A 425,394-nucleotide genomic window follows, 5' to 3' on the forward strand; every position below is an offset into this window, starting at 1 on the left:
ATCACCCAGCGTGGTTTTACGTGCACCCCGCAGGGACGGCAGCGCTGCGCCATGGGTGCAGCTCGGCAGAGCCTGTGCGTGTCCCTGCTGCGCCGAGGGCATCGCGGGGGACTCACCAGGGTCTGAGCTCCTTGCACAACTCCGTGCAGCAGGACGTGGGTGCTGGGACCTCCTCCCTCCCCTGGAGCAGCCGCTGTGGCAGGGATGAGGGCAGGGCAGCAGGTGCCATCCCGCAGCACTCAGTTCTGCTTCCGAAAGCCACGTGGGCTCCAGGTGCCCGGGCAGGACTTTGTCCCCTTCCACCTTGGTTTCCCCAAGAGGCGGCCGCTCCCCGGCGCGGGGACAAGGCTGGCCGGAGGGGACACGCAGGGGGGAATGCCAGCGTCAGAGGGACGCAGCCAGCTGTGACAGCAGTGCCAGCCCGCTGCGTCCTGGTGGGAGTGACGCTTGGCACGCCGAGGAATGGGGTGAAGGGGAACCGCTTGGGCTGATGCCGCGGGCGGTCATCGGCCGGGGGTGCAGCAGGGCTGGGAAGGGGCCAGCCCTGCACCCCACGCCATCCTCGGCCGCTGCTAGGGATCCACCTGACGGGAGCACAGGAGCAGAAGCCGGGGATGTCCTTTTCGCCAGTGGCCTTGCTTTGTCCTCTGAGGGTCCTGAGGAATTTGTGACTCACTCTGAATTCCTGTCAGTCCCGTCATGGAGAAAATACGCGTGATTGGAGACACTCGGACTCCGGGCCGGACCCAGTTCCTTCCTGAGGCTCCCAGCAGCGCTCCAGCTCCGCGCTCTTGCAGGAAAAGGCCCTTCCAAGGGCGCTGGCCGAGCAGCCCAGAGGGGGTCCCAGGGGATGGGGCTCTCGCAGGACCCTTCTTTGGGCACCCAGAGCACCCTGGGGGTCAGGCAGCCCTCGCACCCAGTGGGGTGCAGTGAGCCCCATATCTGGGGTGCAAGCACCCCCTGACAAGACGCGTGTCCCCACTCTGGGCTGCAGTGGGGATCCAGCAGCCCTCCAGCTCCTGCTTCGGCTCCCCAGGGCACCCCGCTCCCTCCCGCTGCCCGGTGCCTCCGTCCTGGCTGCCGGGAGGCATCTTCGAGGAATCCTTTGGCAGCAGCAGGGGATGCTCCTCGTGGGCCAGAGGCAGGCGGGAGCCCCGGCGTGGGCACCCGAACCCCACCCTGAGTGTGGGTGCTGGGGGGACACCAGAGCCCAGGGAGCGGCCAGGACCCCCCTGCCCAGGTCCTGAGTGCCTGGACACTGGTGCTGGCAGCGGGGACACGGAGCTGGGCTGGGCTGGGGTGTCCCCATCTCCCATCCAGCTGCCCACGCTGCGAAGCAAACCTCTTGGACGGAGCCAGGGGTGCTGGCAGGGCCCCCCAGTTTGTGTAGATGCAGGGTGAAGGGCACGGGGTGCAGAAGGGACCCCCCCCAGTTTGTGTGGGCACAGGATGAGGGCACGGGGAGCAGGAGGGACCCCCAGATTGCACACAGGATGAGGATCTGGGGAGCAGGAGGGACCCCCAGATTGCACACAGGATGAGGATCTGGGGAGCAGGAGGGACCCCTAGTTTGCACAGACACAGGGTGGGAGGCACGGGGAGCAGCAGGCGGGACCCCGGGCAGGCACCCGGGGGCTGCGGCTCTCTTCCCACCCCCCGCTCGCCCCGCCCGCCGGGCGCGGCTATAAAGAACGAAGGGAGCGGCGGGAGCGGCGCGGAGCGGAGCGGCGGGGCGGCAGGTACGGGGCAGCGGGGCTGCGGTGGGCGGGTCCCGGGGGGTCCCCACGGCATCCCTCACCCCCTTCCTCACCCCCTTCCTAGGGTGCCCAGCGCCCCTCCTAGTCCCCAACCCGTTCCTGGGGTCCCCAGCGCCCCCGCTCCCCCCTAGCCCTGAGGGCTGAGAACTGGCAGCTCAGTGCACCTCCCGCGCCTCCGGGGCAGCGGGGACGGGAGGGGCCGTGTCCTGTTGGTTCTCCGGGGGTTCCCCCCACCCCATCTTGCGCTCTTCCTCCCCACCCCCAGTTCCTGGTGTCCGCAGTGATCCCCCGATCCCACAGGGCTGAGACCTGGCAACTCATTGCACCCCCTGTGCCTCTGGGACAGAGGGGATGGGAGGAACGGTGTTCTGTGGGCTCCCCAGGCAGTTCTCAGACCAGCACTCTACCCCATTTCTGAGGTCCCCAGCGGCTCCCCCAGTCCTGAGGGCTGAGAACTGGCGGCTCATTGCACTGCCTGCACCACCAGGGCAGCAGCGATGGGGAGATCATGTCCTGTTGGTTCTCTGGGGGTTCCCTACACCAGCACCCCACTCTCAGGGTCCCCAGGGCCTCCCTCCCCCTGCTCCTTGCTCTGCGGGCTGAGAACTGGCAGCTCATTGCACCACCCACGCCCGTGGGACAGAGGGGATGGGAGGGACCGTGTCCCGTGGGTTCCCCAGGGGTTCCCCACACCAGCCCCCCACCCCATTCCTGGGGTCTCCAGGCCGCCTCATGGGCTGAGAACTGGGAACTCATTGCACCTCCTGTGCCTCCGGGGTGGCGGGGCTGGGGTTGGGGTTGGGGCTGGGGGTCCGGGCAGCCCCCCAGTGCCCAAGGGAGCCCCGTCCTGCTGGGGTTTTGCTTCTGGAGCAGGGGGTTAAGCTGTGGGGGGGGTGTGGGAGACGGTGCTTCAGGGCATCGTGTGGTGGGCGAGGGTCCCCAGAGCCGGGGTGGGCGCAAGCTGCGAATCCTGAAGATTCCGAGTGTCCAGGGGAGGGCAGGGGGGGCACAAGGGGTCCCTGGGTGCTGGCAGGGTGGGTGACGGGGCCAACGTGGGGCACGGAGCTGCCCCATGGGCACGGGACCCCCGGCGGCCCCCCCACACTCTCACCCCCCTCCGCCCGCAGCGGCTGCAGCTCAGGGGGGGATTGCGGCACGATGCGCCTGCGGTGGGCCCTGCTGTGCCTCTGCCTGGTGGCCCCGGTGGCCCTGGCGTCCCGTGTCCGCACCCGCCGCGAGCTGGGCCCCGGCTTGTACGAGCACGGGGTCTACGATGCCGGGGGGTCCTACTGCCAGCGAGGGGATGTGTGCTGCCACGGCCGCGACGACGGCTGCACCGTGCCCTACCACGACACCCTCTGCTACTGCGACCTCTTCTGCAACCGCACCGTCTCCGACTGCTGCCCTGACTTCTGGGAGTATTGCCTGGGCATCCCGCCCCCCTTCCCGAGGGTCCCAGGTGAGGCTGGGAGGGCGTTGGTGGGTGCCAACCGGTGTCCCTTGGGTGATGGATGGAGAGGGATGCAGCACCCCAGAGCCGCTCTGGACCCCTCGGAGGTGGGGAGACTCCTGCAAAGTGGCCAGGCTGGGGTTGGGATCCCAGAAGTGGGGCTGGGAGCACCCCCATAGTCCTGTCCTTGCTGCTCAGGACCCCTTGGAGATGGAGAAACTCCTGCAAAATGGCCAGGCTGGGGTTGGGATCCCAGAAATTGGGCTGGGAAACACCCCATAGTTCTGCCCTCACTGCAGAGCCACTCCAGATGCTTTGGAGATAGGGAAACTCCAGCAAAGTGACCAACCTGGGATCGCAGAAGTGGGGCTGGGAGTACCCCATAGCCATCGTGCAGAGCTGCTCGGGGCCACTTGGAGGTGGGGAAACTCATGCAAAGTGGCCAAGCTGGGGTTGGGATCCCAGAAATGGGGCTCAGAACACCCCATAGTCCTCTTTGCTGCTTGGGACCGCTTGGAGATGGGGAAACTCATGCCAAGTGGCCAGGCTGGGATCCCAGAAACAGGGCTGGGAACACCCCATAGTCCTGTCCTTGCTGCAGAGTTGCTCGGGAACACCTTGGAGATGGGGAAAATCATGCCAAGTGGCCGAGCTAGGGTTGAGTTCAGGGCTTTGTGGGGCAGAGGGGCAGCTCCAGGTACCTGTGGGGCAGAGCAGGGGTGGCTGGTGCTCCATCCCGCCTCCCCGGTCATGTCTGGGGCAGGCGGATGTTGGCCCTGGCTTAACCCGCTCTGCAGCTGGGGCGAACGGGGTGAGCGGGGGGCACGGGCGGCCCCCGCCGCGCAGCACAAGGCTCTCTAAGAAGTGTCTGCAGAGCAGAGCCAGCTCCCGGGCACAACCGGCCCCTTTATCCCCATCCCGCCAGGCTGTGCTCAGCTCAGCCCCGCGGTTAACCCCCCCGGCACTGATCCTGCCTCGCTCCCACCCTGCTCCGAGGGGCACGAGCTGCTCCCCAGGGCAGCCCTGTGGGTGCTGAGCTGCAGGCGGGCACCTGCCTGGCTTTAAGGACCGCGTTTATTTTCCCCTTGGAATGCCGGTGGGCACAGCCGGGAGCTCACCAGGATGCTCTCTTCTTTCACCCCAGGCTGTGCCCGCGCCGGCCGCAACTACCCCACCGGAGCCACGTACCGGGAGAACTGCAACCTGTGGTGAGTGCCCTGCGCTCCCTGTGCCATGCGGCACGGCGCTGGCACGCTGCCTGCCCGGAGGAAACGTCGGGAGCCTGCGAAGCGCGGCTCGGCGGGGGCGCGGGGCCCGAGCTGGGTGGTGGGAGCCAGTGCCAAATGCCTTTGCTCTGGCATATTCGGAGCAGAGCCCGAGGCCTTGAGCTTCTCCCAAGTCTCAGCACGTGCTTTTGCTCCATCGGCCGTGCCGGCTGCCGACGCGAGCCTGGCGCTGCCGGGGTTTTTGTGGCTCGCTGGTCCAAGCCCAGCTTGCCCGAGCCTGCCGGGATGCGCCTGCAGCTGGCAGCCAACCGCAGCGGCTTGGGTGCAAGCAGCTCACCGGTGCCACGCGCGCCAGGAGCTCCTTAGTGAGCGGCACAGGGTTTATCTGGAAAGGGCTGCGGTGGTATTGATGGCATCCCGGAGGTGGGGGAGAGGGAAACCTGGAGGCGCAGATCTGCCCGTAGACAAGGAGCAAGCGCAGCAGGGCTGGCTGCGATGCCGCAGATAAGGGGAATCAAAGGCTCCGTCTGGGGCGCGTGTGGGGGCATGAGCACGTGTGCGCGGGCGTGTGTGCTGGAGCCGGGGGTCAAAAGCCAGCCCGACCCCTCCCCGAAGCCCTGGTGCTGCATTTCCCCAGGACTGTGGGTGTCCCCAAGCTCCAGGTCCCCGAGCCATGCACTTGGATGGTCCCCGCTGCTGGGAAAGCATCCTCTCCCCAACTGTGTGGCGCTGCGGAGGCTGAGGCTCCTCTGCCAAAACCCTCTTTCCTGGCACTTGGCGCCAGGAGAGCAGCAATTCCTGCGGCGTTTCACCCCAGACGTGGCTCCCGCAGGGGTTGGGGGGCTGGCAGGGGGGTGAATGTGACGCCTGGGTGGAGCAGAGGGGGCTGCGATGGGCACCCGGCTGGCTGCACCCCAAAGTGCGCCCATGGGGGACCCTGAGGAGCTGACAGGTACATGTGGCATCTCCGGGAGCGCTCGGGCATGGGGACAGGGCACATGCCAGGGGTGCAGGTGCCGCTGGCTGCTGGACACGGCTCCGGCCTCGCACGGCTCCTTAAAAGGGAAGAGCGGGCAGGAGGGAGCATGCCAAGCATTTTGCTGTGCGAGTGGAGCACAGCCCAGGGCTCCCCAGGGATACCCGGACCCGGCACAGCCCCCGCAGCCACCCCCTGTCCTGGGGCTCTTCGTGGGTGCCGAGGGGCTCCCGGATAACGTGGTCAGAGCGCTCGCCCCGCATCCCCCCATACAGCCACCCCGAGTCCCCTCCCCGGGCTGGCGGCCAAGCCCCGCTCTGGACTCTGCAGGCCTGGCTGCTTTTCAGCTGATTTTTTTTTTGTCCCATGCTCTGTCTGCCCTCCCGGTTTCTGCAGGGAGCGGGAAGGGGATGAACAGCCCCATGGGCCATGGAAAGGGCTCCTGGCCCGGCTTCACCCCATCCCGAGGCACTGCGCTGCTGTGCACCCCAGCCCCTACTGCAGGAGCATCCCTGCTCCCTCGCTGGCTGCCCGCGATGCCAGAGCGTCCCTGGCTTGGGGGAGACGGCATATCCCCGGGATCCCCCCAGGGCCACTGTCCCTCCCCACTGACTGTCCCCTCCGCTGCAGCACCTGCGGCCCCAGCGGGCAGTGGCGATGCGAGGACCGTGCCTGCCTGATGGATGGGGACCTGATCGATGCCATCAACCAGGGCAATTATGGGTAAGGACCGTGCACCAGAGGATGGGGAAGGGATGCTTCGCCCCTCGGTGCGTTTTGGGGCACCCCTGACCTGTTCTCCCTCCTACCGTGCAGCTGGAGAGCCGCCAACTACAGCCAGTTTTGGGGCATGACACTGGAGGATGGCATCCGATACCGCCTGGGCACCTTCCGACCCTCTCCCACCGTCATGAACATGAATGAGATGCATGTGAGTCACCCCCTCCCCAGCCCCCCAGGCCCCTCGGGTGCAAGGGGAAACTGAGGCACGCCGAGGGCTGAGCCTGCTTATCCCATGGCTTCATCCAATGCTTCACCATCCCCTCGGCGAGCGATGTCCCTGTAGCGTTCCCGACCCCAGGAAGGGGCTCTGTGCCCAGGGGGAGGCAGGGAAGGGGCTGTGGCGGGTGGGTGCCGCGGGCAGCCCTTGTGTTTGGAGACAGCAGCTCAGCAAATTCCCCCTGACAATCCCCGGGCTGCCAGTGTTGTTTTTTCCCCCGCTCCTCCGTGCCGATTTCCCATCGGAAAGCAAGCCCCGCAGTTGCTGAGTCGGCAGAGCCGCCCGCGCCAGCGCTTTGCGAGCGGGGTGCCCCCACTTGCCCCCAGGCTGCACCCAAAACCGGCCCCCAGTTGGGGTGGGCAGCGGCCGAGGGTCCCACGGGAGCTGGCGGGGAGCGGGCATCGCGCGCGGTGCACGCCCAGTGCCGCGGCCTTGACTCGCGGCGAGGTTTAATTTTAGAGGCGCTTCCTGCACTGGGTGTCGTGGCCGTGTCCTCCAAAGGAAGGCTGAGCCGAGCGCGGCCGGCGCGGGGGCACCGTCCTCCTCCCAGCAGCGGAAAGGCTGGGCGTGAGCCGGCGGCCAGGCAGGAGTTGGCCAGAGGCCACCATGAGGGGCTCGAGGCACCCAGTGCCGCGCACTCGCCACCCTTGCCAGAGTCCCAGAGCGGACACTTGGGTGCTGATGTTGCCTAAGGAGCCTCTGGGGCTGAGGACCCCAAATTTAGGGCAATTTGAGGGCTCCGGCTCCTCTGGGAATGCGTGTGGTGCCCGTCCAGGGCTATGGGCATCCCCATCCCGCGGGGCACTGCAGTGGCGCTGGGGGTGCGAATGCTGGGTGAGGGGTTGGGGACAGGAGCGAGGGGTCCCCGTGTGGTGGGCGCCCCTCATGCCTCGGCTCTGCCCCCGCAGATGAACATGGACTCCAACGAGGTGCTGCCCCGTCACTTTGACGCAGCTGCCAAGTGGCCTGGGATGATCCACGAGCCGCTGGACCAGGGCAACTGCGCCGGCTCCTGGGCTTTCTCCACGGCGGGTGAGATGGGGCAGATGGGATGGGGTGGCCAGCGGGGGTGAGGCAGGAGTTGGGGGGCATCACCGCTCTCTGACCCCCCCCCCCCCCCGCTTGCTCCCAGCCGTCGCCTCGGACCGCATCTCCATCCACTCCATGGGACACATGACACCCGCCCTGTCACCCCAAAACCTCCTGTCCTGCGACACCCGCAACCAGCGGGGCTGCAGCGGTGGCCGCCTGGACGGCGCCTGGTGGTACCTCCGCAGGCGAGGGTGAGTGGGGGTGCGGCAGGATGGGGGCACAGACTGCCCTGGTGCTGGTGGGGGATAAAGGGCTCCCAGGCTGGGGAGAGCGTGGGATCGTCACCCCCTGTGCCCCAGGACAAGTGGGGACCACAGGTTGGGATGGAGAGGGGGGTGTTTGAAGAGGGAAGTTTTGGGGAAGAGGGGTTTGGGGATGGAGCCGGGTGGTCCTTCCTGCCCTCGAATCCTCGTCCGTCTGCTCAGGGTGGTGACGGACGAGTGCTACCCGTTCACCAGCCGGGAGAGCCAGCCGGCGGCGCAGCCCTGCATGATGCACAGCCGCTCCACGGGCCGGGGCAAGCGGCAGGCGACGGCGCGCTGCCCCAACCCCCAGACCCACGCCAATGACATCTACCAGTCCACCCCCGCCTACCGCCTCTCCTCCAGCGTGAGTGCCCGCGGGGCAGGAATGGGCGCGCAGAGCTGTCAGCGTGGGCGACGTGGGAATTGTTTGGTGTGGGGAGCGGGAAGGGGCTTGGCTCAGGGTGGGTTGCCTGGGAAAGCCAAGTGTGGAAATGTAGTTGGGAAAAACCCATGGTGGAGCTTGTGAGGGAGCGGCTCCTCCACGCGGCATCTCCACAGCACCCACCCATGGGTGCAGAAATCATCGCTGCCGCGTTCTTGAGGGTGGGGAGGGCAGTGATGGGGGTCCCAGCCCTGGTGCCACCCGGCATCTCCACAGCACCCACCCATGGGTGCAGAAATCGTCTCTGCTGCATCCCTGGTGGTGGGGAGGGCAGTGATGGGGGTCCCAGCCCTGGTGCCACCCGGCATCTCCACAGCACCCACCCATGGGTGCAGAAATCGTCTCTGCTGCATCCCTGGTGGTGGGGAGGGCAGTGATGGGGGTCCCAGCCCCGGTACCACCCAGCTCTGTGCTTGCAGGAGAAGGAGATCATGAAGGAGCTGCTGGAGAACGGCCCCGTGCAGGGTAAGGAGCCGTCGCGGGCGCCACCGTCACGCCTTGAAGCTGGGGGGATGCGTTGGGTGGGGGAAGCTCGGAATCAGGGCCCCACCGGCGGCTGCTCTCCCTGGTTAACATTTCACCGCGTGCCCGGGCAGCGCCGCGCCCTCGCCAGCCCCAGGGTGCCCGTCACGCTGCCCACCCCAGCGGGCACTCGTTGCTCATTAACTCCTGAGATTTAATCTCCGGCTCAGCGGTTGGTTTTGTTTTGACTTTGTTTTTAATCCACCTCCGAGTCCTGTCCCATCGCCCGGAGAGGATCCGGCTGCTGCCTTCCCTCCTCCCGGACAATGCCCCGTGTCCCCACGCCCATGTCCTCTGCTCGGGGGATGTGGGTTGCGGGGCGCTGGGTGCCCCTTCCCCGGGGCATGGCCAGCATCCCCGACCCCCTTCCCCTGCCCGCAGCCATCCTGGAGGTGCACGAGGACTTCTTCATGTACAAGAGTGGGATCTATCGGCACACGCCCGTGGCCGAGGGGAAGGGGACGAAGCACCAGAGACACGGGACCCACTCAGTCAAAATCACTGGGTAGGTGGGGGTGGCATGGGGGGCTCAGAGGGTGCAGAGATCCCCTCTCCAGGCTGGAGAAGCCTTTCTTTCCCGGGAGGAAAGGTGTCCCCATTCTCCGGGCAGGGAGGGTGCAGGGTGCGATGGGCAGGAGCCTCGCTGGTGGCCGGTGCTCGACCCAGGGCTGTGGCCACAAGTGACACGAGTGCGCAGTGCTCAGCCCCAGTGGGGGAGGAGGGGGAGTGCAGAGTCCCAGGAGGGGAGAGGGGTTGAACAGGGGAGCAGGGAAGGCTGTCCCCCACAGCGGCTTCCATCCTCCTCCCCATGGCTAAAAATCCCTACCTGGATTTCAGTTTAAATCCCTGAGCATTGACAGGCTGAGAGTTGGGGTGGTTCAGTCTGGAGAAGAGAAGGCTGTGGGGAGACCTTAGAGCAGCTTCCAGTGCTGAAAGGGGCTCTGGGAAAGCTGGGGAGGGGCTCTGGATCAGGGAGGGCATGGATGGGACGAGGGGGAACAGTTTTGATCTTCAAGAGGGGAGATTGAGATGAGATCTTAGGCAGAAATGTTTTGCTGTGAGGGTGAGGAGGCCCTGGCCCAGGGTGCCCAGAGCAGTGGTGGTGCCCCATCCCTAGAGGGGTTCCAGGCCAGGTTGGATGGGGCTCGGAGCCCCTGATCCAGTGGGAGGTGTCCCTGCCCATGGCAGGGGTGGGACTGGATGGGCTTTGAGGTCCCTTCCAACCCAAACCCTTCTATGAGTCTATAGTGCTCAGGGGGGGCTATGAACCAAGTGGGGTGAACGCAGCACCCCCCATCGTGAGGCCGGGCAGGGTGATGCCCACAGAGTGGGGTGCAGCCCAAGGGAGGCTCACCAAGACCCCTATTTACGCCTCTGCCCTTGCAACGCAGGTGGGGAGAGGAGCAGCTGCCCGACGGCCAGACCCAAAAGTACTGGGTGAGTGTCATGAGTTTGCTGGGGCTCAGCCCTGGGGGTGGGTGGGATCCCGCTGGGGATGGGGGGCTCGGCTGGGTGACCCGTGGCTGAGCCGTGCCCTGCCTCCCCCTCCGCAGACCGCAGCCAACTCGTGGGGCACAGCGTGGGGCGAGGGTGGCCACTTCCGCATCGCCCGCGGCGTCAACGAGTGCGAAGTGGAGACTTTTGTGGTGGGGGTCTGGGGGCGCGTCAGCGTGGAGGACATGCCCCACAAGTGAGCGTCCCCCCACCTCTCCCCGCTGGTGTCCTTGTCCCCTTGTCGCAGCCACTCCGTCCCCTCCTGGGTGGGGTGGGACCCCCGGGCAGGGGGCCGGGGCTGTGCCCGCGCTGTGCTGACGCAGCGGCGGGGTGCAGCCACGCGTGCACGGGGCGTGCGGCCGGGGGTGCCGGGGGGCCCAGCCCGCAGCCCGGGGGATTTACCCGCTAATCCCCTCGCCCTGCGCTCCGCTGGGCTTCGGGAGCAGCCGGGGGGCTTCAAAGGCGGCTGCCCCTCACCCGGGCTGGCGCTGGTGGCTTTACCGCCTTCCACCCAGCACAGGGCTGAGGGGGCACTGCTGCCGATCCCCGGGCTCCTGCACCCCCATATCTGTGCCCCCCCAAACCTCCTCTCGCCCCAGGCAGCCCTGGAGTGGGGGTTGTGGTGTAAAACACCCCTGTTGGGTTTGTCTTTACCCCCCTGGAGCGCTGCTGGGTGGAGATGAGGATGGGGTCCCCCCTCTATGGTGCTATGGCCCCTGAGGACAGGGGGGGCTCAGCCCCACAGTGCCCTCCGTCCTCTCGGGGCCACAATTGGGGACCACGCAGCAGCACAGCCCGGGTCCCCCTGCCCGTTTCTACCCCCACCCCCCTCCAGGGCTGTACTTTTAAGACTCTTTGTATTTATTTTGCTTTTTATTATTTGTAAATAAAGTTATTGACGCCTCCTGGCCAGGAGGGGCTGATCCTTCCCCACTCTGCTGCACACAGGGGTGCGTGGCCCCGCTGCCCCCCGCCTGCCCCATCCCGGGGGGGGGCGGCCACGGCCCCGGGAAGGGCTGTGGGCCGAGATAAGGTCCCGCTCATTGTGTGCCTTCCGGCCGCGCCAGCGCCCGGTGACCTCGGCCAGCGCTGGCGGCCAGTGCTGCACTGGCCATGGGCACGTGCGGCCACAGGGGCCACCGCGGCCACCTCATTCACGAGTGCCACCAGAACCAGGTGTGCCAATGCAGCCACGCTGCAGCCAGACGTGCCACCGGTGACACCAAAGAAGGCACAGCAATGCAACCATGCGTGCCACCACTGCCACTGCAGCCACCAGCACCGCGAGTGCCAATGCAGCCAGGGGTGCCCATGCAAGCAGGCATGCCACCGCTGCCCCTGCAGCCGCCACAGCCACATGTGCCACTGCAACCAGGAGTGCCACCAGTGCCAAGCGTGCCACTGCGGCCGCTACAGCCACCGGCACCAGGCACGCCACCGCACCCAGCCGAGCTCCTGCAGCCAGGCGTGCCACCAGTGCCACATGGAGGGGGCACAGGAGGGGTGTGGAAGCCGAGCAGGCCCCTGGGCTGCTGCTGTTGCTTTTTAAACTGGATTTATTCTCGTTTCCATCCTCCCTTTGCTGCCCCCCATCCTCTGTCAGGGTCCCCCCACTGCCTCCACAGCGCAGAGCGGGCGCCACCTGGTGGTGAAACCTGAAACTGCACCGCCTCACCGGCCCTGTGGGCAGGGAGATTCGAACCCTAATGTATACACACAGATATAGATAGATATGTGCATATATATATATATATTCACATAAGTATGTACACTGTGTGTATATAGCTGTATATATTAGAAAGTATAGGTATGTATTTGTGTATAAATATGTATGTACATGTATATATATTCATGTGTGTAGACATATATGCAAAATATGTTTAAATTAAATACATTATATATACTTAATTTGTATATATACACTTTATGTATACACACATGCACTAAAATATATACACATTATGTGTAATAAATATATGTATACATTATATGTAGTGTATATATATGCATTAAATAGCTATACAACATGTACATATATAATGTATTTGCATGCAATGTATGTACATTATTACATTAGACAATGTGCATGCCATTAATATACGCATTATATATACATATTGTATTTATAATGTGTATATATATAGTATATATAATGCATATCTATATACATTATGTATGTATACACATACATTAACGGTGGTGGTGGAGATATATATACACACAAATACACACATATATACAAATATACATATATATACACAAATATACATATATATATGTGGGTATACACAAATACACACATACAGAGTTCTGGTTGGTGTCTCTCGCACATACACACACATACACACTCTATATATGCCAGACACATATATGTATAAGTATACACACTTGTATAATATATACACACACATGCATATATATGTGTGTATATATAGATGCACATATGTATGTAAACCTGTGTATATACCTGTATTTATATAAAAATATATATAAATATATGTATGTATTTGTGAATACATATATAGGTGTATGTATGTATATATATATATATAGACATTTTTGTATATATACACGTGTGTATAAATGTATATATAAACACATATACCTGTATGTATATATGCATATACGAATATATGTCTATATACATATATGCATTCTATTTATGAATTTATATGTCTGTTACACACATATATATACACACACACTGTGGTGCATGTTACTATATATAATCTATATAATCGACAGCAGTGTCTGTTACTCTGTGTATGTGTGTGTATATGTCGTCTGATTGTGTGTGAAAAACGATATCGCAACAGGAGTGTCTGTGTGTGCGCACACACTCACACACACGGTGTCCGTGTGTCTGTCTGTACCTCCCAAGGGGCGGATCTGTGTCTAAGGGGTGTCTGTGAGTGCCCACCTGTGCCTGCAGAGTTAGGTAGGTAGATAGATAGATAGATAGATAGATAGATAGATAGATAGGTAGACGTACATATATATGTGTATATATAGATGCACCTCTATATTTACACCTGTCTGTATATACCTTTATTTATATATAAAAATATGTATAAATATATTTATACACACACATATATATATAGAGAGAGATAGGTAGGTAGATAGATAGATAGATAGATAGACAGACAGACAGACATATATATGTGTATATATAGATGCACCTCTATATATACACCTGTCTGTATATACCTCTATATATATATAAATATGTATACATATATCTGTAGACACACATATATATAGAAAGAGATAGGTAGATAGGTAGGTAGGTAGGTAGATAGATAGATAGATAGATAGACAGACAGACAGACAGACAGACATATATATGTGTATATATAGATGCACGTATATGATAGATAGACATATATATGTGTATATATAGATGCACCTATATATATATATACACACCTGTCTGTATATACCTGTGTATATATATATATAAATATATATATACATATATGTATTTGTGTATACATACACATTTGTATATATACTCGTGTGTATACATGTGTATATAAACACATCTACGTGTATATATAATCAACAGCAGTGTCTGTTACTCTGTGTGTGTGTGTATATGTTGTCTGATTGTGTGTGAAAAACCATATCTCAACAGGAGTGTCTGTGTGTCCACACACTCACACACACGGTGTCCGTGTATCTGTCTGTACCTCCCAAGGAGCGGATCTGTGTCTAAGGGGTGTCTGTGAGTGCCCACAGCTGAACACCTGTCCCAGGGCCTCCCCACCCTCACAGCAAAACATTTCCGCCGAAGATCTCATCTCAATCTCCCCTCCTGCAGCTCAAAACTGTTTTCAATATCTATAGTGTCTATATCCACGCACTGGTACTGCTGCTTATACACAGAGACCATCTCACACACACCACGCAGCACACAGTGATGCTGATGTATATGTTTGTGTGTATATACACATGGACACTATATATATACATGCCAAACACATGTGTATAAATATACACACGTATATACACACACGTATAATATATACACACACATACGCATATGTGTGTATATATAGACACACATATGTATGTAAACCTGTGTGTATATACCTTTATATTTATAAAAATATATATAAATGTATGTATTTGTGTCTAGATATATGTATATATACACCTACATGTGTATTTATAGAAGTGTATACATGTATATATGCATACATATGCCTATATATGTATACACATGTGTATATACGCATATTAACACCATGTTAGCATGTGTTAATGTGCGTGCATATATATAAACACATATATACACATGTGCATATATATAAACACATATATACACGTGTATAAATATAGATGCACCTATATATATACACACACCTGCCTGTATATACCTGTGTATATATAAAAATATATGTATATATATGCATTTGTGTATACATATAGAGGCATATGTATGTGTATATGTATATATACAGACGTGTGTATACATGTATATATAAACACATATACATGTATGTATATATGCATATACACATATATATGTCTGTGTATATATATGCATTCTATTTATTTATGAATTTATATGTCTGTTACACACACATATATATACACACTGTTGTGCGTGTTAATATATATAATCTATATAATCAACAGCATTGTCTGTTACTCTGTGTGTGTGTGTATATGTTGTCTGATTGTGTGTGAAAACACATATCTCAACAAGAGTGTCTGTGTGTACGCACAGCATCTGTGCGTGTGCACCCACTCACACTCTCGCTGTTATACCAGGCTTATGTGTATATATTTGAGGTGTCTGTGAGTCTACAAGGGTAGAGATATATATAAATATATATATATATATATATACACACACACATATGGAGAGAGATGGGGAGAGAGAGAGAGAGAGAGAGAGAGAGAAAAAGTCTATGGAATAGTTTAAGTCAGAAGGGACCTCAAATCCTCTCCAGTTCAAACCTCCCACCAGGGATGTGTATATATATATGTATATATATATATATACCAGTATATATACAGCCTGTATATAAACAGACATTGCTGTTTATATGTGTATGTGCAAATGACTGAGACCACTCTGTGTGTGTGTGTGTGCGCGTGTAACCATCTGTGTCGGTCTGTGCGTGTATTTATCATAGAGTCATAGAACCATAGAACAGTTTAGGTTGGAAGGGACCTTAAAGATCTGATGCACTGATGCTGATGTATGTTTGTATATATATATATACACACACATGGACACTATATATACACAAGCAGGACAAATATGTGTATAAATATACACACATGTATACACACATATTATACACATACATATACATATATATGTGTATGTATATATAGACACACATATGTATGTAAAACTGTGTGTATATACCTGTATATACATATATATAATTTGTATATATACACTTTATATACACACATGCATTAAAATATATATACATTATATATAATATAAATGTAATTATATGTAATGTATATATATGCATTAAGTATATATACAACATATACATAATGTATTTACATACAATGTATATACATTATTACATTATACAATGTGCATACTATATATACAATATATATGTATATATATGCATTTTATATATACATTGTATTTATGATGTGTATCTATATTATATATAATACATATGTATACACATTAACAGTAGTAGTGGAGAGAAAGAGATACAAATACACACATATATATATACATATATACATATACAAATGTACATATATACATGTGGTATACACAAATCCCTGGAGGGGTTTGAGACTGGGTTAGATGGGGCTGATCTCAATCTCCCCTCTTTCAGCTCAAACCCGTTCCCCCTCATCCTGTCCCTGCCCTCCCCGATCCAGAGCCCATCCCCAGCTTTCCTGGAGCCCCTTTCAGCACTGGAAGCTGCTCTAAGGTCTCCTCAGAGCCTTCTCTTCTCCAGGCTGAACAACCCCAACTCTCTCAGCCCATCTTCATACGGGAGGTGCTCCAGCCCTGGGATCATCTCCGTGGCCCTACATCCATACACACAGCAGCGTCAGCGACTGTGTGTGCAGTGTTTATATACACATAAAACATCTATATTAATATATCATATAATTTGTGTGGGGTTTATATATATATAAATCAATTAATATAGAATATATTAATATAGAATATATTAATATATATATATATATATATATCCCCAGCCAGGGAGGACAACAGCTGAGGGGGTGGCAGCCAGCACAGGCAGGGACAGCCCCGGCACAGGTGCCAGCGCTGAGCACCAGCCAAGCATCCCACAGCTGCCGGCAGCAGGAGGGGACAACCAGCCCCCACCGCCTCTGCCTTGAACCTCTCGGAAAGGTTCGGCAGCTCTGACTCAACAGAAGACGATGAGAAATATTGCTGGAACAATCAGTGATGCTCTAGAACAAAAAGTCCTGCAGCTGAGGAAAACACCGACATCTGGTTATCACTTCTAAAAGGTCAGATAAGTTACTCAGCCTTTTAAATACTTCCTTCTGTAAAAACTCCTTCAAACACATGACAACAACAAATCACTCAAAAAACATCTCGGATTCTCAAGGCCAATTAAAGGAGAATCAGCTGGAGATCGGTTTAAATACATAGGAAAAATGACTTCTGCCTTGGTCAAATCTTTATGTGTCTGGCTGTACCTCAGCAGTAGCCCCCACCCCCTCCCGACTCTTATTTTCTGTACGGTGGCACAAAATGTGTCAGAGTAAACTTCAGGGAAGATTTCTGAGTGCTGGGAGCAGCAGCGCTGCAGGCACAGGATGTGTCCCCTCCCTGCACCCAGAGGTGCCGCCAGTCCCACGGAGGGGACACGGGGCAGGGCAGTGTCACATGAGCCGCCCCGCAAACACGAACCACCCAGCGACCAGTGTATGCTGCCTTTTATTCAAAAGCTGTAAAAATAAGCTCTAAACCGTTTGAATTCAGCTTTGGCAGGGAGACAAATCAGACATTGGCAACAACGCAGGGGTCGATGATCCTGTGGGTGACTGCAGTGACATCACCCATTCCAGCAGCACAGGGAGAAACTGGCCTCAGAGCCCCAGGAAACCCAAGCATTTCCAGCTCAGGACGTGATCCTGGCAAGGAAGGATGAGCTCTGCCACCGCTTGTGCCCTTCCTACTGCTTTTCAAATGAAGGCTCAACTCTTGGTCACTGGAGAGTCCCCAAAAATGTGTCAAGACAGCGATGCTCCCCTGCAGCCATCCTGCCAAGCAGAGAGACAGTGCACATGGGGTTTAAATGGGATTTAGGGTCTGGCAAGGGAAGATCTAAGCCTCCCTGGGAGCACGGCACAGGCTCACAACTAGTTTGGCTGTCCTACTCCATAGCACGGCCCCAGAACTGGGCTCATTTGGCATGGAGGCCCCTGCTGCCTCGAGTGGGGACAAGGAACGGAAGCCAGGCAGGGCCTGGGGCTGGAAAACTGGTGTCACAACATGCGAGTCACAACCATAGTGAGGAAGTCCTCGTAGCTCAGCCGCACGTTGCCCACCAGTGCCGTGTCCTTCTCGCGGAAGGCGTCGGTCGTGCTCTGGAGCTGCATGCAGATGTGAATGAAGCGGTCAAGCTGGATGCTGGGGTTGGCAGATCGCTGGGCGTAGCGGGCAAGCAGCAGCTGGCTGAACTGGGGGCTCAGGTTGTAGCCCATCTGCGCGAAAGCTGGGAGCAAGAAACATTCGGATTAAACCTTCCCGACAGGAAAGAGCGACTGCATCTTCCCTCCCCTTCGCTGGCACACACCCCAGCTCCCACTGATGGTGTGTGTGCAGGGCTCTTCAGAGGGAGGAACCAAACCAAGACACAAATTCCACACATTTCTCCCCCCCATCAGACTCAGGAGCTCCTCCCAGAAAGCAGGCTAACCACATGCCTTTTGTGAGGGCACTGTGGGTCTCCTTAAGGAAGGAAGTTTGCTGTGGCTCCTCACCTCTGCCCCACTGGAAAGCTCAATGCCAGCTCTGGCATGGCTGGTTTGGCCAGTTCAGTGCACCCTGGCCCTGCAACAAGCACGTTCTGCAGCCACAGCTGCACAAGAGGCATGCCAGGAGCTCAGAAACACCCAGCTCTGCTGCAGGGATGGCACCAGGAGGACTCACTGGGCCATGCTGGAAATAAACACCAAGCAGAACCAGACAGCCTTCCCTGGGGTGCTCTGCCCCTCGCCCACCTTGCTGGAGCTCATTGACGCTGATGGAGCCCGACTGGTCCCGGTCGTACTGCTGGAAGAGGTTCCTCCACTGCTGGATAAAGCGTAGCAAGGCCGAGAAGCCGTACACGTCTATGCGTCCCGACCTGGTGTTATCAAACATGTCTGGGGAGAAAGGAGTGAGGAGCAGGAGCAGGGGAGTGAGGAGTGGAGAAAGGATGTGCTGCAGAAATTCCCAGAGCTCAGGATCTGCGCAGCACCTCCCTGGCACCTTGCTCTGGCCCAGAAAGCCCTCCCACACCAGGACTGCAATCAACCCAGATAATTAAACCCCTAATAGGCTGGCAGGAATCAGCACCAAACCCCAATGCTGGGGCAAGCAGGGCAATGCTATGAATCTGTCTTGGAGCTTTCCCTTCCTTTGCTCCCCAGAAGCAGGGGCTCACTCAGCCTTGTGCAGAGCTGGGCCACGTTCCCAAGAAGGCCTTTGGGCCCGTGACTCATTCCTCCACCAAAACAGCAACGAAAGCTGCTCAATTTGCTCAGCTCTTGCTCAAGACAGCACTCATGAGGTGCTCAGTTGAACAATGCTCAGGTAAAAGGGGAACGCAGGCTGGGCTGGGCTCCGTGCCAACACGCTGGTCTCAAATGAGGCAGAATAAACAGCAGGAGGAGAGCAGGAAGGGCTCAGACTCACTTATCATCAGCAGGCAAGTCTCATCATTGAATGTCGACCAGTTGGAGTTAACCAGTGCCTGTTTCAGCTCCTTCACAGAGATGTACCCACTGTGATCAGCATCCACTGCCTGGAACCAGGAGAGGGTCTCGGGGTCCACGCCCGGGGGAGCATTACCTGCGCGGGGACACACCATCAGCATCTCTCACCTCCCCTCGGAAAGGCCACTGGCTGCTCTGTGCCCAGGGATGGAGCGTGGGGATGCAGCCAACACCCTGGGAATAGTCAGCACTTTTTACAGCTACGTAATTCTGGGAAGACGGGTTAGGAAAGCCCGGGGCTTGGCAAGAAGCGTCTGGGGACAGAGGGGGGGGGGAAATCAGAGCCCTCACACAGCTCCCGCCCCATGAACCTGTCAGCATGAGGAGACAGATGAGTGGCTGTAGGGTTTTACTGCTGGTGCTCAGAGCTATGGCCTCTATAGCACCTGCTTCTTCCTCCTCCTCCTTTTCCTTATAAAATAATTATTACGCAAGAGTAAACTGAATCTTTGCTAATTGCGCTGAGAAGGGCAGAGGGTGATAAGCCAGCATGAGGAGTGATAAGCCAATCCCTCAGGGCACAGAGTGGGGCTGGGATGGGGCTAGAACCCCCCCACCCCCCTAGATCCTGCCCCTCCAACCCCTGGCCCCACTCACCTCCGTAGGGCCCAGGCTGGGGGCCGCCGCTGGGCTGTCCGTAGGGACCCCCAGAGAAAGGGGGCGCGCCGGGGAAGCCCTGGGGAGGGGACAGAGCCCGGTGTGTGGCCAGTACGGGGAACCAGACCCCCCTACACCCTCTCACTCTGGTCCCCTCACCCCCAGTGCTGCCCGCCGCCCATTCTGCTCCCCCTCCCTGCCACCGGTACTACCCTTACCCTCCTTACCCTCCGTTCCCGTCCCCGTCCCCGTCCCCGTCCCCGTCCCCCCAACTCCCTTCTCCCTCCTCGTTCCCGCCGCTGCCCCCACCTGCCCCGGTCCCGCCGCCATGGCCGCACTTCCGCCCCCTGGGCCCGCCCCGTGACGTCACCAACAACGCGCACGCTCATTGGCTGCGGCGCGCGGAGGCCATGCCCCCTCGAGGGCAGCGGGCGGGAAGCACAGGGCGCAAGGGGAGGCCTTAAAGCGGCAACGGCGCAGTCAGGGGACCTACAGGGTGAGGGGACAGGGACAGCGGGGTAGGACCCCCATCCCTGGGGCATCCCTATCCCTGGGGCTGCCCCATCCCTGGAGAGGTTCCAGGCCAGGTTGGATGGGGCTTGGAGCCCCTGATCCAGCGGGAGGTGTCCCTGCCCGTGGCAGGGGGTGGCACTGGATGGGCTTTTAAGGTCGCTTCCAACCCAAAGCATTCCATGGTCCTGGGATCCCCCCCAGGATCAGGGCTGGGATCCCCCTGAAGGTGGACTGGGATGGACCATATAGGAGAGCCAGGGCCGGGAGCAGCCTGGGAACTGGGCAGGGATCCCTTGGGATCCCCAGAATTGGGTCTGGGATCTCCCCAGGATGAAGGCTGAGATCCCCCAGGACTGGGGCCAGGATGCCCTCCAGGATCAAGGCTGGGACCCCCCTCGAAGCAGGGCCAGGATCCTCACTGGGATCCTCCCAGGATCCCCCAGGATCAAGGGTGCGATCCCCTCAGGATCACCCTCCAACCAGAGCCACGGGGCAGGAGGGGCTCAGGGAATGGGGATGGAGACAGGGATGGGAATGGGGAGAATGGGGGCAGGGATTGGGATGGGAATGGGGATGGAGACAGGGATGGGGTGGGAGAATGGGCACAGGGATTGGAATGAGCACAGGGATATCGGGTAGAATGGGGACGAGAATGGGGACAGGGATGCGGATAAGGATGGGGGTGAGAATGGGTACAAGAATGGGGACAAGGCACCGATCTGTCCCGCATCCAAGTGAAGAGGCGGGAGGCACCAGGGCACCAGCATGGGTGTATTTGGCCGGGCAGGATCCACCTGCCCTCACGCTCCATCGTGATGGAGCCGTACAGCACCCGCACGCCCGGGCCAGGCACAGCCCCGGCACCGCGGGGAAACGATATCAACAGCAGAGGCGGGGGCGCGGGGGCACCGGGACCCCTCAGCCGAAGGGGCCCTTGGTGTTCTTGGGCTGGAAGAGGGGCTGCTCCAGGGGCACAGCCCCCAGGCACTCCGCGGGGCTGCAGTGCCCCGTCTGGCCCGGCTGCCCCGTGGCTCCCGGGGGGCCCGGAACGCCGGGGATGCCTTGCTGTCCCACAGGGCCGGGGGGACCCATCTTCCCATAGCCTGGTGGCCCTTGGGGACCTGGAAAAGATGGAGAGAATGAGGGAGGCGGCAGGGTGTGGGGCTGGCAGCGAGCCCCAGCGTGGGGCTGGGGGCCATGGGGAGGGAGAGGGCTCACCTGGGGGGCCTGGGGGGCCGCTGTCCCCCATCATCCCCACGCCTTTCTCGCCTTTCTCTCCTTTGGCGCCTGGCTCACCTGGAAGAGGGGCAGGATGGAGAGCGGCGGATAGAGAGGGGCGAGACGGAGGGCGAGACGGAGAAGGGGGAGACGGAGAAGAGGGAGACCCCAGCACAACTGTGGTGCTCAGGGGACACCCTGGGGAGCAGCACTTACCCCGCATGCCCGGCACGCCCTGCCGCCCCTCTCTGCCGATCTGCCCCGGCAGCCCTGGGGAGCCAGGGGGTCCCGGCCGGCCGGGCAGCCCATCCTTCCCCGGGGGACCGGGTCTCCCTGGGGATGCCACCATCTCCACTGGGAATTGCAGCCGAGAGGTGTAGTACGCCATGCGCTCTGCAGGGAGAGGCGGCCGCGCTCAGCGCCAGTGCGGATAAGGCGATGCCGGGGTGCAACCAGCCCTCATCCCCACCGCCCCATTACCATCGAACATCTTGCTCAGCTCCTGCCTGATGAACCTCTTGATCTCATCGTAGTTCACCACATCTCCCTGGGGAGACACAGGAGGGGCTGTGGACACCGTGGGCGCTGTGTGGGGCTGGGGTCCCGCGCCCCAGCCGACCCTCCTTACCATCATCCCCGGGGGTCCCGGCAGCCCGGGGGTGCCTGCGGGTCCCGGTGAGCCAGGGGGGCCCCTCTCTCCCGCAGGGCCCCGTGGCCCCACGAGCCCCATGGAGCCACTCTTCCCTGGCCCCCCAGGCATGCCGGCTCTGCCCTTCTCCCCGGGGTAGCCTCTCTCGCCGGGGGATCCAGCTTCACCCTGCGGAGATGTGGAGAAACGGGGCTCAGTGCCGGCACCCCCAGCGCCCCGTGGGGCTGTGGGATGGCCGCGGTGGCACGGTCGGGCTCTGTCCTCACCTTCTGGCCAGCTGGTCCTGCAGAGCCAGGTTTTCCTGGTGGGCCCTGGGGAGACACAGAGGAGCGGGGTGGCAGGAGTGTCCCCTGTGCGGGGACCCTGGGACACCACGGCCAGGACAGAGGATGCTACAGTCCAGCACCAGGAGATGCCGTGGTCCTGCTCCGCAGAGCTCCTACCTCTTTACCAACGGGTCCATCCGATCCCTGCTCCCCCTGCGAAAGCCAAGTGGGGCACCGTGAGAGGATGACTGCCACCGTACCAGTCTCAAGGCACTCACCCCGCTCTGGGGCACAGGGCTCCCACCGCCCCGCTGCACTCACCGGTGGTCCTGGGTGGCCTGGGGGTCCCGGCTGTCCTGGCATCCCTGGCAGACCTCGCTCTCCTGTGGAGCCCCGATCGCCTTTCAGCCCCTGCAGAGCGTAGGAGGGAGCCAGGAGTCAGCGTGGGATAGGGATGGTGACCCCCAAAGCCACTCTCCATAGCACCCACCAAGCCGATGCTGTGATGGAAGAAGGGTCCCTGCACTACTCACCACTCCGGCGAGGCCAGCGGGTCCTGGCTGCCCCGGGGTGCCAGGAGGGCCCTGGGGGCAGAAAGAGGGGTGTCAGCTTCAGGGGGGGCCCCACCGTGCTCCCTGATCGTGGGCACCGAGCCGGTGTGCCGTGGGGCAACTTACAATGGGCCCTGGGGGTCCTTGCCGGCCTTGGGGTCCCATGGGTCCGGGGTCACCCTGGAGAAGGCAGCGTGATGGGAGGTGTTAGGGGGCTCATCCAGCTCAGCGGTCTCGTGGCCCCCCAGCCCCCCCATTGCTCACCTCTGCTCCCGGCCGGCCCGTGCTCCCCGGGGGACCAGGTTTCCCGCAGTCACCCTAAAGGGAGGAAGGGACATCATGGGCAGCTCAGCACGAGGAGATGTTGGTCCAGGACTGAGGTCCCTGGAGGGGTCACCACCGGGTGCCCCCCAGCACCACCATCGCTCACCTTTGGTCCCGGGAGACCTGGGTGCCCCGTCTTCCCCTTGAAGCCCTGCAGGGAGAAACGAGCAGGATGGGGGTCCCGGCCCCCGTAAGCAGATCGAGGCAGGTGATCCCAACCCCGGTCTCTGCTGGGGACCCCATCGGGGATGCTTGCCCACCCCCTTGGGCTCAGCATCCCCAGGAGCACAGGGTGGGACAGTCCGGGCTCGGGGGACACCAGGTCCTGGCTACGGGGATGTCTGGGATGTGCCAGGCATCGAGCATCAGGGAGGAGGGTTGTCACTCACCGGAGGACCCATCATCCCTGGTGGCCCAGGAGGGCCAGGGTCACCCTGGAGAGAAAGAGACATAGATTGGGGGTGTCTGGGGGGGTTGCAGGGTGGCTGCCCCCCACCAGCACCCGGGAATGACCCAGAGCCTCACCCGCAGCCCTGGTTTGCCATCCTTGCCGTCCAGTCCCTCCACGCCAGCGGGGCCCTGTGGGGACAAGGTAAGGGTGGCAGCGGGTGGTTTGCACCGAGGGGCTCTGGGGTTCCCTGATGGACCTGCTCTGGGCATGGGAACAGGTCCTGGGAATGGCTCCAGCCAGAGCTCCCCAGGAGCACGGGGGACCCTTACCTGGATGCCTGGGGGGCCGGGAGGTCCGGGGGGCCCTGGCATCCCCGTGGGGCCACGCATGCCCTCGCTGCCCTGCAAGAGCCACAGGAGGTCACGGGAGCAGCCGGGATTGTGCCGTCTCCGGGCACCCCTTGGCCACTCTGCAGGGCAGGGGCCAAACCCGGCCACCAGCCCGAGGGTGAGCCGTGCCACCACGCAGCCACGTCCTGGTGGCACTCACCTTCTCGGCTGCTGGCCCCGGTGGCCCAGCTGGACCGACCTTCCCTGGGAAGCCGGGGGGTCCCTAAAGAGAAAAGGGGTGTTGAGTGAAGGGGGAGAGTGGCATTGCAGTAGGAGAACCCACCCTCAGAGCCCACTGGCTCCAAACTCATTTTAATGTGTTTGCTTTGCACCTTATCCCATGGGATATGCCAGTGTCCCTGGGGAGAAACCCCTGTCCCCATCCCCTGCTGGCTGCCTGGCCCCACAGGGACATGGGGACAGAGGGATGGGGCTGAGCATCACCTCTTAGCATCATAGAAAGGTTTGGGTCGGAAGGGACCTCAAAGCCCATCCAGTCCCACTTCTGCCATGGGCAGGGACACCTCCCACTGGATCAGGGGCTCCAAGCCCCATCCAACCTGGCCTGGAACCCCTCCAGGGATGGGGCAGCCCCCACTGCTCTGGGTAACCCGGGCCAGGGTCTCCCCAACCTCACCATGAAAAATTGCTTCCTAATGTCTCATCTAAATCTCCCCCTCTCTGAGTTAAAGACATCTCCTGGGGTCACCCCCTGTGCTCCAGGGTCCCCAATGGGACATACTCACCGGTGGCCCCGGGAAGCCAGGTTGACCCTGGAAACCCTGCGGAGAGGCGAGAGCTGAGCCGGACCCCAGCGGCCACATCCTGCCCCGTGGGGGTCCTGGGGATGCCTGTTGGACCCTCGGGGATGCTCACCTGGTCGCCCTTCTCACCAGCACCACCCGGGAGCCCACGCTCACCCCTCGGTCCCTGCGGAGAGAGGGGGTGAAGTGGGTGGGGAGCAGCTCTTTCACCCCCAAATCACCCACCCTCCCTCCTTGCAGCCCCCCAAGAGCCAATCGGGGTGGGCACCTACCGCTGGTCCCGTGGGACCGGGGAGACCATCCAAACCGGGGGGACCCTGGGAAGCGGAGGAACAGGGTCAGATGGAAGTGGCTGATAGGTCCTCAGCCCTATTGCCCAGGGTGAGGGGGGCACCCGGGAGAGCCCCCAGCCCCTCTGCCCTGGAGCAAGGGCCCCGGGGCACTCACCAGCTCCCCTTTCTCCCCAGGGGGGCCCACGTAGCCTCGCTCGCCCTTGATGCCCTGGGGAAGAAGGAGATTAAAGCCCCGCGCAGGAAAGGGGGATGGGGGGCATGGATGGGAGATGGGGGGACGGATGGGGCAGGGATGGGGCATGAGATGGACAGATTGAGATGGGGCATGAAGGGGAGGTTGAGGGACAGACAGGACAGGGATGGAGCAAGAGATGGGCAGGGAAAGACGTGGCATGGATGGGAGGTGGGGGACGGATGGGGCCTGGGGACGAACAGGGAAAAACATGGCATGGATGGGAGGTGGGGGACGGATGGGGCATGGATGGGGCATGAGATGGATAGAGGAAGACAGGGCACGAAGGGGAGGTGGAGGGACAGATGGGGCACAGATGGATGGGGCACAGCTGAACAGATGGGCAATGGGTAAGGGACTGGGAATGTGGGACACGGACGAGCTCTGCAGGGATGTGGCACTTGGTGCCCGCTGGGGTCCCTCAACCGCCTGCGCTGGCAGAATGGGGGGCTCAGGGAGCACACGGAGACACAGGAGGCGGCCAGAGCCATGTGCTGCCGGCTCCCCACAGTACTCACGGGAAGGCCGGGGGGACCCGTCGCTCCGGGGTAGCCGGGCTGCCCTGGAGGTCCCTGCGTGGAAGGACGATGCTGAGCCACCAGCAGCGCCCCAGCCAGGAGCCCCCAAGCCCACGGGGCACCCGCGTGTCCCCGTCCCCTCCACCTGCGCCACTCACCGGCTCCCCTTTGGCTCCAGCAAGCCCAGCGGGGCCGCGCTCCCCCTGGAGACCCTTTGAGGGAGAAGAGAGGAGTTGCAGGAGGTCTCCTGCAGCCCCTGCCCGGGGCTGTGCCCACACGGCAGCACGGCCGGGCAGAGCGCGGCGGTGGGCACAGACCATGGGGTCTGCAATCTCCGCCAGCCCAGACGGGCCCCATCCTGCTCGGCACCTCCAGGCACCGCCTGGCACCTGGCTGGGCTCCCTCCACCCACGGGCACCAGGCTCCACACCCTCGCGTGGCCGGGGATGCCCCCACCCAGACACGGGTCATTGCTGGCTGTGCCCCACGTGCCCAGCTCCCGGCACCCCGGCCGCTGCCCAGGACACACTTCCAACCACAGCTCCAGTCTGGTGCCACCCGCGGCCTCTCCGTCTTCCCAGGATGTGCCGCGGGTGACACGCCAGGCTCCGTGCCACACGACCGCTGCGATGGGTTAGTGGGGTGACACGGAGTCGAGGCGATGGAGACCGGACAGGACAGGCTGGCACACTGCAGAGCAACGCCCCACACAGACCCACATTGACCCACACAGACCATTGGGTTATGGTGACGTTAGCAGACAACGGGACAGCAGCAGGACACAGCTGGCGCGGGAGGGCAGGATCCTCCAGAAACCACCACCGGTGCAGCCCCACCGTCACCTTGTGCTAGGAGGGAGCATGGGGGGAAGCAGGAGGATGAAGATTCAAGATGTGGAGGAAGATCAAGATGTGGATGAAGATCAAGATGTGGATGAAGATCAAGATGTGGATGAAGACCAAGATGCGGATGAAGATTCAAGATGCGGATGAAGATTCAAGATGTGGATGAAGATCAAGATGTGGATGAAGATCAAGATGTGGATGAAGATCATGACGGAGATGAAAATCACGATGGAGATGAAGATCACGATGGAGATGGTGGTGGAAGCTGGCTGAGCCCAGGGGAGCCAGAGACCATGAAAAGAGGAGGATGAGCCGCAGCGGCGCTGGCTGCAGAGGGGCATCCTGCAGGCCCCCTTGCGGGGAGTCCGTGGGGGCAGCCACCAGGTGCCATCTGCTGCACCCAGCCCACCCTGCAGGACCCACAATGAGCCGTGGGCACCAAGTCAGGGTAGCAGCTGCTCGACACTCCGAGAGTAGCCGAGCCAGCCTGGAGACTGCGGCCACCTTGGCACCCCCAGATCCCACAGTGAAGGGCTCCAACACGGGGCACCGCGGCCGGCGAGTGCCAGCGCCAAGTCCTTGAGCTCAGCACAATCGTTCCTGAGCCTACAGACCCTGGGTCTGCTGAGACCCTCTGCATGGGGATGGAGGAGGTGGAAATGGGAGGATGGAGATGGGGTGGAAGGCTCGGGGGGCTGCGGCTGAGCCCAAAGGGGGACAGGGACAGTGGACACAGCCAAACCAAGCGGCAGCAACAAAGAGCACAGAGCAGAGCCGTGCCGGGTCCTTACGGGCAGTCCGGGTGCGCCAGGCGTTCCAGGAAAGCCTGGGGGGCCCTGAGGGGAGAAACAGGGAGGTCACAGCCCGGCACCTCGGTGCCTGGGATGAGCCCGCGGGGCGCCACGGAGCGTCCCACCACACCACGCTCTGTCTCCAGGTTGGCAGCGCCTTCGCCTCCATCTCCAGCCTCGCCGGGGGCACAGCCGTGCGGTGCCACGCTCACCTCTGCCTCGCCGCAGCCCCAGCCCTCTGCCCATCACCAGGGCCTCGGGGCAGGGCACTGGGCGCTCTTGGCAAGTTGCGGTTGGGGGCTCCAAGCCCCCCAGTGCCCACAACCTGACACCTGCCCAGCCCGGCAGCCCCCACCCGGGCAGGGGTACTTACGATGGGCCCGGGTGGCCCCGGGGGTCCCCGCAGTCCCGGTGAGCCCTGCGGAGAGATGGTTGGGTCAGATGTGACCACGGCTCCGAGGGGCACCGCGGGACCAGCCGTGACCACTGGGAAGGGCTGGGATGGCAGGGACGGCGTGGAGGAGCCGGGCAGCGCTGCAGATGGAGAGGCACCCACCTGCTCGCCTCTCTCGCCGGGGATGCCCGGGGTGCCTGGCAGCCCGGGGTCACCCACGCAGTCTGTGTCAGGGCTGTCACCCTGCGGGGAGAGGGGACACATCAGGAGCTCTGCCCACTGCCTATGGCCGAGCCCCACAAAGTGACCCCCAGAGCAACCTCTGCTTCCCAGAGCCGCAGGTGTTCCCCCAGGGAGGGGACAGTGTGGGGTCCCACCACCCCGCAGCACGGCGGGGGCCAGGGAGCCGGCCCGGGGCAGCAGCTCAGCCCCAGGGGGACGGAGACGGCGCTGGGGGTACGGTTCACTCACCCGAGCCTCCTCCGCTCTCTGGAACTGGGCAAGGCACTGGAAAAAAAACCCAGGAGTCAGTGGGAGATCCCCTGCAGGGATGCACTGGAGGAGCCGTGGGGCACAGAGCCCCACATCCTGCACCCCTCGGGTGCTCAGCATCGAGCCCTGCACAGGACAAGCCCTTCACCCTCCCCGAGGATCCCATCCCGGCAGGTGGGAGCCTGCGTGCCGGGCAGGACCAGCCTGTCCGGAGCGTGCCTGGCACGTGCCCAAAGCACACCCAGCCCTGCCAGCACCTGCTCGGCGCGACTGCCGCTCGTGCCTGGGGGCTCGGGAGCCCCTCTGCTCCCCCAAAGGCCCCCGAGGACCAGGGGTGCTCGCGCACCAGCGTTCCCACCCAGCGGCAGGCGATACTCACACGGGCGCACCCCTCGTTGCCGGGGGCTCCTGGCATCCCTCCATCCCCTTTCTCCTCCTTGACCTCGCCGGGTGCTTCGAAGGCAGCCTGCAGCCGGACACAGTCCCCGCAGAGGCTCTGCAAGGAGCTGAGGAGTCAGGGGCGCCCCGAGATGCTCGGGGATCCCCCAGGCACAACCCCGTCCCTGCACTCTCACCTTCAACACCTCAATATTCCTCTCAGCCATGACGGCCAGCGGGCCCTGGAAGAGAGGCAGGAGGGAAGGGGATGGTGCCCATGCCAGGGGAGAAGGATGGGCACAGAGGGAAGGGGACGGTGCCCATGCCAGGGGAGCAGGACGGGCACAGAGGGAAGGGGATGGTGCCCATTCCAGGGGAGAAGGATGGGCACAGAGGGAAGGGGACAGTGCCCGTTCCAGGGGAGAAGGATGGGCACAGAGGGAAGGGGATGGTGCCCGTTCCAGGGGAGAAGGATGGGCACAGCAGGAAGGGGATGGTGCCCATTCCAGGGGAGCAGGACGGGCACAGCGGGCACAGCCGCTACCTACTAGGTCCCCAGCTGGTCCCGGCAGTCCCGGCAAACCATTGTGTCCTGGCATCCCCTAAAGCCGAGGACAGAGCTTGAACATCAAGACCCTTTGCTGAAAGCCGGGCAGGATCGGTGCCCGCTCACCCGCCGCTCATCCCATTGCTCACCTGGCGACCGGGGGCACCGGGGGGACCGGGCGGCCCAGGGGCTCCGGGGGGACCCTGCAACACCCCAAAACACGATCGGAGAGAGGCAGGAGGTGAGGCGGGGTGGGGGTCGGTGGGCACCGTGCCGCGGGGGCAGCACCCACCTGCGGGCCTGGCTCTGGCTGCCAGGACATCCCGTTCCACAGTCCTGGGGCTCCCTGCGGCCGAGAGAACGGGGAGAGCATTCAGGGGGGGCAAAGCGGAGCCAGGGGTGCCCAGGGGTGCCCGCGGTGCTTACCGGCATCCCGGCATAGCTGGGGTCCTGGCGGGGGCCGAGTGGGCAGGCGCAGTCCCCGGGGTCTCCCTGCGGAGAGGGCAGGTGAGGGCGGGGTGGGCAGCAGGGGGGCACGGCTCAACCTGCACCCCAACTCACCTTCTCGCCCCGTTCGCCCTTCTCCCCCTGCCAGGAGGAAGGAGGAGATGTGCGTTAGTTTTCGATCACCCCCAGCCCCCTGTGCTCAGCACCGCGCTGCCCCCAACACGTACCGGCTGCCCGCTGGACCCCGGCTCCCCGGGGAGCCCCCGCTGCCCCGCGGGGCCCTGTGAGGAAGAGGAAGGTGAGGAAGCTCTGGGCTCAGCCCATGGCACGGCGGCTTTTGGCCGGAGGAGGACAGCGATGCCCACCCTGGACTCACCGGTGGCCCCGTGATGCTGGTCCCTGGTGGCCCGGGGGGTCCCGTGGCACCTTTGGACCCCGGAGATCCCTGCAGAGGAGGGACAGCAGGAGTGGGGGGCAGTGGGAGGAGAAGGAGGGCTGGGGGACACTCCCTTACCTTGGCACCTTTCTCTGCTGCCATCCCTGGGGGTCCCAGGGGTCCGGGAGGGCCCTGGGGACAGGACAGGGTATCAGCTCCCCCCCAGCCCCCCTGCCCACCCAGCGAGCCGCGGTGACAGCACTGTCCCCAGGAGGGTCTTGCCAGGACCCCGCTGCCACCGCCTGCGCCGGGGAGCTGGTGCTGCAGGGGGGTCCTGCCACGGCTCGCAGGAATCGAGGGGCTGGCGGGCGCCCCGTCTCCAGGGCTGGGCAGAGCAGAATGCTACGTACGGGGGTCCCGGGGGGGCCAGTGCTTCCCGGCTCTCCCTGGAATAAACACAGTGCGTGAGAGCCGGCACAGCTGCCCGGCACAGCATGGCACGGGCACCACGCGCACCCACCTGCGGTCCTGTCTGGCCGATCCCTGGTGGTCCCGGCTCACCCTGGGGAGGCAGAGGGGCAGTGAGCAGCCCTGAGACCCCTGTGCCCATCACCCCACGGCTCCAAGAACCCCCCCCACCCACTGCCCCCCAGCGTTCACTACCCCAAGTCCCCCTGTGCCCATCACCTATGGCCCTGCAGCCTCGAGTCCCCCATCGCCCCATGGCTCTGAGACCCCTCGCTCATCACTCCACAGCCCCGAGCCCCCCACTGTCCCATGGCTTTGAGACCCCCATGCCTATCACCCCACAGCCTGAGCCCCATCGCTCCATGGCTCTGAGACCCCTCGCCCACCGCCCCACAGCCCCTCACCCCATCGCTCCATGGCTTGGACACCCCTCGCCCATGGCCCCGCAGCCTCGAGCCCCCCATCGCCCCCCACCCCACTCACCTGCAGCCCCTTTGGTCCTGGGGGGCCCTGAACTCCGGGCAGTCCCGGTTTCCCCTACGAGAGAGCGGGGTCAGCGCTGCAGGCGCGAGGCCACAGGCACCAGCAGCGCCCCAGGGAGGGGGCACTCACGGCTCTGCCCGGCTGGCCGATGCCAGGGGGACCCTGGTCCCCTTTGGCCCCGCGTTGTCCTGGGATGCCGACCACGTCTGGGAAGTCCCCATGAGAAGCAGGACAGGGCTCACAGGCATCACCCTGCAAGGGAGGGGAGGAAGGATGGGAGAGGGATGGAGGAGACAGAGATTGGGATGGGAGAGGGATGGGAGAGGGATTGGAGAGGGATGGGGGAGGGATGGGAGAGGAATGGAGGAGACAGAGTTTGGGATTGGAGAGGGATGGGAGAGGGATGGGAGAGGGATGGAGGGGACGGAGCTCTGAATGGGAGAGGGATGTACGGGAGGGGGACACCAGGGTGACAGGGTGCGGGTCCCCATACCCACGTAGGGGGTCTCACCTTCTCGCCTTTGGGGCCAGCTGGACCCATAATTCCGGGCTCTCCTGCCAATCCTGGGAGCCCAGCCATGCCCGGGGTGCCCGGGTCCCCAGGGCTGCCTGCGTCCCCCTGGCAAAGAGAGGGGACAAGGCTGGCACGGGGTGGGAGCACACAGCACAGCCCAAGGAGGGGGTTCACAGCCCCCTCTGGCACCTCACAGCCCCCCCAGAGTCCCCTCCCCAGCCCCGCTCACCTTCTGCCCCTTCTGGCCAGCGACGCCGGGTCTGCCCTGGGGAAACAGCAGCGAGTCAGGCCAGGGCACCCCCAAATCGGGCACCCTGGTGCATGGGGGGGACTCACCGCTCTGCCCGGGGAGCCGCCCTGCCCCTTCTGCCCCGGTGGCCCCGGCACCGCCAGCACCGTCGCTGCCCCTTCGAGGGCCTGTGGCACCGGAGGGCACTGCCCGCACGGCTCACCCTGCGGAGGGGACACCCCTGAGCGCTGCTGGGGCAGAGACCCGCAGCCCCGCTGCCCCCCATCTCAGGGCTGTCCCGTGCCATGAGTTGCACAGGTCTCAGCTGGACGGGTGTCAGGGACGGAGCAGGGAGCGGGGTCCCTGTTGCAGGGCTTACCTTCTCTCCTTTGAGCCCCCGTACGCCTGCGTCACCTTTTTCTCCCGGGAGCCCCTACACCAAAAAGTCACAGCAGAGGTAGGACCACATCCCCCGGCACCCAGTTTCTGCCTCCTGGGCTCCCGGCAGCCACTCCGAGCCCCGCACCCCAACTCACCGGGCTGCCCATGGGTCCCTCCTGGCCACCATCCCCCTGTAAGACAGCAGGGTCAGGATCGGGCCCCGCGGGAAGCGGAGGCTGCCCCAGCCCCTTGGGGCAATGCAGCTGTTCCTGCTCCCTCAGGGGGTGCAGAAAAGGCAGGGGGGTGCTGGGGTCACTCACCTTCTTGCCCTTGATGCCGGCCAGCCTGGGGAGCCCCGCTTCGCCCTGCCAAACGCCCTGTGCGGTTACACCGCGGGCACCCGCGCAGCCCCGGGGCGGAGGGGCACCTCTCTGGATGGGAGAGGGGGCTCAGCCCCACATACTCACCATCCCCCCCGGGTCGCCCTCCGGACCCTCGGTCGGACCCCGCAGCAGCGCAGCCAGGACACGGGCATCGCAGGACAGGCAGGAGTCGCCCTGGAAGGGCAGGGAGAGGGCACGGCTCAGGGGGCTGCCCAGGGAGCAGCGTGGGGTGGAGGGATGGATGCTCACTCACCTTCTCCCCCTTCATCCCCTGGATGCCACGATCTCCCTGTGGATGAGAGGGAGGAGCTGGGCTGGGTGCTGCCAGCACGGGCTGGATGGCACCTGGGTGTCCCCCCCACGCCACCTACCCTGTCCCCTTTGGGTCCTGCAGGGCCGGGTCTGTCCTGCGTGGGGGAAACAAAGAGGGAGATTTAGGGATGCTGAGACAGGACCCTGCCGTGCCCCCCACCCCACACACCTGCCCCCCAGCCCCCGGTTCAGACTCACCGAGACGCCGTCCTTGCCGGGCGCTCCGGGCGCTCCCCTGGGTCCCGGTTCGCCAGGCAGCCCGGTGGCACCGAGCATCCCCTCGGCGACGGTGGGGCACACCTCGCACGGCTCACCCTGCCCACGGGGACACCGAGATACAGCCCCGGGCTGGGGGGTCCTCGGGGTGACCCCCGAGATGCCCCAAGCAGCCCTGAGCCCCGGGATGGGCACCGCGGTGGAGCTGTGCCGGCAAGGGCACAGCGAGGGCTGCCACAGCCCATCGCTGCCCACCCTGCGGCTGCACCCACCTTGTCTCCTTTCGGCCCCAGGATGCCAGGGGGACCCTGCGGGAGGAGGGAAGGGGACAGGGCTGCTTCAGAGAGCCCCTTTGCCCTGGCAATGCCACCCAGCAGCCCTGAAGCCCTGCCACCAGCCACGGCACGGGAGGTTTCCAGCCCTGAACGAAGCTGCCGGCTCTCCCGACCCCGTCTCCATGCCTGGGCTTGGATTCCACCACCGCTCCGGCCAAGCAGCCCTGACCCTGCGCCAAGAAACTGTCCCTGACCCCCGGCTTTGGCTCCAGCTTGCGGTACTCACGGGCGTCCCGGGCGATCCTCCGGGTCCAGCAGCTCCTGGGTTGCCCTGGAGCCAAAGATGGGAAAGCCTGAGCCCGGCAAGGGAGAAAGCCGTGGCCCTCAGCCCCCCACGCTCCATCCTCCCTCTCACGGGGGTCTCCTGACCCCCAGCCAAGCCCACCCACCCAGCTGCCCTGCTGGCAGCATCGCCAGCTGGAACTGCCACCTGCACGGCGGCTCCAGCTGGGGATCCTCAGCACGATCCCGAGCTGTCCTGGGGCAGCACGTGGGGCAGCCAGGACCCCTTTTTCCACCCCACTCACCTTTTCTCCTTTCGGGCCCGGGGGGCCACCAGGGTCACCCTGAAGGGAGAGAGGACAGCATCAGCCCTGCCCAAACACCCTCACTGGCCCCACTGTGCGGTGATGCCCACCCGCAGCTGCTGGGTGCCGACCACCCATGGCACGGGGGCTCACCGGCTTCCCTGGCAGCCCAATTCCTGGAGAGCCCGGCTTCCCCGGGGGCCCCGGCTCCCCAGCCAGCCCCTCGGGTCCCACGACGCCAGGGTCACCCTGGAAGGGAAGAGTGGGATGTCAGTTACAGTGCTGCTGCAGGGTGCTCCCACTTTCCTGCCCCAGAGCCCCCACTCTCCTCCCCAAAGCCCCCACTCTTCTGCCCCAAAGCCCCCACCTACCTTCTGGCCCTTGGGTCCCACCACGCATATCTCTCCGGGCCGTCCCTGCCAGGAGGGAACAAGGTGTGAAGGCTCCCACATCCATCGCCGTGCTCGGCATCATGCCGGCTGGTCCAGTGGCCAGATCCTGCCACCCCAGGGGTGCCCCATGATACTCACGTCACGCCCTGGGCGCCCTGGCTTGCCCTGCAGTCCCCCGTCGCCCTTCTCACCTTTCTGTCCCTGTAGGACAGACAGATGTCACCCATGTCACCTCCCGCGCTACCTGGGTTGGCACTGGCAGCTCCCGGCACCTTGGGGTCCCGGAGGCAGCCAACGCTGCTGCGACACCAGGACCCACGGACGGGCTGGGGCTGCACCTACCTTCTGCCCATCAGCACCAGTTGCCCCCGGGAGCCCCTGTATGGGAACAGCAGGGAAACGTGGGTGCCCACGGGTGGGCTCGTGCAGGTGCCCAAGGGAGGGCTCACGCAGGGCTTCCCTCATCCCACTTGCACGGCCACTCCTTCCCCCCCCCATGTCCTGAGTCACCTCCTCAGGGCCGAACCCCTGAGCCCCAACCCAGGTTACGCACGAGTGCTGGTGGGGAGCCCTGCGGGGTCCCCGTGCCATGGCCCCACCCGCCGAGCATCGCTTACCGCCTCTCCGCGCTGCCCCTTCTCGCCCCGCGGCCCCTCGGCGCACTGGGGAGGAGGAGGGAGTGCAGTAAGAGGGGGACATCAGAGCTGGAGAAGGGGGGTATGTGGATGGTGGGGAAGGGTCTCACCTCTATGGGGGCACCAGGGTGGGAGCGCACGCAGTCAGCGCCCTGCGGGAGGGGGGGATGGGGATCAGGGGCTCTGTCTGCCCTGGGGGACCACAGGGGGCTCCCCGCGGCAGTGGGACACCCCGGAACCAGGGACACCCGCAAGGAGCATCCCCAGGGCAGGGGGGTCCCTGCCTGGGACACAGCTGGGGACACTCACGCGGTCGCCTTTCTCGCCCTTGGTGCCAGGCAGGCCACGCTCGCCCCTCGCGCCCTGTAAGAGAGGGGACGGGAGGGTGACGGGACAGGCAGAGGGTCCCCACGTCCCCGCCTGTGCCTGTAGCGCGGCCACGGCTCCCCAGCGGGGATGCTCCAGGAGCACCAGGGTCTGCATGGCCACATCCCTGCTGGAGTGGGGCTCCGTGTGTCCCGGGGGGTGACAAACCTACCTTTGGACCCAGGGGACCGAGGGTGTCCTAGGAGACAGGAGAGAGGTGTCCTGCAGGGCCAGAGCCCCGGCACGGGCACACAGCCTCCGAACAGCAGCGGGAGAGAGCCCAGACCACACGGCAGTCCCCATCCTCCCAACACACTGTCCCCAAGTGCCACCCCGAGAGCCCCAATGGGTCCCAAATACCCACCAGCCCCTGCCACCAGCCCCACGCCTCCACCTAGAAGTTCTGTTCCATAGGAATGGGGCCACATCTGGAAGGGATCAGAGACCTTCCCCACAGCCAGATGTTGCTGAGCCCCAGGCCAGGAGGAGCCGTGGGTTACAGGGGGCTGGCAGTGATGGCAAAGCAGCGGGTGACACGGCTGAGCCAGCACCCCAGTGGCTTTCGCCTGCCCCTCTCACAGCCCCAGCGGATGGGCAGGGGCTCCTGTGTCCTCCACCAGCACAGCCGGTGCTGCCCGGCGCACACTCACGTTTGCCGAGGCCGTCTGCGCCGAGCAGGGTGGGCACTGGAAGATGAGACAGGGATGGCAACTTGCACCAGCTCCACGTACTGCCCACGGCGCCCACAACCCAACAGTCCCCACAATCCCATGGCCCCGTCCCCGTGGCACCTCAACTCCCCAGGGCTCACCCCGTAGCATCTCTCCCCGCCCGCTCTGCAGGCACTGGGGGTGCTGGGGCAGAGAAGGGAAAAGCTAGCAGAGCATTCCATGGCATCATGGAAGGGTTGCGTTGGACAAGACCTCAAAGCCCATGACCCCGTCTGCACCCCAGCAGGATCCTGGGGGCACGGGACTGCACAGGGATGGGGCACAGGGCGTGTGAGACACGCTCCCAGCTCCGGCAGCGCTTTGGAGACGCTCAGAAGGAACAAAGAGGCCCTTGGCCACGGCTGGGATCGCTCCAGCAGCGGCGGAGAGAAATGGGGCCTCAATTCCTGTGTGGGGGGAGCAGAGCAGCCGCTTCCGCAGGCGTCTGTGCAGCACTGGCGGCAGCGGAGTCCCCAAAGGGAGCGAGGATGGACCCAGCCTGGGGCACAGACAGCCCTGGCGCGGCACCGGCATCGGCACGAGGGAGGGGAATGGAGCTGGATGGGCAAGGACTGGTGCAACCAAGCTGGGACAGCCTTCCCCACCTCCCCGCACCTTCTCCTCGTGATCTGCCTTCAGGCTGGTCCTCCCTGATGCCCTCGCCGGCTCCTGTGGAGAGAGCAGAGCATCCCTGCGTTATCCTGCCCAGAGCACCCATGGGTGCTGCGTGCCTCAGGCTGAGCCCCAAGCCGGCAGCTCAGCAGTGGGGCTGCGGGAGCCCTCCCTTCCCTCCATCCCTGGCTCCCGGCCACCTCCAGCTCCCTCCCTCCCCTCGCTCCGAGCCTGGCATGCTGGAAAATGTGAGGCAGGGCTTTTCCAGAGGCTGAATCAACGTGGCCACGGGCTCGGCAGCACCAGGCAGCTGTCGCGGCGGCTGAGCGCTGCCCACCCGTGCTGGGCTGCCGCGGGGGTGCCAGAGCTCACCGCGCCCAGCGGCTCCTCCAGGCAGAAGCAGCGGGTGTACACGCGGCCCTCGGGCTGCGGCGACATCTCGATCAGGTTGCTGCTCTGCATCAGCTCCGCTTGCCGACGGGTCTTGGGCGCTTCTGGGAGGCACTGCCGGGAGAGTGGGGGTCATGGGGGGGTCTGATGTGGGGAGAACAGGGAGCCTCAGCCTTGCCCCAACACCCACTGCAGGAGAGGGATGCATCCTGCACCCTGTCCCATAGGAACAGGCATCAAGAGACATCCTAGGGCTCACAAAGAGCTGCCCTGCATCCCAGCCACCATGAGCAGGAGGTGACAGAGAGGGCAGCTTTGCAAGAGAGACCTGCCCACCCTGTGCCTCAGTTTCCCCTCTGGGGAAAACCCTGACTGCAGGGCAACACCAGGGCCCAGCTGAGACTGGGGTAGGGGGGCTCGGGGGGACTCACCCCACCAGCCGAGATCTCGCAGCACCCCTCCTGCCTGGCCAGCTCAGCGTTGCAGTAGATCTGAGCCTGCTGGATGTCAAACTGCAGCGGAATTGGGCAGTGGGTTAGGAGGCAGGCGGGGTTGAATCCTGCCCTGCGCGCTGGGTGCCCCGCTTCCCCCCGGGACTCACCCGGACTGGGGTGCCACGCACGGCATCCAGCCCCAGGAAGGCATTGCCCTCTGGGACCAGCGCCCGCCGCGGCGCCAGCGGCTTGGAGGAGATGGAGGCGCAGTCCAGGTGGATGGAGACGGAGTGGCTCTGCACGGCCAGCACCACCTTATGCCAACGCCCATCGAAGAGAGACGCCACCGCCTTCCCCGTGAAGACGGCGCTGACGAACGAGGCTCCTGGTGCCCTGGCCTGGAACTCCAGGCTCTTCTCGGGGCCGTGCACATCCAGGGAGAGCTGGGCAGAGAGGGGACAGCACCGCGCTCAGGGATGGCTGCCGGATGTCCCCTCGCCGCTGGCACGTCCTGCAACCCCAGGGCCATACCTGGGGGTATCCCTGCCGGTCAGTGACCTGGAAGAGGTACCAGTGCTCCCCGGTGCTGTTCTTCTTCAGCAGCAAGGTGAGGACGAGGGTGAAAGCGGGGGGCAGCCCGTGGGGAAACACCTGCCTGTGGGGACAGTGTCAGGGGCGGCCAGACCCTGTCCCAAGCTCCAGCGCCAGCGTTTGCACCCACAGCCCCATGGTGCCCATCACCCCAACTGCCGGGCTCTGTCCCCATCGGTGGCACCGCGGATGCCATCAGGGTGGATCCAGCCCCTGGACCTGGTGCTGTTCGGGTCTCAGCCGGACACACGGGCTGCGGCTGCCGGAGATGCCAGCACTTATGCAACAAGAGCCAAACACGAGGCAGACAGCAGCGATGCTTCCTCCCGTCCTGCTGTGGCACAGGGAGCTCAGCCCTGCGTCCCTCGCTCCAGCCAGACAGCGTCCCTGCGCAGCCCAGGCTGCCCCACACCCCTCCAACTGCTGGCCCCATCCCTGCCCCATGGCACAGCCACCGTCTCCACCACACAGCCCCAAACACAGCCCCCCTGGGGCGGCCGCAGCGCCCAGGGCATTCATCACCACAGCCGGGAGATGCGTCCCCAGCCCCACAGGACGGATGCTCGGTGCAGGCAGTGGGTGGGGGGCACCGGCAGCACCCGCCACCCACCCGGTTCCCCCTCGCACGGTGGGGAGCAGGGCCACCATTCCCCAGTGGGACTGTGCCCAGCGTGCCCGCAGCCGCTCAACCACTGGAAATATTTGCCTGAGGCTCCGCTCTGCCCCTGGCCTCGGCTCTACCACGCCAGCAAATTTCCAAGCCGCTGCTCTGGAGTGGGACCAAGGCGTGGGAAGCAAACGGGACCTGATTGTCCTCTCTGCTCTCCGCAGGGCACAGTGGTGCCCGCATGGAGCACCACGGAGCAGGACCACGGCAGAGGGGCACCCACGGGTACCCACCCGGGACTGACAACCTGGCTGCCAGGGCCACCCTCACGCTAAGCGCTCCCAAAGGCTGGTTCTGGGCTGCCGCAGGCTCCTGGCCAAGAGCAACACCGGCTCGGAGCATCCGCCGTCTCAAAGCCATCTAAGGACTCAGCTGCTCAGGTCAGGAGCCAAGGCTGCATCTCCTTCACCCTCAGGAAAGCCCTTGCCCGCCGTCGCTGTGTGCCAGCCTCAGGGCGAATTGGGCTGGAGCGGGCAGGCGTGCAAACCACAGCAGCTTCCTCCAGGAACAGCTCCCGGGGATGTGGACCTGCTCCCACCTCGCCACGCTGCAGCATCCCTGCCAGCCCCGGCCCTGCGGGGTGGAACGGCGCTGAGCGCGGTCCCCGGCACCGCCAGGCAGGACACGGTGGGGCTCCCCCAGCAGACCCTGCGGCCCCAGCAAACCCAGCAGCACCGGCTCGGAGCTGTGCAACGTTTCAAGCTTGTCTAGACCCCGATGAGCGTCTGCCAAGCTGGGGAGAGCAGACAGAGCAGCCTCAGAGCCGCGGTTGCGTAAGGGCTGGCCACCACCCAGCCAAGCCGCTGCAGCCCATGGTCTACTTTCTAGGAGGAAGGTGGTTTGAGCAGCTCTGGGGCTGCATCACCAGCACCTCTGCATTCTCTGGGTGCCTGGAGCTGCCTGACCTCTCCAGCACAAGCTGAGGGCAAAGCCTAATGAGGTCCACCCTGGCCCCATCCTTAAAACGTGTGGGGACGGTGCCTGGTGGCCCCCGCTGGGCACCCCGCGAGCTGCCTGCACTCACTGCGTGGGCTGGACCAGGGGCACGGCACCCAGCCGCAGCACCACCGGCCCCCTCGGGTTGCGGACCTTCTTGATGGAGGAGATCTTCAGCAAGTCGAACCTTTTAATCAGGTTAAAACCTGCAGGACAGAGCAGAGGAGGTGAGACCCATCCCTGGCCCACGGGCACTGGGGGCTGATGCTCTCCAGCTGGGGCGGAGCCCATCCTTGGGGAGTCGGGGCTGCAGAGAGACCCCATCTTTGGGCAAGAGGGGCTTTCCTTACCCGTTACGTTCTCATACTTGTTCCCAACCAGATCCTCATCCCAGAGCTGTGCGCACAGCTCCCCTGCAAGGCAAATCAGCAATGTCACCGCCGTGTCCCCAAGGGGAGGCTGCACAGGCAGGATCGGACCACACAGAGCTCCTCGAGCCCAAGAGGGTGTCGGGGCAGTGCCGGGAGCTGCCCCAGACCCCCGGCACACGTGGAGCAGCACAGTGCCAGCAAACTCCGCTCCCACGGCTCCGTTCAAACAGCTGGGAGCGAAGCAGCAGGCTGGGAAGGGCCGGGAGGTGAGCTCGGAGCTGGGCCCAGTGAGGACACACCAGATGAAACGCTTTCCCCAGTTCTGCCTCTTTTGTCTCAAACCAGCTCTGCCGCTGGAATCAACATCAGGAGATTCAGGCAGGACACAGCACCCAGAGCTGTCTGCTGGTCTCCTCGTCCCATCCTGGGGACATCCTCAGACCTGGTGGCCCCAGGGGACAAACAGGAGGGGACCATGAGAGGCTGAGCTGCAGGAAAAGTTGCGTCAGTTGCAATCGCGGGAATGCCGGTGCTGTTTGCGACTGCGCTGATCCGTTATTGCTTTAGCAGCACCAACCCACCTCCGCCGGACGCTACCAGATGTTGGGAGATGTGAGATACACGAGGAGACAAGGGGCTATTGAAAGAAGAATTTGTTTGGTCTCCACACACACCAGCCCTGCAGCAGGGATGGCCCTTCACAACTCACCCTCCTCTTCCCCAGCTCTCCTGGGGGGCAACTCTGACCCCTACGGCCCCACTGCCCACCTCCTCCTCCGAACTGGGCACCTCCACGGCGCTTCTCCCCGAGGCTGACCACTCGCTCGCACACGGCCAGCGGGGAGGAGCCCTCGCCCGCAGGAGCCCGGCACAGCGGCAGCGGGGGCTGCGGTGCTGGTTCAGCCTCGCGGGCACATGCCGGGGCCAGGAGCGGAGCTCCCTGCCGCCGGTGGTGAGATCATCCGCAGCGGGGCAGGGGTGGAAGGCAAGGCATAAATCACCCCGAGCACAATCTGCTTTGAAGGTTCTCCTGGCCCCAGTGCTGCTCCTAAGAGAAAACCTCGTCCCCCAGCCCTCGTTTCCCTGACGAGGGGCTGGGAGCCGGGAGGCTGTGCCACGCGGGACAGTGGGTGCCTGTGCCGGACACGGGGTCCCTTCCGCGGCCAAAGCCGGGCTGCCCCGGGCCAAGCCACCGCTCCACCCCCGCAAAGACTGATGCAACCACGGCTTCGCTGCCAGGACTCCTCCCCACCATCCGCCTTGAGCTCATCCCGAGCCATAGCCGGATCCATGCTGGGACCACAGCAGCCCCACAGCCAGGGACATCTTGGCCAGGGCTCAGTCATCGTCCCCCTGTCCCCAGCTGCGTGGTGACAGCCCCGAGCCCTCTACCGTTGGCTTGCACTATGGCCAAACCTCTTCCCACCTCACAGCTGGAGGCTAAAAGCCTGTTGGGAGCTCTGTGCATCCTCACCACTGCCCTAAGCGGTCCTGGCTCACCTACAGAGCAGCCCCGGCCGGCTCCCGCCCGGACCCAGCGCCTGCACGCGCTGCCGGACGGCGCTGCCTTTGCCGCCAGCTGGCAACGAGCACCCCATGGCCAAAGCATGGCCAAACCCACTCCCTCCACGAGCACAGCATCATTGTGGGGTGTTCCCGGTGCTCGGCCACTGTGAGGGCGGCAGCGGGGTGTCCCGAGGCTGGCTTCCCATGGCAGGGCTCACTCAGCTCTCCCTTGGCCCCCGACACACAGACGATGCTGCGCAAAGCCCCGTTGCCAGGATGGCTGGTGCCCAGCGGGGAATCAGTATCTGCAGCCACCGTTCCAGCCCTCTGTGTGTGGTCCTGGCACAGCGGGATCTTACGCAGCTCATAGGGTCCCCCGGACACCTCTGCCCCCCCAATTCCTGGGTCTGACCTAACCATCCTCTCCTTTCCCCAGGGCCAAGCGCGGAGGGGGCAGCTCCCGTGCAGACCCCCAGCCTTTGCCCCACGTGCTCTTTACCTTCTGCCAGCGGCACCTCCTTCCCCTCGCAGGCGCTGACGAGCCCTGCGAGTGCGAGAGCCCAGAGACCCCTCATGGTGCCCACGGCTGCAGTCGGGGCCAGCACAGCTCCTGCGAGGGAGGGACATCAGGTGTCAGCAGGACCAGCACCTGGTGGGCACCGGCCCGTGCCCTGCGAGCAAAGCCACCAGCACAGAGCTGATGCTGAGCCTCTCAGCCACAGCTTGGGCAGGTTTTGGGGGTCAGTGGGACCCCCATCCACTGCTGGCTCCCTCACCTGCCCTGCACCCAGCCCCAGCACCCTGGCACTCGCAGGTTCAGTCCAGCCCCAGCCCGCAGGTTTACTCCAAACACCTGGAGCCGTGCAGGCTGGGAAGGTTACCTGCTCCCTCCTGTTTTATCTCCAGTCCCCTGTGGATCCCCGGGGTGCCCCAGGGCCCTGCAGGTCACCCCGACCTGGCGTCCCTCGCTTGCTTCCTGCCACGAAGCACGGCAGGGACACGGAATACACTCAGCACCGCTCACGGCTGCAAGAGCGGGACGGGCACCCCACGGCTTCCCCCCATCACACAGCTCTTGGGGACCCTCATGACGAGCAGCCCTGGCTCTGCCCTGCCCACGCTCAGCTCTCCTGCACCCCCAGCTCTTTCGATGCCTGCACCCCAGCTCTCCTGTGCAACCTCTGCACCTCCTGGCTGCCCTGGCCTGGCCCCCTCTCTCCCCCTGCATCCACCCCTGCACCCCCTGCAACCACCCCTGCCTCGTTACACCCCCTGCACCCACTCCTGCACCCATTCCAATCCCCTGCACCCCCTGCCCCCACAGATGCACCCACCCCTGACCCCCTGCACCCACCCCTGCTCCCCATGCACCCCCTGCACCCACTCATGCACCTACCCCCGCCCCCCTGCACCCATTCCAGCCCCCTGCACCCACTCCTGCTCTTCCAGCCCCCACCCCTGCCCCGTTGCACCCTCCTGCACCACTCTGTCCCCCCGCACCGTTCCTCCCTCCGCACCCTCCGGTCCCCGCGGCTCCGGACGCCACTCCCGCCCCGGAGGCGGTGATTAATTGCAATTAACGGGGGGCAATCCCCGCTCCCCGCGTCCGCGCGATCGCGCTCACCTGAGCGGGGCTCCGCCGCTCCGCCGCGCCGCTTCCCCGCCTCCCCCGGGGGGACCGAGCCGCCCCCCCCCCCCCCGGCCGGGGGAACAGCCGCCCCATCCCCGCCCTCCGCCTCCGCCTCCCCGGCACCTCCCCCGGCAGCGCCGGGCCCCGGGATGGGGAGAGCTCCGATCCTCGGGATGGGATGAGCCCCAGTTCCCGGGATGGGGATAATACCAGTTCCCAGGATGGGATGAGCCCAAATTCCCAGGATGAAGACGAGCCCAGTCCCCAGGATGGGATGGGCCCCAATTACTGGGATGGGATGAGCCCCAGTTCCCGAGATAAGGATGAGCCCCAATTCCTGGGATGAGCCTCAGTCCTGGGAATGGGATGAGCCCCAGTTCCCGAGATGGAGATAAACCCCAGTCCTCAGGATGGGCCCCTGTTCCTGGGATGGGGATGAGCCCCAGTCCTCAGGATAAGGATGAGCCCAAATTCCCAGGATGAAGATGAGGCCGGTCCTGGGGGTGGGATGAGCCCAAATTCCCGGGATAAGGATGAGCTACAGTCCCCGGGATAAACATGAGTCCCAGTCCCTGGGATGGGATGAGCCCCAGTTCCCAGGATAAGGGTGAGCCACAGTCCCCAGGATAAGGATGAGCCCCAGTTCACAGGATGAGCCCTGATTCCTGGGATGGGGATGAGCCCGAGTTCCCAGGACGGGGATGAGCCCCAATTCCTGGGACAGGGGTGAGCCCCGATCTCTGTAACGGGGATGAGGATGAGCCCCAGTTCCCAGAATGGAGATAAACCCCAATCCCCGGGATAAGCCCCAATCCCTGGAATGACGATGAGCCCCATCCCCTGGCTGCCATCCCTGCGAAGCCCCCCAGGACCTCCTCTTCCTCCCCCCCAGGGACCAAAGGGGTCCCGTGTGCTGTCACCGGGGACGGCACCACTGGCCACAGTCGCTGCCACTCCGGGAAGGAGAGGGTCCCATCAGGGCTGTCCCCACGTCCCCAGCCCTGCATCCCATCTCCGAGGGATGCTCAGCGCAGCGCAGCACCCCCAGGCCTCCGCTCAGCCGTTTTCCTCCCAAATTGTGATGAATCTATTTACATGGAAGCTTTACAAATGTGTGCTAGGGACGCATGCATCTCAATAAACGCGCTCTAATTAACAGCTGATATTTATTTAGCCCACAGTAAATAAGCTGTCGCGGGCAAACCAAGCGGCTCTGCTTTTGAGGAGCGGCTCAGCTCTGCCATCCATTCAACCGACAGCCCCCGAGATACGGTGACGGAGCACTCAAGTCTCCCGCGAGTTGTCTGCTCTAGTAATTAAAGGTAATTAAAGCAAGTGGGTGCGAAACATAACAGAACTTTTCTGGTTGCTGTTTATTGGAGAGTTATTCACCCTGAGCTGTTCTTCGTGGCCACCCCACGCATGAGCTCCGCTTCCCCGTGCTGTGCTGGCACACGGGATTGGTGTTGGGGGGAAAGAGGCCGGATCCTGCCTCCCCTTGCTGTAAGAGTGTGTGCGATCGGTGTTGGGGGGAAGAGGCCGGATCCTGCCCGCAGCGCCCCGCTAAGGGGGAGCAGCCTGTCTCCAGCCAGTGCCGGCATCCCCTGGAGCAGTGCCGAGCTGGGGGATGGAAAGCAGGATTCTGCGGTCCCTGCCCACCAACCCAGCACGGAAAAAGCAGAGGGAAGCTGTTCTTCCAAGAAACAGCCGCGCTGGCTGCCAAGAAACACGAGCCGGAGCAGAGCCCGGCAATTTTCGGGCTGGAGACAATTTGCCTCCAACCCTGAGCGTCATCCGCAGTGGTTGGGTTTCCGCAGGGCTCCCCGCCTCCCGTGCTGAGCTCAGCCCCCCAGAGCCCCCATTGCCGTGGGGTGACAGCCTGGGGTGACACCGACCCGACCCCCCCAGCTCACTGCCCGCTGGCCCCGGGAATTCCTGCGGAGAGGATTTTGGCCGTTCAGCACTTCTTTCTGCACCGATTTGGGCACAAACCCTCCAGTTCCAGTGTTTGCCGGGAAGGAAAGAGCCTGCGGGGATTCTTTCCAGCTTGACAGGGCCCGTTTGTTTCCGCAGCGTTGGAACAGCACTTTTGCCTCTTTTGGAGGAAAGACTTTGCCGAAGCGTGAAGGGAGAAGCGGTTGAGGCGCCAAGCGGAGCAGCTCGCTGTCCCCCCGCACCGCTGCGCAGCCGCAGAGCTGTTTCTCCATCATTTCCACCCCCCAAACCCAACATTTTTGGCACGGGTTGAAGCTCAGATGGAAGCCGCAGATGGAAAATGACTCCAGAGCTCTCTGACTCGCTCAGCCCTGCCCTGAACCCCCCCAGTTACTGCCCAGACGCACAGGACTGGGGGCTGAACCCCACCCCTGGGCTGGGGCACCCGCCGGCCTGCGCCTCTCGCCGGGGTACGGTTCTCTCCCCACATATGGCGCCTCCATGAGTAATAAAAGCCGCTAATTGCCAACAGATGCCCCAGGAACCCCTGACGCTGCCTCTCGCAGCTGCATTTAGCTGGGAAGGGAAAAGAGAGGAGCGGGAGCTGGGCCCGCGAAGGACAGGGTGGGGGGATCCCGGTGCATGGCAGCTCCGGGCAACTGGAGCGAGAGGACGAGGATGCGATTATTGGCACAATTAACAGCCAGGCCAGGCTGTTTTGGGATGAACTGCATTACGCGATTAGCACTTCAGCCTTAATTGGACTGAGAGAACCCACCCCCACACACACTCCTGGAGTCGCATCCTGCCCTGGTGTCCCACCACGGCTGCGTTGGGGTCGGCAGCAGCACCTCCTGTCCTGTCCCACGGCGGGCTGGGGGCTCTCCTGCCACGGCACTGCTGCTCTGCGGGCTCCGTGCCAGTGGGAAACACTGAGCTTCTGGCCAGACACTGGGAGGCTGAGAGAGCCGGTGGGAAACCACGGAGCTGGTGCTGCTGAGCGCCAGGAGCACAGAGGGAATCGCCGCACAGCACCAGCGGCACAGCCAGACTGAGCCACGGCACTGAGCAGGAGGCGTCTGCCCACCGTCAGCTCAGCTCTGCCACCCCTCTGTGTCCCCCCCAGATGCAGCACCTCCAAATACATGGTCCTGCCTGCAGCGCCCTGGCCCAGGACCTTCCTGCACCCCTTTTTGGCTCTCATGGGGGTCCCCTCTCCCATGGGAGCCAGACATGGCTCATCCTTGGCAAGGGATCTCCCCAGTGAGGATGCTCGTCTCTCCCGGCTGTGCCGCGCCAGTGCCCGGACGCCAGCGCTGATTGAGTCGTTGCAGGCTTTGGTGGCTCAAGCGCTGCCAAGGTGGGTTCGTGTCATGATGCTCCCCATTAACCGGCCTCATTTCATGCCTCGCTGTCACCTCTCCGTGGCCCCAGGCTTGCTCCGATGAGGACCGATTGATGGCGTGGCAGAGGAAAGCACAGTTCCCTGGGCGGTGGGGAGCCCTGCACAGCACCACAGGGCAGGCAGGGAGCACACCAGCACCTTGGGAGACCACTGGTCCAAACTGGGCAGCATCCTTTGCCCGGCGGGCTTGGCAGTGCTGGTATCCCTGCCCGCCCCACGGCTCCCATGAGCTCCATCCCTACCAGAAAGTTGCCTGCCCAAAATGTGAGCCCTGAGGCTACTGCCTGCTCACCCACAGCCTGTCCTCTCCAAAATGAGCCGTCGGGGAAGCTCTGGTGGCTTCTCCCAGAGATAAGTGATAGCTGTGACCAGGGCACGCTTCCCACTGGCACAGCAGCTTCCCAGCCCTCACTGACACGGCAGGGAATGTCCCCGTTTGAGGGTTTTGGTGCCACGGTCCAGCCAAGCTGCCTGGGCACCTGATCCACACCATGGATTAACACTTAGCAAGGATCTCATTAGTCCTCGAGGTGCTGATAGTCGTCTCCTCCAGCACTGCCCTATCTCAAGCCCAAGTCCCGCTCCTGCTCGTCCAACAGCTCCTGGTCCAGCTCATCGCCACGGCCACCACCACCAGCCCTCCCTGCCCAAAGGCAGCTGCACCAGAGCCGCGGGCAGAACTGAGCAACGCGCTCAGGCTGGAGACATCCCTGCTCCTGCAGGAGGGTTGGATGAGGTGACCCTCGAAGGTCCCTTCCCATCCCACCCATTCTCTGACTCCACGGTTGCGCTGCGCTGCCAGGGATGCTCGTCAGCGTCAGGCACCCCACGTTATGCGCCTCTGCGCATTCCATGGTAATTGCCTCCAAAGTTAATAATTTGCTCATAGATTAATTACCATGTAATTTACTACTCTCGGCTCCCGCGATAAGGTGCTCATTTGCGAGGCAGCGCGTGGGCGCGGGCTCAGCCCTGGCCAGAGGGATCCTGCGGGCTCCGGGCAGGGGCGCAGACCGGGCACGGAGAGGGGCAGCGCCTCCCACCAGTGACAGCCACCCCCAGCCTGAAGCTGGAAGACCCCGACCTTAAGCTGAAAGAGAGCAGATTTAGATCAGATCAGCCGAGGAGGAGCTCGTGATCAGCGAGGGCAGGGATGGGATGAGAGGGAGTGGTTTTCAGCTGAACGAGGGGAGATTGAGATGAGATCTTGGGGAGAAATGTTTTGCTGCGAGGGTGGGGAGGCCCTGGCCCAGGTTGCCCAGAGCAGTGGTGGTGCCCCATCCCTGGAGGGGTTCCAGGCCAGGTTGGATGGGGCTTGGAGCCCCTGATCCAGTGGGAGGTGTCCCTGCCCATGGCTGTGGTGGCACTGGATGGGCTTTGAGGTCCCTTCCAACCCAAACCATGCTATGATTCTATGACCCTGTCCGGACCCCCGACATGAGCGCCCGTGGCCCCACAGCACCACAGAGAGTGAACTTTTATTTCCAACAACGACAGCACCTGCCCCGTGGGGTGGGGACGGTGGGGACGGCTGGGAGGGGGCGGCCGTGGGGCCCCGAGGGGCGAGGGCAGCCCGGCCCCGGGGAGCAGCCGCTCGCGTGCACACGGTGCACGGCGTGAAGAAACATCCCGGTAGAAAAGAACAAAGATCTCATGGCCTCGACGGCCGGTCCTGCGCCGGGGGGTGCGGGTGTGATCGGTGGGTGAGCGTGGGGCAGTGCACGTGTCCCCTCTGCACCCGCGTCCGGAGGGTGGCAGGGAGGAGAAACCGCGCGAGGACGGGCAGGAGGCGGCTGCGGCCGGCGGGGAGCGTGGTCCCTCCTGCGGGAACGGCTCTGGCCAGGCAGGACCCCCGGCCGCTGGACAGGACGGAGCAAACCCAGCGTCTCGGCTCATCTTGCGATGGTGGCGGTGGTGGGTTCGGGGCTCACACCTCTGTCTGGAAGTCGCCGTCGGCCGCATCCAGGCCGGCGCAGGGGACCTCCCAGTCCGTGCAGCGCAGCTCCAACCGGTCCCGGTGGGCGCTGGGCAGGGAGCCCAGTGTCATCGCTTTGAACGTGCTCCATGGCTTCGGTGGCGCGGCCGGTGCGTGTGGCTGCTGCTCCCCAGGGCTGGCCGCATCCTGCAGGGTGAGGGGGAGCTGAGGCAACCGGCGATGCATGGCTCTGTTCCACCAGTGCCCAGCCCTGAGGCCCAGCCACCCAGGTCTAAAGGGGTCTGGTGCCCTCCGGCCCCAGCCAGAGTGGGATGGATCAGTCCCCAGGGATGCTCAGGCACTTACGTTGGCCGCGCTCTTCTCCCCGCCGCCCGAGGAGACGCTCCACCGCTTTTCTCGCTGTGGAAGAAGCCACAGTGCTCCGTCCCAGCATCCTCCCAGGGCTGCCCTAGCTCCCAGGATGCTCTGGTCCACGCAGGGGGAGGTGGAGGGGAGCACAGCAGGGCAGGATAGGACCCCCAGGGCCTCACCTTGGAGGAGCCAGCAGCCGGGGCCCGGTACCGGTCCAGCGTGTGAAACTTCTGGTTGAGCTCATGGTAGAGCTCAGAGTGGCGCTTCCGCGTGTGCATCACCTTCTGTGGGGACAGAGCAGCGCCTGCAGTTGCCGCCACGCGGCACAGCCCTGCGCTCCTGCAGCCACCCCCTCCCATCCGTCCCCCTCTGCTCCCCCTGCCTTCACGGAGCACCCCGGCACTGCTGCTCGGTGCTGGGATTTGAACCAAGAGGCACCGCTCGCTCGTTACTGCCTGGTGTAAAACCGCTCTGAGCTCGGCTGCGGCTTTGCTGACAGCGACCCAGAGCGAACCAGGGACAAGGAGGTTCGGTTCCTGATGGCACCAACCACACTGGGCACCGGTGACACCGTGCCCTGGTGGGGCTTACCTCAAAGTCCAGGTCAGAATATCGCAACCTCTTCCTCTGGCAGGGGATGCGCGAGGACCGGAGCAGGGGGAGAAGGTGGGGAAGAAAAGGGAAAGGTCTTTGCAGGTCTGGGACGTGATGGGATCAGGGTGGGGAAGCTCATGCCAGCCCCAAGCTATGCCACGTGCAGAGCCCGGCGGGAGACGTGGGGCTCCCGGTGAGCTGGGGGCCGTGCGGCTCATCCGCTGCGCTACTGGGGTGAAGGCAGCCCCAAGCAAAGGGTGGGATGCTGAGCAGCGAGCACGGGGCAGCTCATGCAACCCTGCACGTGCACACCGGGTCAGGAAGGCTCTTGCACACTCACCACCCCCTTCTCACACAGCTCTCCCCCCCACCCCAACTCGCACACCAGCCCCTCGCTCACCTCCAGGGACCCCACTTTCATGGCCGAACCCGGGACGGTGCGGGGCATGGTGCGGCTGCGCTCCGACAGCTCCGAGGCCAGGATCTGCCGCACGGTGGGATGCTGCTTGAACTGGAGCCCGTAGGGGGCTTTCATCGTCCCGTAGGGCTGGTTCAAGTTCACGTTGACGTGGTCCACTGCCACGAAGCCGGGGTAGACGTCCCCCTCGGCCGCCGGGCGCCCCGTCCCAGCAGGCACCCCCTCCTCAGTGCTGGGACCGAGGGTGCCCTCCTCCCGCTGGAAGGGTTTGAGGCTGCTGGTCCGGCGCGGCAGCACCATGTAGTCGCTCTCGCGCGGGGGCTCGGGGGCGCGCAGCCAGCCGTACTCCACGGGCCGCAGGCTGCTCTCCGTGCACAGGTAGACGGGACCTGGCGTGTCCAGGCTGAGCTGCTGGGCCGGCGGCTCACCCAGCTCGCTCAAGCCCGCCACCACGTTGGGCGTCATCTTGGGCACCTGGACCAGGATGCTGGCAGGAGGGATGTTCCCCGGCAGGCTGGAGAAGCCCAGGCCACCCTCCGAGGTGGTGTTGAGCTTAGGGTCTTCGTCCCCGTCCAGGGAGATGCGGGACAAGGTGCCCGTGATGGTGGCGGGGTTGCAGGTGTTCACCTCCTTGAACAGCACTGCGGGCAGGGAGCGGGGTCAGAGCCTCCCGCGGGGGGCCTGGATGGAACCCCCTGCGTGGTGGCATCACGCCCGCCCCACGCACACTGCCTGCCCCTCCCAGAGTGACATCCCCGTCCCCAGGCGAGACTTCACCTGTCTGACACGCCAGGTCAACGTCCTTTTCAAAATCTGTCTATAAAAATACAGAAAGAGGGGAAAGAGAGAAAGAGAGGAAAGAGAAAGAGAGGGGGAGAGACAGGGAAATGAATGCATCTTGGCCAGCGCGGGGAGCAGCGGGGGCTGCATGGGGGGGCAGCCGTGCCGGTGCCCACTGACTCACCAGGATCTGGACCTGGCCGTTCTTGCAGGAGTCGGGCGAGTTCTCATTCTCCTCGCTCCTGCAACCCCCCATCTGACACTTCACCACGTCCTGGACCTGCAGGGACAGAGCCGGTCACGGCCCCGCGGCCGGGGGTCCCCCCCTGGCACCCCCAGGGCCGCCCCACCTCTCGGCGCAGGAACCCGTGAACGGTGATGATGACGAAGCCCTGGACGGAGTTGAAGACGGCGAAGAGGACCTGGAAGAGGATGGAGCGCCGGTCGGTCATGGCGAGCACGGCCGACATCCAGGTCAGCGCCAGCAGAGGCAGGACCACGCAGGAGCTCCACAGCGATGCCCTGGGGCAGGAGAGAGGGGTTGGGGTGAGCCCTCTGCGCCGGAGCTGCCCCACGACAGCCCCCGAGCATCACCCCAGCCCCACAAGCGCGGCCGGGGCTGACCATGCGCAGACCCCAGCCCGAGCACCCTGTGTGCCCTGCCGGGACCCCCTGTGCCCTCTTTCTTGGCATCCCCAAGCTGGCACGGGCTGGGAGCTTGGGGGAGGGAGTCTGTGGGCTCCTTCTCCCCTACCCGTGGTGCCGGCACAGCCCCAGGCATCGCCGCGGGCATCGCCAAGCCAGCCCTGCACAGGCAGCGCAGCCGGCAACAGGGGTGCTGGGGGGACCGAGGCCACTGTCCCCGTCCCACAGCCACAAGAAGAGCGTAAAGGGGTTTGGGGGCTGCTTCTGTCGCAACCAAACCCCGGGAGGAGGGACCTCGGCTGATGGGGGGCAGCGGGCACAGCTCAGCCCCGCTGGGTACGACCCCGCCAGCACCCGTGGGGCTCACAAGCCGGGAAGAGGGTCCCGGGGTCACCCCTGAGGCCAGGCCAGGTCCGTGCCCCACAGCGTGGTGCCCCTTGCGCCCTCTCCGCTCCCGAGCCACCCCAGGGAAGAGGAGCCGAGCCCCCGCGCCCCGACCCCGGAGATGATGTGGGAAGCCATGCCATGCAGACGTGATGGCCGCGGTGGGCACGCACGCCCCGCGACCGCCCCGAGCACCAGGGACCCCAACCCAGAGCCAGTCCCCCCCCGGGGCGATGCCCACCCCGCGGCTCCCCGGGGCTGTGCTCGGGGCGGGGGGCGAGGCGGGTGCGCGGCGGGCACTAACATGGCACTGTTGGCGGTGGCGGAGGTCATGGCCGCGCTGGACACCACGCCGCACTTGGTGCATTTCAGCAGCAGGTTGCCGCAGGGTGGGGGCTTGGAGCTAAGCGCCCACCAACCCCCCCCGGCGCCCCGCGGCCAGGACCGGGCCACGCGGGGGATGCAGGCGGCGGGAGCAAGGCCATGGGACAGCGGGATGGCAGGGAGCGGGTGGACAGATGGATGGACAGATGGACGGATGGATGGACGGACACAGGCAAAAAGCAAATGGGAGGAGGAAAAGAGAAAGAGAGAGAGAGAGAGAGAGAGACGGGTTAGTCGAGAGCGGCAGCAGTTAATGGCGAGCGGGGTTGGCCAAGCGGCAGCGGGACGGGGCGGGCAGGGCTCAGCCCCCTCCGCTGGCAGCAGGGAGTGGGGTCCACAGCGTGCGGCTCCCCTTTCCCCATGGGGAGGGCACAGGGGTGAGTGTCCCCCAGCTCCTGCCCCTCCAGCAGCCCCCAATGAGGAGCTGCGGTCACCCCGGGCTTGGCCCCCGCCACCCACTGGTGCACCGAGGTCTGGCCCGTCCTCAGCCCGCTCCCGAGGAAGACCCCATGCCATGCTCGGCAGCGCGGCAGGGGGCTCCGCGCCGGCCAAGGGACAGCCCCGCAGCACACATGGCACTCACCCAGCTCGCTGCTTTTTGGACTTATCTGAAATGCCGTCGCGGGACATGAGCTTGTTGAAGACGATGATGCCCACCAGCATGTTCACCTTGGGCGAGAGCGGCGCTGGGGTTAGGGACTGGCACGGAGCCCCCCGCGGGCTGGGGCCGCAGGAGCTGCCAGGCACCGGGGTGGGGTTGGGGGCTCAGCACCAGCTCACCAGCACGATGACGGCAGCGGGTCCCACGAAGGCGTAGAGCAAACCGCCCTCCAGCGAGAGCCAGCAGCTGCAGGGGACGGCGGTGGGTCAGGCGCTGGCGGAGAGGGGACACCCTCATCCCCATCGCGTGCTCCCGGCCCTGCTGCCAGCCCGGACCACCCCCACCCCAGCCCCGTCCCCCCAGCCCCACGTACTAGCTCGCTGTGCCGTAGCCCTTGGTCCGCGTGAAGCCAACGGAGACTGCGACCACGAGGGCTGGCAACCCTGGAGAGGGGACACAAGGCTGGAGCTGCAGCGGGTGGCATCGTCGCCCCCCGGCACCGTCCCCTGTGTCCCCTGTGAGGGCAGGCTGAGAGCTGGGCTTGATCAGCCTGGAGGAGAGAAGGCTCCGGGGAGACCTCAGGACTGAAAAGGGCTCCAGGAAAGCTGGGGAGGGGCTCTGGATCAGGGAGGGCAGGGATAGGATGAGGGGGAATGGTTTAGAGCTGAAAGAGGGGAGATTGAGATGAGATCTGGGGGAGAAATGTTTTTCTGTGAGGGTGGGGAGCCCCTGGCCCAGGTTGCCCAGAGCAGTGGTGCTGCCCCATCCCTGGAGGGGTTCCAGGCCAGGTTGGATGGGGCTCGGAGCCCCTGATCCAGTGGGAGGTGTCCCTGCCCATGGCAGGGGTGGGATAGGATGGGCTTTGAGGTCCCTTCCTACCCAGACCATTCTGTGATTCAGTGATTCTATGATCCCGGTGCCAGCCCCCAGGGACAGGGATGGGGCCATTCTGGCATCTCTCCATGGTCCAGAGGTCAAAAGGTGCCCTGTCAAAGGGACCAAGACCCCTGGCTCTGCTTTACTCCATTGTGCCTCAGTTTCCCTTTCCAATAATGTGGTGTGTACCAGGAAGGGGCGCGCAGTGCTTCCCCTTCACCCCATCCCAGGAGCATCCCTGCCAAGCTCTTACCCCATCCCAAGCACAAGAAGCGCTTCCTGACCAGGCGTGTCCGGATCCGGCCGATCACCGCCAGGTAGGACTGCCAGGCCTCTGTCAGCACCCAGCAGAAGGACGAGAGGAAGAAGAAGTGGAGGAAGGCGGCCGTCATGGTGCACACACCCTGCGAGGACGCGGGCACGTCACGGGTGGGCACAGAGGCACCGCCGGCACCACGGTGGTTAACTCCCACCTCCGGGCATGGGAGTTGTGTCAAAGCCGCCCACGCAAGGGATTTAATCCCCAGATCGAGATAATCCAAATCCAATCTGGTGCCGGGAGCCAGCAGGGATGAGGCGAGCGGCCAGGCTGGGAGGGCTCGGACCCCGCCGCAGCCTCCGCGAGGGGGGCGCAGCGGTGGCACCCACCTTGCTGAGCATCTGGGACTGCCCCACGAGGATGAGGATGTTGGAAGCCAGGATGGAGATGCAGAAGTTGAGCAGGATGATGGAGCGCTCCGACTTGATGAACCTGTGGGCAGGAGCAGCGTGGGACCGCGGTGCCAGCCTGTCCCGTCCCCGTCCCATGTCCCCTGCGTGCCACCGGCAGCCGGGCACTGTCCCCCACAGCCTGGGCACTGCTCCCACACGGATTCTTCTGCCTCACACTGCATTCATCACATGGATGCTGAAGTTCTGCCCGTGACCCCCCACTGCTGCCCCCTCCCCAGACGCTCCCGCACCCCCAGTGCCCCCCAGGTGCCCAGGTCACCTCCAGAAGGCGGCGTAGATCACCAGCAGGGTCAGCAGGGCCATACATGACACAGCACAGCCGATCATCAGCGGCACAGATGGGGTGCCCGAGGGGTCCATGGCCTTGGAGGGGAACGGGGTGCAAGAGCCTGAGCCCTTCCTCCCCACGGCTGCTCCCTGGCCACCCCACACTGGGCCCCACAGTTGGGTACCCTCGGGTGCCAGAGGGGGTCGGTGGCGATGGTGATGCTGCCAAGGCGCCTTCCCGAGGACCCGTGCCCATCTCCATGCCGACAGGGGACGTGGACGGAATAGCAATGGGGTGGGGGATGCCTATGGCCAGCGCTGCCCCCTCCCCTCCTAGCACAGCGCAATGCCCCATACTGAGCCCCACGGACCGTGGCAGCCCCCTGCCCGCACATCCCCACCCTCGAAGGTCCAGGGGGTGCAGGGACCCTTCCCTTGGCTGTGGGAGACCCCCAATCCTCCAGCGCCCACCTCATCCTCAAGCACCCCCAATCCCATCGGGGTCCCCACAGGCAACGCAGCCCCTGCCCGTCCCCATCCTCCCCAGTCCCCTCGCGTGGGGGTCAGACCCCGCAGCGCAGGGATCGCCCCCTCCCCACGCCCTCGTCCCTGTCCCCGTGCCATCTCCTACCAGGTCTCTGGGCAGCTGGGCGAGGACGGCGAAGGTGGCGAGCTGGCGGCACTGGCATTTGGTGTGTGCCGGGAGGGTCTCCAGGGTTTGGCAGCTCTCCGTGTCCCAGTTTCCCAAGCCAGCATCCCTGATTAATGGGACCAGAGCAGGGAGAGCAATTTGAAATGATCAAACACACACACACACAGCAGCCCCTTCGCCTCTCCTGAGTTAACTCTTCACTCGCCCCTGCCTGGGGGAGGCAGATGGGGGGGAAAGGGCAGGTTAATCCCCTCATCCCACCTCGGTGGGGTGGGGGAAGCGGAATTCATCCCTGCCGCCTCCTCCTGCCCCAGCCCTGATCTCTCTGGGGACAGTGCGACACAAAGGTTTGATTTTTAATCATCCCACGCAGGTTTGGTGCGGTCAAACAGCAGAGGGAGGGGGGCAGGCTGGGGTGGGGGGTGGGGTGGCAGGGATGGAGGGGGCTGAGCAGCACCGGGGTGGGCAGGATCAGCCCCCGCATCCCCCCAGCACAAGCCACGGCTCACACAGCAGAGAGGTGCCACCCCACCAGCCGCCCTGATGCTCCCCTCCTGCCACGGGGATGGTGACAGCGGCCACGCACGAGGAGAGCGAGGAGGTCTGTGGGACAGCCGGGGGACACACTCCCCTGGGCCAGGCTGAGCCCTGCCGCACTCATCACACCCACGCGCCTCCTGTGCTGGATCCAGGGACCCCCAGCACCCGCAGGGCCCCGGGCAGGGGTCCAGGCCCCGCTGCCCACCCCCCGCCTGCCCTACTTTCCCTCGCTCCTGCCAGAGCGCTGAGCTCCACGCGAACAAATTGCATCTGGCAGGCTGGCAGCATCCGTCCCCGGCGTCACACGCGGGCACATGGACCCCGTGGCAGCACGATTCACGGTGGGGGCTTCGGGGCAAGGGACTGATGCGCCTCCCCATCCCTCCCGTCACCTCCCAGGGGGCCAACGGGGCTCCATCGCCCAGTGTTGCCCACCAAGGGCACTGCCCGGCGTCCCTGTCCCCTGCCCCTCACTCACGTCCTCGAGTAGTCCCAGGTGACGCACTGCGGGTGGGACGTGCCCTGTGGACAGACGGACAGGTTAGCGCTGCAGCCCTGCCCTGCTCCATCCCCACGAGGGAATTTGGCCCACGAGGACCCACCCGGCTCTCCCAGCACCAGCGTATCCCCACCATGGGCACAGAGCCGAGTATTCGTGGCCACCACCTGGGATCTGCTAGCCCCCGCCTGGCCCTCAGCCCCTGGGGGCCAAGGGGGTGGTGGGACCAAGAGGGGACGCAGGGGTGGGACAGAAGGGGACACTCACGTTGATGATGTGCGAGAGCTCCACCAGGACGAGGGGCTCGGCGGGCTTGGTCGGCGGGCGCACGGTCACCATCAGCACTTTGGAGGTGACGGCGAGGGGGGTCCTGCGGGGAGGGCAGCGGCTGTCACAGGGACGGGGAGGCGGTGCGGGGGGCAGCGGGCAGCCCCACTCACCTGGGCGGGGGCAGGATCAGCCCCAGCGTGCGGTACAGGACGGCCCCGATGACAAAGTACGACGACTCATCGGTTTCTGCGGAGAGAGGAGAAGGGAGAGCGGCGCTGGGTGAGAGCCCGGCACACGCGTCGGCTCCGGGAGCACACGCACACGTATGAGCCCCACGTGATGGAACACGCATCCCCTTGCCAACACAGATGCACACGGACATGCGAGCTGGCAGGAGCCACCTGCACGCCCTCACCCGAGCACGCCCAGATGTGCACACTCACAAACGCACAGCCCTGATAATCAAGCTCACACGTACTCACGTGCACACTCAGGTATGCATCCTCATCCATCTGTGCCAAGGTGCTCTGCACCACGTCAGCACGCTCCATGTGCGCACATACGTGTGCATGCTCAAGCACACGCGTGCACACGCACACTCCCACATGTGCATGCTCAGACATATGCACAGCACCAGGTGTGCACTCACCTGTGCATGCGCAAACACACGAGCCCACACACGCACACGCCTAGATGTGAATGTCCGCACACGCGCATGCATGTGCTCCACAGCAGGTGTGCACTCCCCGATGTGCACGCTCACACACCTGTACACACGTGCACACTCCCCGATGTGCACGCTCGCACAAGTGCACAGCACCAGCTGTGCACTCAGATGCACGCAGGTTCACACGTGTACACATGTGCACAATTCCAGATGTGCACGTCCGCACATGGGCATGCTCACATACGTGCACGTGTGTGCTCCGCACCAGATGTGCACTTCCAGATGTGGATGTGCACACACCTGTACACACACGCACACTCCCAGCTCACGCCCTGCACGGTCCCGGGCACACACTCCCTCCCGCACACGCGTGCTCGCACGCTGCCACATCCCATCCCGGCCTCACCGGCGGAGGCGAGGCTGAGCACCTCCCTCGGGATGAAGAGCTTGTCCTCGGAGCTGCGGGCCCAATCCTTCATGCCCCGGCGCCCCTTCATGGGGAAGTTGATGTCGCTGGAGACGGCGGAGACAGGCTCCCTCTGGATGCTGATCACTGCCGGGGCACAGCGGGCATCACCAGCCGGCTCCGTGCACCCGCCGCGGCCCCGCGCCCGCCCGGCCGCTCACCCAGGTTGTCCGTGACGATGAGGGAGCTCTGAAAGGCCATCAACGCATCCCCAACCAGGTGGATGAAGTCCTCCACCACCTTCATCAGGTGCACGGAGCCGGGCGAGACCTGTGGGCGAGGGAGCAGCTCTGCAGCCGCTGGGATGCGTCCCCATGGCGGGGACATCCTGGTCCCCGCTGCCACCCACCCGTGCCCAGTGCTACTCACCTGCTGGGCATCCTCCCACTTGTCCCGATTCTCCACGTCCACCATGTAGCTCACCACCTGGAAGAAGCGCTGCGGGGACGGGGCTCAGTCGGGCTGGGGGGCACGGAACCAGCACCCGGGGGGTGTCCCTCGCTGTCCCCCACCCGCTACCTGCACATCCTCAGAGGACGGGATGTAGGTGGCCCTCTTGAAGGTGTCGGTGACGTTGCGTAGGATCTCCACGGAGAAGAGCAGGTCCCCGCTGTAGTAGGTCTTGCGAGCCATGAGCTCCAGCAGGCTCCGCACCACCTGCGACATTCCCTCGCCCGCCAGCACCCGCTGCCCCTTGGCCAGGTGCTCCCGCAGCTTGTGTGGAGGGGACAACGGTGTCACTTGGCCACCAGCACCCCCAGCCACACTCTGTGTCCCCAGAACCTTCGCCATGCCCAAAGGGGACACTTGTGGAGCCAACTGCACTGAGGGCAGCAGCAGGACACGAGGGTCTAGGGTTCCTCCCCACATCCCAGGAGCACAGCTGGGACCACAGACCCCCATCTACTCCAGGATCCCCTTTCCTAGCCCTGCCCAGGGAGCTCTGCCTCAGTTTCCCCACGCTGTGAAGCAAGGTGGCTGCAGGGTTTCCCTGCGCTGGAGGGGCTGGGGCAGACCCCAGCGATGGGGAGGGCAGGGGGGCCGCGCCAGAGCGTGCACCTACTGAGAGATGCAAGTATCGGTACTCGTGGGAGATGCAGCGGGCGAAGCTGGGCACGCCCCAGTAGGCAACGCCGTGGGGGCTCAGCAGGCACCGGCGGCTGGCGGACCCTGCACGCGAGAATCAGGTTCAATGCCAGCTCAGGAATCTCCTCCTCACGTGCCGATGCCACCTGCCACCCCCTGCCCCGCTCTGGGGCTTGGGGGGCTCGGGGAGCTCACCCCACGCCCCTCACCTGTGGCGTTGGGGGGACATTTGTTGTAGATGATCTCCCCGGCAGCTGTTTTCTTCCAGGTCATCAGCATGACGTACTCGTCCTTGCACATCTCGTGGTAGGCTGTGGGGCGAGAGCGGGGTCAGGCGCAGCCCGGATGCGGGGTGATGGGCGCTGCTGGCGGGGTCGCTCCATACCTGGGCACTTCTTCTCATTGCAGGTCTTCACCTCCTCGCCGGTGCCCTCGCAGGGGTAGCCCTGCACGCCGGTGCCCTCGCACATGCGGAAGCGGCGCTGCCAGCCGGTGTCACAGGTCTTGGAGCAGAGGCTCCAGTGGTTCCAGGGGCCCCACTTGCTGTTGGCTGCGGGGATGGGGACACCATCGGACACCAAGCTCGGCACGGTAAGTGGCACCCGGCGAGACAAGGGACAGTGCAGGGCCAGCAGGCACCATCGACGGCTGCCCTCCCGTGCCACGAAGGAAAAGCCCCACGGGGTATGAAATCCATGGATCAATGATTTAAATCACTTTTAGAGACCAGCATCCCCGTGCCGCTGCCCTGACACTCTCCCGGCTGCTGCGGTGGCCACGGCGCAGCAACCACCTCCCTTCACGCCCGGTGCCAAGGAGCCACCGGACAAGACAAGGATGGATGGGGTCGAAGGACAGGATGAGAACGGGGTCCATCCTTTGGCCTGACTACCCCTGTGCCCCTGTCCCCTCGTCCCCAGGGCTGCCCCAGCCCCACTAGCTGCCCCATGTGCACACGCAGGAGCTCGCACGCCTTCGCACGCCCTCGCACGCCGGGCACCGACGGGTCCCCCCGACGTGACACAGGAGCGAGGGCACCGGGTGAATCCCCGCTTCCTCCGGCTGGGATGTGTCAGGAGGGAGCAGCCAGCGCGAGGGGGCGGCTGCTCATCCCTGGCATCACCCCTTGGCTCCTGCTCCCCAAGCACCTGCATCCGCAGCAGCAGGGGCTGCCAGCAGCCCCGTGTCACCGCCGGTGACACCGCAGCAGCTTTAGGGCAGATGCACGGCTGGGCCACGTGCCGACGTGCCGCGCACCGACGCGCCGTGCCAGCAGCATGCGTGGCCGCCTCCCCGCTCCCCCCAGCGCGCGGGGCCTTACTGGGACACGTGGGGTTGGAGCATTCCCGGGCGTCGGCGTGGGCCCCCCGGCACTCAGCCCAGCCGTGGGCCGCGACGCTGCACTTGCGCGTCCGCTGCTGCGTGCCGTTGGCGCAGGTGACGGAGCAGCGGCTCCAGGCGCCCCACTCCAGCCACTGCCCTTCCACTGCGGGGACAAGCGAGAGCGGCGTCAGCCCCCACCAGCCGGCGGCCCCTGGGCCGCGCAGCCCCAGCTCCCTGCGGCCCACGCCGGGCTCTCGGTGCAACGGGTCCAAGCTGCAGACATGCCGGCTCCTTCCACGGCGACCTCAACAGTCAGCGCCGAATCCTGCCCCAGCCGGGGGCACCGTTACCGGCACTGGCCCCCACACCCTGAGTGGCTGCTTCTACATCCCCGCTGCAACGCAACACCCAGCCTGCTGTGCGGCCACACTCGTGGGACCTGCCACAAACCCCCAGCATCGCTTCAAACCAAGTCCAACAGCCCTGGCATCACTCCTCACCAACCCCACCAGCCCTGGCATCACTCCACATCAACACCACCAGCCCTGGCATCGCTCAACACCAACTCCACCAGCCCTGGCACCGCTCCACACCAACCCCACCAGCCCTGGCATCACTCCACACCAACCCCACCAGCCCTGGCACCGCTCCACACCAACCCCACCAGCCCTGCATCGCTCCACACCAACCCCACCAGCCCTGGCACCGCTCCACACCAACCCCACCAGCCGTGGTATCGCTCCCTGCCAGCCCTGTGATGCCCCACTCTGTGCACTGGGGCAGGGAGGAAGGAGCTGCCAAGAGCTTTTCTCACTCCAGCAGCATCTACATGGCACAACCATGGGAAAAGCCACGTGCCAGGGATGGCACATCCCTACTGGAGCTGCTGCAGAGGGGTTGCCCCCTGCACCCCCTCCCGCGCTCCGTGCTGCTCCCAGCTCGCTGTGCCACGCGCGGCGATGCCAGCCCTGAGCTGGCACCCATGGCCATCGCTGCAGAAGCCCCCGGTTGCCACCACGGTAGGGGGAAGGGACAGAGGCGGTGCTGCTGCCCGCGCTCTGACAGACCCCACAGCCTTGCAGCCACCTCCCCGGCGCCTCACGCTGCCCCCGTGCCAGCGACAGCGTAACGATGGCGAGGGAAGCAGCCAGCTCCCCCCTGCCCGCGGTGGGGTCGAGCCCCTCGGCATAGCCGACGGAGCCGGCTCTCCGTATGGGTGCCAAGAGGGGACAGGAGGGTGTCCCTGTGTCACAGCACCCGCGTGCCCCTGCGCTGTCCCGGATCACCGCAGCGGTGCCGCCCGTCCCTCGTGGCACCACAGCCCCACACTGCGACCACGGCCACAGCTCTCGGCCGGTGCCACGTCCTGGCAGTGCCAGGGTAAGAGGAGCAGGGGGAGAGGGAGGTACTGACCGGGGCAGCTCGCAATATTGCAGGGCTTGGCCTGCAGCTCGGGGCCCTCGCAGGCTTTCCCTCCGCGCCGCGGGGCCACGCACCGCCGCGTCCTGGTCCTGGCCCCTCGCCCGCAGGTCACCGAGCACAGGCTCCATGGGGACCACTCTTCCCACACACCGTGAACTGCAACACAGCACAGCGCCATCGCCACACGCTCCCGGCCCCGCGGCAGCTCCAGCCTCCTCCTCCTCCTCCTCCTGGCACCGCGGGGTCCTGACCATCGCAGACACCAAGTGTCCTGCGCCAGATTTCCACGGCACAGCCGGGGTCCCTGGCTCCCCTCCACATCCCGCTGGCATCACCTGCCCCACCACTGCGCCCACACCTGAACCCTGAGGGCTCTGAGGAGGCAGCGGTGCCACTGCTGCTCCCCGCCCTGCTCTGCCCCACTTTGGGGTCCCGGTACCAGCGGCGCGTAGCCCCCCGCACAGCCCAGCTCGCCCCAATCCACGTCGACGCGCCGGGCACGGCCACCCCACGGCAACTCGGCTCAGCCACGCGACACACGAGCCTCCTAAAGGATGCTCTCCCCACTATGAAGGGGAGCGAGCATCCATGAATTTTAGGGGTGCCAGCCCCCGAAACATCCCAGACTCAGACAGGGCAGCCTGGCTGTCGCTGCGGTGCCCCCAGGTCCCCGCGTCCCTCACTGTCCCACACAAGACACGCGGATGCCACCAAGGACAAAGCGGGCAGCACGCAGCCCCGTGAGACCCAACGGGGTCCCATCTGCTCCTCCCCACACGCTGCTGCAGAGCCCTGAGCAGCTCGGGCTCCTCCTGCCCCGTGCGAGCGGGCACCCCAGCCACGCCGAGCTCCGGCTTTTTACCCTCAGAGCCAGCCGGGAGAAGCCTCAAGGTTGCCAGCGGGGAGGATGGAGAGGGGCTGCTGCCTGAGCTGCTCCTAAGGCAAAACCCCCGGCAGCAGGAGCCCTGGGGTGGGATGGGGCACCGGGACACCCGTTTCAGATCCTCTCGCAGCTTGCTGGTTGTTCCCCAAGAGCTGGAGCAGCCGCAAAGGCAAGACGATGGGTGATGCCAATGGTCTCGGAGCAGCCCGGCACGGGATGGGCAACAACTGCTTCCACAACAGCACCGCACGGAGCTGCCCTCCTCACCCACCCCCAGCACCCCAGAGACCCCCCGCAATGTCCCCGCTTTCCCTCAGTGCCCCCTCGGCTCCTGGAGCCCCGACCCGGAGCCCAGGCGGCAGTGACCCCCCCGGTGCCCCCGCAGCCCCCGTACCTGGGCAGGTGGCCGTGTTATTGCAGGTGCGCGTCTCGCGGAGCAGCCCGCTGCACAGCGTCCCGTAGGGCGAGGAGACGCAGGAGCGCGTCCGCACCTGGGAGCCCTGCCCGCACGTCAGGGAGCAGACACTCCACTGCGACCACTCCTCCGCCGCGGGGTCCCCTGTGGGAGACACGGAGCCTGAGAGCCGGTGAAGCCGTGGGGACCACGGGAGGTCCTGCAAATGGGGCACCCATGGAGGGGCAGGAAAGCTGCCGGGGAGCCCCCAGGAGCGCAGGGACAAGGAGAAGGAGCTCTGGATGACAGGGGTGACACTGAGGACATAAGCGGGATGAAGGAACCCACACCACCTTTCAGCCCCAGCTGCACCTGGAGAAGGGTTTGGGGCAGAGGACTGTACCCTGCGCGGGGGGCAGCGTCACCCCACGGGGCGCGGGCGGCTCGGCACGGCTCCCGCTCCCCGCCCCGGCGCAGCATTGACATTTACAACAACCCGGCCCTTATTAAGCTTGATGATGTCTCTGAAGCGATTGGACAGCCCAGAAGAAAAGGCCATCAGTTTAAATTAAAAAGGAATATATGGGGGAGGGCTCCAAAGGGGATGATTTGTCCTGGATACAGGCAGGATGCCGGCCCCGGACCAGGGCTGCCACTGCGCGGCTGCTCCACATCACACGGGGACCCCAGGCCACCCCTGGGGTCACCCCACGCTCTGCCCAGCAGCTCCCAGGACCCCCCAAACACCTGAGCAGGGCCAGGACATCATCTGCATGCCAGGCACACGGAGCAGAGCTCGTATCCCAGCACCGGGGCTCATCCATCTCCCGCTCACACCGAGCCCTCCGACCACAAATCAGGGGGGGCCAAGGAGTGGGGAGCAGAGTGCTCAAATTACCCAGATGGATTCGCCAAATAAATACATTTGAACAAAACAATTAATGGATTTTTTTTTTTTGCTTTACAACCCTCGGAGGAAGGTGTAAAGGAAAAATATATTAATGGAGCAAATTAAGCCGGTCTGCGGGCAGGGAGAAAAGGGAATCGCTCCATCTCCATCACTTGTGCCTGCACGGCCGGTGTCCTGTGCCCGTCCCCGTGCTGCGGCACCACCGGTACCTGTCTGTGCCATATAGACCCCTGGCTCGTCTGCAGACCGCGGCCACTGGGTTTTCACCTTCTGGTTCTCCTCGACCGCATTGCCTGGAAGAGAGAAGGGTGCTGGTGAGAGCGGGGACAGAGATGGGACAGCACGGGTCAAGGGACGTTGCAGGGGGGATACAGGGATACCAGCCCGGCACACAGCATCCCTGAGGGCTAGAGGTGGCTTAGAATCATAGAATCATAGAATTTAGCCCGCAAAACACATCACAGGTCCCCAGAAACACGTCATACCTTGTCACAGGGGCTGCAGCTGGAGCAGTGCCCCTGTGCCGCAGCCCTGGTGTGCTCAGGGTGCCCCCACCGTGCGGGCAGCGGTGCCCGTGCCCCCCGCCCCACTGGGCAGAGCTTCTCGCCTGTCCCCCGTTCACAGCTCGCTGCAGTGAGGTGGCACAAATTTATGGCTCGGCTCAACAAAAATAACAAGAGATCCATCAAGAGCACTTGGCGTGAAATTAACTGGCATGTGCAGGGCTCGGCGGGAGGCGCGGCGGCAGGGGCAGAGGGGACGCCTTTCCCGGCCTGCCCCCCACCCCCCGGCCACCCCTGTCCTGTGGGGGTCCCCTGTCCCCACACCCGGGCGCAGGACACCAGGGAGTTCCCGTGCGCTCGCCCTGGGCACCCACGACAGCCCCGGGGTCGCTGCCGCTGGCGAGTGCCGTGCGCCGCGGGGCACAGCGAGGGCTCCCCGGGCACTGCCAGTGTCACCTCGGGCACATGTCCCCCCCAGAGTGCCACGGGCACCCCGCTGCTGTGCCAGCCAGCAGGGCAGCCGGGGATGGCACAACCGCCGAGCCGCACCGGCGCTGCCGGCTGAGCACGGTGAGTCCCCAAGGGGAGGTGACATGGGGACACCAGGCACTGCCGGGGGAGCCCTCGTGGCATTTCGGGCATGCTGCAGCTCCCGATGCAATGCCCACAGGTGACATATGAGCCCCAGGCCAGGAGCACCACCTGCACCGACATTTAAACCAGACCCAAATACACTGACTTTTGCCTCCAGCCCCGGTAACCCCTGCCCGGGTGCGTCGCCGCGCGGGCTCCTCGCTGCCACTGCCAGGCACCCTCAGCTCCTCTCCCTGCGCATCTCACACCGCGGCACACGGCTCAGGGGGACCCGAGGGGCTGCCAGGGACCCAGCCCAGCCGCGGCGCTGAGCTCCCACAGGGCCACTCGTCCCCGTGAGCGGCACAGCAGAACGGCGCACGACACAGCGAGCGCCCTGGGAAACCCATAAATCCCGAGGATATACGAGGGCGCTCTCCCCGCTGTGTTCGACAGAGACACCAAATTCAATTTCCTTCGGCGAGCACTAAATCCCCAGCTGTCACCGCGGGGCAGATGCACCCATCGTCAGCTCCTCCATCCCAGCACCCGCTCCCGGTCCTGCCCCGGGGTCCCCCCGTGCCCCACACTGCACGGCCGCTGGCTGCGAGGGCACGGGGAGCTGCTGGGGAGCCCGGGATGTCCCCCGGGGCCACTCGTGTCCCCACACCACAGCCCCGTCCCAGCATCGCCTCCACGGGAACTGGTTTCTGAAGGGCGATGGGGTTGGGGCAAGCGGAAACGCAGCCTGGAGCGAAGCCCAGAGCTGGAACGGCTCAGCCCCGGCGCTGCGGACTCTGTGGGGGTTCCTTCCCTCCAAAGACCCCTTGTGGCACAGCTGCAATGTGCTCAATGTCACCCCACCAAGGTTCAACCCCATCCCCACACCCACCCACGCTTTCCGCCCGCGTGCGCTCAGCACTGTGTCGCACCGGGGCCGCATCTTCCCAGCTCCAACCACGTCCCCGCGGGCTCTGTCTCACGGAGAGGATGGCACAAGGGATGGAGACTCCGGGGTCACCGCCACGGCTGGCAGCGGGGAGGCCCCGCGGGCAGCTGGGTGGGTGCCAGCGCCCACGTCGCTGCGGCGCTCGGCGGACGAGAGCCGGTGAGATCAGCGCTGGGCGCCCGCCAAGGCTCGGCTCACAGGCACCATTCAGCCCCTCTGCCACCGCCACCCTGAAAGGCGCCCATTCTCCACCCCGTGGGGCCCGCTGGGAGCCGGGGACCCCCCCTCGCTGCCATGAAGGGTGCTCTGTGCTCCGGCCCCGCGATCCATCCTGGCGAGGCAGGCACACACCCCGGGGGGAACACGGCGCGGCTGGCAGCGGCGCGGCACGCGGGGCGGCCGAGGCAGCGCATTACCCTTGCGGCTCCAGCGCCGCAATAACATTGAACCTCCGGGCGCCTCCAGGTTTTAATTGAATGTCAAATGTAATTTGGACAAGGAGGGGGGAGTTCGTGCTCTCACCCTTGCAGACGGTCCATGGAGAGGAGGTGCCTGAGTGTGCGGGGATGCAAGGATGCTCCTCTCCAGCACCAAGCCCCACATCCTCTCTTTGAGCCACCCTCGGCATCACAAACCCCACCAAACCAGCCGGGAGGTGCCGAATCCTCTCGGGAAAGGAGAGGATGGGGTGTCCTGCAGCCCTGCTCTGTGCCGGCAGCACCCGCGGGACCTCAGGACACAGCGGGTGTCAGGACACACAGGGCTCAGCCTGGCTGAGCTCAGCGGTGGCACCTGAACCCGGCACTGAGCTCTTAATCGCACATGTGGAGTCGCACTTAAAGGCAAAAAAAAAAAGCTAAAACCAGCTCAAGCAGCTCCCCTCGAGATGAGGCAATTTACAACCCTGCAGCTGTAACGGACCGGGGATTTAATCGGGGGATCTGCCCGTAATGACATTCCGCTCCTGAAAGAAATGCTAAAACCCAATGAAATTATATACACACCCACAGCCCATCACCACCACCTAATCTGCGGGATAAAGGCCCCAACACAGCTAAATTGGGGATCGCTCCTCCCTGCGCATCACCCAGGGCTGGCGCTGGGGGAACATCTGGCCAGATGTGCCCCAAAACACCTTGCTGGGCTCGGTGGAGATGCCCCATGGGCAAAGGGAGCGCTTGGGCGAGGTGGCTCCCTGCCACGAGCAGCCTGACCTCGTGCTCACGGCGAGCACGGCTGCTTTATCTTCACTTGAGGCTCCTGCAATCCCGTAACAAGTAAATGGCTTCATTCCGCCTGGTTAATAGCCCGGCCGTGCCGTGCTGCCATGCCGTGACATCCTGCCTGGAATAACAAGCGCCCGAGCTGCAGCAGTCAAGGGTAATTTGCCACGGGAAAGGGTCATTTTACCTGCAAATTGTTTTCCACGTCTCCACCAATGCAGAGTGACAGGGCTGCTGCTCCGGGCTCGCAGGCAGGCGCGCAGCAGCGCGGTGCCGGGCAGGCAGCGAGCGGGGCCTCAGGGCTGTGCCACGGCAGCCGTGGCCAACAGTCACCGCGCTGACACAGCCGGAAAGCCCATGGCCAGGGCAGAGCGAGCCACAGCTCTGCCGAGCGTAGCCACCACACCAGCGAGGTGTGCCGGGAGCTGGGAGCATGCACGGGATGGGCACGGCTTCCCCACTCCATGCACCGTGGCCGGTCTGCGCCCTCCTGCCCCAGGGCATGCAGAGGCAGGATCCATCCATTGCATGGCTTCCCTGCTCTGCGCACAGCACCCAGCTTGCACCCTCCTGCCCCAGGGATTGTGCACAGACAGGATTTGCCCTTTGTGTGGCTTCCAGGCTCCATACACAGCACCCAATTTGCACGCTCCTCGCCTGGGAAGCACGCGTGGGCAAGATTCATCCATTGCACGGATTCCCAGCTCTGTGCACAGCACCCAGATTGCACCCTCCTGCCCCGGGGGAGCACGCACGGACAGGATTCACCCTTTGCATAGCTTTCCTGTTCCGTACCCAGCACCCAGTTTGCACTCTCTGAGCCTGGGGAGCATGCACAGGCAGGATTCATTCACTGCACAGCTTCCCTGCTCCATGCACAGCACCCGATTCATGCTCTCCTGCCCCAAGGAGCGTGCACGGGCAGGATCCATCCATCACACAGCCTTCCCGCTCTGTGCACAGCACCCAGTTCGCACCCTCCTGCCCCAGGGGTTGTGCACAGGCAGGATTCACCCACCCTGCTCCACGCGCAGCAGCCCGGGAGGCACGCACGGAGCAGGAGGCTCTCCCTGGGGCTCCCCCTGCACCCCACTCACCGTGTGGGACCCCGGGCAGGTCGAACTCGTTGGCATTCGCAGAATGCAGGTCGGTGGGGCAGCAGTCGCTGGCGGCGGGCGGCGGGGCGGGCGTGGGGGCAGCGTGCCGCGTGCCGTTGCGCCGGGGTGCCGGCGGGCTCTCCGCCTGGCAGCTGCAGCCGGCATGGGTGAAGCCGCAGCGGCGGGCGCCGGGCGCCTGCAGACACTCCTCCAGCCAGCGGCAGAGCACGCTGCAGGTGAACTGGCTGGAGTTGTTGTTGTTGATGAGCAGCACCTCCACGAAACGGAATTCCAGGGCTTGGGGAGCCAGGAGGCGAGGGGCTGCCTCAGGCTCGGCCGCCAGGCAGAGCTGCACAAAGTTCTTGTCAAAATGCAGGAAGGTGAAGGGCCCTGCGTCCTCACAGAGCTCCAGCTCGGCTTCCTCCTCTTCCTCCTCGTCCTCGTCCGGCCGCTGGCGCGCAGGCGGGGGGCTGGTGGCCTCGCCGCGGGGGTCACACGTGTAGTTGGCCAAGTAGTGGTCGAGCGGCAGCACCATGGGCGAGAAGTGGGTGCAGACCTGCTCCTCCCGGTTGAAGCGGAGGTAGAGCGAGTACTTGGTGGGGTCGGGGTTCTCCAAGGTCCAGGAGCAGCCGGAGGAGATGGTGGGGAAAAGGTCCTTGAGGGAGAAGGAGCCGTAGAGGACACCGGAGGCCAGAGCGGAGCAGGCGCTGGGAGCCGGGTCGAAGCTCCGTGTGAGCCACAGGAGAGACGATATCACAGCCAGTAAGAGGGGACCAGCAGCGGTCATCCTATGGCATTTGCCCTGGAGGAGAGACAGATGGACAGACAGACGCTTACCAGGAAGCTCCTCGCTGTGCCGGGGGGTACGGAGCTGGGCAGGGCAGGGCAGCACCCTGCACCGAGCCCCGGCTGGTGCGGGAGCAGCACCGCCTGGACCGTGTCCCCCAGTGCCCCCGTGCAGACGGGGGACAGCCAGGAGACCCCTACCCCATGGCCCTGTGCCGAGGCAGCCCCTGGGCCGGGAGCGTGCAGCACAGCCTGGGGGCTTCACCCCAAAACCCCCAGAGCTGAGATGTGGCTCCCGTCCCGCTGCCGACAGACCCCACCGCAGCGCCCCTCGGCCAGAGCCGGCCAAGCCCAACCCAGGCAAGGACCCACCAAACAGCTTCTGCCCAGACGGGGCTATAAAAAGCCTCGTAGCTACTGCTGGTGCCCAGAGGACCGCGGGGAGAGGCCGGCTGCTCGGCAGGACCCCAGGGTGAGGCACTGGGTGTGCACGGACACCCCGGTAGCGTGATGCCCCCCCTATGGCCGCAAGAGCCCGGCATGGGGAGAGCAATCACTAAAGTACATATTTCTTGGACAACGTGCTCGGCACACAGCAGCATCGCCGTGGATAGCTTTTTAATAACTCATTAATAAAATAATGCATGCGGTGGCCTTATTAAGTGGGACCGGAGCGTGGCTCTGCCGTGGCCAAGGGCACCGCGCGCGTGTCGGCACCGCTCTGCGGCGACGAGGGGGCAGCCCTGGCGATGGCAGGGAACGTTCAAGAGGTGGCTGCAGGGGATGGGTGTCGTTCCAGGGGTTGATTTCCAAAATCACTGAGGTCCCTGCTCCCCTCCATCCCTGCCACGTAGTGGGAGGCGCAAGTGCTCAGCACGACACAGGGATGCTCTTCGCCATCCCCAAATAACACCTCCTGCTCCCAAATCACCCCTGGAGGAGACCCCAGAGCCAGGGCATCCCCCTGCTCATGGGGGAGGGAGCCTGAGCCTCAGCCCGAGCTGAGCTTGCACCGAAGCCACGACGGGCACATTAAAGAGCCAAAAATAACCCAGCTCTCATGCAACAGGCTGGCGTTGGCTCCCGCCGCCCCGGCAGCGCGGGGGCTCGGTGCTGGCAGCCCCCACCTGCAGCACGAGGGCACGGGGAGACAGAGGCTGGGATGGAGCCAGCCAGAGCAGCCAGGACCGGGGCTGGGTGCAGGACTCCCCGATGCATCAGGGAGATCTGGGGCGAAAGAAAACTCCTCTGTCCTGCAGCCACTTCCATCTCCAGGAGACCCTGAGGAATTCAACAGGAGACACCCTCCAATCCGCAGCAGTAGGGAGACAAGGGGGGCTGGAGTGGGGAGCCCCACGAGCACCCCTCACTGATGCTCCTCAAGCAGCCAGCGAGGACATGGGGTCCCTCAAAGAGTCAGAGCCCTGCTCTGCTCCGGAGAGCTGGGAATGGGAGGACGAGAAGGAGGAGGAGGAGGTCAGGCAGGGACACGCTGCCGCTCTGCAGCGAGCTCCCGGGGCTCCCGCAGCCTGGCAGGGACACAAGATGGTGCTTGCTTCCCTCGCCCAGGAGCAGCGAGGAAGGATGCTCCAGCACCGCCATCCACTCATCCCTTCTGCTCAGCTCCTGCCGGTGCTCAGCCTTCCTGCACGGCTGCCGCTGACATAAACCAGCGGACGGAAAGCTCGGCACGGCCAGGCACGGCCAGGCAGCCCACTGTCACGCTTCCCTGAGCTCCTCGCGATTTAAACACGGTGCTGTGCAAGACTGAGGCACTCTGGACCACGGGGAGCCTCCCCCCACCCCAAAATCCCACCGGGGCTGCGGCCGCCCAAGCTCGGGGCACTGCGCCGTGGCTGTGACCGAAGGCGAGGGCTCGTTAAGAGCAGAACCAATCTGATCCAGCTCGTTCAGCACCAGCCCCGCTCCCCGCAGCGCTCGCTGTTGCTGCTGCAGTGAAAATATTTCACCGAGCTGCGAGCTGGGCCTGAGAAGAGATTTAACATCTGGGGCAGCGAGTCACCCGGCGGGAGCTGCCGAGCGCCTCGAGAAGCGGCCACCGTCACTCCCTACCTGGCACCGCGGCGAGGACCTCGCACCCGGCGGCGTCGCCGTTGGTTTGCTCCGGCGAGAGCGAGCCCAGGCTCGCAGGGGTGCCAGGGCACAGCCCCGCTGCCCGCCGCCCCGCCGCCTCCTCGGTCCACCAGGGAGAAACCACCCAGCACCAGCATCTGCACCCCAGTATCGCTGGGATGGGGGGACACGGGCTGTCTCCAGGGACCCATGGCACCCAGCTGCTTTACCGGGCTGCTGCCGGAATGTGCGCCGCTCCCCAGGGACGGGGATGGCATGTGGAGCATGGTTGGCACAGGCTGGCACGCTTCCCTGCAGGAGCCACGCGCTCCAGCCCCTTCCATTTGCCTTTGTTCCCTGCCTGGGCACGGAAAAGGGGGTGGGTTTTTAATTAAAGCATTTAAAGAGCCATCACAGAACTGGGAAGAGACATCCTGGGCTGCCCGTCCTTGGCAGTCAGAGCACGGCCCTTCTCCATTGCTGCCATCGCATCCCTCCCATGCCAGGATCCGACCCCTCGCCAGCGGCCGCGGCACGGCAGGAGGGAGCACTGCTCCACACCAGCCCCACACAAACAGGTTGTTTCCATCAAGATGCTTCACATGAGCAGGGATTTCGCCTGGTCCAGCCCCATCCTCCCGGCACGGCGGGTCCATCTCCCGACCATCGCACTCTGCTCGGCCGCAGCCGCTCCCCTCCAGACGGGCAAAGCCACCAACCAGCCCCAAAAGTGATAAACGGGCGGCACTAAACCTCGCTGGCATTAATAATCTGAGAAACGATTAATAGCAAAGTAAAGGAGATTTGGGTTTTAAGAGACACGGTTTTTAACCCGACCGTGTTCTTTTAATAGGCTGTAGAAAATCTATGATTCACGAGCATTCCCAGTGCCAGGATGGTGCCGGGACAAGGGCACGAGGGTGAGGAAAGGGGCAGCCCTGGGTGTTAAACCACGGTGGGAACAACCTCGGTCCCTGTTGAACGGCAGCGGCACCTGGGAAGGATGGGGCAGGCTGGTGGCACAGCCACGGAGCCAGGAAAGGGGCTCCATCCCATGGGAGCGCATCCCTGCCTGCCCAGAGGTAATGCCGACAAAGAAAGCGCCCTAATGAGCTGTTCCTGCCAGGAAAATCCACAACCTTTCAATTGCCAGAGCCTTCGCCAGTGGCTCAAAGGCATCCAGGAGCTTCAAAGCCGCCTCCGCCACCTCCGTGCTCAGCCCTCACCCTCCCAGCGCGAGGGACCCCCAACACCGGGCACCGACACAGCCTCGCTGCCAACTAATTAACACCGTGAGCATCACCGGGCGACGGTGCTGGAGCAACTCCACACCATACAGCCGCCCTGAAAACGCAGCTGCCCGCGACGGCGTGTGCGTGCACATACGTGCTCGTGTGTTGGCTCCCACGCATGCGTCCATGCGTGTTCACAGGTGGGTTCCCACGCACATACGTGCTCACATGTAGGCTCTCGTGCACGCATGAGCTCACGTATGGGTTCCCATGCACATACGTGTTCACACGTGGGCTCACGTGCACGCGCACACACAGGCACTCAGCGGGGAGAGGAGGATCTGTGCCGATGCCACCCGCCACGGCACGGCCCCCCAGCACCCAGGACGGCGATTCCCCCCCCCTGCACTCCTCCCTCCGGCTGCCCCCGCGCGCTGCCACCGCCTCTGCCGAAGCCGGCAGCCTGGCAGCAGTGCCGAGCTGGAATTAATGGTGCCGCTTTGGCAGTCCCTGGCTCAGCCTCGCGAGCACTGGCAAGCACAGGCCCTTTTATTTATTTTACTTAACTGCTGTTGGTAAAACTCCACTCCAGAAGCAACGCCGAGAGACAGCGCAGTGAAATCTCCTCCGGGATTAGGGATTAGGCTCTGCCAGGGAACAGCATGTGCTGCCTCCCCCTGCGCTGGGGTCCCTAGAGGCGAGGCTCCCCTGCAGCCGGGCACCCGCAGGGGCTGCAGCAGCCAGGGCTGCTCCCACTGCCTCTTCCGAGAAGCTTCCTCGTCGCTAGGCTGTGGCTCCTTCTTCTACATCAGCTCCATAGAATCACGGAATGGTTTGGGTTAGCAGCGACCTCAAAGCCCATCCAGTTCCACCCTCTGCCACGGGCAGGGACACCTCCCACTGGATCAGGGGCTCCGAGCCCCATCCAACCTGGCCTGGAACCCCTCCAGGGATGGGGCAGCCACCACTGCTCTGGGAAACCTCTTCCAGGGCCTCCCCACCCTCACAGCAAAACATTTCTGCTTAACATCTCGTCTCCATCTCCCCTCTTTCAGCTGAAAACCATTCCCCTTCGTCCTATCCCTGCCCTCCCTGATCAAGAAAACTCCACCCTATCCCTGTCAAAGGGAAGGGGGGCTGAGAGCCCCAGGAGGGCTCCAAAGGGGGTCTGAGTCGCAGGGGTGGCAGCAGAAGGGTCTGCTCACATCGGAAGGGAATATTTTGTGTAACCCACGGTTTCAGCCAGACCCAGAGCCACCAGGAGGTGCCCTGAGGAAGAGAAGGGTTCTGGCTCCATCCTGCTCTTGGAGGGCATCAAGAACGAACAGACGGGACGAGAGCAGGAGGGGACACAATGGCACAGAGGAGCTACAGAGCCTCTGACGCTTGGCAACCAAGCCGGGTGGCCCCGAGCCAGCCCCGTCCCCATTAGAGGAGGGCTCCGTGGTAGGAAATGAGGTTGCGGGGCCCTGGTCCAAATTCCCATGGAGAAGTGTCGAGGCGTCGCAGCAGCCCAGCCCCGAGGGCTGTGTGGGGGCGGCGGGGCTGGACCGGGGCGAGAGCCTCTTCCCACCGTTTGTGCATCATCAGGCTGAGCATCATCCTCCTCCAGGGAAGGGGAATCCATTCTGCAGCCCCAACCCAGCCTGGAGAGCCCCCAGCACGGGGATTTGGCAGCGATGGGAACCGCGCGGGAGAAGGAAGATCCACCTTTTCCCACTGCGCTGTGGGGAAGGTTGGTGCCAGGGCAGAGCTCCCTGTGAGCCCAGCCGGGGACCGAGCCCCGTGCCCGTTGCTGGCACAGCAGAGATGTCACATCACGCTTCCAGAGGTCCTTAGAGGCATCAAAAAGAGCAGGAGGCAGCGGGGAAAACCAGGCGGAACACCCCAGCCTGGACGCTGCAGCACTTCTGCCACGTGGCTGCTGGTCGGCCAGCGAGCTGCCCACGGTGCCAGCTCCGTATCCATTTTCTCTCCAGCACAGACCAAATTTGTAGGATCCCATCCTCTTGCAAACTCCTTGGATCAAAGGAGGCTCTGGTGACAACGCTTGACGAGCAGCCGGGCAGGCCTTGAAGAGGAGCCGTTGCCAGGCTCTGGGCTCCAGCACAGCGGGACTGGCACTGCCCCACGGACGACTCCAGCATCCTGCGCCGCCCGCGCCGTGGTGACAAACCCCGCTGGGAAACTGCACCGAGCATCCCCGAGGAGGGTGGCGGGAGAGCAGCCGGGTGACGGTGACAGTGACGACAGCCGTGCCACCCCACGGGCACCCGGTGTGATCCCCGCCAGCCGCTCCCTCCCCACGAGCGCCCCTCGGCTCACCCGCTGCCGCCCTCACGCCGGGGAGACGTCGGTCCCAAACATCCACCCCGGAGCTCTCGCGGCAGCACCGCTCAGCGCCAGCCCCGCGTGGCACCGGTTCCACACGCACCGTGGCCATCAGCATCGCCTGTCCAGAAACCCCAACCAGCCACAACCCAGCCTGGCCGCGCCAGGGCCACCTCCCCGTGCCACGGTGGCCCCCGCAGCCGGGCGCCAGCCAGCACGGGCGGTGGTGACATGACCTAGAAAAGCAAAGGGCTGTTCACACTGTGCTGCCACGAGCCCCCGGCACCGGCCACGCAGGCGCCGTGCACGCGCACCCTCGCACCGATTGCGGAACACCTCCCCGCGCTTCAACAAGTGACCTGCGTGGGCACACGCGTGGGCACATGTGGCACCGCGCCTGCCGCGGACCCCTGGGCTCGCAGGGACCCTGCGAAGGGAAGCGGCTCCCCCGCTTCCCCCCCAGATCTGGCTGCCACCTGCACGCTGCACGTGCCCGTGCCGGCACATGCTGGGCACCCACGTGTGCCCTCGCCGCACGCCCCCCAGCCGTGGCACCGGGGCTCCCCGCAGCCCTGCACGCTGGCACCCAACAAAGCCCCATGCAGAGGGGGTGCTGCAAACCCCCCCACCGCTGCGGGGCTCCGCCAACACGCCTGCCCACGCGGCGCCGGCCAGGGGGGGGGACAGCGTGGGGACAGCCCCAGAGTGGGGACACCGACCCACCCAGCAGCGGGCAGCACACGCGTGTGCCCACCCAGCACGAGTGCCGGCAGGCAGGCAGGCGCCCGTGGCCTTCTGGGTGACACACCACGGCACCGCTGTGCCACACGTGCCCACCGACATGCGTGTGCCCACCAACATGCATGTGCCCATTGACACGTGTGTGCCCACCGACACGTGTGTGCCCACCGACACGCGTGTGCCCAGGGACACACACGCAGTCCTTCACCGCGGGGCTGCTGGAGCCCCAGCACTGCTTGCATTTGGGGGGGCACAAGCAGCCCCGCAGGAGGGGGGACCCCCACCCCTAAAGGAGACAGGGGGGGACCAGCAGCCCCGAATGATGGAGGAGAGGGGGGAGACCGGCATCTGGGAGGGGGACCGGCAGTCCCGGGAGGGGGGAAGCACCATCCCCGGAGGAAAGCGGGAGGAGGGGGTACCCCGGCAGCCTCAGCGCCCCCCGCGCCGCAGCCCCGCGGATGCCGCTGCCCGGTCCCGGAGCAGCAAAGTTGCCCGGGGATGGGGGGGGTCGATTTGGGGGCGACACGGCGGAACCGGAGCTCTGCCAAGCGGCAGCCCCGGCAGCCGCATCCCCGGCCGCTGCCGCCCCCGCTGCGCCGCGGAGCGGGGGGAGCGCAACGCACCGGGCACCGGGGGGGCACCTCTTCGCTGCACCGACACCCCCTCGGTGCACCGACTCCCCCCCTCCCGGTGCGCAGATACCCTCTTGCTGCACCGCCCCCCCCTTCCCGGTGCACCGCCCCCCCCCTCCCGCTGCACCGACCCCCCCCCCACCCGGTGCACCGAACCCCCCTCCTCCCGGTGCACAGACACCCCCTCGGTGCACCGACCCCCCTCCTCCCGGTGCACAGACACCCCCTCGGTGCACCGACCCTGCCCCCCAGTGCACCGGGAGCGGGGGTGTCAGTGCTTGGGGAGAGGGGTCGGTGCATCAAGGGGTTTCGGTGCACCGGGAGAGCGGGGGTCGATACACCGGGTGGAGAGAACAGTGCCCCGGGAGGGGTTGCCGGTGCCCCGAGGAGGGTCGTGGCACGGGGGAGAGAACAGTGCACCGGGAGGGGGGGTCCGTGCACCGGGATGGGGGGGGTCGGTGCACCAGGGAGGTGTTGGTGCACCGGGAGAAGGGGCGGGGGGGGAGGGGTCGGTGCACCGGGAGGAGAGAACAGGGCACCGGGAGGGGATGTCGGTCGGTGCACCGGGGGGAGCGAACAGTGCACCAGGAGGAGATGTCGGTGCCACGGCGAGGGGGGGGGGCGGTGATCCGGGGGGGCTCGGTGCACCGGCGGAGGGGGGGGGGGGGTTCAGTGATCCGGAGCAGCTCGGTGCTCCGGGAAGGGGGTGTCGGTGCTCCAGGAGGGGCCGTCGGTCGGTGCACCGGGGGTGGTCGGTGCCTCGGGAGGGGCTGTCGGTGGTGCCGGTGCACCGGGGGGGGGGGGGGGGGGGGGGGTCCCGCTCCCCACCGCCCTTACCTGCGCTCCGTCAGCAGCGCGTGTGGCCCCGGCGCGGCGCGGCGAGCAGCGGGATGGCCATCCCCGAGCGGCGGCGGCGGCGGCGGCAGCGGCCGGGCCCGGGGGGCGGCGGGAGCGGCGGCAGCGGTGACAGCACCGGGCACGGCGGAGCCTGCGCGGAGCCGGCGGGGGGGGCTGCTCACACACCGCCCCCCGGCACCGGAGCGGGGGGGGGGGGGATGCACACACACCGCCCCCCGACACCGGAGCGAGGGGGGGGATGCACACACACACCACCCCCTGACACCAAATTAGGGGGATGCACACACACACACACACACACACACCCCGACACTGGATCGGGGGGCAGGGATGCACACACACACTCCTGACACCGGATTGAGGAGGGGGGTGCACACCCACACCGCCTCCTGACACCAGATTAGGGGCTGCACACACGCCACCCCCCGACACTGGATTAGGGGTGCACACACCCACACACCCTGCCCCGACACCGCTGTAGGGGGGTGTGATGCACACACACACTCCTTCCCCGACACTCGGTCGAGGGGAGAATGCGCACACACACACACCCCCCTCCGACACAGGATTAGGGGGGTGGGATGCACACACCCATCCCTGACACTGGATTAGGGGGATGCACACACACCTCCGCCCCCGACACTGGATCAGGGGGGAGGGATGCACACACCAACCCCTGACACCGGATCGAGGGGAGGATGCATGCGCACGCCCCCCCCCCCGACACCAGATTCAGGAAGGGGGGATGCACACACACTGGGCACCAGATTCAGAGGGGCTGCACACACACCACCCCCCAACACTGGATCAGGGGGGCTGCACCCACCATACTCCCATCACCAGAGCAGGGGGGCAGGTGACCCCCGAGATGCTGCACTGATGGGGGCCAAAAGGAGGATATAAATTGGGATGGAAGTGGGGGCTGCCACCATCACCCCCAGAGCAGGTGACCCCCCAGGATGCCGCAGCGTGCTTGGGGGGTGCGATGCATTGCTGCAGGTGGATGTGGCGTGTACACACACACGCGTGTTGTGGGGGTACATGGATGCTGCAATCCTGTGGACACCCCGTGCCCACACGCACGTGGGCTGCTTTGTGCACACAGGGGCGCGGGCTGTGTCTGCGTGTGCACACTGGGCTGTTTGTGCATGCACACGAGTGTCCGTTCACGCTCGCAGTGGTGCACGCACGTTCTGCAGGGGTGCAGAGGGGTGTGGGGTGCAGGGAGATCCAGAGCAGCACTGGGTGAGAAGTGGGGCTGACGCACCCCGAGTTCACACAAACGGGGCACAAACGTGCGTGGCACAGAGGACACCAGACTCCCAGAGCCATGGCAGGGCTTGAGGGGGCTGCAGAGCTGCAGTTCCACGCGTGAAGGCCGTGCACAGCCAAGATAAACCTGAGCACCCTGGTGAGCCTCGGACAGCAGAGAGCAGCTGGCATGGAGACTCCACTGCAGCCTGGATCCTGACCAAGGGAGACCCTCGGAGAGGTTGGAAATGCAGCATGTTCCCATTGCCCACCACATCTGGTTGCATCCTGCCCGGCGCTGCACGTGTTCTGCTCGGCCCTGAGGTGCACAGGGCTCTGGGTGCTCCCTGTCCACCTCCACCTGGGGCCAAGCACAACAGACGCAGAAGCCTGGGAGCGGGAGGCACCACCAGAACCCCTGCTCAGGACCCCGGGGATCTGCAGCTCAGCACCAGCCCTAATGCAGCCCGGCACCACTGCAAGCGCAGCGCCTTTTCCACCTCAGACCCTTCTGCAATTCAGCTCAGCGCCTCCCTGGTGTTCCCTTTTCCCAGTCCTCCCCTGCAGCTTGCTGGTGCTCCGACGTCCCCAGACAGAGACTCATCCCCCCTGGGTCAAGGCTGACGGAAAGCGCACCAGCTTTCCAGGCTGTTCTGTATCCCACGGAGAAGAGCATCATTAGCTCAGACATCGCTGGAGGATATTCCAGAACCCGTCTCTGTAAATACCGATCATCGCGGCGGCTGAGGCTTAGCAGAAGGGTGATCCCAAAGCCACGGCTCTCCGGGTCATGCTCTCTGCTTCCCGAGAGGTGTTTGCGCCCTGCTGTGCTTGATAGACTCCCAGATTTCCAAACGCACCACTTGTCACCCGCTACTACTGCCCTGCGAGCGGTGCAGGATGCAGTGCAGGATGCGGTGCGGGATGCAGTGCAGGATGCGGTGCAGGATGCGGTGCAGGATGCGCTGCTTGTGCGTTGCCCGTGGGCTCTGCCCTGGCCCCAGGGCCGGCAGCGGTGCAGCGTGGGTTGCACCCACACATCCTGCAGGAGCCCCTTGTCTCCAGACCCGGGCACATAACGTCACCCTGAGCCCGCAGCCACCCTTCCAAGCATGGGAGTCACTTCCAGCCTCTGTGTCACCCCCCGGCCCAGGCTCCCAGCTGCTGCAGGCGGCATCACCAAAACCCTCCTCCGCCCCAGGCAGGACCCTGACGGTGGCAGGCGGGGGGCAGAGGGCTCCGATGCTGCGGGGAGGGGGGCTCCAAGCTGCGGGAGCCATCGGCACCCACTGTTACCAGGACAACTGGGTGCTCTCCATGGCTGCTTGTTGCTGCTGCATCCCTGCAAACCTTCCCCCAGCTGCAGCGTCAGCTCTGCCACCGGCCGTGCCCCCAGCCCCAAGCAAAGCACGGGAGGTGCTCAGCCTCTCCACAGCCTCCTGGACCGGGCAGCGCTCGGGAAGGCTCTGGAGACCCCCATCCCAAACCAAGCATCTCCCCGGCTGATGTGTGTGAGCACCCGGGGCTCCCAGCACCCCCAGCACCCGGGGAGAAAGCGCTGCTCAGGCCTCACGGCCCCACCGGTGTGGGGGTTTGGGGGGGCTGCGTGTCAGCACGAGCAGAGCGGCTCGTGGGCACAATTAGAGCAGCAGAGGTTGTAGCACCAGAGCTTCACCTGCCGGATGGGAATTAGACCTGGACATTAAGGCAATAATAACCTGCCAGGCTGACACAAGGTCCCCGGTGCCACCACAATCATTAGGCTGGCGCTGCTGCTGTGGCTAGCAACATCCACCGCCGTGGCTAACAGCATCCACTGCCGTGGCTAACAGCATCCACCCCTATGGCTAACAGCATCCACCGCCGTGGGCACAGGCACCCCTAGGGCAGACAGTACTAAGCAGGGATTGGCCGAGTCCTCCTCACAACCAGGGGCTCCTGAGGCACCCGGCACTGCTGTTTTTCCAACACAGGGCTACATTTCCCCTATGTTTGGCACAAAAATCAGGGACAGAGGAGAATCACCAAAGTGGCAGCCCCGGGTGAGGGTCCAGGGGAGAGAACGAGTCCAGCTCCCAGCAAGGGGGATGTGGGGATGCTACAACCACCTCCCACGTCCCCCCACGGGTCCGGTCCCCACATCTCGTCTGCCCCGAGCAGGGCACAGAGCAGCAGCTTTTCAGAAAGGCTTAGCAGGAGAACTTTGGCCGGAACCGCGGGGCGAGACGGGAGCAGATTGCAGCCCCTGAGAAGCCCGTAACTGCAGCCGCCTGTCTGAATCGCTTCCCATAAACTTGGTCGCGAATTGCTCCAGTGGAAAAACAAAAGCAGCCATAAACAGGCAAGTTTGGTTTGCAAGATAATCCACTTTAATGGGAAGAGGCAGTAAGCGCCGGCGGAGGAGCCCTCGCCGGTCGCTTGGTGCCCATCACCGTGATGAGGACCAGCCCCGTGCCGGCTGCCCGCGGCCACGCTCACCTCCGAGGTGCCTTGACGGGAAGCTTTGTGCGAGTGGTGGCAGGGAGAAAAGCAAAGGAAAAGGAACGGGGGCAGCCCACGCGATGAGCAGAAAAGGAAGGATGTGAATAAGCTCGGAAATAAATCTCTCTTCGGGGTTTGTTACGCACCGGGGAGCGCTGCCACGGCAGCACAGCCGACAGCCGATCCCCAGCGGCTCCCACACCTACGGACGCAGCCGTCGTGACCAGGAGGATGGGTTTCAGCTCAGTCTGAGTATCGTTTATTCCTTTCTGCTCTAAAGGATGGATCGGAGCTGATCCGTCTGCATCTGCGCCAACGCGGAGATGATGCCTTGGCGCGAGTCAGGGCAGCGCGAGAGCTCTGCGGCGCCGGGCCAGGCGTGCTGGGGAGAGCTTCTGGGAGAAACTGGGAGTGTCTCTGCCAGATGAGGTGCAGAGGCTGCCTCCGGGTCCTGTGGGATGGGGGGACGAGCACAGCACCAGTGGGAAGCCAGCATGTGGGACACGTGGGATTTTCTCTTCTAGGTCTCCATGCACCAGAAATGATAGAATCATGGAATGGTTTGTGTTGGAAGGGCCCTCAAATCCCATCCATTTCCACCCCCTGCCATGGGCAGGGACACCTGCCACTGGATCAGGGGCTCCAAGCCCCATCCAACCTGGTCTGGAACCCCTCCAGGGATGGGGCAGCCACCACTGCTCTGGACAATCTGTTCCAGGGCCTCCCCACCCTCACAGCAAAACATTTCTCCCTAAGATCTCATCTCCATCTCTCCTCTTTCAGCTTAAAGCCATTCCCCATCATCCTATTCCTGCACTCCCTGAGCAAATCGGCCCTGCTCCATCCCAGGGCTTCAGTAAGGATAAATCCCTAAGGATTCCAGCGTGGTGGGAGATCCTTCCTGAGAAGGAGCAGCCTGGCAAGGACCAAGCTCAGCCCAGCCCTGCCCGTCCGCGCACCGAGCTGCCCACCGCCTTTGGCCACTGGAGCCATTCCACCACCCCAACCGGCCGCGGTAGCCGGATCGCGCCTGCACATGAGCAACCGCTCAACAGCAAGGAATTCTGCATAAATATTCATCTCGATTAATATACATGAGGGCTGCAGAATGCCCGGCTGAAGCCGCTGGCAAGGATGTTATCTCGGCTGCTCAGTCTTGCAGGAGAGCGGTGTTTAACGCCGACACCTGATGGGTTTTTGCAGCAGGAAAACCCAGAGGTTGGATGTTGGGAATCTGCTCAACCACATCCCTTTGCCCCCTGCTCAGCACAGGGGTGGCATCCCTGGTGGCCTCTCCTCCAGGGAGCCCCAGTGTCTCCCAGTAACCCAAGAACTGGGATGCAGAGGTAGGGAGGCTGCAGTAGATGAGGACAATACCGGCCTGATCCCCTGGGAAGCTGCCCTGGCCGCCTTTGCCTCAGGCGCTGTGCTCCGCACGCCGCCGGTGACAGCCCCGCAGAGGCACCAGGACCGTGGGCAGTCAGTCCCTGCCACAGCGCGGTGGCATCGAGGCCACCGTGCCAGCGCTCGCCACGCCTGGAGTGTGCAGGGATGGCGATCGGAATGCTTCCAGCTCCCATGATGGGGGAAACTGAGGCACAAGGACCGTCCCAGGGCTGCAGGGCGAGTCGGTGGCAGAGGCGGCAGCTCGGTCCTGGCCCCGCGGGAGCCTCAGCGCGGTGATGCCGGAGCTGGCAGGGCCAGGTTACGCATGGCTCCTGCAGGACGCTGCCTTTGTCGCTCTGCCAGCAACCTGGGGCATAAACAAGCGCCTGACATTTCCGCACCACCGCCAGGCCCCTTGGATGAAAGCAGAACATAATTAGCAAATTAATCAGGAGGCAATAGCCGGGGATCTAGCGCTGCCGAGCTGTCATTAGCTCCGTGTGGAGCTGACCCTGGGCATGTCCGGGGCCAAGCGAGCCGGGCACGGCGAAGGGGCAGTGGCACTCCCCGTGTCCCCACCGGGCTCGTGGCCCCGCCACGTCCCCCCTGCCCTCACACCCGGCGGGGCAAGGGGGGCAGCTGGCATTTTGTGCCCTGTCGGGAGCCGGGGAATGAAACCTTCAAAGGGCAGCACCTTCCCTCGCTCAGCAGAACATTTAAAAAGCATGAATTGCAGCAAATTTACATTCAGCTTATTAGACGCCCTGCAAATACGGCGAACCTCGTTCAAACACATTTCAGTGATAAAATGATATTGACTCTGAGTAATTAAAAATCATTTCCATATTCAAATATGGCTGATTGAGGAGAAATGGCTCCCTTTTAATTGCCTGGAGGGGAGTTATCAACTTTTAGAGCGCGCAACACGGCAAACGCGTCTTCACTTGGCAGCCTGCGAAAGGCCCATGGAAGAGGAGGAGGAGACGGAGGAGGAGAGAAGGAGGTGTAGGAAGAGGAGGAGGAGGTGTAGGAGGGTTGGCACGCAGGCAGCACGCAGGGTGAATCATGGAAGAGTTTGGGTCAGAAAGGACCTCAAAGCCCATCCATTCCCACCCTCTGCCATGAGCAATGACACCTCCCACTGGACCCAGTTGCTCCAAGCCCCATCCAACTGGCTTTGAACACCTCCAGTGATGGGACAGCCACCACGGAGCTTTCTGGGCCACACGTCGGAGCCTCTCCAACGCCTCCCTGCACAGATTTGGCCTCCGCTCCGTTTCCTAGGGAAACCAGGCTGCAGCTCTGCTCAGCCTCCGCACGCGTGGGTGTGCAGGGGGGCTGTGGGTGTGCAGGGGGGCTGTGGGTGTGCAGGGGGGCTGTGGGCGCCCCACAACCTCCACCTCCCCTCCCAGCTCTCGCTCGCACGGCAACGCTCAGGGCAGAGTGCCCAAGGTGGGGCCAGAGCAGAGCAGCCGCTGCTTGGCGGGGGTTCCTGGGGGTGATGCAGATCGCACCCCATGAGGATGCTCCATGCATCCCTCAAAGCCTCGCCGGGGGCCCTCAGGACACAGCAGAATTGGATCTGTCCCTGCTGGGGCTCCGTGTGCAGCCCTGGCTGCCCCTGTGCTCCGCTCCCGGCCGTTTCCACGCTCCATTGCCCTTTGAACAGATTCAAAAGTGCGCTCACTTTGCTCTCATCGATCCCCTCTCGCCCGGAGCTGCCGCTCTCGCTCCGTGGGGATGGACCTCACCAGTGCCAAGCCCTGTGCCCCGTGTCCCCAACTACGGGGGGACACAGGGTGTGCGTGCACCCCGCGCAGCACCTCGAGATGCATCCAGAGCCCGGTGCTGGGCCCGGCAGGACGGGAAGACAAAAGCAGGGTCAGCTCTGCCTCAGCCCAACGCTTCACAAGCACCCGCGGGCGTCCTTCTCCGAGTGAACTTTTAGCCCCAGATACGGGTAGGGCAGAGGTCCGTGATCATTAGCATCAAACAGAGCCCTCGCAGCTGCTTCCTTTGCAGCCTCTGCAAAAAATGCACCCAAACCGACCGTTATCCGTAGGCGCTGAGTCCTGACATCAGCAGGTGAGGCGCTCCCCGGCGATCCGAGGGGAAATGAAGAGGCAGAAGTCTCCAACACCAGCGGTGCAGACGGGGCTGTGCACCGCCGGGTGCGCGGGGAGCAGGAGGAGCGGGCAGCGAGCCGGGCAGCGCTGCCGCCGCACGAGCCTTGCACCAGAACGGGCACGGGGAGCTGCCTGGGGAGCCGCTCAAAGCCAACGTGTGCGCCAGCTCCAGCTGCCAGGACAGCCCGTGGTCAGTTGTGGTGCATTTTCCAGATGGGGTTGCTGGGATGAAGCCAAGGAAGGTCTTTCCCTCCCCAGCATCGCTCCCGCAGCGCAGCCGGGCAGAGCTCGCAGGGAAGCCGCTGGTGTGCGGGGCACGGGCGGCACCGGGAAGGGTTTGGAGGTGTGAGGTTTCTTTATAACCCAAAGCCAAAGGCACTGAATGCCTGGAAAGCATCAGGGAGAGCTTTACGGGGACTCCAGTCCTGAGCAAGGGGATAAAATTGGGTACTAGAGGAGTCACCAACTCATTCCAACCCCCTTCATCCCACGGGGTCACAGCATCCCCCATCCAGGTATCCCGTGGAAGCAACCTGGTGGGAGCAGGGTCGTGCCCAGAGCCCCCCATCACCGGGGCCTCTGATCCCGTGGGATCCCGGCCCTGGAACCCACTGCTCGCAAGGGAAAAATATTGAAGATAAGGCCAGAGCCGGAGGAACTAAAGAACCATAATTAAGGAAAATTTTGCAGCATGTTGAAGACAGAATAGGATCATTGTGTTTGCCTCCCACACCCCAGATGGATGCATGAGGGCTGCCGACAACATCGGAGCTCGTGGAAAAGAGGAGAGGAAGGGAGTGAGCCAGACCGGGACGCGAGTGAGCAGAAATTGAATTTTTATCAGTTCCTATGTAGATTGTGTTTATTCATCTGTCTCCTATCCATCTCCCCCTGCATCTCCCTATTTCTTTTACAAAATTACTTTCCTCCTTTGGCCTAATTTTGTTTGTACAGATAGCAGCTGCTTTCTTCCATTGCAGCATAAAAAATATCATCGTAAATGAGGTGCTATATATCCCTGGCACAAGTTTTAGCAGCTACCCAGAGCACATTAGCCTTTCGCTCCTGCAGGGATGCATTTTCATCATAAAAAGCTACCGCTTGCTGCCTGCCCTTGCAGAAAAAGTCCCTGTCACCTCTGCCACGTGTGTGGCTGTGGGGCCGTGTTGAGCCCTTGGGGTCACAGAGGATGGGGGGCTGTCCCCAAGTTGCTGCTCAGGTGGGTGCTGCTGCCCTGGGCTCGCTCCCTGGGGAGCTTCGCTATCATTTATTAAGCATCCTGCCACTGGAGACGAATGGATCCGGGATCGTCCCCACCACCACTGCGAGGAGAGCTGCGCAGGCAGCAGCCCAGGTCGCAGGCGTGCCTGGAGCGGAGCCTCAGGCTGCTCCCGAAAAGCAGGAGCTGTGGGGAAGGGCTGGTGGCCAGGCAGGACCCTGCATCCCAAGGCAGGATCTGACCCCTGGGTACCACTGGCAGAGCATCTCACTCTGATCACCAGCACCCCCAGACCCATCTCCACACCGCAGACGACCCAGGGCCAAGCTGAGTCCATTTCTCCCATGCACAAATCCCTGCTCCATCCCACCAGGCCAGAGGACCCTTCCCAGCTCCATCAGTAACTCCTGGAGGGATGCAGACAACTTTGCCCAGGGGATGTTCCCTGGGAGGACGTTGCTGTCGGAGCGGGAGAGGAGCTGGTGGCTCCGTGCCGTCCTCCCCTGCGCGGGGAACCGGCCGCTCTCAATGCCGCCTTATCAAACAAAATTGCTTTGTGTTGTGCCTTACATTAGGGAAACTCAACCGCGCAGCGTGATTGATTCTCCCCCAGGGTCCACCATTAAAAATGTATGGAATTACTCATGCAAAGTCCCACTTACACATGGGTCTTTTGTGAGGACATTAAAATACCAGCGTTTGTCAGTCACTTACCCACTGTTTGCAATTTGCTCCCATTTATTATCATGAACAAACCGGCATTGATTCTATTTTCGACTCCTTACACGTCACGCTGAGCTCCCAGACTCCCCGGTGGGGCGGCGCGTGCTCGGCACAGCGCGGCTCCAGCTCCCCATCCCAAAACCCACTGGAGACACGGCCCCCCCGTGTCCCCCTCTGCCCAAGCCCACCTTGGGGGAAGCCGGGGCAGCACCAGGATGTGCAGGACGGATGCTGAGCATGCCCAGCATCAGGGCCCTCTATCCCATCCCAGATCCCGTCCCACGTCTGACGGGGGCAAAGCCCGTGTAGGGGGAGGTCAGGAGAGCATCAGGATGCTTGGGAAAGGAAGGGGCTTCATCCTGGATCAGGATCCAGGCTCTGCCCAGCGTTCCCCGCACGGCTCTGGGCCAGGCTGGATGCGACGGGTGCCCAGCCCGTTGGGAAGCGGGTGCCGCAGCCCCTGGAGGGGTTGGAACAGGCACATTTACACACACAGCACAGGGAGGCAAAGGGATGCAAAGAATACAATATATTGTGTTCACCGGGTTTCTCTCGCTGGGAGGAACGGGGCTTGAATCACATAATGTTTCCCCTCTGCTCTCAAAGCATTTCAACTTGTAATGCATTTCCCTCCCCGCCTGAGCACCTTGCAGAGTCAAAAAGACAAATTTCCTGAGGCTTCAAAAGCTGCTGAGAACCACAGCTTCCTGCTTCAAAACCATCACTCATTTACCCAAACAGCCTCAGCTCCCAGGAGCTCCTGCCCTCCCTGGCGTCCCCTCCTCTCCCAGCCCAAATTACACAGCCCTGTTCTCCCAGGCGCCCGGTGAGGATGCCAAGCCCAGATGCGGCTGCCAAAACACGGGGGGACACGGCACAGTGCCCCCCCTGCCAACCCCTTGCCAAAGCCCCCCAGACCCAGGAGGATTTAGGGAAGGACATTGGAAGGCTGGATCGGACCCCTTGGGAACAGCAGTGCGGAGGGGAGCCCAGCGCAGGCGAGGACGGGGCTGTGCTCACCGCCAGCAGCGCCCAAAGCAGCAGCGATGCCCTGAGCGCGCGCAGGGACGGGGTCAGATCCTGGCAGAAGGCTCTGCCGGGCAGCACACGTTCCACCACATCACCCAGTAATTGCATCTCCCTGAAAGCAATTACCACGCAACCGACCCCGCAGCTTCAGAGGTGAGATATTTATTTGCCCAGGAAGGATGTGGCAGCCCTGGGACGTTCCCTGGCACTGGAGCAGGGTTCTTCTCTCCCCCCCGAGGCAGCTGTGCCAGCGGTTCCTGACCAGGCAGCCTCGTGCCTGGCACCAGGGAAAAGCCCTACACTGAGCTCCCTCGCACATCATCAGCCTGTGCCTCAGTTTCCCTTCCCTGCTTATATCCTATAAGTGCTCAGAGCACCGTGCTGAGCTCAGCCGAGTGCCAGCACCTCTCCTCTGTCCCCATTTGCCAGAGCTGGGCCACCCTGTCCCCACTTCTGTACCAGCGCCAACGTCGCTGGCAGCGGCTGAGCCCAAGCGGGAAGAGGCAGTGGGAACCAATCCATAGAAGTCTCGGGCACCATCTCCTAAAACCAGGCTGAGTAGGAGCTCAGCACGCGCCACCAGGCAGGGCCCGCCTGTCCCCGATGCCAGCCCGGGGCACCGTGCTCCACGGGTCAGGGAGCACATGGGGTCTCTCCTCCCCACACAACCCCAAACAACCCCAAACAGGGGGGGTTAACCCCAGGTGCTGCTCCCGTGACCAAAGCCCCACCCTGCACGTCCTACAGGAGACCTGAAGAAGTTTTCCTGCAGATGAAAAGGCATCCTCTGGGACGTGAGACACCAAAGGGACAATAAAAACCCAACAAAAATCAACAAAACAAAGCCCAACGCCTCCCTCCAGCAACGAAACAAGCGGCGATGTCAAAGTGAGAGATGCCGCTTGGTTACAGTGGCGCTCCAGCAGAATTTGTTCATTTTGACTCCAGCAGTCAGGGAGAATCAAAACATTTCACAGGCACTGAAATCCCCGCGCGGAAGCACCGGCTCTCGCCGAGCCCCAGCGCCCTGGCACGGAGCCGCGCAGGGGGTGCAGGCGGCCTCTGAGTTGGTGTAAAAAGGAATCGGCAAGAGGAGAGACCTCCCCTCTCCCGTCCATGGCAACTTCCCATCCTCCCGGAGACGTAGGAAGGGTTTGTCACAAGAGGGAAGGAACCAGCTGGCTGCGAATTGCTGGATGTGACACTTGGAGGGGGTTTGGGGACACCTCCTGCCCCTCACACGGTGCACGGGCAGCAGCAGGTCCTGTCCGACACCTGGAGATGGGAAAAGGCCCGTACCCACGTTTATCAGCCAGGAGACAGGCAAGGAAGGGCTATTTTCTTCTAAATGATGGACCAGCTTTGAAACCTTCTCTCCAGTGGGACAGAGGATGGAGATGACACCTTCAAGCATGGCTGATGGCCACGGGGCACGCCAGCTGCCCCGACGAGCCCCCTCCATCCCCTTCCCTCCATCCCAGTTTCCACCAGTCCCCAGGAGAACCACATCGACGCACCAACATCCCCGAGGGAGCCACTCGGAAGGTGCCCATCGGCAAAGCCACCCGCGGAGCAGCAGCGCAGCCCCATCCCCACCGAGGTCCCCAACGCAGGGAGGGGACAACCCCTGGCTCCCTCCCGGCATCCCCGAGCCAGCGGGTGCCGAGGTCAGGATGGCACCGCCAGTCCCGGAGATGGCTCCGAGCCGCATGGCGAAGTAGCGCATGCAATTAGTAAATTAATTATCGAGCGGTAACGGAGATTTCATAGCTCGGAGCTGTCACATCAACAGTGTTTTGTCAACCGAGATGACAACTGGTAGAATTATTACTGCGGTGCTGGGGCTGAAAAAAGAGGAGAGAGAGACTTGCAGGGAGAGGGGAGGATAAAAATATAAAGGGAAGAGATAGGGAAGAACAAGATAAGTGGGTTTTGTTGCTAATGGAAGCTGGCACAGGGACAGAATCGCAACTATTATAAGACAACACACTACACTACTAGTGGCTCTGAATGATCCTCTTAATTAACAACCAGCACAAAAGGAGCCTCTGCCCACCTCCAAAACCCAGCGTTGCTGCTGGAGGAGCATGTGCGGATCCACGGGAACCAATCTGCGCATCCAGGCTGGGGCCGGCGATGTCCCGGAATGCGCGGCCACGAGCTGGTGGGGATGCTCGGAGCGGAGGGGATGCTCGGAGAGGCGGGCAGCGAGCCCTTTGGATCCTAGTGTGGAGCAGCAACTGACAACAACTCGATGGCTTTGCCCGTTTGCATTTTGCACCCCAGTAACGCTGGCAGCCACCGCAGAACACAGGGATGTCCCTGAGGGGTCCCTGTCCTCTTCTGCCACCCCATCCAGGCCCTGGGCAGGAGAAGGCTGCGGCGTGGCCTGGGGCGGGCAGCAATGGGCAATGCTCCCCGATCATCCGGAGCTGAGCGATACCACCAGGATGCGATTTCCCTTCCCTACCCCTCCCTGCTTCCTCTTCATTTTCCAGGGCCAGATTTAAGCTGCGTATCCAATAATACATAAAAATAACACCCCGCCCTCCCACTTGGGAAATTGATTCCTTTGCTTCCCACCCGCCTCAGGCTTTAAATATCCCCGTTTAGATGCAGATGGAGCTGCCTCCCTGCACCGCATGGTGCAAAGCAGGAGCCCGCGGGTGCACGGCCACACTGGGACCTCGACCGCTGCTCTGCCCGAGCCCGGAGGAGGGAGAAGGGAACGGGAGCAGACACCTCTGATGAGCTCCCTGTGATGTCCCCGATGTTACTTCCCAAAACACATCACCATGACTGAAGGCCGCCCTTCCCACACCTCGCTAGGAGAAGCCAGGCAGAGCCCAGCCGCTCACATCCTGGACCTGACACCCCTAAATCCATCCCTGCAGCCCCCCAGGGCAGCACTGGGTGCAGGGCTCCCGCGAGGGACACGGCTGCTCCCCCATCCCCAGAACCGGGAGCAGCAGATGCCGAAGGGGATTAGGAGACGTGGGCAGCGCGGCTGCGCCCTAGTTTTTCAGGGTAAAATCTGGAGGGGGAAGCAGAGCTGTTGTGTGAGCAAATACAGCATCTGTGCCGACTGGCAGAGCTCACACCCACGGCCCCGAGCTCCCGTCTCAGAGCGAGCCTTCCCCAGCCCGCCCCGCGCCGGCACTGCCTCGGCGGAGAGAAACCAGACCTGGAGAGAGGGAGCTCAGAAGACAAGAGCTGGGAGGGGACCCTGCACCCGCGCACGGGGATTTAAGGATCCTCAGGTCCCTCAGCCACCTCGCAGGGAGATCAGCCCATGGATGGGGCGATGCGCACGTGGGCATTACGAGCGGAGCCGGAATCAGAGGTGTCGACACCAGCAGCGACCACGTAACTCTGGATGGGAGGGAAAAGTAATGATGGGTTTGAAGAAGCCACTGCAGGGCTTCCATAGGGACCTTTGCCAGCTCCTCTAAGTGCTTAATTCCTTCCCCTCAGCAGCCGCGGGAGCCACTGAGATTCATGGCAGCAGCTCCAAAATATCCCCAATCACCACACAAAGAGCATTCGACGTTGAGTTACGGAGCTCATCCTCTACAAGAGGTCCAAGGCCGCCTGCGGCGCTGAGCCTGGTGCCCCCCACCTCCTCCCAGGAAGATGCCAATGGCAAAGCATCCCTCGGTGGGATGGGGACAAGCCGGCAGCAATGCCGCGTCCGCTTGGGGTGGCCAAAGGGAGCTCCGCTCCCTGCTGCCTGATGCCAGCGGTGGCACTTGCCAGTTGTGGTGTTTATAGGAGCTTCTGGGCAGAGGGTCATCAGTGCCACACGGAGCTCATAAATCCAGGGAGCCCAGTCCCTCGCCTCCCTGTGTCCCAGTCCTTCTGAGTCTAAAATTGCCTTCTTGGGCTGAGATTGGCAGAAAAGCATCGTTCTTGCAGAAATTAAGGAGGCAACAGGGCGAGCACAAATAGTGTTTACATATTCAAGCACCTTAATTCTATTTTAGCACCTCTTTGGCTATTTTTGTCACAGCAGAAACACAACAGGAGGACAAGGCCAGAGAAAGGGCAAGGAACGAGCTCGGAATGTGGGGCAGAGGCAGAGAAAATGAGTCCAAATCCAGGCACAGGAGCGGCCGAGACCTCTCCTGCTCATCACACCTTGAGCCTCTGGCTGTGCCCACGTTCCCGTGCCACAGCCGCTAAAGAGATTAAACTGGGTGTGAAAGGCACATTTGCTCTGTATGCAGTGGATTTATCCAAGGGGGGTTTTAAATAGGGGAATCTCACCTAAATGAGTGGAATTTGAACATCTGCTCACCCGCTAGTCTGACCTGGCGCTTTCCATGCCAGGGTTCAAGTCTACACCAAAGTCTTGCGTCTGTGGAGGAGGCTGGGAGGGGAAGATGGGTGGTTTGGATGAGGGTGGGTGTTCCTGACCCCAGCCCTGGCGAGGAGCCCCCACGCTACCTGCTCCTGGCAGGGGGCTCTTAAGTCCCAGAAGAGCCCTACATCAAATGGCTCAACACAGGCAGGCAGCCCGACGATAATTAACTAATTGGTGCACTGCTGTGCCACCAGCCCTGCTTTGCTCCGTGCCCCGTAAATAATCGCAGCCCGCTGAGCAAGTGTCGGGGAAAAGGGGACACAAACGCCACCAAACATCCTTGTCTTGTGTTACCCAGCAAGGGCGGGATGGTCCCCAGCATCCCTGGGGCAGAAGGGCCCTCCCTCACCAGCTGGGTGGGAAATGCAACAGGACCCTGGGATCTGGACACCGGGGGGTATTTCAGGGTGAGGACAGCCCCCCATAGCCCGAGGGGACCGGCCAGGGCTGGCTCAGCAGCATCCTTGCCTGTTGCCAGGACAACGGGATGTGATGGAGCCATCTCAATCAGGGCAACCGCAGGCACAGGGAGAGGTTGGGGTGCAGGGGCTGCAACCAGCCAGCAGGTTTGGGGTGGTGGGGACCCCCCCGGCCCCAGGCTGGGGTCCACATGAGCCCCTCAGAGAGACCTCAAGGGCTGCTGAGCGGTGCCGAGGGCAGCCTGGTGGGTCCCACGTGGATGGGGACGTGGCCCCACGGCACTGCTGGGACACGGGGCTCTGCTGGGCACCGGGAAAGCAGGATGGAGTGGGGATCCCATCGGGACCAACCCCAAACCCCCAGGGAAGAGACACCGACCAGCCCTGAGGTGCCCCATCCCAACGCCTCCGTCCCTGTGCAGGCGTGGGGCAGAGGCCAGGGACAGGCAGCGTCCTCTGTGCCCCACAGCATCCCACCGCCCCGGGCAGAGGGGCTGGGAATGCCTGGAGGCTCAGGAGCAGCAATAAAGGTGCAGCTTCATTTCTTCGCTTTTGGTACCATGGCAACGTTCCCCACTTGGCTTAATTACAGAACCGGTTGCTGCCTCCGCTGGGGGGGGGGGAGGAGCTGGGGGGGGCTGTTTGTTCTGCTCCCCAGAGCCAGGGCTGCAGGATGGGAGCCGAGGGGAACCCAGGAGCCTCCACAGGAGCCTGAAAGCCCCCTCCTGGCCCCAAAGGAGCATCCTTGTGGAGCAGCCCTGGTGTTTGGCTGAGCTGATGCCCCACTGGTACCCCCCACCCCGTGTCCGGGCAGGGTCCACCTGGATGCCAGGGCGAAGCCAGCAGAGCCCAGTGCCACAGGGAGATGACCTTTTCCTCCTCCAGCGCCCAGCAGCCCTTACCCCAGCTCATCCCCACCCGCGCTGCTCCTCAAACCCCACCTGCTCCTGGGGGTCTCAGCCCAACCAGGGTGCAAAGCGAGACCAGACCAAGGGGACCCGGCATCCCCCGGTGCAGGACCCCCATGTGTGGGCACACGCGCACACAGCAGGATGGCACCTGCCCTCCCGCGCTCCTCCCTGAAACACCGGAGGCTGCAGCGTGGGCCACCCTCCGAGTTTCCTCCTGCTGCATCGTGTCGCTCCGGTGAGAAAATGAGCTTTGGGTTGGTTTCTCCCCCAGAGGATACGGGAAGGTCCCTCGCACTGTGCAGGTGCTCGGCAAGAGGAGCGACAGCGGGGCAAAGCCTTGCAAACCCCACCGCATCCGCAAGCAGCCAGCACTGAGGCAGGAAAATCCAGAGCACTCGAGCATCCCATGGAAATGAGCAACCAGACATCTCAGCCCCACGGGGATCCAGCGGGAAGTCCCTTCCACCAGGGCAGGCAAGCGGCCACGGGGCTGCGGCCGCGAAGTTGCTGCCCAAGGCTCTTCGTTACCAATTACCAACAATTATCCTCCCATGGCAGCTGACCCCGGCCCCGCGTCCCGGTGCCAGCTGGCCAGATGGAGCCCGGCCACGGCCGCCTGCCGGGATTTAATAACCTTATTGATCCGCCAGACAGCGTCCGTGGGGAGCATCGGGCATTTCCTTGCCAGCGGGAGAAATCTGGGAGCCCATGGGGACAGCCAGGACTAGGGAGGAGGTGGAGGAAGGGAGAGCATCTCTGGAGGAATGCGATGTGATGCAATTAAAAAGAGAGAGGAGGTGTAAAGGAGCCCTTGTGAAGAAAGGGAGAGCGTGAGAAAAGAAGATGGGGGGAGCGGGGGAAAAGCCCAACCCAAGCCAGCAGCAGCAGCAGCCTGGGCTTCAAAGGTCACCTCTGGGCATGAATTTTAATTTCACACAGGAGTTTTGTTCATTTGTTAATTATTTTCAGATGAAAAGGGAGATATTCCTGCAGTGGGTGAGGAAAGGGCTACAGCAACATTTGAATTTCAAAGGCAAACCGTTTGCAAGGAAAACAGGAGGGGAGAAGGGAGAAAGAGCATCATGGGGAGAGAGGGGCTGGCAGGGTCCCTGCTGCCCTGGCCTGGCTGCGGACGAGCAGCGGGCACAGGAGGGGCGCGGTGATGGAGCTTGGTTAGTGCCAGCAGCCCTGGCACTGCACGCATCCTTCTCTCCTACCCCTCTATCAGGTCAGGATCCTTCTCTCCTATCCCTCACCAGGAGCCTCCGCTGCCCTCCCCAGGAGGAGTCCTGACCCCAGGACAGGCCGGGAGGATGGGGTGGGGTCCCAGGGATGCTCCCCAAATCCATCCCGAAGGGGGAATCGCCTCTGCCTCCCTGCAAAGAGCCCAACCCTGGGGGAGAGGGGAGAAGAGGAAAAGCAATCGGAAAGCCAAAGCCAGATAGGAGAGAACACAAAGCAAGGAGAAAGCTGGAGAGCATTTCTCTCCTCCTCCTCCTCCTTTTAGTTTTTAAGGCAGCCGTTTGGTTTTTATGGAGCTCGAGGCCCGGGGAGGATCCGAGTGCGTTGCACATAAAGCACAACCAGGCGAGTTCAGCCTCCCAGGGCCGCGCGGCACAGCCGGGCAGCGCATCAGGGGCAGCACCCCCAGCACCCCACATCCCCATCATACTGCACCCCCGGCACCCCCAGCATCCCTGGCACCCCACACCCCCAGCACCCGGCACCCCCAGCACCCAGATCCCTGGCACACTGCAACCCCAGCATCCCCGGCACCCAACCCAAAAGGCGTCTCCTTCTGGCACCGAGCACCCCTGGGATCCTGCCTGGACAGGAGAGGACAGGGCCCGCAGACCCCTACACCCCAACAAACCCATCCAGGACCGCCTGCAGTCTCAGCAGCTGTTTTTCTATTACAGCAGAGCCATAAAACGCCCAAACTGAGCCCTTGGAAAAGCTCCTGCCCGTGGCAGGCAGCAGCCTCAGCTCCATGGGGCACAAATATTCATGCCATCACAGCTACTCTGTGCATGAAAGAAGCAGAGTTATTTTCCCACCAAAGAAAGGAAAGGTTTCCCCTCTCTAGATAAATGCATTCATCCTCCAAAAACATGGGGTTAGAGAGAGGTGTCCTGGGAACCAGAGAGACCCCGCTCTGCCTCCTGGCTGCAGGGGAATCCTCCACCCCGGATGGACTGGAGCCCTGCTGCCCCGTGCCTCAGTTTCCCCACTCATCAGCTGGGGAGGTCCAGGCACTCTGCAGGCAGCCTGCGCACAAGGAGCTGGGAACGATCTTTATTCAGGAAGGGGAAGATTAGACCAAGGATTCATCTTGATTTCCTGACTCCTCTTGATCTCCCGCTGAAGCTACCAGGGGGGATTTCACTCCCAGCTCTGCTGCAGCAGCTCTGCCCTGACAAAGCCAAGGAAAAGTCCAATTTCAACAGCTCTGAGCCCGTTCTGATCTCCTAAATCCAAATGCATTTATGCCTAATGTGGAATTAAACTGCAGCAGCTGTGGTGGAGGAGAGCGTGGGGGCACAGCACGGGGTCTGGGGGCACAGCACGGGGTCTGGGGGCACAGCACGGGGTCTGGGGGCACAGCAGCCCTCCTGTGGTGCTGCTCCCGGGCAGGCGATGCTCACACAGCCCTACACGCTCACCTCTCCCCACCTCATCCCTCCCATCATCAGCGATGCCAGCGGGACGTAAAGGCAGCAAAGGGGACCCATTGCCCTGAGCTCTCCCATCTGCTCACCCACAGCCTCAGCTTTGGAGGATGCCAAGACCTGGAGCAGCAGCACAGGGTGTTCTCCTGGGCCAGGAGGTGAAGGGCAAAGCCGCGGACACCCCACTGCCACCACACCCCAGGGTTATCCCCGCAGGATGGGGACATTCAGCCTCCCGGGGCCTCCCCCACCTGCCCATCCCAGCAGAATCACACCCCGCTGCATCCATCGCTTGTTGTTCCGCCAGTTCCCCTTGGGCTCTCGCTAATGAGGCAGCAATAAAAATTAAGGGCCAGGTTATTAATAAAGCAAAGCGGCTCGGCGAGGCGGCGTTCCCCTCGTGGAAGTCCATACGGACGAGCAAACCCAGCATGGTTTGAACATCCCTGGCAGCACCACGGAGGCTCACCAACCCCTGCGACGGAGCCGTCCCCGCGAGCATCCCCGGCTGCCAGGCACCTGCTCCAGCCCCCATCGCTCCTCGGGAGCCGCAGCGCTCTCACGATGTGCTGAAACGCTCAGTATTTTATGTGTCTACAAGAAAATACCAAGTGGAGTTTGCAAAGATTAGACACATTTAAATGCAAATTGTGTTATTTCGGTCTTGAAAAGTGTCATTAATACATTTTCTGCAATTTGGAGAAATCAGTGGCAATTATTTTTTTCGAAACGAACCATTAGCCAACTTTCATTTGAAGGGGAAAAATATCAAGAAAATCATTATATGACTGACACATTTCCTCCCAGGTCTTAGAGCTGCCGAGCTGCTTTCTTGTACCGAGAATAATTACTAAGGAAAGAAGCTAAAAAGTACTTCCAGGAGATGGATGGGTACAAAGCCAAGTGTCTTTTCTTTTGCTCTTTAACACATGGTTGATCCGACACGTGCGCATTCAGAGCCGCCCGAGCCGCCGCGCTTGCCCGGGCACAGAGAGCCCATCAGCAGTGGCGTCAGGGCTGCGTGATCTTGTAACGCTGCGGGGTCCAAAAACCTCCACCAGCGTTTCACGAGGCTCACGGCCACGTGCTGAGGGTTTCTGGAGGGATGTAAGACATGAAAAACCGAGGAGAAGGTTGGACAAGGGTCTCCCAGCACGGCCAAGGCTGGCTCGGCCGCCGCGCTCCCGGCGGCACTGGGAGTGCCTGTCTGGAATCCACACGCACTGGTCTGAATCCAGCGTTTGGTGTGATCTCCCGGCTGCTTTGCTGCTAAATGAAAGGAAAAGGAGGAAAAAGAAAAGATGATCTGTGGCGAGATGAAAAGAGAAAGGGGAAAAAAAAAAGGCACCGGCTCTTATTTGATTCCTCAGGGTGCGAGTGAAGAGCAAATTTACATAACGCTGTAAGAGCTCATTAACCGATGTGAAGTGACAGGCACCCGCCCGCGGAGTGCAGCGGGGATACCTGCCCACCTCCCCTCTCCTCTCCTGCTCCACCAAGCCCCACCATCGGGGCACCTTCAGAGCAGCCCTCGCTCCCCAGTGGGATTGGGCCAAGCCGGAGGTGCCAGGATGGTGTCACCCAGCACCAATCCCAGGCCGTGTCCGATTTCCCCAGTCTCCAGCACCTCCTCATGTAACGCAGGGTCTGGAGCTGCCAATGCCGTGCTGACAACCAGCGCCGCGTCCACCTCCAAAAGCTGGTGGAGAGCGATGAGGTTGGAACCACTGAGCTTCACCTGCATGCATCAGTCCCTCGGACATCCCCCTCAGCATCATTCGCCGCAGGTCCCTGAGGTCTTGCAATGCCTCATTTCTGCTGCATAATTAATGAAGAACCTCTCTCTTCCTCCCCGGTACCGGGGAGCTGCCCCTGCAGCCCCCACCATCCGCACGAAGGACGTGGGAGCCTCGGGGCTGAGCCCATCCCTGGGTCCCCGCGGGATGCAGAGCATCAGCCTCCACCCAAGAAGCACCCACGCAGCCCAGCGCAGCCCCACGAGCTCTTTCCTATTACAGGTGAAGACACTTCAGGACAGTGGCACAAGGTGGGTGCAGCCCCCTTTTTGCCATGGGAGCCCCCTCTGTGCTGCCCCATCGATTCCCATCCGCCAGCTCCTGCCTCTCGCCCGGCTCACGGCCAAGCCCTGCCCGTAAATCCTGTTCCTTCACCCCTGCTGCCATCCCCTCCGCCAGGTGACGGATGGCCGAGGGCGTGGGGTGAGCGGAGGTGGGAGCCAAACCCCCTGACAGCACTGGCACAACCCAGAGAGGGGCCGGGTGGACGGAGCCGGCCGCACGGAGCTCTCGCTGGGATAAGCCTGGGCCACGACGCAGCTCCCCACCCATGATGGATGGACCCTGTCATCCCTCCTGGCCCTTTCCTATTGACTTTTTTTTGTTTAATAAACATCATAAACCCCCAGCGCAGCAGCCTGGCGGGCGGGCGGCTGCCCACACAGCACCTGCGGGCAGCGCAGGGCAGGGCACTGCAGGCGTTCTGCTCGCAGCAGGCGAGCGGCGAGGACTGCGAGGCAGCCCTGGGATAAATCCTGCTCTGGCACAGCGGGTGCGGAGCCGCCCGAGCCCCAGACGAAGGGGCAGGGGTTGAACATCAACCCCACTCCCCTAAAATCCCCGCAGCCCAAAACACAGGGTTTGCAGCCAGGCGGGGCGAGAGCATCTTCCCCAGCCAAAAGATGCAGGTTCTGCACTCCGTAGGGCTTTATTTACTCCAGTAATTAAATCCCCACTCCTGGAAAGCACCTCCTCTGCTGCCTCTCTCTTGCTCTTCGACAGTTGGCAGCTGCACAGGTAAAGCACCTTCTTCCATCCGAGCACAACCAAGTTCCTTCTTCTCAACCCCAGTCCTGGGGCGCAAAGCCCCACGGGGTTGGGCTGTGAGCATCTCTGGGGTCCTCAGGGCCGTCCCCACACTCCCTCAGTGGCAGCGAACTGTGGGGAGCGCCGAACCGTTGCTCTTCGAAGGAGCCAGCTCTCAGCACTGAGCGAAAACAAGCGTGTAGCTGCTTAAGCCCCATAAATTATGTTTGGGTTACCTGCTGAATGCTTAATCAAAATAGCGTATTTCACCCGACGGCTTGACTGATCTCCTTGCTGCTTTTAGTAGCTTTTTTCATGTCCTCCTTTGCTCCAGTATGGATCCAATATCTCCTGCAGCGTCCAAGGCCATAAAGATAAAAAATGGGGTAATTGTGGCAGAAGTTTATTGGTGGGAAAATACATGCGTGCACAAACCAACCCTGACAACTATTTTTCGGTCAGACGTGCTGCAAGCATAGACCCTCTGGTGGGAATCAATCCATCCTCCAGCCGGATCCGCTCCTCCGGTGCTGCTGGAGGCACTGAGGTTTGAACGTTATGAGCTCTCAGACGGGCGATCTGCGGTCAGCGGGGCTCGGGGCAGGAGGCTGCACCCTGCAAGCAGCCTGGCACCCACTAAAACGCCGCCCCAACGTGGCAGCTGGCAAAACAGAAGGGCTGGAAAAAGCCCAATGAAGCCGATTGGCCTCTCCCGATCCAGGTCTCACTGTCCAGGGTGACACCCGGAGAGGAGGAGGGATGCAAGTGTGGCTTTGAGGAAAGGAGCAGTTTGGGCTGCTTTTTTGGGCACCGCCGGACATCCCTGGTCCTATCCCACGATGAGCAGGGTTGGGATCGGAGCATCCATGAAACGCTGCCTGCCGGGATCGCTCCTCTCCAGCTTTGGAGGGATTTGCCTTTCCCAGGGTGCGGAGCCACTCGCCACAGAACCCCATGGACCCTCCAGGCGGTGGTGCCAGAAGAGCCGTCACACCACACGGCGGGACAACACCTCCCACCCCCAGCACCCCTCCCGACCTCCGTCTGCTCATCCTGCTGATAAGCAGAGCCCGTTGTTAGCAGCCAGCGGCACACGTGGCCGCTGACGAGCGAGACGTGCTCGCTCCGCTTTGTGCATCACGCAGTAAGTTGCCAGCGAAGCCCGAGTGCCCGGCTCGTTATTGCCACGCTGATGCCTGAGTCAGAGCAGCCCGGCACCGCCGGCAGCGGCGGAACCGCAGGCAGCGGCAGGGGAGGGAGGCTGAGCTATAAACACGGCAGATTTGTTATGTTCGACTCGTTGATGGGAAATGGAGAGAAAGCCCTGAGCCGGGCTCTTCAGAGAGTCGCTGTCTGACGCACGCCGCACTTTAAAGTATATTTAAAATAACAACCCAATAAATTAAGAGCTGCGAGGAAGCCCATGGTGCCGATCGGGGCAGCAAACCGATCTGCTCAGGCTCTTTCCCTGCTCCCATCGCCAATCTGGGGATGGCATCAACGTGCCACAGCACACACCGGCACGCTCACGGCGCAGCACGTCCCGGCACGCTCGCACCAGTCCCGCCCAGCAGCTCTTTGGCCAAGGACCAAACCCCTCCGGTGGAGCTGGTGTCCCTCCGGGCATCCGATGGGGCACCATCTCCTCCTCTGCCCCTTCCAGCCCCACGCTTCTCTCCAGGTCCTTCTGGCACGTCCCACCAGCATCACACCCACCCCAGAGGAACAAGGCACCAAACCCGACAAGCCCCCCCTCTCCATCACCGGGTGCCCCACAAACCCTGCTGTGTGCAACACCGACCGCGAGGCTGCTGCGAGCAGCTCCGTGGAGAAGGTACACTGCTAATTAAACCACAACTGACTACAGCTACATTACAATTAAAAGACAATTAGCTGCTCAAGCTAGCGTGCGGGAGCGATGAGCACGCTTTGGCAGGGAGACAAACGCCCGGCCGGGGCAGCAGCTTCTCCTGGTGTGTCTCAACACTGGCAGCTCCTGGTCCTCAGCTCCCTCACCAGATGGGAAACCTCGGCTGCACCCCAGCACCAAACCAGCACCAGCTCCACTCCACCACCTGACGCTCCTTCCCTTCCCGGGGAAGGTTTGCCTACATCTAAAATTTAACTCGGTCCCACCCAGCGCCTCCCCACCGCCGGTCCCTTTGCGCCCAGCACAGCACTGGCTTATTTTTCCCCTTTTAATTTCCATATTCTGAACCACAGTGTTCTAAGCCTGTAATATCCAGGGAGATTCTGTTTGTCCTTCTGCTGGACCCCATCCTGTGACGAGGCAAAGCTCCGGGCAGGAAAGCCGGGGCTGGATGGATGCAGTGGCTTTGTGCCAGGTGGGCACTCCCAAAGGCGTTGGGACCACATAGGGGAGAGGGAGCCCAGGGCTGAGCAGGGAGAGACGCTCTCCTTCAGCCCCTGCCTGCGAAATCCTCTTTTACCATTTGCAAGGGATGGATTGGAGTCCAGGGATGGGCAAAGCACAAGCTGGCACCGACAGTGGCTCAGGAGTCGGGCTCTGGCCAGAGGGACTGGAGAGGATGGGCCGCGCGCTCGCGCTCAGGGCAGGATGGAGAGACCCAGCAGAGCCAAAGCTGTGTTTTACCCCGACCACCTGGGTTTTGCATGGAGACAACTGGAGCTGCTTAAGCTCATGGATTGAGTTTCCTTCTTTCTCTGAATAAGGAAAAGATCCCGCGAGCTCCTCCAGCAGCCGAAGATAATCAACAATTTATCAAAACCCACAACACGGCGGCCCCTTTCCCCCACCGCTCCCAGCTCTCCGGCAGCACAGGTTACGGCAGCGCGATCGGATCAGCCGGGAATCACTTTGCTTTGCTGAATCTTTATGCAAGAGCCTCAAACTAATTTGGTTTTATCCTCACTTGCCGGGGTCCCGGCAGAGCGGCGTCGAGAGGAGGACTGCGGGAGGCAGGCTGGGCTGGGGCAGCGGGCGCGAGGATGCTCTCGGAGAGCGAGCCGACAGCCGGCTCCCATGGGATGCGGGGACCCACGCCGGGAGATGCTGGGGCGGGGAGGAGAAAACCAGGCTTAAAGGCTGATAATTAAGGCCCTCCTGTCAGGGTATTAATACCTAAACGCAACCGGCGAATGCATTAGAAGGGATCCCACTGGGGCTGTTGTGCCGTTTTATTTGATGGGTTTAATTAATTTATTTCTCCGCACACAACCACTCCTCAACCGGTGGCAAACGCGCTCGGCTGTGCCTTTCCCAAGGGCGGCTCTGGAGACACCCCGAGGCCACGTGGCTGAGCTCGGTGACCACCACAAAGACCCAGGTTGACCCCGAGCTGTCCTCCACCACGCAGGCGCTGCAGCCCTGCTCCCGGCACGCATCACTCACTTTCCTTGGCCAGCCTCTGCCTGCACCCTGTCAGTCGTGGTCCGCAGATCTCGGTGGCCCAGCAGCACATCTTGGTAGCCCCATGGCCCGGTTTGGCTGTGCACAGTCCCACAGGGTCCCAGCACAAGGACCCGGCTGCTCCATGCTCCTCATCCCATGCTTGACCTTCTCCAAACAGGGCAGGAGCCACCTCCTCCTCCTCATGCAGCTCAGCTGGGCTCACCAGTAGGGAGGATACCCACACCCGTCCTCCCACTCATCCCCACAGCTGCTCGCTGCCCTCATTAGGGACCCTCGTTAGGGACCCAGGAGCCCCTCAGTGCTCCATGGTGGCCTCATCAGGGTTTCCCCATCCTTGTCACGTACAGGGCTCACCCACTCAGTGCTCAACCTTGAAACACCAAGGGGTTGAGGAGCAGAAAGCACACAACGACCAACCCAGCGCCCCCCTGCCTGCACGCAGCACCCCCAGCCCAGGGCCTCTATGGACTGATTTTCCCCTTCATCCTTTCCCTGCATCCATCTAAATGTCTCTCCCCATCCCCCCCACCGCAGGACGGAGCCGGGGGTCACCGTAGGCTGTGTCACCGCAGGGCACGGACCCACGTTCCCGAGGGGATGGCAGTGCCGTGTGCCAGCATCACTCCCCACGCTGTCCCGGCAGCTCTGCCCCTCCGCATGGGGCACGAAGCCACAAAAGCTCCGGGGCTGCCTCTGCACTTGGCAGCGAGGGGCACGGATGGGGGGAGCAGCGCTGCGGCGTCCTGCAGAGCGGCATTTATGCCATGCCAGGAGGGAAATAAAAGGCATCTGTAAATTATATGATTTCTCCTGCTACGCTGGTAACAGGAGCGAGGCAGCTGGAGGCGACAGCCGGAGCCTCCAAAATGCCAAACTGGCTGTGCCGCCTGCCACGATGCCACTGCCAGGGTCACCTCTGTGTCCCCCGTTCTGCTCCCCTCCGGCTGCCCCGGCGAGCTCGGGGCGGTGACCAAGATCCCAGCATCGCTGTGCGGAGGTGAGGCGCCCACCGACACCGAGCCGGCGCTCGCGGGGGGCTGTCCCCACTGTCCCCACTGTCCCCACCACCGCAGCCATCCCGCTCTCCAGCCCGGGAAGGGCAAGAGATTGATTGATGGGCCGAGCAGAGGCGAAGGTCCCCACCTCATCGCTTCGCTGTGGAGAGGAGCATCCCGGAGCGTATTTATGGCTGCCATCCTTTACACACCAGAAGCCGTTACCTCTGGGCACACACAGTCCCAGCAACATTTAGAGGCCGATAAATCGCTCTTTCCTACATGACAGTGAGGAGAGAGTGGGTCTCTCCCAGCGTGGGACGTGGGGTCTGTGGAGGGCACTGGGTGCAGCCAGCTCCCGGTCCCCATCCTCAGCCCCACGCACACCTCAGGATGCGATGCTCCACTTCACCCCATCACAAACCACACACCCCGGAGGTGCGGGCGGTCCCTGGGCTGCACGCAGAGGGATGTGCGCACACAGGGATGCACAGACACGTAACACACGCTCAGGTCTCCTTTACTTCATCCTCCTTCCCATCCTCACCAGCCATGGGGGAAGACACGAAGAGCCGCTGCAGCCCCCTCTCCTCTCCCCAGGCTCCCCGAGGAGCAGTGGGCAGATGTTTGCTCTGTGACAATCTGCATCCTGCTGGATTCGATAATAATATCAATTAGCCCAAGCTTTCACCCATGGAGCTCGGCGTTGTCTGGAAATAGGGATGGATGGAGCATCTTCGGCGCCAGCTGGAGGGGCAGGGGGTCCCACACAGCAGTGCTGGGGACACAGAGCCTGGCGACAGATGGGGAGGTCACAGGGAATTCGTGGCAGAAGGGGCAGGGACAGCGTGGGGATGGATTCCCTCTGGGAAATAGGAAAACACTGCAAAACTTCCCATTTCCAACATAGCTGGAGGGCAAGCCCCGAGCTCTTCGTTGGTGGAGATACGGGAGAGCTGTGCTGTGCGGGCAGACGCTGGCCCCGGGCTGCGCGGCGCGCGGATGCCAGCAGCTCCTCAGCAGGGCTTTGCCACCCCGGGCACCCACCACGCTGTGGGGCAGCCGAGCGGGAACACCGGAGCTCAGCCACCCCCTGCACGCCGCAGCTGCCCCGGGCACCGAGCGCTCCTTCGGGGCACCCCTCGCCCTTCAGGATGGGGTTTGCAGTCCTCGGGGCGAGATGGGCTGTGTGGTGAACGCCCCACACCTCCTCTGGAAGCCTGGCTCAGGGCCCCCGGCGCGGATGCTGCCCCCATCACCACGGGCAGCCCCGCTCGTGCCCCGGGCTGCTCATTGCGGGGGTATCTTTTTTTCACGCGCGTTATTATTTTGGCAGCGCTGGAGTCAAGTAGCTCAATTAAGCAATAACTGCCTCTGTACAGCCGCCCACACAGCCCGCGGTAAATAATTAAATGCCGAAATAATACAGCAGATGGGAAGCAGCACGGAGAGAGATCCGAGAGGAATCCGATCGGCTCCTGCCACGGCAGCAGCTGCACAGGGCCAGGGATGCTGCCTGCGGTGCCGCGCATCTCCCGAGCAGCGGTCCTGGCCGCATCCAGTGCCCCGCAGCCCTCACCGGAGGAAGGGATCCTGCAGATGGATGTGGCTGCGCCTCGGGAGGTGCTGCCAGCGAGGGGCTGTGGGTACCCCGTGGTGGAGAGATGATGCAGATGTCCCTCCTTGGTTGGCATTGGTGGGGAATGACCCGCCTGGTCCTGCCCTGCCCCACGGCACCACAGCACCAGCTCCCTCCAGCCCAGCTCATCCCCATCGCCACCACAGCACCAGGACATCAGGCTCCGACAGTATGGGAAAATGCCTGGAGGGGCCAATTTTCCCCTCAGACCCTGGCTCCTGCCCCGCATCCCCCTCCCCGAGGGGGTGTCAGAGCCGAGCGGGAGCGGTGGCACCACAGAAAAGCATCATGGAAAATTTTAGCCAAGCCTGGGTATTGATCTAGAGGCGAAGCACATCCCCGAGCGAGCCTGCCGCTCCGCTCACAGATCATCTGCATTTGTCTGCTTCAACCAAGTACAGGAGCATCACCGAAAGTCCTAATTACAAGCCGCTGATAGATAAATATTAATGCCAAACCCCAGGAACAAAACCACGGCTCGGCGTTGGGAGGGCACAGGATCCTCGCCTCTGTGTGGTCCAACCACGAGCACCGATGCAGTCCTGGCAAGAGGCAGCAGCGATGCCTGAGCACCGCGTGTGCCACACTCGCCGGTGGCACCGGTGCAGAGCCGGCAGCGAGGGCAGAGAGCCCTTTTTGAAGGAGTCAGATGGGTGCTGCAGCCCCAGTGCTGCCCGGCTCCCATCCGCCTCCCGGGAAGCAGACGGAGCCCCGCAAGCCTCCAGCCCACAGCCAGGGTCCTAATGAGCCCTGAAAGCGGCTCCTGCCGCCTCCAAGGGTCTGGCAGCATTTATACATGGAGCTGATTGTGGGTCAGTGGCCACAGGCTGTTGTTTTATAAAGATCTCGGGGGGCACCGGCTCCCAGGAGGCAGCTGCAACATCTTCTCCATATTCACATTTCCATCACATCCTCTTCAGACAGCACCGGCTCCGCTCCTCCATCTGCTTAAATGCCACCTCCAGAAGGGATTGGCTGGAAACATCTCTGCTTGTCACTTGCTTCCCATCCTTCTCTTAAGGATTCGCCCACTTGATCCTTGGAGTTTGAGTGGCCTTTGGACTTTGTGAGACCTGGGAATGAGGCAAAATGCATTTGCCTGGGGCAGGGGATGGTCTCCAAACCTCCACAGGTTGCTGCGGATGGGGTCCCCCGACCACGCCAGAGCTCCCATGTGGTGACCCCACAGCCATCCAGGAGCAGGAACCTTTGCAATGAGGGGAGAGGAACAATTCTTAATGCAAGCAGCGCCTGTTTGGGTCTGTAACAGCTCCCATCGGACAAGGTGTGGTGCCCAATCCCAGACCTCACCCACTTGGGGACAGTCCTGGGACGGTTCTGCCCCAGGCTCACAGTCAGGAATGGTTTCACTGCTGTTTATTTTCTGAGCATGAATTGAATCTCGGCTGACAAGAGGGCTTTTCTGCAAGATCCACCTGCCTGGCGCCTGGCAAATCAGATCTGTAAAATGACCCCAGGAGAAGCCTTCCAGATCTTCATCTCCTCGATTATCAGCTCCCGGCCAATTTCACAACAGCCCCGGCTCACAGCTTGGAGCTGCTCTTGGAGCTTAATCTCGCACCCAGCCCAGCCCCGTGGAGCACGGCAGAATCCTGGGATGAACTGGGATGCTTTAGGGGTCTCCCCACACGCGGCTGGAGGTGCACAGAGATGCACGTGCACTCCTTGGTGCATGCATGGCTCTGCCAGCGGCTGCTTCTCGCTCCAATGAGCCGGGAGGCTCCGTCCCTTAGCCAAACCCCTGGTGTCACCCCCCCAGCCTCGCACCCACCTGCCTTTGGGGACCACACCAACGCATGCCCCCCCTCAGCTCCCCCACTGCCGCTTGCCGGGAGGGGGTGGTGGCGGTGGGGACCTGGCGCAGCTGCTGCTGGCAGGGGATGTGACAGGGTGTTACAGCCCGTTCCCCCCCGGAACGCTGTCGGGAAGCATTTTTCCCAGGAGCTGCTGAATAATTTGCATCCGCCAAGACGCAGCTTCTGGGCCGTGTTTGTCAAAGTCAATCTGCAGCTCGCTGCCTCCGGAGATTCCAACATGATAGCAGCATCAAGCCGAAATGACACGCACGGTGATTGCTCCAGCGCCGCTCCCCCCGGCGCTGGCACGGACCGAGCAGCACCGCAGCGCTGGGCTGGGACCCTCTGTCCATCCCAGTGCAGCCCCCGTCGCCCTCGACCCCAGGGCTGCAAATTCTCAGGTCCCGGCAAAGACCAGCTCATGGGTGCGGCAGGGATGAGGTTTCCACAGCCCCCATCCCCGCTCCTGGATGAGGACCATCGCTGGGGCGAGCTGTGGATCTTGGTGGGACACACCAAGGGGACTAAACGCTATTTCCAAGCAGCGAGTGCACAGCATCCCTCCCAGCTCCAGCGTCACCCCCTGTGCCCGCCCGTGGTGCAGGTCACGAGCTGGTGGTGCTCAGCTTCCACCTCACCCTTCCCGGTGTCCTGGGAAAGGGACAGTGGACGCTCCAGGACATCCTCTCCTTGCTGCTGACCCTGCTCAGGGACCTGCTTCGTTCCCCACACAGACGGAGCTGCCAGGGACCGGGTGACAGGGCAGGCAGAGGGACAAGGACTCGGCCATGCGGGAGCAGGACAGGGCTTGTCCCAGTGCTGCCAGGCGCCCTGGCACTGGGATGAGTGGGAAGCAGAGCAGGAAAGAGAGAAGAGACAGAGCTCAGACCTCTCAAAGGGGTTCAGCTGCACCCCAGGGCTGCCACCGGTTCTCAGGGAGGTTTCTGAGCATGAAAATGCACCAAAAGTCCCTTTATGGGATAAATCTGCCCATGTGTCCACCCTGTAGCAATGAGGGAGTCCCTGGAGAGGGACCCAGCATTGGGGCCAGGCTCTGTGACGTGGGGACACCGTGGGGCTGCCACTAGAGCTGCTGAAGCCCAGAGGAGGTGGCGCTGGGAGCATCTCCATCGCTCCCAGCGCCTGCGGGTCTCCGCAGCGTCCTGGGGCACCCTGGGGACCGCAGGGACGGCGAGGCGCGCAGCGCTGCAGGGCACAGCCCCTGCAGGCAGGTATCCCGAGAGAGGGACACGCCGTCCTCCCATCCCTCTGCTTCATCTGTCACCAGTTACAGCCATTTGCAACCCTAAACTGTGCTCTGGGATTCCCATCCCCGCCTCGCTCGCCTCCCAGCACGTGCCAGCGCCACTAAATCCCAGCGAGCGTCTCCGGTGATTTGCAGCGAGCCGCCAGGATCCAGGCACTCCATCAATGTCCTCCGGCAAGGCCTCCCCTTCACTTCAAAAGTTCCCAAATCAAGAGGAGTGGGGGTTGTTCTCACTTTTATGTGCTATCTATAGTCCCCTCTATACCTCTATATATAGATTATATATCTCCTAGCTAATCTCTTTGCAATCATAAAACCATTAAATTAATTAACCAAGGGAAAGAGAGGGAAGGCTGGCTGCCCCCGAAGAACAGGCGATCCTTTTACATTTACTTATACCAGAATTCAAGGCAGGGCAGCCCCAGCGCTGCCCATCCCTGGGCTGCTCCGGCCACGCGGAGCAGAGCCACGACTCCACCGCGATGGGCGCTCTGGGCTGAGCCGGCGCCGCAGCCTCTGCTTCTCCTTCCTATTTTACAAGTGGGGAAACGAAGCATGAAAATAAGTGGTTGAAGCCGTGCAAGAACTAGAGCTCCCGCAGCCCTGCCAGCATCTCCGTGCCGGATCTGGAGCGTGGGAGAGGGGTGCTGAGCCCGGCACCGTCCCCCGCCTCCCCCGCAGCCCCGGTGCGGCTGCTCCCGCCTCGCAGACGTGCGAGAAATCCGCGCTTCGGCGCAGGGCGGGAAGGGAGGGTGTGAAGTGGCAATAAACCGTCAGCGCCTGCCAGCAGCAGCCGGCGGCGAGGGAGCTGCGGCAGCTGCGGGCGACGGCGTTCTGGCCTCAGCCCCTGTTTTTGAGGGGGGGCTCAGCGTGGGCTGGTACCTGCACACCGGCAAACGAATGCAACTCCAGCTCCTTTGCTTGAGGCTGAGAAACGTCACCGCCAGAGCTGGGCATGCCTGGCGACGTTCCAGCGGATCTGGGGCTCGGGCAAGCTGGGAGAAGGGTGAGCGCGAGATGAGCACCCAGGGAAGGAGACCACGAAGCACCCAAGGCTGATCCCCTCCCGAGCCAGCGTGCCAGGACCAGGGAAGCTTCCGTCCCTCAGCTCGGTGGCTGATTGATCGGCTGTCTGCCTGCAATCCCCAGCCGTCACTCAGCTCTAATCCGCAGCCCTGATGCATTCTCCTCACTGACAACGAGCTGACACGGTTTTCATTGCACTTAATCAGCTCTTTAAATTTAATGCCCCAATCGGCAGCATCTGCATTGGCCACTCGACGGCAGCCGGGTCCCGCAGAGGTTGACGCGGGCAGGCAGGATGAAATCCCTCACTGGAATTTTAAGGACGGGGCCAGCAACACGAAGCTGCTTTCGGCATCCAGGAGCCCCAGCTAAGGGCTCCCATCCAAAACCCAGCTCAGCTCCCAGCAGCAGCCGGGCGCCGTTTCAGCAGCTCTCCTCTCCCTCCTGTCGTGCTGGCGGGGAGCAGCCCAGAAATCGCCCGGGCAAGCAAAGTCCTGCAGGGTGGCATGTGTCCCCTGGCTCTGGTGACATCCCCACATGCTGTCACCCCCCAGCAAACCACACTGGAGCACGTGTCCCTGCAGACAGCACCGCAGCCCCGTGGTGGTCGCAGATGCAGGGGGCACAAATGCACCCCACCAGCAGCTCTGCGTGGTGCTGAGCTCCCGGCAGGGCACCAGCCCCGGCCACGCATGCCCTCTCCCCGTTCTCACACCTGGTGGGGAACCAGCAGGTCCTTCAGCAGCTCCTGTTTCCCACCAGCCTCCCGGGAAGCCGGTGGAGCTGGCGTGAGGCCACGGCACTGCTGCACCGGCACCTGCGCCGAGCTGGGAGCGCAGCGCCCGCCGCACGGATCCGTGGCACAGCGCTGCCGCCAGTGTGCCCACCCGTGCCCCGGCTCAACCCAACGGTGAGGGGCCACGCGCTGCGGAGGGGTTCCACAGCCGAGGAGGAGGAGGAGGGAGGGAAGAGGAAGGGAGGAGAGCAGGAGGGGAGAAGAAGAGGAGAGGGAGAAGTGGAGGAGAGGAACAAAAAGAGGAGGGGGAGAAGAAGAGGAGAGAGAGAAGAAGAGAAGGAGAAGAGGAGGAGAGGGACAAAAAGAGGAGCGGGAGAAGAGGAGGAGAGGGAGAAGAGGAGGAGAGGAAGAAGAGGAGAAGAGGGAGAAGCGTTTTCATGTGTGGTTCCCAGAGATGCAGAGCCGCAACACACTCAGTGCTGGAGCTTCGACAGCTGTGAGTGGTGGCTCCACGTGGGGATGCCACGGTCCCCAGCGCGGTGGCCCTGGTGTCACAGCCAGCCTGCAGGCTCCGACAGCATCCACACGCCTCCACAGCCAAGAACGCAGCCTCCGTGCCAGGGCAGTGAATCCACAGAAGCCCCTCTCGGGGTGACAAAGGAGGTGATGCTCGTGGCGCAGCGGCAGTGGGGACCCTGGATCCAGTGATCCCACAGGGAAGCCAAGTCACAGCCCCGGCGGAGCAGCAGGACAAGGAGGTTACGACCAAGCTGCCAGGCTGGGCTGTTACGCCAGCGATGAGGGACTGATGGAGGTGGGGAAGGAAGCTTTGCTGGGAACAGGGGAGCAAAGCATTGGGAATGGCCACCGCCACGGTCCCGCTGCAGAAGCAGTGACAGCTGGGCGACGCGGCAGCCGCAGCCGAGCACTGCAAGCAGAGCAGGATGGTGGGCTTCGCTCCACCTGGAACACGTGAGAAATGATGGGAACGAAGAGCCCGGTGAGGTTTTTGAGTAGCATCAGCCTTTCCACACAGGCAGAGCTGCCAAAGCGCACGCTGCTGGACGCGGCTGCGGGGGAGCACAGAGACACAGATAAGCAGCAGCTTCCCGTGGGGCTGGGGGCTGCCGGAGGCGCCCACCACAGCCGGAAAAGGGCACTGTGTCCACATGGAGCGAGCAGGACTGATGCTAGCAGAGGGGCAGATGCCCAGCTTGCAACAAAGCCCGCAGCACCCCTGGCCATGGTGGGGTCCCTCCTTCCCCAGCACCCTCCGGGGGCCAAATCCTGCCCAACCTCAGGGCAGCCTCTGGAAGCCAAATCCCACCACCACCAGCTCTGCTCTCTGTGCTGCAGAGACACCGGGAATGAGAGGACCAGAGCAATTTTTCTCACTTCACCTTCCTTTGTACTTTTATGCTAATAGCAATAATAGGAATTAAACATCTCCCATACAGCAGAACAAAGGCCTCTATTGAGACGAGATCACTGTGACTGTGCTGACGGCAACACGGCAGCCAGATAAGAGCCCTCGATCACTGGAGCAGGGGGCGATGGGGTGGGGATCACCCTGCACCCCTCGAGCACAGGGCTCATCTGCCACGGGTGCACCCACCCGCCCCCACCAACCCTCAGCCAAAAGGTAAAAAGCCTTTGAAGGAAAAGGTCCAAGCATTTTGCCAGCTGTCCGGAGCTGGAGCGCGCAGCCAGGCTGACACCCCCATCTGCGTGGGGCAAGGCAGCCCCCTGGCCCCCCTGCGCCTGCCAGAGCCCGCGGGCAGCTCTCGCTCAGCCCTCACACGCTGCGCTCCGTGCAGCACAGGGCGCGAGCGGCTGCGGGAAGGCGATTGCCTGGGATGCTCCAGCCTGCCCTACATTCCTCCTAAATATAGCCAGCCAGGTGCTGCCGTTTCACCCGCCAGAGCCAGCCTGGGAGAGGCTCAGCGTGTGCCTGCCCTCGGGTGGTCCGGCTCTCCTCACCTTGGGATGCTGAACCCCTCACTGCCAGTGCCCCCAGTGCCACCGTCCCCATCCCAGCGCCCTCGCGCCTCCTCCACCATCCCTCCCTGGGAGACCCTCGGCTGAGCAGGGCCGATGGCACCCATGGGGCTCAGCTGGAGGGACCCACTCCCCACAGCTGCCCCACCACGGGGAGCCAAACCGAAAACAGAAGAGCTGGGAACACACTTCCTCACCCCGGCAGCTGAGGGGGCGGCGAGAACCAGCACGGTGCTGCTGACGAGGATGAAAAGGCAGTGGAGATCGTGATGCACGTTTGCTCTCACCTTCTCCTTCCCAAACTGCCGGGGAAATCGGAAGGCCGAGCCGGGGCTGAGCTGTGCTGGCAGGGAGCGCATGGGAGAAAGGCTCGTCCCCGGCTCGGCGTGTCCCCAGGTGCCTCCTGTCCCCAGCAGCTGGCAAAGGAGCTCCCTGATGGGAGCATCGCCGGGCGCTGCAGCGGCTGCGGAGCATCCCTGCCCACATTTCGGGCCAAGCCTGATGCACAACCCAGCGCCCGTTTGCTCCTTGCCAGCTGCTTTGCTCGGGGCTCTGCGCACTGCGGTGCCAGAGGAGACACCCCCTCGGGGCCACGGGGGCTGCCGCTGCGCTGGGTCCCAGCTCAAGGGCGGTTGCCAGCCTGGATTTGGATCTCATCCTCTCCGTTGGCACCTTAGGACCCACAGAACAGCCTCTCCCTTCCTTGTGCTCAGCTCTCGGCCTCTCTGTCCCCCGGCTCACTGCTGCTGTGAGGAACTGTGGGCGAGCACAGAGCTCTGGGTGGGCTGGGGGGGACCCCATCCCTGCTGTTCTCCCAGCTCCCCAAGGGGCTCGCAGACCCCCCTCTCCACTCAGAGCCCCCCATCTCCAGGCAGACCCCCACCAATGCTCCTGTTTGGGGACTTGACACCCTCACTCAGCTTCCCTCTGACTGACGGCAGCTCTTTCATCCGCAAAAAGCCCCGGATCCCCATCAGACGCAGCTCTTTAACGACTCTTCCCAAGCACTGCCAGGGGCTGCTGCCTTCCTCTCTTGGTAGGTTCACCAAACAGCCAGAAAGGGGCTGGGATTCCGTGTCGGAGCCGCTAACGAAGCTCCCAGGGCAGGATCTGTCCTGCTGCAGCCGCTGCTGCGGGGCAGCCCCAGCGCCAGCCTCCTGCGCTACGGCCACGCCAGCGCCCAGACAGCCGCTAACGAGGGGCCGCGGGGTGGGCGGGCGCCCATGCGTGCGCTAATTGGGCGCTCGTGCATGGATTGCGTGGGTGGCCATGCAAAAACGAATTGGGCGCTCGTGCATGGGCTGAACGGGTGCTCATGCATAATATTCAGGTGCTCTCACACGAGCGCGCTGAGCTCAGGGGGTGCCCAGGCCCGGGGGTGGCTCAGTACCCCACGCTCTGCGCCCCACGGCGATGGGGAGCAGGAGGTGTCCATCACCCACAGCGGCTGAGGAGCAGCACGGATGTCACCGTCAGCAGTGACGTCAGATTTTTCTCGCTTTCTGAGCTCACCGCCTGTTCGGTCTCTGCCTTCTCACCTCTCCATCACCCCACGTGCCGGTGGTCCTGGGGCTGGAGCAACATCTCAAACACCAGCTCACATCGTCCTGGTCCTCATTGTCTCCCAGACTCTGCCCAGGCGGGTGCAGCCCCCGCGCTCATCTCCAAAAATCCACAGCCCATCCCTCTCCCCGGAGCCCCACAGCTATGGCCCCACATCCCTTCGGAACCCTCCGCGCCTCCCGCCTCTCCCCTTATTTTCCTCCATGTGCTGTTTTCCTCTTTGCCTCCTGGTCTCGCCGGGGAGTTCCTCCAGGCAGGAGGAGAGGGGTCGGCACCGCGGGGCCGTGATCCCACTTAGGGACTCCAGCGGCTGCTGTCGGATAAAGGATGCTCTTTTAAAAGCTCCCAAAAGCTTTGGCTCCGGCTGAAAGCTGATGTTCACCTTGGAAAAGCCATTTGCTGAAGGCCAGAGACACGATCTCTGCTGAAGTCAAAAGCTGCGCCGGTAATGGATGTGCAGACAAAAGCACTGACTTGGCAGCGAGGGTTGGCGGGGCCACATCACCCCTTCCCTCGTTCCGCAGCAACCGCAGCTCCGGGCAGCCCCGAACACTGCATGGCAGCCCCGAACACTGCACCGTAGCCCCGAACACTGCATCGGCAGCACCAAACACTGCACCGCAGCCCCGAACACTGCACCGCAGCCCCGAACACTGCACTGGCAGCACCAAACACTGCACGGCAGCACTGAACACTGCATGGCAGCACCAAACACTGCGCCGGCAGCACTGAACACTGCATGGCAGCACCAAACACTGCGCCGGCAGCACTGAACACTGCATCGCAGCACCAAACACTGCACCAGCATCACCGGACGCCGCAGCCAGCTCCTTGCTCAGCTGAGCAGCCCCATGTGCCACCAGGCACCGAACCAGGGGTGTTTCTCCCTCTCAACCCAGAGATCCGAGCACGCAGCCTTGTCCCGACACAGGCACCGCTGGGGCTGTGCAGGATGCGGCCCTGGGCCGGGAGGCGTCTTTGCCAGCCCTGCCAGCTCAGGCAGGAATCCGTTTGTTCTGGGAAAGACAGGAGAGAGCAGAGACGGTGCAGGAGCAGAGATGCACACCACCGCTTGCCCAAACCCTCGCTTCCTCCTGCTCTGCAACGCACATCCCCCGTTGCATCCCCTTGGAGCTCAGCCCCGCGCACCTGCGCAGGGCACCCTGCCCGGCGGAGCAGGAGCTCTCACCAGCCCATAATTAACTGCCATCGTCAGGGCTGCCTGACAGAGCCACGGCGCTGCGGCGGAAGCCTAATTACAGCAGTGTGGCACCACGATAGGGTTAAACGAACAGGGGGGCTGCAGCTCTGCTCCCCCTCCCCGCAGCCACCTCCCTTATTGCCCTCATTCTCTGTATTTTCCCAGGCTGCACTCTCGGCCCCTGTTTGGGGGATCCCCACTTCGCTCCCACTCACCATCACCCCGCGATGCCAGAGCATCCCCTGGCATTCATCACCCCATCAACCCCCATTCAGGACCGGGATTTACCCCAGTTTGCCCAGTTTGGGTCCCAACACCCAACGGAAGAGCCGCCGCGGGCACTTCTCACCCTCCTCAGCTGTAACGAAGTGACATTCTGAGCGTGAGAAGACACAGAGGCCTTTTAAAATAGGAAGTAATTCATAAATCCAAATATTTCAGTTCACAATTGCCTTTTCCCCCCCAAACCGTCTGAGCTCATAAATATGCATTTCCCTCTTTTCACTTTCTACAAATCTATTATTGTTTTTACCGACAACGGGAGGCTGCGGTTTGCATTGGGATTGCGCAGTTTATCATTAAAATGTAATTTATAACATATAAAGTAGAGCGTAATAAAGTCTGGATGTGGTGATGGATGGCCGGGAAGCATGTGTTTAAAGGGTATCTTGTTTACATCCTTGTAGGTCTGCACCGAAAGGGAAATGCAATTGTGTAAAAGTAATTACCTCTGTGTTCTGCTTTCCCGCGCGCTCAACCCGCTCCTCTGCCACCCCGGGAAAAAAAACCCAGGGAGAGGGGAAAGGCTGGAGGCTGGAATTGCTGGGAATTCAGGGGGCAGCGAAGGCTGAACCCCAGGCAGTGAAGGGAGAGCATCCAGGAGACGGGAAAGGAAAGGGAAAGGAAAGGAAAGGAAAGGAAAGGAAAGGAAAGGAAAGGAAAGGAAAGGAAAGGAAAGGAAAGGAAAGGAAAGGAAAGGAAAGGAAAGGAAAGGAAAGGAAAGGAAAGGAAAGGGAAAGGGAAAGGGAAAGGGAAAGGGAAAGGGAAAGGGAAAGGGAAAGGGAAAGGGAAAGGGAAAGGGAAAGGGAAAGGGAAAGGGAAAGGGAAAGGGAAAGGGAAAGGGAAAGGGAAAGGGAAAGGGAAAGGGAAAGGGAAAGGAAAGGGAAAGGGAAAGGGAAAGGGAAAGGGAAAGGGAAAGGGAAAGGGAAAGGGAAAGGGAAAGGGAAAGGGAAAGGGAAAGGGAAAGGGAAAGGGAAAGGGAAAGGGAAAGGGAAAGGGAAAGGGAAAGGGAAAGGGAAAGGGAAAGGGAAAGGAAGCACCCAGGGAATGGGGAGCATATGGGGACAAAAACAGGATCTTCCAGGGAAGGAAAAGGGGAGCACCCAAGGGAGGGAAGGGAGAGCACCCAGAGAAAGGTGAGCATCCAGCGAAAGGGAAAGCATCCAGAAAAGGTGAGATTTCAAGGAAAGGTGAGCACCCAGGGAGGGGAGAGCACCCAACCGCTGCTGGGCAGCGCGGCGGTTTGCACGGCGCAGGCAGTGATGGGGCTGAGACGCGGGCAGCTCCAGCGGGATTCGAGCACCCCTGGAACGCTCTGCCCTGCTCTGAGTTATTGCAATGCAGGCGGAGACGAACCAGTCAAAACTTTCATTTCCCAGCGAGCGGAGTGGAGAATATGTGTATTTATAGGCAGAAGGGACTGCTGTGAATGCCGAGCTGTCACTCGGCTGACAGCATCGGGACGCGGTGCCACCGGGAGCCGAGCGCGGGCGAGACAGCCGGGCCCTTTCCTCCCAGGGACTCCGGTGCGGCAGCTGGTGCGGAGCTCGCCCGGGCTGAGGCGGTCGGGGCTGGTCCCCAAAGTGATTTATCTGCAGCAGAGGAGCCAAGAAAATTGTCTTTTATAAATCACCAGCCTTTGGCTCTGCTCCTGCCGACCAGGGCTGTGCCGTGCGCGTGGCTGCGGTTTGCACCTTCCCTGCGGTCTGGAGCCCCCAAAGCCCCAAGTGGCACTTTGGACCCCAGACCGTGCGCCTTCTCCTCCCCAAAGATGAAATAGAGGGGATGTGAGAGCAGGACGTGCTGCGTCCCCACAGCCACCAGCGAGCCAGCAGGATGTTAGTGGAAATTGAGGTGTTTTAAGGCTGCAGCTGCAGAAAATTTGGGGATGTCTAGGGATTACAGAGGGAAAAAGCTCCCCGAGGGAGCCAGGCGCATCCAGGCATCGAGCATCCCACACGCCTGGCCCTTGGAAGCGACGCCAGGCATCACCCTGCTCTGCGTCCACAGGGTGTAAATCCCACTGAGCGCAGCTGATCCAGCAGAGATTCTGGCTTCATTCCTGAGGCACCGAACGCCGAATCCGGCCCATTGTTTTCAATCTGTCTGCTTTCAAATTGCTCCTAAATAACACAGTTTATCTTTGGCTGATTGAGTCTAAGAATTTTGCAATTACAGACAAAAGAGGACATTCAGCATCACATGTTATTTGCATTTTTAAGGACCAAGATATTTTCCTGTGGGATTTTGTCTAACTATGGTTGGAATTGGGGCTGACAGGTGATCTCATACCCCAGCCGTGTCCCGATTACCTGTGTGGCTCCTCTCCCCGGCCCCCAAAACCTCCCTACCCCCAGCCTGGGACTCGTTGTGTGGCTGGGAAACCAAATGCAATCCCAAATGGGGCTCTTTTTCCCTTTCCCCCCGCTCTCTCCAGCTGCAGCAAAGCTGTGGAAATGCAAACTGCAGCCACAGAACAACAGAGTGACTGTGGATCATCGCCGGGGCTGGCAACAGATCCAGCACTGGTGTTACTGGGATCAACCTGCAGTGAAACTGGACACAACCTCCCTCTCGGAGGGAGCAAACTCACGCTTCCCACAGCTAATCCCACTCCAATCCCACTCTGGATGGGAGCCCACACAACCAGCTCGCACGGGCAGCGCGAGCCGGCGTTGCTGCATCCCCCAGCGTGGTCTCGGCGGGGAGCTCAGCGAGGGGTCAGCGATGCCAGGGCTGCGTTCAGGCTTTTATTCCCCTTTTTTCCTCCTGCTTGCCACAACCTGCTGCCCGGCTGCTCCATTAGGTAGGGCTCCCTCCTCCAGGCCCCTTTTTCTGCTCTAATTACCTCTCCCCTCAGCACGTCCCCCCCGCCAGCGCTGCAGACCTCATTGATCACCTTGTCAAAACTTCCCTGCTCGCCAGGCTGGGTGAGAGGGGCCGCAGCGGCGAGGAAGAGGAGTGGGAGAGGTGTAATTACTCCCTCCGAACGATGCCAGGGGTCCCAGAGCTGTATGAATGATTAATTACCGCCGGGCTGTGTGCACGGAGAAGCCGCTGCTAATGCACTAAGTGCTCTCCCCTGCAAAATACCTGCTCGAAGCCTGGAGGGAGCGAAGCAACCGCAGAGCAACCGCTCTGCAAATGTTGCACACAAACCCGTGCGATGCCCTAATTCCAGGCTGGCAGGAGCTGGAAGAGGCACCCATCCCATCCCATCCCATCCCACTCCCACAGGAAGGTGGGTGCTGACCCCCAGCATCAGGCACCCACGCAGCACCCATTCCTGGTGTTATTCCCCATCCCATTTCCTTTTCCCCATCCCCAGCTACCATCTCCTGCCCTTTTAGTCAATCCTTTGTGATGCCAGCTTGGGCAGACTGGAGAAAAAAAGCTAAACCCTTGGTTTTTTCGCAGCAGGGAGGAGATGGGTCTCGCTTATTGTGGTCTGTGATATCGCTCCTAACGGGAGATCCATAGCTGAGTGGGTCCCAGCAGGGTGGTGGCTCCCAGTACAGCTGTAAGACCACACGGCAAAGGGATGCTCCAGACATTCCTAGGCCCGTGGTGCTGGGAAGGGGTGAAACACAGCCACCTCCTTGCACAGGGTCCTGTCCTGGGGCTGAGACCCCTCAGCCTGGGGGAGAGAAGGCTCTGGGGAGACCTTAGAGCAGCTTCCAGGACTGAAAGGGACTCCAGAAAAGCTGGGGAGGGGCTCTGGATCAGGGAGGGCAGGGATAGGATGAAGGGGGGGAACAGATTTCCACTGAAAAGGGGGAGATTAAGATGAGATCTTAGGGAGAAATATTTTTCTGGGAGGATGTGGAGCCCCTGGCCCAGGGTGCCCAGAGCAGTGGTGGTGCCCCATCCCTGGAGGGGTTCCAGGCCAGGTTGGATGGGGCTTGGAGCCCCTGAGCCAGTGGGAGGTGTCCCTGCCCATGGCAGGGGTGGGACTGGATGGGCTTTGAGGTCCCTTCCAATCCAAACCATTCCGTGAGTCTATGATTCCATCACCGATCAGCCCAATGCCGTGAATTCCCAACAGCTCCTGAGCCAGCAGGCCATTAAATCAAAGCCGCAGCTCATCTTTCATCCTCTTTAGGTGTTTTATATTTTATTAGGTTGTTTATGCTGCTAAGTGCAATTAATTCCTGATTGGGAGACAGTGGCGATGGGGAAGGGAGAGCATTCAGCGGCAAGAGGCTCGGGGCTCGGCCAGGGCTGGCGTCACCTCCCTTCTCCTGCCACCCCCCGAGAACCGGAGCTGCTGGGATTTCAGCCCCTGTTCCATCACTGCCTCCCTGGGAGCTCGGACCGGAGCCCCTTCTGAGCCTCCAAACCCTCCTGCTAATCCTGTCTTTTAGCACTCTCGGTAACGAACCGCTCGTGGAAGTTCCCAATCATATGGTTTCATGTTGTTATGGAAGAAGGACCTAATTAAAAAGGGAAATGAGTATGACATCGTAAAAATGTTCAATTAAGTTTATCTCATTACAGTTAATATTACAGAGGAACTTTGGGCTCTTTATGCTTTATTCCCCAATCCAGGGCTGGCAGTTACCAAGTCGTGTTCAATCACAGCCCCTTCCTTGGGAGAGGGCGAGGGAAGAGCGTGGGGAGCGGAGGGGAGGGCAGAGCGGGGTGGAAGTGGTATTTAATTAAACATGCACCTTATTAACGTTGGCGGCTGCCATCCTGACTAACGTGACATTTCGGAGCAGAGCACGGCTCTCGCGCAGAGGTGCATGGGCTCTCGGCAGCCCTCATCGCCCCTCGTGCCACCAAAGCCCCACACCCGCAGCTGGGACCGAGCCCACACGCGGGCTCCCGTGATGGCAGCGAGGAGACAAAGCCGCTGAGATGTTGTGATCCAATTAAGCATTATTTATTTTGCGCTCGTCAGCGCTTCCCTGCTGGGGATTGGCAGTTTCCCCGGGACGTGCCGGCTCCGCTGGGATCCTGGTAGCAGGAACCTCTCCCATTCCCGCCCAGCTCCAGCTCTTCCATCACCACCAGCACCCAAGGGATGCAGGGACATCTTTGAGCAGTGACTCACGACAGGTTTTATTGGGGTGAACCCTCATAAATTCACATCCCATCAGGCAAGGTCTTTTGGCATTTAGGTTTTATATCCTGTGCTCAAGGAACAAAACTCGAGCTGGATTTTTTCTTTCCTTCTGGATAATGAGAATGCCCTCCTCCATCCCTGTCTCCCATCGTGAGCAGAGAACCTTGGCCCAGAGGAGCCCCACCGTGCCCAGGAACAGCCGCCCGGGGTTACAGAAATAACCTCCTGGGGTGGTGGACAGGCACCTTTCCTCCTTCCCCTTTTATGAGCCGCACGCCCAAGGAGCATAAGCAGATGTTGTTTTCTTCACAGAGGCTCTGATTTACGGCTGTACCCACACGCAAAGGGAAAACAAGCAAAGGAAGGTGAGGAAGAAGAAGAGGAAAAAGAAATGGAGGGGGGGTCCAAGGAGCAGGAGCCATTTGCTCAGCCCACGCTGCTGCCATGCTCCTGCTTGTCCCTGCGCTCGCTCTGAGGTTGGAATCATAAAATGGTTTGAGTTGGAAGAGACCTTAAAGATTATCCGGTTCCAACCCCTCTATGGGCAGGAACACCTCCCACTGGATCAGGAGCTCCAAGCCCCATCCAACCTGGCCTGGAACCCCTCCAGGGATGGGGCAGCCACCACTGCTCTGGGCAACCTCTTCCAGGGCCTCCCCACCCTCAGAGTGAAGAATTTCCTCCTTCTGTCCACCCTAAACCTTCCCCTCTCCAATTTATAGCCATTAGGTCGTAGAGCTGCCACCAGAAATGCCTGCGTGGACCCCAATGGGGACGCCAAGGGGACACCCAACGGGACCCCTAACGCCCCCCCTGGGATCTGGGCTGGTCGCGGGGGTCCAACCGAGCCCCGTGGCAGCATCCAACCCCAAATCCCACCCATCGCCCTCCGGGCAGACGCCAGGGGAGCTCAGGGACGCCCCGGGGGTGAGGAGCATCGCTGGCTGTGCCGCGCAGCCCCAGGGACCGGGGATTTCAAGGCGTGTTTGATGCATCGCCTGTGAAATGAGTGCCTTTGATGCAGGAGAGGCTACAAAAGCGCGTTACATGTATAAAACAGTATTAACGAAGAAAGCAGATAATCCCTCCTGTCTGAACCATCTGGGGCTGCCACAGGGACCCCCAAAATCCCACCGCTCGCCCCAGTCCAACCCGCTCCGGTGCCAGCAGAGCCCTTTTGTCCCCAGGCGCCTGGTGAGCGCCCTTGGCCAAGGAGTCCCCAAAGGATTGGGCTCTCCTGGGTCCCCAGACGCAGCCTCCGGGGATTCAGGGACAGGAGCGATGCCGAGGTGCTGAGCACAAAGCACCGCACCAAGCGGGCATCCTTCTGCAGACCCCAAAGCCCACAGCGAGGGGAGAGGAGTCGGCTGCCACCTCCTTTCATCTTCCCCTCGGCTGAACTTTCCTTCCTTATAATCAGGCCTGATATTAATGATGCATAAAATTACCCCTGATTAAAAGAACCTTTTCCAGCCGCGGCAGCGGGCGGAGGGGAAGATCATGCAGGCAAGAAGCGGCACGAGTCCCCGCCTCAGGCATCCACCTCCGACCCCGTGGGGGGAGCGGAGATACCGTTGGGTTCGGCTGGGGGTTATTTGGGGACTGATGGCTTCAGTCACTCCATCCTCACATCTTTGTTGGGAGCCTTAATTAAGGGATCAGGGATCACGCACCACGTGGGCCCCATTCTGCCACGAGCCCAGAGCTGTTTGAGTCCCCTCCGCCCCCATCTCGGGGGGGACAGGAGGGCACTGCCACCCGTCCCTTTCGGGGAGCCATTCTTTTATCAGAAATTAGGGATTTCAGTGTGTTTTTCAATGTTTTAAGTAAGTAAATGGTGCAGATAATGAATGTGAAATTGCAGTAAAAAGAAAAACACCCTGGATCAAAGCCCCTGTGATCTGCACGTCAGCGCCCGAGCAGTAATTGCTGTCACAATAACTGTTCGACAGGTGCTGGCAGCACCGCAACAGCCAGACTGGCGCTTCCACACGGAACCAGGGGGATGTGGAGCAGCGATAGGTGGGTCACATCCGAGCCTGTGGTCCTCCAAACCCCCTGTGAGCCCTGCAGGGCAGGCGGCACCCCTGGCACCCTGGGTCAGCGGAGCATCCCCACCCTGTGCATGCTGGACCCAAGGTGATGCTGGACCCTGGTACAGGCGATACCGGACCCAGGGCGATGCTGGACCCTGGTACAGGCGATATTGGACGCAGGGCGATGCTGGACCCTGGTACAGGCGATATTGGACCCAGGGCGATGCTGGACCCTGGTACAGGCGATATTGGACCCAGGGCGATGCTGGACCCTGGTACAGGCGATATTGGACCCAGGGTGATGCTGGACCCTGGAACAGGCGATACCGGACCCAGGGCGACACTGGACGCTGATACAGGCAAAACTGGACCCAGGGAGTCACTGGCCCCAGGCAACACTGGACCCTGGTACAGGCGATGCCAGGCACCGCAGGATCTCAGCTTTGCCCTTCATCCCAGCACCAGCATCCCTGCACTGTGTGCCTCATGCCAGTAACACTCGTGGGGACTAAGGGGATAAATGCGCTCGCACAGAGGCTCCAGGTGAGGAGGGCAGGGGATTTTCCACGCCCTTGAGGAGCGTGGCCAGCTCCAGCAGAGCCTCGTGGACCTGGAGAGGTTTGTTGGAAACACAGCCTTGTGAAACAGCCTGGGAGCGAGGCGGCGATGACCGGCCGGAGGATGCGAGGGGAGGACGGCACCGAGCAGAAAAGAGGCAGAAAGCCCTTATTGCACCTAAATTACGTCCGGCTTCTTTGTGCTGCTGTTAAAAGCAGCTCTTGCTGCAGCCCCACGGGCTTTGGCTGATGGAGGGAGATTATCCCTGCCAGAGCGATGGGAGGGAATTAGTGACTCCAGGGAGGGGAAAACGCAGCTCTACGCTTCCTGGAAAAGCCCAACCATCAGGGAAGGATGGACAAGGTGCTGGCAGAGGTGATGCTGGGGCACGGTCAGCCCCTCAGGAGCCCCGACCCTGCTCGGCAATGGCCTCAGTGTCCCCCAAGCAGCTCTTGGGTCACCAAGGAGAGCAGATATGGGGGAAAAAGAGCTCTTTGCCAGCCGGTCTCACACTCTTGCCATGTCACAAGGACACAAAAGCACTACGGGTGCCCAGTGCAGTGGGCAGAGCCCTTTTTGATGCCCCCTGCTCCGCAAGGGCAGAGCTTCCAGCCAGGCCCTTCTCCAGCTTCCTCTCTTTTCTATTCCCATTTCTCTCCAATCCCACTAAGGTTTTCAGAGGGCAGAGGCCAAAAGCCTCTGTGCTGCCATCAGCCACCAAAGCCCCTCAGCCAGGGCTCCCGTGACCAGCACCTTCCCAGCCCCATCCCTGTACCCCATCCCTGCCGTAAATCCCTGGAGCCGCTCGCAAACAACCCCCGAAATCCCAACCAGGGACAGGTGCCGAGGAAACGGCTGGCTTTCAGCCTCCATTAACTTCATATTCAGAGCCCCTTTTCAACAGCACGGAGGTCCTCTCGCTCCGTCCCGCTGCTGCCGAGGGAGGACGCCTCCGGCAGCGGGATGTGCTGGGAGCAGGGCGAGCACCCCGAGACCAACCCCAAATCACCAGCTTCATGGAATGGGTTGGAAGGCACCTCAAAGCCATCCAGTTCCACCCCTGCCATGGGCAGGGACACCTCCCCCTGGCTCAGGGGCTCCAAGAACCATCCAACCTGGCCTGGAACCCCTCCAGGGATGGGGCACCACCACTGCTCTGGGCAACCTGGAAAAACATTTCTCCCCATGATCTCATCTCAATCTCCCCTCTTTCAGCTGAGAACCCTGTCCCATCCCTGCCCTCCCTGATCCAGAGCCCCTCCCCGGCTTTCCTGGAGCCCCTTTCAGCGCTGGAAGCTGCTCCAAGGTCTCCCCTTGATCATCACCACAAAAACCCACAGCCGTCATGAAACGCGAGGATGGGGAGAGGGATGGAAACCAGGAGCATCCGTACGGCTTCACACCACGCGTGTCCCCCCCAGCCCCTCCTCTCTCCAGGCCTCCGCTGCCTGTCGAAGGACTTGGTCTAATCTGGGGAGAAAAATGAAAGCCCCGGCCCCGCAGGACAGAGTGGGCTGTCTGGGGTAGAACTAATAGTTATTATCTACATTAAGCACCACGGCTGTCAGGGAGGAATTAATTTCCAAGCAGCGAGAGATGAAAGTTTCCCATTTTTCAGGGAAATCTACACCGTGCGAGGTGGCTAAAGAAAAATAACTTAAACGTGATTAAAAATGATCCCCATTTTATTAAAAATAATTCTAATTTATCTCTCCCTCCGGCTTCCTGTTGCCTTGGCATAAATCCCGGTTACCAGAGGAGGGACGACTGCTGGAGATCCTGGCAGCCGGGCTTGTGCCGGGGCGCTCGGCTGGTGCTGGAGCATCCCAGCGTGCTCCAGATATTGGGTACGGAGAGGGTGGATATCCCTGGCAAACCCTGGGGTGCATCCAGAGCGGCGTGGGCAGCAGGGAGGGAGGGGATTCTGCCCCTCTGTTCCTCTCTTGTGAGACATCATCTGCAGTGTTGTGTCCACTTCTGGAATCCTCAGCATAAGAAGGAGATGGAGCTGTTGGGACGGGTCCAGAGGAGGCTACAAGGATGATCCGAGGGCTGGAGAACCTCCCATACAAGGACAGGCTGAGAGTTGGGGTTGTTCAGCCTGGAGAAGAGAAGGCTCCAAGGAGACCTTTTAGCGACCTTCCAGCACCTGAAGGGGCTACAGGAAAGCTGGAGAGGGGCTGTTCACAAAGGCTTGTGGTGACAGGACGAGGGGCAATGGGTATAAACTGGAGAGGGGCAGATTTAGACTGGACATAAGGAGAATTTCTTCACTCTGAGGGTGGGGAGGCCCTGGCCCAGGGTGCCCAGAGCAGTGGTGGTGCCCCATCCCTGGAGGGGTTCCAGGCCAGGTTGGATGGGGCTTGGAGCCCCTGATCCAGTGGGAGGTGTCCCTGCCCATGGCAGGGGTGGCACTGGATGGGCTTCGAGGTCTCTTTTGACCCAAACCATTCCATGATTCTATGAAACCCCACCAACACGGGGATGGAAAACCCAACCCCACTCCCAGCTGACACCCCCGCAGGCACCACCGCCAGGATGTTGAAATCCAAGAAAAATGGGAAAAAACTCAGACCTGGGAGGCAGCGAGGGGTCCCTGAACCTGCCGTGGGCTGCAGGCAAAGCCGAGCGCTGGCTCGGCCGCGCGGACACTCAATCCACCTCGCTGCAAAGCGAGGATCCGGCTTCCCTATCTCGCCAAGATGTTGCAAAAAATCAATTAGTCGCTAATGACATTACAGGGTTTTGGAGATATAAAGCTTTAACGGGAGCGGTAAGTGGTGGTGAGACACAGTAATTCAGATTCCAGCATTGAAATATGGGAGATTGCCCTCGTTTTATGAGTGGCCGCCAATGTTACTCATCTCGTTAAGTTTATTAATAAGCCGCTCTGCCCCCGGCCGAGCTGGGGCTGCGACGGAGCCGGGCTCCCACGGGCTGGGGGGAAAGACGGAGCGACCCAGGGCGGCTGTAGTCAGACATTCGCATTTTCTCATCCCAAATCAAGGGGTTTAGTAATCCAACAGATCAAAACATGCTCCAAAATGGAAATTTTTTGCTTTCCAAAAATACATCCGTAATGGAACGAGTCAGGGCTGGGGAGCGGCCGTTTGGCTTTGAGCTCTCGGGCGCCTTTCAGGGTTCGTTTTATTCCCCTTTCATTGCAGCCGTGCTGGCAGCGATCGCTCCGTCCTGCCGGGGCCGTTCTAATAATATTCTATTGTAACAGTTAAAACATTTTACTTTCTGTTTAAAGCCTGCGAGGAGGATTCTCCTGCATATTCAGAGATATCAGCTTTCCCTTTTCCACTGCGATAAAACCAATTTAAGAAAAAAAAAAAAAATCCACCCAACCCAACACAAAAGCCACATTTCAAAATAACTAATGGGAAATCGAAGGCCGTCTCAGGGTCGGTGTCACCGGGATTGGTTACATCTGCGTCTCTACCCTGGATTTAGCACGGGTTTACGACCCCCCCCCCCAGCAAACATCCCCACCTCTGGTTGAGCCGGGCTGCAGCGCGCACTCCAGGGCAACTTCCCAACCCCACAGCACATCCCTTAAAGCCTCAGCATTGACCCCAAAATGAGGGAGATGCCGTCCTCAGTGCCTCAGTTTCCCTGGAGGCACAGGTAGGGAGGTCGGGGCTGCTCCCATCCCAGCGCTGGATGGGTCCAAGCCCCAAAATGGTGCAAAACGCCGGGAAACCCGTGCCAGGGTGGTGGTGCAAATGCAATGCCAGGGTCCCCCTCCTGCCCCTCTTTCAAGGATAATGCAGCAAAATACCCCCCCTTTTCTCTCCCTCAGCTTTCTGTATTATTTTCAGGCACAGAAAACAGTGCCCCGGACGCTCCCGATGCCTCCAGCAGCTCCCGGTGACAAATCCCATCACCTCCCAGGGCAGCGTCCCCTGCCCCACACCGGCTGCAGCCGTTCCGGCGTTGGCAGCATCCACCCGATCGCACGACGAGCCAGGCTTGGCACTGCAAAACCAGCCTCGGGTCCCTCCTTTCCCAGGGGAACATCCCAGACCAGGAGGAGATGGGGAGGGCTCCCAGAGCAGCGCCTGGATCCTGCACCCAGCGGTGGCAACGCGGGCTTCGAGCCCAAGAGCAGCCGGCAGGAAAGGTCATTCCCTCCAACAGCTTCAGCCTTTATTGACCAAGCTCTGAAACAGCAAAATAATTTAATAGCTTAATATATTGGATCGATGCGAGCAGGGGAGCGGCGGCGTGGCCGGAGCTGTTGGTGTCACTCCTGCGCGTGCCGGGGCTGTGGGCACCTCGGGGGCCGTGGGGTGATCCCGATGGGGACGGACACCTCGCAGCCGAGGGAAGGGGCAGGATTCCCCCCAAGCCCCACACGCCTCTGCTTTGGGGGCTGCAAGCAGGGACCCGGCCAAGCACCCCAGAAACTCCCGGCACGGCGGGAAAGGCAGTGGCAAAAGCGGAGCATCCACCCCGGCACGGCTGTGCCGTCAGCATGGCGACTTCCTCGGCACACGTGCACGCGTGCCGGCGCTCCCCCCTCTCCTAATTGTTTCTCTTCGTCATTTTATGGTTGTTAATTACTCCCTCCTCCATTTACTGTGTTACTCCAAGTGCTGCTCTTAATTTGCCTCTCTTGCTGCAGGTGCTGACTGTATTATTAACTTTTAATGTGGAGTGTTAGGGATCCGTGAGTTTGTTTTCCTTGTTACTGATGGATATTTAATTGGCGAGTCGCTGCCGGGGCGGCGGGGCCATCCAGCAGGAATCCAATGCAAACACGATTTCACATTCTCTGCTCCCTCGCCGACTGCCAGATACTTTAAATAAGTAAACACGACGGCGTCAATATTCCTCGGAGCACGCGGCTCGCAGGTGCACAGCCCAGCGCCCAGGCTCAGCAGGATGAGCCCAACTCCGGCCATGGAGATGCCAAGGGTTCTGCCGGGAGCCGCGACCGTGCCGGCGAGCGCTCAGCATCCCGGCGCTGCCAGGTCCCACCGACGCCGGGCAGCCCTGGGAAACAGCTGCTTAATAACATTTTGCATTAATATCCCGCAATGCAGACGCTAATCAAGAGGCGGCATCTCCCATTCGAGTGATTTAACCCTCTGCCAGCTGCACGGCGCTGCGTCCAGCCTCGGCGCGACGGCCGCGCTCTGTCCTTCTGCGCTTGAAGATGGGTGTTGGGCTCCGAACCAGCCCAAATCCCAGCTCCCAATCCTGGTTACTGGGGGTCGGTGCCCACCTCCTGCGCCCCACAGCCATCGGTCCGACACACCGCGGTGCCGCAGGGGCTCGGCGGGGTCCCCGGGACCCCGGCCCCACGCTCCTGCCTCCTCCCTGGCAGCGATGCCCCCAGCGCCCGCTCTGCTGCCCGGGATGGGAGATTGACAGCTGCCACTCAGCCGCCCGCATCTCCCCGAGCAGATGAATATTCACACTGGCAGCGCTGCTGGGACCCTTCCTCGGGCTCCCTCAACGTTAACTATTCATGAACCATCGGGCAAAACGCCGATGTTAATGGGTTTGGCCCATGGCAAGCGGCTCCTCCGGCATCGGAACCCGCAACCCTCACCCTCCCGTGCCACCGCAGGTCCGGGAGCACCAGGAGAGGTGTGAAAACACGGGCATCTCCCTTCAAGCCCCATCTCGAGGGCCGGCAGGAGCGATGCCGGCGGCGTGACCTTGGCCAGACCCTGCAACCCTTCCGCACATCCATCAGCCACCCCAGCACAGCCCCGAAACAGCCCATTCCCTCACCCGGAGCACTGTGCTCTGCTCAGCGCTGGGGAAACTGAGGCATGGAGAGGGTCAGGGCTGGTGAGGAGCCACGTCGAGAAGCGGGAGCGCACGGCACTGGTAGATGTTTGGCGCAGGCAGACGGCTTAACATCACCGGCCACTCGCCCGCTCCTCGCTCGCAGTCTTAACCACAACTCACAGCCCTGCAATACCATTAATGAGAGTGGCTGAGCTAATTAAATACCCGTTAGTGATACAGTCATTACTGAGGCCAATAAAAGCCGCCTCTGAGCTCCTCGGCTCCTCTGCTCCACGCCCCATGTCCACAGCAGAGCTCCCTGCAGCACCCGCGGGGCCCCACCAGCATCCGTGCGCCCCACAGGCAGGACCGGGTCCACAGGCGCCACACACTCACATCTGTCACCACCTCCGGCCCCAGCAGGGTCCCCAAATCCACCGTCTCAGCTCCTCCAGTGCCACCAAAGCCCCTGGAGAGCAGCGGGTGCCCGGCTGCACCCCAGGACCTCAGCAAGGATGGGAGAATTGCCTTTGCCAGTGACGCCGAGCACCGACGCAGGGGAAAGGCAAGGGGAAAATAGCCAGCGGGAGAGAAGCACAAATCTGGGAGCCGGTTCCGTTCACTGGAACAAAATGGGCATAAAAAAATAAAGAAAGAAAGCGAGAGGCTCGTGTCTCCTCCTCGCTGCAGGTCAGCCCGGCAGCACATGCCCTGCGGCCAGGGGACACCGACTGCCCGGGGAGCCCCCCTGCACCCAAACACCTCCCTGTCACGGGCGAGGGCTGCATCCAGGGGATGAGGACGGCCGGGCTGCCGGCTGAGCCAGGGGAGAGGGGGACTCATCCTGCACCCCCAGAAGTCGCAGAGGTCTCTGGGCGCTGGAAGGGGTCCTGCCCGCAGCTCTCGCTCACCCTCCTTCCTGCCCGGCACAATTTGGGCACTGCAAATCCATTCCCAACAAATTCACTCTCTCTGCTCCTAACAGGACATTCCCTCTGCCTTCGGGGAGCCCGAGTGTGTGGGTATATATGAGGGAAACAGAGGCACAGAGCCACAAAGCACAAAGCAGTCTGGACTCACCCCCTCTTGGCTGTGGGTGTCACCGGTCCTGCTGCTCCGCGGGCGGTGCGGGGGCCCTGGCACACCTCGGGTCCCCTGAGCCGGCTGTGCCGCCCTGGTCCACGTGCCGAGCTGCGTTGGTGGCCGGGGAGGAGGGAATCACCCATCCAGTGAATCCTGGCACCACGGCTGCCCTGCTGCAGGGGGGCTCCCAGGGCCCGCGGGTCCCTTTGGGGCGCAGGGATGCTGCCAGCCTGGGCTCTGCACCTCTTCTGGGGTGCACCTCTTCCCCCAAAGCGGCTCCCGAGCTGCTCGGCACTGCGGAGAGCTGGGAACTCATCACAGCTGGCTCTGAAACCTCCATCAGCACATGTGCAATGAATTGGGAGGGCTCAGCTCCCGCCCAGCTGAGCTGCTGGGAAACCCAGGAACAGAGCGGAGGGTCGCTCGCTCCCCAGAGCCTGGGGCTGCCGAGAGAGGCGATGTTAGAGGAACGGTTCAGCCCTGCTGCAGCGGCCCCGAGAGCTGCCCCGAGCAGGGAGCTGGGCACGTCCCAGGGGACGGGGACCCAGGGACCGTGTGGGCAGGGATCTTTCCCAGCTGGCACAAAGCATTGGGGCTGTCAAAGCGGTGGCTCGTTAATAGCCCGGACCCTCTAATGAGCTGGGCACACAAGTGCAGGAGGGGTGAGCCTGGGCGAGCCGTGGGGAGGGTCACTCTGCGGGGTCACGGGCAGCGAAGGCCCCCACGCTGTCCCCTCTGCTCCGTCCTTGTCACCACCCGAGCTCAGCAGCCAAAACTCAGGATCCCCAGCCGCTGCCCTGCCTCGCCCGATCGCATCCCCAACCCATGGGGATGACATCTGCCGCTGCCTGACACCCGCCCCGTCCCCACCAAAGCACCCGCTCCGGCGCTGCCCACCCCGGAGCGAGCCCCGCCGTGTCTGTGTGCATCCCTCGCCCAGCTGGGATGCTTTGTCCCTTGGGTTCCAACGCGCTGGAAAGCATCGATGGGCCCAGCAGCCTGCGAGGACCGGCCTTGGTGGCACAGCACCACCCCTGCCCGCCCCAGGACCCCCAGCCCGGCCACCCCCTGCAGAAGGGGGATGAGCCGGGGCAGCAGGTTTGATGCAGGATGGAGCCAGGGCTGGATGAGGAGGAGGAGAAGAGCACCAGGGCATCCCAGCCCTTTCCCACGCTCCTTCCTCCCGGCTGGAGATGCAGCGAAGGCGGTGGCAGCAGCCGCACGTCACAGCTCACCTTCCTGGGATGTTTGATCTTGGCAAAGCCTTGGACCGACACAGCTCCTTCCCCTCCCGCTTTTATTAGTTTAAACACATGGACGCATGAAAAATAAATGTTGCTCGTGAAAGACAGCGGCAGAGGGCCGGGAAGCAATTAGCATCCAAAGAGGCATAATTAGTGCTCAGAATGCAAGCGGCAGAGAAGAAATAAAGTAGCATTCGGATGCAATCAGGGTCGTGCCTGAATTACAAACCGTTAACTGAATTGCTAATTAAGCTCAGTGTGTGAATCACGTCTTATTAAGGGCTCAGTGCTGGCTCTGCCATTGGCCGGGTGGGAGGAGAGGCGATGGTGGGATGGAGAGGCGATGGTGGGATGGAGAGGCGATGGTGGGATGGAGAGGTGATGGTGGGATGGAAAGGCGATGGTGGGATGGAGAGGTGATGGTGGGATGGAGAGGCAATGGTGGGATGGAGAGATGATGGTAGGATGGAAAGGCGATGGTGGGATGGAGAGGCGATGCTGATGGAGGCTCCTCACCCCCCACACCCAGGCGGGTCCAGGCTCTCCCGTGACAGCGGCACGCTGCGATCCTCAGCGCTGGCGATCGCCCAGGAGGGCATATGGGATGCACAGGGCACCAGGTTTGGGGGACGGTCCCCACCAGGATGGCAGCAGCCACCCTGCTTGCTCCGAACGCGAGCACGGCCGTGGCACACAGGGCAGGAGCTGCTCACCTGGGGGTTAATTAGCAGGATTAGCCTCATTTTAGCAGACTGGGCAAATATTTGTCCAGGGAGCGCTGGCACGCCGGCTCCCCGCAGACCGTGCTGGCTCCTGTGGGGATGGCGCCGGAGGAGCCAGTTTGGGAAAGGACAGGAGCCGTGTCCGTCCCCAGTGTCCCCAAAGTCCCCTGTGGCCCCACATGCTGCGCTGCCCTCCGCTTCCCCCGTGGGGCCGCTGCCCTTGGGGATCCTCAGGACACCCCTCCACCGCCTCCATCCTCGCTCCCCGCATCCCGCGCAGGCGGCGCTCCCACATCCATCGCCCAGCGCAGCAGCGGCTCAGCGCCCGCAGAACCACCCGGGGCAGCCTCGAGAGCCCAATCCACGGGAGGGAGAGAGGATTAATTATTCATCTTTTATCAAATTCAGACACGTCGTTATAAAGGTCTAACAAGCTCCAGCTTTGCCCAGGGGGGCGGCTACCTCACTGCCTTCTCTTTTGCTTTCTAACCCTTTCTCTTCTTTTCCCCAGGATCGTTTTTATCTTCACCTTCTCGTTTCCTTTCTGTTTTCCCCAGCGTTTCAGCAATTCTCCTCCCTGGCGCATCCCTATCAGCCTGCGTCCTTGCCGGGTGCCCCGATGTCCCTCTGCAGTGGGCCCCCACTGCCAGGGATGCTCCGCAGCCCCACTCCATCCACGCTGGGCTCTCCGAGGGCCGGGATGCCCCAGCCATTCCCTGGATGTTGGCAGCTCCTGGTCTCCAGCCTGGTGAGCTCCTTGCCAGCGCTGGGATGAAAGGCAGGCGGCTTTGCTTGAAGCCTCGCGTTGGGAAAGGTCTTGGGAGCACCACGGCGATCAAAGGCGGCTCTTCATCTATTTTAATAAGTCTCCGCCGAGGCGCTGCAGTCAGTTTGGAGTGAGGAGGGGGCTTTCCGGAGGAGATCAAAGCCCCACGTGAGCATCGAAGGCGCTGGGGGACTTGGAGGGAGGAGAGGAAGAGGAAGGAGAGAAGGAAAAGAGCAAGGGATGGGAACAAAAGGAGATGGAGAGGCCAGAGATGTGGCTCCGAGCGCTGTGTGGAGACTCCACTCAGAGCTTCCCAACCAGGAGTAGAATACTGGGGGAAAGCAGCTGTGGGGCAGCGAAGGGCAGTCCCAGCCCCCTGCCCTCGGCCCCACGGCAGCCAAGGAACGGCCAGGCTGGTGCCCACCACATCATCACCGATGCTCAGCATCCCCGCCCCCTCCAGCCTCCCCCAAATCTGCAGAGCGGCCTTAGGGCCGTGGAGGGGTACGGAGGGCTGAGGCTGGGCACGGGCACCTGGCGGGGACGCGGGCAGACACCCCCTCCTGCCACGCCGACAGGAGGCAGAGAGCCATGGGGACACCAAAGGGTCTCCGAAGGAGAAGGTCCCTCCTGCTCAGCCGCACGCACCCGGGCACCGGGGCCACCCATGGGCCCCTGCCAGCCCTGGACCAGCCCAAACACCAAATCCCGGCCCCTGAGGGACACCAAAACCAGCAGCACAACCTTGGGGCGCAGCATCCCACAGCCGGTCCCCAGCCTGGGATCTCCCCACCGAGCTGCGATAGCAGGAAAAAATACAGCGAGAACAAGAGCGAGAGCACAGAGTAAATGCGAGCAGCCCGGGCTCCAGGGGAGCAAACGTGCAGTAAATGAAGATGTGCAGTGCCAGAGCGCTTATCGCTCATCAGCTGGAGATGGGCCCTTTGGAGATGAAAGCTCTCCTTCTTTTACCAAGGATTTATCAAGTTTTGTTTAAAAATCACCGAGGAAGATTCCCTGTTTGGATAAGGCCCTGGCTTGGGCTGGATTAATGTCTCAAGCCAGGGGCTCGCAGCTGCCTGGGAACAAGGTAATAAGCAACAGCGAACGGAGCGATAAGGGTGCAGCACGGAGAAGTGCTCTCCACGGCTGGAGATACCGGAGGTGCCTGGCAGGGAAGCCGACAGCCCCGGCTCCCCTCGGCGCACGGTGCTGCAGCGAGCGCTCGGGCGGTGACGAAGCCAAGGGACCGCCACAGCAACAGAGATTTCTCCAGTTTGTGACTTTTGGTGGGTTTTATTCTTTGCTAAAGGAGAGCAAACTCTCTGAAACCGCCCCGTGCCGCAGGGCAGATGCCTGGCTCTGCAGCAGCTTCCCAGCCAAGCACCTGTCACCATGCAAGGCAGCGCGTGGCGGGGGTTCCCCGAGCCTCTCCGGCTGCCCCTCATTGCCAGCACAGCTCAGACCAAGCAGAGACGGAGCCGTTCGAGCCTGACAAGTCAATAAACAACCACAGATGGGCTCCTGCGGTGGGAAACCCGTTGGGGAGCTTGTGCTGGTGCAGAGAGGGGAAGCACTGCACAGGGATGCTGCTCCCATTCCCCTCGATGCACGGGAATGTCCCAGGGCACACGATCGTTAAGGTTGGATCTTTTAGCTCATTCAGTCCAACCAACAACACGACCCCAATCCACCAACTGAACCATGTCCCGAAGTGCCACATCTACACACTTGTTGAACCCCTCCAGGGATGGGGACTCCACCACTGCCCTGGGCAGCCTCTGCCAGGGCTTGACAACCCTTTCTCTGAAGGAATATTTCCTAATATCCACTCTAAACCTCCACTGGCACAACTTGAGGCCATTTCCTCTCATCCTGTTACTTGGGAGAAGAGACCAACACCCACTTCACCACAACCTCTTTTCTGGCAGTTGTAGACAGTGATGAGGTCTCTCCTCAGCCTCCTCTTCTCCAGGCTGAACAGCCCGAGGCCCCTCAGCCGCTGCTCACAGCACTTGTGCTCCAGGAATCCCAGTACTTCAGGTTCATCCTCCACGAGCGGAGCAGCCACAGGTCCCCACCCGTGGACTGGGGCACAGTGACGTCCCACATCCCTGCATCTCTTCCCAAAGCCATCAGGAATGTGCTCTCAACAGTAGCGACTTGGCTGTGCCCCACAGTCCTTGGTCTCCCCTTCGCTCTGCGGCCGCAGCCGTCGCCCCTAAAGCCGCCGCTGCGCCTCCTCGCTGATGGCTCAATTATCAGCATTCAGCTCCTGTTTGCCCGCAGATCCTGTAATCAATGCCTGCGTGTGTATTCTGGCAAAATTAATCATAACTGCTGAAAGCAAGACGCACCGCACTTGTGACTTCGGTCCGTTAATTAGGGTTCTGTAATTGGATACAGCACTCCCTGTAAATCCAATTACCTGGGATTAGAGCAGCGGCAGCAGGACAGTGCTGCTCGGGCACCCGGAGCGGCACCGCGAGGCCAACGATGCAGCCAGGATGGCCACGATGGGCTCCCCAAAACTTTGTCGCAGGCCTTTTCTGTCCCAGTGGCAAAGGGAGCTGGGAAGGTCTGGAAGAGCAAACAGCCCTGAATCAGCAATCAGAGGAAGGATGCTTCCCACAGCCCACATTCCAGGGCTGCCTCACCTGGAGCCACCCGTGCGCAGCTCGGCGAGAACCCTCCGTGCTGGAGCAGCTGAGGAGCGCTCACGTGCAGCTACACGGCTCAGCCCTGCGGAAGCAACCATCAAACCCCGCTCCGAGCACCGGCGCAGCTTCCTCCAGTGGTGCCCAGTGGAAAGGAGCCTCTCTCTCCTGAGGCAGCGGCGGGAGCTGGAGCCCACGGGCACAGCACGAGGGTGCAGGGGGCAGCGACGCTCTCCCAGCCCCAGGACGGGCACTGCCGGCTGCTCGTCACCGCAGAGGACACCCCAACCTCCCCAGCCCCTTCTCCCCAGCCCAGGAGCCTCACCAGCTCCCGCAGCCGCCCTCCCCAGGTCAATTAAGACCGAATTGTAAAAGAAAGGAAAAGATTTTTTAACGACACGGAACAATCATCTCCTTTAATACCCATAGATAAAACCTGTAATTGTTTCAAGCGAGAGGCAGGTAATTTAGGCTCCCTTTTATGGTGTTTTGGACTATAAAGTCCCTGTGCTGGAAGCTCCTGGCAGGCTGGAACAAAAGGCCAGGTTTGTTGGGAGTTATTTTTATTATTTTATTTAAAGTTAGTTGCAAAATATGGAACAATTACCCTTTAATTCAAGGTGTTCCAAGGCTCACTCTGCTCCCAGCTCTCGGAATACCCGAGGATCGTTTGAAGCACAGAGAAAGCAGGTAAAGAAGCAGGGGGTCCATGGCCCCAAGCTGATGTCCCACCACGCTCCCCCTGTTTATTCAGGGCCTTTTCAGACTCCAGCCGGGCCTCGCTCAGATCAGAGCCGCTCCAGCTGGATCCAGCCCCAGGGAAGGAGCTGCACTCACCGGGCTCAAAATGAGCTTCAGCCCTGGAGGAACCCACACGTGAGGAGTGGATGGGCAAAGGGAAGAAAGCAGGCCCGTACAGATGTGGTGCACACCCGTACAGATGTGCACAGGTGCTGTGCATGCCCATACAGCTGTGTGGACATGCTGTGCATGCCTGTACAGATGTGTACAGGTGCTGTGCATGCCCATGCAGGTGTATACACACAGTACGTGACCATACAGATGCACACACATGCTGTGCATGCCCATACAGTGGTGTACACACGCTGTGCACTCCTCCGTGGGTACCGCTGCCCACGCAGAGCCAAGCCCAGCTCCACGCAGGACCGCGCGTGCCTCTCCGCCTCCGCAGCCTCGTGCCAGGGCAGAGCCGCAGCCAGCGCCGTGATTAACAAACAAGCGCCTCCCTCCCAAGCGGTGATGGATTTGTATCACTGCAAAAGACAAACTCACTCACTCGCACGCCCCGAGCCCTGCAAGGCTTCCTAACAACATCCTCTCCTCTGTCAGGCTCTAAGTGTCAGCCCTAATCTTGACTGACAGCGGCCGTTTAACACCCAGATTTGTGGCATTTGGGGAAGGAGCCTCCATTCATCTGCCCGTTAATAAGCTCCATCTTCCCCTCGGACCCGTCACTGCCTCATTAACCCCCCGTCGCAGCAGGATGCTGTCTGGTGAAGCCCCTTTCCACGTGAGCTCATCGATCCCTCCCGTGCACAGCGCCATCCCACACATCTGTCACAAACGCCGCCTCTAAGCCCCAGAAGCCCCACAGGTGACAGGGACGGTGACAGCCATCCCCACCCCATGGCAGCGACATTCTCCTCCCCTGGAAGGACAAGATCTTCCCAGCTGCTCTTGGGGAGGTGAACAGCTTCCCCTCTCAGCTTTCACTGTTGGTGTGTATCTGATGTCCTTGTCACCACGAGTCCCTGGAGGCCTGGAGGATAAAAGACCGTCAAGCAGGAGGGAAACGCTCTGCTAGGTCCTCTCCCAGCCAGCACAGGCGTCTGCGGAGCAGCGGGAGAAGGGCAAGGTGGGTGGGATGGTGGGGAAGGCCCCAAGCCCCATCCCTGTCTCTGCTGCCAGAGCTGGGGGCGCTGCTGGCGGCAGGGGTGGAAAACAGAAATAAAGGAGGAAGCAAAGAGGAGGGCAGCGAGGGAGGCAGTTGGAGGTGCTGGCAGCATCCCCGGGGTCACTGGCCTCTCGGCCCTTTGCCGGGGGCTCCCTGGGATGCAGCAGATCCCCCCTGGGCACCTGCACCAGCCCTGCATGCGTACAGAGGCACAGCCGACATGGGTGTCAGAGCTGGCAGCCACACAGCGCCCACACATCCCCGTGAGCAGAGAGGGGACGGACCAGAGCCTGGGGGAGGACAGAGGGAAGCTCTCATCCTCGCTCTTCTGCACATGCACTCCTGAAGTGCTGCGCTCTCTATGCTGAATTATTCACCAGCTACAAATCCCCTGGGCACCACTTCAACACTGGGTTTCAGAAACGCAAACCCCAGTGCATCTCGGGGTGCTCACCCCACAGCCTGCACAGCACCCGGGATCCATCGCACTGCAGGCTGCTGGCTCTGCCCCCCCGGCAGGCAGAGCTGCATGGCATCGCTGCAGCTGCATGCAGCGGGCACCGCCGTGCCAAGCCTGCTGCTGCCCTCTGCCGCCACGAAGCTGCTGCCAGGGAAATCCTCCTCCCGGGACAGAGATGCTCACAACAGGCAGCTCTGCCTGGACCCCACGGCCTCATCCTGCCCTGTAATGGCCCTGCTCCTGCCTTGGGCTGCCTCCCTGCCCGGAGGCTGGCTCTGCAACTCCAGGGCACGGATGCTTTGTGACCTTGGGATGCTCTGTAACCCCAGGGCAGGGATGTTCTGCCAACCCCGGGGCTGGGATGCTCTGTGAGCCCAGGGCAGGGATGTTCTGCGATCCCCTGAGGCAGGGATGCTCTGTGAGCCCAGGGCACAGATGTTCTGCCACCCCCGGGGCTGGGATGCTCTGCAGGAGCACATGAAGCACTCTTAAGAGGCCTGGGGTTGGCTGCAAACATCAGCCACGGGGCTGGGCAGAAGGGTTGGTGCTGGAGGACGCCCATTCCTGGTGTGTGCAGGAGCACCAAGGGGTAAGAGGTGATCCTGGGCTTGGGGCACCACGAGCAAGGGGATAAAACACCTTGGGGATAGGAAACCTCCCTCAGCTGAGACCCGTGGGGCTGGATGAGCATCCCCAGAGAGACACGACCAGAGCTGTGTCTGCACAGCCACGCAGCCGGCCAAGGACACTGTCCCCAGACCACAGACAGGGGTCCTGGCCACATCCACGCCACAGGGGAGCAGAGCTCAGCACGCCTGGCCGAGACAGGGCTGGACCGGGCGTCTGCAGCCCCTCTGACCCCATGCGGCGTCACTGATCCCCCGCAAGTCTTCACAGTGCAGGCAGCCCTACTAACATAATTAATGATGCCAGGGGCTTGTGGATTATCTAATTATAAATGTGCCTAGTTCTGATTTTCCTTTTAATTAATTTGTATTATTTACATGCAGCCACGGCTGCCTGGGCAGAAATCGGGGAAAAGGGCTCCTCGCTGCTCAGCAAAGAGCAAGTCCCGAAGGAAAGGGCTGGCTAGGCTCACAACCTCAGGGACAGCACGGGGCAGAGAAAGGGGGGTCCCAGGAGGCCGTGGGGAGGGGGACAAGCCCAACTGCATTGGGGTCACTTAGTTTTAAGCTGGTGACTCGTCCTGTAGTGGGACAGGCGCACAGGACAGCATCTCGAATCACAAAGTACCACAACCCCACAGAGACGCGTCCTGCCCTGGGGACCCCCAAAGGCTGCACCCCTGCAGGAGGGGTCCCCAGGGGAGGCGTCAGTGCCAGGAGGACCCCAAAGGGAGCCCGGCTGCCAGACCTCACTAGAGGGCAGCAAAATGCTGCTGTTCCCCACACTGGGGACAAGGGCCACCCCTCCCAGGTGCTGGTAGCCACGTTCTCCTTGGGGGCCACCAGCACTTGGTTCCCAAGGACCTGGAGGCAGCTCTCCCATCACTCCTGGTCTCCGCTGCATGGGAAGCTGCAGATTCCTGGCTCTGCCTCCCTGACAGCCCTGGGGGATGCTTGGCAGAAGCCGGGCAAGCAGAGCCCAGAGCATCTACCTCACTGGGTGATGCTAAAGCAAAGGTGCCCCAGCAGCAAGTGGGTGGCCAGCAGATCCTGGTGGACATGGGCCACAGAGGGCCAGACCCCAGCTCTGCCGGAGACCTGCCAAACCCTCCCCAAGGCCGCAAGTTTCTCTCCAAATTCCTAATTTCGTGCTCAAAAAGCAGGACGTGTGAACAAAAAAGGCAGCACTGGGCGCTGCCTGCACCCTTCTCCCCTTGGCTCCCAGGAAAACCTCACGCCTGCTGAAAGCCAGTGGCTCCGGCAACACCACCGAGCGCCCCGCGGGCTGTGTGTGCCAGGACCCCCGGTGCTTGGAGCAGCCCGGCCAGGGGGTCACTGCTGCAGTGCCCCAGAGAGGTGAAGAAGACCAGGACCGACACGACAAGGACTGTGGCTGAGAAGTTCTGAATGCCCAGCCAGAGCCTCCAGCCTGTCTCCAGCGTCGGCAGGCTGCCTGCTGTGTTTACTACGAGAGGACAGGGAGCCCTGTGCCATCTGGATCCTGTACAAGGAAACGAGATCAATTCAGAGGCGCAGCGTTTCCCCAACGCGTCCAAAGGCAGCTGGGCGCCCATGGGAAGGAGACAAAGCCCTGCCACCGCCAGCGCGAGATCCAGCTCTGGTCTCCCTGTTCCCTGCACATGGCCCGGCTCTAAATTCAACAGTTACAGCAACAAACTTCCAAAGCAATTCCAGGAAACACCCTGGCTAGACATAGATTCACCTTCTCTACAGGAGCAATAAAGGGTTGCCAGATGCATTGTGCTCCAGAGAGTGACAAAAGGCCCCGGGAAGAGCTCTGGGGAGGCTGGGACATGGTTTGCCGAGGGGTGCCGGTGCAGACAGCACCCCGGTATATGGGCAGGGTGGATGCATGCACACAGACGGGTGATGTGCTTCAAGACAGGGGCGATTGAGACAGCGGTGTCCCCAGTGCCACCAGCATAGGACACAGGGTAAATCCCACAAAGTGGCTGAGGAGCTCAGCCACACGGCCAGCATCACCCTGATACCAGGGTAAAAGGAGCTGCTGCCGTGCTGTCCCGACTGCATGGCGCCCACGGCAGAGGGTGCTGAGCCCCACAGTTCCCACCCACCCACGGCACCTCGCCCGCTCCCAGGCAGGCAGAAAAATTCTCAGTGCCCAAAGCTGCAGCCAAAGCTTCAAGTGCTGCTGCTAATGCAGGGTTTCTCCTGCTGTATCTGAAGAGCCCATCGCTCGGGATGGGGAATATGTTTTGCCTTCTCAAGCGGCACACCAACACTAATTGTACTAATCACTCTAAATGAGGAGATGGAGCTAATTCTGCATGCACACATCTCACTGCAGCTCCGCTGCGGTTTGAGGCTGACCACAGCTAAAAATAAGGCAGGGCTGCTGGGGACGAGCAGCGATCTGCAGTGGCTGTGGCTGTGGCAGGAGTCAGGGGCTGCCTGGGAAGACCAGAAACAAAGTAAAAACCCTTCCCAAGAACTCGAGCAACACTACCCTTCCTTTTCCCAGCCGATGCTAAAAGTCCTTCGCTGCCCCAGACAGAATCACAACAGTAAACTGGTTTTTCAGCCAGGGCTTGGGAGCAAGGGCAGGATTAGTCCTTGGTGGAGATGCTGCAAACTCCCAGCAGCACCTCTGCAGCCACCAAAAAACTCAGCCGCGTGTTAACCACCAATCTCCTCCCTGGGTACCGCGGGGAGCACCAGCCACCTCCTCTGCTCCCATCCCTGTGCCTCTGCCAAGGAGCAACTCAGCACGGAACACAAGAGCCGCCAAAGGAATACCTTGGCTTCAGTTGGCCCTGCGCGCTCCAAATCATCCCTGGCAGCCTCAGGGAGAACAAGGCCTCTCGACTGCGTCTGCGGGATAAAGCCTGCTTTAGAAAATCTTTTAAAACTGGCTTTGAAAGCCAAAGGAGTAAAAATACACAAGATTATCATTATTATTTATTAGATAACCTTCAGATTTACTCAAGGCTTATATATACAACACGATACCAAGACTGTTATTGCTATTAACCTCTATTATTTACTTCTAACATTTATAATGTGGCCTTCCTGCGGGCTGGGGCACATACTTTGCATTTCTCAGACCAGAAACAAACACTGGGAAGTGAAATGCTCTCAACTCAAGCTGCCAGGAGACTTTTTCCAGCTCCTCTAAGCAGGACACACAAGGGAAAAACCTCACACATGGGAAAATCCCTCCCCTAGCTCCCTGAGCTGAACCCCAACTCTCCTGCGCCTCGGGAGCAGAGGTTGGCTGCGGTGGAGCAGGGACCTCATTAAAGCCAAATACAGAAGCAGCTCCATCCCACCGCGCTGGGCTCTGGCCTCGGGCTGCCCGCAGGTAGCGCTCAGGCAAAAGGGGGACCCTCCCCCAGCGCGAACCCCAAGTTTGCTGCCCAGGGTGGACATTCCCAGACCTTCACTCGCTGGAGCAAGGCCATGCTGAACGTGTCCATCCGGCTCTGGGAATGGTTGTCCAGGAGGACACCCAAAGCAATGAGCGGCTCGGGCTGTGTTGGCTTTCCTGACCTCTGAGGTCCCACCTAACTGGGATCCCCAGCGACAAACCCCACTTTCAGGTCCCAAGGAGGAGGACACGGCACATTCAGAGTGGAAGTTCCACCTTATCCTCCAAAGAGAGATGTCTGGAGCCTCCAGAGGAGTTCAAGGTACAGTAACTTCCTTGTGGCATGAGCAGATTCCCTGAAGAAAATGCAAGCAGGGGGTCTGCTGTGTTTCCGAACAGCTCATTCCACAGCAGCCTCTCCAGCACCACGGTAATCACATCCAACACACCGGTTTTGCTGCCTGTGCATTAAAGGAAAGCGGCATCAGACACAAGATTTGCCCAGTAATCGCACGCAGCTCATGGAAACATCAGCACGTTCCCGTGATTCTCATCCCTGAGCCACGCTTCCCTCTCCGCACCATCCCTGGCAGAGCTGGTGCCCTTAATCCAATTCTCTTCTTCAGGGCACTGCTGCCGATAATGGACAGACACTGAGGGTCCCTCAGCAGACGCTTCCCCCTCCTCTCCTCACCCTCCCCAGGCGACAGGAGAGAAGCCCCGACAGCCTCAGCCCCTCTCCCACAGCGAGGGGGGCGTGGGAGGCCTCTGAGCGGGAGTGCAAGGCTCCTCCGGTCTCCCACCCAAGGCACGTTTGAGTCTCAGCATCCAATAAACATTATCCTTCGCCTTCCCCAAGGCTCCCTCCCGTGCACATTGATGTGGGCAACAGCAGAACACAACTTTGTCTGAAATCGCTCCCGAAACACGAGGTGCAGGCAGCCAGCTCACCCCACACAAACATCGCCTTCTTCGGGCACAGAGGGGCCTCCCTGTGGCACAAGGCTGTTTGTAACAGGCACTTGCTGAAAACAGAGAACTCCGACCATCATCTGCCCCCCACCAAGACGTATCTGTCAGGATTTTAATTCCTGTCTGCGCCACCTCAGTTAACCATTTCGTTCCTCATCCTTGGCCCCAGCAGAACCCCGTGCCTAACGAACGGGCTGACCTGCAATTAACTTGAGTCTGTTCCCAGGAGGACAGCAGCTCGAAAGGCATGGGGGAACAAAAAAAATCATCACTCGCTAAATTATAAGGTTGTTAAAGTCAGATTCCACACCAAAGGAAACCTCATGTTGTGTAACGGCATTTAGAGGCAGCTGCAGACAGTAGCAAACCCAAAGCAGACTTTTATCTGCTGGGCATAAGCATTCTTTCAGATCTTTCCAGGTCAGCATTTCCATCGTCCAGGAGCATTGCGGCACGTGAGTGCAGAGCCGTGTCCCCCACAGCACCGGGCACGTCCCACTGCCGGGTCCGTGAGCCCTGGCATCGTAGAGCACCACGTACCATCATTACACTTAAAAAAAAATAAATGCAGAGAGTGGATGCTCAGGGTGAGGAATAAAGGCTTCGTGTGACAACCCAGCAACGGGGCTGCCACGAAGCAGTGATGCTGTCTCCTCCTCCTGCTCCGTGAGCTGGAAAATTTCCACCCACCATTGCTTAATCTGCCCAAGTAGCAGCACTGCTTTATCTTCTCAGAATTAAGGTCTAATCTATTTATAGTGAGCTAAGGTGCGGCACTGCAGGACAGCCCTGCTGCTCGCCTGCTACCTTGGGAATTACAGCGCTGTGATTATAAATAAAACAAAGGTCACCTACCCACCAGCCGGGGTGCGAGAGACTGCCTGCGGGAGTGCTGCCAGCAAATCTGTCTGCCCCCTGCACCGATCCCCCGCAAGGAGTGCTTCCCTACCACCAGACGTCTCAAATAAAGGAAACAACTCCCCCTGCACCGCCTGCCAGAGCACGCATAGCCCCCATGGATGAAGGCCTGGGTGGCACAGAGTCCTACAGTCATTTGGTTGGAAAAGACCTTTGAGAACATCAAGTCCAACAATCCCTGTCCACTACTAAACCATCCCTGAGCACCCCGTCTGCCGGGCTTTTAAAGCCTTCCAGGGCTCACTACACCCTCTTTTCAGGCAGTTGCAAACAGTGATAAGGTCTCAGCCTCCTTTTCTCCAGGCTAAAGAGTCCTGCAGCGGCTCCTTCTGCCCTTGGCCAGCGCTCAGAGGTCCCCACCAAGCTGGGGCACCTTTGCCATGATGCAAGGCTGTGGAGCCAGACTGAAAATCAGCATTTGATACTCATTTTCCCTGCAGAAGAGAGGGGAGAAAGGCAGGCTGCGCTGAAACCACCCGGCTGCCAGCACCTTTATTGTCAGCAATAAACGGAGAGGCAGAGCTCACTCTCAGAGACAGGGTGAGATACTGGCCAGCAGAGAAATCCCTTATCGGACTCCTTGGCTGCTGTGGAACTGCAGGAGCAAGAAGAACAGCCCTGGGCTTGACCCTCCAGCCCATTTGGTATCTAATGGTGCTTGGAGAGCCCAGCATCGCGCCGGCACAGCAATAACGACCTGGCAGCACGAAGCTGGAGGGGAGTGCGAGGGCAGGCAGGATCAGCTGCCGGCGCAGCAGCAGTGCTAACGAGGCCCTGCTAATTTAGAGGGACGGGAGCAGCAGGCAGAGGTCACGGCTGCCTGCAGACTGCTCCGATGATTTGCTGCAGCCGTCACAGCCTCCGAGCACAGGTCTTTGTCGGAGAGTTGCTCTGCCAGGAGATCACTCGAGGCGAGACCGCAGGCTTTTCTCTGTGTGTCTCGGTTCACAAACCTCAGCCGTGACCTGAAATGATGGCTGCTGCTCAGGGAAGTTTTCAGCAGCTCCGAGGAGTGCTGGGAATGAACAGGCCACGGGATCTGCCTCCACCAGCCTAACCCACAACTCTGCAGGTTAACAAGAGGGGCTGAAGAGGAGAAGGCTAAACTGCAGCACTTTTCCAGGGTCCATCCCTCCACCAATATCCATCGCAGCACAACCCTCCACAGAGACCTTTGGAATCGAACTGCCCCCTTCTTCCCCATGCACAGTCGCCAAAGGGAACTGAGGATCCGGACAAACATGCGAGAAAAGAGAAAGGCAGTGCCCAATCAACAGACATTTCATGCTCTGAAAGCGAGTATTTCAACCAGCAGGTTCATGGGCTGAATTCCACAAGCAGACAGCTTCCCAGACACCAGTCCTACAATCATAAAACCATGGAATGGTTTGGGTTGGAAGGAACCTCAAACCCCACCCAGTTCCACCCCCTGCCATGGGCAGGGACACCTCCCACTGGATCAGGGGATTCAAGCCCCATCCAACCTGGCCTGGAACCCCTCCAGGGATGGGGCAGCCACCACTGCTCTGGGCTTCCTGTAGGATAACAAAAACCTGGTCCATCCTGGCTCTCTGAGACAACGTTGCCTGCCTTCACCACCACACCTCTCCTGCAAGCCACCCCCTGCTCCAAGCCCAGCCTCAGTGGGGACTGACTCCGTGGAAAACTGGGTCACAGCTGCACCATGCTTGTCACCAGAGGGATACGAGATGCCCCAGAGTGCCATGTGCCCCGGGGCAGAGCCAGGAGCGTTTGGTCCCCAGAGTGGTATTGCTTCCACCCCCACTGGCTGCTGACGGTGCTGTCCTGTGAGAACAGCCAGGGGAATCCCGTGGAGAATTTCCCCCTCAGCAGGCTCAGAGCAGCCACGGGCGACTGCAGCAAGCAGCACAACCCGACACGGTGCATATGGGAGGACAGCCAGGCTGCTATCCTGCACCTAGAGGACATTGCTGATCCACACACTGCCTCATCGGCACCGCCACACGGGCTGGAAGGGGTTTCAGTCTCTTTTACAGAGGGATGGAGTGGGACAACCAAAACCAGCCCCAGTTTTGCACCCAAATCCCCATTAAATCAAGACACATTTTTTCCAAGGTCAATGCCCTGGGAAGTTCCTCTTTCAAGGTGACTTCTCAAGCGGTTGAGACCCAACATCTGCGGGATTTTCCCTTAGAATAATAATAATCCTGCTGAGATTTACCTAATCTCCCAGTGACTCATGCATCTCCCTGGGTCCCCTGTCCTAATTACTGTAACACCGCTCAGCCTCTCGCTCACAGGATCTCCCCGCACATCCATATTTTGTTCTAAACCATTCATGCCCATTTTACTGCCTCTGCAGGCCTGGAAACACCCTCTCCTTTCCATTAATGCCTCCCAAACACCTGGCGAATATTGGAAGGCATCCTCATACTGTACAGGGACACCCGTCCCCTTCCCAGCCGGTTCCAGCACAGCTGGGGCAGCTCTGCCGTGGGGCTCCCTGTCTGCTGGACCGCGAGGAGCTGCTCCTCTGCCCCATCGCTGATGTGGGGCATTGTCCTAAGTGGGATCAAGGAGCAGGACAGCTGGAAACCTTCTGATCTACATGGAAACCATCTGATCTATGTGGAAAACTTCTGATTCATAGGGAAACATCAGACAGATTTGGATGAACCATGGTGAGGCAAAGGGCTCATTTATCTACCGTCCAAATCCTTTCTCCATTACTTGATATTCCCCTCGGGAAGTGAGAGCCATGTCTTGTTGCTGGGACAAAGTACTCAAAATGCTTCAAAATCAGCAAATCCCTCACAGGGTAACTCATCCAGCGCCTCCCAGCTCTGCACCTCAGGTGATTTCTGAATTCTCCTGCTAGGAACAACCCGTTCGGCCTCGGGCACCTTCTGCCACAGCAGCAACTTCCAGAGATTAAGCCATCTTCAAGGCAGGAGATGAATGCAGAGCAGGGATCACGCTTCAGCCTGCAATTCCCCTGTAGCAGAACTCCGCACAAAGCAATAGGCATTAACAACACTTGTTCACTCGACATGAACCAAATGTGGCCAAACTCCCAGAAGAAGCTGCCGAAGCCAAGAAATTCGCAACACTCCAAGAAGAAGCATATGCTTATATGCATAACAGTGAATCATTTCACAATGGTTAACTGCACTCAGGAAAACAAAGGGAAAATCACCCTCATACTTCCTGCATCAGAGAGATCTTTATCAGGGATCAGGCTGAAATGCTAATGGAGGGGTCTGCCGAGTGTAGGGTCACTTCTTCTGGGGTGAACGACTGGAAACCAGACATGATGGACAAGTTCTTCACATTGTTGTAGTTTGTAGCTCAAACCACAACACCCATCCTACCACATCCATCTTTAAAAGAGGGAAAATATAACACCATGGGTTAAAACCCAAGGATCTGCACTTTAACCACCACGGGTATGTCTTCCTCCTGGAGCGTGCGTGGGAAAAGGCAGGTCCCAATCCTCACGCTGGGGCCAGCTAAAACGAAGTCTGGTTTATCTAAGGCACTGCCAGGCAGCCTTTTTCCCCGTGTCCTCACTTCAACGGTGCCTTTCCAACCTCATTCTTTCACTGGCAAAAACAGGTCACCATCTGCTTTCCCTCCTGACTCTGGCTAAGTGACAGCGCCTGCCTCGGCAGGAGATAAAACAGCTACTCTGCAAAGTGCTCTCCGAATGCACGCCGGGGAGTACAAAGGTTCGCTCTCCAAACCAGATGACCAACAAGGACAGCAGGCGCAGGGATGATGGCTGTCACAAGGAGGCCCGCAGGCTATGAAATAATGACCAGGATCGTCTGCCACATTCATCAACGTGCCCTCAGGAGACAGGAGATCTACAATTTCCACATGCAAGGAAGGAATTCAACCTGCTCCACTTCCAGCTTTTATTTTCCATCCTTAAAGTCCACAGCACCTATCCCTGCAGCTGCTCTCTGCTCCTTTGCACGGACACGAAGCACTCAAGCGGGCAGGGGACAGGCATGAGACCCCCAGCTCACCCAGGCTCTGACATCGCCCCCACCAGTCTCCAGAGGAGAAACCTGGAGGTTTCAAAACGCAGAAAGGTTGCAAAAACATGGGCCAGAGAAAAGCCGTTCCCTCTCAGGGAGCCTCAAGGGCTGGCTCAGTGCTGCTGCCCTCCCTGCTGTACCCGCATAGACCCTCGGCAGGGCAGGCAGATCCAGCCCGGCCTCCTTCCATCTCCTGCTGCTTTCCCAATAGACCTTTCCTGGGAAGAAAGAATGCTGCTAAGCCATCCCTGATTTCTGAGGCAAAGCCCTTCTCGCCTAGCAACTATTTCACGGTGTCACAGTCCCTGTCAGCGATGCTACCCTGCCAGCCCAGCTCAGGTCTCATTCACAGCAGGGACTTGAATCCACATCCCAGCCAAGTGCTGGATCCTCGTGGCTGCGTGGAGTCAGAGCGCAGCTCTTGTTCACAGGGATAAGATTTTTAAAGTGCTGGGTTTTACCTCAAAGCACCACTGTCTGTTCTCCCTGAGCGTGGAAAAGCCAAATGGCAGCGCGCAATAGAACAAGCGTCATACACAGGCTACACGCCACTGAGATGGGTGAGCCCAAGGACCATCTTCCTCCCTGGACAGAAAAGGAACAGGGATTAACAGCAGTGATTTTAACCTCACCAGTCTGCTACCAGGGGTCTCAATCCCTGATGGATCCTAAATTCCCGTAAAGCCCGGCAGTGAGCAGCCAGCAGAGCTGGAAGCTGTGGTGTTGGGGCTGCAGGTGGACGAGTTGTGCAGAGCACAAAGGTCTCTCCCTTTCCTGTTAGGATGTGACATGCACAGCAACCACAGTGGGAAGGAGCTGTTCTGCCACTGCAAATTTAGCTCACCTAACATCATCCAACTGCACTTTAAGCCTAAATCAAAGTTCTCCAGCCCTCCATCCCTTCCCCTGGGCTGCCCTGAACGTCTGCCAGGGCAAGAGGAAACACACACACACCCCCCTGCTGCTTCCACACTCACTCTTCGCTTTGACGAAGCTGTTTAACGCTGCCGCGCCGAAGGCAGCAGCCATCCTCACGGTGACAGTTCACAACCATCCCTGCATGTCACACCGGCTGCCATGGCAACAGGCTGTTTGGAGGAAGGGAGGTTTATTACCAGTTTCTCTACTGAATAAAACCTCGGCTGAAATTGTGTTTTCTGCCTGCTGATGCAAAACGTCATGGATTTGTGTCTGACCCTGTGGAAGCTCTCTCTGTATTTATAGATTATCCAGGCCGACTTTCAAAGCGCATCTTCTGCCACTGCCAAGGGAGCCTAACGCATGCATCCAGTCGCAGCAGCACCCAAATCCCCGTTAACAACTCGCCGGAGCCCTGGGGTAATGGCAGAGCACAGCATCCTGGAACACAGCTCGTCTGGACACCTCCCAAACACGCTAACTGTCATTAATTAAACGGCAATCAGCTGTCTCCAAGCAAAAGACTCTCCTACAGAGCAGAGGGCCCCGAGAAGAATCCTGCAAGGTGCAGAGCGCTTTCTGCTGAGCTTTCCATGTGCTCCACACCAGCACAGAGAGGCTGCAGAGCTACAACACATCCAGTACCACGTGAATCAGGCCCTCAGGCTGAATATCAGCAATGCAGAGCAGCAGGTTTGTGAGTCAGCCCTAGGAACGTGAGAAAACTGGGTAGGAAACACTAAACAAGTTGCAGATTTTCGTACTCTCAGGCTCTCTGTGTTGCAGTGCCAAGGACCCTTCCCACGCAGGCCAACTCCTCTTTCCCCTCACATCAGAAGCTCTCCAGAACTCGCTCCCATCGCACTTTCGGGCTGACGCACTCTCAGCGCAATGATGGGACTCAAGAAACACTCCGGGGCTATTAACAGGTTTTTAGAAGTCAGTCGGGAAGCAAAAACATGAAGGAACTGGAGAGCTGCAGCCTAGCCCAGCAACATGGGCAAGCTGGGCTCCTCCCTCCCAGGCCAGGAGATTCCCAGAAACAGGCGTTAATCTGAAAATCCCATCTCGCTGCAGCCCAGCGAGCGCTGCCTCCGCAAAGAGCCCTTCCTGGAAAAGCAGAGCGAGCATCACAAAATCCTCAGGTTTCATCCCCATGGAGTTTTGCAAGCCAGCTGCAAAGCAATCCGCTCAAGCACAAGGAAAACCAGCTCGGCCTCCCCTGGCCGGAGTTTGGGAAGCGCAGCCCACGCTTTCGGAAGGGTGGTTGTGTTTAAAGCCCCGGATGTGCAGATAGGGGTTGGAGCACACGCACAGCCTGGCCACAGCCACGCCAGGGTGACCACAGCCACGCGCACGTGCCTTCCCCGAGCCGGCAGCGAGGGGACGCGGAGCAGAGCAGGGAGACAGCAGCCTGTTAAGCCACAGCAACTTCACTCATTCCCATCCCTGCTCTGCGAGCCCAGGCACGTGCGGCTCCATCTGGCAGGGAACAGGAGAGCTGCTCCACCAGGACACAGCATGCGCGTAAGGCAACCCCAGCTCCTGCCAGCGCTCCTGATCCCCTTCCATCCCCTGGGATTACTTGGTCCTTGTTTGTCCCAGCACTGCCAGGATGAATCCCAGGGCCCTGCACCACAGGGATCTGCTCTTCGCTCCTTGGCGAGGGAAAGGCAGGTGCTCTACCAGATGGCAACAACTCGGCTGAACATGCAAGACGTATCCAGCATCAAAACCAAAAGAGTCTGAGCTCAAAGCCTCTCTGTTTGAAATGCACCATTTTGGACCATAACCAAGAAGGGAAATCACGTACAGAGCCACTCTTCTCAGCCAGGAACCCACCCACGCTGGGCTGTGCCACCCCAACGTTCATGTTAGCAGACATCCTGCATAGGGACACCCAGAGACCTCAGTGATCTGGACCTGTCATGCTCAGCCAGGTGACAAATACGTCCTGTCCCCCTCTGGGATTGCATTCGGATTGTGCGAGGCAGACAGCAGATGGGCAAGCCAGGCTGGAGTCGAACAGGGAATAGCACCTCCACCGCTGGTGAGCACAAAATAGAGCTGCAGAATTCCGACAGGCTGGATGTCACCCGGCATACAGGGGATGGATTAGAGTTCTAATTGCACTCTAAGGCCAAGGGCAGCAAAGGCAACCAGGTTAACACACCGTTTGATCTGCCACACGTCTCCCATGGCCCCTAAGGAAGGCTTACAAAGATCGAGCGGTGGAGGAGGCAACACGCCAGCACAATGAGAAGGCGCCTCCAAAACCTCTCCTCCACAGTAGCAACAACATCCGGCTCTGAGGCCGTGCTGGGATGATCTCGCCAGCCCAGGAACAAACTGGTGTCACTTTAACAGTAAAAGTTCGCATCTTGCAAGCTCCTGCGAGGGCCATTCTGCACTGGAGGGTCCCACTGCCGGGAGTTACCCCCACTCACCCTCTCTCAGAACTTCCACACAGGGCTACAGCAGAGCCTTGCCATGCACAGCCCGATGCCAGCAGAGCATCCCGCCCCGGCACGCTCCAGGTGCTCCGCACAGCAGATTCATGGCCTTGGTGCAGCATCACGAGCAGCAGGATGGGGGAATGCCTGGCCGTGCAGCCCCACTGCTGCAGGGTGCGCAGAGCCAGAGCTCCTCATGAGCAGAACTGCTGTGGAGCCCGAGGGCTGCGCACATGAAAGGTGTTACAGCGCAGGTTTAGGAGGTCACTAACCTCAGCATCACCAAGTGCCTGCAAAACATCTTTGTCAAGGGAACAAGAATCATCTCCTTCCTGATTTCTGCCAAGGAATTCTTTTAAAACCCCTTTCTTGTCTTACACCAAATGTGAAACGCACTGAATTGACACTCGTGGTGGTTTCTGACCCTTTTCTCACCCGCGAGGCAGAGCTGGATGCCAGGCACGCAGGAGATCTTCCCCCAGCCTTCAGCTCCCATCCGTTCCCTGCCCCGGCGACACAAACCACGTGAGGGAGACTCCAGTTTACAGCCCACGTTTGATGAAGTGTGGAGATACAAAACCATGCTGGAGTCACAGTGACAGGCTGGGATTCAGCAGGCAGCCTTGCAGAGCTCTGTGCGAGTGTGCGCCCTGCCAGCTTCCAGATGAAAATTGCTTTATAAAGCTGCAAAGATCCTTCTTCCACTTCTCACGGGAGGTCCCAGGAAGGGACAGGTTTAACACCGCTCCATTTTACCACGTATTGATCAGCTATCGGTGTTCTGGAGCAGCAGAGAGCTCTCATCAATTAGGAGGGCGCTCCCTGCTGCATTAAGCCCTGCTGACGGCAGACAGAAGCCCTCAAAGGCTAACTCAAAGAGCAATCGCTCTCTGTATTACTGCATTTTCAATGTGAGACTTGTCTCTAAGAGGTTCCATTTATTCTCATCGTCAAAAATTGCTACCTGGATGAACAACAGCCCCAGCAATCAGTCTGGAAACCGGATCCAAGCTGAGGCCATTAAGGAGATCAAGGTAAGAGAAGCACAGGGCAGGACAGCTCACAACTTGCCATGGCACCCGGCCAGGACTCTGTGCCCAACACCCAACGCCGCTGCTTAAAGGAAAGTAAAGGCTCCCCATTCACGTGGGCTGCTCCATGAGCTGCTTCCAAATGAAGACATTTGCAGAGCTCAAAGAGCCGAGATGGAAGGGGCAGGAGGCAGCAGGGGAGGGTGCTCAAAGCAGGCAGGGTTGGATTCTGCTGGAGTGCTTTCTGATGCCTTGATCTACCACGGTGAGCAGCACGCACACGGATCGCAGAGGCAGTAAAACAAACCTGCTCGCTGCTGTCTAGCTAAGAGGCATTTCTTTCATGCTACAACAACTGCTTTCTGTAATCAATTCACTGCTAAGGCCGGGAGGCAACAGAACACGTTTCTTCCCCAAAACAAGGAGCTGATTTCAATTGACCTGAAGGTAGAAACAGGCTCCTGTTATCCCAGAAAGGCTAAGACCTTCGGGAATTGCCAGGTACCCTTCGGAGCCTCTCCTGCTCAGGGCCAGCCTTCTCCAGCCCCCGTGTGTCGGGGCCAAGGAGGAATTGGCAGTGAGCTCTGCTGCCAGAGGGAAAGCTGGCCCAGCAACTTGCTGAGTGAGCAGAGCCCCGGCTGGGCGCAAGGGAAAGTGCAAGCCATGCTGCGGGATGCCCGTGCTGAAGCCCAGATCCATTTGTATTCCACAGGATCCTCTCCTCTTAGCACAACAGACGACGGGGTCCCCCTCAGAAGCTGAGGCTGGCATGAATGCTCAGCGCTTGCTCTGCTCAGCAGAAATGCTGCTTCTACTCGAGCTCCTGGAGCCGTGCCCTCCTGCTGCGGATGAGTCCTGCCCCAGCACCGGTTTGTTAGAATGCAGCGAGCAGGGTGTTCCCAAGATTCCATGCCAGGGAGGTCCAGGACCGTTGCCTCACAAGCATCCTCTTCGCGACGCAGCCCTGCTCTGCAGACTGGGAACCCCGGGGGCAGCAGGGCAGCAGCCCAGTGTCGATATGAACAATATGAACAGTGCAGCAGAAGCTTACTTCTTAAATCCCTCTGGTTTTGAGCTGATCTCACTGTTTTTAATGCTGCCACAACTGTTTGCCACACAGGAATGGTGATAACTTCTTGAATCTCTCACCAGTCCCTCTAGGCCAGAGCACAGATTTCCCCGGTTCGCCTTATCAGCACCATTTGCCTCATGGAGGATAGGACCACCCCAGATTAAAAGGAAAGCTGCTGCCCTTTGGTTTTTCCTCCTCCCATAAACTACAAGATGCCTCCACTTTCAGCCTCCTGCCGCACGAGCTGGACAGAGCTGAGATCCGCTGCCCAGTAAATGGACAGTACACGCAAAACCTCTCGTAAAGAGCAGAAAATCTATTCCCTTCCCAGGCTGTTAGACGCCATGGATAATTGATATACGACTCCCGGAGATAAAGAAATAAACCTTTCTTCCTTCTGGAGGCCCCTTCTGCCTCTGACTCTCCAAGCAGGGCAGCCTTTGACCTTGAGTTCCTGCATTAATGCCTCCACACAGTCGGGCAGGGATATCGCACACGCACTCAGCTCATCCCCCGGGGCTTTGCTTTCTTCTGCCCCTGAATAATGGCAGCTTTGTCCTCCAGTAAATGAAGGAGCAGCCAGTTTATTGCAGGCCCAGCTTGTTCTCAAAGATAAACCCAGTGAAAAATGTCACCTGCTGATTCGATCCGCCCCGTGTGCCACTTCAGCAGCTGCTCTCTCCCTAACACCCACTATCCCCAAACAGGTGGAATAATGGCAGTGTACACAGCATATATGCATAAACATGAGCGCTGGAGGGAAGGCGGCATCGCCTCCCGGCCCTGCAGGCCTGGCTTAGAGAGTGGCTTTGTTTAGCAGTGACAACAGCCCAGATTCACAACCAAGCTTTGACATTGCCCTGTTGGAACTGCAGCATCCCCAGGCAGGATTCAGAGTGGCCGGATGCCGGGTCCCTGCGGAGCACCCTGCTCAGGACCCTCCACTGCCAGGGCGGGAGGGAAGTGCCCTGGCACCACAGCAGAGCTGCCCTGGGCTGCACTCCCAGAGGAGTTTAACACATCTCTGCTCTTGGAGAAGCCGGGGGATCTGCGTTGTACTGGTTACTGTACAGCAATGGGGAAGGGGAAGGGGAGGCAGAGAAGTGCAAGTGCCCAGAGCTCCCCGTGTCCCGGCCAGCACCAGCAGACTCAGCTGCACGAGCACAAGAATTAATTTAAAGCCATTTCCAAGCAAAGGCAAACAGTTTAATTCTGCTGCCCTTTGGCAGCTCTGCTTTGATTTCTTACTGAGGTTCTGAAATAAATGGAAGGCTCAGAACGCAAACAGGAAAGGCACATGATAAATTACCTTTGCAGGCACGAAGGATTCACCTGGGACAGCACTATTACCTAGTAACCAGGAAGCAACCACGGGTTATCAGCATCACATCTAGCTTTCACAAGCACAGCTTTCACCCAGGATGTGAGTGTGTGGGAGACACCGGCTCTCTCATTACTCTTGGGTGAAGCAGCTCCTGCAGCCTCACCCGTGGGGTGATGTGAAAGGAGTCGTAGCAGCAGCATCCTGCCACTTGGCAGCTCTCCACAGCCCTCCTGGGGTGTTTAAATTTACTGTCATCATTAAGGACAAAGACGCAAATGTCAAACGCAAGGCATCCCGTAATGGATTTGACGCAGGCTGGAGAGGAGTTAACTGAAATGCAGAGCATTTGTCTTGCTTTAAGTAATTATCCTTGCAGGAGGAATACCGCTACCAAAAGCGAGTCTGTTGTAATTTCTGTCACCTTCCTCCTGACCCCTTCGCCTACTTAAAATTTCTGACTCGCTTTACAGAAAGGAAAGCAAGACCAGCTCATTAACGAAGGTACAAAGAATAACTACAGCAGGTTGGGATGGAGTCCACACGGTAATCAAAACACAGCTTTGTAGTTAGCCCCGAACTCCCGCTGTCTCAATTACGTTTGCAGAGCCTGCCCCGTGCTGCACGCGGCTCGGCTGTGGGGAGACTTCCCTCCGTGCCTCATTGGCTGCGCGCGGTGGGACTGGGCCAGCAGTTTCCTTGACAACATTCTTTATTTAATGGAATCTCTTTTTTCCTCACCCCACTCTATGACTGCAAGATCGGGCCTGACTTTGAATCCCAAGTGCAAAGATACCGTGAATACGAATTAGCGCTACACGAGAAGGAACATCCCAAAAGTCTGTCTGTACCACCAGGTCCCTGCCCCACCAGCTTGCCATGCTACCAGGCAGCGGTGGCAGAGGAGCTGAAGTTCAGAAGACAGGGATTATCATTAAATTGTGCTTTATGCAGTCCCTTTCTCCAGGTTTTTTTCTGTTAGGCTGACATCATTTTGTTTTCAGTGTCTGAGGAGAGAAGGGAGGCGATCTATAGCTCGTACCCACCCCAGCACCAGCAATTCCAGTGTCTCACAGCGTTCAGAGTCCCCCAGCGGGTGCTCGGTGAGATGATACGGCCCAGCTGCCTCTGTCGAGCACCAGCAGCCCCTCCATCCCCAGGGAGCCCATCCCATCTGCATTTCACCTCCCCTGTGCCCCATCTGACAGCAGGAGACCCGCTGAAGCTCTTGCTGCCCTCAAGCAACAGAAACAAAGAAGGATGTCTCGTTATCAGGACTAGGAACCACTAAAGATCTCCCAGCCAAACAGATGCTCCCCTCCTTGCCAAACACTGCAGCGATGGGATGGAAGCATTCTGCAGGAACATATCGATCCCATCTCAGCTCGGCAGCACTCCCAGCTTGCCGGCAGCAGGGCTGAGCAGCAAGATTAGATGTCAACAAGCTGCTGCTATTTTAACATTTCTCCCCAGCCCCACTCAGTGCTAGCCTGACAGGTTCTGCTGCCTCTTCTCTAGGCACATTTCTTACTCCAGTCCTAAAGCCGTTTGTATTCCACACAAGAATGTCCTCTTCCCTTTTATTGCTGGAAATTGAAATTCGAAATTGAAGTGGCAATAAATCACAAAGTAGCACACGAGTCAGCCTGCATGCAGAATTATCCGCAGCACCAGGCACCCCAAAGCACTCGGTCAGTCAGTCGGAATAACCAGCTCAGCAGGGCCGCGCCACCCAGCAAGCTAATGATCCCGCAGCCCTCTGGATAACAACAGGGACAATAAAAACAGACACAAAACAGTAGCCCAGGAAGGTCAGAGCTCCGCACACACGGCCTTGCCAAAGACAACCCAAGGGCTTTTGGAATACGATTTCAGCCAAGGGCTCAAGCTGTGCTCTCCGTTCTCTGCTAAACACTGCCAATGTGAGCATCCCCAGCCATCCGGCTTCGCTGGGAGCAGGAGGCCTTTCACAATATCCCATCCTCCAAGTGACTGCATGCGCGGCCCCTCAGGGTGCTTGCCAGCAAGAGAATTGTTTCAATGAAGGACACCAGTCATCAGCATTCACCCTGCTTCCCAGCCAAGTGGCTTCGGGAACCACAGAGGATGTCCCACATCCTGGACCAGATTCGCTCCCTGACCTTGTGCAGCCCTAGAGGACTCGTGTGATCACTCAGCAGTTTTCGTTTCCTTTGCCAGGCAGAGAAGCAGAAATTCCTTACCTGGTTCTTTCCCCCTCCTTGAGCTCTTCTAATCCATCCGCAGGTTTGGATCAGGGATTTTTCACTGGTGTTGGCTCCCGCTGTCCCTCATTTGTCTCTATGGAGTCAAGCCCTGTAAGAAAGCGCACAGAGATAGCGCCTCAAATTCTCATTCCCCTGCCAGTATCACTGCAGGCACTGCCGAGATCGAGCAGCTTCTCCAGCAGCCTCTAAACCTCACCCACAGCTGGCTCTTCAAGAGGGGAGCTTCTCACCGGTCACACCACCACCCCCGCCAAGCGCTGGGGTGCTCAGTTACCTGGTACCAATCCCATCCCTGTGATGAGGATCTGCTGTGGTCCAGAGAGAAGTGCACGAGCCGAGGGAGCGGAGTTTCTGTCCTTGGGGGGACGGAGGCACATTCTGCCACTGCGCCCACTCTGTCAGGCAGGCAGTGGCTGTGGGAGAAGCCGCCTTTTCTCTGGATGTTGTCCCACCAGTCCGGAGGAGCAGGATTCAGACTCAACGCATGACATGAAAAACAATAAAGACTTCACTTAGGTCACTTCATTCATTGATGATGGCGATTTATGTTCTGATGACGCAAGTGGTCAGAACAAGGGAAGGTCCCAAGATTTGGCTCTGTACCCAAGGTTTTGGCCTTTGCAAAAATATTTGGGGCTAAATAGTCTGAAAAAAATACAGAGCTAGCAAGGTAACAATGCCTGCACAGCCCTCAGGCAGCCTAAAATGAATGGTGGTCCAGATAGACCAGGAAAAAGCATCACCTGTTCTGTCCCTTTGGGACTTCATCGTGCATAAACCCAGTTCTAGACAGGATTCTCTGACATCTCCGTTTCTATAGAAGAAGGAAGGGACTATCCAACACCGCCAATTCTACGCCTCCACAGGCTCAGCCCCGCCAGCTTCCAGAACACACAGGAATACAGCGAAGTTCTGCACGGAGCCTGGAAACTTTGTGTGGGCTGGGCTGCAAGCAACCATGTGCTCTAAGTGCCTTCAGCTGAGCATCTCTGTGTTAGGAAACACCACAACCTGGAGCCAAGGCTCTGGCCAATTTTATCACACGCAGGAACGTTGCTGCCCGGAGTGGCGACCCCACACAAACCTAGAGAGAAGACAGGTTTGATAGCAACCTTAACACTGAACTTCCACATCTGTTTACTGACAAAGCTGTTCTTTCCCCACCCCAGGAAACACGTACTTAAAACGCTCTTTGGAATTGATTCACAGGCATAAAGACTAAGTTAAATGATTTATAATTTTTCAGTTAAAGGAACACACGCTATTACAGAAGCAAAAACCAGGATCCCTGCAGTGCAGTCATTCTGCTCTGCTCATCATTCATAATTGCTCCAAAAGTAGCATCTTAAGTGACAGAAATATATATGGATTAAGCATTATCTCCAGTTAAAGAATCATTATCCCCAGTTAAAGTATTGGTTTCTGAAGCTGCCTACACATTAGTGAAAAACAATAACAGGAGAAATGAGTAACTTGTATCAGACAGGAATATCCCTATTCCAATTAAGCACGTGGTCTTTGTTATACTGAGTAGCCTCTGACTATCAGCCATTTCATTTCACTTTTAGGCACAGTAACCCAAAAGTAGAAACTCTGACGAACAAATAAAGCAAGATATTAGTGTTAAAAAGAAAAATACTGTACAAAGATCCTTGGAGAAAGAGGAGATGGGGCTATCCAGGCCCATGGTCAAAGCGGTTCCTTATCATGTTGCCAGCAAGGACTGAAAATTTGCTCTCACAGACCAGTGGGAAAAATCTGATAAACATTGGGAACATGATCCCAATTCGTGGGTACCACGTTGCTTTGATGGCAGCAGAGCAGAGCTGATGGGATCGTTATCTGTGAGGCCCAGAAAACAGCACTTTTGCAGTGTTTAAATAAAGGCTACAGCTCAGTGCATTCCACTCCCCAGGAAGGGGAACTGCCTGGGATCCAGGACTCTGGATTGCCCATTGTTACCCCAGAACAACCGCCCCATTCAGGCTCTGCCAGGCAGGACAGTGCTCGGACAGCCTTGGGACAGTCCGGAGCTGTGGCCTGGTCTGGGGACTGCTTCAGGGTTTTAAGGATAAGATTACACATTTTTAAACAGATCATTTGAAAGGAAGAGAATGGTTCCTGCCTGCAGCACCGCTTCCCTCTTCACAAAGGCAAAGCAGCCTTTCCCAACAGTTTCAAGTCACTGGCAAATCCAAGCCACACAGCACCCATGGTGATTAACACGGGGGCACGAACAAACGTGTCCGCAAGCCTCCACAAATCGGATTAAAGAAGAGTATTTAACATTAATGAGCTGTAATAAATTCATCAAGAGCCAGAGGGAAGACGTTTTACTGCAAGAACTTTATTGCACTATGTTCAAGGGCTGAACCAAGCGTTGTGCCTACCGGACATGGGTCACAGTTACAGGCCCATTCGTGTCCCCGCTGCACGACAGGCTGCACTCTCCACTATTCTCCTCAATTAAGGCTGCAGAGTCATAGCATACGATAATCGGTACACAATAAATAAGAGTAAAACTAGGGGGAAGAAAGCAAAGTTATACATAGAGCAGGTGAAAAAAGTTTTATTGTTCTTCAGAAGGGCTAAAGGTTTGGTTTTAAACACCCAGCTCAACACCTTCCCCTCCAATCTGATTTCCATCATTCACCAAATCAATTTAACTAATAGCATTTCATTTTACTAAAAACATCCATTTTGCTCTGCAGAAGAGTTAGAACACCAGGTTTCTGGTTCACAAGGGGAAGGCAAAAGCCAGGATTAGGCAATGTTAGCATCATCTCCCTTCCACATGGACTCAAACATTACCAGATGTTATCTCCCTAACGTAGGCATCGAGATCACAAACACTTCCGTGTCTCCTTTATCTGTTAAAGAAATCAGAACCGTTACATATCGTAAAGAGCGGAAGGAACTCAGTACGGCAATGCAGCTCGAGTCGTGGCGTTGCCTCACCACAGCCCTCACACGGGTCTGCAGGCACCTGTAATGCGAGAGTCTGGACAAGCACCAGGATTTTTTGCTTTATGTATAAATCCCTTCCAGGAACAGAACTCTCAAAGTCCATTACTTGTGTTCTGAAAACACTCATGCAGTTAAGCTGCAGAATGAAAACAGAAGCGTAGAACAGGAAGGAACCCTGGGAAGGCAACTGAGGTATTGGTGAGAGGTGGGCACCAGGCTGCTTTGCCACAAAGAGACCAACAGGAGCCTCTGGTGCCCCACAGCAAAAGGTCACAGCAGAGCATGACCCAAACCTGTGCTAAAGGCCTGCGGTCACCAAGTCTTACAGATGTAACACCAAGTTGGAAGCACTCGAGGTCACTGTGTGGCAAGGCCCGAAGTTAACATGAGAGGAGAGAAGCAGCCTGGCTGGAACTGTGTATTAGAGGCTGTACAACAACTCATCAGGGTGATTCACTGCCAACACCAGTGGCCCCACCAAGAGAGCAGGGTGCCAGTCCACTCCAAACCCAGTGTATGCCTGGCCTGCCAACGATCGGCATATGTTGGCGTGGAACTCGAGAGCCTCCTTCTGAAAGGGTCTAACAAAAACACCAAGGCAACGGGTGGTTGAACAGAGCTGTCTGTGAGGGCTGGGCAGGGAACACGCCCACACTTCGCATCCATTCACAGACTGCATGCCTGTGCGCGCACCATCGTTACCTCACCTCCGATACCAAGAAGGCCCTCCCCCCGACATCCCGATTTACTGTGCTCAGCAGGGTAGAAAGTCTGGACAGCAGCAAAAAGCCTTTTCTTCTTCCTTACAACACACAAATTAATTGTAAGTCCTGGTCTGCACTGCCCTTTGCTCTCGTAGTACGCTTTCAGTCTTCTGCCGGGACAGATTTTCTATCTAACAACAGAAAGAATTAACATTTCAGCTGAACTCTTTGGAACAATAAGACCAACACACACAAAACCACCCACACACACTCACACAGTTCAAAGCACCGCCTCCCAACAACCAGAAAAGGCCTCCAGCACATTCACCAAGGACACCCGGCAGTAAGCCTTCTGTTAAACCCACCAGGAAGCTTTACCACCCCTGCAGAGCCTCAACACCACGCGGACAACACCACAGACAGCCCCGCATTGCTACAACATGCCCAGGTCAGGCTTAAGGCTGCCAGACTGCAACCAGACAGCAACAAGGGCTGCTCCTCACATCTCCGCCAGGGCCCAGCAGGGTTGACAAGAAGGCAACTCCATTTAGGGGAGTCCCACGGGAATTACTGAGCCAGGCCCTAACTGCGGGTACCTTCCTTACACCAAGAACACAGTTTCTGCACAAGCCAATGCTCTGCTGGTTTTCCTTAGACATAAAATTTACTTTATTTCTTTTCTTAAAAAGTTAAAAATACAGAAGGTTCCGAAACTGGTTTTCTCCTTGCCGATGGTCAAACTGCAGCTCAAGGAGAAAACAATCCTTCACTGAAATGGGGGGGGTTTATCTTTATTTTTATCAATCATCACCACCATTAGGACAGAGGTTGAGGAGCACTGACTCCACCGCTAATCTGATGACGCAGTTTTGATTCCAGATTCACATTTCCAGGTGCCAAGAGTCCAGAAAACAGCCATGCTCACGTCTGCCTTCGTCTGAGATTTATTGTTTTTTATTGAACACAGCAGTGACCGTTGGCATCTTTGAAGCGTAACCGCATCTTAGGCCGGTATTTCTCAAGGTAAAGCAGCTGCTTGGAATTGAAAGCTCCCCTCCTTTTCCTAAAACAAAGAGAACGAAGGCTAACGTCAATGGAAAAAGCACTGCTTCCATCACCATACACATCCTAAGGCAGATTAGTCCTCATCTCAAAGCTTTTCTCTATCTACACAACAGCATTTTGGCTTGTTTCTGCATCCATTGATGCTTTGAGGAAGGGTGAACCAGACCAGCACATGCAGTTTGTTACCTACGTGCCGACTTTCCAATCAAAACCCAGTTAGCAAATTTTAGCACATTTCCTTATATCAGGAGTTTATTTCCATCGCTGCACAACATCAAGGTCACCCTTTCCTCGCAGACGCATGTGCTACTTGTTATATCAGCCAGTAAATAAAGAGCGTGACATTCAGATACCAATACACGAGAGGCTTCCAGAAAAGAGCTTCTGAGTATAAAAGGCACAGTAGCCAGGAGGGGAAAAATGGAATTTAAGAAAGGACAATTAAGGAAGATTGCCCAGAGCAGAGGTGGCTGCCTCACTTCTGGAGGGGTTCAAGGCCAGGTTGGATGGGGCTTTGAGCAACCTGGTCCAGTAGGAGGTATCCCTGCTCATGAAGGGGGTGGCACTGGATGGGTTTTAAGGTACATTCCAGCCCAAACCATTCCACGGTTCTATGATTCTTTAAAGATCTGTGGGCAGCAATACAGTCAAAGATAGCAGGAGATCCTGGGAATCCACAAAAGGCTGTATCACCTTTTTGGCAAAGCTCATTGGATACAACCTCACCTGCTGGGCTCCACATCGAGATCTGATGTTACTGCTAAACCAGAGCTCTACAGTCCCAGCCTTCACCAGCTTTGTTAAACTCTCCAGAGAGGTTGTTTCTGACACCTCCCAAGTGGGTAACGCTCACCCATTGCACCAGCCAGAGCACTGGTGGTCACCAACCACCTGCAGAAACTGCTGGGGGCCCAACCTCACTAGCATTATTTTTTTTTTGTTTTTAATTAGGAACAATCAGTCCATGTCCAATTCATCCAGGATTTTTTCAGCCCCAGCCTAGACTTTCCTCTAACCCCTTCAAGTTGAAAATCATTTGAGTCTTGAGGTCAATGGCTTAATATATAAGCCGAGATTCAAAGAGAAGGGGGACAGCACCTTGTAATGCTCCTCTCTAAGCAGAGGACTGGGCACAGCCTCAGCACTAACACCAGAGTCATGGCCCATTGCGGGCAGGATACAGCTACTAGAAACCCAATGGGAAATCAAACACCTTTTGCTGGGGACACGTGCTGTTAAAATACAACATAAACCAGGAGATTGCTTGAGAACGGGAAGTTTCACTTACTGCCTTATAAACTGAACTGCATCTTCGTACTTCATTCCACATTCAATGAGAGCAAGTGCAACCAAGACAGGAGCCCTGAAGGAGAAATTGATATTTCAGGAAGATTTGGAGAAACAATACACTGAATCCCTCAGAATACGTCAAATTAAACTCCAATCAAATAGCTTCATTTTCTCCTTAAGCGTTATCTACACAAAGACATTTGCCTGCTGAGTATGTGATGTAAAATTTCTTTCAGCAGACAGCTCTGCTTCCAGCGCACGCACACACAAAATAAAAAAAAAAAAATCAATTGAGTTTGGGGCATGAAACAATATTTCTACATCTTTATGCTTTCTCATTTCACTACAACTTCATTTTCTACCTTGCTAAAGCACGTGTGTAACACCTCCCACATGCACTTTGCTGCTTCCGACACAGGAGGTTTTGCTACATGGGAGACAGATCTGGAAAGCGTTGAACACGTGACTTAGAGAGATTTATTATATTTAATTATGTGTGTATGGAACTGGGCATCCCAGGGACACAGTAAAACCTTCTGCTTTGGGGTTCGAGTTTAGAATTTGGTGAAGGGTAACAAGCTGACTGGTTAAACAGGCAGAAATCACAGGCTGACCACCTCCTGGAGCCATGTTCATGCCACTGAACATACCCAGGGTGGTAAAGGGTTAAACAGCAATGGGACAACCCATGGCAGAACAAAGCCACAGCTCAGGAGAAACCCCTCTCAGCACCACTGCCAGGCTTCACTCGCACAGACAGCATCAGTCCCTTTCCAAAGGGAACATCGTGAAGCCTCCAAAGTCACTTTAACAAAAAAGGCTCCTTTTAGTGGAGCTGCAGTTCAGTTCCCCACTGCAGGCAGACAATTTTCCAGGTTAAAGCACAATCCGTAAAGCCTTGCTTTCTCCTCTGCCAGAAGCAGTCGGAGAACAACAGCAGAAAGGTCACTCCGTAAGGGGTAGATGCACACCCCAGTTTATGTGACAGAGGAGAGAGGAAGCTTCTGGTACCCTTTGGCCTGATATTACGAAAGAAACAGGAGAGCTGAAAAATCACTCGAATTACACGTGGCCAGCTCCCTAAAGATGTTCCTTGGATAAAAATAGAGCAGAAGTGGACAAACAAATGTTAATTGCCTTGGCTTTTTGGCTCTTGGGTATTTAAATCTTGGCCGTTTCTCCCTCTACCTCTTCATTTTCTCCCGTCTTCTCCTCTAGAGCTGGAAACTTGATGCACTCCAACCCTGTCCCTCCCCAGACTGCTTCAACCCTCCTTCCCTGCCCCCTCATCCACCTCCTGAACTACCAACAGTCCCCTTGTTACAGCAATACTGACACTTTAACACCATTCCCTCTGAGCCCATAGGATAGACACCACATTTGGAGATTGCACCAGGAATACGAATGCAGCATTTAGTTTCCCTGAACCAGTCGTTTCTGTATTTCATCTCAATAGGAAAAATCTTCCCAAAGAAGGGAGTTGTATTTCAAGTGGTAGGGAGAGAGACATCAGTCTGCATGCGAGCAAGAAATACAAGCTCCACTCTCCATACCACTGAAGGGAAGCCACTTCAGAGTAAGAAAGTAACTAAACCAGTTTTTCTGAATGCTTTTTCTTTGATTAATGCTTTATATTTATTTTATTACTAATACACCAGTTGAACAGGAGGAGATTAAAAAACAACCCCAAACCAAAGCTATCCGGCCTCAGAAATCGTTCTATAGAGGTGCGCGGCATTTGTCAAGAGATTTCCCTGTGTTACCAGGAAGCTCCGTACTTCCACATCAACAGCATCTCCAACCGCTGGCAACATCCATGACTGATAGCGTTCTACACAACCTCTCCAAGTTTCTCCTCTCATCCTAGATCAGTTATGAAATTACTGGAGATTTTTAAGCTGCAATAAGCCTCTCTAATGACACAAACAAGTAGTTGCTGCTTTGAAGTGTTATTTGGGAGAAAACAGAGAAATTTCCTTAACCCTTCCCATGACTTAACTCCCAAATGGATAAACTAACCCCAAGTCCAGCGTGAAAACAAGTCAGGAATACTGACCTTCCCAACCCCGCAACACAGTGAACAGCAACGCAGCATCCAGGCTCCTCACGGAATTTGGATTTCAACAAGTTCAGCCAGTCATCAACGATCTGATTGGGGGGTGGAGCTCCATCATCAAAGGGCCAGTCCTGGGAAAGAACAAAGGGACACCAGCTATGGATTTCAATCCATAATCAAAGGTAACCAACACTGGGAGAAGGAGAACGTTGCCTTCAGCAAGAGGCACAGTTTACACCGACAGTGCTGTGGGTGTTTTTGCACAGAAGCTAGCAGGTCAATATCCTAACGCAACAGTAAATGTTTAACAACCGTTTCATTGCCCTTCTCAATATAATTTCAATAAAACTCCTCTGTAGTATAGAATTTTAGAAAAATAGCTGCCCTTGGAATCTCATTTTATTAAAAATATGCAAAAATCAATAGACTTTTCAAATAAACATCTGAAAGATAGGAAAAATGTAGACTTTTGCCTGCAGTGGTGCCAGTCCTTTGTACTGCGGACTGTGCAGAGGAGGAGCGCTAAGAGTCCAGGGACCAGCAAAGGAGAAGGTGCTTCCTAACAACTCCAAGGATCAGCTTGTCCAGCTGCCAAGAATCCAACAAGCAAGGCAGTTAAATCACCTGGGTATTTTCAAGTCAAAAAGTCACATTCTCAAGCAAAAAAAGAGTGCTTGGAGACAGGCAAAGTCAACAACTGAACAGCACCTACAGCTCCGTTTCTGCCTATTGAAGGGGCAGCCAATATGTGAAGTCTCTCGGCCACGTTTAGTACCATCAGCAGGGTTGCCAATCCAAATTACATGGGAGAAGCTTCCCATTTTCTTGAGGTCACAGCTCTCTCCTGGAAGTTCTGCGAAGTGGAGTACTCCATGTCCTACATTTCAGGCCCAGGCACATCACATGCTCTATAATCATCTTGGATGCAGGGAGTACTGCAGCAAGAACACTCCTAAGCACAAGGGGGAAAAACGATCCTCAGTAGTTATTTAGCTCTTTTAATTAGGCAACTGCAATACGTTTGGCAAGAGAGACTCAGGAGCCAGATCATCAAATCATTCAATCACCTCTCCAATGGGAGGGAAATGGCTTTGGAATGTGGCCCCTTCCTCCCCTACCGGTCAGAAGCAAGCCTTTCATGTAGTGCCTTGAAAACAGGTTAATGTGAAGCACTGTACTCTCTGCACGCTTCTTGGAGGCTTAAAACTCCCAACAAGCACAACCAAAGGTAAAAATCCACCAGGCCTTCCATTTCAAAATGCACTTCCTGATGCTTCACGGGCAGCACGGCCAGCCCCGCACAGCCCTCCTCCCCACAGCACCTCAAAAGGTGTTGGCACTCGAGGCTGCAAGGCAGAACAGCGTCTCAGAACTACGAAACCAACAAACTTTTTAGTTACTGAAATAACTTCACATCCAATTAATTCAGTAAGATACACAAAGTGTGCAGAGAACTTTCTTAAAGCAAACGGGGAATCAAAAATAGATGGGACAACACAGCAAAATAAAAGCCCATAGAAACAAGACCCTACAGTAAAACCTGTTCTCTCTAATAAAAGACCAGACGTTCTGCTGCTGGCTGGGTTATTTTAGGCCTGGTATCCTCCACTGTCCCAGGAAGAGAGGTGTGGGCTGCCAAGGGAGGAGGCATCACCCATTGCAAGATGCTTTCATGTGAAACTGCCCTGCAAAGAACAGGATTTACACGTCAGTTCTGTGCCCCAGCTTCGGATTAAATCAAGTCCCTTCCTTCAGACTGAACACAGGTTACTGCATTGCTTTAGCTTAGGTGTGAACCACCATGTGCACACTCTTTTGCTCGCCTGAATTAATCACAGCTGCCATTTCCCCAGGGAACACCTCCTCGGGCCTGGCACACCACTGCCATCAAACTAGCACTGATAAAACACTGCTGCATGGGCCACTGGAATGAGGAAGAATAATAATTCTGGGACTGGAAGAGCGATTGCAGCAAGGCTTTGCAGTTCTTTTCCTGATTATGAGTTCTGCCAGCATCACCTCTGAATTCCTGTCAGGCAGAACAGAAAACAAATTGCTAAGCTCCATGACCAAACCAGTCATTAATAACAAGGATGATGCTCTGAGACTGCACAAACAGAAAACACTGTGCTCCCGCACCACCCTGAGGGAGGATGGGCAGGGAAGGGTGCTTGTTATTGACCCTCATCAGCAGAACGGCTCAGGGTTCGTCAGCCAGCAGCGACTGCGGGACTGGCGATGCAGAAGGCAGATGGACTGGGTGATCTTAGAGGTCTTTTCTAACCTTCGTGATTCTATGAATCTATGACCAAGGTGCAGTGACAGGACGTTAAGGTAACAAAGGCCCCTCTTTCAAACCCCATGTGTAACTTGCACAGAAATTATGGCAGCAAAACACTCCCAGAACTGCGCGCATCTGTGTGGGATGAGAGTGCAGCCACCAACACGGACCTTTCCCACCTTCGGTACCAGAGCCCACAGCAATGCAGCAAGCAGATGGCAAAGAAGTCACCTTTCTCACGTGGGCCCTCCCTACTGCCCGCCAGCAGTGATAGAAGCATAGAATCACCAGGCTGGAAAAGAATTCTTGGATCAAGTCCAACCATTCCTATCTGCCACTAGACCAGGTCCCTGAGCACCTCATCTACCTGTCTTTTATGACTCCGCTCCTTCCTTGGGCAGCCTCTGCCAGCGCCCGATGACCCCTTCTGTGAAAAATTTTTTCCCAATATCCAGCCTGACTCTCCCCTAGCACAGCTTGAGGACATTCCCCTTGTCCTGTTCCCCTGTTACTCGGGAGAAGGGCCCAGCACCCTTCTCTCTACAACCTCCTTTCAGGTAGTTGTAGAGAGCAATAACTTCTCCCCTCAGCCTCTTCTTCTCCAGGCTAAACAACCCCAGCTCCCTTGTAAGACTTGTTCTCCAGCCCCTTCCGCAGCTTCATTGCTCTTCTCTGGACACGCTCCAGAGCCTCCACATCCTTCTTGGAGCAAGAGGCCCAGAACTGAATGCAGTATAAGAGGTGCATTCAGGCGGTGGCCGTTCTGGAGGGCATGGCGGGTAAAGAAAGCCTGATCCAGGAAAAAGCAGTAGATGAAGGACTGAGAGAAGGAGAACAGTGAGATGTTCTGATCCTGAAGATGAACAGAACTCCTGCAGCAGCCTTGGTTGCCAGCCTGGGCAAAAATACTTCCCAAAAACCCCAGCAGCTTTTCCAGTGTAACGTTCCTATGTTACAAAACCTCACCCACAAACAGAACTGCAAAGACTGCAGAAGCCCACAGGAACCGAATCTATCCCCTCCTCCTGGATTTAATTCCTGTTGACAAACACGTGCATGCGATCGTACTCCTTCAAAGATGGAATATCCAAATCCCCACTTTCCCACTACACCATCTGCCACAGCAGCTCTGTAGCTGCCACGCTCCACCCGTCCTGCCAGGTCCCGTACCAGGGCGTGAGCAGGCTCTGCGAAAACACTCATTTTCAGGGGTTTCACTACGCTTCTGACCTCAACAGTTTTAGCACAGGCACTAATCCTTCTCAGGCTGCGTTTTTAATCTTAACATTATTTTTGCAAGCAAATATTTGCTTTAAATAGCGACGTGTTATTTTCTCAGCCAGCTGGTAACTCAATACCCTTTCTGAACAGCAAAGGGGACTCGTGTGTTCATAGGAAGGAAACACTGTGCAGGAGGTGGTTGTGTCCGTGACTGGTCAGGCTGATCTCAAACAGCAAAACACAGCGGCAATAGTGAATTACTGAGACAGTCCCATGACTGGGGTCACCAGAATCAGCGATGACATTGGCAGCAAACCCTCGCTGTCACCTCCTCCTCTCCATTACCCTTACCAGATGCCTGGCAGATTTATGCTCTCTCCTGTTTTGTCTCCCGCAGAGGGACGCTAAGAACTGTTGTATGCCACACGCAGAGAGGCTTATGAGCAAAGGGAAACACGTACAGACAGAGCTCTTGTGTGTGTGACTCAAAGCAAAAGGCATTCCGACAGAACTGTGCTCAGCAGAACCGGCGGAAACACCATTTCCAGTTTCTAGAAAAGCTTCCTCAAAAACTGCTTTCAGTTCAAACCTGACAACACTGAGTTTCTAAAGTTTCTTGAGAACCAAAATCCCCAAACTATTTTAGAAGCACAGAGCACTTCCCAGCTCCTGCAGCCGCTGGGGGCCCCCGTCACAGCGTGGAGAAGGTGGAATCCGCTCCCAGCTGCAGGAGCCAAGGTCAGCCGGCCTCAGACCACAGCAGGACTGGACACCTGCAAAACTGTCCTGAGTCTTCCAGGAAGAACTCGGATCTCTGCTCTGGCACAGGAGCACAGAAATACCCTAAGCTTAAATCAGGGCCGTGAGGAGTTTAATCCTTCCAGTGTCTGGCAACCGGAGGAATATTGCAGCCAGAGGTTTTACAGCAGCATGCCTGAAAACACTGAGATGCCCAAGTCCAAAACAGCTCCAGGGTGAACAAAAAACCTCTCTTCCAGAGCACAGCCTGAGGAGCACCGATAGCCCTGCAACAACTGTTTTTTCCAACAACACTGAGGCACTCGTGGCTGCCTGGAACTGAAGTAAATGCTTCCCAGGGCTGGGAGCCAAGAAACCCGGCTGATCTGTACACGGTTTCACAGATACACCAGGATACAAGTTTTTCTCCTAATGGAGAACTGCACAAGTTTTCCTCCAAGCAAGCCATAAAAATGAAAGGGCAACAGAGGACAGACTACCTGCAACAGGAGGGCAAAAAGCAACTTCTGGCCTCACAACAGAGCGTTACTCACTCCAGGTTTATCCATGATATCTGACACACTGTAATCATTCACAGGCATTGCCTGGAAAAACAGCGCCTGTGAACGCAGTGTGAGCACACGCCTATTAAAAAAACCTCCCCTAAAATACCCCGCAATACCAGACGATGCAGTCAGTCATTGCACAGTGTTAAGGAATTCCACCTGCTGACCAGGGAAGCCACCAGGCTCCATCAAGAGGGAAGCAGCGAGGAGGCAATCCACAAGCTGCACAGCCAGTTCGCAGAAGCCTTGACCTTAAGGAAACAAGCGGCCTATTAAGATGTCAGCTATAGCCTCAGAATGGGCACTTTCTGAAAGACTGAAAGAAGGGGGGTTTCAGAAAGTCAAGACTAGAGTAAGAAGGGCTGTACCCAGAGAAAAGGACTGAGTTGAGTTGTATGAACGAAAGCCAAACGCTAAGTTAGTATTGACCCAGGCACAAATAGACAAGCGAAACATCTTAACAACTGCAGAAATCCAGGAACAGACATTTTAAAGTGCCCATGTGATGGTAACGAATCAGCAAACATCTTCCCAAAAATCACAGTGAGCTTCTAAGAGCCTGGGTTAGCCGATGCCGGGGTCACAACACTTCTGGTCAGTCTGAAACAGCCACCAGCTCTCGCCCAAAGCAGGAAGCATCCCCACCACTGCCAGACCATTTTTAAACAGTTGTAAAGGCAACTCACTAGAACCTGGATTCCTTCTTTTTCGATAGGAGCTTGATCGTAAGTGGCATCACAGACTCGCACCAAGGTGGTCACTCCATACTTCTTCAGCTCCTTCAAAAGAAAGCAAAACTTGTTAGCACACAGACAAAGTAAAGGATAGAGTTTTCCCATCAGCTACAAAACTCAATGCCTTACACAGGGTCAGTGGTGCCGCAACTCTCGCACGGCTCCCAGGTGACCACACAGCACACGAGCAAAGGGTGTTCATGGCCTGGATTCAGACAAGGTTGACAGGTAATAGGAAGAAATGTGAAACCTCTCAATTCTTCCTCTCTAAGGAAGCACCAAGGTGGAAAAAAAATTGCATACATAAGAGCAAAATTAAAATAGCTGCATATATTCTCTAGACAGCTTCTTCTTCTCTTTATATAGAAGGCTGGAACTGTTTGCTTCAGCCTGTGTTGACATTTTGAGGCAGGGAAGAACAGAACGCACACCGCACCATACTCCAGCTTCCTTGTAATGTACTATAAGTAGCACATTGTGCTGGATAAATAATCAGAAGATCAAACAAAAGCTGTTCCAGCTCGCTTTGAAGGTTCATACAGCAAGAGAATTTCCTCTCACATTTGGTCTGAATTGCTAACTCCTAACAATTAGCAATAATATCTAGTGCAGAGTCAGGACTCCTGAAAGAGGAAGACAATCCACAATAAAGGGGGGCAAAAAAATATAAAGAGGAAAAGAATGTGGCTTTCATACAGAATTAACCACCACACTCTGAGCAGACACCTGGTGAAGGGCACGCTGCCGGGTGATGGGAGGCTGTTAACAGCGCCAGTCAGACACTAGGCTCAGATGACAGGGTCTCTCTGGAATGAAAAATACCTGCAGACGCAAGATAAAAGTCCTCTAGATATGAGATCTAAGGACATAAAGATGCGGCAGCTTTGGAGGAAACCAGAATGCAGAACGCACTCTGCTACCACTTCTCCAATGATACCATCTGCTGCTTCTCAGAACACCGAATATTGGATTTTGCAGTATTTAAGATCTTATTGTGTCACTGATGGTCTGATCCACTGCCCAGCATAACCGACTCTTCCCACGGCTCCACCCAGGCAGACGTCATTTCTCACGGGTAAATTCTGACATCTGAAATCTCTGACAACTCTGGGGCTTGTTGAGGACTTTGAGAACACATCATGTAAACTGAAACATCTGTTTCAGTATTGCATTTAATCCTGCTCTAAGGGATAAGAGAGATTAGGAACCAGTCACTGCTCTGTTAACTCCTTTAAAAGCCGAAGAGGAGCACAGGGTCGCTGTCTTACAGCACTGCGTTACAGAATGAGAAATAACGTTTAGAACCACAGTCTGCGCCATCCTTCAGAGACTGGGACAAGAACAATGGCAAGGAGGGGGGGCTGTGATCTAAAGTGGAAGCTCAGCCAGCCTCCCACAATTAAAGATACACAAGAATTGAGAAAAAGCATTTGTTGGATTCTTGTCTCATACTGTCCTGAGAATGTGAGCAATGTATTGGAGACAAAAATGCCTCAGGGTCTGAGTAAGTTGTACATAACGCCCAAGCATTACGAGTGAGTGGTCAGTGCTTCTTCAGGAACCAGGAGTGCGAAGGAAGGAAGGAAAGAAGAACGCTATTTTGCATGACTGTCTTACCTCTATGAACTTGCTGAGGGTCGCATTGGTTGGGTTGTGAGTGATCAGGAAACGCATGTTCTCAAAAGTAATTTCGACGGGGGCTGGACGGTTCATAATGGCAAAGAAAACGTGTGAGGGGCCAAAAAATGAAATTAAGAAAAGAAATCAATAACCTTGGAAAGTTTTCACAGCAGAAAACATTAAAAAGACCACTAAAATGCCTGGGATTGATCAGAGCTTGCTTTGATGTGTTTGTTCCTTAAAGAATTCGCTTCTAGAAAAGCAGGTTTGCTTCAGAATCCACTTGAATTCCACTCCGGCCTCAGTTACTGCAGGTGGTATCCTTCAGACTCAGAAACCCCGACTACATGCACGACTAGGCAGCCTGCTCTACATTTAGGCACTGGTGAGGCAATAAAGTAAGGGCAGATTTTCTCTCCACTTTGTTTTCTTAATGCTTAGCTTTGCTAGAGTCAGTAAAAGGAAAATGCTTCCAATGTGCAGGAGATATCCCATATATTTGAGTGTGTCCGCTGCGTCTGGAGTCTTCAAGGCAAAGTACTTATGGCACGTAGAACCCCCTGTGCTCCGCTCACTTATCCGCCAGGATGCTGTGCTGGGCCTGGCAGAAGTCTGCCCTCACGCTCAGAATCGCCATAAATGTGCGACGTATATTCCAACAGAACACCTGGAGAGAAGGGAAACAGCATGTCAGAGGAGTTGTAGAAGCAGTAGCTTCTGCTTCCAGAAACCCCAAACACTGACCCTCCCAGAGATAACTCAAGGTAGGCTGAATAAGGCTCTGTTTAATAAACAAACAGGAACCCATCTTTATTGCAGTTGTGATTCCAATATTCTTTGGGCACCGGGCACACTCCAGCACAGACACAGGATTTTCCATAACCGCTGTTCCCAGCAGGCAGGCACAGCAACAAGGAAACCTTTCTGCGCTCCCTGCAGCTCCTCCAGCCCAGCCAGGTGCCCTGGCAGGGGAGGAACCAGCACGAAGCCCGACAGTGGCTGGGGGTCCCCTTCCAACCGAAACCGTTCTATGAACAGCTAAAGAAAATATAACTCTACCATGAAGTTCAGGGCAACGAGAATGCAGCAAACCTGAACCAACTCAGCTCACTTAAGGCTGAAATGTTCAATAAGCAACACAGGCTCTTCATTACGTTTGAAAAGCGTGAAGCCAAAGCATCACCACTGGCACTTCTTTTATACAGAAAAAGTCCTAAATTAGCTGAATAAAATCCTAACGAGCAGCCAGGAGTCACAAACCTGCAGCCCAAGCGGAAAGGTCAGCGCAGCAAACGTGAGTGAATACAATTAGGAAAAAATACACAGGGATGGAAGTTCACACCTCGAACTTCTGGGGCACTCAACACCTTAATGAGATCCTCGCTTTAAAACAGGCAAGTTAAGTATAATAAAATTACCTTTTTCATTGACATTAAGTCAAAAAATCACCCAAAGAACTGCAATTATTTCCATAACTAACAGCTTTCAAGGCCAAAAAAGTACATTAATTAGGTTGCCAGAGGCAAGAACAGAGATGTTTTCAATAACTTCCCCAACCTTAGCACAGTTCTTACTCCGAGTGACTGAAATATAAATTTCCAAAGCAAATCCTGGAATATTTTATTGGTGTAGCAGCTGCAGGATCCACCCTCATCCCGGATGGACGAGGCCCATCTAAACACACCACACTACATCCTTGCACATCTGTCTCCACTCTCGTACATCACCAACTCTCAGAGCTGAGATGCATTATAGTCTGCTACAGCCACGATGGACCGGGAACAGAGGGACTGAAGGAAGTAACAGCATCTACACATACAACACATGTACAACTTTAGGTAAGAAAGTCTCTTTTCTGGCAAATACTGGCCTGGTTTCCCCAACTTGAGCACACGCTCCCGTCAACCGACATGTCCTGCAGACCTACAGTACAGCAACAGCTCCAAAACAAACTTTTTAGAACCTAACGAGGTCATTTAAATAAAAGCAGTTATCAACAGATCTCAGCACAGGAGATCAGAACTTGGATCCTGAGCACCAGAGTCTCACAGCATCCAAAGCACACACTCACTATTTAAATCAGCCCTTTCAACGTTTTTCTTTCCAGCACCAATAATGTGGTTGGAATAGCCTTATCTCGGGCTGTGTGCGCTGTGAGCTGTACCTAATCAGGTCATTACGGCTACACTACTCCTCCCTTGCGCAACTCAAAGAGGAAATCTCAACCCAATTAGTTTAAAGGTCTGTTGTAAAAACTATTTACCAAGCCATGAAGAAAGGACACACAGAGATGATGTGCCCCAGTGAACCAAGCATGGCAGGGGAGTCAACAACCCACATCCCACTCTCAGACCTGCAGCTGCACGGCCTGACCTCAGCCGAGCCACTCTCAGTAGTTCGACTCATTCGCAGAACAGGAATGACACCATCTTACCTTCCCCAAAGGAATGTTACTGAAACATTTAATTAGCTAGTAGCCAAGGAGTGATTAAAAATGTAAAGCACTGTATTTAAGTCTGAAAAGTAATTTCCAGAAGGATGAGAAGTTTATGTAGCAGACAATCCTATTTTTAAAAGTTTAGTGACTGACACATAAATCCCTTCCTCCCATGACTTCTGACTCCCAACTGTTACACAGAAGTATAAAAAGAAAAACCAGGCTTCTAGTGAAGAAAATGAAAACCAGGAACCCCTATGGCCTCCAGCTTCTGATCTCTCCAGGTAAATACTGCAGAATTCCTTCCTCCCCGTGTTCGCGAGCAAATTTGCACTTCAAAAATCCCAAAGAACCAAGCACTACCAAACCGATGACAATAAACAGTAACCACGTCTGTGCACAATGTGAAACAAGAAATCATTTTACAGCCAATTCACCTTCAACTTTTTCTGTTCAGCAAGAGCATATGGAAAGCACTTAAAAAATTATAGTGTGTTTTGTGTGGCCGGCCTTGGGAAGGGAGCAGAGGGATCCCACAGAGCAGCACTAGGAATGAGCTGCCATCACTCTGTCAAGAACCAGGGGAGGAGAAAAAGCAGAGACAGAAGCCAAGTGATCGCCACACACACATCTGAACAGAACCAGATAGGCTCTGGAGCCAGTTCCTGAAGGTGTTTAGCTTAATTACTAGAGAATAATCATCAATTGAGGTGTCTATCTCCACAGCCAAGCCCAGTGAGCTGTGGCAGCCCCTGCACCTGCAGACAGGAAGGGTCTAATTTATAACTAACAGCACAGAGTGCTTGACAGAGCCTAACGAGCCCAATTTGAGCAGAATGGCTTTCAAACCACTATGAACGTACAAGAAGATGCTGAACATGTAAGCAAGGGGCAGCCCTATTAACCAACACAAATAAATCAGGGTGATTAACTAATTAAGTTAACAGTTAAATGAATTCCTGACTTGACAGAAGCTTCACTTGAGATTGCCTTACGTAAGAACCCAGCACATCAACACCGCTCATCTCCACGGCTGCCCCATCTCCCACTGCATCAACTGCTAAATCAGAAAGGGCAGTAGGGCGAGCCGCCTGCTCCCCAGCGCGGAGCCTCTTCAGGTGCACGGGACAGGTCTAGCAGAAAACCAAGAAATAATAGCATCAAGAATTCCCAGTTCCACCATCTCCTTCAAATCAGGCCGTTAAAAGTGCTGCCTTAGCGACACGCAGACAGAGAAAGAGCTTGCAACAGCTGCAGCTTCCCAAGATTGCAAAGCACAGATACCTTTGCAAAGGTCACCAGGATCACCTTTCAAAATACCAGCACACAGGATGCAGGGCAAAGCCTGCTAATTTGCCAGGCAGTGGGAAAAGAATACGTCAGTGTTCTGAAGACTGGTATTTTGAAACCATCTCAACTGACAATGTTCCTGTAAGCAGGAATCCACACTGGATGTTAACAAAGTTCAGTCCCAAGCTGCTGAATGTTTCTTCTCCTGTAAAACCTCTCTCTGTTTGCAGTTCCACACATGAAACCAGCACCACAGCACAGTGGCAGCACACAACTGGATCCCATTCCGACAGAATCTGCCATTCCAATAGGACACTGCAGCCCAGCTGGGCTTTTCCTGTGTTCACACACTCCACTTCCCCTTCCTGCACTGCCCCACTAAGCAACTCCCGTCCTATCCACACACCTCCTATCCACACACCACCGGAATGCCCTGCTTCAACTGGAGCACATGCTGCTTTTCAAGTGAAAGAATTCACCAACCCCTCCAAAATCAGCCTTAAAACAGTAGCAAAGGAACCAAAGCAACCACCTTTTCTAAAATCCACCCTCCTAGCACACAGAGAAAAGAAACTCTGGAGCTGACATTCTTGGCATGACCTCCTGAAGGCAGCTTGCTCGGAATGACACGTGCCCAGAGAGGGGTGAGGTCAAAAACTGCACTGTTCCACTCTCTCCACCCCCACGGCGGGGCTCCCTCCCAGCCTGCCGACAAGTTCTGTGGGTGACTCATCCGCTTCCTTTCGCACCAACCCGGCCCAGGCCGTGAAATCCATGGCAGCAGATCCAGATCTGCCTTTGCAAGGGAAAAAAAATGGACAGATTAAAGAAGTCTCAACTTAAAAGTGCCACATTGGGATGAAGTACGGATTGTGCGCTGGGCAGGGCTGCACAGCAAGAGAACAGCCCGGCAGCCAAGCTCAGAACTGAGCACTGCGCAGGGAGAGTACAGTCAACACCCTTGAATCTAGGTGAGGTCAAACCACCACATCCAACACAGGCACCAGTGCACAGAGATCAGCATCCCGGTGCACTCCAGTGGGAAGCGATCACCGTCCTGGCACGCTCCGGTGGGAAGCGATCAGGCACTGCATGAGCTCCAGCAGAAAGAATCGACAGGCGCACACACTTTCTGCTGCAGATCCTTCCCCTCCTGTGAGGCAGAGGTTACAATGCTCTTCGGATACCCAGGACTTTCTCGAATGCCTTTCCCACCCACCACGTAGTTTTTAAATCCCTTCACGTTTGAATGTTATTTACATACCATGCCCAAAAAGTTTAAAGGCACTAAAAAAGTGTTTGGTAGAAACCAAAAGGCCCTGCTAAGGAAAAGAAAAATAAGCTGTTACTCCATTTAAGTCACAGAATTGTATTTAAGTAAAATCAACACCGACTTTAGCCTGCAGTTCATCCATCTGTGACACTAACAACTCATTCCTATGAATGCCGAGTCGTCCCGGCCATATCAGCCCTCGGTCACTGACAGCACAGCCCTGCTGCATCATCAGCTCATCACAACTCAGACCACACAGTCTCACACTTCAAGATGAGGCATCAAAAAACACCCAAAAACCCATTAACAAGTCAAGCAGGACTTAAAAGCAATTTCAAGTCATACAGCAGTGGGGAATCGTATTCTGTGAAGTTACCGAGTTGAATTACTTGCATCTTAATCCTCTCACTTATTTGAATTTACCGTATACCTCTGCTGGAAAACACCTTAGAGGAGAGTCAGCTCCTTCTCCAGGCTCCGGCGGCAGCTGAATTCAGTCTGACACCTGAAACTAAAGCTGACTGATAATTCTCCCGCACAGCCACAAAGTCCCAATTGTTCAAACCCGCAGCCATTCTCTCAGCAGAGCTCAGCTGTCACTGTCCGAGACCAAAGAGAATTCAACCGGTTCCACATGGAACAGAGGGAAACAAGGGGTAACAAAAGGTGCAGGCAACGGTGACCTGGATAGAGACAGCAACCCAGCATCTCAAGTGTTAGAGCTGCAAAAAGGATCAAGAGACTTAAGACTCCTTTACCCCTTCACAATTAGCAAAGCGAGCCATGAGATGAGACTGCAGTCACCAGCCTCCACAAAGGTGTTTTATACTCTGTTACGATACCCATCAGCCAGATACCAGCCCAGATCAGATCCAGCCCGATCCAGCACCACAGGCAGCAAAAGGAATAGCTTCCAGCCAATAGCCTCAATCCATTGGGTCCATTTTGCAATGCTAGAGGTGTGTTCAACCTGCAACTCCTTAACAACAGTCAAACCAACTGTCAAACTGATCCAATCACTACAAACAACCCCAAGCTCCTACTCTGCCCGTTCCGTAATGGGACATTGCTAGTGACCCGTCTTCTCCTCGGCAGAGATTATCAAATGCATAACTTGCGCCACTTACACAAATTATCTGCTTACACTCCAATATCTCAAGAGCCACACTTTCAGCCATGAATCCCCTTCCTCAAAGCAAGGAGTGTATTCCCACAAGCCACGCAGCGCCCAGCTCTCCCTTGGCCTCACAACAGTTAACAGACACAGCATTCCACCTCTGGGCAAAGTCCAGGCAGGAGCGAGGACACTGGCTGCCACTGCGGTTCAGCTCTTCTCTGACAGAGGAAGAACCTTTAAGTACAGTGTCGAAGAAAATGATGGATATTTGCAAGGGATTAAACATGAAGCAATCACCTGTACTCATTAGAGATGTACGTAAAGACATCACAACTAGACCGACACTCCTGGCTGCACATCCATATCTACACAGATCTTTCCTCCTACCTTCACTCTGACCAATCTCTTCTCTCCAACAGCAGGGTTCATTAAATCAAACTATTTCTATACATTGAATCACACAGAGACAGAGTTTGCTGCTGCTGGCGGTGGGTTTCCCTCTTCTCTCTCAACACCAACTGCAGTTCTGAGTCAGAACGTGGCTGGTTCATTCGGGGAGTTTTGAAGCACGTTTCCATTTATACAGTAGCTTTTAAAAGCCAACTTTCTGCCTGCCTCCTCCTCACGCTGAAACCAAGAAGCACACAGCTGCCCCGAGAGAAAACGCAGATCGTGACTAATCACCTCGAGGAACGCAAGGAGCCATCACCGCCAGCGAGCCGAGGGCACTGCTCCCATCGTCCTGCCCCGTAACACCTCCCAGCCTGCGCCTCACCCCAGCTCTAGCCCCACACCTCCGGCTCCTCACCCACAGAGGCACATCCTGAGCAGCAAACTATGGCCATTCCCAGGAAGCACAGCGCTCCCAGGCCTTCCTGCAGGTCACTCCCAGCACCCTCACCAACACCGGTACTTTCCTCAGCCACTGCCCAGGCCAGACTCCAACTCGGCTGCCCCAGCGGCTCCAAATCCCACAGGGATCCTTCAGTACGCACAAACCGGCTACAGCATTCCCAACCCTTCCCCCACTCAAACCCCAGGAAAACCACCACATCCTGGACACCCTTCCTTTCCAGCTCTGCAAGCCCCCCTCCATCCTGAGAAAGATCCCCTACACCATTGCTTCCCCCTCCATTTTCCAGCCTTGATCCAAGAACAATCCTTTACTGTTTCCTGACCATCTCCAGGCCACAGAAGGTTCTCCAGGTCAAGGAGGCAGCCCTCATTCCCCCGAACTCACCCTCCCATCCTTTCTCAAACTCTTCCCCATCCATGCACACATAGATAAATCGGTAACATCCCCTCCCCTCAAACAAACCCCTCAAACCAAGTACCAACAAGACCCTCCTCATTTGCCCACCTCAACTTTTGCAGTCTTCCTCCTCTTCGCATTAGTGCAGCCCTACTGACAGCGACCTCCCTCACACCAGCCCAACCCCACAGGCAAGGGGTCCCCCCTAAACCAGCCCCAGAGCAGAGCAGGGGCCCCACAGGGCACTGAGCTGCCCCCCGGCCTGCTCCTGAGGCCAAGGGAGGCCCCGAGGAATACAAGGGTTCCTCAAACCAGCTCCACAGGTCAGGAAATCTCCCCCGGCCGGGAAGGACCCCCCAGAACCAGCTCCTAGGAGAAAAGAGCCTTTGGGGCCAGCAAGGACCCCAGAACCAGACCTGCAGTATCCCCACAAACCCTCCCAAGGAACCTGAAGAGCCTCTCCACACCAGCCCCACGGGTGGGGGATCCCCTCAACCCCCTAAGGAGACAAGGGAGCCCCTCAAATGCTTCCAAGGAGATAAGGGAGCCCCCTCAGACCAGCCCTACAGGTGAGGGATCCCCTCAAAGAGCCTGCAGTCTTTCCACACTGGTCCTACAGGTGGGGGACCCCCTCAAACCCTCTCAAAGAGGAACGAAGCCCCTTTGAACCATTCCCACAGGTGGGAGATCCCCTCGAACCCCTCACGGAGCCATGGAAGCCCCTCAAATCCTTCCAAGGAAACAAGGGAGCCCCCTCAGACCAGCCCCAAGAAGGGGGGGAAGGGGGGTCCTCTCAAGGAGGTTGCAGAGCCTCTCCACACAGGCCCCACGGGTGGGGTACCCCCTTGGGCCCCTCAAGGAGCCAGGAGAGCCCCTGAAACCGTTCCAAGGAAACAAGGGAGCCTCCCTAGACCAGCTCCGTGGTCCAGGGACGCCTTCGAACCCCCTCAAGGAGCATAGGAGCCCCCAAAACCCTTCCAAAGAGACAAGGGAGCCCCCCCAGACTAGCTCCGTAGCCCACAAACCCCCTCAAATCCCCTCAAGGAGCACGGGGACCCCCCTCAAACCCCCCAATAAAGACAAGGGACCCCCCCAGACCAGCTCCGCGGCCCCCCTGCCCCGGCCCCTCCCCTCCGCGGCCCCTCACCCTGGGCATTGAGCGCGGCAGCGGTTCGTTCCGAGTGGGTCCTACGCCTCCCCACACACCGGGCACGGGGAGGAGGGAAGAAGGGGTCGGTGGGGCCCGGGACGGGGCTGGGGCTGCGTTAGGACCCGGTGCGGCCCGGCCGCGCGGAGACACCCGAAAGCCCGCGCGGCGCCGAGCGGCTGCTCTCCCCCCGCGCCACGCCGCGTGGTACGGCCCGCCCAACGCTCATTGGTTTACTCCGCGACTTCCCCCCTCGTGCCGCGTGGTACGGCCCACTCGACGTTCATTGGTTTACTCCGCGCCTCCCCCCGGTCGCGCCGCGTGGTACTGCTCGCCCAGCGCTCATTGGTGCGTTCCGCGCCTCCCCCCCTGTGTTGCATGGTACAGCCCGCCCGGCGCCGATTGGCGCATTTTACCACTTCCCCCTGCGCCGCGTGGTACAGCCCACCCGGCGCTCATGGGTGCGTTCCGCCGCACCCCCCCACCGCCCGCATTGGTACGCTCCACTCCCCCTGCTTCCCAATAGCTGGGTGCATACACTCGCCGCTTCCGCTGGGGGGGTTAAGTTCCGTGAAATGCCGCTAGGGCAGCGTCTCTCCCCACCAGCGGCGCTCTCCATCCCACTGCTGTTGGAACCGGCTCTCCGCGAGGGAGGCGGCATTAGTCCAAGCGATTCCGCCCCCTTGGAGTGTTGGTCTGACCCTGCCTCGCCGAGCACAACTCGAAGCCAAGCTCGCCGCCCTGCTGCTCCCTTGGTACAGCCCGTGTGTCCCTCCTCGGCCCACTTGGACTGGCCCTGCGGCCGCACGTGCACGGAGACTCTCCCGACATCTCCCCCCCAACCGGCAGCAGTGGAACAGCCCGCTTCCTTCCTTACCCCCCCCCCCCCCCGCTTTACTCAATGGTTCGGCCCGCCCACTGGTTCCCACGGCTCCCGCAGCACCGGGACCGGGACCCAAGCGCGGGACTGGGAGTCCCTAAAAGAGTCCTAGAGACGCTCAGGACCTAGCCTTTCTCCCAGGAAGCAGCGGGAACGGAGCGCTCCCGGGCAGGGCACGTTCCTAGTTTTTCATCCCCTCTTGTACGGACATCATGGTTTCTTTGTGTCTTCAGAAGTCTCTGATAGTCCTTATCTCCTTCCTCGTCGTGTCCTCCTGGTAGCTCAGGTCTGTCCTCTGTTCCTGCTGCAGGACTCCCAATACTTGATTTGTTCCTTGTTTCAACTACTAAACAGGTTAAAGTCCTGTTACAATCACATTCTTTCTAACTGCCAGCTGGACAAGATTTAATTCTTATTATTGCTTAAGCTAATTCATTCCCTTAACATAATGATTTATTCCTTCCTTCAGGAGGACAGTGGATAGCGTCAGCCTCCTCAGAGAAGGACGGGTTCAGCTGTGGGATGGGAACCACCAAGGCTCCCACAGATCCCTCGCAATAGGGATCGCATAGAGCGTTTATCAATTCCCCATAACAATGAATGGCTTCCTTTGGAGCCACAAACGCAGCCTTCCCTACCAGCTAGGATAAAGATATGCGAGCAAAGGACAGACTGCCCATTCCTGCAGACATCACTAACACTGGTCCAGCCCAAGCGCTCGGGATCCCCGCTCTGAGACCAGGCCACGAAACCTCACCTGGAGCCAGTGCGGAGAAACCAGGCTGTGCTGCACCGGGCCAGGCTTCCCTGAGGCCAGAGGCATCTCCCATAAAGCCGCTCCACGGTGACAGGGCAGGAGAGGGAGGCTCAGCACCCGCACGGACACATACACGGCCTCTCTCGCCGTTCCAAGCCACCACGGCCCGGCCCACCCCAGCGCTTCGCACCTCAGGACTGCCCCGACCCCGGAGGAGCGCACTACGCATGCGCCGCGGCCGCTTTATTCTGACAGCCCCTGCGCATGCGCCATGAGCGCGCGTGAGACACCTCTCGCAGCCTGCGACCAATGTCGCGCGGGGGCAGGCGCCTGCGCCTGCGCAGTGCGGATAGAGATTTCAGTGGCCCCGCCCGCACGCGTGACATTGTCACAGGCCTGGCTCTCCACATGCACATAAGGACAAGCGCCACGGTTGGATCGGGGAGGGGAGCGCAACACGCATGCGCAGAGGCGCCCGGGGGGACACAAATCTCAGAGCCCGTGACTGCCGCTCTGGGCGATTATGCGTATGCGCAGCGGGCAGAGCGCGCGGTGGCCCCGCCCCCGTGCAGTCCTAGTCACAGCCAGGCTCTACGCATGCGTAGTGGGGACGGCACGCGGATTCTGCGCGGGCGGGGTGACTGGTGTGCGCATGCGCAGAGGCGCGCGAGGTGGGCGCGCGCGGGAGCCGGTAGCGGCGGCCTCGGCTGCAGCAGCAGCAGCAGCAGCAGCAGCAGCAGCGGCGGCGGCGGCGGGAGGGGGCGGTACTTCCGGTCGTTGACTTCCGGCGGCGGCGGCGCTCGGTGTGGCAGCTCGGCCCCACTCCGCCATGCAGCGCCGCGACGACCCCGCCGCCCGTATGGGCCGGGGGCCGGGCCCCGGCGGCGCACGGCAAGGGGGGCCTTCGCAGCGGAGGCCGCCTCGGGGCGGCGGCGGCGGCGGGGGCCGCGGGGGAGCGGGCCCACCGCAGCCGCTCCTGTCGAGCAGCGGCTCGGGCGGTCAGGGCTCCGCCGCCCCCGCCCCGTTGCTGCCCGGCGCCGCCAAGATGGAGCCCGAGAACAAGTACCTGCCCGAGCTGATGGCCGAGAAGGACAGCCTCGACCCATCCTTCACGCACGCTATGCAGCTTCTCACTGCAGGTACCGGGGACCGGCGGGGCCGGGGCAGCGCCGGGAGGGGCGGGGAAGGGACCCGCGGGGCCCCGTTGCACCGAGCCACCCCCTCCGCAGCGGCTGGAGATCAGATACTGCTCGTGTTTAACCGTGATTCAGGGCCCGGGCTGCGTTAAACGCAGGATTTTGTGTTTGAATCCTGGCTCTCTCCATCCCTGGGTAGAGAGGGGGCAGAACGGTGACACCGGGGGGGGCCACGTCGCCTTTGCCCCATCCCTGTGCGGCACCAATCGGCATCTCCGTGATTGTCCACTCCCATAATCAGTGTTGGAGCTCGTCCGCTGCTGCTGGTGAGCCCAGACCAGGAACGGGGGTGACAGCCTTTGTTCTGTGCCCAGCTTGGCTTCTCCTTCCCCAGTGCTGCTCTCCCGTCGCCTGTGCTCCGGTTCCTCCGGATCTGCACAGTGCAGCCGCTGCCCCTGCGCTCGGCGCCTCTCCCCGGGCGAGCCATCTGCCTCTAGACGCTGTAGGCACCTTAAAATATCTGCTTCCGCTTAACCGGTAATATCTGCTACCGCTTAACCGCTTTACGTGCAGGGTACCAGGCAGAAAGATGCGCTCACATTGAATTTGCGGGTGAGCGGCATCCCTGGTGCTCTGGTTCAAATCATTCTGCGTTTTTAAGGTCTTTAAAATGTTCAATATTGCTGTAGCTGGTGCAGCACCAGAGGTTTTATTAGTTCCTTCTTTAATGTGGGAGATAATTCTATGGAATCACTGTCTCCCGCTGTTCGAGTGAGTGAGGTGCATCGTCACAGGCAGCTTGGCATCACTCGCAGTTGTCTTGATCTAAATAAATCAGTTTTATAATCCGATTTGCCATCAATTTAATGTTTTTCATTAATAAAAGCCTCCAGCCAGCTGACGCTTGACAGCGCTGTAATAATGCCTCCTGGTGAAACAGAACCTAAGGAGTTTGCTAATTCCTACACAAAGAACGGCGCCCTCGGCCCACTTACCGATGCTCCATTCGTGGCGTGGGGTAACGAGGATTCACGAGGGCATATGCTAATTTACAAATTGCTGATAGCTGACTGCAGCTTTGTGAGGCTTACTTTGGTATCTTGAGAACTGCCATCCTTGGGGACACTCACTGACTGTCCAGATTCGGGGAGATCCGAAGCTCATGAGAAAATATTGGAAATAAGAGTTAGGCGAGTCAGTCTCATTGCATGGATGACCGCAGACTGATCTGGGTTGCTCAGAATTCCTCTGCTGCTCTGGCACCCTCAGGGGATGCCGTGTGGGAGAAGCTGTTTCATGCTTACTACAGAATTGAGGTCTGGGCAAAGATCGTGAAGTGTGTGGCCAGCACAGCTTGGCAAAATGATTTCCAGACAAAGAAATGATGGATTATGGAATGTCAGCAGTGTTCCTGTTCTAACCTTTTCTCAGGAATGGAGGTTGCTTGTCCTGCTGGCTCTGGGAGGGAAACCCTCTGCATTGGAACTTCTTGTTTAAACGAGAAGTAGTCTAAAACTCTTGTGGTTCTAAGGCTGCTTAGCACATCTGGAGTCAGTGAGCGTCATTCCAGAATGCGGTGGAGGTGGTGGAGCGCTGGCTCTTGGACAATGCACTGTGTGATGAAAAGGCAGTGGAGTGGCGAGGTTTGGGGGCTCTGTTACACAGTGCTCTGAGCTGAAAGTGAAAACTGTGATTTTGTGCACCTTGGAATGTGATCCACTTTCCGTCACTCCTGTGGTTTGGGTTCTGTGGGACCTTCCTCTTCCATAGAAATGAGAGGCCCCCTTTTATCAGTTCAGTTTGTGCCCTGTCTGCTGCGGGGAGAGCAGGAGGAGGTGCTGATGCTTGGGAAGGCACAGTCCTCTCTGCTGTGTGCTTTGGGAGGCCAGGAGACATTCAGCAGTATGTTAGCTGGGCACAGGGATTCAGATTCCTGTGGTATCCTAGATATTTTTATTTCATGGACAAACTCCATGTGAAAGGAGCTGGTCACCTCTAAGCTTCCGGTGCTGCAAATGGATCTGTGAGCACTGCTGTTCCGTTAGCAAGTCTCTATACAGCCAGCATCTGTATGGTCCTTTTTTTAAACACTGCTCTTTACATCTCCAGAAGCATGGAGCGGTGAGGAGGGATGGGATGGATTCTGAGCAGTGGGCAGGGACTTAGAGCAGTAATTGTGCAAGGAGGGAGCATTGAGCTATTGTAGTTGGAGCAGGGCACTGCAAAGCAAGGAGCAGCCAGAGGTGCTGGTGGACTCCTTGTCCAAATCCCCTGCTGACTGTGCTAGGCTCTTTCAGCCTGGGTGAGTTCCTGGGAAGGGAAATGGGCTGTGTGGGAAAGTCGGATGGATAGGCGGTGGCCTTGCAGGAGCGACTTGCCAAGGAACCAAGCAGCAGGATTGGAGATGTGCTGAGGTCTCGGGGTGATGGGAAGCTGTGCATGACCCAGAGCAGCACAAGTTCCTGAAGCTCACTGGGCCAGAGCTAAGGCTGTCCTGGAATGGGGAAGAGGATCTGTGTTTCTATGTTTCCAAGCGTGCGCCCTCCTCCAGAGGAGCTGTGACTGCTGCCTTAAACTCCTGCCCAGACGTTGCAGACCAGGATGCGCCAATACACATAATTTCACATGTGGGTATTGCTGAGCCGTGTCAACATTATTGAATGCTGATGCTGTCCTACCTGTCCCTGCTGGGGCTCTGCCTCCTCCCACCCCTCTCTAGGAGCCTTTCCTGTGCCGTTCCTCACAGCTCACCTCTAGGCTCTCTCCTTTCCCATCTCTCACTTGAGCAGCGTTCCTTCTCTTTCCCCTCTCCGCCAACAGCGAGGAGGTAACCCGCTGCTGCACCTCCAACATGGCTATAAGTCAGCGCTGAGGTGAGGCAAGTGAACCCTGCGGGGTGTCTGTGCTCTCCTCCTTCCCATCAGTAAGTGCTCCAAAACCTGCTGCCACCCACCAGGCACTCAACACAGCTTCCACCGCGTAGTGAGTATGCCAGTATGCATACGGGTAGCGCTGAAATCGGAGCAGTGGGACAAATCACAAGTGGAATGTGTTCCAAAGGCGTGAAGGGGACAGGGTCTCCTGCATGGACTGGAATGGAAGAGCTAGAGAGCAGAAATTTTTCTGCTGGGCACAGATTTCTCTTCTCCTGCTTTGTATTTCATTTGCAGACTTCGTGAGGGTGGATCCAATGCTTTTTTTTAGCAAACAGTTCATTATTCCCAGGCCAATTTACAGAGTGATTCCCTCCTATTGCAGGAGGCAGAATGCATTTTGCAGTGTGGTTGGTGTGGGCTGGGCATCACTGGTTTACAGAGGCATCGCTGTGTGTAGACAAGGTAGAAGAAGCCTCTGAGAAGTTTAATTTACATCACAAAAGTTTTAGGGCGCTTTCATTCTTCCTGTGTGCATAGAAAGCCCTTCTTGACCATATGCAGAGTGAAATTCACTTACTTTTTTTTGGAAAACCGAAATATTTTTGGAAGTAATTACATTGTATTCTAGGGTTAAAGCTGTGCCCAGCCAGGGACTCAGCCAGCAGTGCCATCTGTGGTTTCCATACTGTGAATCTCTGACCTGTTCTTAAAGCTAGAATTAAAAAAAACTACATGAATCTGACTGAGGCAGTGAGCTCTGTTGCTTATTTTATACGTTTGACAGTGCTTGAACTTCTGCTTTTTTTACTTTTGCATAGCGTCTTCAGAAAATAGTTTATTTTTAAAGCTAAAAAAAATAAGCTCATCTTTCTCAAAGTGATTGGATCCGGTAATTTTTTTAAATGCAGGAGTCATGGTAACGCTTTGTACAGGCACCAGGATGCTGCTGCAAGGAGAAATACAACATTTAGGCTGGTTTTTGTGATTCTACAGCCCAGTCTCCAACTTCTATGTTTAGGTTTCTAAACTAAAAACCAGTTTATATGCCTGTCTGTAACTGAAAAGATACCCTCCCATGGCATGAGGGTTGGAACTGGACGATCTTCAGGATCCCTTCCAACCCAAGCCATTCTATGAGTCTTTAAAATTGATCCTTCGATCACGTTAAGTTGTTTTTCCAGTTGTCCCTCTGGCTGCTCAACCTCATGTGGTCTGTGCTGTTTGCGAGAGGCCGTTCAGCTTCCCGGCCCGTGGGGCTGTGGCTGCTGGTCCAGTCGGAGGGTAATGATGCCCCATTGTTCCTGGTTCTCTTTGGGTGACACGAGAAGGTTACAGGGAGGATAATATCCCAAGTGCCCAATATGTCATCCTCACAGCTGAGTAACCATGAACACTCGCTCTGAGGCTGATAGTTTGACATGGACAGAAATCACAGGAGATGCGAGACATTCTGGCTGCCCTCGTTAAATCCTAGTAGTGACAGAGCAGGCTGCAGGTGCAGTTCTGTCTCGCAGCTGTAATCCTGTTCTGTGTCTAATCCTGGGCAAGCACCTCTTTCAGCTGGGGTGGGAGAGTTGTATTTTAAAGCACTTTGACTGAGACATCTGTAATTCTCAGGTCTGCTGGTGAAATGGCACTGTTTAACCTTCTTGGAAGGACCGTGCTCCTCCCTGATAGGCATGTGTGAATGATGATTTGTGGTGGCATGCATGATGCTGGCAGTTAGTTTCTTAGCTGGACCAAAGAGTGCATAATGATTCACCAGTAATTTGGGATTGTTCGTAATGGATGGGCTCCAAATCTGGGAGGCTTGTCCTCTCCCTGTGGGCCGTCAAACGAGAATGGTGCGTGATGGGCATCCTTGGAAAGAAGAGCCAGACGGTCGTGGGCTGCGTTCCTTTGGGAAATGCCACTGTTTGTCTGGTGCAGTGGAGGGAGCACTGGTGACTGTAGGAAGCTGTGCAACAAATGCCTGCCTGAGGGTGATTCCCGGCCTTCTCCAGGTGGGCCGTCCATTATGAGGTGCCTTCTCCTGCTGCCCCCAGCCAAAGTTTAATTTCTAGACAGATTTGGGAAGGAGTTTCTGTGTGAGTTCCTAATCAGCCTGCCCTTAGTGACTGCCTTCCTGAAGGTTGGTTGGGCTTTGTTCCAGATCCTCCTCGGCTGCAGCACGCTGTCAGCTCCGTCAGACACCTCAGTGTTTGCCCAAGCCTCTGTAATTCACACTAACAATTAAAAATCAGAGTCTCGTTTTGAGGGACACTCATTTGTGGCTGCATTGCCTGAATGCATTTAAGGACTTCTGACAGTTCTCGAGCTGTATGCCTGAGGTTTACAGCTTAAACACCCAGTTAGGAATCACTCTTGTGATGAAGGTGCAGTTCATTTAATGAAGTGAAGCTTGTAAGAATTCCCTAAGCCGGAGTGCGCTCAAAGGTCACTCATTCCCGCTCCTGGTTATTAGGAATGTTTTCAACTTCACAGGAATCCATGGTGTCAGGACATATTGGCCTCACTGCTTCAAGTACAGATTTAAAATAGTGTATCACTTGAATAATAAAACCTCTCCTGGTTTGCAAGGGGGTCAGAGCCAGCACGTGAGGTCACGGAGCTGCGCTGCCTTCTCCCCAGGCTTGGGAGCCACACGTGGGTGCTGCATTCACAAGTGGGGACCCAGGCTGGGGGACAGACGGAGGAAAGCACAGCAGAAGCGACATGCAGAACTACTCACAGTCCCCTGTTCTGAGCTGTCAAAGTCATTTGTAGGGCAGTCTCTGCTGTCTATTCTTATTTCTGTTCATTATCCCACTTTTGGCCCTCTGGAATCCCGAGGTTTGATGGGAGGAAGGAGCAGGCTGGGCTGGCTCTGGAGAGCTGGCCTGCACCCCGATTCCATTAATGCAATTAGATGCTCCTTTATTCACAGAGTGAGGTGATTTGTTTTGTCACCGTTCCAGCACTGAAGCAATGTCTAAGGAGTATAAGCAGCCCTGTTTTTATCTTGTTTAGAAATCGAAAAGATTCAGAAGGGTGAGACAACAAAGAAAGAGGAGGAAGAGAACTACCTGGATTTATTTTCCCACAAGAACATGAAACTGAAGGAACGTGTTCTGATCCCGGTCAAACAGTACCCCAAGGTGAGGGGAGCGCTGAGCCGGCCGGGTTGCATCTTGTCTGGGGTTGTGGCTGACGTTAAGGGACAGCACTGGCAGCACCACAAGGGGCTCTGACGGTGTTCTGCTATCACTATGCAAGCTTGCAGGGTCTTATTTCAAATGTGTTGTGTTTCTAGAATGTCCCAGGATGAAGCTAAATAGTGATGTGTGAGGTTGCGATCTTTCATTGCTGGGATTGACACTTTCAGATGCAGAGCTTTGTGTTTTACAATGAAGAACTCATTTAACTCTTCAGGCTCACTGCCTGTCAGTTTGCTGGAGAGTAATGTTAGAATTAAACCCTTTATGTGAGTTAATTTAGCTTGGTTTTCTGGTGGAGCATTTTTCATGAAAATAATGTTCTGGAACTTAAATTTTTGTGCGGTGTTTGGTCTGTATGTTTTGGTAAGGTGAAGGGAAAATGGAGTGGCTAATTATTGTGTCAGCCAGCAGAACATGCAGAGAAGCTTTATGGTTATGGAGCTCTGGGGCTTATTTTGTTCTTTTATTTCTTCATTTACAGTTCAACTTTGTGGGAAAGATTTTGGGACCTCAAGGCAACACCATTAAGAGGCTTCAGGAAGAAACTGGTGCTAAGATATCTGTGCTCGGGAAGGGCTCCATGCGAGATAAAGCAAAGGTGAGGGCTTCATCCTTAGAAACATCCGTGTATATTAATGCATTTCTTATCGCTGTGAGCATACTGGCTCTCAAAGCATTGTATAAAACATTAAACCATCCCAATCCAAAAGCAAAAGCAGTCAGGAGTCACACTTCCAAAGCCATTCTGTGCCTGCTGGGAACAGTCTTGATTGCAGCAGAAGTCTGCCTGTGCTCTTTATGAGCGTGACTTCGAGACCAGTTGCCTTTGAGATCTTGTACCACTGGACGCAGAGATACCTTGTGTTGAAAGGTCAAGTATAAAGACAATAAAATAAGAATTAATTCCAGCTACTCTGAAAAAAGCATTTGCTAAAGGAATCTGTTTCCCCTCCAGAAGCAAAAAAAATCCCTTTTCTAGACGTTCCTTTTGAAATCCTTAATTCCCACGGCTCACTGAGGATCTGGGAGCAGTCTGCTCCTGGTAAACTTTGATGAATCACAAAGAGCCAGGAGAATTATTTTGAGCAGAAGAAATAAAAATAGTGGGTTTTTTTCTACCTTACCTGCTCCCCAAACTAAGCTGACAGTCACCAGGGCTGTCAGTTCATCCAGCTTTTTACTTCAGCAGCAGGAAAAGCTTTTGCACTTCTAGCTTGTTTGTAACTTCTTAAAGGCACATGAATAACAGAGGTACCTAAGAGCAGAGTTAAAGAGCAAGCTCATTTGAGGCATTGGACTCTGATAGATGGTAAAGAGCACCTCGGGTGGAAAGGTGGGGTAAAAGAGGAAGAACACTGCTGGCATTAGCTTAATCTGCTGGAAAAACAAGTGGCTGACATCAATGCCTTAGCAAAAATATCATTGCCTGGAAAGACAGCTGTAAAGAGATGGAAGGTGTGGATTGCATGTGGCTTGTTATAAAACTGCCCGCACAGTGTTACCATGGTCTATGGCCAGAGCACTTCTCAGACATTTCCAGTTAAGGCTTAGAAAATAGGTTAAAGAAAAAACATTTCTCTGTATCTTACTTGGTTTTAGAAATCTCCAATCTGCTTTGTTTCAGGAGGAGGAGTTGCGTAAAGGGGGAGACCCTAAATATGCTCACCTAAATATGGATTTGCACGTCTTCATTGAAGTGTTCGGACCCCCCTGTGAAGCGTACGCACTGATGGCTCACGCCATGGAAGAGGTCAAGAAGTTCCTTGTTCCAGTAGGTGTCCTACTGCTCTCTCCTTGTTGAAGGTGGTGGGAGGGATTGTGAATCTCTTAAGGGTGGGGAAGGTGTGCGTAGGTTAAGGCTTGTGCAACAGGACTGGTGTGGGGAGGGAATCTAAGAGTATCGAGCGTGTGTGTGGTGTAGAAGATACTTCTTGGATGAGTTCCTCTGACTCGGAAGTGTAGCACAGAAATCCATCCAGAAAACCTCACTGGTCGGATCAGAAACTGTATGGAAAGAGGGGTTCGCCTTGCTCCGGAGGGGAGATGCAAGGCCGAGAGGGTGGCTGCCCAGGCAGCTCGGTAGCAGTGTTCAGTGTGGCAGCTGGTTCTTGGGAAATATCTGTTAAATCAGTATTTCTGCTGCTTTAAATGTACACAATGTGAAGGAACCTCTTTTTGCTAATCGAGCATTTATGCAGATGACACTTGTTATCTGTCTCTTGCTGCTGGCCCTTGTAGGACCCTTATGGTCAGCGTCAGGTTGGGTTTGTTACTCTGTGACACCGCAGTGCTGCCTCCAAGAGCTGCAGAATGAGAAGAAGTCTTTTACATGTTATTAAATCAGTAATGTTGCTCAGTAAATTAGCATAAATCCAAATGGGAAAGAAGCATGGAGCACTCTTTGCTTCTGGCTGGCTCAGCCTGGCAGGCAGGGAGCTGGATACACCCAACACTGTGCTCCACTGCTGGTGAGCCAGTGGAGGTTCTGCCTCCAGTACCGGGACGGGTGGAACCTGGAGCCCTAGGTAGTAGGGAGTGTGGAACAGCAGATGGATACTGTGTGATTTCTGAGAGTTTGACACAGAGAGTAGGAGAGATTGGGATGGGAAGTGTCTTTGAAGGAAAGAGGTCATCTTCAAGGAGCCCCTGGGAGGTACAAAACCTCAGTTTGCTTTAGCAAGCGTGCAGCCTTGCTATTGAAAGTGTTGTATCTATCGCTGCCTTCAAGCAGCGTGTTAAACTTGTGAGAGCTGGCAGAGGAGTCGCTATGGGAGTCAGCAGTGCTGTGAAGACACATCTGGCAACAGACTCCATGCTTTGTGGTGTTGCCATGGCATCGTGAAGATCCTCGGAGCGACACCCGGCCTGTGTGAGGGAAGGGTGGGGTGCGGTGGCTGCTGCGGGGTCACCAGAGATCTGTGCTAATTCCTGAAGCCAGTTTCCCTGAGGCTAATAAAACGCATGGAACCAGAAACCTACTGAAGGGTTTGAAAAGACAGCCTGGTTTTGCAAATGGATGTTTGCTGTTTGTCAGGCTGCGTCCTGTCCTGTTCCTTCCTGCTGGGAACACAGCAGTATGCTGTTACCTGATGTGGCTCGTTGCCAGCCGCTTGCCTTTAAACGGGAGCTGTAAGGTGCTCGAGGTGAGATTTGTCTTGCCTGACTTCACCTGTGAGCTCCTGCACATAAATCCTGCTGACATCCCTGGGATGCTGGCCATCAGGTACCTCCAGAGCTGCTATGACTGAGCTCCTCTTCCCCAGGACCACCTGTGGTGCTCACCGCAGCTCCCAGACATGCAGGAGCGCCCTTCTTGGATGGTTTGGAAGAAGCTGGTGGTTGTGCCATGCTAGGCAAATCCCAGGAAAACTAACCTACAGATTTTAATGTAGGACTCTCAGGTTATTTTTATTCCAGCACAGAAGCCTGTGATATGCCAAAGCACAGACTGGCTTGTTAGCTGTTCTTTGGAGCTGACTATATTCCCCTCTTTAGGACATGATGGATGACATCTGTCAGGAGCAATTCTTGGAGCTTTCCTATCTGAACGGTGTGCCAGAGCCAAGTCGTGGCCGAGGAGTCCCTGTGCGGGGAAGGGGAGCAGCTCCACCACCGCCTCCGCCTGTTCCAAGGTATCTTTCCCAAATGCACAGACCTGCAAATGCTGTGTCGTGCTCGGAGTTGTCCTGCTGGACACGGTTCAACTGCCTGTTCTCACACATCACTGCTGGCCTTAATCGTGGCTTTTTGCCAAGGCTTTCCAGCCTGGTGGCACAGGTTTGCTTTTAGCAAGCCAGCATCAAACGTTTTGTACATCTTGAGACGTGATCTAGCACAGTGCATGTCTTCTGTGTTGTTTCTGGTGTCTGAATTTGGTAGCTTGATAAAGTAACCTTTTAAACTGGCCTAGGAAATCCTGTGCAGGTAGATGTGTCGTGTTTGCTTCTGTAGCCTTCAGCAGAGCAAGCATTTCCAGTTTGAACTGGCCTTCCTCTGGAAGTTACAGCATGGCGTTGTTCTGTCATTGCTGTCGAGGCATTGGGGTGAATTTGTGATAAACTCTGTTACTGGAGTTCTTATTTCACTGCCCATTTTGTGGAGGAAAGTCTGATGCTGAGTGTTTAGCCCAGAAGTGTGTCTGCTGTTCTTGTCCTTGGTGTTCCTGGCAGTCGTTACAGGCTGGTGATGGAGGGTTGTTTAAAATGAATGCTGAGAAACCACTTGGCCAAAGTTCTGTGTCAGATTTATATCTGTGTACTGCCCACTGCGGCAGAGTTTTCATCCCAGAAGTGGTTTCTGTAAATCCTGTGATACAGCAATGTTAACAGTCCTTGTTAATGAACAGTCCTTGTTAATGAACAGTCCTTTCAATCCTGGCACAGAATCCATGGCCTAGTTGATGGCGTGTTCGTTTATCAAGCTGTTGCATTTTACAGTAGCTGTAAGGAGCGCACACGGTGCTCTCGGCGTCCAGCACACGAGCAGTGGGTGCTCACAACCCTTTCCGTTTCCTTTGCAGAGGGCGTGGTGTTGGTGGTCCTCCTCCTCCTCCTCCCCCTCGGGGGGCCCTGGTCCGAGGTGTCCCAGTACGGGGTGCCATCGCCAGAGGAGCTGCCGTGGCCCGCGGGGTCCCGCCTCCCCCAGCAGTACGAGGCGCTCCCGCACCCAGAGCACGGGCAGCCGGCATCCAGAGGATACCGCTTCCTCCTCCTCCTGCACCGGAGACCTACGAGGAATACGTAAGAAACTACACGTCTTTGGGTTTTTCATTCCAGCTGCTGATCATGCTTTAGATGTTCAACATTACCGAAATCAGAGCTAACAACAGTAAGATTGTGTGGGAAAAGTGGCTGCCAGTCAGTAGTACGGTGCTGGGTGGCCTTCTCTGCCTCTCTGGTCCTCACGGGAGGGAGCTGCTGGTGTCTGAGATACAGGGCAAGGGATGGGTTCCTGAACACTGAAATGTGCCCCCAGGGATGAAGTTTGCCCTAGCAGTCAGTGCATGGTAGAAAAAAGCACATCAGACTGATGTAGTTCATATCACATTCCCTTTCTGCGAGAGAATTCTGTGAACTGGGAACACCAAACGTTCCTTTTTGCCCCTAAAATAAATACGTGAATGAGCACGGTCACATTTCAAGGCATGTAACTGAGCACCACCCTCCTGTCAAGCTTATCTCAGCATCTCTGCTCTTGATATTTGAAAAGGAAGGCAGGGTGACTGGTTTTGATGCCCAACTGCATTTTGAGGAGCTGTCACAAGTGCTAATACTTCTAAATTCTATTTCTCCTCTCAGTAAACCTTCAGTTTTTCCACTGAAACCAGTCACAGGCTGATGGGTTGGGTTTTCTCTACCTGTGAATCTGTGTTTTAGCAGTTACAGGCTTGGCACTTGGATTTGCCCCGCAGAGAAACGGTAGCTTTGGGCACGTAAATGGTTTCGAAATGTGTTGTAAATATTGGTATGGTTCGTTCCTCCCAAGCCACAGGACACAGGCGAATTTCAGCTCCCTGTGTGTTGTGATTGAGCCCCTTTCCTGTGGCAGACCAGGATTCCCAGACTCCTCTACGGCTGCTGTACCTGAACTCAGTTTTGCCATTACTCTTAGCCTGGCATTAACCTCTGTTCCTTCCATTAACACCGTTGATGTCCTCCTCCGTTCCAGGGCTATGACGACGCGTATGCAGACCAGAGCTATGAGGGGTATGAAGGCTACTACAGCCAGGGCCAAGGGTGAGTGTGCTCGTCTCCTGTCTTACAGAGGAAATTATGCATGTGTTTTCTCCTTTTTCTTCTTTTAAGAGAATGGAAACATTCATTTCTGAGTGAGCTGTAGGGAAACTGCCCTATTCTGCTGGAATCCAGGAGTACCCAGGAAATAACGTCCCAGTGTCCGTGACAGTTCTGTAAAAGCAGTGACCGCACCACCATGAGCGATGCTGGGCATCTTTGCTTGTCAAGTGTTTGTGCAGATTGTGTCAGTTGAGGATCACGATTTCAGCACTGTGTGTAACCAACGTAATTACTCTTCCAGGGACACAGAATACTATGATTATGGACATGGGGAGGCACAGGAAACCTATGAAGCTTATGGTATGTCTGGGAATGCTGCTGTCTTGATAAGGGGGGGAATTGCTCGTGGTCAACGGGCTGTTTTCCAGTGCTCTCCATGCTCTGAGCAAACACTTCCTGAGGAGAACCTCAGGTAGTTTCCATGACAGAATATTTTCACCCTCTGGATTATCCAGGTCTTGAACAACCGAAGACATTGTGTGGGTTTTAGATTCTTACCTAGCTTGGTTGTCTCAAAGGTGACGCTTTTAAAATTCCATTTTTTAGCTATGGAAATGTCTCTTCATTTCCTGCTAGCTTTAGAATATTTTGAGCTCTGAGTTTCCACCCACGGCTCTGCTTTGCTGCCTTCTGGTTCTCATGGATTATGTTTTGTTGAGCTGGATGAGTGTGTGGTTCCATCTGCTTCCTTATCCTCAGAAACCTGCTAGCTGCTACTGACTTTGTGCTATACATTTGATTGAAAAATAGATTTAAATGTCATATTAAGGCCTCCCTTTGAGCGGAACAGTTTTTGGTTGATAGAACTTGCAAGCAATCTATGAAGTTTAGCTGATTTGAATTGTGCGCAGCCCAGGCTGGACCTCATGGCACAGGAGAGCAGTTCAACCACAACTGTGGGAATCAGCTGTTGGAAACAATGGGCCTCATATCCGAGGTGCCGCGGTGAAGGATTGGGTGACAGCGGTTTCTTTAATGCTGGTTCAGATATCTGAGCTCATGAATGGCGTCTGCATGTGGCAATGACTCAGATTCATTTTCCTCTCTCTGTAAACAAGCTGCACTATAAACAGTTAGGAAAGCTATAACTGAGCTGCTTAATGGCCTGGAAATAGCCTGCATGGAAAACAGTCCTGTTAGTGAAGCATCAGCTGCCTGAGGCGTGAATGAATGCAGGTAGTGAGGCAGGCGCCAGCTGGAGGGGCTTTCTGGGATCCTCAGGAACTGGGGATTCCCCGTGCTGGGTAGGGAAGTGGAGCTGTTAAACCAGTGACTGTCTCTGCACTGGCCTCGGGCCATTCCCTGCTCTGGGCTTTGGCTGTGAAAAGGTCAAATTCAGGTGTGTAACCAGGGTTGCTTTTCCAGTCTAAGAGGCGTTTGAATGGCCAGCTGCTGTCGGAAATCCTGGGATCTTCCCTGCCTTCAGTGAGGGGTTTGTTGCCTGTGTCAGTCAGCAGCACAAAGGGGCTTTTGTGCCTCCTGCTTGGTAGGAGCGCAGCAGCCTTGTCTGGGACGTGAAGGTCAAAATGCTGATCACACCCTTGGCGTGAGGCTGCCGCAGCTGATCTGTTTATCCACAGTTATTTCCTTCGCTCTCTGCTTTCATGAAAACAGAATTAGGGAAATAAATTGTTGAGCCGGGCTGGAGAGGGTTTTGAGAAAATGAGAACGTGCTTCACGGTGGTAGGGACACGCTCGGCTGTCTGCCACGCTCTGAACACTCGCTTTCCTAAACTGGTGACCCCAGAGAGAATGGCAGGTGTGCGAGTATGGATGGAGCAACACAAGCTGTACTGAAAGCTGGGCTTGGATACTGGGTATTTGAGCTGCTCAGGGACAATGAGGATGGGAGCTTCCGTGCTGGTGGTGCAGAGCAGAAGGGTTTGGGCTGTTCTGCCAGGTGCTCTGCACCATCACCGGTGATGCTGGTACTGCTCTGGGAAGTGGTGTCTGCTCCGGAGAGGCTGGGGGTGCAGGATAGGCTGTAGTTGCTGAGGGGAAGAAGCAGTCGCAGTCAGGAGCAGACCGATGTCTGGAAGTCCAGTCGGATGTGCTGCCGTCCTGGAGCAGTGTAGGTACTTAATTGTTTTGGCATGGTTATCCAGGAGCTGCCGTGCGTGACGCTGGGGAGGAGGAGTGCTACCTGTGCAGTGCCCGTGGCCGGAGCCCGGGGCTGTGGATGCTGCTGGCTGCCGGCCCGTGGGGCCGTGACTGCCATGACCTTCGCTGCGGCTGGCTGCCAGAGCTGCCCTGGGAACTGGCTTCGGCGCTGCCGAGATTCATTAATCCTAAAAGGCACTGGGCTTGTCCAAGTCGACGCTTGGCCGGGCTGTGGGAGCTGCAGGCTTCCCGGGGATCCGTGCAAGTGGCTTTTTCCCCTGATTGATTTGGTGGATTTGGCAGGGTGTTTTGTAGGCAGGTTTTGTGCTGCAACCGCTGTGAAGGTGCCCTGTGCTTCCACACCGATTTCTGAGGGGAGCTCACCTGGCACCACCACCACTTTTTCCATACCCCTTGGCCCGTAGTGCTCTGCCAACCCTGACGTATCCCGTAGTGCTCTGCCAACCCTGACGTATCCCTCTCTTTTATCCTGGGTTGCATCAAAAGAAGCAGAGCTCGTGGGTAAGGAAGGGGGTTCTCCCCCTCTACACTACTTTCATGAGACCCCACCTGGAGCTCTGTGTCTAGTTCTGGAATCCCCAACCTAAGAAGGATATGGAACTGCTGAAACAGGTCCAGAGGAGGACGCACAGATGATTCAAGGGCTGGAGCACGTCCTGTACGAGGACAGGCTGAGAGAGTTGGGGTTGTTCAGCTTGGAGAAGAGAAGGCTCCAAGGAGACCTTAGAGCAGCTTCCAGGACTGAAAGAGGCTCCAGGAAAGCTGCAGAGGGACTTTTTTCAAGGGCTTGTAGTGATAGGATGAGGGGAAATGACTTTACATTGGAAGGTGGAAGATTTAGGTTAGATATTGGGAAGAAATTCTTCACAGTGAGGGCAGGGATGCCCTGACCCAGGTTACCCAGAGCAGTGGTGGCTGCCCCATCCCTGGAGGGGTTCCAGGCCAGGTTGGATGGGGCTCGGAGCCCCTGATCCAGTGGGAGGTGTCCCTGCCTATGGCAGGGGGTTGGAACCGGATGGGCTTTGAGGTCCCTTCCAACCCAAACCATTCCATGATTCTATGATTCTTTTCTGCAGGGCAAGATGACTGGAACGGAACCCGGCCCTCCCTGAAGGCCCCACCGGCCAGGCCAGTGAAGGGGGCCTACCGAGAGCACCCATACGGACGTTATTAAAAACAAACATGAGGGAAAAATATCAGTTATGAGCAAACAGTTGTTACTGATTCTTGTATCTCCCGGGATTCCCGTTGCTTTACCCACACCAGACAAGTAATTGTCTAACTGTTTTTCTTCGTGGCCCTTTTTCTCCCACTCCATCCTCACCCTGCATTCTGGCTTCTGTACGTAGTATTTTAAAATGAGTTAAATAGACTTAGAGGAGCGACTTTAAGTTTCTTTTTTTCAGTGTGTAGATGGCTTTTCTTTCCTTGTGTTTAGGCAAATACAACTGTACCTTTTTTAATAAAACAAAAAGTTGAGTTAAAAATGTTAGTTTCCAAAGTGACATGCTTTGCTTAGCAGATATGGAATTAAGGTTTTGTTAACCTTTTAAGTTTGGTTTTAAGGAACCCATAAAAGTTGTAGTTGCAGAATCCCAAAGTAGGCTACATTTCAAAATTCAGGGCTGTTTTTAAGAGTTAAAATCATAATGTAACGGTAGTAGCTGCCACCGTTTAAAAGTAACCTCAGACATCAAACTGTCCTTAAAAGCAGATTGCTGATGAATCGTAAGCTTAAATTTTAGTACAAAGGATCCTCAAACAAATTAAATAGCATTTTTTAAAGGTAATTGACTTAAAAGGAAAAAAAAAAAAACCAAAACAAAACAAATTAGGTTTGTAAAATTGACTTTTCTTATGTGGGTTTTGAAATCTAGCCCCGAACAGGCGGTGTTGAGAGATGCTTGGGAAGCAGAGTTTCCAGTGTTAAGGGGTTCTTAGTTCAGTTCTGTATGAAGAACTTTAAAGGGAAAACCAAATTAAAGCGTGGCTCTAATTGCCCAGTGTTTGGTATTAGAAACCAGAGCATTCAGTCTTCTCATTTCATAGCACTGGGGGGCAGAGAACGCAGCGCGAGTCCGCCCGACAGCGCTGTCGGTGCTGGCAGTCCCGCTGTTCAAGTGTATCTCAACACTAGCTTTGCCTAAAAAGGGACGCTGCAGCTGGAAACATGAGGAAAAACTCACTTTGTACATAGGAGAAAGTCCTAATCGGATTTGTATCCTGTCCTCCCACTGTTCTTGAAGGTTAACTGCTACGTGTGTAACTCTGCCTAACTAGGTAGCTAAACCTGTCACGATGTCTGCCGCAGTTTGTCAATAAAGTTTAGTCCTTTTTTAATCAAAGTAAATGTGATGAATTGTCATTTTTTTGGTCGAGCAATAAAATAGCTATTTTTTTTTCAATTGGATTTAAATTAATGCTAAAGCTAATTGTCTTTTAAAAAGATGGAGACATTCTAAAAATGTTGGGTTTTTGTAATTATCACAAAAAGTTTTATCAAGCTCGTGGAACGAGCTTAGGGTTTTTTTTAAAAACGTAGAAAGAAAACATGTTTTTCACCCCCTGGAAGTTGTTGAAAGCAGTTTGATCCTAGAGTGTGGCAGAACCCTGACTTCAGCCCGCTGGAAAGCGCTCACGATTCTTTGAATTGAGATTTCAGGCGGCCTCACAGAGCATTCCGGGCTGCGGCCTCAGATCGAGTCTGAAATGGCTGGTTTAAACCTACCGTGACAAAATGAAAGCTGAGAACTCCAAGGCTTAGCTGCCAGCAGGAGGAGAGGGAAGCTGGCTCTGTAACCCCCCGACCCTCGGCTCAGGTGATGCCCTTCCCGCTTCATGGCAGCCTTGCCTTGGAGAGCCACTTCAAAGAGTGCAGCAGCGGCTCCTCACGGCCTCCGAGAGGGTGGGGATGTCTGTAATCGTAGTAAAGAGAGCGGTTTACTTTAAAACTGCCTCTTAGCCCTGCAAAATGGGTCGTGTTTCATGTCTGCCAAGCGAATCCGGCATCCTAAGGGGAGAGAATTAAACTGCTCGGGGGTGAAAAATGGAGCACTAGGGAGCAAACTGCTTGTAGCAGCGCATGACCAAGGGGAGTACTTTAAAACAAAAAGTTGTCTTTGTAGATTGTTATTAAAGTGTAAATAACTGAATTTTCAACAATGGTTTGGAGTCAGCTTTCAGGGCATAATGTCTTGCTTGATGAAAAGATCACCCTATGCCCCCCTTTTAAAGGAAAATTATCGCAGGAGAATCAGGATGTGTAAAGCTAACATGCATCGCAAACCCCAAAAGGTAACCTAAATGTCTGATTTTAATAGCACATTTCTCTTTTACATAAACTTTATTGAAACAGTTCTTCAAATGTTAATTTTAATGTAAAAAAATTTGCAAAAAAAAATGTTTAAAATACACATTTAAAAAACCCACGTGCTTCTGCATAAATTAGTGATAACTTTAATAATGTGCCCTGGGAAAATGCACTGTGATGTAATGTGGGCAAAAAGGGATCGGCGAGCTTAAATATCAAGAGATGTAAAATGACAACGAATGTAGAGAGCCCTGCTACTGCCAAAGCCCCTTCTGCTCAGTGATATAAAATGTAAAATGGCCCCTTTAGCCCCCAGTATCGATATTCACTGTGCCCTGTTCGAAGCTCAGCTGAAGTTGCATGTTTTCCTTCCTGTGTAATTGCATGCAGGGTTCTTTTTTTCTTTTGCTTTGTGCCCGCATTCGGGACACTCACAACTGTCTTCGCTTTGCAGGAGTCGGGAGTGCATCGCCGCCAACCCCTCGAGTGACGACGAGCAGGGGCAGCGCCAAGTGGGTGAGTTTGTTTGTACGACGCACTGGGAGCCGCAAGTGTGTTCCGGGGGGAGAAACGGGGGTGGCACCATCTGAGCTGCTAAATTGAAGCTGTTCCTTAATTACCCACACATAAATTACTCTCAAGAAAGGCTGGTTACAGGGGTGACGCTCCAGCAGGGGTGATGGGGTAGAGGAGGAATTGGTGTGTACGAGCATGGAGCGGTCGCGTGGACGAGGTTGAGGTGGATTTGAGGAGAGAGGGAGATGTAAGGAAATCTGTCTCTTGGGGCTGATCCCTGGCAGAGATGCAGGTCTGTGCGAGAGGGCGCTCAGCCACAGGGCAGCACTGACTGTCACCCCATGCTCTACGAACAGAGCAGCAGGGAAGGGCTCAACCGGAATTCCTATAATGCATTAAAAGCGTAGCCTGCAGATTTCAGACCAGATGCTGCCCAGCTCTTTCTGCCCCCTCCACGCCCCCATCAGGCTCGGAAACATGATCTTGACTGCTGGCTGTTCTGTTTTTATGGCTCTTTGTCTGCCGTCCCTGCCAGAGACGGCTCACTCAGCAGTCCTGCCAGCCTGGCTGGGACGTGTTCAGCTCAGAGCCCTGCGGGGCTGCGCGTCTGGTGTGAGGGAGGGAGCACCCGGAGCGCTGGGGAGGGGAGATGGACCCCAGCACCTCTGGGTGTTGGCACCTGTGGCATCTGGGCTCCCTCTGGCGGCTGCGCCGGTGCTGCTGTCTTGCTTATTTTCCAATAAATCGCTTAATAAATGCACTCACGTGCTTGCAAATTGAGCGGTGCCTCGGCTGAGAAGGTTATCGTGCCTCAGCCGAGGAGGTTATCACGCCTCGGTGGAGTGACCTGCTCACACAGCAAGGGTGCAGCTCCCCCAGGCCCAGAGACAGCAGCCACAAGTCTTTCCTTTGGGAGCAACTGCTCATGTCCTCTCCAGTCTGAGATCGCTGAAAGGCTGAGCTCCGTAAATAAAAGAACAAAGAAATAAAGCCTTGGAACGCTGAGGAAGTCTAATGGCTTCAAAAGGCAACTGTGAAAAGCCCTGGGCATAGGACATAAAGGACATAAGTCTGATATTGGATGGAACTGTAAAGCTACCAAAGGAGCTTCTCTTATCTTGGAGCATTAGGGACATGAAAGCATTAGGGAATAGGTGGAACTGCGGCAGCAGAGTGAGATTACCCTCACTGCTTTGCCTTTGACTTGAAAATTGGATCCGTAGTTTTTCTGTTAGAGGAAATCATAATCGTAATTATGGCCTCACGTTGTGCCAGGGGAGGTTTAGGTTGGATATTAGGAAAAATGTCTTTACGGTCAGAGTGGTGAAGCCCTGGCAGAGGCTGCCCAGGGCAGTGGGGGAGTCCCCATCCCTGGAGGGGTTCAAAAACAGTGTGGCCGTGGCGCTTGGGGATCTGGTTTAGCAAGCCCAACAGTGGGGTTGGGCTGGCGGCTGGGCTGGATGAGCTTAGAAGGTTTCTCCAACCTTTATGATTCAGTGTTTGGATTTATGGCCTGTTTATCCAATGTATCTTCATTTACAGTGTAACTGGAACATTAATTTCTGTGGTGTTGTACCAATCTTTCCTGTTTCTTTCCTAATAGGCACAGCTTTTATATCAAGTGGAAAAGAGTTGATAGACGTCATCTATTATGCAGTTTTTTAGCAGTAGAAGCGGACCTGGTGATGCTGCCGTTGGAGTCATGCAGCTCGTTTGTGCGCTGCGTTTGTTGCATGTTTATGTGAAATGTTCCGATGTTTTGGAGGAATGTACACCTCAATGTGTGGGAAATAACAGTATTTGCCAGAAGTTTTTTGAAAACATGCCCTGCCTCAAGCATCTCCCACCCTCTCACAGCATTCCGATTTTAGCCTAGAGGCTGCAAAAGCTAATTGAGATCCAAAAATAGCCGGCAGCATCGGATGTGTCTCTCAGACTCTAATTAGCCAGGCGTTTCAGGGGTGACACAGGACTCGCTGAAACCAGGGAGGGGAAGAGATTCCTTAGAGTTCTGAAGGCTGAGTCACCTCAATAACCTTCCCATTTCTGCTGACATGCAGCCACGGGAGGAGCGTTCTGCTGGCTCGAAGCTGCCAAGCCCCACTGATCGTTCATCTCCGGGTTTTCTCAAGGGATTAACCAACATCTGATTGTTTGTAGAGCTGCAGCCAAGGCCATAAACGAGAGAAAGACACCGTTGTGCTTGGTGCTGCGCTGTGGGGATGTGCAGTGGTGGTCAGGTTTCCTCTGTAGAAGCGTTTCCCAGCGATCCTGTTCTGTTCAGGAGAAGGTTGGCTCTACAAATGTCCTCTGTGGCTCTGCACTCCCATCTGCTCTGGCCCTGGCTCGGAGCAGCTGCAGGTCCAGCCTCCAGTCCAGCCCTCTGGTATAAATGGTGCTCAGAGCTGGTGCAAACGGGGGCTTCGCCTTTCCTCGGCGAGGTCCCGCTGTGCGTGGTGGTTCAGAGCTGGTTTCTCAGCAACAGGAGGGTGAAACTGAGCTTGCAGGGAAAATGCTCCAACTGCTATTGCAGAGAGGCCCCGGTGCTTTGCCCGGATCAGGCTGCCTGACCCTGGCCATTCCTGCTCCCTGTTCCAGGCTGCTGGTCGGGTTATTAAATAAAGCAAACAGCTGCGAACTTTAGTTTATGCCTCACCTCTGGTATTTTTGTGTTTAACTTAACACGCTGTGCTTGCAACAAGGTGAAGGCATTGCCTTGATACGGCGCTCTGTCAAATCCCGTATTTGGGAAGCTGGGTGCAGGCACAGCTGGGTTCCCTGCTTGGCTGTTAGAGCAGAGGATTCTTTTTGTACAGAATTGAGTTTTTCAGTTTGTATGAGGGCATCTGTCACGGACGGTGCCAAGAAAAACAGCTTAGCTATGTGCCTCTTCCCTCCCTCAGCCCGTGCAGCTACAGCACTCGGGCAGCGGCTGATTTCTGGGATGGAGCCTCCGAGATTCTGAAAGAGACCAAGCTGCTGGTGGGAACAGGCGCTGCTGGGAGCACGGCTCTGCTCCCGGCTGCGAGGCACGGGACCTGTGGCACTTTTGGGGAGAGAGGCAGGGCTCGGGGAGAACTGTCTTTAATTGAGGAACCCATCACATCATGGATGAGATGTTGGACACGCACCCCGTTTGTAAGCTGTGAGGAGGGGGAATTTCCCGAGGGGCCTCTGTGAGCTTCCATCTCAAACATGGATGTTGCTGCTCCTCTCCTACTCGGGAAGCTCGATTCCTGCGAGTGCGGACCGGAACCCTTTGCTGTTATTGCTCAGTTGCCACCGTACGTTTGGATGGAAATGTTTGTTTCTGCGCTCGTTTTGCTCCTTTTGCAATGTGGGATGAGTCTCTGATGAGCTGCACTTGGCTCCGATAGAGGAGCCCAGTTCGGATGCCTCTGGCTTTGCTGTGGCTGTGGATGGAAGCCCGACGGCTCTTGGTGAGCGCCTCAAACTGCCTCGGAGGTGGAGAGCAGGGACTGTGGCTGGGAATACTGGGATGTGAAGTGTTCTCCGATGAAGCTGTTACTTTTACCGCTGGCTTTAGAACCGAAGATGGCCAGAAGCTCGGAGGCGGTGTTACGGACACAAACCCATTCTCAGCCTGGCATCTGTGCCTCCTCCATTCCTGGGAGCCTCTGTTGGAACAGCGGGTGCCTGGATTCTCCTCGCATTTGATGGCCCTGCGCAGTGCAAGTTTCAAGCCCCGTAACAAACCAATGATTGGCGCTGTGAAAGCTTGTTAATTGAAGCGATGGCTTTGTTGCCAGCCCGGGCAGGGATGGCTCTTGGGATCATATCCAGTTCCATCAAGCATCCGACGCCCACCAGTTAAGGGAATCAATGGAAAATGCTGCCGGGGGGGGATGAAAGCTGATCGAGGTGATTCACAGAGCTAAAATAACTGCTGTGGGCGGCTGGCGGGCGCTCGGGCTGGCATTTGGCTTGGCAGATGTTGGGGTCATGAGTCATTCCAGCAAATAAAGGCCTAAACTTGGAATTGTTTGGCTTCCACAGGCATCAGGTTGATTGCCCGAGTCCCTGCCCGGGCATGGGGAAGGGGTTTGGAGGGCTCTGCCCCAAGTGGGGGGGCGAGAGGATGCAGGGATGGCTGGACCAGAAAGGGGGGGGGGGGGGCAGAGTGGTCAGCCAATGAGTGGGCGGGGTCTTGTTGGTGGTGGGCGGGTTATGTGGTAGTGGGCGTGGGCAGTCGGGAGTGGGCGGGGCCAGATGACAGGTGTCTGGTGGGGGCTGTGTGGGTGGTGGGCGTGGTCAGCTGGCGAGGAGACTATTCACTATGTGAGGGGGCGTGGCCAGAGGGGATCGGGCGTGGCCCTGGTCATTTTTTAAGTGGGCGTGGTCAACGAGCATGTGGTGGGCGTGGCCGGCAGCGCGGTCGCGCGCCCCGCGGAGGTTTGTGCCTCGCCGGCCGCCGTCGTGCCGCCGGCCCCACCCGCCATATTGAGCCCGGCGCGCGGCGGAGCGGCGGGCGGCGATGGGTGAGGGGGCGAGCGGCGGGGCCGGGCCGGGCTCCCGGGGGAGATGGAGCGAGGGGGAAGCCGGGCGGGCTCGGGGAGCGGGGCCGAGCGCTGGGCGGGGCGCTGGGGAGCTGGGAGTGCGCTCCGCCCGCTGAGGGGGGCGGGTCCCGCGGCGCGGCCTCGCCCGCAGCCCCGGCGGCGCCCCCGGTGCTCCCCGCGCTTGGCCCGCAGCCCCAGGACTCCCCAGGCCCCCCCTGCTGCCCAGCCCGCAGACCCACAGCGCTGCCCGCCACCCCCCTGCAGCCCAGCCCGTGCCGCTGGGGCTCTCGGAGCCCCTGCTGCTCCCCCTCCGCACCCCACTGCTTTTCTGTAGCCCCCACTTGTGCCCGCAGGTTTCTCCTGCGCTCCTCGAGTGCTCCTGACTCCTGCCGTGGTCCCCCGTGGCCCCTGGCCTGCTCCTTCGCAGCCCACCCGGCGCCCTCAGAACTCCTGCAGCCCCCAAGCTGCACTCGTGGAGCTCCGAAGTGTCCCCCTCAGCTTTTTTCCCAGGCCCAGCTCTTCCCTCCTAATGCTTTCCCCTCTCCAGACTCTGTTGTTTTGGTGACCTAAGCCTCAAACCCATTACCTTCACCTCCCCCCGGATCCTGTCCATCTGGTGCCCTCATCTTGTGTCCTGGAGGGTTCCTGTGCCTCTCCTTTTTCCCTGCATCACAAGGACTCTGTGCCCTGGCGCACACTGGGGTTCCTGCTCTGTTGTCTGTCCCCCCCAGCTCCCCCCATGCTGCAGCTGCCCCTGCCCCACTGGCCCCTGTCACCCATCTCGGGATTTCTCTGCTTTGCTCGGGTCTGGCCCCAGCGCAGCCTTGCGCCTCGTCCCTCACTGGGACCTTGCACAGCTCTCTGGAGCTCAGCGTAAGCTTTAAAACCTGTTTGAGAGCTGTTTATAAACCTCCAGCCGATTTTCTTTGCTCTGGATGCTCACCGCTAAGTGGTGCAAACTGGAAATCGGCAATCAGAAAAGGAAACTTGAGGCAATTGATGTGACTTGATCTGAGTTGCTTCAGAGCTCAGATTTCACTTCCAGTAAGTGTCATGTGATCACCCCACGCTTTCTCTAAGTTGTCCAGGTTCTGAGGTCAAACAGGATCCAGAGGAGGTTTTTAACACCTTGTTGTTATTGTTGTTGTTTACAGTGTGGGAAGCAAGTGCAGGAAAAGCTGACTTTAGGCTGACATCACGTTGAGCTCTGCCGAGCAAATGCAACAGTCACGAATGCCCTAAAACTGCTGGGTATTTTTCTCCCTCCTTAAAGGAGCATAAAAAGGAAAAAGCCAGTGTTTGTGGTTTTAAAAGAGCTGTGAATTTGGATTCCAGCACAACACTGGGCAAAGGGGGACCCCCGATTTACTGACCAATTTGTTTAACCTCTCCATAAGAGCATTGTTCTGCCTGTAAAGCAGGGATTACACCACAGCCATGCAGATTAAATTCCTTGTAAACCGCCTGGGTTGAGAGAGAGCATGGAAAGCTTCTTCCTGCTCGAGGAAGCCTATGTGTGTGAGACTGTGGCCTCTCGGTGGTTTCACAGCACCCTAACAAGCTGCTGCGTGTCTCCGGAGCATCGGGAGCTATCTGGGACCACATCTATAGCCGGCAGCAAACAGGAGAGGGGGAGAAAGGCTGAGCAAAGCTGCGCTGGGCTGGAAGTGAGTGCTGGGTTGCTGTTGTCACAGGGGTGCGGTGAGCAGAGGAGCCTCAATATCAATCCTTTCCTTTCAGTGTTAAGGACTGAAGACACAACCACGCAGTGAAGAGCAGAGAAGCCCACTGGAAGCAGAGCCCTGCGCACCCTCTGTTGTTATGGCAGGGGGACGGCGGGGCCCCAACCGCACCTCCTACTGCCGAAATCCCCTCTGTGAGCCTGGGGCCGCTGGCGGCTCCGGCCATTCCACGAGTTCCTCGGTCACGGGTGTACGCTCACGCACCAGGTATGTCTGCCTCTGCACATCCTCACGCTGGCAGGCCAGCTACTCTGCTCTGAGGCCGCCTGTGCCTCCCCATCTCACACCGCTGCTTCCTCTGGGTCGGGGATTTGTTGACTCCCAGTGTCTGGCTGACATCCTTTCCCTGTATGCGGCAGTGTCCGTGCTACATGTTGCAGTTGGGATAGGTGGGTTGCAACTTGCCCAAGGCTGTTAGGTGTTTGATCAGACCACAACACTTCCAAGAGTGTTCAAAAGCCTTTGGTGACCCTAGAGTAAAAAGTGAGAAGAGAATCAAGTATTTACCCAAAGCCTGACTCTGGAGTTGTGGTTGTTGCCTCTCCTGTGACCTGATATTACATCAGGTGAGGCGTTTCTGGGGCAGACTTCAGCAGGGCCAGGCGATGTGCAGGCTGCAGGGGTTTTAGGTTTAGCTTGGCTTCTTGGTTACATTTCTACAGCTGAGACAGAGAAGGAATGCGAAGCGCAGCACCGATAGCAGGAGGTGCCTTAGGAACTCACTGCAAGTGAAATGTTATATGTGTCTTAACACAATCCCTGCTGAGGGTCCGAGGCCAAGGAATCGCGAGGACAAGTTATTCAAACAAGCTGTTGCAAGGCCACGGGAGGAGGAGTGATCCACCTTGTGCGTGCTTTGCCATGAAAGCCTGCACCAAGGTTCTTGTTGCAAACAGGTCGTGCAGTACAAACCCAGGCCTCTGTTTGTCTTTGCTGCACATCAGGCCCAGCTGAGGAGTCCAGGGTACTCGATGCTGTTTTTGATTAGGAGAGGCTTTTACTGTTCCTGCGAAAGTGCCCTGAGGTCTCGTGTGTCTGTTCAAAGCAGAAAGGGCTCTGTGTTCATATTTAAAGCCCTTTTCTGGAGGACCCCAACAGGAACTCTTGTCCCATGTGCTAGAACAGAGCTTATTGGGTTCCTCAGGACTGATAAATCCAGTCAGTCTTGTCAGCTTGGGAATCTGTGGGTTTTGGAGAGACAACTTGAGTTTCTAAAGTTTTCCCCCATTTGTGGCCTCACTTTAAGCTCTCAGCCTTCTGTTTTAGAAAGCCTGAGCTGACCCTGTCCAGCCTGTATCAAGAGTCTTTGTCCAGTCACGCTCCAAGACTTCTGCCTCATGTTGGGATGTTCAACAGGAGTCAGTGCTCTGTAGTTCCTTTGAAACCCACACCCAGATTCCTTTGGCTGTTGTTATTTAGAGGTTGCAAATCAGGAGAGATCTATCCAGGATATATTAATTCCCCTCCCTTTAAGCACTGCTGTCTGGGGTTGTGTGCGTGCTTGCACAGGAATATCCACCTCTGGCTGAACTTGTTTTTCCTCCATAGTTGAATAGAAGTTGAAGAATGAGAAAGGGCTTGTGCTTAATTGCTCTGTATTTCATGTTCAAGCACTCTCAGAAATGTAAAAAGCAACTTGAGGCCTAAAAGCTTCCAATTAATTAAGAAGGGCCACTGATTGCCCCTTGAACAGCACAACACTGCCACGGCTTTGGAACCTGACTCAGCGCAAGGGGTTTAATATCAAATGACCTGGTGCCATAGACTGGCCTGGTTCCAGATATCGCTTCACTGGGTAAATTCCTGCTTGCGTCTGCCTGTATCGGTTATCCTGGGTATCCTCAGGGGGCTGACGCTTCTGGTTTGTGGCAGCCACTGACTGTGAGAGTCAGTGGAGGTTTCTTAGTCGGTACTAGACCACCAACTTCATCGGAGTTTGTGGGCTGGAGGACAGCGCTGTGTTCATCTCAGGGAAATGACCACTGGCTTTTGGTTTGCCTTGGTAGGAGCGGTTCGGGTACCGGCCTTTCCAGCCCCCCTTTGGCAGCTCAGACAGTCGTCCCCCTCCGGCACTGCAAAATCCCGGAGCTGCCTGTGGAGAGGAGCGTGCTGTTTGAACTCCAGCTCTTCTTCTGTCACCTTGTTGCACTGTTTGTCCACTATATCAACATCTACAAAACCGTGTGGTGGTACCCGCCCTCCCACCCGCCTTCGCACACGTCACTGGTAAGCACGGAAGGACGGCTGCTGTCTCGGGGTATCCCAGGCTATCTCCTGGCTGTTAGACACAGAGTTTGCTCAATATCTTTGATGCAAGCTACACGGGACTCCACAGCCCTGGGGTTTCTCCTCTGGCCCTTATTTGGCAAATTTTGGGCACTGGCTGTTTGGCATTCTCTTCCTGATCTTGGAATAGAGAGACCAAGGAGAAAAGGAATGACTTGGGAGCTTCTCTGTTAAATGTGGGGTTCTGCTGCCTGACGGAAAGTGGAATCACTTTGGTTTTGTCACCGCAGAACTTTCATCTCATTGACTTAAACGTGCTGACAGTGACCACGATCGTCCTGGCACGCCGGCTGATCAGTGCTGTTGTGAAGGAGGTAAAGTCCCCATGCGGATCTCGGAACCATTCTGTCCTGTCAGGCAAAATGTGAAGCTCTGTCTCCCTTTTGCTGTTCCAAACTCTTGTCCTTTTCCAAAAAACTGTGCTGTGTCCAAGTCAGAAACCTGGGCATGGTTTTGGATGGGAAGAACAGAGAGAAGAAACAAGCACCTCAAACTAATGCATGTGGCTCTCGGTCCTTCTGTGATTGTATCTGAATTGCTCTCCCAACTCGACAATAGCAATTCTACGTTCTTCCCTGGGAAGAACAGTGTTTGGCTCTTTCCCTCAACAACTCCTGCTTTTTTGCCAGGAGGAACCTGTGCAGTTGGTTTCTGCCGACTGCAGAAGCTGCCCGTGGTGAGCAGCTCTGGGAGGGAGGGCCGGTCACACCACTGACTCCCAGCTCTGAGCGTGCTCCCCGTTCCAGCCTCACGAATGGCCCTGGTTTTAGGCAAGTCCAAATCCCGGCCTACAGAAGCCTCCCCTTCCTGGTGGCGGTCAAACAGAGCCTCTCGCTAGCTTCTCCTTTATGCATACAAAGTTGATTTTACAGATTGAGCACTGCTTATTTGCTTTTTGCTTCCTGCAGGAAAAGCAAGTGAGTTTCCCCTCTGCCCAGCTCTCTCTTCTCTCCCCACAGGCTTCCCAGAGTGGCAAAGTCTCCCTGCCACGCTCTGTTTTCCTGGTGATCACTCGGTTTGCTGTTCTCACTGGCACAGGCTGGAGTTTGTGTCGATCGATAATTCACCTTTTCAGAACCTACTCCTTCCTTAATCTCCTGTTCCTGTGTTACCCGTAAGTATCCCCTCTGGCACTTACCTGTGATTTCTGATGTTGCTTCAGTGCAGTGGGTGTTGCTCAGTTGAAATGAAGCCTGAGAGTAAATAAGCACTTAAGCTGCCCTTTTCTCTCTTGCTTTGTCACATTTCTTCTTGGTGGCAGGGCATACCTTTAACATTTGCCTGTATTTCAGCTTTAACGTAAGCATTAATTATAGTTCTTAGCTTGCTCGTCCTCTGAAATCAGAGAATTCAACCCTTGTCTCCAGTTTACCTGAGCCTTTTGGTGTCTCTGCCAGGGGAGCAGCCCAAATTGCTTTCCTGCTTCACATTGCCTGACAAAAGACAGCCAGTTCTGTGGCCGGTCAGGCAGTGGGAGTAGCTCCCTCCTTTCTGGTAGATGCAGGAGGAAGCATCTCATAAAGACCTGAGATGTGTTGTTTGTGTTTGAGATCAGGTTGGTGAAGCTCTTTTCTAGAGCTTCTGTAGGCACCAGATCTGTGTAGGAAGGGGTAGTGGCAACGCTGAGCTGTGGCCAACGAAGGCGTCGCAGCCGGAGCTCGTGTGGAAATAACTCTGCGCTTTGTGCTCCAGGTTTGGCATGTACATCCCCTTCCTTCAGCTGAACTGTGACCTGCGGAAGACGGGCCTCTTCTCCCAGGTAGCCAGCTTCGGTCTCCGAGAGACCAGCGAAGTGAACACCAGGGGCAGAGACTACCTGACCGTCCTAAAGGAGACCTGGAAGCAGCACACTCGGCAGATGTACGGCATGGAGGCCATGCCCACTCACGCCTGCTGCCTCTCCCCAGATCTCATCCGCAACGAGGTGGAGTACCTGAAAATGGACTTTAACTGGCGGATGAAGGAGGTGCTGGTGAGCTCCATGCTCAGTGCCTACTACGTGGCCTTTGTGCCGGTCTGGTTTGTGAAGGTGAGCAAGGGCCAGCGCTGCTCTTGTGGACACGGCTTGTGTGGGGGTGGCTGGGAAGGGGGAATCCAGGGTGGGGAGGGCGTCTGCTCTCCTGCTTAGCTGGGACATGGAAGAGGCGTGGCAGGGGCTGGTCTGTGTGCACAGGCATCTGCATCAAACTCAGTTACAGAGGCCCTGTGAAAAGTAAGAAGCTAAACTGTCGGGTTTTAGCTTTGCTTAAACTCCAGATGACAAAGGGCAATGTTGTTCTGACAAAGTGTATTCTGACTGTGGTGAGTGTGAGCATCTGTTGGGGAGCTGTGTCTTCCCCCTGCCTCCCTTTGGAGCTGGAAGGGCTCCAGGCCAGACAGTTCTTCACACACTGACCACTTTTGAGAGCAGAGCAGCAGGAGAAGGGGAGTGGTGTCCATAAGGGAGACGTCATGAAGGAGGATGGACCTCATTAGGGTTCTTAGTTGTTCCTGTATGTTGTACAATGAGACAGATGTCTTGTAGTAAATATGTCAGACTTCAGGGATATATTTCCCTTCTCCTGAGGAGCTGCTGCTCCCACCATTGTCAGCTGAACCATGGAGAGCATCCAGAGCTGTGTCGCCGTGTTTGGTGATGCATGATGATGGCACAAACATGTGACTGTGGTGTGCTCATGAGCCGTAGAGCAGCCATCCTGTGTGAGCACTGCTTTTTCACACAGGATTAGCAGCTACGTGAAAAAACTCTCCTGTTACCTACCTGAGTTCTTTGTGCTTTGGTGGCTTTGTTGGGTGAGGCTGTCCAAACACGCTGTCACACATCTTTCTTGTCTCCCCACAGAACACTCAGTACTACGACAAGCGCTGGTCGTGTGAGCTCTTCCTGCTGGTTTCCATCAGCACGTCGGTGATCCTGATGCAGTACCTGCTGCCTGCGCGCTACTGCGACCTGCTCCACAAAGCCGCCGCGCACCTGGGCTGCTGGCAGAAGGTCGACCCAGCCCTCTGCTCCAATGTGCTCCAGCACCAGTAAGGAACTCTCCTGGGATCAGGGCTGGAATTTTTTCTCCTAGCTGGCCTGCCTGTTGGCATGAATGGAGGCTGGATGGCGAGCTCAGCTTTGCAATCGCCTCTCCTCCTCTTGTTGCTCAAAACAAACTGAGGGTAAGAAAAATGGAAGCAGAGTCGTAGGCTGGCACACGTGACTGCTTACGGATGCCATCTGTACTGTCCGCTTCCAAGCACAGTGGGCAGGTCTGACACCGGCAGCTCCTGCTACAGGTAACTGCTGTTTGTCACTGCATAGTCACATGCCTCTGGGCCGGACTGCGCTCAGAACTGGCAGTGGCTTTACTGCAGCAGCCAGCACCGCAGGAGCTGCTCCGATGTTGTTCCAGCTGAGGGTGGGAAGGCGGCAGACCCCTCCTTCAACTGTGGAAGGAGAAATCAGAGCCCTCTGCTTGTTCCCTGCAGGTGGACAGAGGAGTGCATGTGGCCGCAGGGAGTGTTGGTGAAGCACAGCAAGAATGTGTACAAAGCCGTGGGTCACTACAACGTGGCGGTGCCCTCGGACGTCTCACACTTCCGCTTTCACGTAAGAAAAGTCACATCTCCTTGCTGGGGACAGTGGTGTCAGACCTCGGCAGTGTCGCAGTCCCCTTGTCCTCAGCACCTCAAACAGCCTGAGCTAGTTCTCCAGGCAGGAGAGCCGCCCCTGGGGTGGAATGAGCTGGGTTCTGTACAGCTTTTCACATCAGTCACAGAATCACTGAGGTTGGAAAACACCTTTAAGGTCATCAAGTCCAACCGCAAACCCAACACTGCCAAGCTCACTGTTAAACCATGTCCCTGTGCAGATCTTTTCAATCCCTCCAGGGATGGGAACTTCTCTACAGCCCTGGGCAGCCTCTGCCAGTGCTTGACAACCCTTTTTGGGGGAGAAACTTTCCTGAGTATCCAACCTAAACTTCCGTTGGCACAACTTGAGGCCCTTTCCTCTCATCCATTCGCTTGTTACTTGGGAGAAGAGACCAGCACCCACCTTTCTGCTTTCTGGGAGCTGCAGGGAGTGATGAGGTCTCTCCTCAACCTCTTCTTCTCCAGGCGAAGCAGCCCCAGGGCCCTCAGCTGCTCCCCAGAGCCCCTGGGCTCTGGACCCTTCCCAGCTCCGTTCCCTTTCTCCGGACACGCTCCAGTGCCAGTCCGGTGTCTCCCATCGGAGCTGCCAGAAGGTGACCGGCCTGGGCAGCGTGGGGCTCCATCCAGAGTCCTTCACAGATCAGTGTGTTTCCAAAGGGGAATTCCAGGAGAATCCTCACCAGCGTCTGCCTCACACCTTGTGTGGAAAAGGCATCCCAAAGGCTCTGACCTCACTTGGTGCCTTATTGTGGACTCTCCCACAGTTCTTTTTCAGCAAACCGCTGAGAATCCTCAACATCCTGATCCTGCTGGAGGGAGCCGTCATCTTCTACCAGCTTTACTCGCTCATCTCTTCGGAGAAGTGGCACCAGACGATCTCACTGGCTCTGATCCTCTTCAGCAATTACTACGCCTTCTTCAAGCTGCTGCGTGACCGTCTGGTGCTGGGCAAAGCCTACTCGTACTCTGCCAGCAGAGACTCGGAGCAGAAGTTGAATTAAAACAATTGCACTGATGCTCAGCTTATGACAGAACAAACAAAACCAGAAACCCTCAGAGCTTTGTATTTTTGTTACCACTGCTTTTTTTTCTTTGATAACTGATGTAATTAAAAGGAAAAACATATTTTTTTACTCCCAACAGTTGTTTATGTGTGTGTTGTCTGGTGAGACCCCCCAAGAGGGGCTCCTCCTGTTTGCAGTGGAGAGGAGGGATTTATTAACAACGGCACCCGGCTTGTAGAGGTTCAAACGCCGCTGCAGGAAGATGGGTACGATAAAGCTCACAGCGTCCAGCCTGGAATCCTTGACAAGGTGAGTCCTGATCCTGTGGGCTCCAGGGATCCCACGGGATCTCCTGCAGCCCTGGTGCTCGGTGGGCGCAGGGGAGGCTGCGCTGGGCTTTGAGCTGCTGCAGCGGCAGCGGAGCGAGGGGAGGGGGAGCCCGGGGGCTCCCGGGGCGGAGGAGAAGGAGGAGGAGGGGGCGCGGGGCTCGGGGCTGCCGGTGCCGCCGGTACCGGATCGGCCTTTGTGCCGCGGCGGCATTGCCGCCGCCAGGGGGAGCCCGGGGCGCACTCCTTATTCCCGGTTCTGATCCTGATCCCGGTTCCGATCCCAATCCCAATTTTGATCCTGGTACCTGCTCCTGATCCCGGTTCTGATCCAAATCCCAATCTTGATCCTGATTCCTGCTCCCGGTTCCAATCCCAGTCCCAGTCCTGATCCTGGTGCCAAGTCCCAGTACTCCCCATCCAGGTCCTGGTGCCCAGTCCCAATCCCCATTCCAATCCCGATCCTGGTGTCCACTCCTGCTCCCAGTGCTGGTCCTGCTCCTGGTGCCCAGTTCCACTCCTGGTGCCCCATCCTGGTCTTGGTGCTACTCCTGATACTGGTCCTGATCCCAGTGCCCAGTTCCGATCCCATTTCCAGGGCCGATTCTGGTCCAGCAGTGCCGCTCTTGGATTCCCACCCGCCCTGGGCTGATCATTGTGAATGAAGCCAGGGATTAAACACCGGACCGAGGCCGGACTCCGTGGCCCGCTGGTCCCACAGTGGCACCGTCCCGGCGTTCCAGCTGTGCACGGGATGCCGTGCCCGGCCGTGCCAGATGTGACCCCCAAGGAGCGAGGTGACCCCAGGCACGGCACGGGGGTCCTGGCTGAGCCCCGCTGCCTGCCCGAGCGTCCCAGACTGCCACCCCGGGGCCACAGCGGGGCCACCAGGAGCGAAGGCACCACCACACACCCATTTTTTTATCAGGTTACGTCGAGAAAAAGGCAGGAGGAGCGGGAAAGACAAGGGATGGGGCTGGGGTGCAGATGAGCCCCCACGCCGGCACCGGGGCAGCGCAAGGGGACGGGGATGGAGCTGAGCCCCCCGCGCACAGGGGGGATGCAGTGGCCAAGGGGCAGGGGGGCTGCAATGAGCCCCCCAGCATCCCAGCAGGTCCTGAGGGGTTCAGGGTGGGGGGAGGCCCCCCAGTCTGTCCCTTGGCTCCCAGGTCCGGCCTCTGGATGGGATGGCTGAGGGGCATGAGGATGTCGGGGTGTGCCTGCGCCCCGGCCCCCTCCCCACTGCGGCAGAAGGAAACGGCCGTGTCCAGCCTTTCCCGAGGATGAGGGTTTCCTTCCTCCCATTGAGTGGGGACCCTGAGGTTAGCACGCAGCCGTGGGGCGCACGGCCTGTGGGAAGGGGGGGACTGGCAGAGAGGTGGGGAGCGGAGACCCCCCGAGAGCCTGGGGTGCAGCTCCCACAGGACCCCCTTTCCTCACCCGCCTGACTGGACAGGATCACAGCAGCTGCAGGCAGGAATGATGGTCAGGATGGAGACGTGGTATTTCCCTTCTCTACTTCCCCATTGCTTCACCCCCTCACACCCCTTTGCTCTGGAGATCTTTTGGGGGCAAGAAGAAGCCTCGCAGAGGGGGTGGCTCTGGGGTGATGGATCCCATACCCCCCACGGTGCCTCGACCGAGCTGCAGCCCCCCTGGCTACAAGTTTTGGGCTCCCAGACACACCAGGAGGGCTTGGAGATCCCCCATGTCCCGCAACACAACCCTCAGTGAGAGCTTCCCAGCTCTGGTGGGTGCCTGGACCCTGCTGCACCCCCAGCCGCGTCCTCCTCCAGGGACATGGCCGGGGTGTGGGGTATGGGATTCCCAGAAAAGGTTTTCCTGCTGCTGAGAAGGGCAGAGTGCTCCGGGAGTTTCTTATTTCCCCCTCCCAAATCTTCTGGCAGCATCAGAGGGGCTTTCCCAGGGATCCCAGGGGCTTTCATGGGCCCTGGTGGGGATGGACACGGGTGTCCCAGGGGAGATCCCAGGTGGGAATTCCCCCGGGCGCTCCTTGGAGGTGGCTTCTTGGGGGACCCCACTCCTTGGTGACCCCACGGGTCCAGGGCAACTCGCCCAGTTCCCAGCCCGCAGGCAGCGCTGCACCCCAGGGCTCCCGGTCTGGCCGGGCTCCATCTGCCACCCTCCCAACACCCGCTAATCCCGGGATTAATGGCCAGATGCCAGGCACAGGTACCGAGGATCCCTCGGGAGGAGGGTACGGACATCAAAGTGCAGGCAATTACAGCTCATCCCATACCTGCGCCCGAGCTCTGCACCCATCCTGCCTGTGCTGAGCAGGACCAGGTGGCGATGGGGTGTCCCAGCCAGGAGGGCAGTGGGGACCCGCGTGGGCTGGGGATGCGTCCTGGGGACCCCCAAGCACAGGACCCCAGGTTAGCGGCCGTGTTGGTGGGGTCACGGTGCAATAAGCCAGGCAGGAACACCCTTGCGGGACTCGGTGCTGACATTGTGCAGACCCCCAGTGCTGCACGTGTGCGGGGGACGAGCTCCGCTCCCGCTGCCCCCCGGGACTCCCCACGCCGCTTCCCAGCAGACGCAGCTGATGGGAAACAGCTGTTTTCCCCGAAGAGTCCATCCTGACATCGCTGGCCTGTCCCCAGGACCTCCATCCGGTGGTTCCTGGCTGCTCCCAACCCAGCTCGGTGCAGGAGGATGACGGAGGCTGCCGTGCCCGACGCTGGTCTGCCCGCAGCAGTGCCCCCCACACCTGCCCCACACACCTGCCCCACACGTGCACAGCGTGGCGTGGCTAGAAACAACCGGCGCCGATTCCCCATCCGAGCCCGCAAATGCCTCCTTTCTCCCCGATGCAGCGGGTAAAGCCACTGCCACTTTCCAGCGCAGGGATGGTGTCGGTGGCCCCGATGCTCCGGTCGTGGGGGTCCTGGGTTGCTGGGTGAGCCCACAGCAGTGACACCCCACAGACACCCCCTTCCACCTCTTCGTCCTCCCAAAACCACCCGGTCGGTGCCCGAATCCATCGTCCAGCAGCCGCTGCTGTGGGGAGCAGGGGAGCAGGGCACCCCGCGGAGCCGAAGGTCCCCAGCCTGGCCCGGCGATGCACGCCGGCAGTCCCAGCTGGGCCGTGTCAGCCTTTATCTGGAGCCCGGTAGGTTTAATTCTTCTTTAGTAATCGTTTATGCCATTAATAAAGCCAAATCCCTAAAGCGGCTAATTAAGGGTTTGTTTGCCTGCCGCCACCTCACACCAGGGCTGGTTCTGTGTTAGATCAAAGGGAGGAAAACATCACAAGGGGGTGGTGGGAGCATCATCCCGTCCCAGCAGCATCCCTGCTCCCCGGGGATGGGAATCGGGGGGCAGGGAGCCATGCCAGCACCCCAGACCCAGAGCCCTGGGGTCCCCAATCCAGGAGGTGCCGAGCTGAGCCAGACACCACTGCCTCTGCCTGACCTTGCCCACGGCTCCCCTGGCCAAAACCGGGACAGGACATGGCCCACGGGGCCGCGTCCCGAGCCAGCGAGACCTGCTGTAATTGGCAGCCCTCAATTAGCGTGTGCACATCCTCATTAGCAATCACACACTTATTTTCTCATCTGAACGAGTCCCTGGTGGGGAGCTGGGATGCTCACGCACGGGGCCAGACCCTGACCCACCGAGCCTCTCTCAGTCCTCTGCTCGTCGCCCGAGACCGCCCAACTCATCGCACTTGTGCAGCGGAGCAGAGACAACGCCCGCAGCGCCCGCGGAGCAGATGGAGGCTCGCAGCGCGGGGCCAGATGGGCGGCACGCGGCAGAGCCGTCCCGCCATCCCCCCGCTCTGCTGCCGCTGCCATTTTACCAACCGGCTCCAGCGGCCGCTATAAATATTGAGCAGCTCCATGCTCGGCTCCGCTGCGGATCCGCCAGCCGGGGGGACAGCGGCTCCCACCGCCCCAACCGCTTTCCCCCAGCACTGGGGGTCGCTGGGCCGAGACCCCCACAGACACGTGGGGCGTCCCCTCCCGCAGCATCGTGCGGGCGCTGAGCCGCAGCGAGCGCGGCTGGAAACGCCTGCGGACTGGAAGGTGGTGAACAGGACTTTGGGGGGCGCAGGGATGTTTCCCGAGAGTTGGGGGCAAGGGGAGAGCAGGGAGAGCTGGGGCAGGTCGCCCACCTCGCGGGTCCGTGTCAGGCTCTGCCGTGGCGCCCTCCTGGCACTGTGAGGCTGAGCACCCCGAGCCCTTTTGGAGGTCCATGAGCCCTTTTGGAGGGGTCTTAGGCACCCTCAAACCCACCCCTACACCCTTGGGGGACCCCGGTCCTTGGTCAGAGCGCAGCCAGGAGCCCCACGGGCAGCAGCACTGCCTCAACGGCCATGACAGGGGAGTCCTGGGCATCCTGGCTGTGGCACAGGGGGGTCCTGAGCATTGTTCCCCGGCACAGGGGGGTCCTGGGCATCCAGCCTCCAGCACAGGCGGCAAGTGCCCGTGCCAGCAGCGGAGCAGAGCCGGTTGCAGCATCTCCCACCCTGCAGCCCAAGGCTGCGAGCCCCAGCACGCGCTGCTGCATGACACGCTGCGACCTGCAGCCCCAAGGGCGGCACAGGGGGGGCTGCAGCCGCCGGCTCGCCCAGGAAAAGCCCTTTCCTGGCACCCAGGAGTTTCGATCCTGCAGTGGGCACGGTCAGCGCCCCATCTTGCAGCACCCTGGCACAGCCCCATGGGACACGCGTGCAGCGGGGCTGCCCCTCGCCGGGATGGGCTTCCTCCCGTGCCACCGCCGCGGCCCCAAGCCTTTCCGCTGCTCTTCTGCTGACCCCAGGGCCGCTGGCTGCCTTCCTGCCCTGCTTCCTGCCCGCTGGCTGCAGCCGTGCAGCTTCCTCCCTGCCCCACATCCATCCCACATCCATCCTCCCTGCTCCACATCCATCCCATGTGCATCCCTGTGTCCATGCACCAGCGCTCCCAGCTTTCCCCGCACTGTCCATGCTCCCTCTGGCTCGTTCCCAGCCCTCGGATGGGGGGGATTTGGTCCTGCCGCGGTGTCCCCAACAGCCGCCCCGGGACCCTGTGCCCTCCGTGAGGCTCCGGCCCCGATGCCGCTCGGTCGGGCGATGGCAGGGGGTCCGCTTTGCCCCAACCGTTTGCTTCCAGCTCAGTGATGAAGGCATCGAACGGAGCGAGGCTGCCCGGGGCTCGCACCCGGGGAGCAGCGATTCCCCGTTTGCAATCACTTTTGGGGGTCTAACGCTGACCTAATTTATAACCCCCGCCCGCGGGTGGCAGGGATGGCAGCCAGGGAACGGGAAAGGGCTTTTTCCAGGAGCATCGATACCCCTCAACGCAACCGCCCCTGTGTTCCGGGAGGCGAAGGTGCCGCGGGTGGCTCGGCAGGGCTGCGCTGGCTCCCCACCGCCTCGGTGCTGAGGTCAGGCCGTTCCCACGCTGGATCCAAGGGTCTCCCCCAAACCGGTCGGGCGTGCGGAGCCGTGACTCAGCCCCGCGTCAGCCGTCGGGGAGCGGCGTGCGCAGGCAGGCACGGGGGGGCACGGGGCGCGGCGGCAGGATGGGACCTGCACGGGGCCCCCCGCTTCCCGGGCAGCCACGCCGGAGCCTTGAGCGAAGAGGGAAGCGAGAAATTTCCTTTTCCTCCCTTCTGCAGAGCGGGTGTCATCGCGCTGGGGTGACCCGGCCCTGCACCCCGCTCCCCACGGCAGCCCCGGGACTGGGAAGGGCCTCTTATCTCCCTTCCTGGTTGATGCAAGCTTTGCTCATCGCTGCTGCTCCCCGGGGCCCCGACGCTGGCAGGGTCACCTCCTCCAGACACAACCCTCCCTGCGGCGACGATGATGCCACCACCATCCCTCCATGGTCCTCACAGTGTTTTCACCCCTCTGGAATCACTCCTTGTCCCCTGGCTGCTTGGCCAAGACTTCCAGGGATTCCAGGACCTCTGGTCACTGGGGCCATCGGGAACCCCAACTCTCCGATCACCCCGGGGGCCGCGGCACCTCGCCACGCTCCCGGCATGGAAGCGGGTGGCCACCATCCCTTTGCGCCAGCCGGGAATGAGCGGATTAGGAGCCAAGATTATCGTCACTGCTGGCAGCCCCGGGAGGGCCGTGGGATGGGGACGAAGCGGGGAACAGGGATGGAGGGGGGCTGCTGCCTGGTGTGGGGCAGAGGGTGGTCACAGTGCTTCAATAGCGAGAGCCCAGCTGCCCCTGATCCCAGCGCTGCGGCATCCGGGCTCTAATAGAGCTGGGATGGTTAATTAGTCAGTGACAATTTATGTTAATTAGTCAGAGGAGCGAAGAGACTGATTCCTCTGCCACCTGGCTGGCGGTGCGGGGTGCCGGGCTTGGCCGGGGGGGGCACGTGTGTGCACGTGTGTGAGTGTGTGCACAGAGACCTCCACCTGCAGCTGTGAACGTCCACAGCCACTCACGCACCTGTCACCTCGTGCACCCATCAACATGCACACTCATGCACATGCACCCATGCGCCCATGCACCCATGCATCCATGCACCCATGCACCCATGCACATGCACATATGCATCCATGCACCCATGCACACGCAGCTCCAGAAGCCAAACTGACGCCAGCGCTGCGGCTCGGGGAGCTTTGAGGTGACCCCGCACAGATGAGGTGGGTGACGAGGGACACGGCAGCTCGGTCCCCGGGGCAGGACAGGGCGGGCACGGCTTCGGCAGCCGCGGTGGCCGCAGGCAGCGACAGGATGAGCAATGCGAGGTTTCCTGCGGGTGATTCATGCTCTTCCTCAACTTTGCTGCTGCAGGAACAAGAGCTGAGACCCCAGAGGAAGCCACAGGGATTTCCAGAAGGGATCAGAAAATCTCCCCTGCTTCACTGCCCGCTGTGATTTCCTCCCTCGTTCTGGGTGGAAACGCAGCCATTCTGGGGACGCAGGAGCCACATGGGCCTGCGGAGCGAGACTGGGGAGCTCCCGGCGATGGGAGCAAGGAGGGAAGAGGCTGGAAAACGTGGTGTGGCCGGATCCAGCCCTGGGGCGAGCCTTCTCCAGGCTCTGGAGCTGAGCAGGGGATGAAGCAGCTCCGTCTTGTGCAGCTTATTCCATCCCGGCTGTCTCGGGCTGCTGCTGGCTCCTCAGTTTGGTTTCTTCCTCTTAAAGCAGGATTGCAACCACAAAAAAAAGGGCAAAGCCTTAATCCTGCAAATCCTCTGCTGCTCCCCTCAAGGGCCTCAGCGCGTGGCGAGGGCCGTTCTGTTCCCCCAGGGATGCTGAGCTCCGGCCCCCCCTGCCCTGTGGCTTTCCTGCTCCCCCGAGGTGTTGCAGCCACCCAATCAGCCATGCAAATGAGACTGTAATTAAATCAGCTGCATGCAACAGAAAGCTGTTAACCCCTGCCTGGGCGGTGGGGATGCGTCCCCCGTGGGCACCGGTGGCCGCACGGGGACACACACGGCAGTGTCACCAGGGTCGCGGGCTGGCACCGAGCAGGGGGAGCAGAGCCTGAGCCCCCGCAGTGGGGCTGCGCTACTGTCCCCCCACCATCCCCACCACCCCCGGCTCGCAGCCATCTGGACAGAGTGCATTAAAGTCACGGAGATGCCGGAGAGAAACGAGGTCAGGGCTGCGATGGCAGCCAGGGACGGGGGGAGCCTGCCCCTGCCTCGCCCCCCCGGCAGCGGCACCCTGCCAGCCCCTCGTGCCTCTGGTGGGACCCTGCTGGAGGCACCGTCCGGAGCAGGGATGGCTCTTTCGGATGCCCTTGGGCCCCCGCAGCAGCCCGGAGCAAGTCCTGGCGCTGAAGGTGGCAGCCGGCTCCTGGGCGCAGCAGGGGATGCGCCGGGTGGGCTTCATGGCGCTGCGGCATTCCCGCAGCCTGGGCTCCTCCTGGGGTCCCTCCTGAGCTGAGGGCACACAGCCCCTCGCCGGGCATCAAACACAGCCAGCGAAGAGCGGGCGAAGGCCCCGTCCAGATACCCTGAAACCCGGGAATGCCGCAACGCTGCCACCCTGGGGAGGTGGGTGCAGGGCCAAAACCATCCCCCGCCGCCCCTGCGCGAGCACCAGCGTGCGTGTGCGGGTCCCGCCGGCAGCTGCCTGCATGTCATGCATTTTTCAGAAGAACAAGGTTAGTGGGTCACTCAGTGCCAGAGGCTCCGCTCCAGCTGAGCGGCTCCGCTGCCAAACCCAGCCGGGCTGCGGCTGCGCGACGGGGTCGGGGAGGGCAGCGGTGCGGGCAGGGAGGCGACGGCCGAGCTTGATGTTGCATCGGCCTTTCTGCCCCCACCAGCTGCGGCCACCGTTCACCCCCAGAGGGCCCCTAAATCTGGTGGGTGTGGGAGCAGCCAAACCAGCGCCCAAAACGCTGCCAGCGGGCAGAGAGCGGGCATGCACCGCGCTGCGGGGATCGCAGGGCTGGGAGCAGGCATGCACCACGCTGCGGGGATCGCAGGGCTGGGAGCGGGCATGCACCACGCTGCGGGGATCGCAGGGCTGGGAGCGGGCATGCACCGCGCTGCGGGGATTGCAGGGCTGGGAGTGGGCATGCACCACGCTGCAGGGATCGCAGGGCTGGGAGCGGGCATGCACCACGCTGTGGGGATTGCAGGGCTGGGAGTGGGCATGCACCACGCTGCAGGGATCGCAGGGCTGGGAGCGGGCATGCACCACGCTGTGGGGATCGCAGGGCTGGGAGTGGGCATGCACCACGCTGCAGGGATCGCAGGGCTGGGAGCGGGCATGCACCACGCTGCGGGGATTGCAGGGCTGGGAGCGGGCATGCACCACGCTGCGGGGATCGCAGGGCTGGGAGCGGGCATGCACCACGCTGCGGGGATCGCAGGGCTGGGAGTGGGCATGCACCACGCTGCAGGGATCGCAGGGCTGGGAGCGGGCATGCACCACGCTGCGGGGATTGCAGGGCTGGGAGCGGGCATGCACCACGCTGTGGGGATCGCAGGGCTGGGAGCGGGCATGCACCACGCTGCTGGGATCGCAGGGCTCTGGCGAGGCTGGTAGGGTGCTGCTGCGGTGGCAGAGTGGCAAAGCCACCGTGGTTATAAGTTAACAGAGAAACAAAGCAGAGCCAGGACGGTAACAGCCACGTGGATGCAAACAGTCTGGGTTTAATGGCAGCCCAGCCCTGATGAAGGGGTGAGGGGCTGCCTCCCCACCCTGCCCGGCCCTTCCCCACCTCCCCAGAGCACTGCACGTGGGTGCAGCCGTGCCGGCGTCCTGATCCGTTCTTGCACGCACGTGTGCAAACCAGAACACCCACCATCGTGCCGTGGACCCGTGGGGTGGGGTGTGCATCCTTGCTGGGATGGGATGGGAGCCCAAATCTGGGGTGACGCCAGAGCAGGGGTGCAGGCAGCCCCAGGGTGACCCCAGAGTCGGGGTGAAGCCGATGCAGCCTGCGCCTGCAGCCCCCCAGCATCCCGCCGCCGCGGCGCAGCCGTTGCCATGGCTACGGCCATGCAAGTCTGGGCGAAATGCATCTGCCGCTGCAGCCTGCCAAGCGTGGGGGTGGGGAGAGCATCGCTGCTCAGCGCCGCCAGCCTCGCCAGCAGCCCCCACCCCGTGGATCCCACCCCGGGACCTTCGCAGGAGCCGTGGCAGGAGAGCAGAGTGGGACCAAAGGATGCTGGTGCTTCACCACAGAGGGGCTGTGGACCCCGTTTGCGGTGGGATGGGATACGGCGAGGGCCCACCACGCTCCCCCAGCCCTGAAAGCTGCACACGGGGGTTGCCAGCGTGGGGCGAGCGTGGGGAGAGGGGTCAGAGGGCAGTGCCTGCCGCCAGTGGGTGCGAATGCCCCCAACTCGCATCCCCCCCCCGGGTTCCCACGAGAGCAGAACCGGGATGGTTGGGGCGCAAAGTGCTCCCCAAAACACTTAGCACCATGCTGGGCACGGAGCAGCCCTCGGAGCCCATCACCGGGGTCTCTGGGCTCCTACCCAGCCCTGCCCTGGGGACGCTTTCGGTTTGTCTCCACCGCAGAGGGGAATTCTCTTCCCGGTAATTAAGCAATCCGGGTCGGGAACAGCAGCGGCTGAGGGAAGGAGGGGATTTCTGATGGAAAGTTGCAGGCAGTCCCGGCGCTGCCGGGAAATCACTGCTGCTCTCCCGGAGACCCCGTGAGGGGTTCAGGGGAGAGGCTTTTCCTGCCCCCCCGGGATTTGCCTGCACAGCCTCGGGTTCCTGCGGCAGAGGGGGAGGCAACGAAGAGGTTAACGGCAGTGACACAGGTGCCTAATGAGGCTTTAAAGCTAATTGTCCACGAGTGGGGCGGGGTGTGGGGGGGTGGGTGTGTGCGCATCCCTGCATCCCTGCGTCTCCAGGGTGTTTGGGTACCAGAAGATAAAGCCCTCCTCCCCCAAGAAGGATGTTGGGGTTCTGGAGCATCCAGAGAAGAGCAACGAAGCTGGTGAAGGGGCTGAGAACAAGGGTTATGAGGGACCTGGGGGTGTTCAGCCTGGAGAAGAGGAGGCTGAGGGGAGACCTTATTGCTCTCTACAACTGCCTGAAAGGAGAGTGTAGAGAGGAGGGAGATGGGCTCTTCTCCCAGTGACAGGACACGGGGGAATGGCCTCAAGCTGCACCAGGGGAGGGTCAGATAGATATGGGAAGAAATTTCTTCACCAAAAGGGGCATCTGGCACAGGAACAGCCCCCCAGGGAGGGGGTGGAGTCCCCACCCCTGGAGGGGTTTAAAAGACGGGCAGGCGAGGTGCTCAGGGACATGGTTTAGAGGCAGACAGGAATGGTTGGACTCTGATCCAAGAGGTCTTTTCCATCCTAATAATTCTATGATTCCATGACTCCATCCCCGCATCCCCCCATCCCGGCTGTCCGTCTGTCGGTCCCTGCCCCCCGGCACACACCGGGCTCTCTCCGCTGCCCCTCAGATGTCGCTGAAAGGGAACAATGACACACATTGTCCGCCCCGGCAGCGCCACAAAAACCGCTTTGACAGCCGTGGAGAAAGAGCCCCGCGGAGGCGGCCCCAGGGGCTGGGCAGACTGGGCTGTACTGGTGGGCACAGGCTGGGCAGACTGGGCTGTACTGGTGGGCACAGACTGGGACCGGGCTGGGCAGACTGGCCTGTACTGGTGGGCACAGACTGGGCAGACTGGGACTGTACTGGTGGGCACAGGCTGGGCAGACTGGGCTGTACTGGTGGGCACAGACTGGGACCGGGCTGGGCAGACTGGGCTGTACTGGTGGGCACAGGCTGGGCAGACTGGGACTGTACTGGTGTGCACAGGCTGGGACCGGGCTGGGCAGACTGGGCTGTACTGGTGGGCACAGAGTGGGACCGGGCTGGGCAGACTGGGCTGTACTGGTGGGCACAGACTGGGCAGACTGGGCTGTACCGGTGTGTGGGACACGCTTTAGTGGGCGTGTAGGTGTTGGGCTGATGATCTTAGAGGTCTTTTCCAACCTCAAGGATTCTGCAACACACTGGGATGGTGCTGGTGGTGGTGCGCGGACTGGGACCATCCTGGGGACGATCCTGGGGTCCCGTTGTTTGAGGTCGGTGTCCCCGAGGAAGGGCAGCGCCCCGGGGCTCTGCGGACACGCTGAGCACCATGTAGCGAGGAGATGCCCCAAAGCCCACAGCGACCCCAGCACCCTTCCCCGTGGCGTGCAGGGATGCTCCGGTGGTACCTCCGCAGGCAGCTCCAGAGGAAACGGGATGGGAAAAGCTCTGCTTGGACTGAGCATTGCTTTTGTTTCCATTATAAACTTCCCTTTTAACAAGGAAGGAGGCTCTGAAACTTACCCCCCGCTCGGCCCCCGGCCGGGGGACCGTGCCAGCAGCCCCGGCTGGAGTGGGAGTGAGCAGAGCCCGCTGTGCCACAGCACCCGTCTCTGCTGCCAGCTGGATGCTTTCCTCTCCGGACACCCGCTGGCAGCCGTCCCGCTCTCGTAATGCAACCGAACCGGCAGCGCACGGCTCGCTCAGGGTCAGCGAGCCCTTTATCAGCACCGAAATACAGCCTACGGCCGGGATGCAGGAGATAAGACGCGTGGGACGAGCATCCTGCCTCGACGAGGGTGTTGTGATGGGTTCCTGTTCTCCAGGAGGAATCGGGAGAGCCAGGCGTGCTGGAAAAGGCCGTGCGAGTGCTCCCTATGGGATGTTGATCCCCACCATGCAGAGACTTCCCCAGGACCGTGTTCGCACGGAGGCCCCCGGGACCCCTCGCATCCCACCACCCTCCCCATCCTCATCCCCAGGGCGAAGTGGGGCGGGGGGCCCAGGGCAGCCCAGCCCACCCCAGTCACCCCCCCAGGAGGTTGGAGGGGGTCAGGTTAGAGGCCTTGGCTTTGTTTGCAAAGGCTCGAGCCCCTGGCCGGGGCAGATGGTCTCCGAGATAAGAGACCAAAAGGATTGCTCTCTCTTTGCTTTGCCCTGACTCCCAGCTGCCAACCTCTGCCCCCAGCGCCCCGGTGAGAGCAGGGAAGGGGGGGGGGGGGGGGGTGTAGGAAGGTCCTGGGGTGGGGGAGCAGGACGGTGGGATGCGGGGAGGATGTTACCGGAGTGAAAAGCAAGTCCAGAAATAGCAAACGCAGTTACACAAGGCACCGGTTGCCATGGGATCTTCACAACCAAAAATGATGGGGCTCTGGCAAATACAAGAACGGGCCCTTTTATGTGTTTCTGTGGGAAGTCAGAGCCTCGATGCAGCCTCCCGAGCTGGAGCCTTTCCCAGGGCAGGAAGGATTTGGGGACGCCAGTTGCGACATGGGTTCAGTTTGGGCAGCAAGGAGACCCCCTGGCAAAGTCCCGGGCAGACCCTTGCTTGGGCTCAGGACACTTTTTCCTCATGCAAATATCAGAGAGTCACTCAGCGATCAGCCCGAGGGGCGGCGCAGCCACCAGGAGCTTCGGCGGTGCCCAACTTCTGCTGGAAAGACCCCCTTGGGCACCGTGCAGCCGCGCTCGCCCTCCTGCCTGCCCGGCCCCCCGCAGCCCTCGGCCCCTCAGGGATCCCCGGCGGGAGGCTCGGCAGGTTTTCCCTCTGCAGCCCGGGACGGCCTCGCTCCACACCTGCAGCAGCCCCTTTGCCCCATCCCCTTGCGGCTGCGCGGCCGGAGCATCGCTCCCCACATCCTGGAGCCTGGGAAAGCCAAACAAGAGTGGGCACGGCCGGCAGACACCGAGGCAGCCCCCAGACCCCAGACCCCAGCCGCGGCTGCCGCTCCCAGCCAATGTTTGGCCTTTCCCATGCGGAGCTGCTGCGATGGTGGAAGCCATCACCATCCATCCCTGCGTAAAGGCCATCCCCGCGCTCTCCCTGCTGGAATTCTCTCCCTGGAGAGGTCTAATTAGCTAATTCCTTTGCTATTTATAAAGCAATATGGAAATCCCTCTGCTCCATTCCCAGCACCGTGGGTTGCCCTGGGTGGGCCCCTGCTAACTTGGTTAAAATCCTCGAGCGGACGATCAGGGGCTCTTGAACGGCTCTGGACACACAAATAAATAATTGCATTAATTCTTCGTTAAGGGCGGGGGATGCCGGTGGGTGTCAGGAGCAGAGCGAGGGGACTGCGCCGCTGCAGCCTCCCCGGCGCAGGGGCCGCGCTCGCGCTCTGCCTCTCGGCGCTTAACACCCTATAAATTAATAATCAACACGCAGGTTAAGTAGGTCTGGAAAGCAGAAAATAACATCCACAAAGATCTCACGTCCCTGAGGCCTTTGAGGCAGGAGCAGCGAGCAGAGAGGCAGACAGATTTGTCTGCCTGTCCATCTGCCGGAGGAGACGACAGAACCGTAATCTGTCCGTCTGCCCGCGCCCCGCAAATCCGCGGCACCACCCGAGCAGCCAAAGCCCCCGGAGCTGGTGGAGAGCCTACGCAGAGCCGGAGCATCCTCTGCCCGACGCCTGAGGATGGAGGAGCAGCAGTGGAGGGATGGCAGGGACTGGCAGCCACACTGGTTTGCACTGGGAGGGCCTCTTCCCAGGCTGGGAGCTGGAACAAGGGGACAAGTGTCTGCCCGAGGGTCCCACGCTCACCCCGCAGAGCCCCACCCCGAGCCCTCGGTGCCACTGCCATCGGCACTGATGCCGTCGGCTGACATCTGCGTTGGATCCAGGCCTCGGAAGAGCAGGCACGTTCGGGAATCCACAGGGGAACGTGGCTATTTATAAACACCCTTACGCAGCGCTGCAGAATAGGGTTTTCAAGAAAAGCTGAGATCAAGAGAGATGTGGCGATTGGGGATCCCTCGGAGCTGAACGCCGCTAGAAATCCGCATCCAAGGTTTCCTGCATCGCCTCTGATGGTGGCGGGGGGGGCTGCCCCCCCGCAGGTCTGCATCCTGACCCATCTAATCCTGCTAAAGTTTGCCCTTTAGAGACATCACATCTGCCTCCCGTCACTCTGGCGCTGATGGCGCTGGCAGGGGAGCAACGCGGTGTAAAGCGCTTTCTCCCCTCCGGCAAAACGTGGAGCAGACCTGGGCTTTGCGTGGGGGCTGGAGGATGCGGGGACCACTCGGCACAGAGCGCGGTGGCAGCACCGCAGACACCCCACCAGCCTCGGCCCCATCCCAATAAACCCCTCCTGGATAAGCGAGAGCAGAACCCGCCCAGCCCAGCACCGCAAAGAGTTGCCCAGCACCGGGTACCACCTTTGCATCCCCAGCACAGAGGCGAAGCTGCACCAGGGCTGTCACCATCCCCAAAGGCTGCACCCCCAGAGCCTGTGGGATGGGATGGGATGGGATGGGATGGGATGGGATGGGATGGGATGGGATGGGATGGGATGGGGTGGGATGGGATGGGATGGGGCGGGATGGGATGGGATGGGATGGGGTGGGATGGGATGGGGTGGGATGGGATGGGATGGGATGGGAAGGGACGGCAGCATGAGGACTCTCTGCATTCCTGCAGAGAAGAGCCAGGACAAAATGAACCTCTACCAAAAGATGGAAAATTACTCCCAGGAGATGTGAAGGAAAGTGTAAGACTGGCACGGATGCTGCCCTACGCCAGGTGGTTACTGGGGCAGAGGGAAGGGCTCATCAGCCATGGCTCTGCCGAGTTTTGCTCCCCAGCAGGTAACGGATGGGGACCCAGGCTGGAGCTCACGCTCAGGAAGAAGCAGCAGAAGATGGAGCGTGTTTACTGATTAATTCAACACACCCGCCTGATCTGTTTGTCTTCCCAAAGCAAACAGCCTTGCTACGCTCCGAAAAACACGGGTCCATCCTCCGCAGGGCTCGGGCAGCTCCGGCTCCTGCACAGTCCAGGGGCGCAGGCGGAGGGACCAGCGGCCGTCCGCAGGCTTTATCAACTGGCATTCAAAAGTCAATAAGGAAGATGCCGCCTGTTTTAATTAACAGAGAAATTTCACTCTAACCGGGGTGAGATGATGTGTGCTGGGGGGGAGGGAGGGCAGAGACAAAACATGACCTTGTTGGTGGAGCGCACACAGCAGCACATTGTTTTCCTCTTGGAGACACTGGCCTTGATGCTGCGCCGGCACAGCGGGGTGCGGGGGTCCCACCTGCCCTGATGGCTCCAGCACAGGGATGGGGTGCAGGGGTCCCACCTGCCCCGGTGGCTCCAGCACAGAGATGGGGTGCGGGGTTCCCACCTGCCCCGGCGGCTCCAGCACAGGGATGGGGTGCGGGGGTCCCACCTGCCCTGATGGCTCCAGCACAGGGATGGGGTGCGGGGGTCCCACCTGCCCTGATGGCTCCAGCACAGGGATGGGGTGCCTGGAAGGCTCCAGGGCTCAGGGCACGGTCGCTGCGGTCACCATCCTGGCACAGGCCGGCCAAGGAACGCTGGTGGCTTGGAGAGATGCAAAAGGGTCTTGATTTTGGGAAGCTCCAGTGGACTCGGCTGTGCCGAGGGAGCCCCAGGCTCTGTGCCATGGCCAGGCGGTGGCCGGTGGCCCTGGCAGCCTTTGGAAGCCGTAGGCCGTCTGCCAAAGATAGCATCCACTTTGGTTTCGTTCCTCTTTCCGTTCTCCCAAAGTCTGTCTTTCCCAGAAAGCAGAGAGAACGAAGAGCTGGAGGGCAAAACCCTGCCCGTCCGCATGGCAGGAGCAGAGCGGGGCAAACTGAGCCCCCAGCGGGACCCCCAGCGGGACCCCCAATGGCTCCTGGCGCTGCGGTGGGCACTGCGGTGACCCCGGTGGGCTGCAGGGAGGGCACCCCGGGATGGTGGGACCCATGAGGCTGTGCTGGGAATGATGGGGCTGGAATGAGGGGTACCACGGGACCCTCTCAGGGGTGAGGGGGTGCGGGCAGAGGCACCCCAGGGTGATGGGGGTGGGATGAGCAGCACCCAGGGGTGATGGGGGGGGTGAGCAGCACCCAGGGGTGATGGGAGGGGGGATGAGCAGCACCCAGGGGTGATGGGGGGGGGATGAGCAGCACCCCGGGGTGATGGGGGGGGATGAGCAGCACCGAGGGGTGATGGGGCTGAGGGGATCGGCACCCCGGCGGGAGGGGCCTGGGGCAGAGGCACCCAAGGAGGTAAAGGACTGGGGGTTCAGCACCCCAGGTGATGGGCTGGGAGCAGAGGCTCCCCGGGGTGATGGGGGATCAGGTGAGCAGCACCCAGGAGTGAAAGGGGTGGGAGGAGAGGCACCCCGGGGTGAGGGGCCGGGGCAGGGACCCCCCGGGGTGACGGGGGGGGGTGGGGTGGGATGAGCAGCACCCAAAGGTGGGAGGGATGGGAGCTCCGCACCCCGCGGTGGGTGTTCGCCCCCCGGTGCGCTCCGCCCCCCCCGCCCCGGTGCGCCCCCGGACCCCTCCCCGGGGCGGTGCCACCGCCGTCCCGCCCCGTCCGCGGCTTTATCGCGGGGCCGCGGGGGGCTCTGCCCACTCCCCGCTCGGCGGCAGCGCCCGAGCAGCCGCGCCATGGGCAGCCAGGGCTCCAAGGCGGGGGGCAGCGCCGCCCCCGAGCCGCCCAAGGCCAACGGGCAGGTACGGGGCCGGGACGGGGCTCCCCGAGCGGACCCCGGTCGTATCCCCCCCTTTTACCTCCCCCTCCTCTCCCGGTGCGTCCCCCTCCCCTTTTTCTCCCTTCCCCCCCGCTCTCCCCCCCGCATCCCCCTCCTCTCCCCTTTCCCGTTCCTCTTTCCCCCTCCCGGTGCATTCCCCCCCCTTCTCTTTCCTCCCCCTCCTCTCCAGTGCATCCCCGTCCTCTTTTTCTCGTCCCCCACCCTCCCGTTTCATCCTTTTCCCGTTTCCCCTTCCCCCTCCCGGAGTATCTCCCCCTCCTCTCCCGGTGCATCCCCTCCCCTTTCCTTCTCCCTTCCCGATGCACCCCCTCCTCTTTTTCTCTTCCTCCCCCCTTCCCCTTTCATCCTTTTCCCGTTTCCCTTTCCCCCTCCCCTTTGCCCCTCCCGGTGTATCCCCCTCCTCTTTTTCTCCCTCCCCCCCATGCATCCCTCTCCTCTCCCCTTCCATCCCCCTTCTCTTTTTCTCTTCTCCCCCCTCCCCTTTTATCCCCCTTTCCCTCTCCCTTCCCGGTGAATCTCCCTTCTCTTTTCCCCTTTCTCCCCTTTCATCTCTCTCCCGTCTCCCTTTCTCCCTCTCTTGCATTCACCCCCTTTTCCCCCTCCCCTTTGCCTCTCCCGGTGCATCCCCCTCCTCTTTTTCTCTCTTTCTCCCCCTCGTTCCCCCTCACACATCCCCCTCCTCTCCCATTTCACCCCCCTTGCCCTCTCCCTTACCAGTGCATCCCCCTCCTCTTTTTCTCTCTCCCCCCTCCTCTCCCTTTTCATCCCCCTTTCTCTCCTTTCCCTCTCCTGGTGCATCCCCCCCCCCATTTCCCTTTCCCCATCCTGGTGCATCCCCCCCATTTTTCCCTCTCCCTTCCCACTGCATCCCCATTTCCCCCCTTTCCCTGCCTGGGTGCCCCCCGACCCATTTGGGTGCGGGGCTTTGGGGATGGGGAAGAGAGGACAGATCCTGCTGTGCCTCTAACGTGTTGCTCCGCTCCCTTCCCGCAGGAGAACGGCCACGTGAGGCTCAACGGGGACATGACACCCAAGGTGGGTGGCGAGGCTGCACCCCTCAACGGGAACGGCTCGGCCGAGCCCCTCCAAGAGGAGAGCAAGGGTGAGCAGGGTGGTGGGGACACCATCGAGCCCGCTCCCCCCGCCGAGGGCGCGGACGCCAAACCGGAGGGGGCCACGGCTCACAAGGACACCCCCAAGAAGAAGAAGAAGTTCTCGTTCAAGAAATCCTTCAAGCTGAGCGGGATCTCGTTTAAGAAGAACAAGAAAGAAGCCGGGGACTCCTCCGGGTCTTCTCCCACCGAGGAGCAAGGCAAAGCGGAGGCCAAGGGAGAGGAGAACCCCGCTGCCGCGGCCGGTGGGACAGAGCCGTCGGCTCCCCCCGAGGAGGAGATGGCGGAGAAGCCGGGCAGCCCCGCTGCGGATGGGCAGCAGGGAGCTGAGCCCAAGAGGGAGGATGCCGAAGCCGGGGGGAGCAAGGAGGAGGAGAAGCAGCAGGCAGGGGAGAGCCAAGGGGATGCAGCCAAACCCGCCGAGCCCCCCAAACCCGTGGGAGCTGAGCCTCCAACAGCGGCAGCGGAGCAGAAGGAAGACTAGAGCCCACTTGGCATCGGCTGAACTTAAGACTCTTATGCCATCCTCTCCATCCCGTAACAGCCCGGACTCGCCGCCGTGCCCACACACCTCCCGTCCCACCCAGAACTGACAGCGCTTTCCAAATCCCACCCCTCCTCAAGCTGTTTCCTCCTCTCCCCTGTCAGAAAGATGGTTTGGATCCCACCACCACCACCACCACTTGGAGTAGTTTGACCCGAATCCATTCAAACTGTGGAGGAAGACTATCCTGGACATAACTGGAATTTACAGTTGGAGAACCTGGATCTCCCACCCGTGCCGGGGTCTCCGCTGGCTCCTGACTGTCCCCGCTCCCGGCAGCCATCGGAGCCCAGCGAGCCAGTGACTGACTCCACGGATTCCTTTTTCTCAGTTTACATTCCTGGTTCTGACTTCAGTTAAAGTATTTTGTGCTTTTTATAGAAATGGATGGTGTAAAGGCTAATCTGGTTAGTTTTTTATAATGTCTTACTATTGGCTTAAACCCGTAAAGCTTGTAAGTCCGCTGTGTTTAATTCTGCTTCCGAGGGATAACTTTTAGGGTGCAGGGTGGAGGGAGGGTGCTGCCAGCTGTATAATGTGAAGCAACGTTGTTTCCTCTGTAAATAATTTTTTAATGGCCAAACCACTTGATTTGCGATTTTCTAACTTCTAAAATGAACAGAAGAAGAAAAGACAAAAAAAGCTGTATGGGCTTTACTGTAACATTTGAAAGGAATAAATGGTGACCCCTTCATGGGCGAGCTCGAGTCCTTCTTGTCCCGGGTGCCAAACGCAGCTGGGGAAGGCGGCAAGGAGATTCAGTTCGGTGGCCACTGTGTTTGATCAGCTCGGCTCTGCTTGCGGCTACCGAATGGCAGCGGGTGCGGAGCCACAGCCACAACCGACTCTCTCTCCAGCCTCTCGCCGCTGCCTTGGGGATTGCTGCTCTGTACCTCTTTTCTCAGATCTGACCCATTTTTCATGGTGGGAGGGAAGGAAAAGAAGTCTTTCTCCCGCGAGGGCTGTTGGGCACAAATTGCGTTTTGAAGCTTGGTTTCTTCAATTTTAAATGGGTCTTTTTTAGTGGCCTCGGAGTAGGATTGGCTCCTCTTTCCTGAAAAGCTGTGCTAGAGCACGAGCACCGTGCGCTCGAAGCAAAGATTTATTTCCAAGGAGAAAAGGAAGGCACAATGGTGCCTCCATCGTTTCTCCTGTGCTCTGCACGGGGATGGAGGGGATTTTTATTCTTTTCCCCTTCTATGAGCTCAGGGTTTGAAGGCTGCCGCCTCCCCCGCGCTGCTCCCGCCAGCTCAGCACCCCTCGCCTCTCCATTCCCCCTCCACCAGCGCTGCCCGGGCAGGAGGATGGAGAGAAGCGAGGCCCCTGGTGTGCTCCCAGCACCCCGGCCAGGTGGGGCACAGCCCCTCGCTGCTCTTCTTCAGCCTGGAGGGAGGTGGAAGCTGCCACAACTCTTCATTTTGCGTAGCACATCCTCCTCTCCGCAGCAAGCGACCCCAAACCCAGCTGGGCGTCCATCCCCGTTCACCTGGGGATGAAAGTAAATGGGGTTTTAGACGTGGCCGAGGCGCTCTGCAGCTCCTTTCCCACCTCCCTCGTGGTCTGCGATGCAGGAGCCGCTGCATTGTGCCCCCACCGCCCTGCGCGCTCGGCAGGGAGCGGCCGTGCCGCGGCAGCCATTTTGGGGAAGGCTGGGAACGAGGAGCCTGCGGCTGCTCGCAGGGCCTGGCACGGCGACGGCGACGGGCGGTGGTTTATGCTCAGGGTTTTAATTGCCTGCATGGAGTATTTTTTCAGCCATAGGAGCCAACTGTGCCAGGCGAAGCCCTTTCTTTGCTGAGCCTTTTGTGCCCGTTTCAGGTGTGAGCACCGCTCGGTTGCAAATTAACCTGCTCCTAATGATATTAAAGGATATATTTTCACTTGAATACCAGATAAAACCCACCTCAGCTCATCCAAAAGATACCCCCTTCCCGTAACTCACAATTCCTTTTCCAGACGAGCACTGCTTTCGGAGCGTTGGCTGCACGAGGTGCTGTAACCCCAACCCAGTGAGCATCAGCAGCGCTGCTGGACGAGAACTCAGCTCCCATTTAGAAAGGAGACAGAAGAATGGCCCCAGCCACCTTTCATTGAAGAGCTGTGAGCGAATAAACCCTTGATCTTTCAGCTTTCCTCTTCTGGAGAGAGAGAGGGCAGGAGGAGGATTTCAAGGCTATTTTATAAAACACGGGGCAGGGGGGAAAGAACAAATACCAACAAAAGAAACTAAAGCAACCTTTAATGCAGCACAGAGCACGTTCCACATCGAATCCTTCAGTGGATGCGTCTGAAGCAACACATTCAGCCCTGTTGGTGAAAGAGGGGTCAAAGCGATCACCCTCACCTCACCTTTCTATCCACAGCCTCATCACAGCTCGTTTTATTGCTGGGACTCACACCACATCACCATCACGACCGAGGTACCACACCATTTTCCAGCAGTGGCTCAAGAAAACAAACTGAATTCCCACTCCAAGTGTCTTCTCTCAGCAGAAAGCAGTAAAAACTGACAGCAGCCGTAGAAATGTACCAGTTTTATTACAAAGATTCTCAAAATTCAAAATAAAAGCATCTTTAAAAAACCACAATATTCCCCCCTCCCCCCGACACAAAGGTACACTGATCTCTCGCTTCACATACAAACACTGAAGAGCAGGAGTGACGCGTCACTCGGATCCAAGGGAACTAAAAAAACTCACGGTGGAAAAGGGGGGAAAAAAGGTAATTTAAAAAAATAAAACATTTGAAAAATAACCTGTGTGAAGTTAGCAGCATTATTAGAGTTGAAGCCATCAGCAGCGCTCCGTGGGAGGTACAGATCCTCTGAGGACAGAGGAATCCCCCTGAGAGAGGAGAGTGGCGAGTCCCAGCTGCCTCTGCACAACCGCTGCAACGCAGTCCCCAAACCCTCAGCTAACGCTCAGCTGTACAAAACGAGGTGCAAAAGCAAGGCCAGTTCTGGTCACAAAAGACTTTGGGTGTGAGAATGCGTGGGAGCAGCAGGAGGCAGCTTTGCTAGAAAAATGTGCAGAGCCCCATCTGCTGTTCCCGTGGAACGATAACAGCTCCGAAGGCTGATAAAGAGCTTTTCCATAACTGGCCTTGAGGGTGAGAGAAGGAAAGGTTCCCTCTGAAAACCTTTGTAACTTCATTTCAGAGAAGGATTTTCAGTGACAGACGCCGGACAAGGGGTTTTGGCCAGGCTCTGTTCGGCCTGGCCTGTAGCCGAGCTGGGAATTCCTGCAGTGCTTTCAGCCTAGCACACGGATCAGGACAGAGAAAGCACATCACAGCACGCGCAGCTGAGGGCACAACGAGCAGGAAAAGCAAAGCAGGCGGCCAAACGGGCAGTAACTCGCTTCCCCCCCTCAGAGAGGGACTTAATTATAGAAAAAAAGGTATAAAAACATCATCCTCTCTCTTACTTGAGATGTAGAATGCTGCCATGCTAACTGGATCTGCAGGATCGCGGAAACCATGATCCCCCACATCAGGGTGATTCTTGATTTGCATTTTCCAGATCTGCCCCTGCAGGGCTCCGGGGCCGATTCACTGCAGCGCCTCACAGGCTGCTCTTAAGCTGCTTGGTCTCTCAAGTTTGCTGCAGGGAGGTAGCCAACTCTATTCAAGAACTGCTCTATTTGACCCTGAGAAGCGGCACCAGCTTGCAGTTACTTGCCAAGGTGGAATCAAACTGAAGACCAAAGGAACAGTCAAGTTTCTCACAGGCTTCACTTGGGAACACATGTTCTCCCACAAAAAAAACAAAAAACAAACCACAAAAAAAGGAAAAAGTGGGAAAAAAAAAAAAAAGACATTTCATGGCCATCTTTCCACCTAACCTGAAACGCAGCTACTACTACTACTTAAATTACTCTTTTCCAAGGGTGGTTATTTCAGAGGAGAGTACAGAAAGGAAGTGAGTTTTTCAGAGACACTGAGGAGGCAGTGGAAGGCAAGAGTGAAACTTCCCAGTCACCAACTCTGGGCAGCGCAGGTCTGTTGACTCCGCAGAATCCTCCCTACCTGCTCCCAGCAGAGTGCAGCAAGGAATAATTTACAGTTCTCAAGTCATTTATATATTTATATAGAAATATATACAGAAACATATATAAAATATAAATCCTGTGGAATGGGAGGCAACCAGAGAAGCTAACCTACGACAACTACGCACTGACAGGTACTGCCCAGCTGCAGCCATCTTAGGTGGATTTCGGCTCTTCCTTCGCCCTGTGGAAGCAAGCAGGGAAGGATTTCGTTTAAACAGCTGACTCAGGCTGTGACAAAGCCACCCAAACCCCCACGGCTGCCCTCCAGCCCCTCAAGCTGTGCAGCATCCCAATAGGGGCACAGGTAGATGGACAGGGAAGTAGAGGCAGAGCTATTGAATCGCTGTGCCAGGAGACAGGGCTCACCCTTTGGGTTCCGTTTTCTCCTCTTTCGCTTTTTCCTCTTCTTTCTCATCTGGGAAAAAGAAAAGGCATGCAGTACTGCAGTGGGAAAGCACAGGCCAGGCAAAGCTCCACAGAGCTGGGAACCCTTCTAGTCCAGGCTCTCCCGCTTACCTTTCTTCTCCTCTTCCTCCTTTTCCTCTTCTGTTTTCACACGCTTTGCTTTCTTAAAGTTGGCAACATTTTTGCGCCCTCCTTCGCCTTCGTCTTCAGAGTCAGAGAATTCTTCATCACAGGATATTCTTTTATCAGAATTGCGGACTGCGTGTGAAGAGGACAAGCGTCTGTTCCAGGACACAGCAAGCACTAACTTCTCCAAATACACCTACAGGATGGCATGGACTAAGGAGCCCACACTGGTCAGAACTAGGCCACGATTAAAACACTTTTTCTTTCTGCCTGCTGTATCTCATCGCTCCACACTGCTCATGCCGAATATCCAAGAGCGCATGTACGACTTGGATTAGGTACAGCACGATGTCTAGACTTGACAGCATATGCAGGTTAACCAGCCTCATGCTGAGAGAACCTGCCTGCCAGATCTAAAGGCCATCAGCCAATCTGGATATAAACGAGCATTTTCACTGTGGAAGACAACATCTGGGATCAAACCCGACGGTCTCCCAGAAAGTATTCTGTGATAGCACCCACATCACAGGAACTGTTTAAATTCTCACTTTTAAAGCCTAGGTTCTCCATTATGGAAATCACCTGGCAAAAGTGCCATTTCTCCAAGGAAAAAGAAACCTATCAGCCCAGCAGCACTCAGGATCACTGCTTTATCCTACAAAATGAATCAGAAAGCTGGGAATGGGCTCAAACCAAAGGACTCCAGGATGGAGGGATACCTAAATCACATATCTCCTCTCTTTACTGAGGTAACTCAGTTTAGAGCCTGCACGCTTCCCCAGCTACCTGATCCTGTCCAGTTTCAAGCCCGCAGGCTCTGAACAGTACACTTCCTGGCTGGGCAACGCAACTGTGCCCAAGACAAGCACCTACTCGAAATGCGTTTCTCAGGATCTTCTTCCTCTTCATCTCCACTGTCTTCCTGCACAGCATCCTCAGGAATCGGCTGCATTTGGACACCAGGGGCATGAGGCAGCATGCGCAGATTCTCAAAGAGGCGCTGCCTAGAGCCAGCCAGGAAGGGAACATCAGCAAGATGCCACTATGGCTCTGAAGCCCCCAGCAGAAGGTGTCAGCCTCACCACACTTACTTGATCTTCTCAAGGTACTCGTTGGTATTCTGGTTAGTCATGTTCGAGGGGCTGATGTGAAGCTTGAAGTCTGGTCCAAAGTACTCAAAATAGTCATTATACGGAAGTTCTGCAGGCAAATTAAAAAGAAATAAACACTAAATTTCCACTGGATCGGTGACAAAATACCACAAACACGTTGTACTTCTATGGAAAAGCACAACAGCATTGATGAGGGCATGGAGGCCAAAGCTCCCCCAGCTCAAATTCAGATCAAAGCAGACAACTTAGCAGCAGCGCAGCCAAAGCTCACTTGGCTGTGCACGTAAGTTCTCAGCAGGAGGTCATCTCATTTCAGCAAGGCCTCTGGATACTAGAGTGGCACAGTCCCTTAGACTTGCTCCAAAGGCTCCAGGGAAGACTTACCGTTGGGAATTTCAGTGTCCAATGCCACAGCAGTCTCATATGTCCAGCACCTCGCCACATTGCGGATCGTGTAGCCCCCTCCACCCAGCATCAGCATCGGCAAATTAAAACTCTTTACAAACTCCACACACTTGGCATGACCTGTATGAGGAACATGGGAGGAAAAGGTCACAGCCTCACGGCACAAGAACAAGAACAAACTTCTTGGTGAAATCCAATTCTATCGGTTATGCCAGCTCATACAGGCAGTGCACAGCACTCTTACCTTTGATGGTCAGGTTAAAACAACCCAGCCTGTCCCCTGACAGAGAGTCTGACCCGCACTGCAGGACAACTGCGCTAGGCTGGAACGTCTCCATCACTTTTGATATCACCTAAACAAGAAACCCATTGTTACGCACTCTGCACAGGACAGTGTCGCAGCAGCACAGCCACGTCCATGTCAGCAAGAGACATGCAGACATCCCTAACGTCCCCACAGCTGCTCAGTCCCCCACACTGCCAACACTGAGGTTCTTACAGAGATAAGCTTGCTGGCCACAGGCTGCAATTGTTAGGGAGGAACACAGCCCCAGAGGAATCGTATCACAGACAACTGTATGATTCTCCCCAAAGAACGGCTCTGTGAACCACCCAGTGACAAACTGCGATCCACAAAGAGTCACTCAGCAAAGATGTCTTCACCTACCGGCTTGAATATTGCTTCGTAGGACTCATCATCGATCCCATCGCGCAGCGGGTAGTTTACAGCATAGTATTTGCCTTTGCCTGCACCAATGTCCTGTTAAAGACAGGAGAGACCACAAGTCACCAGAGAACCAACTGCAGCACATAAACCATGCCTCAGATTAGGAAGGGAACTCTGGGATCCCATCAGCGTAATCCGAGCACAAGCCTAGGCTCTCATGGACAAACACTGCCCTGGCAGAAGGCACGAGGAGTCAGTTGACTCCAACAGCAGCTTATTTGGCATAGGTGGGTTCATTCAGCCCTCACTGCTCAGAGAAGACAAATCCTCCTACTCTCACCACCATCTCACTGCTGTGAGCACATGCAGGCTCGCGTTTCACTGGCAAAAGCCACTCTCTCACACAGCAATAAAGCTGGCAGCCAAAAGTCCAGTTCCCAACCTGTGCACTGCAGAGACATGCAGCTCAGAATGCCAGTTTGGGCTGATCGTGCAGCCTCAAAACTGAAGAAATCTATTTTTTACTTTAAAATAATATATATATTTACATTTCCATCACCTCTCTCATACTCAAGTGTTTTACAAAAAGTTTTATGCTGCTGAGTGGCTGTGCCAGGAAAGAACCCGCAGCTGCACACAGGTTCATATCACCATGGCCAAACTCTGGGCTGGACTGAAAAAATACAACTCACAGGTGGAAGACAAGAGAACTTAGATAAGAAAAATGTGATTCTACTGAAAAACAGATGAAAAAAAAGGTGAAGAACCTTTCACCCCTGAGAACAGCATTCTGGCAGTGTTGAAGTCACAAAGTGAACCACACCTGCGTCTGACTTGAACAAGCGCCACAGTTACCACGATTCATTAACAGCCAGAACTGAGTCACCGGAGGAAACGCCAACAAGATAAACCAGACACACAGAGGTACGCCCTCACAGATTCTCAGCCAAAAGCTTTTGTGACCAAGCTTAGTTTGCAGTTAGCTACAAATGACCAACAATGGCACCTTCAGAGTCACTTTTCCGAGCATAATCCCACCAGAAGGCTGCTAAGAGACGGCTATCAAAGCCCTGGTTTTATTACCATACAGGGCACATTCACAGGAACAAAGTACCTGAGCCAGCTGCCTCCCACACACACCTTTGCCCTCAGAGACAGGATATCACTGAGAGCAGAAGAACCCAGGAGAAAAGCAATTTCAGTTAAACTAATATGACAGCAAACAGGTGAAAGAGACCACATTTAGGGTAACTTTCTGCTCAGCCTTCATTCTCACCCGAAGGTCCCCCGTTCCTGGGAAGTACTCTCCGTATTTATGAAAGGACACGGTCATGACGCGGTCTGTGGTATAGAAAGCTTCCTCCACGCCATCGCCATGGTGAATATCAATGTCGATGTACAGCACTCTCTGGTGGTACCTAGGATCAGAAAGGAGTCAAAACGCTGCATTTCCTCAGAGCAGCGACTGCCAGCTGAGGAAATGGGAGGAGAGCAGGGAACCCCATGCTAATCCCCAGGCTGCACAGCACTCTGTCCAGATTCTACAAGGAGAAGAGCTGCAGCGAGCGGACACAGCAGCGGAACAGAGCCACAGAGGGAAATAAAATGGCTTTTGCTGTTGTGACTGATCTCTGAAGGCAGACTCAACTCAGTTTATTCAGATTCAGCCAACAGACTGAATAAACCGAGTTGAGCACTTTCATGCCCAAGCCTTCCACTGAGGTTTGCCTTGAGCCAAGGGCTGTCACATATCACAGCTGTGCCCACTTTACCAGGGTGGATGGTAGGGAGAAGGGCCTAAGAGCAACAGCGCAATGCTCCAAGGCTTCTGCCTCCTGTGCAGGACCATCCCTTCGGGACAGAGGGCACCGCATCCCAAAAGATACCCCTCCTGAGAAAACACCACTAAAAAAGAGCAACAAAAGGAGAAGACTGGGAAGAAAGTGCTAAGGACCCAGAGGAAATGCAGCAGAGTGGATAAACAAAGGGGTAAAATAGTATAGCCCATACTTCAGGAGCTCCAAGATAGCCAAGACAATATCGTTGACATAACAGAAGCCAGAAGCCTCCGACTTCTTAGCGTGGTGAAGGCCTCCTGCCCAGTTCACAGCAATATCCGTCTGCTGCTTGTTCAGCTTCACAGCACTGGCTGCAGGGAGGGAGAAGAATTACACACGGTTAGCAGGAGGGCAAAGGCTCCACAACAGAGACCGCGAGGTGAAGCACTAGTGCCTCACGATCATATCATGGGTCATGCGATGCCCCTGGGTACTTCGCAGAGCCCAAGGGTTGAACACTGGATGTCTCCACAAATGAACAAAAGGCACAGGAAGAGAAACGCAGCCTCTGTTTGCCTGCCCACACTTCTGATCGCTCACTGCCTTCGCCTCGGAGCACAAACGAACACACAGCATTTTAGCTGGGGTCACAGTTGAGGACAGCCCAGCTTTCTCAGTGCCCCGAACAAAAGATTTTATGAAAGGTTTTAGCCGAGGTATATTTAGGTCACTCACTGAACATGCATTTGGGCAAAGGCAGTTCTCTGCCCCTAGCCCCTTCATGAACTTTCTGCACATTTGGCAGCCTCTCAGGATCAAAATGAATGATCTGTTCTGTGGGACCAACAGCCATGGAACCAGAGAGCAGAGAGCTACTTCAGAAAAGGCCACTGTCGGTATTTGTACGCACTGCTGAACCACGGTACAGGAAATAAAGGCTCCTGGATGCCACTGGGGGAGCAGCAGCCACAAAGCTTTAACCCCACAAACAGTAAGACAACTCGGTAAGAGCAGTCTTCCTGCAACAAAGTGTTTGAAAATAGTGAAAGCACTTTAAACCTCCCAGCTTCCAGGAAGCTCACTGAAACCTTTCAGGTTCTGTTTTGCCTCATGTCCAGAGACAGTGGCTTCTTTTTAAAAACAACAGATAAAGTAACCGTTTTCTTTCCTTTCTAGGTTTCCCCTGCCCGGAGCAAGGTGTTTACAGCTTTTTTTTTTTATTTAAAGCTCATGTTTTATTTTTTATTGACACCTCTGTTGCTGCTGTGGGGTTGTTCCAAGTCCATTGCTGGCAACATTGCTAGAGCACTTACAAAACCCTTCACCTATCAGTGAGGTAACCCAGACCAGAGATGTGCTGAACAAATGTGGAGGGATCTGCCAATACGCAAGGCTTGAACTCTCACGTGGGAAGAAATCTGGATCTAATTATTAAGGAAATCAGAAATAAGTTCACAGGGCTTCACCACCACCATCTACAATGATTTATTTCCTAGGCAGAACTACATTACGTGCAACTGCTTCAGAGAAAAAGGAAAGAACATAAGGTGTGTGAGCTTACCAACTGAGCCTCCAGCAGACAGCTGACAGAACTCAAACAACCCATCAAACACAGGGCAGTCTTCCCCAACGTTAACTTGAAAAGAGCATAAAAGGGTTAGTGAGACAAAACCGCAAATAAATGGCAAGGCTTATACCCCCTCTGACTTAAAAAGCGATCAAATCTTTAAACAACAAAATACAATGCAAAAGTAACAAATCCTTAATGCAATCAACCTGAGGACTGCTTGATGAGGCGAAAAGGCTGCTTCTGGAGAGAAGGTGCTCCTGACTTGTAAGAAAAGCAGGAGGTGTCCCTGCCCATGGCAGGGTGTTGAAACTGAACCATCTTTAAGGTCCCTTCCAACCCAAATAATTCTATGATTCTATGAGAAGGGGAAAGCAGGTCCCAGGAGCTCTGGAAGAGAGGCACACCATCTACAGAGCCAACACAGAGCTCCATCACATAACCCCTCAGCAAGTGGGAAAGGTTTGTGACCCTGTTTCCTGCTGGATTGCTGACAAGGAGCTGAGAAAGCAAACAGGAGAAAGGGGGAAGGTGGCAGATAGTGGTGTGTACTGGACAAGAAGTTTGCATCCCCATCTCCTTTGTTACAGTGGGTACGTTCCTCTCCCTCACACTGGACAGCCAGGGTTTAAGTTCTCAGCAGTGCTGTAGTTCTGGCCTGGTTAAATTTTTGCTGTAAATGGTTTTATGATTAAAAATACACATAGTAACAACAAACTTGCATTGAATTTAGATTTTGCAAGATTTGCTTTTAGAAACAAATAAAACACCCTGTATTTGTGTAATAACATCTGTAGAACATTTCCTTCTGGGCTCAAGGAGAAAGGCACAAACAACCTGGTCCTTGCAGCACTTGGCAGTGTGCAGCCTCCACAGTCTGTGACAGGGAGTTTGAACGGTCCCAGTTCAGGACAGGGATCTCTGAAAAGGACAATACCCTTCAAGAGACCAGAAGGAAGCAATTGTTCCCAATTTCCAACTGTTTTAGCAGGGCACAGTAAGAGATAAAGTCTGAGTAATTAACTCAAAGGAGATGGCTGGAAGCTTTCACTGTTAAGTGATGAGAATTTAAGTCATCAATTTCTGCATGCTTTCCATTATAGAAGATTAAACTCCTTGCCCTTTAGGTTACAGACTCTTCCCACAGCTTCGGGCCGGCAACACAGCATCAGCAGAATGAAATCGGAGACTATTCATTACCTTTACAGCACCTCAGAACTTTGAGGGCAGCGCTGGAAGCCTCTGAGGGCATCCCTCTGCTAAACCTGGCACAGGCAGGAGCTGCTGTGCCAACAGAAGCCAACTGGGCTTTTTCCCACCAGGAGATCCCAAGCAGCCAGGACTGGGTAAGGAAGGATATTAATAACAGGGGTAAATCCCTTGACCACAGTCAGAAAGCCCTGGTGGAGGACGAGAGGCACAGCTGCTCCCTCTTCCTTTCGGTGGGCGGGGTGAGGAGCTTCCTATCAGGGAGAGCACAACCTGAGAGAGCTCAGCACTAAGGTAGAACCATCCTTACGGAAATCAGAGCAGCCATCCTTCCTCGCAGGCAAAGCTGAAGCGCCAAGCAGGCTACAGAGACCGGCCACAGTACTTGGGAGTGGCGAGCTTGTCTCCCACACCCCTCATCTCTGTTCCGAGCCTCCTGTGCTGGCTCTCTACCTACACAGAGGCGACTATTTTGCAGGTCTCGTTGAAGAAAAGCTCTGTCCTCTGCGTGTTTCAGACTGATTTTCATATTTTGCCTCCTTCAGGTAAAAATAGTTCTGTGGCAGTACAGTACAGAGAGTGTTGATTACCAGAGAGAGCAGAGTGGGCGTTTATGAGCCGTATCTGCTTCAGGGGTAAACAGTTCAGTTATTGTAAACACGTACTTTGCTGTAAGTCGCTGGGTGTATTAAGGGATATCATTTACTGCAGGAAGTCTTTCAGTGCATATTACTCACAAATCACAGTCCTCGTTCCTCTTACACGCCTGTGCCTCAATACCTGTCCCCCTCAGCTCCCACCAGACTTCTGAGTGCCTCTAATTCAGACTCCAGACCCATATTTCTTATAAATTAGGGATTACACTTACTCCACACAAATGAACTCCACGGGCTAACAACTTTTTACTGCTCTCAAAGATTGCAATGAGCAAGACCAAAACAAATACTGCTTAAACGGGCCTTGAGCCTCCCCTACCATTTGCCTACACTTGCTAAAAACCCAGTCTGCCACAGTCACTGCTGAAGAACAGCATCTGAGCTGCAAAGAGACCACAACAAGGTTTCTGCAACATTAGAGAGCCGTTCCCCGGGGTTGGAGAGGTCAGAAGAAAAGATCAACTCACAAAATGAACCATTCTAACGTGACATGGACAGGTATCACCGTGCATCTCAGCCCTCCCCACTTCAAAACTGCCACTGCCTGAATATCCTTCAGAGTTACTGCAGATCTGGGACACAACTGAGGAGCTGGGGTTTTGTTTGTTTGTTTCAAACCACACAACCCTTTCCCAACTCGATACCTCTGGTTAAAGAGGTACAACACAAATAACACAAAATTCATACAGTTCAAACGGAACAGTTCAGCCACCTCTGAGCCAGGAAGGGGATTTAGAATAGTTCCTATCAGAACACAAAGCTAAAGAAAGCCAGCCAGGCCAAAAGGTTTTTCCCTCAGCAATTTGGACAAACCTGCTTCAGAGAGGGACTCATTTTTAAAAGGCTTGAATTACCAGAAAAAAAAAAAAAAACAACAAAAATAAAATCAGGAGAAAGGTGATTTCTTGTGGTTTTTCTTCTCTTATCATCACAAACCCCTACAGCTGCCTCGGATCCCCAGAACCACAAATCTGAACGCTGACAGGACCCCAGCACTACCCGCATTGCTTACATCGCTGCATCTGCTTGCTGTACTCAGACATGTTATCTGGGCGGATAGATCTCAGGAACTTTATGTAGTCGTCACTGTGGTACTTGGTCATTTCTTCTGCATTTGCCTTGTGAGGGCGCTGCAAGGACAAGAAAAGAGCAAGTCTTGTTTTGAAATACGTCTCTCTCCCCATTCCCATTTCCAATGTCAGATTTACTCCCAGACAGAGCAAAAAACCCAAAAGAGCAACACTAAACAAGAGAAACCTCTTCTCAAAGGCAAGAATGCCATTACAGGACACTGGAACGGATTGCATATCTCAACAAAGAAAATATTTAAATTCCAGGGAGGAAAGCATTTTCCAGTCTCCAAAGCTGATCTGAAGCAAAGAACATCTCACTATAAGCAACCAGAAGAAAATACAGATACACCAGCACAACTGGTTGGGATTTCTTTTTCCTTTCCCCTTTGGGTTGTCAACAGAGAACTGACGAGTCTGAAGCATCAAAATTAAAACCTGACATGTAAACGAAGATCTTCCACACGTATTTCTTCTCATGACCAACCCTGCACTTACATAGATCTCCATCTTCCTGTAGAGGCCGTAGTTCAGCAGCAGGTTGTGGGTCATTCGGATCCTGTGGGGTTTCATGGGATGTCCCTGGCCATAATAGTAGTTTCCGACATCACCTGGGAGCAGAAAGGGTTTTGTTACAGCAAGGAAACCCATTAATTCCTTCAAAAGGAATCACAGCAGAGCCACAAGAGCCACGCGGTCATCTGTCACTTTATCTGCCCTCCAGCAGTGTGCAGGGACAGGTCTCTTGTCCTGCTTGCCCAGGTATCTCCATGGATTCAGAAGAGTTTATCCTAGACTCAAACATGACAGACAGTTGGGAATTACAGTATGGCCAGACAGGGAATTTTTTAACACCAGTTCTGGGAAAGACAATCCATGCAGAGCCTGAGCAACAAACACCACACTGCCAGCTGAGGGAGGGAGCTCCCATTTCTTGGGCCGAAGGAGCTCTGGGCACCCCGTTTGCCTGTCCTCACTCAGCAGATGACAGCTCTCCACCATCCTCTCCAGGCAGGTCAGGCCACTCACTGCAAGAGCTCACATCTACAGAGCTCACTGCTCCCTGCGGGAAACGCAGCTACTCTGAGCAAAATCTCGCATGCCAAGAGGCACCCAGGTTTAATCCCAGCTCAGAAAATGACTCATCAGCCGGAGCATGCAGCCTCTCTGCCTCAGTTTCTTGCTCTTTACCCAAGAGGAAAGTGATACGAAGCAGCTAATGCTGTCAATATGCAAACACCAGTGACAGCTCCAAACATTTTCACCTTTTATTACTGCTTAGCATCCTTTAGAAGAATCCCGGTCTCTACCAGCCGGACATCCGAAGAGCCATCCTACAGGCACCACCTTTAGCGATGTTATCTTCTTGCTAGATCTTACAGGTCCCCTCCCCATGCAGATTATTCCTTACTTGGCTCAGGCCACACTCCCATAGCAGGCACCTCTAAGGGGTTTATTCCCCCTCCTCTCCCAGGATGCTCATTTCCATGAGACTTACGGGAATTTAACTTCCAGTTTTCTGCCTGATTTGGCTGCGAGAGGCACAGGCTCCAAAGCTGCCAAGAGCAGGGACCGTGCCGTCAGACGCACGCAGCAGCAATATCCCACAAGCCTAATTTTTCTTGGGAAACCTGAGTAAGTTGTTCATGTAGTTGTACAACTCCCAATCCATTTAGGAAGCAGGAGACCCAGTCTGGTCTGGCTGGTGACTCAGTTGGGAGTATTAATATTTCATCACCGATCTTAACATTCAGGAGAAACCGAGGCTTCCTCACAGCATGCTGCTGTAGATTTTCCTCCTGTGGATACAGACCCATTTCCAGTCAAAGCAGATGCAAATGCTGCAAATCCCACACCCAAACAACTCTGCTGCTGGAGTTCACCTGCCCACGGCGTGAAGGGTGTCCTTTGCACAAAGGGATTTCACTGGGACAACTATCCGTACAGTAAAACCAGATTAAACCAAGCGTTGGGGAGCTCAATAAGAAATGCGCAAGATCCTGTCTGGAAAATACAAGCACAAAGCTACACAAAGCTTTGAAAAATCATCAGTGCCTTCACCTCATGCAGTCAGCAAAATGCCCTGGGCAAACCCTGACTTCCAGAGCCTGTTCACACTCGCTCTGCTAAACACATCCCACCACGAGCCCTCCGGAGCAGTGGCCGAGCCCGTCTGCTCGTGGACGTCAGTGCGGATTAAGAGTGTGAACTTAACTGATGCCTCTTCCTGTCTGTGAGGGTTAAGCAAGTCCCTGCGCGGGCAGCAAATAAAGGAGAAGCTACTGCTCAAGTCCAAACCCTCGCACACCCCCAGGGTTTCCATTAAGGACCCTGAGGATACCCCTTTACCTTATCCCAACCTTCTGCATTCCACCTAGACCCATCCCTGCAGCTCAGGTTCTTTCTCCAGCACAGGATGCCCTCCCACCATCCAGAACGCGTGGCTCAAGGAAGAGATCCAGAACAGCGCCCAGGGATCTCCCTTCGGGGAACTAACACACTGGATTGTGCCGCTCTAACCTTCCTGCATGGAAAATAAAAGACCCTCACAAACTGTTTTCCCACAACCATAGATGATGCCTTCCTGAACAATAAAAGCACACTTTCACCCTAGGACGCACTGTGGATGTTTGCCAGCTGCTCATAAAAGAGTAGGGGAAACATGGCACTAAAAGCTGACCACAGAGTAAATTGGAGAGGGCAGCTATCAACGAGAGCTGTGTGGCACTACCGTGCAATAAAGAGCACAAGGACAGCACCTCTGCTCTGCATTTTCCAACAAAATGACTGGTTATTTTGCAGTTAAGACACCATCATAGGCCACTAAAGATTATAGCTTGTTCACAAACTGACAAGCTGCTTTATGAGCACGTTATATTCCAAGGAGAGGGATAAGTTTGGATATAAAGCCCATTTTCTCCAACATTCAGGTTGTATGCACTCATAAAGCATTCTGGCACTCCTTGCAATCTCTCTTTGAGTTTAAACAAGGCATTTTAGGGGCCGGGGCACCCGCATACCCTGGTGTATGTGGATATGATGGGCGTTGCACAGAGATCAGTTGGGCAGTGAAACCAGGCTGGGTTTCGCTGCACCCAGAACTCTGATCCAGGCTCCTCCTTGCCGTGCCCTCCCGAAGTCAGAGTCAGAGACCCTGCAGGGCTGCCAGCTCAGGCTGCAAACCTATCGCACAGGTTCACTGTTCTAGAGAAATAAAAGCCCATGCTCTATGTGGTTTAGCAGAGCCCACTTTATTGCCTGAACACTCAGCACATCCCCTTACCAGGAAAGCACAGAGAATAAGTTCTTATTTGGTTTCTCAAACTAAAACCCACAACGAAGTAGAGAATTGCACAACACCTTTCGCAGAGAGCGATCGCAGCCTCCACTAAGAGCTCGCTCGCCCGCTACCGAGTCTCCCCTCCACAGAGGAGGCAGCTGTGAACGTGCGAGGCGACACGGCTGCAATTTCTCCCACAGACAGCGGGGTGGAAGCAGAAAATCCACACAAGATACCAGGCTCTGACACCCCGTTATTCCACTGCCCTGGCGGGATGATCGCAGAGCCCCAGGGCAGTACTTCCCCAGCCTCCCAGCAGGGAAAAAACCCAAACCAGTCCATGATCCAGCCAAGCTCAAAGCCAGAACCAAACCTCGCTCCCACATACAAGAACTCCCTGCAACAAACCACACAGTCAGTCTGGCTCCTAACTGGCTCGGGTTTGTCCCTCCTCGACAGCAATGACCCAAATGGGAGCTCCAGGAGCACCCCTGCCCCTGAATGTGGCATGAGAAGGCTTCACCTCCTCACAGCTCCTCCTGACCCCTGGCAGCTCCCCGAGTGCTCCCCATCCTCCCAGAAACCTTCAACACCCAGCATGGCTCCCAGAGCTCCTCTCAGCCTCGTGCCCTTCTCCCTATACTGAACGCAGCATTTCCTTGCCTCAAAAGTCCCTGGATCCCCACTGCTCCCCATCCTGCTCCACCCCTACTCCCCCTCAGCACTGCACTCCCTCTTTCCTCCTAGCGCTCCCCATATCCCCACCATGCTCTCCCATATTCTTCCAGCACCCTCCAGTGTCCCCACTCCCCTCAGCCCCACTGCAGTCCCCACATACCCTTGCTCTCCCCAGCACAGACCCCTGTCCTCCCCTCTCCATCAATGTCCCCCAGTATCCAACCTTGCCCCTCCCAGCACAGCCCCCTGTCCCTCAGATCCCCCACTGACTCCCATTACCCCTCTCACCACCCTCAGGGCAGCCCCTTGCCCCTCTCCCATTCCAGTAATCCCTCCCCCCATCCCAATGACCCCCCTCTTTAGCCCTCCCAGATGCCTATTCCCCAATGATACCCCCCCCCAACAACACCCCCCCTCATTACCCCCCTACCAGGGAAGCCCCCAACCTCCTCCCATCCCATTGATCCCCCTTTAACTCCTCCCAGAGCACCCCTACCCCCCCTTTCCCCAATTAACCCCCCCATTACCCCCATCAGAGCAGCCCCAACCCCCTCCCATCCCAATGATCCCTTTAGCCCCCCCTCCAGAGCAGCCCCCACCCCCTCATTTCCCAATGACCAGCCCCCCATCTCCAATGACCTCATTTCCCCCCAGAGCTGCCCCAAACCCCCTCCCATGCCAATGATCCCCCTTTAGACCCACCACCCCCCATTTCTCAATGACGCCCTCTACACCCCCATCCCAAACGACCCCCCCCTTTCTGCCCCTCAGAGCAGCCCCCACCCCCCATTCCCCAATAGCCCCCCAACCCTGACCCCCTCATCCCGCAATGATCCCCCCTCCTTTAGCCCCCACAGACCAACCCCCACCCCCCCTTCCCCAATGACCCCCCCTTCCCCCCACAACGTCCCCCTTTTCCCCCCTCTCAGAGCAGCCCCCCCCATCCCCCAACACCCCCATCCCCATCACCCCTCCATTCCCCCCCGCCCCTCACCATCGTAGTAGTAGCAGACTTTGCGCTTGGTGCCCTGCGTCAGCGCCATTTTCGTGCCGCCCCCCGCCGCTCAACCCCACCGCTCGCGCGCCCCAACCCGGACCGGGCCCCGCGCCGCGCAGGCCCCGCCTACCGCCGCGCAGGCCCCGCCCACCACTCCTCTCCAGACCAATCGCGGCTCGGCGGCCCCGCCCACCGCTCCTCCTCAGACCAATCGCTGCTCTGCGCTCCGCCCCACCGGCCAATAGCAAACCGCCTCTGAGCTGAGGCGGGGGGGTTGGGCTGTACCACTGCTGCGGCGCGGGGGGGGGGGGGGAACCGTGTGGGGTGCACCATCGCTGGGGCGGGGGGGGAAAGGGGAAAGGAGGAGAGGGTCTAGGTGGGCGGAACCATTCCAGGGATGGGGGGAGGGGGGCGAACCATCCCGGGGCGGGGGGGCCACAGGGTAGGAGGCCCCCTCAGATCCTGGCTTTATCCCACCCAGGGTGGGTGAGAATCAGTCACAGAATGTCCTGAGTTGGAAGGGACCCACAAGGAGCTTCGAGTCCAAGTCTTTTCCCTGCACAGGGCAACCCCAAAATTTACACCATGTGTCTGAGTGCTAAAGGAAGGAACAAATCATTATGTTAAGGGAATGAATTAGCTTAAGCAATCCTTCCTTCAGTGCATTGTCCAAATGCATCTGGAATATTGTCAGGCTTGGTGCCATGCCTGCTGCCCTGGCAGCTGTTCCAGGGCTCCACCACCCTAGGGAAGAACCTTCACCGCCGTCATGGGGCTGAAGGAGGCAAGCAAGGCTCCACTAGAGCAGGATGAGGAGCCGGTGTGGCCCTGGGCAGCCCTGAGTGCCGCTGGATTTGCAACGGGGCGAGTGCAGGGACAGCGTGGTGGGCACCCCCCAGCCCCTCCAGACCCCCACGCGCAGCCCTCCACGCTTCAGAGTCACTTGGCTTTGGCCATCCATTGCCTTCTGGGGGAGTGTGTGTGAAATCTCCAGCTCCATTGAAGCACTTCAAATCTTTACTGCCAGGCAGTGTCCACCAGTGCCTCATGGCGATGTGTGGAGTCTGTGAGGACTGGAACAAGGAGGGGAACCCCCCGGCCCCGCAACGCAAGGCATCCCCGGCCACTGCGGGGCCTTCACGGCTGCTGCTGGTACTGGCCCTCGGTGGCGGTGAAGAAGTCCTCCAGCACGCTCTTCATGTACTCGAAGGTAGGACGCTCCTCTGGCCTCTCCTTCCAGCACTGCATCATCAGTTCGTACAGCTCCTGTGGGCAGTTGTCCGGCTGTGGCATGCGGTAGCCACGCTCCAGGTTCTGGATCACCTCAGGGTTCGTCATCCCTGCAAGGACAAGGTTCATGGCACTGAAATTGGGGCACCCCTCGTTTCGCAGGAGGCATCCTGCGTTGGCAAATCCCATGGGGAAGCTTCCTTCCCCTTCTGCTGCCTCTGAAACCCCCGGTGGCTTTTGGGGAAGCGGTCGAAACCATCGCGGGCTGGCAGGGAAAAGAGCCAGCTGGGGCGGCTCGGGGCGTGTGCGTGCGTGCGGGAGTGCATGCATACACTCGTGGGTGTGCGCGTGCGTGAGCGTGCAAGCCCTTCTGCCACGCAGCTGCTGGGAAATCCTGACCTGGATATGGGATCCGGCCGTAGGTGACAATCTCTGTGAGCAGGATGCCGAAAGACCAGACATCAGACTTGATTGTGAACGTTCCATAATTAATAGCCTCCGGCGCCGTCCACTTAATGGGAAATTTAGCCCCTGAAAAACAGCAGGAGGGGAGAAAATAAAACGTTAAGGCTGAGCTGGAAACGTCCCTCTCTGTTTAACCTGATGTGACAGCCCTGAACCAGCCTCTGTCCCTGCTGTGCGCCTGGGGACCAGCTGGCTTTGGTGACAGGCAGACCCCCCCGGTCCCCACTGCTTGGCTGGCCACGGAGCCCCCGGGGTGGGCCAGCACATCTGCTCCTGCGGTAGCCACCAGATAGGGCTGTCACCCCACCAAATGCAGGGTTGAGTGGGCATGAGAGGTCTCACAGCCCCCTTCCAGCTTAGGGAAGGGAGATGGAGTGGGGGAAAGGACCCCTGCTTCCCTCTCCAATGCTGCCCACAGTCCTGCAGCTCCCACGGGGACCCCCGGAGGAGTCCAGGATGGCGTGGGTGGGGGTTTCCTCCTCCCGTGGCCCCGATCTGCGGGCACCCCAACAGCAGGGCTGGGCAAACACGCGTGGGGCTGAGGCAGCACGGTACACACCCTCGCGAGCCGTGTACTCGTTGTCCTCGATGAGGCGGGCCAGCCCGAAGTCAGCGATTTTGCAGCACAGGGCATCCGACACGAGGATGTTGGCAGCCCGCAGGTCGCGGTGGATGTAGTTCTTGGCCTCGATGAAGGCCATGCCTTCGGCAATCTGCGGCGTGGAGGGATTGCAATTAATAGCTCCAGCCCCGGCCGAGCCCTCCCTGCCCGCAGCGCTGCGCTCCGTGCCCCCTCACCTGCGCGGCCATGTCCAGCAGCTTGTTGATGCCGAGCTTGACTCCTTCTGAGGTCTTGAGGAAGTCCACGAGGCTGCCTGCGATGGAGATGGGCTCAGCACTGCCTCCCCACCCCAGGCTGCCCGTTGGCGCTGGGTGCTGCAGCTCTGGGTTCACCAGCCGCCACTGCAACACCGAGCACGGGGGTGGGCAGCTTGCAGCCCCCAGAAAGGCAGGCGTGAGCCGATGGGCAGGGGATCACCCCGCCTGCAAGGTGCCCCCTTTGTAAGGCTGACCCTGAGCTCCCGACTGGTAGGAAAGCAATGAAGCAAAGGCAGACCATGAGGAGGCAGAGAATGCCAAAATTGGCTCCAAGAATGGATGGAAACAGCCAGGACCTGAAGGGACCGCAGTTCGTTAGATCCTCCAGCCACCCCAACCCATGGTGGGCAGCGCCTGGGTGCCCTCACCCTTTTCCATGTACTCTGTGATGATGTAGATGGGCTCCTTCGTCACCACAGCGTAGAGCCGCACCAGCCGTGGGTGCTGCAGGTTCTTCATGAGATTGGCCTCTGCCAGGAAGGCACTGGGGGACATGCTGCCCTGCTTTAGGCTTTTGATGGCCACCTTGGTGTGGCCGTTGTAGAAGCCTGCGGAGAGACAGAGCAGAAGCATCCCTTCACCAGGCATGGCTGGGGGATGTGTGGAAATAGCAGTGCTGGACGAGGCAAGCATAGGGGCTGCTCTGTGGATCTAGGGCGTCCCTCAACAGCAGCTGAACATGAGCCGGCACTGGCCCAGGTGGCCAAGAAGGCAAACGGCATCCTGGCTTGGATCAGCCAGCAGGAGCAGGGACAGGATTGTCCCGCTGTACTCGGCGCTGGTGACACTGCACCTTGAATCCTCCATTCAGTTCTGGGCCCCTCACTCTAAGGACATGGAGGGGCTGGAGGGCATCTGGAAAAGGGGAACGGAGCTGGGGAAGGGTCTGGAGCGCAGGGGTGGTAAGGGATGGGAGACAGGGGAAGCTTGCATTGCTCTGGGCAAACCAGATCTGTCCCTGGGCTGCTCAAGCTGTGGGTTTTCTCCCTTCTTCCAGGGCCCTTGTCAAAAGCCACGGTCCCAGGTCTGGGGCTGTGCTGGTGGCTCCACGCAAGACCCTATCCAGACCCCTTCCTGGCTGAGGATGCCGTGGGGCCCGGCCAAAACTGCCCACCCAGTGCCCTTGTCTGGGGGAAGCACCCAGTTTCACCCTGACTCACCCATCCAGACTTCTCCAAACTGCCCCGCTCCCAGCTTCTCCACCAGCTTCAGCGACTCACGCGGCACCTCCCACTCATCCTGCCACCACGGCTTCTGTGGCTTCTGGGTCCGGCAGGGCTTGCCGAGGCGGGTGCACAGCCCATCGGAGCTGCCTGCGGCACAGGGGCAGGCAGAGCCAGCGTCAGCGCAGGCAGAGGGCACCGGCTGCCCAGCAAGAGCTGAGGACTTTGCTGGAGCATAGATAGCAGCATGTCCTGCTCATCCCACCCTGTCCCACCCTACTGCGTCCTATCCACCCCCATCCCATCCCCGTCCCATGCCCGTACCATCCTATTCCATACCATACCATCCTATTCACCGCCATCCCACCCCCATTCCATGCCCATCACACTCCACCTCATACTGCTCCCATCCACATCCCATCCCATCTCATCCCCACCTTATCCTATTCCACCCCATCCCTATCCCTATCCCATCCCATCCCCATCCCCATCCCCATCCCCATCCCATCCCTGCCCGCAGGCAGGAATGGCCACTGCGCGGTGCGTACGTGTGTAATACTCCACCAGCTCGTGCAAGCTGCCGAAGGTGACGCGGGGGGAGATGTAGTACCCGCCATTGTCCATGTTCCGGATCTTGTAGTGCTTCACCATCTCGCCCTGGTTCTGGTCAAAGTCCCTCACCGACAGCGAGTAGGAGCCTGGGCAGAGGGGGACGGTGTGGGAGCAGGACCCCAGCACTCCTCCCGTGCTCCCCAGTGCCTTTCCCAGTGCTTTGACAAGAGATGCCGGCGGGGCCCGCAGGACCGTACCTTTGGTGGTCTCACTCTCTCGGATGAGGAAGGAGCCGTGTGTGTTGCCTGACGCCAAGAGCTGCCGCTCCGCATCCTTGCGGCTGATGTTCTTGAAGAACCACCTGGGGACGTGGGGCAGGGTTAGGGCTGGGGGGCTCAGGCCACCTTCACCCACCTGCGCTTCAGGGATGCTCCTGGCGCTTTCCCTCTCCGTCGCTGTGGCTGCTGCCCGGGCACAGCTCCTACTCACGGCTCGGGCTCCAGGCTGTTCACCAGGGCCACGAAGTTGTAGGGGATCAAACCCTCCTGGCCGGTGGTGAGAGACTGCGCCTTCCACCACTCCCCGCTCCTGCAAGGACACAGCGAGGTGAGACCCCCCCGCGGCTGCCAGGACCCCGCACGACCTCCCCAGCAGCACCGGGATGCCAAGGAGCCGCAGGGTCACGCTGGTGCGGGTGCTGGAAGGCCATCGGTGTGCACTCACTCTTCCAGGATGCGGAGCTTCTCGCCCTCCCGCAGCCCCAGGTCCCCGTCGTGCTTGGGCTCGTAGTTGTACAGGGCCACCACCAGCTTATCTGGGAGGGCAAGCAGAGGGGCAGGGTGGCAGTGGCCAACCGGGGGGTGTCCACCACCACCTCCCACCGCAACCAGACCTCACCTTGCAGCGGGGAGCACGGCGGAGACGTGGCCTCGTAGTTGACCAGGGGGTCTTGCACCTCGGAGCCGTTGCGGATCAGCCTCTGCCAGGGGACAAGGAGACCTGTGAGCTATTGCTTTCCCGGGCTTTGCCCATCCCGTGGCCACCTCCGGAGGCTTTTGGCCACCAGGACAGGGGTTCTGCTTGCCCCCTCCTTACCTGGTGCTTGCTGTCGGGATCGATGGGGTAATTACAGTGCTCACAAATGTCGATGTTCTCAATCCAGTCGTCGTCGTAGTCCGAGCTGCAGCAGCAGCCCATGGTGGCTGTAGGGGAGCGAGAGGCAATGACCCCCCGCGGCTGTGCCTCTCCTGCTCCAGCACATCCCCAGCCCTGCAGCCCTCCGTCTGGCTGCCCACACCGCACGGCCCATCGCACACCCCTCAGCTGAACGAGGGGCAGCCCCCGACTCTGCCACCAGCCATATTTCCTCTTGATTTTATTCTGTCTTTGTTAATTAAAAACACTAAAGGCAATTAATTAGTCCCCAGCCTGAGGCTCTCTTTTCCCATCAGCACAGCCTGGTGTTGCTTCCTTCACCAGCTCCTTCCCACTTTCCAGCCCTTGGGCTGATCCCTGCATTCCCCATCAAATCAACAATCATGAAGAGCCCATTAGCAATTAACAGGTCCTTGCCTGGCCCTGCAACGAGGCTTGGCTCGATCAGGCACCTCCCCAGAACTAGAAGTGGCTCCTGGGGTCAGAGGCGCATGTGAACGTTCTTCCACCCACGCTGCATCACCTCCGATTTCCTTCTCCCCCGGCGCATTTGGCCCTGGTGCTGTGCTCCTGTTTCTCCTGCATCAGGGATGTCCTTGAAGCCCCATCCCTGCCTGGTGGCCCCTCTTCCTCCTCAGCTCACCCCAAGACACCAAAGACCCCCACAACCTCAAGCATCAGCCCTGGCCGTGGCGATGCCAACCGATGCCGGGCTGTGCCGCAGGGTCCCTGGCACTGCGGTGTGGGCACCGGGGCACCCTGGCAGTGATGCTACGAGTGTCGCGTGGGCTCTGCCCACCACCCAACAGCTCTTGCCTTCCTGTGAGAGCTGAGCGTGGCACAGAGCCGGCAGCCCCGGCAGTGCATCACGTGGAAACAGCAGCCCACGGCCCTGGAAAAACCCCTTCCACAGAATCCCCCTCGCCTACACCGCCAGGATTGATCTCCACCAACACGTGTCCCCCAGATCCTCTTTCCAGGCTCTGCCCAGCGGCTCTTTGGGGGCCCTGGGGTGGTTTCTGTGCGCATCAGGTGCCAACGGTTGGATTGGGAGCCCCCCACGGCCACGAGCCAGCCCAGGTGTCTGCCCCCGCACCCCAAACCAGCGGCTGCTTCGGCAAACGCTGCACAGAAGCGCTTATCTGGTGGTGAGGCGGTGCAGCTGGAGGGGTCCCTGGCCTTGCCGTGCCCCGCAGCGGGCTGCGTTCCCAGCGGCCAGCTGAGCCCCAGCAGCTGCTTTGCTGGAACCTGCTGGCTGCTGGCACGGGTTTCTCCTCGGTTTCCTACCCGGGAGCTGTTGCACTGCTGTGTTTCCACAAGCACCCACTTCAATCCACCTCTCAGTGCGTGGCAGGAGGGCTTCGTTTGAGTGTGTGTCCCCTTGGGCAGAGGGAAGAGCCTCGCAGCGGGTCCCCAGGGAGGGCGCAGGGTCCCCAGGGTGCTGCCAGCCCCCCGGTGCCACTCCCTGGCCATCAGCCCGTGCTGCCAGCACCCCCAGCCCGTGCTGCCGGGGTTTTGCAGCCCTTTCCCTTGGGGAAGGGGTCGTCACGGCTGTTTCAGCGTGTGGCAGCGGCAGAGGCTGCTCCCCCAGTGCCGCCTCGGCTGCCCGGCGGCCGGTGCTGGGTGATTTTGGCGAAGAGAGGGCAGACGAGGCAGCTCTCCCGGTGCTGTGCTATGCTGCTTTGGGGGCTTGAATGCTAAAAAACAACCTGGTGCCTTCAGCTTCCAGCGATGCTTATTTAGGAACACACTTCAGAACCCAAAAAGGGGCTCGGCCGCAGAGCCCGGCTGCGGGCAAGAGGCGCAGGCAAGGCAGCAGCAAAGCCCACGCCCAGCTCCGAGCACAACCCTGGTCCCCCAGGGCAGCCCCTGCTCCCCCAGACCTGCCTGCAGCCCTTCAGACACCTTCACCAAAGGCAAGCGCTGCCAGGAGGTGTTTTTTCCTTCCTGCACGAAGACGGGGAGAGGAGGGAGGTGCTGCTATTGTGCTGTTTTTTGTTGTTATGTACTCAAGCCGCAGCACAATTTCCACTGAGCAGCTGTTTCACCTGTGCAGTGCGAGGGCCACACCAGCAAAACGCCGTGTTTGAAGTCAGGTTTTGTGTCTACATCTGTGCAACTGAATTTCTCCTCCGAAGGCTGCCAGGGAGGGCTGTGTAGGTGTCCCCGGAGAGGTGGCTGCGGGTGTGCTCTAGTGTCCTTGCACAGCCCTCTGTGTGCATCTCTCCTCGGCTTCGCTTGGGCGTGGGTCTGGACCTCCATCTCTTTCCCGAGGAGCTGCCCTGTGCTGGCCCTTCCGCACACGCTGCTCAGGACGGGTCTGATTGGTTTGTTCGTGAGCGTGGGCAGGCGTGAGGAGGGCTGGAGGCTGTGCTGACCCTGACACTGATGCTCATTAAGACTCACTGGGGTGTCCCGGACATCCCCAACCCAGTGGTGACCCAGTTGGATGGTCATCCCTGCACTGGTGCAGCCTTGCGGACACCATGGCCCCAAAGCTGCTGTTGTGGCACAGTGGTGTTTGCACTGAGACAGCATCGAAACCAGATGTATCGCAGTGTCCGAACCCCCAAACCAGGCAGTGGACCCCGATGGAGCAGCACTAACCAGCTGCCCGTCCCCACGCTGCTCCCACCCACAGCCGGGCAGGCGAGGGGACAGAACTCCCACCTTGACCTGGAAACGGGGCTCAACACTCCCACCCCAGGCAGACACCCCAGGGGAACGGAGGCCATTGAGGCAGTGGCTCTCACCCCACAGAGGAATGGGGGGCACAGCCCTGCTCCCCCATTCCTCGCTCACGTCCACTCACCACCACAAGCCCAAACCCCCATTTCTGCCCTTCCAAGGGGAGAGCGCAATGGGACCCCCACCCTCTGCGGGCCCCTGGGGGTCCCCAGCTCCCATCGGGAGGCACAAACCCTCTCACCCGCAGGTCCCCGTTACCTGGTGGCAGCGCGGCAGGACCAGCCGCTCTCAGACTCCCATGGCTCAGCAGCGGGGGCGAAGGCACCGTCCGGGCTCACGTTCTCCCCATGCCAGGCAGGAGCGCGGGGACCCTCTGGGGAGCAGAGACGACCCCCCGCGGGCACGCGATCCCCGCTGCTCGCTCTCGCTCGCCGCCTGCCCCGGTTTCCTGCCTCATGAGCAAACTCTAGAGAAGCTGGTTCACAGCTCGCGCACAACCGCAAGAGCGAGTGACAAACCCCGACGGCTTCCTGCCACCCCGGCACCCAGGGTCCCTGCCCCAGGTGCCCCCGGCCCCCAGTGCCCTGTGTCCGATGGGCACGGGGGTGCTGAGCCCCTCGGCCGGTGGAGGAGCAGAGTCCTGTGGACTGGGTGACGTGCAGCGAGGGGACAGCCATGGGCGAGGGTTTGTCACCCGCCGCCTGGGCTGGTTGAGCCCCCCCCGATCCCTGTGCTGCCCCTTCTCCGGAGCTCAGTGTGCGCTGGCAGTGCTGCAACAGCCACCCCAACCCTGTGGGACCGTGCAGAGGCTGTGATGGATGCTTCGGCCATCACACCAGGTGCCCCAAGAGCCACGGTGGCAGTGGCCGAAGCCGAGGGGACACGTTGTGCCCTGGCCAGGCTGCCAGCCCCGGGTTTTTGGAGACAGCTCAGAGCAGAGCAACCACAACACTATTGTCTTGGCTTTTGTGATCAAACACGAAGCCGCAGGTACCCGCCGGCGGCGCTGCGGAGGCCCGGGCAGGAAGCCCAGCTGTGCCGGGGGGGCTGCGGCATCTGGGGGGGTACCACGATGGTGGCACCAGACGCAGCATCAGCCCTGGCAGGGACGTTTCCCAGCAGCAGCCACAGAGGTGGACCCCATCCTGCCCACCAGCACCTCAGGCACCCAGAGCAAGGGGTGCCGGGGAGCGCTGCCAGGCCCTGGGGCGCGGCGCAGCCTTGGGGCGCGCACCGGGCTCTCCCCGTGTCCTGCTGCCACCCTGGGAAGGAGAATCAGCCCCTGAAATCACCCCTGGCTCACACCCCAGCTTCCCTGGCACCGCTCGCAAGCAGCGTTCTGTGAAAGTCACATCCCCAAGCGGCAAATTCCTTTGTAAAGGGTTTGGTGCCAACGGAGGAAGGACAAAAAGCCAAAAGCGAACCACTCTGGCGAGGGCTGGCACTGCCCCTGGGGTCCCCCCTGCCCCCGGTGCGGCGCTGGGAGGTGGGGCAGGGTGGGGGCACGGGGCTGCCAGACCCTGAGAGTGGCCCCCGCACCTCCTGGCCTCAAACCTCACAAACAACCCCATCACTGGCAGCGGGTTGGGTGATGAGTGCTTCCTGCGGCGGCGCAGCCCGGGCACCCACCCGCTGCCAGGGTGCCCGCAGAGAGCCCCGCAGCAGAGACGCCGTTCCCCTGGCACGGGGGCGTCCTGCAGCAGGAACCGGTGGGAAGCCGCCCATCCCATGAACCAGATTCCAAGAGAATGGCTGGAGAAGGCACAGTCCCTCCTGCCACCCCCTGTCCCCACAGCGGAGGATGAGGAGCCACGTCTGGAGGCACAGGCGTGTGCCCGGGGGCATCCAAAAAAAGGGAAAAACATCCCGTCTCACCTTCCCCTCCTTTTATTCCTTCTCAAAGAGGCGCTCCCCACGTTGCCCACTGTGGTTGACCCCACCACCCTTAGGGACAGGGCACTGGGTACCCCAAACCCCCCGTGCCCGATGGGGATGGTGGCAATGCCCGTGGGACGGGGTTCAAGGCGCATGGCTGGCAGCACCGCGGCTCAGCGCCGCAGCCCCAGCAGGAGCTCGGCAGCCCCCAGGGCATTTGGGGAGCGATCTGCGAGCCCCACCAGGTCCAGATGTATCCGTAGGTATCCACAAGTCTCCTGTCCGTGCTCGATGCCGAGCACTCGGCACAGTCCCAGTGCTCAGCAAAGGGAGAACCGTCGGGAGTTGATGTTCATGCGGGTGACGCCGATGTGCTTGAGCGGCATGGAGAGCAGGAAGGCGGCCTTGGGCGGGATGTTGCAGAGCAGGTCTGAGTCTTCCTCGCAGCCCTCGAGGCCGAAGGTAGCATCGTCCAGCATCTCCTTGTGCTGGTGGCACGCCTGCTCCACCTTCAGCTGGTGCAGCCGCGCCCGCAGGCGCATCAGCTGCTGCGCCAGGCGCTGGTCCGCAGCCTGCATGTCCCGCTGCGCAGGGAGACGGCATCAGCACCGGAGCAGGACTGGTGCCGAGTTGGCAGAGCTCACGCACGCAGCCTCGGGGTGGGCACCGGGTCTGTGCCAGGGTCACAGCCCAGAGCCGGCTCAGCTGCCGCTGGGTTTGTACCCTCAAGGCTGTTGCTGCCTGTGCCACTCCATGAAAGTTATCCCAGCTGTGCCACACCAGTGAATCACAGAATCATGGAATGGTTTGGGTCAAAAGAAACCTCAAAGCCCATGCAGTCCCACCCCTGCCATGGGCAGGGACACCTCCCACTGGATCAGGGGCTCCGAGCCCCATCCAACCTGGCCCGGAACCCCTCCAGGGATGGGGCAGCACCACTGCTCTGGGCACCCTGGGCCAGGGCCTCCCCACCCTCACAGAACAACATTTCTTCCTAAATTCTCATCTCAATCTCCCCTCTTTCAGCTTAAAACTGCTCCCCCTCATCTCCTCCCTGCCCTCCCTGATCCAGAGCCCCTCCCCAGCTTCCCTGGAGCCCCTTTCAGTGCTGGAAGTAGCTTTAAGTTCTTCCCAAGCCTTCTCTTCTCCAGGCTGAACCACCCTTGGTATCATCTCTGAAGACACCGCAGCTGTGCCACCAGCAAAGCCGGCAGGAAGGGGGTGAAAAGCACTGACCCCGACAGGGCTGTGACGCCCGGCGCTGTGCGGGGCACACGGGCAGCGCTGTGGCACCGCAGAACCATCCCCACCTTACAAAAACCCACACTCCAGCCATGCTCAGCAAAGCACCGAAGCACCGCGCTGCGGCTGGCGCTCCCAGGCACGTCCCATGGCTGCTGCGCGAGGCTGGGCTGCGAGCGTTCCCGCTGCCCGGAGGAGCCCCGCGCCCCCATCCCTGCCCTGGGCTCAGCCCTTGCCCACCCCCATGCCCCCATTGCACCAGTATCTACTCACCAGCTCCGTCCTGACCCACTCCAGAGCTGCCTCCATGGTGGCAAAGCCGCAGACTCCGCGGTCCTGCTCGTCCTGGCGGTGCCCAGAGCGCTGCTCTGCCCCCCGAGCCCCCCCGGGGGTCCGGCTCTGCCAGGGCTGCCCCCGCACCCGGGCTTCCCACTCCAGGTACGAAGGTCTCCGCGTCTGCAGTTTCAGCTTGGCCGTCAGCGCCTTCACGCTGGCCAGGCTCTCCTCCTCCTCCCAGGTGGGCTCCTCTTCGCCCAGTTCCTTGAACTTCAGCTGGCCGAGGGGCATGGTGGCACCCGCCGAGGACCCCCGAGCCCTGGGGTGACCTCTCCGTCCTCGGAGCCGCAGTGCAAACACAGCCCCTGCCCTGCTGCACCCCCAGGGCGAGGAGCACCCCAGCCACGGACACCCACCCACGGGTCTCAGAACCCACCCACTGGCCAGGGACATCTACTGGCCACAAACACCCACCCGCTGGCCATGGACACCAACCCAATGGTCACAGAAACCCACCCAGCAGCCACGGACGTCCACCCACCCTCCGGCCACAGCTCCGACCTCCCCTCTCCCTCCGGCTGTTCGCGGCTCTTCGTGTCCCCCCAGCAGTGACAGCTGGGGACACCAAGAACGATTCCACCGGGCAGGAACTTTCCTTATCCAGAAAGCGCAAAGGAAGGGGTTTTTTGGTTTTGTTTGGTTGGTTTTTTTCCCTTTTCTTTTCCTTTTTGGCACTGCTGTCCCCAGCAGGGGGGGGGGCCACGTTCCGGGGAGGAAGCCCCGCCGGGAGGGGTTGGGGGGAGCCCCAAGGAGAGGGGGTCCCACCTGCACCCCCCGGCACTGCCAGCTCTGGGGCAGCTGCCCTGTGCCCCCCAGTCACCCCATAAACCCCAGCACTCACAGCTGCTTGTGTCTCACAGTCTCCAACTTGCACCCCAAGGTCCCCTGCTCGCACGCTGACATCCCCTGCTCACCCCCAGCGGTTCCCTGCTTGCACCCAAGGTCCCTGCTTGCACCCCTCACTCTCCCACTTGCCCCCCGAGAGCCTTGCATGCACCCCAAGGTCCCCTGCTCGCACGCTGATGTCCCCTGCTCACGCCCAGCAGTTCCCTGTTGGCACCCTGAGGTCCTCTGCTTGCACCCCACCATCCCTGCTGCCCCCAAAGACCCCTGCTTGCCCCCCAAGGTTGCCGCTTGCCTCCGGAGCGCCCCACCAGCCAGCGAGCAGAGCAGGTCAGCTGGGGGGGGGGGAGGAGGCAGGCAGAGCAGCTGCTCACCCTCCTCCTCCTCACCTGGGGCGCTGGGCAGGGGCTTCTGCTCCAGTGCCAGGGGCTGTGGGCACAGGCAGAGCCCCCGGGAGCTGGGGTGAGGCTGGTGCCGGGCTCAGGCAGGGGCTGGTGCAGCCCCAGCGAGGGCAGGAAAGGGCCTGAAGCTGCTCCCTGCGAGGCAGCAGTTGCATTTTCAGTTGCATTTTCAACAACCCCCAAAACTGGCATTGCAAAAAACCCGCCAGCGGCAAAACTCCCCACCCTGCAGCGCAGCCAGCACAGGGCACGGGTCGCTGGCTCGGGGTCTGCCTGTGAGCCTGGAGCCGGCCAACCCCACTCGGCCCCGTGCCTCAGTTTCCCCATCTGCAACGACAGCGTTGCCGGGGAGTGAATTTGGCCTCGGTGCCCTGCATTTTGCAGCGTGAAAGCTCCGTGTGCTGTGGGTGACAGTGTAAACACGAGGAGGAGGGCGAGGCTGCGGGGCCCGGCGTGACGCAGGGGGAAGAGCGGGTTTCCAGGCTGGGCCGCTGCAGGATTTCCCCTTTCTCCCTCCAGCCCCGCTGCGGGTCCCTGCGGCCGCAGAACCACCATGGAGTTCTCGGAGCTGATCAAGACGGCGACGGTGGAGCGCGTGGTGCTGTCGCGCGCGGGGCTGCCGGCGGTGCGGGGCACCCTGTGCATCACCAGCCACCACCTGCTCCTGTCCTCCTGCCGCGACGACCGGCCGGGCACGCTGGAGCTCTGGCTGCTCATCCGCAGCGTGGATGCTGTGGAGAAGAGGTGGGTGTTCCCCCACAGCCCACCCCACGCTCCCTTCCACCCCCGCCTCGCCTGGAGATCCCCCAGTTCCCCGCTGGTCTCCCGGTGCCCGTGGCTGGCACGGCTGCCCCCGGTGCTGCCCGCTGAGCCTCGTCCCCCCGGTCCACGCCGCAGACACCGGTGGCACCGGGCATTGACCTCCTCTTCTCCTCCGTGCTCAGAGCGCAGAACGTGGGCTGGTATCAGCCCCCCCGGACTAATGGCTCCCCGCGAGACACCAGGTTTGGCTTCTAAGGCTCTCACCGCTCCGCTAACCCCCCCGCCCCGTGCCAACCCGCACGGTGCCCAGCAGGGCAGGGAGATGGTGGAAATCCCACCTTGGGAGTGCTGAGAGCCAGCGATTCGGCACGCGCCCCGGCACAGCCCTCCCGCTTGGTCCCACTCAGCTCTCCCAGGGGCAATGGCAGCTCAGCACTGTCACCTGTCCATGTGTCTGTCTGTGCGCAAGGACACACAGCCAGCCCTGAGCCTCCCCTGCCACCCGCAGGCTCGCCGGCTCCTCCGGCACCATCACGCTCCGGTGCAAAGACCTGAAGGTGCTGCAGCTGGAAATCCCGGGCATGGAGGAGTGCCTCAATATCGCCAGCTCCATCGAGGTGAGCTGCGCCAGCGCGCAAAGGGTTGGCAGGAGCAAGCGGCCGCTCGCGGTGTTTGCTCTGGGTCCGTCATTAATGTGGGTAAACACTCACCACCCGGACAGCGTTGGCACGAGGCACCTGCGGGGCCGGTGGTGCCATCGCCTGCCGGCCCAGCCCTCGCGTGCCCCTGGGATGTGGCCAGGAGCGAGGAACAGGGATGGGGTCCGCAGACCCTGGGGACACGGTGGGGACGTTCCCAGATGCGCTCTGGTCCATACCCTCCGCCCACAATATCTCCACCTTTGCTCCCACTCCAGGCACTCTCCTCGGTGGACTCAGTGATGATGATGTACCCGTTCTTCTACAGACCCCAGAGCCCGAGGCTGGAGGAAGGATGGCGCCTCTTCCCCCTCGAGCAGCACTTCCAAGAGATCGCCTCGCAGGTGAGCCTGGAGGGAGAAACGCTGCTGGGCTGGCGCAGAAGCGACTCCCGCTCTGTGCCGGGCTGCCTGCCGGGGCCCGCGCTGCCGGGGAGGCACCAGAGGCAGCTCCCACCTTGCATCTCCCCCAGACAAACCGGTGGCGGCTGAGCGAGGTGAACCAGGATTTCACCACCTGCCCCTCGTACCCTCCTGCCGTCATCGTGCCAGCGGCAGTGGACGATGACATCTTGAGGAAGGCTGCCCGATTCCGGCAGGGCGGGCGATTCCCCATCCTCAGCTACTACCACCGCAAGAACGGCACCGTGAGTCCACGTCCCCTCCTGCCCCTCTGCGGCCACCGCTGGCCCTCGGGCAAAGGTGGTTTGAAGCCCCCCAACCTCTGGGTTCCCCCGGTTCTCACTGCCCATCTCTCACCCGGCAGGCGATGCTCCGCAGCAGCCAGCCCCTCACCGGCCCCAACCGAAAGCGCTGCCTGGAGGACGAGCTGCTGCTGGGGACAGTGCTGGACGAGGGGGAGCGCGGCTTCATCATCGACACGCGGTCAGCCCAGGCGGCGAAGCAGGCTCGGATGACGGGGGGTGGCACAGAGCCCAAGTCCTCCTACCCCCAGTGGAGGAGGCTGCACCGGCCCCTGGAGAGGTGAGGGGCTGCGCAGAGGCCTAGCGCTCTCGTGACACAGGTGATCACGCTGCCCTGCTAGTGGCACGGTGACTCCTGCACCCCCAGAAAAGACTATGACACCACTTACCTGCCCTCCCAGAGGCCGCCCGCTGCAGGAGAGCTTCACAAAGCTGGTGGAAGCCTGCAATGACACCTCGATCAGTATGGACCGGTGGCTGAGCCGGCTGGAGAGCTGCCGCTGGCTGAGCCACGTCAAGGCGGCGCTGAGCACCGCCTGCCTGGCCGCCCAGTGCATGGACAGGTAAGGGGGACCCCACTGTCCCCCTCAGGAATGCTCTCAGTGTGGCACAAGCTGTGGGCATCGCCCCAGCACAGCCGACATCACCCTAACCACCCATGCTTGCCGTCAGGGAGGAGGCCAGCGTGCTGGTGCACGGGGCGGAGGGGACGGACACAACGCTACTGGTGACGGCGCTGGCCCAGGTGATCCTGGACCCATCCTGCCGCACGCTGCTGGGCTTCCAGGGGCTGCTGGAGCGAGAGTGGATCGAGGTGAGACCTGAAGTCCCGAGGAGCCGGGGATCTCAGTGCAGCTGGGTACCCCCTGCCCCTCCTCAACTCTGTTGTCCCCTTGGGGCTCCCCAAGGCCGGCCACCCCTTCCACCTCCGCTGCGCCCGCTCTGCCTACTCCCATGCCCGGCTGAAGCAGGAGGCACCGCTTTTCCTCCTCTTCCTCGACTGCGTGTGGCAGCTGAGCCGCCAGTTCCCCTTCTCCCTGGAGTTTGATGAGCGCCTTCTCCTCACCCTCTTCGACAATGCCTACGCCTCTGCCTACGGCACCTTCCTCTGCAACAACGAGAAGGAGAGGCAAGTGGGGAGGGAGGGGGAAAGAACCAACCCTTGGGAGCGATGCCAGGGTCATCGCACCCCGGGGCAGACCCCGCCGGACCAGGCAGCACAAAGCCCTCCCATTCACTTCAAATCATGGAAAGATTTGGGTGGGAAGGGACCTCAAATCCCATCCAGTGCCACATCCTGCCATGGGCAGGGACACCTCCCACTGGATCAGGGGCTCCAAGCCCCATCCAACCTGTCCTGGAACCCCTTCAGGGACGGGGCAGCCACCACTGCTCTGGACAACCTGGGCCAGGGCCTCCCTGCCCTCACAGAACATTTCTCCCTATGATCTCATCTCAATCTCCCCTCTTTCAGCTCAAAACTGTTCCCCCTCATCCTATCCCTGCCCTCCCTGATCCAGAGACCCTCTCCAGCTTTCCTGGAGCCCCTCTCAGTACTGGAAGCTGCTCTAAGATCTCCCTGGAGCCTTCTCTTCCCCAAGCTGAACAACCCCACCTCTCTCAGTGCATCCTCGTACGTGAGGTGCTCCAGCCCTCGGATCATCTTCGTGGCCTCCTCTGGTCTGGCTCAGCTCAGCCTGAGCCTCACAGCCAGGACTGAACGGCGTCTCCACTCTCCCCAGGTGCCTGTGCAAGGTGAAGGAGAGCACGCTCTCCCTCTGGGGCTGGCTGAACCAGCCCGCCGAGAGGAAGAAGTACCTCAACCCTCTCTACTCGCCCAACGCCTTGGTCATCTGGCCCTCCGTGGAGCCACAGAGCATCCAGCTCTGGCAGGGTGAGCTGGGCCCAGCCCTCAGAACCCCAGCTCTGGCTCAGAACGGGGCGGGTTAGGAAGAGCTGCTCTGCATTTCCCTCTCTCAAGAGGGCTGTGGCACAGCTAAAGTAACACACAGCCCCTTCTCTCCTAGGGCTGTTCTTCCGATGGATCCGTTCATCCCAGTACCTGGATGAGGCCTGGGCAGAGATTCAGCGGTTGGTAGAAAGCAGCAATTCCCCAGTCAACGAGAGCGCAGGGAACAGTCTGAGCCGGTCCCTCTCCAACGCTGCTGCTCAAGAGGACAATGAAAGGTGAACGGCAGCGTGGGCAATCCAGATCACCTCTCACCCCATCCCCGTGGGCTGCGGGGCCGAGGTGATGCTGCAGCTTTCCGTGGGAAGCGCTGTGCAGGACACAGGCCCCACGGAGCCTGGATGGGGACAGGGATGCCCTTCTGCAGCCTCTGGGCTGTGCAGACAGAGCTTATTTCAGTAAAGTGGTCTCTCTCACAGCCCACGCCTCTTTCTGCACTAACACAAACAGCCCTGCTCCCTCCCAGGCAGGCTCCTTCCCTGTGGGATGTCAGCAGTACTCCTGCCTGGACCACTGGCAGAGCAGGAGGCAGCGTGTGGGGCTCGCGCCGCAGCATGCCAGGATTGCAGCCTCTGTCCGGCTGCCAGGCACAGGAAGCACAGCAAAAACTGAGCAGCAGAACACACTAAACCTGCAACACCCCCTCCACGAGCAGCACGCCGGCTGCAGCAGTTTAAGCATTGCATCAGTCGCTCTGAGCTGGGAGCCGGACCAGGAATCTGCCCTTGAACCCAGTTTTGAGGAAGGAAAGAGAGAAACCACCCCTGCAGAGAGAGCAGGGTGAGAGGGCAGGAGGAGGATCTGCAGCACCAACACAACAGTGCAGGAAATGACTGTTCCATGAGGAAAGTTGGCTGAGAGTCAGTCCAGCAAATAAACACAGCACCGGCGCGTGTGGAAAACAATCCCTGGCTGCTGCGCTCCGGCCTGTTCACACTCTGGGGCCGGGCCCAAGACAGAGCTGCAATCCTCCTGGGAAAGAGTGACCCGGGTGGAGAGAGGCCTGGGAGAAACCAGGGTAGGGAGCTGGCACTGCTGACAGAGCCTGGAACGCAGAGCGCTCCAGTTAATTTTGCTCCAGACCAAAAAAAGCTCCACGGAGGTGCTTCTTCTCATGTTTAGAAAAGATTTCTATTTATTTCCTGCTATTTTTTTTCTCCCCCAATGTATAAATATGCTCTGCAGGGCAGGAAGCGAGCAGCTCCAGGGGCGGGCAGGCAGCCCAGCTCCTTTCCACGCCTTCCCTGCCTCCTGGGAAAGCCAGTCCTCCCCTTTTGAGCCCCCTCCACCCCAAGTTCGCTGCTCGCTGCTTCCCACTCCTGCGGAGCAGCCTCACTGCAGGCCTCTGCGCAGGAACCGATGGGTTGGAAGAGGAGAAGGAAGAGAAGAGGGAGTCCTCCTTCAAGCTTCAAATTCAAACTCAAAGTACTGGGGATCAAAGTAATGGATGCGGACGTAGCCATCCTCACCCCCACTGCTGTAACTGTAGGGAGGAAAGACAGGATAAAGTCACCAGCGCTGCCAGGAGCCTCGGTTTACATGGACATTGGAGCCTTTTTGCGCAACAACCTCTAAAAAAAGGAGTCACAGGAGAGGAAAAAAACACCCCTGAGGCAGCCAAAACACTGAGTAGGGCATCAGTGTGACCCCTGGGCAGCAGAGGCTGGAATGGGGGAACGAGGAAGGTGATGGCTCCACTCCCACCACAGAGCTCCTGCGAGCCCAGCTGTATCCTGACCGACCGGGGCCGGCCACACAGCCCGCAGATCCTCACCTCTTCCCGTCGGGGTGAAACGCAACGCTGTTTATTGGACCGAAGTGACCCTTCACTCTGCCAAACTCTTCTTCAAAAGCCAAGTGGAAGAACCTGGGAGAAGGAGAAGACTTCAGTGATCACGGACGTCAGGAGCCTGGCTGGGGAGCAAGGTGCCCAGGCTGCCAGGAGCGCCCCGGGTGAGTGCTGCCAGAGGAAAGGCACCAACCTGGCCTCAAATTTCCCAATCCTGGTAGAGGTCGTGGTCACATCCATGGCCTCCTGCCCACCACCAAGCACAACCTGCAACAGAGAGAACCCACAACGCTTCAGTGCTTTGTGTCCCAGGCTCGGCGGCAGCCAGGAGCAGCGGAAGGTGAGACCTGGGGAAGACTCCTGCTAACCCAGCAGGTCCCACAAACTCCAGAGCAGGCCTGACCTCAGCTCTGGAGAGATCCCCACACCTCCCAAACATGCTTGGTAGATCAGAGGACACAAGGCCTTGTTTCCTGCACCAGACAGCAGTAAAGCTCCCCAGACCCATGCCACACTCTGCCTTCCAGCAGCCTGGGACAAGGCAGGAGCCATAGCAATCCCATTACAACAAGCTGGTTCTCACATGATCAAAAATGGGGGAAAGCGCAGCAGAGTTGACCGGTCGCTCTGTCCGGAACGTCTTCAAGTGCTCAAGTGTCGTGCAATCAAACAGCTTGGAGAGAAAAGGGACAGAGTTATTCTGCTGGCAGCTCCGTTGGCTCACACGGAGCTGGCTGCATGGCCTCACCTGGGCAGATGTTGGCTCTACAGTCGCTCATGGGCACTCACATCCCAAAAACACTATCCCCAGAATCCCCAAACACCAGCAACTCCCACCTCTGTCACATTCCTGAGATAGCAAACTACAGCCTCAACTTTGGCAATGCTGTTTCCAGCGCCTCGCTGTGAACAGAACATGGTGGGGCCTCCCCTCTCCCACAGAGCTTTCCCACCAAGCTTGGACTTTACACTGACTCCAATTCCCAGGGAGCAAATCTCTGCGACAGTCACAGCTCTGAGCAGAGTTCCTGCAAGCACATGTGCACACAGACACCCATCCTGCAAAGCAACACCCAAACGCAGCCCACTGTGTTCCTGACCGGAGGCTCACCTTGGCTGTGTTGTCCTTGGAGGCCGTGATGAACATGGTCATGTCCCGGGAGGTCTGGATGTCGTTGATCTGCTTGGTGTGCTCCTTGATGTTGGAGAGCTGCTCCCCGGACTGAAGGGGAAGGACAGCAGTGTCAGCGCGCTGGCAAGGGAAGCGAGCGTACACACAACTTCCCCCGTAAGAACAATCTAGGAGATCCCAGAGTGGTGAGGTTGGAAGGTGTCTCTGGAGCTCATCCAGTTCAACCCCTATGCTAAAGCAGGGTCACCTCCTGCAGGTCACCCAGGAGCATACAGGCAGGTCTGGATTTCTCCAGAGGAGGAGACTCCACTCCTTCCCTGGGCAGCTGGTTTCAGTGCTCCATCACTCACACAGGAAAGAAGTTTTTCCTCATGTTCAGGTGGAAATTCCTGGGCTCTAGTATATGCCCTGTGCACCTTGTCCTATCGCTAGGCACCACTGAGCAGGGTCTGGTCCCCTCCTCCCGGCCCCTGCCTGTCACAGATATTGATTAGCACTGATGGGATCCCCTCTCCATCTGCTTTTCTCCAGACTCCTCCGCATCTCCATGGCCTCCACTGGGCTCTCTCCAGTTGTTCCTTGTCTTTCCTGAGCTAGGGAGCCCAGAACTGGACACGAGACTTGAGATGGGGCCTCCCTCAGGCACAGCAGAGGGGGAGAAGAACCTCCCTCACCTGTTCCTTACGCTCTTCTCCACGCACCCCAGGATACCCCTGGCCTCCTTGGCCACAACTGCACATTCCTGGCTCATGGTTGGCTTGTGGTCCAGCAGGACGCCCAGGCTTCAGCAAACATGCTGAGGGTCACACTGTTCCTTCATCCAGGTCATGGATGAAGATGTTGGACAAGACTGGGCCCAATGTGGGAACATGGTTAGCCACAGGCTGCCAACAGGCTCTGTGCCGCTGATCCCAACCCTCGGAGCTCTGCCAGCTCCCAACTCACCTCGCTATCCCCTCACCCAACCCACACTTCCTAAGATGTCACTGTTGCAGACCTTGGCACCTCAGCTTTGAGCACAAGAGCTGCGTCCTGTAACTGCCCTTCCACACCACTGCTGGCCTGAGCCATAAAGCCCACATTCCGTCCCATGAGCACAACAGGAACAGCGCGATATCCTCCCCCAACAGCTGCCCAACAGAGACGCTGTTCCCCATCAGCCTGACCTTGGCACTGAACTGGTTCAGCTCCCCATTCTCGTGTCCTGCGATGATGAACTCTCCCAGAGGGCCCCACACAGCACTGGTGATTTTGGAATCGCTGCAGGGAATCTTCATGTAAGGCTCGTTGTTCTCTGCAGGAAGGAAGGAGACAGACATACAGACACAGTGGCACCGGCCCTGGCGCTCAAGGCTTCCCCTCGTCGCCTGGATTCCTCACCGATCTGGCTGGGGTCCCGGAGGTCAAAGAAGCTCACGAAGCACTGATATCCCATCTGCTTGTCCGTGGAAAACATGATGATATTTCCTCCAAAGTCAAAGCCACACGTCCTCACCGCGGAGCTGGTCTTCACCAGGGCCAGCTGCTTTCCTGAGTACAGAGCAGAGTGTCAGGGGCTTCACTGCGAGGTGAACAATGCACAGCAAACGACGGGCAGGGCGAGAGCCCCAGGCGCAGCTGATGGGCAGGTTTGGCGACCAGCAAGCGCTCGCTTTGACTACGTGGGCAGCAAAGTGAGTAAATTCACTCAATATCCACTAGAAGCCAAGTATCGGACAAACCCTCCTCCCTAGCAGCCTGCGGTCACGTTCAGATTGCTGTCACAGGGGACAACAAGCCTGCATTGGGCCACCAAGTCCAAGCTCAGCAGACTCCACAGCAAGACCAGGCAGGGACTCCAATGCAGTGATGTGGAAAGAGCCTTACCTGTTTCGCAGTCCCAGAGCCGACAGCTGTTATCCGCGGAGCCGGTGAGCACATGTCGCGTGTCCCCTGCAGCACCAGTTAAGGAATATCCACGTTTTCAGGCCCAAAAAGCAGTCTGGATACCCAGAGAGTGTTTATGCACCAGGAACGTTTCACTGTGAGGGTGGGGAGGCCCCGGCCCAGGCTGCCCAGAGCAGTGGCAGCTGCCTCATCCCTGGAGGGGTTCAAGACCAGGCTGGATGGGGCTTAGAGCCCCTGATCCAGTGGGAGGAGTCCCTGCTGAGAGCAACACGCACTGTATCAAGAAGAAACAGTGCAGCAGCCGGGAGGAATCACCTCAACTGGATGATGGTATAGGGTTCAACACACACAGCCGAGTGTCAGGTCCTGCACTTGGGACACAACAACCCTGTGCAGCTCCAAGCTTGGGAAGAGTGGCTGGAAAGCTGTCTGGGGGAAAAGTGCACACCTGCGGGTGCTGGTTGACAGCAGCTGAACAAGAGCTGGCAGTGGCCCAGGTGGCCAAGAAGGCCACTAGCACCCTGGCTTGGATCCATCATGGGGTGGCCAGCAGGAGCAGGGACGGGATCGTACCCCTGCACTCAGCACTGGTGAGGCTGCACCTCAAATCTTGCGTTCAGTTTTGCGTCCTTCGCTCTAAGAAAGACATTGAGGGGCTGGAGCCTGCCCAGAGAAGGGGAACAGAGCCCAGGGGTTCTGGGAGTAGAGCCTAGAGGAGGCTGAGGGAAGACCTCATCACTGTCCACAACTGCCCAAAAGGAGGTTGTAGCAAGGCGGGCACTGGTGTCTTCTCCCAAGTAACAAGTGACAGGATGAGAGAAAACATCATGGGGAGGTTTAGAGTGGACATTAGAAAATATTCCTTCACTAAAAAGGTTGTAAAGCCTTGGCAGAGGCTGCCCAGGACAGGTGGAGTCCCCATTCATAAAGGCATTTAAAAGACAGTATCAGGGATCTGGTTTAGCTGCAGACAGGGACAGCTGGACTGGATGATCTCAAAACTCTTTTCTAACCACACGATTCTATGACTGTGAAGAAAGACACAGGGCAGACAAACCGGTTCCTGCCATCAAAGGATACAGTCGGCATCCACGCACCAGACGGCTCCCGTGTGCCCATTGTAGGTGCCCAGCCTCTCTCCATTCACTGAATACCACACGTTGACAATCTAGGAGAAGAAAAACACCCATTACTGTGATGGGAGCTGAGTTTTAAGAGGGGACAAACAAAGGGGGCAAAGCAGGTGTGGAGGAAGAGGGGGGCAAGGCGGGAGGCGACTAAGAGAAGGGGAAAACAGGGGAGAGGAGAGGGAGAAAGAGGGTAGGAGGGCTCGTTGCACTCACAGGATCCTTAGCCACGGTGAAAAGCAGGTCTCCCTCGCGGTTGTACTTGATCTGCGTGATGGAACGTTCATGGCCTTGCAGCAGGATGGGCTTCTGTGAAGGGGAGACGACATTTAATGCTTCGGGGGGGCGGACAAACGCCCCCGGGCGGGGTTCCAGGGCCGCGGGGGTGCCGGATGCCATCCCCCGGCGCCCCCGCGGCCCTGAAGCCCCTTCCCGAGGGCCCTGGTCGCGTCCCAGCGCCTCTTTCCAGCCCCGAGCGCCTCCCCGCAGCCCCACTCTCACCATGGCGGCAGCGCTGAGGCGTGGGAGCGCGCCGGGCCGTCACTTCCGGGTCAGGGCGTGCGTGAGACGGAAGTTGCGTCAGCGCGGCGATGGGCGGACTTCCGGGTTTGGACATATGCTGGGCTGAATTGGGGGAACATGGAAACAGAGTGGGGAGCAATGGCGGAGGGGGAGGGAGACGGGCATGGGCTAGGCGGCTGTGGGGGGAAGGTGGGAATAGATAGAACTGCTGAGGGGGGAAAACGGACATAGGTAGAGCTGCTGAGGGGGGGAATGGGCACAGGCTGGGCTGCTGAGGGGGGAAAATGGGAGTAGATTGGGCTGCTGAGTGCAGAGACAGGCACAGGGTGGGCTGCTGAGGTGGGAAGACACAGGATGGGCTCTTGAGGGAGGGGACGTGGGCACAGGCTGGGCTTCTGAGGGTGAAGAAAGGGAATGGATTGGGCTCCTGAGCAGGGAGATACGGGCACAGTGTGGGCTGCTGAGGGGGAAGGTGGGCACAGGGTGGGCTGCTGGTCTGCAGTGCCCCTGGGGTGTCCGGGTGCTGAGCCCTGGCTGTGCTGCAGGGGAGGCAGCGGCGCTGGTGCTGGTGGCCGTGCTGTGGGGCAGCACGGGGCCATTCCTGCGGACGGGTGCAGCGGGGCTGGAGGAGGTGCAGTGCCAGGGCCGCCTGCAGCAGCTGCTGGCCGAGATCCACTTCCTCAGCCTCCGCTACAAGGTGCGACCCCATCGACGCTGTGGGCCAGGAGATGGCTGTGGTCACACTGCATTTGGGACCGTTCCTCCCTCTCTACTTCTGCACTTAAGATTTTTACTAGCTGTTAAATATCCCGTCTGTCATCATAGTGCTTTATCCACACTAATATTGCTTTTAATTGCCTATAGCACTGCTCTTTACACACAGAACTGAGACCGCTTTACTAGGCGGCAGGTTGTTAACCTTCATATTTTGCATGAAATAAGCAGAATGCGCCTCTGCAGATGGGCAGAAGGCGCTGAGCAGCCCCCCTGGGGATCTGCAAGCAGCAGCTGACAGCTTGTGTTCTTCCTGCAGTACATGGTGCCATTTCTGCTCAATCAAGGTGGATCTCTCCTCTTCTACCTCACCTTGGCATCCACAGGTCAGTTCTCCTTGCTTTCATGGAGCGGGTTGGTTGGGGTTTTGGGAGGATCAGTGCTATTAAATACGCTGGTGACTCAGCTAAGCGGCTGTCTCGTTATAATCACCAACAAAACAGGGGTGTCTCAATGTGTATGAGGTTATCCATGTGTTCAATTTGTTCTCTTCCAGACCTGTCGCTGGCCGTGCCACTCTGTAACTCCCTGGCGCTGATCGTCACGCTGGTTACGGGCAGGATTCTGGGAGAGGACATCGGTGGTAAAAGTGAGTAAGAGTGAAAATGTTTTCTCCAGTCATCTCTGTGTCTGAGAGTGGGTGTGGGCTGCCCTTTGGTCTCCTAAGGATCAGCAAACATCCACAGGAGGGCTTCAACTGGTTCCGTAGTAGTTCTGGCTACAGAACCTGAACAGGAGGTGGAATGGATTCTTAAGTAGGCAGGGCCAGTAAGTTCCAAGCAAGAATCTGCTGTTCTAAGCCAGCAGAGTTTATAGACCTGAGCCTTTACCTAATGAGATGCATAACCCCTAAATAAGGTGGAAAATGGATGGCTCTTAATCCCCCTAATGCCAATGCCCACCCCCCTTTCCTGCCCTTGCATCCTACAGTAACATTATCATGCTCAGAAGGCTAGAAGATGGCAGGAAAGTCCGAAGCTTAAACCCACCAGGGCCTGGCTCAGCCACTGTAGGAGTACACAAACACGTTTGTTTGTTGTTTAAGCCTGGTTTTTGCTAAGCAGCTGTATGGCATCCGGCAGCGTTTCCTTAGAAACCTGCTTTACCCAATGCGCATGGGCAGCCTGAGCATCCCAAATCCTTCAGAATTCCCCTGGTCCAGCTCCTGTCTATCCAGACATTTGTGCTGTCCTATTTCCCGTGACATCTGAGCAGCGTGTGTTTAGTGGTGAGGTCTGACTGAACTAAGCTCCCAGTATGTAACTGTTTGTTTCCACAGGGGCTGTGGCAGGAATGCTGCTCACTGTCCTCGGAGTCACACTCTGCGTGGCTGGTTCCTAAATGAGACAGGAGCAAAGGAAGAGAACCTGTCCAAGGGTAACACCAGTGGCTGGAGGGGCGGCTTCTGCCTCAGCAGCAGACTCTATGGCTCTGTCCCACCTCGGAAGCCGTGTTTGACACCCAGATGTCAAAACCCATGAAAACATGGACTCTATTCCCTGAGCACCAGGGCAGAACAAGGCACGCCGCAAGGTGTGCACATCCTATTTAATGTCCTGGGTGAAGGAATTCTTTGTGGGTGTTGCAAGGATGATTAAATCATCTTATACAATGCTGAAGGGATAATAAATGATTAATAAATCATTCAAAGGGAACTTCTGGGATGGTTTTCTGTAGCAGGGATCTATTCCGGAGCTCTCCGAAGCAGGTGAAAGGGGTTCCTTCACTGCACCTTGCCGCAAGACAGCCCGCGCTGCACGATCCCAGCACTGCGGTTACCACCTGGCTCTTCCCCCTCAAAATCTTGCAGTGCCTCTTGCCTGTGAAGTAACCACAGGGCAGCTGGTCCCTAGGAAGGAAGGGTTTGCCTTTACAGTGAAATCATCAGTCCAAAACACCAGGTAGATCACAGGAGGGGAAATCCTCATCACCCTTGTAATTAACCAGCAGTGCTAGGGAGGGAGACACAAAGCCTTGCAGAGAGAGGGTTGATACAAGAGCTGTTTATTCCTATGACTTTGCCTAAATCAGGCAGATGCTCCTAAAATAGGTTAACAGAAAGATGCATGTATTTGGGAAAGGCTTGATTGCTGCAAGCGTGATCCAAGCATTCCAGATCAGAGGAACAGCGACACAATGAAATCTCTTCGTAAGAGGTGTTTGGGAAAGGAGAACCTTCCTGGCAGATGCCTCGTTCTAAAGACATCTGTTGGTAACTCTCCCTTCCCAAGCTCAGACCCAAACCAATTCAGTTACAGTTGGGAACAGCAGCCGCCTCCTATGCTGCCTCCTCACACTGCAGCGACAAGGAAGGATTCCATTAATGAAATGGGGCACCTGACTCGCTGCTCACTGGCGCTCCGCTCCTCCAGCCCCGAAGAGGAGGGCGCTTGGTTTAGAAGAGTTTGTTAACTCATCAGACAGTTGGGGCAGTCTGCGGTTAGAGAGGGGTAGGGATTCACTGCTTTTGTACCCTGCTGTGGTGCACGCAGCTCTGCCCCGAACCATCCCTCTTCCATCACTCTCCCTCTGTGGGCTCCTCTAAGCTCCTTGCTACCGACGGCAACATCGTCCAGTGCTTTCCATCCTCAGAGTCACTGGTGTCCCTTTTTTTTGCCTCCATCTGTGATTTGTCAGCAGCCTGTGCCTGTTTGCAGTGAGAAATAAGCCGGTTATCAATACACTTTACTACAGAAAGGCTCTGGGATTAAACTCCTGGATTCCATTTCAGTCTCCCCATGGTTTTGGTGTGCAAACTGGGGTCTCTACTGTAAATTCTGAGGTAGTTTACGTAATGCCCAGTGATTCTCTCCCCCTGCAGGGATGCGCTGTGACACCCAAGTGATGACAACTTGGATTGTGGTGTGATCTGGCAGGGGAAAGGCTGAGGGAAAGCAGCTGCACCAGAGTGCCCAGTCCTTGGAGAAATGCTGGCCAAGCCTCTGGAGCAAACCGGGCTCCCCAGTGAGCAGAGGAGTCCGGAGCCATGAGCTAATGCTTTTCCAGAGCTTTCCCTAGTTGCAGTTCAAAGGAGCTGTTTTCCTTTGAAGCTCTAATTAAGCCCAGGCAGAACTGTGAATCACCCACAGTGCAATACCTCTCATCCCATCCCACCCCATCCCATCCCATCTCTAACACACTGGTGCGCCACAAACAACAGGCACTGTGCAGACATTTCTCGCACAGAACTGTGTTTTACCAACAACTGCTGCTTTTCCCTGCCAAAAAAAAATATGGTTTAAACTTGCTACTATCTCATAATTGCATTTGGTCATTTTATGAATGACGTGGTCAGGCTGTGCCAGCTTCTCAGCTTCTCCTGGAGACAGGTAAGTTCCGCTCAGCAAGTGATATTTGGGGGCATTAATCTTAGTGTAGGAGATGTGAATGCAGGCAGGAGGGATCTTACTCCTCGGAACCATTCGTGGAATAAAGACCTTACTGAGGGGGTCTCAGTTTGGTTTTTGGGGTAAGTTCTGCAGCATTCTGGAACAGCAGTAAGGACAGAATTAGCACACAGAAATCATCCAGGGAAGCCTGTGATATCCCTGCTGTGGTGGGAAGCTGCGACTCTCACATTCCAGCAGGGAAATGTCCGTTTCCCAGGTTGCAATCTCTAAAATACAGAGCACACTGTGCTCTGGTGTCTGAAGTTCCCCCTGGTGGTCCGGCAGGGAGAAGCGTGGTGCTTCCTAAACCTCACAGAATCCCTGAATTGTTCAGGTTGGAAAAGCCCTTTAAGATCATAGACCCTCAGCCAACAAAGAGGACAAAAACAAGTGAGAAAACTGAAGTTCTTCCCCAAGCAATTGCTACAGAATCCTTTCTCAGACCTGATCAATGGCTGTATCCACCCTTGTGCGTTTATCCTCTCGCCGGACACCTCGTGTCTCCTTCCTAGGATCCCTGGTTTTATGGACACTGCCTTCTGTGAGGAGAAGCAAAGAGGGAAGCGGTGCAGTGGGCACAGTGAGGTCCTCGCGTGTGCATGGATGGGGAGAGGAGAGCAGCGGGAACACAAAAGTTATGGGATGCATCGCTGCTCTCTTTCAGTGCCTCTGCAGGTGTTTTGCCCTTCAGCGTCCAAGCAAAGCCCATCTTCCTCTGCACTTATAGCAGAACCCTTTACCTTGCTGCGCAGTCCTGTCGCTCCTCCTGCTTCGTCCTGCAGGGATGGGTTTAGTGTAGAAAACGGACTCTTCTCCTTTGAGGTGATGTTTCCCGGCTCGCCTTTGCAGCTGTGGAAAAGCAGCTGGGATCTCAGCTTGCTCTGCAGCCCCCACGCTGCGAGTGCCCAGCTGAGAGTGTCCATCACACCCTCCTCAATAAAGCGGTTTATATAGCAGAAGGTTTGGCAGGGAAACTCCCTAAACCCCACAGCTTCCCCCAGGACCTCCCATCGCAACTGGGACAAAGCTGCATCCCTGCACTCAATAACATGAGTAAAACAGACACAGGGAACACAGAAACCGCTTCCTGCAGCCACTGCTACCTGCTGGGGTGGTTCGGCGAGGGCAGCGCCACCGGCACCAACTCGGGAGGCAGCAGGGAGGTCACCAAACTGAAAAGAAGCAAGGAAAGGAAAAAGGAGATTTTAAAAGCACTTTCAGAATAGCAGAGATGCACTTTTCGACAGACTATGTGGGACTGCGCTCGAGGTCTCTTGGGCAGTTTACCCCCACAGGGACCAGGAGAGAAATCCCAGCTCCAGGAGGAATCCTTCCTGCCTGGCAGCCAAAAGGGGACGAGGTGAGGCCGCCTGAAGGAGTTTTTCTCCAGGCAGTGACATTTCCTTCAGGTGTGACCTGGCCGCGTGGCTGGCTCGAGCTCCCCTGTTTTGGGAATGGTGCAAGCAAGGATGCTGCGGCAGCCGGGAATGCAGAGTGCCGAGTGTCTGCTGCGCGGGATGGGGGTCTGCGCCAAGGCAGCCACGCACAAACCATCCCGCACCGGCTGAGCCACCTACCCTCCTGCCCAGCTTCCCGCGCCGGCTGTTTGGGTGGTTCCTGCAGGGGAGAAGCAGCAGATGCTCAGCACTAGGCAGGAAACAGCTGGAGGAGAACACAATCTCCCTTTTTCCCGTGAGAGGTGGGTTTGGATCGCATTCTCACACTGCCCATCACCAGTCTGGGGAATTCTGTGCCCCATCTCAAGGGCAGGTGCTCCCCTTCACTTGAGGAACCGAGAAACACCCAACCCCTCGCTTTCTCTGGTGCTGAGCTCTGGGTTTTGGGGCCAACCCTTACACCACAAGCTTTGAAAATGCATTCTTCCTTCCTAAACTTCAACACGTGAAGCAAAACTCAAGCCCTGAGCAGACAGCACCAAGCTACAAACCAAGCTGGCTTTAGCTAGAGACCACCGTGGGGAGGCTTCTTAACCACCCAGCCACGCTCTACGCACCGCAGCGTCCCGCAGCCGGAATCCTGGGGCACCAGCAGCTCAAAGTAAGGCAGTTTCTTGTACTCCTCGTTTCCCACTGCCACGTAGTAACCGCCGTTCCGCAGCTCCTCCTCGCAGGACATGGGGGTCCCGTCCAGCCTGCAGAGCCTCAGGGAGAAACAGCAAAGGAGCTCTCACAAGGCTGAACGAGGGAAGGGAGCTCGTGCAGAGCAGGGAACACGGGCAGGCTGCGTTTGTTGTATAAACCCCCTCTTTCTAATCATAAACCCCTTTTCATGCTGTGCTTTACAGTTGCCTATTGCTTTTTTCCCAGGCCACCAAAGCGACCAGATCCGGGGCTCATCCCTAGCATAAAGATGGGAAAAGCAAACAAAAGCAGTCAAGAAGCAGCTGTCGAGCACTCGGCCCTCTCTGCTGGCGTTGCCGACACAAGGGAAGGGCAGCCTCAGCGCCTGCTCTGGACACCTACCTGCCAACAGCCCCACTGCGCAGGGCGGCTCTCTCCGTCAGCGTGGCCAGGAGCGCATCCCAGTGCCGCGGGGCGCCCTGCGGGAGCGGCACTGGGAAAGGGGGGCTCAGCAGGTCCCCATTCCGGAAAACACTGCAGTAGAAACAACGCAGAGCATGCGATGAGCCAATGTTCCCGGCGTCTGGATGCTATTTACAACAAATACTTGAGCTGGAATTGTCCCTGTGGGGCAGCATTCCCAGGGTCTCACAGAGAAACCCTCTCCTCCAGCCTCTGAAAGCCTTCCTAGAGCCCCGAGACACTTACTGGATGGTGCGGGGCAGGTGGCCGCACCTCTGCCATCGCGTTCTGATGTCCGGCTTCCAGGGAGCTGCGGCGCGGAGCTGGAGACAGAGTTCAGCGTACAAGAACAGCGTCAGCGCTGGCACCGAGCCTGGCGGGGCTGATCCCTCCGCTCCAGCCTGCCCAGGGCCCCTGCCCTGCCCTCCCGCTGCTGCCGGGTGGGTTTGTTGTCCGCAACCCCAAGGCTGGAGATGCTCTTCCCATGGCTGAGCACATTCCAGCGAGGCCAGGGAACCTCTGAGCTCAGATTGCTCCCCGGCACCGCTGAGGGGATGAGGGCAGCAGCCCCTGCGCTGCCTCCTGCCCTGGGAGCTCCGGTGGCCCCTCTGCACCGTCTCCTCAGGGCACCTCACAGCCGTAAACCTCGAGCTCAGTTTGCTCCGGGCCCACCCTGGCGCCCCTCACGCCTCCCCACAGCACAGGGACTCACCCGCAGCCCCTCGCCCTTCCTCGTCCCGCGGGGCTCCGTCCTTCCGTGGCGTAAATAGCTGGGGGAGCAAGACAACGGCATTGCCACACTCCAGCCGGGCCATGGCTGAGTGACGAAGAACCGACCGACTGCTCCACCTCGGTTCATCGCCACCAGGAGCACAGGCACTTCCAAAAGGATTTGCCCAGCGCCCCACCTCGCCGGCCTCCAGGGCTTCGGGATAAATTAAAACCTGCTACACCCAAGGAATTCCCAGACAAACGCAGACCCTTGCAGACACCCAGAATGTTTTATTCTTTGTGTTATTCCCTTATTCTTTGTGTTATTCCCTCCAGGGCTGACGGGGCTTGATGCAGCCTGGAGCAGCTCCGCAACAAAGGAACTAAAATCCCCCGGCACAAACACATTCCCCCAAGCACCAAGCGATGGCCCAAAAACCCTCTGCACTTCAGGAAAAGCCAGAGCAGCTCTACTTTGTGTAAAAACGACTCCATCAGAGCAAAGCAAAGGCAGCGGCAGCAGAACCTCCCACTCGCCACAAAGCCAAGAATCAAACGATCACAGAATGCCGGGCTGGAAGAGACCGCAGGGGTCAAGGGCAGAGGAGGCAGAGCAGCCCTGGCCCCAGCGTCCTGCCGACAGCACATGCCTCCCCAAAAAGGTTTTCTTCTGAGTCAAACGACCTTACCAGGAAGACGTGCATTTTCCATGCAATCTGGAATATGTTCAGTAGTTGCAGTAGGAAAATAAACTGATCTGTCTCTCATTTCCATCTGACTTTTGCCTCTCTTGCCTCTTTCATCCCTTCAGGCCCGATGTCCCCCCCAAGCTGAACTGCAGCTTCTCACCAAACCCAGAGCCCCAAAGGCCCCTCTACTCACTCCAGCTTTTTGAACTTCTCAAAGCCGGCAGCCACGTATTGGTGTCCATCCTGAAGGTCCCCCAGGGCGGCGATGCGGTGGCCATGCTGGGGTGTGTAGAGGTTCCTCACTGCCAAGGGCGCACCAACACTTCTGGTCACCTCAGTCAGGAACGCCTCAAAGGTCAGGAACCGCCGCGGGCTCACCACAAGCCTCCTCCCGGGGAAGAATGGGTCACCGTTGCGATAGACCACCACGTTTTTGGCAGGAGGTGCTGGAGCCAAAGCCCAGGAGCTCATCCGCATGGTCAGGCAAACCCCACTGACCACAGAGGGAAATGAGGAGCACGGAGAGCTCAAGCCCTCCTAACCAGCCACTCTCGTGTGCTGCCGTCCCTTCCCAGCACAGCTACGGGCAGTCTCCATGGAAGCAGGCCCTGCAGGAGGAAGTTGTGGAGGCCACATCAAACAACCTGCAGGTCACAGCTCTATGTGAGAACCAGGAAGCACATGGCTCTTTATTCCTCAAACTCCAAGTGCTGTGAGCTCCCTCGGCAGCTCCTGTGGCCTCCGGGCTCAGAACAACCAGCCTGGAGGTGCAGTGCCAGCACCTTTACGGCAGCAGCTCCAACCCCAGCGGGAGCAGCACTGTCTGGATGCCACCGCCCCTTGCTGTAGCCTGCTGCCTGCACAAGAAACGCAGGGTTTTGTCCTGTGTGTTGGACAAACACCCATATCCTGGCAGACGCCCTGCCTATCAACTCTGCCCAGGAGAGGAGGGCAGGAACAGACAGATTCAGAGATGGGCATCAGGAAAGCTTTTTATTCATAAACAAGTGGGCATTGTTCAGGAAGAGAATGATACACCTGCCTTACAGCAAGAGTGACTGGAGGCAACAGGAACACCTGAGTGCACACAGGAGACGGTCACAGCAGGGAACAACAGCACCACACAGGAAATCCCTTTCTGGGGGACCACGAATGTCCCATGGCACACAAAGCACCACCCTGCCAAGTTCTTACTCCCTCGGGCACCAGTCCAGGCGACTCTGCCATTCAGAGATGTTTCCACGGCCAGAGATGTGCGAGTTGGGAAGGAGGCCTCACCTCCAGAAGGTCAGGTTGGATATGCCACCACTCGGCTGCACAGGAACGCCAGGAAACTCTGCCCCTAACTTATGGCCTGGAGACCCCAGCTACTGCAGAGCCATCCCAAACACACAGCTCCGACACCAGCACACGCCACCCACAGTTCAGTGGAGAAGAGCTTGTTCAGTTTTGTCTCACCACAGGCAATTTCTTGGTCAGAAAGCGCCTTCTGTACGCAGCAGGCTTCCCAGCCTCAGTTTTCCCCTAGGACCATCCACCTCAGCCAACAGAAATCACGTTCTTGCGGAAGGAGGGCTCACCGGGACTGCCTCCAGAACACACAACCACCTCCTTGGCTTCACAGTGATGTTTAATCCCAGCTTTGACCAACATTCACGCTTAAAATAAATTAAGGGCTTTCTTGCCACAGCCATCTGAAGTGGAAAATGTTGGCTCATGGAGCTGGAGCTCCCTAAGCTGCTGCTGGCCGCGAGGTCATGTCAGGGTGGCAGTGCTACAGCTCCACAGCTCCTCCACATCAATCTGAGTGTCCCACATGCTTGGAAACGCCCTACTATGGGTCAGGAGCTGCCAGCTGTTGTTTCAGCATCAGGTACTGCAGGAGAGAGAAAACCAAGTGTTAACAATTAAATCCTAGAGACTGAAGAGGAGAAGAGCACCCGCCCTGGCAGATCCACCAGCAAAATCATTGCACTCAGCCAGAAAATGGACAAATGTCACCTTTTGAGTGAGGCAAAGAGCAGCTCGCGGAGCCGCCCAGTGCCACAGAAAGTACTGACAGGACAGGCACCAAATAGCGATGTCTCTGTCACAGGCCAGGAGCAAAGCTCGTTACCAGATCTAAACAGCCCCCATTTCCCTTCATCGTTCCCTTTTTCCCCCCTCAGAGAAGGAATAAAAGGGCACTGCCATCCTCTGACCCAATTCCTGGGTAACTGAACTGTCACCCCTCCACCCCAATCCCACCAGACGGAGCCGCCCTGGCTGCAGCGGGCACTGCTCTGCCCCACCGATTTGGAAGAGGCAGGGTGAGGCCCTTACATTCTCGCGGCTGGCAATAGCTTGCTGCAACCACAGCAACTCCATGACCAAGTGCTTCCTGTAGGCCTGGAGACCAGCCCGAGTCCGAGGAAGCTCCTCCATGTCCTCAAACAGAATTTCTGCGAAGAAATGGAAGAATAACCTGTTATTGGAACCAAGATTCCCATTGCACCTACTGCCTCTCTGCACTGAGCTGTTCAGGCTCTCCAGAGTACTCTGGAGGTTCCGGTTCTCCAAGGACCTGCTGTGCCCCACACACTCGGAGCATGCAGGAGGGCGCACAGCCCTGGGCCACACCGTGCTCCAGTCCCTTACCCTGGCAGTCTCCGTGTGACTCTGCCTCCAGGAGCTCACTGTCCCACACAGAGGAGACGCTGCTGTTGTCCTGCCAAGCCTCTTCCGAGGCACCATGTCCCTCGTCAGCACATTTATCGGCACCAGCTCCAAGAGGTGGGGGGCTCACTGCAGCGCCTCCACCTGCGCAGCTCAGTCCATTGCCGCTTTGCGGTTGGGCTGGGGCTTTGATGCCACTGCAGCCCGAGTCCTGCTCTGGCTCAGAGGCATCCGGCTCCTCCGGTGGTTTCTCTGTGCTGGCCCCATCCCTCGGTGCAGCCTCCAGCGGAGCAGAATGCGTCCCGTGTGCTGGCTCCTGAAGGGGCGACACATGAGAGAGTGAGAAACGGGGGAAGGAAACCAAGACCTGCGAGGTGCCGCGTGCCAGGGGCTGTGCTAGCTGGAGCTCTGCCGGTCGTGGCACACCAACGTGCTCTGGTTTGAACCATCACTAACTGCTTAAATGGCTTCCGTCACAGAAGTGGCAAAGCCATTACAGAGCGCGAAAAAGCATTTTGGAGCTTGGGTGTTTGCATGGAGGCAGAGCTTCACCTAGAGAAGGAATCCTCAGTCGGAGTCTCAGGGACAAAAATCAGGGAGAGATTTCCCAGCCAGGGCGATGTAATTATTTGGTTTAATTTGGTAGAATTACAGGTTCTATGCTGCAAAAGCATCACCTAGGGTCTCAACCCCGCACAGATTGTCTGTCCCCCATGTTCCCCCGCCTCAGGTGGGGCTGCGGAACCCCCAGATGCAGACCTCGGGGAGGAAGACAGGCCGGGGCAGGAACTGGCCCCTCCACCGCAGCCGGCTAAGGTCTCCTTCGATCTCCCGCACCACCTCCTCGTACTCAGCGCGCACACTCCGAAAGCGCTTCCGCAGCAGAAAACCCCTGACACAGGCCTAGGAGGACACAGGGTGGGACTGGAGCCAAGGAGAGACACCACAGCCCACCTGCCCCCTTCCCGGCCCCCCCAGACACCCCAGGGGACACAGTCTTTAGCACAGGGAGTAAATAACGAGGCACTGCCAGGATCACTGGCCGGATTAGGGACCCCCTGGGACCCTCCCATCCAGCCGTGCACCCCCAAAGGCCCTCGGATCCCCCCAGCCTCTCCTCCCCCCCCCAGGGACCCCTCCAACCTTGTCTTCCCCGGACTCCCCAGTCGTGCTTTCCCCCACGGACACCCCTAGCCGCGTCCCCCGCCCCAGGGACTCTCCCCAGCCGTGCACTCCCCCCCAGACCACTCAGCCGTACCCCCGCCAGGGTCCCCCCCAGCCGTGCTCCCCTCCTCCCCAGGGACCTCCCCCAGCCGTGCCCCCCCTCCCGAACCCCCCCAGCCTTGCCTGCCCTCCCCAGGGCCCCCCCCAACCTTGCCCCCCGTCCCGGGCCGCACCTGCAGGCGGGTGACAGCACGAAGCAATCGCCGCCCCTCAAGCTCCTCCCGCAACTCCCTCCCCGCCGCCATGGCCCGGGCGCCGCCTGATGACGCCACGCGGCGCGCGGCGCGGTGGGCGGGGCCGCGCCAGCCCACTCCCCCTTCGCCCCCCCCTCCGGGACGCGGGCGCGCCAAGATGGCGGCGTGGGGGGGGCAGGCGGGGTCAGGCGGTGTCCTCGGGGTCGGGGCTCTCGGCCAGGTGCAGCTTCTGGCTGGGCGGGGGTCAGGGAAAGCGGGGACACCGCCACCATCACTGCCACCACCGCTGTCATCACCACCCCAGCCCCTGCCACCACCAACAACACCATCACCCCCATCCTCTGCCACCACTGCCACCACCGCCGTCACCGCTGCCACCAGCATCACTGCCATCATTGCCCCGGCCTCTTCCACCGCCGCCAACACCATCACTGCCATCCCTGTTCCAGTCCCTACCACCACCACTCCCCAGCCCCTTCCACCACCATCAGAGCTGCTGCCACCACCACTGTCACCACCATCGCCACCCCAACCCTTGCCAACATCACCACCATCATCAGTGTCACTGCCACCACCCTGGCCCCCACCATCTCTGTCCCTGGTGCCACTGTCCTGGCTCCCACCATCAGTGCCCCTGCTACATTACTGCCCATCACTGCCACCGTCACAGCCCCAGCCCCTGCCACTGTAACTTCTGCCACCACTGCCACCACCACCACCACAGCCCTGGCCACCACCAATGCCACTGCAACCCAAGCCCCTGCCGCCACCATCACCACTGCCACCACCATCGTTCTGTCACCACTGTCACCACCATCACAGCCACCACCGGCCAGGATACATGGAGCTGCTGAGCTCCTCCAGCTGTGGGAAGCAAAGGCAGTGGGTGAGGCACCGGGGGGGATCCCGGCATCTGGGCAGAGGGCAAGGGGAGAACGCTCACGTGTGCCAGCAGCTGGTCCAGGTTCCTGTCGGCCGCCACCTTCTTCTGCTCCTCGGGGAGCTCCTCCACGCAGACGTCGAGGCCGAAGTGCAGCCGCGCCAGCTTCTCCTGCATCTCACGCACGTGCTCCAGCTGCTCGAAGGAGCACTCCTTGCCTGCACGGGAGCCGTCAGGGACCCCCCAGCCTCACCCCCTGGCCCCCCGCGCCCCGGCCCCAGCCCCTCACCGAAGGCTTGCAGCTTTCCCGAGTGGAAGTCGCTGAGGAGGCTGAGCAGCCCCCCTTCCATCTCGCAGACGTCGGAGACATCGGTGAGGAAGCTGTGCTGCAGCGGGGCCCCCCTCGCCGGCCCCGAGACCCCCGCACGCACCCGCTCCTTGGTGGTCCTGCATGGGAACAGAGACACCGGCATCACCCGGATCCCACCTGGCCCCGCACGGAGGGGCCTCAGCAGCTGGCGATGCCCCCTCGGCACTGACCGCTTGAGTCGGGTGCGCGGCCGCGGCGAGGGCAGTGTGGGCAGCGGCAGCGCGAAGGACGCGCTCTTGCTGGGGGGCAGCGGGCGCGGGGCTGCGGTGGGCGCGGGCTGGGCCAGGCAGGCTTTGGGGCTACGCTTCTTCCTCCGCTCCTCCATCTCGAGGGGCGCACGGGCACCACGGGGCGAGCACCCTGTGGGGGACGACACAGCTCTTGGGGGACCCTTCCCCGCTCGGCTGCTCCTTCCCGGGGCATTGGGGTCCCCCCAGGGCGCAACACTCAGGGCTCGGCAGCCGCAGCGGGTGCTGCAGCCTGGAGCTCAGAGTCCTGCCTGCGCTCCCCTGCGTCCGAGCCGGAGCAACGCCAGGGCTGAGCGGCGGCTGGGAGCTGCTGGCTTGGCCTTAGCATCCAGCGTCTTCCCTGGCGCCGCAGAACGGGAGATTCCAGCCACGCATGCCCTGCACGACTCTGGCCACTCTCAGCGGGAGCCGGACAGAGACCACAGGGGACCCTGCACCCCACAGCTGTCGCTGTGGCCGGAGACCTCCGGAGACCTCCGGAGACCTTTGTCTGCAGCCTCCGGCCGCCCTCACCGAGCGCCATGGCCAGGAGCAGGCACTGACCTGCGCCAGGCCCTGCTCCGGCTCGCGGTGCTGACCCGGATGCCCTGAGCCCACCGGACACTCTCCCCCACCGGACACTGACCGCTGCTGGACACTCATCCCCACCGCCTTAGAGCTGGGATTTGCATTTAAAGGGAAAGGGAACTTCCTCTGGCCCCAGTGCGGTGGCACTGCCGGACACCGGCTGTCTGGTGCAGCCCCGGCACCAGCTTCAGGCAGGATGCGGCCCATGGTCCCGTGCAGCCAGAGTGGGGACAGCAGCCGCGTCGCATGGCGAGGGCGATGGTTCCCACTCCCCTGGGCCTCCCCCAGCAGCTCCCCAGCAGAACCGCCGTCACCGCATGCCGCCCCGCTACCCCGCGTGCCCCAGAGTCACCGGACTCAGGCGATGACGGATCTGCTGCGGTGGGGCTGAGCCTCCAGCCCTCACGCAGGGCCAGAGCGGCCGAGCGCCGTCCCCCAGCGTGTGTGGAGCCCAGTGCGGCTTCTGATTGAAATCATGGCAGGACCTTCCGCCGATCTCGCGCGCTCTGGAGTTGATGCGGACGCAGGGACCATCCCGTCACGACTCTGATACCGGCAGCCTCGGGGCAGCGGGGTCTGAGGCACTTGGCGTTTGCCCCTGTGGGCACGCGGGGGGCCCTGTTGGAACAGGGGTGCCTCCCAGCCTCCCCCCATCCCACTGGGCAGGCAAGGCCCCCGGGAGCATGGAAACTGTGGCCTCCCCACTGCCGCCCCACAGCCCTGTGCCCCAAACCCTCACTCCCAACTACAGCCTCGGGAATGAGCAACAGCGGCAGCAGTGAGGGCAGGTGCCTTGCTGTTGGGCACAAGGGTACATCCAGCAGCCCCTGCAGGGGTTATATCTGCACCAAAACAGGGAGATTGGGAAAAAAAAAAGAGGGTTGTGGCTTTCCAAGAGTTTTTTCTTTTACTGAAGGAGCAGGAAAAGAAGCCCAGAGCTGCAGCCCTCGCTCCACCAGCCTTCTCGGAACAGGGTGCTCCCACCAGGCCAGAGCGACAGTCGCTCACTCGCTCACTCCTGCCAGCTCCTGATGGAGACAATCACATCCCTGCACTGGAGGAAGCAACACCAACAGCGAGGGGCTGGCAGACAAAGCCACACTCAGCTTTAGGGAACATGTCCCAGGGGATGTCCAAGAGGGTGGCTCTGCAGAGACTCGTTAGAGTCCATCTGTGCTGCAGCCCATTAGTCCTAAACTCGCTGGAGTCCTGGCAGAGGGAAGGGCGACTCGGAGGCAGCTCCCATGGGCTGCTCCCCCAGCAGGGTTTTCGCCCAGGCATGTAAAACAGTGGAGAGAAGATGCAAGAGCAGCTGCATTGCTGGAAGAGAAACCAGAGCTGTTCCACTAGACACGTCCACCGCGAGGAAAGGCTCCACCAGCTCGCTTTGGCTTCCAGCAAGTGGGAGGCAAAGCTGAAAATAAAGTCTGTTGTAAGGTGGAGTGCAGTGAGGAGGTTCCCAAGCAAGGAGAGGTCTCCCAAATGAATAGTGGAAAAAGGAAGTCTTGGGAAACTGAGAAATCCCCACTCCCCGTGTTTCTTCATGAACTGAGTCTTTCAGACAAGGGCTCTGCCCACAGGGACCCTCCCCGACCCAGAGGCACAGGAGAGACGCTCTCGCAGGGAAGCAGCAAGGGAAGGAGAAAGCGTGAGCTGTGACAGCACCAGCACAGGCAGACTGCGGCTCTGCTGCTGCGGAACGGACCAGCCCACGGCAGTCCTGCTGCCGCTCCCAGCAACGCGGCTTACGCAGCAGGTCATGGAGCAGATGCTGGTTTTGTCTTCCCAGAGCCCCAACTCTGTGGCCACCTCTGAGCCTGCCCTGCTCAGCACCAAGGGATGAACCAGGGAGGGCTCAGGGGGAACCTCCCCATCCCCACACTTGTGTAAAACACTTGGGAATCAGACCTTTGGATTAACTGTTTAATACACTTGTGCACATGTGCGTATAGCAAAGAGGCAACTGTGAATCATAAGGCTACTGAGACATCGGCAGGTTCTGGAAAGAGCGAAGGCCCCGCGGGGGCCTCGGGGAGGTGGGCACACCCGTTTCTCTGCTTTTGAGTCCCCGTTCAATAGACAAAACCCACATGGAGGAGGGAAATGGCCTCTTTTGCCCTCCTTTGCTCAGCTCACACACAAGAGCTGCCAAGCCAGGGCATGAGGAAAGGGCAGCAAGTCTAGGAGCTCCCTCCTGCCCAACGCAGAGGAGGGAGGGAGAATCCGGTGCTGGAAACGGTTCGGTTCTCCCCTGCTCGGCTTGTTTGCTTTCACTCGATGCGAGAGTCGATGTGAAGGCGGAGGTGGCGACACACCCAGCTGTCCCAGCGCCACGTGCCAGGGCAGATCCACGTGCCTGCGTTCCTGAGCTGCGCTAGGATTGGGGGAATCACAGCCTGCCAAGGACAAGGTCTTTTAGTGAAGGGACGATCAGTTGAGTCTCCATATATTAGTTATTCACACACACGCAGGGAGGTGGGTCATCCTAGGCTTCATGTATATCTGTATATAAACTGTACGTTGCCCTGCACATATTTTATATATCATATATATCACATATATATATAAAATTATAAAAACCCTCCGAAAACCTAAGCTAGGAAATCTCAGATCCTGAGGAGGGCTGTCCTCTCGCACCTGTCCAAGGATGAGGAGAGGGGCTTCAGACGAGTCTATGGAAACAGTGGTGCTACCCTCCCTCTCCCTGGCTCTGCCTACCGCGCAACAGGCTCAGTCAGCGCCCTGCGTGCCTTCCTCAGTCCCACTCTGCCCCAGCGCTCCTATGCTCAGTTCTCCCAGGCTCTCTGCAGGATCCGTGCTGTGTGTCGGCTTTCCTGAGTGCAGGCTATCCTCCGCAAGGCGCTGCTCTGTGGGGGCAGCTCCCGCCGCTGCCTCGGAGCCGTCCCGAGATGGGTCCTTCAAAGGCTCCAAGAGGTCTGCGTCTGAACGGGGCGCGTGGGCGCACAGGTCCTGCACCTTCTTGTTGAGGTCGTTGCGCTCCGTTTGCAGGGCTCGGCACAGTTTCTCCAAGCGCTGGATTTTCACCTGAAGCCCCTCTAACTCTTTGTCCCGAAGGGTTTTCTGCAAACAGAGAGGCAGCTCAGACTCTACCACACCAGGAACACAGAGAGGGAGATGAGACTCCAAATGGAAGCACGAGGGAATGACCCTTGTGACCAAGCAAACTTTTGGCATTTGGAGAATCCAATGCTACCAGCACTGTTTTCTCTCAGCAAAGCACCACCAAGACTATCTGACCTCTTCTGCACCCCTCTGCGCTAACTATCCATCACTTCTGTCATGCAACAGAGACTCCTACCACCACGTACAGGGAAGGAAACCAAACTAAAGGGAAAACACAAGCCGCCAGCCTTCCCGCAATAAGGCAGGAGCTGGCCCGCTGGCCCTCGGCTCCAGCCCAGCACCGCATGCTGCTCCAGCCTCTGCCTCCACGCAGAACAGCCAGCGCCTCCTCACCTCCTCAGCCATTTCCAGGAGAGCCTTGTTGCTGCTCTCCCAGCGGGAGCGGTACATGGTGGTCTCTTTCTCCAGCTTCTTGATTTTCTTCGTCATCTACAGAATCGCACAGACAAAAATGGAACAAATAAGAATAAATAAAAACAAATAAGAACAAATAAGCTAGAGGCAGAGTGATGCAGTCATTTACATCTCGTGTGCTTCAAGAGGCCCCCAGTTTCCCAGCGCAGACAGCGAGATCCTGCTGTCCCAGGAAATGTCTCCTTGTCTCACTGCAGTTGGCTTCACCAGAGGGAAACCCCAACCCAGCAGCAACAAAGCAGGAGACAGAGGTAGCACTGCTCTTTCTGACACAGACAGGACACAGAAGTCACCATGCGAGAACCGTACTGATCTTCTACCAGCAGCCAGCTCACAGACAATTTTAATGCCAGCAAAACTAAACTAAACCACGGAGCTGTGGCAACTCCAGCAAGGAGAAAGCACCGAGGGGACAGCCAGGCACTGCCTCCAGCCCACATAAGTTCTGCTGGGCAGCAAAAGCATTACCCACCTTCTCCATCTCCTGTTTAAACGTTGTGAACACTTCACTGCTTTTGGAAAGGGTATTCTGGAACTCTTCAAATTTCTCTGTGTAGAGCGCAAGCTGTGGGGAGAGACAGGGTTAGGGCTCCTCTCTGCTCACCCTGGCGCCTCCTGACAGCTTCCCTAGGAGAGCAGACAGGCCAGCTAATTGGCCAGCTAAGAACTGAGCCAGTTATCTTGGGACTGGACTTTATGACAAACTAACTGGCCACAGAAAGCCAGTTTGTTTGTCATAAACAACAACATTAGAAACCAGGAAATGGAGAAAAATTCTTTCCTAGGGAAACATGCTCAGAAGCTGATGTGTTCTGCAAACACCTGGCCTTGTCAGGAGGCAGTTACCAGGTCCAACTCAGCAAGGTACGATCACACAACTGCTCCCAGTGCTGGTAAAAACCAAGGCCCCTTTCTCCCAGAAAGCAGAACTGGTGAAGTAAGTCATAGCCTACACCGTGCTGACACAAACTCAACTACACCAAAACCAGGAGCAATCCTGCCCATATGTTTTCCAGATTAAAGAGCTCTGGGCTGTTCCCGGTTTAGGGAGAAAGGAAAAAACTAAACAAATACCCAGGCTGAGCACACAGACCAGGTAACTCACCTGCTGCTTGAGATGGGTCTCCTGCTGCTTCATCAGCTCACACATCCTCTGCGATTCCACAGCTTCTTTCAGCAGCTAGGGAAGAGCAAAAGCAGTTACCCGGCTGCCACCAGGGAAGGCTCTCAGCATGCCCTGGCACGACTGGTGCTTGGCCTGGAGACAGGAGCAAGCTGGGAGAAACGCAAAGAGCAGAGCACGGCTCTATCCTTGCTCCTGAAGCCACTGCAGGAGCAGTCACTGCTGAGCAGGCAGGAGGCCTGGGATGGCCTGATCTCATCTGGGCTCCTCACTCTGTGATACAACACTAAACAAGCCTTCACAGAGGGACAAGGCTGAAAGCAAAGTGCTCACGACCATCAGAGAACTGCTTTGAGACTTACAAAGTCCTTCTCCCGCTGGTGTCTCTCCTCTGCCTCCTTCAGCATCTCCTGCGCCTGCTGGAGCTTGGCATCCACCAGCTGCTGCTGTAGGTCCTTGTGTTTGAAAACCTTATCGATGTGCTGCCAAGGGAACACACCGGTCACTGACAGGCTCAGCCCGCTCCTTGTGGCCAAGGCAGCAATCCCAGAGGTCCCTTCTTCCCTCCAAGAGCAGAAACTCACTTCCCTGGGCAAAATGGATGCACCAGAGCAGCCCCACACCACGCCTCCTGCCCCAACCCACCTCCTCCCGCAGCTCGTACTGCTCGATGAGCTTCTTGAGCCGCTCTGCCAGCTCCATGTTCTCCTGGCGCAGCTTGGAGTTCTTCTCATTGTGCTGCTCCATCTGGAGCTGGATGTCGTTCAGCGTCACCTGGAAGTGGGATGTCACCTCCTTCCGCTTCTCCTCCTCCTCCCGTGCACGCTGGACACCCTCCTCCTGATCAAGGAGGGCAGAGACAGCAGGGATACATCAGCAAACTGCCCCAACCATGATGCTCCAAACCCATCTGGCCCCCCACTATCACTTTTATCAATCAGGAAGGGACTTTGGGCCCTTCCCCTCCCTCTCTCCAGTTAATTCACCCCAAACCAACGCTTGGGCACTGTGTAAAATGATGACTTAACAGCAAAATTAAAGCCCTGCCCTGGATGGCAGACTGTGGGCAATCACTGGTAAAGGTAAAGTTGCCAAAGCGGCTCACAGTGAGTGATCCAAGCGCTTGGGATGCAGCAGCTCTTGGAGCAGCGCCTAGGAGACACTTGCCTTGAGGGTGCGGTTGTGCCTCTGGAGCTCGCGGCACAGGCTCTCCAGCTTGCTGCGGGCCAGGATGGCCTTGCTGTGCTCACTCTGCAGGTGATCCTTCTCTTGCACCAGCTGCGTCTGCTTCTTCTGCAAGATCTTCATCTGTTTCTGGGAGTTACGGTGCTCTTCCAGCTGGACAGGGGAGCAAAGGGCATGGATGCAGCAAGACAGAGCCAGGCAACATGCCGTGCCCTGAGGAGGGGGCAGGGGATCAATAAGTGCTGCCTGTGCTCTGAGGGAACAAGAGCTTTACAACATAAAAGATGCCACTTTTGAGTAGGGCAGGGCTGACGCAGAGCCCATGGTCCCTGGACAGGGCCTTTCTCCTTCCTGAATTCCCATCCTGTAGGAATCCAAAAGATTTGCATTCACCCAGCACCTCCACACGCATGGTCCTCAAACAAAGAGCACAGGCAAAACCTAAACTCACTGCAGAGCTGCATGCGTGTTCCTGGACTCTCAAGAAAATAAACTCCTCAGCTACCTCCTGCCCCCGCAGGCAGCTCCCCTGCTCGCCACTGCAGTGTCCTCCCCAGCGCCTGAGCCCAGGACGAAGAAACAAGCCCTCACCAGCTCAGCGTATTTCTTGCATAGCGCTGCTAGTTTCTCCTCTGGTGTGCTCAGGGTGTTCAGCGTCTGCATCAGCAAAGTGATTTCTTTGCCTGGAATGAGATACAGAATTAAAATAGATAAATAAATAAATAAAAGTCGCTTACACAGAGTTCTGGCTCAGAAGAGCAAAGACGGGGGAGAGAAACTAGGTCTCACAGCTGTGCCTGCCCCAGGCTCCATCCTCCAGTGCCTGCTCAGGACTCCGCCCCATGGATTTAGAATCACAGAATCATGGAATCAAGGTTGGAAAAGACCTCTAAGCTCACCCAGTCCAACCATCAGCCCAACCCCACTGTGCCTGCTAAACTATGTCCCCAGGTGCCACATCTACATGTTTTTTGAACCCCTCCACCCTGGGCTTCACCACTCTTTCAGTAAAGAAGATTTTCCTAATATCCAATCTAAACCTCCCTCAGCACAACTTGAGGCCACTTCCTCTTGTCTTATTATATCACTTGTTACTTGGGAGAGATGTTCACACAGTGGGTGAACAAATGAAGCAGCTAGGGAGAGACCATGTTTTCAGGGTGAGAAACCCCCACTGGGCTGGCTGGAGAGACTGGTGTCCAGCAGAATAGAAACCCGTGGCATTCAGCGCCCAGGAGCCGTCAGCGCCCTTGCCAGCACTTGGGATGTGTCCTCACATACCCCAAACACTGCCGCATATCACGCACTCACAGTGCTTACTTCACTGAGAGAAACGAGCATGGTACAAAACCAGCATCTGCATCAGGCTGGCAGCCAAACCAGAGCAGGGAACCTCTTACCTAGGCCCTTAGCTTTCTTCTTTTCCTGAGCTTTCTTCTGATCCCGCTCCCCACACTCCTCGCCGGGTCGGAACTCTTCAGTGCCCTTTGTGCTTTCCTTCTCTCCATTCATCTCCGGGCTGCCTGTCTCCTGATCGCCGTTCCTCGGGGACTCGCTGCGACACTTCTCGGCTTCCTCCGGCTCCGTGGGCTCGCTCTGCCCGCCGTCCTCACCCGGACCTTCCTGGCTGGCATCCACACAGTACGTGTTCAAGATGTCCTCAAGCTGTCTGCTTAGCTCTTCGGAGACGTCGCGCACGGCAGGCCGGGAGGACTTGGTGTCCTCCTGCGCCAGAGGAGCTGCAGGAGACAGGAACACAAAAGCATGAGGCTTTCCCTACGCCTTCCCTATAAACACAAGGCAACAGGAAGGTTCCTGAGCGCCCCACTGCACTGGGGCCGGCTGGACTTTCAGCAACATAAGCAGCTTTGTTCCGCTGCGTCTCCAGCCCTGACAATGGAGGGGCATTTCCAACAGCCTCTTGATCAGGAGAGCATGACCGAGCCCCTGACATGTGTCAAGAGCAAAAATTCCACCCTCCCCGCCACCCTTCAAGGACAGCAGGTTGTGCGTGAGCTCTCCCTCACAGAACTCCAGCTAACAGCCCCAGAGCTGTGCTGTTTTACATTACAATGGGTTTTAAACCTGAGTTAGCCTCTATCCTCAACGAAGAGCAGCTGGGCTGTCTCAGATCAAGTGTATTGGTCACAGGGAAGGAGCCCCACACCCCTCCACCCACCGCTTTGCTTCCAGAGCCCCTCCAAACGAGAGTGATAGCAGACGGTTATTAAACTAACTCTGCTCACTGTGCGTGTCCTACATCCCACTTTTACCAGGCAGCAGAAGACGAGTCAGGGTTAATTTCAACCTCTTTGACTGGACCTGGATTTTTCTCCTACTGCTCTGAACACCAGGAACGGGGCAGGTGACTCTATGTAATGCTGCTCCAAAGAAAGAGATGCCCACCGTCCAAATGCCTTAAGGCCAAAGCAACAATAAACAACCCGTTTCCAGGTAAGCATCGACTTGATGCTTTGGTCAGGAAGCAGTAACTACTTCAGAACCATACACACAGAAATAGGAAGAAACCCAGACTCTCTGCCCTGGAGACCACAGCTGCTCTTATCCAAGCTAAAAGCTGGATGCAGCGACCCAGCCAGGCTCCTTCCAGGCTCACAGCCTGCCCTCAGGCAGCTCCTGCTCCTCACTACTCAGGCTGCGAGTGCTGCCGGCACTGTGGGCACGCAGCCGAGCGCTCCAGGGATTCCCCACCTTCCAGGGGTGCTGCTGCCTCCGGCGAGTCGCTCTCATCCAGCACCAGTCCACTGCTGAGTTTGGAATTGGTGGTGGGCCGTGGGGCCGCTTTGGTCTCCCCACCTTGGTTCTTCATCGTGACCTTTTTCCCTGCTGTCTCCACAAGCCCTAGAGAAAGAGAAACAGCAGCTGTACTTAATTTTAACATGTAAAAGCTTGGAGAATTTTAGAAGCCATCAGCAGGGACCAGGAAGGAACTTGTCCTTGGCAGAGGCTGCCACCCACAGCTCCGACCTGAGGGAAGCTTCCGTTCATTTCCAATTTGCACCTCACAGCAAAGGTATCAGGACAACTCCTATTCCAGCAAGGAGAGCTGTAAGCAGCCCCTCCCAGAGCACGGCATCACCTCCCAACTCACAGACAGCTCAACCTTTTTAACTCTCATTTCTCTTTTCCCTTTTCCTGGGGATGAGGGGAGAGAGGGAATCGGGAGCCTGACTGTTCCAGTTTTAGCTGCCAAAATTGTCCAGGCCGGAGTTAAACCATGACACCAGCCCTGTGGGCACAGCCTTCCCCACCCTGGCTGTCCCTTCCCTGTGTCCCTGCTGTGTTTCACTCTTGCATGTCAAAACTCGGAGTGATCTGTGCACACCGACAGAGGAAACCGCTCCCCACAGCAGGGGATCAAGACACCAGAAAGGTCAACATCGACTGAAACCACGGACCCAGACGAGGGAAGCCCACAGCTCCCGGCAGAACCGATGCTCAGCGCAGAAGAGATGAACCAGCACTAATGGACTGAGCCCAGATCCCGGCTCCTCTCTGCCTCCACAGGACCTGTGTGCCCTCACCCTTCCTGTCCACACTCTCTGCTCCTGTGATGATGCTAATTAGGCAGCAGATGCTACCGGAGGCAAGGGGCTGTTCCACCAGAAGAAAACAGCTTTTCCTGCCGTTTTGCAGCGGTTACGCAGACCTCGGCCTCTCCTCGGGGAGCAGGGCTTACGCAGGCAGCAGACAGGAGCAGATCAGCAGTGGGTGCAGCCCGGCACACGTGTCGCCCTCCCACGGCTGCCAGCCCCACGTCACCCACGCTCAGCGTCCCGGGCGCTGCTTTTCCTCTGCAGCTGTAAACTGTGCAGCTCCTGGCGTGTCCCCAGGCTCTGGCAGAGCTGCCCGGATGCCCCGCACCCCCACCGGGCCAGAGGTGCCTGCAGCTCCCTCACACCCCAACCCAGACCCACAGCCTCCTCTAACCCCAAACTGGTCCCACGGCGACCTTTGCACCCCAACCCAGCCCCACGGCCCGCTCTGCTCCCCAACCCAATCCCACAAGCCCCTTGCACCCCAAGCCAGCCTCACAGCTCCTTCTGCTCCCCAACCCAGCCCCACAAACCCCCCGCACCCCAACCCAGCCCCACAGCCCCCTCACACAGCAAACCGGCCCCACAGTCCCTGTTCATGCCCCCCTCAACTACCATTTGTGTCCCCCTTAATTAATATTCCTGTCCCACCCCTAATCAACACTGAGCCCCCCCGAAGTGGCTGCCCCCTCCCACCCTCCGACGCCAAAAGCAGACACAGGCTTCCTCCCCGCGGTGACGTCACGCACGCACCCCCGTGACGTCAGCTCCAGCGCTCTGACGCAAGGGCTCCCCGCTCTCCTCCAGCCAATCAGCGGGCGGGGCCCGGCGGAGCGGGGAGGGGCAGGGCAGGGCGGTGCAGGCCCCGCCGGTCCCGGTGCCCGCGGCCCCCCGAGCGCTGAGGGAAGCTGCTCCGGCCCGGGCCTGGCGGCGGCCGCGCTCTGCGCATGCGCGGGTCTGCGCCGACAACCAATCAACGCGCGGCGCTGCGGGGCATGCCGGGAAACGCCGGGGAGAGGCGGCAAGGGCGGCGGGCTGCGATTGGGGACTACAACTCCCGGCATGCACCGCGCGGGGGAGCCCGCCGATGAACTACAGCTTCCGGCTAGCGCTAGATTGAAAACTACAAATCCCGGCATCCTCCACATCTAAAGGACACACAACTCCCTCCGTTTTAAGAACTACAACTCCCAACGTGCCCCGCGCCGCGGGGCCTCCCGAAGAACAGCGCTTTCCGCCGGGAGCCGCCCTGGGCACTACAATCCCGCCGGAACCCGCTGTTCTTCGGGCGGCCTTCGGGAGCCCTCCCGCACCCCCGAGGAAGGGGAGCCCCGGTAGAGCAGCCCCCCACCCCCGTTTCCCGCACGCAGAGAGCTTGGCCACAGCCAACTGCACTGATGAGTTTATTGATTTCACGCCCCAGCAGCGATTTTCTTCTTTCCCAGCCCCATTTTTCCACCAAAACCCCCGGCGAAGGAAGGGAAACCGGGCAGAGGAGCAAAGACAGCACTGAGGAAGAGAGGAGAAGCAGCAGGGGCCGTAGTTGCCAGGTCTGCCTGCCTCACAGCGCTCTATTTACATAAATTACAGCCATTTCATATATATTTTTCTCTGCAGCCCAATTAGACAAATATCTATCTATATATAATATAAAAAATACAGAGATTTTACTTTTTTTGAAGTAAAATGTACACGGTCCAACTGTGAGCAGGAGGTAAACCTGAAAACTCGAGCCCTGTTGCTACTGAGGTTAACACTGCACACAACGCCTCTGTCGCGTCCTCTTCCAGAAAATGCTCCAATCCTACACCAAGGCAGAAAAAACCCAGAACTCAAACCACGTTCTCAGGAAAAAGTAGTATTTCAAATAAAGATGAAGGTGGTTTCTCACCATTTCAGTTCTGCTACTTCAGTCAGTAGTGATGCAAATGAAACCTGTGCTTCCCCTTTCGAACCTACCCCACATCCCACCCTTTCCAACCGTACCATCTTTGGGGTTCTGGTGCTTTTTATTTTCTCCTTGTAAACACCCCTCACAGTTCTTCAGAAAACAAAAAAAAAAAACCCTCTAAACAAAGGGAAGCAACCTTCCCCTTCAAAAAGTCTTCCCAGGAGCAGGAGAACTTCCCATTTCTCAGTCCATTTGCAGTGAGTTTGAGAGGAGCTCGGCCTCCGCTGAAGGGGGAGCTCGCAGAAAGGCCAGGGCTAAGTTTTGCTCTTGGCAAATTAGAGTCTTTAATAAAGAGTAACATGTGCAAAAAAATTAAATAGATCAACCCAGCTTTCCAGAATTACTGCTGTCAGAACGCTTGCTTTATGTGTGTGTTCTTACCCAACCCAACGCTGAAACCTCAAGTACCCGAGGTAAGAAGTGACATTTGGGAGAGATCACCACAAAGAGAAAACCCAAGAGGTGCAACCTGTTACCTCAGTGTCCTTCCTCCACCCCAACGCCTGCCATAAGGACATGTACGCAGCAGCAAAAAGAACAGAAGTGAGAACATCCCCTTCTCTATGAGGCCAAAGCACTGTTCCTGGTCGTTGGAAGGAAGAGCTCTTTCCAGACAGGCGGAGTGGGTCTTTCACCTTCCATTTGCACGGAGGGGAGGGGACGATCAGCTGCTCCCAGTTGCTTTCCGGCAAGTTTGCGGTGTTCTTTTCCCCCGGGCACGTTATAGCTGGAAACCTTCCATGGGAGCTTCGGCTTGCTGGAAGATGAATTGCTGCTGGTTCTCATCAACGTGGGGAGCCAAAGCGGAGTCATCCTCTGATCCAAAGTAGTGCTCAATCAGGTCAAAGGCCTTCTGGTAGATCTCTTGGTTCTCATGGCTCTGTAGGAACTCTATCTTATCCAAGCCTTGGAGGAAAAAGGAAATGGGATGTGATGAAATGAGGAGATCCTGATGTCTACGCTGTCCCATGCCCACCCACAATCCTTGCTCTATTCACTGCCAGACCTTTGTCTGTCTTCGATTTACACTTTCGAGCAGCACTGACGTCTGTTCAGAGCTGCTTGTGGGCATCACTCATGTCAGGCAGCGTTAACGCCTTTCCCATAGCAGGTTTAGCTGACACAGCTGCAGCAAATATGCTCCCAGCTCTGATGGAGACTTAAACTAGATTCCAGGGAAATTAAACCAACCAGCTATGAACAGCTTGACTGTTGCAGGGAGGGGAAGGAAGCCGGGCCCGTCCCAGCTATAGCTGTCCCAGTTCAATCTGCTGAACAGAAAGCATCTGATATACCCTCAAGAATTTCAAGGATTGTTCTTTAACAGGAGAATCGGGACACACAATGTAACAGCCAGTGAGAGGGCAAATCAGACCCTGGCAAAACACAGGGAGTTTCAGACCAAAATAGGAACTTCTCCTCGCGGCATCAAGAGCAGGATGAAAAACCCACCAAATTAAGTCTATCCAGGGAAAAGCAAAGTCTCTCTGGATTGCCACGGTACAGCAGCTGGGTACAGTCGAAGAAGCCTGAGACCCAGAAGCATCACATCACTCAGCTTATTTGTGGTTAATGTTCCTGACTGGTCTGAGCCACAGTTATCAGCTTGGCCTCCCAGCCTAGGAAGCTCAGATCACAAGTATGATAGTTTTTACTCCCAAGTATTTTGTCCTATGCCCAATTATAAGAGTCTAAAAAGATGACTGGAACAACATTGGCTAGTTTGGAATACACTGAATCCCTTAAAGCAGCACAAAAGTAGCACATGAGATGAGCAGACACCTTGCACTACGTCCTCCGGTACCCACCTCCCACCACCACCTACCGTAGGCCTCCTCGATCAGGCTGCAGTAGGGGTTGATGCCCGTCCCGCTCTGGTTGGCCTCCTGCTCCCCGAGCCTCAGGATGTTCTCCAGGCCGTTCAATGCCACCTGCACGATCTTAGAGTCCATAACAGTCAGCAGGTCACAAAGAGGCTTGATGCAGCCCAAGTTCACGAGGTACCTGCAGAGAGAGCACCATACACGCTGCTCAGGGTCGAGCAACTGTCACCTTTCTCCCTTAGAAGGGGCACAGGAAAGCAATCAAAGCAAAATACAAAAAGTCACCCTAAAAATATATTTTTACTGTTCTGCAAGGTTAACTTTTATCCATTTATTTGCATTTCTAGACACACCCCTGTCTAAGAAACCGGCTAATTCCTCCTGACAACTCCCTATGACACCAGTGCTACACAAATCAAGTCTGTGCTGGAATTCAATCTGTCACCAAGTTTGGACATTTTGCCCGGTCTAAACCACCTAACGGGTCAGGGAAGAGTAGTTGGGATGAGCTTATCTTCATCCCGAAGAAAGCTACAACTTGCAGCACAGCACACGATCCAGCTATTGCTCTGCCTGCACCTCAGGAGCTTTTGGAGGTTCTCCAGGTTAATTCCTCACTACTTGTCCCACAGTTCCCATCAAGACAAAACCACCACACACTCAGACAACATTCCCCCAGGTACCTGATCTGTTCGGGTGTTCCTCCCAACGTTGCGTTTGTGATAGCCCATGCTGCCTCTTTCCTTGTGCGGAATTCTGCTTTCTGCAAGATTTCTATCAGTACCGGGAAAATGTTTGCGTCTATGACTGCCTGGGGAGAGAGAGCAGTCAGAAGCGTGTGAATCGGCAACACGGTTTCCACAAGGCTCTTAACCACCCAAAGGAAACCTCTACCTCCATTTTCCAATGCAAAAGACCTTCCCAAGCTGCACCCTTCAGCCATCCCTCCATTTTATTCCTCAGCCAAATCCTATTAACACGAGATACTCAATTCCATAACGAGCACAACAGACAATCCCTGTTACTGCACTGCACGAATGCTCTCACTCCTTTTCTGCCTTTGCATGTGGGTCATTAAAGGGATAATTATAACTCTACAAGGTCCAGCTTTTCAGAGGGGCACCTCTAACTGAGCATAGAGAAAAAGCAGCTGTAACCCCTCTTATTCCAGTTATCCAGCATGTGGGACTCATTTCAGCCCTGTCTTTGCTGTTTTTAGCTCATTTGGCAGATGGCCAAGAGCAGCAAGTGTGCAAACTACTGCAGAATAAGAGTTGTAAAGAAACCCAGCCTCCAAGTGTCAGATAAAAAAAGCTGCAAATCCTTAGTGCTGAGCCTGGAATGGAAGTGGGCTGGGGAAGACTGTACCTGTATCTGTGCTCTGTTCCCTGCCGTGATGTTGGATATAGTCCAGCAGGCTTCTTTCCTGATGGATTCCTTGGGACTACTTAATAAATGAAGGAGACAAGGCAAGGCTGAGCAGTTCAGAATCACCTTTTGGGAAGGAGAGCAGAAGCGAGATCGCCAGCGTCAGGTGCAAAGCTCAACACTTCCAGCTCCCACACAGCCAACAAGCTGTGGGCACTACACTGCCCCATGCAACCACGATTCTCTCACCTGGGTCTGGATGTCGTCCCCCGTCACGATGTTGCCGACTGCTCGCAAAGCTGGGGATGCCACTTTGTAGTCATTGTGCCTGCAGGAAAAAGGGTCCGAGGATAAACACAAACCTGTCAGATCACCTGCACTGTGATGCTCAGCAGATTCTCCCCCCCGAGTCTCTCATCTGCACCACTGACTTAGAATCCCATCCCTGGCACTCAAACAGCGAGTTGATCACATCGCCACTGGATAAGCAGAGACTGAAGACAAACTTGCAATACAGACACGTTTTCATCCTTAATATCCAAACTCCATCATCATCAGCTTAATTAAAGATCTTGCCTTTTACATCGCCTCCCTGAACAAAGATGACGTAAACAACGAGAAGACCTAGAAAATTTTCAGGGTAATTCTGTAAGCATCAAGCAGTTCTATCCACTCTGAAGATGTTAAAGAGCTCCAACCAGACTGCAAACAGCAAACACTTGTCCAAGTTTCCATTCAGATATCAAAGCAGAAAAGCTAAGCTGGCTTTTGCCAGACACTACCCTTACCCTCTTTAACTCGTCTAGTGACTTGGCTTCTGTACACGCAGCTAAGTGTGAGAGCACAAGACATTCTGCAGCCCTCTCTCCTTTCACAGCCTGGAAGTGTCAGCCTGACCTCTCTTTAATGAGCTTTTCCTTGGTACTACCCAGCATTCCAGCAGAAGAAAACCTTCGCTTCTCTGAGAAAGAGATGCCAGTCAACTGCAACTCTGTCTGCTGCAGAACCTCCTATGTAACTACTCCAGAGTCCGCTAAGGTACCCATTACCTGGATGCCATGCCCACAAAAGGCAGGAAGAATGTTCCGGTAGGTTTTGATATAAGCTCACACTCAGCCGCACACTGCCCATTCTCACTAGGCTAAAATGGCAAGACAAGATACTTACATTAACAGCTCCACTAGTCGCCGACACACTCCCGAGTCAATAACGGCTTGAATCTTCTCATTGGGGCCATCTGACAAGTAGGAAAGAGCCCAGCAGGCATCTGCCAGCAAGTCAGAGTCACTGTTGAACAACAATCGGGACAAGACCGGCAGGCAGGGAGATACCTACAATGACAGCCACCACCCCAGGTCAGTCACAGTGTGCAGCGACCCTGTGTTCCCACACACACCATGTGGCTGGGTTGACTGACAAGATAACAGGTCTTGAGTGGCCACAGTTTCCTTCCCCGAAGTCAGCAGCTTCCTTGCTGGTTCACATACCTCATAATCACAGTGTCTGAAGTTACCTCAACAGTTTTATTGCTAAACTAAAATTACTCCCCTTTAATCTTGGAGCAGTGAAGATTCTCAAGGCAAGTGCTACCGTGCTGCTGCTGTTGGGAAGCTCCTTACATTTCTCCTGTAAGAGCACTGCTCCACTTCTCACCCTTAATAATGCTAAACAGCTTAGTGTTCAGAGCAGCAGCTGTTAACACTGACACCTCTAAAATCTTCAGTCGTTCTTAGGTGGTTTTACATCCACACTCCAATTCAGGTTTTGCCCCTCACCACAGGCTTCCCAGGTGATGCATGAGCATCATTTAAAAAGGTGAAACACCTTGACCTTAAACCATCTTTGTTCTACTAAAGAAAGAGGAGACATCTGAAGGGCCAGCAGACCCTTTTGTTAGAGCCTGTAAAGGGAAGAGGGAAGGGAAAGAGGAAAGCTACTACAGGTCCCATGGAGCCCTGCTTTGTAGCACCCAGAGGTCTCTGAATCAAGTTTTTAGTGACAATTTGAGTGAAGTCTCAAATTTCCAGAGTCCATAACAGGGTTCAGAGAAGCCCACAGTGGATGCTCCCTGGCAGGGAAGCCTATACAGGGGGTCCAGCAGATGGGCTGCCAACAGAGCCAGGCAGAAACACACTCGGACATGTGCTGAGCAGCCACATCAGCCTCAGCAGGAAAAGCCTCACCCTGCTCCCTCCCAGAATGACTTACAGAAGTCCAATGGCCCAAAATAATTTAGACAAGCATCTTAAGTGGGTGTCTCCCCATCACCCAACTGCCAATGAGTCATTTATCCTCACCTTATCAAACTCTGGTGGTGGACTCTTCCCTCTGCACAGGTTTGACAAGGCCCAGACAGCATTTCGTGTCATCGTCAACCTGGTGGACTTTGTGAGGAGCCTGAAGACATAATTAACATCAATTATAGCCCTTGATGTGGGAGTGAGCAAGGGAATCAAAAGAGGGAAAACTGGTATGATTTTAAGGGAGTCAAAGCTCTACTGCACTTGTTGTAGCTCAAGCCACGCTGTTTGTCACTTGAGCCTCTCAACAAGCAAGAGGAGAGGTGACATGCAACTACTACTTAGCACAAATAGGTATTGTTCCTAACAACGTCAAGTGAGACGGATCCAGAAGGCAAGCTCTGCATTAGACAAGTTGCAGAGGAAGGGTAAGTCAGCCAAATGCAGTCCCAAGTTCAAATCCAGCCCAAGCCAATGCTCGAAGCCCTATACAAGGTCAGATGGTCTGCACTAAAGACCAGCGGCCCCAAACTGCTGTCGCTTGGCTCCGGTGAGGACAGAGAATCCCGCAGGCTGGGGACTGCTGTTGGCAGCCACAGCTGGCAGTGACCAACAGACAAAGCTGTGTAACAACCCCCTTGTGACAACGCATCGGTTTGCCAAGGACAGGATAAAGCAGCGATTGATTCTTCCCAGAGCAGCGCGCAGTCCTTGGGAGCACACAGACAGCTCTGGCGGGTCTGCGACATGCTGCGGAGGAGAGGTGTGCCCAGATCAGCTCCCCTCCCTCAGGCCCAAAGGAGCCTGCTCGGACAAGCACCTGAGAGCCATAGCATAAGCACAAGGAGCAGGAATCGGAGGGACACGCAGGGGAAGGGCGAGCCCTGTGACTCCAAAAGGACGAGCACACTGCAGCAATACTCGCTCCAGACTCAGAGCAGTGCAGAGGTCTGTGAGAAGGCATGTCATCTACCACGTCCCACTGTTTATCAGGTACTGATCTGATCTGGTACCACCAGTTGGATTCCCAATGAATGTCACCATACATTGCTGGGGAATCTCTTCACCCAGCGCAAATCTCTGCCTGCTGCAGCACAAAGGGACGTCAAGAACTGTACTGGCACGTATTCATGGCTACTCACATTAATAAGGGAGGAAGGATAGCGCAGTTAAGGACATAATCTCTACACACAGAGCTGTCTCCAGCAATGTTCCCCAATGCCCAGACAGCCTGAAAGGAAACAGCAACAGTTTTAGCATACACGCAGTTTGTGAACAGAAGAAGAAAAGGGCAGTGTGCTAAGAAAGCATTTTCCTGTAATTCCAAGCAAACCATCCTTCAATTTGTGGTCTGGACGCAGTTGTCAGACACCGGACACTAGTTTTAAACACTGCATTTTAATTGCGTGCAACCCTCTGTGGTTCCCTCCCTAGCCCCAAAGTACGAAACGCACTGTACCTGCTCTTGGACATCCTCAAAGTCAGAGTTTAACAGCTCTATAAATATCGGAACCGCCCCGGCCTCAATGACTATTTTTGTCTGCTGGGAAGTTCCTGATGCAATGTTCGTCAGTGCCCACGCTGCTTCAAACTGTAATAGGCAAAAAGGTGAGAGAAGCATCAATAAAATGATCCCAATTCAGCAAAACATTTGCTGTTAGATTTTGGCTACAATTCTTTCAAGTTCTACTGAGAAGGCTGTGAGAGACAGAGCCCATCACAGAGACCTCATGACTCAAATGATTTTATTTTTCTTGAGCAATAAGAACCATGTCTGCCAAACACCTTTTCAGAGGATTAGCACGCGAAGACACCACCGTCAGCCACACCACCTCATTCCACCCATACAACAACTTTCCAGCAAGGAAAGTGAAGACACAGTGCATGAGATAACATGGAGTTGAATGTTCTCCACATCTGGCACAGATCAGCCAGTTCTAGCCCGCCCTTGTCTGCCTTGAGTTCCAGTGAAGCCGAGCATCGAGTTCCCTCTGTTTGCCACTCACTCTTTGGTTTAAAACCAGACATCCATTTTGCTCTTATTGAGCATAAGCCCCTATGGCTCACGGCCTCAGGCCGGAGGTCAGGAAGGAAGATGAAGGCAGTCATCAGCTCAGATACAATTCCATGTACGGAAGTATCTTTAACCCCTCCACCATGCCTATAGTTATTACCAAGCTGGAAGGAATCTCAAGAAGCCACCCAGTCCATGCCTCTGCCCCACGGCAGGACCAGTACTACCCAAGCCATTTCCAACAGACTCTGAGCCTGCACTTAAAGGCCTTAAATAATCGAGGTTTCCCTTCACACAATTTCTTCCTTTCTATTTATTCTGCAGCTCCACTAGCTCCCAGCAGAAATATCAGATACAGGAAAGCCAAATTATCTTCTGCTGCAGCTGACCTATGTTATTTTTGCCAGTATTCTGGCAAGAACTCAGAGCAATTTATAATCTCCTTTTTTGCCCTAATTACAGGCTACCTCTGCTTTCTCCTACACATCACAAAACCTGCAGCTTTGGGGTTCAAGACAGTACTACTGCCTGACAGTACCTGTGGGTTCATGTTGCTAAGCCGTGGAGGTTAAACAGCGACATGCCATGGGGAATTCAGAACACCATCTCCTTTACCTGTAATGTGCAATTTTCACTTCTTTTCAGGAATTCGACGAACCTGTCCACCACTCCTGGGGTGTTGATCACTTCATCTATTGGAGGATTGGGCTCTGCAACAGCAAGGCAGCGTCAGACAGTACGCAAGACTAAGGCGGGGGAATAACAGCATGGACTATCACTGAAATGAGTGACCTCCAACTGTACCGAACTCTGCAGAACCACAGTCTGTACAATTCACACGACTGTAATTCATTAGTAATACACTAGATTGCCACATTTCTAGGTTATAACTTCCCTTCCCCCACTCTCAAAGACACTAAGCTTCTGTACAGCAACACACTTGCACAAACGAAGCGGAGCTATCAGATCTACAGCAGAGACAAGCAGAGTTATTTTTACCTTTGGAGAGTAACTTCCTGAATTTCTGAGTTGTTGCAAGCTGTAGGTCAGGGTCATCTGAGAAAAGCATCTCTACCATCTCTCTCGTGATCACTCCCTCCTGAGAAGATGCAGAGGAGACAAAACAATGGTTTCGTTTCTCACTAAGTTTACACAAGGCATCATGAGAGCCTACCATGACTTTGTGCTTAGCTATGCAGAGATGCCCAGGTGGGGATCACTGCACACCATGTACTTCCTGGCAGGCTTTTCCAGCAACATTTGCAAAGAGAGAAAAACCAGGCCATGGAGGTTTGTCAGTTCTGTGCGTTCCACAGCGTTAAATCTATCTGAAGACAGGACTGCACAAGGAAAGGCCCCTTACCCCGCACGTTGTGGAACTAATGTAGGAATCCACCAGGAGGCTGTCGAACATGGAGGCATCTTCACTGATCAACTCCACGTTTCTTCTTTTGAAGAGCTGGCAAGGAACAAAACACAGGAGTCGTTATTAGAAAGCAATGATGAGCAGTCTTCACATCTAGACATTCTCGTTCCTCAGACAAGATCCCATCAGCTAGACTGAACACGGCCTGCATAGAAAAGCAGTCATTAATAACAGCTCTGCGCTCTGAAGACCAGTCTGGCGTACAAACCCTAGAAATAAAACATGCTAAGTCTTGCCCTCGGATATGCAAACGCCCCAGTTGCTGAGACACTGGTGCAGGCAAGCAGAGAATTTGACCTAACAAGTCAGGAAACTGGGGAGAAGGCCACTGGCAGATGAGGCACTCATACAGCAAACATTTAGCACGAGCCACACGCATCGCCCAGGAATCACTTCGGACTTTCACAGACCGCCAAGCTAAGAAAACCCAGCTCAGAGTTAAAAAAGACACAGCCGATACTTCCACTTGCACTTCCTTCTTCTTGAGGAAATAAATCCACCCATTAATAAATCAAAAAAACTAAAAAAAAACCCCTTAAAAACAAGGATCTGTGACAAAAACCTTTAATGCTCAAGGACAAAGTGCTTGGGGAGCTTGTGAAGCGAGCTACACTCTGTACTAGGCACACAAAAGAGAGAAAACAAGGCGTCTGTTAGAACAGGAAAAGTAAGAGGACCACCACCAAACCTTAACAGACAGATAGATCCCTGGAGATGCCAGGCTGGCAGCAGCACAGTCTGGCTGTGTTAAGGCAGGACTCAAGCTAGTCAAGGTGACAGTTACCTGTTGCTCTCGTTTCTGTTTGCGCAGCTGAATCCCTTCCTCTTCTCTTCTCCGACGCATTTCTTCGGGATTCAGGGCTTTGTTCTTGTAGCTCTTCATTCGATAGTTGTCCTTCGCAGGACTCGCCATGGTTTCTGGGAAGAGAAACACACATCTGCCTCAGATTTCTGGTCACACTCTGCTCCTCTCCCCACATCCTTCCTGACAAGGAATCCTGTGCACGTGGAACAGCCAGGTTAAACAGACTGCTTTGCAAGAGCTGGGTTCCAACACTAAAGTGGAAGCTTCAAATCAGAACGCGATCCTGGCCCTTATTCATGGGATGTGTTGTTACAGCAAGAGTGTTGCGAAGTTTCTAGGAAGCATAAGAGATTTCTTGTTCTGAAAGGAACCCAGACCCAGCTTCACCACATCGAGCACAGTACCCACAGGAAAGGCTTTGACACACGCAGCCTCACTGTCCTCAGGAGGCACAGAACTAAGCACTACTCTGGTTTTCAGCAGAAGTCATTTCCCTTGTATCACCATGGCAAAAATCCAACAGAACTCACAGCAAACCAAGTTCTGGATTTATATCAACAATTTAAAACCTTGCTAAAAGCAGAGCTGTACATAACCTAGAGCCATGTTTGCCCCACCAGGACGCTGCCAGTGCTCAGTGCCTGACCCACTTATGTTGCTGTTTCATACCTGACTAATGCCGCACTTCCAACTCAATAACTCGTGCATTTCCCTCTGAGTCAGGGAAGCGACTCTGCACTATTTGGCACAGTGAAAGGCAACCAGGGCCAAGTAGCAACCTGAGTACAGAGGATATCAATTCCTCCGCTGCATCCAGCTGCATTCCATGGCTTTGACCATGTCCTTTTTGCATCTTTCCAAACTCTTCTTTTCTCCCATTTATGACACAAATCCTTTGCTTAACATCCGTGCCTTTCTTGGGTCAGGAAGGGAGCAATCATGATACGCCGTGTCAGAGTACCAGTGAACCATGAGACCAGCTCACTCCTCTCCCAAACTCCACCGGACACCAATATCTTTGTTTCCTCCCAGCCAAGGGCAGGTGGAAGAAGTGTCCTGTGAAAGTCCACAGTGCTATCTTCTCACCCCTCCTCTCTCAAGCTCCAAGTGTTCCTCAGCCATATTGCTTACACAAAGCTTCAGCCCAATTTATCAGCTGCCTCCAGCCACCCTGGAGCCCTTCCAGGACCAGCTGGAGACCTTACTGCCCTCCTACTGGGAAAGTCCCCAGCCAAGCTGAGAAAAGTCATACACAACAGACAAACATTCAAGACTTCATTGCTATGGCAAGACAAAACAACTGGAAGAATTAATATTTTAACAAAAGAGGAGATGAAATACTTTCAGTACTACGATTTCCCGAAAACAGCTAAAAAGACACCAAGCACTGTGAAAAAATCTGACTCAGTTTCACAGCATCTGCATTCAAAGAGGGCATTCTCCTCCCTAGCCAAAATGTCAAGAGGACATTCTTCTTAAAAGCAACAAATAAAGGAAAACACCACCAGCTAACTCGGAAGATAGAAGACTTACAAAAAATCTACAGGCTTCAGGGGATTAGAACCGATCTTCTAGTAGTGAGGGGTCACCTACAGACAGGTATTGATTCAGGAAGCATATTTACTTCCCACTGTTCTGACAGTGCTCAGGCATCGCTGCCCCAGCGCTAACGGCTGGAACAGCCACATAAGAGTGGGAGCTGCCAGCTTAACTCAGAAGATTACAACAGAATCCCTAACAGGACAAATTTGTTACTTCCTTTTGGAAAGCAAAGTCTCCAATTAAATGGCAGTTTTCAAGAAAATTAGGAGGAAAAAGTGACCTAACACTACATGCAGGATTACCAGCCAGTGAGTCACACAACTGAGTGACACGGGACAGTGCAGCTGCTCCACACTTGCACAGCCCCACTCAGCTGGGCACACCCTGGACCCTGCTCCAGCCAGAGAGGCTCGGCCGTGCTGCGAGGTCTTGGAGCACACTCTAGAGCAAAGAAAGAGTCCTCCAGCTGCCATGTACACCACAGCAATACCAGAAGAGGCTGCCGCACTCATCCTTATATACTGAATGATGAGAAGGTATTTGCCACTTAAAAGAAAGGAGAAACGGTGTGAAAGTTTGACTGTGAAGGCTCAGCAGAGCACTCAAATCCTGCCAGCATCTATGCAAAAGCCAACATAAGCTGCAGCCGTTCAGTCTGAAAGCTGTAATTCCGGGGTCACTGCTGCCATGCCGAGACTATAGCGGATTCTCAGCGTTACTGGATCAGAAACCTAGCCTCGCTGCTTCCCAGTTCCCTGCATTCCAGAAAGCATTTGCTTCAAACATTGTCAGCTGCTGACTAAAGCCTCTGAGCTGAGTCACTGCGGGGAGTCGCACACCCATCATAAACCAGGGCTCGTGCTGCTGAGTCAGACCCGAGTGAGAGCAGGGACACAGCTACACTGACAGACCTGGCAGCGCTTTTTAAACCAAAACACCTTTTCGCAAAGGGAATCTTCAAAGCAGACCTATTCCCAGTCTGTTGCTGGGCATAAGACACACACCTAAGGCAAAGCCTGGCCAGCAGGAAGGCTGGCAGCCACCTCTGAAAAGCGGAGAAAGGAAACAGGATCATGCAAGTGTGAACAAATACACTCGAACTCCATCAGCACCCACCTGCCAATCAGTGCCTACTGGGTAAAGGTCAGAGCTTCCCAGCTCCGAGCAAACATGGCACCAGCTGAGACTAAAGGGCCCCTTCCCACCCGAGTTTTCCCTGTGACGGTATAAACTCAGCTGGTTACAATTAAGCCCCCCTAAATTTGACAAGTAGTAGCAAAACACTCCCAGTGAACTACCCAGTTTCACCCGAAAGGCTTTACTAATGATATTCCTTGGGTTTCTCCTACCCAGCAGAAAGTTTCTCCATTTCCTACAGTGACCTGGAAGCCCAAGGAGACTCCAGTCTCCTTTCGGTTTGCACAGGCTCTCAGCATTGCACACCTGCTGCAAGAAACATCTACCAGCAGCACAGGAACGGTTGCTGCTTGTTACTGCCCTTCCTCTCCTCATGTTTTCTCAGCCTGACCGATCCGCAGAGACAGAGATAGAGCACAAATCCATACAAGTGGGGTTCCAGGGAGGCAGCAAGGATGCAGGATTCTTCCACTATGGCCACCAGTTCAGAAAGCTTGGGAAGCGGCTTTCCCAGCGGGGTCTGTGTTCAACGAGATGCCTGCGCTTTCAACACTCCGCCCTTCAGGAGCAGAAGGCAGCTGCAGTAACTGATTTAGTAGCAGCAGACAGCAGAGCAGTTCGGGTCACACAGAGAAAATGAACCTCACCTTCAGGAGAACAAGCTGGCAGAGCTATATCAGAGATCTGGGACTCCGGTAACCTGCCCTGACAATGTTAACAACTCCATGTGATACTCACGCTATCTTCAGTTACAGCCACTGAGGCATTTCTTTAAAAAACCCCAGGCATCTGTGATATTTTTGGATCTGAGGAGGAGGGGCCTGTAAGAACACACCACTGGTCTTCTGGAGCTGCACATACAAGTCGGTAGCAGGCAGGGGACTTCAGGCCGACTGCATGTTACTGCTTCACAGTCTTGCATTTCTCCAGAAAGCTGCAGACCTCACATCTGTAACTCAGACTCTCGGTATTCCTGCAGTCAGCTCACAGCAAAGCACTGACAGCGAACCCTGGAAACCTGGTTCAGTGTTGAGGGACGGCATGTCAGATTTGAATAGGATTTATCATCGCTATCACCTACTTACAACAGAAGAGGAAATCTCTGGGCACTTCTACGTTCATCCTCACACCGTCTCTTACTTTGCCGAACCATCACCAAAGCTGCTGCTTTAAGTGAACAAAAAACCATTAAACAAAAGGGCGTCACCTCACAGTTAGCTGTACTTATGTGAGTTTTGTTCCTTCCATCTCCCATTTGTGATGGAATTCCTTAAGTTTGAGAATGGAAACGAATGTTCTTCTGAGACTCAGACACGAGTGTTTTACAGTGCTCTGTGAATGCGCCTTCAGCCAGTTCTCAAGAGCTTAAGCCCTCACTGTACAACAGCACAAAGGCTCCCCCTGACAGAGGCGACAGTAGGGACCTGGTAACATCACTGGAAGAGTCTCCTCTAGAAAAAGTGCACCCAGTACAACTTCAGGATTTCAGTTTGGACTGCAGAAAGAGAAGCCTAAATGACCTGTGCTACTGAAATACAACTGCAATTAATTTGTTTAAAAAAATACATAAAAGTAGTTGAATCGCTCATACACACTGTGTGAAAAGGTAGCCCTGAGCTGCTACCAGAAATGAGCCGAGAACAGACCATTACATTGAACCTGGCACTTTGTTAATTTGCAGTGAATAAGAAAAAAAATCACTTCACTTGCTCAGAAGACAGAAGGAAAAAGAAACCAGAGTACTGTGCTTACAGGAGAAGAAAAATTCCCTAAGCCATCCTGCCAAGCAAGCAGCAACTCCAGGCTTCTCCCCACCAGCCCTGGAGTCACCCCAGCTGCTGCTGAGCCTTGGGAAGTGGGGGATTCTTTTGTCCTGCCTCCTGTGCACATCCACTCTGCTTTTCTGCTCTCAAGCAGGTTATCTTGAGTGTTTGCTACAAACACACACAGGCAGAGCCCTCGGAGCCAGCCTGCCAATGTCCCAGCGTTCCGCACGCAGCACAGGCTGTGCCAGTAAAACGCTTACCCACGCAGCTACACGGCTGCCGGGAGCAGCAGCCGCCCCAGCTCCCTCCCGTCTGTTTTAGCTTCCACAAGCCAGCAATGCGATATCGCCGCTGGAATGTGCAACAGCTCCGCTGATGGCGCTGGCTGTGGAGGGGGAAGGGAAAGACAAAAATCCCTCTTTGGGGAAAATGAACAGCCCTGCAGCAGGCCTGCCCTTACCAAGGGTCAGTCCGAGATCAGGATTCCTTCCAGGCTGCCCCTGTCCTGACCGAAGAGGAGCCCACCTATTCCTCAGTCCTGTTCTTAATACACATCAGTGTCAATACTACCTCTTTCTGAGCTTTTCACCCCAAAAAACCCCGAGGTTTGGGGGCTTTAACTCCTCTTCAACCTGATTTAAACACTCTAAGACATTCAGATTTCATAAGAGTGGACTGATCAAGAAATATGGTGTCACCTGAGGTCACAGAGGCCTTCTGTAACAACAGCTCTTAAAACAGGGATATAACTTTTCAACTAAGTCAACCCAAACTCGACCCACAAGTTACAGGAGCTTAAAACCAACCAGAAGTGGTGAGAGGCTGTTATGGAGGGCTATAAAATTCCAAGCAGCTCATCCTTCCCCGCATGCGCTTTGCTCCAGAAGCAAACAGCGCTGTTGGATGTGCTGAGCAAATCTGAGCGTGTCTGGACCTCACCGGTACAACAGCTGAAAGCCAAGAGGCTGAGGCAAGCGACACTTTTGCTATCACACAAATTTAATGACTGAACTCCCCTTAACAAAGTTCATGTTTGCCCTCCTGAACATGAGCAAACAAAGCAAAACAGCCAAATAACTACTTAAATCAATCACCAACCAGAGTTTGATTGAGAATCAAGCACTGCACGCTGCTCCACGGGCTGAAGAGTGCTATAAAGACATGCAGATGTATCATTTGCATAGCAAACGAAGAGAGAACTGACAAGCATTTCTGACAATGCAGGCAAGACCATGATCCTACAACTGCCACGGCACCGTACACGAAGGGCACGACGTTGTGCTGCCACAATCCAGCCCTACTGACCTAAAACCGGGAAAAGAGCAGACTTCGGTTATTAAAAAGTTAATAAAGATTACAATAGGAGAACTCAAATGAGGGAGTTTGCAGGTCTGGCTGTCAGAAAAACACCTGCTTCAATTTCCAAGAAGAAACAGGGAGGCAAAGGTGGGACAGGGTGGGAAGCACCCTGGCAGGAACATCCCCGCTCTGGAGAGCGCAGGCTGCTCTCCGACATTCCCCACAGGCCCCAGGGTGTTTCTCTACTCAACTCCACCACTCGAGATTTTACATTATCTCAAGCTACAAATAAACTTTTAGAGGCTCTTTGGGACCAGGAGGTGCTGCAACCATTGCAGCCACAGCCTTACGGCTGCTGACTTCTCCGGGAACCCCACAGGAGAGGTTTGGAGACAGCAGGAGAGTTCCTGATGAGATTGTTTGGGCCAAGCAGCATCCAAGGGGATTTTCAGGACTTCTGAAGACAAGTCTGGTTAAAAGAGAGTACTGCAGGTGACAGTAAAAACAACCTCACCTCCCACTTCCCAAAAGAGGCTCCCTGCTTACAGGGAATAAACCGGCCACAGCCTTGGTGTTCCCGAGCTCCCTATTCCCTCAAGCCCTGTCCGAGGGCCTGGACCTCAAGAAGAGGACACCTCCCCACCCCGAGCAGGGCGCTCCGGGGGAGCACCAGAAGGACAAATCCCTCTGACGTTAACACCGCACATCGGACGGGCGGAACTCGGAGCAGAGAGGTCTGTGGCTGCCAGAAAGCGCAGCCCCCTGCCCCTCCGGCCGTGCCAGCGCTGCCGGGGACGAGGACACCGACCGGCCCCGCACTGGCTCCTCGGGCCACGGTGTCAGCAGGGGGGTTTGGAGCCCGCGGCGGTGCAGGGACGGCCCAGGCGCGATCTGCGGGCGCAGCGGCACGAGTTTGAGTTTACAGAAGCGAAGAGAGCCGAGCCCCGGGATTACCGACACCGGGCGGCTCGGCGGGATCTCGGTGCTCAACTCTGAACTCGGGACCGGCCTCGAACCGAGCGCCGCGAGGCTCCCGTCGAGGCTCCACGCCGCCTCCCGGTGCTCCCCACGGCGGGACCGGCACCGGTGCCGCCGAGCCGTGACGGCGTTATCGCTGCAGCTCCCGGGCACCGGGCGGGGGTCCCGCCGCCGCCGCCGCCGCTCGCACCGGCCCGGCCCCCTGCGATGACTCAGCAGCGGCCGCGCCCCCCCCCGGCTCCGCCGGGCCCGGGGCCGCGGTGAGGGGCGCGGGCGGCGTGGGGCGAGACGGGTCCCGTGCAGGCGGCGGAGCGGGGGCCGCTCCCCGCGTGCCCTCCCAGCTTCTCCTCCCTGCCCTCCCCGCCGCCCGCCCCAGCCGGGGCCCGCGGCCGCCCTCACCCATCGCGGCTCCCGAGGCGGCGGCTCCCGAGCGGCGGCGGCGGCGGCGGCCACAATATGGCGGCGCGGGCGCGGGGCGGCGCGGGCGCGGACGGCAGCCCGGGAGGGACAAACTGCTTCGCGCGGAGGGAGGGATGAGCGGGGCGGGGAGGACAGTGGCCCGGGAGGGACAAAGTGCTTCTCGCGGAGCGGGAGAGGCCGCTCCCTCCCGCGGGCGCCCCCAGTAGCGGGGAGGACCCGGCCGGGACCTTGTGTCCCACCCGTCGTGTCCCGTCCCCCATCTCTGAGCCCTCACACCCCGTCCCCTCGCGTCCCATCCCTCGCCCTGTCCCCCCATGTCCCCACTACTCACATTCTGTCCACCCCATCCCATCTTTCAAATCTCATCCCGCACACCCATCCCTTGTGTCCCATTCTCCACACACACCGTCCCCTCGTGTCCCCTCCCTCACATCCCATCCCCTCATGCCCCATTCTCAGTGTCCCGTCCTCTCTGTCCCATCCTCTCCCCTCACACCCTGTCCCTTGTGTTCCATTCTCCCCCCTCATGCCCTGTCCCCTCGTGTCTTATCTCTCGTGTCCATTATTAGTGTCCCATCCTCCCCCCTCACTCCCTGTCCCTTTGTGTCCCAACCACTCATGTTGTGGCCCTCACATCCCATCCATCATGTCTCATCCTACATGCCCTGTCCCTTGTGTACCATTTTTCCCTCTCACGCTCTGTCCCCTCATGTCCCAACCCTCACATCCCATCTCCTCGTGCCCCATTCTTAGTGTCCCATCCTCTCAGTCCCATCCTTCCCCGCGACACCGCATCCCCTTATGCCCCGTCCCGTCGTGTCCCCTCCTGTCCGACGACTCTCCATGGCCAACACACGTGGGTTTTGAGCAGAGAAACATTCCAAGACATCCTTTTATTACGAAGTGATCGCCAGTCTGTGTCCATGGCCGCTCTGCATCTCTGGGCCCGGCGGCAGCTGGTGTGGAGCGTCAGGCGGAGCGAGCCCGGCCGCCGCCTCCTGTGGCGATGAAGACGTCAATGGGGATGTTGGGCAGCGTCAGGCAGTGGCTGCCGGGGCACCGCTGCATCTGCCTGCGGGAGAGAGCGGCGTCAGCCCGGTGGCACAGGATGGCACAGCGTTCGCTGTCACCGCGTGGCCTGGCATGGGCCAGCACGGCACAGCATGGCCCTGGCGTGGCACAGCCCAGTACAGGATGGCACAGTGTTCACTGACACAGCATGGCATGGAGCGGTCTGACACGGGCCAGCACGGCACGGCGCAGCACAGCATTAACTGACATCCCACGGCACAGCACAGCACTGACTGATACCACACGGCACGGCACAGCAGGGCTCCCTGCCCCAACAGCGGCTGCCACAGCCGGGGTGCCCTGTCCTGGGACAAGGAGGGCTCCAGCTCCAGCCGATGCTTTCAGGAGGCAAAGGAGCCGTGTTTGCTGCAGCCGGACCTGTCTGTGCGGCAGGGACGCAGCGTGGCTGTGCCGAGGCCGTCCCGGCCCCTCTTACCTCGCCACGGAGTGCCCGGGGCCAAACGCCTCCTGCAACTCGGGGGGCACAGCTGAGCCGGGACAGTCGCCTGCCTCGAGGAGGAACCTCCGAGCCCGCGGCATCTGCTGGGAGCTCATGGTCGGGCCCTGAGCGCGTCAGACAGGAGCGGAGTGAGAGCGTCGGGCGAGCGTGGGACCTCAGCAGCAGCAAAAGCACTGGGGGAGCGCTGAGGGGAGCCCTGAGCAGCCCCTGTAACCTGCACAGCACCCGTCTCAAGCCCTGGCAGCACCAGCTACATCACAATGGCACAGGGGTCCAAGGCCCCCCTGTGCCCCCCAGCGCAGCTGAGTCATCGCTGGGGACTCGCTGCAGGATGAGCTGAGGGCGTGCGGGGTCCCAGCCGACGTGAGGACATGCGAGGGTTTCTGCTTGCCAATGGCTACCAGCTCGGGCGGACCATCGGGGAGGGAATGTACTCCAAAGTGAAGGAGGCGTTTTCCCAAAAGCACCAGCAAAAAGTGGCGATTAAAATAGTTGATAAGAAGGAAAGCCCAGAAGGTAAAAGGTGACCCTGAAAGGGCTCTGGGCTGAGCCACCATCCCTCTACAGGGGCTTTGAATTCCCGGCTTTCCCAGACTCAGAGCGGACGGGAAGGCGGCTCTGGGGCATCTGGCAGAGCAGCCCAAGGCCATGGCCCATGGAAAGGACCCAGTTAGGACCCCACCCTTCGAGCTGCAGGGACGGCAAAGGGCTGGCAGAGTCCAGCGTCGTCCCTTGACCAGCATCCCTTGGGGAATGGTGCCAGAAGGAACCAGGCACTCAGGGACAACTTCTCCTCCCTCTCCTGAGTCCCAGCGGGGTGCCCGGCACCAGCACCTCAAGGATGTTCCCACGAGTAACTCCCCCTCCTCTCTTGGCAGTGTTTGTTCAGAAATTCCTTCCCCGAGAGCTCGAGATCGCCATGCGCTTGGACCACAGGAACATCATCTACGTGCACGAGGTACTGGAGGCCCCAGAGGGGAAGATCTGCCTTGTGATGGAGCTGGCGGAGAACGGGGACGTCTTTGACTATGTGCTCCGCGAGGGTCCCCTGCCCGAGCCCCATGCCCGGGCGCTGTTCCGGCAGCTGGTGGAGGCTGTTCGGTACTGCCATGGCTGCGGGGTGGTCCACCGCGACCTCAAGTGCGAGAACACCCTGCTCCAAGGCCATACCGTGAAGCTGACGGATTTTGGCTTTGCCAAGCTGCTCCCCAGGGACCGCAGGGAGCTGAGCTGGACCTTCTGTGGCAGTGCAGCCTACGCGGCACCCGAGGTGCTGCAGGGTGAGCCCTACGACAGCTGCAAGAGCGACATCTGGAGCTTGGGCGTCATCCTCTATGTCCTGCTCTGTGCCCACCTGCCCTTCCACGATACTGACATCACCAGGATGCTGCACCAGCAGCAGAAAGGCATCTCCATCCCCGCACACCTGGGGGTCTCCAGGGAGTGCCTGCACCTCCTGAACTCGCTCCTGGAACCAGACGCGGCTCTGAGGCCGTCCATCGAGGAGGCCAGCAGGCACCCGTGGCTGAGCAGCCCCTGAGGGCAGCTCCCCCTGGGATGGACTGTTTCTAAAATAACCATTATTTACCATAAATTTGGAAGTCGGTGTTTCCCAGCTACTCAGCCTCATGCGTGCTGTGCCAGGCCCCAGCCAGCAGGGACAGGGGCGGGCTCATATTCAGGCGTTTGCCCAGAGGTGGCCAGAGATGATCTGAGAGCCGGAGCATCTCCCGTACAAGGACAGGCTGGGAGAGTTGGGCTTGCTCAGCCTGGAGAGGAGAAGGCTGTGGGGAGATCTTAGAGCAGCTTCCAGTGCTGAAAGGGGCTGCAGGGAAGCTGGGGAGGGGCTTTTTACAAGGGTCTGGAGTGTCAGGACGAGTCGGAACAGTTATAAGCTGAAAGAGATTGAGATGAGATCTTAGGCAGAAATGTTTTTCTGTTCAGGTGGGGAGGCCCTGGCCCAGGTTGCCCAGAGCAGTGGTGGCTGCCCCATCCCTGGAGGGGTTCAAGGCCAGGTTGGATGGAGCTTGGAGCCCCTGATCCAGTGGGAGGTGTCTCTTCCAACCCAAACCATTCTATGGTTCTATGATTTTTATCATCTTACTCAAGGCCCTCGGCTGCCAGCAGTGGCGAAGAGCAGGGACACAAGCCATGAGCAGCCTAGGGCAGCATGGGTCCAACTTCCCAAGACCAGCAACCCCTCTGTGAGGTGGGTGGAGGAAAAGGAAACCCAAAGCTGCCGCCACAGAGCCTCTGGATGCAGCTGTGTCCATCCCGCAGGCACAAGAAAGAACACGACATGGGCAGAGACTCTGTAGAATTCCTTTAATCGCTGTTAACTGCAAGTCTGTAAAAGGTCTCGCGAAAGTCATTGTTACAAAACTACCAGCTGTTAGAAGTGCTTCTGGTTCTCAGCCCAGCACGAAAAGGCTCTGGGAGCTGCAGAATCATTCAGAGCAGAGAATATTGCACAGACAACCCCACGCTTAATTGGACTAAAGAAAAAAAGTGACACAGATGCGAGCGCTGCTGTGGGCCCAGGGATCCGCCACGACTCACGGCCCAGCCCTGCAGGGACACAGCCTCAAGCGTCCCTGACACCCTCCCCGCTCCCACCCACCCATGGGCTTTCCTGCTGCGGCCACAGCTGCGCCCGGGAGCGGGCGAGGCTGCCGCTCCTTTCCAAGAGCAGGAGGGGAGCTGGGGCTGCGGCTCAGGCTCCTGTAGGTGCCTGAAGCCACCAACTCACCCCCATGTGCGGCTGTGTGAGAACTTCCCCAAAGGTGGGGAGAGATAAAACCAAAACCCCAACCCTTCCACCAGGTTAACGCTGTCCAAAACAGGAGGGAACCCGCAGTGCAGGGACAGGAGGACAAAGGCAGCGCGTCCGAAACCACCACCCAAAAGGCAGGACAGCAGCAAGGCGTCCCTCAGGATAACTATCCATTAGCAACAACCGATGAGTGTCCCGTGCCATTAGAAGGGAACTGCCCCGAGAGGCCGTGGGTCTGAGGGAAGCGTTGCAAGCAGTCACGGGGGCTTAGTGACGGATCCCAAGTGAGGGCAGCAAGGCCGGTGGCCCTGGTGGCCGGGGGACATATGGGGACAGACACAGCTGCAACCAACAGGCACCACTGGGCGCTTCTGTGTGCCCGGGGCTGGGAGAGGGAAGGGCCGAGCCCTGGGGCTTGTGCAGGCGGTAGCACTCAGGGGCCGGACTGGGGCGCTGCCAGGGCCAAACTGGGCACAAAGGAAGGGCTCTGCTCCAAGGTGACCCCACGGCTGCTCTGAGTGGTGCAAGCCACAAGTAATTTGCTTGGGGAACTGAACTGGAAGGACAAAGAACCCAGCAGAGGGAGGCAAGTGCAGCTGCAAAGGGAAAGCAGCAGCCGGGGCTCTTGGAGAAGCTGCTGCTCCTGCAACAGGAAACGGGAGTTTCCATTAAAGAAGCTTCCAAGACAAAAAGCCAGGCAGAAGCTCAGGGTTTGGCAGGGAGTTCAGGTCCTTCCAGCAGGTTCAGGTTCAAGTCAGAGCCACAAGCCCTGCACAGGGCTGTATCCGGGGACGGCCCGGCCGGCAGCGCAAAGCAGAGAGGAGCAGGCACAGTTTGCACCCAGAGCCCTCTAAACTGTGGCACTGGAGCTGACACAGACACGCACACAAGGGAACGGTCGGGCACCTGGTGGCACCATGCGATCCTGCTGGGTGTCCGAGGGCCCAGCTCACCCTGCCGGCCCCTTGCTACGTTGCATCCGCCTCCGGCCGACACCTCCAGAGAAGTCGGTTTGGCCCAGCCAGTCTCTGGGCTCCCCAGCAGCTGAGCGCGTGGGTGAACGCCAGCTGCCACCTCCGATGGTGGAAATGGGCCTGTGAGACACACTCGAAGCTGTTGCTTTATTCCCAGTCTTCCCATTCTTCATCTTCCAGCTGCAAACAAGAGGAATACCCCTCAGTGTACTGTACCACCACAGTCACAGATTCTCCTGCCGGGGCACCTGAGTCAGCACCAAGCCTGTCAGCCTCACACTCCCACCCCTCCCAGCCAGAACGTGCTGGCTTCCTTCCCCATGGGAAGCCTGCACACTCATCCCTCTTCAGGCACATCCAAACAGCCTCTCTGTGTGCCAGTGAACACCTGTGAAGCCATGGGGCGATCCCAAGCCAAACCCGTGTCCCCAGGGAGCGCGTCCTGCCTTCAGAAAGCCCCCTGCAAGCCGCCTGCAGCGGCGCTGCCCTTCCTGGCCGGCAGCAGCCACATCCTGCTGCACCCTGTGGCCCTGGCTCAGCCCCGTGGCTGAGGGATTTGCCCTCTTGTTCCGAGGCACCGCAGTCTCTCCAGCTCCCACGAAAAGCACCCAGCAATGGCGGAGCTCACGCAGCATCACCCCACAGAGCTGCTGATGGCTCCTGGTAGCAGCCTGCCCTCAACTCACCTCCCCAGACACCTCCACCTTCGCAAGCGCCAGCTGCACCTCCTCTTCCGTCATGTCCAAATCAAAGTCTTTCTCCCAGTCCTCGCTGATATCCGTGCTGGAGCCTGGAACCACAAACATGACCATGGAGTCATCAGAGCTGCACCTGCTCTCCAGATGCTGCCCAGGCAGGCCCACAGCACCAGCCAGAGCTGTGACAGGTCGCTCCTCCGCGTCCCGGAGGAGTCTCACATTCCATTTTCCTGAAGGAGCACTAGAAATGGGACTCAGGAGACGGCTGAGGCCTCAGCCCAGGTGCCTGCTGAGAGTGGGTTGTCACCACCTGACCCTGCCCACAGCAGAAAGATCTGCTCCCACCTCAGTTCTGGCCATTCAATAGCCTCTGGATCCTGACTAGGTGATTTTGGCAAACCCCCTCTTCACTATCACCACAAACCCAGGCTCTTTTCCCGAGAGCTGCCACCCCCAGCAGGCTTCGAGGCCCTGCACTGGCCCCATAAACGCACCTTTCTTGCCGTTGTTGGAGGGAGTGGATTTCCCACTATCCGAGTTCAGCTCGAAGACTCGCAGATCTGTTGGTCCCTCCTCTTTCAAAGTCTCTGTCCTGCCCTGGGCTTTGACCTCCACCTCTTTGAGCTCTGTAGCAGGTGGCAGCTCTGAGGACACAGACGACTCCTGCGCAGAAGGACAACCAAGTTCTGGGGGCTTTGGCAGGGAGATCTGCTCTTCCGAGGTGGCCTCCAACAGCCGCTGGGAGAGGTCTCTGGTCCTGGATGGCTGTGCTCCAGTCTGTAGCTGCGCGGCAGGCACAGAGGCAGGGTTTGCAATCTGAGTCACCAGGGAGATGCTCTCGCTGCTCTCAGAGGGGCTCCCCTCTGCTGGGGGCGGCTCCGGAGGGAGCACAGCCCAGCTCTCCTCCGAGGGTCCCTTGGGAGCAGCAGGGCGGCTTCGCTCCAGGGCTGCCGGGGCAGAGTCTCTCTCTGCTGCTTCTGGCAATTTCCTGTCTGCACAAGGCAGGGGTGACATCCCCAAGAACTCCTCTGTAGGAAGGTGGAAGAGAAGCGAGAGATGTTTCAGCAAGCTGTCAGCGCAGCAGGGTCAGCTGCAGCTGGGTTGGGACCTGGATTTGTGGCAGCAGGAAGGAGCCACCCTCTCTCTCACTGAGAGCCGCCGGGTCTGTGCGAGCCCTCCCGCGGATCCCCGCTCATCTCACCCACCTTCATCCTCTTCCCAGCCTGGCTCCTCCTGCTGAATGCTCTGCTCCGCTCGCTGCTTCAGAGCCTCCCTCCGGGCCTCATCCTGCAAGGAATTCAGTGTCAGCCGCTGCTCCCATCCCTACTCCTTCCCTCCCCAAAGCACTTTAGTGTCAGGGACAGCACGGCCTGCAGCCCAGATCTCATCCGCTGCCCCTCTGGTCGGCATTAGAGCTCCTCGGGTGGAGCACCCACCCCTGCTGACCCACCTGCTCCAGGCGATGCACTTTATAGAAGTACCGCTGCCAGAACTCGGAATGGGAAACGGCCACAGGGACCTGGGAGAAGGACAATGCGGTGAGTCACTGGAGGGAGGGCTGCATTTCTGCCCTGCTCTTCTCTCCTCCCGAGCCTTGCAGGTACCTTGTAACCTGCCCGAGGCACCTGCATTTCCTGGTGCACAGGCTGGGAACAAGGCCTCAGGTGCGCACGGGCACGTGCTCAGACAGAGGAACTGCTCCAGCCCACGACAAACAGAGAAGATGCTGCCTAACATCCACATGCCCACTTCTCATGCAACAGCTCCAGGGCTCCAGCAGCTCAGGGCTTCTCTGCACCATATCCCGAGCCAGAACCCACAGGAGGTTCTGGCTCCCACAACAGGAACCAGGCAGGGCCTCACCATTTTGGTGTAGAGCGCCCGGATGGAAGGGCTGGTTGCCAGCAGCTCTGCAATCTCCCCTTTCTTCTCCTCCAGGTTAAACTGCGAGAGCCAGGCCTCGAGGAGCTCCGCAGGGCCTGTACAGGACAAGTACAAAGAGAACAGCCCTTGGCACAAACATGTCAGGAATGGTTTGGGGAAGTTTCTTTGGAACAGGACAGCTGGGCTGAGGAAGGGGTGGAGGAGGGGGGAGACATGGGTCTCTGCACCCACACCATGGGCCCTTTGCCAGCAAAAGGCTGCACAGCACCAGCTGTAGTGGCGGCAGTTTGAGCCAGCCCAGCAGGGCCTCAGCCTAAGCCTAAGCCCAGTGCGAAAGGGAGATCTGCTCTGCATAAACAGTGACCCCATCCACAGCCCTGCCAGCTGGCAGAAGGCTCCAGGCAATTCCAGGCGCCCCACAGGCCCCAAGTGAGGACCAAGCCCCCCGTACCATCAGGTTCGTTGCAGTAGGTGGCCGGGTCTGACTGGAGGCTGTAGAGGCGAGCCTGGAGGAGGAGACACAGAGCTTTGAGCGGAGCGGCAGCAGCAAAGCCCCCAGGGGCCAGAGCACACGGCTCTGCATCCCAGAGAGAAGCTCCCGCAGGAGGTACTCACCTTGGCACTGTCATAGGGCTCTGTGGTACCTGTGGGCGTTGCCATCAGTGTTATCACATCGCAGTCAATGGTCTTATCAGGCGAGGGAGCAAATGTGTCTGAGATGACACCCAGGAAGTCTGCTAGCCCCTTCCTCACCTTTTCAGTTGTGCCTGAGGAAACTTCTGTCCTCTTGAAGAGAAAAAGCAGCGTGGTATTAATAAAGGCACCTGCAGCAGCCTCAGTCCTTCCTGGGTAGGTTCCTTTAAGGCAGCAGGGTGTCTCTCCCTACAAAAATGTGCTAATGGCGTGGCCAGGGCCGGGCTGGGAGCAGGGTGTGGTGGCAAGCACTAGCCTCAGGTGCCGGTGGGGCAGGCAGGTGTTGTGACAGTTGTGGGGAACTGAGGACACAGCCAGGTTGGGCCCGGCTGGTTTGGGGCTGGACTGGCACAGCAGCTCCGGCTGGCACCTCGCGCAGGGATCCAATGTCGTCCTGCAGCAACACTGCCGGCTCTCCTCCTACACAGCACGTGGGGAATGGGACAGCAAAGGAACTTGTCTCCACGCATCTGCAGAGGCTCCTCACTGCTACAGCAAGGAAATCCCACACAGTGCTGGCACCAAACCCACACAGGGGAGCAAGGCCGGCGCATGTGGCTCACGATTACGTGCTGGGGTTTGTTCCAAGGATCGCATCCTCAGAAGCTGTTCACCTCCCTGCTGCTTTCTGCACCCAGAATCCTCACCCTCACTCCCGTACTCACTCCCAGCTTGTCCTTCACCACACTGGCCGTGGCTGCGATGGTGCAGGCTGTGTCGTGCTGCACCACTTGAGTGAACTCGGCCAGGTCCCGCTTCATGAACTCCAAAGCTTCTGTGGACTTTAAGAAGATGACAGATTGCAGAATCTTTTCTGCTCTCTAACAAAGCCACGGTCACTCTGCAAACACTGGGCATGTTATGAAGATTGAAGTGCGGGAGCCTCTATCCCAGCTGAGCCCTTGCCCAGCTAACGCAACAGGTACAGCTGCAATGACTGGGATAACAATGGAAAAGCTGTGCCCAAACCACATGACAGCGGGGATGGGGGTTAAGCTGAGATAGGGGCAACACTCATTATATGAACTGTATAAACAGCCTTGTTATAAAGGCTTTGTGTATCATTAATGCCTGTGATACTGTCGCAGGCAGGATGTCGCACACCAAAGTGCGATGCTGCAGGCCTGTGCCCTCCCGGCTCGGAAGGGATCTTCCCATCGGAGCTCACAGCTGCAGGACCCCAGAGCGGTGCTTGACTCGGCTCTGTAACAGCCCAGCCTCCCCCTGCTGCCCCCACTAGGCCCTGCCCGAGGGCCACAGCCCCACCACGGCCTGGCCAGGCCCCCCAGCCCTTCCTACCTTCTCCTTCACCGCCTGGTAGCTCTGCTGCAGCCAGCTCCGCCACCAGCCCGCGTCCTCCCTGCGCCGGGACAATACATCAGGGCTGGCACTGGGACAGGGACTGGTGCCCCGCACAGCCCACGTCCCTCTTTCTCATTTCCAGCCTCTGTTCCACTGCTCCAGCCCTGCCGCCCCTCGCACTCTGGCCCCTCTCCTGCCACTCCCCACAGCCCAGCTCCTTCTGCCTTCTCCCTCGTCTCCTCTCCCCTCTCCCAGGCCCCACGTCCCTCTCCTCTCTCCCTTTCCTTGTCACCTCGGTCCCACATCTCAGGCCCCTCTCCCACCACCCTGGCCCCATTGCCCACTACGGCACAGGTCCCATCCCCTTTTCCCCCCCACGACCCTGACCTCAGCCCCTCTCTCTCTCCTCCCCCCTCCCTCTCCTCTCCTCTCTACTCCACTCTTCCCCCCCCCTCCTCTTTCCTACCCCATTTCCTCTCCCCTCTCGTCTCCCACTCCTCTCCTCTCCTCTCCTCTCCTCTCCTCTCCTCTCCCTCCATCCCTCATCCCTCTTCCCTCTCCTCTCGCCCCTATGCCTTCTCCCCTATCCCCTCTCCCTTATCCCTTCTCCAGTCTCCTCTTTCCCCTCTCTCCTCTCGTATCTCCTCTCCCGTCTCTCTGCCCCCCGGCCCCGCTCCCCCCGCCCGGGCCCTGCTCACCCCTCAGCCATCTTGGCCCGTGACGTCACCACTGTTTACCGACCCCTCGCCCGCGCCTCACGATGACGTCACTTCCGGGCTCGCCTCCTCCTCCTGCCAGGGGCGGGAGCGGGGCCGGGCCGAGGTGAGCGCGGGGGTAACGGGGACAGACCCCACCGGGTCCCGCCGCCGAGCCGCCGGGTTCCTCCCTCCCCTCCTTACCGGGCTCCTCCCGCTGAGCCCCCGGGTTCTTCCTCCCCCCTTGCCCCCCGGCGGCTCTCCCTCTCTCTGGGGGTCCCCCCCGAGTCCCTTCGGACCCCCTCCTCCCTCTGACCCCTCCCTCTCAGTGAGCCCCACCTCCCCTATTGTCCTCCTCCAGGACCCCTCCCTCCCACCGAGGTCCCCCTGTAACCCTCCGGGTCCCTCCCTCTCGCTGAGGGGACCCCCCCTTTCCCAGAGCCTCCCCAGACCCTCCTTCCCGAGCCCCCCGTACCCCTCCTTCCTGCTGAGCCCCCCCCCATTGCCCCCATCTCCGACCCTTCCCTCCCACTGAGCCCCCCGCCTTGCCCCCTTCACAGGCCTCCCCGTGATCCCCCTGTATCCTGCCCTACCTCTCCTTCCTTAGAGTTCCCCCCAGACCCTCACTCCCAAGCTCCCCTGAGACCTTCCCTCCCGGACGCCTTCCTCCCACCAATGTCCCCCTGTATCCCCCCGGGGTCTTCCCTCCCGAACCCCCTTTCCCCTCCCTCCAGCTGACACCCACACACGCACCTGTATCCCCTCAGCCCCCTCCCTCTTGCTGTGGGGTTGCCCCTTCCCAGAGCCCCCCAAACTCTTCCTTCCCACTGAGGTCCCCAGACCCCTCCTTTCCCCTGAAGTCTCCCCTCTGGCCCTTCCATCCTGCTAAATTCCCGCCCCACCCCGGACCTCCCGGACCCCTCCATTCCGCTGAGCCCCTCTCCTCTGCCCCACAGAGCGATGGAGATGCAGTCGTACTACACCAAGCTGCTGGGTGAGCTGAACGAGCAGCGCAAGAGGGATTTCTTCTGCGACTGCAGCATTATTGTGGAGGGCAGGATCTTCAAAGCGCACAAAAACATCCTCTTCGCCAACAGCGGCTATTTCCGAGCCCTGCTGATTCACTACATCCAAGACAGTGGCCGCCACAGCACTGCCTCACTGGACATCGTCACCTCGGAGGCCTTCTCCATCATCCTTGATTTCCTTTATTCTGGGAAGCTGGATCTCTGCGGGGAGAATGTCATTGAGGTGATGTCTGCCGCCAGCTATTTGCAGATGACCGACGTGGTCAATTTCTGCAAAACCTACATCAGGTCATCCTTAGACATCTGCAGGAAAATAGAGAGAGAAGCTGCCTTCTACCAGGCCGACAGTGGCAGTGCGATTTCCACGAGAGAGGGTACCTCGTGCACCTCCAAGGGCCAGTGCTCTGCCTCGGTCTCTTCCCTGCAGGAAAAGGAGAGGATGGATTGCCAGCGGGATCCTCCCTGTGGCGAGTGCAGTGGCTGCCACCCCCTGGAGCTGGTGGTGCGGGACCCCGCTGGCAGCCGCTCTCCGGATGACGTGAATTCCTCGCTGCCCAAGGGGGTGGAACCCAAAGTCGAGTTTGACTCGGATGAAGTCGAGGTAGAAGTGGGCGAACGGCTGCCGCAGTATCCGACCCCGTTGTCCCTGGAGCAGATGGAAGAGGGGCTGCACAGCGGGCAGGCGATGGACCTGGCCTGCAATAACTACCACATGAAACAGTTTCTCGAGGCCCTGCTGCGCAACGGCTCCGCGCAGAGGAAGGAGGACGTGGTTCACCACTTTGTCCGGGGCTTTGAGGGTAGGCCGGAGGACACGGGGGTAACCATGAGCTCCATGATGGACATTCACAGCGACTGGTATGGTGAGGACGCAGGTGAGAGGGCTTGGTGTGTAGGCTGTGTAACTGAGGAGGAAAGGGCTTGGTTGTGCGGCTTCCGTTGTGACTTTTGTGCTTGTTCAGGAATACGTTGCTTGGTATTATGCCGTAGCACAATAAACTATTGTTCTGGACTGCAAAAGCAAGCTGTACTCGTTTATTCAGTGCAGCCTTTGGCAGGTAAGTATTTCTAAAGGCTCTTACAGTCTCTGAAGCAGACCCTGGAGCTTGGGGCTGGTGACACGGCGTTAATAAATGATCTCACTTGGGACCTTGCTGAACGGCAGGTGAATTTTTTAAAGCCTCTTCCTCTCATAGTGTTAAAAAGAGCAATTGCGAGGATGAGCTGAGCTCCCACAGGAGGGATCTGCTGTAGAACCCGACAGAGCAGGAGCAGCTCATGACAGCACACTGTTCTCTTTGCTGTCACCTGGAACTCCAAAGGGGCAGGAATCTGTTTTGTTTGATATTGAGTGGTACCTAGAGATTCTTTAGGAGCACTCAAACTCTGGTGTTGCATAAAGACAAGACTTAAATTTACCTCCGGAGGCAGACTTGCTTTCCAGCTGCTGGGCACCTGAGGCTCTATTGCTTCCCTGAGTCCAGCGCCTGTTGGGATGTTGTGCGCTGGCAGCAATGTCTCCCAGCAGCAGAGCTAGGGACATGGGAGAAGGAGTTCGTGTCCGTGTGCAATTTCCCTAAAGTGAGCAATGAGGATTTGGACGTTTTATCTGCTTGTGGCAGTGTTGGCGAACAGCTCGCCTTGTCCAAAGCACCTTATGGAGACAGGAGGCGACTCTTGATGAATGCTGCCATTGCTGTTTGGGGCGTGACAGATGCAGTAATGCTGTGAGCAGCAGAGAGGAAGCCTTTCCCTGCATGTCCCACTCTAGAGAGTGAGCTCACATTCAGGCCAGTTCCAGCTTCAACATGTGTGTGATCCTAAAGCCAATACCCCCAATATCATTTCTCACTGCTTTAAAATAAGGGATCGGAAAATCACAAATCCGGTCTTGCAGATGCCCAAGACTGAAGTTACCAGAACAGAGCAGACCAGACTGTGCCTACGGGTTTGGCCTGTAGCAAGGCAGGAGCATCTGAGGCAGACTTTGTTACTTGTTTCCCTGTTAAAATCCTCAGACTGTTAAAAGGGACATGCTTCAAGAACTGGATGGAGAACATCAGGTGTAAACATAGTGAAAGGACGGTAGATGTGCTCTAAATCAGAGCGGGGAGGGAAAGCCAAGCCTGGCATTCCTTTGTGTCTCTGCTAGAGCTGAGATCCTATGTGCTGGGCAGAGTGGAAGTCTCCCTTTGCAGCATTCAGTGCTGATGCTGTTGTAGCCAGGAATGAGAAATGCAAAGCCCTGATGAAAGTGTGCTCACACATTCGGGCTGACAGATGAGATAAATGCCACTTGTTTTCAAGTATCAGCATCTGTTCCTGTCATCCCAGTCCATTCCACAGCTGATGGAGGGTAAATGAGCACCTCTAGAGTGCCTGGAAACCAGGCGGGTCTGAGAATCACTTCTCTTTCTTCTAGGCGGAGCTCTGAATGCCCCACAGGGATCAGCGGTACCTTGTGAAGGTCCAAAATCTAGTGAGGTGAATTCCTCAATCCTAGACACTCTTTTTTTGAGGCTGGGCTGGCCCAACCTCAGTACAGGGAATGTTCTACAGCCCCACCAGCTTTGGTGTGGGGGCACTCACGGCTCGATACGCAAACAACTTCCTCAGTCAGTCCCTGAAAGAGGGAAAACAAATCCTTTAGTAGAACATCTCAGCCTTCATGCTGGGAAGGAAGCCAGTATCTGGTACTGGAAAACTCAGCCATATCCATGTTTCTGTAAAATGGGATCTTCAAATTTAATTTTCTCTTTTGGCATCTGGCTTCATAAGTGTGCGTACGTGGCTTGGGTTTAGGAAAAGTAAAATATCAGCAAAGGTACTGGAGTCCTTCAGCTCATCATTACTAGTATCAGCTCTGTGTGCACAGGCTGATCTGCAAGGGACTTGATCATCTGCAGCTGCAGGAATGTCTTCTGGAATTGCACAACCTGCAGGAATCCCAGGTAAGCCGAACGCGGAGAGGGGAAGGCGCGGTTGTGGTGACTCAGATGTGCAGCGAGGAGGAGCCCGCCCAGCTGCAGCCGAGAGCTGCCCAGTGTAACCGCTGTTTCCTTTCCAAAGGTGATGTGCTGGTTGTGCCCATCAAGCTCCACAAGTGTCCATTCTGTCCCTACACGGCCAAACAGAAGGGAATACTGAAGCGGCACATCCGCTCCCACACAGGTGAGAGGCCCTACCCCTGCGAGACGTGTGGGAAGCGTTTCACGCGGCAGGAGCACCTCCGGAGCCACGCCCTGAGCGTAAGTTTGAAAGATCGCAGCTGTCAGCAACTTTTTAAAAGGTTTTGGCATTTCCCAATCCTATTTCCCAAAATACGTTGGACAAAATGATTGTTGCCAATGTAAGATAAATGAGATAGGCTTTTCTAATGACTAGTTGAAGCCACTGATAGGTGGTTCGTTAGCATCCATGTACTGGAAATGGGAAGGGACCACCCACCCTTAGGTGGAGTATTGTTTTCCTGTTCTTGGAATACATGCAGCCTGGCAGCCCCAACAGAGCCAACGCGAGGCAGCAGGTTGCCTTGTTTGCCTCTGTTTCTGTTTTTCACTCCAGGTGCATCGGTCAAACAAGCCGATCATCTGCAAGGGCTGCCGGCGGACGTTCACCAGCAGCCTGTCCCCAGGGCTGCGCCGCTTCGGCCTCTGTGACAGCTGCACCTGTGTGACCACCACCCATGAGGACCCCGTGCCCATCAACCTCAGCCTGATGGAGCCATCGTCGGGAGGCCAGGAGAAGGGCGATGCTGACAACGACTGGCCCATATATGTGGAGTCCGGAGAGGAAAATGACCCAGCTGACGATGATGATGCTGATGGTGATGACAAGCAGGAAATCCACAGGAGCTTGTCAGACCGAGAAACTCTGATGTAGCAGTGGGAGGAGAGCGGTCTGCAACAGGAGGCTGCGTGCTAGCCCAGTCAGGGAGACTGTGCTGCGGTTTACTATTCCATTTTTTTAATAGAAAAGTGGGAAGAACTGGAATTTTTAATATTTTTAAGTTTTCAGTGCTGTGCACCAGAAATCTGTGAAGAATCTTCTCCCTAGGGTTTACAGAGGTTGTCCTTGAGCAATTCCCCATGGTGTCTCTTGCCTCCTGGCCTTGATTTTGCAGGTGGGACATCTCTGGTCTGTTTTGCTAACAAGTTTCTTCAAATAATGCTGTAGTGCTTCTTAGTCCCTGACCTGAGAGGGGCACAGTCTTCCCCCTGAGGATTACGTTAAAGAAATGCAGTTCGTCTGTTATCTTGGGACTTTTCTAAACCGAGTTGTGATCCTTCTGTACTAGGGCAGGATTATCGAAACTGTAAACCTGAAGTGTTTGCCTGACCTTGAAACCAGGGCAGAAAAAACAGGATAACAAATCCATGCTGCTGCTGCAAGCATGGACAGTAAGAATAACTACATTTCACATGTCCTTAATTGCAGGTGTTTAGAGAACAGGCTTCTCTTTCTGAATTGCTTTTACTGCATCTTCTTCTCTTGAGAGCTCAGACTACAGATCTTCAGATGTCTTTAATGTCACTTAGATACTGGTAGTCTTGGCTTGAGAGCTGTTAAGCACACATTATGGTGTCCAGTGTCCTGGTCTCAGCTTAGACCCTGAGCTGCCCAGTTCTCCTTAGCTTTTCACAGCAGTTAAAAGCTATCAGCCAGGTCACTTGGGAATTCCAATTCTGGAGATGAAATAGCCAGGTTTGCAGCTGATGTAGCCAAGGAGCAGTTAAAGATAAATACCTGAGCTATGCACATGAACCAGCTCTGAACACCCTTTTTGAGGTTTAGGAAACCTCAGAAATTTTTACTCACTTCTTTGTCTTCAGATCCTTCTCTTTCTCTTTTACTCTCTTTTCTTCTAGTCTGTGGTGATCCTTCTTATGGTTTGTGTTGTGTGAATTTATCCAAGTACTGTCTTTTTTAAAACAACCCTTCTGTGTGCACCTCCTGTGTCTTTGCTGGGACAGGCAAAGGCTGCCTTTCACAGGAGGGGAGGGTCTTACTTTTCCAGTACCGAGTTGATATCAGCTATCAACATCGAGCTGGGAACCTTTAGGAGAAAACACCCCCACCCCAGAAAGCCCGTTTGCTTCTGGATAAGCTCCTGTTTCCTAACAAAGAGACAAAACTGAGATATACTGTGAAATAAGACTGTTAATGCTTCTTTGTTGTTTGTCGGTGTTCAATTAAATGCAATTGTTGAGTCTTTCCAGCTGGAGAAAGCGCTGGATCAGGGGCTGTGGACAGTACTGGCTGACAAGAATGAGCAGTTCCAGTTTACAGGACAGGCTTCACACTTGGCAAACATTAGAATGGAACATAAGCCACAGAGCCCTCTGATTTAACCAGTTAAATTATTTGTTCTTGTGCTTTTCTTTTACATCCTGGAAAAGAACAATTCATCTTTTCTGTCTGCTTCATCCCCCAGGGAAACAGCAGAGCTACAGGGATGTTGTAGTTTACTTGCGAGAGGGGATTCTGATGTACGAATGCAGTTAAGAATTCATTGCCAGATCAAGCAAGGTGAGGGAAGCAGAAACAAGCTGCCTTTTAAAGGAGTCCCTTTACTGCTGATTCCTGAGAACAGCAGAAGGCAGACATGCTTTGAGACATCTCTCTGTTCTAAGTTCTTGATGAGGGTCACCTTCTCGCTCCATTTATTTTCTGTACCTGAAGCTGCATGAGCCGCCAGTGGCTCCTGTTGTAGCTCATCTGTAAATCTGAGTCTGTAGTAGCTGAACAGTATCGTAGTGGCACACATCATCTGAAAAACGCCACTGGGACAAGATCTTTAAAGCATTCAGGGCTCTGAAGGCCCTATTTCAGTCATCCAAGTGAAGCCCATCACAGAGACAAGTCATGCAGACGCCAGGTTTGGAGCTGAGCTCCTTTGAAAACCCTGCTGTGCTTTTGGGTCCTGAGTACTTCTGAAAATCTGAGCAAAACGTGAGCTTGTAACGCTTGCCGGCACTTTGGAAATGCCGCCCCCAGTCCAGTGCATTGGGTGATTGCTCTGTTCTTATTCAGTCCACCCTGCACCAGAGGGTTTGTGTCTGCTTGTCTGATAAAGGCAGGAGTTCTGTGTGTGACAACACTCCGGAAGGGTCAGGATCCCCGTGTGTGACTGACCTGCTAAGAATGTAAATAGGAATCCAAATTGATACTGAGTGACCAGGCACCCTGATCTCTGGTCATTCTCGCATGAAGATGCCAATGCCATCTCACTGTAAATATTGGTAGGGGTCACTGATGGGGACCATCAGCTCTGTGTCGTTCTGGCTAGTGAGCCACAATCAAACCAGCCGAGCTGTGCTGAGGTGTGGGCTGGCAAACTCTGAAGGTGAAAACATCTAGAGTAGGGAAAGCTGACCTCTCGGAAAGCCTGTGTGATGGTCAGAGCTGCAGGAATGACTGCAGGGACCTTTGTCGACTTCACTTCCACTGCTTTCTTTGGTCTTAGCGATTGTTCGTGTGTGTCTTGTGCATAGAGAACAGCACTGTGTTCAAGTGTGTGTGACATGGGGTACAGGGGGGACACCATTCCCGTTCCAGACGGAACATGACCACCCACTCGATGTTTCCCGTTGATCTGTCACGTTGTGCTGCTGCGTTGTCACTGGAGTCCTTCAGCCATTGTGTTAGAAGGGGATGTAGTTTATCCCCGTCCTTGTGAATGGATGTTTCCGTAACTCTGTTTGCTGTGCTTCCCGCTGTTTGTGGATGTTTTTCCTCTGTTGTAGATCCAGCCTCGACAAGCTTTGAGAAAATTATGTAGCTGTTTAATTAAATATTCACATGGTGCTTAATGAAGAATGAAAAATACTGTTTTTAGGAAGCTATTTCTAATGTAATCTCTTTCTCAAAGTTTTTTAAAGGCCACGCAGACTGTCTCTCAAACTCTTAGCTCTAGGTAGGTGACTTAGTTTAGGAACGTGCGTTTGACTGTACTTTTGCACACAACCCCCTGTATTTCCCTGAAGGAATGCCGGCGGCACTGGTACTCATGGTGCATTGAACCTCGTGGTGCAAGACTTGTTAATCCTCCAGATGTGGTCATTCCGTTTACTGATGTTTTGTAAGGCGGTTTCATAACTGAAGTCCTTTAAACTAGTTTAACCAACAGATTCTTATGAACAGGACCTTATTTGTAGCAGTGACTTAACTGTTTGTGGATCTTGGAGCGTTCTGGAGTTTTTTGATTGTCTACAAAATAAAACTCTCTGAGGTTTGCTTTGGTTTTCTTACTGTTCAGAAACTGCCTGAGTAAACCTGAGAGTGTTGAGATTAAGGCTCACATTTCAATTTGTGGGAATTAAACACAAATACATCCTTGGAAGAACCAGACTCTTGGTAGGAATGGACTGGAAGGATGCAGAGGCCAATGACAGTGATGTTGATGCCGAGGTAAATGAACTAAAGCCAAGAGGGCAGTGTACGAGGTGGAAATTGAAACCGCATCCTTAATTCATTTCTGGTGTCTCATTCCTTCCCCTTGTCCATGTCTGCAGAACTCGAACTCCTCTCTCAGGCTGACGGAGATAAGGCGTTACCTCACATGCTTTGTACTCCCCAGCTCCTGTAACACAGGCGTGGTTCCTGACACAGAACGATTAGCAACTTACCGATGAGCTACTGAAAATATCTAGTTTTATGTCACACACTGTTTCTCAAAAGCTTTTACAGAAACAAAACATTCCCTGACAATCACTTCTCCTGTGTGAGGGATAACAGTAGAGGAAAAGCAACAATTTTTGCAAGAGCATGGATTAAAATTCCTGCTGTTCACATTTTCTCATCAAATGCGGTTTTAGATCCAGCACGCGCACACAAAAAGGCACAAGTAACAAATTCTCAAGAAAGGTTTGTTTCTCATCAGGTGGGAAAAGTTGGCAGCTACTTCTTCAATGGCAGAAAAAGGAAAGGATTCATGTGGCCTTGGCCCAGGGCTACGTGCAATTCTACTTCTATTTTGAAAATGTAAAGTAAGAGCCTTGGTAAATGCACGTTCCTCTACATTTGGAAAAAATCCATTTCCACTCTAACAAATTAACCTTGTGGGTCAGCGCCTGATGGGCTGTGAAGAAGGCACTTCAGTGGTTCTGGATTTTGATGCTTGAGTTGTCTTTGGCAAGAAACATCCCGATACGTTTACAGGCAGACAACAGCCCATAACTAAGGTCTGTGCTTTCCCAGAAATATTTATTTTAAGGAAAACTGAAATCTTGCCGCTGCTGTTCCTGTTAATATTCGGTTACCAAAATAAAATAAGACGACGCAAAATATTTGTATCAGCACTAGCAATGTCAGTTTTTCAAGTACCTTATATGTTGTTCTCCGAGAAGCAGACTTGGTCTGGCTCCGCAACGCTCCTCCTGTTGCTGTGAGAAGCACCTCCTCCACAGGGCTGCTGAGCTATTCCCATTGGATAGAGTCTCCAAATGAGATCTCAACTTCAAGTGGAACTTTCTTGGCTCATGAGAGACTCTAAAATTTAGAAATTCCAAACCTAAGGACCACATTAAACAAGTAAATGCATTTCGGTGGGTTGTTTGAGAGGGGTTATTGTGCAAAACAGGACAAAATCAGTCCCTGTGCATGAGAAAACCAGTCTGTCCCACCACTGCTGGGCTGCCTGCACAGACTCGCAGGCAGGGTTTCTGAGTAGCATACTGCAACATCTTGAAAATTCTGATTAAGCTACTCGAGACACCGCTGCATTTTTCCCTACTCTTAAATTCCATGACCTGTTCCCAGCGGTTGAAGAACCCTTGAGTCCTGTTGACATGAACTCCTGAGCAGAGCACGCTCTGATACACCAGGGACTGTACTGATTGCCTGAAGTCAGCAAAGTCACACAGAACAAATACCTGCAGATGGTTCTTTCCAACGGGAAGTTTTCAGGAGATGAAATAATTCAGGCATGGATCTGAAAAAACACATAGGAAGTTAGATGAAAAGTGATGCTACTTAATTGAATTGCCAGGTGAATTTGAACTGCAGAGGAATGAATCCAGCGGTATTAAAGCCCAAAACTGCAAATGCATTTTCTGGTTTATATTAAACAACCCCAGTGGTTTGTCGTCTTTATTTCCCACTACTGGAATTGCTTGGTAATAGCTTGGTAATAGGTAATACTGGTTGGCAATAAATTAAATTCTATGGAGTTCCCCAACTTCAGACTTTTGAGTCAAAATCAGTCACTCTGTGGAAGAACACAAAAGTTATATTTTTGCCTAAATACCCTTCCAGTCTCCTACGATTTGTGACCTGGGGACTCCTGGAGACCCAGGACACTTCCACATGTAGCTCACCAGCCTCTCTGGTGACCATGTCCAGTACCTCCTTGTCGCGCTCACGCATTTGACATCGACCCCCTGCAGCAAGCGGCTCAGCGATGACGACATCACGCACAGCACAGGCTCATGTGCTTTGGCCCTGCCACCTCCCACCTCCATTTGCTTGCACCTTCCTCCAGTGCTGGAACAAGCAGGTAACCATCAGTCCCTACCGATTGTCTCATGATTTTACACATCTCCTGCCACGTTTTCCCCTGGTTTGGGTCTCTCTCGCTCTATAGACGTGGGTACAAAGCTGTGCCAGACATTTATTGGTTCTTTTCTCCCTCTTTGCCCCACTGCGGGTCCCTGTACACACTCTGAAGGCAGTGACCGGGGCTGTGGCAGCATTCATAGAATCACAGAAGAGTTTGGGTTGGAAGGAACCTCAAAGCCCATCCAGTTCCACCCCCTTGCCATGGGCAGGGACACCTCCCACGGGATCAGGTTGCTCCAAGCCCCATCCAACCTGGCCTTGCCGTTAATGACTCGGAGAGCAGTGAGAAGCCTGGCGCTGGCACTGCTTGCACTACCTTTCCAGGGGAACAAGGAGGACAAGGATGCTAACGGGCCTCTGGGCTGACTTTGGAATCTGCCCTGCTAACACACTCTTCAGACTTTGATGGAAGAGCAAGATCAGTGACACGAAACTTGCGGGTGACGCTGCTCAGAGGGTGGGCACGGGCTGGGAACGGCTGGAAGAGGCCGGTCACTTGCAGGCACATCAGACTGAAATTTTCTGTTGATAATTCACACCATTGCCCAGTGGAATGAAAAAGATTCATGAGAAATACTGTGCAAATTCCCCCCACTTCCACGTGGAAAACCAACCCATTTAAGTGGCCCAGGTACAGAGTGGGGTCTGACAGGAGCAGAAGGGCTTTCAGGGAAAGTTTTTAAAGTGTGGCCTGTGTTTGAAAGGGGACAGAATCTACAAAACTATGGATGTTTATTAAAAAGGGGGAACTGAGCTGGTGAAAAATATTGTTACAATAGAGGAGGAGGCCACCGAGATGATCCGAGGGCTGGAGCACCTCTTGTATGAGGACAGGCTGAGAGAGTTGGGGCTGTTGAGCCTGGAGAAGAGAAGGGAGACCTTAGAGCAGCTTCCAGGACTGAAAGGGGCTCCAGGAAAGCTGGGAAGGGGCTCTGGATAAGGGAGTGCAGGGACAGGACAAGGGAAACGGTTTTGAGCTGAAAGAGGGGAGATTGAGAACTTAGGCAGAAATGTTTTGATGTGAGGGTGGGGAGGTCCTGGCCCAGGGTGCCCAGAGCAGTGGTGCTGCCCCATCCCTGGAGGGGTTCCAGGCCAGGTTGGATGGGGCTTGGAGCCCCTGATCCCGTGGGAGGTGTCCCTGCCCATGGCAGGGGTGGAACTGGATGGGCTTTGAGGTCCCTTTCAACTCAAACTATTCTATGGCTGTAGAAATGGATATAAATTGAATATGCATACGATATACTGGAAGAACGCTGTACTGGAGAAAGGCAGGTAAATTATTTCAAGATGGAATGTAGTAAGTTTACGGAAGGGAAGGATAAAAGGACGCAAAGGATCGGTTATGGCAGAACAGCGCCCACGAGAAGACAAATATTTATGATAAACAACTGGGGCGTCAAGAGCAAAGCCAAGGCTGTGGCGGTGAGAAGAGGGAGAAGAAGGGAACAGAACTTGGAGAGGGAGAAGGCGAGAGGCTGAGGTGCTGGATTGCAGTGGTTTGTCAGAAAATGAGGGATATGGACAGAAAAATAAAGATATTGCATCTCCTCCTGAGGCGGCTGTGGGCGTGTTAGGGGAGGATTTGGGTCACCGGGGCCGGTGCTGCCCATGGGGCAGCGAGGGGACAGCGAGGGGCTGCGAGGGGCTCTGAGGGGGCAGAGAGGAGGCAGAGGGTGGGCTGCGAGGGGCCCCGAGGGGCAGAGAAGGCCTGTGAGGGGGCTGCGAGGGGCACCAAGGGGGCTGTAAGGGGCTGCGAGGGGCTCTGAGGGGCTGTAAAGGGGCAGCGAGGGGGCACGGCGCTCCCCCCGCCTCCGGGCGTCGCGGGGCGTGGGAACGGGCGATCGGGGCGTGGGAACGGGCGCGGGCGGCGGGGCGCGGGGCGAGCAGGCGCGGCAGCCGCGGGTGCGTTGCCCCTTTAACTGTGTCCCCAGCCCTCGGGCGTCTCTGTCCAACGCCCACGTCAGCAAATACCTTTTGTTTCCCTCCCGTGCGGGCGGCGGGACCCGGGGCTGCGGCAGCAGCGAGTCCCCTCCGCACGCCGCGACCCCCGAAGCGGCGCCGGGACCCCGCACCGCGCCCGCTCCGAGGCTCCCACCGGTAAGGGCGGCGGGGACGAGCACCGGGGGCGGCGGGGCGGGCGCCGGGCTGCGCCGGCGCGGGGCTGCGGGGATGGGCGCGGGGGCTCCGCGGGCTCCGGGGGCTCCGCGGGCTCCGGAGGCTTCGTCCCCGCCGCCGAACCGACCGTTCCGAGCTGCTCGGGCGCCATTTGCAGCCCCGGGCGCGGCAACAAAGGGCTGCGCGGAGCGGGGCGGGCGGCGGGGGCGCTGCCGGCACGGGGAGCGGCGGCTCCGGGCGCAGCGGCAGCCGCGAGGCGGCGAGCCCGGCGGGGCGGGCACCGATCCGGCACTGCACCCCGCACCGATCCGGCACCGCTCCCAGCACCGCTCCGGCACGGCTCCAGCACCGCTCCCCGCACCGATCCGGCACGCTCCCAGCACCGCTCTAGCACGGCCCAGCACCCTCTCGCACCGATCCGGCACGGCTCCAGCACCCTCCCGCACCGCTCCCAATCCTCTCCCCGCACCGCTCCAGCATTGCTCCCTCACGGCTTCCCGCACTCTCCTGCACCGCTCGGCATCACTCTCCCTGCATGGCTCCCCGCACTGACCCAGCACCGCTCCTGCACCTCTCCCCGCACGGCTCCAGCACTGCTCCCCACACTTCTCCCCACACCGTTCCCTGTCCCGCACCCTCCCGCACCACTCTCCCCGCGCGGCTCCGTGCAAAGCTACGTGCACGGCTCCCTGCACCGTTCCCCGCATCACTCCTGCACTGTTCGCTGCATCGCTCCCACACCACTCCTGCAAAGTTCCCTGCACCCTCCTGCATGGCTCCCCGCACCTCTCCCCACACTGCACCGGCACCACTCCCCGCACCCTCCTGCACTGCTCCCCGCGCCCTCCCACACCGCTCTCCCTATACCGCTCCCATATGGCTTCCTGCACCATTCCTGCACCCTCCTGAATCCTCCTGCACCACTCTCCCCACATCACTCCCGCACGGCTCCTGCACCTCTCCCCGCACGCCCGGCTTGATTGTGGTGCTTTCGGCAGGGCCAGAGCACCCGACGCGGGGTCTCTGTGGTTGCACATCCAGTCTCTGGCTGCAGGCACTTCTCCTGGTCGAGTGCTTCCTCCCGCTTTCCTTCTCGAAAAAGGTTGTGCCCATTGCCATGGAAATGCATCCGTAGGCTCCAACAAACGCCATCGCTTATAAAGCTGCCTCTAAAATTGTTTCTGGCAGCCCTGGCCCAGCTGCGCAGCACAGGAGCCGAGAGTGATGATTTTATTCTTTATTTTTTCAGAGGAGGCTTTGCCTCATCCTCTCGGGGATGGAGATTTCTTCCCACCAGTTCCACCTCTTGCAGCAGCTGAATGAGCAGCGCAGGCAGGACCTGTTCTGCGACTGCAGCATCCTGGTGGAGGACAAGGTCTTCAAGGCGCATCGCAATGTGCTCTTCGCCAGCAGCGGCTACTTCAAAATGCTGCTGTCGCAGAGCTCCAAGGAGGCGACCCAGCCCACCACCGCCACTTTCCAGGCGTTCTCTCCAGACACGTTTACAGTTATTCTCGACTTTGTGTATTCGGGGAAGCTGTCCCTCACTGGGCAGAATGTGATCGAGGTCATGTCGGCTGCCAGCTACCTGCAGATGACCGATGTTATCAGCGTCTGTAAAACCTTCATCAAGTCCTCGCTGGACATCAGTGAGAAGGAGAAGGATCGCTATTTCAGCCTGTCGGACAAAGACGCTGGCTCAAACGGCGTGGAGCGGCCCTGCGTGTACAGTGCTGGCTGGAGGGCAGAGAGCAGCCCCCCACACGCGCACGTAAGCCCGGACCCAGGGACGTGTATGATGGGTGGAAACTCTTGGAGCAATTTCAGCTACTATCCGCCATCTCAAAGGAGTGCCCAGCAGCAGCTGCCCAAACATGAGCAGAGGCAGGATTCCATAAAGAAATCCCGGCACCTGGGGCTGCAGCAGCCTTCTGACGTTCCTCACTATAAGTCCAGTAAGCTGGAGGACAGGGCTGCCGAGCCCGCTGGGCATGTAGCTCCAGCCGAGGAGCAAGTTCCCATCGAAGCAGAAGTTGAATCTCCTCATGTGGGATACCAGTACGGGCAGGGTGCTGACGTGATGCCGAGGAGCTTGGCTGTGTCACAGCAGGAACACGAGTCGCCCCGCTCCTCCAGTAAGTCGAAGGCCTCGAAGGGAGACGAACAGTATGGGAACATGCCCACCATCCTGGGCGTCATGGGAAGCTGGGCTGAAGGTAAGAGCTGGCTCCGATGCTGTCAGTGCATGGTCACCTGTTCCTCCTGCCCCTGAGGAAATGCACTTTACTGAACAAGCGTGCAGTTGCCAAAACACATCCTTAGTGTCCTGGGGTGTGACTTTGGAAGTTTAAGTATTGTTTTTTAATAATCATGATTGATTTATGATTCCCTCGTGGCAGGGGGGTTGGAACTGGATGATCTTTAAGGTCCCTTCCAACCCAAACTATTCTGTGATTCTGTGATTCTGTGATTCTATTAAAACTAGCCTTACAGAATACAGGATCCTCAGTGTCTCTGCAGCTTCCTCTGACAAATTGAAGTTGTGATCCTTCAGGGTATTTTTAAGCTTGTTCTAATACAGCTAAGAATCCACTCCTTTTGCTTCCTTGTGCTCTGTAGTGTACTGGGAAACACAAAAGCTCAGTGCTGGAAAAGACCTATGATCCTAATTTCTTTAATAAAAGTGATTTGCTGCTCTGCCCCTCAAATGACTTTTCCTCGAGCGTTCCATGACCAGACGTGTTATGACTTTAATATTTTTAATCACATTGTTTTCTACCAGATGATCTGTCCAGGATGAGGTTCAAGTGCCCATTCTGCACTCACGTGGTGAAAAGAAAAGCGGACCTAAAGCGTCACCTTCGCTGTCACACTGGCGAGCGCCCGTACCCATGTGAGGCGTGTGGCAAGAGGTTTAGCAGGCTGGATCACCTCAGTAGCCATTTCCGAACAGTAGGTGTTTTCAGTAACCACACAAGTTGTTTCATGCGTAGCTTTGCCTCGGTGTAGTTAAGCACAGTACAGTTGTATCTGGCTGAGTCCCGTAAGGAAAAAGGAACAGGAAATTAATCTGGTTTGAAGCATGATTTGTATGAATGGGGGATGAATTTCGTTGTTAATTGCTGGCTTTCAAAGGCTGTGCTCTGTGCAAGCCCTGTACAGCTCGAGTGGGCGATTACAGCACCCGTGGTTGTTCCATTTTTAATGTTTGACTGTCTCTCATGAGTTATCGCCACCGCTTGATGCTACACCAGCCCTACTTGCTGTCATCTTAAAAAGCACTTCTTTGTGGATACCTGATTGAATCTATTCCTTTTGCTTTTCCCAGATTCACCAGGCTTGCAAGCCCATCTGCAGGAAGTGTAAGCGCCACGTGACGGAGCTGACGGGCCAAGTGGTCCAGGAAGGGACGAGGAGGTACAGACTGTGTAATGAGTGTCTGGCGGAAGCTGGCATAGACAGTATTCGCATTGACTTGGAGGCTGAAGCACCCCTGGAATTCCCACAGGATGGGGAGAAGGATTCTCGGTGGCACTACGGGGAAGACAACAAATCTGATGTGGAGATTGTGGAGGATGGGTCGACCGACTTGGTCATCCAGCAGGTTGATGACAGTGAGGATGAAGCAGACGAAAAGGATGTAAAGCCCAATATTAGGTAGTTGCAAGATGAGAATTGGGAATCCCATGTCAGAGGGAGAATGTACTGTCCTGACCGTAAGCCCTCCACCAGCCGTTGTTACCGTACAGACACACCGATTTCTCTTGAACAGGTTGACTTGCATGTGTTCATGAAGAAGCCACTGGGTCCACTCGAGTTTTGTTATCAGGATGCCCACACTTTGCTTCATTAGAAATAATCCATCCTTAAAGGAAATAATGGAAGAACAAGGAAACTCAAGTACCACATGGATAGCAGACAATGGACCACTTCTCAAAACCACTGTCAAGGGAGTGAGGTCTGAATACTTAAAAAACAAGTCACACAACACTGTATATTGCCTGCTTTTTAACCTTGTAGAGATGTGGGCTTTGTTTATTGCCAGGTGATACCACATACCAAGTATAAATACCCCACACACCAGAGAGGAGGGAAAACCTCTCTTCAGCATTCAGAAATGAAGATCATCTTCCATGAAGTGTCATGAACTCTTCATTGTATGATAAGGAAAAAAGGCAGCTAATTAAGAAAAAGCATCTAAAAATGTTTTAGCACATTTGTCTGGAAAAGCACTTCCTTGTCAGATTTATTAGAATAAGGAGAGTCTTTACCAGATTGTTCACTTGAGACAAGCTTCTATACAAGAAAATGAACACAGAGATGCTACTACTAGTCAACCCACCAGAGACAGAGTGATAACAAGTCCGGATCATTAACTGATGCCAGTAGATGTTGTATTCCTTCTGAAAACTGGGAACTCAGACTGGGCTATGTTTTAATATGCACCAGTAAAATACTCTTTTGGTTTTTAAACCTCTTGGAAGTGCCCGGCTGAGGTGACTGGTAGCCCTGCACCCACGGGATTGCTAGCGGCGGCGGCCGCTCTGTGCCATGTGAAGGAAACGAACCTTACAAGGTCACTTTTGGTGTTGTTATCCCTTTATCCCCTGTTCTGTTTGCTAGCAGCACTGGCAGAGCAAGGCATACAGTCTAGAATCCATATCATTAGCAGTGGGACTGATGGGATCTTGCATCTGAAATCAGTGACTGCTCCTGTTTGTATTGACCTGCACTGAGTTCATCCTGGTGAGTTTTATAATGGAGTCGTTATCAATTCACATATTCTCAAAGTCATTCCAACACCCAGAGAACATCCTTTAACCTTTTTCAGTCTGTTGTACACCAGTGAGAAGACGATGTGCTGGGAGCCCTAGGCCTCGTGTTTGTCACTTCACTCACAGTCAGACTACGTCACCAGCACCGCATGTGGGTGAGGGCAGAGCGCGTTCCTGGGGTGTGTGTGCGCCACGTTTCCTTGGACAGACCTGGGTATTCCTGTGGTCACTGAACTCCATGGGTTTGGGCTTGAGCTTAGAAAACTCTTTTTTTTGTCTTTTTTTTACCCCTTGGTAAGCATGTGTGGCTGAGACCCGGGGTTACCACAGAGCAACCCCATATATACGCAATGTAATCTCTTCTCCAAGAGATACTTTTTATGTTTATCTGTGTAAAACCTGTATATCTGTGTCCTCATTCCCAGAGAGAGCAGCATTTTCATGCCAGGTTTCTTGTGGCAGCTCAGGTGCGTCCTGCCCTGTTCACAGTGTGAGCACTGAGCACCCTTCCCTGCGGCCATGCCGGGCTGTCACAGCCCACTTGTGTGTTCCAAGGAGATGCAAAGTGTTTTATTGCTCCTACAATAACTGTCATCCATTGGCTTCGACTTGGGAAGGGAATGGAAGGAGAGGACTCAAAAAACTTTCTGCTGGCCCACAGGAAAACATCTTTTCCAGTGAAGACTTGCACTTGCCTTGATTTTCTGTTACATCTTGGCCAGCAGTCCTCCGAACGGACCTGATGTGGGAACAGCCAGTGGATTCCTTGGAGCTCATTACTCTGAAAATGCCTATTATTAAATGGCTAAGAAATATTCCCAAGAAACCTTAACTGAATCAAATACAGAACAAAGAAATATAAAAAGGAATATGGAATGACTTTGATCCCATTTCAAGAGAAAATGCTTACTGCAATCAAATTGAATAGTTTTCCGTTTCCCTTTGCATTAAACAGTATGCTCATTAAAGTCTGGGTTTTGGTGCCTGCTGTCCTGGAATGTTGAGTGCTGGGATCAGTCTGTGTGTGTGTTTGGGGGTGGATTAAGGTGAGAGGACAATAAATTGTCACTCCAGGCCTGCAATCTCCACTTCCAGCTGTGCAGGTGAGACTGCTCTGTGCTTCTGTGTACCCGGGGGGTGTTCTTGGAAGCAAAGGGATTTGGAGATCGATACTCATTCTCTTTAGATGCTGTAAATCTGAGAATGCTGAGCACCAGATGCTTCAGAAAAAGATGTGAAGTGGCTTTAATGGGCACGTGGAACCATCTATCCATGTGAGGACACTTACTTGTTAAACACGGGCAGATTAACTGTTGATCTGCCTGGCAGACAAGGGGGTTTACTGGTTTTACACGTTATTATTCTCAGTAGCGTAAGTAGGTATCTGTAGTCATTTTTAAAGTATCTTGTTAAACTTGGAGTTTCAGCTCAAAACTGCAATTCTCAGAGGCCGATTCTGGTTTGTATTTTAAAAACGTTACCATTTTACATTTGTTGCCTTAATTTCTGTTGTTGCTTCCTTATTTTTGTATTGCAAGACAAGATAAATGTTAAGTGCCTTCTATTTTCTACGTCCTTCATTTTACATCGCCAGTCATATATTTTGCTTATTTTTCTGTAAATGGAAGCAATCCTCTGTTTCCTTCCCATCTCCCGGCATTGCCTCTGGTGACTCTTGTCTCCATAGTTCTGTTAGGATCACACTCCTCATCAGCAGAAATAACTCTTACTTTCTTTTCAAGGAGGAAAGTAAAGAGCACACAGGGTTATTCCCACAGGATTTAATAACTGCTGTGAATGTGTTGCTTCCAGAATGGTGCCAGGTCACAAGCAGAACCCCTGGTTCTTTCAACACCAGAGCAGGCTGTACAGAACTGGGGTGACTTCTGATAAGAGCAATCCATCCATCTTCTGTTTCTGTCCTGCCTCTGTGCATCCAGTTGCAGTCTGAGAGGTTTAACTCGTAGTGCGGTGTTGGGATGGGCTGTTCGGAAAGCAGCTTTGGAGATGGCCGTCCTTGAAGGTGTTCAAGGCTTGGACAGACAAAGCTGTGGCTGATCTGATCTGGGTCCCAGCTGCCTTCCTGTGGCAGCTGGGACTGGAGACATTCACAGCTCCCCTGTGACCAACAGTTCCATCATTCCTCTCAAATTGGTGTTTGCTTTTTTATTTGTTTTATTTTTTCCTGGTACTTTGTTTGTGTTGCTCTGGATGCTCTTAAATATTTATTAATGCATGCCTTAATGATTCCCTGGTTTTCAGTGCCCCATTCTATTGCCGTTTGCTTTTCCATTCCCCATTTCATCCAACTAAGGAGGGATGGCTCACTCCTCTGTCTCTCCCTTGTCCCTTGTCACTGCCTCCCTTTGCTTGGGTTTACCATTGTGTTCACAAAACCACAGTCAGGTGAAGACATGGATTCGTGGCCCTCTGTTTAGTCTTTCACCTCTTGCTGTCCTTTCATAGGTTGAAACACTGAATTAAAGACCATTCCTCTTCAGCCCCTTTCAGGTATTTCTTACTGAATTCTGCCTGCCACATAACCCTCACTTCTTGACTTTTCCAGAACATCTCAGGAAGTCAGAAATCAATTAGAAGGCCACTGTTAGTTGGAATGCAACATGTAACGAGACTGAAATAGAAGGAAATTTATCTCATTCTAGCCAAAAGGTTGAATTTTGAAGAAAAGTATCTTATCCAGTCCTTGCGTCCAGACTTTCAGTGTACTTTTCCTGTTAGGTATAAATCTGAACCACCAGTCTGTGTGTCTGCTCAGTGACGGGTATAATTCGATAAGCGACTAAGAAAAGCCGATAATAGCATTTAGTTAAGAAATATTTGCAATGTTATTTAACTTAAAAAACCTCCCGCACTGCAGTTAGCATAACCTTTCATCATATTAACTCTTGAAATGCAAAGAGAGGCATCTTATGTGAAACATCAAGAATTTGAAACATAATAGCGACACAGAACAAAAAAATCTGGTAAGGAAAATCGTGGAGGAGTGGAAGGAAAAAGATTTCTGTCTCTTGGTTTCGCTGTGGGACTGAATTAAATGCATCGACCCAAAACTTTTTACTGTGAAAATGGGGACCTATTTCCTTCTGCTGGATGGAGCCTTGCTTTGAGGAGAGGACTGGCCCCAATGAGCTGCAGAGGCTCCTTCTCGATATCTGTCCGTGATGGCGATAAACAGATTGGAAGCGTCTCACCTTCCAATGGGCACAAGGCTGGAAGTGTCTAACACCCCAGCAGCCACTCTGATTACTTTCTCCCCCACAGGAGGGGCAGAAAAGACAACTTGTTGTATTGCCTTCCTCTCAAGTCATAGAATAGTTTGGGTTTGAAGGGACCTTAAAGCCCATCCAGTTCCGACCCACCTGCCATGGGCAGGGACACCTCCCACTGGATCAGGCTGCCCATCCAACCTGGCCTTGAACACCTCCAGGGATGGGGCAGCCACAGCTTCCCTGGGCAACCTGGACCAGTGTCTGGACCAGAATAAGAAATTCTCCTTATGTCCAGTCTAAATCTGCCCCTCTCCAGTTTATACCCATTGCCCCTCGTCCTGTCACCACAAGCCTTTGTGAACAGCCCCTCTCCAGCTTTCCTGTAGCCCCTTCAGGTGCTGGAAGGTCGCTAAAAGGTCTCCTTGGAGCCTTCTCTTCTCCAGGCTGAACAACCCCAACTCTCAGCCTGTCCTTGTATGGGAGGTTCTCCAGCCCTCGGATCATCCTTGTAGCCTCCTCTGGACCCGTCCCAACAGCTCCATCTCCTTCTTATGCTGAGGATTCCAGAAGCGGACACAACACTACAGATGATGTCTCACAAGAGAGGAACAGAGGGGCAGAATCCCCTCTCTCCCTGCTGCCCACGCCGCTCTGGATGCACCCCAGGATTATTTCTTTCGAACACAGGACTGTCCTGGTGCAGAAACGCTGCTGTATCGAGTCGGGTGCCGTTTCCTACGGCACACGGAGCCCTCCCCGCCCCGGCGGGATGCCCGCCCGGCGGTAACAATAGCCGCGCGCTGCCGGCGGGCGACGGGGCGTGGGAACGGGCGAGCAGGCGCGGCAGCCGCGGGTGCGTTGCCCCTTTAACTGTGTCCCCAGCCCTCGGGCGTCTCTGTCCAACGCCCACGTCAGCAAATACCTTTTGTTTCCCTCCCGTGCGGGCGGCGGGACCCGGGGCTGCGGCAGCAGCGAGTCCCCTCCGCGACCCCAGCGGCTCCCACCGGTAAGGGCGGCGGGGACGGTGCTCCGGGTGCTCCGCGGGGCGGAGGATCTGTGGGCACCGAGGGCTCCGCGGGTAGCGGGGTATCTGCGGGCTCTGGGAGCTCCGCTTTCACCGGCAGCTCCGATTTCACCGAGGGCTCTGCGGGCACCAGGAGCTCCGCGGGTGCGGGGGCTCCGCGGGCACCGGGGGCTCTGCGGGCACCGGCCCCGTGTTCGCCATCCCGCCGAGCGGATCGTTCCCGTGCTGCGCGAGCGCCATTTGCAGCCCCGGCAACAAAGGGGCGGGCGGCGGCGGCCACGAGCGCTGCGGTCGCGGGGAGGCACCGGGCGGCCGCGGGCACCTCGCCCGGCGCGGCGGGGACGGGAGCGCACGCCCCGCTCCCCGCCCCGCGACCCCGGGACCGGGCGGGCAGTGGCGGGGCGTTGGGTCCCAGCCGCCCTTGATGCGATCCAGATGCCTCCGGGCACGCTCGCCTCGCTTGGGGCTGTTCGGTTGCTCCTCTTGAGTGATCCCGGGGACGGATCGGGAACGCGGGCGCGAGTTTCGTGGGTTCGGAAACGGCTCTTCTCTCTGACACGGGGCTCGGCGGCAGCGGTGTGGATGGTCATGATTGCGCTGCCTCTCGCTTTGCAGCAGGTCTCTCACCGTTACTCCCTGCCGGGGATGGAGATATCTTCCCACCAGTTCCACCTCCTGGAGCAGCTGAACGAGCAGCGGAAGCAGGACCTGTTCTGCGACTGCAGCATCCTGGTGGAGGGCAAGGTCTTCAAGGCGCATCGCAATGTGCTCTTCGCCAGCAGCGGCTACTTCAAAATGCTGCTGTCACAGAGCTCCAAGGAGGCGACCCAGCCCACCACCGCCACCTTCGAGGTCTTCTCTCCAGAGACATTCATGGTTATCCTGGACTTTGTCTATTCCGGCACGCTGTCCCTCACCGGGCAGAATGTGATCGAGGTCATGTCAGCTGCCAGCTACCTGCAGATGACTGATATCCTTAATGTCTGTAAAACCTTCATTAAGTCCTCGCTGGATATTAATGAAAAGGAGAAGGATCATTACCTCAGCTTGTCGGACAAAAGTACCAACAATGAACCTGCCCGTCCATCTCTGTATCGGTCAAGAAGGAAAGCAAAGAGCAACCCACGGCGTTCCTACTCGGTCCCAGATGAAAAGAGTGAAGCGGTGAATGAGAATTCCTGGAGTAGCTATGGCAGCTACCTGTCCTCAGAGGTGATCCTCCAGCGGGCAGAAGCCCAGCTCTTGAAAAAAGGAAGGAAACAGGGCACGACGAGGAAGCGCCGGAGGCACCTGGGCCTGTCACAAAGCCGGGACTTGGGGCAGTGTAAACCCACCAAAGCGGAGCGGGCTGGCGGGACCGGCAGCACCATGGAGCTCAGCCACGTTGCTCGTGCCAAGGAGGAGGGGGAACTTGATGCTGAGAACGATGCTGATCATGATGATTACGGATATAATCCCGGATCGGAAGGGATACCAAAGAGGTGGTCTGTTACTCAGCTGGAGCAAGAACTTTCAGGAACTTCCGAGTTCATGGAATTAAAGGCAGAAGAACTGTACACCTCTATGCCCACAATCTTAGGGGTCATGAGTAGTTGGAATGAAGGTAAAAAGTGCATGTGGTTTTGTAAAGTTTGTGTTTGGAAGGATTTGGATGATCTTTTGGAGAGTATTTGCATGGCTGCATGAAACCCAGTGATGCCTAGACTTGCAGATGATTGATCTGCTTGATAATAGCCCCAACAGAATGGGAGACTTTGCAGCCAGAACAGGGCATGAAAGCTGCAGTCAGAGCTGCTCGACCCAGGGGTTCTGTAAGGTCAAACCAATACACACCAGGCTGTTTGGACCCAGACAGGGTCTAATGTAGCCTCAAGAGCTGTAATTGTCCTGGGGCCCTGAAGGACTGGTTTTCTCTTGTAAGAGCTCCGGTACAGAGCAGTAACAGAGGCATTCAACCTCAATCCATGCTAAGTCCTTCAAGAGAGAGGTCCTCACACTGGTGGGAGGCTGCCTTTCCCTTAAGGTCCATACCAGCCCAAGCTTCAGGAGCGTTGGCCCACAGTGCATAGAGCACCTGAGCTCTTGATGGGCTGACAGCGTGCGCCTGAGGTGGTGAAGTGATGTTAACACGTGCATGCTTATGTGCGGTCCTTTGGAAACTGATGTACCTATATTTTATTATAATGCCATATTTTTAAGACTTTAAACATCCTGGTGTATTACATAGGGGTGCTAAATGTCAAAGACATGAACTGTTAGCTGATGGAATAGGCAGGAATAACTCTGTACTATAGCTGTGTATTTGTTTCTAAATATACCCCAAATAAGAAAGAACACACTATCAAGCGCCCATCTAACCTGTTCAATAGGAAATATTGGGTTTGAGGGATTATATTTGCGGATTTTTCCTATTTAAGATGAAAAATACTCACACTGCTACACAGAGACTGCTGCTGTCTGACATCGTACCTGTTTCTCCAGCAGACAACCTCTCACGGATGCGATTCAAGTGCCCCTTCTGCACACACACGGTGAAGCGCCGAGCAGACCTGAAGCGACACCTTCGCTGTCACACAGGGGAGCGCCCATACCCATGTGAGGTGTGCGGGAAGCGCTTCACCCGACTGGAGCATCTGCGGAACCACTTCCAAACGGTACGGTGTTTTGGTGTGTGCATCAGCCTAGAGACAACCCACAAGATGTCATTGGCACCAGGTGTTCAATCATTTCCAGGTCCAATACCAGCAAAGCTTCCTAGCTGCACATCAATTTTAATTATTGAACTATAAATCAGCAAATTATATTTTAAATTTAATTTTTTTAGAAGGATTTAGTGAATTTTGTTTTTCTAAAGAAGTAAATAAAAGTATTAAATCTGCTTTTGGGTGAGCGCTGATGTTTTCAAACATTAAATCCCTCTAGATACATCAGGCTGGCAAACTGATCTGCAGGAAGTGCAAGCGCCACGTAACTGACCTAACGGGGTGCGTTGTTCAGCAAGGAACACGACGCTACAGACTGTGCCATAAGTGTCTCACAGAAGCTAACTTAGACAGCATCCCTGATGATTTGGATGCAGAACATTCTCCTGTCTCCTCCACGGGAAACAAACATCCCAAATGGGCTTCAGAGGAGGAACAGAAATCAGAGGAAGACACAGTGGAGGAGGAACCATACAATTTGGTTGTCCGACACGGTAATGATGATCCAGATGAGACAGAGGAGAAGGTGAAACCAAATCTTAGGTAGATATATATGTGTATATGTTACTGTTGTATTCAAGATTAAATTACTTGTGTCCTACCAAGTAATGCTGGTTTATTACTTTCATTGAAATGAAATATTGCTAAAATTCTACCACAAGAAGCAAAGTGGGGACTACAAACAAGTTGTTTTGTACTTGTAGACATGCAACAGTGCCACTGCTTCTAAATACCATCCAGACAGCACTGACAATCTGGAAGCTATTTAGAAGAATTATGTTTCATCTAAGGCTTGCTCAGGGCTCCTGTCCATAATGAAAGTGTGAACTCTTTAACAGTTCTACAAGGATTCTACACTATATAACTTTGAAAAAACAAATACTGATAATTTGCTTTGAAAAAGTCTTAGGAAAGTAAGCAGCCAAGAAATGTAAGACATTTTTGTTGACACTGTAATTAATGTGTATATACACTGCAGAAACACCCTAAGAAAGGAGGAAACTAGAACTCTGAAGAACCTCTTTACGAGAGCTTTGTTTTCTGGCTGAGCTCACTGCTTCTTGTAGTTCAAAAAGCATGGCTAGTTTTAAAGGCTACACCCAGCCGTACAGAGTAAGGTAATGGAACAGTGTCTGTAGCACACTTGGATAGCGTGAGTTTGCCTTTTCAGGTTTGCAATGGTTTTGTACTGTGAATTTTAAAGAAAGGTGCACTGACATGGTTGCAAGGAAATAAAAGTGCAATCGCTGGAGGTACAGTTGTCAGGTTTTTTCCCTTTTTCTTCAGGACTGGTGCAAATTTTGCTTAAACTCCTGTCTATTCTATGCTAAGATCATCAAGAGGACAAGTCCCTTTTGTTTCAGTGGGACATTTGTGACTTAGATAATGAAGCTACTTCAGAAAGCCTTTCTTTCTCCTATAAATATAGGATGCTCAGTGGCTGCTGGACAGTCAGCATAAAAACATTTGTTAGTATGGACAATTTCCCTTAGAGATTAAGCAAACTTTGTAATTCTGGAGTCTTGTCAGCTTTTTTAGTAGTCATATTTTTTCCCCAGTCATACGGGTCAGAGAATCTTGCTAGAGAAACTGCAAATGCTTGGGACTAAACTGATAAAAAACAATCTCAGAGAAAACGCGTAGGAGACACTCTACCTGTGAGCAGAGAATAGCATTCACAGCAGGTGCTCTTGATAAAGAGCCACTGTTTGCTCTCATGTCTCACTTTATGCTGTGTTTCCTTTCCTGTCAGCACTATCTGTAGCCTGAGGTCACTGCCCAGCAAGCTGAAACTCCCTGTAGAGGATTTGAGCACAGACGGATCAATTCACATTGAGGTTCTCCCCATCTCCCAGAGTTGCCATTAACTGATGCCTAGGGAAAAGCGAGAAAGGGCAAGTCTGTATAATAATTCATAGAATGGTTTTGATTGGAGAAAACATTTAAGATCACAGAGTCCAACCATCGATCCAGCCCTGCTAAGCCCACCGCCAGACCACATCCCGATGTACGACATCTACTGGTCTTAAACCCCTCCAGGGACAGTGACTCCTCCACCTCCCTGGGCGCTTCTGCCAGTGCTCTTTAATGCCTATTCCTCATGCTCTCCCAAACTCCAGGCATTTTTAGTTTAGGGGATTTTCTTAACCTAGGATTGGTGCATTCAATGACCACAGTGACCTGTCTTTCCCAAGCCCTTCCCTGCTCTGCCCTTGAACTCCTCTGGGCTCTGTGCACCACTAGAATCCTTTGGCCAACGCCGCGGATCCCTGAGCATCGTCTGAGTTGCTGCCACCTCCGGCGCTCTCTCGGGGCTGCACGCGGACTCACCACAGGATTTGCTCAGCTGACAGCGAGAAAGGAAGGGTTTGAGGTCTTGGTGTGTCTCAAATTCACAGTCTCAGTGGCTGCAGGCACAGAGACCAGAGCGGGGCTCCACTAGAGAGTGGCTGCATGCTGAGGCCCGCCAGCTCCGAAACCTAACGGGGTGAAACAAAGAAATTTACACTTAATAGTTTAATTTAACTCTTAAGGCAGGTACACTTTATACAGCTCTGGAGATGACTTTTGTCCTCAGAGTGCTTCTACCCAACAGTGATTTCAGAGAACTCTGTATACACTGAAGTGTCTCATGTTTTTTCCACAAGATGACAAGCACACCTTATTCCTGGGACCCCAGCGTATATCCGGGGGGCAAAAATTAATCCCATCCAGAGACGTTTAAGCTTGGCCATGTCCGAGCAGTTAATTTTAAAGACTCTGAGTGACAAGAAGATCAGGGTCGTTATAGTTAGCAGTCATTAATCTTGTTTTAACACCTTGCAGTTGACGTTCCATTCACGAATCACCATTTCAGGGGTGACTTTAATGCCCATTTTATAACAATTACTGAATAAATATCGAAAACCCCACACAACCAACACTTTCTTCCTTTGTTCCGATCGATTTTCTATCAAGTTCCTGTCACGATTTCCAAAAGCACAGCACTTTGCTGTGTTTCCACAGTATCTCAAGGCACCTCGGCCCTTCTTGCAGTTATATTTCAACCACATTAATTCCTTTTCCCCCACTTTGAGGGCCAGGACTGAAGACCGTGCCTCCCTGTGTCCCATCCTGGTCCATCACACATGGGCAGGTGCCAGAGCCCCAGTGCTACCCCTGAGGAGAGTGAGAAAAAACCAAACAAACCAGGAGTGTGAAAAAAAACCCAAACCCAGAGCGTGAAAATCACTTATTTTTGTACAAAAACATACAACAGCATCATCACTTACAAAGCATCTGCTCACCTTAGAGGAGAGCAAAGCACAAATGCACACAAAAATCCACATACAAATGCATCCATCATGAGTTCAAGCTTTATTTCAGCATTGAAGCTTCCTGAAAAAATAAGAGGGATTTTATCCCTCACTTGTCACAATGAGGAGATAAAACCAGATCTATTTAAGATGATTTTAGAAGAAGATGAAGGTGAGACTTGCCCTCCAGAGTCACAGCCCTCACACCCAAATAGCCAAGGTGGTAACACACACCAGCTCCCTGGCCGCTTAAACAAAATGCACTTTTGATTTGAAGGAAGGGATAAAGCGTTATGTTAAGGGAATTAATTAGCTTAAGCAATTTTAAGAATAAAATCTTGCCCAGCTTGCAGTTAGAAAGAACATAACAGGCGTTTAGCCTGTTTAGTAGTTGAAAAAGGGAACATATCAAGTATTGAAAGGAGAGTCCCACAGCAGGAACAGAGGACAGACCTGAGCTGCCAAGAAGACACAATGAGGAAGGACATAACATAAAAATCAGCAGGGGCTTCTGAAGACACAAAGAAACTGTGATGTGCATACAAGAGTGGGTGATAAACTATAAGTTGTTCCTGGAAAAACAATGGACATGTAACATGTTTTAGGGACTCTATATGACTATGTATGTGTAACTAGTATAAAAGTCATGTAACCAGTCTCAATAGTTAACACACTAGGGGGATTACCCCATATGTACCCCAGTGCCATTTATTAAAGGAAAATATGCTAAATAATCAAATTGGCATCGATTATTGAGTTTGGCTTTTCATAGCATCAGACTGCTCTTGAGTAATTCTCATTTGGAGAGCTGAAGCCTCTCTGAGAATTAATTGATGAGTTTTGATGGTTTGTATGTTTAATTATCTTGTCATATAAATCTGTCTTGTATCAAGAGATAATATGCAGACAATCTCCAGACAGGGATAAATAACCTGAAAGAATGAACACTCTCTTAGAGTTGCAAGAATTGATTGATATGCTTAGTTGTCTTATAAGATGGAGCTGTTTTAGGTCAGGAGATAACCTGAACGGAGTCTCCAGACATGGCCAGAGAACCTAAAAAAATAAACATTCTTTAGGGACTTACATGGTTCTTTGTCTAAAGTTAGTATATTTACCTACTGCTTTTGTAAGATGGGATGCCATCCAAAAACAAAAGGGCATCCAATTCAGTGCTGAATCGTAAAATAAAAATATTATTGCCTTTGCTTTGATGACTCTGTCCTTTTCAATATTTTACCAGTGAATAAGTGTTTCCCACACCCATGATCCTTTTCCAGTTAAGGACCGTCAGTGCTGTCCTTCCTAAGGGAGGACGGGGATGGGGAAGCCGATCCAAATTGTCCACTTTTTAGAAGAAATCAGTTTTCACAAGATACAGTTGGGAGAGAAACTGCAGGGAATCGGGAGCCTCCCCTTCCATGGATTCCAGCCACATGGCCAGATGCTAGGATTCCACGTGGGAATTCATTCCCAGCAGCTCAGCACCACCTGCTGGGGTGACTTCCTAAACGACGTCCAGAAGAGCTGGTGCCTGGGTTGGGGCTGGGCGTACTTCCCTGGGAGTCCTTTGAACAGTCAGGAATCTTCCACATTAACCCAACCCACTGCAGGTATTTTGACGTTTACACAGTGTGGAAGAGGAGGGATGTCCCCTTGGAATTACAATGCTCAAACCATGCGGACACCATCTTCCACCATCCTACACAGCGATGGTACTTTAGCCAGCAGTTCCACTCATTTCTCTGTTAAGTTCATAACACCTGATGCAGGTACCAGCCTTAAAAACCAGCATTCCTGAGATAACTCCAGCCCCTACAGCTCTTTTCCTTCTTCACACACCCCCAAAACCCCAACCAGTTCTATTTTTTCCTGGCACACAGGTACTTTTGTCTCCCCATCCTCAAGCCAAACCAGAGGCTGACATTCCCCACGATCATTCTCTTCTACTTATAACTGTAATTGGCCAATTCCTTAGTTACTTTTCAAGGGACTTTTGCCAGCCAATGCTGAGTATCCACTTGAACACACTCTTCTTGCTTTAAATATCAATGATGACAAAGACTTCTGGCTTTTCATCTTCACAGATCTGCATGGCGGAGTAAGTTATGGCCTTGACCTCTGTGCCCTGGGGAGAAAAGACACAAGAAAGTCACAAGAGTGGATTTTCTAACTGACACACCTTGGAGCAGCTCATGGTAACACACAGCACTAGTCACCTTCTAGAAATGCTATCCAGTTTAACATTTTTTCCTCCTGAAAAAGCTGTAACACTGTTCTGGTGAATAAGAAAGCAGGCAGCCTAAGAGCAAGGACTGGGCCAGGCCAAACAATGTGTAACTCATTCTGCCCTTATTTTTTCACCTCTCCAATACTACAAGTCCCTCCTCTTACCCTGGCAGAGCACCACTATTTGCTGCGCTAATACTGACACCACTAGAGGGCTGGTGGAGAGATGAGCTTTTGCGTCAGGCAATTCTATAGGGGGAAACAAAAAGGCGATAACTAAGCAAATAGCCATGAACACAGTGTGAACACCCAAACCACATCCCGACTCTGAACACAGATCCGCTGGCTGCGTTACCAGCATCACAAAAAGGAACATGAACGCATCAGATGCTTGGGTCAACACTTTCAGGAATGCATTCCCAAAAATCAGCCAGGAAGTGAGACCTTAAGTTTAGTGCCTGTGATTCTACTGGAACTCCTGAGAGCTCAGAGGTCCCATGTAAAAGACACCATCCCACCCTACCCTGAAAGGCTTAAGTACAGATGAGCCACTGCTTACCTGGGGGTGCTTGGCTAAAGAGAACTCTTCTCCCCACCTTTAAAAGCAAAAAGAAAACACATGGTTAGAATTCGGGTAATATTTATCAATGTTATAACTCGTTTCAGAGGTGAGCATATGGCAGCGAGAGTTTCATTCAAAGCCTCAAAGGAAGACAAAAAGGCAGCCCACAAAGTGTGAGTGAACTCCAGCACAGCACTGGTGTTCCTGAGTAGGGATGCTGAAGGTAAAAGATACTTTTCAGTACAAATATTAATTCTCAATGATCGTTTAAGCTCACCCAATCGATCTGATTTTGAATTGCACTCGGTCAATGTGAAGCACTTTCACTTCCTGCAGAGAAAGCAAGAGGAGAAACACGTCAGTAATGTCTTCTGTCATCAGGCAGGAATTCTACACAAGTCCCCTCTACAGGGGTTATATCCCACCGTTTTGACAGAATCAAAACCCAGAGAATTGGAGCAGCCTCAAGGAAACAGACTGCTGCTTGGAACACAAAGCAGCAAAGCTGCCCCTACTGTGTAACAGCAGCTTCTAACTGGGGTTTGTGGTAACGAAGGATAACTGTTTCTCAAGTCTTTCTGCCCTGGTATTTTCAGCTTTCCATGCGTTGTGCTTAAGTGATTTGTCCTGTCCCTTTGTTTCCTTAAAGTAACATTGCACTCAGCATTGACATTATCAGAGAGCAGCCTTGACCTACAAATTGAAAGAGATCAAAACAGAGCACTTACCCTGGGTATAAAGAACTCATTAGCGCTGAATTTATACAGCCACTCATCCAGGAAGTGGAAGAGAAGAGACAACATGTCATGTCCTGCATGGGTGGAGCAGAGAACACAGTCAGTTGGCTCAGCAAGAACATTCAAACGTTCTGAAGCATACATCAAGTGTACAGCTTCTGCACCACTAGAAGATGCAGATTAGTGATGCCTAATTAGATTTTAATTAACTGCAACAACACTACCTGTAAACATTCAAAATGCTGGTACCCTCCTTCCTCAGGGTTCACGCAGTTCCCGATACAGAAAGCAGATGCAGCCTTACCTTCTGCCTCCACCTCCACGGTATCCAGAGGCTCCACGGTTTCTATATCCGTCATGTAGCCAAACATGGCCATGACGCACTGCTCAAACGCCTCTTCCAAAGTGTCCCCCCAGGCATGGAGCCTAAAAAGACATGGGATAATTTACCAGGCCGTACTGAAAGAAAGAAAGAAAATCCTTAAGTGTTATGCAGGTAAGGAATGTGAACACAGGAATTAATGCAGTGGAAGAGAAAAACCAAAAGTATTTGCTTTTCTATACCCATGCATTTAGGCAGTTACAGAGCTTTTCCTTCTTGTGATTTGTGAGAAGAGTTTCTTGGGAGAATATGGAAAATAAGTTTTACCAGACAAGAAAAGTCTTTCCTCACATAGTGAATTGATGTCTGTAAAAATGAACTACCCAGGAGAAACTTGACTTAAAAGGAAGAGATTACAAGGAGAGTCCAAAAGACATTTACAAATAACAGAGGCTGAATCAGTAGCACCATAAGTATATTGCATCAGGAATGAAACCAAATGTGATTCTCTAGTCTCCCAAGAGCAGAAACAAAATTGGCCAATAAACTCCCTGGTGCATGACATTTCATAGCTCCATGAGGTGCTCATCTGCCACGCATTCTTCAATGGAGTCTGGATTTAGAGCAGTGTAAGGAATGATCCATTTTCATATGCAGAAACCCCGGCTGCCCACACTTACTGCACATCTGCGGTGTGATCCAGATCTGAGGGGAAGGGAAGAGAAAAGACATGACATCACCACACACATTTAAAAATGAGGATTTAAAAAAAAGAAAATCGGATGTCGTTGTTACAACAAGAACTTTTTGCATTAATTTTCAGACACGAAACAGTGGTCATCTTTTTCTGTACATTAGAAAAGATTAGCACAGGCAGAACCCTGGACTATTTCTGCCAAGCAGAAAACCAGTGTTCAGTGTGATGATGTCAGTGCCCTCTGTGTACAGCACCGTGTGCAAAGAGCAGCTCTTGTAGGGCAACCGGCTTCTGCAAGTTAACTGCAATAAAAAAAAACCCTTTAACCAGGAGTAAAGAGCTTTTGCTGAAGCCTGCAGGACTGAAACTTATTCATGCAGAGGACAAGATTTACAAACATTTCCAGCTCTGTGAACAAGTATTCCTGTCCACACCCAAAACCACCCATTGTGTAAAAAAAAGGATATAATACAAACTAGAAGGCAGGATTTAACCCCAAGCACGTATCAAGATTTACAAGAACATGACTTATATTCATTTAGAGGAATGAATGAAAGAAAGGCAAACTTGTCCCTGGCTGGCAGAGAGCTAACTTGGGATGTAAAAGCAATGCCATGCCATCATCACTGTAACTGACTGTTCTGATGCTGTTTAGATCGTTCCCACGCTATTAATGGATTCTCACCAATGGTCTCTAAAGCAAACAAACTCCAGTGGACGTAAAAGAAGGATAAAATTTCTTCCAGTTATGGAAACAGCATGACTATTGCAACATGTCACTGTATTTCTGCACTACTACCAAGTAAAGATCTGAACACATCCTAAAAATACGTATTCTAGCAGAGCAACAGACACCGTCCCTGCAGACAGACAATGGCTCTGACAGAACTGTTGGACATGGATGGGCCTCCTGCGAGCACCTGAAGCCCTTAGGCTGCCACCTGCTTGCTTGACTCAGAAGACATTCCAGGGATGGGGAACATGAGAGACAGAGATTTCCCAAGTAATACCCACAGGAGAAAAAACACCCTGCAGAACAGCAACACACTCTTGAATACCAGTTCCTGCGAGAAGCAGGAAACGTCCTTCCTTGCTAAGAAACAGCTTGAAAGGGGAAAGTTTTCAAAGTGTGACTTAACCAATTTATTTCTACTGTGATTTCTTTAGCACCCGTAACAAGAAAGACATTTATCCATGACAAAGAAAACTGCAGATAGCTCATCTCCATTAATTCATCTACAGATGCGTCCCACAGCCTCAGTGCTCACAACACTGGTGTATGAAGAGACCCCACACAGTAAAAAGATTATCCTGCATATCCTGCTGCCTTACAGCCCCTCCCACCCCTCCCAACTGCCCTGTCCGGACAGCATTAAAAGCACTCACATTCGTATTTCTTGTTGAGCGGTGGGTACTTGGCTTTGACAGCCTTCTGCTCTGCCGTCAGGTTGTAGTCCCTGTCGTCAGCTGCCATGGCTGCTGGAGCAATGCTCACTCACTTCCTGGTAGTGGGAAGCATGGTCACCTCTGGAGCACCTCTGCCCTGCCCACTTCCCTGTGATGCTGCAGGAGAAAAGGGAGAATCACTTCGGTAAGGCTCAGGAATTCAACACAAGATACTAAGAGCACATCATTTAAGTTGTTTTCTATCAAAACTGTCACTGGGAGATGGGGAAGTTTGGGCTCAATCCTGCATCCCTTGCCTCATCAGCTGATACGAGTTACATTCAGCCACCGAAGCCAAGGAATGGCTGTCCTTGCAGAAAGCGGGGACTTCGGCCTCCTCTGGGAAGAACCAGGTTTCTTCCTCCTTGTTTTGTACAACACCAAGCATTTCATTCACCCCCAAATAATACAATACCAAAAGAATGAAACATAACGACCCAGCTGATACATAGGTACCATCGTAGGGGGGTTGCAACTAGATGATCTTTAAGGTCCCTTCTAACCCAAACTATTCCATGATTATAGAGCAAGCTGGAATTTGCACTGCCTGCACACCCTGAGATGTGACAGGAGGGAAGATCTGGAGACTCAGACGAGATTTTTCTTTCGAGAAAAAAGACTATCTTTCTCTAGGACAGGGATTGCACTTTTGGCTTTGATCCTAAAAACACCTGCACGCCAAGTATGACCTGGTAGAGGCTTTCCTGTGTTTCTTTTCTGGCAGAATGTATCTTTTTAAAGCCAGAACTGTATCAAATCCCTATTTAAAAGTTTAATTCCCTGACCAAATCTTTGTGGTTGCTCAGCTTTATTTGTCAATCTCACACACGCAAATTGTCAAACCCGATTAACTTCAGGCTAATTATTTTTCCACAGACAGGACCTCTCCAGACTTCCAGTTGGAATAAGGATTTTCATTCTTTCTTAATATTTTTTATGCATTAAACATAAGTCCAAGACTGCCCTAAGTAATGCAAATGATGGATTTATAGGTGCGTGCAAGATCGTCAAGACCTGCTTCAAACGGGAGCCCTTCCTGCTGCCCGGCTCAGGCACAAACACCGCATTTCCAGCTTCTGTGTCCAGGGAAGGTGCCCAAGGCTGTTGCAAAATGCCTGAGGCAGAGCAGCTCGCCTTCCCGTGAGGATCAAACCCAAGAGGGAGACACTTGGACTTTGCAGCCGCGCGATGCTCACACCCAGCGTAGATCCCTCAGACCTGCGCACCTAGCAGGGCTTCCCCGCCGCCCTGATGAGAGAAAAAGGCAAATTATTAGCGATGCAGACACTCAGTAACCACAGCGCAGGCTCGGGGCGCTCCGAGCCCTCTGGGAGCCCTGGGTGCGGGAAGATAAGCGGGCTCCAGACACATACACGCACCGTTCCCGGCCTCCCTGGGCAGAAGAACGCGGGGCTGCCCGCGGAGGCGACGTTGATGGCGAGGCGCTGCCGCTTTAAGAGGCGCTGGAGTGCCGCTCCGCCCTCCCCTTCCCCTCGGCAAAATGGCGGCTGCCCCCTCACACCCCTCCCGCCTTCCACCTCCCGCCTTCCTCCCACGTGACCGCCTCCCGCCCCATGTGACCGCGGCGCGCTCTCCCCCACCCAAGTCCCGCCCCTCGCCTCTCCCCATTGGTTGTGGCGGCGCGGCGGCGGGCACTGATTGGTTGCCGGGGCTCGGCACCGGGCGCTGATTGGCTGCCGAGGTCCGGCGGCTGGCGCGGATTGGGCGGTGTTGGCGCGCGAAGGGGCGCGCGGCGGCGGGGGCCGGGAACAATAGAGCGGAGCAGCGCGGCCCGGCCCGCCATGGCGGACAAGGAAGGTAGGCCGCGGGTCGCGCCGGGACGGGGACACCGGCACCACCTCCCCTCTCACACACACCCTAAAACTGGCGCCGCTCCGAGGGTAACGGGGGCGGCTCCGCCAGGGGGCGCGCGCGGGGGCGGGGCCGCCACACGAGGCCGCCCCCCCCAGTCCCGGGGCCTCCCGGGAGTGGGGCCGGGCGTGGGGCCTGTAGGGGGTCTTTAGGCCTATGTGGGTCCTGAGCCCTGCGGTCGGGGCTCTCTTTGGGCCCTAGGTCCCCGTTTGGGGTCTGGGCACTGGGCCTCTGTCCGGGGTCCAGGCCCTGCCTGGTCCCTGGACACTGTTTGAACTCTGGGCTCCTCTTTGGGGTCAGGGGTCCGGGACCCCCTTTAGGGTGTGAGCCCCTGTTTGGGGTAAGGGGTCTGAGTCCCCGTTTGGGATCTGCGACCCCATTTGGAGTCTGGGGTCTGGAACCCTGTTTATAGTCTGGGCTCCCCTTTGGACTCAGGGGTCTGGTTGCCCGTTTGGGGTCTGGGACCCCGTTTGAGATCTGAGTCCCCTTTTGGGATCTGGGACCCAGATTTGGAATCTGGGGTCTGGGCCTCCATCTGAGGTCTGAGACCCTGTCTGGGGTCTGGAGTCCAGGCGCTGTTTGGGGTGTGGAGCCAAGTGTCTGTTCCCTGAGGACTGTGCCCTCCACTCGCCCACACTTTGGTCCATTTGTGCCCGGTTTATCGGTATGCGTGGGCTCTGGGAGAACAGCAGGAGCGCTGTGCCCGTTGCAGGACATGAGCAGACAAAGTGGGGTCCCCACCGCACAGCCCTGTGCCGCCCGCTGCCCCCAGGGCCCAGCTGTGCCTGTTTTCCCTGTGGAGCAGAGACTGCTGCAGTTGGGGTAGGAAAGTGCCCGAGAGGAACAAGGTAACAGCCTTGGGAAACTGGATTTGGGAACTGGTAGTTCCAGTTGCACCCAGCGTGTGACAGCGCTTACGGGGCCGCTTGCCTTCACACACCTGGACAGCCCGGTTTGCCGTGTCCTGACCCAGCCTGGACAGTGGTCACCGGAGTAAGACCCTGGGTCCCTCCCTAAAATTCGAAAACATGATTTAAGGCAAACCGTTTGAGTATCAAAATATCTGTCTCTGACATCCACCTCCATGGTATCCATGACAGCAAGCTTCCTGTTTCGTTGTGCTGCTTCTGTTAGGGTAGTAAAATTTGACACAGTTAATGTTAATTCTGAGCTTTGTGTCCAGAAACAAGGGTTAGTGCATGCAACAGTGTTTGTAATCATCACACCTCCTCCCCAGGTAGGTGTCAGCAGACCCGGGGGATGTAGTTGACTCTTGGTTCAGACACCCACTCAGTGTTGTGCATCTTGTGAATATGCTCATAAAGGCTAAACACGTGTGTGTTTTTTAAATAAAATCTTCAGCAGCCTTTGATGATGCGGTGGAAGAGCGCGTGATCAACGAGGAGTATAAGATATGGAAGAAGAACACCCCCTTCTTGTACGACCTGGTGATGACGCACGCACTGGAGTGGCCCAGCCTGACTGCTCAGTGGCTTCCAGATGTGACCAGGTAAACAGACCCTTCTGCTTCTCTTTTAAAGTAGAATAAATGGAACTCGAGGATTGCTCTTTGTTAAAGCACCACAGTACACAATTCCTTTCTTCACTTTTTGTACCCTTCCCTTGCCAACAGCAAGCTGAGGACTATGCACACCAGGGAGATAATCAGGGCATTTTTAATTCGGGAAAATGTCTTTTACTACTGAGAAGACATCTTCACACGTGATTTCTTTGTATTCTTCCTGCTTCACCTTCCCCTTTAATAAGCAAAAAGCTACTCAAAAGTAGAACTACAGATAATTTCTCTATAGCCACCAATAGGCACTCAGGCTTCCATAGCGGTGTTTTGCTTGCAGGGAATATTTGTGCCCCTCAGAGTGGTACTTGAGGGGAGCTGGTAGGGTCTCTTACAGGAAGGCATGGAGTGGAGGTCTGTTGGAGTGTTGTGCTGCGAGAATTTTAGCTTGAGACCTTGAAGGAGGTGAGTGCAGGAGAGCAACAATGACTTTGGAGGGTTGTTAGTGTTGGATGCTCTCCTGGCTTAGTATTGTGTAAACCTTTTGTTTCTCATGTAACTGTTGCCTTGCAGGCCCGAGGGCAAAGATTTCAGCATTCACCGGTTGGTCCTGGGCACCCACACTTCAGATGAGCAAAATCACCTGGTGATTGCTAGCGTGCAGCTGCCCAACGATGATGCACAGTTCGATGCCTCACACTATGACAGCGAGAAGGGAGGTGAGAGACCAGAGATGTGGAGCTGGGCAGTTTCAACCATTTTTTCTTTCCCTTCTTAAAAGGACATTTGTCTTTCCTTAAAGCTCAGATATTACTCATCAATTAATCAATTTGTTTTTAAGTGGTACCCTTATCTAACAGACAAATACTGTGTTTTTGAATGTATGTAGTGTCTTAATGATGAAAAAAGAAAGTGGCAGACTTATTGCAAAAGTCGGGGGAACCTCACCCCTCTCTTATTTCTCATTGGGACTTGACATTGAATTCCATGGAGCACGGCTTATTGGTGATTTTATTATCGCTTTTGCGTTACGTCAACACTTCCAGTGGCAAGGTCACTCATATTGAAGAGTATTTTATTTCAGAACACTGTAACCTTTCAAATGTTCTTCTCTTGTCTGAATTCTGCCACCTGATCATTGTGCCAACCCTCCTGGATAAAAAGATGATTGTATTTTGTTGGGTGTATCAGACTCAGATGCAATGTTTTCTGTAATCTTTGCTGGCTGTCGGCATTGCTGCCGGTCAGACATTGCTGATTTTTACAGGCAGAATCAATCTTTCTGCCTGATGAAAGTCTATAACAATCCAATATTTGCTCTTCCTTTTGCCGGAAGCTGGGATTGTGCAATTAGTATTTTGGTCTTTGGGCTTCTGTGAGTTTTTCACAAACACAGTGTTGTCTAGTAAATACGTTGTTTCTATTCTATTTTAGTATTTCTCAAAAGTATACTGCTGCAGTTTAGAACCAAAACAAACGAACTCCCTCCTCTTGCCAGAGCGGTGCTGTAAACGCTGAGTTACCATGACTGTATGTACAAAGCCAAGGTGATTAGTGGTTACGGTACAGTCCTGTGCCTTAAACGCGGTGCAGCATCTTGATTGTACCAGAGCTTTGTTCCACAATGCTGATTTTTGTTATATTTGAAAGTGCAGTTACAACACGTCTGTTTGAAAAGTATACAGCACAGCTGCAGTAACGGCAAGAGTTTTGGATATAGTGAATTGAGATACAATGAATTTGGGGCTCATGGTGTTGAAATAGTAAAAAATTTTGGGGAAGAAATGGTCTCTAACTTGGACTGTGTTCTGATATTTTGATGTTACAGATGTTTAAAACCACATGATATTTGGAAACTGGATTATTTAGTTTCAATTGTTCTTTTGACTGTTCTTTCAAAATAAGTGCTTGGCAGTACCGGTAACTGAGTCTTTGTGTCTTGATCTGAAACAGGCTCATTATTTACAACTACTGAATTCTCATTTCCAGAGTTCGGAGGCTTCGGGTCAGTTAGTGGCAAAATTGAAATTGAAATCAAGATAAACCACGAGGGAGAAGTGAATCGAGCGCGTTACATGCCGCAGAACCCATGCATCATCGCCACGAAGACTCCATCCAGTGACGTCCTTGTCTTTGATTACACCAAACACCCCTCCAAACCAGGTGTCTGCTTCTTCCTTGTGTCTGTGCTTCAGAGATCAGCCAGCCCGTCCTTAAGAAAGGAGGTTAAAAAGTCGTGTGGGTGCACATCGTGTGTGATTTTAGGGGAAAATAGGTATTTAGTTTTGAAGGTTATTTTGTAGGAAGCCTAAGCGTAGGTATCCACTAGGTATCAACAGCAAGGTATGGGTTTTCCTTTTGCTGTTCTAGTGCATGTTTCATTGTGTGTGTTGGAGTCTGCGGTGGTGGAAGGGTGGCCCTCTGTGTGCTGTATCATTTGTTGGGTACCTGAACTGTTGTCTTGATATCCTGTAAGGATATTAACAGTCATTTACCCATCAACTTCTCAAGAGTAACTAGTTCTGCTGCTTGTGAGAGGATCAGAAATGCCTGTCTTGCTTTCAAAGTGCAGTTGGAGATGATGAGAGAAACACTGCAGCAATTTAGAGTGGGCCACTGCTGGGCTATCCAGCCAAAACAAATAGCAGCTTGGAAAGAAACGCAGTGCGTTTTTGTGAAGCTGAGAAGACAAACCACACTCTGTTGTCTTGGTGCATTCTATTTTAATGAGGTGATTCTTCAGCTGGGGAGAAGGCTCCAAAGGGTGGAGGGGGATCCTGTGGGGAATGTCAAAGCAAAGCTTAGCAGAGCACCGTAAAATGTAATGCCAGGTGCTTCAGGATGTGCTGGGAATGGTAGCAGACACTGGAGTTCTTATGCTGCCTCTTTACAGACCCATCTGGAGAGTGTAACCCTGACCTGCGCCTGCGTGGGCACCAGAAGGAAGGTTATGGGCTGTCCTGGAACCCTAACCTGAGTGGGCATTTGCTTAGTGCTTCTGATGATCATGTGAGTACTTCAAACGCAGCCGGGTGCAGTGTGCGCTGTGTCCCGTGGCAGAGGTCAGACACGGGGGCTTGGAGGGGGTGGAGGCAAAGGAGTCTGTTAAAGATGCAATTGTTTGAATTTTTATTTCTTTGAAGACCATTTGCTTATGGGATATTAGTGCTGTTCCGAAAGAAGGCAAAGTGGTGGATGCAAAGACCATCTTCACAGGGCACACAGCAGTGGTGGAAGATGTCTCTTGGCACCTGCTCCACGAATCTCTGTTTGGATCTGTTGCTGATGACCAGAAGCTCATGATGTAAGTGCGGGAGTGTCTTTGGAAACCTAGTGCTCCTTTTCCTCTTTCACATTTGCTCCTCAGTCCCTCGGTAACATGGGACATGAACTTTTGTTTCATTTTCATCTTTTCGCCTTTACAGCTGGGATACTCGGTCAAACAACACCTCCAAGCCTAGCCATTCCGTGGACGCTCACACGGCTGAAGTCAACTGTCTCTCTTTCAATCCCTATAGCGAGTTTATTCTGGCGACAGGCTCAGCTGATAAGGTGCGTCTGCCTTGAGCTTGGAACACACTTACTCAGTTCTGATGTGTAAATGTGGATATCGGTTACTTCAACAAAACATCTGTTTGTTTTTTTCACTAGACTGTCGCTCTGTGGGACCTGAGGAACCTGAAACTGAAGTTGCACTCTTTCGAATCTCATAAAGATGAGATATTTCAGGTATAACGAAACATCTTTATCTATTATACAGGTGGACTTAGTTCTACTCAGCTGTCTGGAAAAAATGTAAAACATTCTTTTCTGCTCTGCGTTTTTATTAAACGCACTTGCACTTAAAAAATCCTGTGTTCTTTTCTCTCCTCTGCTTATAACTTTCTCTCTTATTGCTGTGGGGCAGAGCTCTCTGTGGGCAGGGCTCCGGTAAAGATAGGAGTGCCCAGACAGCCAGGGGTGGAATGTAACAAGGAACTAGTTGAGAGCCTTAACTGCAGCACAGAGGTGAAACACTAGCAGCACAGAGTCAGTGTCAATTATTCATGGCAGCAGATCGAAACAGGGAGGCGCAGTGAAATGACTGCAGTGCTTTCATCTCCTTGGCCTGGACCTGTAGGAAGGGTTTAGCCAGTACCCTTTAATGGGGGTCGCCAAAACATCCTGCGACAACGAACAGTTGCTAATTTTGCTAGTGCAGATATAGAACGTTAACATCATAGGTAGCACGTGCCTAGTGGAGACAGCATTTCTGTCTCCATCTTACGCCTTACTCGGAAGAAAAACATGTAGGGATTTTTCATAGGATTATTGCGTTACCTCCGAATAAACTTACACATGGAATCCCAAAATGTCGGGTTAGTGTGTGGAATCATGTGTTCTTTCTAATCCTGTGATCCTATTAAGGGGTATGTTTTGGAGAGATTTATCTCTAGCAGAAGCAGTAAATGTGAGCTTTTGGGCAGTTATGCTTCATTACAGTGATTTCTTTCCGCGTGTAAACCCTACCTGCCACTGAAGGACTCCACAGCTTCTATCTGTGCAATCCTTGTTAAGGCAGGAGCAGCCAATCCTCTTGAGAGCTGTTTGCACTTTACAACACGTGGCCTTTGTTGGAGGAAAGGTCGCGTGGCCGTTTTTTGGTGTTTGGACGCCTCACTGGTGTTTGGATGTTCACAAACCCATCTCCTGTGTTAGAATATTCTTATTAGCCATATTTGTGTTTCAAGTTAGTATCAAATTGGATTCTCCTAGAGCTTTCATGATACAAACCACAGTGGTGCTTGTTGTGTGTGTCTGTCACGTTTCACCTTTCTGGATTCCTCCTTGTCTGCAGGTTCAGTGGTCTCCCCATAATGAAACCATATTGGCCTCCAGCGGCACCGACCGCCGCCTCAACGTCTGGGACTTGAGGTAAATCCCAAATTAGTCATGTTGGACTGGTGGAATATGATTGATGAATTGCATCTTACTTCAAAAAACAACCAACCTTCTCACCTTTTCATTTCTCCTCCCTCTTTTTGCAGTAAAATTGGAGAGGAGCAATCCCCGGAGGATGCTGAGGATGGACCCCCGGAGCTGCTGGTAAGTTTTTCTTCATCTCATCGACTGTTGTGACCTATTATCAATCTCTGATGTAGAGTTGAAAACATTCCCCTTCTTGTTTCCTCCAATTCTAGTTTATTCACGGTGGTCACACTGCAAAGATATCTGATTTCTCCTGGAATCCAAATGAACCCTGGGTAATTTGTTCTGTATCAGAAGACAATATCATGCAAGTCTGGCAAATGGTGAGTTGTTCAGAAAGGGGCAGGCGGTGGCAGGTGGTGTTGAACTGCTTGGATCTCAGTGTTCCTGGTTTTATCTGCAGCTCTCAGCTGTGTAGCACTGCCTAAATCACCAAGAGGTGGTAAAATCCACTTAAGGTTTGGGCAAAACAGTGGCTTGCAAATACTCAGAAGCTGTTTTGTGTTTCTCATGATTTAAAAAAACCAAAGTACTGATGCAGAAGCACATTTTTCCCTTCTGTGTTTGAGTGAAAAGAATGCGTGTGAAAACTCACAATGAAGTTGAGATTTCTGTTCAGTTATTGTCTTAAAGTATTAAATGTTTGCAAACATCCTCCTGTGGAACAAGAGGGCTGGTGGTGAGCAGGGAACGTTTGCTGGTCCTAAACACCCCGCTGTTGGAGTTCTTGTGTTGCTTGAGGAACCTTTGACAAGGCCCTGCTCCTAGTTTTTGTTTATCTCCAATTGCTTCACAGGGGCTTTGTTCTCAGCAACCTTCCATGTGTAGTCCTTGCGGAAGGTGCTGCTGTGCAAGGCAGAGGACCTGCTAACCATATATGAAATCGTCTGCTCGCTGAAGCTTGCCTTGCCATGGTCTCTGAGGCAGATTTCTATCAGCTACAGTAACTTACAGGGGACTTAAGAACTGTTTTGGGGACGTGGCTGCTATGAAAAGGGTCGTTTGTGTTGCTGCTTTAACGTTAGTGGCCTTGTGGGGTCAGGGATGGGTGTTGTGTATCTGCAGGTGAAGAACGCCAGGACTCTCTGAAGTGTTCTGGCAGATGGAATCCTGTTCCATGTGATGGGAAACGCTTCTCCAGTTCCTCTCTCTCTGTTTTGTAGGCGGAGAACATCTATAATGATGAAGACCCTGAAGGCAGTGTGGATCCAGAAGGCCAAGGATCCTAGATGACAACCTTTTCCTGTTCTTAGTCTTTCTCCTTCTCTTCCTTCTCACCCCAGATACTGACTTAACACTGATTTTGAGACACACGTAGGCTTTGTGTTCACCATCCTCTGTAGATGCCATCGACAGGCTTCAACCCAGACTGCGAGTGCTCCCTGAGGAGAGGCTTGGCCCGGTTCAGCTAGTGCCGCGCTGCAGCTCCTCGGTCACATTTCCTGCAGCAGCCCCTATTTGCAGGACTGGTTGTCCTGCTTTGGCTGCCTTCATCACACAGAGCAACCTTGGTTGTATTGTTTTTTCCTCTTCTGTTTCTCGCTTGCTGCAGCTTTTGCCTAATTTAAACAGCAGTTGGTTCGGCAGAGCTGCCGGCGTGTGCCTAAGTCAGCAGAGAGGACACAACTGTTCGTCCGCTGGCAGCTCGGACACGGAGTGGGGAAAGGCTTGTCCTCTTTAGGACAACTCGGGAGTCTCGGGCTTCCTTAGTTAATCTGTACCTTGTGGATTTTTCTGCCTCTGCGGATGCGAAACAGATTTGCAGGTTCTTGAACTAAAATTAAATTTCATTTTCTGTTTTTTGTCTCTTCTGGTAATTCTGGGTTTTTCATTCCTTCCCTCCTTCTTTCCCCTCTTCTCCCATCTGCTGGGCGCCAGCGGTTTGGATTCCCTAGCTATTCCTGCAGAGCATTGTTCTCCCATGTTTTGGCTCTATTGTGTGTTTCTTGAGCTGTGTTCTCACATGTGTTTCTTTCCTTTCTGTGAAATGGTTTTTAAAACTTGGGGCTGCCCCCAAGTTGTGAAGGTGTGTGTGCCACCAGCCAATGCCCCGTGGGCGGCATCGCCGCTCACCTGAAACCCCGCTGGTAGCTGGTATCCCTAAAGCAAATTCAACGTGGCTGAACACCTTTGTTAGGAGTTAGTCCGTGACCACGAGTTGTGCACCTCTCCCTCGGGGCGTCCCGGCCCACCAGCAGCCTGTCCTCTCCGTGCTCCTCATCACCAATGGTGTGTAAGTGCTTCAGATGGAATAAATTTTTTCTACGTAAATGCTGTGTAGGCTTGTCATTCTTGTGTTAATATTTTCCTCCTGCATTAACTCCTCTCTCCAGGGTGAACTCTGCCTCTTCAGGAGGCGGAGAGAGCAAGGGTGTTGCCTCTGCCCCCGTGTCCTGTGAGACTGGGTGCTGGGATAGATGTTCCTTTGTAACAGATGGATGCTTCTGCCCTTTGTGTTAGTGCTGCTTTTTTGTGACATGAGGAAATGAGTTCTCGCTGTCCCGGAGCAGCCAGGAAGGCACTGAGGTGCCCTGTCCCCGTGGGGCGCGCTGCACTCTGTGTTCATGGTCAACCTGTATCTCTTAGCACAGAACTATTGTTTTTTGAGTGCAGCATGATTAGTTTGATACCAGGACACGAGCTTGTTATTTCTGCTCTGACAGACAGCTATAGGAATAAAAAGGATCTTAAACTCTGACCTTTATTTTCAGTGTGAGACTACATAAAGTGGAAGCCTAATCTCCACACACTGTTTCAGTGGCCTGGGGTGGAGCCTGTCCCCAAAACAGTAGAGAGCCTTGGAATATAAAAGAAAATCCTGTTAAAGGGTAGAGCTTCTTTGCATGTAAACTTCAAAAATCCACCCGTACCCCTGCCTTCCATAACGCTTTCTGCACAGGCTCACCCGACCCACCCAGGAACACGACCGGGGACGTTCCCAAACAGCGAAACACATCTGTTCTTTTGCATCCACGTCCATTGTTCAGTGCAAGTACTTTCTGCTCCTTTGTGGAAAAGCAGTTTCACGACAGCAGTGCCTTGAGAAATACAGACAAGTGAATGATTGTCCGGTATTCCTGATGTGTGGCTGCTGTGCGTCAGGATGAGCAGCAAGAGGAGACGTCCCTGCAGGTGCCTCTGTCCTTTACTGCTGCTACAGCAAGAAGTTCATCACTCCTAGCAGTCCTGGTCAGCTTTTTCTTCCGATTTGCAAAGGTGTCCGTAGATTTCTAAGCAGCCCCTGTATCAGGAGAAAGTGCGTTTAGACTAGAACGTGCACGTAAGCAGCCTGGTTGGAGAGAACAGGGCAGGGGCAGGGACGCTATTTCTGACATCCTTTTCGTAATATGGAAGTATCTAGGAAACAAACTGGCTCAGGACAGGGTTGTGTGAGCGTGCGGACCTGGCCCTCGGCAAACAGACCAGCACTAACAGGAGGGAATGTCACTTTTAAACTGAGCTATGGAGGCGGCAGCTCGGGGCCACCCTTAACTCTGAGGTCCCTGGTACAAATGGGAAACTCGATGAGGTGTCCTGGCACGCAAGAGGCGTCGGGAGCTATCACTTCCAGGGATGGTGATTTGTAGGTTGCCAGGAGTCAAGAGGCTCCGCTGCTGCCCCAGGTTAATCCTGGTCTGTGATTCAGACCAGTGATTGAGAAGGGCTACAAGCAGTGAACATGTGGAGTTGTTTGGATCTGGTCTGAATTGCGGACACAGTTACTCTTGTTTCTGCGTCTTGCAACGCCTGCTTCTTGGAAAGCCACCTCCACTCCTGCTTACAGCAATTTCCACCAAATCCCTGTTTGCTGGGTGGTCAAAGGTCTGGAGTTCCCATTGTGCAGCCCTTCCGGACCCGTTGCTCACCCACCCGCTGCACCTGGGCCCAGGAGCAAAACCCCTGGTGTCCCACAGCTCTGTGACCACCACCGATCTCCACCATCCTCCTCCTCCCAGCCCTCCTCAGCCCCTCTGCACCACTGGGATGAGGCACAAACGGACTTGTAGATGGAGAGCTCCCGGTGGAGACTGGTCCGCAGCTCCTCCAGTTCTTGGTTCTTGCGCTGTTGGAGCTGGACTCCGTTCTTCAGCTCCTTCAGCCTGTCCTCCAGCTCCTCAACCTGCTCCTGCGGAGTGAGAAGAGGAGCTGGATGAGGTGGGGGAGGAAGGCTGCCCGTGCTTCTGCTGGCGGGCTGCCTGTGGCTGGAGTTGGCTGGACAAGCACAGCCAGGCTGATGGCTCTGCAAAAACGCTTTGCTTTATGACGAAGGTGGGAGCGCGGTCTGGGCTGCGCGGGATCCTCAGGCCACGCTCAGCTTGCTCGTTTGTCTCCTGGGCTACTTTGTGTGTTTAGAGAAGCTGTCAGAACTGCATAAACGCAGGAATAGGGAAAAGATAAACAAGGAATGTGAGAAAAAGAAAAGGTGGAGGCACATCAGAGATGATCCAACATTCTGTTCTCCAAGGGAGTGTGGCCCTGAATCCAAGAGGAGTGGTGTGGTGGGTCGTGGTGACCTGGACCCCAGCCAGGAGGGGAGGAGAAGCACAGGAGCGGGATGCAGCTTCCAGAAGCTGCTCGGAGCCAGGCTGGGAGGAGGCAGCAGTTATGAGCTGAGAACAGAGAGTGTTGAAATGGGGGAGATTAATTGTGGAGCCTCTTTGCCAACTGTGCTCTTGGAGATATTGAATTGCCTTTGCGCTCAGGACGAGCTCCTCGGGTGGCACAGCCAGAAATAACCCTCCAGGGAGACAGCTCGGCCCCAGGCTGCGGCACAGGAGTGGGACCCTTCTTGGCAGTGGGGAGGGCAGGATCTGCCCTGGCAGGGCTGGGCTTCTGAAGAAAAGCCACTTTCATTTAAAACCGGCTTTTCCAAGCACCTTAGCTCAGCAAACTGCACCTCAGTGCAAGCTGTGGGAAACCTGTGGTGCTGGCGCTCAGCAGCACCGCTCAGCTCCACCACCGGCACGCTCTGGGAAGGAATCCCCCATGCTCTCGCCTCATCCCTGGTGGCTGGGGCTGTTTCCAAGGAATGGGGCAAAACCGAGTGAGAATATAACCAGGAGAAAGCTTTATCTGGCAGTTCATTGGATGAATACCCAACATTTTCACACCACATCCCTGGAACCTGGTGTTGGCCCCTCGACCAGGGGCTGCTGCTTCTCCCAGCTCGTGCCAGGGCAGGGGATGCATTTGGCTTTAACCAGCAGGAGATGTTCTACCCCATCCCTGTCCTCCTCCACCTCTTGACCCTACCAGCAAGACCTTCATCAGCCACACTTCACTGGCTGCAGAAAATGACTCCCCACTCTCTAAACGAGACGGGACAAGGGACATACCCGGTACTGCCCAACTTCTTCATCCCGCTTCTGCTTGACGAGGACGATCTGCTCCTCCAGGCTGCGGTTCTGCAGCCGCAGACGGCTGACCTCGCCCTGCAAGGGCCGCAGGGCTTCCCGCATGCCCTGGATCTGCCCCTGCATCTCCTGCAGTGCCTTCGCCCCCGCCTCGCGTCTCTCCAGCAGCCGCAGCAGCTGAGGCTCGTAGTGCTCCTCCAGACCCCGACGGCTCTCGGCCACAAAGCTTTCAAACTCCATGGAGAGCCGGCGGCTCTCCTGCAGGTACAGGTTATCCTGCCGACACGGCGGCATCTCCAGCTGTTGCCTCAAAGCCTCCTTCTCCTTCTCACAGGTCTCCTTCAGCTGGGACAGTTCGCTGGAGAGCTGCCCGGCCTGGGTCTCCAGCTCGCCCTGGTACGCAGCGTGCTGGGAGAGGTCGTGCCGCCGGCTCTCCAGCTGGTACTGGCAGGCCACGCACTCCTTCGTCACCTTGAACAGCTTCTGCTTGATCTGCCGGATCTCATCCTTCAGGTTGTCCCTCTCCAGCTCCACCTTGGCCAGCAGCCGGCAAGCCGCCTGGATCTCCTCGTGGGCATGGCGGATCTCCTGCAGCGCCGGCTCCCGGAGCTGGCTCAGCTCCGCAATCAGGCCGTCTCGCTCTTTCTCCAGCTGCTCAACAGCTTCGATGCACTCTTGGAAGTAGTCCCCGAGCTCTTCCAGGGTCAGGTACGGATGCTCCGTGCCATCCGCACCCAGGGGGCTGCCTGCCCCCTCTGCATCCGTGTCCAGTGGGATCCCTGCCCCATCTGCATCCGCATCCACCGGGACCCCTGCTCCATCTGTGTCCATGTACAGAAGGGTCCCTGCTCCATCTGCATCCACATCCAGTGGGATTCCTGCTGCATCCACATCCAGGGGGATCTCTACTCTGTCTATCTCCACATCCAGTGGGATTCCTGCTGCATCCACATCCAGGGGGATCTCTACTCTCTCTACCTCCACATCCAGTGGGATTCCTGCTGCATCCACATCCAGGGCGATCTCTACTCTGTCTACCTCCACATCCAGTGGGTTTCCTGCTGCATCCACATCCAGGGGGATCTCTACTCTGTCTGCATCCACGTCCAGCGTGATTCCTGCCACATCCACATCCAGCGGGATCTTGGCCCTGGCTGCATCCTCATCCAGCTGGGGTCCCGGCTCATTTAGCTCCAACAAAGCGTCCTCACCATCTGCCCCATCTCCAGTGGGCATCACCCCCACCGCCGGGTCTAATGGGCTGCGCAAAAAGTCCGGGTGTGGAGCAGCACCTACAGCTGCTCCCTGCGGGGCTGAGGATGCTCCAGCTTCATCCAGCTGCAGCTCCGGAGGGGGCTCGGGCTCTGCCATCAGGTCCCTGGAAAGGAAAGGAGATGTGAACCAGAGCAATGAGTGTAGCGGGTCTCAGCCCTTCCTCCCTGCACTGAGAGACGCGGGTGCCCCATGGCAGGGGATGCCCTCGCTGGGACCCGCTGCTGTCCCCGTGTCACCACAGACTCTGCAAAGCGGTCAGAGCTGCGCTGCCTCGCTCTGATGACAACTCCAACCCAAACCATCAGTTTTGGCACGAGCCAAAACAAGAGGAAAACCCCTCTAAAAGTGACTGACTGTGATAGAAGAAGAGCAAGGGATGCAAACCCAGACCCCGAAGCCAAGAGCTGCCCTGGTGCCGATGGGAACTGCCCGCTGTGCTGTGGCCGATCTCTCCCCGTGGCACGGGTGCGGCTGGCGAGACGAGAGCGCGGCTGTGCCGGTCTCCCACTTGGGGTGCCGAGCACCTCGCCAGCGTGGGCACTGCCTGTAAAACTTGTGAGGATTTTAGCAGTGTGGGATAACCTCACGGCAAGGGAATGCGCTGCTGGAGCGCAGGCGGGCTCTGGAGTGGCTGAGCTGGAGTCAAGCACCGCACGCACAGCGCCCGAGCAACCGGCAGCTTCTGCAGCAGCAGCACCCGCTCGGCTTTGCAGCGTCATCCGATCCCATCATTGTCCCCAGCCCCGGTACCTGCAGCTGCCACCACCGAACACTCGCATCTCATGTTCGCCCGGGCGCTCTTTGGGGTAGGATGGAGAGGACAACCCTCGGGATGAGTCAGGGGCTTTTCCTGCCCTCTCCAGGGGCCGAGGCTGGTGGGTTTGGTGTGAGGATGCCCTCACCTCCCGGCCACGCCGCTGAGCTCATGTCTAGTCATCCCCCAAGGAATGAGCGCAGGCTGGCACTCGCGGGCAGCCCTCCGCTCGCCCCAATGGCTTTAAGGAAAGAACGGATTTTCACCGATACTTTGTCTCCTAATAAGGTAGTTTTGGGCAGCGATGACACATCGCAGCTCGGACTCGGCGGCTGGAGAGGGGGCAGCGCCTGGAAAGGTGGGGAGAGGGCTCCGCTTCTTTTTTTCCTCGTCCTCCTCCAGTGCCAGTGCTTATTTTCCAAAGTTATCAGCTCTGCTCTGCATCGGTGGGGCAGGAGGAGAGGCCACCGTCCCACCCTCACCGCAGGGCGTGGGGGCTTCTCCCACCCACCACCCCTCACCCCAGGGTCCCCAGCGCTCCTGGGTGCCCCCAAGGGGCTGTTCCCCCCCCACACCCCGAGGGTCCAGGGATGCTCCCTGGGTGCTGAACCCCAGACCCTCTGCCCCACGCGTGCACCCCAGGGCTGGGCAGCCCCCTCACCTGCCCCATATCCCTCACGCTCCCGAGGCTCCCGTGCCCCCAGGACCCCCCGGCAGACGCAGCCCCCCCTGCGCTCCCCCCGGGCAGCTCTCACCTTGCTCCCCTGGAGCCCAGCGCCTCCGGCTCTGCGCTGCACATGGGCTTAGCATGGGGCGGGGGGCAGTTATTAATAAACAGGGTTGGAAATCAGACTCCCCGCAGCCTGGGCACCGCCTGCAGTGCCAGCTGCGGGTGACAGCCTTCCTCCGCCCCGGAGAGCAGCAGCAGCAAGTGGAGGAGGAGGAGGAAGAGGAGGAGGGCGGGGAAGGCCAAGCCTCCTGCATCCCTGGCAGAGGCAGCCGCTGCAGGCAGCCTCGCATCCCTGGGGAGCAGCCCCGCAGCCCCCAGCGCGCTCCAGCTGCTCCCACCCATCATTTAAAGCTGAAGTTTGCTTTGTGCAGCAGCAAACCTGCCCCTTCCCGGGAGCTGCGGGGCCTCATCCTGCCAGGGAGCAAGGCAGGGTGCTGGGCAGGGATGGGGACAGTGGGTGCTGGGCGGTGGCCCCTGGAGTGCGCTGGGTTTGCTCGGGCACGGGCGGCTGGAAGGGGAAGCGCCAAGTGATGCTGCACACGCGGCCTCATCCTGCGCCCAGAATGGAGTGCTGGTCCGGGCACTGGTGGCTGGAGATGCCCTCCTTTGGTGTTCAAGTATATTAATGTATTAAATACCAATAACCCATGGGGTTGAGATGCCCGGGTCAGCCCTGTGAGCCCCGCAGTGATGCCAGAGCAGCCCCCACTTCCCCTCCCACCCGCAGTCCATCCCTGCTGCCCCGTTCCCTCGCTCTGGGGATGGAGCTGGCGGTGCTGGGCTGTGCCTGCGGTGACGCTGCCCGCGCTGCCCACAGCCCTGCTTTCCCACCTCTGCTCACCCACCATCCCCTGCTTTCCGGCAGTGCCATCCCCACCCTGGCGCTCCAGCTCTTGTATTATTGGCATCTATTTGTATCAAATACTTATTTTAGGTCTGGTGCTGGGTTGGCGTGGGCACAGCGGCCCGGGGTCACCCCCGCCGAACCAGAGCCAGCGCAGCCTACCTCTGCCGGGGCCCGATCCTGCCCGCTGCCTCCGCGGATCAGGAAGTTGGCGCTCGCCACTCAGGAAGCCACCAGCTTACGTGCCCCAAAACCACCCGCAACGTGCGCCACAGCTTGCAACATCACCCAGTGCCACCCCGTCCCTGCGTCACCCACGCCATCACCCACGGTGTCACCCACACCATCACCCACGCTGTCCCATGCTGTCCCCCACACCATCACCCACGCTGTCCCATGCCGTCCCCCACCCCATCTCCCGCGCTGTCCCCCACACCTTGCCCATGCCACGCTCGCTGCTGCGCTGCCAGAACCAGGTTTAAAATACCCGTGCACGTCCATCCCGTGGGAGCAGAGCTTTAAAAGGAAAAGGCAGATTTGGGTGGGTTTTTTTCTTTCTTTTTTGGATCCCGTCTCTGTTTCCAGCCTGACCCACCTTCCTTTTATCCCTTTTTTTCCATGAAGCGCCTCTATTTGTGCCGAGACTTTTGACTCAGTAGGAGAGGAATGCTGTTAATTCACACGAGTTGTGTGTATAAATATCTATCTTGAGCTCGAGCTGTGGGTCGTTGTGGGTCCCACAACCCTTGGCGGGGACGGAGGGGCAATGGCAGCGGCCGAGGCCGCTTGGGTTTATCTGGTGGGCTGCCAAGCGCAGGGTGCGGATTGAGGAGGCTCAGCTGTTCTCGCTCCGTAAGAGGATACCCCGGCCCCGCGCGGGGCTGTTTTGTGGATATAACCAGGCAACGGCCGGCTCGGGTGTCATCGCTTGGACCCCGGTGCGCTCGGCAGAGCCTGGATGCTGCGGGCACGCGCTGGGCCCAGCCGGTGCGGAGAGATGCTGGCGTATGCGAACCAGCGTGGACTTTGCTCTGGTAAACAGGGCTGGTGGAGAGTTATCAGCGGCACTGCTGGAAGGGAAAGGAAAAGGCAGGAGAGTCACCCACGGCCGCGGGTCACTGCCTCTCCTCCCGTGACCTGGTGCTGCTGCTGCCATCCCACTTCCCAGTGGAATTTTCCTTCCTGCCACGCATGGCAGATCTGCCCCGAGGGCAGGGATGGAGCTGGCGTCGCAGCCTCACCACCTTGGCACCAGCACCACCACCCTGGCACCACCACAGCAGCTCTGGCTGTCCCCATGCTGTCCCCAGCAACTCTAGGGACAGGCTTGATGTTCCCACCAACACCTCCCTGGCCTCGAGGCCTCCTCAGCCAGAGGTTCAGGGCGCCCAGCCTGCCCAAACCCCGGTGCCGATGGGATTTGGCAGCGGAGGACCTGGGCGAGGCCGCCAGCCCGGTGCTTTCCATGCTCAGTGTGTTTGTCAAGGGTGCGGGGCTCTGGTGCCGGGTTTGGCCCCCGCGCGCAGGACCTGCAATCTGACCCCAGGAGGAAAGTGTGATTCACTGCCGGAGCTGGGAGCGCGTCCAGGGAAGGATGCTGGCTCCGAGGGCGGCAGCACCATGCGCTCCCACCCAGCCCTCGCGAGGTGGCCTCTTCGCCCTGGCGGGGCGCGAGGTCCCAGACAAAGCCAAAGCAGCTGTGGCTGTACGGGGACGGCACCCAGGAGCCTTCGCCCAGGCCTGGGGGGGTTGGATGCCCCTGATCCCTTGGGAACAACCAGTCTCATTTGCCTCCTACATCAGTTTCCCCGGCTGAGGGCTGGGAATGGTCCTCCCTCGGGTCCCACCAGCAGGGATGCAGGGATGCTGTGGGGATGCTGCCGTGGGAGCTGGCGCAGGACACGGCTGTGTCCGAGGAGCTGCACCTGAGCTCTCATCCTCCACCTGCCATGGAGATGCCAGACCGGGCTTAATACTCCCAGCGCAGCAGCCTGGGAGCAGATCCTTCAGAGAGAAGAGAGGTCGTGGAGGAGGAAAAGGGTCAGTGTGGGCATGGGCCCAGCAAGGGCAAAGATGAAAGGGGAGCCCCGAAGGCCCCATCAGCCTCACAGGGACCTTGGGAGCCCCATGGGAGCAGGGCCAGAGCCTGCGCTCCGGCCACAGGCGCCAGCGGCTCCCGCTTATCTGGGTGCCACGTCCCGCTCCGCCCGCAGCGAGGGGGGACGAGGAAAGAGCCATTCCTGCCTCAGCTGCTCCCGAGGGGGACACAGCCCAGAGAGGGGAGCAGAATAGGGATGAGTGGGGGTCCGGGCGCAGGAACCGAGCACCGCAGCCCCTGCCAGCGCTCCTGCTTCCGCATCGCGCTCCTTCAGCCTTATCTTTGCTCAGCCCAGATACCAGGGCGAAACATTTGTGTCAAGGCTGTCTGTCCCGGCAGCTCCTACGGCAGCGCCCACGTGTGTGCCACCCCATGCCATGGCTTTTGGGTGCCCTGAGCAGTGCTCCCGCGGCGCCCACCACAGCGTGTGCACTTGTGTGTGTGTGTGTGTCTGTGCACACGCGTGTGCACAGCCCAGCGTGCATGGACAGCCCCGTGGCAAGGGACCCCTCTTGTTTGCAGCCTGTGTGCCTGTGCGATGGAGCCGGCAGGGGCCGGCGTGGCAGCGTCAGGAGCCCCCTTCCCCCGGCTCCCGCTGCCAGCCCCGCTCTGGCTGTGCCGGAGGATTTCACGTCCCGAGCCTGAGGCTGCCCTGTGCCATCAGCCCTGCTCGGCGCCTGCCACCAGCCCATGGGGCACTTCTGGAGCAGATCAGTTGATGTGACCATGACACCCCACTGGCACCAAGGTGGTACCAATCCCGTGGGCTTCCCCTTTGCGTCAATTCCAAACGCTCACATGGGAGCAGGAGCTGCGTCTGGGACACTGCCAGCGTGGGCAATGCCACAATGGATCTGGCCCTTCCCAGCATGAGGGACTTGGGCAGGAGGCAACTGCTGCTCGTCGCCCTCTCCACGTGCACCGTACCGGAGTGAGGAGCCGCTGGCATTGACCCTTCCGATGCCATTATTGCCCAGGCCTCCTTTTATAAAGCCTGTTTTTAAGCCAGAGAGCGCAGTGCACATATCAAGCTCCACAGCAGAGTCCCTGTGTCCCAACGATCACTGGCGGAGTCCCTGCCACCCGGGTGCCGGCAGAGAGGACTCGTCACTGGGTTTTTCCATATCCTGGGGCAGGTGAGAGGGAGCAGCGTCTCCTGTCCCACAGGAGAGACTGGCAGCTGTTCCTGCTGGGGGATGCAGCAGGGTGGGAAGCGGCAACCGCAGGGCTCAGCAGCCAAGCAAGGACCTTGTCCTGGCTGCCCGCGAGTGCCGGAGGTGTTAATGACTAACGAGGGAGCAGCCATCCCTGCTGCTGCCCTGGCGAGGGGACAGGGACAGAGGGATCGCTGAGCACACCCCGCCGCGACGGCTGCACCAACCTCGTGCCAATCCGGCACGAGGCGCAGGAGCTTCGGTGGCTGCTGGAGCACACAATGCCACAGAGGTGGCCAATGTGTTCTGGCACCCTTAGGTGCCTCTTGGGATCTCAGCCCCAGGGATGAGGTGCGGGGGCTCTCAGGGCCCGTGGCAGCCTCTGCCCTCCCCCCCGTGAGCCCCTGCCCTGGCAGAGCTGAGCCCCGGCGAGGCACTCACATCCTTGTGATCAGCTTGGCCGTACAAGTGGAAAATGAATTCTCCGGCTGGGTATCCAGCACGGCGCCGGCCTGGAGCTTGCTGGGGAGGGGGTGAAGCTTGTTGGGGCTCTGCATGAAGGGCTGGGGCTTTAGGGAGCTCCTGGACTTCCCTTCTCCACCAGGAGTGGGATTGTAATGCACGGAAAGCTGAGGGCGACCTTTCTCTTTGCCTTCCTCCTCCACTTCTCTCATCCCCCTGAGGGTGGGACGGAGGGTGACGGATACTCACCCTCCAGCTGGGGTTGCTCAGACAATGCCCATAACCAGGTGCAAATACACTTTGCAAACTGGTTCTGCTGCCACCCCAGGTGGGGCGAGAGGTGCAAATCAGGAGCTTGTTTTGGAGGCTCATGACTTGGAAGTCGGAGCTGGCGGCAGAAAATCAACACCAACGCCCTGATCACGGATTGGCTTTTCCCTCACGCCGCTCACCTTGACATGGGCCAGCAAAGCCGTGGAGATCTCAGCCCTCGCCCTGGGAAGGAGTCGCTCCCTGGGACCATGGGGTCCAGGAAATCCCTGCTCGGCTGTTTCAGCGCTCATTTAGGTCTCAAGCTGGATCGAGGCAGCGAAAAGGGAGGAGTGAGAGGCAAAGACACAAAAGCACAGCGAGCCCCAGTCCTGCTGCAGGCATCACCCTGCGTTCGGTGTCGTGTCCCCGTCCCCCGGCACCACTGGACCCCGGCAGGATGGCAGGGTCTGCACAGCCCGTGAGTCTCACGGTGCCGGGCTGGGATGCCCATGGGATGGACGGGCTTCTTGCTTTAGAAATCCTTCCAGTCATTTCCAGGGGTTGGCAAACTCCTCCAGGCACGTGGCCAGGCCCTCGCGAGCCTCCGGGAAGGATGCAGCCGAAGTGCAAAGCTGCAGCTCTTCACGTCGGGAAACGCAGCCGCACAGGGACCCAAACGGAGCGCATTGGGAGTGGGGAAACGCGGCAGAAACCACTCGTGTTCTTGGCAGGCTCACGGCCGCCGGCTGTGCCGTGTGTCTGCCAGCGAACCACTCTCTGCCGGGATGGATCCCTGCTCCGGCCGAGGATCCTGCCTCCTGTTGTCCCCCGGCAGCCGCAGGCTTGCAGTGAGCGGTGAAACCTTTTGCGAGAGCCGCTGCCATTCCCGCAGGCTCCCGGCTCTCCGGCTGTGGCAGAGGCTGGCACAGCCGCACACAGTGCCCAGATCCCCTCCTCCTGAGCTATTTCATTGTCAGAAGCTCATTTATTACCGGCAACACGCAGCAGCGTGGCACAGGGGTTGGCGGGAGCGTGTCGGTGGCCGCAGGTGCACCCGGGCCAGGAACACCGAGCCCTGGTGCTGCTATTGGTGGTGACACCGCGAGCATCACCCCGGGACCCAGCGGGAGAAACCAGCGGTGGCTGCGGGGAGCGGGCAAAGGCAGGACACGACTGCTGGCCACGGCTCCTGTCCCAGGGACAGAGACCACCCTGCAGCTCTGCAGGCCACGCTCCCGGGGAGATGTGCTGGAACCCCTTGCTCCGGTGGGGGGGACGGTGCTGGGATCCCTTGGCACGCAGGGGTTGGTGCTGGAATTCCTTGTAATTCCTTGCTCTGGTGGGAGTGACGGTGCTGGAATCCCTTTGCCCCCAGGGACAATGCTGGAACCCCTTGCCCCCTCGGGTGATGATGCCGGAATCTCTTGCACCCCTGGGGCCGATGCTGGAATCCCTTGCTCCAGCGGGGGTGATGGTCCTGGAATCTCTTGGCCCCCAGGGGGAGGATGCTGGAATCCCTTGCTCTGGAGGGGATGACAATGATGAAATCCCTTCCACCCCTGGGGATGATGTTGGAATTCCTTGGCCCCCAGGGATGATGCTGGAATCCCTTATTCCCCTGGGGATGAGGATGCTGGAATCCCTTGGCCCCCCGGGTGATGACGCTGGAACCTCTGGTCCCGGTGGGGGTCACCAGAACCCCTGGCCCCGGTCCCGCTGGCTGCTCTGCTCCCGGTGTCTCCCAGGCCGGGGCGGGTCGGGGGGTCCCGAGGGGCGAGAGCCGCCCCCCAAAGCCCGGACACCCGGGACCCCCCGGTGGCATCAAGGGGGTCCTCGCACCGGATCCCCGCGGGGGCACCTCCAGCACCGGAGCCGCCGCCGGGGGGGGGAGGGTCCCGGTGCTGGGGGGGAGGGGGAGGCAGTCCCGGGCGGTCCCGGTGCGGGGGGGCGGTCCCGGTCCCGGGGAGGGGCGGTCCCGGTGCAGGATGCAGTCGGATCCCTGTGCGGGGGGGGCGGTCCTAGAGCAGGGGGAGACGGTGGCGGTGCGGGGGGGGTGAGGCGGGTCCCGGGGCGGGTCCCGGTGCGGGCTGAGGGCGGTCCCGGTGCGGGGCGGGTCCCGGTGCGGGCGGGGGGCGGTCCCGGTGCGAAAGTTTCCGTGTCGGCGGGGCCGGGGCTGCAGCCCCGATGGGCAGCGGGAGCGGCGGGGCGGCGCGGGGCCATGTCCGCCCAGCCCGCACCCGCCAAGCCCCGCCGCGCCGGGTCCCTGCGCAGGGCGCTCCGCTGGCTGCGGCGGCGGCGGCGGAACGGGAGCGGCACCGGCGGCGGCACCACCGGCGGCAGCGACGGGAGCAGCGCGGCGGCAGGTGAGGGGCGGGATCGGGGAGGGGGGGGGAGCAGTCGCCGTGGGGTCTCGGGGAGGGCGAGGGGCGGTGGGAGAGGAGGTGGCTGAGGAGCGGTCACGGTGGGAGGCGAGGAGGTGGGCGAGGAGGACCCAGAGCGGCAGCGAAGGAGGGGTCGGGACGGTGGGCAAGGAGGTCGTAGGGCGGTGGCCATGGCAGTGGGCAAGGAGGTGGCTGAGGAGCAGTCGCGGTGGAGGGCGAGGAGGTGTCAGGGTGGAGGGCGAGGAGGTCTCGGGGTGGTGGCTGTGGAAGTGGGCAGAGAGGTGGCTGAGGAGCGGTCCCAGTATGGGGCAAGGAGGTGGGCAAGGAGCAGTGGGGGCTGTGGGCAAGGAGGTGGGTAAGGAGCAGTCAGGGCGGTGGCCATGGAAGTGGGCGAGGAGATATTGGGATGGTGGGCATGGAAATGGCCAAAGAGGTGTGAGGGTGGCGGGGAAGGAACGGTTGGGGTGGTGGCTGTGGAGGGCTCAAGGCAGTGGTTGAAGAGAGGACGTGGCGGTAGCCAAGGAGAAGTCACAGTGGTGGCCATGGTGGTGGCCAAGGAGAGCCCAAGGTGGTAGCCATGGAGGCTGGCGAGGAGGGATCACAGTGGAAGCCAAGGAGGGTCAGAGTGGTGGCTGTGGCAGTGGCCAAAGAGGGGTCTTGATGGTGGCTGAGGAGAGGTGGAGGTGCTGGCCATGGAGGTGGCTGGATAGGGGTCACAGTAGTGGCTGTGTTGGTGGCCAGCGAAGGGCTGGGATGCTGGCCACACTGGCAGCAAAAGTGGCTGGAGGAGGCTGGAGGGGCTGATGGCCATGGTGGTGGTGGTGGCCGTGGGCGCTGTGCTGGCTATGGTGGCTGCTGCGGCAGCAGGCTGGATCCGGCAGTCCCTGGTGCAATCTCGCCCCTGCCCCGGGGCCGGTGCCGGTTCACTGGGTAGGTTCTCCCTCCGCTGAGTCAGAAGGTCACCGGGGCTGAGGAAAACCTGGAGGGACGCCAGCTGCTGCCTCCTCCTTCTCCTCCTCTTGGACAGGGTGTTTGCCTGCTCCAGGTGTGGCCCTTCCTGTGCCAGATATGGCCCTCGTCCCGGCCGTTCCTGGGGTGCTGCCGCTGTAGCCCAGCCCCAGCCCTGCCACCTTGACTGGGACAAGCGGAAGGTGCTGCAGGTGCCCTCTGTTCGCTGCCCCGGGGCTGTGTTCTGGCGATCTGTGGGTTCAGCCTGGTCCTCCATGGGCCGGGACCTTCGGCAGCGCGATGGCTGCTGGTGTGTCTGGTCACGCTCATCTCCTTGGCGTGTGGTTCTGCAGTAGTATGTGTCCCAGCGAGGCAGAGTCGCTGGAGGTATCGCCCGTGCTCAGCCTCTCCCACCCTGTCCTCGTGGGGACACTGTCACGCCGCTGCCCTCCCTGCCCTGCGCCTCCGGCACAGACCTCACCACACTTGTGCCAAGGGAGAGGCCGCCTCTGCGGCACCCAGATGCAGCTGGATGCCATCGCCTGGGACTTTCTTCCTCAATTTGCCCCGGGGAGTGAATTTCCAGGCAGACAGGGCTGCACGCAGGCGTGTTCGCCGCTTGGAGAAGCTCTTCAAGATCTGTGATGGGAGAGGAGTGGCTGTGGGAAGGCAGAAGGGGTTTGGAAGAGGCTGACCTCTGCTCAGTGGGTCCATCGGATGCTGCCGGTGCCTCCCTCCTGGCCCGCTGTGCGCGGATGCCGCGGCCATGGCCAACGCTGAAACCTGAGCAGAAAAGCCAAGATGTGCTGGAGCATGTGATGTTCCCCTGCCGGTGCAGAAACGCCCAGCGCCTCTGCCAGCCCTTGTGTTTTTCCCCCTAGGGTTCTAACGCTCGCCAGCGATCCCTGAAATGCGAAGTCACTGGCATCAGGGTTGCGGCTTGGGGACTCCAGCCCGCTTGCCGCGCCATCCCTCACGAGTCCACACTGCCGCCTGTGTCCCCCAGGGCTGCGTCTCTGCGCTGCCGCCGTGCCGTTCGGTGAGATATCCCCATGCCACGAGAGCTGTGCTGAGCACCTGCCCGCCCGCACTCCGTGCTGGTGACCCTCCTGCTTGGGACCATGCTCTCTGCTGTGCCGGCAGCCCACGGCATCCTCCGTGGCATGCGTGGGACCAGGAGGTGCCACACTCTGCCATGCTGTGGCTTGCTTGGGGAGCCGTGCAGACATGCAGCGATTGCAGCTTGCGTGCAGGATTGAATCACCCTCCCTGCACGCTTCCAGCATGCGGAGCGCGCCGGGAGCCCCACCCTGCTCACCCACAGCCGGCCTGAGCGCCAGCACGCACTGGGGCTCCCTGCATCCTTCCCTGCGAGACAGGGCCATGGCACCTCCCTGGGCGATGGGGGTCGGGACGCCGTGAGCGGCAGAGTGGGCTGAGCTGTGGTAATGGAAGGAGTGACGGCTCCATCGGTGCTGGCTGCTTTCCGAGGGAGTCATCGGCCGCTCTGACCTGCCCTGAGGCTGCATCACCCGCGTTACCATGAGCCCTTGTGTCGCAGGAGCCGGCTGAGCCATGCCCCAGCTGGGAATTTTTCCAACCATCAGTTGGGAGCTGTGGGAATGGAGAGGGGAGGTCTCCAGCAGGTCCTTGTGGGCTCCGGTGCCCTTGGTCTCCCCCAGTGTCTGGGGGGTGGCGTTGGATCCGGCCTGTGACCCAGCAGCTCCCATCATCCCGCTGTTCCTGCAGGTGGCTTTGGTTATGGAGGGGGGACCGGGCATGTCCGACCATCTCCAGTGCATCCCAGCTGTGGGAGAGCCGTGCAGGGTCTCGGAATGGCTCAGGGAGAAGGAGGGAAGCTGTCCTGGGAAGATGTGGGTCAGGACTGGATCCTCAGCCTGAGCATCTGCCTGTTTGTGACCTGGCTGTTGGTGAGGTCGGAATCGCTCAGCACTGAAATCATGGGAGCAGGAGGATGAAAGCATTTCCACTTTGGATCAGACCCATGGGTCCATCCAATCGGAGATCGCATCTCTGGCCGCTCAAACAGCTGAGCTGTGAAGAGGAAAGACGCGGTAATCCCACTCGTGGGCGCGCTTCAGGCCACCTCTCCGGGCAGGAACACCAGCAGCTTTATGCCGAGCAGCAGGATGGCTCTATCCCAGCTGGAAGCCGAGTCCTCTCCCCTTTCCCAATGGGATGCTCTGCCCAGTTAGTGTGAATGGGCCCTCCTGGCTGCAGCATCCCTGTTTTGTGTCGGTGCAACTCTTTGCCACAAACAAATTCCTGCTGTGAGCTGTAACGCCCCATCCCGGGATGTGCAGAGGGTGCCGCCAGCCCTGGGCTGTTTTACCCGGCCACAGCCCATCTGCTCCGAGCGCTGCCTTAGACCCGTGGTATCCGAGCACCTCGCGATCCCAAACGTGTTTATTTCCACAATAACCTTGGCAGAGGAAGGATTGACCTCGGGATGGGAACAGACGGGCAGAACGGGTGGGCTAATGCAGAGCAGGGCGTTGCGGTGCTGGGCTGGCTCCGGTTTGCTCCATGGGGAGCTGCTTTTTCCCTTTTTCCTGGTGGAACCTGGGAGCAGGAAGGCTTTTCCCTCTCCTCTGTAAGCTCTGCTGGATGCCGGCAGCCTGGTGACCTGGGCTCCACACGGGCGTGCAGCCCCGCTGCCTGCGAGCGCTTTCAGTCCAGTTTTGGCCGCTGCTTTGGCTGGGTTTCGCAATATTCTTCTTCGTTCCCCGATGAAGTAAAGGAATCGATGTTCCAGAAATATTAAATTAGGGTTGACTTTTTTTCCCTTTGATGCCAGCTCAGTCCGGCAGCAGCAGATTTCCTGGTTGAGGGGGGGTCACTGTGATGTTAAAAATAAAGCTTTGGCTGCGCACGGCAGCTTTTAACATCACAAGTGCTGTTTGAGGATGGCGCAGGGTGGCTTCGCCGTGAGCGATGGGGGCTGGGCTGCAGTTGGGACCGAGCCGGTGGCACCAAGTGAAACGTCATGGGGTGACGGAGGTGCACGTGCATCCTCGAGGCAATTTAGGTGTGGGTTATTGCTCTGATAATAACCGAGATGTGAAATCTCCCCGGACACTTGATTTCCTCCGTCCTCTGCTGCTGCGTGGCAGAAGGGTCGTGGTTTGGTGTCAACACGGTGTTTGTCCTTTAGTCCTGAGCTTCTCGACTCAAAGGAGGGAGTAGAGGTGTAGGCACGGCTGTCCCTGCGCCTCCCGCGCCCTGAGATTGTTCCCATGCATGTGTGGGAATGAGTATGTTAATCTGCAAGAGGCAAAGAGTGACACTTCAGAGAATGTGAGCAGCAGGAATCCCCTGGCTGGCCTGGACTGGCAAGGGCGAGCGGCTCGGTGAACAAAGAGAGGTGTGTCTGCAACCACAGCTATTCCACCTGGAGACAACTGGAAGAATTACTCTTGCAAATAACGTTCTATAAGATCCGATAAAACTATTTCACCGGAGTCATATTTCTCTTTAGAAGGACGGTCCTGTTTCATAAGACAATATCATCATTGACTGTGGCTCCAGCAGCGATGGGAACACAACCCGCTGGAAGGTGAGGAGCTGGGCAACGACAAAGTGAAAAAGCGTTTGGCTGCCAAGCAGGAGCTGGAGCCCTGGGCTGGACCCTGCAGCTCTGTCGTGCACGAATGCCTTACCCGGAGCAGGGAGCTGGGCCTGTCGTTGGCAGAGCCAGCCTGGACTCTGGCTTGAGCAGGAAATCATTTGAAGCCCTTCTGGTTATGCATTTCTGTTAATGATTTGGGATCTCAAGTGGGGCTTCGGTGTTACCTTTGCCTCGCTGAGCTTCACTTCCCTGTGAAGGGGACAAGGGCTGAATTCCTTTCTCATTCAGCTCGGCTCCTGCTCCACGTTTGCTTGGCAACGGATCAGGTTTAGAAAACACCAGGAAAGATGGATGAAGTGCCAAGAGGGATGGATCCTTCCTTCATGTTGGCACAGAGGGGTCCCTGCTCCCTGCGCTGAGGCTGTTGGGTCTCACCGAGGGAGCATGTGATGGGGCGGTCAGATGTGCTCGAAGCAGTCACGCTGTGCTGACAAGATCTGTGTCTCATGGGCAGCTTCCCCCCTGCTCCTGGCTGTTACCAGAGTCCTCCCAATGAGTAAAAGTGGGCAGTTCTGGCCTGGAGAAGAGGTCCTGACTGGAGCCAGCATCTCCTGCCCTGCTTCCCATCCTCACCAGCCCCTCCACAGCTGGGTGTTGTAGCGTGTCTGCTGCGCCGGGGAAGCTGCAAATGCTCCCCTTCCCCTGCCCCACCTTCCAAGGGGGTTTCTGGGTACAGCAAACTAAATCCACGTCTGGGGTGAAGGATGGGAGCAGCCAGCTGGCAGCGCAGCCTGGCTATGGGGTTCAGCGGGGTTCGTGTCCCGGCAGGGCGCGGTGGGGTCTGTGGCGATGCTGGAGCTGCCTGCGCTCCCGGACAGGCAGGGGCCGAAACGTGGGCCCCAGAAGGAGCTGGAGCTGGGCTGCCGTGTGGCTGTGAGTTACCCCGTTAGCCTGTTGGTATTTATGGCACGCGTGGGCTCTGCTGGGTCCCTGGGGCTCGGCTCCCTCTCCGAGCCCCCTCGGCACCTCCGAGGCCGCGGCCGGGGGCGGCGAAGCCTCGGTGCTGGTGGTGACCGAGTTCGCCAGGCAGGTGCTGGCATGGAGGGTGTCTGTGTTGGGAGCAGAGGGGGAAGTGTTTGCTGTATCTGGGGCAGGCTCCAGCCTCTCTGGTTCTTGAAGGGAAGGAATAAAAGTGCTTCCCTGGGAAAGCTGCTGTGTGGGTGCAGAGGAGCCCCTGTGCCACTGGGGAGAGAGGGCGTGGGGGGCTGTGCCCCCTGTTTCAGAGAGGCCCCAATTTGTTGTGTGTCCCAGGGAGCCCCGGGAGGTGCTGGGCATCGGGGGGGAGTCCTGGAGATGCCCCCGGGTGACCCAACTCCTGCAGCCCAGGGGAAAAGTCATCTCCTGAGTCCCTGGGCAGAGACCTGGTTCTGTGCCACTTGTGTCCACGATGTTGTTCAATCCTGGGTGCCCTGAGACGGAAAGGCTGGGCTGGAACTGGGTACAGGTGGTAGTGGGAAATGGGGGATGGTTTCCCACTGGATCCCCCGTTCCCTTCACACCTCCCTCAGCAGATGGGGCAGCAAATGCCCGGGGACACTGCCAGGCGTGGTGGGAGGCACAGGGTGCTCTCTGCCCTGCTGAGTGTGCCGTTTGGGCAGCAAAGCAAGCTGTCGAGAACTGAACCATCAATATTTCCATTGCGGAGGAGAGTGAAGTCCAAAGATTAATTTGTTCCCAATCACCTCAGGAGGTCAGGACGGAGCTGCGGGGTGATTTTCAATTATTTTTTCTTTTTTTTTTTTTCTTTTTTTGTGTCCCCAGTTTTGTGCCTTTCCCACAGAACCCTCCTTCCTATTTATCCCGGTCTGTGATGAATCACGTACGGAACATAAACATTGCCAGCAGAAATTGCCCACCACCTGCCTGGCTGACCCTTCCCTGCCCTCGCGGCGTTTAATGTTCTAATTAAAAACCAGGAGGGAAAGCTGGGCTTGGGAGTGGGCCGGCTGCTTGCCTGCCTGGGGTGTTTCAGCCGGGCAGCGGAGAGGTTTGTCCGTGCAGCGTGCACCGAACCGCCCTTCCCTGCCAGCCCCCCCTGGCACCCTGCCTGCAACACCCCACGCAGCTGGAGCAGGGCTGGGAGAAGCTGGGATGCGCCCGGGGAGGGCATGGGAAGGAGGTGCTGGTGGTGAGAGCTGAGATGGATGCAGAAGTTGCCTGGCTGTGCCCTGCCCCAGAGACAGCAGTGCCCGAGCAGAGGGTGGCAGGGGGAGCATCCGTCTCCAGGCGTGTGGGTGCTCACCCTGAGCTTGGGTGACCCAGCCTGCGTCCTTGGGTGCCACGCTCCAGCCTGGAGGTCTCATTCCAGCCCCGGCTGTGCCGTGCCAGGCGTGGCTGGGGTCTCCCCATGGGCCGGGACCCCCAGGGCGTGGGAGAGGGTTGTAGCCCTGTTTGTGGGAGCTGTGCTTGGGACAGGCGGTGGTGGTGGCAGCCAGGGCTCGGCGGAGCGTGGCGACCCCAGGGGAGGTGGGAGCAGGGCTGGGAGCGAGCGCTGTGCCCACGTTTGGGGGCGTTTGGGGCCAGGGGTCTCCCTGTGCTCGCTCGGCTTGGCTGCGGCACCCACGTCGGAGCGATGGGGCTGGGAGGGTGCTGTGGGATCCGACGGGTGATGCCGGCAGGCCCCTCCTCTCTGCCTGTACCATTGGCTCCAGCACAGCTGCCTGCGAGTGCCGAGCTCCGCTGAGCCGGAGGGATGGGAGCTGGTGGCTGAGCGCCGTCGTCTCCCACGGCCGCCCGGGCCTCGCCAGAGCCCGCTCGGCTCCGCCATGTAGCGCCCCGGTCTCCTCCACCCGGACGCGGTGGAGGGTGAGAGTGGCCCCATGGGCAACGCGCATCGCAAGAAGAGCCCGGCGGGCATCAAGGCTGGCTCCTCCTGGCTCTTCGGCCGTGCCGGGAAGCCGGGGGCAGGTAGGAGCGATGGGGTTGCCTGGGAAGGGGCAGCGGGGGGCCCCGGACAGTGCCTTTTGGGGGGGTCACACTGGGGAAGTTCCGTACTCCTGCTCGGCCGGTGGCGTTGGGCTGGGCAGGACCTGAGCCACCTTGGCTGGAGGTTTCACCGTCCCTGCCCTTCTCGTGCTGGAGGGGCAGGATCCGTCCCTGTGACCACAGGTGCTGGAGCTGGGGAAGAGCCTCTGGCTGCAGGCAGGGGCTGTGCCGACATGCCGGGGAGCAGCCGTCAGCTCGTCTGCGCTGTCAGGACAGAGACTGTCTGCTGGATTAGTTACCGGTTTGTTTTCCTAAGTGGTGTCCCGGAGGCTGGAGCAGGGACCAGGGCTGCCGGCGTCCCCTTCCTCCTCTTGCTCCCATCCCATGCCTCAGTTTCCCTCGCTGCGCTTCAAGGAGCAGTGGATCTGGGAGTATTTGAGAGAGCATGGGGCTGCTCCCTCCCTGTATCCGTCCTGTGCCACTTGCCTGCCTTGCATGTGTCTGTCTGTCTGTCTGCCTGTCCAGGCACTGATTGCTCCACTTCTTTATGCTCCTGCTCCATGGATGCAATGGAAAAGAGCAGGAGGAGGCAGGGACTGGGGGGCTCTTTTCTGTGGGGAAGAAGTGCAGGGGAAGGGTCCCACACCAGTCCTGGTGGGTGCCTGGTCCTGGCAAGTTCCATCTGCGGTTCCCCTGTCGGAGTGGAATGATGTGAGTGGGGAGAGCCTCTCGCAGTCATGTCCTCATCCCAGGGCTCCTGGTTCCCTGTCCCACCGTCCCTCCTACCCTTGGCTGCCTGTTTCCATCGTTGTTCACAGTCAGCAGCTGCCCAGGAGTGGGGAGACGAGCTGTCCGCAGGGTGAACAGGGGCTGGAGTCAACCCCTCGCAGGCTTGGGGAGCGACCACGCCAGGTGAAACAGCCCCGGAGAGGCAGGGGCCGGGATGCGGAGACCCTGCAGGTGCTTGGGGAGAGGGTGCCGAAATGCCCCGGCTGGCAGCATCCGCTTGGTGCCTGGGGAAACTGAGGCAGGAGTGGTTACCCCATGGCCATGCAGGGACAGCATCTTCTTCCTGTGGTCTCCTTTCCGCTGAAGTCATCCTCTCGTCGCGGTCTCTGTGTGGGAAGGGCCAGGCTGTGTCGTAGCCGGGCTCCTGCTCCTCTGGCGCTGCCGGACCTGTCCCTTTGCCTCTGCCCTCATCCGCCGCAGTGCAGGTGATGGGGTGAGCTCCCTCCTCCCTGGCAGAGGTGGGCTGGGGGCTCTGGTGAGCATCCCTGGCGCAGTCCCTATCCAGACCTCTGTCTCCTCTCCATCCCCCTGGCAGGCTTGGATCCCCTGAGCCAGGACTGCGGGGCTGCCGGGGGCTGCCAGGACTTGCCGGGAGAAGCCGGGCTCCGTTCTGGATGCTCTGGAATGGGTACAGAGTAGGACCATGCAATAGAGCCGGGGCACATGCTGCAAGGCAAGGGCTGGTGCTGGGGCCGAAGGCCGTGAGGTGGAAGGTGCTGAGAAAACATGGGGCGAGTTGTGTTTGTTCTCTGCGGCAGCTCCATGGCAACGGTGCGACGGCCACAAAGCGAAAGAATTTGCATTGTGTTGGTTCAGCATTTCGGAGGGCGCAGCTGGGATCGCTGGCTGGGGGCTGGGTGCGTGGCACCCGCCGAACGGGTCCCCGCGGGCGCGCTCCTCTCACCCTGCCCCAACCTCAGACTCTGGGGCACCCTGGGTGCTTCTGCATTTGGGGTCTCAGGGTAACTGCATCCTGAGCAACTGGGCCAGTATGCCCCAGTTCGCATCCCTCCGTCCCCAGGAGCACCAGTTTGGCCCCGCTGTGGGTGCTGCTGGCCAGTCAGGCCTGGGCAGGCACTGGCAGCTGCCTTTGTGCTTCCACCATGTGGGCACCCATGGGCTTTTGATCCCAGAGGGTCCAAGCCACAGTCTTCAGGGATGGGATTGGCCAGGCAGGAGCTTTGGGAGAGTGGCCAAGGGCTGTTGATATCGCTCTGCATGTGACTTGTTGTCTACCTGTGCCTCCCCGCTCGGATTCACCCAAACCCATTCCTCACCATTCCTGTGCCAGCACAGAGCCTGGATCACTCTGGGTGCATCCCTGCCTCTGCTCCGGCTGGAGCTGACAGGGAAGGACCTTGAGCAGCCGGGAGGCTGAAGCCTCTTATCGGCTCCTTATCGGGACTGAGTCAGGGTGCAGGAACGTGGCGGCCGGCCAGGCTGCGCCCCGCCAAGTCAGCAGAGGCACCCGGGGCTCCTTGGGCACAGGGTCCCTTGTTCCTGCATCCCAGCGGGCGCTGGGGCGGGCTGAGCAGCGAATGCCTGGGGGATTTAGGTTTGGGGTGACGGCTGAGCACTGCCTGCCTTAGCCAAGGGGACGACGATGGAGCCCTGCGGCAGCCCCAGCCCTGGCCGCACAGCTCCAGGGTGGGCTGAGCAGCTCTGGGCGTCTTTTCTCCTTCACAGCCACTCTTCGTGCCAGACCCATGCTGGGCTGGTTCCGTAAACAGCCAGGAGAGCAGATAAGGGCAGGGATGTGCCCCAGTGGGGAGCGCGATGAGATTTACACAGGCGCTTTCTCTGGACACTGGCCTGCCGGACTGGCTGCCAGCATCCTGCCGTGGCTGGGAGCGCTGAGCCCTTCCCAATGCCACCTCGTGCTCCTGGAGCAGAGCTGGAGCAGGGGAGGAGTAATCTGTGGGTGTCCTGGGCAGGCAGCTGCCTCCAGGGCTTGGCTCTGACGTGCCATGCTGTGCCCGCTTGGCAGGCGCCCCGTCACCGAGGGGCTGGGATGGGACTGGCTGTGCTGCTGGTTATCCTCTCCACCATTCCAGAGGCAGCCCCGGCCCCATCTGACAGCTCCTCTTGCAAATCCTGCCCTGATCCCATAGCTCTGTGTCCATCTCCCTGCCCAGTGGAGGACCAGCTGCTCCTCGGCATTCCCTCGCTGCCTCCACCTCGCTGCGGAGCGAGATCCACAGGCGGGAGTGGGGTTGGGTGCTGCCAGCAGGACGATAGATCTGTGCATGAAAAAACCTGCAAGGTCTTGTCCCTGATCCGTCTCCTGGGTTTGCTCCTGCGTGGAGCCAGGTACCTGCTGCGACAGGCACGGCTGCCGTTTACAGAGCACCCTGGGTACGCGGCAAACACACCGGGCATGATGGCACGCGCCAAGGGGACGCAGCCAGCTCCGAGCGTCGGGGCGGGGAACCACGCAGGCGTGTGTGGAGGTGGAGGACGGGGCACAGAGGGAAGGTGAAGCGGGGCTGTGGTGAAGCTGTGGACTTTGGTGTAGCTCCGGTGACAGAGGAGGTGCCGCTGGCTTACACCGGGCTGCAAGTGCCGCTGGCGGTGCCTCCATAGCCCTGCGTCGTCCTCGAGGCTCTGCCTGCCTCCCTCTCCCGCCCTGTGCTCCCCATCTGGGCTGTTCCCGTCCAGATCCGGCTCTTGGCTGGGGAAGGCTGTTATTTACCTTCAAACCTGTTTGGTGGCTTCTCTAGGGAGGGGACGTGTGCGGGGTGGGGATGTGGTGGGATGGAGGCTCACTGGGCTGGAACGGGGCTGAGGATGGCAGTGGGGCACAGTCGGGGTGGTCCTGGCTCCTTCCATGGTGCTGGGACCCCCGCTATGGGTGCTGCCAGGCCCTCTCCTGGGGTCTGGGATAGCACACGGGACAGGAGCTGTCGCACGTCACTGCACGGGCTGCCTGTGGGGCAAGCACAGGGTGGCAGCAAGGCTGGGGCCGAGTTGGTTGTGCTGCAGCCCAGTTGTCACAACCAGATGTGCTCCTGCCATGGCAGCAGCTGCAGCTGGAGGCGGCCGACGGGGTGGTGACTCTCCTCCGAGCGGGGTTTCACCCTGCGCTGGCTCCTGTGCCATGGCCGGCTGGCTCGCCGGCGATGCAGGGCAGTCTGCGCTGTAATTCAGAGGAAGAAAAATGACCTGAGTTTGTTTTCCCATTCAAAACTAATTTTATTCCTGCCTCTGCGTGGGATTGTGTTTGAGAGTCAAGCGGCAGTGCAGGCTGGGTGGTGTTTATTTGGTTTGCGGAGATGTTTTCCTGGCTGAAGCAGCATCCCCCGAGTGAGGTGGAGGGCAGGGTGCAGCCCTGGGGCTGCAGCGGGGGCTGCACGGCTGGAACAGCGATAAATATTATTGTGCTCTTATCCTGGCTGGAGAGAGCCCAGTCCCGCTGCGTGTCCCAGGGCATGGATTCTGTGCAGAAACAAGGGCTCAGGAAGCAAGGGCGGCCGGGCTGGTTGCCTCCATTGGCCCCTGGCGCCTTGGCCTCCCTCACCAGCTGAAGGCTGGGGTGCAGAGGGAGGGCAGGGTGACACAGGTGGGTGCCAGGTCCTACTTGAGACCGTGGAGCTGCCTGAGCAGAGGAGATGGGCCCAGGGGGAAGGTGGATGCGCTTGGGCTTGTAAGGAGGCAGGGGGATGCTGCAGGGCTGCCTGTGCCTCCCCGATGGCTGGGGAATGGGCTGGCGGTGCGGCACCGTGAGAGGCTGGTTTGGAGGGAGCAGGGGGGCTGGGTGCTCCCTGGGGCTCTCTGGGGTCATGGTGCACCCCACTGGCATGGTCCACACTTATGGCATCTGCTGGCAAGTGGCCCCTCTCCATCACGGGGAGCACAGCGGTCCCCGAGTCTGGGTGCACACTTGGACGGTGCTGCCTAAGAGTGGTGGGGAAGGACCCCCGAGGCGGGGGAGGCATGGGGCAGGGAGCCTTCTTTCTGCTTTCTGCACTGCCCCAGCTGCCGGGAAAAGGGAGATGACGTCTCCATCCCACTGAGCCGGAGGATGCACGCAGGCAGGTTCTCCTCCCCTTCCTCCCCTGGGGACCTCGACCCCCTTCCCGCTCCCTGCCGGCTCCCCCTCCTCCCCATTTTTCTCCGGTGAGTCAGTGGGGATGGAAGCGAGCTGCGCTGCTGCTCCCTGCCTGCTCCCAGCCTCCTGCCGCAGGACCCGCTGCGCAGGGCGCAGGCAAGTCGGGGCAGTGCTGTGCAGGCAGAGATGGATGTTTGCAGCGGAGTCCCGCCAAACCTGCTGCTCGCAGGAGGCAGAGGCTGGGCGAGGAGGGGGCAGGAGCCAGGATTTCTTCCTCCGGCTCTTCCTTCCTGGCTAAACCGACTCTGGGAGGGAGCTAGGGCAGCGCTGTGTCCCGCCTGCAGCATCCAGGGCCGTACAGCCTTGGCTGTGCTCCTCTGAGGTCTCAGCTCTGATCTGGGCCTTGTGCAGCCCTTCCCGTTCCTTTCCCAGTGCCCTCCAGCCCCTCTCTGCCGGCACAGAGCAGAGCAGGCAGAACTGAAGGCAGGGTGCCCAGCATCCCCTGTCCCTTCCTATTACATTGCCTTGCTGAGGGGATGCTCTGCTCCCACCAGACCATCCCTGGCACTGGTGGCAGCAGATACCAGCTCGTAGGCAGGGAGACCGACCTTGAGCAAGTGCCCGGCCCTGGGAGGTCTCCGGCTCCTTCTCTGTGTGGATCTTGCTGCCACGTGCAGACGAGGCACGTGTGTCAGATCGGCACCACCGAGCCTGGAGGGGACGGGGCGATCCAGGGCACGTCACAAGGAATGCCTGAGGGATGGGACACCAGCTCTGACCGTGCATGTTGGTACCGGCACCAGCTGCAGATGCAGTGGCTTCCTTGGCACACCGAGATCGGCAGCCCATGCCGCAGGATCAGGCCTTTCTCCCTCCTGGCTTCTGCTTTCCCGTCCCCTTTGCAGTGGGTTTCACCATGTGTTGACAGAGCTGGGGTGAGGCTGTCTGGGCGAGGAGGACGCCGTAGCGAAGGTCGCAGGGAGTGGGAGGAGAAGCGGAGGCTGCTCTCCGCACTCTGCCACCCTCCCCAGCATTGGCCCTCAGCACAGGGCTCCTCCATGGCCAGGCTGGGCGGTGGCCACGGTGTCCTGCCAGGATTATCCTTGAGTGATTGCTGCCAGCGATGCTGAGCTGCTCCTGCCCCAGCCGCAGGGTGCCACGCTTGGGAGAGGGACACGTGTCTCCGTCAGCAAGGGACAATCTTGAGGTGCTTTGGGTTCTTGCAAGCGATAGGTAACGTGTGGGCAGGAGGAGCAGGGATGAACTGTTTGCGGGCACCTGGGAATGTCCATCCAGCCCCTGCAGCAGCTTCCATGTGTGCTCCCACCAGCAGCTCCCAGGGCTGGAGCTCAGCTGGTCCTGGCCCCTGGCCCGGCAGCAGAGAGGGATGGTCCTGCTTCATCCACAGGGGCTCAATGGGCTGTGCAAGGAGGTCCCAGGTGCAGTCCCATCTGTGCCGGCAGAACCAGCTGGTCCCGGTGTCACTCTCGGCTGTGTTTGCCTGCTGTGGCCCTCGCTGGGGCCTGTGTTGGGCTGCCCAGAGAGGAGAGGGCAGTGCTTAGTGCAGCACGTGGCTGCCCACTTTGTGCATCCTCAGCCCTTTAATTATGTCCCGTTTCCACTTGTGCTGTGAAAAGAGCCGGGGAACGTCTGCCTGCAGCCGCTGGCACCTTCTGGGTGAGCGCATGGGCAGTGGGGCTGATCCTGCTGGAGGCAGGGTGCTGGGGCTGCGGGGCACTGCGTGTGCTTGCTGTTATGGGCATTTAGGAGACACAGGGGAGGAAATCTTCCCTGTGCCCAGAGCTGCCTGGCAAGGGACACAGAGGTGCCCTTTGCAAGGTCAAACCATGCCTCAGGCTGCGTGTTCACCGCCAAGGGGACGGTGAGACCCTCACTTTCTGCTTTGGGTAATGCTGCTCCGTCTGCAGCCAAACCAACCCCGGGTACAGCCCACAGGTACCTGGGAGGGCAGGGCAAGGAGGGGTTGACATGTTGGCTCCTGGCTGGCATGAGGACGGCTCTACCCACTGGGTAAATATTGGGAGCTTTTCACCTTTTGGGGTAAAAGGCCTGGAGATGGGAGGGATGGAGCTCTCAGAGGCACTGGGCACCAGAGGCTCATTCCCCTCGGTGTGGGCAGCCTGCCTGCTGCCGGCCAGATGGTGCGGGGCTCCCCGGCATCCGCACTCTGAGCACGCAACACCTCATGCGATGGGGACAGTGGCTGTCAGTGCCACAGCCCGTGCCAGTGCCCGACAGTGTGGCATTGCTGCCCCCACATTCACCTGCCCCCGTCTCAGCAGCTGGAGCTACTGGTTAGACTGGTCCAAGACCTCATTCTCCCCACTCACCAGCTCTTGTGACTGTGACGTAGCTGTGCTGGATGTGCTGCCCCAAGGACAAACACCCTTTGCCCCGTGATGGCTCGTGTCCCCCTGCTGCAGGCTGAGCCGTGCTGGGACCGGGGCTCTGCCCCGCAGCGCTGCGAGGCTGCGGTGGGTGCCAGGTTCCAAGGGGCACCAGGGATGGGTGAGGAGTGGGAACACCCACACCACTGGCTGTGCTGTTCCATATCCCAAGGACTGGTTCTGGCTAGAGGAAAATCCATCTCCTCCCGGTTGGTCGCTGTGTTGTGGGAGCAAGTAACTGGTTTGTAGGGATGCTGTGTCTAGTGAGGAGGGTCTTGAGGGTTCCGAGGATGCAAGAGTTGAGGAAATCCTGGCCCTGAGCCCAGCAGGGTGGATCCCTGCCAGCCATGCCTTGCGTGGGAGGAGGCAGGCAGGCAAGGGGCGAGTGGGGAGGCCAGAGGAGGGGCCCCTGCTCTCTTCCTTCAGCGACTGCGAGCACGGTGGTCGCAGCTAGGGCTGTGTCCCCCCCTGCCACCGCACAGCTCTCCCCGTGGTCAGCCTCCCCGCACTCAGGCAGCTGCGCCAGAGCCTCTTCGCCCAACTGAGCATCCTCCCGCCGTGCGGATGAGGACGAAGAGAGGCAGCTGGGGGCTGCCAGCAACCACCTCACCGGCTCACGGCTGGGTGAGAGCCGCCCCGGCACAATAGGCAGAGCTCCTGCAGGGCCCAGATCCTCTCCCGGCCACCATGGTGGTCTTCATGGGCAGAAACCTCTCCTCGCTTCTGGCTTTCTTCAAGAAGAAGGGTGAGTGAGCGGCAGGGAGGGAGCAGCACCTTGTCCTTACACAACCCCTGCCTGCCCGGCACCAGGCGCTTACCCACCCTCAGTGGACATAGAGATTGTCCCCCCCGGGGAGGGCAGGGAAGGTCACCCTCGCCCGCTGGGAGGGTAACGGAATAAATCACTGCGCTCCTCTTGCTGGAAGGCAGCTCGGGTGTGCTGGGATGTCTGGCGAGGGGCTGCGGGAAGGGGAATGCCATGGGGGGAGCATGGGGGTGTCTCGTGTCCCCTGCAGGGACCTTGCGCCAGGTCAGGGGTCCCTTGTGCCGCTGCCTGCTCTGCAGCCTGGCCGTGGCCCCGGTGCCCACTCGCCGGCCGCAGGTGCTGGTGGAGCAGAGGCCAGCAAGGCGGCATGGCGAGTCGACTCCATTGTTCATTGCCTGCTCCTTTGTGTGCCGGAGCGGGAGCGCAGCCGCCTCGCTGCCTGCCGGCACTGGCTGGGAGGGGATGGGACCCAGGGGGACAGGGGATGATGCGTGGCACCGGAGATGCTGAGCATCAGGAACCCATGTCCCCAGGGTGCTGCCGCCAGCCCTTCCTGTGCTCGCCTATCTCGTCCTCGGCCTGGAGTTGTTTATTTCCAGGCAGGAGGAGCTGGAGCCTTGGCAGGGCTGTGGCTGCAGGGATGCGGTGCCCTGGCCGAGCGATGCCAGGTGCAGCCCGCAGCAGGGCCTGGAGCTGGGTGTGGGTACCCCAGGGTGCTGTGAGATGGGGCGTGCACCGGCTGTGCTATGGCACAGGGGCTCTCCAGCACCCGAGGTGCTGGAAGCGGGGGTACAGGGTCTCGGGGCCTCCGTGCCTCAGTTTCCCTTGTCTGTGCAGTTCCCAGCTGGCCTGGGCATGGGCTGGGTCCCTGCTGTTGGAGTTCTTTGCAAGGCCCGAGGGCACTGCAGCCCTCCAAAGGGAACGTCATTATCTTTCCATCCCGGTTTAATCCCCTCCTGCTGCCCCTTCTCTGCTGAGCTGCCCACAGCCCCACGCAGCTCACTGCCTCGTTTCTCCTACTGAAGGTGCTGGGCAGAAGGGCGGTGCCATTGTCCCAGCTGTGCTCTGGGCAGGGGGAGAAAACCCTGCATCTTCGCAGAGGAGACAGCCCGACTCCAGCGTATCGACCGGCTGGGTAGAGCGGGAGGTGGTATCTCACACAGCATTCCCAGTGCCCAGCTCAGGCACGAGTGGGATAACGGGATAACGTCATCCCCAGCCACTGTCATCGCCCACCGCTTCTCCTGGCTCACTGGGGCTGCATCCTGCAGGGCAGAGACATCGGTGGAAGCACGGCTGTGTCCCCTGACCCTTCTCCCTCTACAGGTGCCGCCAAGGGCGAGACCGAGAAGCGGCTGAGTGTGCAGTACACGGCGGGAGAGGAATGTCCCGACAATGTCTTCTTCCCCACCACACGTCCTCCACATCTGGAGGAGCTGCACAACCAGGCCCAGCTGGGGCTGAAGTCCCTGCAGCACCAGGGTAGGTGTTCCCAGCCCTGGGATGTTCCCGCATCCTGTCTGGCCGGGCTGCGGGGGCGGCGCGATGGGGCTGACCGGAGTCCAGTGGTGTCCGGGGCGTGTGGGCAGCACTGCCAGACTCGGCAGCCCTTTCGCTGGCTGGTGGCTCCCCCAGCTCCCCCGGCAGGATTTACCCCCTCCCTTCCCTCCGCAGAGAAGCAGAAGCAGACCAAAAGTGCCTGGGACCACGGGGACACCAGCAGCCTCCAGGTGAGCCCTGCTGAGGAGCCAGCTCTTCCCCACATGCTGTCGGTGGGTGAAGGGATGTGGGGTGGCCCCTCTGTACCTCCCAGGTGGTGTTTGGGGTCTGGAGATGCCCTCTCCATACCCTGTGGGTGGTGTTCGGGGTCTGGGGATGTGGGGTGGCCCCTCCATACCCCTGTGTGGTGTTTGGGGACGAGCGATGTGTGGTGGCCCCTCCATAGCCCCTGGGTGGTGTTTGGGGACCAGGGACGTGGGGTGGCCCCTCCGTAGCCCCTGGGTGGTGTTTGGGGACCAGGGACGTGGGGTGGCCCCTCCGTAGCCCATGGGTGGTGTTTAGGGGCTGGGAGCCAGGGGCAAATGGGCTGGAGCTGCGGAACTGTGGCTGGGTGGGTTAGGGGGTGGTGGGAAGGGACCTTTGCCCCTGTCCCTGTCCTCAGCTTTGGTGTGTTCTGCCTTGTGGGGCTCTGCTCTGGGACCCCCACTGTGCCCTCATCCCATCCCTCCATCCCCTCTGCCCCACTGGGGTGTAGCGCCGGGTGAGGTGGGCTAATGGGGTGACGCAATGGGGACCATCGGCTGGATCCAGCCCTGCGGCCGAGCTCCTCCCTGGCTGCTGACGAGGAGAAACTCCCCCTCTCTTGGCCGAGCTGGGGTTTGCTGCTTCTCCGGGCTCTGACCCTGCTGCCAGTGCCTCGCCACCAGTGTTTGCCCAAGCCGCTGCCCCTCAGCCCCGTAACCCCCTGGCAGCTGGGGGGCCGGGAGCCCTGGGGCCAGCAGAGCTGTGTGGGGCAGAGGCGTTGGGTGGTGCATCACGTTGTGTCTCATCCCAACCTCCAGTGCTCAGGGGTGCCTGTGTGGGGCCCTGGCACAGCCCCATTGCTGCCTGCCATCCCTGTCCCCTCCCTCCTGCCCCAAACCCCCTCTGGCCGTGGCAGCCCTCCAGCCCTGGGCTCTGGGGGGCAGCAGGTACAGACGCAGCCGTGGGGCTGTTTTTAGCTGGGCACAGCGGCGAGGCTGGCGGCTCCCTCCCATGCTCCCCTGCCAGCACAGACCCCGCTCGCTGGCTCTCCGGGGGGCTGTGAGGCCACGCGGGGTCCCTGGGGCTGCTCCCGGCCCCGCTCCTGGTGGGAGGACTCTGGCTGCCGGCGTCTGACTCAGCCTTTGGCCCTCGGAGAAGCTTTTGTCTCGGCAGCGCTGGGTTGTGGCGTCAGTTTGCGGCGGAGAAGGGGCCTGGTGGCTACCAGTGCAGCTCTGGTCCCGCAGCCCGGGGTCCACCTGAGCCCACTCTCTGCCCACACAGTCCTGCGCATCCTCGGAGGATGACAGTGTGTCCTTCCGGAGCCGGGCGGCCTCCTGCACCACCGACAGCACCTCTGAGGACGCCCTCTCCATCCGCTCTGAGATGATCCAGCGGAAAGGTACTCAGCTGGGGGCTGCGGGCCTGGGGACACGAGCCGAAGGGCGTGAGGAGGGGACAGGGCGTGTGGCAGGAAAGCTGGGCTCTGCCTGACCATGAGCCAGCGTGGGGATGTGGGGCCTGGAGAGAGGAGAGCACAGCTCTGGCTGAGTCAGAGCGCTGGGGCTGAACGAGGGGATGGACGGACAGACACTGCCTCCTCCCCGCTCAGACTGTGCGGCTGTTTGGCAGCTGCTGATGCTCTCCAGGCGGTGCCGAGCATCCGAGCATGGCTTATCCCGGAACCTCCCCGGCAGCGGGGGGTCCTGGGGCTGGAGATGCCCCAGCCAGGGCCCCCCTCACACCGCCTGGACCCGCTCATGCCTCTCACAGGTTCCACCTTCCGACCACACGACTCCTTTCCAAAATCTTCAGAGAGGGCTGGCAAGAAGAGGAAGGAGAGGAGGACAACGGTGCTGGGTATCCCCCAACATGTCCAGAAGGAGCTGGGTAAGCATCAGGGGCAAGGGAGGGGTTTAGGGTCCAGTCTTGTCACCCAGGCTCTGTTTGCCTTGGCTCAGTGCCTTGGGATCACACCGGGTTTGTCTCTCTCTGCTGCCAGGTCTCAGGAACAGCCGGGAGGCCAAGGGACACACAGATGCGGATGGGCGAGGGCAGGTTGGGCGCGGGAGCAGCCAGGCGCCGCAGCCCTTGCTGAACGGTGGGCAGGTCTCCCGGGATGCCATCCGCATCCCCACCATTGATGGAAAGCTGCAGCCGCTGGCTGTCCCCGGGGGAGCCCGTGTCTGCCTGGGGGCGTTGGAGGAGGCAGACGCAGCCCTGCAGAAGCACATCAACCGGGTTTACTACGACGACACGTTGGTGGGGAGGAAGACGGCAGCCAAGCTGTCGCCCATGGCAAGGCCTAAGTCGCTGGCCGTGCCGGGAATGACCACCAGTGCCAGTCCCCCAGAGCTGCTGAGCCCCGTCATGTCCATCTCTCCCCAGGGCACCTACATGTCTAAGATCATTCCCAATGCCATCCTGCCACCCATGGTGGACGTGGTGGCCCTGACGCGGAGCAGCGTGCGGACGCTGAGCCGCTGCAGCCTGGTGTCATCCAGCCCAGCCTCAGTGCGCTCCCTCGCCCGCTTCTCAGAGCACAGCACCCGCAGCCGTGAGCCCTCTTCCTCTAGTGACAACTGGAGCCACTCGCAGTCCACAGAGACCATCGTGTCCAACAGCTCCACCATCTCCTCCCAGGGCGGCTCTGACCGCCGGCAGCCTGAGGCAGGGCCGTGTGGGGAGGTGGATGTGGTGGCTCGCTCCGACATCGACCAGATCAGCATCTACAGCTCCGCCAGCTTCGCCAGCTCCTGCTCCAAGCCTCCTGCCAAGCCTGCTGCCAGCCCTGCACCTGTGGCCCCCGGGCTCCTGGCTGTGGGGAGCAGCAGCGGCCGGGTGTCCCCCACCTACAGCACAAGCAGCCAGGCCGAGGGCTCAGACACGGGCAGCCTGGCCAGCGAGCGCTCCTCTGCCCGCAGCGTCTCCCTCAGGAAGATGAAGAAGCCCCCAGCTCCCCCTCGCAGGACCTACTCGCTGCACCAGAAGGCTAAGGGGGAGCCCAAGGTGCTGGGGCTGCCACCGAAGCCTGAGCGGTGGTCGCAGCGGGAGAGCAGAGTGCCCTGGTCCCCGCGCCCCGAGCCCTTCAGCCCCACGGCCGAGGATGAGGTCTTCTCCCCGTCGTCGCTGAGCGAGACCAGCAGCCTCCGCTCCGAGAGCCTGGCCGGCACCAGCTCCCCCGAGGCCTCGCGCGGCAGCCCCGGGGTGACGGTGGTGCTCAGGCAGCCCCAGCCCCAGCCCAAGTGGAGCTGCCCAGATGGCTCCGACCGTACCATGTCCCCTTCCAGCGGCTACTCCAGCCAGAGCGGGACGCCCACACTGCCCACCAAAGGGCTGGGACCCCCGTCCATGTCCCCGGGCAGGGCCCAGCCCCAGAAGCCGGACCGGGTCTGCTCCCTGCAGTCACCTGCGCTCTCTGTGTCCTCCTCCCTCACCTCCATCTCCTCCTCAGCCTCGGACCCGGCTCCCCCTGAGACGCTGCCCAGCCGTTCGGAACGCTTCATCATCCCGCCGCACCCCAAGGTGCCCGCTCCGTTCTCCCCGCCGCCCACCAAGCCCCAGCAGCCCGCGGCTCCTGCCGGCCCCCTCCTCCCTTCTCCAGACCCTCCGGCGCCCAGCACTGCTGGCCAGGAGCCCTCGGCCAAGCCCAGCAGCAAGTCTCCACCGCCATCGCCACCGCCTGCCTACCACCCGCCTCCCCCACCGGCGAAGAAGGCAGAGGGGAGCCCCCAGGTCACCAGCGAGGCCTCCGCCGATGCCGTGTGGCCCCCGCCACCCCCACCAGCTCCCGAGGAGCATGACCTGTCCATGGCAGACTTCCCTCCTCCCGATGAAGCCTATTTCTCCAGCCTGCCCGATGCCATGCCAGCTCCAGTGGCTGGGCAGCATGCGGCACCGAGCTCGGAGGCTGCATCTTCCTCGTTCTCGGCCGCCGTCTCCTCACGCAGCCAGCAGCATGTGGCACCGGCTGAGCCACTGCGGCCGCAATCCCCTGCTGAGCCCCCTCCCGAGGCCACCGTGCCCCCACCACCACCTCTGCCCCCACCCTCGGCCCCGGCTCTGCCACCCCAAACCAGCCTTAAGAAGGCGGCCAACGGCCCTCGGGCAGACACCAAGAAGGAGCCAGTGTCACGGAGCAAGAGTGGCCCAGTGGCCAAGGAGGACGCCAGCCTGCCCATCGTCACGCCCTCGCTGCTGCAGATGGTGCGGCTGCGCTCCGTCAGTGTGGAGTCACCGGCCAGGGCCAGTGCCGGTGTCGAGGAGAAGCCGGCACCCCAGAAGCCCGTCCGCCGGTCCCTGTCCACACGGCAGACCCCTCCTGCCAAAGACGCGGTGCCTTCCAACCAGCTCCACCACGCCGTGCACCTCAAGGCCGCCGCCTTGGCCTCTGGCGAGGCTGCAGAGAAGCCGCTGGGCAGCAGGGCAGCTCTGCCCAGTGCCGAGGGGCTCCCCGGGGATGGCCAGCTCTCCCCCCGGCACAAGTCGCCAGCCTCCACCGCCAGCTTCATCTTCGCCAAGAGCTCCAGGAAGCTGGTGATCGAGACGGCCTCGGCACCTGAGGCACAGGCTGACCTGAAGAGGAACTTGGTGGCCGAGCTGATGAATTTCTCCGGGCAGCGCTCCACAGCCCCGGCTGCTGCCCAGCAGGGCCCCAGCAAGGCACAAGCCCCTCGAAAACCCAGCAAGATCCCCCCTCCAGTAGCCAAGAAGCCTTTGCTTGGCCCAGGGCCAGCTCCTTCCCCCTTGAGCCCGAAGGCACCGGGCTCCCCCGTGCCAGATGGGAAGACCAAGGCTGTGCCGGCGGATGAGAGCAGGACTAAGAGTGAGCCGGCAGGGACGGCAGCCACGGGGACGGAGAGCGGGAGCACCGTGGAGCCGCCAGCGCAGAGCCTCTCTGCACAAGGTACGTGGGATGGGGCCGGCTGAGCCCCACTGTGGGATGCCGGAGGTGCTCAGCTCCAGGGCTGTTGTCTTAAAGCACACGGGCCACGTTGGGGCTGGGATGGCACTGGGACAGCCAGGAGAGCCTGGCTGTGGGGCCAGGGTTGGGGCAGGGCTGTGAGTAGCTGAGGCTCAGGCTGACGGGCTCTTCCCTCCTGCCTTGCAGACGGACGGGGCGAGAGTGCCTGACGGACGAACCTGCAGGAGTGGTGCCCCCATGGACAGGAATCCAAATCTCTCAGGGACCTGGGCAGGTCAACGGACGAGTGTGGAACTGGCAACTAACTTAAGACAGGAAGCAAACAGCCTTAGCCTCCACGGCCTTGATGATATTTATGCAAAAATGGTGTTGGTTTCACTTTCCTAAGTACTACAGCTTTATTTGGCTTCTTTTTTTGTACTGACTCGAGGCCCTTGCCCAGTGCCGGCGCCTCCTCCCTGCCAGCTGCCGCTTGGTTTGTGTGTGCGGAGCGGAGCAGCCACACAGAGAGGAGTGCGGGGCTGAAGATGCTGGAGCTGCTCCCGGCCAGTCGGGCTTGTGAGGAATCGAAGCACTTTGGACGAGGGACCAGGAAGGCTTCGGCCATGGCAGCGCCTGGCAGGATGTGGGCAGCAGGACTGGACAGAGGCGTGGACTGGGAGGGAGCGGGGCCTCAGCCCAGGAGGGAGAGGTAAAAGGGGCTCTTGGCCCCACATCTGGCAGCAGCACAGGCTCTGGGCGCTCACCCGCTGCCCAGCCAGCCTGCAGCCACACTTGCCGCAGGGTGAAGGGGGGGCCCGGCTGCCCCACGAGTTGCTCCCAGGCCCTGGGCGCTGGGGTGGAGCCTCGATTTCTGTTTCTGTAAACTGGGGTCACATCTTGATTTCTTTGATTGTAAAAAAAAAAACAAAAACCAAACCAAACCAAAAGCAACCACCCCTCTGCCGCCGAGTAGCTGCTCAGAGCTCTGTACCTGGCTGGTAAAAACGATGACTGAAATTTGCCGCTTCCTGTTCTTCCTGGCTCATGGCCCCAGCCTTCCCTGCACCAAGAGAGGAGCAGGGCTGGGAGCTTGCTCAGCCTCCTCTCCCTGGACAGACGGGCGCACCCAGGCACAGTCAGCTTGACCTTTTATTGGGTTCACAAGACAGATGGTTCCCGAGTTTAAGGCCCACAACCCCATGGTTGCCCCCACACTCAGGACGGAGGCGCCGGTGCTGCCAGGGCCAAAGTGCAGCACCAGCAGCAGCCGAGTCGAGTGCAGAGCAGGGGCAGGGGCCTGCCAGGCTCCCAGGCAGCTCCCCCAGCTCCTTTAGCAGCAACACAGGTTGGAGTAAGCAGCGTTCCTGCAGCACCACACACACTGTCCCAAGCGGGACCAGTGTCCAGGCCATGGCACAACAGGGAGTGAGCCCAGGGCCCCAGCCTGGAGCCTGAGAGCACGGGTACAAGTCACAGGTCCCTTTGGTGTGGTGCCACCACCGGTCCCCAGAGCTGGCCCATGGCACAGGGACTGGGGATGGTGGAGGCAGCTCTCCCGGCAGCGAACAGAGTCCCGGAGCCCCCACGTCTCACAGAGCTGAGCCCCCAGCTTGGGGCACTGCGGAGGAGATGGCAGGGACTGGGGAGGAGCCTGGCAGGAGCTGCAGCTCTGGCACTGGTTAACTGATGCTCCCTCCCTTCAGGCTTTTACAAGAGACCGTCCCCAGCTTCGTCAGGAAGTTTCTCTGCTTCCACTGGGCGATGCAGTCCTCAGAGACATGGAAGTCAGCCTGGGGAGCAAAGCAGGGACAGCAGGCTGCCAACAGCATCTTGCTCAGACAGTGGGGAGTTTCGTCTCCTCCACGGCTTTGCTGACAGCAGCAAAGTGGCAAACAGCTCATTTGGGGTCACCAGAGTGGGGACAATGGCACCTACGTGCCCCTAAGCAAGCATTGTCTCACCTGATGCCCAGGCCCCCAGCGCAGCCCCTCACCTGCAGCTTCTCAAACACTTTCTTCTTGGGCTTGAGCTCGTCGTCAGGCTCCCCACTCTCGTAGCCCTCCACGTAGACGCGCTCCCCGGCACAGCTCCCAGCCGGCGGGTCCAGAGGCTCCACCTGCCGCGGCTCCCCCAGGCTGAGAGGGTGTGAGGAGGTAGTCACCCTACGCGGCACCCACCTGCCCCTCGGCACCACCGGACTCAGGGGCAGGAGAGGCTTGCGGCACCGCGCCACTGCCCTCACCTGCAGGCGCACAGCACCATGCCCTGCGATTCCACTCCCCGCATCTTCTGGGGCTTGAGGTTGCACAGCAGCACCACCAGCCTGTCCTGCAGCTGTTCCTTGGGGACGAACTGCACCAGGCCGCTGACCACGGTGCGGGGCTCAGGCTCGCCCACGTCAATCTTCTCCACGTACAGGCTGTCAGCATCCGGGTGCTGCCACAGGCAGAGGGAAGGTGAGGAGACGGGAAAGGGACTGGGGGGGCAGAGAAGAAGCGGGTGGACCCCCCACCATGAACTGAAGGCCCATGTCACTGGGTGGGAAGGTTACTCTCCCCGTTGTGTCTGTACCTTTTCCACATTGATCACTTTGCCAACGCGAATGTCCAGCCGGGATGGGACCACATTCTCTGGCTCCGAGTTCTTGGTGCCCTTTTCTGCAGGCTCTGCAGTGCAAAGGGAGTAGTTGCGCCACTCAGCAGAAACCCCGGGACCCGTCCAGGCTCCAGGGAGCACACAGCAACCCCCAAACGCCGCCCCCAGGGCCCATTGAGCTCCCTGCTGGTCTCCGTAACACAGAGCTGTCCCTCCTCCGCTTTGCTGGTCTCTCAAGCAACTGAGAAGCCTTTCTGGGGCAGGCAAATAGCCCTGACCTTGGCCTTTCCTCACCCTTCCTGTGCTCCCCGCGGCTGCTCCTGGGACTGAAGTTTCTGACCTTCTCTCTAACCAAGCTCCCTCTCTCCCAGCCAGTGCTGCGTGCCCAGGACCCCACTTCCCCGAGCTCCCAGCACCTCCTTACTGGCTTTGGATGGGTTGGGATACGCGGCATTGGTCAGCTGCTTCAGCTCTGGGCTGTTGAATTTCTCTCTGATGGGGTCAAGCAGTTTGTTCAGGGCCACTTCCACCGAGTTCTTCAGGTCTCCAGGATGCACAACCTGTACCAGGCAAAGGCACCGGTTCCTGCATGAAATCCTCCAGGGCACGGGGAGCAGCAGAATTCCAGTCACTGATCTGAGTCTAGAAAGGTAGGAACTGGGCAGGGAAACACACCCCAGCACTTGGATCGAATTCCTGTCCCTCCTGGTACTCACCTGCTCAGCAAAGTCCTTCTCCAAGTCCTCATAGGCTGTATAAGTTTTGCTTCCTCCCCATTTTTCTTCTCGCAGAACCACAAACTCTGCAACACACAGGTTTGAAGGCTCAGATTAACTGAAGCAAAGGCTCTCCCCCTGCTCAGGTGGATAAACCACCCTCCCCACTCAGCCCGGGGCTGGGGAGGGGGCACTCGGGACAGCCCGCTACTGGGGACACACGCCCCCACCCCCTCTTACCAACAGGACAAACCAGACACAGCACTCAGGTGTGGCAATCCCCTCACCTGACTTGAGGGGAAAGAGGACGTGCTTGATGAAGGAGAGGACACCGTTGTTCTCCACGTTCCCTGGCTCGCAGAAAGCCTTCTTCAACTTCTTCTTCACATCCTCCTTGCGGTCCAGAAGGTCAATCTTTGAGTCCTGCGAGAAGAGATTTCCGCAGCCCTTTACCCAACTCTTGCCTAAAAGAGACGACTTGCACTAGAGTTGTTGCAGCCTCTTCTTCAACTGTAGCGTGAGGGGAAAGGAGTCGCCTTCCCTTGGAGTGCAGCCCCTCTGCCCCAGCCATTAATTCATCCCCTCACGGAACCCCTGACCACAGCCACCGCTCAGGGACCAACCTCTTCTGATGAGCTCATTTTGCTGCCGGTCAGACCGGGAACCATTGGGTTCATCAAATGGACACGCTTGGCATAGCCTAGAGAAGGAAGGTACTGGAAGAAAGAAGGAGACAAGTCATGGACAACCCTCTTCTGAAGATCAGCTTTAACTCACAGTCCTTGTTTACTCCTGGCTCCAGATAACTTGGTGAGCCAGAATGCTAACGGGAGTTCACAAGACACGGACAGCAGCACAGCAGTGCCCTGCAGACCATGAGCCCAGAGCACGGTGGTGCCCACCAGAATCACAGCCACGATTCCCCCGATGGATTAGCAAGTGTCCGAGCCCTGAGCCAGGCACCAACATCACAGGGAGCTTGGAGACACTCCCACCTCTCACCTTCTCTGCAAAGGTGAATATCTTCCTCTGATCGACTCCTCCAAACTGTGCATCCACCTTGAGGTACTCCTCATCCAGGGCCTGCGGAGACACACGCAGCCCTGAGACTGGACCCAGGACTCCACACTCCCGCTGTGCTTAATCTCCAGAGGTGCTGCCCGTGCCCCGTGCCCCAAGATCTGCATAGCCACTGCTGGGAAGGAAGGGAGCTCTGTCCCACAGCTGGCTGGGGTGGCTGTAAGAGCGGCTTCGTGCTCAGATTACGCTTTGTGCTGCTGCCAGGTGTAACACTGGGGTGGAGCCTAACGACCTTGGTGTTCCACCTCCTGCATCCCTGCAGCTCGCCCTCGCCCAGCACCTCCCCGTGACGCACCTGCAGGCCTGGGTAGAGCAAACCACTCAGCAAAGGGTGCTCCACCTGCTTCACCACCTCCGCGCCCGCCTTCTTGGCGTCGTGCTGCGTCACCACGGAGGAGAGGCGGTACACATCCAGCGTGTACTCCCTGTGGGAAGGGACAGCGCTGTCAGCACCACAGAGCGGGGCATCGCTTCGAGCTGCTTCCCGCAAACACAGGTTCTGGCCACACCAAGAGCCAAGCCCTGGAGAGACCTTCACAGAATCGTTCAGGCTGGAAAAGACCTTTAAGATCATTGAGTCCAACAGTAGTCCAAACACTGCCAACTCCACCACTAAACCCTGTCCCTAAGTATCACATCTCTACATCTCTTAAACCCCTCCAGGGATGGGGACTCCACCACTGCCCTGGGCAGCCTCTGCCAGTGCTGGACAACCCTTCTGGTAAAGGAATTTTTCCTATTATTCAATCTAAACCTCCCCTCACACAACATGAGGCCATTTTCTCTCATCCCATCACTCGTTACCTGGGAGCAGAGCCCAGGATCCACCTCACTACAACGTCCTTTCTGCAGAGAGCGATGAGGTCTCCCCTCAGCCTCTTCTTCTCCAGACTAAGCAGCCCCAGATCCCTCGTCTTCTCCCAGAACCCCTGTTCTCCAGACCCTTCCCCTTCTCCAGACGTGCTCCAGCCCCTCAATACCCTTAGAATGAGGGGCCCAGAATTGAACCCAGGATTCAAAGTGCGGCCTCACCAGTGCTGAGTGCAGGGGGTGATCCCTTCCCAGCTCCTTCTGGCCACCCCATGGCTGATCGAAGCCAGGAGGCTGTTGGCCTTCTGGGCCACTGTTGTTCCCCAAATGACCACGCCTGGGCACAGGCTCAGGAACGGGGCAAGCTCAGAACAGCAGAGCCCCAGGCGAGGCTCCTTCCTCCGGAGGGGACTGGACGCCCCAGCACTCACTTGCTGAGCTGGTAGTCGGTGCCCCGAACGAACTTCAGCTTTTCCAGGGGCACTCCAATGCTCTCCAGCATGGCTTTGATCACGTTCTCATAATAGCGTGTGCGCAGCTCCAGCAGCTCCCAGGGCGCCTTCATGTTATCTAGGTAAGCGTGGAGGTCAGCGAAGAGAATTGTCACCTAGTGCAGAGGGGACAGCATCAGTGCCATGCGAGTCACAGGATAACGTCCCACAGGATCCCGGCCTGGTGACCCACCTCACACCCTGCCTTCAGGAAGTCTGCGATCTTGGACATGGGCACAAAGTAGGCCACATGTGGCTTGCCCGTGGTGGCGGTCCCCCAGTAGATCTTCAGCTCTCGCTCCTTCAGGATGGCCATGAGCTTATCCTCCCCCAACACCTCCTGCAGAGGAAGACGACACACGTCTGAGCATCCTTGGGAATGCGCTGGGGTAGGACATGAGCAGGACGATGTCCTGCAGAACACCTCAGCCCTGAGCCATGGCCAGGCTCCGTCCTGCGTGCAGCACGATCCTGGGGCTCCTGTGGAGCCCAGAGACTGATCCGGGTCCCAGTGCTGATCCAATGCCACCCCTTCACCCTGCCCCAGCCCCGCTCCTACAGCTCACCCCGCTCCCCACTCCTCCCCCTGCCCCTAGCACCCTCCTCACCCTGTAACGGCCCCGAACCCCCTTCTTGCCCGTTCCTGTTCCGCTCCCTCTTTCCCTGGCCCCGATCCCCCCTCCTTTGTCCTGATCCCACCTTCTCGCCCATTCCCGTTCCCACTTCCCTCTCTCTTTCGCTGGCACCTACCCTCCCTCTCTTGGCCCGATCCCCCCCTCTCACTGCATTCCTCCTCCTCTCCCTGGCCCCGAGCACCCTCCTCGACCTGCAACGGCTCCGATCCCCGCCTCCTCGCCCTTTCCCATTCCCACTTCTCTGGCGCCGATCCGCCCCAAACCCGCTCTGTTCCCTCCGTTCCCGTTCCCCCTCCCTTGGCCTGATTCCCCCTCAGCACCTGCAGGTTCCGGGTGATGAGATGATATTTCTCCTGTGGGCTCGGCGCGGGCTCCATGGCGGCAGCTGCGGAAGGAGACAGCGTTACCGGCGGCCCTGTTCCCCCCCGTTTCCTCCCCCGGTGCCGCCCCGGCCCGACCCCACCGACCTGCCCCGCGTTGCATCAGCCCCACTCGGCGCTCGTCTGCCGCGCCTGGGCGTCACTTCCACCTGTCGAGCGCCGAGCTGCCGATGGGCCGGGCAGCACTGCGCCAATCAGACACCTCCTCTAGCAGGGGGGCGGGACCAATCGTCTCAGCCAATCAGGCGCCGTTTCGCGGTAGGGGCGTGGCTTATCCGGGCTCCGCCAATCAGACGCCGCCTAGCGCGCGGGGTGGGAGTTGGGGGCTGTTAATATGGCGGCGGGTGAGCGAGGAGTGGTGTGGGCGCTTCCAGCCCCGCCCCTGCCTCGGGCCGTTGTTGCAGCTTTTTGTGATTTAGTTTAGGGTGGTTTGGGTCTTTTTGCCCGGAGGGACCGCTGGGGAGTGACCTGGCGTGGGGGAGCGGCTGGAGGCACGGGGTCTGTTCAGCCTGGAGGAGGCTGAGGGGAGGCCTCATCCAGTTCAGGGCTTCCTCACACGGGGAGGAGGAGCGGGCGCTGAGCTCCCCTCTCTGACCCCAGGGAATGGCTGGAAGATGCCAGGGGAGGGTTAGGTGGGGCATCAGAAGAAGGTTCTCTAGGGTGATGGAGCCCTGGAACAGCTCCCAGGGCAGCAGGCACAGCACCATACCTCACAATGTTCAGCAAGCATTTGGCCAAGACCGTCAGCCCGATGGTGTGAGCCTTGGGGTGTCCTGTGCAGGGACAGGAGCTGGGCTCGATGGTCCTTGTGGGTCCCTTCCAACTTGGGACATTCTGTCAGATCTTAGAATCATAGAATAGTTAAGGTTTGAATGGACCTTAAAGATTGTCTAGTTCCAGATCATCTTAGAGAGGAATGCTGTGTGAGGGTGGGAAGGCCCTTGCCCAGGTTGCCCAGAGCAGTGGTGACTGCCCCATCCCTGGAGATGTCCCTGCCCATGGCAGGGAGTAGAACTGGTTGGGCTTTGACGTCCCTTCCAACCCAAACCATTCCATGATCCCAGAGCAGTGTGACACTGCAGACCGGTGAGCAGAGTTGGCGAGATGGCAGCGCTGTGGGCCTTGGCAGAGCTCTATTTCTCAATGCTTTTGATCTCACTGTCCACTGAAGCTGTGCTAGAAACCCACAGAAAGCATGTGTGACTTCCCAAAGGGCCTTCTCTTGGCAGTCCCTTGGAGAACAGCCCGTCCGTGGTGGGCTGGCTCTGGCCACACTGGCACCACTGGTGGAGTGAGGGACAGGGCGAGAGCCTGGCGGCAGGCAGCCATGTCTTCTGTTGGTTGAAAGGCTGTTTGAACTGTTACAGAGCATTGCCCTGGTGTAAACCCAGAACAGAACCCAAATCCAACGTGCTTCCTTGGGGAATGGCTCAATCTGGGCTCCTGCAGCATTGGTTGCATCATTACTGCAGTTCTGCTTTCAGAATCAGCTTATGGAGGGCTGAAAGCACAGACCCAGCATAGGCTGCTGGGAAGGTCCTAGCAGTAACAAAACCATATTCTTGTGTGCAAACTGAGTGTGGAAACATTTCCAACTGTGTTTGTTGTAAGCCAGTTCCAGTAAAAAGGCTTTAAATGTTGGCTTTTCTTTCAAGTGCCTATTAGTTAGGAGCAAGGTCACCAGACTGCTATGCTTTGTAGGACTGAAACCACACCTAATTTGGGTTTATTTGCCTTTCGTTTCTCTTTGAAGCACTTAAGGACTTGCAGCTAAGTTGCAGACCTCCAGGCAAGTGCTGTCTAGGGCTGCCTGTGACTTGTACATGGGCCTGTGCCCGTGTACTTGTACAGGTTTTGGGTGTACAGAGGTGATGCCCGAGGTGTTTTCTTTCCTCAGTGTGGTTATGTCGTTATTCTGAAAGTGCTGATTTTTGTAACTTGGACAGAATGACGAGAGGAAGCAGCAGAGCTGCTGGGGTTTATTCCTGGAGTGGGTACCCCTCCTTTTTGAAAGCAGCAAGTTGTGAAAGCAAGGGAAGGACAAAAGGTATTCCTTTAATTCCCTCATTCAGAGAGCACAGGAAATACCTTTCCTTAGTTCAGATTCTCCAGCTGGGTGAGGGTCAAAAGGTTTGTGTTAGTGTGAGTCCTCACTACAAAGAAAACGGGTTTTGTTTGTGAATACCATTAAGCTATTGAATTTTACAGCATGAATCTTTATCTTCCAATCTTCCTTACTATTTGTTTGGTGTGAGAGTGTCCATGACTCAGACACTGCCGATGCCTGCTTAGCCCCTGACAGTTACTCTTCTATTGCTCATTTTTTCCTAACCTAAAAAAAGACTTCTAATTTGTTTGCTATCTCTGAAGGATGAAGGCAGAGGCTGGGAGCCAGGCAGGGTCTGTGAGGCTTTGTTTAATGCCTCAAGTGTGCTCTGTGCATTAGGGTTGTAAAGGATGTGATTTGTGGGTGCTGGTGTCTCTCAGAACGGCTGACTTACAGCAGCCTTGAGATGGCACAGAGTGCATTGGTGATTGCGGCTTGTATTGGTTCTTGATAAAACCAAATAGCCTGCTATGGGAGAGCACTTGCACAATGAGGGAGTGGTGGTTGTTATATTTTTAAAACCTAAAATGGTCAGGAATACAGATAACAAAGACCAGGGAGTTAAAATTGTTGTGCCTGCTGTGTGGTTTGCCTTCCCCATTCTATTACTGTACCTTTGGAAGCCAGCTGAATTCTTTTTATTTAAGGTCATGTCTTTTGCTAGCAGGTTGGAGTTGACTCCTCGTTTCTTTTCTGGAAGGGCTCATCAAAGAGCATGTGGATCAGATGAACTTCAGGACAGGCTTCTAGATCTGCATGCAAAGTGATGGAGGCGCAGGAGCTGATGGACAGCAGTTCTTCTCACGCCTCTGGGCATTGTCAGGAATGTCAACCTGCCCTTCCTAATGCAGCTTCTGGGGCCAAAAGGCTGCTGGACTCTGCAGAGCTGGTTCAGGCCCCGCAGTCACCTAAGAAAACTTGTGTGTCGAGTCAGCCCTTTAGCACTCCAGATCCATCAGAGAAACTGCTGCTCTATTCCTCAGGTTCTGCCAGCTGTCAAGGTTCCTCTCATTTTCTGGGTGATAGTGGCTGTGATGGCCCTGTTGACAGTCCTTCTGTGCCAAACTGCGATGGTGATGTAGCTGTTTCTCTAGATACAAGTGGATGTTTTGATGAGAGCGAGCCAGATGACTCCTTGTTAGAACTGTCAGACAGCGAAGAAGAGAATTCTCCTTTTGATTATGCTGAGGAAGAGATCCAGAAAATCTTGGCAGATGATTTTGTGGAATCTGAGCAAGACCCAACTGGAACCAGCGCTCTGAGCCAAAGTGGGAGTGAAGAGAGTAAAAAGGATGAGGGCAACAGCTCCTCTGAGGCGTCTGTCACCAGTGAAGATGCAAGTGTAGTCTCAGAGAGCCCAGACGAGGCTCTGTCCAGAGCGAGTTCTTCCATCTCTTCTGAAGGTTACCCCAGCCTGCTGCTGACTGACAGCACTGAGGAGAACTACCCGCAGGTAGCATCATGCACATTTTTTGACCTTGACATCCAGGAGCTTCTGGTTCTGAACGCAATTGATGCTGACTGTGAGGATGAGCTGCTGGAGGAGAGCTGTTGGGAGGAAGCTGGAGGAGTAGCATCAGAAGTGATCAGAAGCAAATGCCCAGAGTTTGATAACACTACTAGTAGCCGTGTTCTTGAGGAATCCTCAGAGGTGCTGGTGTCTGAAGGCCAGCAGAACTTGGGTGTGGATTGCCTGGGAAAGACTCACTCTGTAAGCCATGACGGGTCCAGCTCCTCTGGTGATCATGAGGGAAGATCCATGCCCTCTTCTGGCCTTGCCTGTGGCCAGCACACAGCTGACAGGAGTTCATCACCACTGTTTCTGAGGTGTCCCACACCATCCTCCGGGTCCAGACAACAAGAACTTTGTAGGGAGAGAAGGAGCTGGTTTTCAACAACACTGGGCTCTCAAGAGGAGCAGGGGGATTCTGCAGAAGCTGAGCAGCCCTCAGGCAGCGTTAAAGTAAACACACATCTTAATTCTTGTCACCAAAATATTCTTAATTCCGTTCCTTTTGATTTGTGCCTGTAGTAATGTCTCTGTGCATTTTGACACAGCAAGGGAAGGTTTATCAAGCAGAGGAAAGTGATTTTTATAGAACTGTATAAGCAAGACTTAGAGGGGAATTTTTTTTATTGGCTGCTAATCCTTTTTTCCCTTATCTTTCTAGTTACGTGATACAGGTGTGGGCCATACTGGCCAGGAAGTGACAACCAGTGGGAAGAAGCCTGGAAAAGTTATTCCTGTGCTGCAGGAGGAGGAAAGGTAATTTCTTAGGAGCCTCAAAATGCCATTGCACTCTGGGAAATGTCCCAGCAGTTTCCCAAACCAGTTTGGTCGGTTGTGTGCTCCTGGTTTTCCCTTTGTTTTTTTTTTTTCTTAAGGTGCACTGAAATAGTGGGAAAAGTGCTTAATATTTGACCCTGTGAGATGCTGTAAGAGCGGTCAGAACACGGGCTGGTCCAGCTGAGAGGGCAGGTTGCCAAGGCAGCCCCAGAGGGCAGAGCAGGGGGTGTTTCTGCTGCCCTGGCTCGGTGGCTGCTCTCCTAGAGTGGGTTCCGGCAGATGGCAGCAGCAGAGCAGCGCAGGGGTTGTTCTGCTCTCCAGTGCTCCTGGGACTGGAGTTGTCCCTTGGGTGGCTGTTCCCTGCAGCCCCGCTGCACTCGGGTGTTCTGTGCTTTGCCCTTCTCAGCCTGGCCTGGAGTAACATGAAAAATCTGCTTCTGAGGGCTCACTGCAGGTTTCTGGCTCATTCCTCGGGCCGGTGACTTGCTGTTTTGCTCAGCTGGCGCTCGCTCCTGCTTTGCTCTCAGCGTGTCATCTCCGCAGCCTTGTTCAAACAAATAGTTTTATTTTAGTAGTGGTAGAGCAGTGCTACAGGAAGGCCGTGGCTGTGCAGGCACTCTGCCCCCTCTGTCTCCTGTAACCTAATTTTGCAAAGTGCCTGAAAACCTTCATGCTCTCTTTTATTTTAAAGACCGACTCAGCGGCTTGAGCAACATTTATACCCGGAGTGTGCACGTCCGCATGAAGAAGGCTGTGGCTCCTACATGGGGTGACCCTCAGGATGGGGTAAGGCTATTCTGGCAGGACAAGATGAGGCCCAGCACACTGGGCATGTGTTTGATGTGCTGAATGTACTTGATTTTCAGAGGGAAATAAGTGCCTTCTGCGCTGGCCGGCACTGCCATGCACAGGGCTCCCATACAGCCATCAGTCCTGTTCCAGGACCAGTTTGGATGAGTTTCATAGTTTGGGATACCTGGGAAACACGCTTCCCTGACAGGCCCACCTTACCTGGGAAGAGCAGAGCTGGGCTCTGGCTTTTTGTGTTGGGAGGTGAGTTGTTGGTGTCAGTCCACAACTGCGGACTTGGACTGAGGGAATCTTTAGCTAAAGCACTGACATCTGGGTTCTCTATGGACACTGACCCATCACCCCTGTCAGCGGAGTCAGCCGAGAGCTATGGGCTGCAGAGGGTTAAAGGTGTCTGTGATGAGTGTGTACAGATACCAGCTGAAGAGCAGTGTCTGACGAGTAGAGCTGGGATATTCTGAAGGGCAAAGAGTGTTCTGGTAGCTTGCAGGGGTGGCCTCCTGCTGTCGTTATTCTGAGCGTTCATCGGTGCCATAATTGTCGTTTTTTTAAGGGTTATAAGAACCCGATAGTTTTGTGGCTCATTGCATGGAGCCTGCACTTATCAGGAAGCAGCTGCATAGCCACAGGGCTGCTTTCCAGTGTGTGAATGCAGCATAAGTAATGCAGCGGGGACTCTGCAAGGAGAGCTAAAATGGCCTGTTTTCTCTTCCTTACAAATTAAAAATGCAAGACGTATGTTCTGAGTCACAGAAAATCAGGCAGGAGCTCCAAATGAACGAGGCTGTGAGTGAAACAGAGATCTGTTTGGCTGGGGAAGAACATTGTGATGCTTACAATTTGATTTTCTTATTAGTGCAAACCTCTCTTATTCCAAATAGCTGTAGGCTTGGAACTCAGCCTGACAGACAGCAGGGGCTTTCCTGGTTGTCACAGAAGAACTTCCTCAGTGGGCTGGCTGCAACCCGGCACGGCCCCTCGCTGCACCTGGATCTGCAGCAGCGTCTCATGTGTTTGTGTAGGAGATATAGAAATACCGAATGACCCCAAGAAATTCCGAAAGGAAAATGAGCAGGTTTCAGACCCAGCAAGGGAATTCCCTTTGGGAAGCAGTAACTAATATATTGCTGCTGCAAATCTTTAGCTCTGTTCTGTATTGCAAATTTCCTGGTTGTCTTATGGTAGTGTTTGACTCTGCATTCCTCTATTCTGTGTAATTTCTCTGCTCTTCCTTGTATCCTGTCTCTTCCTCATTGCTTCCGTGTTATCTGGGTGAATTCCAGGCTGGCAGCAGCAGAGGCGTTGTCTTTACACTTCCCACGGTACCTTGCACTCGCAGGTTCTCCGTAAACACAACTTTCTTACATCCGTGTTGGTGATTGTGCTGAACGTTGCCCTGGCTGGCACACGTGTGGCCTCTGGACATCGACCAGTTGTGTTCAGAGTGAACTTTCCACATCTGGCTGTCTGAAGTGAGCAATAACCTGTGGCTCTGATTGTTCTTTTTCTCGTTCTGGCATCTAGAGGACATTCAATCTGAACAGATAAATTTATTTGCAGCTTCCCATAGGAATCTCAATATTGCTGAGGCTGCATTGCAGCAGATGTAAAAGTGAGATCTGATTTGGACATCTGCTTGGAATGGGTGGCTGAAACCAGCCACCATAATTGACCATGAAAGATTTCTGCCAGCTGACCATTTGTTAGCATTCACACTTCATTATTGCCCTTTATCCATCAGTAATTAGAATCCTAGCCCTGAGGACATCCTCCTCAGCAATTCTGGTGGCTCTGATTCAGCCTGCAGGAGTAATGATGCTCTTACTCCTGTAACTGTGACTCTTGGCACCAAGTGTTAGCGCTCTGCTGCTTAGTCCTGTCCTCAGCGATGTCTGTAGCTGGATAGGCCTGGTTTTAAATGGGCAGGGGAAGGAAAAACTGAGCAGAAAAGCATTTCCCTGTCTAAGCCGTCTCTCGGTTCCCACTCAAACATCTGTACTTCAGGAGAGCGCTGTCACAGGTCATTAACGTTGCTGTTGTGTGGTGCTTGCATCACCTGCTGTCAGAGAGATCCTCATGGTGTGAGGAGCAGCATTTCCTTCGGCAGGGTTGTGCACCCTGGGTACCCGGGAAGCCGAGCCAGCTCCTCTCCGCCCTCCAGCCGCTGCTCTCAGTGCTTCTGGTAGGACTCCACCAGGAGCTCTCCTGGAGGCCAGGTTTGTTTGGTAGCGGTTTGTGATGTTTAGCAAGGTTATCAGACTTCTTACAACCTGGGAGAAACCTGATAAGTTATTTTCTTAGCTCCCTCTTGAATCAAAGGGAGGAGAGGGGGAAATACCTTATAAAGAGTCACAGACCATCTGGTCTCACTGTAATAATGAGGATCAGTATCTTTAAAAACCAGACACACCAGGTTTAAGGTGATGGAAAGGGAGAATAGTAAAGGGGAACAGATGGAGGAACAGATCTGTGAAACACAAATGGATGCTGTGCTAGCAGACTCTGCCTTCAAAGGCTCTGGCCTGTCGATTAGAATGAAGCTGGCTGAGGAAGAAACTTTGATCTTGAGACAGTTCTTACCTGCCCAAACTCATTTCGCTGGAATGGAAAGCATGCAGGGAAGATACACAACTTGCTGACATAAAGGAAGAATTATGTTTATACCTGAGCCTAGGAAGGAGATTTCACTTCAAAGCCAATGAAATCCACCTACAAACCCTAAATTTCAAGAAGGATGTGAGCTGTGGGTTTTGGAGCAGAGGATGGGGTAGGAACTGATGAAACAGATTGCAAAGAGGCTCGGGTTGAGGGAGGAGTTGGCTGTTGTCAGCAGAGCGTGGTCCTCCCTAATCTGCATGATTGGTCCAGGGGCTTCTCTGCTGGCAAATGACGTGGCTGTGGTTTGCAGGTGCTGAGATCAGCAGAGCTCCTGGCTTCTAAATGAGAGTGGAATGTGCCTGAAAATCTCCTCCTGACTCTGTAGTTTGGTCTCAGTTGTTGCAAAAGGAGTGGGAATGGACTGTGTCTGAGGAGAAAGAAAGCATTCTCTAGGGGGCCATTGTCCCTTTCCTTGTATCTGGTGGCTGTAAGGAGCGCTGGGTCAGATGGTTCCATGAGACGCTGTGACAATAGTGCCCAAACACTCAATGGGGTTAGTCTGCTCCTGGGACTTCACCTCTTGTCGAGCAACTCAGACTTCTTGCTTGTGAAGAACTCGTGAGCTGCAACTCCCTGTCTTCCTTTGGATGCTGGGGTGACATCCCTGTGTGCATCCCTGGCTTCTGTGGCCAGAGAATCTGCTGGGCCAGGGAGGAGGAGCTTTGCAAAGAAGGTAACAAAGCACGAGGCAGTATTCTGAAAGGGCAGTCTCCATGCTTTCAGTGGCCTTCTTAAGAATGTGCTTTCCCTTTCAAAACCTTCTAACAATAAAATTAGGCACCAGCTGCCAGCCCCAGGGGATGGGAAAGGCTTTTTCAGAGATGTTCCAGCCTCTCATACCTGTGCTGCTCTTGTTTGTTTAACTTTTTTACTTACTTTTGCAGAACTGAAGAGAAGTCCAACAGGAAGCCTGCCCAGAGGTGCAGCCTTCCAACGTGGGGGAGCCACCACCACCACCATTCCCAAAGTGCTCCCGACTGCTTCCAGCTTTGCTCTGGCACAGCCTTTCCTAACGTCTGATCTTGCAACTGAGGGACCATCATTCTTATTCTGCATTTAGAGTCGTTTGTAACTGTTCTGGTTTTGAGTGGTTTGTGTTTTCATAAGTTGTCTTCTGTTTTTAAAAAGGCCAGTGGTCATTTCTGTGTTTTAGAAACATTTGGAACTTTTTTAAAGTGCAAAAGAATTATTTTGTATTGGTGTTATTCTTTGAGCGGGAAGCAGACTCCTCCCAGAGCAGATAACAAGTGTAGTTGGTGTTCAAGAGGACGGGCTGCATGCTGGCTGTGAGGATGCAGTATTTTAGTGATGGAAACTGGGAAATGTGCTCTGAAGTGGAAAAACTTTTTTTAAAGTTTGGAGCCAAACCTTGGCATTAAATCTCCTGTAGTGATTGGGCTCACTTTGAATGACACTAAGGTTTTAAACTGTAAAACCAGCTGGTGGCTGCTGTCCCCCTCTGTTTAGGAAGAAGAGGGCTGCGTTAGGTTACTGTGAACTTGGGAGCAGCCATCGATTTACCTGGTTTGGGAGCGTTTTGTCTTGTTCCCCTGTTCTTTCTGTTCCCAAAAGGTTTGCCTCTTTTGGTTGTGTTTACTTCTGCTTTCATTTGTGACTCTTCTTGTAAAAATGTTTTGTGAGATTTGCACTTGTTTCTGAACATTTTTCACCTGTTAGCTGTGGTTTTCTTTCTTGTGGTGTCATTATTAGGCTCTCCCCTCTCGCTTACCTGCTTTCTGGGCTGCCCAGAAGAGCACGACCTGTTTAAGCTAGACAAGCCGACAGCAATAGCCAGTCTCTGTGCTGCCTCCATCCTTCCCCCGCAGAGCACAGGAACTCCCCAGTACCTGGAGGATTTGTAAAACAGAGAGAGGTTGATATGCTGCAAAATGCTCTTCTCTGGGGTGCTAGCAGGGCCTGTCCAGGCCTTATGACCCCTTTAGGTGGAGTTCAGGTTTGTTCATGTTTATTGTACTCTATTTTTATGACAGTAATTTGAATTTTTGGTGATCCTTTTGGCTACTGTAATGTTAAAGAAATAAAATGTAGGTACAGTACTAATGTTTCTCAGTATTGTGGTTCATACATTCTATTATTTTGGCCTTCCATCGCAACAATCTGGAGTGGGACAGGAGGAAGTCTCTGTCCTGGATGTGCAGGAAATCAAAGTTGTTTTTCCAAAGGAGGAGCAGCGCAGCATGGAGCAGAGCTGGGCATTGCCTGACTGAGCTGGCTCCGAGATAATCCTGCCTCTGTAATGGAGTCACCTGTGCCCCACAGCTCTGTGGGGAGAGGGCGCCTTTCTTTCTGATGGGCTGTACAGGAATGGCCTGCCCAGTGTTAGGACGCTGTGTCAACAACCGATCTTTTCCAGGTGATGACATGGTCTTAATGCCAGCATAGCCTCTCCTGTGTTTTCACTGTAAATTTTGCTCGCAGAGAGCCTTGCATGGAAAGAGAAGGATCTGTCCCTTGGCTATGGATCAGGCAGTGTAGAGGTTACCAGCACGTGATGGCTGTGGACTCAAACCAGTGAATCCCACAAATTAAACTGGAGAGATTTCTCTGATAGAGAAATCATTCACTTGTGGTCCAAGGGCAGACTCACATGCTGTCTGTGAAGTCCACCTCCTCCTAATGCATATAAAAGAAGGAAGATTTGCTTCAAATCTCCTCGTTCCAGGCATTTTGAGCAGGCAAGAGGGGCAGCAGGAGCTGGACTGCTGAGCTTGTTCCCTGTCCCCTTGCAAAGGCAGACTGGCTCCCATTCCAGGGTTCATCTGGTCTTTGCTGCTGGCAGCTGGGCGCTCTGGAAGTCCGGCAGCAATGCAGGCTGTCGCAATCGCACACAGTGGGAAGAGGGAAGCTGCCTCTGCCAGTGATCGATGGGCTCTACTGATCAGCGGTGATAGAGCAGAGCAGGAGCAGCGTGGCAGGGAGACCACAGGCAAACTGTTCCCTTTGGTGCATGTGCTGTGGTATCGCTGTTTATGCGTTCTGAGATTTCCATGCTACCTGTCTTGATTTGTTTCGGTATCCCTTTATTAAGGGATGCGTGGCAGTGGGGATTTTGTTTTGCATTGGCCTTCTCTCAGAGCAGACATTCCGTTGCCAGTTCAGCCACGCTAAGAAGATGGAATGACTCTGGCCAGGCAGCCCCTTTCCACGACAGTGAGGGGACAGTGTCTGTGCACGCGCTGTGCCCCAGCCAGCTCTTCTGTGCGGGGTGACCGCGGGCAGCAGCGGTGCCTCCTCCTGCGGGTTGTGGTGGTTGTGTGTATAAACCTCGCATGTGAATGAACGCTGCCATGAGCAGATCTGTGGTCTTCGGGGCAGCCTTATTGCTGGAGATTTCATTCTTTGACGATGCAACCATGATTCATCTGTGCTCAACGGCAGAGATATTGGAAGTGGTGGGGGGCGGAGGGTGGGAGAGAGGAGATGAATTAAAGCCTTTGTAGAAGGACACTCTGCACGTTTGCTGCTCGAGTGTAGCCAAGGGCTCTTTTGGATTTTTGCTGTAGTAGAAAAAAAAAGCTACATTAGATGAAATTGGAGGAGACTGCTTTGTGCAAGTCCTGTCTGAGCTCTGTGGTGAAATGTCTCACAATTAAAAATTTAATAACATCCGTCAGTGTATTGCACTCTAACAGCAGCAGCTGGAAAATCACAAGGCTGAAGCTCGACTACTGTGTAGCTTTTCCTGCGATCCTCGCCAAAGCAAACTGACTCTTCCCTACTTTGGTCCCATAAGGTAATTCTAAATGGGAGGAAGAAATTATGTCCTGAAACATAAAATGATGGTGCAAGCTGATTTGTGAGGTTGTCCAGGACTGCGCTGGTTGCATCCTCTGCAAACCAGGCGTGGGGTGCAGAAATTGGTTGTATTTAGCAGCTGGTGGGATTGAATGTGGGGGTTTTGTTAGTTAAAAAGGGCAAGGATGTGCTGGAAAGCGTCAAATAGCATCATGGGGCTCTGTCATTATTGCCACTCAGTGACTCCGCATTCAGTGTATGCAGAGAGCAAGGGGAAAGATGGCTTTTCTAGCTGCCAACTCTGCTGGCTCCATCTGGGATCTAAAATTCAAGCTGTGTCTTTCCTGGCTCTGTCGCTAATAATAAAGGTTCTTCATTTGGAACTTTGTTTAACTAAGTTGATGCTGATGCATGAGCTGAAAGAGAATCTGTCTCGCTTTTCTCTAGACGCGTGGGCTAAAGCAGGAGTAGGAGCATAATCATTTTAATCTATAAGGTCATCAGACAGTTTAATAGACACCAGATTTGTGGAGGAAACAGAAGGTATTTTAACATAACAAGCATGTTGGTCATACAGCTTCTTAATAAATGCTAGAAACCTGCTTAAATTTGGTCAGCCAGGCCTCTGCTTCCAGCCCAGCCGGTGACAGCTCATTACATGTTGTTAGGAAGCTCTTCTGCAAAGTTGCAGAAATTACATTTGGTGTAACATATGGCATCATCTTCCACTCCCTCCTTGGGAAGCAGGGTGTAACTCCTCAGTCAATGGATTGCCATATTTGTATCGGCAAGATGGATGTGCAGCTGTGACATCCGCTTCTAAGTGACGTAACCTTTAATGTCTCTGGCAAACACTGGCATTAGCAGCCTGTTCCTCCCCATTTACATCTCCCCCAGAAAGTCATTACCAGCTGGGATTATACTAACACTTTCTGTCGTGTAGGTGTTTCCTCCTCAGATGCTATTGAACTGTCAGGGGATAAAGTGCCTAATGTTCTCATTTTCCTGCAAGAAGACAGAGAGCAGAGCCTGTGCTGCCGCTCGTTGTGCAGGAGGGGGGTGGTGAGGAGTGCGTGTTGTGAATTGGAAGGCCCCGCTGTGCAGGATTGTTTGCTCCACACAGCCTCCTGCGCCTCTGCTTCCCTAAACTCACGGGGGAGGAATATATTGGCTAAATTGTGCTTGTAGGCATAACATTACTGTGCTTGGAAGGATGGAGGCAAGCGGTGCTTAACTTCAAACAGGCGGTGCGTGCATTGGCGAAGGGCTCTGTTTGCAGCCCCTTGCTCCTTATGCCCGTGCATTCTGCTCAGCTGATCCTGGGAACTCAACAGGATCCATCCCTGGGGCTGCTCGGCGTCGGTAACGCCAGTGTGAGAGCTGCTCTCCTTCACTTTGGGGCTCAGCGGGGAGCCAGTTCCTGCAGGGTGTGCTGCGTTCCTGCCGCACCAGCACACTCCCACTTGCAGCTTTTTATTGAAACCTCCCTTTCCC

The 425,394-nt window shown here is 57.3% G+C and overlaps 30 protein-coding genes and 1 long non-coding RNA gene across 77 annotated transcripts; 13 read left to right on the plus strand and 18 right to left on the minus strand.

Moving 5' to 3' along the window:
• The first annotated feature begins 1,680 nt into the window (after window positions 1-1,680).
• Window positions 1,681-11,911, plus strand: TINAGL1 (tubulointerstitial nephritis antigen like 1). Its single transcript, XM_054086154.1, has 12 exons — window positions 1,681-1,739; window positions 2,885-3,216; window positions 4,352-4,415; window positions 6,040-6,132; window positions 6,226-6,340; window positions 7,318-7,441; window positions 7,542-7,692; window positions 7,927-8,110; window positions 8,608-8,653; window positions 9,092-9,215; window positions 10,102-10,147; window positions 10,264-11,911. Exons 2-12 carry the CDS (start codon window positions 2,916-2,918, stop codon window positions 10,402-10,404), a joined length of 1,389 nt encoding a protein of 462 aa, XP_053942129.1. The 5' UTR covers window positions 1,681-1,739; window positions 2,885-2,915; the 3' UTR covers window positions 10,405-11,911.
• Window positions 11,912-17,102: 5,191 nt separating this feature from the next.
• On the minus strand, window positions 17,103-20,143 carry PEF1 (penta-EF-hand domain containing 1). Of its 2 annotated transcripts, XM_054086171.1 has the most exons (5): window positions 20,072-20,143; window positions 19,763-19,841; window positions 19,086-19,241; window positions 18,410-18,553; window positions 17,103-17,901 (listed from the first exon to the last, which is right to left on the minus strand). In XM_054086171.1, exons 1-5 carry the CDS (start codon window positions 20,090-20,092, stop codon window positions 17,672-17,674), a joined length of 630 nt encoding a protein of 209 aa, XP_053942146.1. In that variant the 5' UTR covers window positions 20,093-20,143; the 3' UTR covers window positions 17,103-17,671. The 2 variants fall into 2 exon arrangements, with proteins under 2 accessions (XP_053942146.1, XP_009560183.2); XM_009561888.2 differs by lacking the exons at window positions 19,763-19,841; window positions 20,072-20,143 and having other exon boundaries at window positions 19,086-19,281.
• An 878-nt stretch (window positions 20,144-21,021) lies between these two features.
• On the minus strand, window positions 21,022-43,276 carry COL16A1 (collagen type XVI alpha 1 chain). The gene is given in 70 exon segments (XM_054086173.1): window positions 21,022-21,396; window positions 21,494-21,571; window positions 21,710-21,886; window positions 21,974-22,040; window positions 22,122-22,310; window positions 22,409-22,453; window positions 22,586-22,621; window positions 22,730-22,819; window positions 22,942-22,992; window positions 23,086-23,139; window positions 23,224-23,277; window positions 23,390-23,434; window positions 23,673-23,717; window positions 23,809-23,862; window positions 24,004-24,075; window positions 24,224-24,286; window positions 24,810-24,845; window positions 24,940-24,993; window positions 25,100-25,144; window positions 25,275-25,328; window positions 25,871-25,924; window positions 26,029-26,082; window positions 27,507-27,551; window positions 27,880-27,924; window positions 28,063-28,143; window positions 28,372-28,407; window positions 28,772-28,888; window positions 28,968-29,012; window positions 29,319-29,372; window positions 29,467-29,520; window positions 29,610-29,663; window positions 29,744-29,809; window positions 29,879-29,905; window positions 29,992-30,045; window positions 30,141-30,209; window positions 30,279-30,332; window positions 30,551-30,586; window positions 30,661-30,702; window positions 31,092-31,145; window positions 31,221-31,343; window positions 31,603-31,710; window positions 31,835-31,870; window positions 31,942-32,058; window positions 32,214-32,267; window positions 32,371-32,406; window positions 32,536-32,772; window positions 32,852-32,887; window positions 32,970-33,005; window positions 33,109-33,225; window positions 33,399-33,434; window positions 33,688-33,732; window positions 33,989-34,027; window positions 34,142-34,237; window positions 34,360-34,404; window positions 34,519-34,581; window positions 34,723-34,758; window positions 34,998-35,042; window positions 35,126-35,167; window positions 35,325-35,378; window positions 35,554-35,580; window positions 36,032-36,067; window positions 36,707-36,760; window positions 37,076-37,207; window positions 37,525-37,605; window positions 37,695-37,970; window positions 38,059-38,182; window positions 39,810-39,927; window positions 40,072-40,134; window positions 42,098-42,208; window positions 43,223-43,276. Coding segments are annotated over 69 exon segments (4,941 nt in total). The 5' UTR covers window positions 42,174-42,208; window positions 43,223-43,276; the 3' UTR covers window positions 21,022-21,193.
• A 4,766-nt stretch (window positions 43,277-48,042) lies between these two features.
• ADGRB2 (adhesion G protein-coupled receptor B2) lies at window positions 48,043-159,587 on the minus strand. 10 transcript variants are annotated; one of them, XM_054086515.1, is made up of 34 exons: window positions 157,542-159,587; window positions 155,426-156,235; window positions 155,128-155,239; window positions 67,994-68,795; window positions 63,858-63,941; window positions 62,739-62,903; window positions 61,453-61,617; window positions 60,038-60,202; window positions 59,102-59,266; window positions 58,926-59,027; window positions 58,694-58,800; window positions 58,150-58,344; window positions 58,000-58,068; window positions 57,792-57,900; window positions 57,571-57,717; window positions 56,668-56,743; window positions 56,495-56,597; window positions 56,207-56,250; window positions 55,168-55,294; window positions 54,529-54,632; window positions 54,186-54,288; window positions 53,791-53,941; window positions 53,035-53,104; window positions 52,841-52,907; window positions 52,644-52,729; window positions 51,981-52,079; window positions 50,998-51,169; window positions 50,832-50,927; window positions 50,645-50,684; window positions 49,850-50,508; window positions 49,447-49,482; window positions 49,035-49,139; window positions 48,850-48,903; window positions 48,043-48,690 (listed from the first exon to the last, which is right to left on the minus strand). In XM_054086515.1, exons 4-34 carry the CDS (start codon window positions 68,778-68,780, stop codon window positions 48,496-48,498), a joined length of 4,647 nt encoding a protein of 1,548 aa, XP_053942490.1. In that variant the 5' UTR covers window positions 68,781-68,795; window positions 155,128-155,239; window positions 155,426-156,235; window positions 157,542-159,587; the 3' UTR covers window positions 48,043-48,495. The 10 variants fall into 10 exon arrangements, with proteins under 10 accessions (XP_053942490.1, XP_053942489.1, XP_053942495.1 ...); XM_054086514.1 differs by having other exon boundaries at window positions 155,426-155,627; window positions 155,895-159,587; XM_054086520.1 differs by lacking the exon at window positions 51,981-52,079 and having other exon boundaries at window positions 155,426-159,587.
• A 142-nt stretch (window positions 159,588-159,729) lies between these two features.
• Window positions 159,730-179,122, minus strand: PTP4A2 (protein tyrosine phosphatase 4A2). Of its 2 annotated transcripts, none has more exons than XM_054086525.1 (6): window positions 178,910-179,122; window positions 170,391-171,060; window positions 168,726-168,818; window positions 163,234-163,364; window positions 161,176-161,250; window positions 159,730-159,885 (listed from the first exon to the last, which is right to left on the minus strand). In XM_054086525.1, the coding sequence occupies exons 2-6, from the start codon at window positions 170,484-170,486 to the stop codon at window positions 159,777-159,779; spliced, it is 504 nt and encodes a 167-aa protein (XP_053942500.1). In that variant the 5' UTR covers window positions 170,487-171,060; window positions 178,910-179,122; the 3' UTR covers window positions 159,730-159,776. The 2 variants fall into 2 exon arrangements, with proteins under 2 accessions (XP_053942500.1, XP_053942501.1); XM_054086526.1 differs by lacking the exon at window positions 178,910-179,122 and adding an exon at window positions 176,898-177,042.
• Window positions 179,123-181,212: 2,090 nt separating this feature from the next.
• On the plus strand, window positions 181,213-198,007 carry KHDRBS1 (KH RNA binding domain containing, signal transduction associated 1). Its single transcript, XM_054086310.1, has 9 exons — window positions 181,213-181,685; window positions 187,568-187,695; window positions 188,237-188,353; window positions 189,380-189,526; window positions 191,251-191,387; window positions 192,275-192,494; window positions 193,423-193,490; window positions 193,792-193,850; window positions 196,748-198,007. Exons 1-9 carry the CDS (start codon window positions 181,376-181,378, stop codon window positions 196,843-196,845), a joined length of 1,284 nt encoding a protein of 427 aa, XP_053942285.1. The 5' UTR covers window positions 181,213-181,375; the 3' UTR covers window positions 196,846-198,007.
• Window positions 198,008-203,072: 5,065 nt separating this feature from the next.
• TMEM39B (transmembrane protein 39B) lies at window positions 203,073-212,815 on the plus strand. Of its 5 annotated transcripts, XM_054086308.1 has the most exons (10): window positions 203,981-203,996; window positions 204,965-205,058; window positions 205,755-205,963; window positions 207,763-207,982; window positions 208,273-208,356; window positions 209,002-209,156; window positions 209,735-210,071; window positions 210,885-211,072; window positions 211,517-211,637; window positions 212,446-212,815. In XM_054086308.1, exons 3-10 carry the CDS (start codon window positions 205,836-205,838, stop codon window positions 212,680-212,682), a joined length of 1,470 nt encoding a protein of 489 aa, XP_053942283.1. In that variant the 5' UTR covers window positions 203,981-203,996; window positions 204,965-205,058; window positions 205,755-205,835; the 3' UTR covers window positions 212,683-212,815. The 5 variants fall into 5 exon arrangements, with proteins under 5 accessions (XP_053942279.1, XP_053942282.1, XP_053942283.1 ...); XM_054086304.1 differs by lacking the exons at window positions 203,981-203,996; window positions 204,965-205,058 and adding an exon at window positions 203,073-203,205; XM_054086307.1 differs by lacking the exon at window positions 204,965-205,058 and having other exon boundaries at window positions 203,857-203,996.
• A 16,948-nt stretch (window positions 212,816-229,763) lies between these two features.
• On the plus strand, window positions 229,764-232,316 carry MARCKSL1 (MARCKS like 1). The gene is made up of 2 exons (XM_054086456.1): window positions 229,764-229,918; window positions 230,950-232,316. Exons 1-2 carry the CDS (start codon window positions 229,853-229,855, stop codon window positions 231,550-231,552), a joined length of 669 nt encoding a protein of 222 aa, XP_053942431.1. The 5' UTR covers window positions 229,764-229,852; the 3' UTR covers window positions 231,553-232,316.
• A 1,032-nt stretch (window positions 232,317-233,348) lies between these two features.
• On the minus strand, window positions 233,349-249,731 carry HDAC1 (histone deacetylase 1). The gene is made up of 14 exons (XM_054086455.1): window positions 249,609-249,731; window positions 245,155-245,267; window positions 244,599-244,716; window positions 241,716-241,790; window positions 240,387-240,525; window positions 239,653-239,794; window positions 238,377-238,469; window positions 237,954-238,062; window positions 237,689-237,829; window positions 237,284-237,392; window positions 237,066-237,196; window positions 236,178-236,324; window positions 236,028-236,076; window positions 233,349-235,842 (listed from the first exon to the last, which is right to left on the minus strand). Exons 1-14 carry the CDS (start codon window positions 249,655-249,657, stop codon window positions 235,815-235,817), a joined length of 1,443 nt encoding a protein of 480 aa, XP_053942430.1. The 5' UTR covers window positions 249,658-249,731; the 3' UTR covers window positions 233,349-235,814.
• A 296-nt stretch (window positions 249,732-250,027) lies between these two features.
• LCK (LCK proto-oncogene, Src family tyrosine kinase) lies at window positions 250,028-258,246 on the minus strand. Its single transcript, XM_054086700.1, has 13 exons — window positions 258,002-258,246; window positions 254,996-255,102; window positions 254,798-254,879; window positions 254,624-254,714; window positions 254,390-254,488; window positions 254,158-254,261; window positions 253,897-254,046; window positions 253,346-253,498; window positions 252,554-252,733; window positions 252,105-252,181; window positions 251,866-252,019; window positions 251,241-251,372; window positions 250,028-250,951 (listed from the first exon to the last, which is right to left on the minus strand). The coding sequence occupies exons 2-13, from the start codon at window positions 255,095-255,097 to the stop codon at window positions 250,749-250,751; spliced, it is 1,527 nt and encodes a 508-aa protein (XP_053942675.1). The 5' UTR covers window positions 255,098-255,102; window positions 258,002-258,246; the 3' UTR covers window positions 250,028-250,748.
• Window positions 258,247-259,619: 1,373 nt separating this feature from the next.
• On the minus strand, window positions 259,620-261,725 carry FAM167B (family with sequence similarity 167 member B). The gene is made up of 2 exons (XM_054086555.1): window positions 261,134-261,725; window positions 259,620-260,202 (listed from the first exon to the last, which is right to left on the minus strand). Exons 1-2 carry the CDS (start codon window positions 261,587-261,589, stop codon window positions 259,939-259,941), a joined length of 720 nt encoding a protein of 239 aa, XP_053942530.1. The 5' UTR covers window positions 261,590-261,725; the 3' UTR covers window positions 259,620-259,938.
• Window positions 261,726-262,208: 483 nt separating this feature from the next.
• LOC104060128 (myotubularin-related protein 9-like) lies at window positions 262,209-267,532 on the plus strand. 4 transcript variants are annotated; one of them, XM_054086549.1, is made up of 10 exons: window positions 262,209-263,184; window positions 263,385-263,444; window positions 263,711-263,819; window positions 264,169-264,546; window positions 264,666-264,883; window positions 265,005-265,166; window positions 265,276-265,417; window positions 265,512-265,732; window positions 266,346-266,497; window positions 266,631-267,532. In XM_054086549.1, exons 1-10 carry the CDS (start codon window positions 262,994-262,996, stop codon window positions 266,792-266,794), a joined length of 1,797 nt encoding a protein of 598 aa, XP_053942524.1. In that variant the 5' UTR covers window positions 262,209-262,993; the 3' UTR covers window positions 266,795-267,532. The 4 variants fall into 4 exon arrangements, with proteins under 4 accessions (XP_053942524.1, XP_053942526.1, XP_053942528.1 ...); XM_054086553.1 differs by lacking the exon at window positions 263,385-263,444 and having other exon boundaries at window positions 262,407-263,184; window positions 264,119-264,244; window positions 264,373-264,546; XM_054086551.1 differs by lacking the exon at window positions 263,385-263,444 and having other exon boundaries at window positions 262,385-263,184.
• A 197-nt stretch (window positions 267,533-267,729) lies between these two features.
• On the minus strand, window positions 267,730-273,073 carry EIF3I (eukaryotic translation initiation factor 3 subunit I). The gene is made up of 11 exons (XM_054086554.1): window positions 273,009-273,073; window positions 272,724-272,816; window positions 272,461-272,548; window positions 271,360-271,425; window positions 270,874-271,023; window positions 270,660-270,787; window positions 269,473-269,583; window positions 268,945-269,034; window positions 268,555-268,628; window positions 268,347-268,439; window positions 267,730-268,055 (listed from the first exon to the last, which is right to left on the minus strand). Exons 1-11 carry the CDS (start codon window positions 273,009-273,011, stop codon window positions 267,974-267,976), a joined length of 978 nt encoding a protein of 325 aa, XP_053942529.1. The 5' UTR covers window positions 273,012-273,073; the 3' UTR covers window positions 267,730-267,973.
• A 9-nt stretch (window positions 273,074-273,082) lies between these two features.
• Window positions 273,083-275,452, plus strand: TMEM234 (transmembrane protein 234). Its single transcript, XM_054086556.1, has 5 exons — window positions 273,083-273,113; window positions 273,575-273,726; window positions 274,063-274,129; window positions 274,300-274,392; window positions 275,083-275,452. The coding sequence occupies exons 1-5, from the start codon at window positions 273,098-273,100 to the stop codon at window positions 275,142-275,144; spliced, it is 390 nt and encodes a 129-aa protein (XP_053942531.1). The 5' UTR covers window positions 273,083-273,097; the 3' UTR covers window positions 275,145-275,452.
• Window positions 275,453-275,797: 345 nt separating this feature from the next.
• DCDC2B (doublecortin domain containing 2B) lies at window positions 275,798-282,053 on the minus strand. Of its 5 annotated transcripts, none has more exons than XM_054086623.1 (10): window positions 281,329-282,053; window positions 280,448-280,505; window positions 279,982-280,058; window positions 279,676-279,807; window positions 279,207-279,353; window positions 278,770-278,809; window positions 278,296-278,364; window positions 277,933-278,101; window positions 277,637-277,731; window positions 275,798-276,450 (listed from the first exon to the last, which is right to left on the minus strand). In XM_054086623.1, exons 1-10 carry the CDS (start codon window positions 281,610-281,612, stop codon window positions 276,322-276,324), a joined length of 1,200 nt encoding a protein of 399 aa, XP_053942598.1. In that variant the 5' UTR covers window positions 281,613-282,053; the 3' UTR covers window positions 275,798-276,321. The 5 variants fall into 5 exon arrangements, with proteins under 5 accessions (XP_053942598.1, XP_053942597.1, XP_053942596.1 ...); XM_054086622.1 differs by having other exon boundaries at window positions 277,933-278,041; window positions 281,329-282,051; XM_054086621.1 differs by having other exon boundaries at window positions 277,933-278,364.
• A 33-nt stretch (window positions 282,054-282,086) lies between these two features.
• LOC104060123 (coiled-coil domain-containing protein 28B) lies at window positions 282,087-288,328 on the minus strand. Of its 5 annotated transcripts, XM_054086615.1 has the most exons (10): window positions 287,250-287,393; window positions 286,629-286,818; window positions 286,378-286,535; window positions 286,152-286,306; window positions 286,050-286,072; window positions 285,188-285,441; window positions 284,550-284,693; window positions 283,773-284,106; window positions 283,458-283,576; window positions 282,087-283,011 (listed from the first exon to the last, which is right to left on the minus strand). In XM_054086615.1, exons 1-10 carry the CDS (start codon window positions 287,346-287,348, stop codon window positions 282,970-282,972), a joined length of 1,518 nt encoding a protein of 505 aa, XP_053942590.1. In that variant the 5' UTR covers window positions 287,349-287,393; the 3' UTR covers window positions 282,087-282,969. The 5 variants fall into 5 exon arrangements, with proteins under 5 accessions (XP_053942590.1, XP_053942591.1, XP_053942593.1 ...); XM_054086616.1 differs by lacking the exon at window positions 287,250-287,393 and having other exon boundaries at window positions 286,629-287,197; XM_054086618.1 differs by lacking the exons at window positions 282,087-283,011; window positions 283,458-283,576; window positions 283,773-284,106; window positions 284,550-284,693; window positions 287,250-287,393 and adding an exon at window positions 287,626-288,328 and having other exon boundaries at window positions 285,248-285,441.
• An 854-nt stretch (window positions 288,329-289,182) lies between these two features.
• On the minus strand, window positions 289,183-297,649 carry TXLNA (taxilin alpha). 4 transcript variants are annotated; one of them, XM_054086640.1, is made up of 12 exons: window positions 297,450-297,649; window positions 295,852-296,001; window positions 294,540-294,878; window positions 293,731-293,822; window positions 293,122-293,292; window positions 292,600-292,794; window positions 292,317-292,436; window positions 291,937-292,011; window positions 291,304-291,396; window positions 290,751-290,846; window positions 290,250-290,354; window positions 289,183-289,669 (listed from the first exon to the last, which is right to left on the minus strand). In XM_054086640.1, the coding sequence occupies exons 2-12, from the start codon at window positions 295,967-295,969 to the stop codon at window positions 289,544-289,546; spliced, it is 1,530 nt and encodes a 509-aa protein (XP_053942615.1). In that variant the 5' UTR covers window positions 295,970-296,001; window positions 297,450-297,649; the 3' UTR covers window positions 289,183-289,543. The 4 variants fall into 4 exon arrangements, with proteins under 4 accessions (XP_053942615.1, XP_053942614.1, XP_053942612.1 ...); XM_054086639.1 differs by having other exon boundaries at window positions 289,530-289,669; window positions 289,992-290,354; XM_054086637.1 differs by having other exon boundaries at window positions 289,531-290,354.
• Window positions 297,650-298,095: 446 nt separating this feature from the next.
• On the minus strand, window positions 298,096-314,017 carry KPNA6 (karyopherin subunit alpha 6). Its single transcript, XM_009561833.2, has 14 exons — window positions 313,867-314,017; window positions 308,303-308,436; window positions 307,456-307,551; window positions 307,092-307,191; window positions 306,708-306,802; window positions 305,538-305,669; window positions 305,221-305,309; window positions 304,136-304,235; window positions 303,006-303,169; window positions 302,088-302,166; window positions 301,839-301,964; window positions 301,154-301,281; window positions 300,473-300,651; window positions 298,096-299,553 (listed from the first exon to the last, which is right to left on the minus strand). The coding sequence occupies exons 1-14, from the start codon at window positions 314,000-314,002 to the stop codon at window positions 299,369-299,371; spliced, it is 1,743 nt and encodes a 580-aa protein (XP_009560128.2). The 5' UTR covers window positions 314,003-314,017; the 3' UTR covers window positions 298,096-299,368.
• Window positions 314,018-316,434: 2,417 nt separating this feature from the next.
• FAM229A (family with sequence similarity 229 member A) lies at window positions 316,435-317,091 on the minus strand. Its single transcript, XM_009561876.2, has 2 exons — window positions 316,973-317,091; window positions 316,435-316,537 (listed from the first exon to the last, which is right to left on the minus strand). The coding sequence occupies exons 1-2, from the start codon at window positions 317,089-317,091 to the stop codon at window positions 316,435-316,437; spliced, it is 222 nt and encodes a 73-aa protein (XP_009560171.1).
• A 264-nt stretch (window positions 317,092-317,355) lies between these two features.
• On the plus strand, window positions 317,356-319,177 carry TSSK3 (testis specific serine kinase 3). Its single transcript, XM_009561875.2, has 2 exons — window positions 317,356-317,512; window positions 317,875-319,177. Exons 1-2 carry the CDS (start codon window positions 317,368-317,370, stop codon window positions 318,534-318,536), a joined length of 807 nt encoding a protein of 268 aa, XP_009560170.1. The 5' UTR covers window positions 317,356-317,367; the 3' UTR covers window positions 318,537-319,177.
• Window positions 319,178-319,609: 432 nt separating this feature from the next.
• On the minus strand, window positions 319,610-327,136 carry BSDC1 (BSD domain containing 1). Its single transcript, XM_009561832.2, has 12 exons — window positions 326,994-327,136; window positions 326,019-326,111; window positions 325,318-325,378; window positions 324,684-324,800; window positions 323,941-324,111; window positions 323,777-323,831; window positions 323,305-323,420; window positions 322,892-322,960; window positions 322,647-322,728; window positions 321,936-322,469; window positions 321,430-321,533; window positions 319,610-320,923 (listed from the first exon to the last, which is right to left on the minus strand). Exons 2-12 carry the CDS (start codon window positions 326,027-326,029, stop codon window positions 320,891-320,893), a joined length of 1,353 nt encoding a protein of 450 aa, XP_009560127.2. The 5' UTR covers window positions 326,030-326,111; window positions 326,994-327,136; the 3' UTR covers window positions 319,610-320,890.
• Window positions 326,097-334,586, plus strand: ZBTB8B (zinc finger and BTB domain containing 8B). 3 transcript variants are annotated; one of them, XM_054086654.1, is made up of 4 exons: window positions 326,097-326,142; window positions 326,972-327,918; window positions 330,113-330,291; window positions 330,608-334,583. In XM_054086654.1, the coding sequence occupies exons 2-4, from the start codon at window positions 326,976-326,978 to the stop codon at window positions 330,923-330,925; spliced, it is 1,440 nt and encodes a 479-aa protein (XP_053942629.1). In that variant the 5' UTR covers window positions 326,097-326,142; window positions 326,972-326,975; the 3' UTR covers window positions 330,926-334,583. The 3 variants fall into 3 exon arrangements, with proteins under 3 accessions (XP_053942629.1, XP_053942630.1, XP_053942631.1); XM_054086655.1 differs by having other exon boundaries at window positions 326,125-326,154; window positions 330,608-334,586; XM_054086656.1 differs by lacking the exons at window positions 326,097-326,142; window positions 330,608-334,583 and having other exon boundaries at window positions 326,720-327,918; window positions 329,466-330,254.
• A 197-nt stretch (window positions 334,587-334,783) lies between these two features.
• On the minus strand, window positions 334,784-338,706 carry LOC128854311 (uncharacterized). Its single transcript, XR_008453344.1, has 3 exons — window positions 338,573-338,706; window positions 335,917-335,975; window positions 334,784-335,533 (listed from the first exon to the last, which is right to left on the minus strand). It is a non-coding gene; the product is annotated as an uncharacterized LOC128854311 (long non-coding RNA).
• On the plus strand, window positions 338,497-347,616 carry ZBTB8A (zinc finger and BTB domain containing 8A). 2 transcript variants are annotated; one of them, XM_054086650.1, is made up of 4 exons: window positions 338,497-338,698; window positions 339,966-340,932; window positions 341,499-341,668; window positions 342,045-347,616. In XM_054086650.1, the coding sequence occupies exons 2-4, from the start codon at window positions 339,993-339,995 to the stop codon at window positions 342,375-342,377; spliced, it is 1,443 nt and encodes a 480-aa protein (XP_053942625.1). In that variant the 5' UTR covers window positions 338,497-338,698; window positions 339,966-339,992; the 3' UTR covers window positions 342,378-347,616. The 2 variants fall into 2 exon arrangements, with proteins under 2 accessions (XP_053942625.1, XP_053942624.1); XM_054086649.1 differs by lacking the exon at window positions 338,497-338,698 and adding an exon at window positions 339,070-339,818.
• Window positions 347,548-354,937, plus strand: LOC104060118 (zinc finger and BTB domain-containing protein 8A). 3 transcript variants are annotated; one of them, XM_054086652.1, is made up of 4 exons: window positions 347,659-347,727; window positions 348,361-349,348; window positions 350,227-350,399; window positions 350,668-354,937. In XM_054086652.1, exons 2-4 carry the CDS (start codon window positions 348,391-348,393, stop codon window positions 350,992-350,994), a joined length of 1,458 nt encoding a protein of 485 aa, XP_053942627.1. In that variant the 5' UTR covers window positions 347,659-347,727; window positions 348,361-348,390; the 3' UTR covers window positions 350,995-354,937. The 3 variants fall into 3 exon arrangements, with proteins under 3 accessions (XP_053942626.1, XP_053942627.1, XP_053942628.1); XM_054086653.1 differs by having other exon boundaries at window positions 347,660-347,727; window positions 348,364-349,348; XM_054086651.1 differs by having other exon boundaries at window positions 347,548-349,348.
• ZBTB8OS (zinc finger and BTB domain containing 8 opposite strand) lies at window positions 353,828-361,250 on the minus strand. Of its 5 annotated transcripts, none has more exons than XM_054086658.1 (9): window positions 361,110-361,233; window positions 360,963-360,984; window positions 359,677-359,853; window positions 358,274-358,298; window positions 357,576-357,697; window positions 357,263-357,345; window positions 356,812-356,864; window positions 356,532-356,568; window positions 353,830-355,871 (listed from the first exon to the last, which is right to left on the minus strand). In XM_054086658.1, the coding sequence occupies exons 3-9, from the start codon at window positions 359,762-359,764 to the stop codon at window positions 355,785-355,787; spliced, it is 495 nt and encodes a 164-aa protein (XP_053942633.1). In that variant the 5' UTR covers window positions 359,765-359,853; window positions 360,963-360,984; window positions 361,110-361,233; the 3' UTR covers window positions 353,830-355,784. The 5 variants fall into 5 exon arrangements, with proteins under 5 accessions (XP_053942635.1, XP_053942633.1, XP_053942634.1 ...); XM_054086659.1 differs by having other exon boundaries at window positions 361,116-361,229; XM_054086657.1 differs by having other exon boundaries at window positions 353,835-355,871; window positions 360,751-360,984; window positions 361,110-361,250.
• A 194-nt stretch (window positions 361,251-361,444) lies between these two features.
• RBBP4 (RB binding protein 4, chromatin remodeling factor) lies at window positions 361,445-369,898 on the plus strand. Of its 2 annotated transcripts, none has more exons than XM_054086613.1 (12): window positions 361,445-361,554; window positions 362,971-363,118; window positions 363,698-363,843; window positions 365,114-365,287; window positions 366,018-366,133; window positions 366,268-366,428; window positions 366,550-366,676; window positions 366,776-366,853; window positions 367,962-368,038; window positions 368,152-368,209; window positions 368,305-368,415; window positions 369,256-369,898. In XM_054086613.1, exons 1-12 carry the CDS (start codon window positions 361,539-361,541, stop codon window positions 369,319-369,321), a joined length of 1,278 nt encoding a protein of 425 aa, XP_053942588.1. In that variant the 5' UTR covers window positions 361,445-361,538; the 3' UTR covers window positions 369,322-369,898. The 2 variants fall into 2 exon arrangements, with proteins under 2 accessions (XP_053942588.1, XP_053942589.1); XM_054086614.1 differs by having other exon boundaries at window positions 361,468-361,554; window positions 362,974-363,118.
• An 892-nt stretch (window positions 369,899-370,790) lies between these two features.
• SYNC (syncoilin, intermediate filament protein) lies at window positions 370,791-378,017 on the minus strand. 5 transcript variants are annotated; one of them, XM_054086389.1, is made up of 5 exons: window positions 377,645-378,017; window positions 377,486-377,565; window positions 373,429-374,824; window positions 372,094-372,218; window positions 370,791-371,333 (listed from the first exon to the last, which is right to left on the minus strand). In XM_054086389.1, exons 2-5 carry the CDS (start codon window positions 377,548-377,550, stop codon window positions 371,270-371,272), a joined length of 1,650 nt encoding a protein of 549 aa, XP_053942364.1. In that variant the 5' UTR covers window positions 377,551-377,565; window positions 377,645-378,017; the 3' UTR covers window positions 370,791-371,269. The 5 variants fall into 5 exon arrangements, with proteins under 5 accessions (XP_053942364.1, XP_053942369.1, XP_053942368.1 ...); XM_054086394.1 differs by lacking the exon at window positions 377,486-377,565 and having other exon boundaries at window positions 377,645-378,016; XM_054086393.1 differs by lacking the exons at window positions 377,486-377,565; window positions 377,645-378,017 and adding an exon at window positions 377,212-377,263.
• A 5,119-nt stretch (window positions 378,018-383,136) lies between these two features.
• KIAA1522 (KIAA1522 ortholog) lies at window positions 383,137-406,577 on the plus strand. Of its 3 annotated transcripts, none has more exons than XM_054086356.1 (7): window positions 383,137-383,378; window positions 400,256-400,411; window positions 400,604-400,659; window positions 401,954-402,071; window positions 402,443-402,559; window positions 402,672-405,575; window positions 405,780-406,577. In XM_054086356.1, exons 1-7 carry the CDS (start codon window positions 383,234-383,236, stop codon window positions 405,800-405,802), a joined length of 3,519 nt encoding a protein of 1,172 aa, XP_053942331.1. In that variant the 5' UTR covers window positions 383,137-383,233; the 3' UTR covers window positions 405,803-406,577. The 3 variants fall into 3 exon arrangements, with proteins under 3 accessions (XP_053942331.1, XP_053942332.1, XP_053942333.1); XM_054086357.1 differs by lacking the exon at window positions 383,137-383,378 and adding an exon at window positions 390,594-390,900; XM_054086358.1 differs by lacking the exon at window positions 383,137-383,378 and adding an exon at window positions 394,493-398,908.
• Window positions 406,578-406,738: 161 nt separating this feature from the next.
• On the minus strand, window positions 406,739-412,462 carry YARS1 (tyrosyl-tRNA synthetase 1). Its single transcript, XM_054086359.1, has 14 exons — window positions 412,370-412,462; window positions 412,223-412,287; window positions 411,461-411,607; window positions 411,208-411,383; window positions 410,262-410,391; window positions 409,889-409,969; window positions 409,510-409,602; window positions 409,174-409,309; window positions 408,887-408,972; window positions 408,595-408,730; window positions 408,147-408,241; window positions 407,818-408,011; window positions 407,569-407,710; window positions 406,739-407,365 (listed from the first exon to the last, which is right to left on the minus strand). The coding sequence occupies exons 1-14, from the start codon at window positions 412,383-412,385 to the stop codon at window positions 407,255-407,257; spliced, it is 1,608 nt and encodes a 535-aa protein (XP_053942334.1). The 5' UTR covers window positions 412,386-412,462; the 3' UTR covers window positions 406,739-407,254.
• Window positions 412,463-412,768: 306 nt separating this feature from the next.
• LOC128854295 (uncharacterized) lies at window positions 412,769-417,566 on the plus strand. Of its 2 annotated transcripts, XM_054086458.1 has the most exons (4): window positions 412,769-414,329; window positions 415,090-416,352; window positions 416,561-416,655; window positions 417,368-417,566. In XM_054086458.1, exons 2-4 carry the CDS (start codon window positions 415,156-415,158, stop codon window positions 417,447-417,449), a joined length of 1,374 nt encoding a protein of 457 aa, XP_053942433.1. In that variant the 5' UTR covers window positions 412,769-414,329; window positions 415,090-415,155; the 3' UTR covers window positions 417,450-417,566. The 2 variants fall into 2 exon arrangements, with proteins under 2 accessions (XP_053942433.1, XP_053942432.1); XM_054086457.1 differs by having other exon boundaries at window positions 412,769-416,352.
• The last annotated feature ends 7,828 nt before the right edge of the window (window positions 417,567-425,394 follow it).

The sequence above is a fragment of the Cuculus canorus genome, chromosome 22, assembly GCF_017976375.1.
Source record: "Cuculus canorus isolate bCucCan1 chromosome 22, bCucCan1.pri, whole genome shotgun sequence".
Lineage (NCBI taxonomy): Eukaryota > Metazoa > Chordata > Aves > Cuculiformes > Cuculidae > Cuculus > Cuculus canorus.

What these genes read in the sequence shown, in the direction of transcription:
- TINAGL1 (XM_054086154.1), top strand. Translation starts at nt 2,916, where the DNA reads ATGCGCCTGCGGTGGGCCCTGCTGTGCCTCTGCCTGGTGGCCCCGGTG. An exon ending in CTGGGCTTTCTCCACGGCGG is followed by an intron (nt 7,442 to 7,541) that starts GTGAGATGGGGC and finishes GCTTGCTCCCAG; the next exon opens with CCGTCGCCTCGGACCGCATC. An exon ending in GGAGAACGGCCCCGTGCAGG is followed by an intron (nt 8,654 to 9,091) that starts GTAAGGAGCCGT and finishes CCCTGCCCGCAG; the next exon opens with CCATCCTGGAGGTGCACGAG.
- PEF1 (XM_054086171.1), bottom strand. Translation starts at nt 20,092, where the DNA reads ATGGCGGCGGGACCGGGGCAG. An exon ending in GACTTGCCTGCTGATGATAA is followed by an intron (nt 18,554 to 19,085) that starts GTGAGTCTGAGC and finishes CTTTCTCCCCAG; the next exon opens with ACATGTTTGATAACACCAGG. An exon ending in CGTCAATGAGCTCCAGCAAG is followed by an intron (nt 17,902 to 18,409) that starts GTGGGCGAGGGG and finishes TCTTGCTCCCAG; the next exon opens with CTTTCGCGCAGATGGGCTAC.
- ADGRB2 (XM_054086515.1), bottom strand. Translation starts at nt 68,780, where the DNA reads ATGACCGCTGCTGGTCCCCTCTTACTGGCTGTGATATCGTCTCTCCTG. An exon ending in CGTCCTCTGAGGATGTGCAG is followed by an intron (nt 58,069 to 58,149) that starts GTAGCGGGTGGG and finishes CCGTCCCCGCAG; the next exon opens with CGCTTCTTCCAGGTGGTGAG. An exon ending in GCTCAGCCTCGCCTCCGCCG is followed by an intron (nt 56,744 to 57,570) that starts GTGAGGCCGGGA and finishes CTCTCTCCGCAG; the next exon opens with AAACCGATGAGTCGTCGTAC.
- PTP4A2 (XM_054086525.1), bottom strand. Translation starts at nt 170,486, where the DNA reads ATGAACCGTCCAGCCCCCGTCGAAATTACTTTTGAGAACATGCGTTTC. An exon ending in CCCTCAGCAAGTTCATAGAG is followed by an intron (nt 168,819 to 170,390) that starts GTAAGACAGTCA and finishes TTTCTTTTGAAG; the next exon opens with GAGCTGAAGAAGTATGGAGT. An exon ending in AAGAAGGAATCCAGGTTCTA is followed by an intron (nt 163,365 to 168,725) that starts GTGAGTTGCCTT and finishes GTTCTTTCCCAG; the next exon opens with GACTGGCCCTTTGATGATGG.
- KHDRBS1 (XM_054086310.1), top strand. Translation starts at nt 181,376, where the DNA reads ATGCAGCGCCGCGACGACCCCGCCGCCCGTATGGGCCGGGGGCCGGGC. An exon ending in CCATGCGAGATAAAGCAAAG is followed by an intron (nt 188,354 to 189,379) that starts GTGAGGGCTTCA and finishes GCTTTGTTTCAG; the next exon opens with GAGGAGGAGTTGCGTAAAGG. An exon ending in CCGCCTCCGCCTGTTCCAAG is followed by an intron (nt 191,388 to 192,274) that starts GTATCTTTCCCA and finishes TTTCCTTTGCAG; the next exon opens with AGGGCGTGGTGTTGGTGGTC.
- TMEM39B (XM_054086304.1), top strand. Translation starts at nt 205,836, where the DNA reads ATGGCAGGGGGACGGCGGGGCCCCAACCGCACCTCCTACTGCCGAAAT. An exon ending in CTCCTGTTCCTGTGTTACCC is followed by an intron (nt 209,157 to 209,734) that starts GTAAGTATCCCC and finishes TTTGTGCTCCAG; the next exon opens with GTTTGGCATGTACATCCCCT. An exon ending in TCTCACACTTCCGCTTTCAC is followed by an intron (nt 211,638 to 212,445) that starts GTAAGAAAAGTC and finishes ACTCTCCCACAG; the next exon opens with TTCTTTTTCAGCAAACCGCT.
- MARCKSL1 (XM_054086456.1), top strand. Translation starts at nt 229,853, where the DNA reads ATGGGCAGCCAGGGCTCCAAGGCGGGGGGCAGCGCCGCCCCCGAGCCG. An exon ending in CGCCCAAGGCCAACGGGCAG is followed by an intron (nt 229,919 to 230,949) that starts GTACGGGGCCGG and finishes CCCTTCCCGCAG; the next exon opens with GAGAACGGCCACGTGAGGCT.
- HDAC1 (XM_054086455.1), bottom strand. Translation starts at nt 249,657, where the DNA reads ATGGCGCTGACGCAGGGCACCAAGCGCAAAGTCTGCTACTACTACGAT. An exon ending in AGTCTGCTACTACTACGATG is followed by an intron (nt 245,268 to 249,608) that starts GTGAGGGGCGGG and finishes TTCTGCTCCCAG; the next exon opens with GTGATGTCGGAAACTACTAT. An exon ending in GGAGGAAGAGGAGAAGAAAG is followed by an intron (nt 236,077 to 236,177) that starts GTAAGCGGGAGA and finishes TCTTTTTCCCAG; the next exon opens with ATGAGAAAGAAGAGGAAAAA.
- LCK (XM_054086700.1), bottom strand. Translation starts at nt 255,097, where the DNA reads ATGGGCTGCTGCTGCAGCTCGGACTACGACGACGACTGGATTGAGAAC. An exon ending in GCCGTGCTCCCCGCTGCAAG is followed by an intron (nt 254,715 to 254,797) that starts GTGAGGTCTGGT and finishes TTGCCCTCCCAG; the next exon opens with ATAAGCTGGTGGTGGCCCTG. An exon ending in TGCTGGACATGGCCGCGCAG is followed by an intron (nt 252,020 to 252,104) that starts GTGAGGGGGCAC and finishes TCCACGCCGCAG; the next exon opens with ATTGCCGAAGGCATGGCCTT.
- FAM167B (XM_054086555.1), bottom strand. Translation starts at nt 261,589, where the DNA reads ATGTCCCTGGCCAGTGGGTGGGTTCTGAGACCCGTGGGTGGGTGTCCG. An exon ending in AGTGGGTCAGGACGGAGCTG is followed by an intron (nt 260,203 to 261,133) that starts GTGAGTAGATAC and finishes CTCCCTGCGCAG; the next exon opens with CGGGACATGCAGGCTGCGGA.
- LOC104060128 (XM_054086549.1), top strand. Translation starts at nt 262,994, where the DNA reads ATGGAGTTCTCGGAGCTGATCAAGACGGCGACGGTGGAGCGCGTGGTG. An exon ending in CTGCACCGGCCCCTGGAGAG is followed by an intron (nt 264,884 to 265,004) that starts GTGAGGGGCTGC and finishes CTGCCCTCCCAG; the next exon opens with AGGCCGCCCGCTGCAGGAGA. An exon ending in GCCGCCCAGTGCATGGACAG is followed by an intron (nt 265,167 to 265,275) that starts GTAAGGGGGACC and finishes GCTTGCCGTCAG; the next exon opens with GGAGGAGGCCAGCGTGCTGG.
- EIF3I (XM_054086554.1), bottom strand. An exon ending in CTGGTGCGTGGATGCCGACT is followed by an intron (nt 271,426 to 272,460) that starts GTATCCTTTGAT and finishes CTGGTGCTGCAG; the next exon opens with GGGACACGCGACATGTGCTC. An exon ending in TTTCCCCCATTTTTGATCAT is followed by an intron (nt 268,629 to 268,944) that starts GTGAGAACCAGC and finishes TCTCTGTTGCAG; the next exon opens with GTTGTGCTTGGTGGTGGGCA.
- TMEM234 (XM_054086556.1), top strand. An exon ending in TCCTCAGCCTCCGCTACAAG is followed by an intron (nt 273,727 to 274,062) that starts GTGCGACCCCAT and finishes TTCTTCCTGCAG; the next exon opens with TACATGGTGCCATTTCTGCT. An exon ending in CCTCACCTTGGCATCCACAG is followed by an intron (nt 274,130 to 274,299) that starts GTCAGTTCTCCT and finishes GTTCTCTTCCAG; the next exon opens with ACCTGTCGCTGGCCGTGCCA.
- DCDC2B (XM_054086620.1), bottom strand. Translation starts at nt 281,612, where the DNA reads ATGCGGATGAGCTCCTGGGCTTTGGCTCCAGCACCTCCTGCCAAAAAC. An exon ending in TCCGGCTGCGGGACGCTGCG is followed by an intron (nt 278,810 to 279,206) that starts GTGCGTAGAGCG and finishes TCTCCCCTGCAG; the next exon opens with GAACCACCCAAACAGCCGGC. An exon ending in CGACAGGACTGCGCAGCAAG is followed by an intron (nt 277,732 to 277,932) that starts GTAAAGGGTTCT and finishes TTCTCCTCACAG; the next exon opens with AAGGCAGTGTCCATAAAACC.
- LOC104060123 (XM_054086615.1), bottom strand. Translation starts at nt 287,348, where the DNA reads ATGAGTGTCCAGCAGCGGTCAGTGTCCGGTGGGGGAGAGTGTCCGGTG. An exon ending in CCGCGCACCCGACTCAAGCG is followed by an intron (nt 286,536 to 286,628) that starts GTCAGTGCCGAG and finishes GTTCCCATGCAG; the next exon opens with GACCACCAAGGAGCGGGTGC. An exon ending in GTCACACGGAGACTGCCAGG is followed by an intron (nt 283,577 to 283,772) that starts GTAAGGGACTGG and finishes ATTTCTTCGCAG; the next exon opens with AAATTCTGTTTGAGGACATG.
- TXLNA (XM_054086639.1), bottom strand. Translation starts at nt 295,969, where the DNA reads ATGAAGAACCAAGGTGGGGAGACCAAAGCGGCCCCACGGCCCACCACC. An exon ending in AGACCCATCTCAAGCAGCAG is followed by an intron (nt 291,397 to 291,936) that starts GTGAGTTACCTG and finishes CTCTCCCCACAG; the next exon opens with CTTGCGCTCTACACAGAGAA. An exon ending in TCCTGGAAATGGCTGAGGAG is followed by an intron (nt 290,355 to 290,750) that starts GTGAGGAGGCGC and finishes CTCTGTTTGCAG; the next exon opens with AAAACCCTTCGGGACAAAGA.
- KPNA6 (XM_009561833.2), bottom strand. Translation starts at nt 314,002, where the DNA reads ATGGTCTTGCCTGCATTGTCAGAAATGCTTGTCAGTTCTCTCTTCGTT. An exon ending in AACAGAAACGAGAGCAACAG is followed by an intron (nt 307,552 to 308,302) that starts GTAACTGTCACC and finishes GTTCCTTGCCAG; the next exon opens with CTCTTCAAAAGAAGAAACGT. An exon ending in GGAACAGAGCACAGATACAG is followed by an intron (nt 301,282 to 301,838) that starts GTACAGTCTTCC and finishes CTCTCTCCCCAG; the next exon opens with GCAGTCATAGACGCAAACAT.
- FAM229A (XM_009561876.2), bottom strand. Translation starts at nt 317,091, where the DNA reads ATGAGCTCCCAGCAGATGCCGCGGGCTCGGAGGTTCCTCCTCGAGGCA. An exon ending in CCCGGGCACTCCGTGGCGAG is followed by an intron (nt 316,538 to 316,972) that starts GTAAGAGGGGCC and finishes TCTCTCCCGCAG; the next exon opens with GCAGATGCAGCGGTGCCCCG.
- TSSK3 (XM_009561875.2), top strand. Translation starts at nt 317,368, where the DNA reads ATGCGAGGGTTTCTGCTTGCCAATGGCTACCAGCTCGGGCGGACCATC. An exon ending in TAAGAAGGAAAGCCCAGAAG is followed by an intron (nt 317,513 to 317,874) that starts GTAAAAGGTGAC and finishes CTCTCTTGGCAG; the next exon opens with TGTTTGTTCAGAAATTCCTT.
- BSDC1 (XM_009561832.2), bottom strand. An exon ending in ACCAGGCGGTGAAGGAGAAG is followed by an intron (nt 324,801 to 325,317) that starts GTAGGAAGGGCT and finishes ATCTTCTTAAAG; the next exon opens with TCCACAGAAGCTTTGGAGTT. An exon ending in CTCCAACAACGGCAAGAAAG is followed by an intron (nt 321,534 to 321,935) that starts GTGCGTTTATGG and finishes TTGTGGTTCCAG; the next exon opens with GCTCCAGCACGGATATCAGC.
- ZBTB8B (XM_054086654.1), top strand. Translation starts at nt 326,976, where the DNA reads ATGGAGATGCAGTCGTACTACACCAAGCTGCTGGGTGAGCTGAACGAG. An exon ending in CTGGTATGGTGAGGACGCAG is followed by an intron (nt 327,919 to 330,112) that starts GTGAGAGGGCTT and finishes TCCTTTCCAAAG; the next exon opens with GTGATGTGCTGGTTGTGCCC. An exon ending in TCCGGAGCCACGCCCTGAGC is followed by an intron (nt 330,292 to 330,607) that starts GTAAGTTTGAAA and finishes TTTTCACTCCAG; the next exon opens with GTGCATCGGTCAAACAAGCC.
- ZBTB8A (XM_054086649.1), top strand. Translation starts at nt 339,252, where the DNA reads ATGGCTCCCCGCACTGACCCAGCACCGCTCCTGCACCTCTCCCCGCAC. An exon ending in CATGGGAAGCTGGGCTGAAG is followed by an intron (nt 340,933 to 341,498) that starts GTAAGAGCTGGC and finishes GTTTTCTACCAG; the next exon opens with ATGATCTGTCCAGGATGAGG. An exon ending in TCAGTAGCCATTTCCGAACA is followed by an intron (nt 341,669 to 342,044) that starts GTAGGTGTTTTC and finishes TGCTTTTCCCAG; the next exon opens with ATTCACCAGGCTTGCAAGCC.
- LOC104060118 (XM_054086651.1), top strand. Translation starts at nt 348,181, where the DNA reads ATGCCTCCGGGCACGCTCGCCTCGCTTGGGGCTGTTCGGTTGCTCCTC. An exon ending in CATGAGTAGTTGGAATGAAG is followed by an intron (nt 349,349 to 350,226) that starts GTAAAAAGTGCA and finishes CTGTTTCTCCAG; the next exon opens with CAGACAACCTCTCACGGATG. An exon ending in TGCGGAACCACTTCCAAACG is followed by an intron (nt 350,400 to 350,667) that starts GTACGGTGTTTT and finishes AAATCCCTCTAG; the next exon opens with ATACATCAGGCTGGCAAACT.
- ZBTB8OS (XM_054086658.1), bottom strand. Translation starts at nt 359,764, where the DNA reads ATGGCAGCTGACGACAGGGACTACAACCTGACGGCAGAGCAGAAGGCT. An exon ending in CGTGGAGGTGGAGGCAGAAG is followed by an intron (nt 357,346 to 357,575) that starts GTAAGGCTGCAT and finishes CCACCCATGCAG; the next exon opens with GACATGACATGTTGTCTCTT. An exon ending in CTTTAGCCAAGCACCCCCAG is followed by an intron (nt 355,872 to 356,531) that starts GTAAGCAGTGGC and finishes TTTTCTCCCCAG; the next exon opens with GGCACAGAGGTCAAGGCCAT.
- RBBP4 (XM_054086613.1), top strand. An exon ending in CAAACACCCCTCCAAACCAG is followed by an intron (nt 365,288 to 366,017) that starts GTGTCTGCTTCT and finishes GCCTCTTTACAG; the next exon opens with ACCCATCTGGAGAGTGTAAC. An exon ending in ATGGACCCCCGGAGCTGCTG is followed by an intron (nt 368,210 to 368,304) that starts GTAAGTTTTTCT and finishes CTCCAATTCTAG; the next exon opens with TTTATTCACGGTGGTCACAC.
- SYNC (XM_054086389.1), bottom strand. Translation starts at nt 377,550, where the DNA reads ATGGACGTGCACGGGTATTTTAAACCTGGTTCTGGCAGCGCAGCAGCG. An exon ending in AAGAAGTTGGGCAGTACCGG is followed by an intron (nt 372,219 to 373,428) that starts GTATGTCCCTTG and finishes CTCACTCCGCAG; the next exon opens with GAGCAGGTTGAGGAGCTGGA. An exon ending in CGGGAGCTCTCCATCTACAA is followed by an intron (nt 371,334 to 372,093) that starts GTCCGTTTGTGC and finishes CTCCTGATACAG; the next exon opens with GGGCTGCTTAGAAATCTACG.
- KIAA1522 (XM_054086356.1), top strand. Translation starts at nt 383,234, where the DNA reads ATGTCCGCCCAGCCCGCACCCGCCAAGCCCCGCCGCGCCGGGTCCCTG. An exon ending in CGGGAGCAGCGCGGCGGCAG is followed by an intron (nt 383,379 to 400,255) that starts GTGAGGGGCGGG and finishes CTCCCTCTACAG; the next exon opens with GTGCCGCCAAGGGCGAGACC. An exon ending in GGGACACCAGCAGCCTCCAG is followed by an intron (nt 400,660 to 401,953) that starts GTGAGCCCTGCT and finishes CTGCCCACACAG; the next exon opens with TCCTGCGCATCCTCGGAGGA.
- YARS1 (XM_054086359.1), bottom strand. An exon ending in TCCTGAAGGCAGGGTGTGAG is followed by an intron (nt 411,384 to 411,460) that starts GTGGGTCACCAG and finishes CCTCTGCACTAG; the next exon opens with GTGACAATTCTCTTCGCTGA. An exon ending in TCCCAACCCATCCAAAGCCA is followed by an intron (nt 408,242 to 408,594) that starts GTAAGGAGGTGC and finishes TTTGCACTGCAG; the next exon opens with AGCCTGCAGAAAAGGGCACC.
- LOC128854295 (XM_054086457.1), top strand. Translation starts at nt 415,156, where the DNA reads ATGGAGGCGCAGGAGCTGATGGACAGCAGTTCTTCTCACGCCTCTGGG. An exon ending in AGCCCTCAGGCAGCGTTAAA is followed by an intron (nt 416,353 to 416,560) that starts GTAAACACACAT and finishes TTATCTTTCTAG; the next exon opens with TTACGTGATACAGGTGTGGG. An exon ending in GTGCTGCAGGAGGAGGAAAG is followed by an intron (nt 416,656 to 417,367) that starts GTAATTTCTTAG and finishes TTTATTTTAAAG; the next exon opens with ACCGACTCAGCGGCTTGAGC.